Consider the following 576716-nt stretch of genomic DNA (forward strand, 5'->3'; position numbering starts at 1 on the left):
GCTTTATTAATGTTCAATTAAAGGGGAATTCCTTTTTTTTAAATCACCTTTTATTTAATTTTTTTCAGACCTCAAAATTGGTCTTCTGATCTGATTTCATCATTGACATAGACTCAGAACATACATTTTTGTGGGGCTCTAAGAGTTGTTTATTAACCATTATTTTACCAAGTACAGTACCAGTCAGAAGTTTGGACACACCTACTCATTTCAGGGTTTTTCATTATTTTTGCTATTTTCTACATTGTAGAATAATAGTGAAGACACCAACATTATGAAATAACACATGGAATCATGTAGTAAACAAAAAAGTATATTTGGGATTATTCAAAGTAGCCACCCTTTGCCTTGATGACAGCTTTGCACACTCTTGGCATTCTCTCAGGCAGCTTCATGAGGTAGTCGCCTGGAATGCATTTCAATTAGCAGGTGTGCCTTGTTAAAAGTTCATTTGTGGAATTTATTTCCTTCCTAATGCATTTGAGACAATCAGTTGTGTTGTGACAAGGTAGGAGAGGTATACAGATGATAGCCCTATTTGGTAAAAGACCAAGTTCATATTATGGCAAGAACAGCTCAAATAAGCAAAGAAAAACAACAGTCCATCATTACATTAAGACATGAAAGTTTGAACATTTTTTTTCAAATGCAGTCAAAAACGATCAAGCGCTATGATGAAACTGGTTCTCAGGAAAGGAAGACCAGAGCCACCTCTGCTGCAGAGGATAATTTCATTAGAGTTTCCAGCCTCAGATTGCAGCCCAAATAAATGCTTTACAGAGTTTAAGTAAAAGACTAATTTCAACATCTGTTCAGAGGAGACTGCGTGAATCAGGCCTTCGTGGTCGAATAGCTGCAAAGAAACCACTACTAAAGGACACCAATAATAAGAAGAGACTTGCTTGGGCCAAGAATCACAAACAATGGACATTAGACCGGAGGAAATACTGTCCTTTGGTCTGATGAGTCCAAATATGACATTTTTGGTTCCAACTGACATCTTCATGAGATGCAGAGTAAGTGAACGGATGATCTCTGCATGTGTGGTTCCCACGATGAAGCATGGAGGAGGAGATGTGATGGTGTGTGGGTGCTTTGCTGGTGACAATGTCAGTCATTTAGAATTTAAGGCACACTTAAACAGCATGGCTACCACAGCATTCTGCAGCGATACACCATCCCATCATCTGGTTTGCACGTAGTGGGACTGTCATTTGTTTTTTAACAGGACAATGACCCAAAACACACCTCCAGGCTGTGTAAAGGCTATTTGACCCAGAGGGAGAGTGGTCAGGTGCTGTATCAGATGACCTGGCCTCCACAATCACCCGACCTCAACCCAATTGAGATGGTTTGGGATGAGTTAGACCTCAGAGTGAAGGAATGCAGCCAGCAAGTGCTCAGCATATGTGTAAACTCCATCAAGATTGTTGGAAAAGCATTCCTCATGAAGCTGGTTGAGAGAATGCCAAGACTGTGCAAAGCTGTCATCAAAGCAAACGGTGTCTACTTTGAAAAATCTGAAATATAAAATGCATTTAGATTTGTTTAACACATTTTTGGTTACATGATTCCATATGTGTTATTTCCTAGTTTTCATGTCTTCACTATTATTCTACAATGTAGAAAATAGTAAAAATAAAGAAAAAAACTTGAATGAGTAGGTGTGTCCAAACGTTTGACTGGTACTATATATTGACAGAAAACACACCTCTTGTGCACCAAAGACCCGGGGAAGAGTTGCAGGGTAGAGGATAAGAGAAGAATGTGCCTATGTAAAAGCTATGTAAAGAAATGAGTAGCTTGCCATATGTTTGATTTTTTTTTGGAAGTAGCTCTCATGCTAGAAAAGGTAGGAGACGCGTGGTCATACAATCTAGGAGTCTGTTTTGAGCAGACACAGTAGTTATAAGAAATAATCCTCTCGGGGGCAGTGTGAAACAATGTCTGAGCATTCATATAGAATTTATGGGACCATCATCACTCCTCGTATGTTTTTATAGGTACAGTATATTAATATTACATTGTACTAAAGCAGCCTATTGAAGCCTGTTTTAAGTTTGAATCTCTAGTTGATTAGTCATCTACCTGAATAACAAGGGGTTGTGTACTCCCTAAGTTCAATTATAAATCCTACACAGTTACAATTCCTTGGTGTACAACCTTAATCATGACTTGCGGCTGAGGAGGAGGTGGTTGAGGAGAAAATGAATGGCTTTGTGTATGCCAGTGGCATCTGCTTGTCCATAGCCAACTTTATAGGTCACTTTCTAATCTGTTGTCAACGCCATTAGCGTTCCTCTGTGAAATGAATGACCTCTTCCAATGCGCAAGCGTCCATGTTTACGCCTTCTTCTAGATATGCCAACTGAATCACTATTCAATATTTTGGTGGTTCCCCCCCCCTTGAATGTATCAACATTTCGTTAATGAGTATTTGTGATGTCTAGTCTCATGTTCATTCATATTCTGTGTAGACTACCCATCAGAATGAAAGGACACTGGGTTTTTATTCCGTCTCTGACAACAGTGGCTGCATGCGTCGCATAGCAGAGTCATTGCGTTACATTTGATGCCTGCTACTATTAATTAGCTCCATTAATAACGTTTGCATTCATCTGTGTGTGGGCCTGAGTGGCCAGAGGGTGAGACAGGGCCACAGGGGTCACTCAGAGGAAACATCTCTCTCTCAGACCTTACAATGGCTTCTTTGGGAGGGTGGCAGTGCCTTCGTCCTCAAAGCCTCTGTGATGTCTAATATTTATGTATTTTGATGAATGCGAAAGTTGAATCATATGCATTTTCTGAACCGCTACATGAAGAGACTACCATGACGATATTGCTGGTCTGAATGTGTCAGTCTCTGTGGTTTACAACGAGAAAACCCAGTGAGTCAACTAGAGGCAGATTGGGACTGCAAGATAAATAGACGGACGAGTCAGTGAAGATCACACAGGCTATTGTATGCAGGTGGGAGTCATCAGGTTGGTATTGACCCCTGGGTGACCCTGCTGTAATGGGTCTGCTAAGATGTTCTACTGAAACCTGTCCAGATAGCAAACACAACCAGCCAGTTAGGTGTCTGTAATCCCATCATCTGTAGTACTTACTACTTAATCAACACTATACAGTACTAACATAGTCACACAGGAATAAACTAAATATGGAGAAGCTAGGCCTATTATTAGCCTAAGAGCTCAATATTTTACAACACTTACACTGTAGTACAGTGACTGTAATTGCCTATTTCTGTGTGTTGATTGCTACTATCAATGGTTGGCTGTGTGTGTTCCATTCAGACTGACTCTAGTAAATCACAAAAGGCAACTTATTCCCTATATAGTGCACTACTTTTGACGAGAGCCCTGTGGGCCCTGGTCAAGAGGAGTGCACTTTAAAAGGAATAGGGTGCCATTTGGGACAAGTGCCGACTCTTGTCTACTGTTCAAAGCTATGTTTCCTCAAGCTTTGCTCCCCGTCCTGCCCTCCCAACAAGTTTTCCCGTCCAATACCTGGCTGGGAGGTGTTGATGAGCTGATAAAGGAGCTCGCTCTCTATATACCCACACAGCTGAGCAAACTCAGCTGTGAGGAATTACTCCTCAATCAATAACCAATACTAACACAGCAGGACCTCCAAACTTCTGGAACAAATTTTGGAACACTTATTTTCTCAGTAAAAAAAAAAAAATGCATAATGCATTTGGTCGAACATGAATGAGAAGCATGGTACACTATTAAACACATCACACTTTATAAATGTATAGCTGCAACGCAACACGTCTGTGTTTCCTGAACAAAAAGATTGGATGTAGAGCGATATTAGAAAAGGCATTATGTCTAATAGAAGTGGAATATATTGCAAAGGAAATGCTCTTCATGCCTGGAGCATTGTGGTGATATTTACAGGCATGTAATTGCTCTGACATAGAACTTCTTAGGCGCTATGTAGGCCTAATTAGTATATATATAGCATGACTACTAACCTGGACTGAATTAACAGGCCCCAAATGCCATTGCAATTACTAAGAGCTCTACTTTCTTCCCATAGTGAGCTCAGTAGCCTTTAATGTTGTTGCCTTTTATACATTTGACTCATAAAAGCATACATGTTGTTGAGTTGCATATAACATAGTCTAATCCAGAAAGACCTGCATTATAGTATGTGGTTCATATGTAATCTACACATGTTAGTAGGCTATTATACACTTTTGAAGATTCTGTCTTCCTCCTTGGTCTGACAGGTCGGGTCATGGGAATCGCAATAGCACTATTGGATCTGTGCAAACGTGCTGGGAGAGCAAACAAACCAACAAGGGGATCGTATTCATAAACCTTTGAAACCGCACGTTAATCAGTATAGGCAGATACAAAACCTCAAGCATTATTTTCAAAGGCTTGAACTCATCCGATTGCCATTCGATCTGCTAAATGACGTCGTGACTAATTAAAATAACCTGCTAGTTCGCACAATGTACGTTATGCACCACAATATGCATTTAGTCATCAACATTATTGCATCCTGTGCAAAATTACAGACTTCCCGACTATGTGTTGATCAAACAAAATCAACAGTCTTTATCAATCAAAGTTATACTGAGACCTGAAGGGAAATGATGGGGCGGCAGGGTAGCCTAGTGGTTAGACCGTTGGAATAGGAACCGAAATGTTGCGAGATCGAATCCCCGAGCTGACAAGCTAAAAATCTGTTGTACTACCCCTGAACAAGGCAGTTAACCCACTGTTCCTAGGCCGTCATTGAAAATAAGAATGTGTTCTTAACTGACTTGCCTAGTTCAATATAAAATAATGACCTCTAAACTAAGACCAAAATGGGATCATAGTTGGAAAAGTGTGTTTAATAGATTCACATTCGTCAGTATTGAAAAACACATTTATTTAATGTCGTCTGTACCATGGGAGACGGTAAACAATCATTTAGCATGCAGACATGTAGACATTTTATAAACACAGTGTACAAAAATAAACGCATAACATTTTTCTGCACGTAAATTGTAGGCCTATATGACGCAATGACATAAGTGTAAAACCACACAATGTTCAAAAACATAAAACAAAAGAAAATGCAAAATGTGGCATGTCTGAATTTACAATTGGTCGCCATATCAAAATATTATGATAATAACCCCTATAGTGGAGAACCCATATGATTGTAGTGGACATTAGGGTCCTAAAACAACTGAGTGAAAACATGACATTATCACATAAAACCATGCATTGTTACAAATAATGTACCTCAATACTACCTTCTAAAACGTCAATCTGACCTTGCTTGCTAGAGCCATTCTGCACACACTGAATCTCAGTCAGGCATGGATCCTTTAGTGTTTTCCAAATTATTCTCATTTAATTTCTGAATTTCCGGGTAGGTTTTAATGTTTTTATTACTGTAGGCCTACATGCATCTGTAGTTTAAGGAGTGTATAGTTTTTCAAAAATGCACGTTTCCTTGTCCCACGTTTCCTTGTCCCTGTCTCAAGGTTGTGGACTTATATCACTGGTGTGGTTTCTCTCGTCGTCTGAAGAGCAATCCGAGGAGTTGTACAGGAAGTTGCCACCGTCATCATCGTCACTGTCCCTGAAGTCTCTTATTCTGTTACTTTTTGCAGAACCAGTCTTTTGATAATCCGTTTTTTCCTGTCCGTCAGATTTCTCCTGGCCGTTTTTGTTGTTTTTCTTATTCTCTGCCTCCTGCGCGGCTTGCTCTTTGGCCTTCTTGCTCCGTTTCCACTTCATCCGCCTGTTCTGGAACCAAATTTTCACCTGAAAATGAAAATAACAAATATTTATGAGGCAATGTTTTGAAAAAAAAAAATGTTCTTCAATTATTAATTGGCCGTTTTTTAATACGCGTAAGCGCCGTGCGTAATGGACACCTCCAGCACCACCTGACTTGACTATATATAACACACAACTAAATAACAGTGTAAAACTGATTGAATAGCCTAATAGTGGTATGTTTTACAATGTCTCTCAAACAAACATGTATTTGTTGGAAATGTAGCTCTTATATACCTGCGTTTCCGTCAGCATCAAGGATGTAGCCACTTCAAAGCGCTTTGGTCGCGACAGATACTTATTTAGTTTGAATTGATGCTCCAGCTCCAGGAGCTGCTGACTTGTGAATGCAGTCCTTGGTCTTCTGCACTTTCCAAGCAAGTTTGATTGGGCCTGAGCTAGAAAACAAAATATAAGTCAATTTCTAGTAATAAGGTCAAGAAAAAAGCATGACAACGGGCGTGCATGTTTTTACATCAGGAATATTCACGCATTTGGATGCATTATTCGATAGGCAGTATATAGCAGACCTAGACTATATTAATTATCCTTATATGTCTGCAAAACGGAGGAATAATAGGCATATGGGTCCTAATTGAGATAGCAATTTCATTTAAACCTATGATATTGGCTTGCAAGATACAATTTTGTAATAAGCAAATTGAAAAACAAACGGTAATAATTTTAGGTTAAAATGGGGAATTTGTTGCTGAATATTAAATGGCGAAAAGCTTGAACTGAAACCGATTTAAATTGAACATATATAGAGACCACATCGCCTTTGGGATAAAAAAAATGTCTGCATTTATGCACACTGCCTCCTCAAGAAACAGTACGAGTTCCGGTTCAAAATTGCCAAAATATTGTTAGAGCCAACATCTAACATTGCCATAGAATAAGTACTCAATGAGACCTAAGCTATTTGCCACCTCATTTTGAACAAATCTGTTAAAACGAACAGGAACAAAAAGGCAGTATCTGGTGAGCAAACAGTGTGTCCGACTGTGGGTTTCACACTCTTCTGTCACTTTCCCACTGTCCATTATCTGTCCATTTTAGTTCCTCTCTGAAAACCTATCACCTTCTCTCCTCTCACTCAAACAGCCTTTTCGGCAGGGAACATTTCTTCAAGTCACGGGGCCATAATGTAAAGGCATCAATGGATCAATAATGTAAAATGCATGAATTTACTCCCCACGTGTAAAGCAAAAACAATTCTTTATTAGAAGTCCAAAAATAATGTAAAAGCATAGACGACAAACACGATAAAAAATAAACAGGTATACTCACAATACTCACAGTTAAAATCGGGCATTTTGGGTAGCATCATTCCCGCTGTGGACACTCGCAGCCAGTGGTCGAGCTGAAAGGTCCCGGCAGACAGTTTGAGGGAGTCACTGGGATGGTGGTGATGGGACCCATGAGGATATGAATAGGACAGGGCAGGGTGCTGCCCGAGGGAGTAGGTATACATGGGGTGGCCGTAGAGAGCCTGGGGAGGGATCCCTGCGCTACTCTGTGGATGTAATCCAACAATACTGTGGGGACTGTTCAAGAAGCCCGGTTTAGGAATCAAACCACAGGAGGAAATCCTCGGTGGAGACGGAGTCTCAGTCCTTAAAGAGTCGGCATTCAATTCTGAGGCTTGTACACTTCCGGACGATGAAATGGAAGAGGATGATAAAGAAGTCACAAGCGCAAGCGGAGATGTCTGCACCTTCGGCGGGTCAACAGCGAGAAGCGCATCGATGCGGAAATTTGTAGATTTCTCCATTTGAACCAGTGTCCCCGTCGTTTGCAGACGTTGAACAGTTAGTTGCCTATCAAAACGATGTTGAAGTGTCGTTGTTGTTCCACCTCTCGAAGTTTTGATCTCGGTTAAAGTGTGAACGGTGAAACTCCACATGACACTTCATTCCTATTCGGTAGGGGATTGGTTCCACCCATTTGGCATGGAGTTGTCCCATTGGTCAATTTAAGACATGTTCACGGTGCGTTTTTTTCGGCACATTGCCTACCTCTCCAATAAATGAACCGCCCCACTTTGGTTGTTGTTTTTAAATAACTTTTTAAAAAAATAATATTTTCATTATACAAGGAAAATGATCGAAATGTTGCATAAAACGGATACATTTAAGAAAAATGTTTGAGAGCTTGTATTGACATTATTTCGAGTTACAGTATGTAACTTTAATTAAAATTCCACTGTGAATACTTCAACGCCTGGTGATTGCAACCATAGGAAACTTAAAATGATTTTTTTTGTGTGTACATCTTTGTGAAGAGAATCGTTTGCCATTCACCGTAGTGACGGGGCTTGTTATTGTAGACTACAATATATATATATTTATTTATTTCTGCAATGTAAGACAATGGGTGGGCATCGAGGGCAATTCCAATGTTCGACATTGTCGCATGCATTTCATTAGGCCTACATTTTGCCCCACAACCATGTAGGCCTATTCAATATTTTGGATTTTCATTGTTTATCTAGCCTACGTTTTCGTCATTTTGGTAATGACATACATATTCCCCAAAATATTTTGGATGAGGCCTATACAGTAGCATAATAGTAGCATTTTGTTATGTCTGAAAACGTATGCCTTCATCGCGCCATGCAATACGTATTCCTCCCCCCGAAAGTTTAACGTCACAAATGAAAAACTATGTCTATGCATGACCCGGAGATCTTACGAGCCCAGCTGGGAAATCTAGCTAAGAGCCTGCCTTATGCCACTACCCAAACCCGAGAGATCGAAAAGTCCTACATTTTTTTGCTCTGTCCCACAATATAAATGTGAAATGTAGGCCTAACTGTCTTGATATCATGGAGTGCATAACCTCCCGGAACCCTGAAAAAATAAAGGTTATATGATGACTGGAGTTTTTTTGTGTGTGTTCTGGGATGAACTCAATGCAACACATTTTCATTTTTTAGCTCCTTTAATTATATTTGACTTTTCAAAGTGTATTAAATTATAAAATATTTCTAATTAGGGTAAGACCATATATATTTGAAGATTCTGAACTGACCTAGCTGCGCCCTGGATCTATTCCTTTATGGCTCGGCTTGCAGCTGCTAAATACACACCCCGCCTCATGCTGTAGACTTCGTTTTCCAAGAAAACATGCAAAACCACGACACATTTTTGAGATTTTAGGCTCTAATGTATGGCAATTATGGAAACGCAATTATGAAAGTGCACTAATTGTCATCAAGTGAGACAAAAATGTGTGAAAAATCCGTAGTAGCCGGATACAATTGAGCGCACAAAATATGAAGCATAGATTAGTTAGTTATTTGAGCTATATGCTCCGTGTAGGCCTATAGCTCTGGGGTGGTTGCCTTTTGGTCTAATAAGCCACTTAAAGTTAATGGAAGAAGAGGTCAAGATGAGAATTATTGACACCCTGTTGCCCTTAACTTGTCTCCCAATAAAGCTGATTAGTTTTTGTCAATTCATCAGCTAACCACTCTCTTGGGAACGGCGCAGACGTTTATTTGCTCTGGGGAAATCAACAAGTCACTGGGTAGTTCCAAGTAAAGGATCACCATTTAATTGGAAACCTTGATAATATCATGACCGATTACGGAATAATAGCTGAGTCTTAGATTGATGTGTGGCATCATGTAAAGTGAATCCACGTATGCACCACAAAATTAGAAGGCTTAAACCTGAACCTAAAAGTTAATCAAATAATGGCATTGGGTTTATCTTGATATGACTTTTATCTCGCTCAGGCCTCAGATAATTTTCTCCTTTCGGCATTTCGAACATGGAGTAATTTGTATTTTTTTATGATGAGCTTTGAGATCCATTAAGAAAACGTTTTGACAGTCCAATTTCGGTAGTTTTGGAATTTATGAACAGCATCTGTGCCTTCTGAATCACTAAAACATCTCGCTTTCATTATTTTCTTAATATCTTAACAGTGCCACACCGTTAGATATGTGCTTTGTCCCAACCCCCGTTTTAATTTCATTAAGGGGCCACATGAATATTTCTATTAAAGCACCAGTGAAATATGAAGCCATTTACTATTGGCCTGCACCAATCACGGAGATTTATTCCCCTTTTTCATCACATCAACAGGAGGTAAAATTAATATGGCACCCTGAGATGGAAGAGGACCCGAAAACCCCAGTCTTTCCTGAAAGGTGTTCATTTGCGCCGTAATTACTTTCACAATTAACTAAAATACAAATCAAAGTGACAAATCGAGATAGTTTATATATTAATTACCCTCGGTAAATGTGTTCATTGTGAAAATGCAATTTAAAGGGGACCTGCACTGTCTCTTCTATTGCAATAAACACATTCAATTAAATTGGTACAAATGACCACTGGCTTGAAATGTATAGGACTGTTTTTAAGCACATTTGTGGCACATAATCATTTTCTCAATGTCATTTGTTGTGGAAGCAGAGCTGGCCTATTTCTTTCCATATAAGACCTTGGACGATAGACTCCATTACTGAATATCATTAGTGGGAAGATTACATTCTGCAAGACCTGTGCATATGCTTTTTGTAGACTGCTGGACCTGAGTAGAGATCTAATTTCTCTGCAACACACGCAATATGTCTAAACGTCCTTCTTGAAATTCAGTATTGCTGGCTAATTTGTTGGAGACGTGCCATCAATTTTGTTTGGCTGCAGAGAACTATTGATCATTTATCTCAATGTCCTTCAGCATGGTGACATGAACCACTCAGTAGAATGTAACTTGTGCTATAGGCCTATTATAATGCAGATCTTGTTTTATTTTGGAGGAAAATAGCAGTCGTTGTTAAGGATCTCATAAAAAAAGTGACCAATTGCAATGGCCTAATAATTTATTTTGAGTAAACATCCAATGAATGAAAATTATTCAAAACTTTAAAAGTTTTATTCAAAATGGTTGATCATTTTCTTTCTAAGATACATATCCATTATTGTTAATAGTGCAACATTGTTAAAAATAAATTATTATTAATATTATTATCCATATTGGTGTTATTGTTGTTTAGGCCAATCACATCGTCATAAACAACAAGTAGCCTAGGCCAATCATCAACACCACCATCAACCTATAGTCTGCTGGAATTATACCCTTAAAAAGTTATAGATTTAACTTTCTGTAATCCAACGTGTTTACGGTGAAACTATTTTATTTCATGAACCCAATGAACATTTTCAATTACATGGAGTGACGGTCAAATCAGTCTGCTTTCGTGTTGTAAAATTTCAACCAAACGAGATGACGCGAGATAGGCCATTCATTCCGCCATGACACGAGACACAGTGATTGACGATCTGAAATGTTGTCGAGGGAATCTTCGAAAGTTTGTTTCCAATTGACAATGGAATTGATTCATTGTGCACCTGTCAAAGTGTTAAGCAACCATGTTTATTATTTAATATAATTACTTTACAGATCTTCGAACCTGGCTATTTTAAGTTATTAGGCCGACGTTTTCTTTTTTTCTGAAGGAGTGCTATTTGTTTATTTGGTTTTGCAGAAGCAGCAGCTGGTCAACCTGCATGCTAATAAGAAATCTCGCTGTGATTTGTTATTTAATTAATATATTGCCTTCATGGATTTTTAAACACAAGCAAAGAACATCACAACTAATGGATGTGACAAAACAGGGCGCTATTTAAATATAATAAAGAATAAAGTGCACTTGTGTTCAGCACAATGAATGTTCAATGCCTTCTGCTCAAAAGCAATACATTGATGATGACGCAGTTGAGTATGATTAACACTATCACTGTTTAGACTTTTACATCAAGTGTTTTTAAGAAAAAAATATACTAACATTTGCACCCCCTAAAGCTGTCTTTTTATCCATTAGCAAACTGCAATGAATTTCCTTGAGGAGCATCCATCACCCAAAAACCCGTTTCTCCTTATTTTCTGTCAAGCCTTTCTATTTCGTATTCAGGGGAAATGTAGTGACGTGACATCCCACAGACAGTACATTATGATGATTTATTTTATAAAAAGACACTTCAAACCTGTATGCTTAAATTGATTAGATTGGATGTAGCTACAACACCATGCAGTCCTTCCATTTTTCAACACTGAATTCATCTTTGACATGCCAGAGGTTTATGGTATCTTGAAATGTGTACCTCTAGTCCCGATCTTGATGTCTTGACTTGGTCCTGAGACAAAAACAAGTTAACATGTATAAGCACAAAATGTGAGGCCATAATGGGTGCCTTTATCCTTTGTCCATTACTGTGGCAACTCTAAACAGCTAACTTACCAATGGTGATTTGTCCACGTTAAGAAATTGTTCAGCTGTGCAGTGTGAATGCGTTGATAAGTTTTCATGGTAGTGTTTAAGACAGAAATGATTGTGGGGGTGAGCAGGTAAACTGAAAACTTGATGTCTGAAATTTCTGCAGATCACTGTAACAATAAAATAATGAAAATATCTTGACAATGATATACTGTATCATTTCTAATTGCACATAAAATGGCACAAATGATTGACCTTCTTTGACTTAATGGAGGGTGGAAAGTGGCTTAAGTATCTCGGGAGAGTTACTGGATTACCTCTTTATATCTCTTTTCACACAGAAAAAAGGATTACATCAATCAATCCTTCTGAACAGAAATGGGAGATTGAGGGAACAATAGTATTGGTCATCAAAATTGTTAAAAGGTTTTAAAAACAATTATAATAACTGCAACAGTTGGACAATGGATCCGAACTTTTAGAATTGTAAAAATCCTTTTGATATTGACTGAATTATAGCACAGACAAATATTGAATGGAGGTTAGGGATTCAATTTAATGTAAAACGGCACCTTCTTTCTTAGAATACACTCGTATATATTGTGTTTATATTTTGTGTTAAAAGAAAGGCAATTATTTGCACAAATACAATGGGGTATGTGCATTATGAAGACATTAACATAAACAGGTGGAACAGGGCTGTAACCACAAAAAGCATGCTCTATTTAGGACAATGACTGTAGTATATATGAGGCTAGCCCTTGATCATGACTCTCAGTTCCATTACACATAAGAGTCATTGGATGAAAGCACAACCTGTATGGGGGAGTTTTGTTTAGAGCCCCAACCCTCAATCTGAACATTAACCTGCGTTGCTTGAGGTATGGTTTTGGAAGCATAAGGACCGTCGTATCTTTCATATCAGCAAGAAATTATTGTCAAAAAACAAAAGGTTCAATTGACACACACCTTGTTAGGCTTAGTGTTTCCATATATCCATGTTACAGCGATTGTTTACAGAAAACAGAAGGAAGACCAGCGCTAATTAGCTTTCTAGCATGCTCCAAACACATGTGGGTAAGAATACCTTGGGAAGTGTAGCAGAAGTGTAGTCTAGTTGGATGGAGGCACCCATAGCTGTATGGATCTATGCAAAACTACTACAGTAAGTGAATCTTTTTTATTGGAAGGATTCTTTCTCGCTGATGAAAGATAAAGGGCCATAAGCTTCCAAAGACATATCACAGAAGATCAATCAAATGGTATGTTTGCAGATATATTCAATCACTCCCTATCCCAGTCTGCTGTCCCCACATACTTCAAGATGGCCACCATTGTTCCTGTACCCAAGAAGGCAAAGATAACTGAACTAAATTACTACCGCCCCGTAGTACTCACTTCTATCATCATGAAGTGCTTTGAGAGACTAGCCAAGGATCATATCACCTCCACCTTACCGGCCACCCTAGACCCACTTCAGTTTGTATACCGCCCCAACAGGTCCACAGACGATGCAATCACCATCACACTGCACACTGCCCTGTGCAATTGGGTCCTGGACTTTCTGTTGGGCCTGCCCCAGGTGGTGATGGTAGGAAACAACATCTCCACTTCGCTGATCCTCAACACTGGGGCTCCACAAGGGTGCGTGCTCAACCCCCTCCTGTACTCCCTGTTCACCCACGACTGTGTGGCCATTACCAACAACAACAAGACAGCCTACAGGGAGGAGGTGAGGGCAATCGGAGTGTGGTGTCAGGAAAACAACCTCTCACTCAATGTCAACAAAACAAAGGAGAAGATCATGGACTTCAGGAAACAGCAGAAGGAGCACCCCCCCATCCACATCGAAGGGACAGCAGTGGTGAAGGTGGAAAATTAAGTTCCTCTGCGTACACATCACAGACAAACTGAAATGGTCCACCCACACAGACAGTGTGGTGAAGAAGGTTCAACAGTGCCTCTTCAACCTCAGGAGGCGAAAGAAATTTGGCTCGTCACCCAAAACCCTGACAAACTTTTACAGATGCACAATCGAGAGCATCCTATTGTATCACAGGCTCTCCAGAGGGTGTTGTGGTCTGCACAACGCATCACCGGGGGCAAACTACCTGCTCTCCATGACACCTACAGTACCTGATATCACAGGAAGGCCAAAAAGATCATCAAGGACAACAACCACCCAAGCCACTGCATGTTCACACCGCTACCATCCAGAAGGCGAGGTCAGTACAGGTGCATCAAAGCTGGGACCGAGAGACTCAAGGCCATCAGACTACTAAACAGCAATCACTAACTCAGAGAGGCTGCGGAGTTAGTGACTAGCCACTTTAAAATATGGATCACTCGTCACTTTAAATAATGTCACTTTAATAATGTTTACATATCTTACATTACTCATATCACATGTATATACTGTTTTTATACCATCTGTTGCACCTTGCCTATGCCGCTCAGCCATCGCTCATCCATATATTTATATGTACATATTCTCATTCACCCCTTCAGATGTGTGTATTAGGTAGTTGTTGGGAAATTGTTAGATTACTTGTTCGCTATTACTGCACTGTCAGAAACTAGAAGCATAAGCATTTCGCTACACTCGCATTAACATCTGCTAACCATGTGCATGTGACCAATAACATTTGATTTGATGACATGATTATTAACACTGTTAAACTTTAAAAACAGCATTGGGATTGTAGTTCACGTGAGGTAGTAGCGGGCAAAGTTAATGGCTGAAAATGGCAGAATGCCGCCTAGAGTTTGAGAGCTAATATGACTCCTACCTACACCTGCGCTGTCGAGACTGCCTCATTAATTTTGTTGTCAAATGATGTTGCATAATTCAACAAGTGTGTCAATAGCAGGATAATCCAGGTGTCATTTTCGTTAGTTGCTTACATGTCAGTGCATCTCATTTGTAAACATTTCAACTGTATTAAATTGAACTTTTTCAATTCCACAAAAAAATGAAAACTCATTAAAATAAAGTCATTTCTTTCTTATCTTTCTTGTGATGTAAGTGCCCCGACTAAGCATTCTTATAGACGAGTCCATTTCAACCATTACCAGAGTTTTTGGACAGGTCATTAAAACGTTTCCGTGGTCAAAACGTTAACAAAAAAACGACAGGCACAAGCAAGAGGAAGAATGAGTCGCAGGAGTAAAATATAAACAATCAATCCAGCGAGATTTAAGTGCCAAGTAGATTTTGGACCCCCTCCAACACAGGAAATACTATAGATGGGTGAAACATACAGAGAGTCAGGTGGGCGGGGCATGCACGTTGCTAATGAACAGCAGCAGTTTCAAGTCCACTCCTAAATAAGACAGCCAAGGGTCATATGCACAAGTAATTTCGATAAACCTGTATAATAAAACAATATGTTTAAGGTGTGGATATCTTGTCTTCTTTCCATTCATAAATGTACACTATTAATGCATCTAGCATTGTATTCATATTGCATATTGCCCGTCTGGTGTTCAACCTTCCCAAGTTCTCTCACGTCACCCCGCTCCTCCGCTCTCTCCACTGGCTTCCAGTTGAAGCTCGCATCCGCTACAAGACCATGGTGCTTGCCTACGGAGCTGTGAGGGGAACGGCACCTCAGTACCTCCAGGCTCTGATCAGGCCCTACACCCAAACAAGGGCACTGCGTTCATCCACCTCTGGCCTGCTCGCCTCCCTACCACTGAGGAAGTACAGTTCCCGCTCAGCCCAGTCAAAACTGTTCGCTGCTCTGGCTCCCCAATGGTGGAACACACTCCCTCACGGCGCCAGGACAGCGGAGTCAATCACCACCTTCCGGAGACACCTGAAACCCCACCTCTTTAAGGAATACCTAGGATAGGATAAAGTAATCCTTTTCACCCCCCTTAAAAGATTTAGATGCACTATTGTAAAGTGGCTGTTCCACTGGATGTCATAAGGTGAATGCACCAATTTGTAAGTCGCTCTGGATAAGAGCGTCTGCTAAATGACTTAAATGTAAATGCATATCACAGACCTATATATATATTTCTCTCTTCTTTAGAGATAGCTGAAGTTGAACTAGGCCTATTGTATACTCTAATGTCTACTGCAGTATAAATAATATTAGCATACTGTATGTCAGTGGTTCCCAACCTTTTTCAATTACTGTACCAACTGAATTTTGCTCAGCTTGGGGGACCGCCTCTTGTGCATTTTACCTCATGCATCTCATAAATCTTCTCAAGTACCCCCTGTGGATTGTCGAAGTACCCACAGGGGTCCTAGTACCCCTGGTTAAGAACCACTGCTGCATGTTGATTTGAATTCGTACCAAATCCATTGAAAATCCACTCTGCTTCCTGTTGCTCCCGGGACCAAGGCACAATTGCACCAGCTGAAGAGGATCCAATGAGAGGACCAATAATGCCAAACTGAGTTTTGTTGACATTGCATTCAGCTAATAGCATTTGAGCATTGAAACGAGCGTCCAATCGGATTTCATTATTCTGAAGAGGCGGATGTATTCGTTTATGTTGTGTTTCTGGAAAGAAGGGGAGAAGGAGAAAACAATACATGTTTGTTTAATTTAGTATCGCACAAAAGTCTTATGTACTTTTTAATTTGTTGGTCATTTCATAAATCAAAGGTAATCAACATACAGTTTCTGCATTTTTTTTGTCCAAACTATGTAATTGTGTTATAACAAATATGTCTAAAGAGGATAGACATGATTAGCTAGATAGCTAACGTTATTAGCTAGAAAGGCGACCTTCCCCGATAAAGTTAGCCAGCTAACGTTTGCTAACTGGCTAGCTATAATGTCAAAAGAGTCATGTACATGTACGCACAAATAAAGTAACTTGGGTCTGTATGTCTGGTGTGATTGAATTTCTGAAGCAGTGGCAGACAGACCACCAACAGCGATGTAGACACAAGCTGCTGAGTCATTAACGTTAGCTAACCTATCTAGCTAAGTTAGCTATGTTGGGGAATTGTAGCTACAGTAGCTAGGCAGTTCCACAACCAGTGAAAAGTATATATTTTTTCACGTCTCTTCCACTAATATTGTCGATGTGGGAAGTGTAGCTAACAATTGCACGTGTCTAACTACACGTTGATAATTTAGCTAGCTTGTTCTGGATGGCGTCAAATTGTCAGACCGCCAGCCAGCAAATTAATGGCATGTTTTACTTTTTCAGATTGCTGTAATACCCACTTTGTAAAGTCCTGAATTGAACCAAGTCAAGGATCTTTCATTGATGGTTCGAACAATCTAACCATGAGCTTCAGCTTTGAGGGAGATTTCAAAACAAGACCCAAGGTGTCTCTTGGGGGAGCGAGTAAAAAGGTAAGACCACTATGAGATTTACCTTACCTTCTATATAGAAATGGCTACTGTGCAATTTCTATAGCGAGCTAGCTTCTTCACTTAATTTTTCTACTAGTCGTGTCAAGCACAGGAGGTTGGTGGCACCTTAATTGGGGAGAATGGGTTTGTGGTAAAGACTGGAGCGGAATCAGTGGAATCGTATCAAACACATTAGTGTCCAGGTATTTGATGCCATTCCATATGCTCCGTTCCGCCAATTATTAGTAGCCTCCACTGGTGTCAAGCTATGTTAATATAATTTGGCTTTCAGGAGGAAAAAGCATCTCTTCTACACCGGACACAAGAGGAAAGGCGAAAAAGAGAGGTAGTCCTTTGTGTGAAACACACTTGTGATGTAAAATCGTCCTACGTGAACTTCAAATACAAAGTTGGATTGTAAAACCAAACATGATTTAATTTCACTGTGTATTTATTTACTCTGTTTTTCAACTTCAATAAGGATGAAAGACGAAGATTGAAGAACGCTATTGTCATTCAGTCCTATATACGAGGATACCATGACCGAAAACAGCAAGTATGTCTACTAACATGAACTAGCTCATTCTTGGGTGTCTATGCCATACCCTTCCACTCTCACTTATCTTGCCAGCAATCCCATTTCCACAGCCTCGTATTGCTGATGGCAATGTGGATAGATACTTCATTGTGTACACTATCAAGTGATCATCCCTATAACTGTCAATGAACTTTGACTCTGCTTTTTTCCAGTATGCCATCCAGAGGGGCAACTTTGACCGCTGCGTCTGCCAGGCACAGTCAGAAGGTGGACCGCCAATGTCTGACGCTGCCAGTCTCAGTCTCCTAACGAGGCAACTCCTTTTTTTCTACAGACAGAGTGAGGATTCACGGAGATTGGTGAGGAACAACATTTTTTGGAAGTGTTGTTACAACTAATTCAAAACTTGTGTAAAACGTGATGTCTTGCGCGTGGGAACCTGACGCAACATCTCTGTCTGTGTCTCTGTAGATATGGATTTGTCAGAACCTAGTGAAACACAATGGGCAGTTTTTGAAGCTGCTGGCAGGGCCCGAGAGACAGACGTGTGTGTTTCAGATCAAGAGGGTCCTGGGCTCCTGCTGCAGGTAATGGGGCCTACACCTATTCTTCAGGAATGCGTTCTGGGGGGAAGTTTCCCCTAGGTATAGATCTTGGATCAACTTCCCCTCTTCCAATGCTAACCTTAACCATTAGTGGGGAAGAAATGTTAAACTGACCCAATATCCAAGAATGGTATGGCTGTTGAACAAGTTGAGGGGACTAAATGACTTGGTGTTACCTTAGATTGTGAACTGTCATGGTCAAAACACATATATTCAATGGTTGCAAGGATGCTGAGATATCTGTCCGTAATAAAGAGATGTGCCGCTTTTTTGACACCACACTCCACAAAGCAAGTTCTGCAGTCTCTAGATTTATCTTATCTTGATTATTGTCCAGTCATATGGTCAAGCGCTGCAAAGAAAGACCTAGTTAAGCTGCAAGTGACCCAGAATAGAGCGGCACGTCTTGCTCTTCATTGTAATCAGAGGGCTCATATTAATACTATAAATGACAGTCTTTCTTGGCTAAGAGCTGAGGAAAGACTGACTGCGTCACTTCTTGTTTTTATAAGAAACATGAATGTTACAGGAAATACCAAATTGTTTGCATATTCAAATTACAGACAGCACTGACCCACACTCTTACCCCACCAGACATGCCACCTGGGGTCTTTTCGAGTCCCCAGGTCCAGAACAAATTCAAGGAAATGTACAGTATTATACAAAGCCTTGAGTGCATGGAACTCCCTTCCATCTTATAAGGGAAAGGGAACAGCAAACCTGCTTTCAAAAAACAGCAACCCCTCATGGCACAACACCTCTCCCCCATGTGACCTATTTGTTGTGTGTATGTACTGACATGCATGTGTAATTGATAGATGCGCACACACACACACACACACTACATGTATTAGTTTTATGTATGCAAATTGTAAAGTCTTATGTCTTTTTCATTATGTGTCAGACCCCAGTAAAACTAGCTGTTGCCATTGGCGTCGGCTGATGGGGATCCTAATTAATCTAATCAAGATCAGCTTCTATGGGCAACTTCACCCTACCGCCATGAATGCATTGAACAATGAAATATGGCGTTATTACACCCCTATAACAGTGTTTCTCCATCGTTCCTAGACTTCTGCAGACCTGCAAGGATGACAGTTTGAATGTTGCCGTCCCCATGAGGATGCTGGAGATCTTTTCTTCAGAGAGAACTTATCTTCCTGTCCTTGAAGACATGAATTGTGTAGCGTCGTTAATCGAGCAGATTTTGCACTATATGGTACAGAAAGGCAAGTGTCTTGATGGTATCACTGCTGTTACAGTGCAAAATACGTTTTTTGTTTGTTGTTAATGCTCACTTTCAAGCCCCATTGAATTTGACCACTTGCATCTCTCTCTCTCTCTCTCTCTCTCTCTCTCTCTCTCTCTCTCACTCACTCACTCACTCACTCACTCACTCACTCACTCACTCACTCACTCACTCACTCACTCACTCACTCACTCACTCACTCACTCACTCACTCACTCACACAGGATATTACAGGTCACTTTATATTCTAGTGAATCACAAGCTTCCTTCCAGTCTGGAGTACAGCGATGCTCCCTATGGTGCACACGCTATCCCCTTGGCAAGCACACTGCTGGACCACACGCTGAAGCCCCTGCACTTTACCTACTCCTCCTGCACTACAGGCGCAAGGTATGTTGAGGTTTCCCCTAGGTACAGATCTAGGATCAGCTTCCCCTCTTCCAATCAACCCTAACCGTAATCATTAAGGCACGGACAGACCAGTAGGATTGCCGATTGTCTCCCGACCGAGAGTACTTACCTCTGAACAGAGTACCGGCCCTATACACTTTCAAACCAATTCTACATGTAGAAATGGGTGAAATTGACAGCTGTCAGTTGTCCACCAGGCGGGTGGTCCCTGTAGCACACTGCGCCGAAGGCAAGCAGGAAAACGGTGAATGTGCGGCCCCTGAATGTACAGAACGACAATCGGTCTGGTGAGTTTTCTCTTTTATTGGGAAAAATGCTAAACTGACCCAAGATCAGCGTCTATGGGTAACTTTACCCTACTCCAAGTATAACAGCAGGAGTAGCGTCTGTAAAACCACAACAGTCACACCAGAACAGTCAAACACACACACAAACGAACTGAAGCTGAAGTTAACTAGAACACACACACACACAGAGTTTCCTGAAGTCTGACCCTCTCAAAGTTGAACCTTCAACACATGAAATCCCCCTCGCACACAAAGCATCCCTGCATCAGCGACTGCTGAGCACGTGGGAAAGAGCAGAGCGAGGGGCTAGGAGCGGAATGCCTTTGTCTGTGGCGTATGCTGTTAAAATTGTCCAGTAAACCGATAATGTAAACTTGGGGCATTTGTTTGTCCTTCGAGTCGGCGGGGACACTGTAATTGATTCACCAACCTGTTTACAACGAGTAATAAAACTGACCCAGAGTCTGAGTACAGAATATCGACTATTTGCTCTCAATTATAAACATTCTTAATGACAAACGAGGGGGGCATTCTTTTCTTTTTGAAGAATAGCAGGGGACAGGGTGTGAGAAACTTGGGTACACACTCACTCCAACAGCTAATTATCTGACCGGGACCACCAGATGTGAGAGTTACTCGGGTCAAAACAGCTCTGTTTGACAAGACAATATTGGGGCACTCAGAGCTGAAAGGAGACACCCACTCTATCAGTCAAACTCTATTGTCCTTGTTTGGGTAGCCTAATGAGTTTAAAGGATCACCTTTCTTTAGAAACTGACTTTTGGCTCTGAACTGAAAGTGCTCAATCTTCATGTTGACTGCTGACATTTGTATGGGATTGTATAAACATTGTGAACATAATTTTCTGTTGTAAATACATTTTCATATTTTTGATATCTGACCTAGTATTTGAACACTGTGTTGTTGAGGAAGAGCTTGTTGATAAGCATTTCGCTGTTGTGTCCTGTATACGGCTCATTCCATGAAATGAGTCCCTTTTGTGGCCATTTGATATTTTATGTAGAAATGGAAAATTCAATACATTTTTTTTCTTAAATATAAAATAAAGACTTGTTAAAGTGCCCACCTTCTGTGACTTCTAGGATCCTTCCTATCTTTCTGAAGATTGTTATTAATTCCATGTGATTAGTGATTCATTTTAAGGTAAAAAAAAACCCTGTTACTTAAACTGAACCCTCGTTTTAAGATGATGAAACTATTCCTTCAAATTATTATTATTATTATTATTTTTTAAATCTTAAGAAATATTGAACATCTAATAGTCAAGTCATAGTGTTAGCAGTTGAGCTCGTTCTACTTTTAATGGAAATGTTCTGGTACTGAGCGTGTTGAGTGTAACACGTCAACTCTGTTACCCATAGATAGACAGGCTAGAAATGTTTGAACAATTTAAACTTTTTTTGTGAAGCTTGCATTCAATTGCCCTTTCCTGTTGCACACAATAAGCTTCCATTCCCCCCGTCACAAGGGGATTCATGGCTAATTTAAGGTGATATCGTCAACCCTGTTATGGTCAACCCTGTTACTTTTCAACCCTTTCCATGTTCCGTGTGCTCTTTACACCAGAATGTTCAGTCTGCTCTTTATGACAGAACATTCAATCTGCTCTTTACAGCAGAATGTTCCATGTGCTCTTTATGACAGAATGCTCCATGTGCTCTTTACGACAGAATGCTCCATGTGCTCTTAACGACAGAATGCTCCATGTGCTCTTTACGACAGAATGTAAAAATGAGGAGAAAATAAATAATCTAGACAGTTCATATGTTTATTTATTTATTAACATATTTGTAAATATTGATTTGTGATCAATTGGCTTAATCTAATGTCATTATCATGTAGTGAACATTTAAAACCAACTTTCCCATTCTACAATGTGGGGAATGTATACAGCTCTACTCCAGGCATTTGTGTAGTGACATTTCTCTCCCTCTCTCTCTTTGGTTCCACAGGCAGTTTGTGTTTGCGGCCTTCACTGAGGAGTTCACCTCGGCGCCTTTCACAGAGCAGATCTTTCATTTCTTTATTCCGGCGCTGTCCGATCCGCGCCTCCACTTCCCCTTCGAGGCCTTCTTGGGCTCCCTGCAGGCCACCGTAGTCTCCTCCGCAGCGGCGCTGAAACGTGCGCCGTGGCTCTTCTACTTTGTCCTCTCGGTCGGGGAGACCTGCCTGGGTAAGTGTCTGCGTCCAAAACGGTACTTCTATTCCCATTGGCTCTGGTGAAATGTACTGCACTATGTAGATGTACATTTTTTTTATTGAACCTTTATTTAACTAGGTAAGTCAGTTAAGAACAAAATCTTATTTACAATGACGGTCAAACCCGGACGACGCTGGGCCAGTTGTGTGCTGCCCTATGGGACTCCCAATCATGGCCGGATGTGATACAGCCCGGATTCGAACCAGGGACTGTGGTGACGCTTCTTGCACTGAGATGCAGTGGCCTTAGACCGCTGCGCTACTCGGGAGCAACAATAGGGTGCCATTTGGGACACAAGCTTAGTGTCCAGCTTGTGGGGAATTGTACTCTCGTGTGCAGGCACATTGACACGTGGAGTTGGAGGGAATGGCCCTGAAAAAAATACATCTATAGTGATAGGGAGAGGGGTTGTAATGTTGTCTGTGTGCGCAGGTTCATTGTCAGAGGAGGGCCTCCAGCTGTACCTGCGAGCTCTGCAGGCCCTCCTGCCTCTCCTCCCCGTGTCAGAGAGCACCAGCAGGCCGGAGGTCATCAGTGACTCTGAGGACGAGGAGGACACCAACACCCAGGCTCCGTCCACACAGGTTGCTAGCTAACACACACACACACACAAACACAAACACACACACACACAAACACACACGCACGCACGCGCGCGCGCACGCACACACGCACGCACGCACGCACACACACACACACACACACACACACACACACACACACCACTAATGTGTTAATACGGGTAACACCAAAATTAAGGAATGGCACACTGCAGGTCACAGGTAATGCATATCGTTCAGAATGCCCAGTTACTTTACAGGCAACGTTTTCTAATGAAAACGGCTTACATCTGACCACAGGTATTGCACACACTACAAGCAGACCATAGCCTATCGACACTACCCCTAGGCACTTCACGATAATCACCCTGGGCCTTATTCATAAAGCGTGTAAGCGTAGGCGTGCTGATCTGGGATTAGGTCTGCCACTGGCCATACGATCTTATGAATTGATTGATTGAAATGGGAAAACTGATCCCAGATCCCGCTGACGCTTTATGAATTCAGGCCCAGCTATAGCCTACTTACTGCAACAACTCCCTCACCTATTGCGTGTGAACTCGATGGTTGCAGGACGACAGTTATCGGATATCGGTGCAGCTGATCACGGAGGAGTGCGTCCACAAGCTGGACACAAAGCAGCAGACGAACGCGCTGCTCAACCTGGTGTGGAGGGACTCGGCCAGTGAGGAGGTCTTCACCATGATGGCCTCCATCTGCCACACACTCATGGTGCAGCACCGCATGATGGTGCCCAAAGTCAGGTCCGTGTTCTACATCGGATCCAGTTACGTTGCTTTTTTGTCCCAAATGGTACCCTATTCCCTATCTAGTGCAAAATTATTGCACCATAAGGGGAATAGGGTGCCATTTGGGATTCACATACCTAAAGGTGTTCCATGTCTTTACAGGGCTAGAATATCCGCTTATGTTTTGTTTGAATCCTCCCCTGAAGTCGTTTTGAGAACCGTCCTCTCGCTGCGATTGTAGTGAATTTTTATTTTTTGTATATATTTTTCCCCCGTTTTAATTGTAATTTTTGACTTCATCATGAAACTGGTGATGAATCAGCGTTTCCGTGTTGTAAGCAACTAATGTGAATAACGAGGAAGAAGCTCAGACGTTATTGGCGTATACAACCGGCGGAGGAAGCACTCGGGAGGTCAGGGAGGCTCTGAAGCTGTCACTCCTCGATTAGGGTAATTACTCCTGGGATGGCTGATTTTGGGTTGATTGCATTCGGGCAGGATGTGGATGTGAGAGGGGGAGATGGTCGCTGTTGTGGCTGAACGAGGGGGCCACCTTCCTGGGCTTTACGGCACACCCTGCGTGGTCTCTCAACCCTTCTGGTTAATGGTTAGTAGAGCCAATGGAAGACACTACCTGTCTGTACTGTGTGGGGATGAGAGAGTGAATGTGTATCCCAGCGTATTGTCATTACTGACGCGTTGCTTTCACCTTTACAGGGTGTTTAGGGCAAGAGAGTGTTACCTGGGTCGAATCAACTAGAAACCAAACGGAAGCAAACAGGCCAGAACGAGGAGGGTCTACCTGAATTTGTCCAGTGAGAAAACGCAAGTTTTCATTGCAAAACGTTCTAAATTGCAAAAAAGGAATAGGATCCGGTCCGATCTCATGCGAAACCTGATTCAGACATCTTTCAAACTCGCACAAAACACAAAATCCCCCCCAAAACTCGACCAGAGAAGATGCGTTGATTTGCTTCCCAAATCATTTGGTGGAATAGACATAGAATCCTCCTCCCTAAGTATTTTCTATCATTTTTACAGCTTCCTTTGGTCCAAACGCTTTTACCATAAATCCTGCCTCTCGTCCTCCATCATTATCGGATATCTGTGCAAAATAATTAGCTCACTGAGGAAGATTAATTAGTGACCAAGTAGACGGGATAGCTTTACAAGAGGCTTAGGGGAGCAAATCGCATCCCAGGGCTGATTTACTGCGTTTGAAAAAGAGCTAGTCTGCCTAGCCGGCCTTCCTGCCTCCCGCCCGACGGCCAGCCCAGCGCAATGCCTCGAATAAATGTGTATCTTGTCAAAATGCTCTTACCTCCTTTCTTGCTTTCTTCTGTTCATAAGAGCTCGATTCAGGCCTTGTATGTTCTGTAAGATTTGAGATATAATCTTTAAATTTAAGGCTCTTCAATTCAGGCCTGAATGTTCTGTAAGATTGAAAAAAAAAGATGTAACAATTTTTTTTAGATTAGGTTTGTTTTTTGTTGCTATAATCTTTGTCTTTATGGTTGGTAGGCTAAATGGGTGTATTTTCACTTTTCACTGTTTAGTGTTAGGTATTTGGTGTAATTTTACTTTGATTGTTGTTTAGCCCCTGTGGTGGCACTCTGTCACTAACTGATGGTCCCTGACAACTGTAAGTGTTAGCAAGTCTCTGTCCTTCATTTGTTTTTGCGCGCATGCTGTGATTGTGGAGTTTACATGAGATATTGACACTCGGGCAATGAGAACAAAGTCTTTCTGCCACTGGCACTGACTCTCAGGCCCTTATGAATTAGGCCTAAGCTAGTTTTACATAAATAAAGCAGAATTTGAAGCAAATGACTATTTTAGCTCGATTCAATCCGTACTGTAGCGTGATTCGCTTAATTTCAGATTGGGCTGACATATGTAGCGTTTGCCGTGAATGCATTCTCCACCAACGTGGGAACATTGCCTTAAAATGTATATTGCGCTGTAGCGCAGCTCTTCAGCGCAACGGATTGAATCGAGCCCTTCCTCTTTTGTTTTTCCTAGTTTTCTCTTTTTCTGCGAACATACGTACATTCTTGCATTATGTCAAATTAAAATAATCTGTGTTTTGTCCATCAAGGTCATTTTTATGGACACACACACACACACACACACCCACACACACACACACACACACACACACACACACACACTCACTCATGACCCCTTTTGATGCCTGTGACTTTGTGTATTAGTGCCTTCATTCCGTGATTGAAATGGAGCTCTGGTTTCTAGCAGGCCGTATATCAGGCTGTCAGTCAGCATTTTAGTGCTTTGTTTCCCATTTCAATCAAACACCCGGCCGCGCACTGTAAAGGCCCAGAGCACTATGCTATACCCGGCTCCCCTCCTCTCTTGTACTGACAGATGGGAGGGGCACGGCAGAAACTATTTCTCAAACATAGTAAGAGGTGTCACTCACCCCCCACTCCGAAGGCTAATTTTAATTGTCAGATATTCTCCGCTGCGCAATGGTGGCCGAGGTATTGTTTGACCCAAATGGCACCCTATTCCCTTTGTAGTGCACTACTTTTGACCAGAGCCCATAGGGAATAGGGTGACATTTGGGACGTACATTGAGAGATTGGAGGCCGACACCAACGTGTGTTCACGTGAGATTCCATCCACCTCCCGGTCTCCCTCTCTCTGTTCTGTCAATCTTTTACCTCTCATAATGTGAATAGAAGGCAATAGCTTGTTAAGTGGCAGGCATCCTTATAGGTGACAATACCTTTGCCCCTTAGACAGAGGTCCATTATATGCAAGGAGCATTTATTTAGTTTTCAGCTTAATTACGGCATTAATGTTACCTGACATTAACCTTCGGTGTGAAGGACACACAATCTAGCCGGAGTGATTTAAAGGAGGGTACACACACTTTGAACAAAGAGCAGCTTCACACCCAGGTGCCATAGGCCGTTTAGTTAGACCGGCCGGCCGGGGTGTCGGGATGAGGGCCCAGTGCTTGCATCTCAAATGGCACCCTGTTCCCTACATAGTGCACTACTTTTGACCAGGGCCGACACGAGGGAATCGGTTGCCATTGGGACGCAGCCAGTGGCTCCTTCCCTCCTCTGTGTTATCATGTAATTCAGGGAGAGTGTGGAAGCATGCTTGCGCTCTGGGGTCATTGTGAGGGCCATGCCCCCCCCTCTATTGTGTCCCCCCGTGGCCATTAAGTTAAATGGGGCTCCTCCAGGAAGCCAGAGGGCCTGTTTATGACCCTGGGCCGATCTCCTCCTTGCCAGCAACTAGTTTACTAATGGAAGGTGCCTCGCCTAAATAAAGCTTAATGGGTCGTTTAATCTTTTTTTCGTTACGGAAAAGGGAGAGAGGGGACTAAAGAGGGAGAAGAAGGGCCAAGAAAGAAAATTGCTGCGGGATACGCTATGCTGCTGTTCAACAGCTTTTATTTGATATTTTTCCCTCTTTATGTGCGTCCTCTGGTTACTTGGGCAATGTTAACGATATCTGACTTAGAGGGCATCGAGGCAGAGAGCAATGTATATGTTCAGACGTACAAATTGTGTCAACTCTTTTGTCCCATATCTATATCTTTGAGACATGCATCTTTATAGATATTTTGTAAATGTTTGTTTACTTTCTGTCTTTCTATTTTGTCCCCTCCAGGCTTCTGTACAGTTTAGCGTTTAATGCACGTTTCCTGAGACATCTCTGGCACCTGGTACAGTCCATGACCACCAAAATGATCACGGGGTGAGTTGATTTGAATGTCGGTCAGGGGCTGTATGTATCAAGCATCTCAGAGCAGGAGTGCTGATCTTTGATCAGGTCTCCTCCCCCTGTCCATGTAATCTTATTCATTGTGGTCTAAAAGGGCAAACTGATCCTAAATCAGAACTCCTGCTTTGAGACACTTGATATAAATATGCGACCCTGAACAAAGTGACGGTCCTCGAATGGTTCTCGGCGTCTGTAAGTCACTTCAACGTGCTTTATTGACATAAATATAAATATGCGACCCTGAACAAAGTGACGGTCCTCGAATGGTTCTCGGCGTCTGTAAGTCACTTCAACGTGCTTTATTGACATAAATAAACAGGTCAATATAGTGAGTCTCTCTCTTCTTCTCTCCTCCCAGGTCCATGGTTCCGCTGTTGCAGGTCATTTCGCGGGGGTCTCCCATGTCCCTAGAAGACTCCAATCGCATCATTCCCCTCTTCTATCTCTTCAGTTCCCTCTTCAGCCACTCGCTCATCTCCGTGCACGACAGCGAGTTCTTTGGCTACCCTATGGAGGGCCATGGTAGGCCACTCCCTCTGTGTTTCCTGTTTTTTTGGGCCGTGGTGGCAAAGTTAGCGTGGTTGGGGGGGTGAATGTGGGGCCAACAGCACCGTCTCCGACTTAACATTTTAGAGGCTCTCATCTTGGCCACAGAGATGACATTGTTCTGTTTTAAAGAGTTTTCTGTTATTCTACACATTTCGTCATAGGGCAGAGTGAAAAACTTCAGCACATCTACACATTTCGTCATAGGGCAGAGTGAAAAACTTCAGCACATCTACACATTTCGTCATAGGGCAGAGTGAAAAACTTCAGCACATCTACACATTTCGTCATAGGGCAGAGTGAAAAACTTCAGCACATCTACACATTTCGTCATAGGGCAGAGTGAAAAACTTCAGCACATCTACACATTTCGTCATAGGGCAGAGTGAAAAACTTCAGCACATCTACACATTTCGTCATAGGGCAGAGTGAAAAACTTCAGCACATCTACACATTTCGTCATAGGGCAGAGTGAAAAACTTCAGCACATCTACACATTTTGCCATGTTTTTATGCTATCTCAGTGACTCAAACATTATAACAAAATCAATGGGGGCCCTATGCTATGAATTATTTATAACGTATTCTCCTGACTGTCTACTTTTTATTCTGGTGATTGTTTGGCCAGTTCTCAAAGATTATCTTGTTAAAACATAAAAACAGCTCCATTATCTTTGCTACATACTTTATATCTGGTTTTAATCGTTTAGGGTTTACTCTGAAAACATTTTAAAATCCCCCCAAATTATCATATTTTTGGAAGTGGCGGCAACAATTTACCAGTGGCGCCGCGCCGCTGCTAAATTAATATAGAGGAAACACTGCTTCCTCCAAACACTGGTCTCCAAGGTGGCATCCCAAATGGCAACTTATTCCCTATGCACTACTTCTGACCAGGGTATGTAGGGTGCCATTAAGGACGCAAACCAAGTCTCAAAATCACCTGCCTCTTGTTTTGAATCGGTGTGAAGCTGACATTTTGTTTTACTTTGAATTGAAATGCTTCTAGAAACAAACCTATATGTATCCAGATGGATAGTTTCACACATTCTTTACACTACACTGCACAACATCCTTCACCTTGCTTGATATTCAGTGGGGAAGATATGTAGGGCGATATTTTCTCCTCGCAAAGACAGCTATGCTGGCAACCTTCTGAATAACAGGAGCTCTGATACAGTACCTCACGACTGCGTTGCGTGTGGCATGTGTATCACGTTGTTTACTAAATCCCTGGTTTAACTAGAGATCTTCCTCACGGAAATTGTCAAAGAAAAGTGTAAATCGCGCTGCAAAATGATAATTTCGCTTACAGTGCAGGTGTCTTGGCGATAGGAAAATGTTGCCTTGTACTGTGTTCAAGGGCTGAGTAACAGTGAACAACCGTCCATTCCTTCTGTCCACCCCCTTCTCAGGCCACAGCAATACCACCATGATGCCGTTCACATTGTCCGAGCTGGTGAACCTGTCTCAGTTGCTGAGGGACGCGTGTCTGGGCATCATCAAACTGGCCTACCCCGAGACCAAGACGGAGCACCGCGAGGAGTACATGGCCGCCTTCCGCAGCGTGGGGGTCAAAACCAACACAGAGGTGCAGCAGCGCATCCAGGCCGAGCAGAAACGCTGGGTTCAGCTCTTCAAGGTGATTACCCCCCCCCAGCACCTATCGCCCTAGCAGGACAATGGCCTCAAATCTGATTCAAAGCATGTAGAAACTGTGAGTGTGGCTTTAGTGTGTAACACCGGCACAACTCTAGTCTGCATGTTGTCCCCTGCCAAAGTCCGGAGTTCTGCCTCTCCTCCCTTCTCAGTCTCCCCTTTTTATATCCAACTGTCTAAATATATACCAAATAAGGAAAATGGGATTCCATTCTAAAAAAAACTAAATGCTTCCCGAGTCCCAACTGGCGTCTGTCCTCACTCTGAGGCACCTGTAGCAGATTTTGAAAATGGTTGCATGTATCTTTTAAAGGGTCTTCTTTGACTTCTGTTGCTCTCATAGCAAACATAATTGTAAATAACAAAAATGTGTTTATCAGCAACCGTTGAAACTCAAATTGGGTCAGTTAGGAGAAACCGAGTATGCGTGGCTAGACTTGGCTGAGTGAGGACGTTCATTGGCTGTTTACTGAAAGGAAATGAGGCAGATGACAACATTAGGTTAATTATTTCTCTCTCCCTCGCTCACTCACTCTCACTCTCGCCCCCCCCCCTCTATCCTTCTCCTCTCCCACTTACTTTCCCTGCAACAGTAATTAAGCGACTCTGGCTGTGAGTCTTTGAGAGAGGGACTCGAAAATGAGCAACACTTTCTTTCAGCAGAGGTGGTGGCGGTGTACGAATGCGGCAAGAATTTCATAACAGTTCAAGGCGAGCAAACACCTCCCGTCAGCTAAAACGACCCATTAAAGAAGTGGGAGAGCAGTGGAAATGCATTTTCCAAATTGAACGGGGGTCTGGATTTACAGTCGCTTTAATGCCCGCTGACCCCTTAACACGCTAATGTTTGGTTCGAGTCATCAGCCGTCCTTCGCCCATCTTTTATCACCCCCATTGTCGAGCTATCTATTTAATTGAAAGAAGTTAATTGAATGAAAATGATCAACTAAGCTTATATTAATATTGCTAATGGAACTTCTCTTCTTGGCCATGTTTGGAGAGAGATGTCACCGCAGAGTTTGGGAAAGCCCATTAAGTCGTGCACTTAACCCGATGTGCTAATTAAGGAATGCTTATTCATTCCTCCGAGTCGGGGGTAAGTCTCTCTCCTAACCCATCGCCGGCGGCGCGAACAGCGTTTTGCACTCCCCGTTATTACCGAGAATACCGACTCTGGTCGTCGCTGATGACGGCCCGAGATTGATTGCGTCCTGTATGGGAAAACGCTGTGCGTTTTTAAAAATAACCCTTCCATTCAAACGATGTTGCCTGGTTATTGTATTGAAGATTGTTTCAGGGTAATTATGTGTCTGAATACTCCCAGCTAGTGCCGGTAATGACTGTGGAATAAGATTTTGGAAATGATCAATATAGATGTGACAAGTTCAGTCGCTACAGCGGAGTCTTCTCTCCGCTAATCATCTGAAGTTGTGAACTCCACAAATATGACCTACACAGCTGACGAAAGTGATGATCAACTTCTATCTAACATTCCTATCCAAAGGCTGCACAGAGTAAGACATGGGATGGGATGCAAAATGGCATGTTTTTCACTGGACCGGACTGGACGGTACAAAAAAATGATTAGGACAGTACAAGACAGACCATATTTAGTTATTAACAGGACAGGAATGAATATTCACTCTTGTTTCACCCTCTACTGCAGAGTAAGACAATGGCTATCGCAACAAGTCTCAACCCTGACCCTATCTCACAGAACAACGCGGAGTTACACTGGTCGTTGCCACAGTTTATCTTTTGCCCTCCGTCCCGCGGCTGATGTCAGCAGACTGGACAGACTAGCCCATAATTAACCCTGGTGCTGGATGTGGAGGGACGAACCCCCCACCATTTCTCTTTTATACTATCGTTAAATACCACTCTAATGGCTCAGCTCGCAAATTGCTTTTTTAAGAGGAAGCATCTTATTGTCGAGCCTCCACGCAAATACATTTGTTTGTTAACAAATGAAAGGATGTATGCTTTAAAATGACGTCCGTATATCACGAATCTTTAACTTTTTGTACTTTTAAGTCATTTAAGCAGACGCTCTTATCCAGAACGACATAAAGTAGTGAGTGCATACATTTTTCGTACTGCTCCCCCATGGGGAATCGAACCCACAACCCTGGCATTGCAAGTACCATGCTCCACTGACCGAGCCACACAGGACCTGAAAAGGACATGGTTAAAATGACATCTTTATCACTTGTGTGATGTTTGGTGTCATGCAATTTGTTTCACTTTGACTTACGTATTACAGCCGAATCCGTTTAAGCCATTTAAAAAAAAATGTTTTTATATTCTACGAAGAGATTGAGTGGCATGTTCTCTTGAGAGTCCAGTGTGTGACCTTTTATTTTGATTGTTTATTGTTCTGCGTTTCACAGGTGATCACTAACTTGGTGAAGATGGTGAAGGCTCGTGACATCAGACGTCCCTTCTGTCCGGCAGGTCATTGGCTCTCTGAAGAGGTCAACATCAGAGCAGATAAGGTAACCGTGGGTAACCATGCTCTCAGCCCTTAGATTGTTACCCTTAATGAGGTTATCAGGCAAATCATTCATCTGGTTTACTCAATAACGCTTCACTAACACTTCCTTTTATCAATCCACCGTTATGACTGCATACAGTGGTCAGGAACACAACTTCGAGCTCTTGGCATTACATGTAATTATAGTTGATAAACAACTTTGTGACATCTACGGCGGAGATGCACGCTATGTTTTCACCAGCTGTGCCACTGACCTGCCTTTTGAGGAGTATCTGTACATGGATACATTTACGATCACTTTATTGTCCGTGTACATGGGGCATTCATTTTGTGAGGCCAGCATACAAAATACACTACAACAATACACCGTAATACATGCAATGCATACTGTAAATACTGGAAAGTGAGCATTAAACATAGTCCCTGTGGCATACTGTTAGGCCATTGTGTTAGACCAACGTTATTTCCTATGTAAGGATGCTGTTAGCACAGTCACGCTGACTGGAGCCCTGCTCTTCCCTCTCCAGGTGACCCAGCTGTACGTCCCCTCGGCCAGACACGTGTGGAGGACGCGGAGGATGGGACGCATCGGGCCCCTGCAGTCCACACTGGATGGTACGACACAATATAGATCCCACAAGAAAAAGTAGTCCCAGTTAGGTTTGTTCACGATACCAGTATCACGATAACACGATTTTCCATGGCAAAAAAAAAAAGGAAACAGGAAGCAGACTCTATGATACTTGGAACTAGTGTGACAACCCTAGTTCCTGCTATACGTGAACCGACCACTTACTGTCGTCACAGATTTTAGAAGTGCAATGGAACACCCTAGTTGCCGCACCATAATTGGGGTACAGGGAACACTGTGCCATCTCTGGTAAAATGAAGCTCTTAGGTCAGCTCAGGTGTAATCTCAGGTATGTTATTTTCCTTCGAGTCACTCCCGATGCCTTAGCTAAGAGCCAGGGATGGCAATGGGCCGAGAGCGAGACAACCAAGATCATATGTTGTTTAATTTAGAGCTGCATCAAAGGGCCTCCGGCAGCGGGCAGGTGTGAAAACAAACAGATAACAATGCGTGTATGATCTGCCTAATGCCACTCCAGCCAGCCCCGATACAGGATCAATTAAATTAACCCGAGAGTCCTGATGAGCTCAGACACATCTGGCTGTATGTTTGTCTTCCCTTTTTTCATTTCCTTAAATGGACAGGCCCTCGGGTGATGAATGGCTAACGTATTGACCACCCCCGGGCCATATTTCTCCTCACCGATGGAAACCTGATGGCCGAAATGCAGATAGGATTGACTAATTGAGCAGAATAATTGCGCTCGAACGGGGACAATGAAGGGGAAGGAGGGGTGGTGGTTTAACTCTGCTGTTGTGGCAGTTTTGGGTTCTAAACGGTTACGAACGCCGAGTTGAATACAAAACGAACGTCTGCTTAATGGAAACGGCCAGTCAGGTGGACGGGCAGCTCACCGTTGAGTTAATTAAAAGTGTGTGTTAGTGAGAGAGGGGTTGAGGCAGGATTGAGCACTCTGACGGGCTGCCTGTAAACAGTCAGCTGGGTGGGGAGAGGGCCTAGCGGGTTAGCAGTTGGGGAGGGAGTAAGGTAGCAGGCAGGTAGGATGGGGGGGCTAACTGTGCAAAAATGGGTCTGGGTGTTATCTGGGTTTAACCTCTTCCATAAAGAAGTGTCTGGGTTTTCTGGGAGACTGCAGGGAAGGAGTTTGGGTTTAGGTTCTGGTAAAGGAACCCCTGGGCTCCGTGCAGGCTGGTTAAACATTTACCACACGGTGCTGTCTCAGCATCTATCCACACACTATGTCGTCATGGAAACGCTTCATGGCGCTGCATTGGGCATTTATAGATTGATGGATGGATGAATTAGAGCCGGATGGATAGATACCTAGATGGAGGATCAGATCGATGAATGGTAGGATAGTGTGGTTAGATGGGTTAATTGATGGAGGGATGGATAAATGAATAGATAAATAGATTAATGGGTAGAAGACAGACAGATTGACTGTTGAAGAGCAGTTTAAGCATTGTTGTTGTACTGTATTTCTGTTGAAGAAGTTCCCTTACAGGACAAACATGTTCTATTCTATTCTAGTGGGGATGGAGCCTCCACAGCTGTCTGTTTCTGAGGAGAGACACTTGGCCATTCTGACCGAGCTGCCCTTCGTCGTGCCCTTTGAGGAACGAGTCAAGGTACATCTCATCTCTGCATATTGCTCCATATAGATGCGTGCAAATATATTGGCACCCTTGCATGATTCACACTTTCTTCTAAAATAAGTTGAAAAGGAAAAAGCTTTTGGAGTTTTCACATGTATTTGTTTGATTTACATCTGTAAAGGACCAAGAAGAATAACAAATAAATAATGAAATGGATGTGTAAAAAAAAAGAAAAGATGACCTGGACTAATTTATTCAAAATACAAATGAATTTGGTCGGAGGCGAAGATTCTCATTTACTGTGTAATTTCTCACCTGTGGTAAAGTTGCCGGTGCCTACACGGTAAAAATAGCATTCAATAATTTTTTAGAAGAAAAAAACAGAACATTCTGCTCCATTGCACTGCATTATAAAGTGCAAGGGTGCCAACATATTTGAAAGCGTATGTATACTTGTTAGAAAACCAAAACCCTTGTGTAATATGTATGACTGAATATTTATTTTCACCTCAGTTAAATTTGTTTTAAATAAAATTGCCTTTTATTGTTGGACTATTTCTAATGGATGTAGTCATGTAGTCAATAGAGGTCCTTTAAAACCTGGCTGGCTGTAGGTAGTCTGTCATTAAAACTGCTTGCCATATTATCTCTGTCTGTCCCTGTGGCGAAGATCTTCCAGAGATTGATCTACGCGGACAAGCGGGACGTACAGGGAGACGGGCCGTTTCTGGACGGGATCATCGTCACCATCAGACGGAACTACATCTACGAGGACGCCTACGACAAGCTCTCCCCAGAAAACGGTACGTGGTTAGGCTGAGGAGGGATACGGCTCGATGAGGAGGGATACAGTGCCTTCGGAAAGTATTCAGACCCCTTGACTTTTTCCACATTTTGTTCGGTTACAGCCTTATTCTAAAATTGATTATCAATCTACACACAATGCCCCATAATAATAAAGCAAAAACAGGTTTTTAGAAATGTTTGCTAATTTATTAAAAATCCCAAATGTAAATATCACATTTGCATAAGTATTCAGACCCTTTACTCAGTACTTTGTTGAAGCACCTTTGGCAGCAATTACAGCCTTAAGTCTTCTTGGATATGACACTACAAGCTTGGCACACCTGTATTTGGGGAGTTTCTTCCATTCTTCTCTGCAGATCCTCTCAAGCTCTGTCAAGTTGGATGGGGAGCGTTGCTGCACAGCTATTATCAGGTCTCTCCAGAGATGTTAGATCGGGTTCAAGTCCGGAGTCTGACTGAGCCAGTCAATGACATTCAAAGTCCCGAAGCCACTGTTTTCATCAAGGATCTCTCTGCATCTTTGCCTTGATTCTGACTAGTCTCGCAGTCCCTGCCGCTGAAAAACATCTCCACAGCATGATGCTGCCACCACCATGCTTCACCGAAGGGATGGTGCAAGGTTTCCTCCAGATGTGACTCTTGGCATTCAGGCCAAAGAGTTGAATCTTCATTTCATCAGACCATAACATCTTGTTTCTCATGGTCAGAGTCTTTAGGAGCCTTTTGGCAAACTCCCAAGTGAGCTGTCATGTGCCTTTTACAGAGAAGTGGCTTCCGTCTCGCCACTTTAGCATAAAGGCCTGATTGGTAGAGTGCTGCAGAGATGGTTGTCCTTCTTGAGGGTGCTCCCATCTCCACAGAGGAACTCTAGAGCTCTGTCAGAGTGACCATCGGGATCTTGGTCACCTCCCTGACCAAGGCCCTTCTCCCCCGATTACTCAGTTTGGCCGGGCGGACAGCTCTAGGGAGAGTCTTGGTGGTTCATAACCTCTTCCGTTTAAGAATGATGGAGGCCACTGTGTTCTTGAGGACCTTATTTGCTGCAGAAATGTTTTAGTACCCTTCCCCAGATCTGTGCCTCGACACAATCCTGTCTTGGGAACTCTACGGACATTTCCTTTGACCTCATGGCTTGGTTTTTGCTCTGACAGGCACTGTCAACTTGGGGACCTTATATAGGACAAGTGTGTGTCCTTCCAAATCACGACCAATCAATTGAATGTGGACTCCCAAGTTGTAGAAACATCTCAAGGATGATCAATGGAAACAGGATGCACCTGAGCTCAATTTCAAATCTCATAGCAAAGGGTTTGAATACTTTTGTAAATAAGGTATTTCTGTTTTTTTATTTGTATTAAATTTGAAAAATTGCCTTAAAAAACGATTTTTGCTTTGTCATTATGGATTATTGTGTGTAGATTGCAGAGGATTTATATTTATTTAATACATTTTAGAATAAGGCTGTAACGTAACAAAATGTGGAAAAAGCGAAAAGGAGATATTATTGAGACGCAGCCCAAGACTGTATTTGTCTTCTGTTTGCGGTCCATAAAAATCCAGATATTCTAGCCGAGGTTGCAGATCCCATTAGAAATGAAGGTTAGCTTTCCCATCGGTCTCTGAAGTATTGGATTTCACTAAAGCATAATTGTGATCGTGGTTATTCTAATGGCTCGCATAAAAGCGGGGAAATCAATTATTTTAAGTCACCTCTTTTTGTGTTTGAATTTCGAAGAGCACTTTTGTTGGGTCACGTGATTAAAAACTGTAGTAGTAGTAGGTGGCCCTGCCTTCGAGGGGCTGGAAAGGTGATCTATATCATTCATGTGTCTTTATAAGTTATAGCTGCTCTGATTTATCACCGTACATTCATTATTCTGAAACGTGACCTCTTTCATACGGTTTGATTTGATTATTCCTCAGGTCAAAGAAATCATGCCTCTTGACATGTGGAAATGGGGAGAAATATAAACTCTAAAATAGATACACTATATATACAAAAGTATGTGGACACCCCGTCAATAGAGTGGATTTGGCTATTTCAACCACACCCGTTGCTGAAGGTGTATGAAATCGAGCACACAGCCATGCAATCTCCATTGACAAACATTGGCTTTCAGCGTGCAGTCCAACGGACAAATCTGGGTTTGGAGAATGCCAGGAGAACGCTACCCCAATGCATAGTGCCAACGGTAAAGTTTGTTGGAGGTAGAATAATGGTCTGGGTCTGTTTTTCTTGGTTCGGTCTAGGCCCCTTAGTTCCATTGATGGGAAATCTTACCGCTACAGCACACAATGTCATTCTAGACAATTCTGTGCTTGCCCTTTCCTGTTTCTGCATGACAATACCTGTAACGGTTGTCATTGGTGGAAGAAGGAGAGGACCAAGGTGCAGCGTGGTACGTGTTCATGATCTTTTAATTACACTGAACACTAGAACAAACATTTTAAAAACGGAACAAACGAAACAGTCCTGTCTGGTACAGAGACAGAAAACAAAGTATGGTTCTCAATCAGAGACAACGATTGACAGCTGCCTCTGATTGGTAACCATACCAGGCCAAAAAAATAGAAATACAAACATAGAACAAAACGTAGAATGCCCAACCCAACTCACACCTTGACCAACCTAAAATAGAGACATAAAAAAAGGAACTAAGGTCAGGACGTGACGGTACCCCCCCAAAGTTGCGGAATCCGGCCGCAAAACCTAAACCCATAGGGAAGGGTCTGGGTGGGCATCTGTCCGCGGTGGCGGCTCTGGCGCGGGACGTGGACCCCACTCCACCTTAGTCTGGGCCCACTTAGGTGGCATGTTTGGAGCGGCGACCCTCGCTGCCGACCCCAGACTGGGGACCCTTTCAGTGGGCCCCGAATAGACGGGAGACTCTGGCGGCGCCGGAGTGAAGGGCGGCTCTGGCGGCTCCTGACTGGCGGGCGGCTTTGGCGGCTCCTGACTGACGGGTGGCTCTGGCGGCTCCTGACTGACAGGCGGCTCCTGACTGGCGGCAGAACCTGGAGGGAGGAGACTGAGAGACAGCCTGGTCCTCGGAGGAGGCACAGGATAGACCGGGCCGTGGAGGCGCACTGGAGGTCTCGAACTAAGGGCCTGCACAACCCGTCCTGGCTGGATGGTGACTTTGACCCTGCACGTGCGGGGCGCAGGCACAGGACGCACTGGGCTGTGCAGACGCACTGGAGACACAGTGCACAGAGCTGGCGCAGGATAACCCGGGCTGAGGAGACGCACTGGAGCCCAGATGTGCTGAGCCGGCTTCATCCCTCCTGGCTTGATGCTCACTCTAGCCCGGCCGATTCGAGGAGCTGCGAAGTAATGTACCTGGCTGTGAAAGTGCACTGGAGACACCGTGCGCTCCACCGCATAGCCCGGTGCCTGACCAGTACGACGCCCTACCCGGTAAGCACGGGGAATTGGCTCAGGTCTTCTACCTGACTCCGCCAATCTCCCCGTGTGCCGCCCCCCAAGAAACTTTTGGGGCTTCCTCTCAGGCTTCCTTGCCAGCCGTGTTCCCTCAAATCGCTGGCTCCCTTTTCCTGCTGCCTCCACTCTCCTGGCTGCCTCCACCTGTTCCCATGGGAGGCGATCCCTTCCAGCCAGGATCTCCTCCCATGTGTAGGATCCCTTGCCGTCCAGAATGTCCTCCCATGTCCATTCCTCCTTACAGCCCTGCTCCTCCTTACCACGCTGCTTTGTCCTTTGGTGGAGGGTAGTTCTGTAACGGTTATCGTTGGTGGAAGAAGGAGAGGACCAAGGTGCAGCGTGGTATGTGTTCATGATCTTTTAATTACACTGAACACTAGAACAAAATAACCAAACGGAACAAACGAAACAGTCCTGTCTGGTACAGAGACAGAAAACAACTACCCACAACTCAAGGGCGAAACCAGACTGCCTAAGTATGGTTCTCAATCAGAGACAACGATTGACAGCTGCCTCTGATTGGGAATCATAACCAGGCCAAACACATAGAAATACAAACATAGAACAAAACAGAATGCCCACCCCAACCTAAATTTGAGACATAATAAAAGGAACTAAGGTCAGGATGTGACAATACCCCTGTGCACAAAGCGAGGTCCATACAGAAATGGTTTGTCAAGACCTCTTTTCCTACCCAATTGGTAGTTACATTCTTGTCCCATCGCTGCAACTCCCCTAAAGCTCGAGAGCCATGCGTCTTCTGAAACACTACCCTGCCAAGCCGCACTGCTTCTTGACACTGCTCACTTAAACCGTAAGCCAGCCGCACCGTTGTGTTGGGGGAAACACCGTCCAGCTGTCAACCGAAGTCAACTTACAGGTGCTAGAGCGCGATGGGACAAGGGAATCCCGGCCGGGCCAAACCCTCCCCTAACCCAGACGACGGGAGACCCATGTGTGCCACCTCGTGGATTTCCCGCTCACTACCGGTTGTGACACAGCATGGGATTGAACCCAGGTCTGTAGTGACGATGCAGTGCTGTAGTGCCTTAGAAAGCTGCACCACTCAGGAGGCCCTTTGTGCCCTAGGTGTGGAATAACTTTACTGACCTGCATAGAGTCCTGACCTCAACCCCATCCAACACCTTTGGGATGAATTTGAACGCCGCCTGCAAGCCAGGCCTAATCGCCCCAACATCAGTGCCCGACCTCACTAGAGTGGAGAAGAGTGGAGGCTGTTATAGCAGCAAAGTGGTGACCAACTCCATATTAATTGCTATGATTTTGGAATGAGACGTTAGCAGGTGTTCACATACTTTTGGTAATGTCGTGTATTTTCCCTATTCCTACACATAATGTAGAATTTTTAAATTGTAAATTACATTTGAATTATTACATGCATGTACACTGAGTGTACAAAACATTAAGAACACCTTCCTAATATTGAGTTGCACCCCTTTTGATCTCAGAATAGCCTCAATTCGTTGGGGCATTGACTCTAAAAGGTGTTAAGCGTTCCACAGCGATGCTGGTCCATGTTGAATCCAGTGCTTCCCACAGTTGTCAAGTTGTCTGGATGTCCTTTGGGTGGTGGACCATTCTGGATACACACGGGAAACTGTTGAGCGTGAAAAACCCAGCAGCGTTGTAGTTCTTGACATACTCAAACCGGTGCGCATGGCACCTACTACCATACCCCGTTCAAAGGCACTTAAATCTTTTGTCTTGCCCATTCACCCTCTGAATGGCACACATACATAATCCATGTCTCGATTGGCTCAAGGCTTAAAAATCTGTCTCCTCCCCTTCACCTACAATAATTGTAGTGGATTTAATAGAGGACATCAATAAGGGATCATAACTTTCACCTGGATTCACCTGGGCTGTCTTTGTCTTGTTTTATACACTCAGTGTATATTTTCTCTACTAACTTGGTTTCCCTTCGTGTCCCGTGTATCCAGAGCCGGACCTGAAGAAACGTGTCCGGGTGCACCTACTCAACGCCCACGGTCTGGACGAGGCGGGCATCGACGGCGGGGGCATCTTCCGCGAGTTCCTCAACGAGCTGCTCAAGTCGGGCTTCAACCCCAACCAGGGCTTTTTCAAGACCACCAACGAGGGCCTGCTTTATCCTAGCCCCACCGCCCAGATGCTAGTGGGGGACTCCTTCGCCAGACACTACTACTTCCTGGGACGGATACTGGGGAAGGTAAAGTTTTAAATAGAAACATTTTATTGCGCATTTTTATATAATAGAGGAGAGACGACAGAGGAAAGATAGATATATAGTGTGTCACAAAGGCAGTGGGTTGGATTCAAACCCACACCAACACGGGAAAACGTGCTGTAGCCGGGCGCCACTGACCACTGGACCACCCAGGCCCACGGGAGAACTGTCTTAGCTGACAGACAGACCGCTCTGATTCCAGGTCTCTGTTAAAGTCAACAGAAATCAATGTGTGTGATCAGTGTTCTTGTGTAGCCAATACAGTGTAGAGTGGGGACAATGTCAATTAGAGGTCGACCGATTAATTGGAATGGCCGATTTAATTAGGGGTGATTTCAAGTTTTCTTAACAATCGGAAATCAGTATTTTTGCACACCGATTTTTCCGTTTTTTTTTTTACACACCTTTATTTAACTAAGCAAGTCAGTTAAGAACACATTCTTATTTTCAATGACGGCCTAGGAACGGTGGGTTAACTGCCTTGTTCAGGGGCAGAACGACAGATTTTTACCTTGTCAGCTCGGGGGATTCAATCTTGCAACCTTACAGTTAGTCCAACGCTCTAACCACCTGCCTCTCATTGCACTCCAAGAGGAGCCTGCCTGTTACGCGAATGCAGTAGAAGCCAAGGTAAGTGGCTAGCTAGCATTAAACTTATAAAAAACAATCAATCAATCATAATCACTAGTTAACTACACATGGTTGCTGATATTACTAGTTTATCTAGCGTGTCCTGCGTTGCATATAATCGATCCAACGCTTGGGGATGATTTAACAAATGCGCATTTGCGAAAAAAGCCCAATCGTTGCACGACTGTACCTAACCATAAACACCAATGCCTTTCTTAAAATCAATACACAGAAGTATATATTTTTAAACCTGCATATTTAGCTAAAAGAAATCCAGGTTAGCAGGCATTATTAACCAGGTGAAATTGTGTCACTTCTCTTGCGTTCATTGCACGCAGAGTCAGGGTATATGCAACAGTTTGGGCAGCCTGGCTCATTGCGAACTAATTTGCCAGAATTTTACATAATTATCACATAACATTGAAGGTTGTACAACGTAACAGGAATATTTAGACTTAGGGATGCCACCCATTAGATAAAATACAGAACGGTTCCGTATTTCACTGAAATAATAAACGTTTTGTTTTTAAAAATGATAGTTTCCGGATTCGACCATATTAATGACCAAAGGCTCTTATTTCTGTGTGTTATTATGTTATAACTAAGTCTATGATTTGATAAAGCAGTCTGACTGAGCGATGGTAGGCAGCAGCAGGCTCGTAAGCATTCATTCAAACAGCACTTTCGTGTGTTTTGCCAGCAGCTCTTCGCAAGCACAGCTCTGTTTATGACTTTATGACTTCAAGCCTATCAGCCTAATGGCTGGTGTAACCGATGGGAAATGGTTAGCGGGGTGCGCGCTAATAGCGTTTCAAATGTCACTCGCTCTAAGACTTGGAGTAGTTATTCCCCTTGCTATGCATGGGTAATGCTGCTTCGAGTGTGGCTGTTGTAGATGTGTTCCTGGTTCGAGCGCAGGTAGGAGCGAGGAGAGGGACGAAAGCTATACTGTTACACTGGCAATACTAAAATGCCTATAAGAACATCCAATAGTCAAAGGTATATGAAATACAAATGGTTTCGAGCGAAATAGTCCTATAATTACTATATTAACTACAACCTAAAACCTCTTACCTTGGAATATTGAAGTCTCATGTTAAAAGGAACCACCAACTTTCATATGTTCTCATGTTCGGTGCAAGGAACTCAAACGTTAGCTTTTTTACACGGCACATATTGCACTTTTACTTCTCCAACACTTTGTTTTTGCATTATTTAAACCAAATTGAACATGTTTCATTATTTATTTGAGGCTAAATAGATTTTTATTGATGTATTATATTAAGTTAAAATAAGTGTTCATTCAGTATTGTTGTAATTGTCAATATTACAAATAAATAAATAAAAATTTGGCCCGATTAATCGGTATCAGCTTTTTTTTATTCCTCTAATAATCAGTATCGGTATTGGCATTGAAAAATCATCATAGACAATGGAAGAATGGGATGTGTTGCTAAAAACCTTGCAGCAAGAACTGACCAATTGAAAGCTGCAGTATGTAACTTTTTGGGGCGACCCGACCAAATTCACATAGAAATGTGTGTTATGGAAATGTGATTCTCATTGAAAGCATTTACTAAGAAGCGGTAGATCTGTTCTTTGTGCGCTATTTCTAAGCTTCTTGGGTTCCGTTTTTTGCATCTTTCGGTTTTGTACACCAGCTTCAAACAGCTGAAAATACAATATTTTTGGTTATGGTAAAGATATTCCACAGCTGTTTGGATGGTACAATGATTCGCTACACTATACTTGCATGTTTTGTCACATAAACTGAAATCAAGCAAACTATTTGAATTTTAGCATCCAGGAAATGGCGGAGTGATTTCTGCATAGTGCACCTTTTAATAATTAAGAAGCTCCCAAGGGTGTAGTGATTAAGCAATACAAGGTTTTTGTGTGCATATCTGTATGTTGGCTCCAAATGATCACCAGGTGTCTTTAAGCATTAACTGAAACAACAAGCACCTCCTAATGTGGTAATTAGATGGAAAACCAACCAATGTGTGATGAACATCTAATCAGTTAATGAGATGTGAAATGTAGTCAGCAGCACTGTGCTCCGCTACCTCTTGCAGGGGGTTTTGCCATGCCCCCTGGTGTTCCCTCTGAGGGTCACACTGTGCCCCAGACACCAGTAGGTCATCTGGGAGTCAATCCACCCTATGTCATTGAATAATAGAGGTACAGTACAGAGATGAGGCTGATTCATTATAAGATCTAATGGCTGCTAGTATTTTAACTTGACTGCATATCAAACAACTGTGTTCATTGTCCTTGATTTTGTGTTCGATGTCCAAGAAAGTGACAATTTTGAATGAAATAAGACAGAACTTGGACCCGAGTCTTGTACAAAGCATAGTTTGGTTCATTAGTCCTATGCGTAATCTATTGAAGGCATTGTTTTCCCTGCCCCCTCCTCCCCCTTTGACCGCACTATTTATTATAGCCGAATGTTTTTAAATCTTATTTAATGCATGTGCCGGCAGATTGTTTATCGAGATGTTGTGTGTGTGTGTGTGTGTCTGGGAGGGGTCATCTCATTCTCAACGGGAGAAGAATTACCTCATGACAACCAACCGCCTCTCAATTAGGCATTCCATTAGCCTATGATTCCTGCCTCGTTGTTTGTGTAGCGATTGCATTTGGCCGGGCGCTAAATCAGTGCTAGCCCCCCGCCGAAAGGGGCATAAATAAGCGGTCAAAGAATGTGGTAATAGCATTTTGATCTGTTTTACAGTCCGGAGCGTCTAAAGTCTCTCTCTCTCTCTCTCTCTCTCTCTCTCTCTCTCTCTCTCTCTCTCTCTCTCTCTCTCTCTCTCTCTCTCTCTCTCGCTGTGCTCTTGCTCTCTCTCTCTCTCTCTCTCTCTCTCGCTGTGCTCTTGCTCTCTCTCTCTCTTTGCATGATGGTCCAGTCCACTCATCAGGGCACCATAACTCCTCCGGGGCGTTGTCCCAAATGGCACATTATTCCCTATATATCGTGCACTACTTGTTAAAAGTAGTGCACCACAGAGGGAATTAGGGTGCCATTTGGGACGTGACCCCTGGTGTCTCCACGTTTCCCATCCCCACGGTGAGAAATGGCTAGTCAGCTGATAGAAACGCGCTCTGCTCCCCCTTCCCTGATCACTACAGCTAATGGCTCAGGCAATTAAGGCAGGGGAAATTAATTTGAATTTGACTTTCAATTAACCCTACCTTAAGTTCCCTTTTTTCCCTTCTCCATAAATACGACGTGTGAGTGCTCGTTTGAGTGGTGTATTGATATTTGTTTAGTGCCGTTATTACCTGCGCCTGGGTGGGGGGGGGGGCATTATAGATTAGGATTGCATCACTACTGCGTGGAGAGTGCGTGGAGAGATGCGCGCTACACACACTAAGACCTATGGGACACAGGAGATTAATATAGTTCAATAATGACCTCCCGGCCTGCCATTGTCGTAGAGGTAATGTATTAACATCAGGAGTGGGCCAGTCTGGGGTACTCACTGAAATGGGATTAGACATCACAATATGGGACGCCGATCATCCCTCTTCCTCACTTGTCCTCCCAACTGACACGTATAAGATTTGACGCCACAAACGGAAACCACTTAACAACACGTGTGTATGATTTACATTTTTTTACAGACCTCATTGGTATACAGACCTCATTGGTATACAATTCCACTGAGCATAAAAGCATATAGAATTCTCATAGTCTTCAGTATTATTATCTGTGCTCTCTAGCATCTGGAGTCCAAGGTTGCTGATGTCTCTCACTGTTCTTACTAGTTTCTACAAGCCATTGGAGGCGACGGGCAGTGCTTGATTTGGACAGGCGCTCTGCTGAGCCGGGTACTGGCACCTCAAATGTTCTACTGCTTGAGCTCCAGTTCCTCTTGTGGAATATTAGCTCAAAAGTGTTGTGGAGCTCCTGCACCTGAACATAAACAGTACGGACACCTATTTCAGTCCAAGTCAAGCACTGATTAGGGGCAAATGTGTAATGTAATTATTATTATTATTTTTTTATCACCTCAAGTTAACTTCAAACCAAATAATTGTGTTGATTTGATCATGAAATAAAAAAATGCACGGTTGCTAAAGTTAGGCTAGCTGTAGTTTGTAGTGACTGTTTAAAGAAAACAAAATGGATTACAGTTTCTTCTGACCCATTGACTACTTTCAGGGTGAGGAACTGACGAACATCAAGTTGTAAAATACGGAACTTCCCCTTTTAAGCTGTTTTCGGTGCCTCTCTTCTTCGGGACAATTTTGTCGGGGTCGTAAAGAGAGAGGTCTCCTGATGCCAGTCTCACTGCCCCACATCACTGTCACCGTCCAGCCAAGATCCAGTAAACTTCAGTAGGACATGTGGAGCAACCCCCCCCCTCCTCGCTATGCCTCACCCATCTGGAACACCCACAGCATGCCTCTTCATGATAGTACAAAGCCCGGCATTAGCCCTGGCATAGCCTCCAAACTCTTTCAGCGGGTGGCTGAAGTTTTGTGTGTGTTTGTACCATCCACCCTCCCTCCCACTTCCCCAGTGCCTTTCCTCATTAATCTCCCCGGTCGGACTAAAAGTTCCCCTTTAGAGGTGCGTTGGGTTGCACCCCTGATTGATAGCGATGCGTTTGAAAGGCATTATATTTTTATTGATTCTTAATGTTGTAAATTAAGGAATTTATTTGGCAGCTAACAGAAGGCAACCTGCGATGTTGTTGGGCGTTTATTCTCCCTGATGGCGCTGCGATCTGCTTTAATTGCGTTGCCACTGCACTCACTTATATTAAAAGGGGCTGGGCCATAATTAATCTGTTTTATCCCGAGTCATTTTGGCACAATTTCTGGCAATAAACACCCATAAATAAAGTGGCTGTAAAAAAAGAAAGAAAACGCCACAGGTTTTTTTTTTTCTCCCTCCATATACTTAGTGCCACCTCTTCCCGGCACTGTGTTATTGTTATTGATAGGTTTCAAGTGGGTACGCAGCGCATATGGTCAAGGAATTCAGAAGGAGCCACCTGAGAAATGCTAAGTGGATTAATTTGCATTAAAAAAATCGAATGTGTTTAAAGTTGCGCAATTAACCTGTGTTTAGAAAATAGACCCTGATTTATGCCTGCCTGTATGTTTAAGATGCATGCATTATGGAAATGGCCTAGATTTATAATCCATTTAGCTGATGTGGTCAGGGTTTTTAGTGCAATCATTTATAAGGACCTCTATATTTTAATGCCTGGAACGGGCTCTTTTTTTTAGGACTATTCCAGTACATTAGCTCCCGGTTTTATGAGTCACCTGCTCGGCCAAGGTTCTTAATGGCAGCCCAGGTCAAGGTGAGAATTGACATTTATAAAGTTTGAGGCAGGCAGATTTTAAGGCCGGTGTGTTTTAGACAGATTGTGTTCTTGTTTTGTGCTCTTGCACCGATGTGAACTGATTTACTGTCTTATCGCATCTTTATCTGATGTTCCGGTCAGTCTTTTAACCTCAGTTTTTAATTGCAAACAGCAACGATGGCTCTCTCACCGATATCCATTGTTGTTATTGATCTGATTATTCTGTTCACTGTTCTGTTGAGGTTTTTATGCTAGTCTGATTTGTATGACTTTATCATTACCAATTTTTTTTATCATAACACATAATACAGTGGGGCAAAAAAGTATTTAGTCAGCCACCAATTGTGCAAGTTCTCCCACTTAAAAAGATGAGAGGCCTGTAATTTTCATCATTGGTACACTTCAACTATGACAGACAAAATTATAAAAAAAATCCAGAAAATCAGATTGTAGGATTTTTAATGAATTTATTTGCAAATTATAACATTATTATGTTGTGGGGGTGCTTTGCTGCAGGAGGGACTGGTGCACTTCACAAACTAGATGGCATCATCATGAGAAGGAAAATTATGTGGATATATAAAGCATACTTGCAAAGTTGTGGCAAAATGGCTTAAGGACAACAAAGTCAAATTATTGGAGTGGCCATTACAAAGCCCTGACCTCAATCCTATAGAAAATCTGTGGGCAGAACTGAGAAAGCGTGTGCGAGCAAGGAGGCCTACAAACCTGACTCAGTTACACCAGCTCTGTCAGGAGGAATGGGCCACAACAACATTCACCCAACTTATTGTGGGAAGCTTGTGGAAGGCTACCTGAAACATTTGACCCAAATTAACCAATTTAAAGGCAATGCTACCAAATACTAATTGAGTATATGTAAACTTCTGACCCACTGGGAATGTGATGAAATCAGTAAAAGCTGAAATAAATCACTTTCTACTATTACTCTGACATTTCACATTCTTAAAATAAAGTGGTGATCCTAACTGACCTAAGACAGGGATTTTTACTAGGATTAAATGTCAAGAATTGTGAAAAACTGAGTTTAAATGTAGTTGGCTAAGATGGATGTAAACTTCCGACTTCAACTGTATATGTGTGGACACCCCTTCAACAAATTAGTGGATTTGGCTATTTTAGCCACATCCGTGTATAAAATTGAGGACACAGCCATGCATTCTCCGTACACCAACATTGGCAGTAGGATGGCCTTACTGAAGAGCTCAATGACTTTCAACGTGGCACCGAGTGACACCTTTCCAACAAGTCAGTTCGTCAAATGTATGCCCTGTTAGAGCTGGCCCTGTCAATTGTAAGTGCTGTTATTGTGGAATGAAAACATCTAGGGTCAACAACAGCTCAGCTGCGATGTGATATGCCACACAAGCTCACAGAACGGAACCGCCGTGCTGAAGCCCATAGCGCATAAAAAGTGTCTGTCCTTAGGTTGCAACACTCACTTCCGAGTTTCAAATTGCCTTTGGAATCAACATCAGCACAAGAACTGTCCGTCGGGCGCTTCATGAAATGGGTTTCCATAGCCGAGCAGCCTAAGATCACAATGTACAATGCCAAGCGTTGGCTGGAGTGGTGTAAAGCTTGCCGCCGTTGGATTCTGGAGCAGTGGAACTGCATTCTCTGGCGTGATGAATCACGCTTTAACATCTGGGTTTGGCGGATGCCAGGAGAACGCGACCTGCCGAATGCATAGTGCCAGCTGTACAGTTTGGTGGAGGAGGAATAATGGTCTGGGGCTGTTTTTTGTGGTTCAGACTAGGCCCCTTAGTTCCAGTGAAGGGAAATCTTAACCCTACATCATGCAATTACTTCCGAGACTATTCTGTGCTTCCAACTTTGTGGAAACAGTTTGGGGAAGGCCTTTTCCTGTTTCAGCATGACAATGCCCCGTGCCAAAGCTAGGTCCGTAAAGAAATGGTTTGTCGAGATCAGTGTGGAAGAACTTGCCTTGCCTGCACAGAGCCCTAACCTCAACCCCATAGAACACCTGTGGGATGAATTGGAACGCCGACTGCGACCCAGGCCTAAATGCCCAACAGTGCCCAACCTCACTAATGATCTTGTGGCCTGTTTTGTGGCAAGTCTCTGCTACAATGTTCCAACATTTAGTGGAAAGCCTTCCCAGAAGAGTGGAGGCTGTTATAGCAGCAAATGGGGGACCTACTCCATATTAATGCCCATCATTTTGGAATGAGATGTTCGATGAGCAGATGTCCACGTACCTTTGGTCATGCCATTTAGCAGATGCTTTTATCCAAATTAACTTACAATCATGCGTGCATACATTTTCGTATGTGCAACCCCAGCGGGAATCGAACCCACGATCCCAGCACTGAAAGCTCCAAGCTCTATTAACTGAGCCACACAGGATCATGTTATCATGACCTGAGTGCATCTATGATGACCTATGACCTTTTTATTTCTCCCTATAGGCCCTGTATGAGAACATGCTGGTGGAGCTGCCGTTTGCCAGCTTTTTCCTGTCCAAGCTGCTGGGCACCAGTGCTGACGTGGACATCCACCACCTGGCCTCGCTGGACCCCGAGATGTACCGCAACCTGCTCTTCCTCAAGAGCTACGAGGACGACGTGGAGGACCTGGGACTCAACTTCACCATCGTCAACAATGACCTGGGAGAGGCACAGGTGGGTGGGGCTTGTGTGTGTGTGTGTGTGTCGATGGGGGGGACGTAGGAGTTATCACAGCATCGCCCTCTTTGATTGCCTGTGACTCCATCCCTCTTTCCTGCCTGTGTCTCTGGCCTTGTCATTCTGTCCCTCTCTCCATTCCCTTTTCCCTCCCTGCAGTGTTAATAATTAATTTCCCTCACGTTGTCTGTATTCGGCACTGAGAGAGATAAAGCACGTCGTCAGCTCTCGCCCTGAGTGGTGCCGTGCCGCGGGGAATAGGAGGCTCTCTGTTGACCATTCTACCAAGCCAGCCATCAAGCAATTTTCTCAGAACACGCCTGAGAGGCATGACTTTTACTTCTTTGGCACGTCCAACACGTCTGAGCCTGTTTTTTTAGACAGAGAGGGGTCTATTCACTGCCCTCTAGTCACCCTCACCAGTCACCCCGGGCTGGGCTAAGCACTCTACCCGCTCCCCCTGTTTGCTCAGGGCCTTACCTTCTCTTATTAGCTCCTCTTTAAACAGGCTTGAACAGTCGCGCTACAGTGTAGCCCGCGGTCGCAAATAGGGCATCCCAAATACGATTCGGAAAACAATTTGCGGGAGATAAGGCACACACTCGGAGGCAGACTGGCCCGTATATGCCCTCGGAAGATAGCCAAAGCAAGCAAGATAAAGACAATCATTCTCAGACATTAGCACATAATCAGAAACACAAAATGAAACTCAGATAGTGGGCCTGCTGGCTACTAACCCTTATGTGGTTAGCTACTTAATGTACTTTTTAATCGATTTTGTAGGGTGACTGGCTTTTTTCATTAAGGTGGCTACTTCAGATTTTCGGGAACATATTGATCTTAGAGTATTAGAAAAGTTCCTTAGTGATCTGGATTATTTTACTGTGATTATGTCGTATGTGTCCTTACTCCATCATTTAAAAAACTACGCATGTGTGTTTAGTGAGTCCGCCAGATCAGAGGCAGTAGGGATGACCAGGGATGTTGTCTTGAGAAGTGCAGGAATTGGACCATTTTCCTGTCCAGGGAAAATGTTTAGAGTAAAAAGGACATGATTTTCTGAAGGAATGTAGTGAAGTATAAGTTGTCCAAAAAATATAATTAGTTAAGATATCCCCAGAAAACTACACAAGTCGTACTTGAAAGTATTTTACACCACTGCCCCATGGCCCCTTGATCAGTGACTTCTCCCCTTGCTCCACTGGTACCTTCAATCACGCTCTCTGGGTCGACACACCCTAAAAAGCTGATCTTGACGCAATAATATTACATGCTCCACTATGAAATGTATATTTTGCATGGAGTGACACTTTCCGGTGAACACATTTCTTGACTTTTGAAGTTTAGAGCATTGAGAAAGTAATACCCTAAGTAAAGTGTGAGGGTGACATATGGTGGCTTTCGCCTGGTTGCCCTCTACGTGGATTTGAGATAAATGCCTGTATGTCTGACAGGGCCTTTCTTCCAGGTGGTTGAGCTGAAGCCTGGAGGGAAGGACATCCCTGTGTCCACGGCCAACAGGATCGCGTATATCCATTTAGTGGCAGATTACCGACTCAACAAACAGATCAGGCCCCACTGCCTGGCCTTCAGACAGGGCCTGGCCAACGTGGTCAACCTGGAGTGGCTGCGTATGTTTGACCAGCAGGAGATCCAGGTAACGTCAAAGATATTCACTAGGTTTGCAAAATCCAGAGGATTTCTGGAAAACGTCTAATTTTGGGAAAGCTACCAGAATGTTGCAAGTCGATTCACATTACTTTGACAAACATGCACACGTAAATAAACACTTCAACATTTTCTTCATCGATCTTTGCTTTCCCACTACAGGTGTTGATATCTGGAGCTCATGTACCCATTTGTCTTGACGACCTGAAGACGTTTACAAACTACTCAGGTATGATCACATTAATGGATGGTTTGTAAAAGTTTCTTTTAAGAAACAAGCTACTCAGGTATGATCACATTAATGGATGGTTTGTAAAAGTTTCTTTTAAGAAACAAGCTACTCAGGTATGATCACATTAATGGATGGTTTGTAAAAGTTTCTTTTAAGAAACAAGCTACTCAGGTATGATCACATTAATGGATGGTTTGTAAAAGTTTCTTTTAAGAAACAAGCTACTCAGGTATGATCACATTAATGGATGGTTTGTAAAAGTTTCTTTTAAGAAACAAGCTACTCAGGTATGATCACATTAATGGATGGTTTGTAAAAGTTTCTTTTAAGAAACAAGCTACTCAGGTATGATCACATTAATGGATGGTTTGTAAAAGTTTCTTTTAAGAAACAAGCTACTCAGGTATGATCACATTAATGGATGGTTTGTAAAAGTTTCTTTTAAGAAACAAGCTACTCAGGTATGATCACATTAATGGATGGTTTGTAAAAGTTTCTTTTAAGAAACAAGCTACTCAGGTATGATCACATTAATGGATGGTTTGTAAAAGTTTCTTTTAAGAAACAAGCTACTCAGGTATGATCACATTAATGGATGGTTTGTAAAAGTTTCTTTTAAGAAACAAGCTACTCAGGTATGATCACATTAATGGATGGTTTGTAAAAGTTTCTTTTAAGAAACAAGCTACTCAGGTATGATCACATTAATGGATGGTTTGTAAAAGTTTCTTTTAAGAAACAAGCTACTCAGGTATGATCACATTAATGGATGGTTTGTAAAAGTTTCTTTTAAGAAACAAGCTACTCAGGTATGATCACATTATGGATGGTTTGTACAATTATATTTAAAGAAACAAAACTACTCAGGTATGATCACATTATGGATGGTTTGTACAATTATATTTAAAGAAACAAAACTACTCAGGTATGATCACATTATGGATGGTTTGTATTAGTTTATTTTAAGAAACACAACTATTTAGGCTCTGCCATAATGATGAAAATGATATTGAAGTTGTACTCTGTAATACTCTGTGATAGTCCGTTTCTAGTAGTAGTGATTACTTTGACCATTTTAATGTGCTGTAAAGTCAGGAGGATTTCCATAGAGCTAACTGTCAAGCTCTCCTGCCAACTTCATGGGACAGGTGGCCTAGTCACGGCATACGGTTGCACTCTAGAGTAATGTGTTTGTTGAATGGGGGGTAGTCGAGATGGCATGGCTGCATCATGAGTCTTAAACAACACAAACAATGTGACAGCTCCGTCTGTCAGACAGTGGATTCACTCGGTTTACAGGTGTTTTTTTTGTGTGTTTTTAAAAAAAACTAAAAACCCAGGTGTGTCAGATTATCATTTCTCTCTCTCTCTTCACCAGGTGGTTACACTGCCACTCACCCTGTCATTACCATCTTCTGGGAGGTGGTGGAAAGCTTCACCGATGAAGAGAAACGCAAGCTGCTCAAGTTTGTCACCAGTTGCTCGCGGCCTCCCCTCCTGGGCTTCAAGGTGAGGGTTGACCGAAAGTTCATTACGTCTGCTTTTCTTTCATTCCTGCCCCTCTTTTCTACCCTCCGTCTGGTATTATAGACTGTGTTGATTGTAGCCGGCGACATCAGGAGTTCAACCAAAGACTGTGAGAGTCCAAATTACACCCTATATTTTTTACTGAAAGTAGTGCACTATATATTATAGGTAATAGGGTGCCATTTAGGACGCAACCCAAGACTAAATCCAGAGCTAGGGAGGGTTCACTGTTGTAATGGGCATGTAATGAAAATGCCTGGCCTGATAACTCCCTCCGATGATCCTTTTCAAATTAGGCTCGGTGATAAGACTCATAATGCTCCCTAGCTCGTGCTTATCTCCTATACCTGCTCACTGCGGTTCACAACCCTCCTCTGGATTATAAGTCCATTTGAGCCCTTTGCCCGACCGTTTGGGCGTGAGCTCGGGTTGGCAGGTATCACCCGCCGGACAAATATTGACGTTGGTGTCAGACTAAGCCGGCGGCACGGTGAACGTTTGCACTGTTGGCTCCTGTTTGACCTCGATGAGAAATGGGGAGACGTTAGTTTCACACACAAAATAAAGGCATACAGTGCATTCAGAAAGTATTCAGAAACATGGACTTTTCCCACATTTTGTTATGTTGCAGCCTTATTCTAAAATTGATTTTAAAAGAAAAAATGCTTCTCATCTTATCTACACACAATACCCCATAATGACAAAGCAAAAACAGATTTTATACATTTTTGTAAATGTATTAATATTGAAAACCATATACCTAATTTACATAAGTATACAGACCCTTTGCTATGAGACTCCAAATTGAGCTCAGCTCCTGTTTCCATTGATCATCCTTGAGATGTTTCTAAAACTTGATTGGAGTCCACCTGTGATAAATTCAATTGGTTGGACATAATCTGAAAAGACCTGTCTATATAAGGTCAAATCAAATCAAATGTTATTGGTCACATACACATATTTAGCAGATGTTATTGCGGGTGCAGCTAAATGCTTTTGTTTCTAGCTCCGACAGTACAGTAATATCTAACAAGTAATATCTAACAATTTCATAACAGTACACACAAATCTAAGTAAAGGAATGGAATTAAGAATATATGGACGCGCAATGTCAGAGCGGCATAGACTACAGTAGAATAGAATACAGTTTATACATATGAGATGAGTAATGCAAAATATGTAAACATTATTAAAGACTAGTGTTCCATTTATTAAAGTGGCCAGTGATTTCAAGTCTATGTATATAGGCAGCAGCCTCTGTGCTAGTGATGGCTATTTAACAGTCTGATGGCCTTGAGATAGAAGCTGTTTTTCAGTCTCTCGGTCCCAGCTTTGATGCACCTGTACTGATCTCGCCTTCTGGATGATAGCGGGGTGAACAGACAGTGGCTTGGGTGGTTGATGTCCTTGATGATCATTTTGGCCTTCAAGTGACATCGGGTGCTGTAGGTGTCCTGGATGGCATGTCAGAGCATAAACCAAGCCATGAGGTCGATGGAATTGTCCATACAGCTCTGAGGCACAGATCTGGGGAAGGGTACCAAAAAAATTCTGCAACATTGAAGGTCTCCAAGAACACAGTGGCCTCCATCATTCTTAAATGGAAGAAGTTTGGGACCATCAAGACTGAACAATCAGTGGGAAAGGGGCCTTGGTCATGGAGGTGACCATGAACAAGATGGTCACTCTGACAGAGCTCCCGAGTTCCTCTGTGGAGATGGGAGATCCTTCCAGAAGAACAAGCATCTCTGCAGCACTCTACCAATCAGGCCTTTATGGTAGAGTGCTCCTCAGTAAAGATGAGTTTGCCAAAAGGCACCTAAAGGACCCAGACCATGAGAAACAAGATTCTGGTCTGATGAAACCAATATTGAACTCTTTAGCCTGAATGCCAAGTGTCACGTCTGGAGGAAACCTGGCACCATCCTGGTGACAGCATCATGCTGTAGGGATGTTTTTCAGGGGCAGGGAATGGGAGACTAGTCAGTATCGAGGGCGCAAAGTACAGAGAGATTCTTGATGAAAACCTGCTCCAGAGCACTCAGGACTTCAGACTGGGGTGAAGGTTCACCCTCCAACAGGACAACGACCCTAAGCACACAGCCAAACCAACACAGGAGACACTCCAGGGAAAAGTCTCCAGCCAGAGCCCAGACTTGAACCCGATCTAACATCTCTGGAGAGACCTGAAAATAGCTGTGCAGCGACGCTCCCCATCCAACCTGACAGAGCTTCAGAGGATCTGCAGAGAAGAATGGGAGAAACTCCCCAAATACAGGTTTGCCATGCTTGTAGCGTCATACCCAAGAATACTCGAGGCTGTAATCGCAGCCAAATGTGCTTCAGCAAAGTACTGAGTAAAGGGTCTGAATACTTATTTAAATGTTATATTTCTATTTTTTATTCTTAATAAATTTGCAAAATGTCATAAAATCCTGCTTTTGCTTTGTCATTAGGTATTGTGGGTAAATTAAGGAGGGGAAAAAACGATTTAATCGATTTTAGAATAATGCTGTAATGTAATAAAATGTGAATAAAGTCAAGAGGTCTGAATACTTTCCTGAGGCACTGTGTATTTTATGTTGTTAGATGTCTTTATTTGGGCAACGGGTATAACCTCAGAAGCATATACTTGTTTTGAATCACTACCCCCCAAAAACTAGCACCAAAACATTGCTGCAACATCATCGAAAGCTGTTTGTTTCCAAAATGACTTCAGCCAAGTGCTGAAACTTGTGCTGAAATGGTGGAATTGTGTTTATCGGAATTACCATTGCTGTGTCATCAGCTGATGATTCCTCCAATCGAGAGCTGTTTCACTTTCCTAATGACTTGATTTAGAGAGACACTAAAACAGTTGGAAATAGAAAGGAGAAGAGCGCTGCTGAAATCCATTAGGATTTTTATACGCCTTACTTAGGATTACCAGAAGCTGTAATTGTCATATGATTGGTTTTATTACTGTTTATTGCCATCGTTAGTTAAGAATACTTAAGTGCTCCCACAGCGGGGTGAGGAGGGTACATATGGGAACGCTCCTAAAAATCTCCCTCGGTGGCTCAGGCTGGAGAGTCCCCTGCCCCAGTTTAATGAATTTGACTTTGGGGAGTGTGCGGATGTGCCGTCCCCTCTCGGTCCCCTTCCCCCCTCCCTGTCTCCTCCCCAGGCCAGGGGGGTTCATGGTGATTGGTGTGGCGGAGAGCGCCCCCTGACCCTAACCCTGAGCCCGTGCTAGCCCAGCCTTAATTAGCTGCCGTAAATGTCCAAGGATTCATTAGCGGAGAAATGGCTCTGTCAGGAGAAGCCATTTAAAAAAGATGATGGAGAGCCTTTTTTCCAGAATGATCGTTCCCGTAATGACACTTTCTCAATAAGCAACGATAGTTTAATACAGTAATTGTCCGAAAAATTGGGTCGTTACCGCAGAGCCCCCCAGAACCATTTAACCGGGCTGGTACAGGCGCTGAACCCCACACGCCACACTCCTAATCTTTAAATAGCCTGACAAATTAATTGCTGTAGAGCGACGGGACGTTAGAAACAGAGAGGATGTTTCCTGTGGATTCTGATGGAAAACGTCAGTGGTTGTGCTCCAAATGGCACCCTATTCCCTATATAAGTGCACTACTTTTGACCAGGGACCATAGGGAAACACAGGGCCCTGTTCAAAAGTAGTGCACTATATAGGGAATAGCGTTCCATTTGGGACGCAGACAGTGTCTTGGCCTTGATGTGGGTGGAGATGAGGTGACCTGGCCTCATCACCAGAAAGCATAATTTGAAAAGTGCCAGATAGACAACATGAAGTGACCATTCGCTGCTCTTGCTCAGTACCCAATCCAAAAGGCTACCAGTGGGGAAGTGTCTCCTTCAAACATCGACAGCCTATTTTAAATTTATATCCACGCTGAATTAGCTAAACACTTAACGTCACGTCCTATCACATTTATTCCCTGATGTCGCTCGACATTTACGGCTTAATTAGAATTGCCCGGGATATGATGATGATGATGATGATCATCGGTGACATCAGATGATCCATGTCTTTCTGTCTGGTTGGGCCGGGACGATACCAGTAACGCGATACTCGTTAGTAATCGTGGCAAGGAAACGAAACACGAAGCTGATTTGAACTCCTTTAGGAAAACAAACATCGTTACGTTGTCGTCTAGAGTCACGTGTTTATTTTCCCAAGCTATAGCAACACAATAATTGACATGCAGCGTTTGGTCTGCTTCGTGGTTTCATTTTTGCCATGGACAAAATATCACGGGGGAAAGAATATATATCACGATGCTGGTATCGCACTGTTGGTCTTCAATTATCCTTATGTACCTTTGTTCAGCTTGTTGTATTTCAGTCTGTCTTTCTGTAACTGAATGATTCTGTCATTCTTTGGGGTGCCCCGTACACACTTAGGTTCTACAACTAAAACAGTGGTTGTAATACAACAGATATTTTTGATAACAGCAAGTATGTCGGCATAAAAGTGTCCACAACTCTTGTGTAATTATTTTTGTCAAGAAAAACCCTTGTTATACAAGAAGTGTTGTGCCAAATGTGTTGTTCGTCAATTGGATAAACTGAACGTATCGAGAGCCTTCGTGGCACAGATAGAACAATGAGACCGTTGTTTCACCGGATGTATGAATCTAAAACATCCGGTTAGCATTTCCACTCGCCACCAAAAAGGGTGATGAGAGGAGGCCCAGTGGCCGGCGGTGGGAGATGGTGGAGCGAGATGGATTATGGCCGACATTCTGCTAATTCTGTAATGGATGAAACATTTGATCTCAATACAGTTTTCTGTTCCCCAAACTAGAACCTTGTTATGAACAGCCGGTACTACGTTTTGTAGACGTATCCCTTTGCCAAAGTTTCTAAACTGCGTGTTGTTTAGGAGTACAAGGGTGAATTGAGTTATTGCACACGCGCACTTCAACGAGTAGGCGTTCCCTAACGGAAATATGCAAATACATGCTAGAACACTCTAATTGAATATCGCTAGCTTGTGCTTGACTCTGCTCAACTCCTTGTTCTGCCTTCTATAATTAATTTGCTCCCATTGGAAACGATAGGCCGCGGCCTATCTTAGGTTATTCATAAAAACTTTGTCCTCTGACCCTCTGAATCTCTTGTTTGACAAGGTTCTCCCCACTGTGTTTCCAGGAGCTGTACCCAGCCTTCTGCATCCATAACGGGGGGAACGACCTGGAGCGCCTGCCCACGGCCTCCACCTGCATGAACCTGCTCAAGCTGCCCGAGTTCTGCGACCAGCACCTGATGAGGAACAAGTTGCTTTACGCCATCGAGTCCTCCGCAGGCTTCGAGCTCAGTTGAGGGGGGGAGGGGGGGGTCTGTCTCTGACTCCCTGAAAACAACTGACTCAATGGACATGGATGGGCCAGAGAAGACTGTCTGTCGAGAGAGCGTGAAACAAAGACTTAGGGGAAAGATGCATTGGTATCTCTCTGACTGGGTGGAAAACAAACAGGGGTGAAAGGAGTGTCACCCAAATCGGATGAGGAAGAGGGGGACGAGGGAAGAATGGAGGGGAAGGGAAAAGTGCAGTCATTTTTTTTTGTTTTAATATAACTTAAATGTGTATTAAAAATCTACAAAACGCAAAAAAGAGCAACAACAATAGAATCTCGAGGCTTTATTTGAAAGACTTTGTGCAAAAGTAAACGAACAGACGAGATCTACTGTGAGTGTGTCCATGGCGATACATTTGACCCTTAAGCACAGCGAGTTGTGAAATTATCAACAGAAATAAACATCAACAACAACGGAGTGTTCACCAAAGATTGACCCGTGCTGTGCTGTTGGAAAATGGGTAGAAGAGAGGCACAGGAAATAAGAGGACAGAGGTGGGAGATGGGGTGACATACAGGACTGCAACACTCCTAACACCCCTGTGTCAAGGGTTTTAAGAGGGTCTAATAGCGCCTGTTCCAAATGGCACTCTATTCCCTATATCGTTCACTACTTTTGACCTGATCCCTATGGGCCCTGGTCAAAAGTAGTGCACTATTACGGGAATAGGGTGCCATTGGGGACATTTTCAACTATAGGTCATGTTTTGTGATTACTGTAATGGTTATTATCGTTTTCAGAACATAAAAATGCTAGTGGTTTGGGCAGGCTACTGTGTTGGTTTTTCAAGGCAAAGACTAGTATTGTTGATAAGAGATTGGACAAAACTATTGATTATGATGATCATGGAATATTTGTTAATATGTATATGTGTTTACACCACTCTTGTACAATTCCTTCACTCATTATTTGTACAGGCTGCTTTTCTCTGTTTCTTTTTCCTCTTGTGTTTCGAATGAAGGCCTGGTGTTTTCACACACAGATTAAAGTGACCAATCTATTCTACAGTACTTGCCCTGGCTGTAATGCGTATCCACCAGAGCATGTGAGCAGAGTTGAGCGGTTGGAAAATCCCGCACATCGTTCCAGCACTCCATGTCCTTTCCTGCAGCTCCACTAGAACCTATCTGCGCTCAAAGGGGGGAAATCTGCCACTCCAAATTCACTCCATTCGTGTAAATGACCATTTAACCAGCACCCATCTGTTTTTGTGACTGCCTGGACCTACCGTTTTGTTTTGAAGTATTTAAACCAAGCCATATGGATTTGAAAAGGTGAATGTAAGAAGCGAACGTCATTTCAAATAGACTACATGTCATATTAAACAGCATATAAACACTCTAAATAGAATCAGGAGCCAGATGGAGCCTAAGAAGGAACGAAAATGTATGAATTATTTCAAGGCTATAGCCTACAAAAAAATACATTGTGAAGCATTTGCGAGTGAGACACAATAGGCTAGTATGGACATTAAGTGCTTAAAGCATTTAAACAACATATCGTTGTATGAAACCATTATAGGTTATAAAATGAGCATATAGGCTGTGATTTAGAATTAAATTAAAAAAAATACTTATTAGTGCCTTTTGAATTCCTTTGCAGAAACACGAGTTTGGCCAGTCTGTGGCTTCAGGCTCATGCGATGGTGTTTGGGGAGCAGGTCAGCAGCGGAGACTATCCTCTCCACACTTACAGAGCCACTGGGGATGTTAAACACCCTTTTGACAACTCTTACAGGCTGGGCAGAGATGCAGAGTTTTTTCTTTTCTTCTTTCTTTCTATAAATAGGCCTAAATGTTTTTAGCCAAAATACCCCAATCGTAACGGAAAGCTCAATGAACGTGGGAATATGTCCACTGTAGGGCCAAAATCAATTATGGCCTATTGTGTAGATAATATAATGAAAATGAACAAAACGTTTAAGAGATCGAATGTTTAGTTTATAAATGCTTTGCTACAATCTTACCCATCTTTTTCTTTTTAGCATGTGCACGTAGTAAAAGTACTCCATCATGCTTTTGGGATTACGTATCTTTTCAGATTCCACAATGATTCACCTCACTACCTCGCTTGCTCTTGGTCCTCATCTTTGCAAGTCACCACGATTTAGCACCTGTGTGTTTTATCAGTTTCTTTATGAAAATATTTAGCGAACTCCATGGCAGTAGCTAAATCAAGGGGCTGTAGCAGCACACAAGTAGATTACAAATGCATGCCAGGGCGGGCATGCCCTGAGCTCATGAAGTGAGCGCCACTGGAGCGAAGTTGGTGCGGGTGATGAGCCCTAGGCGCCAGCCTTTGGGAATCTCGCTCCACGCTCCAGTCAAATAAGGTACATTCCGCTCACACACTCTGATATCCACCTTATGGAGCAACAACTGTGATTTTGTCTGAAATGTCACCCTATTCCCTATGTAGTGTACTACTTTTGACCAGAGCCCTATAGGCCCTGGTCGAAAGTTGTGCACTACCGAGGGAATAGGGTGCCATTTACTACTGAGAATGTCAAGTTGATAAGGCTCGTGAAACCTGACTATGCACGTATCAAAAGAGTGGCGAAAAGTGTCTGAATATGATTAAATACGATTTTTATTTTTATTGAAGTGTATTTTTTGTTGCCGGGTAATTTAGAGTAAAGGACCCGGGCATAAAACAAGGTGCTTTGTGGGATATCTCCTCTGGAGTTTTATTGCCCTCTGACATATAATGAAAGAAACATCCAGTTAAGAAACACGGAGCAGAAACTATTCTGGCCTTGAGATGCATTATCGTCCAGGGCACAAGTTAAGATTGTGGGGCTTTGTCATAAATCTACCCGAGCCCTATGCAGTTGGGCTGAGGGGATTTTTGTATCCCTCTTTGAACCGTTTCCATCCATCCCTCATCTCCTGGGCATGTATCCTAAATAGCACCATATTCCCTATATAGTGCTCTACTTTTGACCAATAGAGCTCTGATAGTAGTGCCATTTGGGACGTAGCCATGGAATAGCCAAGCAGTCTCCCCTGGTCCCGAACAGAAGTCCCATGCATCCTACAGGCCAGGGGGGAACTCAAAGCGGTAATTGGGTCTTAAAAAGCTGACTTGTCGAGCTGAAATTAGGGATTCATCTCAATTACGTAAAGATTTATTTAGGCCTATTACCTTTGTGATGGATTATAACTGACAAACTTAATGCTAGTGGCCATGAATCATTTAATATTGCAAGATATACTTAAGATTACTCAAACCCCTTTAAAAGAGTCATTTAAGTTTTTGAAGTAGTTCATTTTATGCAAAAATCATTAATTTAGAAGGGATGTTATTCACCAAAAGGCCTTAATTAGAAAATGTAGCCTTAGTTTAGCCAAATGTCTAAACATGATTGTTAGGTTACAGGTTGAAAGTTCGCGGAATTAAAAATGACAACATAATGTGTATCTCTATGATCAGGTTACTCCATAATTGAAATCTATGATGAACAAAAACGTAAACGCAACATGCAACAATTTCAAAGATTTTACTGAGTTAGTTCAAATAAGGCAGTCAGTAAATTGAAATAAATTCAGCAGGCCCTAATCTATGGATGTCACATGGCTGGGAATAAAGATCTGAATTAAAAAGTGTTGGTCACAAACCTTTAAAAAAAATAGGTAACGGTGTGGATCAGAAAACCGGTCAGTATCTGGTGTGACCACCATTTGCCGCATGCAGTGCAACACATCTCCTTTGCCGCGTTGATCAGGCTGTTGATCGTGGCCTGTGGAATGTTGTCCCACTCCTCTTCAATGGCTGTGCGAACTTGCTGGATATTGGCAGGAACTGGAACACGCTGTTGTACACATTGATCCAGAGCATCCCAAACATGCTCAGTGGCTGACATGTCTGGTGAGTATGCGGGCCATGGAAGAACTGGGACATTTTCAGCTTCCAGGAATTGTGTACAGATCCTTGCGTCATGGGGCCGTGCATTATCATGCTGAAACATGAGGTGATGGCGGCGGATGTATGGCACGACAATGGGCCTCAGCATCACGTCACGGTATGTCGCATTCAAATTGCCATCGATAAAATGCAATCGTATTCATTGTCTGTAGCTTATGCCTGCCCATACCATAACCTCAGTGCCCCATGGTGGCGTCGACATCAGCAAACCGCTCGCCCACACAATGCCATACACGTGGTCTGCGGTTGTGAGGCCAGTTGGATGTACTGCCTAATTCTCTAAAATGATATTGAAGGGGGCTCATGGTAGAGAAATTAACATTACATGATCTGGCAACAGCTCTAGTGGACATTCCTCCAGTCAGCATGCCAATTGCACACTCCCTCAAACTTGAAACATCTGTGGCATTGTGTTGTGTGACAAAACTGCAGATTTTAGAGTGGCCTTTTGTTGTCCCCAGCACAAGTTGCACCTGTATAATGATAATTCTGTTTAATCAGCTTCTTGATATGCCACACCTGTCAGGTGGCTGGATTATCTTGGCAAAGCTGAAATGCTCACTAACAGGTATGTAAACAAATGTGTGCAACAAATATTGAGAGAAATAAGTATATGAAATGTTTTTCTAGGATATTTTATTTCAGCTCATGAAACATGGACCAACACTTTACATGTTGGGTTTATATTTTTGTTCAGTGTAATATGGAAAACTTGAAGTACTGACATTTCATTGCTTCATGTATCTTGTTTTTTGCTCATTGATAGCTGATTTCAAGTAGTCAAATGTCAAGATGAAATTACATCCCCAACACTGGTTGTGTAGATCCAGCTATATGCCTCCACCCCAAATGAATGGAAAAGATAAGCACTGAATAAAACCAGGAGATTAAATGGTACTTATCTTTTCAATTTATTTAAGATGGAAGCTTACAACAGTACCAGTCAAAAGTTTGGACACACCTACTCAATCAAGGGGTTTTCTTTATTTTTACTATTTTCTACATTGTAGAATAATAGTGAAGACACCAAAACTATGAAATAACACATGGAATCAAGTAGTAACCAAAAAAGTGTTAAACAAATCCAAATATAATTTATATTTGAGATTCTTCAAAGTATCCACCCTTTGCCCTGATGACAGCTTTGCACACTCTTGGCATTCTCTCAACCAGCTTCATTAGGTAGTTATCCGTAATGCATTTCAATTAACAGGTGTGCCTTGTTCATTTGTGGAATTTCGTTCCTTCTTAATGCTTTTGAGCCAATCAGTTGTGTTGTGACAAGGTAGTGGTGGTATACAGAAGATAGCCCTATTTGGTAAAAGACCAAGTCCATATTATGGCAAGAACAGCTCAAATAAGCAAATAGGAATGACAGTCAATCATTACTTTAAGACATGAAGGTCAGTCAATGCAGAACATTTCAAGAACTTTGAAAGTTTCTTCAAGTGCAGTCGCAAAAACCATCAAGCGCAATGTTAAAACTGGCTCTCATGAGGACTATCACAGGAAAGGAAGAACCAGAAGACCCTTTGCTGCAGAGGATAAGTTAATTAGAGTTAACTGCACTTCAGGTTGCAGCCCAAATAAATGCTTCACAAAGTTCAAGTAACAGACACATCTCAACATCAACTGTTCAGAGGAGACTGTGTGAATCAGGCCTTAATGGCCAAATTGCTGCAAAGAAACCACTACTAAAGGACACCAATAATAAGAAGATAGTTGCAATGGCCAAGAAACACGAGCAATGGACATTAGACCGGTGGAAATCTGTCATTTGGTTTGATGAGTCCAAATTTGAGATTTTTGGTTCCTAACGCTGTGTCTTTGTGAGACGCAGAGTAGGTGAACGGATGAACTCTGCATGTGTGGTTCCCACGATGAAGCATGGAGGAGGTGTGATGGTGTGTGGGTGCTTTGCTGGTGACAGAATTCAAGGCACACTTAACCAGCATGGCTACCACAGCATTCTGAAGCGATAGGCCATCCCATCTGGTTTGTGCTTAGTGGGATTATCATTTGTTTTTCAACAAGACAATGACCCAACACACCTCCAGGCTGTGTAAGGGCTATTTGAGCAAGAAGGAGAGTGATGGAGTGCTGCATCAGATGACCTGGCCTCCACAATCACCCGACCTCAACCCAATTGAGGTGGTTTGGGATAAATTGGACCACAGAGTGAAGGAAAAACAGCCAACAAGTTCTCAGCATATGTGGGAACTCCTTCAAGACTGTTGGAAAAGCATTCCTCATGAAGCTGGTTGAGAGAATGCCAAGAGTGTGCAAAGCTGTCATCAAGGCAAAGGGTGGCTACTTTGAAGAATATAAAATATAAAATGCATATTGATTTGTTTAACACTTGTTTGGTTATTACATGATTCCATATGTGTTATTTCATAGTTTTGATGTCTTCACTATTATTCTACAATGTAGAAAATAGTAAAAAAAAAAAAAAAAAACTTGAATGAGTAGATGTGTCCAAACTTTTGACTGGTACTGTTGCTGGATCTACACAACCACAAAATGTGGGACGTGGTTTAATTTTGACATTATACTACTTTTGTGGTCTGAAAACATAGGACAAACTTTAATTTATGAGTGACATGTCCCTTTGAGTTCAGATCTCTCTAAGGCCAATATTTTTCTCCTCAGCAAAAATGCACATAAATAAAACGCTTCTGGAGGCTTTGTGGTTTATTGAACACGAGCGCCATCGTGTGGCCAATTTATGCACCTGAAGGAAAAGAGATGAGCACACCGATTGATAGGTTGGCCTAGTTTACACTGAATTTGACACTGAAAAGAAAAATGCTTACAAGTAACTGCAATACAATTATCACTATTTCCTTATTTTTAAATGCTTAAAAGTAACTCCAATACCATTCACTATTTATCTCTAATTATAAAAAAATAGTGATGTTTTATCAAATTAAAGTAATATCTTATCAATGACAGAGTCACCATATTTGCATAAAAGTTTACCACAATGCTCTGACGTGATGTTGCGTCATGGTTAAGCTAGCCCAGGCACGACTGGGGGAGTGTCACATACCTTGGCTTTGAATTGTGTACATTTCCATTTAACCCATACAAGTTCTTGAGTCACTTCCACGTTTTTACTGTCAGTGGTTTTAAGCAGCTACGATTAGCAGGCCTATATGGTTATTCATTTGTTTAGGCAAATTGTTCCAGGTTTTGATGCTCAAATGTCTATTTAAGCAATTACACGGTTAATATACCACGGCTAAGTGCTGTTCTTATGCGGTGCCTTATTGCTATTATAAACTGGTTACAAACTTAATAAGAACAGCAAAATAAATGTTTTGTCATGCCCGTGGTATATGGTCTGATATACAAAGGCTGTCAGCCAATCAGCATTCAGGGCTCAACCACCCAGTTTATAATATCGTTGCGTCTTGCATTAGAACCTTAGAACAGTATATTGGCCATATACCACACCCCCTGGGGTCTTATTGCTTAATAGACAATTGAGCATCAAAACCTATAACAATTTGCCGAAACAAATGAGTAACCATATAGGCCTGATAATCATAACTGCTTAAATCCACTGACAGTATAAACGTGGCAGTGACTCAAGAACTTGTATGGGTTAAATGGAAATTAACAGCCCTTAGCCATGGTATATTGGTCAAACACCACCCTCGGGCCTCATTGCTTAAGAATAACATTATTTAACATAATAGGGCGTTTTCGTACACAGATTAATCTTAGTGCTATAAAACGGAATTTCAAAGGAGATTCTCCATTGAGCATGCTTTTTTTCGGCCAAGATTTAAACTGTGTCCTGGAAACCGGTTCATAGACATGCACTAAAGTCCTATAATCTCTCCCTCTCATGAGAAAATATAATATTGTGCCATAAACGTCCATCCTCATTATCTATTGCGCTCCATATTCTGATCCCATTTTCCGTATAGGCCATGTTCACGAAGCTAATTAGATATTGACCGCCACAATGTCCGTAAGTAATAGACTATCTATCACTTTCATTGAGACTGCGTCCCTGGCACCTGCAGACGGCCTTGACCGCTTCAGTGTCGTTGTGGCTAATCGTAATCTCGAGCTGGTACAATTACAGTTGAACAATCGGTGAAATCGAAGCAGGCTTGGCTGCTCCGTTTTGGGGTCAATTTCATAAAAATTCAGGAATAGACTAAATTGAATCATTCTAGATTTACTATTAGGGGTATTGTAATTTCAATTGGGTTATTTGCCTATTCACTGGATCAAAATAAGGTTTAGGCTACGCATGACCTTTAGATCTATCCAAATAGCACAGGTATTTTTCAATTCTTGCCCATGTAGTTTAGAAAATTCCATTACTTATTCTATGCCATTGGATGAGATTAAAATAAGACAATTTGCAGACTACATCAGGCTACGTTTGCTCAGCAGATGGCGTGAATTTGCATGATAGAATTGGACCTTTCCAATACTTTCGCATTCCTTCATACACTTCTAGCTTTGAAACGCAAACCGGTGTTGAGTAATGTCAATGACCCTTCGAGCAAATTGGCAATTTCCAGAACATTAACAAATTCCAGCGTCACCATTCACAACGGTTCCCAACCCCCCTCTATCTAATGCAGGAAGTGACAGTTGTTCACATGTGCGCAGAGCGCATCAATTGCACAGCTCCTATTGGCATACGGGTGTTTTACAGTCACGAGACTATCCATGTATATATGACATCTGAGAAAGCGTTGCTCTGTTCAAACACTGATGAGGTACCACAAGCACGAGCAGAATATCCGGAGACGCACAGTTTCCAACTATAGACGGATCGCTAAAAACAAAACCTAGTTTATTGGCATTCACATAGGTCAGTAAACGAAGGCACGGACAAATCTCTTCAGCTGGGGTGGAAGGTGAGCGCATTTTTTCTCAAATATTTGGACGTTAATGTAGTCGCTGGTGATGGTTAATTTGGGTTCTCGGGGGGGGGGGCGAGGTCAACTCACGACCTCGGTGATCTTCAGGTCGGGAAAGTCGAGCTCTAGAATGATACCAGAGATCGGACTTTGAAATCTGAGTTGGATGACCATTTAAAAAAAACTATTCTCAGTCGGATCTCGTGTTTTTTTTTTCGAGTTCCAATTTTCCGTGAACGCAGTAATTGTGTGTGTTTAAATCCGCTGTAGCGTCTCGTTCCTGTCAGCGTCCCGAGCCCACGTATACCAGTGTTTCCAATTCCGGTCCTCGAGTACCCCAAACAGCACACATTTCTGTTGTTGTCACAGACAAAAACACATGATTCAACAAGTCATTGGCTTGATGACAAGTACATTCAGGTGTCCTTGTCCGGGGCCACACAAAAAATATGTGCTTGGGGTACCCGATGACTGGAGTTGGGAGCCGCTGTCACTTGACTATATTCTGTTGCAGCTGCGTATTTTAAGCCCTTCAGTCAGCTCAAACGAACGTCATCATAGGTATAGAATATTGTTTCAATGGGTGTCATATTAGTTATTGTTTTTGATCTATGTATAGGTAGGTACCTAGCACTTGATAATGAATCTGTGCCATTACATTACACATACGAGTCATTGGACGAAGGCGTCTTCATTAAGCGGGAGTTTTGATAAGAGCCCCGATAACGGCATCACGTAGTTCATCGACTCACAATTGGCCCAGCGTCGTTAGGGTAGGTTTTGGCCGGGGTAGGTGTCATTGTCAAATAATCGTTTTTGTTCTTAACTAACTTGCATAGTTAAAGTTTAAATACATACATATGGGATTGGAAGCATAACGACCTTATCTTCCATATCAGTGAGGAATAAAAGGTTAAATTGATACACACCTTTTGTAGGGTTAGTGTTCCCATATGGCCATATCTCCATGTTACAGTGCGTGTTTAGCATAACAGAAATAAGACAGAGGAACCACCAGTGCTAGTTAGCTATTTAGCATGTCAACAGAAGGCCGCCAGAAACCTGTTGTCACTGAACTCTGAAGCCGGTTAAAACAGTCTACAGTGTATATTTTGCATTTGCGACATTATTTGAATGTGATATGAAAGTAAAGGGCTTCATGTTTCTAAGAACCGTATCGCAATTGAGAAATCAATTCACGTTTAGATGGAGTATTTAGCTCCCAGAGACAGTCTCCCTCTGAAAATAACACACAAGGATCTTGGAGTAATGGTAGGCTCCTTAAGAGTACATCTTGGGCTAATAGGTACCATGCATTTATGCTGAAGGACAGGCCAATGTTTCCCTAACTTAGTTCAATGTTTTCAACCAGACAGTTCCTATGGTATTTGTTTTTGTCAGTGCAGCATTGGCATCAGTAGTATACAATATGCTAATGACACACCTTTGCTATAACATTTCAAGGAGATAGTTTACTTATTATCAAATCTAGAATGACAACACTATCTTCAATATTTACAGTTGAAGTCGGAAGGTTAGACACCTTAGCCAAAAACATTTAAACTCAGTTTTTCACAATTCCTGACATTTAATCATAGTAAAAATGCCCTGTCTTAGGTTGGGATGGCGTTCTTCGGCCTGCAAGCCTCCCCCTTTTTCCTCCAAACATAACGACGGTCATTATGGCCAAACGGTTCTATTTTTGTTTCATCAGACCAGAAGACATTTCTCCAAAAAGTCTGATATTGTCCCCCATGTGCAGTTGCAAACCGTAGTCTGGCTTTTTTATGGCGGTTTTGGAGCAGTGGCTTCTTCCTCACTAAACGGCCTTTCAGGTTATGTCAATATAGGACTTGTTTTACTGTGTATATAAATACGTTTGTACCTGTTTCCTCCAGCATCTTCACACGGTCCTTTGCTGTTGTTCTGGGATTGATTTGCACTTTTCGCACCAAAGCACGTTCATTTCTAGGAGACAGAACACATCTCCTTCCTGAGCAGTAGGATGACTGCATGGTCCCATGGTGTTTATACTTGCGTACTATTGATTGTACAGATGAATATGGTACTTTCAGGCGTTTGGAAATTGCTCCCAAGGATGAACCAGACTTGTGATGGTCTACAACAAAAAAATTCTGAGGTCTTGGCTGATTTATTTTTATTTTCCCATGATGTCCAGCAAAGAGACACTGAGTTTGAAGGTAGGCCTTGAAATACATCCACAGGTACACCTCCAATAGGCGAATTAACATCATTTGAGTCAATCAGAAGCTTCTAAAGCCATGACATAATTTTCTGTAATTTTCCAAGCTGTTTAAAGGCACAGTCAACTTAGTTTATGCAAACTTCTGACCCACTGGAATTGTGATACAATGAAATAATCTGTTCGTAAACAATTGTTGGAAAAATTACTTGTGTCATGCACAAGGTGGATGTCCTAACTGACTTGCCAAAACTATAGTTTGTTAACAAGAAATTTGTGGAGTGGTTGAAAAACAAGTTTTAATGACTCCAACCTAAGTCTACGTAAACTTCAATCACCACCTTCCGGAGACACCTGAAACCCCACCTCTTTAAGGAATACCTAGGATAGGATAAAGTAATCCTTCTCACCCCCCTTAAAAGATTTAGATGCACTATTGTAAAGTGGCTGTTCCACTGGATGTCATAAGGTGAATGCACCAATTTGTAAGTCGCTCTGGATAAGAGCGTCTGCTAAATGACTTAAATGTAAATGTAAACTTCCTACTTCAACTGTATCAATTGCCTTTCTTTGCCACTAAGCATATTACAGAACAATTAAGCACAGAGTATTTTACTGTAAGTAATGAGGCATAAAGAGAGCACAGTAACTATTAATTATGTCATTGAATTACCACCTCAACTGCCAGAAGATAGGGCCAACTCTGTCTAGCAGAGGACAGGAGTCCATTAAGATGCCTGAATTCCAGTGGGCTCACAGTGACTTTACAGCATGGTGCCACTAATCTGGGGATTGAATGCACATTGTGTTGTTCCCTATGTCACAGAAACCACGTTCTCACTAGATGCCAGTTATGAAAACGAGTTACATTTCATGTAGCCTACATACAGAAGTTATGCATGAATTAACTTGAATGTCTGATACTGTTTGTAAGTTCTATGCATCCCCATAACAACTCGACCCGATTCTTACCATCAGACTAATGTGAATCTAAAACAAGTTTGCTAGCCTTTTCCCCGTGCGTTTTACACAAAGGTAGGCAAAGAGTTCTTAGGAAAAGTTAATGATAGCCACTAGAATTAGGGAGAAGTACTGTCTCATTTCCCCCTACTTATCCCTGGCTGTAACTTTTTCACTAGTTGGCAAAGAAGTGAGTCATCATATTTTAGAACCTGCCCTGGGCCATAGGAACCTCTGTTAGTCAGTAGAAGTAGACTACTCTATCTTTCCTTTACACAGGCATTATTGATGAGGTTTGACTTCTTCATACTGGCCCATACACACTCTGGTTTGCGTAACACATCTGAAACAATGGCTATGATACAACTGCTATTCTTGTGACGCAACAGCGTTTGTCTGCACCAAAATATTGTCTCCACAAGAGCTGTGTAAACATTTTTGTTCAGACAAATGCTCTGTTTCGATCACAACAGTTTTGTCAAATGCGTTCTACATCAGTTCTACAATATGGGGGCGTTTAATACTATGGACTCTAGATAGTAGTCTGTAGTTGATCCAGTCAAATAGATTTCTAAGTGTGCAATAGTTATAAACTGCCTGGAAAAGTTGTGAGGCGCATACCATCGTTAGACATGAGATATTATGCTGGCCCCATGGGTATATTTCCAAACTCAAACAAAAATTGTTTTGTCTGATTTTACCACAGTTGGATTTGGCAATTTAATCAAACTTTCTGGGAAGATTTAACATCTTGGCACCCTTGTGTGCTCACTTGGGTTTCTAGTTTTCATGAATCCCCATGAAAGATCTTTTAATTGCTTTCATCAAATATTGTATCCAGAAGCTTCCACCTTGTAACGTATTTTGGCACAGCACTACAGTATAATGCTTAACAAACTGAAAATGTTTGTTTTAGTCTCGGCAACCCAGGATCAAATCTCACAAGATTGGGCCAAATCGGCCCACCCCCAGGTGCACCCAGGCAAAATTGTGATTCGCCAGAAATAATGAGTGACTCAAAAAAAACAGGAAACAGTCTACCAGTAGAAATGTTTCTCATAATCCATATCGCTCAGCCTACCGACAGATGTAACCTAACATTTGAATGTTTTGTCTTTCATGAGACTATAGCCTAACAAACTCAATGTGTTTTGTGTGAACTTTGTCTGCTTGGCTTACACACTGAGAACAAATGTCTTCAGTGTGCGTCTCTCTCCAATTCTAACCGGGTAGGTTCTGGGGCTAGGTACCTTATCTGCGTCTGTTCACACTAATAACCCCCCCTCAACCTAACCTCTGTACCTCAGCTGTCACTCACACAACTCAGTTACCCTAGCAACCAGCTGAAATGAGAACGCAAGAGTACATTTCCTGCACCTGGTTAGCAACATGAAATCTTGTTAAAATCTGTTTATATACTTTTTCAGCTTGTAGTTCGCTATCAAAATTGAACTGTTAAACGATGGGGAATAGTAGGCTGTTCGCCCCTTCTGCAGTTTGCCTGCCAACCTGGTCTTGGAGCATTTTGTATTATTCTGTATGTAAATCATACTCCATTTAGTATGATATGTTACGTTTCGTATGGTATGGACATCAACAAATTAATACATCAGTCATTTCATATATGTTAACAATTATAATTTGTATTTGTTACAAATTTGAAAAATATACAATATGTTATGAATTTGCAAATATACAATATGTTACCAACCACCCTAGGCCTTAAGTAACTATGATGGAAAATTTGTTGTGGAAATTCAACACCAGGGACACCTGAGGTCAATATTAAATGAATCGTCCTTTAATATCAGTGCGCTGGAGAGGTTCCAGCCAACTCAATGCACCATGTACACATGTCGGTCAGGAGCTCCCCCGGGGCAGTCCCGTTAGTTCTCTTATATACTGCTTACACAGACAAGTTATATTTGCATGATTTACATGATTTAATTATTCATCATTAATACATCATTAACTTTAGTTCCTGCATGTGACTGACCAATACCTCCACGAGGCTTCTTCGCTCCAAAGCTGGGACCTTGAAAATGAGATGCCTTTTGGTTCTCAAAACGATATTCTGGGTGAAATTGCTTATAGTGAGGATTCCTCCCAGGCACATTCAATCAGTCACTTGCATGAACACAGACATTGGTTATTAGAAAAGCACAAACATTTTCCATCACATTCCCTCTTATTTACATTTAAGTCATTTAGCAGACGCTCTTATCCAGAGCGACTTACAAATTGGTGCATTCACCTTATGACATCCAGTGGAACAGCCACTTTACAATAGTGCATCTAAATATTTTAAGGGGGGGGGTGAGAAGGATTACTTTATCCTATCCTAGGTATTCCTTAAAGAGGTGGGGTTTCAGGTGTCTCCGGAAGGTGGTGATTGACTCCGCTGTCCTGGCGTCGTGGGGAGTTTGTTCCACCATTGGGGGCCAGAGCAGCGAACAGTTTTGACTGGGCTGAGCGGGAACTGTACTTCCTCAGTGGTAGGGAGGCGAGCAGGCCAGAGGTGGATGAACGCAGTGCCCTTGTTTGGGTGTAGGGCCTGATCAGAGCCTGGAGGTACTGAGGTGCCGTTCCCCTCACAGCTCCGTAGGCAAGCACCATGGTCTTGTAGCGGATGCGAGCTTCAACTGGAAGCCAGTGGAGAGAGCGGAGGAGCGGGGTGACGTGAGAGAACTTGGGAAGGTTGAACACCAGACGGGCTGCGGCGTTCTGGATGAGTTGTAGGGGTTTAATGGCACAGGCAGGGAGCCCAGCCAACAGCGAGTTGCAGTAATCCAGACGGGAGATGACAAGTGCCTGGATTAGGACCTGCGCCGCTTCCTGTGTGAGGCAGGGTCGTACTCTGCGGATGTTGTAGAGCATGAACCTACAGGAACGGGCCACCGCCTTGATGTTAGTTGAGAATGACAGGGTGTTGTCCAGGATCACGCCAAGGTTCTTAGCGCTCTGGGAGGAGGACACAATGGAGTTGTCAACCGTGATGGCGAGATCATGGAATGGGCAGTCCTTCCCCGGGAGGAAGAGCAGCTCCGTCTTGCAGAGGTTCAGCTTGAGGTGGTGATCCGTCATCCACACTGATATGTCTGCCAGACATGCAGAGATGCGATTCGCCACCTGGTCATCAGAAGGGGGAAAGGAGAAGATTAATTGTGTGTCGTCTGCATAGCAATGATAGGAGAGACCATGTGAGGTTATGACAGAGCCAAGTGATTTGGTGTATAGCGAGAATAGGAGAGGGCCTAGAACAGAGCCCTGGGGGACACCAGTGGTGAGAGCGCGTGGTGAGGAGACAGATTCTCGCCACGCCACCTGGTAGGAGCGACCTGTCAGGTAGGACGTAATCCAAGCGTGGGCCGCGCCGGAGATGCCCAACTCGGAGAGGGTGGAGAGGAGGATCTGATGGTTCACAGTATTGAAGGCAGCCGATAGGTCTAGAAGGATGAGATCACCCACTCTGATAATTATCATGACATTTTATTAATTTGGTTATTACTTAAACTATCAAAGTATTAAACAATCCACACGTAAAACAGACACAGACACTTTCAAACCCTTCATTCTGGGTTGTACAATCCAATTAGTAAAACCATGGCTTAAGACCTTTGCTTCAAACAGTTACACATGTTTCATTACACAATTTCATTTATGGATTCAAGCAATGACATTTCAGCCGTAGCTTTTGTCACGAGTGGCATGTTGATGACGGATCGGTATCTCAATGCATTTTTTGTCTAAATTACTATACATTTTGCAGTGTGCAGACCTCCACAATTAACCTGATACCACAAGTGAACTATTTTAAACAAGCCTATATCCATTATGGACACGGTTGACCACACCCTCCCTCCCGGCACTTGTTCTTCTGCCACCTATATTTTCCTCAGATAATGATAGTGTTCTTAGAATTCAATACCGCTCAGGAAGGAGATGTGTTCGGTCTCCTAGAGGTGAACGTACTTTGGTGCGAAAAGTGCAAATCAATCCCAGAACAACAGCAAAGGACCTTGTGAAGATGCTGGAGGAAATGGGTACAAAAGTATCTATATCCACAGTAAAACGAGTCCTATATTGACATAACTGAAAGGCAAGGAGGAAGCCACTGCTCTAAAACTGCCATTAAAAAGCAAGGCTACGGTTAGCAACTGCACATGGGGACAAAGATTGTACTTTTAGGAGAAATGTCCTCTGGTCTGATGAAACAAAATTAGAACTGTTTGGCCCTAATGACCATAACTATGTTTGGAGGAAAAAGGGGGCGGCTTGCAAGTCAAAGAACACCATCCCAACCATGAAGCACTGGGATGGCAGCATCATGCTGTGGGGGTGCTTTGCTGCAGGTGGGACTGCACTTCACAAAATAGATAATTTTCCTACCTCATGAAGCTATGTGGATATATTGAAGCAATATCTGAAGACATCAGTCAGAAAGTTAAAGCTTGATCGCAAATGGGTCTTCCAAATGGACAATTATCCCAAGCATACTTCCAAAGTTGTGGCAAAATGACTTAAGGACAACAAAGTCAAGGTATTGGAGTGGCCATCACAAAGCCCTGAACTCAATCCCATAGAACATTTTTGGGCAGAACTGAAAAAGCATGTGCAAGCAAGGAGGCCTACAAACCTAACCTCCGTAACACCAGCCCTGTCCGGAGGAATGGGCCAAAATTCACCCAACTTGATTGTGGGAAGCTTGTGGAAGGCTACCCAAAACGTTTGACCAAAGTTAAGCAATTTAAAGGCAATACACTCAATTAGTATTTGGTAGCATGTGAGCTTCTGACCCACTGGGAATGTGATATAGCTGTGATAAAGCTGAAATGTATAATTCTCTCTCGTATTATCATGAGATTTCACATTCTTAAAATAAAGTGGTGATCCTAAGAGGGAATTTTTACTAGGATTAAATGTCAGGAATTGTGAAACTGGACTGCACATTGATGTTGCATTATTGATGTTGCATTGTCCCCAATAAATAAATAAATTAATTAACTAAATTTTCTATGTTCATGCAAGTAACAATGTGCCTGGGAGGAATCCTCACTATCAGTATCTGCAATTTGGCAGTACACCCAGAACATTGTTTAGAGAACGGAAGCTGATATCTCAGTTTCAAGGTCTCTGCTCGGAGAGAAGAAGCCTCGTGAGGTATTGGTCATTCACATGCATGAACCAAACGTTAGTGATCTATTAATTGTGAATAATGAATAAGAAAAATCATGCAAATATGACTTGTCTGTGTAAGCAGCATATAGGAGATCTAACTGGACTAACCCGAGGGAGCTCACTTCAGACCGGTACTTTATGCAACTAAGTTTGACTGTGACCTCTCCAGCTTGCTGTTAATAAGGAATGATTCATTTCAATATTAACTTCGAGTGTCCCTGTGTTGAATTTCCACGACAACCATCTGTCTTATGTAACCATACCAAACGTAACATATTTGGGTGTCCCGGATTACTATGTTACGTCGAGTCTGAGACCAGGCTGTGCCTGCCAATGCATTATTGTCCCAATTCACGTTTTGACAACTGAATGGGAACTTGCCTGCCTGCCCGCCCATTTGATCGACGCCAAATGCATTTGACCGACAACTAGGAAAATGGGATACCTGGTCAGTTGCACAACTGAAATCTGTCTTCCGCATTTAACCCAAACTCTCTGAATCAAAACTAAGAGATATGCTAACTGTAACAGTGGTTCAGCATAGCTAACTAGCAAAGAGATTCACATGTCTTGCTTGCTCACCAAATGACACCTGCATACCTTATCTAACTAGTCACACACAAAAAAAAAACGGTATGGCGGGACAGTCGGCCACTCGTCCAATGACAACATCCTCCCAGCAGCTAGCTAGCTAACGTTAGGATCCGTGTATTTAGCTTGCTACATAAATTCAAACTGAAACCGTGCATCCCGAATGGGTGGAGGAACCAAGCAATGTTCCAGGTCAGCTGTGATTTTACATTATAGCAATATTTCTTGGACTACCAAGACATGTGTTGGTGAATTATATTAATCATGCATTGAACTGCATCTATCTATTCTGCCAACAATTCCTTACTCTACATCAGCGGTTCCCAAACTAAGGGTTGCGACCCCATGTGGGGTCACCTGACGTGAAAATGGTGTCGTGGGAGAATTGACAAAATACTGAGAACAATGTACACCTTTTATTTGCATATACATGCATACAGTCAAAAGTTTGGAAACACCTTCTCATTCAAGGGTTTCTTTATTGTTATTATTTTCTACATTGTAGAATAATAGTGAAGACATCAACTATGAAATAACACATGGAATCATGTAGTAACCAAAAAAGTGTTAAACAAATCAAGATACATTTTTATATTAGAGATTCTTCATAGTAGCCACCGTTTGCTTTGATGACAGCTTTGCACACCAATTTCACGAGGTAGTCACCTGGAATGCATTTCAATTAACAGGTGTGCCTTAAGTTCATTTGTGGAATTTGTTTCCTTTAATGCGTTTGAGCCAATCAGTTGTCGTGACATGGTAGGGGAGGTATACAGAAGATATCCCTATTTTGAAAAAGACCAAGTCCATATTATGTCAAGAACAGCTCAAATAAGCAAAGAAATTACAGTCCACTACTTTCAGACATGAAGGTCAGTCAATCTGGAACATTTCAAGAACTTTGAAAGTTTCTTCAAGTGCAGTCACAAAAGACATCAAGCTCTATGATGCAACTGGCTCTCATGAGGACCGCCATAGGAAAGGAAGACCCAGAGTTACCTCCGCTGCAGAGGATCAGTTCGAGTTACCAGCCGCAGAAATTGCAGCCCAAATAAATGCTTCAGAGTTCAAGTAAGACATATCTCAACATCAGCTGTTCAGTGGAGACTGCGTGAATCAGGCTTTCATGGTTGAATTATTGCAGAAAAAAACACTATAGGACACCAATAAGAAGAAGAGACTTGCTTGGGCCAAGAAACACGAGCAATTGACATTAGACTGGTATAAATTCGTCCTTTGGTCTGATGAGTCCAATTTTGAGATTTTTGGTCTTTGTGTGATGCAGAGTAGGTGAACGGATGATCTCCGCATGTGTGGTTCCCACTGGGAAGCATGGAGGAGGAGGTGTGACGCTGTGGGGGTGCTTTGCTGGTGACTGTCAGTGATTTGATTTTAAAATTCAAGGCACATTTAACCAGCATGACTATCCACAGCATTCTGCAGCGATACACCATCCCATCTGGTTTGCGCTTAGTGGGAATATCATTTGTTTTTCAACAGGAAAATTACCCATCAAACCTTCATGCTGTGTACAGGATATTTGAACAAGGAGAGTGATGCAGCACTCCATCAGATGACCTGGCCTCCACAATTACCTGACCTCAACCCAATTGAGATGGTTTGGGATGAGTTGGACCACAGAGTGAAGGAAAAGCAGCCAACAAGTGCTCAGCATATGTGGGAACTCCTTCAAGACGGTTGGGAAAGCATTCCAGGTGAAGCTGGTTGAGAATTCAAAGAGTGTGCAAAGCTGTCATCGGAAAGGGTGGCTACTTTGAATAATCTAAAATATATTTAATTTTTTTGTTTACTACATAATTCCATGTGTTATTTCATAGATTTGTCTTTATTATTCTACAATGTAGAAAATTGTAAAAATAAAGAAACCCTTGAATGAGTAGGTGTCTCAACTTTTAACTGTATCTCATTATTCTTGAATGTCAGTCATTCATGCCTCATGAGCTTTTTTCAACTGTCCTACCCCAACAGCACCCAAAATATAAGCTTTCTTCATCCCCGTTGTTTGTAAACGATGTAATTATAAACAAATACTGTATAGCCTCAACACCACTCTGTATAGCTGGGATAATTGATATTGTGAATAGACGGTACCACAGACTGATGCATTAAACCTAAACTCGGCAACCAAGGACCACTTGGACATCGTCAATTTTTACGATGCTGCGCGATGATCCTCAGCTTGGCAACAAAAATAATAGCAATGGTGGTGGGGCGGCCTGTGGCGCCATTTCCCCCTACTGCTGATTCTGTCTTTATTGTAGGATTGTTGCATTTGACTAAGGTAATGTCTAGGGCATCACTTTATAAACTTGTGACATTATTATAACTCAACTGTTTGGCCATTCGTCTAATAACATGGCACATTTGTTTTGCCATCTAACAACTCCAAACTAATTGGTCATGATGACTTGCATTTCCTGTCCATTAGTCAGCAGTCTAGCTCTATGCCTGGCCACTGTAACAGTTCAATACTGTCGAACGAATGGCATCGATCATTGCATTGAGTAGGGATCTGATGCACTGAGGCATTGGGATTGATTGACCCACATTCAGAGCTCAGACGTGCACTCGCACAGGTAGCTGTCAAACACTGACTGTGTTCTAATCCATTAGCTAGAATGGACATGAGGGAGACTTTCAGTACATGTGCCTTGAGTCAAGACATTGAGATTGTTGACAGAGTCATGAGATGGGTCAGTGGCCAGGGCAATATCAGAGTAGGAGTGCTGATCTAGAATCAGTTCTCCTGTCCATGAGATCTTATTCACAATGGTCTAAATGCCAAGATTAATCCTAGATCAGCAGTTAAATTCTGAAACATTTTATGAATATAGGTCCTGTGCTCATCTGAATGTCTATTGAGCATGACTCCTATTCATGATCTAGTTCTATTGGAAGGGTGCGAGGGGGGACGAGGGGAAGGACCGAGCAAGCGAAGGAAAATGATAAACGAGAGGGAAAGAGTGTAGGATGAAGAGAGGCGTGTATCCCCTGCTCTGGGACAGCAACACTGACCAGGCCTGCTAGAGGTTTACCATCACTGTGCCAACCAGGAGGTGCATGAGGCATCTGCCCCTCCCCCAAAAAACACACACGCTCACATACACTAACAGAGCAGAAAAGGGCACAGAGGTTATTAATAGCAAACAAACAAACAGGATACAACTGGACTCCCAGTGGAACTGGTAACTGATTGCTCTACAAAGTTGATTTCATTGTTTACTAGTTTGTTTGTGGTTAAGAACATATTACTTGACTAATATCCTTCATGTATCAGTTTGTTTTCAACCTGGGCTTGGGGTCACATGTTTATGCCGTATTTCTATCTTTGGTAAGTATTGTTTGATATAGTAGACATGGCTATTAGCTTTGAACATGTCTACGACTTTCGTTGGTCGTGTTTTCTCCGTCTATCTTCGACGAACTTGGGCTGCTCTACGGTTTCAGCTTTAGTTGAGGACCAGGCTGATTTGACCCATAAGTAGTGTGCTGTGGAGTAATGGTGTTTGTTTACCTGGTTTGTGTATCTACTGTAAGCTATGTCAGTTAGTGTAAGACAAGTGAAGTTTTTTTTTTTTAAGGTCATTTGAAGGCCATTGTAAACAGCAGAGATTCTCCCACTGTCAATTAATATGTAAACAGATCTGTCTCTCTGGCTGCGTTTACACACCCAGGCCAATTTTAATGTTTACCACTATTTGGTCTTTTGACAAATCGCATTAGATCTTTTCACATCAGATCTTTTTCAGAGCTGATCTGATCTGAAGTCAAAAGACCAATTAGTGAAAAATAATATAATAAACTGGCTGCCTGTGTACATGCAGCGTGTGTTTCTCGCTCTCTTTCAGCCAGGATTTAACACTTGGCAGGTTCATAGCTTTTGGAATAACAACATTTTATGGTTTAGTATGGATTGTATGACCGTGACTACAGTGTAGTAATTATTTATTTTTGATATGCGACAACAGACTAACTGCTACAGTAAGGTACTCACGGCTATGTCCTAAATGGCATCCTATTCCCTATATAGTGCACTACGTTTGACCAGAGCCCATGGTTAAAAGTAGTGCACTATAATGGGAATAGGATACCATTTAGGACATACACTCAAGAGCATAGCGCTTTACTTCAGTTCTGTCCTCACTGCTCTGGCTGTCTACAATTTGAGATCTGCTGTCTCGGGGACTTCCATTGGGCTACATAGAAATAGAAACCCTTACAAAAGATCCACCTTGAGCTATGCACGTTTTACCTGGTAATCTTGCTCAATAGGGCATGTCCTGTTTTGATGACTGGAGTTTTGGATCTCTCTCTCTCTCTCTCAACTTTCTTTGTTTCACAATGCTCCATTTGTACTCTTTTAAACATCTGATGTGATTTCCAAATAAACCGGGAATACCAGGCCTCGGGCAGAGACCTAGTCGCGTTATGACTGTTACTTAGTCATGGATGTTTCATTAAGTGTTGAACAGTGTGAGGCCACAGTAAGGAAATCATGCAGACTTTCTCCCGGTGTTGTGTGAAGGATCTCCTGTTAGACCAGGGGCCTTATGCATCGAGCATTTCGGAGTAGGAGTGCGGATCTAGAATCAGGCCCCTCCCTGTGTAGGTCATCTTAATCTTTGTGATCTGAAGTCTACGCTGAGACACTCGATAAACACAGCTCTTGCTCTCTATAGGTTTCCCTTCCTATACCCCCTGTAGCACCCACTAGGTGCCCTATATACACCCACTAGGTATACTTTGTATGCTCTATACATTCTAGGAAATATCTAATCTGCTGCTACACTAAAAAGAAACATCTAAATACAACATGTAAAGTGTTGGTCCCATGTTTCATGAGCTGAAATAAAATATCCCAGAAATGTTCCATTCGCACAAAGCTTATTTCTCTCAATGTTGTGCACAGATTTGTATACATCTGTTAGTGAGCATTTCTCCATTGCCAAGATAATCCATCCACCTCACAGGTGTGGCATATCAAGAAGCTGATGTAAGCAGCATGATCATTACACAGGTGCATCTTGGGCTGGGGACAACAAAACGGCACTCTAAAATCTGCCGTTTTGTCACAACACAATGCCACAGATATCAAATTTTGAGGGAGTGTGCAATTGGCATGCTGACTGCAGGAATGTCTACCAGAGCTGTTACCAGATTATTTAATGTTAATTTCTCTACCATAAGCCGCCACCACGTCATTTTGGAGAATTTGGCAGTACGTACATCTGGCCTCAACTGCAGACCACGTGTAACTGTGCCAGCCAAGGACCTCCACATCCAGCTTCTTCGCCTTCATTAGAAACCGTCTCAGGGAAGCTCATCTGTGTGCTCGTTGTCCTCACCAGGGTCATGACCTCACTGCAGTTTAGCGTCGTAACCGAATTCAGTGGGCAAATGCTCACCTTTTGATGACCACTGACGTTGCTGGAGAAGTGTGTTCTTCATGGACGAATCCCAGTGTCGTGCTGCTTGAGGCAAATCGTGGTCACACCAGATACTGACTGATTTTTCTGATCCACATCCCTACTTAAAATTAAAATAAAAAATATATGTTGGTCACAGATTCATATCTGTATTCCCAGGCATGTGAAATCCACAGATTAGAGCCTAATTAATTTATTTTAATTGACTGATTTCATATTTTTTTTCTTTTTTTATGAACTGTAACTCAGTAAAATCTTTGAAATTGTTGCAGTTTGCATGTTAAAAGTTAATTTCTAAATATGAAGGCTACATTGACGCTTTCGGGTGCGTGAGGAATAGCCGCTCGGATTGGAGAGGAAGCAGAGCGCAAGTTAAGCTTTCCTGATTAACTGGGCCTGCCTGGAGCATATGTGACCACATCCTCATTATTATTATTTTTATAGGACGCCTTGGGAGAATAATGATCTGCAACAGACAGCAAGTCTCTGTATCAAGTTTTTTTTTAAATACAGCCAGACTGGCCTGCTAAGGTGTCTTTCTAGACCTTATAAACTGTCGACTAGACCCACAACCGACCCAAATTAAATATTAAAATCACAGGAATTTTGCGCCGCTATTGAAAATGACGTTTTCACTGCAGCTGGGAGTAGAATTTTTGTACTCACTTGAAAACAATAATGCAATTATTCATTGCATTGTGGTGTTGTAGGCTAGTCTAGGTAGGATCATTTGTATTGTCCCTAAACAAGATCAATAGGGGAGCTTTTCGAGCTGCGTGTCTCTTGTCTTCACTATATTATTTCATGCGCAATGAGGGACCTGGCCTCTCTGCTGCCTATCAGCTATTCCTATTTATTGTAGTGGATTTATATTAAAAATGGATGCAGCTTTGAATGCGTTTTATATGTGGTATTATGCTAGTTAGCCTATTGCAGATCTGGACAAACGATCCACCTTTGCTGAATATACTGTTACACTGGTAGATTATACTGACCTGTGGTATAGTAAAAGTTAGCTCACAGAAAAGCATAAGGGAAGTGCCAAAACATATAAGGGGACGTACATGCAAGCACATGAGGAAATCTGGCTAGTATGGAAGAAATTCTATAGTAAAATCTCCAAAAGAGAGAATGTAAACCATGAGGGGAAATGCACTACCCTCCCCTGTGCCTAATTTAAAAAAATAACCGCACAAAAAAAGATGGACTTCCCCTATTTTTGGAACCCCCCCCAGTAAATGTTGATCTGTCCCTAATGTTACAACTGTCACATGTTTGGAAAGTGGTCAGACACACACCCACTTTTGCATGAAATCAACCTGTTTTTAAAGAGGATTTTAGAAATTTTCCCCATGACAATAGTTGATGTCAGTGATAGATACTGTATGTTAATTGAGTTGTAATTGGACCGTTAATATGTGAAATTAATAAAGGGTGTACAGTGTGACTTGGGGTGTCAGTGGTGGTTGAACGTGTGGTACGGGAGTGTTTAACACTGCTGGTGGATCATGCAGATGACTACTGGGGCTGTAAATTGACAGGGGAAGACGACGTCCCATAGAGATCCACTTTGGCGTTTATTCTTTTCAAAGCTGCCCCTCATTGGCCACATTAAGTAGCGAGGAAATGGAAGAGTTGTATGGGATGGAAGTACTGTATATCTGGGCATGTTTCGCCTGGTACTCCAGGCCGCCTATGATATCAGTAAAGAAATGCTTATGGAAAGGGTGTTACTTGGGCGTTTTGGCTGTGGCTTCAGATCTTCATTCGTCCATATGCAATCGTAAATCACACTTTCATTCTTACTTATATTGGCAGGCCAGGGTATCCACTCTACCCCATCAGTATGTAACGTTAGAGCTAATGTTAGCTTAAGTCTTGTCCCCAGCTCGCCCTCCTTTCTTTCTCATCTTTCTCTCGCGCTCTCTCTTTCTCTCTCTTGCGCTCGCTCTCAAGAGGGCTCTATTTTAAGGGCAGTTGATTACATTGTTTAGTTGTGCCACCCTGTGAAACCCTGCCCCCTCCCCCCTTCTATCCTCACCCCACTGAGCCTGGAGGGAGGGAGGGAGGGAGGGAGGGGAGGTTTCTTAGCTGTCACACATGGCTGCCTCTGTCACGGCCCCACTTTGTTGTGCTTTTCCCCTCATTGAGTTCCTCCACATTGTGTTTGTTTTTTTAAAACGGCGCTTTGCTCCCTCTGCAGAGCGACGGCTGTCTAGAAGAAGGAACCAGAGAAAACAGCCATGACAGAATACTACCAGATCTTAGGGGTCCAGAGAAACGCTTCGGCCGAGGACATTAAAAAAGCGTGAGTACCCAGTGTTCGGAATGGTCTCTTTTTTTTACACGCATGTCGAATTTAGTAGTGTGGGACACACTCTTTAGGATGTAGTAGACTAATTATAGAAACGGAGAGAGCGCTAACCGCTAATGCTTTAGAAAGTTTCCACTTTTCTCACTCCGCTTCCTGTAACCTGGCTGAGTACCGCTGTCGCAAACCTTCCTGCATGCTCACACACCGACAGACCCACTGAGCAGCCCCGCTCACGCACCGTGACCAAGGTTTCCTATTGTCTTTTGTGAACGTTTTGCCAGTAATGTGTTGTGAATGACGGACTCGCGCACCCCTCTTTTTAAAACTGCGGTATGATTGTGAGATGATGATCTGCCCTTTTGTGCTGCTAGGCTTGGGAATCTACGGTATGTATTTTTAGGGTTTAAGTTAGTGCCGACTCCACTGTGAAGGGAGTGTTTTTCCTCTTTTCGTTTTTCAGTTTAAGTGTTGAATACAATGGTAACATAACCGTCTGTCACTAAATTAACCGAGAAGTGGTCTTTTAAACACAAGCGAACTGTTTTTTCACTTTCAGTTTCAACGCTGACTAGGTCAATTGTGTAACCCAATCTCTCTGATACACTGGGCTACCCACTTCTAACCCTGCCAATTTGAACTGCTTTACCTCAATCTTGGAACCTCTTCGCACTTAATAGACTAACTGTAAAAATATACACATATTACTCAAATGTAAATTTGTGCGCATACTACATCTCGACCTCTACCTCCGGAGGTAGTTCATGACACTCGCCAGACAGTTGTTCCCCTTGAAGCAGGGCAGTGTAAACAGAGTTGTCTCGTTAAGCTAACACACCTACGGTGTATATGGTAATGGCATAGCATTGTTTTTGAAAAGGCTTCAACTTAATAGACATTTTCCTAATATTTGAATCATGTTTTTATTAAGTTTTAACTTGAAATTGCAGTAACAGCCTGCTACATTTGATTTTTTTTTATTTAACCTTGTATTTAACTAGGCAAGCCCGTTAAGAACAAATTCTTATTTACAATGACTGCCTAGGAACAGTGGGTTAACTGCTTTTGTTCAGGGGCAGAACGACAGATTTTTACCTTGTTAGCTCAGGGATTCGATCTAGTAACCTTTCGTTTACGCTGTAACTGCCGGCTGCACTGAGCCACGTAACTATGGGAGCCCATCCCCCATTCCTTATCTGGTAGCAGGCTAACATAACCAACTCCGAACCTTAGTTGTAAGCTTATAATGTAGTAATAAACCAGCTGTAAAAAAATATTTTTTTTATATTGGCTCTGATGGTGACCAGATTATTATATCAGGTCATATTGTTTAAACATAAAACTCCTGTCCCAGGGAGGATGAATACCCCTTAGACAGAGACAACTGCAGTTGAACAAAAACTAACAGGGTTGAGATCGCCATATGCAGGGTTGCATCATGTAGGCCTTTGCGTCAGTAATTAAAAACGATACTCATACACTGTCATCACTATTGTCATGAATGATTTAATCCCAGTCAATCATTTTGGATTAAAAAGGCCGAGGTAGCCTAGCCACCCAACGTGTGATTATCAACCGCATTCACATTTTCTCCGAACACAAAAAACGTTTGCCTATTTCAGGCTATATATCCATTGCTTAGGCTATAAAAACATGGTGTTACATTTCCCCTGGCCCCTGTGGGATCAGAGCGCATGGGCTTCTCTAGGTTACCTGCAGCTATGGTTGTTATCGGTAGGGTACAGTTGATCAGATTTAAAAAATAATTGGTGGCGGGTATGGGCCTCCATATAAAACAGCTTGTCGTGAGGAATTCACAGATTAAAAAAATAAATAAATAAATAAAATTTAATCCACGTTTTAGTCGCAATTTGCTTTTACCACATGTAATGATTTGCATTACATTGACAAAAAATGAAGCCTGTTTTTTTTTTAAATGTAAGGTACTTTTTACATTTGTGTGAGAGGGTTAATCGTTCATTTTGGATAGGCTAATTTTATGTGATGAAGACATGCTGTAGCAATTGTCTGAACATGATTTTGATTTGTTTAATATGGTTTGGTTGCATTATTCAATCGTTTTAATGTTTTAGAAGAAAAGTCTGTCATTGTTGAATACTTTGTTTACTGGATAGTGGCTACTATGATATTTACAGTCAATTTGAGCTGCGGACCAAGAATGTCGCGTTGCCAGCCGCCAGGCAAGAATGTCATGTGAATTGTAAAGTAAAATTCTTTCTTTCAGACTCTCCTTCATATCTCGCCTTATACCGTTTTACTATACTGACTCCTTTATTGAGTATTTAAAAATATATATTTTTGTATTTGTTGGTTTGGCAATGCCACTGTCAGCCAGAGAAATATGCTGAGAAGGATTATCACCACAGCAAGCAATGTACTTGGAGTCAAACAGACAGGCCTAGATGAGATCTTTAAGGTCAGGGCCCTCCAAGGCTCACAAAATCCCCTTGTACCTGGACTTTTAACTCCTCCCCTCTGGGTGCAGGCATAGGGCACCCCTCGGCATGAAAAAAATAACTAGACAATAATTTGTGCCAGGTGTGATATCCCTCCTAAATAGCTACGGCTAATGGTCCTATCGACCCATTAAGGCCAGCAGGACAAAGTCAGTCAAGTAAAGTAACAAGAAAACCCCTGTTTACACCTCTCTGTGACAGTTAGTTACAGGATGAAGTAGTTTGCAGACAGACATAAGCTCTTCTGAAAAATGCACAGGAAAAGCACTTAAGTATTTGTACCTGTATTCTCTCATGCAGGCCCGGTCCTGGCTGTTCTGCCGCCCACTGATTATCATGCCAATTTAGCCCACGAGTTGAAACCAATGATGTATGCTATATACTCAAAAGTATGTGGACACCCCTTCAAATGAGTGGTTTCGACTATTTCAGCCACACCCGTTGCTGACAGGTGTGTAAAATTGAGCACATAGCCATGCAATCTCCATAGACCAACATTGCCAGTAGAATGGCCTTACTGAAGAGCTCAGTGACTTTCAACATGCCACTATCATAGGATGCCACCTTTCCAACAAGTCAGTAAGTCAAATTTCTGCCCAGCTAGAGCTACCCCGGTCAACTGTTAGTGCTGTTATTGTGAAGTGGAAAGGTCTTGGAGCAAAAACGTCTCGGCTGCAAAGTGGTAGGCCACACAAACTCACAGAACCGGACCTCTGAGTGCTGAAGTGCATACTGCGTAGAAATCACCCGTCCTCGGTTGCAACGCTCACTACCCACTTCCAAACGGCCTCTGGAAGCAACGTCAGGGAGTGTCATGATATGGATTTGCATGTCCCAGCAGCCAAACACCAACCTAAAATCAGTGGAAGCGCATCTCTGTCATGATGAATCACTCTTCACCATCTGGCAGTCCAACGGACAAATCTGGGTTTGGCAGATGCCAGGAGAGCACTAGCTTGCCTGACTGCATAGTGCCCAACTGTACAATTTGGTGGAGGAGGAATAATAGTCAGGGGCTGTTTTTCATGGTTCAGGCTAGGCCCCTTATTTCCAGTGAAGGGAAATCTTAACACTACAGCATGCAATGAAATTCTAGACGATTCTGTGCTTCCAACTTTGGCCACAGTTTTGGGGAAGGCCCGTAACTGTTTCAGCATGACAATGCCCCGTTCAAAATGCGAGGTCCGTACAGAAATGGTTTGTCGAGATCTGTGTGGAAGAACTTGACTGGCCTGCACAGAGCCCTGACCTCAACCCCATTGAACTCCTTTGGGAGGAATTGGAATACCGACTGCGAGCCAGGTCTAATTGCCCAACGTCAGTGCCCGATCTCACTAATGCTCTCGTGGCAAGTCCCCGCAGCAATGTTCCAACATCTAGTGGAAAGCTTTCCCAGAAGAGTGGAGGGTGTTATAGCAGCAAAGGGGGTCCAACTCTATATTAATGCCTGTGATTTTGGAATGAGCACATGTCCACATATTTTTGGTCATGTACTGTATATAGAAAGCATTCACACCCCTTTACTTTTTCCACATTTAGTTGTTTCAGCCTGAATTTAAAATGGATAAAATCTCAATTTTATGTCAAAGTGGAATTATGTTTTTTGCATATTTCACAAATGTATTAAAAGCTGAAAGGTCTTCAGTCAATAAGTATTCAACCACTTTATAACACATACTGTCCACATACTTTTGTTCATGTAGTGTATATAAACCCTGGATGACTGGCAGGGGGCGCTGTATTAAAGCCATCGCTCAGCCATCTTGGTACTCCGCCATTGTAAAAAAGATTTTGGAAGCTTTACAAATGCATTTATTAATGTCTACGTTCGTTTTTGACACTTGTTAATGCATAGGGCTTACTTTTAAATTATTATTTTAGCTAAACATACAAATAAGTATATATAAACATTTTCCTTAGTGTTTTTGTCTTTTGAAACATTTTAATTGAAATACTGTAGCATTCCAATACCCTTTACTGGGGAGTACCAATATGGCTGACCGATGGTTACTAAGACTCAATGGCCAATAGATGGCAATCCAGGCTTTATATACATCATTGGTTGAAATTCCTGGACAGCAGTTGTGAGGAGCCTGATTCTTCCATTCCAGATATTGTCCATTTAACTTTGACCTTTCCTGTTTTTAGCGTTGTGAATATGACATGTTAACAAACATCACAGCACATTTTTATTTGATTGGGACACCATTATAGGTTAGCTATTTGATCGGAGAAACATGCATGATGTACAAAGTATCTGTCTCATGACATCGTCCAAAATATATCTCCAATCTGTAGGCTACAGAAAACTGCACTTTTTTTTGTACCGTAGGCTACAGGCTACGTGATTTATGGTCTTTTTTTTTTACGGAACATTGTGGAGAGACTCAGCAGTGCGTCTCTCTCCAACAACACCGTTGAGTGTTAAATGGATAATAATTTGCTCCCCTGCCCTTTGACAAAGTGGATAGGCCTACTGCTTATCATGGGGCGGCATCAGCGCTCACCGAAGTAACCCATATGCCACTGACTGAGAGAAATTTACATTGTTTTGGGGCAGAATTCTTTAAGGTATGTGTGTTGCAAGTCTTGGTTAGTTTAGCTCGGGAAATGCAGCCCCAGGCCAATCTGCCGCCCCCGGCAGCTGACTAATCGTTCCTATTAGGCTGGCCTGCCCTGCCTTCAGGTGAGACTGCTGCCTTACGACCAAGATGGGGTTTACCTCGGGCCTGAAGCACCCCACCAGTGCTCTTGTTGTTTTCCTTTTTTGATTTTGTCTTTCACCTGTAGGTGAGTTTGGACACCCTTTTTACAGGGGCCGTATGTAATCCAGCATCTGTGTAGAAGTGCTGCTCTATAAAATCAGTTTAGCCTTTTAGATCACCATTTTAATAAGATTACATGGACAGGGAAGACCTCGTCCTAGATCAGCACTCCTCCACAGAGACGCTTGACTCCTATGGCCCGAGGTCTGCATGGAGTCCTAGGTCTTAATGTGCTCCTTCTCAGCAGAATATATTGTCATAAAATGATAAATCCCTACTCTGTGGTCTCTATGCAGCCTTATGGAGGAGTTCTGAGTCAGGCCCATCCTCCATAGTGTCTGTACCTGTGTCTGTAACGGCACCCTAGTTTCTATTTAGTGTGGGTCAAATTTGGTGCACCCGCTCCTCCCGTCACATTCTGTTCAAGGTCCCCAAAGCGCACACATCCCTGGGTCGCTCCTCTTTTCACTTCGCTGCAGCTAGCGACTGGAACGAGCTGCAACAAACACTTAAACTGGACCGTTTTTGTCTCCATCTCTTCAAAGACTCAATCATGGACACTCTTACTGACAGTTGTGGTTGCTTCGTGTGATGCATTGTCGTCTCTACCTTGCCCTTTGTGCTGTTGTCTGTGCCCAATAATGTGTGTGCCATGTTTTTGCGCTGCTACCAATGTTGTGTTGCTGCCATGCTATGTTGTCATAGGTCTCTCTGTATGTAGTGTTGGTGGTGTCTCTCTTGTCGTGATGCGTGTTTTGACCGATTTTATATTTTATGTTACATTCTTCATCCCAGCCCCCATCCCCTCCTGGAGGCCATTTGCCTTTTGGTAGGCCATCATTGTAAATAAAAAAATGTTCTGAACTGACTTGCCTAGTCAAATAAAGGTTTAAATATCACTTTTTTTATATATAGGGATGCATTTGGGACGTAGCCACTGTCTGCCGCAGGCCTGGCGTAGTCCGAGAGAACTGCTGAATCAGTACAAGCCGCTGTCCTGGACTGCAGAGTCATGGACTTTACACTGCCTCCCTTTTAAATATTTATATATATATATATTTATTTTATTTTTTTTGCTGGGTGGGTGAGAATTGAGCTAGCAGCCTTAAACACCTTGCTGCTCTGCCTGCACTTGTGTGGTTGTTTTTTTTTGTCTTCCAATTAAGTGTCACGACACAGATGGTTGTGTAATTTGAATGATGAAATTGGACTACTGAATCTTAAAAAAAAAAATGTATCCTCTGTTTGCAATTCAGCAAACAGTTTGAGCAGTTATCTGTTAAATTGATAATCGCACTCTCCTGGTCAGCCCTCGGTCGTCAACCCACAATTCTATCAGCGAATGATAAAAAAGAACGCCTCTCTCAATTGAATTACTAACTCATGGAACAATGTGGCATATTGACGGTTGTACGTAGTTGGTATTTGTTATGAAATGAATGGTGAGATTACCAATCTCCTTAGATGAGAACTGACGGTATCTTTGGGCTTTACATGTCTGTGCATGCAAGTCTATTTCTATGTGTAGTAAAGTATGTCATCTGCCATACTTTAGGTACAGAAAACTAGCACTAAAGTGGCATCCAGACAAGAACCCAGACAACAAGGAAGACGCAGAGAGGAAGTTCAAAGAGCTCTCAGAAGCCTATGAGGTCCTGTCAGACGGTAAGATTCCCCCCTCCACCTAAGACTCCTCATTATGCAAACGCTAATGCACATGTCACGAATCCCGGATCTCATTACCACATCCGGTTGTAAAATAAATAAAAAAGAATAATAATAATATAAAAGTGTGAAAGTGCAGCGTTGCAGTTCTTGAACCAAACCGTTGCACCTACTACCATACCCTGTTCAAAGGCACTTAAATCTTTTCTCTTGCTTATTTACCCTCTAAATGGCACACAAAAAAACAATCCATGTCTGAGGCTTTAATCCTTCTTTAACCTCTCCTTCATCTACTCTGATTTAAGTGGATTTAACAAGTGACATCAATAATGGATCATAGCTTTCACCTGGTCAGTGTACATTTTCGAAACGTTACAAGAACCCGTTACGCTAAAATGTGTAACATGATACGATTGCAACCTGTAAAGTTGTATGATGTGGTGGACAGATGACTAGCTACATCGCATGCACACATGAGGTCTAGGCCTTCTTGATTAGTGATATCTCTCTGCTATACAGATTACATGACTGCTTAAAATCCCCCAAAAAAGGTACATATCACCCTAGGTGTCTTTATGATGTTTTCACCTCTTTGTTTCCACCCTAACATATGACCAGTCATGTGTTGCTGCCAGATGGTGAACACACCATAACTATTGTCTTTGTCCACATTGAAAATAACCCTTTGTCTGTCTGTTACAGGACTAAAATTATCTATGTACTTGACAGCGCTGAGACGTCACCTGTGTCCTAAACGGCACCCTATTCCCTATGCAGTGCACTACTTTTCACGGGCCCTGGTCAAGAGTAGTGCACTACATGGGGAATAGGGTGCCGTTTGGGACGCAGTTGTAGGCCTGCGAGCACAACTGAGAACGGTACTGTCTCGATTTATTTGTCCCCGTTATGTCCTGCTCTCCCAGCAACAGCAGCTAACAACAGGCCAGTAATTGTTTCCCTTCAAAGCACACGTCAGGACCGTTTGTGCTGTGGAGTATACACACTTGAACATGGACTTTCCTCTTTTGGTTCTCGTATAAGCCTTTTAAGTAGTCGCTCTTTTTGTCGTTTCACTTTTTTTTCCGCCTATCAAGTTATGGGGTGGTCATTTATGACTTTCATGAAAATAAGGCATAAACAGCCACGCTCTCGCCCAGTTGTCCAATGGTTTGTCTGCATCGTACACTCTCAGGTTTCTGACTGGGCCTTTTCCCAGCATTCACCTCCGAGACAGGTTACAATTCTGTCTGTGAAAGAAGAGCACAGGTGGAAGACTATGAGAGGTCTTCGAGGAAGGATGTTAAGACTTAGGAAACCGTATTTTAAGACCAGTTGAAAAGGCATGATTTCAACCAGTTTTGCCATTTGAAATGATGTATTTTTCTCACTGGGTAGAAGAAAGGGTCTTAAGACTGAGATTGCGCTTGATGTTTTATTAACTCTTTGAATGTGAACTCTAAAACATTGAGTGTAATTTGGAAGCAAGCATCAAGTCAATAGATTTGTGTATACATTATAACTAAGCAGGTAGTAATAAGGAGACACTAAGGCCATTTCACTTGTACCTCGTGTATCAAGTTATGAGGCAGGATCTGTTTCATATCCAGGAAGCTATTATTATCCAAAGGTCACAGCGCTCTCATTTAAATGGAGAACAGAAACGACACTTTGTCAAGTTCAAAGTGCCCTAAATGGCACCCTATTCCATAGTGTTCTACTTTTGACCGAGGTCAGACCAGGGCCCATAGAGCTCTGGTCAAAAGTAGTGTGCCCCATAAGGAATAGGTTGCCATTTGGGACACACACAGTGACCATTGCCTGACAGTTTCAGATCTCTTTAATCCCTCCTTTTCTTCGTATCCCTAGCAAACAAGAAGAACCAGTATGACCGGTATGGTAAAGAAGGCTTGGCTGGAAACGGAGGCAGAGGTATACATTACTCTTCATGTTTTGATATGTAGAGCCTCTCTAGGAAATCTAGAGGTTGAACATGTATGTTATATGATACAGTATTATGACACAATGTCTGAAATGACACACAAAGCTAACTAGCATGCCTCTACCAATGTACAGCTCTATGGGGTCAACTTCAGTGTGTTTACCATAAACCTGACTGGGCAATACTTTTTTACTTTTTTTTTTACTGAAGGACCAGGAATATGTTTCCATCGCTCAGTAACTCTGTTCTTATTCTCTCTTTTCTTCCAGGAGGGCATTATCACAACGGTGATCACTTCAGTGGTGGGTTCACATTCCGTAACCCCGAGGATGTCTTCAGGGAATTCTTCGGAGGTCGAGATCCATTTGCCGATTTCTTCGGTAAGTCTTCTCACTGAGGCCAGAGAGTGCCCAGAGAGAGCCTAGCTCCCGGAGACACCAATGGCAATTGCCCTTATTCTATAGAGTGGAAAGAGAGTGATTGAGGATGGAGCCATACTTTGGTACGCTCTGTCTCTCTGACTACTTTTATTATGTACAATTCATCCAAGTTGGCTCAATTTTGGATGTGACGTAACCGCTTATCCCTGTGTAGATAATAGCCAATAGGAATCTATCGCTATACTGTTGATATAACCCATACGGCTTTGATCACCAGAACTGATGCAGGAATTGAGATTACGTTATTCAACGCTGCCTCGAGCGAGATCTGCGCTTTTTAATTCCTTTAACAGTTCCGAACTTTTCACTGTCGATTATACCAACAACTAGATTCACGTTCTTAACCCCCCCTGTGGACATGCTACTAACTGTGTGCCGATCTGGGTCAACCTTGCTGGCTGGATGAGAGCGTCTGGGCTGTTTGCTGGCCTGCCTGACCGTCATGTTTATGGAGCTGTTACAGAGAGTTGTACAGAACTGGCTACACTGCAGACTGATTAGGGGTAAGTGAGGTAGCCAGGGTGGGAAATTAACAGTCTGTTCTTACCAGCCACATTGGTGGGGGTCACACAGAGCATTTGGAAGCAGTTTGTTTGATACAAAGCCCACATGTAATAAAAAATAAAAACATTTATAACTACAACTCTTTGAGTGGGTGTCAGCTCCGGAAGAGAGAATCTCAATGCTACAGTTGTGAAAGTTGGGTGGGGGTACAGCATAGGTTCAAACGATATCGAGAGCGATGGAGACCTTGCCTGCTGGAATAAGTCTGGCTGGCTGGCTGTTCTTTGAAATCAATTTGAAAACTGTTCAATATATGCTATTCTATGCGTTTTCTGTGATTTATCAAAAAATGTGGCTTGTAAACAAATTGAGTATCTGGTCAATTTGGGCAACCACTGTGGCTAGTGGACCAAAAAGTAAAATCCCTCCCTGGAGGCAGCCAGGACTGTGCTCAGGGTCCCGTCTAGCCTAACTGTCGTAGCCTGGGTGTGACTCAGGACTTTAGCAGTCAGTTAACCCCTCGTGTGTTTTCCTAGTCTTCGCAGGACCCCAAGCTGCTGCTGTGTCTCCTGACTGACTGACTGACAGACTGAATGACAAACCATCAGCACCAGCTGACATAATGACAGCCAGCTATACAATCACCATGCCTCTGGCTAGAGGGGCGGGTGGGTACTGCATTACCCATAGAACTGGCTTTTGAAAAGAAGGGGAAAAAAAACAGCCATTGCATCCTTCACTCTTCCAACCACAGACTGGATAGCCTAGATGGTCTGGGTTACAATGTCAAGTTTACGAGCAAACAGGGACGCCTATTAAGCCAGGAACATAGTGTGGTGCTCCATGCCATCAGCCTAGCAGGTACTATCCTCTTACCGGCTGCATTGAGGACATGCTGTCTGATGCTGCTGCTGGACACTGCCAACATGGGAGTAAACAGCAACAGCTGTCCTCTGCACTCTGTGGATGTGTCCCAACTGGCACCTTATTTCCCTATATAGTGAGGGAGTAGGCAGTGTTGGGGAGTAACTGACTACATTTACATTTACATTTAAGTCATTTAGCAGACGCTCTTATCCAGAGCGACTTACAATATGATTACAAAAAAACGAACTAATCAAACCAAACTTTATTTGTGTAGACTTTACCGTAAAATGCTTACTTACAAGCCCTTAACCAACAATACAGTTCAAGAAGTTACATGTAATCTGATTTGAAAAAATAATCATGTAAAACATCCGTTTTTTTACAATGCCAGCAAAAATATTGTAATCGGATTACGCTAAAATGCGTAACATATTATGCGAAAGCAACCTGTAAAATGTATCAACCTCAGAGCTTTCCTGCATACTCCTACACCACACACATTCATCAAGTATCATTGTAACCCCTCCCCTGTTTCACATGTGTTTCCACACACACAGACACATGCGTCTGACGCTATTACAACTGGTCTTATTTTAATACAGAAGCTATTTTTGAAAGCATTCCAGCTGAATGATGCAGGCTCTCATATCCGTCCACTGTCTGAGGCTCGCCTCCATATTTAGAGCTCTGTGGGTGAACCGTGGATGCCTCGCTCTCATTCGCTGAGCAGATGCCGGCTTTTACACCACTGACTGAGCCAATAGGCTCCCTACTACAACACGTCTCCCATTGGTCAAAACAACACCTTCCGTAACCGCAAGGCACTGAACATTGGCTGAGTTTAGTAATAGTTTAGCAATAGCTTTCAAAGGTCATTTTCAAGTCCATTATAAAATAAATAACCCTGCTACATTAAATCCTCACCTAACGACATAACTAAATAAGTCACATCAAGGGACACCGAGATAAACAAGAAGGGTTTTAATTCTAGATCATAAATGATATTATGACCAGCCTCGTTAGAAACATCTTCCATGCTCCTCTGCATTCCAAATGGCACCCTTCTCCTTACTTGGTGCACTCCTTTTGACTAGGGCCCATAGTCATGAGCTCTGGTCAAAAGTAATGCACTGTATGGGGAATAGGGTGCCATTTAGGACTCAGCACCAGTTCCAGTAGCAGTGGAGACCTCCTGTGGTGGGGGGTCACCACATTGTGGTGGGGGTCAGTCCATTTGAGATGCACAATGGAATACAGAGAGGATTAGAGGGCGGCTTTATGGAGAGCTTGCTGCTGGGTTTAATACATACCTTTTTCTAAGGGGAGAGGGAGTGTGACTGAGTCCTCAGGGTCCTCATGCATAAACGATCCAATTAATAAATTAATTCTGACATTGTGTGGTGGATTGGAGAGCGGAAGCAGCAGGGGATTTTTCTTTCTAACGGGTAGGGCAGCTATTTCTCTCAGCACAATCACGTCTGTCCCTATGGGAGGTTCTCCCATGTGACTACTGCAGCCATTTCTGGTTAAGAATAACACAAACCTCTGGATGATGATGATGTGATACTGTAAATGATTGAACTCTTTATTACATTTTTTTTTTATCCGTTTGAAACCAAAACCCCTCAAATATTATTTGACATTTCCTTCCAAAAAGTCTGTAGGTTAATGCACTTTACCCTTTGGGGAATGGGGACACGACATCAGTGAATGAGCCAGCTCAATTTATAGATATGTATTTATTCTCCACATCAAAAATAAACACAACATGTAAAGTGTTGGTCCCATGTTTTATGAACTGAAATAAAGATCCCAGAAATGTTCCATAAGCACAAAAAGCTTTTCTCTCAAATGTTCTCCTTTGCCAAGATAATCCATCCACCTGACAGGTGTGGTATATCAAGAAGCTGATTAAAACGCATGACCATTATACAGTTGCACTTTGTGCTGGGGACAATAAAACAACACTCTAAAATCTGCAGTTTTGTCACACAAAATGAAACAAATGTCTCAAGTTGAGGGAGTGTGCAATATGCATGCAGACTACAGGAAGGTCCGCTAGAGCTGTTAATGATTAATTTAATGTTAATTTTTCTACCTTAAGCTGCCTCCAACATCGTTAGAGAATTTGGCAGTACATCCAGCCGCCCTCACAACCACAGACCAGGTGTAACCCCGCCCATCCCAGGACCTCCACATCCGGCTTCTTCACCTGCGGGATCGTCAGACCAGCCACCCGCGGAGCTGTCACAACTCTGGGTTTGCACAACCGAAGAATTTCTGCACGAACTGTCAGAAACCGTCTCGGGGAAGCTCGTCTGCGTGCTCATCGTCCTCACCATGGTCTTGACCTGACTGCATTTTGGTGTTGTAACCAACTTCAGTAGTAGTAAATTCTCACCTTCGATGGCTACTGGCACGCTGGAGAAGTGTGCTCTTCACGGATGAATCCCGGTTTCAACTGTACCGGGCAGATTGCAGACAGCGTGTATGGCGTTGTGTGGGAGAGCGGTTTCTGATGTCATCGTTGTGAACAGAGGGCCCCAAGTGGCATTGGGGTTATGGTATGGGCGGGCATAAGCTACGGACAATGAACAACACAATTGCATTTTATCTAAGCAATTTGAATGCACAGAGAACTCGACGAGATACTGAGGCCCTTTGTCGTGCCATTCATCTGCTGACATCCTCATGTTTAAGCATGATAATATACAGCCCCATGTTGCAAGGATCTGTAGACCATTCCTGGAAGCTGAAAATGTCCCAGTTCACGCACGAATCAAGAGAATATACCTGGTCATTCCTACGGCCTCTGATCTGGCGGATTAACCGACTCACAAAATACAAATGCTTTGTTTGTAAATGACGTTGGAATGTTCCCCTGGCTAACTGTAAATTTAAAAAGATGTTTTTACTTTTGATACTAAAGTATATTTCAAACCAAATACTTTTAGACTTTTACTCAAGTAGTATTTTACTTGTTGACTTTTACTGGAGTCATTTTCTATTAAGATTTCATTACTTTTACTGAAGTATGACAATTGGGTACTGCTATGTGGGTGAAAGTGAACTTGACTAATGTGTTGTCATGGTCTCTCCCCAGCAGACGATGACTTCTTTGGTGGGGGACACAGGCAGCGGGTGGTGAACCAAAGTAGGACCGGAGGTTCCTTCTTCCACGGATTTGGTGGCTTCCCCCCCTTCGGGGCGGGCTTCCCAGGGTTTGGTTCAGGTGCGCTTCCCCTGCAGCACGGTAATACTTCAAATATGTGTGTACTAAAACTCTGGTTAAACTAAACCTTCTCACGGAAGTTGTTTACAATTGAAATCATATCATAATTCAATCCCATCTATTTGAAATGTTACTATGCCTTTCACGCACGGGTGTGTTTGTAAGACAAATGTCACCCAGAGAGCTGAAACATTATTTGATGTTACTTTTCCTTTAATGAGATCTATCCTGATGTTATCCTATGATAAGTTTCACGCAGTTCTTAGCTACAGTCTCAATTGAGATGAAAATGTCAAAATGAGAAATGGTGAGATTTGGCGTGGGAGGGATTTGGAGTGGGTTTATGAGTGTGACCAGTAAAATGAAATGCTTACTCGTAAGCTCTGTCCCTCCTAGGTTTCACCTCCCTGGGACATATGGGTGGAGGAGGCTTCGCCTCGTTTTCCTCTTCATCTTTTGGAGGTGGAGGAGGAATGTGCTCCCGCTCGGTGTCTACCTCCACCAAGTTCATTAACGGCAGACAAATCACCACAAAACGGTACAGCTCAACACAGCTAGTCAGTCAAGGACGTCTATGCCTCACTGACTTGTCCTCACCCTGTGTTTTAAAGGGATAGTTTCCTCAAAATAAAAACACAGGACTTTCCTAGGATGTTGTTGTCGATTCATCAAGACAGTCGGGAATAGAGAAACAGAGTAACGTATAACAAGGTTATGGTTTAAAATGTCTGTTTCTGTCTCCTGCAGGATTGTGGAGAACGGCCAGGAGAGGGTGGAGGTGGAGGAAGACGGTCAGTTAAAGTCTCTAACCGTCAACGGTAAGGAGCAGCTCCTAAGACTGGATAACAAGTGATGACCTCTGCACAACGTTTGAAATACTCACACCTGACCTGGAAACAAACTAAACTGACTCAGCGTGACGATGCTGCTCAGGGTCGCGACCTTACGGTAGTTGGTTTCTCTCCTCTCCCTCCCCTGTTGACATTCGTAGTTAACATTCCTCATAGCGAGGAAATGTTCTCAACTGAGTTTAGCCGCAGGAGCGAGGGACGTTCAGATACGGTTGTATTTATTCCCGTTTCACCTTTTTTTGTTCTGGGACCTTTCTCTTACTAGGACCACTGTTTATTACTGATTTGTACTATTCATTTATTTTTCTGTATTGCAGTTTTTTCATGAGTAGACTTCTTGTCCTTTTTAGTTCTAGAAGCCAAGGGCACAAGCTGTACTGCTTTGCTTTAGTTCAAAAGAACAATCTCAGCTTTAACCTTTTTTAAAAAAAAAAAAAACATTTTCACACTCCTACGTTTCAGATGAACACGTCTAGAGGATTAGTGCGTTGATACAGTATTCCTGTGCATTTTGTTTTTGCTTTCTGTTGGTTTGTTTGCTTGTTTTGGAATATGAGTGTTTCTTTCATCTCTGCATGATTGCCAATGACAAGGCTGTTCATGTTCCTGACTAACTGTTTCATCAACTCATCATAAACCATAAACCGAGACTATATAGCGTGCCGGTCAGAAGTTTGGACACACCTACTCATTTGGGGGTTTTTCCTTTTTTTTTTCTTCTTTTACTGTTCTACATTGTAGAATAACAGCGAAGACGTCAACTATGAAATGACACGTATAGAATCATGTAGTAACCCCCCCAAAAAAGTGTTAAATAAATCAAAATATATTTTGTATTTGAGATTGTTCAACGTAGCCACCCTTTGCCTTGATGACAGCTTTGCACACTCTTGACATTCTCTCAACCAGCTTCACCTGGAATGCTTTAAGTCTTGAAGGGGTTTCCACATATGCTGAGCACTTGTTTGCTGCTTTTCCTTCACTCTGCGGTCCAACTCATCCCAAATCATCTCAATTGGGTTGAGGTCGGGTGATTATGGTGTGTCCAAACATTTGACTGGTACTGTGTATATCTATCTCGAAATAGGGGATTTTGTGTACTTTGTAAAACAACTAAAAAAGATATATTGGTCAATAAATCTCAGCTTGAACCCTCTTAGGGGCCGTTGCATTCATAATGAGTGTGTGTGTGATTCTGTTTTGCTTGAGTGACACCCACCCACTCCCTCAATGTGTGTGTGCTTACTTGATGACCCCTGCTTCACACAAACACACAGAGAAAAGGAAACCGCCCTCACTGTTTTTCCAATAAAACTCACTCATCACTCTCACGTGTTCATTTGAACCTACTAATGAAATAATTGTACCGCTATGCTAATTGATTACGCCTGCATTTTTATAGTGGTGCATCATATCAAATTAATTCAGTGATAGCAGTCACTTCGTGGACTATCAGTATAGAATGATTAGCTAGCGTCAACATAAGATGCACTGTGGCAGTAATTAGTTGCCTTTGGTCAAGAATGACCGTTTCAACAAAAGGTACGTATTCTTACACTCACACATCCCTCTTGAATCCATTAAGCTGTGTCCCTTGCCCTCCTAGTATCAGTAAATGTGATGATGTGTTTGCTTAGAGACTGGGAGTTATACACATCCTCACCTCAGCGTTTCCCTAAGCGTCACAGCACAGTGTTTGCATCCCAGTTGCACCTTATTCCCTATATAGTGCGCTAAATAGGAAACGGTGCCATTTGGGATGCAGACGGTGTCTGTTTTTGTCCTTCATCTAGCAACATGTCATCTGTTTATCAGATGTGATTACCAGTGTTTTTGTTTATAAACCGTTAGGTTTAAAACAAATCGGCACTGCTTCGATGTTCAATGCAATGTCTTATAATGGAGACTGGGCTGCTTCAACTGGTACCCTGTTACCTACATAGGGCTCTGGTCAAAAGTAGTGCACTATATTGGGAATAGGGTGCCATTTGAGACGTAGCCCGGGTTGTATTGTCCCTCAGCAATGGGCGGTTTTGTTCAGACGCTGTCCAACTGTGCCACTGTCTGACACTGGCTGTGGGTACAGGTGGTGGCAGACTGGCAGCAGTTGGCACAAGGGGTTACAGCTGTTTATTTTGCCCTGGCCTGCGGTAGAAGGAAGTGTGTGTGTGTGTGTAGAACACATCAGTCGTGCACAGCAGTTCTGAGGAATGTGCTAAAAGGGGGTCTGTTTATTTACACAAGTTTCAGTGCATTTTTGTGAGAGGCGTTTACATGAAGGGAGAAGGCTGTCACTGTGGAGCAACGAGAGCAGAGCGAACAGGTCTCTCCACGCAGTTCACCGTCCCGTCTTTTTGTTTGTGTAAGAACCATCATCCTCTCATGGGAAACGTTTAAAATAAAGCTGCAACAGGCACATTGTAATACACCCTTAGCTGACCGTCCCAGTATGCATTAATGCATACTGTCGCAAAACATTTTGCAACGGAAAACGATAAGCGTTTCTTACTGGATAAGCTCAGGTAGTCCCTTCCTGTTTGTCTGTTTTCTTCTGTTTGGTTGTCTAGTCGGCACGATCCTGTATTTCACAATGTTGGCGTACAGCTCTATTTGTCCTTCAAATTCCTTCAGCTGTGGCAGCCATTTTTCCATCACTCTGCTGCTCTGTTGGTTTTAATTCTCACCTGAAGGTTGATGGAAGATGTGGCTGCGTTGCTAGGTGACATTGTGGCCCTGTCCTTGTGGCTGCCTGGCTCAGGTTACCTGTGTGTGTGTGGGGAGATGTGCTGATGAGTGGAGGAGATTATTGTACCCTCCACTGTGGTAGAGTTGACATTGTAAGGAGAGTCAAGGTCCCTGGATAAATACCGGGACTAGCACTGCTGTTAAAAATGTTAACAATTCCTGTTAAGGCCTTGCATTCAATTGAATTACAACACACTTTGCCTTCGGTGGGAGACAAATATATATTTTAAGGGTCAGAAAAGCAGCTTGAATTAGTCTTCCCATTTGCTTTTTAATATCTGTTTGAGCCAGGGGCAAGATTGCGGCTTTGATTATGAAAACGTAATTAAAATGAATGTAAGGGCTTGAATATATTGATTTCCTCAATTGTTATGAAATTACAAAGTATTTTTCCACGGTGCAATAGCTCCTCCTGTTGACTGAAAACCGCCATTGCACTTTGTCAAAAACGCAATAGAACACAGTATTTTGTAATGATTTAAATAATTGAATCTGCATTTATTACAAACGAGTTAGGTGTTGTACACAACAAATTATGAAATGTAGGCCTGAAGACAACCCGGAAGACAGTGTAGTTCTCTCTCTCCCTGTGTTGTAGAGCATGTTCCTGGCACTAGGTTGCACTGTCTCTACATTAACAGGAGAGGATGACATCACCCAATTCTACAAGTAACTGCCAAAATAATAGAAAAACTTGAGTAAATGAGGGACACAAAGTATATTGAAAGCAGGTGCTTCCACACAAGTGTGGTTCCTGAAGTAATTAAGCAATTTAACATCGTATCCTGCTTAGGGGCATGTATAAAAATGCTGGGCAGGCCATTATTTTGGCTACCATAGCTATGCCCCCCCGTCCATAGGGCGCGAGTGGTCACTGAACGTTTTGATAAGCATGAAAACAATGTAAACCATATGCCGTCTCAGTCACCAGATCTCAACCAAATTGAACACTACTGGGAGATTCCTGAGCGGTGCCTGAGACAGCGTTTTCCATCAACACACCAAAGTGATGTTATTTCTTGTGGAAGAATGGTGTCGCCTCCTTCCAACAGAGTTCCAGACACTTGTAGAATCTTTGCCAAGGTGCATTGAAGCTGTTCTGGCTCTACACTTTATGTTGGTGTTTCCTTTATTTTGGCAGTTACCTGTCGCTCTACCTACAGGTTCAGTTTTTTTTTTTATTATATATTTTTCTACATAAATATTATACTGTAGCAAAGTGAATCACAAGTGAATCCTAATTCTCAGGTAGAAATGTTTGTGTTCTAAAAACGGCTTGTATTTGGTTATTGCAAATGTAAAATGCCTTCCAGCTTAGTGAAATACATTTTGAGTTTGTTTTTTGATATCGTGGACCAAAGTCACATTCGCACTGACTTTTTTGCGTATGCTGCAAAACCAAAAAACATTCTGCTACACTGCATACCTGTAACCTAAACGTCTGACATTGCAAATGTGTATATATATATATATATATATATATTATTTCCTCATCTTTTGAAGTGGATGCGTACACATTATTAATGTGGACTCGCACAGTGGAAGGTAGGTACTAGCGTGCCTGCCAAATGACACCCAATTTCCCTTTTTCGCGACTGATGCCTTTTTATATCAGATTCTCCCGGAGAATCATATCGCCCTTCGCGCTGCTGGTGACCATCAATTGCACCGGTATAAACTGTGTACACACTCTGCGGTGTTGGTTCTGGGACTGTCCTTCCCCCTATCTCTGCAAAGTACATCTAGTTTAGATTTACAGATGTGTGTTCTGCTCGCAGGTCCTTACTAACTACTCTGACCACCCCTACAGGTCTGGAAGATGACAACCGGCAGCAGAACAACCTCCTTGGTCTCCCCTCCCACCAACGCTTCCTGAGGAATAGCCCACAGAACCCCCCAGAGGAAGACGAAGAGCGCGGACAACAGAGCCTGGGACTCGCCAGAGGTGTGTCCCCCCAACTTAGTGTTCTGTCCTGAGGTGAAAAGCTCTTAAGGCGTGGAGGTTGTACAGAGAGACCCAAGGAACAGGCCTGCTTTGTCAACACGATCTCATCGTGTCCCTTTTGAAATGCAACGTATTATGGATAAACCTCTATTTCTTTACACATTAAATCCACATGGCTACCGGGTTAATTCCGTGCTGTTGAGGGGTTAAAACAGAAACAACTGTACTGTTAACCATTCGGACTGAAGGCCTAAATTGTTAAGGTTAGGGCTATGGTTTGGGGAAAGCTTAAAACAACATAATAAAAAAAACAATGTGCTGTTTTTGGCGGTGGAGTATTGTGAATTGTGGTGGCGCAGTGGTCTAAACCGCATGCTCTACCTCCAAGCATTGTGAGTTTGCACCCAGTTCTGGGGGAGCTAATTGTATTGGGGGAGCGAAGAGATAGACAGACCACAGTCCAATGTTCTGGGAACATTTTTTAAACATCCGAAATCGAAGTGACCAGGCTGGTTCTAGAGTAAACTGTAAAGCACTTTGACGACTGCCGACGTAAAAAGGGGCTTATAAAATACATTTTCTAAACGGGAGGTGCGTAAGGACTTCTGTCGACTGAAAGGGACACATAATTCCATTGAATTCCAAATTCAATTTGTTGCGTTCCTAAACCTTTACGTTGTAAGTGAGGTTGTTGATTGTACACCGCACTTAATGTGGTGTTTGTTTCAGATGGATCAATCAATGGCCTCCAGGCTAAGCTTTGTTCAAAGACTGGAGCTAACACCTTAATAACGACAGCTAATTGGTTGTTGTTGTAACGGGTGGCTAAACAAAAGGTCCAGTGACAGAGGCAGACATGTTTGACTGGTAGAGGTCAACATTGAGGGGAATGAAAGGACTGAAGTGTTCATTAAAGGGCTCTGTTGATCTGCAGTGTAATGACTCTGGGTCAAACACAAAAGCCATGCAATTATCTTACACGAACTCAAATAGTTCACTCCGGCTGATATACAGTTGAAAAAAACCGGTCGGTTCCGGTCTACTTCATGGGGCGAGTCTCCCATAGACACCAATGCAAAAGCAGCTGGGTCTGGATCGTTGTCCACAAACTCAGAACAAACAGCAAGCTGTCAAGATACTCCTAATTCCTCTTTTTGTATTGGAATCCTTTCTTTGAATATTTGATGAGGGGTGTAAATAATTTGAGGGGTGTTATCAACTGCCTGAAATCTATTTTTTTTTTTTACACCTTTATTTAACTAGGCGAGTCAATTAAGAACAAATTCTTATTTTCAATGACGGCCTAGGAACAGTGGGTTAACTGCCTGTTCAGGGGCAGAACGACAGATTTGTACATTGTCAGCTCGGGATTTGAATTTGCAACCTTCCAGTTACTAGTCCAACGCTCTAACGCTCTATGGTGAACGTATTTCAAATTCATCGTCCTGAATATGCATAGACTGTCTTGGATTTAAACAGGGATAACTCTGATATAAAGTGTGGGGGGCGGTTCTCAAAGTTTCCCGGATGTCACGTGGATCACACTTATATCAGGAAAAAAATCCTCACTTGCTTAATAATTAATGATCTGCTTAAGGGGTACCGTTTTTTTGGTGGAGAAAACCCTCTCGCTGACAGTTTGACTAAAATGTTAACATGCTTTGCAAGAAGCAGTTCCCTAATACTTCCAGTTTACATGGACACATTTGAAATGGGGCTACCTGGTGGCATTCTGATCGTGTCATTTTTGGGAAGCATATTTTACTCTAAATTCGGACAGACTATAGCATTTGTGTGTGTGGGAACTATTTCTAAGATGCCTACATTGATGTTCTGAACTCGCGCTAAAAAAACGGAAGGCTCGCTCGGCTGGTGCGAGCACATGCAGAGATTAAATACACCGATGGAACGCCGATTAAGGTGTTTACATGTCCAAATAATTCAAAAAATGTCCCAGAAAACCAGGCGTCTGCGTACTTCGATTATGACCTTTTAAGATGACATAATCAGTTTAATACCGAATGTATTAGTGTACGTACACTCTAACACACAGGGGTCCTCCTGGTTATAATGAGGCCTCAATTTGCTAACTTGTAATTACTTCGCTACTATGGCCTATTTATTGCCTTCCCTCATGCCGTTTGCACACACTGTATAGACTTTTTCTTTTCTATTGTGTTATTGACTGTACGCTTGTAACTCTGTTGTTGTTTGTCGCACTGCTTTGCTTCATCTTGGCCAGATATATATATATATATCTCTAACCCCAGTCCATCCCCAACATAATAAAAAAAAAAAAAAAAAAAATATATATATATATATATATCTCTAACCCCATCCATCCCCAACATAATAAATAAAATATATATATATATATATATATATATATATATAGATTTTTTTTTTTATGTTTGGGACGGACTGCGGTTAGGTTTTTTTTTTAGCAATTTCACGTTAGTTTTTTAGCAATTTCACGTTTTTTTCAGGAGTTTACACTTTTTTTTACCAGGACATTGTAAGTTTATGCCTGATAAGTTATAATGTCAATAATGAAGTATTGAGGAATATAGAAGTCGTCTAGATCTGGTGCACATTTTGCCAACGTTAGTAGCATGTAATTGTCTGTTTGATGGCCATTTCTCCGTAGGACACATGGACACCAAGAGGAAGAAATATCCTTGGAGGCAGGAGGCGGAGCTCAAAAAGAAGAGAACACCTCGATTGGCTCCTCGAATCGGTGCCTGGTTCTAAAGCACCACCATGGCTCCGCCCTTCCCTGTACGTGTCATCCGGAGGGAAAGAACATCAGTAGATTAACACAACTCAGCCGTAGGGTTGCCAAATTCAGGTTACTCTTCCAAAGATTCCAGATTTTGTAGAAATCCCAGTTGGATGATTCCCGGAATCAAGAGGGAATAAGCAGGATATCCGGATCCTCCAACCACAGGTTTTCTGGAAAACCTAGGAATTTTGGGAAAGTTACAGGAATTTTTCAAACAATGCCAGCCACCACTGTGCCAGGTCTCCCCTTGTCTATCAACTTCTCAGTGCAAACAGCAAATCTCATTAGCCATCTTCTATGCAAGACATTAGACTTTGTCAAGGTCTGTTTTCTATCCTCATGGCTCTGCTGTGTTCTCTACTCAGTTCAACTTTCATTACCAGTAGAACTGCCAGTAGAGGCCATAGTTTATTTATTTTTGAAGATGTCAGTAGAGAGGAGCAATTCTTTTTTTTTTCTGGATTTTGCATTCATCACAAATGGTAGTACCGGAGGACCTTGGCATGAGCATGTGCACATTCGGTCATAATTTGTCTCCTCTGAATGGAATTATACATTTTTCCTCAAACGTACTTTCTGAAATATTTCTAGTTTGTTTTTTAAAGGGGCAATCAGCAGTAGCTACATCCATTTCTGCTCTTATAAATGAATGATATGTCCGCATTGATTCTTGAAGAATATAACTTATAAATAAATACCTCATGAGCTTAGTTCAACTGTTGTACCCCATCGGAAGCGAAAGTATATGGGCTCTATTCAATCTGCATCGAGGAAGTTGAGCGTCACAGCGTGATTTGACATTTTAAAGGCAATGTTCCCGCTTTCGCAGAGACTGCATTCCCGGTAAACGCTGCACATGTCGGCTCAATCGGAAATTACCTTTACATTTCTATCGCGGAATCTGTAACGCTTCAGCTTTACAGTTTGAATAGAGCCCTAAGCTTGTTAAACTCCAATGTTTGTAAACAAAGCAAATGTAAACAAACACTACATAGCCTCAAAACATGGTTAAAAATAGTGTTGATATCAAGGCTGTTCAATCCTTGCGTTCATAGATCAGTCTGTGAATTTGAGTGGTTACATTTCTCCAGCCCCATCCATCAGCTTTTTACCAAAACAGGTGCGAGTAGTGGCTTTGTTATTGTTTCTACTGCTAATTGCCACTTTTTAAATGGATGTGATGTAGCAGAGTAAATGTAATGGATGTGAATGGTCTGGAAGAGCCTGTAACAGGAATCTAAGTGATGATGCCAGAGACTCTGAAGGAAATAAAGGGATAGGGGAGTCTTTTAAACCTTAAAGGGATAGTTCGTCCAAGTGATTTGGGCAAATTTGGGTGAACTATCCCTTTTAAATACCCATTTGAGGTTAGAGAGACAACTGTCCAGAGACCAGAGAACTTGGCTTATCTTAAAGGCAAAAGAGCAAAGAAATAAAGAAGAATTGCTGATAAAAAACACACTTATTGTAAAAATGGGCTTTAAAAAATATTTTTGATTGATGTAGAAATCATACAACAATATACTGTAGGTTTTGTCTGCACTGAGTGAAATATTGTCACTGTCTGCACCAAAGAGAACAGTAACACCAAAGTAGCCCTCTCACGTTCTCCCCCTTCTCACGTTCTCCCCCTTCTCACGTTCTCCCCCTTCTCACGTTCTCCCCCTTCTCTTCTTTACAGAATTACATTTTTTTTTTAAATATTCTTTGATTTGGTTTAGTTTATTGTCAATTTGCTTTTATTCATGCCAGGGGAGATGGAATGCATGCGAGTTTCCTTCTCTATAAACACCCACCAATAAAGCTTCATGTCAACCAGATATGTGATGGTTATGTAGGCACATTGTTGCTAGGTGGTTGCTGAGGGACATGTATCACATTATCCTTCAAAAAAGACCGAACGTATTAGGTTCCCAAGGTAGTGAAATAATGGATGTAATCTATTGAATACCTTTACTCTCATTATGAGCCTTTTGATGGCATCTGAAATGTTGCTTTCAATATGATGCATGGCCTTGTATTCATTGTGACACATGCATGCTTGTAGCTGTGTAATTATGAAGTGTAGGCATTAAATAGTGACACGGTCCAAGTGAAAAACATTTCAGGCGTCACTTGCTTTTCCTGAACATTTGCAATTTTAAACATATTGAATGCATTTCTTCCCAGTCATTGGCACCCCAAAAAATGCATCCAACGTCAATTCTATGTTCAGCAACTTTCAGAACTCAATGAACATGCACCTCTGGACTTAAAATATGACTTATTTTTTGTTGAAAGTTTATTCTTCCAGATTATTTCAAAGTCTGTACTCTAGGTTGCTTGAAAAAAAAAAAAGTAATCGGAATTGGGCAGCATAAACAAAGCAGAATAGACCAGTGTCCCAAATGGCACTCCCTGTATAGTGCACTTCTTTTGACTAGGGCTCTATGGGGAATATGGTGTAGGGGATAGTGTGCTGTTTGGGATGTTACTCTCCTCTTTTAAAACTGCACTCCTTCCTTAATTGAAAAGACCTCTTCAGAACAGCCCTGGATTAGGCTGTCATTGGCAGGGCTGTGAAAGCAGCGACATTCTCTGTGTGAATGTCGACAGTGTGTTGTATTATTCATGGGCGAAAAAACATGCACACGACCTACAGAGTAATTTGGCCCTTGTTCCTAGGAACCAGTCTCTAAGGGTTTAATTAAAGTCTTTGGAGGCAGTGGCCCATCTCCCTCTATTAAATGAAAGGCAAACACTCCATGCATCCCAAATTGCACCCTATTCCCTATACAGTGCACTACTTTTGACTGGCTCTGGTCAAAAGTAGTGTACTACCCTTTCGTTTAAACACAGCCTTCCTCCCTGAGTTGTGTGTCTGTCCTCCTGACTTAGGAAGACAGTGAGAAGTGTAGTGCCCATTCAAAAAAGACAAACATTATTATTTTTTCTGGAAGAGAAAAATGAACATGGCTCTGAATTTGGAAGTCAACAACTGGTACTGTAAATGTATGGCGATTTGTTTTTTTTTCTTTCTATTTTCATGCTAAAACCAAACATTTTGTTATTGTTTAGAGTGATAGACGTAAATTCGGTGTCGTTACATGCATCATGTATATGGTGTCCATATTAGGACAGCCTCTGAAGCTGGTCATGTCAGCCAATCACATGGTTGCCGATTTGGGTTTGGAGAAGTTAATAACTATGATGGTCATCATAAACTCCTGAATCAAACTTTCATGCTGTGCTGCTGTGGTGTTTGTTTCAACATTTTCCAATAACCCCCCCACACACACACACATATAACTTAGTTTGTTGAATAAGACCTTTGGTGTTATATAGTTGACTCAGCAGCACACTGCTCTGTGGCTCAATAGCAGCGGGAGACATGATTTATGAAGGGATTTAATGGAGCAATTAGGCCATACAAGTCTCCAATGGGAGGACATCTACTAATGAGTCGACCTAAAGAGGTAATGAACAGCTACCTGCTTCTGCACTCTTTTAAAAGGGCAATCTGGAATTCAAACAACCGCAAAGCCGACTCCCTGACGCTTTTTTTGTTGAGAAATGCAGCTACTCAAATTCAAAGATGGAGCTATGGCTGCAAGGACTGACCATCCATGTTTAAGACCCATTGGACTAAGCTCATGAGGCATTTCAAAGTTATATTCTTCAAGAATAAACATGTCTAATCTATTTTAAAGTCCACAAATGGATGTACCAATCCCAGATTGCACCTTTTAATGGCTGTTGATGTCTTGGTTGCATGGGGAGTGTGGATATAGGGTTGGTTTGGAGACTGGACTCAGCAGATTCAGTCAACTCAGAGACCACGGCAGGGGCCTCATTTATAAAATGTTAGATTTTATACTACAATCATTTCTTAAATAGGAAAAATTTTGGCGATTTAAAATCTACATCCATGTACAAAGTGGTGTCAGTCACATATAACCATATTTCGTTTGTCAATCACAAAATGTCACACAATCTATTCAATTTGCATATTTTCATGTCAAATCCGAATTTGGCTGTGGATTTGGTTATATATGCACATCTGTGCAACACAATCTCACCCTCAATTCATGCAAACATGTACAAAAAGTATTTGTGCATTTTTTTGTGTGGCAATTCATGTGAAAATACCAATTTTTGTGTGACTTCGTTCATAGGATAATACATTTCGGGTGGGGCAAACTAAAGGAACAACCTTTTGAAAGTTAGAACAATGCGCACCGAATCATTCAAGAGTTTATTTTTACTGTTTTCTACATTGTAGAAAACTATGAAATAACACAGAATCATGTAGTAACCAATAAAGTGTAAAAGAATATAAATATATTTAATATTTTAAATTCTTCAAAGTAGCCACCATTTGCCTTGACAGCTTTGTACGCTCTTGGCATTCTCAACCAGTTTCACCTGGAATGCTTTTTCCAACCGTATTGAAGGAGTTCCCACATATGCTGAGCACTTGTTAGCTGCTTTTCCTTCACTCTGCAGTCCAACTCATCCCAAACCATCTCAATTGGGTTGAGGTCAGGTAATTGTGGAGGTTAATTGAAGTGCATTTCAGATGACTACCTCATGAAGATAACTCCCAAGTGGTGCAGCGGTCTAAGGCACTGCATCTCAGTGTAAGAGGTGTCACTACAGTTCCTGGTTTGATTCCAGGCTGTATCACATCCGGCCATGATTGGGAGTCCAAAAGGGCGGCACCCAGCTTTGGCTGGGGTAGGCCGTCATTCTAAATTGACTTGCCTAGTTAAATAAAGAGAATGGTTGAGAGAATGCCAAGAGTGTGCAAAGCTGTCATCAAGGCAATGGGTGGCTACTTTGAAGAATCTCAAATATAAAAAATATTTTGATTTGTTTAACACTTTTTTGCTGACTACATGATTCCATATGTGTTATTTCATAGTTTCGATGTCTTCACTATTATTCTACAATGTAGAAAATGTGTCCAAACGTTTGACTGGTACTGTGCACATACACTAATTTTGTTTGTAGTCATGTTATAGCCAACTCTTGACCTTCGTATTAATTATTTTTAATAAAATATTTGTATCTAGTTGTCAAGTATTCCTTATATTGAACTGGTTAAATGTTTGTAGTTTACATGTTTCAGTAATGATTAACATGGATAAATAGTCAAATCTGTAACGAGTGCGCTGAGAGTTGGGAAGCAAGTACAGGGAGTGAGGGTTTAAATAAATAAACACGAAACACAACGCACCGACATGAAAAAGAGTCAATAACACCCGATGAAAGAACCAAGGGGATTGACAGATAGGGAAGATAATCAAGGAAGTGATGGAGTCCAGGTGAGTGAAATGAGGCGCAGGTGTGCTTGATGATGGTGACAGGTGTGCGAGATAATCAGCAGCCTGAGGAGAGTCTGGAGAGGGAGTATACGGGACAGTACCTCTGCTTGATTTAGCTTTTGGTATACAGTTGAAGTCAGAAGTTTACATACACCTTAGCCAAAAACATTTAAACTGTTTTTCACAATTCCTGACATTTAATCCTAGTAAGAATTCCCTGTGTTAGGTTAGTTAGGATCACCACTTTATTTTAAGAATGTGAAATGTCAGAATAAATGTAGAGTGATTTATTTCAGCTTTTATTTATTTCATCACATTCCCAGTGGGTCAGAAGTTTACATACACTCAATTAGTATTTGGTAGCATTGCCTTTAAATTGTTGAACTTTTGTCAAACATTTCGGGTGGCCTTCCACAAGCTTCCCATAATAAGTTGGGTGAATTGTGGCCCATTCCTCCTGACAGAGCTGGTGTAACCGAGTCAGGTTTGTTGGCCTCCTTGCTCGAACACGCTTTTTCAGTTCTGCCCACACCTTTTCTATAGGATTAAGGTCAGGGCTTTGTGATGGCCACTCCAAGACCTTGACTTCATTGTCCTTAAGTCATTTTGCCACAACTTCAGAAGTATGCTTGGGGTCATTGTCCATTTGGAAGACCCATTTGCGACCAAGCTTTAACTTCCTGACTGATGTCTTGAGATGTTGCTTCAAAAAATCCACATAATTATCCTACCTTATGATGCCATCTATTTTGAGAAGTGCACCAGTCCCTCCTGCAGCAAAGCAACCCCACAACATGATGATGCCACCCCCGTGCTTCACGGTTGGGATGGTGTTCTTAGGCTTGCAAGCATCCCCCTTTTTCCTCCAAACATAACAATGGTCATTATGGCCAAACAGTTCTATTTTTGTTTCATCAGACCAGAGGATTTTTCTCCAAAAAGTACAATCTTTGTCCCCATGTGCAGTTGCAAACCATAGTCTGGCTTTTTTATGGCGGTTTTGGAGCAGTGGCTTCTTCCTTGCTGAGCGGCCTTTCAGGTTATGTCGATATAGGACTCGTTTTACTGTGGATATAGATACTTTTGTACCGGTTTCCTCTAGCATCTTAATAAGGGCCTTTGCTGTTGTTCTGGGATTGATTTCCACTTTTCGCACCAAAGTACGTTCATCTCTAGGAGACAGAATGCGTATGACGGCTGCATGGTCCTATGGTGTTTATACTTGTGTACTATTGTTTGTACAGATGAACGTGGTACCTTCAGGCATTTGGAAATTGTTCCCAAGGATGAACTAGACTTGTGGAGGTCTACAATTATTTATCTGAGGTCTTGGCTGATTTCTTTTGATTTTCCCATGATGTCAAGCAAATAGGCACTGAGTTTGAAGGTAAGCCTTGAAATACATCCACAGGTACACCTCCAATTGACTCAAATTATGTTAATTAGCCTAGAAGCTTTTAAAGCCATGACATATGTTCAATGCCAGCAGCAATTTCCAGTGAGAAATGCTCAGTCTGAAGCCATTCGGCTGTGTGTTTCACAGCCCTATAATAATGATAATAGTTGTATCACCTTAAAAAGTGTTGATTTACAATGTCTGGGGTATAACATGTTGGGCAAAGTAGTATAGGAGGGTCTGATATACAGTATATAACCCCTAACTTGAGTTCAGTCTTCCTTAATGAGAACCAAGAGTGCCCTAGCTTCGTCCTTCAATGACTGGGAAAGGCCTAAATTCTAGGCCGTAGAAAATCCTACATCCATCTCATTAGATCAGAACAGGATGGATCAACAGTGATTCATATTACTGGTTTGCTTCCTAAAAAAACGGATGGTAGTGTTTTGCTGCATAGCAGCTTACATTATTTCTCTACCCATATGGGGCGGCAGGTTTGCCTTGTGGTTAGAGCGTTGGACTCGTAACCGAAGGGTTGCAAGATTGAATCCCCGAGCTGACAAGGCAAAAAAATCTGTCGCTCTGCCCCCGATCAAGGCAGTAAACCCACTGTTTACAGGCCGTACAGGCAGTAACAAAAGAACACCGTGGTTCTAATAACACTGTCAAAAGGCTGTTTGTAAATGTGTAGAATGTGTTTGTCTAAAAATGATTTGGAGTGTTGCTAAACTTTGGACATTTCAGTCAGTTACTAAGTCATCAGTTGATTCCAAAGGGTGGATTTCTTTTCAAATCCTTCCCCTTCAAAATGTCAACACCCCTGATCAATTTCAACACTCACTAATCATGGAACTACGTGACAACGGTCCAGTCGTCGTGAACCAGGAGCAGAATCCAGGTTTAAACCGCTACGCGTGGCGTCAGTTCCATAATGATTCAAACTGGCTAAATGTCCAGAATTATTGCACAACGCTAGCCTAATGTGATCCACTAATACTAGCGACCCTCAGGAACAACTACACCGACGTGACAGAGGAAAGAAAGGTACACGGAATGGAATGATGCAAAATGTAAGCTACAAATTGAAGAAAATGAACACAAAAGTGACAGTTATGCATGTATGTGGTGGCTCTCGATAGTGGCAAATATTTAACATGATACAAATTGTCAAATAAAATGGAGAAAAGCCCGGGTAAATAATGACAACATTCTAAAGGGCATACATAAACTCGGCAGGTTCAGCCCTACAGAAGTATACCTTGGATCTTCAGGTTTGGAGTGCACACAATTAAAATTCTGAATAACGGCACAGGTATTTATAGCCTACTTCACTGTGGAAAAGGGGCCACAATACGTGAAGTTTATATGATTTTCAGTTTGCTTTCATATGACTGGTTTAATCTAAAACAATTGCTGTGTGTACTCACAATCCCCTTCACCAAACAGATTACTCACATACCTAGCTTTTAACAATAGCTCTAATTAATGTATACATTACAGTGCATGGAGAATGCATTGGGAAAAATAAAGTACATGCTTTTTCCATTTGGAACCGGCAGGTTCGCTTGGCTTTATTCATGGTTTCCTCGTGTGTAAAAGTGGTGGAATTATGAGGGAATTAAATCAAGGTCAGAAAACTGATAATCTGTAGACACACCTCCGCCACACCTTAATTTCCACCCCAAAAACGAATAGTGGATGAATAGCATGCTATTCTCATTCTTAAATTCAAGGTCAGAATACGCATTGAGAGAAAAGTGCGTAGAAAATGAATTACATTCCTTTTACGAGCGCGTACGTTTAACTCGGGGCGGAATCGACCCCTTTGGGAGCTCGGTGTATCTCCACATGTGCTGTGGAATCCCTAACCCTATTCCCTACATTACTTTTGACCAAACTGACTAGACTTTTGACTGGTAAAAAGTAGTGCACCAGGGAATAGGGTGCCATTTGGGATGCTGGCTCAGAGTGAGAATAACAAGTACTAAAAAGAAAACATCAAGGATGATCAACATGATGGGACTCATGAGGTAGGCATTTTCATTCATGTTAAAGTCCATAGGCCTACATTTTGTGATTGGCTGAATATACAGATGTAGGATCTTAATTTGAACCCGTTTGTTACAGCAGGAAAATAATCCTGCAGCAACAGTAAATGTGAATTATTATGTGGATTATAATTAATGGAATTGTTTTGTAGGGCTTGATACATTTTTCGTTAGGGGCAAATCAAGTCTGACATATTAAATTGGAAAATTCTCAACAACAAAAGAGAGAGCAAATTAAGATCCTACATCTGTACTGTATGTTCTTTGTCCTAGGAAATATACATATACTCTAGCGATGAATCTAATGATCCCCCTCTTCTTATGTATATTTTCTATCAGTCAGACAGGAAGTCCCTGACAGAAATAGAATCCCTAGAACGGGCACAGAACCTATGATGGTACACTCTAATTGGCAACCAGTCCACCCAATTACAGTGCATTCGGAAAGTATGGACAGTGGACAACCTCTGTATTTTTGTTAGCGTTCCAGGTGGTGCTAAAGGTTTGGTTAGAAGTGGGAAGGCAGGTAAGGTAGGAGAGGGGACGCTTTCACTTTCTTTGGTTCTGTCCAGTCCCTTTTCCCCACATTACTGTGTTTAGGAATAATACATTCCCTGTAAACTGTATTTTTTTCTGTGCCTCTGTTGTCCTTCCCCGCACCTACAATCACATACATTTTTCACCCCACGGGGAGTTGAGATGTAGAGGGGTGTTATGTTCCCTCCAAGAGGCGTACGTAACAAATGACTTATTTACATAAGTATCCTTTGCTATGAGACTCAAATTGACCTCTGGTGCATCCTGTTTCTATTGTTCATCCTTGAGATGTTTCTAAAACTTGATTGGAGTCCACCTGTGGTAAATTCAATTGATTGGACATGATTTGGAAAGGCACACACCTGTCTATGTAAGGTCCCACAGTTGACAGTGCATGTCAGAGCAAAAACCAAGCCATGAGATCAAATTAATTGTCTGTAGAGTGCCGAGACAGGATTGTGTCTAGGACACAGATCTGGGGAAGGGTACCAAAAAATGTCTGCAGCATTGAAGGTCCCCAAGAACACAGTGGCCTCCATAAATCTTAAATGGAAGGAGTTTGGAACCACCAAGACTCTTCCTAGAGCTGGCTGCCGGGCCAAACTGAGCAATCGGGGGAGAAGGGTCAAGGTCCGGAAGGTGACCAAGAACCCGATGGTCACTCTGACAGAGCTCTAGAGTTCCTCTGAGGAGATGGGAAAACCATCTCTGCAGCACTCCACAAATCAGGCCTTTATGGTAGAGTGGCCAGACGGAAGCCACACCTCAGTAAACGGCACATGACAGCAAACTTGGAGTTTGCCAAAAGGCACCGAAAGACTCTCAGACCATGAAAAACAAGATCCTCTGGTCTGATGAAACCAAGACTGAACTCTTTGGCCTGAATGCCAAACTTCACATCTGGAGGAAACTTGGCATCATCCCTACGGTGAAGCATGGTGGTGGCAACATCATGCTGTGGGGATGTTTTTCAGCGGCAGGGACTCTTGAGATTAATCAGGATCGAGGGAAAGATGAATGGAACAAAGTACAGAGCGATCCTTGATGAAAACCTGCTCAGGACCTCAGACTGGTGCGAAGGTTCACCTTCCAACAGGACAACGACCCTAAGCACACAGCCAAGACAACGCAGGAGTGCTTCGGGACAAGTCTCTGAATGTCCTTGAGTGGCCGAGCCAGAGCCCGGACTTGAACTCGATCGAACATCTCTGGAGAGACCTGAAAATAGCTGTGCAGCAACGCTCCCCATCCAACCTGGCAGAGCTTGAATGGATCTGCACAGAAATGGGAGAAACTCCCCAAATACAGGTATGCCAAGCTTGTAGCGTCATACCCAAGAAGACTCAAAGCTGTAATTGCTGCCAAAGGTGTTTCAACAAAGTACTGAGTAAAGGGTCTGAATACTTATGCAAATGTGATATTTCAGTTTTTCTTTTGTTTTAGTACATTAGCTAAAATTTCTAAACTGTTTTTTTGCTTTGTCATTATGGTGTATTTTGTGTAGATTGACATTTTGTAGAATAAGGCTGCAACGTAACAAAATGTGGAAAAAGTCAAGGGATCTGAATGCTTTCCAAGTGAGCTGCATGTTATCATTGACTTGAATAGGGATTAGCATTCTACTAATTCTATTTCTGTGGTCCCAGACACACCAGTCTATGGCCGTTTCGCCAGCTGTTAGAGGCCGTGGTGGAATAAGTACCCATTTGTCATGCTTGATTAAAAGTAAAGATACCATAATAGAAAACGACTCAAGTGAAAGTCACCCAGTAAAATACTACTTGAGTAGAAGTCTAAAAGTATTTGGTTTTTAATATACTTAAGTATAAAAAGTAAAGGTAACTGCTAAAATATATTTAAGTATCAAAAGTAAAAGTATGAATAATTTCATATTCCTTACATTATGCAAACAAAATGGCACAATTTTTTTATTTACGGATAGCCAAGGGCACACTACACTACTCAGACATTAATTTGCAAACAATGCATTTGTGTTTAGTGAGTCCGCCAGATCAGAGGCAGTAGGGATGACAAAGGATGTTGTCTTGATAAGTGTGTGAGTGGGACCATTTTCCTGTCAAAATGTTACGAGCACTTTTAGGTGTCAGGGAAAATGTATGGAGTAAAAAGTACACTATTTTCTTTAAGAATGTAATAAAGTAAAAGTTGGCAAAAACATAAAAAGTTAAGTACAGATACCCCAGAATGACTTAAGTAGTACTTTCAAGAATTTACACCTCTGGTTAGAGGAAACTCATCTTTTCCCTATGTCCCCCCTCTACCCATTGGCTCAATTTTGATCAGCCATCAAAGATCCTGATAGGCTGCAACGGAGAGTCGTTCTTGTTGCTAGGATTCTGTTGCTAGGATCGTTGCCATCTCGGGCGGCTCAGCAGGAAACATGTCATGAATCATGGATGGTTGATTTCTCTCTGAGAAGCCTAATCTGTAATGCAGATTAGCCCAAAGCCTGCCTTCTTCCCCCTCCCCCTCTCCCTGCATGTGAGGGTTCATTCAAAAAAATCCATGTTGAAATCAGGAGCCTGGCATTTCGCAAAGTCTGTGGTTGCCACAGCTGTGACCGGCAGAATACTGATGTCAAAGTTCATGATCGGTTATTTGCTCAGGGAAGGTATAGGGGACTCACTGTGACCCTGAATGACCTCTGGGATTATTCCTGGTTAAGTGACTTGCGCAGCAGACAAGCCAGAGATATAGCCACACCTCCTAGAAGGATAGAAAGGGATCTAGACCTAGATTCAGTCAGAACGAGCTTTAACCTGCGATAGTCGACACCCGCATAGTTGATGTTCTGTCTGTGTCAGAGGTGAAACTGAGTTGGAGCTGTCAAATCAGTGAGCAGCTGCACGTGTAATCATTGTCACGAAACCACACCCTTCCCACTCGTGTGTTCAGAACGAGAAAGTGTAGACTTGTCACGCCCTGGCCATAGAGAGGCGTTTATCCTCTATTTTGGTTAGACTAGGGTGGACATTCTAGTCTCTTTTATTTCTATGTTTTCTATTTCTTTGTTTTTGGCCAAGTGTGGTTCCCAATCAGAAGCAGCTGTCTATCGTTGTCTCTGACTGGGAATCATACTTAGGCAGCCTTTTTCCCACCTGTGTTTTGTGGGTAGTTGTTTTCTGTATAGTTTATTTGCCTTACAGAACTGTTCGTTTTTCACTTTGTTATTTTGTTTGAGTGTTTATGAGTAATAAAGAATTATGAACACTTACCATGCTGCGTTTTGGTCCATGCCGTCAGACGAGAGCCGTAACAAGACTATGTAAATAATGACTCTCAAAGTGAAAATCATGAAATGAAGTAATGAGGATTTGTATCAGTCTAATCAAATAATTAGGATTTCTATCAGCTTAATCGAGGTGGAAATTACATTTCACGTTCCAGTGTTCAAACTTTTAAAGAAGGCTGCATGGGATACATTTGAATGCTACTCCATGCAGCCAATTGCAATGTCTGCTTTAAGTATAATGCCGGGAGCTGCTTGTGGATTTGGACGCTCTAACCATAACATCAGCTATGCAGATGTCGGCTAAAGCGAATATAATTGAACTGAGGAAAGGTGCCTGAGCTTCAGACTCAGGGCTGGCTTGATGCAGAACCTTCATCCTGTCATACTGTAACACATTCTACTGGTTTGTTGTAGATCTCCAAGTTTCACACTGCACACCAGTGTTTGCTTCGATCTCCCAGAGAAACTTTTGGTACTCATTATTCATACAGTTTACTTCCCGATGCCAGAAAAGCCTTATTCAATATTAATAGTACAACCAACACTGTCAAAGAGAAAGCAGCTGCACAGACAGTGGTAGGTTGATATTCTGATCTGATGTATTTGTGATGAACATTGAGATTGAGTGCAAATACTAAGTACTGTTTATGATATGATTTGACTCTTTTAGCATCATGAAGAACATCTGGGTGCTGTCTTGACAGCAAAAAATGTCTAACCCCAGTTATTGCTCCTTATGATCCTGTTTTGTTACTGTTTTGTGGAGGAAACTCATGAAACTGCCTCATTACAATGCACCAAAGATTGTCCATCTTGGTGAAAACGTGCGCTGTGTGACTTAACAATCGCTGTGGGCATTTTTAATATCACGTTATTGAATTGTGCACAGTAAATACAGGTCTGTACGAGGCAGGGAGGAACACCATGGTTCATGTCCCAAATGGTACGCTATTCCCTTTATAGTGCACTACTTTATTCCTTAAGCACTGCACTTCTCTATTATATCCTTCCAATGAATCACCTTCCAGTTGGAGAATATTTTAGCCCTATGAAAAGTCTGCAGCTGTTCCCTATGGAAAGGTGAACAGGACAACAGTTCATGTGGAACAGGTGTCTCGTACAGTGGAGATTAGCCACAGTGGGTGAGAAGGACTAAAGTGTTAATCGACTGAAACAGACGACAGACGTGGGCCTTTCTACTATAATGCCACATGCAACAGATGAGCCTGAAGAGTCCCAGATCCCACAGCATGTCCCCAAACAAGATGAGCGGCGGAGAGGTGAGGAGGAAGGAGCAGAGAGGAAAGGGAGCAGAGAGCTGTGAAGATGAGAGCAACAGCTCGTCCTACAGCGAGTCTTGGAGTCAGTCTGACAGCACACCAGAGAGCAAGAGTGATGAGGAGAACGGTGACAGTTTTGAGCCCGCCGGTGAAGAGCCATCCCAAGACTCTCCCTTCCCTGATGAGGTCCTGCAGCAGAACGATTCACTCAAATAGAGGCTAATGATGACGACCCACCAAACCTTGCCAGTACTCCGGTTGCCTCCCACTTCCTTGGTGGCTACCCTCCTCTGTCCCCAGACACTTCCAGCTCCATCGATGGTACCCGCCTGTGAAAAAGTGTTAAGAAATGTCCTGGCTCTTCCCCTCAGGAAGAAGGGACCACAAAAAGACAAAGAAAATAGATTTTTTAAAACCCTAAATGAGTATCATGAATTACCAAATTGACTCGATTAAAAATCTGTCAATGTGCACATTTTATTTACCTTTATTTAACTAGGCAAGTCAGTTAAGAACAAATTCTTATTTTCAATGACGGCCTAGGAACAGTGGGCTAACTGCCTGTTCAGGGGCAGAACGACAGATTTGTACACGGCTGGAGGGTTTGAACTTGCAACCTTCCGGTTACTAGTCCAACGCTCTAACCACTAGGCTACCCTGCCGCCCCACATAACGCTCTGGATAATAGCTCCTGCTCGTTCTGTATATCTTGTACTGTTTAGCCCTTTCCTTTCCATCCAATGCCTCTCTGAATGTGTTATATAAAACCTTGTTGCATATCTAACGCTAATATGTTATGACACATTTGTTAGCGGTGTCCTTATCGTTAATAATTATGCAAAGGAGGTGGCAATCTTAGTATGCAACTGGTTAAGGTCCCCCCCCCCCGGAGTGTGCCGATTTAGATGTGTGTTGATAAACTCACTTATGATGAGTGACAGTGAGCAACATTGGGGTCACGCTGGTCAGTCCCGCTGCCACTGCTGATGAAAACACACGGAAGCAAAATGCCAGGAGTGTCCCTGATGCAGGATAGGACAGAAATAAAACACTATAAAACGTGGGTGTTGCGCATTTTTGCCAGTTAATAACCAGGGAGAGGTGTGTGTGTGTGTGTGTGTGTGTGTGTGTGTGTGTGTGTGTGTGTGTGTGTGTGTGTGATGAGCAGAGATATCCATCATGGTTGAAGGCTGCTTATGAAACAAAAACCTCTTAAACTCAGCCGTGTCCAAGCTCAGGTGTTATATTCCAAGGGACAAACACACATCTGACCTTACATTGACTGGTTAAAACCTGAGACTGAGCTCTGTGTTAGACTTGACTCAAAATGTAGTCCAAATGTAAATATAATGCAAGTCTGTCTCACACCCACCAAAGCCAAGGATTTAATACGTGAAATTTAAAGGTAATTTCCGATTGAGCCGACATATGCAGAGTTTACTGTGAGTGCGGTCTCCGCTAACACAGGAACATTGCCTTTGGATCGGGCTACAATGCGAAACTTCAGCGCTATGGATTGAATCCAGCCCTAAAATGCAAGTGGCTCTGTCCCTGTTGAGCCCTTGGTGACAGTGGCTGCGTTTAGACAGGCAGCGCAATTCTGATTTTTTCCCCCCCCACTAATTTGTGTTTTGACCAATCAGATCAGATCTGAAAAACCTCTGATGTGAAAAGATCTGTGATTGGTCAAAAGACCAATTAGTGAAAAAATATCCGAATTGGGCTGCTTGTGTAAACACAGCCAGTGACACACCTGTGTGCCCAGAGCGAGTACATATACTGTAGGCTACATCTCAATTGTTTCCCTGTTGCTGACGTGTCCCTCCCCTGACACCTCTAAAAGCTGGGGCTGAGACAAGGCTTGCTGCTGCTATTCGCCATTCCTAAGACCTCAGCATTAGAGGCGTGCAGATGAGCTGCCACTGTCAGCACCAGCAAACCCTACTCAACCATAACATTATGAATATTCCTCAGTTATAGGATGTAAAGTACACAGACCTAATGCTAAATGCTAAATGCTTATATTCTGAAGGATACACGTTTATTAGAAAATGTATTTATTGTTATTGCTTTCTCCTGCCTGTCAATTACCGAGAGTGTTCCAATGCCAATTGATATCTTGCCATCTCCCATTTAGGAGGATTAATATGTATAAAAAAATCAAAAAAAATAGTTCGATATTACAAAATTAAATAGTCTATAGCTTTTAATGATAACTGTTTTAACTGAAAGTGATTTGTGATTTTAGCGATTCAAGATGATTGTTTAAGCTAGGATGCTACCTCTATTCTAATGTCACTGAGATCAATCTGATTAAACTATCGGGAACTTGTTTTCTATAGATGTGCATTTTTTTGTACTTTCACAATGTGGTTACACTGCCTGTGACAGGTCCTGGTCAAAGAATACATTGGAATGCTGTGGAGAGGAATGGGGGAATAACTGATATCAAATCGAAAAATGCATCTCTCCGAGCAACAACGTTAAAGATGATCCTCAAGTGTATGACTAATTCAGTCCCCAAACAAGCAGCTTAAAATGTTTGATTTTTAAAATGCTATCAGGATAGAGCAGGTCCCCAAGACACAGACCGAGCCTCCCCGGCCCTGAACGATGAATGGATCTTTTCAGTCTCGGACCTTTTCAATTGCACTTAAAACTCTGTTTCAACCCACCCTTTTAATGACCTCACATGCTCCCCTCTCCTCAGGCTCTCAGCCACTACCTCGTTTTAATCACTTCTCGCTCTCAATCCCTTAACACACTTGTAAATTCATGGTCTCATTTGTGGCTGGTCTTAGCTAACGCAATACTTCACCAATCAATAGGTCCTTTATACACTGTCCCACTCCAGATAGTGCGGCGGGCCATCTGCACAGATAACTCACGGGATAGCTAAAAAATAAGTTTGGCTACAATATCATGTCCTAACATTCGAAAATGTTACAAATGTGACATCGTCCACTGAACCCCCTTTAAACGAAAAACCTGTAGCTAATATTGGTGGGTGGGTGGGGGGAGAGTTCATGAGCATGTCTTCTCTACCTAATTATACATCTAGCTAAGGTGTTTGCGGTGGTATAATCAGTACTTAATGTTTGAAATGTGTACGAATATTTGGTAGCTAACGCATTAGTGTCTGCTTGCTGGCTAAACCAGTCTCAAATAAATCCATATGGAACAAAAGGCAGGGATGCTAACAAGGCACGTTCACACATTTGATGCTGAATACTCCCTCTAGCTAGCTAGCTAACTAGTGTAGTGAGGATTTAGCTAATGCACAAATGGGTTTTCATGATATCTGTCCTGCAATGATTAGTGCAGAGAGTTCTACAGCACAGCTGGCTGCTCTCTGTGAGGTTATCATGCTGTCCCTAGGAGGGGTGCGTCACTTGAGTGGGTTGAGTCACTGATCTTCCTGTCTGGGTTGGGTTGTGCCGTGGTGGAGATCTTTGAGGGCTATACTCTGCCTTGTCTGAGGATGGTAAGTTGGTGGTTGAAGATATCCCTCTAGTGGTGTGCGGGTTGTGCTTTGGCAAAGTGGGTGAGGTTATATCCTTCCTGTTTGGTCCTGTCCGGGGGTATCATCGGATGGGGCCACAGTGTCTCCTGACCCCTCCTGTCTCAGCCTCCAGTATTTATGCTGCAGTAGTTTATGTCGGGGGGCTAGTTTGTTATATCTGGAGTACTTCTCCTGTCTTATCCGGTGTCCTGTGTGAATTGAAGTATGCTCTCTCTAATTTTCTCTTTCTCTCTTTCTTTCTCTCTCTCGGAAGACCTGAGCCCTAGGACCATGCCCCAGGACTACCTGGCATGATGACTCCTTGCTGTCCCCAGTCCACCTGGCCAAGCTGCTGCTTCAGTTTCAACTGTTCTGCCTGCGGCTATGGAATCCTGACCTGTTCACCGGACATGCTACCTGTCCCAGACCTATTATTTGACCATGCTGGTCATTTATGAACATTTGAACATCTTGGCCATGTGCTGTTATAATCTCCAACCGGCACAGCCAGAAGAGTACTGGCCACCCCTCATAGCCTCGTTCCCCCCTTGGTTTCTTCCTCGGTTTTGGCCTTTCTAAGGAGTTTTTCCTAGCCAACGTGCTTCAACACCTGAATTGCTTGCTGTTTGGGGTTTTAGGCTGGGTTTCTGTACAGCACTTTGAGATATCAGCTGATGTACGAAGGGCTATATAAATACATTTGATTTGATCATATTGGCCAAACGTTACAAAGTAGTGAGGCACAGTGCCTGCTGTCAGAGTCAAATACATGCTGATTTCTGAGAACAGTCCTATAACTTTGTTGCCTATTGTGACTTGTGACTTTGTGCATTTTGTGAGGGTGGGTGTTGGGACATGGTGAAAACTGATTTGATGGGGTGGGCTGTGGTCTGTTCAGAAACCCCAAAACCTTTAAAGTTTCAATCATGCTTTATTAATAGCCTGAGATGTGAATTTAAAATTATGCCAATCATGATTAATGAATTTATAACCAGAGAATTGGGATGATTACAACAAGACCAAACATGCTTATTTTTTAAATGAGTCCATGTCAAGGAAGGTTACAGGCACATGTTTTCATAAGAGAGACAAGGCTTGAATTTCGGCAGGAGTGAATTTCAAGATGATGGCTTACTTCTAAAAATATATATATCACCAACTTAATTTCTTGTGATGGATTGTATTATATCATGAATATAATAATATATTTATTTCCACTCACGTGTGTGTGTGTGTGTGTGTGCGCGCTCGTGCATGCGTGTTAGCCCAGCTAACACCACAAACTAGTGGCTAGTGGATTTCATCTTGGAGTCAGTTCTTTTTAATGCTTTTTTTTCTAAATCATCTTTCTCAGTGTGTGTGTGTGTGTGTGTGTGTGTGTGTGTGTGTGTGTGTGTGTGTGTGTGTGTGTGTGTGTGTGTGTGTGTGTGTGTGTGTGTGTGTGTGTGTGTGTGTGTGTGTGTGTGTGTGTGTGTGTGTTGTCTGCCTGTGTGTGTATGTATGATTGAAAATAGATGTGTTTTAAATTAAATGGATATGATTGTGATTTATAACCAGCTTTTCTTTTCACTATTAGAAGTTCTGGGGGAAATGAAATTGATCTTTTCATTTATTATTTAGTATAATATTTTTAAATTTTTTTAAATTGTTGGATAAAACATTTCCACCCCAGATACAAACGTATGCAAACAACAATTTACAGACGCACACAAACAACGAGTGCATCTCATCTGCCCAGACCCGCATGCTCACACCCTCATCCCTAGTGCCTGCATTATTGTTTGCCACTTGGCCTTAAATTGTACCAATTCGTTTTTCTCGGTCACACATGCGACTTCAATATTTCAATAATAAACCTCGAGATTTTCCACTTTAACGATGGCGGACTGATTGATTTTTTAGTATACGTTTTCTCAAGATGAGTGATGAGAAGTGAATCGTCCATCCCATTAGGTATCTCACTACACCTAAATATGCAATTTTCTTGAAATATGCAGACAGATGGATTAAAAGTCATGTTACATTGTAGTACGACTCGCCCCGTCCATAACGTTTGGACTTTGTGGCATTCCCAGAAAGCATGGATTATTCAGTCATTGTTAGTTTTACACTTAAGACATGACTCTGCCGTTGTGCTGTAGAATTAGTGCATTTTGTATCTTCTATAACACATGCTATACATTAGTTTATGCTGCATTAAGTGTACATTTTCGTCATGTAAGTCATTTGCTACTTTCAATGCAGCACCAGGAGAGTTACCTTCTGATATTCATTCACTAGTTCATCAAGGGCTAATTTCTGTGCTTTTAACTTGATTTTTATTGTCTTTATAGACCTGTTATCCACAGCTGAGAACCAGGGGCCTTCATAGCATGGGCCAAGTTCAGCTAGCACGGCCAGTGTAGTGCCTAGTAAACGTATGCTGTATATATCTGCTGATTCAAATGGTAGCACATAGAGTGATTGTTTCCACTTTATCCTAGTGAAGCACACTGGCTGATGGAGAATGATAAAGTAGGATTTACAGTCCCAATTCATACATGATTTGGTTTTACCTTCCAACATACAGGGCCTTCGGAAAGTATTTAGACCCCTTGACATTTTCCACATTTTGTTAATGTTACAGCCTTATTTTGAAATTGATTAAATATGTTATTTTCCTCTGCAATCTACACATAATACCCCATACTGACTATGGATTTTTTTGCAAATGTATTAAAAATAAATAACAGAAATACGTTGTTCACATTAATATTCAGACCCTTTGCTATGAGACTCGAAATTGAGCTCATGTGCATCCTGTTTCTACAACTTGATTGGGGTCCGGCTGTGGTAAATTCAATTGATTGGACATGATTTGGAAAGGCACACACCTGTCTATATAAGGTCTCACAGTTGACAATGCATGTCAGAGCAAAAACCAAGCCATGAGGTCAAAGGAATTGTCTGTAGAGCGCCGAGACAGGATTGTGTCAAGGCACAAATTTGGGGAGGGGTACGAAAACATTTCTGCAGCATTGAAGGTCCCCAAGAACACAGTGGCCTCCATGGCTTTCCAGAAGGACAACCATCTCTGCAGCACTCCAACAATCAGGCCATTATGGTAGAGTGGCCAGATGGAAGCCACTCCTCAGTAAAAGGCACATGACAGTCCGCTTGGAGTTTGCCAAAAGGTACCTAAAGACTCAAGACCATGAGAAACAAGAGTCTCTGGTCTGAAGAAAAAAAGAACTATTTGGCCTGAGTGCCATGTGTCACATCTGGAGGAAACCTGGCACCATCCCTTCAATAAAGCATGGTGATGGCAGCACCCAAGATGTCTCGAGGCTGTAATCACTGGCAAAGGTGCTTCAGCAAAGTACTGAGTAAAAACAAAAAATAATACTTATGTAAATGTGATTATTTGTGGTTATTAATTTTATTTCTAAAAACCTGTTTTTGCTTTGTCATTATGGGGTATTTTGTGTAGACTGAGGGATAAAAAAATATATTTTCCAATAAGGCTGTAACGTGACCAGTGTCCAAAACACATCAACGGCTGGTCACCATTGAAAACACAACGAAGGCTGGTCACTAGCCTATGTTGGTCTATGCAGTTTTTTTCAGCAGAGTGATCAATGAATGTGATAACAAAACAAGCTTACAAACATATCATTTGTCCATGGAGCACATCTTGAAATCCCAAGGGTTTGCTGGGAGCTGGCTGGCATGCTTTCCAGGATTTCCAAAGAGAAGGGTCCTGGTGTTGTTGGGAGTGAATGGGGAGCAGATTGCTGAGGCAGTCTCTCATGTCTATCCAAGGCCTTGATACCTTTGATCTCCTTCACAAACAAACAAGCTTTTAAACTAGTTGGCGCTGCTGGGCAATATCTCCCCGCTTGCTTTATTTTTCTGTCTGCCTGGTAAAAAAATGCTGATCCTGAGTAAACTGCTCCAACATGAATAGTTATGCACAAAATGTAGTTTACGAAGGTTCAATCAGGAAGGCTGGTCTGAATGCTCATTTAACTTCTTCCAGCAAGCATAACATAACTCACTTTATTTCCTGTTCTACGGGCATAGTGGGAATGAATAACAACGTTTCATCAGCATAGCATCTTGTTTCTTCTCCTCTTTCCTATGAGCCATGTGCGGAATGTCATTCACCTATTTACCTTATAGCCTGTAAGCGCGGCACAATAATGCATTTTCCTCACGCTTGCTGTTAAGCTCTGGGCTCACTCTTGCAATTATCACCTTCCCTCTCTCTCAACCAATGGGTGTAAATCTTAGGATGTATTTATATGTCAACTTACCCTCGTTCTCCACTTGCTGTTTTCCAGTAAGTTTTTGACAACCTTCCAACTCCCCACCACCACCAGCTATATATAATAACCTTAAGGCCTGTATTTGGAACTTTTTACTCTCAGAGGTGGGGAGGTGGGGGGGGCATTACATCATCTGGCTCCGAAGATCTTCCCTCAGAGACGAGGTCATTCCCTGAGCTATTTAATAAAATGTCATATTTCATTCCGCTCTTTGTTGTTCATTCAGCTAAGCCTGTACTCGATTCGAAGTGTACGGCAAGGAGTTGTGGGTAGGAATATCGACGACCACCATCTTCTGAACGACATTCAGAAGCTGAAAAGCGCTATGAAAACCTAGGAAGTAGAGGGGATCAGTGCCCTCGGTGCAATAGGCTATAGAAACCGGACATGAGATTGAAATGAAGACAATCTGATTGTTATCTCCCGTATAGGCTATGGCTTTTATACCTCAACCATGTACTGTAAGACAGCCTGAGAAGTGCCCAGACCATTCACGCCTGATATTACCCCCAAAGGATTTCAGTGGGTAAAATACTGGGCTGATTCTCTTTCATAGTCTGCCCTCTCTCTCATCTGAAAAATGTGGTAAGAAGACAATCATTTAATCTGTCACGGGGATGGAATTTTCAACCTGCATTTACATAACTATGGTTAACTGTACTGTGAACTTCGACACCTTCTCACAAATCAACTGTTATGATTATGGTGTTCACAATTCCTCATCGTCAGCCCTAGCTATGGAAACACAATTTCCCTAGTATAACACAAGGGTGTATACACTGTTGAAACAACAGTGTCACATGTGAAAAGCAGCATTTAGGGCTCTATTTAATCCATATCTCTGAAGTTTGAATAGTGCCCTTAAGTCCAGGCATGGAATTCAGTCAGTGCACTCACCCTCTGGTAAAAGAAGCCATATTTTATTTAACTGTACATCAACTTGTCACACCCTGATATGGTTAACCTGTCCTTGTGATTGTCTCCACCCCCCCCAGGTGTCGCTTATTATCCCTGGTGTATATATCCCTGTTTCCTGTCTCTGTGCCAGGTCGTCTTGTTTACCAAGTCAACCAGCGTTTTTCCTTGCTCCTATTTTTTCCCCCAGTCTCTGTTTGTTTCGACCCTTGTCTGTCCTGACTCCGTACCTGCCTGCCTGACCACTCTGCCTGTCCTGACTCCGTACCCGCCTGCCTGACCACTCTGCCTGTTCTGACTCCGTACCCGCCTGCCTGACCACTCTGCCTGTTCTGACTCCGTTCCCGCCTGCCTGACCACTCTGCCTGTCCTGACTCCGTACCCGCCTGCCTGACCACTCTGCCTGCTCTGACTACCGGCCTGCCTATCCCCTTGTACTGTTTTGGACTCGGACCTGGTTTCTGACCCCTGCCTGGCATGACCTCGAGACTGCCTATCCTCTGGTACTGTTCGGACTCTGACCTGGTTTATGAACTCTCGCCTGTCCCCGACCTGCCTTTGCCTACTCCCTTGGTTATAATAAATATCGGAGCTCTTACAATCCGCCTCCTGTGTCTGCATTTGGGTCTCGCCTTGTGCCCTTATACAAATACCATAAGTACTCTTTTGAATGTTTTCTAACGAGCTAGTGGAAAAAATGACAGACAAATCTCTGGTCAACCGTTCTATGGTTTATTATCAATCGGATATCATTTTTATTTCCACACAAAATATATGGTTTTCATTGAAGAGTTCAGTAAACATTTTAATAGCACTACAGGGATCCAATCATTTATATTCTATACATCAGGGGTGTCAAACTAATTTTGCCCCAGGGGCTGCATTCGGTTTTCAAAGAGATCCAGAGGGCCGCACTGAAAATTGGTTATATTTCAAACATTTTTATAGTCCATCATTTTTTGGAATTTTCTAATCTTCCTGACTGTCTAGTTTTCATTTAGGTGATTATTAGCTAGCTGGACGCAGTCAAGAAACTGTATGAGTGTAGGTCCATTATAATTTCTACAGTTTCCATTTGGTTTTAGTCATTGTAAAGTGAATTAAGTTAATTTCCCCCCTCCCCAAACGAAAAGTTCCACCCACGGGCCAGATTGGACTCCCTCACTGTATATTTGACACCCCGGCTATGGACTTCACCTGCACACGTCACAATATTCTGTCAATTAAAAGGACAAAACAAATAGAATGAACAATGTCAATATAATTCAGCTTAATCATATCATATTGTTAATAGCTATATTTATCACTCTATTTGTAATCAATATATTTCGGGGACGTTTAAATATTCCCGGTATTACATTCATATACATAACAATGTCAAACCCATGAATACAGTCTGCTGCAAGAATCCCTGCACAAGAGAACAACTAAACCTCACAGTCCAGCCCTGTTAAAATACTTCAGGAATGAAATCCTTCCTTCTAACCTTCAGTAAAATAATCACATATATGAATTGGTTGGATTGGTGGAAGTAAAAGGACGATAACCTTGCTTACACCAATCCAATCATATATAGATCTGTTAACTCAATGACGGAAGGATGCAGTTCGAAAGTACAGTTGAAGTCGGAAGTTTACATACACTTAGATTGGAGTCATTAAAACTCGTTTTGTAACCACTCCACAGATTTCTTGTTAACAAACTATAGTTTTGGCAAGTCAGTTAGGACATCTACTTTGTGCATGACAGAAGTAATTTTTCCAACAGTTGTTTAAAGACAGATTATTTCATTTATAATTCACTGTATTACAATTCCAGTGGGTCAGAAGTTTACATACACTAAGTTGACTGTGCCTTTAAACAGCTTGAAAAATTCCAAAAAATTATGTCATGGTCTTAGAAGCTTCTGATAGGCTAATTTACATAATTTGAGTCAATTAGAGGTGTACATGTGGATGTATTTCAAGGCCTACCTTCAAACTCAGTGCCTCTTTGCTTGACATCATAGGAAAATCAAAAGAAATCAGCCAAGACCTCAGAAACAAAATGTAGACCTCCACAAGTCTGGTTCATCCTTGGGAGCAATTTTCAAACGCCTGAAGGTACCACGTTCATCTGTACAAACAATAGTACACAAGTATAAACACCATGGGACCACACAGCCGTCATACCGCTCAGAAAGGAGACACGGTCTGTCTCCTAGAGATTAATGTATTTTGGTGAAAAGGTGCAAATCAATCCCAGAACAACAGCAAAGGACCTTGTGAAGATGCTGGAGGAAACAGGTACAAAAGTATCTTTGTCCACAGTAAAACGAGTCCTATATCTACATAACCTGAAAGGCTGCTCAGCAAGGAAGAAGCCACTGCTCCAAAACTGCCATTAAAAAGCCAGACTACGGTTTGCAACTGCACAAAGATCGTACTTTTTGGAGAAATGTCCTCTGGTCTGATGAAACAAAAATAGAACTGTTTGGCCATAATGACCATCGTTATGTTTAGAGGAAAAAGGGGGAGGCTTGCAAGCCGAAGTACACCATCCCACCGGGGGTGGCAGCATCATGTTGTGGGGGTGACTGGTGCACTTCGCAAAATAGATGGCATCATGAGGTAGGAAAATTATGTGGATATATTGAAGCAACATCTAAAGACTTCCAAGAGGAAGTTAAAGCTTGGCCGTAAATGGGTCTTCCAAATGGAGAATGACCCCAAGCATACTTCCAAAGTTGTGGCAAAATGGCTTAAGGACAACAAAGTCAAGGTATTGGTGTGGCCATCACAAAGCCCTGACCTCAATCTTATAGAACATTTGTGGGCAGAACTGAAAAAGCTTGTGCGAGCAAGGAGGCCTAAAAACCTGACTCAGTTACACCAGCCATGTCAGGAGGAATGGGCCAAAATTCACCCAACTTATCGTGGGAAGCTTGTGGAAGGCTACCCGAAAAGTTTGACACAAGTTAAACAATTTAAAGGCAATGCTACCAAATACTAATTGAGTGTATGTAAACTTCTGACCCACTGGGAATGTGATGAAAGAAATAAAAGCTGAAATAAGTCATTCTCTCTACTATTATTCTGACATTTCACATTCTTAAAATTGAGTGGTGATCCTAACTGACCTAAGACAGGGAATTGTTACTAGGATTAAATGTCAGGAATTGTGAAAAACTGTTTAAATGTATTTGGCTAAGGTGTATGTAAACTTCCGACTTCAACTGTATTTGAAGGGGGTCGTAGTATATGTCTCAGAACTTAAATAGTAAAGATCACTTCGACATCCTTCTCTTAAGCATCTTCTCTATATACAGGACACAGATGTCTGGGCCTTGAATACAATATTACATACATCACATCAATAACCAAGTATCTGATCCTAAGTTTAACACATTATTCAGATCATAAAGAGAGAGAGAGAGAGCGAGAACACATGTTATCTTGTCTAGCTATCTGTTAGGGGCACTAAAACCTATGATCGATAACAACCGCAAACAGAATATATCACAGTTAAGAAGACCAGGTCGCTCAAGTATCTGGCACAACATTCATAAGTATACCAAGAGAGAGATTGAGAGCGAGAGAATCAGAGGGGAGAGAAAGGAGGAGAAGAAGTATGTGTCCCAAATGGCACCCTATTATAGGACCTGTTATATAAAAAAAAGAAAGTAGTCCGCTATGTAGGGAATAGGGTGCCGTTTGGGACATGGACGAGATGTCAGTCTTGAGTGGGCAGAGGAACGTGTGTTTAGACAGCGAGACATGGCATGGTGCGGTGCGCTGCGGTGTTGTTTCACTGCGGAAGTGCTTTCAGGATGGCATTCACCTCCTCCGCCACGGCTGTCAGCGCAAACTCAAACTGCTCCTGTGGAGAGAGAGAGCGAGAGAGAGAGAGAGTTGGACAGGATTGAGTGTAAAGTTACAGGACTGCCAGTGAATCCTATCTGAGTGACACTTTTTATAACTACCTCTTGTTGAACAATATATTGAAAACAACATATATGCCATTTCTTTCCAAATCAAACATTTTTGATTTTCAATATTCATGTTTATAGTTTTCAATATTCATACTAAAGAAATTACTAAAATACTACTCTAATACTACTAAAATACTATTACAGAGGAAGTGGTAAAGCTTCGTATGACACCAACTTTTGCTTTGTAGCACCTACAGATGAAACATTATGGAGTCTTAAAGAAGGTCTGGGTAAGGCCAAAATGTCACAAATATTCCAACTTCAATTAATTATTTCTTAATTATGCTTCAATATACAAATGTCAAATATATGTCAACAATCTTTGCTCCAAAGGACATAAACATTTTTAAAAAATGGTCTCACTTTGTTCCAGTTGCGTGAGGAATCACCCCAATGCCTACACTTTCTCGTTCTGAACCTCTAAAGTGGGCGGAACGGGTGTGGCTTCATGACAATGACAACAAGAGAAGTCCCTCACTGATCTGACAGCTTTTAACGCACTTACACCTCTGACACCCACTAAACATCAGCTATGCGGGTGTCAGCTAGCACGGGTTAAAGCTTGATCTGAATGAATCTAGGCTTAAGTCAACTCTTCTCTCAAGTGTTGATGCGTGTGTATCTGTGTGACTCACTGTGCTCCCTCAGGAGCACAACAGGACTGATCGTTTTTCACCCTGAAGACACACTGTTTCACATTCCACTCCTCAACTCTCACTCAGGATCCAGGCACTAAAATAAACTCACTGAGGAGAGGTAGGCATTTGCAAGAATCAGACATCAGATGTGTCAACACAAAACCTGCCACATTGTCGCCCGGAGTAAAATACAATCTATACTGAGGAGTTCTTCACAACAAGTAATGTGAATATTTTTTTTGCTTAGGTTGTTCTTATTTGTATAGGTCTTCATAAAATACCTTTAATAGCTGTAGTTAATTACAACATAAAAAATGTAAAAAAGAAATTCCACAAATCTTTAAGCCTTGGAACATATTGATTAAGCTGTCTCGGTTGGCATTATGGTGGCCTCGGAAGAGGGTTTCACATTTCCACCACTGGAGGGAGTGAAACCTCTGTCTTTCCCCCACAAAGTTACAGGAGACTTGCTCTTGACCATAGAGTCAGTATATTGTCTATTGGTATGACAAAAAAGTGTTCTTTCAACAATGTAAAATCTAACACATCTATCTAAGACCAGAACAGCTGACGTTGCATATATTTTACAGCTAAAAGCTGTCCTAAAAAAAAAATGTAAATCAATTTATGCTCTTGATGAACCTGTGCTGCAACATAGTAGCATCAATAATATTGCTAGTTCTCTGCTGTAAATGTAATTTGCCCTTAGATGTTTCAGTGAAAGGCTTTTAACATTTACGTTTTCCACAAAATGCAACTTTCCCTTAACAAGCTCCAATCAGATACCTGAGTAAAACCGGTAAATATGATTCAGCGAAAGCTGCATTAAATCCATTTCATTTACATAAATAATAACTTCAGGATGTCTCCACTAAACAACTTTGATAAACGTGATACAGCCTAATTTTGCCTCGATTGCCTTTCATTTGATATTTCCGGAGCTAAATGCAGCCGTCTTAAACGACACAAGAAGCTTTCGCTGCCCATCGCAATTCATTGGTCATAGATGAAACGAGCACGGTCTGTTTAAATACACACGTTCTCCACGGAACCGACTTGCTTGTAATGAGATGTTTCAAACCTCCCTCACTCCCAGGTAAACAAGTTAGATCATTTTAGTGAAAGGATGAGCAACGTTAACATTCAGTTATTGCCGTGATTGTTCCATTTCCGTACTTTGTCTAACAACACTATCATTAATCGAGCAAAGAAGTTGTGGGTCAGAGTGCAGTATTTATTTAGTTTCATCACAGACAGACGCGCTTCCTAGAAAGTTTCTCACATTGGCTTCAGCTGGGGGGGGGCCTGCCTGGGCAAGTCCAGGGGGTTGCCTAGCAACACTTGCCTCAAATCCGAGGCAATGTTTGCGCATAGCGTGACAAATTCCCATGATTTGTGAATCTGTTCGGATCGAACAGCTAAAAAAAATGGCTTTGAAAAAAAATACGATTTCAGCTAATAGGGAGAAGTATAAAAAAAATAACGATATCATACTGTAGCATTGACTAATCTATAAACTATTTTCATGTAAGACAAATGTGGGTACATTGGTGGACAAAATTCGGACTTGCAGAGTTAAGAGTTAGGAGGCTACTCTAAATTCTAGAGGCAAACAAGAATGACATGTATTTCTTTATTTGACCTTTATTTGAACACGGAGTCCCATTGAGACCAAGGTCTCTTTCACAAGGGAATCCTGCATACACATAATTTACAAAATACAATCTAATACTAATATTATTTATTATTATTATTATTATATTATATTATTAATATATGAAAAATGACAATAGAGGAGACTGGGGTTCGTTGTCTCGTGGGTTGGTTGTCACAGTGCACATTACTCCCAATCCAGATGGTGCTGTGTGATAACTTTCAGATCAAAACATGTGAATTCTTTGAAAGACCTCATCCACCTGGTCACTATCAACTCCATTATAACCATATTGTTTGGTGACATTGCCACACCATATAATAAATCCCAAGCTCTTTTGTGATGTTGCTATAAAGACCTCCCTTTCCAGTAAACACAAATATCTTTTTGACCGACGTTTCAAAATGTGTTTGGAAAATGTAATGTGGAGAGCGTTTGTAAAATGTGACAATTATTTTTAATTCCATGAGAGGTACCGGATCCGGCCAAATACTGTAGGTTCCGGGAACGAAACAGTCGAAAATGGATCCTGTACCGCTTGGCTCAAATGAAGCACTGCTTATAATAATAATAATACAAAAAACGCTTCCTATTTCAACCTGGGTCTTTCTATTAATGTTGAAAAGAATATTGTACGATTTACTGGTGCTGAGAAGTACACGAGAGTAAAAAGTGTGACACAGGTCTCCTCTACATTCAAGAAAAACAATCACATTCATCAGCAAAGAGGTCCCCAATCAACATTTTGAACTGCCCAAGAGGCACCAGAACATCCAGTTGTATGGAACTCTAGATTGTTCCATACATGAGATGCAAAGAAACTAAAAGCGGATTTACCTAACACTGAGGAGATCGTAGCGATTTCCAGTTAGCCATTCCTGAGACCGGGCATGATAACCCGTCAGTCTAAAGGTTATTAATAAAGTAAGGTATGGCAGGAGTTGTTGTAGGAGAACATGAGTCTTGGATATTGCAACAAAAAAAAAATGCTAAGCTTACTTCCACTTGGAGATCTTAAACTCTGAGGGCTGGTTTCCCAGACAGAGATTAAGCCTAGCCCTTCACTAAAAAGCGATTTCAAAAGGGGTTTCTCCATTGAGCATGCTTTTAAGTTCAGAACAAGGCTTAATATGTGTTTGGGAAACCAGCCCTCAGTGTCTGTGGACATAAACTTCCTCATGTGTGATTTTGAACATGAACCGACTGAGAATCTTTAAAACATTTTTTAAAAAAGCTCCTCCAATTAATAAGTGGTCTTGATCATTTCAAGCAACCAATCATGTCATTGTGCGCTTACCCGTGAACTAGACGCACCTCTTTGTGAATGGCATGAACTCCCCCACTTCTCCCCTCTCCCCCACTCCCTCCTTCCCTCCCTCTGAGCGAGGGACCGTACCTTTGTCTGGACCATGCCGGGTCTTTGGTCTCTCAAGTGCTCCAGGGTAGCGGCAATATCAATCTCTTTAGCACCTGCAACAGACCGCACATTGGACTGAGTTCAAAGCAGCAGAGTAATCCAGATCACATCTGTCAATCTCCTTTCTACCCGGCTCCCTTTGGATAGGCATGGCGATTGAAAATTATTACATTCATCCCTCGAAAGACTTGGAAAGGAGCCACTGACTGTTTTCACTAGAATAATATATGCATGGGGATATTTCTGGGGCAGGGAATATTGTACAATCAATGATGCAATCAAAGAAACTGTGCCCTGCTTGAATAAGAACCATGCATTGTAGTAGCAGGCATAAAATTGCACTATGCCCAACTGTGATTCAGAAGCTTGCATTCTGATGTCTGAGATAATCGGAAATGAATGGAAAATCATGCCAATTTGCTATACCTTGTATGATGTGGGAAAATATGAGAGATGTGTTAGATTTGATATTGTTGACCTTCACCATACAATAAATGTTTTTGTGTAATTTTAAAATTCAGCAAGTTATGTGAGCTGAGTATCTGTAATAGACTCAATAATGCCAATGTGCAATAAACTCTCATTTGAAATCTCCTTTCACCTTTAGCTTGAATAACTTCAACAACCAGACTATTGTGGGAGTCTCTAATAAATGGCGAGTTGGAGGGGACCATGAGGGCTCATTTGAGATTCACTCCCAAAAAAAGAAATAGAGGGAGAGAAAGCCCAGAGCCCTTAAAGACGTTTTGAAAGGGGGAGAGAGGGAAGGGGCCAGTTAATTCAGCTGGACTCCCAGCTCAAAGTGATCCAATACAACTTTCATGTTTTAGAAGTGTTGGATTCTCATGTTTAAGAGGGGAGAAAATTCTCCAACAATAAAAGGCTTCGGAGTGAAATTATTCTTGTGTACAATTCACTCTGGAGGAGAGAAGAAGATGAAGAAGAGAAGGAGGAAGAAGAAGAATAAGGCGAAAGAGGGATTTTATGTCTGGGCCCCCCGGGCTTTTCATTCTGTTTGGGAACACAAGGCCTCACACTTCTCAAGACCAGATGAGCCTCACACCAAACAAAGAGGGATAGGCCGCTCATGGTCTGGGTTGCTCATTGCTCAACATAACAAAAACTTGTGGGTCTGGTCCCAGGCCCAGTCACAATCACAACCACTAGCTGAAGCCACAGCCACAGCCCAAACCCAAACCCTAGCCCCACGCCCCATTGCAAACCTCTAGCCTGAACCCCAGAACAGGGATGTGTGTGACAGCCTGAGAAAGACCTCCATCCAGCAGGACCATGCTACCCTGACTATGCCCTTTGATTTCCCCCATTAAGACCAAAGCTATAGAGAAAGGGTCCAAAGACACAGAGAAGCAGGAGGTTAGGGTCAGGGCCAGATGTACGGATGACCTGCTCTGATAGGGGTGGGAGGCCAGGGTCAGATGTACGGATGACCTGCTCTGATAGGGGTGGGAGGCCAGGGGGCATAGGGGGACATCTATTGTATCCACTGCTGGAGTTATTTCTCATTATGCAATACAGAGCCTGGTGTTGTATAGTAAATCAAATCAAATTGTATTTGTCACATGCGCCAACTACAACGGGTGTAGACTTTACCATGAAATGCTTGCCCTTCCCAACGATTCAGAGTAAAAAATAATAATACCATTTTTATATATATATACTGTATGCCTTCATGTAAATATCTACCTCAAATACCTCGTACCCCTGCACATTGATCTGGTACTCCCTGTATATAGCTCCCTTCCTTATATTATACATATATATATATATATGTATGTGTATTTGGGTTGTGTCGGTATGCGTGTGTGTGTGTTATGTGTGTGTGTGTGTGTGTTTACGTATGTAGTGTTTGTGAATGTGTGTGAGAGAGTCAGTGTAGTGTGTGTGAATGTGTGTATGTGTGTATATAGTGTGCATATATAGTCTTGTGAGTGTGCATAGATTGGGTCAGTGCAGATAGTCCGGGTAACCATTTAATTCAATATTTAGCAGTCTTATGGCTATTTAGTAATCTCATGGCTCAGGGGTCAAAGCGGTCTCGTAGCCCGTTGGTTCGAGAGCCGATGCTTCGGTACCGTTTGCTGGATGGTAGTAGCAGAGTGAACAGTCTATGACTAGGGTGGCTGGAAGTTTTGGCCATTTTTTGGGGCCTTCCTCTGACACCGCCTGAAATAGAGGTCCTGGATGGCAGGGAGCTCAGCCCCGGTGACGTACTGGGCTGTCCGCACCACCCTCTGTAGCGCTTCACCACCCTCTGTAGCGCATTTGCCATACCAAGTGGTGATGCAGCCAGTGAAGATGCTCTCGATGGTACAGCTGTAGAACTTGAGAACTTTGAGAATTTGAGGGCCCATGCCAAATCTTTTCAGCCTCTTGAGGGGGAAGGGGCACTATTGTGTTAAATTCTTAGTGATGTGGACACCAAGGAACTTGAAGCTCTCAACCCTCTCCACAACAACCCTGTTGATGTGGACGTGGGCGTGCTCTCCCCTCTTTCTCCTATAGTCCACTAACAGTTTCTTGGTCTTGAGGGAGAGGTTGATGTCTCTCATGTCCTGACACCACACCACAAGTCTCTGACCTTCTCCCTGTAGGCTGTCTCAGCCCCATCTGTGATCAGGCCTACCACCATTGTATCGTTAGCAAACTTGATGATAGTGTTGGAGTCGTGCGTGGTCACACAGTCGTGGGTGAACAGGGACTATAGGATGGGACTAAGCACACACCCCTGAGGACCCCCCATGTTGAGGGAAGTCCAGGATCCAGTTGCAGAGGGAGGTGTTCAGTCATAGGGGCCCTAGCTTGGTGATTTGCTTGGAGGGGACAATGGTATTGAACGCTGATCTATGAACAGCATTGTCACATAGTCACTTACCCTCTTGTCCAGGTGGGAAGGGCAGTGTGAAGTGCAATTGAGATTGCATCATCTTTGGATCTGTTGGGGCGGTATGCAAATTGTGCGTCCAGGGTGTCTGGGATGATGGTGTTGATGTGTGTCATAACCAGCCTTTCAAAGCATTTCATAATTACAGACGTAAGTGCTATAGGGCGATAGTCATTCATGCAGGTTACCTTGAAGTTCCTGGGAACAGGTATAATGGTGGTCAACTTGAAACATGTTCGAGATTACAGACTGGGACAAGGAGAGATTGAACATGTCCGTGAAGAAACTTGCTAGCTGGTCTGCGCATGCTTTGAGAATGCACCCTGGTATTCCGTCTGGCTCAGCGGGCTTGCGAGTGTTAACCTGTTTAAAAGTTTTACTCACATCAGCCATGAAGTGCGAGATCACACAGTCATCCGGAACAACAGGAGTTTTCATGCAAGACTCAGTGTTGTATTCCTTGAATTGAGCATAAAAGGCATTTAGCTCGTTTAGGAGTTCTGCATCTTTGGGCATCCCACGGCTGGGTTTCCCTTTGTAACCCGCAAGCCATGCCACATATGAAGTGCTTCAGAGCCGGTGTAATAGGATTCCACCTTCCTCCCATATTGTCCTTTTGCATGTTTGATGTCTCGTCGGAGGTCGTACCGGTCATACTATATGAGCATAATATTCTGAAAACATACTCAAAGGTGGTTGTGTGATATGCATGTCAATTAATATATCAATATTTGCATCTTGTGAGAAGCCAAATTAAGATGGAATATATACTGAATAATTATGATAAATTAACTTGCCCTTTACAGGGGAATGAATTTGACATTGAAGATGGTTGAAAAAAAACAGTTGAAAAATGACCCTTTTTTAAAAGAAATTTCAAATAAATAAATATGTACAAAAACACAATCATGGTCTTAAGGCCAAGGAGTGTTGTTTTTTTGTGAATGTTTATGATAATTAATTTCAGTTATGAGTAGCCATGCTATTGCTCTCTCCCTCTTATCACTGTCTTTCTCTCTCCCTCACCCTCTCTCTCTCTCTCCCTCTCTTCTCCTTTCTGGAGATCCCTCCCAGAGTTTTCAGCCGAGGCCTCACTCAGTCACCCTCTAATGCGTCCCAAGACCTTCGGGCTGAAAATGGAGGCGTTTCACCGTTGCCATGGCAACGTCTCCACACAAGCAGAAAGAGTGCGAGACGGAGAGGCCCATCGACTCCTACCTTTAGCCATCCTATTGAGGACCATGTCAATCAGAATGTACGTTCCGCTTCTGCCAGCTCCGTCACTGCAAAGTAACCAGAGAGAAGAAGACGCTCATTAGTGAATGTAGAAAAAGGACACAGAGCGGATCCCTCAAATACAACAGTAGTGTTTGCCTCTTACATGAAATGAAATAGCTTATTTAGAATGTCTTGTATTATTGCTGTAAAGTCTGAGGAAATACAAATGATGAGGAGAGCATTTCAAAAGATATATTACATAGCTTACTGTACTGTATATGTACAGGCGGGTACAAATGAGTTGTGTGTGGTAAATAGCAGTTATTTACCATACATTACCCACAGTTATTTACCATACATTACCCACAGTTATTTACCATACATTACCCACAGTTATTTACCATACATTACCCACAGTTATTTACCATACATTACCCACAGTTATTTACCATACATTACCCACAGTTATTTACCATACATTACCCACAGTTATTTACCATACATTACCCACAGTTATTTACCATACATTACCCATTTGATAATGATATTAAATTGAAGAACATAAGATATTAATAAAAGCTGTAATAACCATTGCGTACAAAGTTGTCATCATTATAAAAATATAAACATATTTATTTGCAGCGTTTAGATTTTTTAAGAACAAATAATACAAAACATGCACGTGTGTGTGTCTGTGTGTGTGTGTCTGTGTGTGTGTGTGTGTGTGTGTGTGTGGGCGTGTGCAAGAATGTGTGTCTTTGTGTGTACACATACATGTGTGTGTGTGTGTGTGTGTGTGTGTGTGAGTGTGTGTGTGTGTGTGTGTGTGTGTGTGTGTGTGTGTGTGTGTGTGTGTGTGTGTGTGTGTGTGTGTGTGTGTGTGTGTGGTCCAAATACTTCTATAGAGAGGACTGGTTTGGAACTGGCGTTATGAGGGACAAAAGCTTTCAAAAGCAGCAGCAGCGTGAACGTGTAGCAGACAGGCACCTCAGGAGCAGAGGAGAGGCGGAGAGGCCAGAGGCCATTAGCAGAGCAGCTTTGGGGAGCCTGCTTTGCTATTCCACCAGAGATAGGCACATAAAAAGCCTCTCTTTGTGCCTGCCGGGCATTCAATCTGTCTGCATGTTAATTGCAAACAAGGCGTTCACTATCTCTCTAATAAAGGCAAAGCCAATGAAACGGGAGAGACCGCGAGAGCGGCGTGAGGCGAGGAGCGCCACTGCTTATTTAATCCACTGATTCTCATATAGAGACCAGGCAGAGACCTCTATGGCCAGGCAGACAGACAGACAGACAGACAGACAGACAGACAGACAGACAGACAGACAGGCAGACAGGCAGGCAGACAGACAGACAGACAGACAGACAGACAGACAGACAGACAGACAGGCAGGCAGGCAGACAGACAGACAGGCAGACAGGCAGAGACCTCTATGGCCAGGCAGACAGACAGACAGACAGGCAGACAGACAGACAGACAGACAGACAGACAGGCAGACAGACAGGCAGGCAGGCAGACAGACAGACAGACAGACAGACAGACAGACAGACAGACAGACAGACAGACAGACAGACAGACACTCTTCGTGCAAGACTGAACACGATTAAAGATATGGAGGCAGTTACCTGCTAAGAAATAACGAGTGAAGCTTCACTAACTAAACAAAACCAAAAATATATTGGTGCAATATGGTTTCCAAAAGTACACATTTGTATGGTCAAGTGAATATGATCCAAAAAATAAAAACATCAATATTTTATGTAACTCTGTGTCTAACTGTGTCTTCCTATACCTTCTTATGTATTTCTTTGGACAGCGAAGCTAAAACATTTGATCCATACTAAAACGTGATCCATACTCCAGCACTTTGGATTTGAAATCAATTGCTTCATATGAGGCCACAGTACAGAATGTCACCTTTTATTTCAGGGTATTTTCATGCATATCTGTTTCACAGTTTATACATGAGAGCCCTTTATGTATCTCGTCCCGCTATTTGAAGGGCAGGTTGACGGTTATTGGGATGAATCTTGTCCTGGAGGCAGAGCGATTTCCCGCTAGATGGGCCAGTTGCAAAGTCAAAATTGCCTATATATTGTAACAATTCAGGTTGTTTTTCGTCTTAATTTAAGGTTAGGGTTAGGCATAAGGTTAGCAGTATTGTTAAGGTTAGGGTTAAGGTCAGGGTTAGGTTTAAAATCAAATTGTATAACTTTGTGGCCTTGCCAGCTAGTGACTACGCTGCAGAGCTGTCTCCTGTACATGAGTCATCCCAATCAATGCCAACCTGCATTTGAAGATGTCATAAGTGTTTAGGAAAATTCACTTTTACTGTATGTGTAATAGAATTGTTAAAAGTTCAGTATTTAGTCCCATATACATAGTATGCAATGACTACATCAAGCTTGTGACTCTACAAATGTCATCATAAATTATTTGTGAATAATGATGAGTGAGAAAGTTACAGAGGCACAAAGACCATACCCCACAAGACATGCTAACCTCTCACCATTCCCAATAACAGGGGAGGTTACCATTTTCTTTGGGGGGGGGGGGATATTTATGCCTCTGTAACTTTCACACTCATCATTATTCACAATGCATTCGTGATTATCTGTAATCATGGTAGCATCCACATCAATGTAGGTGTTGAAAAACCTATTCTATTCTTATTTACAATAAAAGTAACACAATACATGATTTATTAGGCACAACATAAGCACAACCAAAACAAACCGCAATCGCACCCAACAATTTCGAAGAGTCACAAGCTTGATGTGGTCATTGCCTGCAAGTAAAATTGGACCAAATACAAAAATTGTCACTACTTTAACTAACATATAGGTGAATTAAATACACATGACACCTTCAAATATGGGGGGGGGGGGCGAGACACATGAAGTGCTTTCATTTCTGAATGGTAAAACAGAAATGTATGACATACCCTCAAATAAAAGGTGACATTCTGTTACTGTAGCTTCATACGAAACATTTGATCTCAAATCCAAAATGCTGAAACATAGAGTCAAATTAAAAGTTTTCACTTCCCTGTCCAAAATAAATACGTAGTGGAACGTATATTCTCAGTCTGCCATGTAATGCAGTTGACACCCAATTCAGCCAGTGCATCGTTACGAGGTTATAATTATTGTAATATACTTGCCTGCAGTGGACAATTATTGGACAAGACCGACCCCGGTAGCACTTGTTAACCTTTCTGTAATAAAACAGAAGAAAGTCTGCTGTTAATGTCACACTTCAAAACATAATTTAGTATATTGTACATCACCAAATCAAATATGTGTGCGACTCACAAAAAAGGGTCACATGCTGCTTACTGTATTTCAACGATCAGGAAAAATTCCGGTTGTACTTTTAGAGGCAATAAAAAAAATGATCAAACTAAAATTCTGTAATTCAGTCATGTTGGAACCTTTCGAGTCCCCTTGCCAATCAAAATAATATGAGGGCAAAAGTATTCCATGTTGAACAATTGGAATGAATGAAGGGTAATTTAAAACACCATACTGTGACATGTATTTACTGCCATGATGGATGCGGTGGTAAGATGGTCGTGATCCGCAACGCATTAACCTTGCACAATTATAAATGTTACACACCACAGACACACAGTGGGAGCCAACTAGCCGTCGACACCCAGCTGTTGCCATGGAAACTACTGGCTACATCGGTCCTGTTTTTTAATATTTTTTATTAGTATTCTTCTTCTTTTTTTTTACACTAAATGCTCAGAGGGGATTTAGACAAGAGGCTGTTTTTTTTTTCAAACTTCAACGACATTTAAAAATGAAAAAAAATGTCTAACCCGATACAGGAATATTAAAATGTTATATACAGTAATTGATGAAATACTAGCATTGTACGTGACATACAGTAGCATATATGTGACCTAGCATGCATATAACATTTATAACAAACCGTATTCCATTTACTAAATATTTTAAAATAAACATTTAAATGAATAACACTTTTTGAATAATGAGAAGGAGCATTTATTTGTCTGTGAAAGAAAAAAACGTCATTAAAGTAAGATGAAAATAAAATGCATTTTACAGGTAAATTTATCAAACAAACCAGGCATTTTGAGTAGTTTGAGAGTGAACAGAGATGGTGGGAGTTATTATGCAAACCAAAAGGGTGGAAAAGTGAAAGTGAGAGGAGCGGAGAGAGAGAGAGAGAGAAAGTGTGTGCACAGGCCTGGCTGAAGAGACACGGTTTCCAATGATCACTTTTGTGACTATGCAACTGGGCTCATATTACTAGCTGCAACATCACAAAAATGACACTGGCAACCGCTAATTTCTTAGTTGGCCAAAACCACTACACGAGTGGTGCATTGTGGGAATATGAGGTTCAAAGGTGGGATCTGAACTCTGGTCTCCTGCGCCGGGAAACCAACCTCTTAATCATTAGACCAAGAGGACATTTCCTCACGGGCTGAAGGTGACACTGATTTTGAAGTCGCAGGTAAGGCTACCTCATCATGGGAGCGCGAATCCTACTCACTTCCTCTACATGAGCCCACTACCGTAGTGAGAGAGCTGGACACCAAATGACCTCTAGTGTGATAGCAATTACCCTTTTAGCATGGCGAGCTCTCGCTAACCTGCCAAGCTTCTCCAATTAGACGGACTTACATACCAGCAAGAGAGCAAGCCCTGCCACAGCTGAGTTCTGTATTTGTTATAAAACATCAGTATGTTCAGTATTTTGAATCAGCCAATTGGGTAGCGTGAACAACCTAAAAAGTTGGGTGCTGGGATTACCCCAAACATGGGTTAATTTAACCATCAATTGGGTATTATTTTACTCTAATGCTGGGTTGACCTAGCAGCCGGGTCTTTTTAAACGTAATCCTAAGGGTTATTTGGAGGCATGTCGTATTAGGGTGTGGCTTTCAGCTAGATCTTATTGGCCACCCATGAGAGTAAATGTCTCAATAACCCAGTACCCAGCATCAATAACCCAGCAGTTTTTAAAGAAAACAACCCAACTAAGTGACCCAATGTCTGCAACCTAGCAGTCGGGTCAACCAAACAAGCCAGCATTTATTTGTGTGTAGGTACAGCATTTATTTGAGTGTAGGTACGGGCTTTCAGCACCAGTAGAGGTCAGAGAGGTTTCAGATGATAGGATAAAGAACTAGTGCCTTTCTTGGACATCATGTTTTTGCACTTCAGTTTTAAATACAGCACAAATATGAGAAGAAAAAAAATCACACAAGTACAAAGCAATTCTTAACTTGTTTTTTTTCTGGTCTAAATTGTGAAGAAGGAGGATAGAATTCCATCCTCCCACACATCTGAAGGCACATATTCTTATTTGGAGTGGGATTTCCCATTCCTTTCAGGGTGTTTCCCTGGGGGCCTATTGCGGCTCTTCTGCCAGCATACATCAGATGAAGAACAAGGGAGGAGAGGTTAGACAGTCATTGGCTTCCCCTTCCATTCGCCCAGGTTTTTAGCTTGACATTTACCATTTAATTGGCTGTTTGAATTAAAAAATGTCAAGCCATGCCATGAAGATGGTTAATTTTCTGCCTTGCAATGAGCAGAGGAGAGAAAATAGCCCTACGATCAAAGAAGTAGTGCAGAAATACAAGTCTTACAGGAACAAGCATATAAACCCAAACCGGAGTTAAAGAGAAAAGATCAGAGGACAGAACAGGTAGACAAGTGAAAGCAGGGCAACAACAAAATGAGCGTTATCATATCACAAGCTAACCCCTAAGGTTACAAAATTCTGCTTACTTTCCCCAAATTCCCCCAAATCCCGGTTGGAAGATTTCCAGAATTAGGAGGGAATAAGCAAGATATCTGGAAATCTCCACGCGGGGGGTTCTGGAAAAACCTGGGAAAGTTATAAGAGACACAAAGGAGTAGCCGTTGGTCAGACGGGGACAGGTGGCCTACCTACGGAAGTCCAGCATGATCCTGGCTGAGTCAGGGATGCTGCGGTCCACCCAGGAAAGGAAGTGGAACTGCGTGACGGTGCGCGTCTCGTTGGTCTGCAGGTTCTTCAGGTAGAAACTCCTGACCAGGAAGTCCTCACACCAGATGTGTTCCGATACCAGGTTCACCTGCATAGACAAGGGAAGGGAGGTGAGAACAATAGAAATAGAATCAACAGAACAGGCTTAAAACCTCTGGCCATGGCAATTTGACAAGTAAACTCATGGGTACACCCATTATGGCACTATTGACTTGAATAGAGATGTCTCTTCTAGTGATTCTATTTCTGTGGTGAGAACGACAGTATTACCAGGTACAGGTAACTGCCAAAATAAAGGAAACACCAACATAAAGTGTTGGGTCACCATGAGCCAGAACAGCTTCAATGCACCGTGGCAAAGATTCTACAAGTGTCTGGAACTCCGTTGGAGTGATGCGACACCATTCTTCCATCATTTGATGGTGGTGGAAAACGCTGTCTCAGGCGCCGCTCCAGAATGTCCCATAAGTGTTCAATTGGGTTGAGATCTGGTGACTGAGACAACCATGACATATGGCTTACATTGTTTTCATACTCATCAAACCATTCAGTGACCACCCATGCACCACCATGTGCATGTTGATTTTGTCTATATCCCCACCAGACGCGATCATGACACCAACTATATTAATTTGGGGAAAGGTCAAAACACACATGAAACATTCATGGACATTCCTCTCGATAGGTGTCGCTAGCAGTTTGTCACGGGAGATGAACATTGAGTTGTTATTTCACCCGATCATGAATATGGTGCCTTTTTTTAGCTCGTTCTTTGTAGAATTCTGCAATAATCGTGTTTCTCTATTCCGACGATTAATCCACAGATGATTCATATCCCCTCATTCGTCTTTCAAGCAACCATGTGGGATTGTATCCAATAAGGAGGGGACTTGCAGCTCGTGGAGTGTCTCAAACAGAACCAAGTTCTATTTTAGCGCTCGGCTACGCAGACGCTCGCTCACGCGTGCAAAACAGTGTGGGGGAAATGATGAAGTAACATATATGTGTACATTTGTTTTGCACGCCCAGTGCACGCAACGTGGCCAATAAGGTTTGCATGTAAGCATGATGGGATGTTAACTGCTTAATAACTCCGGAACCACACCTGTGTGGAAGCACCTGCTTTCAATATACTTTGTATCCCTCATTTACTGGTGTTTCTATTATTTTGGCAGTTACCTGCATATCAATTACTGTACAATAACTCTCACTGAGTGACACCCCTGGACCAAATCAACTTCAAACAGATATGTGGAAGGACAATACCACACCATTTCGGGATCAAAATGAAGATGAATAATATATGAAACAAATGAAGAAGACATCTTGAACAAGGATCATTGTTTTACCTCATAAACATGGTAGACATTGAAGCCCTCGTCCGGCCAGTACTGTTGACACTGTTTGACTCCATTTTCCGACAGGGGCGTCAGCATGACGATGACCACGCAGCCATTCTCCCACACCATCTGAAGGCACAAGGGAACATAGGAGGGCTCAAATCTAGTCCTATTAACAACGGCAGGGCACTCATGAAGGATGAGTCAATGCAGCATGAGTCAATACAGGAGGAGTCAATACAGCTGGCGCTAATACAGTAGGAGTTAATACAGTAAACGTTAAAACAGTAGGTGGTAATACACTATGAGTCAATACAGTATGAGTTAATACAGCAGGAGTCAATACACGATGAGTCAATAGAGTAGGAGTTAATACACTATGAGTCAATACACTATGAGTCAATAGAGTAGGAGTCAATACACTATGAGTCAATACAGTATGAGGTAATACAGCAGGAGGCAATACACTATGAGTCAATAGAGTAGGAGTCAATACACTATGAGGCAATACAGTATGAGTTAATACAGCAGGAGTCAATACACTATGAGTCAATACAGTATGAGTTAATACAGTGGGAGTTAATACACTATGAGTCAATAGAGTAAGAGTTAATACAGTATGAGTCAATATAGTATGAGCTAATACAGTAGACTTTTAATACAGTATGAGTCAAAACAATATGAGTCAATATACTATGAGCTAATACAGTAGGATTTTAATGCAGTATGAGTCAATACGCTATGAGTTAATACAGTAGGAGTTAATACAGTAGGAGTTAATACAGTAGGAATTAATACAGTACCACAGAAAGGTCCCACAGAACATTGACAACACAAGAAGAAATGTATAATGATGCATTGGGATTGCTTGATGTTTCTATATCTCTATTGAAACTAAATCAATGTTAGTCATTCAGCAGGATAGATACGTTATTGTACGACATGCAGGATTGTGTGAGGGAACGTTATTGGTCTGCACCGCCACCGACGTGTGATCAGTTGAGCTGTACTACTGCACTGCAGATCACAGGAAGTCACACAGCGCCTCCATGTGCCCCTCACTCTCTCTGCAAACCGAGCTCGCTCAACTGATTCTCTCAATTTCATCTTATCACAATCTTATGTCTCCTTGGAAGGTAGAAAGGCCCAGTGCGGCCATTAAGAAGAAACAGTGGTTTTATGAGAGCAATAAAAGTACAATGGTCTTGCCTATAAACTCATGACAAAAAAAGGCGTTATCTAGAACCTAAAAGGTTTCTTCGACTGTCCCCATAGGAGAACCCTTTTAAGAACCCCTTTGGTTCGAGGTAAAACCCTTTTGGGTTCAATGTAGAACCCTTTCCACAGACGGTTCTACATGGAACCAAAAAGGATTCGACTTGGAACCAAAAAGGGTCCTCCTATGTTGACAGCTGAAAGAACCCTTTTGGTTCCTTTGTTTCTAAGAGTGTAGAATAAACAAATGAATTCAATTAATACTTTTTTATTTAATTAACTTCTAAAGTAATTTAGTGATTAGACATCCCCGCTCCATTATTGAGCACACAAGCAGAGAATAAAAAGAGAACCAAGTCAAAATCTCTGTTTGGGAGCTCTTTGAACCCTCACTGTGACTGGCTTATTCCCTGAACTCTAAGGAGAGAACAGAAGGGGATAGAGAGAGTAGAGGGGGAGAGAGAGTAGAGGGGGAGAGAGAGAGTAGAGGGGAGAGAATAGAGGGGGAGAGAGGGGAGGGGGAGCGAGAGGCAAGAGGGAGGATAAGAGAGGGAGAAAGAGAGAGAGAGAATAGCAGAGGGAGAGAGAGCAGAGAGGGTGAGGCCATGGTTGAGCAGAGGTAATGGAAAGGAGGGAAGGTGGAGGTCTGGGGGTACGAGGGTACGTAGTGAGGGAAAGGAGGGAGGGAGGAAGGGAGGGGAGGATTAGAGAGAGCCTTTCAGAGTGCTACAGGAGCCCAGTGCGGATTAGACAGACCAAAGCTAAAGACTCCTCGTCTCCTGCAGTTTATTTGGAAATAGTTTTAAAGTACATTCAAGGCCAATGAAACAATATTGAAAGTTGAAAGACTCATTACTTATTGCAATCTTTTAAAGTCCATCTCTCTGGGTATACTGTAGTTTTGATTTTCAATTATTTGCAAGTTACGATAAGCTAGTTTTAGTGTAAACTAAGCCAAATACTCAGCTGTAAATGGTTTGAATTTAATTTTGATAATGGATATGTTGTTTATTCACTTGATGAAATGAAGAACAAACAAACAAACAAACAAGAAAACAATAAGCAACTTTTTCACGAGGTGCTTATTAAAAATGTGACATTATAGAGTAACAACAGCACATTAACAAAAGCCCATTCAAAATGGTGTATTCAATCAAGGTGCACTTTTCAAACAAAGGGAAAGCGTAATGGCTTGATAAAAGCATAATTGCTGTGTTACAAACCAACCATCTAACCTGACACCACTCACACACACAAATGCACGCATTCACACACACACACACACACACACACACACACACACACACACACACACACACACACACACACACACACACACACACACACACACACACACACACACACACACACACACACACACACACACACACACGCACGCGCACGCACACACGCGCACACACACACACACACACACACACACACACAATTTGCTTCAGAAAAACACCATTAACACGCATCTCTTTTAAAATGACACCTGCCTTCTCCATAATGAAAACCTTTCCTTCCGTGTGGCATGACATGAATACAGGCTACATAATGACATGTACGGACCTACTGTCAGCGTACCTTCAGCATGGGGGAGTAAAAAGAGCCAGCTGGTCTAATGGCTGCGTACCCAATGGCACCCTATTACTTACATAGTGCGCTACTTTTGACCAGTGCTCTATAAAGGGAATAGGGTGCCATTTGGTGCGGAACCTGTACGTGTCTCCGGTCCATGCTTACATATTACAGACACAGCAGTGCCACAGATGATGCATTAGCTCGACTGTATGGTAGCAACGACTGTATGGTAGCCTTCATAATGACCGAGGTGCTTTCACATGCATAATAACACCATTTGGCAACCCGGCATAAATCCGAGGCAGCAAAGCATTGCCGGGTTGTCAGAATAGCGAGATTCTTTTTTTTTTTTTTTTTTTTTTACAAATAAAATGATCCTGCTGTAAATGTACATTTCATAGTTTCATCAACCCCTGTAAGTCTAAGTACCTTAGATCGCAATATCTGCCCACCTAACGTATGGAATTGGGTTTAAATGTACCTTTTAGCCATTTGATTTTGAATTTTGGGACCCCCTATAAAATTGAAACGCTGAATGTGCTCTTTACTGCTTATAGCCCATAACACATTCATAAACGGCAAAAACAGACCGTCCAGAAATAAATCATCAGGAACAAGGTTTTGAAGCGTCTGTCCTATATCTGAGCGATATAAGAAAACTCAACAACAAAAAACAAGAGCCTGGTACTGGGTTACCTTCAAACGACTCCCCTGAAGCGTGTGTGTGTGTGTCGAAGAGCAGAACAACTGACACCATTGTGTTCGTGAAGCTCACCCCTTTCGATATTGGTGACACATTAGCTTGTAGCTCCAATGGTTAGGCCTGGAGAGTCAGTTAGGTGAGAAAAGCTCTTCAAAATGAGGACGCCCACGACAGAGTTCAGACGACTGCCATAAAGCTTGTGGATGTCGTAGAGCCAAACGACCAACATCGTCGTTTTCATGAGAGTCTCATGGTGGTGGTGACTTATGGTGGTGGTGACTTATGATCTTGTAGCTCGGGGCGGCAGGGTAGCCTAGTGGTTAGAGCGTTGGACTAGGCTGCAAGTTCAAACCCCCGAGCTGACAAGGTACAAATCTGTCGTTCTGCCCCTGAACAGGCAGTTAACCCACTGTTCCTAGGCCGTCATTGAAAATAAGAATTTGTTCTTAACTGACTTGCCTGATTTTAAAAAAAGGGTAAAAAAAATAATAATACCGTTTGGGATTTACAGACGATTTCGTGACAATTTTCTTGCCAGGATCCTCTCGTGTAGAAAAAAAAAGCCACTTTCACCAGCCCCATGTTATGCAACAGACGCAAACTTCATATCACAGCAAGAAACAGCAAGTCTCGAGCATAAACACACAGGGAGCTATTCAGCATTCAAAATGACGCCACCGATCCTTTTATGGGTTTACCTGCCAGAAGTCCGCCATGGTGGAGGGTAGAGGGCCTTGTGAAGAGATGTACATGGGGTTCCTCGGGTCATGGTCCATCTGGGAAAAGACGGGAAGAAGAACAAAAGTTGTGTGTGAAAACTGAGTGAACGCGACTGTGTAAAGGGACAAGAACATACTGCCTGGTTGCGTAACAAATGGCACCCTTTTCCATATATACAGTAGTGCACTATTTGGGGACTAGGGTTCCATTTGGAACACAGACCGTGTCTCTACAGTTAGAGCTAGCTTATCAAGACAGTGGGACAGCAGTCCATGCACTCTCCCTGAGGATCTAAGGGTTGGACTCCCACCTTTTCTCCTCCATGGCCGCCCGGGTCTCCGTTTTTGTTTTCAAATTTACTTCCTCACTCCGTTCACTTCTTCTCTCTCTCTCTCTCTCTCTCTCTCTCTCTCTCTCTCTCTCTCTCTCTCTCTCTCTCTCTCTCTCGCCCCCCTCTGTTACCTTTCCCCCCTCTCTATCCTCCAGGCATGGCTATTCTTTAATGCCTCTGATTAGAGGAAGACCATGTTCAAAGGAAATTACACTGCCTCTCCAACATATTATTGATGCTAGTCAGAGAATGTCACAGACGCCTATAGAAGAGGCAATCGGGGTGTCTCTCTCTCTCTCTCTGTGTGTGTGTGTGTGTGTGTGTGTGTGTGTGTGTGTGTGTGTGTGTGTGTGTGTGTGTGTGTGTGTGTGTGTGTGTGTGTGTGTGTGTGTGTGTGTGTGTGTGTGTGTGTGTGTGTGTGTGTGTGTGTGTGTGTGTGTGTGTGTGTGTGGAGTGTTGGCATGCAGAACCCAGAGATACAGAGGGTGGAGGAAAAGATAGGAGTTCTGCAATTGCCCCTGAAGCTCTGTTTTATATTAAAGATCCAACATAATGGGCTTGATACCAGCTCTACATCCAGCTCCACCGAACAAGACCCTGGCCTTTACCGTCTGTCTATTCATATTAGTCTGTGAAAGCCAATGAACAAGGGAGAACTACTAACGTTTAGCAGACAAATTGCACATGAGCATTAGTCATGGCTATTGTTAAAAGGAGAAGAAGAATAGAGAAGACATGAGTAAACCTTTTGGAATTGAGGCTATTTTGTAACACACAGACAAAGCCATTGTTTCATTTCAGAAGATAGTTTTTTATATTTTTTTATTCGGCTGATTAGAGGCTGGTTATTTCGGTGAGACCATCAGTCAAACACACTTCAAGCACCATGAATGTGTAATGATCGGGTGCAACAGAATTTGTATTCCCCAAATAAACACTTTGGTTTCCATTTAAGGTGGGCAGCCTGCGCTAACCAGAGCTAACCAGCTGAATCAGTGCACTTCAGTTCATTGGGCATTTGTACTTTATGGGCTCCATTTTGCAATGTGCCAAAAAACAAGGTTGTTCTGTATTTTTTCGAGGTAAACATGGTATTACGGTATATTTTTCCACAGTCCGAGTTCTGTTTTGTATGAAATGAATCCTAGCCCTTGTATGTTCCCATGCTTTCATACTGGAAAGGTTCATACAATACAACAGTTTCATACAATAGTCTTGCATTGAGATAAGTATCTATCTTTAATATAGAGAAGAAGAAAGGGATAAACCTTTGTGTTACACGGAAATCAGTCCTGAATCTCCACTGGATGACACTCCAATGACTGACATCCACACCCATTACTATGGAAATGGATGCAATTGTGCAGCACTTACAGGGAGTCATTTAGGGCTGGAGCAATAACAGAGAGGAGACAGAGGCTTGGGTCCATAAAGGCACCATATTCCCTGTATAGTACACTACTTTTGACCAGGGCCCATATGGCTCTAGTCAAAAGTAGTGCACTATATAAGGATAGGGTGCTATTTGGGATGCTCCCAGATAATAATACCAGGATCTGCTGTAGAGACACAGTAGATTGCCTTTAATGGATGTCTTATCTTCTTTTATGAACTTCTTTCTTTATGAGATTTCATAGTAGTTATATTAGCACCGACTAGGGGAGATGATTATAGAGGTTTAACTAAATTCTAATCACTTTGACTACAGATGTGAAGCATAAGATATGGAAGCGTATACCCACCAACCATAATATGAAGCTAGCTAGCATGGTCCACTAAAATGCACCTGTCTTTACAAATACATTTTGTAAGATCACCTGGAATTCCTGTTGCCTAGCCGTGTTATTTGAAATGGCATTTCTGGAGAAGAACTAAAGAAATGTATGCCCTTTCCATTCTGCGCGCTAACACCTCAGTTAGATAGCGGTGCTTTGTTAGCATCACACTCTCCTGCCTCGTTGAAATTCCACAGATAGCTTCTATTTTTATTTTATTTTATCCTGACAGGAATGAAAGACTTGATGCTAAAACCTAGAGGCTCCAGCTCCCTGTTAGGCAATCTCAAGGACACAGACATACAGTAGCTATGCGCTGCCTGACATCCCTGTATGAATACTAAAAGCAGCACATGAAAAGATGGCCTCCGTATTTCAGCTTCTCTCCTGCTCTTCTCTCTCTGTTGGTGGGGAAGCTAGATAGACCTTGGGAAAACAGCATCTTTACCAAATAAAAGCTGTTTGGTTTGAGGTTTGAGGTAAAAAAAAAAAAAAAAAAAAAATCTAACAGAATATTAAAATCTTATTAAATATTTAAACAATTATTCCCTTGTAGTGCACTACTTTTGACCAGGGCCCATAGGGTTCTGGTTAAAAGTAGCACTGTTTAGGGAATGGAGTGCAATTTAGAACGCAGATGCTACGTGCTGGATTCCTTTCAGCTAAACCTCACACCAATGACATTGTACATTGTGGGTGCCCAATCGTCTGTTGACCTGAGCTGAAGAAGTTTGGAGGAGCAAGGGGGCATAATGGGTGTCTAAGGTAATTTTTTGTGTCACCCCTCCATGACTGTGGGGGTAGAGAGGATGCCCCCCCCTTACCACCCCATTACCACTCGAACCCCGCATTCCAAGAAAAAGATGACAAATGATTTACTTGTGGGCCATTTCCCTTGGGCTAATGAGGAGGAAGAGGGTGTGTTGACAGATGTAATTATGGTAGTTTCGCAGGGCTCAGCCAGGGGTCCTGTTGTGGCGTAATTACCATGCTTTCATCCGTACAGCGCTGGATCACTGATTACTGTGTCTACTCCGCTCTGCTCTGCACCAAGCACAGCATAACCCACTCTGACTACTAATAGCAACACGGAGGAGTGGAGAAACGACTCCAAATGACAACTCCACTCGTCATTTAATTGTTTCCCACTTTGAAAGGAAACGCAAATACAGGGAAGAGATCATTTGGTTTGACGTTCTAATATTGGAGAGATGGAAATGGATCATTGCAGATCTTTAAAGGACAACCTTGTAGAAGTTTGTAGAGAGAGAAATAGGCAGGAGAGCGATGAGATTCAGCCCGACGACAGCAGGGATAAGTAGAAGTCGATTTTATACTATGGCTTCAGAAGCAGTAATACGTATAGATTGTTATAATGAAAGGATGATATCACTATTACTTAACACATTATGAATGCATTAAAATGCATGAAATACAATAAATACATGTGGTCAACAGTGCTTGACTTGATCTGAAATAGGTGCCGGTAATCATTTTTGGGTGCCCGGTAGACAGCAAATTCTCCTGTCTAAAACAAAAACAATTTAAAAAACACTGAGAGTGTCAAATCAACACTGAACGCACCGAGTCTGTGGACGCATATAGACACTGGAACAGTGTTAAATTAACACACTGCTTATTGTAAAGCCTTATTCAAATATTTCCCAGAATGCCACCCATGACAGCTCCGGTGAGCTCCTGCCCAAGTCAAGCACTGGTGTTCAAACTTCCAAGATGTCCTGTTAGGTGGTATACAGTAATAGGCTTTTAGTTCATCTCTCCAAAGAGTTTTCCCTGCTGTATTTGAAATGCATAGTTTCCTATTCTTTTTCCATGGAATCCATCTCGAGCAGCCTCAGGGGAAATCAGAACTGGCATTTACTATGAAATGTTTTTTTTTTGTGTTTTTTTTTTTAATACAGGAATTTAACCCTGAACTTTTCTGATATTTACGCCGTTTTGGATTTGTTCTGGGGACACATTACTGAGTCTAAATAATAATACACCCATTGTTCTAGAAAGAGTACGTTAAAACAGAGCTGTTATCTCAAGAGAGCAGCCATTTCAAAACAGGGAAGGTGACAAACTATTATTTCACAAGACACGGCAAATTCATTGAGGTGCAAAGTGTGTAGGAACAAAGGCAAAGGGATCAATAGGAACATTCATGACAAATCACAAAAACAAATTGAATTTAAAATCCGATCTCAACTGGTCTTTGTGTAGAGCTGCAACAATAAAGCTTAAAAGAAACATAAAGCGAAGGAGTATGGGACGTGGACTGGTACTCACAATTGGGCTAGCATTGATGTAATCGGAGTTGCCATGGTTATTCTCGGCCTTCAAGGTTATTCTGGAATGATCGTCTGTAATAGAAATACATAACTCACCACAAATGTTTTGCTTTTCCACGATTGAAACATTGAACTATTATTGATGAATGATATGGAATAGTTTTTTCCTGGTCAGTTCACATGGTCATGAACAACACAGGAATAACCTAGTGATCGACTACTGAGAGATGTGGTCATACTGCGGTCATCCATGACCACGTGGTCAGAGGGGTGTAAAACTACTCACAGACGACCACGGCGTCGGTGCGGTTCTTCTTGGCGTTGTGTTTGTCCTGGCCCACGTTACAGGCGCCGGGCTCAGCCAGGTAGCCACACATCGCCTCCCACTCCCTCTCCAGACGGTTCTTGTTCTTCAAGTGGTCCTCCATGTACGACTGAGCAGACAAACGGGAGAGATAACGGATGCCATTTAAAAACAACCCCACACAACTAAATAACCAAACAAAAGGTAATGAACTGGAAATGGAAAGGTAATTACATACGGGAACATTTCGAGGGGAGGGATGGAGTAGGGTGCCCCCAGAATATAGACGATTTTGTGATTGTCATTCACTGTCTAGAAGAGATCAAATAAAAGACTAAAACAACTAATGCCTATGTTGTAGACCCACTCTACTTCAGTGGATCTCAAAAGCCTTCCTACCTACACACTGGAGCAGAATACTAAACCCATGTCATCAGACAGACCAACAAACAGGCTCTAGACAGGCTCTAGAGCCATGATCAGGTACAGTATCATGGTAAATCGTCCTAAGCTTCTCCATTGTGTAAATTATGGGGGGGGGGTTGAGGTGTTGGGACGGTAGGGACCGCCGAAAACCACTCCTCGCAATTAAGACCCCTGAAAGGCCTGCCCGCATTGGAAATACTTGGAAATACTGGGCGCTCCAATCACCGTCTTTCAAACCGCTTGCACAGCCCCTGATAAGATTGTCTGCGTTTAAGCCGTCGATCGGTGAAGACAAAATTGAATTAGCTAGGGAGACAAAGGAGAAAAGAAAAGCAGGGGGGGATGAGAATAAGAAGAAGAAAAAACAGAACACGCAGCTCCTCTAACCAACCAGGAAAGGTCTTATGGAGCTCGGAGGCTGCGGAGAAGACTCTCTTTTTCAGAGGAACAGTGTTTCCCCTGACGCTTGTATCAACTGCTCCCTGCTCCCCGCGGGGTTAAACGGTTTAGACCGTCATTGTGTTAGGCCTGCATTGTGTAAGCAATACCCAGATGTGCTGGGCTTTTTATCACACATTAAAGGCGGTGGAGGCGCGTTGGCTTGGGGAGGTGATGCACGGTGGTTATCTACAGCTCAGTTAAGGCTGTCAAACAACTCTCGACATGGACACGGCAGACACGTAGATAAATACAGGGACATACTTTGAGACAGTACAGCATATGATGGGAAATTAGCCCCTCTACAATGCCCTCTTCCTCCATTCACTATAGGGAGAAAATATGAATGTCAAGTGATATCTCCGTCAAAAACTAGCAGACAGTTTTTGACAGCAGTTATTATTCATTTCTGAAGTTCTGGCCTGCGTCCCAAATGGCACCCTATTCCCTATTTTATCTAACCTATACTTTATCAGGGAGTCCTAAAATGAGTCCACGGTCTCTTTTACAGATGAGCCCTGAATGACATAAATGACAGAAGATGCACGCATCAACATCTAAATTCAAAATGCAAACAGAAAGAAAAACACGGTCATGAAAAACAAAGATATTCATCAGTAAAAAGGCCCTCAGAGTTCTGAATTGGCTTAGAGGCGCCAAAACATCACATTTCAGAACATTCTGAAGATTGTCCCACAGACAAGGTTCAAAGACACTAAAAGCTGATTTACCTAACTCAGGAATTTCCAGAGTTAGCCGTCCCTGAGACTGGGTGCGGTAACTCGTATGTCTAAAGTTTAGTATTGGATGTTAGGTATAGTGGGACTTTTTGTAAAAGGGCTTCATATATGAAAACATAGGAATGTATCAACCTACGTGACATCAAAGGGGGGCCAACCGACTTTCTGGTAGAGAATGTGGTGATGAGCACTAAAATTGTCGCCTGCAATAAAGCGCAGTGCGCGATGACAAACTGCATCTAGCGGCTTTAATGCAGTGGCAGCTACGTTCATATAGATGACGTCGCCATAATCTAGGACTGATAGGAACGTCAACTGAATAATCAGCTTTCTACTACTTAGCTATGTCTATAGAAGAAGCCCATTTTCAATTCTCAGCCTCTTAACTAACTCATCGATATGCTTTTTTACGAAACAGCTTTTCATCTATCCAGATGCACTGATATTAATTTTGACCAGGGCACCGGTCAAAAGTAGGGCACTATATAGGGAATACGGTGCCCTTTTGAACTCATTTTGGACCCATGTTTTGACAGTTTACTGACAGGGTGTCATGAACACTTGACAGAGCCAGTCGCATGCAGTTCTCCTGACAGTGGGGAACACATATATTGGCCTTGTCTCAAATGGCACCATATTCCCTATATAGTGCTCTACTTTTCACCAGGGCCCATGGGGCTCTAGTCAAAAGTAGTAGACTATATAGGGAATAACATGCCATGTCGGATGCAGACAGGGTAGCTCCACAGCACGACACCCCTCCCACTCCCCTACACAGACGTACAGTAGTACATACTATACATTCAGAAGGGCTACAGAATTGCCGCCGTTCAACGGCTTACTCTGCGCCTATCCCAAATTGTAATACAAATGTTTTTTTATGCGGAAGCTTTGTATGTAGTGATGTAGCAGCCTGAAAGTGGATCGGATGACGCAGCGAACCACCTCCTCTTCCAGAGGCAGAGAGTGTGTGTCCTATTCTCTAGTCTGCATAGTACACTACTTTTAACCAGAGCCCTATGGGCCCTGTTCAAAAATGGCGCACTATGTAGGGAATAGGGTGCCATTTGGAATGCAAGTCGGAGTAACAAGGTTCAGTAAATAAGGGATTAGTGTCTGGGCTGCCAATCAAAGACGCTGAGAGCACGGGTGTCAAGGAAACACTGAGTAATCCCCCCTAACAACAGCCCTCGCAGGCCAGATAGAGAAGCTACATCAACTCACACTGAGGGAAATAAAGGACACAACAGGTAACACAACGTTGCTACTGTGCTGTCGCTGTCATGAAAGCTGTGCAGGTGTGTTCCCAGAGTCCCGAACAGTAACTGACTATGAAATGCTGTGTGAAGTCACAAGGGGATACAATGAGAAAAGCATGATGTGTCTGAAAAGAGTAGTAGGCACCCTACTCATAATCTGAGACCAGGGACAGCCTGGAGAGGAAGGGCATGCCAATCAGTCCTATCAATCAGGGATGGAATAAAAGGGAATAAAAATCACTTATAACATGATATACTTGCTGTTATAAACTGGGTGGTTCGGGCCCTGAATGCTGATTGGCTGACAGCCGCGGTATATCAGACCGTATACCACGGGTATGACAAAACATTTATTTTGTACTGCTCTAATTACATTGGGTAAACAGTTTATAATAGCAATAAGGCACCCCGGGGGGGTTTGTGGTACATGGCCAATCGGGCCTTGTCGTGCATAAGAACAGCCCTTAGCCGTGGAATATTGGCCATATACCACCCCCCCCCGTGCCTTATTGCTTAATTATCCTCTCCTGCCTTACTCCGAGAAATTATTCGTTTTCAATTAGATTTGACATGGAAGTAAGTCGTAAAAATGATGCAATGTCGCCTTGGGCTTGCTATCGATTTTCTGAGGCAGCAAATAACCATTTACGGAGGGTACATATACAGTAAGAACGGAAATTATATCAACGTCACAACCATATCTACTGGACAGCATAAAAACAGTCCCCCCCCCCAAAATAAAACATGACTCCAAGGGAAATCAAAAATGGAACAACAAGGTAAAAGCAATAGAGCTGAAAGCCAGAAAATCACATAGCTGTTATTACTGTTCATGTCCTATAAAGTCTGTTTGTCTTTGAGTACTGTATGTTTGAAATTGGTTACACAGTATGTACATACTGTGCATTGAAATAATCCATACACATTCTAATGTATGGTGAATAAGCGTGAGTGACCAAAACACACAGACTGCATGTTTTAATATGTCTCAGCACCAGGTCTACAACAATGGGAGAGAATAAAGTCAAGGCAATAATACAAAAACTAACCCCAACATCGCCGACTCTGATTTTGAACCTTGGAAGTCATTATATACATCTCACTCTACAATACTGAATATCCAGGACTAACATAACGGTATGTGGTCCATGGCTTTTCAGCCAGAAATACAGATACATGATTAATAGGGCTGCGTCCTAAATTTACATGAACATTTTTTGTCATTTAGCAGACGTTCTTAACCAAAGGCTAACAGTTAGTGCATTCCCTCTTAAGATACACTACATGACCACTACATGCTCGTCAAACATCTCACTCCAAAATAACGGACGTCGATATGCCGTTGTTCTCCCCCTTTGCTTCTATAACAGCCTCCACTCTCTGGATATTGGAACATTGCTGCAGGGGACTTGCTTTCATTCAGCCCCAAGAGCATTAGTGAGGTAAGGGCACTGATGTCGGGCGATTAGGCCTGGCTCGCAGTCGACGTTCCAGTTCATCCCAAAGGTGTTCGATGGGGTTGAGGTCAGGGCTCTGTGCAGCCCAGTCAATTTCTTCCACATCGATCTCGACAAACCATTTCTGTATGGACCTCGCTTTGTGCACAGGGGCATTGTTATGCTGAAACAGGAAAGGGCCTTCCCATTTACATTACATTTAAGTCATTTAGCAGACGCTCTTATCCAGAGTTGTTGCCACAAAGTTGGAAGCACAGAATCATCTAGAATGTCATTGTATGCTGAAGCATTAACATTTCCCTTCACTGGAACTAAGAGGCATAGCCAGAACCATGAAAAACCGGGCCCAGACCAGTATCCCTCCTCCACCAAAATTTACAGTTGGCACTATACATTGGGGCAGCTAGTGTTCTCCTGGCATTAGTCAAACCCAGATTCGTCCGTTGGACTGCCAGATGGTGAAGCAGGCTTCATCACTTCAGAGAACGCGTTTCCACTGCTCCAGAGTTCAATGGCGGCGAGCTTAACACCAGTCCAGCTGATGCTTAGCATTGCGCATGGTGATCTTAGGCTTGTGTGTGGTTGCTCGGCCATGGAAACCAATTTCATAAAGCTCCCGACGAACAGTTCTTGTGCTGACGTTGCTTCCAGGTAGTGAGTGGTGCAACCGAGGACAGACAATTTTTACGCGCTACGCACTTCAGCACTCGGAGGTCCCGTTCTTTGAGCTAGTGTGGCCTTTAAGGGCGCTGTATTGCAGCACCAGCTGTGCCACCAGAGACTCTGGGTTCGCGCCCAGGCTCTGTCTTAACTGGCCGCGACCGGGAGGTCCGTGGGGCGACGCACAATTGGCCTAGCGTCGTCCGGGTTAGGGAGGGCTTGGTCGGTAGGGATATCCTTGTCTCATCGCGCACCAGCGACTCCTGTGGCGGGCCGGGCACAGTGCACGCTAACCAAGGTTGCCAGGTGCACGGTGTTTCCTCTGACACATTGGTGCGGCTGGCTTCCGGGTTGGATGCGAGCTGTGTTAAGAAGCAGTGCGGCTTGGTTGGGTTGTGTATAGGGGGACGCATGACTTTCAACCTTCGTCTCTCCCGAGCCCGTACGGGAGTTGTAGCGATGAAACAAGATAGCTTGTGTGGCCTACCACTTTGCGGCTGAGCCGTTGTTACTCATAGATGTTTCCGCTTCACACTAACAACACTTACAGTTGACAGGGGCAGCTTTAGCAGGGCAGAAATGTGACGAACTGACTTGTTGGAAAGGTGGCATCCTATGACGGTGCCACGTTGAAAGTCACTGAGCTCTTCAGTAAGGCCATTCTACTGCCAAGGTTTGTCTATGGAGATTGCATGGCCATGTGCTCAATTTTATACACCTGTCAGCAACAGGTTTCGTTGAAATAGCCAAATCCACAAATTTGAAGGGGTGTTCTCATACTTTTGTATATATAGTGTAGCTGGGTGAGACAACCACATATCACAGTCGTAGTAAGTAAATGTTTCCTTGATAAAGAAGTTATCAGCAAAGTCAGTGCTGGTAGGAAAAAACAAGTGCAAGCAAGTGGCTCAAATGGCACCCTATTCCCTATTTAGTGCATAACATTTGACCATGGCTCAGATCAAAAGTAGTGCACTATATAGGGTGCCATTGGGGATGAAGCCCAGGTGAAACTTGGATAAGAGTAGATTGGGACAGAAAGAGCCTCCTAATCCAGTGATTTAGATGTAGGTGTGATCTATAAGAGAGCCCAGCCCAGCATGCAATCTTGGTGGAGCAAGGTACTCATCGCTCCCACCGTCCACGCTACATGAGATCCACAGAGAACAGCACAGGAGAGATGAAAAGAATTGGCTCTGACATCAGTGATACCGAGGCAATCTCACACATGGTTACACGTGAGGTGCGAATGGATTTCAAAAGAGAAACAACCTCCTTGTCAATCACTCAGGAGTCAAAATGGAGTCAAGGTCCGTGAGGCTTATATGTGCATTATACTTAGGTTTTCTGAAGAATCTGCAGTGAATATGTTTGATTCTTACTGTAGTATTATCAAAGCAAATACAAATGATGTATGTATAGTGAAGGACTTTGTTGTAATGTAAAGGCCAAATATGTTCTATTCAAATGTTTTCAAAAGAGGTGTCTCAACCAACCTTGACATTTGCAATAAAGCCCATCCATGACGAATTAAACACGTTACTCAAATTCATTCTCATTCACTATGGTCTCCAATACAAAATCCTGACACGTACTGTGATGAATTATACCCCATTAATGAAAACACAGCCAGACATCTATCCATCTCTTTTATCAAGCTTGTCTGCAATGAATAAAACAAAAGTTGTGCAAAATTAAAACAATCCATTGTGTGTGCAACTAGGGGCCCCACAAGGGACTCAAAGCCTTTTCAAAGGAAAGCAAAACAAAAATCTGAAACGTTCAACTGACAATCAGCTGGGTAATGATATTTCTCTTTTGAACAGCTCTCATCACACAATGCAATATCCGTCTCGCTTTGGCTGAGAGAGAGAGAGAGAGAGAGAGAGAGAGAGAGAGAGAGAGAGAGAGAGAGAGAGAGAGAGAGAGAGAGAGAGAGAGAGCAAAGGAGTGGGATAAAGAGTGACAGAGAGAGAGAGAGAGAGCGAGAGAGAGAGAGAGAGACAGAGAGAGAGAGAGAGAGAGAGAGAGTGGCAAAGGAGTGGGATAAAGAGTGACAGAGAGAGAGAGAGAGAGAGAGAGAGAGAGAGAGAGAGAGAGAGAGAGTGGCAAGGGAGTGGGATAAAGAGTGACAGAGAGAGAGAAAACATGAGCAAGAGAAAGAATGACAGAGACGACTGGCCAAGATAAAGTAAATGAAAAAAAGAGGGAGATAGAGATGGAAAGAAAGACAGAGATGGAAATAAAAATGGCAGCGATCTAGCCAGGATAGAGAGAGAAAGGGATAGAGAGAGACAGAGCCAGACAGACAAACAGAATGAAAGCTGGAGGCTGAGTGCTTGGGGAATAGGAACCACAGACCAGATCCTATCCTACACACACTATACACCACGCTTCCTCCAAACAGGGGTGGCAGGTTGCCCAGCGGTTAAGAGCATTGGGCAAGTAACTGAAAGGTTGCTGGTTCGATTCCCTAAGACGACTCGGTGACAAATCTGTCGATATGCACTTGGCCCTAATTGCGCTGGATAAGAACATCTGCTGAAATGTAATGCTCTCCATGATGAAAGGTTAGACAGAATATAGTTTTTTTTTACCAGTATCATGTGTCCGGTGGAGATGTCCATGTTGGCGGGGACAGGTTCCTCGCACCAGGATGAGGTGGAGCTACGGGCAGATGGGCTGGCCATGGGCCCCCCATCGCTGAACTGAGACGACGCGCTGTTCAGCCGCGAGTGGTGCCGTAGAGGCTCCGGGCGCTCCGGACGCTCTGATGATGTCCGCACAGCCATCCGCTGGCGACACAACTCCTGGAGAGGAGAGAGGACCTGATCAGCCTCTGGTTGATTCTTACTGTATTATCAAATCAAATAAAAAGGACTAAATATTGCAAACACAATACTACTCAAATTCATTCTCATTCATTGAAGACTCCAATACAAAAGCCAGACAGTCATTGTTTTAATTAGCTGAGATAATTTCACATGACACCCTGTTAATCTTTGCAGACTGCATAAGTCTGGGATATCCCTGTGGCCTATGGAGCATGGTTTGTAGCAGACCTATCTATATAAATGTCAGTAAATAGAAAACACAGTCAAAGGTCATGCAGTTCACTTTAAAACGCTTGAATTGCCCAGGTCAAGCCAGTATATTGCCACCATTTTACAAAACAAATAGCAATAAACTGTAACAATACATTGGGTTGCTGGCTTGCAGGGGATGTCTTCATTGTTAAGTATTGATTTCAATTTGTATACATTTGGTAACAATTCCTATGAGCCACTTGTTTTGTAACGCATTAGGCACGTATGTATTCTCTTGTAAGGAGGCACAAGCTACTCTGAAGACAATCGTGAAATAGATGAGAAACAAATGCAACAAAACTACAGCCCAAAATGAAAGATAACTGCTCGTGAGAAACAAACATACTCCCCCATTCAAAATGTAACAACCACACTCAACTTTAGGGAAGAAGAATCTCATTTTCCATTACTCAAAGAAATGTATACTTAACAGGGAATCAATACATTAAACCCAAAGGATTTTCTTTGAACTGAGCAGCCACTCTCTCGTAATTACAAAGCTACAACAAGAGATGAGCAGCCTATGTATTCACATCTACAGTAGGCCTTCACTTTGGCATTTGGATTGATACCGCAGGTGAAATTCTATTGTTATTCTATGGGAATAAGAGAGATTCAGAGGAGATGTCGATATAAAAGACTCTCTCCCACTGCCGCCACCCCACCATGAAGATTACTCCTCTCTACAAAATGACTCAGCTTTTCTCCCACCATGCCTTGTGCTCACCGACGCTCCATTAGGGATTTGGAGACTGGGCGTTATCTAGCCAGCCAGTCATCTTCCCGCAACTCAAAAGAGGAAAGAAAAGATAAGAAAAAAACATCTGATAGTTTGAAGGATGCAATCTTACAGAACCCGAAACCCCCTCTCTCCCCCTTCCTACTTCCCCACTCCCGATAGTGTCAGTCTTATCTGGAGCTGAACATTTCACCATTATATTCACAGTAATCTGCGAAGCCCATCGTGTTTGGTGTGTAGCTTGCACCAGTCAGACCCACAGACTGATCTTCAACCACAATTAACAACCAGGGTTGCATCCCAAAGGGCACCCTATTCCCCATACAAGTGCACTACTTTTGACCAGGGCCCATAGCTGCAAGCCAGGGCCCATAGCCGCAAGCCAGGGCCCATAGCCGCAAGCCAGGACGGCAGAAGGCCGTGTAGGTAAACGTCTTCTGAAAGCAGCACACCGCTACTAGTCTATCTCATGATCTATTATTGTGATATTTCACTCCAGAGACCAGGCCCTATGCCCTGGTCTAGGATCAGCTTTCCCTACGTCAAACCTTAATCATTATAACCATGAGAATCTGCCCTGGGCCACGGCCTCAGGGCACTTTCCATGTCCACCTAATAATTCATCCAGTTTCTCTAGTCTATACCTTTACAGAGTCAAGGGTTGCATCTCAAATGGAACTGTATTCTCGTTATGGGCCCATAAAGGTTGCACAATTCTGTTAACATTGCCAAAATGTCAAGATTTTCCAGGAATCCCAGTTGGAGTAGGTGGAGGAGAGAATGAACAGGAAATCAGGGAATCCTCCAACCGGGATTTCTGGAAAACCTTGTAAATTGTGCAACCTTTTTACTTCCATATACCCCCCAGTAAAGGGGACGCAGAGAGGATATATGTCCCAGAAAAATAGCATTTAGCCTAGACACAACTAGCTTAGGCAACCGATAGTGGCTGCGAGATCTGCACTATCGTCTAAGATTGATGGGCATTCCCGGCAGTACACTCGTGTCCCCCGTGGACCGGCTCGTACATAAACCATCCTCCATTTAGGCTGCAAAGGCATAATTGTCCTCCTTAATGGGATAGTTCACCTAAATTACAATATTGGTTTCCTTGGTTTGTATTGGTTTCCCTGTAAGCAGTCTATGGAGAAGGTATGAAAACAATCCATGCTTTGGTTTTGTTTCCCTGGCACTGTTTCCACATGCTAACATTTGAGCATTTGTGGCATAAATCCCATTCAAGTCATGGGACAGATACTAGCATTATTTTGCGCAAAATGTTCAAAACATCTATAAGTGACTTTGTTGGGCTTCACGATCAATTTGAGATACTTTTGGATGATTTAGACATAATGGGCGAAAAAAGCTAATATCGGTCCCATGACTTGAATGGGATTTGTGTCACAAATGCTAAAACTTTAGCATGTGGAAACAGTGCCAGGGAAACAAAACCAAAGCATGGATTGCTGTCATACATTCTCCATAGACTGCTTACAGGGTAAGGAAACCAATGTGTCATTTTGTAATTTAGGTAAACTATCCCTTTAACCAGCTTTAATGGCGGGGTGCCAGAAAACAAAACAGGGAAATTATGTGAACTGTCTTAATAGAAAAACAATATTCCACCACCTTGGCTGAATGCCAACATCCTAAGTTGTCCAAAAAATGTGACATTATATAACAATGAATCTGCTCTTGTATGTGCATAGGAAATATGAGGCTACAACAACACCTATATATTGTAAACAAAGAATAAAATATTGTAAATATTGTAAAAGTCCATTAACCCCCCGATCGGGAAAGGTGACACTGTGAAAGGCTGACTAAATATTGAGAATGCAAATGTGATGGGTGGATGTGCACTGAGTGTCCACGCTGAGCACAGCTGAGCCCAAGACAAAATCAATAGGAGCCGGCCAACCAGCCGGCCGCTAAAAATGGAGGAATGGAAGGAATAGGTCACACAATAAACCCGTTAGTCATAGGTCATAGCCAATACAACTCTCACTGGAATATCAAGACTTTACCAGAAATGTAGACTTCTAGATACATTCGACTGGCCTTGTTGAACCAGGCTGAGTGCAGCAGTGAGGCTGTTTTTTTTACGAGGCTAACATTTGACTGGCAATTGTTTACTCTAATTCCTTGAAGTCTTAAATTACAACCAAACCACAAAAAATACTTCCCCATAATACAGAATCAAATGAAGGGTAATCTTGCAATCGGGTGACAGAAATGTTACATACTTTTACACAGCCATATATTCTGTTGATAACACCCGACTTACGTCACAACTTATCTCTATCATGAACAAACACACATTCTACAACCAACTGTCACAAGTGTGACAATAAAACAAAACAACAACCAGATATTCCCTTAAAATCAACTCATTCAATAGACAGCGACTAAGTGTCACTGCAGACCAATCAGAATAAAGGACCGGGACCAGGGCGCATGCTCTACCAGTAGAGCACTCAGCCGCTGCACTGTGATTGGCTGAGGCCGAGGAGGCTCCTCTCACCTGATAGGTTGAAGTTGCATCAGCACTGGTGTCAGTCCCCAGGCTGGCTAGTTTCTCCTTCATTTGGAGGTGGGAGCGGTGGCGCAGGCAGAAGAGCCAGCCAGACGCTGCCAGCGCCCCCATGATCAGGACCATGGAGATGACGGTCAAGACCAGGAACTGACCAGACTCCAGACGACTCTCCGTGACCACCGGGATCTGCCTCAAGCTTCCCTTCTGGGAGAGAGAAAAGGGGATGAGAAAACGGCCTATACATCTTGGTTACGGCAATGTTTGTGCGGTGCAGTATTTTCATCACATATTTGGAGAAACAAGGGTGTCATATGCACACACATACCAATGACAAAATGTACAAATACTGAAATTGACATGAATCGGTTGGCAAATGGAAAAGCATAACTTCCATGTTAGAAAATCCCAAAACAAGGGATTTTTGTAATTTGTTCTACAGAAATATGGAGACAAATGAACACAGTAATTTCCCTCCCTGTCTATCCCAGCCACGCCCACTCATCCCCATCCCAATTTACTCCCAGCCCAGCCTACTCATTACCTTACACTAATAGTAGTATTATAATGTGCATTCAAACTCGCTCAAGTCCTATTACTCTCTTCTGTCCAGCCTACACACTATAGACATTTAGGGCCCATTTTGTTCTGGCATAGGGAGACCTGCCTTTGTGCAGCTACAGGAGATTTGGACAGTAAAAGCTTGTCACTAATTAGCCTTCCAGCTTTGAGTTTGGCTGGATTAGGGCCCTGGCCAAGGCCCCTGAAGTAATTGCTAGGATGGCCTGAAAGGGAGATCTCAGATTGGGTCTACCCAGCAGAAGCCCACCAGAATGAACCTTTCAGAGACATTGTTAACCCCCTCCCTGGAGCTAAGCCAAGGAGAATAGCATGGTATTGGCATGGTATTGTCTCACAGGCCCCTGTGAGGCTGCCAGGCTGGGTAGCCTATCCCTGGGTTCCAGTAAGTGCATGGACCACTGTGAAGATTTTTAGCACCATTTAATAAGTGAACCCAGGTAGCCTAGTGGTTAGTGTTGGGCCAGTAACCAATAGGTTGCTGGATCGAATCTCTGAGCTGACAAGGACAAAATCTGTTGTTCTGCCCCTGATCAGAAGGCAGTTAACCCACTGTTAACCCACTGTTAACCCACTGTTAACCCACTGTTAACCCACTGTTCCCCGGGCGCCATGGATGTTGATTATGGCAGCCCCCCCCGCACCTCTCTAATTCAGAGGGGTTGGGTTAAAAGCCGGAAGACACATTTCCCTTGAATGCATTAAGTCGTACAACTGACTAGTTATCCCCCTTTCCCAAAATGGACTAGTGGCCCATCCACCCCATCAACAAGCCCATACACCCTCATCTATTCAATACACTTGAATTTCCTACATCCGTCATTGCAGAAGGGTTTTCAACTTCAATCAAACCAAAAACACACAACAATCATCAACCGCTTCAACATGGTACTTAGTCGTGGGGTTCAAAAGGGTAAGGTACAAACATAGCTGCATTTATTACATCTTTTTTTAATAGTCATAACGCATGGTCACTTTAACCTTCGGGGACTGCATACATGCTGAGGCCTTTGGTAACACGCTCACACCGATTGGCCATGTTGGTCTGGTGAGTGTGTGTGTGACGTGCAGCTTCAATCAACAGCCAAGTGGCTTGACAGCAACTGAGAAGTCCTTTAATAAGGCGCATAGAGCGTAGATGAGAGAAGCAAAGCTTCGGCTACCTTTGAGCTATTGCATCAATGCCTTTGGCAAATTGAGTATGAGAGAACGTATTCAGTATGACAGATAAGGATTTACACTGGATTGAAAAAAAGCTTAGTCTGAAACTGTGGCTAGTGGAAATATGTGTCTCTAAAATGGTCATACATTTGGCAGGAGGTTAGGAAGTGCAGCTCTGTTTCCACAAAATGTTGTGGGTAGTGTGTCTACGGCAGCCTTTCTCAATAGCAAGGCTATGCTCACTGAGTCTGTACATAGTCAAAGCTTTCCTTAAGTTTGGGTCAGTCAAAGTGGTTAGGTATTCTACCACTGTGTAGTCTCTGTTTAGGGCCAAATAGCATTCTAGTTTGTTAATTCTTTCCAATGTGTCAAGTAATTATCTTTTTGTTTTCTCACGATTTGGTTGGGTCTAATTGTGTTGCTGTCCTGGGGCTCTGTGGGGTCTGTTTGTGTTTGTGAACAGAGCCCCAGGACCAGCTTGCTTAGGGGACTTTTCTCTCTGTAGGTGATGGCTTTGTTATGGAAGGTTTGGGAATCGCTTCCTTTTAGGTGGTTGTAGAATTCAACGGCTCTTTTCTGGATTTTGATAACTAGCGGGTATCGGCCTAATTCTGCACTGCATGCATTATTTGGTGTTTTACGTAGTATACGGAGGATATTTTTGCAGAATTCTGCATGCAGAGTCTCAATTTGGTGTTTGGTCCCATTTTGGGAATTCTTGGTTAATGGTTCTCTCTCTCTCTCCCCCCCCCCCTCTTTATTCCTCTCTCAACACCAGTCTAACACTCAAACAGGCCACATGAAAAGGGATTCCATGAAAATAAATGTTTTTAGTTCAAATATGTCAGTGAATCATTATTTATGAAATGTATTTGTTTGAAAAAGAATTAACATCAAATATATTGTGAGACATCTAGTGTTTATTTCATGTTTTGGAGAGAAAAATCACAGATTGTACTTTTATGACACATCATCCATCGCCTGCCATGTTTCTTTTCTTAAATCATGTTCATATAATTTTGTATTCTCAATGATTCTCACGTGTAAGTAAATACTACACAGATCAATAATTTTGGAAAATACATTTGTGGTATTATAAATATTTTATGACATAATTACAACAATATTATACTGTGTTACTGTCAAAATAATTATTCAGGTATATATTAACTTCAAATGATATGAAACAGCTATTACGGCGACATAAAGTACCTCAAATTCATTTTGTAGGAAGCTGTTGACTGATCCTAGCAAAAAATATGATCTAAATACTCTTCACACCCCTAGATAATGTATTTTTCAAATATAGGCTATCTAAGAGGATAAAGAAAACGAACGAAGAGCGTATTCTCTTGAGAGGGAAAGAGAGAGAGGAGTCCTTTTGTTATGCCAGAGAGGAGTTTTTGTTCATTTGTGAGAATTAAATTGGATTTGTAAATGACCATTTCATATGGGGAAACGTAAACAGTCAATGATGACAAACATATGACAAACTTATTTTTTCAAACAACCATTGATGAAATTACTGCAATAACATTATGTTCAAAAACATTGTGACGTTTTATTTTATTTTATAAACAAATAAATCACATTGATTTACTTGCAGATCATCATTTTCATGTATTTCAAAAACATTAAAGTGTATGAACATTACTCCTAAATAAATAAACATTACGGGATTATGGACAGGTATATTTAGATGTATGAATTGATGAGTGTGTGAATAGAAATATCTATAACAAATTTAAGAAAATCACTTAGGATTTTAAGAAAAGCTCTTATAATCTTATATACTGCTCAAAAATCTGTATTTTTTTTACACAGGGTGTGCAGTAAAGTTTTTACACTGATTCTCTCTCTCCCTCTCTCTCTCGGATTAGCAGACCTAGCTGAAGACAAAGGGCAGATGGATTTCGGTAGCTCTGGTTTATTCAAATGATTGAGAGAAAGGTCACAGTGAGAAAGGCCAGAGGGGAATCCGGCTATCCATTCACACTGTGATCACAATACTTTCAGGCAGTTGAAGGTACCCCCCTCACGCACACATGCACACTAACACACCACCACCAAATCCCAAATCCTTGTTGCATGAAATACAAACATATTCAAGCAGCTAAACACATTTTCCCCCTGACAGATTAGAAACAAACCCATTTTAGAATTGTCTCTTTATTTAGATTAAAACCGTAGGCTACATGAAAATGCCTCTAATTGAAATCTGAAATACCAATAATCATCTTTATCTTTAAATATTTGGTGATGAAATAAACATACATTTATAAAGAGATACATGTTATTGCCTTCAATGAAGAAGCAACTTCTTCCATCAAATTCAGCCCTTTTGTTCAGTCTGATAATATCAGATCAAACAAGAATTTCTGAAATAGTAATATACAAGAGATTCTCAATGAAAAGTTTTATATTTTTTTAAATTGCTATTTACAAAAACCCTTGCCTAACTAAATCCATGTGTCTTTTCCTATTTTAATGAGAAATAATTATTTGCCATCCAAGTGTAGCCTACTTTAAAACAAAGTAGCTGAGGCCTATCTCAAATCCATTTCAGTTTAGATAATAAACTGACCAAATGAATGCAAAGAAAAAACAGCAAACTTTTTATGCAAATATTGATTTGTTCTAACTTGAGTAGGATATTGATTTGTTTTAACTCGAGGGTAACCACTAGCCAATAGAAGACACTGATCTTCTCCAAAACTCAATGCGCTCAGTCAATCAATTCATTCCATTGATATCTGCGGAATGCGCTTTTTGTTGTGAAAACGTATTTTCCCTACAGATGTGCCGCGTGGACACTTGCACCAGTGCTGCTATTCATCAAATATATGTTCTATATTTTCAACACCTGTTTTAACTTAAGCTAGGTCTAAAACACGTTACGCTTCTACCGCACGGATCATCCCTGTCTAAATTTGATCTAGTTTTTTTTAATAACCTCCGAGTTTCGTTCTATTTCCCCCCTCACGATACGAGCATCCTTCGGTGACTGGAGCGTCGACAGAGGGCCGAAATCACAGAAAGCACTCAACTCAGGCATGCATTGCACATCAATTGTAATTTAAGCAATTATAGAAAAAAAAGCTAAATATGCATTAAAAAAAATATATATCTAAAGAAATTGCTCATAAAAACGATAGCCTATAAATCGATGCCTTCCACACAAGTTCTCCACACGGCATTAGTTGTAGCGGTACCTTGAAAACACAGCCAAGATAGGTTATAACACATGCTGGAAAATAGTTACCTAAATGCATGTTGATGCGCAAGTCAGAGGGTTTGCAATAAATAGGAGATATGTCTTGTATTCCAGAGAGCAAAACGCAGCTCCACTACTGTGAGTGGCCAGCGTAATGACCAGCCTCCCACTCATTCCTCTCCTCCCCAGAAGTTACCAGCGTCCCATGCGCCTCGCGAGCCAACAAAAGACTGCGGCTACCAATGCTCGAACAGGAAGATTGAGAAGAAAAAGGAAAAGAGAAAATAAAGAGAACGAACGAGGGGACATGCCCGCCTGATTTTCAGAGCCTTGCAAGAATCTGCAGAAGCCTATAGTGAGTCCTTTCAGCGTCTCTATACCCAATGAAACAAGGGGAGACAGGTTTTTAAAAATACTTTTAGATCATATAGTGCACGGCTGAGCCCCTCCTTATATTCAGCTGCTGAGAAGTCCCTGTCTGTTGCACATGTCATATCCACTGGTTGCTATAGAGATGGCTCCACATGTTGTCGACAGTGAATGCTCAAGGAGGGATGGTTGGCTAATAAGCTTGTGGGCTGAGGGGGGATATGAATGGACATCGGGTTAGTCACTCATTTGTTAAGCTACTTGGGGTCTCTGTGTTCTGTGTAAATTGCGGTTTTCTGGGACTCTCCAGTCCACCCGTTTCCCTGCTCTCACTCTCCCAAATACAGTAATAGCCAGAATGAAAGTATGCTTTACAGAAAGAGGGGTGGGGTGTCCATCCGTTGTGACTTCACAATCTTAATGTGAATGAAAATTATGGAGAGGTAGGCTGTATTTTTGTATAGTGATTTTTAGTGCCTCAAAATACTGTAGAAAACAGGATAGACTGAATAACAAATTCAGTGTCGACCTATCTGAGACAAACATATGAGTTGATAGCCTATGTCAGAAAATGCTGATCAATATATTTTTTTTAAATATGAAAAAAGTACAAAAGTTTTACAAACAAAATCCCACTAAAACTCCCAATTAGTTATTAGGCAGAAGAAGAAAAAAATCCAGTGGACAGCAACAGCTGCACCAAGCAGGGAGAGGAGGATTATGGAGAGAAGAGGGAAAGAAAAGGAAGGAGAAAGGGAAAGGGGGCGGTAAAGTGGGGAGGGCTGGGGGTTCCTGTCAGATGCAGATGACAAGTCTTTGGGGGGGGCTCTCCAGTATAAAAAAAAATGTATTCAGAGCCCCCCACCCTCCCTTCTCCATTGTCCCAGTGTGTGACAGCTGGAGTTGTCAGTGGGAACAGGGGGACAAAAAAATTTAAGGCTGAAAGAAGCAATGCCGGGGTTCAAGCTGTGGGCCCACTGTGGCACCATCAGGACAAATTGGACACATCGCCCTAGGATAAGCGGCTTCTGTAATCCTTACCATGCTTGCCAAATATCAGAACTCAACATCAGTCAGATCATGCAATATGCCTTTGATGTATTTCGGGAATATTTGTAAGGATGTTGACTACTTTAAATGCCTTCTTCTCCAGAACCGCTGGACCAATCGGCACCATATTTGGTACACAGCATCTACGTACCCATGGTGTTAAATGCAACATTTTCCAGGACTCTAGCTCAAACAATATGGCCGCCATGAGTCAATGAGCTTGCATGAATGGTGTTTTCTGTCCAACAGTGCCACCATGCAGCCAAACTAAACCATACTTTACAGGTTAACTAGACTCATATCCCTGAGTATGTGTGCCAAATTGCATTACTCTAAATCAAACAGATCATTATATATTATTCATAACTCACTGGCTACATATTTAGTCATCATCCATAATGTGTTTTGTAGAAACGATTAAAAAACACTTTTTAATTATATACCAACTATATACCAACGTTTTGTTATAGAGTTCATCCCTGGCTAGGGTAAAGTGGTGCGTGAAACCCTGGCTTAAGCTGTGGAAAATAAGTCTCCCAGCCAGACCAAGCCTGGTGTATAATCATGTGTATCCTATTCACCACTGAACTGGAAGGACCTCCTGTGTCCACTAACAATCTAAATCCTTTCCTGAGATATACACTATTCCCTCTTATTTAAAATGAATGGTTCAGTAGACATCCACCCCTCACCACTTACCCGACCAGACCTGGGTTTAAATAGTATTTTAAAATCTTTTAAATACTTTCAGCATTTGTTCTAGCCTGCCTGGAGTGCCGGAGTTTGTGGATGTATGAATATTCTTTTGGTCCATTAAGCTAGCCAAGCTCAGGCACAGATAACATATTTTTTTTATGATTTCAAATAGTATTTGAATCCAGGTCTATACCCTACACACACCCAACCCAACCCCACCCTCATTCCAAGCAAGTAGGAGAAAGCAAATTGACATGCCAAGGAGCGTCTAGGAAATGCTTGACAAGCGCCAATCACCAGCAAGCAACACTAATACCTTCTAGGCGAGAGAGTACACTGTAAAAATAAAGGTCTCAAAACACAATGATTGTGTAATGAAACCATGAAAAGTAGTGTACCTAAGCTGAGATCTGATGTTTGGAGGGTGTTTGAATGTAAACCCAATGTAAGTGTTTGAATGCAGATAATGTGTTTTAAAACAGAAATGAAGTGCTCTGAAATACCCAAAGTGGTTCTTCAACTTGAATATTGACGTTTTTAAGAGAGTGTTGTGAAAACACTCTTGGGCGTTTCAGTGCATGTAAAAAGGTAGCATCAAAACACTAAAGCTGTTTTTCATACAATCAATGGTTTATAAATGCAAATGGTTTATAGGCTAAATATTGATTGATGATAAGAGACAATGGAGAATATTTTTTTTGTGTGGAATCCCACCTTAATTATTTCAATGCTTCATTTAGACAGATTGGAAACAGGAAGTGCAGTAAGATGATACATTTCCTTTGAATTTGACCCACTCAACCACACAGCCAGACGGTAAGAAATTATTCTGGGGTGAATTGAAAATGTCTAGCTGTAACGCACTCGGCTTAGTCCCCCCTCTCCCTTCCAAAGACCAGGGTTAAATTCCCTGCTCCAACCCTTCAATCTGTTTATCCCTCCTATCTGTATCCCCTCTGTCATTTCATTACTGTCTCAATAAAGTGTCAAAATCTCTTTAAAAACATTTTATGTAAGTTGTTTCAATGATTTGTTCATTTCATTTGACCCAAATAAGGTAAGAATAAATAATATGTTGCTCAAAATGTAAGTATCTTTCATGAGGATAACCAAAAAGGGGGAAAATGGAGCGATCAAACTCATTTGAAGTCTTTGGTTTTAATCACCTTGCATTTCCTATCTTGCCACATCACTCTGTTTTTAGAGGACTGTGGGTAATATATATTTTTTAACTTCATGATTCTTTCACACAATGTTGTATGCATGTGTGAGAAAGAAAAGTATATTTATATATTAGTAGTGAGCTTGTTGTGCCATGAGGTTTAAATAATAGTTAGACAAATTGACATTCAATGAGGACAGCACCCAGTCCCACATTCATGATTGTCAATGGAAGAGGCAAGGGCAGATTCCTCAATTGTTGCAGTTCAGCCTTGAGTTAGTGTTGGTGGTTTGAACACCGTGTCTGACAATGCCTGCCAAAACGGTATAAAATGGCAAATGATCAAATACATAAAACAATGTTAAACATCAACACTTCAGAAAAAAAACATCTGATTCTGTACTAGACAGGATTCAAAATACAGTGTCATAATGGTGTTTGGAAGCTTTAGAGGGAGGAAACGACGCCAAAAGAGAAGGTATCTAATTCCCCACTAAACAAGGCTCGAAACAAAAATCGTTTTTTCAAATATTTTCTGTTAGTTCTCCCAGTCCCTGGCAAGTTGTTGCTCAACACTTGATTAAATGGTGTTACAACACACCATGTAATGTTTCAAAGGACGATGTGTTTCAATACTCCAGCAAAGTTAGGGTTTTTGTCTCCTTCAAGTTAGTGGCTCAGTTGCCATTCGTTTTGGTGTTTACAAACCACTTCATTTTAACAGTGTAGAAGAGAAGAGTAGAGAAGAGAAGAAAGAGTGACTCTTAACTCCAACAGTTATTTTCTTCCATGCAGAAACACATAAACAATGGCCACATTTCACACATTACAACCATTACACGCTGCACACTAGATTTCACGACTTCAGGACCAATGGTAATAGAACTCAGAGGAGCTTGTCCAGATAGAAAATAAGCCTTGAAGTTACAGGGTGCGTCCAAAATGGCACCCTATTCCCATACGTAGTGCACTTCCTTTGACCAGGGCCCAGGTCAAAAGTAGTGCACTACATAGGGAATAAAGTGCCATTTTGGGACGCAACCCATGGTGGCGAGGCAGAGTACCTCCAAACCCAGTGGAATGTGGACTCTTACATGTGTAGTCGTTGTATGATATGGCGACAACACATCAAACAAAAGCATTTCAATCAATCAAATGGCAGATGACAGTAGACATTTTCCGGAAGACATTCTGCAAGTGCAGCAAGTTCAAAAGCCCTATCTGTACTTTACAGCTTTACAGCTGTCCCAATGTTTGCCTCCATGACACATTTCACATTTCTAATAAAAAGCTGAAACAGTAAAGACAATGTTTGCACAGGGGCAGAAAGTACAATGTACTTCACATTGTCAGGGAGAGAGGAGAAGGAATGTTAAACAAATGTCAGAACCAAGTGTATCAGGGCACAGAAATACCGAGCCCACACAGCCATGACAGTATGTGTGTATGCATTTATGTGTGTGTGTGTGTGTGTCCACAAGCGAGACATTAGAGACTCGGTTGAAACCTCAGGCCTTGTAATATATTTGAGTAAACAGGATATAAAAGGCAAGGGAGCAGCAGAAGGAGGAAGGGCTGATGAAAGGCCTGGTGAAAGTGTGGTCCACATACAAACCCTGGTATAATGAGATCAGATTATCCTAATGCACCACACACTGCCTCCGCACTTGCCTGCTACTCGCTCGCTACCTGGCCATGGACGAGAGACAAACCATACAAATGTATTACACACTCACAGATACATGTGCATACATGTGTACTAACACCAAAGCAGTACTATGGTCTTCGAAATGAGGGATGGGTTTGGGGGCGGGGGGGTTAATTATTTATCCAATATGTGAGCGAGACAGTTGCAGCGGTAGCTCTAGCTACGTTTAGGGGAAGGTGTTGGAGGATTAGGTTTTTCTCTAATGCTGAGAAGATGTTGTGCACAAACACTTAGGGGGTTATTAGTATGAGATACTCCAGATGTTATTGTTGTTGCTGCAGGCATGTAACAAGATGTGAGAAGAAGAAGAAGAAGAAGAAGAAGAAGAAGAAAAAAACACGACATCTCGTCTGGGCCTCTTACAACTGATGGTTTTCTTACGCGTGTTGATGCTTGATTGATTCGAAATGAAGACGAAACAGGCTTTTATTAGGGAACTGACCCCCGCCAAAAATATCAAAGTACGGTCGCAGATTTAGAATGTGTTTGATTGCAATAACATCAGTCCCAGCTTGATGAAATCACAGAACGAGAGACGGAGTAGAACGAGAGACGGAGAGAACACAAGCATGGGAAGGCATCTGGACGACTCATTTATCCTCTCTTTTTTTTCTTCTTTCCTCTCATTTTTCTCAACAAAACAAAACAAAAAAAAAGAGTTGAGGGAGAAGGGGAATGTAAATGTGTGCGCAAGCATCTGTCCTGACGGATAATCAGAAGAAAAACGTTCAAATGTTTCACTTCAAACAGCCGAATTGCTCTGTCTCATATTCTCATCCCTTAACTTGGAGACCCTAACCGAAAATGTGTATCAACCCCAAAACGTGTGTCAACCATGTCATTCTGGTGTTCTTCTTAGCTTCTTAGCTTGTTCAAATAAGCCTCCTCGTTCTGTGTGAATCTCAGCCCAACCATCGCCCATGCCAAGTAGTTCAAAGCTGTGAACACGCTGTTGATCAAGGTAAATGCTATGCCTGTCATCTAGCCTACATTTGAAGATGGGGTAGCAACCCACACTCACACAATCACAACGTCTGCAACAACAACAACAAAAAAAAGAAAAGAGAAAAGCCTGGTGATGGTATTGCTGCTATTATGAAAATGTACCATATCTGGCGAGGAACATGGGCGTTAAGGATAGACAATCCCGGCATTTGAGGATGGGATGCATGCTTATGGTTCAGTTGAATAGATTGTATGCCAGGCATCTCAGATGTGAAGTCTTCGCCATAATCCCTCCCCCCTTATCTCTACATCTTGCTTTGAATGAACCTCCATGGGTAGACATTTGTTATGTTAGAGTCTGTGTGTGTGTGTGTGTGTGTGTGTGTGTGTGTGTGTGTGTGTGTGTGTGTGTGTTAGTGAGGTGTAGGTTTTCCCTCGCCTGCCCTGGACATGTTTTCCTCTGGAGGTTGGGTTGGAGGTGCAGACTACTTAGAATAACTGACACAACAGGTCAAATCAAATCCCGATATATACAGTACAGTCTATAAATCCATATGGTTTTATAGTCCACACTGTAAAGGGGTTGCCATGAATTTGCAGTAGTTTACGGGCAGCTCGGTGGGAAGTCAAAATTCTGTATTTCATATTACGGTACACCTACTGTGATATAAATACGGTATCAAAGCAAGCACTGTATTATATCGTACAGGAGTAAACCGCTACCGTAATGAATGAAACTTGTTGAGGGGAGGGGTTTGAATTTCACAACATTTTACTGTAATAACAAGGGATTGTGTAACCAGGTTGGTTTCTGTAACCAGTGTTTATAAACATTACATTCGCAAATATTTGGTGTTTTATATCCCTTGCGCTTCTAGAAGCTTCAACAAAGGCTTCCAAACAGGTCAAAATGACTAAATGGGCAACCATTTGAGGCCTAACGCTTGCCAATCCAATCTGTCCCCTAAACATTTTAAATTGATGGGGTACTATAACCACTCGTGGGTGCAACAAATATAGCCTCCTAATAGACATGCCTCAAAATATGTTAATGAGCCAGAAACAACTATACCATGCACCCACTAGTGGTCAAAAGGTTTTTGGCACTCCAAAGATATGATATGGTACTGTATTCTGTGGGGTGGAATTACAATTCACTGTAAAGCATTCCCTGTAAAATGAATAGGAATTTGTATATGGAATCATGTAGGAATTTACTGGCAGCAATTGGCCAGTAAGTTATGGTAATCCATTTTACACTACCAAAAATGTTACTGTAATCTAATTTCCGGTATTGTAATTACATACAATGTCATATCTATCTCTGTATAGTGACAATACAATACTGAGAAATTAACAGGAATTTGATGCCAGAGCAATGAAACACAATACAGTGAAAGTGACTATTAAACTGTAAGAAAATACAAGGGATTACAGCAAGCAGGTTGGCTGTAGGCATTTTCATATTACAGTATTTTAATGCATACTAGGTGTTTATATCACTTGCACTTCTAGAGGCCTAAATAAAGTCTTCCAAACTGACTTATGATTACAGGACAAACAAATCAAATGGGCATTTTTTATTTTTATTTTACTAGGTAAGTCGGTTAAGAACAAATTCTTAATGACAGCCTAGGAACAGTGGGCAGAATGACAGATTTGTACCTTGTCAGCTCAGGGGTTTGAACTTGAAACCTTCAAGGGACTAGTCCAATGCTCTAACCACTAGGCTACCCTGCTGCCCCATGGACATAGCAGCGGGAAGTGGGAGAGGTCAAAAAATAATAATACATATATAATTTGTTTTTCAACAGGGCAATGACCCATCACCTCCAGGCTGTGTAAGGGCTTTTTGACCAAGAAGGAGTGATGGCGCTGCATCAGATGACCTGGCCTCCACAATCACCCGACCTCAACCCAATTGAGATGGGATGAGTGGGACCACAGAGTGAAGGAAAAGCAGCCAACAAGTGCTCAGCATATGTGGGAACTTCTTCAAGACTGTTGGAAAAGCATTCCAGGTGAAGCTGGTTGAGAGAATGCCAAGCGTGTGCAAAGCTGTCATCAAGGCATCAAGGCAAAGGGTGGCTACTTTTGAAAAATCTAAAATAAATCTGATATTTTATATATATACTTTTTGGGTTAATACATGATTCCATGTGTTATTTCATAGTTTTGATGTCTTCACTATTATTCTACAATGTAGAAAAGAGTCAAAATAAATAAAACCCTGGAATGAGTACTGTAGGTGTGTCCAAACTTTAGACCGGTACTGTATATACAGTATGCTATATATGGATTTATATAAATATATATAAATCCACCAAATTAATGCACTATGCCATTATGACTCTAGTATGAGTGGAGAAAAAGTTTGAAGACCCCACCCCCTCGGTATTAGTTGGTATGCTGTAATACAAAATGACAAATAAATCAAATAAAGTACTGTATTGTTGTATATTTACTGCAGCATACTGTAAGTTACGGTGCATTGTGGGAAAACTTAGTAAAAGTCCTGTAACTATTAGTAAACGCCCTGTAACAATTAGTAAAAGTCCTGTAACAATTTCAGTGACGTGTGGTAGTAGTTCACTAACAATTTAATATGGAACAGATGAGTGGTAGCAGTCTTAAAGGGTTGAGATTTGCTGCCTCTCTGATCTATCCCCTACATCAATGTAATTATTAGGGAACTTACCACGTATCACTTCAATTGGTACAGCACTCTCAATAACTGGTGCAACAACTACAGCCTCCTACAAGACACGCCTCAAAATATGTCAATGAGTAAGAAACAACAATACCACGCACCCACTAGTGTTCAAATGATTCTTGCCGCTCCTGAAATGCAGGATGGTACTATATTCTGAATTACATTTAATTATTGGCTGCAATTGGCTAGTAAGTTACTGTAGAGTTTCAGGACAAGGTTTGGAGAATTCCTAAAATACAATATATTACTGTATTCTGTGGGTGTACAGCATTCTCACTCATGGGTGCAATAAATACAGACTCTTACAAGGAACGCAATGAAATATGTTATTGAGCCAGAGACTCTTTCCCCGCCCACAAGATTTCCCTACAATGCATAATAATTAGTACTGTAAAACACATTTACGGCATTTTACTGTGCATTCTACAGTGTTTTATTGTTGAAATTACAGAAAGGTCTTAGAGTGTGCCGTAAAACAAATGTACTGTATTTTACTGTGCATTCTACGTAATTTACTGTATACTGTATACAGTGTACAGTACCATGCCGTTAATTAAAACAGTAAGTTATTTACCATTTGAAATACAGCAATTCTTTCCACGCCCACAACATTTTCCCACAATGCACCCCAATTTACAGTATGCTGCAGTAAAACGTTTCAGATGATTTTACTGTTATTAATACAAAATATTACTGTATTTAAAATAAGAAAATTACGCTACAATGCACTGGTAATCCACTGGCATCAACCCTGATTAAACCAATTTTCATTCTTTGATTTAGATGAGGTGGTGGAGGGGCATCTAAATCAAAATTTTATAGACTGCTTCTGACACTGGGAACATTTCCATTCCGTTTTCATGTTATGGTTCAAATCCCAGAAAAACGCTAAAAACAATTACTGTAAGTAGCACTTAGAAATGAACAATTCAAGTTAAGTCAACAACCATCAGTGGAAGTGTTCAGATTGTTACCATGTGTCAAGTCATATTAAGTTTTAATTCCATTCTTCCCAGGGAAAATGGAGAATACTTATTTCGGAAGATGTAAATTCGTTTTTTATGACAGTGTGAGCTCAATTTAAGTATCCCATACACTCATTGTAAACCCAAAAGTACAAAATGTAATTGAACAAAGATCCCTAAGGAAACGGCATTCCAACTATACGTACTTGTGTTAAAATGATTTATTTCTGAGTTTGAGTGATAATTTACTATGAAATAAAAAGATCACTATCGAAAACCAAAAGATCTCTATTGGGGGAGGGGAAGATGTTCCTAGATCTGTACCTGGGGGGAAACTTAATCCGGGAGCGTGTTTGACAGCCGAGGGACAAAGATAACATTTCAGAAGTACAGAGAACGACTAAGTGGGTGCAAGACAATGTCTCGTCTTCTACTCATGAGTTGAAAATAAACTGAACTCGTTCATTTGTTAACTTTGGGTATAAGACTCAAGGGTTAATGATGACCTGTTGGTGTATGATATGGTTTCAATATTAGGCTACATACTCTGAAAGAACTTCAGCATTGTGTATGTTCAGACTTCAATGCAGCCAGTTGTATGTGCTGCTACGCCCTAACTACTCGCAAACCATTTAACCAATTAGTTTCATCTGTGAGAGTGTGTACAGATAGGCTATGTGTGCCACTATTGGGGGTGGTGTTGGGATAGTGCTACACATAAATAAATAATCACAGCAATGGGTGCATAAATTCTCATTAGCGTCTTCATTAAACGCAACTAGCGGGAGTGGACACCTCCCCTTGGCCCTGTCATCTCCATGGCAACGCCTCCCCGATGAAGGTCTGCAGGAGAGGCTGTCGTTTGTGTGTTCATGTATGGTGGTGGGGTTAGTGGGGGGGGGGCTGGACACGTACGGCCCCTTACCGCCCTATGTCTCCCCCTCCCCCTGTTCCCTGTGTTCCCCCCATCTCTCTGTAGTGGAAGGGTGGGGAGTGTGGCGAGCAGCCAGGACTCTTGATCCATCCCCCCATCTCACTTGACAGGTGGGAGGGAGCTGCCGTGTGTCTGGACTCAAAGGCAATCACTCTGAGTTCACTGTTTAATTACTGCTTATCTGAAGAGCCGCCGCCCATGCAAATGAAGCAACACCAATCAGCTGGGGAGAAATGGGGCCGTCACCGCTGCCACCACCGAGCTGACAGACAGACACTCTCCCAGCCTGCCTGCCTGCCCGCCTTCCCACCCACCCACCCACCCGCCTGCCTTCCTTCCCACCCGCCTGCCCGCACTATCTGTGTCTCACGCAGCTTTAAAAGACTAGTCTGCCCTGGAGCCAAAGCAGCACTGCTCATCTAAACCTCAGTGAATTCATAATGAGGTCCATTCTATGATGTGTTTGTGTTTGTGTGCGTGTGCGTAGCTGTAGCGTACCAGCGCGGGTTTGTTTCCCCCACTTCTCGGTGCCCGCCTCTCCAAAAACAATGTACATATAGCTCGCTGATCAAAAATTCTGAAGGCAAAATTAATTATGATTTATTTCAGAATTTCTAAGGCACTGTAACATAATCAAACGTTGAGTAGCTCATTATTGTGAATGCATAAAATCAATCTTGCCTACTTTCTTCTTTCTTTCATAAAGATAATTATACTGTAGGCCCTTTTGAAAGTATGTTGTAATGAATAATATATTTTCTTGCATGTACATGTGTGATGAAATATGATTGCCTGTGTGTGTGTGTGTGTGTGTGTGTGTGTGTGTGTGTGTGTGTGTGTGTGTGTGTGTGTGTGTGTGTGTGTGTGTCTATGCGTTTGGGTATGTCTGTACTTTATGTGTGTATGATTGTAATTGTGTGTGTTTCTGTTTCTAACTGTTGTGTTTGTATGTTCACGTCTGCACACAATAGTATATTATTAAAAACAAAACACTTTTTAAAATTAGAAGTAGGCATTGGTCTGAAGCCAAAAAAGTAATTCAGGGGCACTATAATGCTTACTCCACCCATGCTCTACCAAGGTTACCTAGCACACAGCTTTGACCTACAACAGTAGCTATGTTGGTCTATTGTACTTCAAACAATGTGTATGCAGGTTGCTTGGTGTTCAAACCCTCACAAACAGCTGAATTCATACTCTTCAGTAGAATAATGGACTTTACTGTGTCCTATAAAAAATAATGTATATATACAATTGAAGTCAGAAGTTTACATACACCTTAGCTAAAGACATTTAAACTCAGCTTTTCACAAATCCTAACATTTAATCAGGGCTTTGTGATGGCCACCCCAATACCTTGACTTTCTTGTCCTTAAGCCATTATGCCTCAATTTTGGAAGTATGCTTGAGGTCATTGTACATTTGGAAGACCCATTTGCAACCAAGCTTAACTTCCAGACTGATGTCTTGAGATGTTGCTTCAATATATTCACATAATTTTCCTCCTTCATGATGCTATCTATTTTGTGAAGCGCACCAGTCCCTCCTGCAGCAAAGCACCCCCACAACATGATGCTGCCACCCCCGTGCTTCACGGTTGGGATGGTGTTCTTCGGCTTGCAAGACTCACCCTTTTTCCTCCAAATATAACGATGGTCATGATGGCCAAACAGTTCTATTTTTGTTTCATCAGACCAGAGGACATTTCTCCAAAAAGTACGATATTTGTCCCCATGTGCAGTTGCCAAATGTAATCTGGCTTTTATATGGCAGTTTTGGAGCAGTGGCTTCTTCCTTGTTGAGCAGCCTTTCAGGTTATGTCGATATAGGACTGGTTTTACTGTGGATATAGATACTTTTGTACCAGTTTCCTCCAGCATAATCACAAGGTCCTTTGCTGTTGTTCTGGGATTGATCTGCACGTTTCACACCAAAGTACATTAATCTCTAGGAGACAGAACGCGTCTCCTTCATGAGCGGTATGACGGCTGCGTGGTCCCATGGTGTTCATACTTGCGTACTATTGTTTGTACAGATGAACGTGGTACGCTCAGGCGTTTGGAAATTGCTCCCAAGGATGAACCAGACAGCATAGTGCTTGTCTTTTCAACATTCATTCAGAATCGAAAAATGAACCTGTTTTAAATGTCTGGAAATTACGTATTTTCAACATCCCCAAAAAATACATAATTTTCAAAGTCAAGAAAATAGATATTTTAAACTTCCTGAAAATACGTCTTTTCACCTTTCATTCAGAACCTAAATTGAACATAATCTTCAACGTTTGGAAAATACGTATTTTAAATGTACATTTTCTTACTGGGTTCAGATTTGTGGGAATATTGAATTAATGCACCATAAGGTAAGGGCTAGAATTAGTTCTGGATGCTCAAACAGATGCTCGAACGGAGATATGTCTAACTAGCTAGCTAGTTAGCATGTGTACACTCACTGCAATGCACAGCCAATGCACTACTTGCATGTGCATTGGTCAGGGTTTAGATTCAATATTGCAAGACAATTTGTTTTATCAGCTACAGTGTGTGTGGTGAGAGGCTGGTTTTGGCTGAGGATATGTACTGTAGGCTAGCTTACAATGTTTGTGCTGAAACTGACATCTGGCTGCACACATAGCTATCTAGACAGTTTGACTGTATCATGCCGGAGTAGCTAGCTAGATGAGCAATGCTCATTGCGTGTATTATAAGTTAGCAGTGTGGCAGTTTCTCAAAGATTGGTGTTGACTTTAAACATTACTTTGCTAGCTATGCTTTATGGACTAATGTAACTTCTAATAATCTAACTAGGATATATTATAAACATTGAGTTGTGGTGCACAGCTATGATATCGTATTGTTGGCTTGTAGCTACTGGCTATAATAGACCCCAAGGATGTTGGCTAGCTTATTTGTTCGTGGTCTGATTTAGATTACTTTAGACATATGAAAAATCTTCCATAGCAAAATATACCTTGCTAGCTAGCTTCCTTTGCTGGTAGCTTGCTTCTCATCTGACTGGTGTCAGCTAAATAGCTACAGCTGCTAGTCTGCTACTAGAAAGCTGCTGCTGTTGCGCAGCAACCGAGTCGCTGGTCCTGGTTTAAGATTCAGCTGAAAGGTTTTGGCATTGTCAGAAATGTTACAAAAAAGTAGCACATCATTGGATAGAAATGAGCATGTGAGAGTGACAAATTATAAACGTAATAGAACTGTTGCACTTAAAAATGTTTTAAGTCCAATGGCCACTTTATGGACACTATAGTCTTGTTTTAATCCAATGTCTAGAATTAGAAAAGACTCTGAAACCTCAATTGCTGACAACCCTGTTAAAAAATCAGGTACGACGTTCTCGGTAACGGCTGGATGGCTCATGACGAGAGGCGGGGAGTGTGTTGTGTACCTCCAATTAAGTTTATTTGCACATTTTCATAGAGATTGGTGCCACCTTTGCTTAGATATGATGGTAGGGAGATTTAACATTGAGCTTCAACCAATGCCATACTATTGTGGGGGCTGTCGCCCCACAATAATATATTCATGTTTGTGCACAGTTTGTGTAGGCATAAACTAATGCTCATATTTTATACAATATTGGTAACTACAAAATCATCATCCCCTGAAATACAGTATGTGCAGGTACTCATTTTGGGTGCTGTTAATGTTTAAATGTAGGTGCAGGAGCTCAACAATACCTTTGAGCTAGAATTCTATAAGAGGAACAGAAGCTCAAGCAGTAGAAAATGTGAGGTGCCGGTACTCAGCTCCAGTGAGCTCCTGCCCAAGTCAAGCACTGACTATATGTATAGTAAACTGTATGCTGTATGCAGTGTCAGTGTGACAGTATATTTCCTTGTTCCCAGTGTTTGTGTGTGTCAGTGACTGTGTGCATACTGTATGTGTGTGGTAATGTGTACATCATATTTCCTGCACACTGCTCAGCAGACCAGTATAGGGGTAAAGGGGTACATCCCGTGCACTCGGAAATCATTCAGACCCGTTCCCCCTTTTCCACATTTTGTTACGTTACAGCCTTATTCTAAAATGAATTAAATAAAACAATTTCCTCACCAATCTACACACAATACCCCATAATGACAAAGCGGAAACAGAAATACCTTATTTACATAAGTATTCAGACCCTTTGCTATGAGACTTGAACCATCCAAACCATCCATTGCTCTTTACCTTCACGTAAAATAACGCAAGTCACATCCCCAATAGCTCCAATAAACACAAACACTTCACTGATTCGTTAAAATGTCTCTCTTATCAATCTCTCTCTAATCAGTTTTTTTTTAAACAGGGGGAAATGAAGGTTAAAGGGACATGTTGTCTAAAAGTCGTGACGGGTTAAAAGCTTGACATGGAGAGTTGCTTTTTCCTGGGGTAATTGCGCCTGGCATTTGAATGCAAAATGTCATGTCAAAGATGGAGCAGCGAAAGGCCAATGTGGAATATGTAGGCAGCAAACACACATACCACTATACGTAGGAGGTAGAACACAATGCCTGAATAACTATCAACGGTATGTACTATAGAATGAGTCACAGTTAGTGTCCAATCTACTTTCAAAGACAGAGAATGAACTTGGAACATTACCCTTTTACTGCAGTGGGTTAAATCAGGGTCACACAGAGTGATTGTTGGTAGTCTTAAACAAATCTACTTTGAAACAAAAGTATACACCTCACACAGATGGTTATGGGCTTAAACAAAGAAGACACCTGTACCATGTCAGATATAGAGTTGAAATGTATTACATTTTGCATCCCAATATCACAGAAGACTGAAATATAACAAGACTGTTTGACATAGAAAAACTGGATTTTCAGTTTTCAAAATATATATCTTAATTAATTATAAAATAATGAAAAATATACATTCCACCCATGAGGTCAAAGAAGGCACATTTGGTCATTAATTGTAGGAACGAGTTGATTGATATACACCTGCAGGGTTGACACAATGTACTTTTACAATGCTTCATCACTGAAGGTGTACGTTTTTCGCTAATGATAAACAAAGTCTAAGTCATAACGTAAAGGGACATTAAAACTCGTACAGCAAGGCATGCCCTTCTAATGTGACAGGAACCAGCAACTATTGCGAAATAAAGAAATTACAGTCAATTCAAGTCAATAAAAGGCTAGGACAGATGATTACATTTAATTTACTGTGAGGGAAGTGGTTTCTGTACAATACACTACAGTACACTGTCTGAGCAACAAATCAATTTACTTCCTTATTAGACCTATTTAAAATGAATTCATCTACAAGAAAGAAATAATTATCAAGATGAATATGTATATTCAATTTATATATATATTTTTTGCCATAAGCAACATGAGGAACCCAGCCAGGAAATCAATAGCGAACAAATAGATTAAGACTCTTCGCTCATTACCGTAACGGTCTCCTTTGTACTTCACGATTATATATTATGTATGTATTGATTAACGTAAAATGCACTCACTTTGCGTTTAGTATGTTTTATGTTATTGCAATGTAATTGCGTTTTCCTTTGCCTTTTCGTCTGATTCATCACAAGCACAATAGTTTCCCACCCCTTTAGTCCAGAAACGGACTGGCCATAGGGCAAATGCCAGATTGGCTGGTCGATCTTTTGCCTACTGGTCCTGTCAAATTTGTGTTGCTCTTGTATTGTGCAGAAATACCATTATTTGACTAATAATGGGGGCCTCTATGTAAAAATAGGTCAGTGTCGGGGCCTCAAAAAACAAAATGGGCCAGTGCCTGCACCGATTTGTGGTCCCAGTCCGTTCCTGCTCTAGTCTAGAATTTAAATAAATAGTCTAGTATACCTCCGTTGCTGAAAATGTACAGCAACATTTGTACAGTTAGCTACTGTAATTCTATGTCACATTACAATACTGTAAAGAGAGAGCAATGCATTACAGGGGCTCAATGGCATTCCGCTACACTGCTGTAGAATTTTAGCAATTGCTGTATTAAGGTACTGTATTACCTGCTCTGCTGTATATTTACAGCAGCATACTGTGAATTATGGTGCATTGTGGAAAATGTTGTGGGTTGGGCAAAATAATCGCTGGCTCATGAACATATTGTGAAGTGTACCTTGTAAGAAGCTATATTTGTTGCACCCATTAGTGAGAATGCTGTGCCCCATAGAATACATGATCATGCTGTATTAGATGTTTGTTTTTTTTGGTTAAAATCTACACTAATTTACTGGCTACTGTGCAGCCAATAATTTACTGTAATTTATTACCACCCCCACATAATACAATGCCATACTGTAATTTTAGAATGCCAAAAGCCTTTTGTGGGTGCATGGTACTGTTGTGTCCAATTAACACATTTTGAGGCGTATACTTGTTGCGCCTGTTAGTGAGATTGCTGTACCAATTCAAGTGATATGTGGTAGCAGTTCCCTATTAAACGTACACTCAGCACCCAGTTTATCAAACGGCCTGTTCCATCTCATCCCAAAGACGCTCTATTGAGTTGAGGACTGGGGACTACGCAGGCCTCTCAAGCAAACTGAACCCGCTGTCATGTTCCAGGCAATGTTGTTCCAATTCTAAATGATCCACGGTTGGTGATTGCCCACTGGTGCCACTTCTTCTTGTTTTTAGCTGATAGGAGTGGAACCTGGTATGGTTGTCGTGAAAAGCAAAGCAGGGGGCGGCCGTTTCTGAGATACTGAACTCGGCGCTCCCGGCACCGTCGATCATACCACGCTTAAAGTTGCTGAGGTCACTCGATTTTCCCATTCTAACGTTCAATCGAACAGTAACTGAATGTCTCGATTCCTGTATGGCTGATTTATATAGCAAGCCATGGCCACGTGACTCACTGTCTGTAGGAGCGATCTAGTTTCATGAACGGGGCGGTGTACCTAACAAACTGGCCGGTGATTGTATATAGGGGATAGATTAGAGTGGCAGCAAGTCTTGAACCTTTAACGGTGAGTGTTTAGCCATGTCCTTTTGATCTGTAGTCACTTCCAGTTTATAAGCCTTTGTTAAAGGCCTCTACAAGTGCAAGTGATATAAAACACAAAATATTCATTGATATGCTGTAATATATAATTACATATCCACTGTTAGCAATTGCTGTAATTTTATTAAGATACAATTTAACAATAAAGTACCGTATTGCTGTTTTGCTGTATATTTACTGCAGCCTTCTGTAAATGATGGTGCAGTGTGGACAAATCTTGTGGGAGGGAAAAGAATCATTAACATATTTAGAGGCATGCCTTGTAAGTGGCTAGTTGTTACACCCATTAGTGAGAATGCTGTACCAATTTAACTGATACGTGGAAGTAGTGCCCGAACAATTTAATGCATATACGGAACAGATCAGAGGTCTTAAACCTTTACTGGGTGAATAGTTTGCCATGTGTTTTGCCCTGTCTTCACAGCCAGTCTAGAAGTCTTTGTTTAGGGCTATAGAAGTGCAAGCAATATAGAACGCTAATATTCATAAATATGCTGTACTACACAAATACCTAGTAGCCAACCTACTTGCACTATTCCCATGTGATTACAGTAAAATACCAACATGATTATAGTAGCGTTTACTTTCTTACAGCAGGCACACTGGCTACTGTAAATTACAGGAAATGTTTTACAGTGTACCTCCGTCAGAGTTCAGTGAATATTTCAATATAACGCAACCCCCCCACCCCCCACCCCCCCCACACACAAACATTGAGTACTTTGAGTGCGTAGTGGCATCGATTCACAGAGTATAGCCTGTAACTACGAGCAGGTGTACAGGGCAAGGTTGTTCGTTTTTGAGAAAAACACGACACAATAGGAAAGAGTCATGCTGTTCACAGAGGAGATAGTGCACATAGTTCTGTACCGTCCTGTGGTCCACCCCCAGGAAATGGCCCAGTCCTTGTGTTCACTTCCAACAGCTTTATAGCGAGAGAGTGAACCTTCCGACAGCATCGGATGATGCTCATCGGAGTCGTATTGACAACTTGTCACTTTTGTCAATGCCAACCCCTGGCCACAAGTGCATTTACTATAACACTCTGGTTGTTCGCCGTAGCAATCTCACCAGGATAAAAACCTCCTCCATTCATGCCATTATTGAAAGAGATCGTGATACCTCACATCTCAAAATAGGGCTACTTAATGTTCGATCCCTTACTTCAAAGGCAGTTATAGTCAATGAACTAATCACTGATCATAATCTTGATGTGATTGGCCTGACTGAAACATGGTTTAAGCCTGATGAATTTACTGTGTTAAATGAGGCCTCACGTCCTGGTTACACTAGTGACCATATCCCCCGTGCATCCCGCAAAGGCGGAGATGTTGCTAACATTTACGATAGCAAATTAAAATTTACACCAAAAAAAATTATGTTTTTTTGTCTTTTGAGCTTGTAGTCATGAAATCTATGCAGCCTACTCAGTCACTTTTTATAGATACTGTTTACAGGCCTCCTGGGCCATATACAGCGTTCCTCATTGAGTTCCCTGAATTCCTATCGGACCTTGTAGTCATAGCAAATAATATTCAAATTTTTGGTGACTTTAATATTCACATGGAAAAGTCCACAGACCCACTCCAAAAGAGCCATCATCGACTCAGTGGGTTTTGTCCAACATTTCTCTGGACCTACTCACTGTCACAGTCATACTCTGCACCTAGTTTGGTCCCATGTAATAAATGTTGTGGATCTTAATGTTTTTCCTCATAATTCTGGACTATCGGACCACCATTTTATTACATTTACAATTGCAACAAATAATCTGCTCAGACCCCAACCAAAGAGCATCAAAAGTCGTGATATAAATTCTCAGACAACACAAAGATTCCTTGATGCCCTTCCAGACTCCCTCTGCCTACCCAAGGACGTCAGATGACAAAAATCAGTTAACCACCTAACTGAGGAAAAGATCATGATCGTTAGAAAGCAAATTACGGCCTCCTCTTTAAATCTGTGTATTCCTCCAAAGCTCAGTTGCCCTGAGTGCACAACTCTGCCAGGACCTAGGATCAAGAGAGACACTCAAGTGTTTTAGTACTATATCTCTTGACACAATGATGAAAATTAATCATGGCCTCTCAACCTTCAAGCTGCATACTGGTCCCTATTCCAACTAAACTACTGAAAGAGCTGCTTCCTGTGCTTGGCCCTCCTATGTTGAACATAATAAACGGCTCTCTATCCACCAGATGTGTACCAAACTCACTAAAAGTGACAGCAATAAAGCCTCTCTTGAAAAAGCCAAACCTTGACCCAGAAAATATAAAAAATTATCGGCCTATATCGAATCTTCCATTTCTCTCAAACATTTTAGAAAAAGCTGTTGCGCAAAAACTCACTGCCTTCCTGAAGACAAACAATGTATACAAAATGCTTCAGTCTGGTTTTAGACTCCATAATAGCACTGAGACTGCACTTGTGAAGGTGGTAAATGACCTTTTAATGGCATCAGACTGAGGCTCTGCATCTGTCCTTGTGCTCCTAGACCTTAGTGCTGCTTTTGATACCATCGATCACCACATTCTTTTGGAGAGATTGGAAACCCAAATTGGTCTACACGGACAAGTTCTGGCCTGGTATAGATCTTATCTGTCGGAAAGATATCAATTTGTCTCTGTGAATGGTTTGTCCTCTGACAAATCAACTGTACATTTTGGTGTTCCTCAAGGTTCTGTTTTAGGACCACTATTGTTTTCACTATATATTTTACCTCTTGGGGATGTCATTCGAAAACATAATTTTAACTTTCACTGCTATACGGATGTCACACAGCTGTACATTTCAATGAAACATGGTGAAGACAGAAAATTGCCCTCGCTAGAAGCCTGTGTTCCAGACATAAGGAAGTGGATGGCTGCAAACTTTCTACTTCTAAACTCGGACAAAACAGAGATGCTTGTTCTAGGTCCCAAGAAACAAAGAGATCTTCTGTTGAATCTGACAATTAATCTTGATGGTTGTACAGTCATCTCAAATAAGACTGTGAAGGACCTCGGCGTTACTCTGGACCCTGATCTCTCTTTTGACAAGCATATCAAGAGTGTTTCAAGGACAGCTTTTTTCCATCTATGTAACATTGCAAAAATAAGAAACTTTCTGTCCAAAAATGATGCAGAAAAATTATTCCATGCTTTTGTTACTTCTAGGTTAGACTACTGCAATGCTCTACTTTCCGGCTACCCGGATAAAGCACGAAATAAACTTCAGTTAGTGCTAAATACGGCTGCTAGAATCCTGACTAGAACCAAATAATTCGATCATATTACTCCAGTGCTAGCCTCCTTACACTGGCTTCCTGTTAAGGCAAGGGCTGATTTCAAGGTTTTACTGCTATCTTTCTGATATGGTCCTGCTGTAGATACCTACACGTACGCTACGGTCACAAGACGCAGGCCTCCTAATTGTCCCTAGAATTTCTAAGCCAACAGCTGGAGGCAGGGCTTTCTCCTATCGAGCTCCGTTTTTATGGAATGGTCTGCCTACCCATGTGAGAGACGCAGACTCGGTCTCAACCTTTAAGTCTTTACTGAAGGAGTGGTAGAAATACTCTTAATGGTCGACTATGAAAAGCCAACTGACATTTACTCCTGATGTGCTGACTTGCTGCACCCTCAACAACTACTGTGATGATTATTATTTGAGCATGCTGGTCATTTATGAACATTTGAACATCTTGGCCATGTTCTGTTATAATCTCCACCCGGCACAGCCAGAAGAGGAATGGCCACCCCTCATAGCCTGGTTCCTCTCTAGGTTTCTTCCTTGGGAGTTTTTCCTAGCCACCGTGCTTCTACACCTGCATTGCTTGCTGTTTGGGGTTTTAGGCTGGGTTTCTGTACAGCACTTTGAGATATCAGCTGATGTGCGAAGGGCTATATAAATACATTTGATTTGATTTTTGATTTGGTTCTCTCTCATTCATTAACTCCTATTAATATCAAATCATAGGGAGAGTAAGATTGCATTTGTGCTAAGACATTACAGTAAGAATATTACAACATTAAGGGCTTATATTGTATTATTAAAGGAGTTCAGATAACAGGCGATCTGCTTGTTAGCCTGTGGGATAATGCAGGATACTCCTGCTCTGTCCATGTTAACTTGCCAGATGTACTAACTGGGCAGCTGCGTGATAAATGGCAGAGGATTCCGCTTTCTGGCTCGTGGACCAGGATCTGCATCGGTTTCTAACCTGCTCGAGTCCTGAAGGGGGTTCCCAAAATGGCATCCGCGTGCGCCCCCCTTCAACACTGGCATTTAAACTCCAGCCTTCTCCCCAGTTGTGGCCGCCGCAGGGGCCTGCAGCCTCCTCCCCCGCCGACACCAAGCAATGCATCTCAGATTAGCGTAAACAGACCATGCTCTTTCTTACCACAGAATTAATCACTGCGTCTCCGCTTCAAATGAAGCCGGAAAGGGCCATTCATAGGTGCAGCATTTCCTATAAATCAATGGCTATGGATTGGACTTTTCTTGGATACTTTCTTGAATATTTGGATGGCTATTTCTACGGATTGGGGACGATGATAACGCCAGTAAAAGCTATATTATCCCAGCCAAATGTCTAATGTTTTTCCAAATGGAATCATCAAACAATCATTAAATGTACAAAACACTATCTTACTTTCCTCTCAGTACACCACGGAATGTTCTCAGAATAGGCTATTCAAATCCGATTCTCACTCCAGCTATGCCTCCAGCTAACAACCATAGCGGTTAGAGGAACTATAGCGGTTAGAGGAAGGTGTCGCTGTGAAAACTTAACATTGTAATGCAATGCAATGTAATGCAAGTCAGCCCTTACTTTGGAGACCACCGTCAGAGAGAGAGAGAAAGAGAGATTGAGATAGAGAGAGAGAGAGAGAGACTCTCTCTCCAAAATATCAAACCACATGGCACAGTATCAAAGGCATTTCTTCAGTCCAAAAGGTCAGGCGATGGTTAAAGGTTGGCAGAGTTACGGATCCGACTGCAGCTTCACTTTCATCAGTCTGCAACAGCTGGAGTCTCCAAAGAGAAGAGAGAGATCTGAACAGGACTGCAGGCACAGTGGGGCTGCTCCCACATGACATTTCCCATCCATATCTATCAGCCACGGCCTTGGCATTTAAGCCACTTTTAGAACAGCCTCATTGGCTTGAATGGCTTCCTGGTCAGCACAGATGATCGTTAGAGTTTTTGTGTTTTTTTTAGGTGTGTGGGGTTTATGAAAGTCATTTTTATATTAAAGGAGATCATTGATGGCTTGTTAACGTGGGAATTAAGGGCCGTCACGGATATGTTAGTATCACCCTCATTCGAACAAACACACACACACACACACACACACACACACACACACACACACACACACACACACACACACACACACACACACACACACACACACACACACACACACACACACACACACACACACACACACACACTCTCTCTCTCTCTCTCTCTCTCTCTCTTATTATGCATATTCTCTCTCTTATCTATGCATATTCACTTTACCCCTACCTACAGTACATATACAAATTACCTTCACTAACCTGTACTCCTGCACATTGACTCGGTACTGGTACCCCCTGTATATAGCCTCGTTATTGTTATTTAATTGTGTTACTTTTTATTCAATTTTTTACTTAAGTTTATTTAGTAAATATTTTCTTAACTCTATTTCATGAACTGCATTGTTGGTTAAGGGCTTGTAAGTAAGCATTTCACGGTAAGGTCTACTTACACCTGTTGTATTCGGCGAATGTGACAAGTAACATTCGATTCCATCTCCTCACAACACAAGTGAATAACACCAATCCCTATGGTTGATCACCGCCTCTTTCTTTAGAGTGGCTACTACTTTATATAGAGAACATCAACTGGAGAGACTGTACCACTCGTACATAATTGCCAGCAGAAGACAGTAGGGGCCAACATCTTAAAAAAGGAAATGTGCATGTGTCACACACTAATACACAAACATAAAATAAATTCAAGTTAGATGCTAGATGATAGTTTATTTACATAAAAATGTGACTTTCTTCAAAAATCCTCTTCTGCGGACTGTTAACAGTACTGGCCTCAAAAAAGTAACCAACCAGTATGCAAATATAAAGCAGAGAATCTTCGAAGTGGAGCATATAGCCATGCTGCTTCAATATCAATTTGTTAACTCCGATCGTATTTATTTCCTATGTATGTTTTTGTTTTTCCACTCGGGTAGTAGCTAGGGGTCAAAGTGGGTCTCCTTTGATGTCTCCAGTAAAATAATTTGTGCTCCACGCTCTGAAGAGAATGATTGCCTTCATTGGTTTTCACATTATATATACATGATATATTATTGTTGTACCATAGATGGGTACCCAATAGGGTCATGGGGAAGGGGGTTGGGTTTACTTTGCCTATATACAACTCATTGCACAATAACTTAGAATCAATATACAGTAGCTGGCCTATTATATGCAATACAATGTTTTGAGAAAATGAAATACATTCTCCCCCAGAAATTCTCAACATGATTTGAAATTATTTTTGAAAGACATTTTAATTGTTTTATTTAACCTTTATTTATTCAGGGGAGTCCAATTGAGACCAGGGCTGGAGAGTCCAACCGATATAGCAAGATGGTTGCCGACAGAGAAGGTCGCCTCGCTTCTAGTGCTCAGGAAACTTTGCAGTATTTTGTTTTTTTTATGTATTATTTCTTACATAGTTAGCCCAGAACATCTTAAGGGTTATTTACATACAGCCGGGAAGAACTATACAAGCATTTCGCTACACTCGCAATTCCAATAATGGGCGGGCGCTAAAACTGGAGGAGACCAACCCTGTGAGCGGGTTTGGTAGCTCATTCTTCTATACTTTAGCAACAAGGTTAGGTAAGTTGGAAGCTTGTGTAGTAGAGATTTGTAAACAAAAAAGTATTCATGAAGTTCTCATGTGGAATGCCAATTTATCTTTCAATTTATACCAAATCTGCGTTTCAGTTATAGTTTTCATATGCACATTTTCATGGAACAGTTTGATTTAATTTAGGTTACGGGGAGGGTTTGGCCAGGGGGGGTTTAGTTGGCTCATCACGCTCTAGCGACTCCTAGGGGTGGGGGGGAGCCTGCAGGCTGCATTCAGTTGTCAGTTGAGTGTTGTTTCCTCTGATACATTGGTGCAGCTGGCTAGGTTAAGCAGGTGGGTTTGGCAGATCATGTTTCGGAGGATGCATGACTCTACCTTCGTCTCTCCTGAGCCCGTTGGGGAGTTGAAGCAATGAGACAAGATCGCAATTGGATATCATGAAATTGGGGAGAAAAAGGGGGTAAAATACAAAAGAATACATATACAGTACCCATCAAAGGTTTGGACACACATACTCATTCAACGTTTTTTCTTTATTTTTACTATTGTAGAATAATAGTGAAGACATCAAAACTATGAAATAACACATATGTAATCATGTAGTAACCAAAAAAGTGTTAAACAAATAAAAATATATTTGAGATTTTAGATTCTTCAAAGTAGTCATTGATGACAGCTTTGCACACTCTTGGTATTCTCTCAACCAGCTTCACCTGGAATGCTTTTCCAACAGTCTTGAAGGAGTTCCCACAAATGCTGAGGACTTGTTGGCTACTTTTAATTCACTCTGTGGTCCAACTCATCCCAAACCATCTCAATAGGTTGAGGTCGGGTGATTGTGGAGACTAGGCCATCTGATGCAACACTCCATCACTCTTCTTCTTGGTCAAATAGCCCTTACAACAGCCTGGAGGTGTTTTGGATCATTGTCCTGTTGATAACCAAATTATAGTCCCACTAAGTGTAAACCAGATGGAATGGTGTATTGCTGCAGAATGCTGTGGTAGCCATGCTGGTTAAATGTGCCTTGAATTCTAAATAAATCACAACTGGGTCACCAGCAAAGCACCCCCACTCCATCACACCTCCTCCTCCTCCATGCTTCACGGTGGGAACCACACATGCGGAGATCATCACAAAGACACGGTGGTTGGAACCAAAAATCTCACATTTGGACACATCAGACCAAAGGACAGATTTCCACCGGTCTAATGTCCATTGCTTGTGTTTCTTGGCCCAAGCAAGTCTCTCTCTTCTTATTGGTGTCCTTTAGTAGTGGTTTCTTTGTAGCAATTCAACCATGAAGGCCTGATTCATGCAGTCTCCTCTGAACAGCTGATGTTGATGTATCTGTTACTTGAACTCTGTGAAGCATTTATTTGGGCTGCAATTTCTGAGGCTGGTAACTCTAGTGAACTTATCCTTTGCAGCAGAGGTAACTCTGGGTCTTTCATCATAGCGCTTGATGGTTTTTGTGACTGCACTTGAAGAAACGTTACGCATTGATTGACCTTCATGTCTTAAAGTAATGAGGGACTGTTGTTTCTCTTTGCTTATTTGAGCTGTTCTTGCCATAATATGGACTTGGTCTTTTACCAAATAGGGCTATCTTCTGTATACCACCCCTACCTTGTCACAACACAACTGATTGGCTCAAAGGAAAGAAATTCCACAAATGAACTTTTAACAAGGCACACCTGTTAATAAAAATGCATTTCAGGTGACTACCTCATGAAGCTGGTTGAGAGAATGCCAAGAGTGTGCAAAGCTGTCATCAAGGCAAAGGGTGGCTGTTTTGAAGAATCTCAAATATAAAATATATTTTGATTTGTTTAACACTTTTTTGGATACTACATGATTCCATGTGTGTTATTTCATAGTTTTGATGTCTTCACTATTATTCTACAATGTAGAAAATAATAGAAATATAGAAAAACCCTGGAATGAGTAGGTGTGTCCAAACTTTTGACTGGTACTGTATATTTTTCTATAAATCACATTGGCTACGCATAGCCTGTCTGCAACGAACTTGAAACATTGTATCTACTATTAACCTGGGTCCGGCCGAATGTAGGCTATTTGCGCAAGTGTAACGGATGTGAAATAGCTAGCTAGTTAGCGGTGGTGCGCGCGAAATAGCGTTTCAATCGGTGACTTCACTTGTTCTGAGACCTTGAAGTAGTAGTTCCCCTTGCGCTGCAAGGGCTGCGGCTTTTGTGGAGCGATGGGTAAACGATGCTTCGTGGGTGACTGTTGTTGATGTGTGCAGAGGGTGCCTGTTTCGCGCCCGGGTATGGGCGAGGGGACGGTCTAACGTTATACTGTTACACAAGGGATAAGAAGTAATCAGGTAGGCCTATTTTATGACGTTTACACTGGTTCAGAGCATGACATTTTTCCCTTTCATGCTGAGTGGTTATCGAAAGGGAGAGAAAGGTGGAATAACTATCGTTACACTCAATGGATGTAAAAACTGATTTGGTTTGCTATCAGATACTCATATGCTTTTATATGCTTACATTTGTGCGCAGGCCAGGTAACCTATAGGCCTACTTCTATGCATTATCAGCTGCGCTTCCTTACTCAACATTGACAGGAGCGCTCCAAACAAGAGACAATTACTAAATTGACAAAACTCGTAAATTTCATTAAATAAACACAAACTTTTTTTCTCACTGGTTTGGTAGCATATAGGTTGTGCGCTCTGCAAACAGTGTCCACTCTAACAATGAGAACTGTAAATATTGGAATAATTATTAATTGAAAGCATTAACAGAAATGACCATAACCAAACAAACGTTGTAGATTGTACTACTGGTGATATATGTAATTGGGTATTGATGTAAAAGCAAACAATTCACACAATGAAATTATGTTGGAGCGAGCGGTCGCATTCGCACTTCGCTCTGCAGGTTGTATAACTTTTTCATTACATTTCATTATAGTACAACGGTTGATTTGTCTAATCTTAGCAATTCTTCTTAGCTAGCTACATAGCCGTCCTTGTATCAGAGATAATTGCATAATTATCGTATTTCGTCGCCCTAACGTAGCCTTCACTGCTATTCGCCCAGGAGCTAGCTAACGCTAGCTAACGCACACAGATTAGCATCACTGTAGTGCTATTCACTCAACTGTACGACTTGATTAGTTTACTGTTAGCTAGCTACATAATCTTAGCCATTCTTCTTAGCTAGCTACATAGCCGTCCTTGTATCAGAGATAATTGCATAATTATCGTATTTCGTATTTCGTCGCCCTAACGTAGCCTTCACTGCTATTCGCCCAGGAGCTAGCAACGCTAGCTAACGCACACAGATTAGCATCACTGTAGTGCTATTCACTCAACTGTACGACTTGATTAGTTCAGTGTTAGCTAGCTACATAGCTGTCTTTGTTTCCAAGATAATTGTGTAGTTTAGTGTGTGTAGCCTTGGAGTGATTATCTTAATTCACTGAGGTTCGCTAGCCAGCTATTTGTCGTCCTTAACGTAGGAGACTCTGCTAGCTAGCCAACAGCTAACAGCTAACAGCTAGCCAACGTCACCACACGTCTACTGATTCGAATTCAATCACCGGTCAGGGAGTATCACATTTTCATTTCATTACAGTACAACGGTTTGATTTGTTTGATCGTAGCTAGCTACATAGCTAGCTACATAGCCGTCTTTGTTTCAAAGATAATTGTGTAGTCTAGACCGATTTCCTAGGTTAGCTAGCCAGCTATTGTCGTTCTTTTAACTCAACGTAACGTAAACAACACTGCTAGCTAGCCAGCTAGCCCCCGAATAGCAGCACTGTAGAAATTATTACACTCAATGGAACGACTTGATTAGTGTAGTGCCAACAACGCAGCTACTGCCAGCTAGCCTACTTTAGCAGTACTGTATCATTTTAATCATTTTAGTCAATAAGATTCTTGCTACGTAAGCTTACCTTTCTGAACATTCGAGACGTGTAGTCCACTTGTCATTCAATTTCCTTGCATTAGCGTAGCCTTTTCTGTAGCCTGTCAACTATGTGTCTGTCTATCCCTGTTCTCTCCTCTCTGCACAGACCATACAAACGCTCCACACCGCATGGCCGCGACCACCCTAATCTGGTGGTCCCAGCGCGGCGACCCACGTGGAGTTCCAGGTCTCCGGTAGCCTCTGGAACTGCCGATCTGCGGCCAACAAGGCAGAGTTCATCTCAGCCTATGCCTCCCTCCAGTCCCTTGACTTCTTGGCACTGACGGAAACATGGATCACCACAGATAACACTGCTACTCCTACTGCTCTCTCCTCGTCCGCCCACGTGTTCTCGCGCACCCTGAGAGCTTCTGGTCAGCGGGGTGGTGGCACCGGGATCCTCATCTCTCCCAAGTGGTCTTTCTCTCTTTCTCACCTCCTTTGAATTCCATCACAGTTCTTTCAAGCTTAACATCCTTATCATTTATCGCCCTCCAGGTTCCCTCGAGAGTTCTTTTGATGCCTTGACCCTTTCCCCTCACCTCTCACAGTTCTGGGCGACCTTTGACTCATTCCTCTCTGCCTCCTTCTTTCCACTCCTCTCCTCTTTTGACCTCACCCTCTCACCTTCCCCCCCTACTCACAAGGCAGGCAATACGCTTGACCTCATCTTTACTAGATGCTGTTCTTCCACTAACCTCATTGCAACTCCCCTCCAAGTCTCCGACCACTACCTTGTATCCTTTTCCCTCTCGCTCTCATCCAACACTTCCCACACTGCCCCTACTTGGATGGTATCGCGCCGTCCCAACCTTCGCTCTCTCTCCCCCGCTACTCTCTCCTCTTCCATCCTATCATCTCTTCCCTCTGCTCAAACTTTCTCCAACCTATCTCCTGATTCTGCCTCCTCAACCCTCCTCTCCTCCCTTACTGCATCCTTTGACTCTCTATGTCCCCTATCCTCCAGGCCGGCTCGGTCCTCCCCTCCCGCTCCGTGGCTCGACGACTCATTGCGAGCTCACAGAACAGGGCTCCGGGCAGCCGAGCGGAAATGGAGGAAAACTCGCCTCCCTGCGGACCTGGCATCCTTTCACTCCCTCCTCTCTACATTTTCCTCCTCTGTCTCTGCTGCTAAAGCCACTTTCTACCATTCTAAATTCCAAGCATCTGCCTCTAACCCTAGGAAGCTCTTTGCCACCTTCTCCTCCCTCTCTGCAGATGACTTCGTCAACCATTTTGAAAAGAAGGTCGATGACATCCGATCCTCGTTTGCTAAGTCAAACGACATCGCTGGTTCTGCTCACACTGCCCTACCCTATGCTCTGACCTCTTTCTCCCCTCTCTCTCCAGATGAAATCTCGCGTCTTGTGACGGCCGGCCGCCCAACAACCTGCCCGCTTGACCCTATCCCCTCCTCTCTTCTCCAGACCATTTCCGGAGACCTTCTCCCTTACCTCACCTCGCTCATCAACTCATCCCTGACCGCTGGCTACGTCCCTCCCGTCTTCAAGAGAGCGAGAGTTGCACCCCTTCTGAAAAAACCTACACTCGATCCCTCCGATGTCAACAACTACAGACCAGTATCCCTTCTCTCTTTTCTCTCCAAAACTCTTGAGCGTGCCGTCCTTGGCCAGCTCTACCGCTATCTCTCTCAGAATGACCTTCTTGATCCAAATCAGTCAGGTTTCAAGACTAGTCATTCAACTGAGACTGCTCTTCTCTGTATCACGGAGGCGCTCCGCACTGCTAAAGCTAACTCTCTCTCTCTGCTCTCATCCTTCTAGACCTATCGGCTGCCTTCGATACTGTGAACCATCAGATCCTCCTCTCCACCCTCTCCCGAGTTGGGCATCTCCAGCGCGGCCCACGCTTGGATTGCGTCCTACCTGACAGGTCGCTCCTACCAGGTGGCGTGGCGAGAATCTGTCTCCTCACCACGCGCTCTCACCACTGGTGTCCCCCAGGGCTCTGTTCTAGGCCCTCTCTTATTCTCGCTATACACCAAGTCACTTGGCTCTGTCATAACCTCACATGGTCTCTCCTATCATTGCTATGCAGACGACACACAATTAATCTTCTCCTTTCCCCCTTCTGATGACCAGGTGGCGAATCGCATCTCTGCATGTCTGGCAGACATATCAGTGTGGATGACGGATCACCACCTCAAGCTGAACCTCAGCAAGACGGAGCTCCTCTTCCTCCCGGGGAAGGACTGCCCGTTCCATGATCTCGCCATCACGGTTGACAACTCCATTGTGTCCTCCTCCCAGAGCGCTAAGAACCTTGGCGTGATCCTGGACAACACCCTGACGTTCTCAACTAACATCAAGGCGGTGTCCCGTTCCTGTAGGTTCATGCTCTACAACATCCGCAGAGTACGACCCTGCCTCACACAGGAAGCGGCGCAGGTCCTAATCCAGGCACTTGTCATCTCCCGTCTTGATTACTGCAACTCGCTGTTGGCTGGGCTCCCTGCCTGTGCCATTAAACCCCTACAACTCATCCAGAACGCCGCAGCCCGTCTGGTGTTCAACCTTCCCAAGTTCTCTCACGTCACCCCGCTCCTCCGCTCTCTCCACTGGCTTCCAGTTGAAGCTCGCATCCGCTACAAGACCATGGTGCTCGCCTACGGAGCTGTGAGGGGAACGGCACCTCAGTACCTCCAGGCTCTGATCAGGCCCTACACCCAAACAAGGGCACTGCGTTCATCCACCTCTGGCCTGCTCGCCTCCCTACCACTGAGGAAGTACAGTTCCCGCTCAGCCCAGTCAAAACTGTTCGCTGCTCTGGCCCCCAATGGTGGAACAAACTCCCTCACGACGCCAGGACAGCGGAGTCAATCACCACCTTCCGGAGACACCTGAAACCCCACCTCTTCAAGGAATACCTAGGATAGGGTAAGTAAGGGTAAGTAATCCTTCTCACCCCCCCAACAAGATTTAGATGCAAGTGGCTGTTCCACTGGTTGTCATAAGGTGTATGCACCAATTTGTAAGTCGCTCTGGATAAGAGCGTCTGCTAAATGACTTAAATGTAAATGTAATGAAACAATGAATGTACACAAATTGGCGGGAGAGAGTGCATTCTGGAGAGAGACATGCATTGTGCATTTTAGCCACACTCCCCTTCTTCTTGGACTGTGCGATCCTAGGGCCTCTGCAATGGATAAAAGCCAATTTATACTTGATCCGAAAATGTGGTCGGAGGCTTCGTACTGTATGGAGCGTGTTACGCAATTGCGGAGCTTCCGGAGGCACGCAGAGGCCAAATCAACCTCTGCGGAGGGCTCCATGTAGCTCCACATTGACATGATTGGTTGACGGTAGGTGGGGGCGGTACGATCTGTAAAAACAAAAACTTACTTGCTTTAAAATGGTTCTGCTCTGCTAAGCGCAAGACGTATGAAAGACCTGGTGTCTGCGGAGGCTGCATCGCAGTAAATGCTGTACGCCCACTTCAGACGTCAGATGGACCATGTAGAGCCTTTAAGTCTTGGCCTCAGCAATGGATTAGTTCACTGAGATGGGCGCGAATAAGACAGTTGACTTGTGTGCCAATAAAAAATATATATTTCCTACTGCTCGACCAACAGCCTATCGACCAAACAACTAATTGGGGGACTACAATGAGGTCCGGCCAACTTTCTGATACAGCCTGCAGTGGGGAGTATTAAAACTGTCACCTGTGATAAAACGGAGGGCGCTATAGTAGACGGGATCCAAAGGTTTAAGAGTAGTGGCTGCTGCAATTTGGTAAGAGAGGCAAGATCTATTTCTAAAATATGAGCTCACTTTAAATCGTAGCTCATGCTTGTGTTTAATAATCTCTTAAATGTAATGGCAAAATGTAGATTTCTGCCTAAATAGTCATAGCCAAAAGTAACTGCCATTCGTGTATAATGGCATACTTCTGGCATGCAAAAACGTGGTATATTTGGAAAGAAGACATCTTAATAGAAATAGACATGGGAGATGAGGAAATGATCAGAGGGTAGGAGTTACACACTTTATAATACGCAAGATCAAGCACCCACAACTACTTTTTATATTTTGAAAGTGAATTGATGACTCGAGCTGGAAACACTGATGGCTTCCACAACATGTGAACAATATAGGATTGATAGAAGTTTTAGTAAGTGGTGTCAGGTGTGGTCACGGGACGTTTCCAAGTGTCCCTAAACCTCTCCAAAATGCTAAATATAATTACAGTGCTATTTCATATTTGCAATCCCTAAGTGCTATTTGTATGAAAACACAAGTTCTACCATAGCAACCTCACACAAACATTGTGGTGTTATGGGGTATCCAGGGTACATTCACGTGTCCTTTCAACCACACCAAAGTGTCCAAATGTGGTAATTGCACTGTTTTTGCACAATGGATGTGCCTAAAAGTTATTGTTCACTAAATGTCTACAACACCAACCTCTCTCAAACATTGTATTGGTGTCAGGGGACATGGATACCTACAGTGTGTAAACAGGCAACACCATATGTTTGATGCGCAAAGGTATAGTAAATAACTTTTGTGAAAGAGCACAGTTTGAAAGATATGGTGTAATAACTGAGCTGCGAGTCGGGAAGCAGGTGCAACGTTTAACAAAACTAGAAACGAGACAATTCCATGTGTCTATATGCCGGTACACAAGAATAATACCAACTGGTGAGAAAACATGAGTGACATAAAGGAGAGGAACTGATGAAGGTAATGAAGTCCAGGTGTGAATCCTAATGATTAACAGTTATGTGTAATGATGAATCCCAGGACTGGTGGTTAGCATTAAGGCGATGTCATACGCCGGAGGGGAGAAGCAGGAGAAGATGTGACAGTACCCCCCCTCTGACGTGTGGCTCAAGCCGCAGGACAACGCCGACCAGAGGGACGACCCCGAGGACGAGGAGCGGGTCGGTCCGGACGGCGAAGGTAGAAATCATGGATGATGTTGGGGTTCAGAATGTCCACCGGAACCCAACACCGCTCCTCTGGGCCATACCCCTCCCAGTCCACCAGATACTGGAGCCTGCCCCCACAACATCGGGAATCCAGTAGGGATCAGACAGCGTACACCGGACCCCCTTCAATGTCCAGGGAGGTGCATCGTTGGCGGACAGTATCAGCTAGGGGACCAGGAACCACCGGCCTGAGAAGGGAGACATGAAAAGAGGGTGAGATACGATAGTGACTGGGTAGTTGTAACCTGTACGTCACCTCATTGACCATCAGGAGAACATTGAACGACCCTACCAACTGGGGGGCTCAGTTTCTTGTAGGGCAGGTGAAGTGGGAGGTTCCTGGTAGAGAGACAGATGCATTCCCCAAGATGGAACACAGGGGTCTCATTGCGGTGGTGGTCTGACTGTTCCTTCTGACGATGGACGGCGCGGTGGAGTCCCATGTGCGAGTCGCTCCACACCTCACGCAGGAACCACTCATCTACCGCAGGAGCCGCGGTCTGGCCCGGCGTCAATGGGGCCAGGGCCGGCTGGAAACCCAAAACACACTGGAAGATGGTCAACCCAGTGGAGGAGTGACGTAGGGAGTTCTGGGCGTATTCTGCCCAAGGAAGGAATCGTGCCCACTCATCCTGCAGGTCCTGACAGTGACTCCTCAGGAACCTCCCAGCCCCTGGTTCATCCTCTCCACCTGTCCGTTGGACTGAGGCCGATACCCAGAAGTGAGGCTGACCGTGACCCCGAACTTCTCCAAGAAGGCCCTCGAAACTTGTGATGTGAATTGGGGGCCACGGTCGGAGACGATGTCCCACGGAAGGCCATAATGCCGGGAGACCTGCTGGAAGAGTGCCTCAGTGACCTGGAGAGCAGTGGGAAGACCAGGAAGAGGGATTAAACCATCAAAACTGGGAAGATCGGATACAAAGTCAATGGATAGAGGTGACCAAAGTCACTGAGGGACATGAAGCGGCAGGAACTTTCTTGCTGGAGCATTCCGGGGGGACTTGGTTTGAGCACATACGGAACAGGAGTTGACATACCAAGTGACATCCTGCACCAAGGTGGGCCACCAGTACCTCTCAGCGATGGAGTTGATGGAGCGAGAAATACCTGGATGTTCAGTAACAACAGCTGTGTGTGCCCAGGTCAGCAGCCGATCCCTTATCCCTGTTGGAACTTAGATGTGCTCGGGAGGACAATTCCGTGGTGCAGGCTCCCTCTAGAGCCTGGCGGATGTCCATATCTATGTCCCAAGCCAATGGACCCACGACTTAGGGTGGAACCTCTCCCGAATCGTGGATACAGGACAGAGAATCGGCCTTGATGTTCTTAGAAACTGGGCGATAAGTCAGTGTGAAGTCGAACCTGGTGAAGAAAAGTGCCCATCTAGCTTGGCGCAGATTCAGTCTCCTCGCTGTCCGCATGTACTCTAGGTTCCGATGGTCGGTGAGGATAACGAATGGTTCCTTGGCGCCCTCCAGCCAGTGTCGTCTCTCCTCTAATGCCAACTTCACCGCCAGGAGCTCCCGATCGCAGACGTTGTAATTCCTCTCTGCTGAGGACAGTTTCTTGGAGAGAAAAAAAGCACATGGATAAAATTAACGGGTTACCCTGTCTTTGTGACAAAACTGACCCCACGCCCACCTCAGATGCCTCAACCACAAAAGGTAACATGGGATCAGCGTGTTTTAGCAAGGAGGCGGAGGTGAAACGTCTTTGAGGAGACGAAAGGCCTCGTCGGCTGCTGGAGACCACACCAGCCTACGAGGCCCACCCTTGAGGAGGGGTGTGAGAGGGGTGGCAATGGCACTAATGTTCCTGATGAAGCGGCGGTAGAAGTTGGCAAACCCCAAAAACCGTTGTAACCCCTTGATGGTAGTTGGGACTGGCCATGACCTTACCGCATCTACCTTCTTGTCCTCCATCCTCACTCACTGCCGGCTGATTTGGTAACCCAACAAGGATACAGACCTCTGGTGGGATTGGCCTTGACGAGCAGGTGATTGAACAAGAGGCGTTCCACGTGGGTGATGTGATCTTTCAGGTTGGTCGAGAAGAACAGGATGTCATCGATGTATACAGTCACCTGCTGTCCGAGCATGTCCCTGAACACCTCGTTGACGAATGCCTGGAACACTGATGGAGCATTGGCTAAGCCAAAGGGCATAACCAAATACTCGTAGTGACCAGACATTGTGCTGAAAGCTGTCTTCCACTCATCCCCCTCCCAGATGTGGATGAGATTGTAGGCACTCCGCAGGTCTTGTTTGGTGAAGAACTGGGCCCCGCGGAGCTGCTCGATGGTACCAACGGGAGAGGGTACTGATACTTCTCGGTGATGTCATTGAGTCCTCGGCAATCGATACATGGGCGTAATCCTCTCTCCTTTTTGGCCATGAAGAAGCCAGCTGACGCAGGGGCCGTGGATGTGCGGATGAAACCCTGTTGGAGCGTCCCTTGAACGTAATCCTCCATGGCCTGGGTCTCAGCTACAGACAGACGGTAGATGTACCGACATCTACCGTCTGCGCAGAGTTGTAGCATCAGAAAACAGGTTGATGGCACAGTCCCAGGGGCAATGAGGAGGGAGACAAGTAGCGCGGGTCTTCGAGAATACCTCCTTTAGGTCCTGTTATTCCCCCAAGATGTTGGGCTGAAGGGCAACCATAGGACTCAACCGATGTGGAACCACAGGGGACAGGGAAGCAGTTCTTCCAGCATTCAGGAGACCAGTCTGATTTTCAGCCTCGATCATGAGATGATAGGGTTATGGCGTTGGAGCCAAGGGAGGCTGAGGATGATTTTGTGACCTGGTGCACACCTGAAGAAAGAGATGCTCACCTGGTGATTGGACTCCACGGTGAGGGTGAGTGGTTGAGTGATGTGTGTGATGGTCCCAGATCCTAATGGCTGACAGTCGAGTCCTTGAACCGGAAAAGGAGAGGAGAGAGGATAGATGGTAATGTTGAGGGAGGAGGCAAGGGTCTGATCCATAAAGTTTCCAGCAGTGCCAGAATCCACTAAAGCTGTAGACACAGTACATGAGGGACAGTCAGCCAGAGTGATGGACACCAAAAAGAGTCTAGCAGCATCGGAATCTGGAAAACTCACTCCTGGACCAGGGGATGGAATGTCACATCTCTGTCCCTCTGCTCTAGTGGATCCCGGATTCTGAGGTACTGGACACCGCTGGAGCTTGTGTGCTCTTTGCCCACAGTACAGACATAGCCCCAGCTGTATCTGTCTGCGCCGTTCTGCCGCGGAAAGGCGTGTGACTCCTACCTCCATGGGTTCTGGCTCTGATCCGTCTGGACCTCCTCGAGTAATAGCTGCGCTCATTCCATCCACTGGAAGCTGCTACTGTCCGGAAGGTGAGCACATAGCCGAATTCCCCTGCTGTAGAAGCAGACGCTCACCTCCCCCTCTGTGGGTTGATCAAAAATGCATTTAAACAGAGCAATGAACCCCTGAATCATGTAAAAAGGAGGAAAATAACCGTTATGAAGGTAATGAAGGAGGAAGCCAGGTGTGAATCATAATGATTAATGCAGGTGCGCTGGCTCCCTGGGTAGATGATGAGTGCCAGGTGTGCGTTGCAGATGATGAATCCCAGGACAGACTTTCCTGGTTGTTAGTTTTCTGGCGAACGTCGTATGAAACATTTAAGAAAACCGGAAGGGGTGAATAATAGCAGGAGAAGATGTGACATATGGCAAACAGAAATCAAATCATAATGATTAACGGATGATGATATCAGATATAGATGGGAGAGGTTGAGGAAACAGAAATGGAGGATATCAGATATAGATGGGAGAGGTTGAGGAGTAAAAACAAACAAAATAGAACTATAGTAAAACAGACTGTCCAATTTATTTTATATAGTAACTATAATCTGGAAGAAGAGGCCTAAGCATTGCTGTGAAAAAGTTTAGAAAGTTAGAAAGTAATAAAGGAAAATATATTTAAAAATAATATGTATATGTCGTGGCCAAAAGTTTTGAGAATGACACAAATATTCATTTCCACAAAGTTTGCTGCTTCAGTGTCTTTAGATATTGTTGTTAAATGTTACTATGGAATACTTTAGTATAATTATAAGCATTTCATAAGTGTCAAAGGCTTTTATTGACAATTACATGAAGTTGATGCAAAGAGTCAATATTTGCAGTGTTGACCCTTCTTTTTCAAGACCTCTGCATTCCGCCCTGGCATGCTGGCGTTTAACTTCTGGGCCACATCCTTACTGATGGCAGCTCATTCTTGCATAATCAATGCTTGGAGTTTGTCAGAATTTGTGGGTTTTTGTTTGTCCACCCGCCTCTTGAGGATTGACCACAAGTTCTCAATGGGATTAAAGTCTGGGGAGTTTCCTGGCCATGGACCCAAAATATCGATGTTTTGTTCCCAGAGCCACTTAGTTATCACTTTTGCCTTATGGCAAGGTGCTCCATCATGCTGGAAAAGGCATTGTTCGTCACCAAACTGTTCCTGGATGGTTGGGAGAAGTTAGTCTCGAAGGATGTGTTGGTACCATACTTTATTCATGGCTGTGTTCTTAGGCAAAATTGTGAGTGAGCCCACTCCCTTGGCTGAGAAGCAATCCCACACATGAATGATCTCAGGATGCTTTACTGTTTGCATGACACAGGACTGATGGTAGCGCTCACCTTGTCTTCTCCGGACAAGCTTTTTTCCGGATGCCCCAAACAATCAGAAAGGGGATTTATCAGAGAAAATGACTTTGACAGTCCAATCCCTGTTCCTCAGCAGTCCAAGTCCTGTACATTTTGCAGAATATCAGTCTGTCCCTGATGTTTTTCCTGGAAAGAAGTGGCTTCTTTGTTGCCCTTCTTGACTCAAGGCCATCCTCCAAAAGTATTCGCCTCACTGTGCGTGCAGATGCACTCACACCTGCCTGCTGCCATGCCTCAGCAAGCTCTGTACTGGTGGTGCCCCGATCCCGCAGCTGAATCAACTTTAGGAGACGGTCCTGGCACTTGCTGGACTCTCTTGGGTGCCCTAAAGCCTTCTTCACAACAATTGAACCGCTCTGCTTGAAGTTCTTGATGATCAGATAAATTGTTGATTTAGGTGCAATATTACTGGCAGAATTATCCATATGTATGTATGTATGTATGTATGTATGTATGTATGTATGTATGTATGTATGTATGTATGTATGTATGTATGTATGTACAGTTGAAGTCAGAAGTTTACATACACCTTAGCCAAATACATTTAAACTCAGTTTTTCACAATTCCTGACATTTAATCCTTGTAAGAATTCCTTATCTTAGGTCTGTTCGGATCACCACTTTATTGTAAGAATGTGAAATGTCAGAATAAGAGTAGAGAGAATTATTTCTTTCAGCTTTTATTTCTTTCATCACATTCCCAATGGGTCAGAAGTTTACATACACTCACATTTGGTAGCATTGCCTTTAAATTGTTGAACTTGGGTCAAACGTTTTTGATAGCCTTCCACAAGCTTCCCACAATAAATTGGGTGAATTTTGGCCCATTCCTCCTGACAGAGCTGGTGTAACTGAGTCAGGTTTGTAAACCTCCTTGCTTGCACACTCTTTTTCAGTTCTGCCCACACATTTTCTATGGGATTGAGGTCAGGCAAACTTCTGACCCACTGGAATTGTGATACAGTGAATTATAAGTGAAATAATCTGTCTGTAAACAATTGTTGGAAAAGTTACTTGTGTCATGCACAAAGTAGATGTCCTAACTGTCCAAACTATAGTTTGTTAACAATAAATTGGTGGAGTGGTTGAAAAATGAGTTTTAATGACTCCAACCTAAGCCTAAATTATATGTAAACTTCCGACTTCGACTGTACATTTTCAGGTATTACATGTTTCTAATTTTGACAGAAAGTGGTTTCATTTCAAGTTAGAGTGTACTGTTAGCTAGCTAATGTTACTAGTATGATCTTATTATTCGTATCTCAGAGCCATTTGCTTGGATAAATATAGCCTAATGTTAGCTAGCTAACATTGAACCTGGTTGGTTAGCTACCTGCAGATTCATGCAGAGAAGTAACGTCATGAGTTGGGATTATGATGAATTGTTTAGCTAGCTAGCTTGCTACATGTCTTAACAATGGACTCCACTATGCAAGTATCCATTTCAATAGAATGTCACTGCAACAACTCTTGATAGACGGTAGCTGGTAAATTCGCTCTGTCTATCTATTCCGATTTCAGACCATGAGTAAAATAGTCTAGCTAGCTACATTTTCAGATATCACACATTTCAAATTTTGACATTAAGTTTTTTCATTTCAAGTTAGTGTACTGTTAGCTAGCTAGCTAACATTAGCTGGCTGGCTTGCTAGCTAACGTTACATGTATGATCTTATTATTCGTATCTCAGAGCCATTTGCTTGGCTAGTTATAGCCTAATAATAGCTAGCTAACATTGAACCTGGTTGGTTAGCTACCTGCAGATTCATGCAGAGAAGTAACGTCATGAGTTGGGATTATGGTTCATTGTTTAGCTAGCTAGCTACATGTCTTAACAAAACATTCCACTATGTTATTAACCATTTCAGGTGGGTTCATAAATTATGTATGGACATTTACTCTCTTGAGTGTGCCAGAGTGCAGAAGAACTGAATAACTTACAAACGCTCAACACCTGTTGAATATAGCAGATATCAGTAAATGTCGGCAATTTTTTAAAATTGTTGCCAGCAGCGCAGTTAGTCACTAACGCTCTGGATAACATGAAAACAGCCTAACCAGCACTGCTAGGGTGAGTAAAATGGTCAGAGTGGGGTGTTCTCTCATTTGTGTCTGGAAGTAACTAGCAAGCGAGCCAATGTTAGCCAGTTAGCTTTGGTGCTTTACTGCCGTTGTGAGGTCAGAACGTTCGGATCAACCCTACTCAGAGCATTGGTGACTGCAACTGTGCTGTCAGATTGTCTGTTTGTAAATTCAGAGCATTTCGCTCTCGGGCCATGTAGAGCGCACACTACTACTCGCCTAACCAGCTCTGCTAGTGCGAGTACTGTTCAGTGAGCTGTTCTCTCATTTGTGTCTGGAAGTAGCTAGCAGGTTAACTTGGGAGCTTGGCTGCTGTTGTTAATACAGAACGCTCGGATCAACCCTTAAAGAGATGGGTGGGGCTAAAGCTTAAGAGGGTGTGAACGATGCTGAATAGGTGTAGACAAAGAAGGGCTCTCCAGTAGTCGTAGTACCAAAACGTTGATCAACTTTCAAAGCAGAATTACAGTTCCTCAACTGTAGTGTATGAAATACCATTTTCGAGCTCTGAGTCTCTACTTTTATCTCTACTTTTTGTGTAAAAAACACAATTTCAAATTTTGCTACATAAGACCGATTTGAGCTGGTCATCACATTTGGAGTCTCGGGGCTGGTGATCAATAACGGTAGGTCACAGGCAGACAAATAAAATATCCTAATGATCTGTGGAGTCCCGGCTTTCGGTGCATATCAATGTATTCTGTGTAGGTAGCAGCCATCTTGAAATTAGGTCATCGGCTCGGCCTGCATTATAAATTTGTATGCCCATATATGTTAGTAAGTTATACCAAAGACTTGAAGGCACCGATCAATAGCCAATATACACAGCTTTCCGAAGACACCCTGCTTTTGAAGATAGGGGCTACCGTTCTCATACCAGACTGAATTGAATAAAACAATTCAAATAGGGTCCCCAAATATGGGGACTTTACATTTAAAAGTTAAATATAAAATCTTTGTCAATCCAAATGCCTAAATATTTATAGGCGGGAACCCGATCGATGGGAGAACCATCCAACGAATAAATATGTAGTCCATCTGAAACCTTTTTGTGAGAATCAGAGAACAACATATCTTTAGCCCGCAATAAGTTTTAAACCAACCAGGGCTTTCTGTAAGGCAACAAGGTCAGATTGCAGCTCTAACATAGTCTGGTCAACAGTTGGGGCAAAGGCATACATAACAGTGTCATCTTCATACAGATGAATTTTCTAAGTTTTAATAGATAGACCAATATTATTTATATAAATTCGAAAGAGAACTGGTCCCAATGCTGACATAATTTGGAAATTGAAAGGTAGTTATCTAAGTCAGAAAGATCTCCTCCTTTATGTTAGGGGAGGACATGTGCCGCTTTTCAGATCTTAGGGATAACATCAGAAACAATTGTCAATTAAGAAATATAGGCCAATGTTTCTGCAATAAGTCGGGCAGAGAGCTGCAGTAAGAAGGGATCAAGTGAATCAGCGTCTATGGATTTTGTAACATCAATCTTTAGCAAAGCACTTAATACACCATAGACATCAAATGGATAAAATGAAAATAAAGTATGTGGGTCTGTTTGTGCATCATTCGCTACAATCTGTTTTGAGATGACTAAAGGACTCCCTCTAGTGAAATTAGATGAATTTTCAGAGACAATCCTTTCAAACAGGTGGCCAACTGAAGCAAAATGGTTATTAAAAGCACCACAAATTCCCATTTTGTCTGGTATGGGACCAAAACCTGCAGGGGCAACGAAGGGGTGGAGTTTTGTTTCAAAGATTTGACATCTTTCCAGAAATTGGCTATATTAATTATCACCACTCTCCGATACACAATTCAAGGAATATGTTGATTTATTTTTTCTAACCAGAGAAAGGGGAAAGGGGGATACCTAGTCAGTTGTACAACTGAATGCCGGCAACTGAAATGTGTCTTCCAAATTTAACCCAACCCCTCTGAATCAGAGGTGCGGAGGGCTGATTTAATCGACATCCACATCTTCGATGCCCAGGGAACAGTGGGTTAACTGCCTTGCTCAGGGGAAGAACGACAGATTTTGACCTTGTCAGCTCTTAGATTCGATCCAGCAACCTTTCAGTTAATGCCCCAACGCCCAAGGCTACCTGCCACCCCAATAGATAGACATCTATTTCTTAAATGTCTGAAGGACTGCCAATCAGACGTAGAATCAGTCAGTCTAGCCTTAGCCCAAGCTAAATCTATTTCCTGTCATTTCTTAGACAATTCATACATGAACCAAGGATTAGATCTGTATTTTACCCTTAGCCTTTTGTACGGCGCATGTTTATCTGCAACAGAGTTAAACATGGAAATAAAAGGGCCTGATCAGAGTCAGTGATAGTTTATCACTCCAGTGTTAATCTGCAAAATTGTAATTATTCGCCTACCTCCTCATGCCTTTTGCACACAATGTATATAGACTCCCCTTTTTTTCTACTGTGTTATTGACTTGTTAATTGTTTACTCCATGTGTAACTCTGTGTTGTCTGTTCACACTGCTATGCTTTATCTTGGCCAGGTCGCAGTTGCAAATGAGAACTTGTTCTCAACTAGCCTACCTGGTTAAATAAATGTGAAATAAAAAATAAATAAAAATAAACACAACCCAACAGTCACTCAGACAAAACATTTTGCTGCTCATTCAAATTCCAGAAATGTATGTAAATACGTGAGCGAGATTTATGTATCTTAACATCTGTTATGCAGGCAACAGGACAATGGTCACTGAACTTATTAGCAAATGTCCCATTGGCTGTATATTTAGGAGGGGCTTTTGCTTGAAAAATATTTCGAAGGGTAGATTTTTCAGGGTGTTTAAAGTTGGGGCTAGTTGGTTTAGTTATCTGCTGAGTTAGATGTAGCTCAGTACAAATATCTTTCAGCGTATCAAATACTGGCATCAACCAATCCAGATTAAGATAACCCAACATTAATAATTCTGATTGCGCAGAGTTAGACAGTAGGTCAGACAATTTGCTCAGACATGCTCCGGAGCTTTGGCGACTACTAAGTATTTTTTAAGTACTCCCCCCGCTTTGGGCTGTATGTGTCAATATGTAGTTCATAATGCATAATCTATGAGTAGAATTCCTCTTTTACCTCAATTAGCCACAAGATCCCTAGTTTGAACGTAACTGTTTGACTTGAAGCTGTACTGCGCCATATCCCCCTACATTTCCCCCCACGTGGGCCAGCCCCCTAGCAATTTGAGTTCAACCAATGAGCTTCAGCCCCTTGCCACATGAGTGACAGCTAGCAACACGCACATAATGCACCCACAGCAGGGCAGCGAGAGAGCAATGACGTGGTGCACAGATCTGCACATACAGTATGTGAAGTAGTATGCGATTTTCGGGGACCACTTTTGGCTCATGAGTGCTACTATTAGAACTAATGGGAAAACAGTATACAAAAGTACCGGAGAATGCCTGTAAGAGAAATTTTACATTTGACATTTTCAATCTGATACAAGAGGATTCTGTTAAGGTTGTGTTTAAATTGCAACCTAATCTCCCACATTGTAATCTCATTCATTAGACAGACATTTATTTTGAGGTGTCTCTCTCCTAAAAGTCTACTAAATCGAATTTGCCAGTAATATACTACAGTGTTGTGACCTGGCTGTGGCAAAGAGAGCAGATAAGAGCCATTAGAGATAGTGTTTCTGCTGAGGCTGTTAAGGTGTGAAGGACATGCGCCATTGGTTGTTGAAGCAACAGATAAATGTGTGTGTCCTGCTGCCGACGAAGAGGTTTACACGTGCTGATAAAAGCTTTCAAGGTCAGAGCTCTATAGAGGGTGTTTGTTATGCATCCCAAATGGCACCCTATTCTCTTTATATTGCAGTTTTTTTTTTGACCAGGGCCCAGATTTCTGACCTAGGCTAATAAACTCTGAATCATCCTCCACTGACTTAATTTTATGTTATTAGGGCATAATAAACACCTTATAAATACATTGTAGGTGATTAATAAGTGCTAACATAAAGTGCTGTCATAAAAATACAACACCTTGAAAATACAACACCTTGAAAATACAATACTTTGGGAATAGGGCTTTGTATCCCATTGTAGCAATATTATTTTCACAACTCATTGATATGCAGCAGTGCTACCTGGCACCCCCTGTTCCACCACCCTAAACCTATTTGTTGACACAAGTGCTGTATTTACAGCTGTTTAAAAGTTGCAAATGAGAAGATGAGTGTGAACACAGGGCTAATAGAGACATTTATTTTCTATATTGAGTTGCTAGCAGAGCCTGGCAACATGTCACTTTTACTAGTCCCTCAGAAAGCAACACCTTCAGTCTCACCTCCTCACAGTCCCAACAAATAACTACTTTTATTATTTCCCCAATTACTTTCCCAATCTTTCCCCAAATGTATTTTAATCATATTGTACCTATTTAACTAGGCAAGTCAGTTAAGAACAAATTCTTATTTTCAATGACGGCCTAGGATCGGTGGGTTAACTGCCTTGTTCAGGGGGCAGAACGAACCTTTCGGTTACAAGTCCAACGCTCTAACCACTAGGCTATCCAAAGTTGAATCTGGCATTCCTCAAGGTTCTGTGCTTGGACGCCTTTTCATTTTCTCTATTGTTTTCTCTTTAAAATGTTTTTATTATGCAAATACTGTTGTAAAAAAATAACAGGATCAGTGTTATCTGTTAATATTTGTTTTTTACATTTCAGAACACGTTTACAGACAAACTAGATTGAAAATGAGCTAAATGAAAAGTACTTACAAGGTGCAATATGTAGAAACTGCTTTGGTATGCTCTGCTCCAGAGAGTAGCAAACGGCACCCTATTCCCTATATAGTGCACTACTTTTGACCAGGGCACATAGGACACTGGTCAAGAGTAGAGCACTATGTTGAAAATAGGGTACCATTCAGGACTCAGGCTATTATGTGCCCATTATTATTGATCATACTGCATATACAGTAAGAATATCATTTACATGTTCAAATATTTTCCAATGGCATTGCTCTTAGGCTTGCCCGCACACTCCTTATGGTGCAAGAAATGCCTCCAAATCCAGTTGCCAGAGGTCATCTTTGCCCGTGACCTTTCACTGAGATTAGTTTTGCACATGCTTCCCCAGGACTCTTATTGGGAGAGGCCATGAGTGCTTTCCTACATTCTAAGATGGTGGCATTTACTGGCGACATTTCCTCCTACTTGACATATGATGGGATTATAAACTAACGTTTATTTCTCTGCATCCACTTCTGTTAAGTGGCTGAGAGAAATCGAATAGAAATCCTTAAAGGTTCCAGCAATTCCGCAGCGAAAGCCATCACAAGTAAACAGACACAATGATACACAAACACACCCCCTTACACAAAAACCACATGATTTCACATGGGAAAATCACATTTTCACAGCTGTAGTTTCATGTTATCACATTAACTTTACATACGATCACATATGATCATATGAACACGTGTTTTTGGAACACTTCACGTGTTCACGTGAAATTCATGTGTTTTTTTCTGTAAGGGATGTGAACACAGATGTATACAGATGTATACAAGTCTCGTTAATGTATGTTATGTGCATAGACACATGGACATCCCTAACAGCACGCATCATATGCAAAACATGCACACGTGCGTGCACATACAAATGCACACACTCACGCATGCACACACGCACACATGCACACACGCACACAACCCTGTGCGGAGATCCCTGCCTGCCATATATAATTTACAATTGGTGGTTGAATAATCAGTTGACGTGCAGCTCGGGGAGTTCTGTGGTTAATGAGTGCCTCTCCACATAAGCAGTTTACAGGAGTTATCGAAAACATGAGGCTTCTGTCAAAATGTCAATGAATCTCAATTTACCCACAAACTTAATCACATGGGGAAGGTTTAATGCGGGCCGGCAACTATAAACGCCCAGCTTCCTCTTCCTAAAGCCTGTCGCATGCTCCCCAGTCTAAACCGTTTGTGCACATATTATGAAGACATTTTGTGACATTTTTGTTCGTTTTGGTATTCGGGAGGTTTATTTTCCGGCTGTTCACGCACAATGTTTTTCATGAGGCAAGTCCAGATTTGGTAGCCGAATTCTACGCCCCTTCATCAGTGATTGAGCAACATTAGGGATGGGAACTATGGATGGGATTCTTCAATGAAGTGTTTGCTGTCATTCAAGGAGAGAGAGGAGAGAGCGCAGCAGCTAGGCCCTAATGTCTGCAGTACTCTACTAGTTTTCATGCACATTTTTTCAATTGCAGCAAACATCTTAGCTAGATGTAAAATTGCGCGACTAAGAGCTCCTCGGCAAATAAGTCCAAATGAATTACAGAATATTTTGAGGACGTGTTATGGCTATGCTGTTGCCACAGTGGCTCAAGAGGGACAAACAAGAGTAGTATTGACGCTTTTTTCTTGTTTTTCAAGCAAAGGTCTTTAGGGAGTACGCTTTACCATAGCTGAGTTCTGCTAGGACCAAACCGAACCTATGTATGCGGATGCCTTTACACTGTATTCAGATGTACTGATAAAAAAGACAACTGGTATGCTGATAAACACATATTCTTAAAAAACAGCCATTAATGTAAAAGCAATGATTTTAAAATAACACTGATCAAATGAGAGACCCTCGGTGATCTTGTTGTTTTGAAGAACACGATATATGGTCTTCCACTGTGATGGTGCCACCTTTTAACATCCATTTTGTAATTCATTATTGATCATATTTTTTTTCTTTTCAGGAGGAGATAATGACAGCATCATCCTCTCACCTGGGGATAGGCCGAGGGGTGTGAGGAGGGGTGTATGTGCATTGGGGAGGGGTGTGGGTGGTGACACCAGAGGCGGCAGCTGTCTGTCAGGACTCCCTAGGCAACCCAGCGAGGACGTCTGACTGAGACCCCCAACCCCGCCCTGTCCCCCAGCCACTTACCCACCCGTCCCCCTCCTCAGAACCCCCACTGGTACCAGCCACACTGTGTCTATGTCTGCATACTGCTGGCTAGCGCAAACCATTGCAGCAGGAGTCTGCAACCCTCAGGTCCTGCGCCATCTCTCACTCGCTCACGTTCTCTCTCTCACACTCACACTCCAGATGCTCAGTGACTCCTCGACCCCTCCTGAACACGAACAGGACGGGAGGATGAAAAGTGGAGAGGATGCACAGTCACGGAGCTCTGTGTGCCTTTTAGGAACATCTCTCCACAAAACGGAAGACTGCTGAAACTGTATGGTATGATCTGTACTAGAGGCTGATTCTCCAACTGGCTGCCTGGTGGTGCTGTGAGGTGTATGCACATTTATATTCTCTGTAGGATTTTCATTGACTGTCTATGTCGACATTTCACATCCCTAGTGAAAAACAATATGATGATAGAGTGCTGGAATTGAGATGAACAAAAATATAGTATATATTAGGCTTTCTACCACCCCTCTCCTATTACCCCTCTTGCCCCTCTCGCTTTTTCCGAAGATAGTTTTTCACACATTCACAGGAGTGCTGTTATGGAGACACTAACGTGATCTGGACAGCAAGCAATCGCCTTGATGAAACGTAACGGTAACTTAAATTACTTACAAAATGTCATGCTTATTAAAGTGTAATTACTTAAAGAGTGTGGCAAATTTAGCTAATGAGTTGCAAAACAGGGATATTTGTAAGAAAACGGGTTCTGGAAAATCTATAGGAGGACCAGATATTGTGAAGTCTACCGATTAGCGTCCCATCTCCTCACTTTGACATTGGCTTATCTTCGTCGACATCTTCTGCTATCGACGTCCGTGGTATCAGGACATCTTCCTAAGCTGTTTTGTCATTTGTCCCTTTTTTTAAATAAAGATAGACAGGGCGAGGACAGGACGGAGAGGCTCTGTCTGTGTCCCAAATTGCACCATATTCCCTATGTAGTGCACTACTTTAGACCGGAGCCCAATGAGGAAGCACCCCGTGTCAGCTCCACTCTCAATACTCTTAAGGACACCAGGTTGGTTGGTTCCATGCAAGAGCAGGCACTCTCCGATGTAAGCCTGTGCTATAGTGGAGGACTCCTCCAATTTGATTGGATCTCTTACGACATGATATAAACCCCACAACATCTAACTGGTTGTGCCTTTATTAACTTATTCTCATTTACTTTCTTTGTCAATTTATGCACACATTTCTATTGTGTTTTGAAGGCTAATGCATAGTTACTGACACATACACAGGCGCACACACACACACACACACACACCGTCTGTCTCTGATTTCACACTCCTGAGGTAAAAGATAGATCCCGCCCTCACTCTGGTTTCCGCAGAGAACTTATTATTTAAAAAATAGGCAAGTCAGTTAAGAACAAATTCTTATTTTCAATGACAGCCTAGGAACAGTGGGTTAATAACTGTCTGTTCAGGGGCAGATCAACAGATTTGTACCATGTCAGCTCGGGGGTTTGAACTTGCAACCTTCCGGTTACTAGTCCAACGCTCTAACCACTAGGCTACCCTGCTGCCCCATGAGGAAAAGGAAAGAAAAGAGTTTGGGCAAAAAAAAAGAGGGAGGTAAACGCATAAACAGAAGAAATAGAGATCAAATAAAACAACAAGAGAATGTAGCGAACGTGTGACAGAGTTGGCCATAGGAGGACAGTGAGTGTAGGATTGACCGAGGAAAACGGTCCCGACTATGTTATGCCTGTTGCCATTGACGACGGCAGCAGCACACACACAGGCCACATCCATTTAGTTCCCAGCATGCCTCGTGATAATCTTCATGGCTCACAGTGCCATCGCTGTCTGTCTCATTTCCATAGAAAAACTCATTTAGACGCGGGTCTGTTGGGAGGACTCCAGCGCATCAATGGCTGCTTGATTAGATCCTCACCTCCAATATGCACATTGCTAGCTACATTTGAATATTTACTAGCAGCGTCACCAATGAATGAATGCACATCTCCCCTGCTCTCATGCCCACGCTCATCTTAAGTATACTTCTGCACTGCTTTTAATTTTGGGCAGCCACAGAGTGACAGCTCTCCAGATAATCCGCTTACTGTTCCTTCCCTGAGCCACTATCATCGGCTATTTAAAGTGTCAAAACGCACTGCGCTTTGTCTTGTTGTTCTTTATCCTCCATGGGAACCAACAATCCCAAGGAGGACAGGAAATGAATACAGAGGACGTGCATCAAAGTGACACGTTTAAACAGGAAACTACATTTGGCATTCATTTCGGCTCAAGATCAATGTCTGGTTGCATAATGGCAGCCTCATAAAGGATGCAGGCGGTATGGATGGTAGCAGAAGGTAGCGTGGTGATTAAATGCCAAGTTGCCACATCTGGAGCCATATCCCTGGAGAACAACCCAGTCAAATCAAATCAGAGCACAGTGTAAAGAGATCTGGAACATTCCAGGTTTGGTTAAGTTCCTTTAAAATGATTTTGCATGTTGGGGTGTTGGGAGGACAAGCTCAGTATTCTCTTTAGGGATTTTACTTGGTAAGATTTAATGATACAATCGCACAAAAATTGTATCCAATATACAGTTGAAGTCGGAAGTCTACATACACCTTAGCCAAATACATTTAAACTCAGTTTTTCACAATTCCTGACATTTAATCCGAGTAAAAATTCCCTGTCTTAGGTCAGTTAGGATCACCACATTATTTTAAGAATGTGAAATGTCAGAAATATTGTAGACAGAATGATTTATTTCAGCTTTAATTTCTTTCAACTCATTCCTAGAGGGTCAGAAGTTTACATACACTCATACACTTAGTATTTGGAAGCATTGAGTTTAAATGGTTTAACTTGGGTCAAACGTTTCGGGTAGCCTTCCACAAGCTTCCCACAATAAGTTTGGTGAATTTTAGCCCATTCCTCCTGACAGAGCTGGTGTAACTGAGTCAGGTTTGTTGGCCTCTTTGCTCGCACACACTTTGTCAGTTCTTCCCACAAATGTTCTATAGGATTGAAGTCAGAGCTTTGTGATAGCCACCCCAATACCTTGACTTTGTTGTCCTTAAGCCAATTTGCCTCAGCTTCAGAAGTATGCTTGGGGTTATTGTCCATTTGGAAGACCAATTTGCGACCAAGCTTTAACTTCCTGACTGATGTCTTGAGATGTTGCTTCAATATATTGACGTAATTATCCTTCATCATGATGCCATCTACTTTGTGAAGTGCACCAGTCCCTCCTGCAGCAAAGCACCCCCCCCTCATAACATGATGTTGCCTCCCCCCTGCTTCACGGTTGGGATGGTGTTGTTCGGCTTGCAAGCTTCCCCCTTTTTCATCAGGTTATGTCGATATAGGACTTGTTTACTGTGGATATCGATACTTTTGTACCTGTTTTCTCCAGCATCTTCACAAGGTTCTCTGCTGTTGTTCTGGGATTGATTTGCACTTTTCGCACCAAAGTACGTTCATCTCGGGGAGACAGAATGCATCTCCTTCCTGAGCAGGATGATGGCTGTGTGGTCCGATGGTGTTTATACTTGCGTACTATTGTTAGTACAGATGAACGTGGTACCTTCAGGCATTTGGAAATTGCTCCCAAGGATGAACCAGACTTGTGGAGGTCTACAATTCTTTTTCTGAGGTCTTGGCTGATATCTTTTGATTTTCCCATGATGTCAAGCAAAGAGGCACTGAGTTAAAAGCTAGGCCTTGAAATACATTCACAGGTACACCTCCAATTGACTCAAATTATGTCAATTAGCTTAACAGAAGCTTCTAAAGCCATGACATTATTTTCATGAATTTTTCCAAGCTGTTTAAAGGCAGAATCAACTTAGTATATGTAAACTTCTGACCCACTGGATTTGTGATACAGTGAATTATAAGTGAAATAATCTGTCTGTAAACAATTGTTGGAAAAATTACTTCCGTCATGCACAAAGTAGATGTCCTAACGGACTTAACAAAACTATAGTTTGTTAACAAGAAATTTATGGAGTGGTTGAAAAACGAGTTTTAATGACTCCAACCTAAGTGTATGTAAACTTCTGAATTAAAAATAATCTATACTCTGTTCCACATGGATGTAGTCAGTGCTAGATGTTCCCAGCACAGAAATATAATAATTAGAAAGGGCATCCCCATTTAAGTCAATGATTATAGTTCTGTGGTTCCCATCTTATTAGATAGATGATGAAACAGGACTTACATCGCTGACTCCAGCCTCCAGGATCTTCACACCTGTCTCCTTCTCCAGCTGCTTCTTCTGCTGAACTGCATGGGGAGAAACATAAAAAAGGCAAGAGTTGTGTGTGAGTGTAATTGTTATGTACAGTACCAGTCAAAAGTTTGGACACACCTACTCATTCAAGGGTTTTTCTTTATTTTTACTTTATTCTACATTGTATAATAATAGCAAATACATCAAAACTATGAAATAACACTTATGGAATCATGCAGTAACCAAAAAAGTGTAAAACAAATCAAAATATATTAGATTCTTCAAAGAAGCCACCCTTTGCCTTGATAATAGCTTTGCACGTGTTTGGCATTCTTTCAACCAGCTTCACCTGGAATGCTTTTCCAACAGTCTTGAAGGAGTTCCCACATATGCTGAGCACTTGTTGGCTGCTTTTCCTTCACTCTGCGGTCCAACTCATCCCAAACCATCTCAATTGGGTTGAGGTCGGCTGATTGCGAAGGCAGTACTCCATCACTCTTCTTCTTGGTCAAATAGCCCTTACACAGCCTGGAGGTTTGTTGGATCATTGTCTTGTTTGAAAAACAAATGATAGTCCCACTAAGCGCAAACCAGACGGGTTGGCGTATCGCTGCAGAATGCTGTGGTAGCCATGCTGGTTAATTGTGCCTTGAATTGTAAATAAATCACCAAAAGTGTTACCAGCAAAGCACTCCAACACCATCACACCTCCTCCTCCATGCTTCACGTTGGGAACCACACATGCGGAGATCATCTGTTCACCTACTCTGTGTGTCACAAAGACACAGTGTTTGGAACCAAAAATCTCAAATTTGGACACATCAGACCAAAGGACAGATTTCCACCGGTCTAATGTCCATTGCTCGTGTTTCTTGGCCCAAGCAAGTCGCTTCTTATTATTGGTGTCCTTTAGTAGTGGTTTCTTTGTTGCAATTCGACCATGAAGGCCTGATTCACGCAGCATTTATTTGGGCTGCAACCCTGGGTCTTCCTTTCCTGTGGCAGTCCTCATGAGAGCCAGTTTCATCATAGCACTTGATGTTTTTTGCGACTGCCCTTGAACATTTTCTGGATTGACTGACCTTCATATCTTAAAGTAATAATGGACTGTCGTTTCTCTTTGCTTATTTGAGCTGTTCTTGCCATAATATGGACTTGGTATTTTACCAAAAAGGACTACCTTCTGTATACCTCCACTACCTTGTCACAACACAACAGATTGGCTAAAACGCATTAAGGAAAGAAATTCCACAAATTAACTTTTAACAAGGCACACCTGTTAATTGAAATGCATTCCAGGTGACTACCTCATGAAGCTGGTTGAGAGAATGCCAAGAGTGTGCAAAGCTGTCATCAAGGCAAAGGGTGGCTACTTTGAAGAATCTCAAATATAAAATATATTTTGATTGTTTAACACTTTTTGGGGTTACTACATCATTCATGTGTTAATTCATAATTTTGATGTCTTCACTATTATTCTACAATGTAGAAAATAGAAAAAAAATAAAGAAAAACCCAGAAACCCAGGAATGACTAGGTGTCCTAACTTTTGACTGGTACTGTAAATATATATATATTTTAGCTGTGTTTTAGTGAGAGGAATGAATGATGCAGAAGAACACGTTTGACCTTCCAGTTCTATAATGGAACAGGAGACTGGGAGAAAGAGCGTGTGACAGTGTAAGTGTGTATTATTGTGAGAGATTCATTCTCTCACAATTTATTGTGAAACGTTTCTACCCGAAGCTCTTCGTCAGCATATAACTCCAACTCAAACTCCAAACTCATCAGTGACTGTTCAAAGTCACACTTACTGTTGGCTAAGGTACACCAGATGAGATTTGGAAAGAGTTTGCACAACCACCCTACATGATCACAGAATACCCAACAGTACCGTGTCTAGAGCACATATGTGGAGTGGAGATTTTCTTGTGACTTTGCTCTGAGGACTTTGGGGGGGGTTAAGAGCGTTAGGCTAGCAAGGTTGCTGGTTCAAATCCTTGAGCTGACTAGGTGAAAGATCTGCACTTTAACCCAAGTTGCTTTGGATAAGAGTGTCTGCTAAATTACTCAAACTTAAAGTGGTTTAGGGGCCAGACTTTTGCACACAGTCAGCTGCTGAGGCACCAGTGAATGTTTACATTGTTAAATTATTTTAAATGTAGAAGTGCTAGTTGATGTTCTGCATAATTAATTGTTATTGGTTCTTGCAGTACTTAATAGGATCACACGATGAGTTTGATCCATACATCTATTCATCAATTCAAGTATTCCCACGCTAGTTCCAAATGCAAAGTTTAACAAAGATATTGTCATGAAAATCAAAGTAAGTGACGCAGCGACTGAGCGTCCAACATTTAAGATCTACACTTGGCAGACTTTGTTTTATTCTGGTCATGTCTACCCCTTTGAGTCCCTTGCTTTGATGGATACATTTATTCTGAAAAAACTAAATCAAAGGGGTCTTAATAGATTATGCCAAATAATATGGTGAATAGAGTATAATTTTAATTGAGTTTGTTAGCATGTGAATGTACCAGGAAATAGGGAGAGAAGAGAAAGAGGGAGAGCCAAGGAAAGAGAACGAGAGAGGGTCCTTTAAATCCCATTTACCCAGATGAAGGGTATGCAAATTACCCTGAAGAGCTGAACCTTACTTCACTCCTCAAATTCTGCAAAGACCTGTTTAATTAGTATTTTAATCAATCCAAATGATTCCACGCACTGCTCAATTTATGCAGCATTCCAAATAATGAAGCATGTTACTTTAGTGCCATCATTAGGAGGGCTACTTTACAGCTCTCTCTCTCTCTCTCTCTCTCTCTCTCTCTCTCTCTCTCTCTCTCTCTCTCTCTCTCTCTCTCTCTCTCCCTCTCTCTCTCCTCTCTCCTTCTCCTTCTCCGACATCCCATAAGCGCTGATCACCCTATCGTCTCATCAGCGATCACCATAGCGATGGCGACGTCTAAATGATACTGTCAGGACTTATGGAATTAAGACTGGGGGGAAAGCGAGAGTGAAAGAGTGAAGGGGGGATACATCCACAGCACAGAGATCCACTAGGCCAACATACATCACAAAGAGAGTACAGCAAATCAGTTGTGGGGAAAAGCAGCCATCTTGGTTCAACCTGGTGGTGCTGGTGTTATTTAGGAGGGGTAATGAGGCAGCCATCTTGGTTGAACCTGGCAGTGCTGGTGCTATTTAGGAAGGGCTAATGAGGCAGCCATCTTGGTTCAACCCGGTGGTGCTGGTGTTATTTAAGAGGGGGTAATGAGGCAGCCATCTTGGATCTGTGTTTTATTTCAGAGGGGGTAATGAGGGAGGTAATTAGGGCCAGCTGGGTGGGGGGAGTTGGGCGACGGAAAGGTCACCCTCAGCGTTTAGTCTTAATGAGGACCCCTCAGGGAGCTGAAGATGAGTATAGAGCCAGTCAAAACACCGCGATGAGCCTTACATCAACACACAGTCTACCTTCTATCTATTGGCTTGGATACCGTTCCAGTTTGACTGACAAGCTGAAAAGTTCTAGCGTATGCTAAAAACAAAGGAGACTGAAGGTCACTATCTTTCTACCTCTAGATTAACTTTCAACTCATCGACCGGCAGCCCACTACTTCTTGCTTTAGGAAATTTAAATGAAAATACATGGGGTTCATCATGTGCAATAATTGGCAATTGTAAAGGTCCACAGGGATTCATGCCTGGCCTGAGCATTCTGAGATGTTTCACATTCTCTGTTCCTATAGCTGGAGTCATTTACAGAATAAAGACAAACCCAGATTAAGTTTACTCCTTGCTGTTATACTGCAACCATATTATTCATTTTAACATCCAAAATATTTAAGACAGACTGTGAAAACTGATGTGAAGTCCAATTTTCAAGTCGTTTTTCCACTGATTTTAATTAGCAATTGTCTGTGTCTCCCTCGTTTTACTTCCGATATGCGGATTTCAGCTCCCCAGCTGTTCACATCATCTTTTTGGTCACGCTGTCTTATTGCCCCGAGTCAAATTAAACACAATCTAAAACCAACAGAAAATCTAACAGCTTTAGCCTCTTAGTTTGTGTATTAACAAAAAATAGTTACACTCTACATTAAGGCACCCTTAATGTTAGTATCCTAAGGTAAAGTGTTACCATAAAAAAAAATTGAAAAGTCACGACAGGAAAATATCTTTTGAACTGCTGACTTGAGTTGGAGGGGAAGATGGGAATAATTCAAACGCCATACATATCATAAAATAGTAACAAGTGGCCTCTCCACCCAGCCTCCAGCCCCATCCTGAGAAGTCAAGATGTCTGAAGGAGTTTTGGAAAAGGAGGTCAATTTAATCAGCAATCTGATGCCTCAATGTCCTTGGCCAAATTGCACACTTACACTAGACATTGTTTGTGTCCCAAATGCCTTTTGGGAAGCAACCTTACACCTCTGCACAGATCTATTGATTTTGTCTGTGTAAAACTGAGGACAATATTCAGGCATTGTTCATCACTGATTCTGACACAATGAATATGTTGAAGTTGTCCGTATTATCTAGACAGATGGAATATTACTATGCATTTTATGTCATTTCCCATGAAAACATCACTATGAATATAATACAGACCACAATTTCTCAGGTTTGCATTTTGAGTCGGTGGCCAGCGTTGTTGCTCTGACGAGACACGAGGCGTAGATGACAAAATGCATATTTCACGACCCTCTGACTGATCTTTTAATACTGAATATGCATCCCCATCCTTCCCATCTATCTCCTCCCTCCCTCCACTGCTCCTCAGGTTGTCTATTCAGCACATCCATCTCTCCGGCAAACAAAATGAAAGTGTTTATTGCGAAGGAGGGAGGGATGACACTCACGCCTCTCCACAGCCGTTACCCTTATCAGTGGCAATCACTCCAATATTAAAGCTGCCATTCTGGCCGTCACTTTCCCCTGCTGCACATATGAAGGCTGTCTGTGCATAGCTACTGTATCTCAGAAAGAGAAGGAGCGAGAGAGGGGGAGGGAGAGGGGGATAAAAAAAAAGGCTGGATAGCTATCTCAGAGAGAGAGAGTTAAAGAGAGGGAGATGGGGATCTAGAGAAGGAAGGATGGATGCATCCGATCCCAGAGACAGATGAGATGCCCCACCGTTCATTTCTCAGTCCTAATCAGGGGGATGGAATGATAATTGTGTTTTATATACCTTGATCTGCCTCTGTTAGCACAGAGATGCCATCAAATCAACAACTGTGAAAAATGACATATTTATTCTATATTGTACATTTACCAATCTCGTTGACCAGCTTTTGAAATGCAAAATAGTTCACAGATATTGTTTTCTTTACATAGATGACATCCTATATTATTTGTATTCTGCACTGGTAGATGGCATCCAAGGGTTTAAGAATAGTAGCAGCTGCACTTTGATAAATAATTTCACCATAATCAAGAACAGATTAAATGTTGACTGAATAATCTGCTTCCTATTGCTTGGAGAAAGACATGATCTGTTTCTGTAGAAAAATACCATTTTAAATCTCAACCTCTTAACCAGCTCATCTACGGTATATGTTTCTTAAATGTCAAATCCATATCAATCCAACCGCCTAAATATTTATCTGCGGGAACACGTTCGATTGGAGAACCATCTAATGATTGAACATGTATTTCATCTGAAACATTCCTAAAAGTTTTTTTTACCAATATTAAGCACAAGTTTTAAATCAGCAAGGGATTCCTGTATAGCTATAAAAATCTGCCTGTAGTTTTGGAATAGCCAGATCGACAGTCGGGGCAATAACATACATACTAGTATCATCTACATACAGACGAGGTTTACCATTTTTAACAGATTGACCAATGGTGTTTATATAAACAGTGAAGAGAACAGGTCCCGAAACGCTAAATATATTTCTCAGGTAAAAAAAAGAAGCAAAGTTGAAGAATCCTAGCTAGACAAGAAAGCCTTGAAATGGGGTGATTATCATTAAGGTCTCTACTAAGATCTCCACTAAGATCTCTACTAAGATCTCTACTAAGATCTCTACTAAGATCTCTACTTTATGGAGTGGCGCCACGAGAGCTGATTTCCATACTTTTGGGATATTTCCTGATAACAATGTTGAATTAAAAATGTGGGTTATTGAGCCAACAATAATGGGCGCTGCACCCTTATCAGACCAGGATCCGATTGGTCGGCCCCTGTAGATGTATTGTTGTCTATTGCTAGCAAACCAATTTTCTGTAAATAGTCTAAAAGAAAGGCTTTGACTATAATTTCTCTATTCATTCAGTAAGTTTACTCTATCAGCATCCAGCCCAATATCATTGTGGATAGGCTTAGAAGTTATTTCAAAGAGATAGCCCTCTGAAATAAAACAGTGATTAAATGCATCAATGATGTCATTTTTTGTTCTGTAAACAGGCAAGTGTCTGAATGTATTTGTTTTGGCAGAGAGGAGGAAGTAGAACCCTTCAGGGATTTGACAGTTTTCCAGAATTTAACTGGGTTCCCATGACAATCCAAAAGAGCAGTTACATAAATCTGATTTAGCCTTTCTGATTTTTTAAAACACAATGATTCCTCAGTTGCTTAAAATCTTGCCAGTACGGGCCTGAGCCTGTGATCCTGGCATCCTTTATGAATGACTTCTGATAATTCCAGAGTGTACCACGCATTCGATCACCTTTAACCCTTCATTTTTTAAAGGGAGCATAATTACGCACAATAGCATTGAAGACATCTGCAAAAAGGCACAAAGCTAAATCAGGTTCAGGGATAGCTGAAATACAACCACGGTCACTAAAATAAAACTAATGTAACTAACTAATTCATCTTCTGCACATCTATCACTCCAGTGTTTAATTGGTATATTGTAGTTACATCGCCACCATGGCCTATTTATTGCCTTACCTCCCTTATCTTACCTCATTTGCACACACTGTATATAGACTTTTTCTACTGTATTATTGACTGAATGTTTGTTTATTCCATGTGTAACTCTGTGTTGTTGTATGTGTCGAACTGCTTTACTTTATCTTGGCCAGGTCGCAGTTGTAAACGGTTTCTTTGTAGCAGTTCGACCATGAAGGCTTGATTCAGGCAGTCTCCTCTGAACAGTTGATGTTGAGGTGTGGCTGTTACTTGAACTCTGTGAAGCATTTATTTGGGCTGCAATTTCTGAGGCTGGTAACTCTAATGTACTTATCCTCTGCAGCAGAAGTAACTCTGAGTTTTCCATTCCTGTGGCAGTCCTCATGAGAACCAGTTTCATCATAACGCTGGTTTTTGCGACTGCACTTGAAGAAACTTTCAAAGTTCTTGAAATGTTCCACTTTGACTGACCTTCATGTCTTTAAAAAACCCATGGACTGTCGTCTGTCTTTGCTTATTTGAGCGGTTCTTGCCATAATATGGACTTGGTCTTTTACCAAATAGGGCGATCTTCTGTATACAACCCCTTCATTGTCACAACACAACAGATTGGCTCAAACACATTAAGGAAGGAAATTCCACAAATTAACTATTTTAAAAGCACATCTGTTATTAATTGAAATGCATTCCAGGTGACTCCCTCATGAAGCTGGTTTGAGAGAATGCCAAGAATGTGCCAAGCTGTCATTACAGCCACAAAGGGGTTGCTGCCGTGAAATTCGAGGCATTATCAAGTGCTTGTTAAATTGTGAATGAGCGACTATTGGAGTGTGTACAGCCTGTGCAAAAACAAAGCAGAGCTCATGCCTTTCAAACAACCTTTTTCAAATCATCATTAGAGTCTCATCATGCATCCGTGCTATGTATTAAAAATCTAAACATATTGCCCAATGTTCGTAGAACAACTAAAGTCACATTAATATCTCTAAATTAAGCATACAGGAGTACCTATTTCTTTGTTAACCGCTCAACACAGAATAGCCGCATGTGCGCACCCCTGTCAAATTGTTCTGAGAAAATATTTATTTTTGTTCATTTGCATTCTTCATACTGTAAAATAATATAAAATAACCCCATGGAATTATAAGCAAATCTTGTCTGCTAAATGAACTAGTGTAACCATTTGGCATAACCACATCAGGGTATGCTATTATTCTCTTCTTCAATATACTATATAAGTAACTGCTAGTAACCCAGAAGCACCAATGTGAGAGGGAAACACCGTACAGCTGACGACCGAAGTCAGCGTGCATGTGCCTGGACGCCACAAGGAGTCGCAATGGAACAAGGACATCCCAGCTAGCCAAACACTCCCTTAACCCGGACAACGCTGGGCCAATTACGTGCCGCCTCATTGGTCTCCCGGTCAAGACACAGCCCGGGTTCGAACCCAGATCTGTAGTGATGCCACACATTATTGTTCTTAAAATTCTTCAACTGTCAAGTTGTTTTTTGATCATTGCTAGACAGACATTTTCAAGTCTTGCCATAGATTTTCAAGACAATTTAAGTCAAAACTGAAACTAGGCCATTAAGGAACATTCAATGTCGTCTTGGTGTATATCTGGCTTTCTGTTTTAGGTTATTGTCCTGCTGAAAGGTGATTTTTTTTCTCCCTGTATCTGTTGGAAAGCAGGCTGAACCAGGTTTTCCTCTAGGATTTTGCCGATGCTTAGCTGTATTCCTTTTTTATCCTAGAAAACTGCCTAATCCTTGCCAATGACAAGCATACCCATAGTATGATGCAGACACTACCATGCTTGAAAATATGAAGAGTGGTACTCAGTGATGTGGTATGTTGGATTTGCCTTTGTATTTAGGACATAAAGTTCATTGCTTTGACACATTTTTTACAGTATTACTTTAGTGTCTTATTCCAAACAGGATGCATGTTTTGGAATATTTGTATGATGTACGGGCTTCCTTCTTTTCACTGTCATTTAGGTTAGTATTGTGGAGTAAATACAATGTTGCTAATCCAACCTCAGTTTTCTCCTATCACAGCCATTAAACTCTGTAATGTCACCATTGGCCTAATGGTGAAATCCCTGAGCGGTTTCCTTCCTCTCCGGCAACTGAGTTAAAAAGGACGCCTGTATCTTTGTAGTGACTGGGTTTATTGATACACCATACAAAGTGTAATTAATAGCTTCATTATGCTCAAAAGGATATTCAATGTCTGCTTTTTAAACATTTGTACCCATCTACCAATGCAAGGCATTGGAAAAGGTTCCTGGTATTTTTGGTTGAATCTGTGTTTGCAATTCACTGCTCAACTGTGGGACCTTATGGGGTACATTATTGAAAAAGGTAGTCATTGAAAAATTATGTTAAACACTATTATTGCACACAGTGAGTCCATGCAAATTATTATGTGACTTGTTAAAGCAAATTTGAATCCTGAATTTATTTAGGCTTAAAAAATAAAATAGTTAAACATGTGACTCTTAAGAAAACTAGGCGTATGTCGCACGTCACTACTTCGGCATTTGAACGTAAACATTTATTTTTTTATCAAAATGTGTTTTTTGGCAGAAATGCCTTCTGGAACATGGGAATTTTCATGTGCCTTGATAACAAACTTGTATTCCCACCATGAATACAAATAAAATTGTTAAATTAGGAGCCTAGTTGGTTTAGCCACAAAAAAAAAGTCAGGAACCTTCCCACTAACCATGATTGGCTGAGATAATGGATAGTCTGGACATGCTGGGAGATAAGTTTGGATTCGTCTGCCATGTAGCATGCTTCTGTCTATAACGTGAGCTGTATGTGTTGACACTCCTTTCTACTGCACCGTTTTTGAAAGATATGACATTAGCCATGGAAAACGACAAAAGTTTTGCTACTTTTCTCAACCACATTGATGCCCTGAATTTACCAGGCGCTATCGACAGATCAGTTGGAAAAAGTTATGGGCTACTTTCTGCACACGCCACGGTCAGTGTGAACTGGAGAGGCTTGACAACGCTGGCCAAACAAAATGTAGCTACAAACAAAACTGAGTTAAATGGTTCCAGTTTGCCATGAACCGGTCATCCATTTATACGGGTAAGAGTCTAACTACATTTTTAGATATCAGTTTCTATTTTGTTTCTATTGCTAGTTATAGGCTAATGTTAGCTAGCTGAAATTGAACCTAGTTTGTTAGCTTTAGCTACATGCAGATTCATACAACAGCTATGACAATGTTTGTATTGGTAATTAGAATGATTTGGGATTATGACACTCCACTTTGGCCAGATTATTACATGACCCATTAATTTAGACAAGTGTGTCAGGTTAGTGTCATTTAATAATGATAAAAAACTTAGAAAGATTTTTATCTGGACACTTTCAGTTTTTGATATTGCTAGTATACAGCCGTGGCCAAAAGTTTTGAGAATGACACAAATATTAATTTCCACAAAGTTTGCTGCTTCAGTGTCTTTAGATATTGTTGTCAGATGTTACTATGGAATACTGAAGTATAATTACAAGTATTTCATAAGTGTCAAAGGCTTTTATTAACAATTACATGAAGTTGATCCAAAGAGTCAATATTTGCAGTGTTGACCCTTCTTTTTCAAGGCCTCTGCAATCCACCCTGGCATGCTGTCAATTAATTTCTGGGCCACATCCTTACTGATGGCAGCCCATTCTTGCATAATCAATGCTTGGAGTTTGTCAGAATTTGTGGGTTTTTGTTTGTCCACCCGCCTCTTGAGGATTGACCACAAGTTCTCAATGGGATTCATGTCTGGGGAGTTTCCTGGCCATGGACCCAGAATATTGATGTTTTGTTCCCAGAGCCATTTAGTTATCACTTTTCCCTTATGGCAAGGTGCTCCATCATGCTGGAAAAGGCATTGTTCGTCACCAAACTGTTCTTGGATGGTTGGGAGAAGTTGCTCTCGAAGGATGTGTTGGTATCATACTTTATTCATGGCTGTGTTCTTATTCAAAATTGTGAGTGAGTCCACTCCCTTGGCTGAGAAGCAACCCCACACATGAATGGTCTCAGGATGCTTTACTGTTGGCATGACACAGGACTGATGGTAGCGCTCACCTTGTCTTCTCCAGACACGCTTTTTTCCGGATGCCTCAAACAATCGGAAAGGGGATTCATCAGAGAAAATGACTTTACCCCAGTCCTAAGCAGTCCACTCCCTGTACCTTTGGCAGAATATCAGCCTGTCCCTGATGTTTTTCCTGGAGAGAAGTGGCTTCTTTGCTGCCCTTCTTGACACCAGGCCATCCTCCAAAAGTCTTCGCCTCACTCTGCGTGCAGATGCACTCACACCTACCTGCTGCCATTCCCGAGCAAGCTCTGTAATGTTGGTCCCCCGATCCCGCAGTTGAATCAACTTTAGGAGACGGTCCTGGCGCTTGCTGGACTTTCTTGGGCGCCCTGAAGCCTTCTTCACAACAATTGAACCGCTCTCCTTGAAGTTCTTGATGATCCGATAAATGGTTGATTTAGGTGCAATATTACTGGCAGCAATATCCTTGCCTGTGAAGCCCTTTTTGTGCAAAGCAATGATGACGGCACATGTTTCCTTGCAGGTAACCATGCTTGACTGAGGAAGAACACTGATTCCAAGCACCACCCTCCTTTTGAAGCTTCCAGTCTGTTATTCGAACTCAATCAGCATGACAGAGTGATCCCCAGCCTTGTCCTCGTCAACACTCACACCTGTGTTAACGAGAGAATCACTGACATGATGTCAGCTGGTCCTTTTGTGGCCGGGCTGAAATGCAGTGGAAAAGTTTTTTGGGGATTCAGTTCATTTGCATGGCAAAGAGGGACTTTGCAATTAATTGCAATTCATCTGATCACTCTTCATAACATTCTGGAGTATATGCAAATTGCCATCATACAAACCGAGGCAGCAGAGAGAACTAATATTTGTGTCATTCTCAAAACTTTTGGCCACGACTGTACAAGTAACCACTTCACTGTACCATTACACCTCTGTATCCTGTGCATGTGACAAATAAACATATATTTAATTTATTCTAGTGTGTGTTTACCACATGGCCTTAAATAGATTGGTGGGGCTAAGGGGAGTGGTGGAACTAGAGTTTTATGGGGTGGCCAGGGGGGATCCATAGACGATGACAGAAAATGTGTGTGTAACCCTAACCTGGCACCTAAGGAGCGTGAATTAATCCTATGATTGCTGATTAGAGGTAGAAGTTTTATTCTCACTTAACCCGGAGTTCTTCAATGTGGCAGATAGTGTGGTCCAAAAGGGTTACTTCACTAGAATTCTTTAACATACTATGAATAGTCAGTGTCTCTACCGCGGAACTGCAGTTACATTTCTAACACACACACACACACACACACACACACACACACACACACACACACACACACACACACACACACACACACACACACACACACACACACACACACACACACACACACACACACACACACACTGTACTCACATCCTGATGGTACTTGGGACATTAATATATAATCTGGGTCTATAAGTGTTGAACATCAAAAATATTTTCAGAAAATAAAGCTCAAGCACCAAGGAGATAAGATAACACACAAATGTTACATATATTGAATAGTTTATTTACAAAAAAGTACATTTACAAAAAAATACACTGCATTTTGACAAACCAGGTATCAAGCAGAAATGGACTTGAGATAATTTTGGTGCCCATCAATATTACAAACAGGATCATATTTATGCTCATATATATTATGTTAATTAATAGCAAAGAAAAGTTTTGGAATTGGCCTAACCAAGACCAAATTAAATCTGTGTGACATGATACCCTTTGGATTTATAATTTTAGAATGTCAGTGTACTAGCTAGTACACAGTGCAGGTTTTAATCATGACAAGAGGCACCGCCTAAATGCCAAATAATCCTAGGTAGATTTAAAACAGCATAATTCTGCGGTTCTGGTGAGAACTGGCAAAATGTTTCACAAACTTATCCATGTTGAGGGAGCGTATCCTCTTTGACTCAACACTGAGAATTCCGAGGGGATTTAAGGTGGGTTTTAATCCATTTTAAAGATGAGAAGCTTCTCTCGCAAGAAGCACTGCTGACTGGTGTAACAACAGAAATCTTACAAAGTCAAAATAGCCCATAAGGTTCTAGAAACACAACAAAGTCAAGAAGAGTAGACGGTCTCTCCCTCCCACTTTTCTCTCTCCTATCAAGAAGCCGCTTGGTTTGATGAACCTCATGTTTGAGGTCCTCGAAATCTGACTCAAAGGTCTGAGCGAAGGCAAACAGAGGCTCCTCATTCAAGAATGTTGTACTCTTCGGGTTGAGAGACCGGACCCCTTGCATTATCTCGCAATTCTTCTTTGAAAAACGCCTCGGCAGCTCGGCTGTGAGACTGTCAAGCACCTGATAAAAGACAGCTCTTTGGAAGCTCTCACCATCACTTTGGTCACTATTTTTCTGTCCTACAGTGCTCATCAACAATGAGTCGTGAAGTCTTAAGTCTTAAGCTTGTTTTAGGCTGTCTTTTACACAATGTTTGTACACTTATTTTCCAGTGCTGTGCCATCTCTTCAACCTCTTTCCATAGTTCTCCAAAGTAACCCTCACTTCTGTAGTCCTGTAATGTGTCTTTAAGGGCACCTACTAGATCCACAGCTCTTGCTAGGTCAAGAGAGCTGGATTGGAGCATATCAGAAAGGCATTTGGCATCACCAAGCACTTTACAAACCAAAAGCCCTATGAACCAAACACCCTATGAAATGGAAATCTATCTGAGAAAGAAGGCCCCTTGTCTCCACTGATCTATCACCACTATTTTCAAGTGTGAAATCCTGTAGCACTCTCAGAACTGCTGGAAGCCTGTCCCTCAGATTGCGGCATGCCCTGTAACTGCAAGCCCACATTACATCCGTAAGACTCTGTAGTTCCCTGGGGTGCTGCTGTGGATACAGCTCGTTCAGAACGGCAAGCCACTTGAGATGAACATACGAGCCAGATACAAAGTTAGAAAGCTTCTGCGGGAGAGAAACAAAGTGAACTGCCTCAGGCACTGATTTGACAGCATCGACAAGAACCAAATTCAAACAATGTCCATTACAGTGCACATAAAATGCAAATCTTGCACTGTTTTTAATCCGTGCAGACACACCAGAATGTGCTCCGCTCACGACGGATGCACCGTCGTAGCCTCTTGCCCCACAAGATTATAACTGTAGTCCAAACCATGTTTTTCAAGACAATCAATGATACATTTTTTTTTTAAACGTCACTTTCTATTACTTATCTTGTTATTTGACTTTGTACCATCTCCGCTAAAAACCCTCAAGAACTGTGTTCTGGATTGCCACACACACGTTCATCATTTTCTCTATGAGAGGGTCATACTTTGCTATTTCTTCTAAGATTGTCAAAAAATGACCCTTGCTGCGAGAGTCATCAGTCTCTATATTTTGATTGGCAGTCAAAAGGAGCACATCTGCAATTGTTTCAATTATAAAGTACAGTTTTCCTCCACTTTCTTTTTCCGGTCCTCATTTACGACATCTAATATTAATGGGTTGCTGTCAATAGCCCTTTTACACTGATTCCAAGCATTACTTAGCATTGATATGATGCACTGCCTTCGACTGGAGCTTAAACCCAGAATCTTTAAACAGCGCCTGTTTCCAGTTACAAAGACCTGACTGTGATGTGAAGGAAGATTCAGGTGTATTGGTCAGAGAGAAATGCCTACAGGCGAAACAATAAGTTGAATCTTGATTTACAGAATATTCAAGCCATAAATTGTCCTTATACCAGGAGCTGTTGAAAGCCCTTTAACCTAGTACCATGTTGAGTTCTGGGAAATGTTTTCAAACACGGCTGTACAGGACCCTCTTCTCTGGATCTTGTAACGTCTGAAATACACGTTAAATAATTTCTCATATCTCCATGGAAATGTATAATTAATGTATCCACAAGATTAGATACTAACAGCTGCAAACTAAAATGTGTAGTTTAAAGTATAGTCCTGGCCTATAATTGGGACCTTTTGGAACAGAAGTCTGATATCTAGCCATTTCTTTTGATGTTTGATTGATCCTATGCAAAAATAAGACAGTCTATGGTTACATCTAAGCATCCAATTACCCACATTTTAGTCCAATCTCAATCTTAATTACAAATCGCCATTATCATAACTGTAATTTAAAATCAACTACCAGCCTAAGTTACTAGTTAGATCATGGCTAGCCCTACTCTGCAGAAAGGAACTTAGCTCGCTATAATTTCTTACACCTTTACGATAGCAAAAAGGCTATCTGAAAATGGTGGTAGTCTTTTGAGTAACGTTAACAGATGGAAAATAACAATTGTTCGTTTCGAGTTCAAGAACAAAAATCTAACTGAGTTAATGGATTTCGAATTGCTGAATGTTAACTTGCTGAACACTGACAGCTGTAGCCTACTCGTTATCCCCCTCCCCCATTAGCTAAACATTTGGATATTGTAACTTACGATACTGCACTGTATATGCGTGTATTACTAGCACAGATTTAAACATAATGTTAGTCTAAATTGGGAACCGATCTCTCTTATCTGATTAACTGTCTGTTAATGGAGCCAAAGGTCTAACATTAACTTACACAGCGACTCAACTTTCGTAAAAGTTGTTCAGGAAACCTAAACCCGATGCCAAACCTTAAAACTTACTTCAAATATGATGCTTTTGCCAATCGTGAAAAGAGCTTGTGGAGCTGTGGAAATATTCTCTCTTCTTCTTCTGTATGTTCTTCTTAATCTTATTCTTCTGTATCTCGCAACCAACGTTAATATTCTTTCTTCCTTGTCCTCGATTTAAGAAAATGGTGCTAGCGAACAGGCAAAATAAATGCTTCTTTCAACAAGAGGTGAAATGAGATGTCAATCAGCATCAAACTGCCAGTAGCGAATTAAATTTTGGACACCCCTCTGGCTCCGCCCCTGGCTAAGGGTTAAGATGGTGTGAACGATCCTGAATGGGTGTACACAAAGAAGACCTCTCCAGTAGATGTACCAAAACATTCAAGGGCCATTTTGTCAAAAGTGGGGTTACAAGTTTATCAACTTTCAAAGCAGAATTACTTTCCCATTGTTCCTCAACTGCAGTGTATGATATACAAGTTTCTAGCTCTGAGTCTGTACTATTATGTAAAAAACACTATTTCAAATTTGGCTACGAACCAAGGCTGTCGGTCACAACATAATATACTACCCTGACAAAGAACATGTCAAGAACCACTTCCTTTTTAAGTATATGCTGGTACAGCATGGTCTCTAGCTGGTCATTCTGGTCTGCAAAACCACACCCTTCATCATTATCATATTTCCCAGCATGTTCTATTGCAGTTTGATTTCAATATCTATGTTTTTGCATGTACACTGATTGATTATTAATCTATTGATTTATTGTATGCTACATACAGATAAACAACAAACATTTTTCTAAACTAATCCAATCTGTTAGTTGGAATTATTACGCCCTTTACTAAAATGGTTGTTCCAGTTTAATTGGTGGAGGTGGTCTGGCAGACATTCTAAATTAAAATGGTTGTGACTAAATGTTCCAATTGTTGGATATCCCGACTCAGGCTTGATTCCAGTAGGAATTAGACATCATTTACAAGCCAGCATAATGTGACTTGATGCTGGTTTTGAGCAGTGAGCAGTGTCCAAAAAACAGCAAAAGCTGTTGCAGTTAACATTTAATTGAGAAGGTTTTGGGGAAAGTACTTCTGTCAGCCCACAAGACGGTTATCACATCAACTGGCTACACAGAGTGATGGACAAACACGTGCACCACACAGACAGACAGGGGCAATATTTCTGGAAATCAATTGCCAGATATTGTGTTAGGTTTGGCTTTTTAAGCCAATAGTGGCTAACCAGGGATGGGATAATGTCAATGTTTCATTGATTAGACATTAGCTGGGAGCTTGCGGTGTGTGATACTTGTGAGATTCGTTTATGACAGTTTGCAGTGGAACACTTGAAAATTGCCATGTACTTTCACAATTGTTTGGCGAGCTACTCACACACAACCACACCCACACAACTATGTCTTACTATACTTGTGAGTACTTTCTGGGGGCCAACAATATATTCCCATTCAATATGCTATTTCTTACTAAGTCCTAACCCTAACCCTTACCTTAACCCTAACCTTAAACCCTAACCATAAAGCTAGCCTTAACTCCTAACCATAAACCTTTCCCCCTAAACCTAATTCTAACCCTAACCCTATCCCCTAAGCCTAAAATAGCCTTGTTACAAGTGAAGACTGGCCAAATGTTCTCACTTCTCTGATTTTTAGTTGGTTTACTATTCTTGTGAGGACTTCTGGTACTCACAAGAATAGTAAACCAACTAAGTATAGTAAAACATGTACATACATACACACACTCATGCACACACACACACACACTCATGCACGCACACGCACGCACACACACACACAATCAATCCATCCCCAGCCAATCAAGGAAAAGTCCTCTCCCTTGTCTTTTCTTCTCATGAATATCTGGTTATTCCATTCCTCTGCTTTGATAAATCTAGTCACTCAGGCTCTGAGTAAACCTTCAAATGACAAATGACAAGGAGGAGGGAAGAGAGGAGAGTAGAGCGGGGGGGGGTGAAAATAAGGAGAGGTAAAATAGAGGAGGAGAGTGTAGTGGAAAAACAAAACACTTTTATCTTGCTCTGAGGAAATTGAGAAGGTAATGCATTCGGCGTCTCCATGTGTTTCCATGTGTATGACATCATTAGAAGCTAATGCAGAAGTAGAAACACCAATCATACTGGCCGTGTCCCATCACAACGGTAGTCGTGCTGTTAGTAGCAGGGGGCGGTGCTGATTGAGTTTCTGTTTATTTACCATGATCAATATCTGCCTACGGAATATGAGGAGAGGATAAACTAGCACTACTGGCTGGCAACCAACTACTACTATTATTCAGTCTGAACCAATACTCCATAGTGCTCAAATACATGGGCCGTATTCATTAGGCACCAAATGAAAACGGACTGAAACAAGGATGGACAACCTGCATTTGTCCAACAAGAAATGCTTGTTTTCATTTGCAAAACGTTTTGTTACGGTTTGCTACACCTTACAGTGTGCCATAAAGAATATCTCCTTCTTTTATAATTACCCAAACACCAACAGTGAATATGACCCCTTATACCCAAACACCAACAGTGAATATGACCCCTTATACCCAAACACCAACAGTGAATATGACCCCTTATACCCAAACACCAACAGTGAATATGACCCCTTATACCCAAACACCAACAGTGAATATGACCCCTTATACCCAAACACCAACAGTGAATATGACCCCTTATACCCAAACACCAACAGTGAATATGACCCCTTATACCCAAACACCAACAGTGAATATGACCCCCAAACACCTACATTGTTTCATACAGGGGAAAACTTCTTCTTCATGATGCCATAATGTGTTTCAATGGTGTGTGTTTTCTCTTTACACTATGTACACACAATGTACACAGGCCTAACGCTGTGGTATAACAGACCATGAGAAACGGATTGTGTTTCAACTGATACCATATTCCCTATATAGTGCACTACTTATGACCAGGACCTATACGGCAAATAGTGCACTGGTCAAAACTAAGTGCACTATATAGTATATAACCCTTCTCTACTCTCTCATCTCTCCTCAATATGTTTCTCTCTCATCGGTTGATTAATAGAGTGTGGCTCCTCTGACACTGTGTAGAATAGGCATTTTCCGTTTGATAGGGGCTGACACCAATTCTTCACAGACTGGAGGGGACAGAAGCGGTACCAGACAATGATTTGGACCCCAGGCACCTCCAGATGTGAGACAAACCCCATGGATGTCACTCCACATCCACCCGGGGTTTTGTTTCTGATCGTCTGCGGCTGAATGAAATATTCAACATAAACTACATTTGACAATTGTTCAAAAGAGAGGCTACGTTCATAGATTGCGGTGGCGCCTACCGGTTGATGAGGTTTACTATACAAATCTTAAGACAATCATCTTAGTGTGAGTAGCGTGTTGTCTTCCCTCCTTCTTCTGCCTTCTCTGGTTATATTAGAGCAGATAGAATAGAATAGAATACAATAGAATGGAATAGAGTAAAGTGACTAATGAATGACTTTTCCCTTGCCAGACTATCTGGCTGTCACTCAAACATTCGCATTAGCATTATTAAAATAAACTCTGTTACTCAGACTCCTTAGAACTTTATTGGGTCAAAAAGGAAGTGTCAGGAATCCACGTTGGATCCAATGCCAGTTACACTCACTGATCATTGACAGTGGATTCATCATCATACATACAGTAGATCATTCCATAAACCTACAGCAAGTATTTCTTTACCCGAGACACCTTTCCCTTACACTGAAAAAAATGACGGCTATTTAATGGTTCTTCCTCAGCTCTTAGGGATCCTTGGCGAACTCTTGCCCAATAGATAACCTTTAAGTTAAGTGTGGGGTTCTTGGCGTGGCATGTACGTTTTTTATTTTTTTATTTTATTCATCCATTATTTTACCAGGTAAGTTGAGTGAGAACACATTCTCATTTGCAGCAACGACCTGGGGAATAGTTACAGGGGAGAGGAGGGGGATGAATGAGCCAATTGTAAACTGGGGATTATTAGGTGACCGTGATGGTTTGAGGGCCAGATTGGGAATTTAGCCAGGACACCGGGGTTAACACCCCTGCTCTTACGATAAGTGCCGTGGGATCTTTAACGGCCGCAGAGAGTCAGGACACCCGTTTAACGTCCCATCTGAAAGATGGCACCCTACACAGGGCAGTGTCCCCAATCACTGGCCTGGGGCATTGGGATATTTTTTTTAGACCAGAGGAAAGAGTGCCTCATACTGGCCCTCCAACACCACTTCCAGCAGCATCTGGTCTCCCATCCAGGAACCGATCAGGACCAACCCTGCTTGGCTTCAGAAGCAAGAATTTTTCAGAATTCAAAAAGGTTCTTGAAATGATGGAAGCCAGCAGATGTGTCCCTTTCATAGCACACAGCAAATTGGCAAGTGTTAACTAGTGTTGATTTCTCAAAGTAACATTTCTAGTGTTGATTCAATAGTTAAATGAACACTGTAAAGAGTTAATCTAACACTCAGTGGTGTAAACGAACACCAGTGTTGGTGTTAATAACCAGAGTTAACCCAAAACCACGCCCATCGTTATCCTATTTCCCAGCAAGCTCTAATTGCAGGTTGATTAAAAAAATAATAATAATTCAACATCTATGTTTTTGCATGTACTGTATATTGATTGATTAATTCATCTTATGCTACTCAAATATAAATAACATACCTTTTTCTAAACTATTCCTATCTGCTACTTGGACTTATTGCACCCCTTACTGAAGTGGAAAGTTTTCCCGACTTAGATGTTTAAGGCAGTCTCCTATCTTAGTCTTCCCAACCACTCTGGCTGGATTCCAATATAAATTAAAAATCACTTTCAAGCCAGCATAATGTGACTTGCAGGCCTGATGTGGCCTGTACGCTATGAGTTTGAGGAATAATTGTATAAGACATGAGGAATAATTGTGAAGACATCAAAACTATGAAATAACACATATGGAATCATGTAACCCAAAAAGTTAACAAAAAAAGTAGACACCCTTTGCCTTGATGACAGCTCTGCAAACATTTGGCATTCTCTCAACCAGCTTCATGAGGGAGTCACCTGGAATGCATTTCAATTAACAGGTATGCCTTGTTAAAAGTGAATTTGTAGAATTTCTTTCCTTCTAAATGCTTTTGAGCCAATCTGTTGTGTTGTGACAAGGTAGGGTTGGTATACAGATGATAGCCCTACTTGGTAAAAGTCCATATTATGGCAAGAACAGCTCAAATAAGCAAAGAGAAACAACAGTCCATCATTACTTTAGACATGAAGGTCAGTCAATCCTGAAAATTAAAATAACTTTGAAAGTTACTTCAGTCGTGCAGTCACAAAAACCATCAAGTGCTATGATGAAACTGGCTCTCATGAGAACCGCTACATGAAAGGAAGACCCAGAGTTACGTCTACTGCAGAGGATAAGTTCATTAGAGGTACAAATCTCAGAAATTGCTGCCCAAATAAATGTTTCATAGAGTTCAAGTAACAGACACATCTCAACGTCAACTGTTTAGAAGGACTGAGTGAATCAGGCCTTCATGGTCGGATTGCTGCAAAGAAACCACTACTAAAGGACACCAATAATAAGAAGAGACTTGCTTGGGCAAAGAAACATGAGCAAGGACATTAGACCAGTGGAAATCTGTCATTTGGTCAAATGAGAAGGAGAGGAGATGAACAAATGATCTCCACATGTGTGGTTCCCACTGTGAAGCATGGAGGAGGAGTTGTGTTTTGAGCTTAGTGGGACTATCATTTGTTTTTCAACAGGACAATGACCCAACACACCTTCAGGCTGTGTAAGGGCAAGTTTACCAAGAAGGAGAGGGATGGAGTGCTGCATCAGATGACCTGGCCTACAAAATCACCCAACCTCAAAGCAATTGAAATGGTTTGGGATGAGTTCGACCGCAGAGTGAAGGAAAAGCAGCCAACAAGTGCTCAACATATGTGGGAACTCCTTCAAGACTGTTGGAAAAGCATTCCAGGTGACGCTGGTTGAGAGAATGCCAAGAGTGTGCAAAGCTGTCATCAAGGCAAAGGGTGGCTACTTTGAAAAATCTAAAATATAAGATATATTTTGATTTGTTTAAAAAAATGGTTACTACATGATTCCATATCTTTTATTTCATTGTTCTGATGTGTTAATTATTAGTCTAAAATATAGAAAATAGTAAAAAATAAAGAAAAACCCTTGAATGAGTAGGCATGTCCAAACTTTTGACTGGTACTGTATATATTTTAATGAAGACATATTCACTTAGGACCTCACTTCGTGATGGCCACAGGGCTAAAAATGAATAAATGCAATAACCATGTCCCTGCCACTAGCAAACACACTCATGGGTGGTAATGGTAACTCTAAAATTTACTCGAAAGGTACCCTGGGAAATTTGCAAATTAGGTTTAAAGCCCTACAGCAGGGCTATTCAATTCAGGTCCTGGAGAGCCAAAACACTTCCCGTTTTTGATTTTTTTTGTATCGCATAAATGGTTCTTCCCATTTATGGTTCTTCAGACACCCTAACATGGTTCCTCAATGGCATCGCTCTCAAGAACCTTATTTGGTTCCAACTTGCATCTTCATGAACAAAAATATAAACGCAACAAAGCAAATAAATTCATTAGACCCTAATCTATGAATTTCACATGACTGGAAATACAGATATGCATCGGTTGGCCACAGATACCTTACAAAAAAGGTAGGGGCGTGGATGAGAAAACCAGTCAGTATCTGGGGTGACCTCATGATTTGCCTCATGCAGTGCAACACATCTCCTTCGCATAGAGTTGATCAGGCTGTTGATTGTGGCCTGTGGAACGTTGTCCCACTCCTCTTCAATGGCTGTGAGAAGTTGCTGGATATAAGTTTGCTGAACATGCTCAGTGGGTGACCTGTCCGGTGAGTATGCAAGCCATGGAAGAACCGGGCCATTTTCAGCTTCCAGGAATTGTGTACAGATCCTTGCGACATGGGGCCGCCGTGTATTATCACGCTGAAACATGAGTTGATGGCGGTGGATGAATAGGATTTCATTACGGTTTCTATGTGCATTCAAATTGCCATTGATAAAATGCAATTACGTTCATTGACCATAGCTTATGCCTGCCTATTCCATAACCTCACCACCACCATGGGGCACTCTGTTTACAATGTTGACACCAGCAAACCACTTGCCCAAATGTCGACGTGCACGATGTCTGCCATCTGCCCGGTACAGTTGAAACCGGGATTCATCCATGAAGAGCACATTTCTCCAGCGTGCCAGTGGTCATTGAAGGTGAGCATTTGCCCGAACTGTAGTCAGGTCAAGACCCTGGTGGGGACAACGAGCACGCAGATGCGCTTCCATTAGATGTTTTTTGACAATTTTTTCAGATATCCTCCAGTTGTGCAAACCCACAGTTTCATAAACTGTCTGGGGGGCTGGTCTCAGATGATTCCGCAGGTGAAGCAGCAGGATGTGGAGGTCCTGGCTGGTGTGGTTACACGTCTGCGGTTGTGAGGCCGGTTGGACGTCCTGCCAAATTGTGGAATTGTTATGTGTGAAAAAACGGCCTTTTATTGACCTTTTATTGTCCCCAGCACAAGATGCACCTATGTAATGACCATACTGTTTGATCAGCTTCTTGATATGCCACACCCGTCAGGTGGATGGATTATGTTGGCAAAGGAGAAATGCTCACTAACAGGGATATAAACAAGTTTGTGCACACATTTTGAGGGAAATAAGCTTTTTGTGTGTATGGAACATTTCTGGGACCTTTTATTTCAGCTCATGAAACATTGGACCAACATTTACATGTTGCATTTATATTTTTGTTCAGTTTATATTCAAACGCTTAAGAGTCTTTCTCTCCACACGGAGAAGTTCATTTACTACCCCAGAGTATGTGTGTGTGAGATATTCCTATCACACAGATGAAAACATCTGGCACTTTGCCACAGTCTGAAGGCAGTCTACCCAGAGAAGCACGTGTTTGGGGTTGGAGGAGCTCCCCCCCCCACACACACACACACACACACACACACACACACATACCCTCCCTGCAGAGAGAACACTGACAGAGACAGCCCTACCTGTCACTGTGGCAGCAATTATCCAGCAGGCTCTCTCTACGGACCGTCTTCAGCAGGGCTCCACATTACTAACCACATCACTGAGCTGCTGCTCTCCTCTCACCACACACACACACATGAATTCTAATGACCCAGTGATGTCGAAATCCTGCTCATTGCAATGATGGCAGTCAAACACACTCACATACGCACACACACACACACACACCTTCGCACATACATTCGCACACACATACGCACACACATACGCACACACATACGCTCACAGCTAACATGACTGACATGTAACGATACACCCAATGCCCCTGAAAGTAGTTACATACACAGTGCTGTACATTATCGCACAAACTTGCCATCAGCAAAGATACTGTGTTGTGTGTGAAATAAAACCGTTGTCATCCATCTCAGAGAGCATTTGGAGACAGAACACCATGAATCTATGACCCAGGATGTGAGCTCTGGTGAGCAGGACACATGCACTTGGCCAAATTGACATTTTGTCTTTCCACAGGCCAATGGCCAGTCAGGAGGAGGACCAATAATCTCTCCTTTCTCCTGAAGTACGCACTTGTACACTCCCCTTCATAGATTTGACTGGAAATAACGGGTTTAAGAAACTCGCTCTACCCTATGCCTACTCCAATCCAGTGCTTTTAAATTTGTGGAGAGTAGTAAATGAGTGCACACTTCAGGAAGAAGGAGAGATTATTGGGACGTACCCGAGAACTTGATCTGTCTCACACATGCTACAGTAAGTGGAGCTCAGATCCGGTAGTGCAGAGCCGTGTCAGTATCTCTGTACAGTATGTGTTAGAGATACTGTAGTGGTTAATTGCGTCAAGCTGTGAAGGGTGATCTGAGAAAGAAAAGGCCCAAGGTTACCTCATTATGACAGATCTGTTCCGACTGTCATTAGAAATCACTCACGCTGTCACTCAAATCTGGAGGGAGAGAGAGAGAGAGAGAGAGAGAGAGAGAGAGAGAGAGAGAGAGAGAGAACCCACACACACTTGGCCCAGAGTATTATGGCTTAGCCCAGAGACATACCTACAAAAGTTGTGATTGTAAATACATGAAATCAATTTGTGAAATGCTTTTGCATGCAAACTATTAAATGTAGATCCTTTTTGCATATCTCATAGTGTCGGCACTCATCCAACCCACAACAAAAATTTGATTAAAGTTATTTTTCCAGTTACAAAAAAAAGTATTTAAAACTTTCCGCTTATGTATTAGCCATACTGTTTAATCATGAAGAATTTCAAATTGGATTTAGTACAATTCTAATAACGTGCTATCTCCAGCATGCTGATAAAAATGGAGGGAGGTGAAGAGTTATAACTCTACACATGTTGTCATTAATCGGGTGGATTTTGAAATAACTATTCCCTAACTTTATTTCCCCTTTTTGTTTCAAGGGATAGACGAAAATCTCTGGAGTCTGTATAAAAGATGTGATATACTGAATCCAGAGCAGCAGCCTCCATTTTGAAACCATATTTTATTTTATTTTACAATTTAAAATACATAAAAATGTTACACCAGGCAACAGATACATTTATACCCCAAAAATGCTGATGATACTATAGGCACACAAAAGTTAGAAGACTTGTTTCCATTGTGATACTCTTATTCAGGATTTCATAAAACGCATACTTCCAGTACTGTATTGTGTTTGCTAAGCCCATCACACTACCATAAACATTTCATGATGTTTCTCTTCTCCTCAAACGAAAATGCAACCTTCAAATCATCCACAAATAAAAATAACACAAAATAATTCAACACTGTCTTCTACGTGACTATTTACGAGATGGTCTGTCTTCCTGTTTTTAAAAGAAGCCGAATACTTAAATGTTGCCACTAATGCTGAAAAAGACCAATCTGTGTCCCTGGGCTTCTTGTAAGTCACCACCTTATGTCACTCCCATGTCCACCACAGGTATCAGTGCTGTGGCCAGACAGCCCTCGGGCTAAACACTACACATCAATACACAACACTATCACTACAGGCAGCCAGAGGAACACAGGATCAGTCTACTGCGCCTCAGTGCCTACTGGCTGGTGGGTATACAGCCAGCTACCACCCTCGCTTGCCTAATCACTTCTCCAATCGTAGCATCTTTGTCACAAATACTCAACATGTTTTTGTTCAGGAGCCAGTGGGATAAGAAAAGAGAGGGAAGGTAGAAAGGAGGTAGGCTGCTGGAAAGAAATCCAAACAGAAGGATTTCTACCATCCAGCTGTGTAGCTCAAAAAAAGGTTTGTCGGTTTCCTCACACAGTGATGTTTTTTTGGGGGATAGTTTGTCTCCTAATTTAAACAGTGACGGTTTGTTAGTTCGTTTGTGTCCTAGATCACATACTGGAGTGTATATCAGTGTCGAGTGTATTCAGGGATTCCAAGGGAACTCAGGCTTCCCCAAAACATTGACCAATAAAATACATAAAATAATGTATCTCTCTCATCATTTTCCATCAATTCGCAAGAGGTTTAATGTATCTCAACGGATAAAGCATCTGAGCGAGTGAGACGGCACCCCTCTGTCTCTGTATGCGTAGCCCATTTATCACTGCACTGTTGGAACTAGTAACACAAGCATTTCGCTACATCCGCAATAACATCTGCTAAACACGTGTATGTGACCAATAAAATTTGATTTGATTTGATGCTGTCTGGCCAAAAAGAGTATGATATTGTAGCATTGAATGCAAGGGAAGCCAGCATGCATTTGGCCATCCTTGATACTTTTTTTTACAACATAATAGCCAATCAGCATTGAGCTAAACTGAGTGACCTCAACTGTGAATGGTCCTGGCACACCAAAAAAAAGTGTCAAGGGAAGCCAGTTTGGATTTGGCTTCACACCAATCACATCACATCAAAAGCCAAATGTCATTGACATAAAAAACTTGAACTGTTGCATCTCATTGTGTTGTTGTCCTCCAGTGGCTAGATAGCTAAAACTGTCCCTTACCTAAATTATCAATCGATGCTGATAAGGATTTGGACTTCTGGTTTTACTTAATTCTCTGTACTGGCCAATGATCATAAATTCATATATTGTGCCACTGGCCTGAGAGGATGGAAATTCAATATATAGCTAGATAGATGTTGTAGGCTATTGTTAATGACACTATATACACAAAAGTATGCGGACACCCCTTCAAATTAGTGGATTCGGATATTTTAGCCACACCCGTTGCTGACAGGTGCATAAAATTGAGCATGCTCGAGCCATGCAATCTCATAGACAAACATTGGCAGTAGAATGACCTTACTTAAGAGCTCAGTGTGGCACATCATAGGATGCCACCTTTCCAACAAGTCAGTTTGTAAAAAATCATCTGTCCTCACTACAGTGTTCCAAACTGCTTCTGGAAGCAACATTAGCACAATAACTGTTCATCGGCAGCTTCATGAAATGGGGTTCCATGGCCGAGGAGTCGCACACAAGTTTAAGATCACCATGAGCAAAGCCAAGAGTCGGCTGGAATGGTGTAAAGCTCGTCACCATTGGACTACGGAGCAGTGGAAACGCATTCTCTAGAGTGATGAATCACGCTTCACCATCTGGCAGTTCGACGGAGAAATCTGGGTTTGGCAGATGCCAGGAGAGCACAATCTGCTCGAATGCATAGTGCCAACTGTAAAGTTTGGCGGAGGAGGAATAATGGTCTGGGGCTGTTTTTCATGGTTCGGGCTTGGCCCCTTTGTTCCAGTTAAGGGAAATCTTAACGCAACAGCATACAATAATATTCTAGATGATTCTGTGATTCCAATTTCATGGCAACAGTTTGGAAACACTTTCCTGTTTCAGCATGACAATGCCCCTGTGCACAAAGCAAGGTCCATACAGAAATGGTTTGTCAAGATCGGTGTGGAAGAACTTGACTGGCCTGCACAGAGCCCTGACCTCAATCCATTGAATACCTTTGGGATGAATTGGAACGCAGACTGCGAGCCAGGCCTAATTGCCCAACATCAGTGCTCGACCTCATTAATGCTCTTGTGGCTGAATGGAAGCAAGTCCCCGCAGCAATGTTCCAACATCTAGTGGAAAGCCTTCCCAGAAGAGTGGAGGGTGTTATAGCAGCAAAGGGGGGACCAACTCCATATTAATGCCCATGATATTGGAATGAGATGTTCGTTGAGCAGGTGTCCACATACTTTTGTTCATGTAGCGTACCATATGTGTACCTTTGACCTTTTTGTACCCCAGGGAACAACACTGTACCGTAACTCTACCCTAATGTTGAATGTGTGTGGATATATGTTGTTGGTAATAAAGATGTACCTGGTGTCACTGGTTTAACATTCATGCACTTCTGCCCAAAAGCAGTTATGCACACTTTACATCACGTGTCCCTGAGCACTGCTGTTTTTACATTGGTGTTGTCAGATAATCTGACAATTATCGACTTGATTCTGGGCAACTTTAAGCAAGTGCAGAAATGTATTCTTGCCATTAAATCTGTGGCCAATCCCTGTACTTTACTTTCACTGCAACCAGTAGCCTGTAAGGTACAACAAATGACAGGAACTTATAAACAGTGCAATTCATGGCATAAAAGGAAAAAATGGTGGAGATGGAAAGGACAGGATGGTTCTTCACAACCATCACAGCAGTCAAGAACCCTTACACATATCACCCTCACCCCTGACAAAGAACCTCTCAATAACCTTGTTTTTTTGTGGAGCTGGTCAAGCTGGTCTGCAAAACCACACCCATCCTTATCCTATTTCCCAGCATGCTCTAATCAGCTTGGATTTGTTTGAAGTGTTTGTTTCAATATCTATGTTTTGCAGGGTACATTGATTGGTTAATGAATCAATTCATTTTTTTTTTTTTTTTTTTTTTACATTAGTCCAATCTGTTAGTTGGACATATTGTACCTGTTACTGAAATGGTTGTTCCAGTTTAAATGATTTAGGTCGTCTCTTTCTGAATGCTGAAGTTGTCAGTAAATTAATGTGCCAATTGTTGGACATCACCACTCAGGCTGGACTTGAATAGGAATTAGCATATGCTGGTCACCAGTGTCGAAAACACAGCAAAGTCTGGTAACCAGTGAAAACACAATGAAGTCTGGTCACCTGTGAAAACACAACAACGTCCTATTTATAGACATATGTACGCACATCCCTGTCTGTCTCTTAAATGGCCCTATACATAACACTGAATTTCTATATGGAGTCTGAATAGCTAGCTACACCCTATGTCTGCGTCCCTGTCTGTCTCTTTAAGGGCACCTGTTGGGCTGCATGCCTCATCTCCTCCTCATTTAGCCATCTGTCTGGGCTATTTGGGGCTGATTACCAGGAAGAGCTGATTCCAGTCGTGCTGCTTATCTGTCTAATTAGAGCCTCTGGCTGGCGACTGGGACATACAGATCCAGGAAGTCATATGTCTTACTGCTGCTGCTCAATGCTTAGACACACCAATCTGAATGTGCACGCACAGACACAGGAACTGTAGCCATGCTGTCACACTGACACAGTCAATGTAGAGTTCTTGCCAGCAACTCCTGTACTGTACAGAAAGAACTAGGGTTGAACTTTTCCAAAAGTCACAGGTTTTTCCAGGAATCCCTGTTGGAGGATCTCACATGTCCTGCTAATTCCCTGGTGATTCCTACAGAAGCACAAGAATTTCACTACACTCACATTAACATCTGCTAACCATGTGTATGTGACACATTTGATTTGATTTGATTTGGGCCAGGGATTTCTGGAAAACATATCCATTTCATGACAGTTACCGATCTTGCAATCCTACAAAGAACACATATTCACTTACAAGAGCATTAGATACTGGATTAGCTATAGACAACTTTACCTGTAGTGAAGAGGGCTTAGACTTCAGAGGTGTGTTAAAATAGAACCAGTTATAATTAACTGAATTCCAACTGGTTATTGGGACAGCCATTCTGGACATCCGGGACAAAACCAACTAAAATCCATAGGCAATCAAAGCTATCCAACATATATTCTCTGACGACAACCTCATTGATGCCTGGCAAACCCATAGCCCTAAAGCAAAAGAGTACACTTTTTATTCAAACAGGCACAAAATAGTCTCCCAAATCGATTTCAAACTATCACATACTGATCTATTTTCTTTAATGAAGATACAACATATAGTATGAGCCTATGTGATTACTGCCAGATACAAATGTCAGAATCTCCTAAAAGAGCCACAAGATGGCTTCCTTACTACAAAATCCTACTTTCTGTGAATGATTTGAAACTGAACTGAATGAATTCATAATGAATAACACACATTTTGTCGATTATCCTCAGATTTGACGGGACCCCTTTAAACAAACGACGTAGCAATTTTTTTTTTCAGACCAGGTAGCAAGTTCTCTTTTCAAAGTCAAGATAGAACTAAGACTATTGATAAAACAGAGAGCAGAATTTGCCATCCATCAAGTAAGACTGGTCTATTAGATTCAATGTACCATTCGACCCAGTTGTCTACTGGCTAACAAGTTTCGGCAATAATAATCAATTAACAGATATTACAACTATTGAATCTGAATGAATCAGGTTTATTACTATCAGAACCAAAATGAATTAACCAAAGATTCTCCCATTTCTATAAAGAATTGTACACCTCTCATTGTAAATCCACACAAGGACAGATTGATTAATTAATTTCTAAAATATATAAGACCTCCTCTTCTTTCAACTGAGGAAGCCGGTTTGCTGGGAGCCCACATCTCTCTCCATGAACTCAAAAGGGCACTGGATAGCATCAGTAAAGGCAAATCCCCTGGTTGTGACTGTATTCCTCCTGAGGTCTACTTAACATGTTTTAACCAATTAGGTCCACTGTTACTTAAAACCTGTTAAGCCTACCCCCTACTTTTTCGAACATTCTGTTAAAAATCGTGCAACATTTCAGCGTCCTGCTACTCATGCCAGGAATATAGGATATGCACATGATTAGTATGTGTGGATAGAAAACACTCTGACGTTTCTAAAACTGGTTAAATCACAGCTGTGACTATAACAGAGCCTGTGTTTCCTCGAAAAGCGCAAGAAAAACAGATCACCGAAAACTGGGAAAAATATCCATGCGCCACTTGCATGTATTGTCTATGGGAAACCAAATTACATGGGGCTGAGATTGCAAGTCCTACAGCTTCCACACGATGTTGCCAGTCTTGTCAATTGCCTGGGCTTTGTTTCTTGGTCAAACGAGTAAGAGAGAGCCAATTCCTTCCGGTCTCCGACAGGATGTTTTGGAGGAGAAATTTTCGACCATGAGTTCAAGACGTGGAGCTATTGAATACACATCGCGCCGTGATCAATTTGATAGATTATTAACGTTTACTAATACCTAAAGTTGGATTACAAAAGTATTTAGAAGTGTTTATCGTCAACATTTACATTTACATTTAAGTCATTTAGCAGACGCTCTTATCCAGAGCGACTTACAAATTGGTGCATTCACCTTAACTTTTTTAATTAAAAAAAATGACGTTGCGTTTTAAAACGCTCTTTTTTCCTGGATCACACACTTTTCATAGATCGATATTTAGGGTATATATGGACCGATTTAATCGAAAAAAAGACCCAATAGTGATGTTTATGGGACATCTAGGAGTGCCAACAAATAAGCTCGTCAAAGGTAATGAATGTTTTATATTTTATTTCTGCGTTTTGTGTAGCGCCGGCTATATATATATATGCCATTTAGCTGACGCTTTTATCCAAAGCGACTTACAGTCATGTGTGCATACATTCTACGTATGGGTGGTCCCGGGAATCGAACCCACTACCCTGGCGTTACAAGCGCCATGCTCTACCAACTGAGCCACAGAAGGACCGCTATGCTAATTATTTTGTTTACATCCCCTTCAGGTATTTCGGGGTGTTGCATGCTATCAGATAATAGCTTCTCATTCTTTCGCCGAAAAGCATTTTAAAAATCTGACTTGTTGGCTGGATTTACAACGAGTGTAGCTTTAATTCAGTACCCTGCATGTGTGTTTTGATGAACGTTTGAGTTTTACGAGTGCTATTAGCATTTAGCGTAGCGCATTTGCATTTCCAGATGGCTAGATGGCACGCCTGCGTGTCGGGTGCGCTTAAGAGGTTAAAATGGTTAGCACAGCCGTTCCCAAAGGTTCATTTGGAAGGGATGTAAACACAGCAGTCATTTTTCTTTTATTTAAAAAAGATAAGGACGCCACCCAGTGCTCTCACTATCGCCCCCTATCTTTGATAAACACAGATATTAAACTATTTTAAATTATTCTGTCTTTCTGTCTCAAATCTTATTTACTCAAATTGTTACATCTGGACCAAAGCGGGTTTGTTAAAAAACGATTATCCTCAGATAACCTCCGTCATCTATCACATATCTTACATACTTCATCAGAAACTAAAGCTCCTTGGGAAGTTCTATCTCTCAATGCAGAAAAAGCTTTATATAGAGTAGAATGGTCATATCTTTGGTTGGTTTTAGAACATATGGGACTTGGCTAAAATTGTATTAATATGATTAAAATACTATATAACAATACCTCAGCCATAGTAATAACAGGCAATACGTGCTCTGTTCCGTTTAGAATAACTAGAAGTAGCAAACAAGGTGATCCCATCTCACTTCTGCTATTGTTATTGTCTATGGACAATGGAGTTCGACAATCGAAAGAAATTATACAAATATCTCTCAATTCTACAGATCACGTTATCTCATTATACGCCAACGATATCTTACTTTATCTAGATAATGTATCTCAATCCCTCCCCAAAGCTCAGAAGACCATAGACCAAATCTTCCCTACAGTAATGCCTCTCAAGACCCCATTGGAGGACTAAATATTTGGGAATATATATATTTCCTTCCTTAGATAAAACAATTGGCAGAAACTTTAACTGAACGCTTAAATCAATTCAATTTGACCTCAGTTGATTTATCCGGACGAATATCAATTGTCAAAATAAATATATTGCCACCTCTGAATTTCTGTAGTTCAATGCTGCTCTTGTCTCATCCTTCTGGCTATTGGGATAAAATTCATAGTGCTGTTTCAAAATGTATATGGCAAGTACGGATAAAATCAACAAACTTACTAAGAGGGAAAGATGTAGGAGGACTATCCGTACCAATTTTTTATTGTATTTCCATGTACTAGCATTTCATCCTATCCTAAATTGGTTTAGACACAATTCTTTGCCCGATGGCTGAGGATATAGAGAAAAATATGTCTCCTATTGCCCTGGAAGAGAATTTCTATTACGCACAAAACTGAAAAACAATGTAACTGGGAATCAAAATGGCATGCCCTTACTCCGATATTTCACAATAACGCCTTGAGGTCTGGAGGGCGGCCTTTTGCATCCCCCAAACGGTCCAAATGTGGAATTCGTATTTTTGCCGATATCATGGACAGTAATGGTTGAGAACATTCCAAGATTTGAAAGACATACACATTGCCAGGCAAAGTTCCTTGGGAAACCCAACGACCAAACCATCCAATGATAAGATTTCTAAATAGATTATCTGGGCTCCCAAAAGGACCGATCTCTATAATATTTAAGCAACTTTTGGAAAGCTAATATTCTGAGCTAGCCAATAAAAAAGTATGGTCCACAGATCTAATTGAATCTGAACAACCCTTTATCTGGAACAGAATATGGAAAATTTGCATCTATTACCTATTTGCTTTGCATCTATTATGAGGATAGTTCCTTGAACCTCTCAATCAATCAGAGACGATTAATGCTGGCAGGCAGCACTGCATGTTGGTTGGGTGGGGTTAGGGGAATGGCATAGGAGGTTGGGAGTGAAGGAGGTTGGGAGTTGGTAGTTATACTGAATTTATTATTTATTATTCAAATCTCTATATGTATTTCTTTCTGTTTTTATTTTATTTTCAGTGGCAGCCTATGAATACAGGTTTTATAAATGTATCATTTGAAAGGGATAATGCACCTGGCACCTCCCGAAAGAAAACTAACAAAACAAATAAACATTTGGTCAACAAAAAATGTAAAGAACCAGGGCACTGAGGTAGCATAACAGTCAAACTTAAAGGGATTTCATTGGGTTTTGAAAAGCATACAGTTTTCACAGATTGCAAACTTAATAAAAGTTATGAAAGGTGCTGCAGAGGTGGTGTGACATTTTGACTGACATCAGCCGTGAGTAGGATTGGACATTGTACAATCATAATGGCAATTTACTGAATTTAGACAGGCACCTGTCAGGGTTATAAAAGAGAAAAAGTTCAGTGAGAGAGCATGAAAGAGAGGGAGCAAAAGGGAGGAGAGACAGACAGAAAGAGAGAGTGAGAGCGAGAGAAAGAGAGAGATTCCCCGGAGAGAAAGGGTGTATCCCAAATGGGAACCTATTCCCTATATAATGTACTAATTTTGGGTAGGGGCCATATGGTCAAAACTAGTGCACTTTTTAGGGAATAGTGTGCCATTTGGGACGTAGGCAAAGCGCTTCCCAGGTACTGTAGCTGCGAGTCTAAAAGGTCACTTGTTTTGCTGTTAACACTTCCAGGTGCTAATGTAACACCTCATACACATCCTTTGGAGAGTGGTTCTGTGTGTGTTGACAGGGAGAGAGACAGTTGTGTTGGGAACCAAAAATGTCCAGAAGCCTCCAATCTCAAACATTGGTGATTGGACTTCCTCTAAAACCAAGAGTGTGTGCAGCAGTTAGATAAACATACTAGCACAGTGTTTTGTCAGTAGCTCAAGTGTTATTACTGATATTACAAACTCCTGCTCACAGAATAAAAGGAAAGTTAACTACTCATTATTCTCTATCTTTGTTCATGTCTACATATGCCTTTTATTTTATTTCCTTGCCGACTTTGTGTATAGGTGCCTAACTATCACAGCAATAACTGAACACCTTAATTGAGTTGAGTTGATTTTTTACAGGGACAGTGCACATTAATCAACGTTTCAGTAAAAGTGCCTGTTTTAGCAAGCCGGCTAATTTTCAACTGCAGTCCCTGGGCAGGTTATTAAAAACAATTACAATATAGACACTCATTGAGCAGTGAACACACGCAGAGCAACATAGGACAAGCAAGACATAGCATACAGACAGAGCAACATAGGACAAGCAAGACGTAGCATACAGACAGAGCAACATAGAACAAAAAGCAGCAACACAATTGGGAATAAGATAGACCTACTGTACTCTACAGGAAAAGGAGGACCGAGCACACCCCCATTCTCATCAATGGGGCTGGAGTGGAGCAGGTTGAGAGCATCAAGATCCTTGGTGACCTCATCACCAACAAACTATCATGGTACAAACACACCAAGACAGTCGTGAAGAGGGCACAACAAAGCCTATTCCCCCCTCAGGAAACTGAAAAGATTTGGCATGGGTCCTCAGATCCTCAAAAAGTTCCACAGCTGCACCATCGAGAGCATCACTGCCTGGTATGGCATCTGCTAGGCCTCCGACCGCAAGGCATGAAAGAGGGTAGTGCGTACGGCCCAGTACATCACTGGGGCAAAGCTTCCTGCCATCCAGGACCTCTATACCAGGCGGTGTCAGAGGAAGGCCCTAAAAATTGTCAGACTCCAGTCACCCTAGTCATATATTGTTCTCTCTGCTACAGCACGACAAGTGGTACCGGAGCGGCAAGTTTAGGTCCAAAAGGCAGAAATACCTTGTTTACATAAGTATTCAGACCCTTAACTATGAGACTCAAAATTGCGCTCTGGTGCATCCTGATTCCATTGAACATCCTTGAGATGTTTCTACATCTTGATTGGAGTCCACCTGTGGTAAATTCAATACATTGGACATGATTTGGAAAGGCACCCACCTGACTATATAAGGTCCCACAGTTGACAGTGCATGTCAGAGCATAAACCAAGCCATGAGGTCAAAGGAATTGTCCTTAGAGATCCGACAAAGGATTGTGTCGAGGCACAGATCTGGGAAAGGCTACCAAAACATTCTGCAGCATTGAAGGTCCCCAAAAACACAGCGGCCTCCATCATTCTTAAATGGAAGAAGTTTGGAACAACCAAAAGTTGTTCCAACTTGGAGTTTGCCAAAAGGCACCTAAAGACTCTCAAACCATGAGAAACAAGATTCTCTGGTCTGATAAACCCAAGATTGAACTCTTTGGCCTGAATGCCAAGCATCACGTCTGGAGGACAACTGCCACCATCCCTACAGTGAAGCATGGTGGTGGCAGCATGCTGTGGGGATGTTTTTCAGCGGCAGAGACTGGGAGACTAGTCAGGATCGAGGCAAAGATGAACAGAGCAAAGTACAGAGAGATCCTTGATGAAAACCTGCTCCAGGGCGCTCAGGACCTCAGACTGGGGCGACGGTTCACCTCCGAACAGGACAACAACCCTAAGCACACAGCCAAGAAAACACAGGAGTGGCTTTGTTTGTCTCTGAATGTCATTGAGTGGCCCAGCCAGAGCCCGATCGAACATCTCTGGATAGACTTGAAAATCGCTGTGCAGCAACGCTCCCCATTCAACCTGACTGAGCTTGAGAGGATCTCTAGAGAAGAATGGAACTGAGTAAACGGTTTGAATACTTATGTAAATACGTTTAAAAAAATAATAATATTGCAAAAATTTCTAAAAACCTGTTTTCGCTTCGTCATTATGGGTTATTGATTGATGAGAAGAAATACATAATTGAATCCATTTTAGAATAAGGCTGTAACGTAACAAAATGTGGAAAAGGAGAAGGGGTCTGAATACTGCACAGAATGCACACCTATATATGAATATATATTCCTCTCCATCCTGTCCCCCTCAGTCAATCTAGGGCGGATATTGGAGTTAAATTGAAAGCGAGCATCCTTTAAGAGTGGGTTCAGATAGGACCCAGTTATAATCTGGAAAGACGAGCCCTGGGAGACGTGACGTTCCTCTACATCCACCCAGCCCCATGCGTACGGGCCACTGACCTGTGACAGCCAGCGCCACATCGATTTAAAGAGAGAGCAGGAAGGAAGGAGAGACAGAGAAGAGATACACAGGATAATTCATCATTCTTTTTCTTTCTCTCTTTTTGACGGGTGCACATCAGAAGAACGGAGAACGCTCATTTTGAGAGGGATTAGTGATTACCTGTTTTGGATGCATCCCTGAGGTACACAGTATCCTACACACACAGAGAGAAAATGGACAGGGAACTGGGATGGGACTGATGGAAAATGTGTCCTTCGGGAGACCTGCAGATTTGTTTCATAATACACTTCTACGAAGCTGGATGGTATTACGAAGCTTTACTTATGAGACATCACAGTAATAAACCACAACCAGTGCATGTAAATCACTGAGTGAATGATTATCTCTTGGCCCCGCCCTGACCCTAAAGACAGAACTGGACATTTTATTATCTTAGAGTCCACCTTACTGGGCACAGATGCCAGTTCAACATCTATTTTTGATTTACATTTGGTTGAGTTGTCAACTTATGTGAATTCAACATGGAATCAACAAACAAAAAAGTTACCATGTCATTTGGATTCAGGTTAAAAGTTGGGTAAAAAAAAAAAAAGACAACATTCCCTTACGTTGATGACTTTTTGCAAATCCTATCATTTTCCCACGTTGATTCAACGTCATCGCATAAAACGTTTTTGTAGAAATGACGTGGAATCAACATTGATTCAACCAGATTTTGCCCAGTGGAACCTGTGATCGCACAGAGGTCAGTCATGCCCAAAACCTTGGAAATCAGCAGGTGGAGACCATGATATTGACATTGACCCTGGCCTAGTTGAATGCTAATAATGGAAGGGTGGGTTGGTAAATGCACCCGTACTGTAAGGAAGAAATAAACAAAAACAAACAGACAAACAAATAAATAAAACTGGTCAAAATTGGTTTGTCTTTTGTCATTGAGCCCCAGTGCAATGCAAAGACAGCTGGAGCACAAGCCCATGAATTATAAAGAAAGGCAACATGGGGGACCAGGGTGCTAATGCCTGGTGAATGAGGCTCTCTAACACACACACACACACACACACACACACACACACACACACACACACACACACACACACACACACACACACACACACACACACACACACACACACACACACCAGAGCTCCTCATCAGGAGGTGCTCACTGGGGTGTCTATTAGGATATCAAATCTGTTTCAAATGATGCCACTGGATAACGACAACAGTATGAAGGGAGTGGATGTGAGTAAGATGAAATCCGTGACAGGTAGGCCTCCACCTTAAAGAAGATAAGCAACTGTGGTGAAATCAAATGATGTGAAAAGATGTTATAATAGACTTTAGCTTTACTGTATAGAGTGCCGTATACCTAATGAATCATTCTACACTAATAGAAAAGACCTTGCCTAAATACTTTTTGCCAGAACATATTTGATCAAAATGCTTAAATAATTCATACTTTTTAATTTGATACTTTCACCAACTAAAGCTGAACATGTACTGCATTTTAGTTATCAGCCACAACAACCACACAGATAGACTATACATGGCTTATTTTATCAAAAATGTTTGATTAAATATGTTATGAAATTACCACCAATGTCTGAAGCTGTGTTTTCAGCCAACTCTGATATTTGGAGAAAAAAAAAAATGATACTCAAAGAGGAAGTACAAAAGCAAATAGGGCTTTGAAGTTAGAAAGCCCTAAATGTCATCCGGCTGCTTTGAAGCTGCCAGGCTTCTTTGTTTTTTTCCACTTGTAGCTCACAAAAACACTGGCAAAGCAGACTGACTGCCTGCCTGCCATCGTTTTCAGGGGACACTTTACTCTGGCTGGCTCCGTCATTAAGGCAATAACCCACAAAACTGACAAGGCTGAACCCATATTGACCAACTCCCTTTGATCTGAACAGACCAACTATGTGGTTGATAACACACTATTGATAGTTGAGAACACTATTCAGTTGTTTGCTTGTGAGCATTACCAGATTCCTGGATTTCGGAACCATGATGGTCTTGAATAATAAATCAAACATACACCTGTATTCTCTATAGGGTAACATACATACACATGTTTATGACACAAGCAAAGGCTTCATAATGGTTTTGTTGGGCCAATTCAAAACATGTTGCAATATGGGCGTCAGAGGCTACCTAACGCAAACATGTAGAAAACCTTGCACAAAGCTGATTAATAAAAGCTTTGTCTTCCTTCTATCATAATCGAGGACTTGATCATTTTCAGTCATCGGTTGACATACAGCAGGGGAGGAGGTAGAAGAGGGTGAGAAGGATGAGAAGAAGGGGAAGGGAGGAGAAGACAGGGGAAAAGAGGACACGGCAGAGGAAGGTAAGGGAGAGGTTCTGCCAATCTAAACTCTGACGTGTTCTAGCAGCAGAACATGTTGCGAGATCTGGGAACCAGCTCTACGGGCGTTCACTGTGTGGTTGGGATGGATCGATGCTGTTCTCTGCCTGCCTGATCCTCTACGAGGAGCGCTGTCTGAGATAACCTGGAGAAGTCATACTAAAAATAGACACTTACAAACAAATACAGTGCAATCGGAAAGTATTCCGAAAGGTGTTTCCATTGATCATCCTTGAGATGTTTCTACAACTTGATTGGAGTCCACCTGTGGTAAATTCAAATGATTGTATATGGTTTGGAAAAGCACCCACCTATCTATATAAGGTCCCACAGTTGAAAGTGCATGTCAGAGCAAAAACCAAGCCATGAGGTTGAATGAATTGTCCGTAGAGCTCCGAGACAGGATTGTGTCGAGGCACAGATCTGGGGAAGTGTACCAAAACATTTAGGCAGCATTGAAGTTTCCCACAGTGGCCTCCATTATTCTTAAATGGAAGAAGTTTAGAACTCTAGGAAGTTTGCTCTTCCTAGAGCTGGCCACTCAGCCAAACTGAACAATTGGGGGAGAACCGTGGTCAGGGAGGTGACCAAGAACCCAATGAGAAACAAGATTCTCTGGTCTGATGAAACCAAGATTGAACTCTTTGGCCTGAATGCCAAGTTTCACATCTGGAGGAAACCTGGCACCATTCCAACGGTGAAGCATGGTGGTGGCATCATCATGCCTTTGGAAGGTTTTTCAGCGGCAGGGACTGGGAGACTAGTCTGGATCAAGGGAAAGATGAACGGAGAAAGGAAAAGAGAGATACTTGATGAAAACCTGCTCCAGAGTGCTCAGGACTTCAGACTGGGGAAGGTTAACCTTCTAACAGGAAAACGACCCTAAGCCCACAGCCAAGACAACGCAGGAGTGGCTTCGGGACAAGTCGCTGAATGTCCTTGAGTGGCCCACCCAGAGCAAAGACTTGAACCCGATCGAACATCGGAGAGACTTGAAAATATCTGTGCAGCAACATTCCCCAACTAACCTGACAGAGCTTGAGAGGATCTTAAGAGAAGAATGGGAGAAATTCCCCAAATATAGGTGTGCCAAACTTACCCAAGAAGGCTTGAGGCTGTAATTGCTGCCAAAGGTGCTTCAACAAAGTACTGAGTAAACTGTCTGAATACTTATGTAAACTGTGATTTCAGTTTTTTTATTTACAAAAAAATTCTAAAAACCTGTTTTTGCTTTGTCTTCATTGGGTATTGTGTGTAGATTGCAGAGAATAAAAAAATATATTTTAGAATAAGGCTGAAACGTAACAAAATGTAGAAAAAGTCAATACCTTCCGAATGCACTAAATATCTGTCACGAACCTTGCCGAAGATGGTGCCTCTTCCTTTTCGGGCGGGGCTCGGCGGTCGTCGTCGCCGGCCTATTAGCTGCCATCGATTCCCTTTGCGTTCGTTTCTGGTTATTGGGTACACCTGTTTTGTGTTAGTGTTTGTTTGTAGGCTATTTAAGGGCACTAGGCCCGCTGGGTATTTGTGTGGGCTTGTTTTTTGTTACTCTGTTGGATGGTGTTTTTTTTTGTGTCTTTATTCTCCGGACTATTTTGGTCCTGTTGTTTGTGCTGGTAAATTGGCATGACCGTTTTGTTGCGCCGGTGAATACATTTGACAATCTACTGAACCCTGCTCGCTGTGCCTGATTCCACCCACCACTCCTAGTTTATCGTAACAATATCCTCCAAACACTGGCTTCTCGGGCATTATCACTTAAATGTTTTGTATTGTAAACAACAATTATTATAATAGTCATACAATTTTTTTTTAACCAGTCTGCACACAACCTCCCTCACACTGGTACAAACACTGAGATATGTACTTTATCTCCTCATTCACAGGTGGCATCCCAATTCTAAAATAGATTTTTTTTTATTCTCATCAATCTACACACAATAACCCATGATGACAAAGCAAAAACAGGTTTTTAGAAATGTTTTTAAATTTATAAAATCAAAAAACTGAAATATCACATTTACATAAGTATTCAGGCCGTTTACTTTGTTGAAGCACCTTTGGCAGCAATTACAGCCTCGAGTCTCAAAACAGCCTCGAAACAGGTTTTTAGACATTTTTATTTACTTCCCTAAGTAGTGCACTATGTTCGGAATAGGGTGTCATTTGGGACGCAGGCACTCAGTGAGAGATTAAAACATTTCCCAAGACTCAGTTTCCATTCTAAACCCTTACAGCTAGGTAGATGACTTTGCGGTGTTGTCTAGGGCTGTGGCGTTCATGAAATCTTGTTAGACTGTGACGGTCAAGCAAATAACTGCCGTTCTCACGGTAATTGATCATAATTAACATGAACACATTTAGCATCTCCTGGCTTCCAGGAACCACTGATGCAGACCTTTGGAACATCTATCCATGTAATATAGCCTACACCATTACAATAAATCCATTTTTTCCCAGACAGGTCTAAAGAAACATGATATGAAGAAAATGTTGTTTATTTCAGATGAACAGAATAGCACACTCTGAGTTGTCCTTATGCGCAGACTGTACACACTTCATCAGTCTCTCTCATTCCAAATTTAACAAGCACTTGATAATGCCTCAAATTTCCCAGTTTGTGTGGGCGTAATGCCCCCGAAAAAATCCATGACTTTTGCGGCCAGTGGCAGTTGTGCCCTTAGTCTGAAAATAACTATTAAAATTCCCTTCTCCAGGCTGCATGCCAAAGCACCTCACACGGCTCTCAGTCACGTGATCAGGTCTTTCTCACAGGCTACAAGTGAAGACAGACACATCGGGAACGCAGCTGCACGCATCCAATTCCGTTGGGCATATTGAAGATATTGGAAGAACTGTCCACATTTACTTTTCGTCAGCCAACAAGATGAGCAGGCCTAACGGACAGCAAAAGCACTAGCCTATGTCAATCTACTATCCCCAATAGTACAAAAGTTGACCTATTCTATTCTGTGTGAGAAATAAATATTTCAAACAAAGTCTGGTCAGTTGTGGGAAGCAATAGTTCCCAAATTAATACAACCACTAGCATTTAAAATAACTGTTTTAAGCAATAAGCCTGATGTAACAAATCAGAATGTTTAGCTTAAAATGTTGATAAACCATTAGGCTATTTCTTCACATTAGAAGCCCAGTAATGAGCACACAGCAGTAAGCTATAAGCGCAAATGTTCCATTAGCAGGAAAACACCATTCTCTACATGAGGTGTGCGACTATGATTTGAAAAAGTCGCAAAAAAAAGCATGGCTGCATCATTCACAAGTGACACATGGTGGCTCACACACAAACAAAGTACAAATGACTGCCGTTCTTTGCAAGAGGACCATTCTGTCATGTGTATGTGTGCTTGGTATGGAAAGTCGCATGTGTTCACGCCCGTATGCTCCTTTCCTCTCTCCTGGAGAACGCTCACTGGCGGAGAGGGGGATGAGGGATGAACGGATGGAGAGGGGAAACAGACATGAGAAAGCGCTGCCCAGCATGGGGCTCCATGGCTGGGAGGGGCCAGGCCCACCAGTGTCCAGAAGCTTACTCTTCAGAGAGTCTCCGGAGTGGGTCACCACAGCGAGAGGTCGGGCCTGTGTGCCGTCAGCCCAGGACTGAGCAGAGATGTCAGGGCCTACATTCATAAAGCGTCTCAGAGTAGGGTCAGGTCCCCCCGTCCATTTTACCTCATTCATTATGATCCAAAAGGCAAAACTGATCCTAGATCTCACTCCTACTAAGATGCTTTATTAATACGGGCCCTGATCTCTGGAGGATCTAAAAGAATGGATGAATATGTTGAGTGCATCGGCCTACACTGGTATCAACATGATTCGGAACACAAACAAGATACTGTATGACACTCACTTGGCATTGCAAATGTATCTAGACCTTGTGGCTGTTTGGCTAGATGTGTTCAAAACCTCACCTATTTATCAAACTCAAACAACACATCAATTAAATGGGGATATGCGGCACAGTGGTGGAGTGTGGGGGATACCATTATCTTCGTTCCAAAACGTCCTGCTTTGACACGCCTCACACTTTAAAGCTGTGGAACATTTTTATTCTTGATTCATTTCTCCTTGTTTGGATGTTTTCAATGAAACAATACATCTTAAATGTATGTTTACCAACTGAAGTTCTCCCTTGGTGTGGGAAAAGGTTTGGTCTTTTCCAATTTACTTTTCGTTTTTCACTCCCATTAATCTCCCATGCTCCCTGATTGTTTCCTTTCGTCCACTTCGGAATCACATTAAATTATTCATGGCTCCCCCCCGCATATACCTTGGAGATGGAATTAGCAAACAAACAATGCCAGAGACACTAATCCCTGTCTACAGAGAAATATCCTCTAATACACTAGAGCTCAGGCCGGCTGTTGACAGGCGCCTGTTACTGTCTTTAACTTCCCCGACCGACACAGAGCTGTTTACACAATAAACGTGTTCACAGAACGACCCAACACCACTGTGGAACACATATACCGTCAGAGTAGAATAATACTGGGGGGGCGACATGGTTGAATATGTGTGTGCGCGCGAGTGCATGTGTGCACGTGCGTGTACTTTACTGTACAGGAGCCGGGACACAGATGATATGTACAACTTCTCTCCTCTTCTTGTCTCTTGTCATGCGCAGAGCCAGGTCTGAAGGAGGCTTGTTTGCCTGTTCTGTTCCATAAAGCCCACACACAGACGAAGGGAGGCAGGGGACAGTACAAAGCCTGTGTCTGAACACAGGATGTTCTCACACTGTTCTAATGGAAGTCATAGCATGCGCCCATCCAAATCCCGATGTCTTGCATACCTCACTGGGCACATTGATACAACTTAATGTGTTACCATTGTGATTGATACAACAGCACGACTAAATGACCTGGATTGCAGTCAGTCGAGATGACATTAAGGGTACATGGTGCAAGAGATCCATACCCATTTGAGACTCTTTGCAGGTTATTCTAGCAATTGTGAGGATTTCCACAGACCTGCAACCCGGAACACGCATGTTTTCCATGATTACATACGAAGACATGTATTGTTACAGTAACCCAAACATGTGGCCATGGATATCTTACTCATTTTAAGGTAAAATACTGTTATATTAGTTTATCAAATAGCCTTAACATTAGACTATTTTTTTTTACAAAAGTAATATTGAATTGTGTTCAGTTTACAGCACAGCCAAATGTCAAAATGTATAAAAAGGATCTCTCTACTGCTTGGATAGTTCAATCTGAGTCACTGGAGTAATCCTATTTTTGGTTGAGATAGAGGCGTGAATCCAACATAATTTGTTAAGTTGTCGACAAGTTAATAGGTTATTTACCGTATGACAAGAGTTATAATGAATTGTGTTTTGTCGTCAACACAACCAAATGTCAACTTTTGATGGAAATGTACAGTGCATTCGGAAACTATTCAGACCCCTTGACTTTTTCCCCATTTGTTTAAGATACAGCCTTATTCTAAAAACAAAATCCTCATCAATCGACACACAATACTCCATAATGACATAGCAAAAAACGGTTTTTAGACATTTTTGCAAATTTATGAAAAATAACAAAAATAAATACCTTATTTGCATAAGTATTCAGACCCTTCCCTATGAGACTCAAAATTGAGCTCAGGTGCATCCTGTTTCGATTGATCATCCTTGAGATGTTTCTACAACTTGATTGGAGTCCACCTGTGGTAAATCCAATTGATTGGATATGATTTGGAAAGGCACACACCTGTCTATATAAGGTCCCACAGTTGACAGTGCATGTCAGAGTAAAAACCAAGCCATGAGGTAGAAGGAATTGTCCGTAGAGATCCGAGACATGATTGTGTCGAGGCACAGATCTGGGGAAGGCTACCAAAAGAATTGCAGCATTGAAGGTCCCCAAGAACACAGTGGCCTCCATCATTCTTAAATGGAAGAAGTTTGGAACCACCAAGACTCTTACTAGAGCTGGCCAAACTGAGCAATCGGGGGAGAAGGCCCTTGGTCAGGGAGGTGACCAAGAACCCAATGGTCACTCTGACAGAGCTCCAGAGTTCCTCTGTGGGAGAACATTCCAGAAGGACAACCATCTCTGCAGCACTCCATCCAATCAGGCCTTTATGGTAGAGTGGCTCGACGGAAGCCATTCCTCAGTAAAAGGCACATGACAGCCCGCTTAGAGTTTGTTAAAAGCTACCTAAAGACTCTTAGACCATGAGAAATAATATTCTTTGGTCTGATGAAACCAAGATTGAACTCTTTGGCCTGAATTCCAAATTTCAAGTCTGGTGGAAACCTGGCACCATCACTATGGTAAAGCATGGTGGTGGCAGCATCATGCAGTGGGGATGTTTTTCAGAGGCAGGGACTGGGAGACTAGTCAGGATCGAGGGAAAGAAAAATGGAGCAAAGTACATGAGATCCTTATGTAAATGTGATATTTCAGTTCTTTGCATTAATTTGCAAAAATGTCTAAAAACCTGTTTTTGCTTTGTTATTATGGGGTATTGTGTGTAGACTGATTAAATTGGTTTCCCCCTCATCAATTTCAGAATAAGGCTGTAATGTAACAAAATGTGGAAAAAGTGAAGGGGTCTGAATACTTCCCAAATGCACTGGTGTCTTCTGCTTGGATAGAGTCCGGCTTTAATTCCAGAACCATTATTCTTTCATTTGGTTCCACTGTTCCGACCTGAAAAATAAAGATCTGAACCGGCTCAAACACAAAAAAAGTACTGGTTTAAAATCATTCCTTTCTGTTTCATTTTAAACCTCTGAACATTGTTTTTTTGGTCAACATTAAATGACTTCACCAATCAGTGCGGATGAAGCAAGCAATAGTTTTTTTTTAGCTTAGGCTGTCCATAGTGCATGGGCTCTATTGGCTGCCTAGGCTATAGTTGTCTATGTGCGCGATGGACAACTAAGTGTAGGGTGTGAGATGCGACTGAAAGGTGGGGAGAGAGTGAGAGAGGGTGGAGGAGGAGGCCTGACTTGAAGCGCTGGGCATCTTGTTATGACATGCATAGGCCCACAGAATTAATGCTACTGAGGAGTGGCTTCTATCAAGGAACTTTTAATGTTTTTTAACTTCCAAGAGTTGGACCAGAGTTAGCTCGCTAACAAGCTTGTGTGTGCAGACCGGCACCAGAATAAAATAACATTTTACATTTTTGTAGTTAATAAATCCAATGTGAAACGTGATAACTATAGTATCCGTAACTAGCATAAAGCAAGTGAATCCATTATTCTCCAATTAAAAATCTCTCCTTAATTTCTGAATCATGCTTGCAAAGTCATTAGGCTACAGTAGCCTATGTTTTAGCGGGGGAGGGGGAACATTGTCTACACTCGAACACACACTGGCAAAGATTTTCATCTGGCAGGAAAACACTGGAATAAGTTTCTGAGTGACAAGAGTGAGGGCTTTCGCCTTGGTGCTTTTTTTTTGTGGGATGAAAAAAAATGCCCGGAACATAAAATAATGTTAATCCCGGATCTCATATTTTTTAAATAATGGTTCTGTTTCGGTTTCTGATTCTGTTCCTCTAAATATTTAGTTATTTTCCTGGTTTGGTTCTGTTCCCTGAACCGGTTTCAACCCCCACTTTAAATACAGTCTGATTAGATTTAACCCTATTCTATAACTTTTATTGTTGGTTGAGATGGAGAAGTGAATTCAACGTATTTATTATTAACTCTTAGATTCCATTTGAAATCAACCAAAGGTTAAAACCCTAGGCCTATACAATATCTTCAGAAAATATCAGCTTAATCACCTTCTTGATATGCTACACCTGTCAGGTGGATGGATTACCTTGACAAAGGATAAATGCTCACTAACAGGAATGTAAACAAATTCGTGCACCACACATTTGAGCAAAATAAGCTTTCTGGGCGAATGGAACATTTCTAGGAATATTCTATTTCAGTTCATAAAACATGGGACCAACACTTTACATGTTGCGTTTATATTTTTGTTCAGTATATCATTTCTAAATCATTTTTCTCACGATGCACATTGGTAATTGTCAGTGACAAATATCTAAGCAGGGCTTGGTTAAAACCCTGGATGGGAGATCGAATGGATAGCTAGCTGCAGATATGTCAATTCTCCAGTATGAGGTGCTGCCCAGACTATTGTTTTTTTTCTCCTAGTGAATATTACGTTTTATACAAGATTCGTCTATGTTGAAAATTGGTTACCATGATGACATAACAAGAGTTGATGACTTTTTTTCAAATCAAATGTATTTTCCACATAGATTGCACGTCACAATACGTTGACAAATTACGCTGAAACAACATTGATTTATCCAGTTTATGCCCAGTGGGTAGAGTCTATTATCAAATGGATTCTCAATTCAGTCTGGATAACAGGGAGATGACACCTCACCAAACGTACATGGCTTTAATATCAGCTGAGGGTCTTTACAGTTCTTTAAAATAAAGACCTTTAATATATTCCATGAGTACATTGTAGGTACTGCAAGTCTACAATATGTAGTCATTAAAGTGTACTGGATATGAAGGTTAGCATGGTGGCCTTAAATGGGGTTGGAATTTAAGTATGCTCTCTCTAATTCTCTCTTTCTTTCTCACTCTCTCTGGGAGGACCTGAGCCATAGGACCATGCGCCTCAGGACTACCTGGCACGATGACTCCTTGCTGTCCCCAGTCCACTTGGCCGTGCTGCTGCTCCAGTTTCAACTGTTCTGCCTGTGGCTATGGAACCCTGACCTGTTCACTGGACGTGCTACCTGTCCCAGACCTGCTGTTTTCAACTCTCTAGAGACAGCAGGAGCAGTAGAGATACTCTCAATGATTGGCTATGAAAAGCCAACTGACATTTACTCCTGAGGTTGCACCCTCGACAACTACTGTGATTATTATTATTTGACCATGCTGGTCATTTATGAACATTTGAACATCTTGGCCATGTTCTGTTATAATCTCCACCCGGCACAGCCAGAAGAGGACTGGCCACCCCTCATAGCCTGGTTCCTCTCTAGGTTTCTTCCTAGGTTTTGGCCTTTCTAGGGAGTTTTTCCTAGCCACTGTGCTTCTATACCTGCATTGCTTGCTGTTTGGAGTTTTAGGCTGTACAGCACTTTGATATATCAGCTTATGTAAGAAGGCCTATATAAATGAATTTGATTTGAAATGTGAGAATAGACTTAAACCCATTGCCCGTATTCACAAAGAGTCTCAGAGTAGGAGTGCTGATCGAGGATCCATTAAGCCCATTAGATCAAGATTAATAAGACTTTATGGACAGCGAGGGACCTGATCGTAGATCTGCCCTCCTACTCTAAGACACTTTATGGTTAATGGCGGGATCAATGCTCCCTTTTCTCAATGCGAAGCAAAGGACACATATTTGAAGTTTCTCTTCTGACTCACAAAACCATGCATATGTTAGCCTGCAGCTAATGGATGTGAGCACATACACAATGCTCTAAACTGGTTGTGACAATCCTGAGACAGATATTACGGCAATCACAATGTATGAATGGGAAATGGAGAAGTGAAATGTGTCTTATCGAGTAACTGTCAACTGCTGGTGCTGTGTCTGTGTCTCCTGGAAGAGGTGATGCATGAGGGCCTTTGAGCGATGCCTGGACTGACAGGTGGCGATGAAATGGTAGAGAGGACTACACACACACACACATCCTGCCAGGGGCACTGATGGAGAGGAGAGCGAGGAAGACTTTGATCCCCGCACCAAGGCCACTCAAATGGAGAGTCAATGATGAGGAGAGGAAAAAGATGCAGCGACAGAGAGAGAGAGAGAGAGAGAGAGAGAGAGAGAGAAGTGCTCTCTAACCTCTGTGCTCATTGATACAGATGTTGAAGCATGAACACACAGGGAATCCGTCATCCGACAGTCTGACTGGGACAACCTACTGGACAAACATCTACAAAGGAATTTATTAACATACTGTGACATATACAGATGTAGGATCTCAATTTGATCACTCCTTTGTTGCTGAGAACTTTCCTGCACGGCAGGAAATGCAAACTTGTAGTGTATTTGAGTTTTAAAAAGGGTTCTAAAGTTTGTAATTTTGACTGTTTCAGAGCCAACAAACCAGACTGACATGCAGTCATTGAAAACTTCTTTGCAGAATTCAATATCAATGGGGGGGAAATTGGTACCGTTTCATTACAGATTAAATGGTCTTGATCGCTCTTTTGTTGCTGAGAATTTTGCTGCATCACAGGAAATACAGATGAGCTTTGTGATTTACATAAATTCACTGAAAACCCGCACTAACACAGTTATATTAACAGTATTGTACTTTTCATGTAGTATAATTTTGGTCAGCAAATAGCCTAACCACTGATGAAGCAACATTATGGACTAAATGTTCAAATCCTGTTGCTGCAGGATTATTTTGCTGAGACAATACAGATCTTAATTTGATCACTCTTTTGTTGATAATTTGCAAATGTGTGTATTCAAGGTTTAAAAAGGCTTCTAAAGTTAGTAATTCCCACTTTAAAATGTCAGACTTGATTTGCCCTATCGTAAAATGTACAAACCACTACAGAAAATATCCATTAATTATAATAATTCACATTTTTGGTTGCTGCAGGATTATTTTCCTGCTGTAGCAAACTGGCTCTAATTAAGATCCTACATCTGTACTGGTCAAATTAAGATCCTACATCTGTATGACTGCCACAGCAGCGTAAGGTAACCTTGCTATAAAGAGAAGTTACTACTGTAAAGTCAACACGATAACATGCACCTCACAAAAATATATTTGTTTCCGTTGCTTAAAAACTCCACACATACCTTTTCCAAGCATCTCAAAACACATTCCCTTTGATCTGTATACACACACACACACACACACACACACACATCCATTTCTCCAGCCTTAACTGTTAGTGTCTGGGTGAGGGAGAGGGACTCAGGAAGCTAAACCCCATTACTCTGTGTGAAGAGCCCAGGTAATTATGTCTGGCATTTTGACAAGTGCTTGTCGGACTGAAGGTCAGTTCTGTCTGCATTGGTGATCTATGCTAATCTGCTCAGCTGGAGAGAAGAGGGAGACCAGCATTCTATGGTGTGGCTGTTATATACCTCATGGATATACAAAACAACGAACACGTACACTGAGTGTACAAAACACTAGGAACACCTTCCTAATATTGAGTTGCGCCCCCTTTTGCCCTCAGAACAGCCTCAATTCGTTGGGGCATGGACTCTACAAGGCGTCGAAAGCATTCCACAGGGATGCTGGCCCATGAGGACTCCAATTCTTCCCCCACAATTGTGTCAAGTTGGCTGGATGTAATTTGGTTGGTGGACCATTCTTGATACACATGGAAACTGTTGAGTGTGAAAAATCCAGCAGCATTGCAGATCTTGACACACTCAAACCAGTGCGCCTGGCACCTACTACCATATCCCGTTCAAAGGCACTTAAATGTTTTGTCTAGCCCATTCACCCTCTGAATAGCACATATAAACAATCCATATCTCAATTGTCTCAAGTCCTAGAAATCCTTCTTTAACCTGCCTCCTCCCCTTCATCTACACTGATTTAAGTTAATTTAACAGGTGACCTCAATAAGGGATCATAGCTTTCACCTGGATTCACCTGTTCAGTCTATGTCATGGAAAGAGCAGGTGTTCCTAATGTTGTCTACACTGAGTGCAGACATTATCTCCATCTGTGATCTACACTAATCTGATAAACTGGGGAAATTGGGTCGAATTTGAACCCATACTTGTAGCGGTCAGGACATAAGATTAATACCTGCCACCGGCCAGATGCGGGTAGATTTAGGTATTGGCAGGTAAGAATGTCTACTTCCCCAGTCACTTTGGCGGGTGGTCAATTTGCAGGGTCCCGACAGGGCGAGCGTTTCATTCGCATTTGTGAATAAAAGTAGTCAAAAGTCAAGTATGAGCATATGTGTGAGTTGCAATTTTTTGTAGAAAAATGCTGAATTCGCTGTTTAAAAAAAATATTTTTCCGATGTTTTGTTTCATAGCTGCTAATCACACAAAGAAATATGAATCCTACATCCCACCTTGCGCAGCAACAGCTTTGCGCAATGTGAGTGAAGCGCTGATAAGATTCATTTTTGGAGGCGCTGGCACAGGCATAAAAGTTAGTCTAATTTACTCAAGTTAGCAAAGTGAGACTTTGTCCTCATGTTTCTTGGCTATTTACATCGTTTTTTTTATCACAATCTGGGTTGTTTTTCAATGTTAGTTTGAATCTACTGCTTCAACTGATAGCAAAGAGACACTGTAGGCGGCTACTTCCAGTCACGTCCCAAATCTCTCACACACAAAGACACACATGACACGAATCAAGTGGCCCCATTACCATGGTAACTCCCCACCCTTAAAAGGGCAGCTGAATATTTGGTCTCATTTGATAATTTGGTTCAAATAAAACATCTAATTAAATTGAGAAATAAACCACATTACTTCTTACCAATACATTTCTTCTTTTGGAAACATTACAAAGCATGGTCATTAGTTTTATGAAATTATGGTGACAAATTATTTTTGCTGGTAAAAAAAATCTGAGTGGCTAGTAGATTTTTTTTATCTTCTTGCCACAGTGGCTTGTGAAACACACAGTTAATTTTAGGCCCTAGCAGCGGGTACATAATACATGTGTTTCTAGAGGCAGCGGTATAGACTACTAAACAAACCCAGGCCACAGACATTCTATATCTATGTTCAAAACACAGTTTCCCTGTTTCCATTGCTGCTTCTCTGTAAGTCTATGTGTTTGTGTGCGAGAGGATATATCTCCCTGACTGAGGGGAAGGCAGTGTCTCAGTCTCTCTACATTCAAATGATCTATCTCCTTTTCCCTTGGCTGCATCTCCCCAGCTCTTCCTCTCCTCATCCTCTCTCTCTCGATCTCTCTCTGTCCCAGGGGTGACAGCAGTGTGTCAGGGCTCTGCTCCTGGCTGCTCCAGATGGCCCCGGCTGCTGGCCCCTGTAGGTCCAGAGGCCCCCAGCTCTTTGACCAGGACTGTGGTTCTCACGGCCTGGGGGCCCGGGCACGCTGCTGGGCCTGGCCTCTGGGGCCTCTGGGGTCGACCAGCCGTGACAGCCCAGACAAAAGGGTGTCCCTCATCCCACCGCCCACCAGCCTACACATCTTCCCGAACAGCCACCCATCCTTGACCACAGAGTGTGGACAGTGTGTCCAGATCACTGTCTAAGCTTCATAAAGGGGGCATTTTTATACGTTACTGGTCGGAAGACTCGGCACAAGTACTGTTTACTTCACCAGAAACACATACCTTAAAGAAAATAACAGACCGTCATACTCATACGTGATGTTACTGCCAAGAAGAGGTCTCGTTGCTACGTTTGCCAATAGAATACAGTGAAGCAGTCTGTCCAGCCAAAATGTGCAAAAGACTTTCAAATTGCATGGTGTGTTTCCTCTTAATGATAGCATGACAGATGTTTTGTAAAGATGAAGTAATATCACATTAGCATCATAATTGCATATCTAATGATATACCGAAATAAATCTGTTCAAGAAGATGGAAGATAATACAAATTGCCTCCTAACAGCGCAGGGGGAAAAAAAACCACATTAATTTCAAATGACTTCAAGTGATCACGTGCTCCAATGTGAAGTTAATTTAATAACATGTGACAACATGTAAAGCAACATATGATAACACGAAACTACACATGTGAAAACATGTGACCACATGTAAAGTGTTCCAAAAACACGTTTTCACATGATTTCACATATGACATTTCACGTGAAAATGTCACATGAAAATTCTTCCATGTAAAATCATGTGATTTTTCTATAAAAGGGAGGCATTTTCTTCACAATATAAATCCCCCAAAACCCCCTGAAAAAAACATGAATTTTTGGGATGTTTCAGAAAGGCATGTAAATGTGTATAACACTGTATGAATGATATTGGTCCACATAGAGCAATTGCTCTAAGGAAACACAAAACAACCAATGCATGTTTCCACCTACCCGGTTACTGTACACAGAGGAAAAAACAGAAGGAGAAATTGAGAGAGGGATTACATTTCTCATGGCTAAAGAAACGTTGGTTAGTAGTGAGCGTAACACATTTTGACAGAACCAATTTCCCATGTGAAGGTGATTTACATGTTTGCCGATCAGTCTGAAGCACACAGCTTTTCACCACATTCAGAACCTCATTCTATGAGAGAGAGAGAGAGAGAGAGAGAGAGAGAGAGAGAGAGAGAGAGAGAGAGAGAGAGAGAGAACGAAGGAGCAAAAAGCAAGAGTGTCTTTAATGACAAATTGCAACATTGTTTTTTTTACAGCTTGGTCAGCTCTTCATCAAAACTTGAATAAATCATTTCCCTTGCAAATGAGTCTCACTCACACACAAACACACACTAGCCTAGTTTCTTTTATTATAAAGCAGCCGCCTCCTCTTTTGTTTTCTAGCCGTGCGGGGGTTTAGTGAGCACAGGTCATTGTCCGGCAGTTTTCCAGTTGAGCAAAACACAAGAGCTCCTAGTAGCTCCTACCTTCACTAATACAGTGAGACCTCCCATCATGATTTTCACTTCTTATTCTACCCGTAACAACCCTCAGCCAAAAGATGGCAGTGCTTTCATTGAGATATCAAATCTCCTCTTTATACTGTCCATGTGCATCCCAAATGGAACCATAATCCCGTTATAGTGCACTACTAACATACATATGAGTGAAGATGTTTGGGTGTTTACATTTACATTTACATTTAAGTCATTTAGCAGACGCTCTTATCCAGAGCGACTTACAAATTGGTGCATACACCTTATGACAACCAGTGGAACAGCCACTTGCATCTAAATCTTGTTGGGGGAGAAGGGGGGGGGTGAGAAGGATTACTTACCCTTACTTACCCTATCCTAGGTATTTATTATAAAGCAGCCGCCTCCTCTTTTGTTTTCTAGCCGTGTTTAGTGAGCACAGGTCATTGTCCGGCAGTTTTCCAGTTGAGCAAAACACAAGAGCTCCTAGTAGCTCCTACTAGTAGTGCACTATATAGGGAATAGGGTGCCATTTGGGATGCAGCCCATGCTTTTCAATGGGATCTCTCCCTATAAGAAGGATTTTCAATGGGACCTTTCTCTCCCTATGGCTTTTCTATGACATATGGGTCATTCCACAAAATGGGTGCCTTTTGGAATGCAAACTTAAGAAATGTAAAATATTTCACTTTAAAATATCTCTTCTTTCAACATTCAATAGGATTTTTAGACTACGGAAAAACACATTTTCCCATCTCAGGCATTCAATCCTATGAACTAAGAGCATTTTATCTGCACCTGTACCACACTGTGTGTCAACCCTGCTACGGACACTTATTTAACTGCCTAACTAATATTTATACAGAACAAAATATAAATGCAACATGTAAAGTGTTGGCCCCATGTTTCATGAACTGAAATAAAAGTTCCCAGAAATCTTCTATACGCACAAAAAGCTTATTTCTATCAAGTTCTTTACATCTCTGTTAGTGATAATTTATCCTTTGCCAAGATAATCCATCCACCTGACAGGTGTGGCATATCAAGAAGCTGATTAAAGAGCATGATCGTTAAACAGGTGTAACTTGTGCTGGGGACAATAAAAGGCCACTCTAAAATGTGCAGTTTTGTCACACAACACAATGCCACAGATAATCTCAAGTTTTGAAGGCGAGTGTCCACCATTGAATGTTCATTTCTCTACCATAAGCCGTCCAATGGGCCTCACAACCGCAGACCACGTGTAACCACGCCAGCCCAGGACCTTCACATCCGGTTTCTTCACCTGCTGAATCGTCTGAGACCAGCCACTCGGACAGCTGATGAAACGGAGGAGAATTTCTGTCAGTAATAAAGCACTTTTGTGCGGAAAAACTCATTCGGATTGACTGGGCCTGGCTCAGTGGGTGAGCTAAGCCCTTCCAGGCCCACCCATATCTGCACCCCTGCCCAGTCATGTGCAATCCCTAGATTAGGGCCTAATGAATTTCTTTCAATTGACTGATGTCCTTCTATGAACTGTAACTCAGTAAAATCATTGAACTTGTTGCATATTGGTTTTCTATGTTTTGTTCTGCATAAAAGCATGTTTGAGATAAATCCAAAATGTTCTCAATGATCAAATATCCTTTGTACAAATAAACTCACATATAATATCAAATTAATAAAGTTGACGTTGGCCCTCTAATAGAGTTGAGGTTCCAGGTGATCATCGGCCATTACTCCTCATGTGGTGTAGAGCATGGGGCCACATGGTGTTCATGAAATGAGGAATTATTTCGTTGAACGACCCACATATCGAAACAGATCTAGTAGACGTATCAAAACAACACCCAGATATCTTCACTCACATGTTAAATGTAACACTTTATCATGGCTGCATAGGGAGTGTACGTTGCACTGATAAACCTTACTCAATGTAAATGTCATAACATGTGGACGGAGAAATGTTTTTGAATGAATAGGGCCCCAGTTGCAAGTTTAAGATTTTCACAAAGACATAGGAAAAATGTATTCATTCAAATTGAGCTATCATTGACACAGGCCTATTCTCCAATCCTAATCATTGTGTTCTTGTTCTGACCATTTCCACCAAAATTGCTTAATTGTCAACAGAATGCTTTTTCAAGAAAAATACTCACTATAGAGCTAAACTAAAGAAACACCTTACAATTCCTCCATTTATTTTGCACAAACCTGGAAACCAGTCAATAGTTAACACACAATGAGCCCAAGGGTTTGACGTGTGTGTGTGTGTGTGTGTGTGTGTGTGTGTGCGTGCGTGCGTGCGTGCGACGAGTTCATCAGGCGGCCATGTTGTTCATGCACTGGCAAACAGAGGTCAAATGTAACCCAGGATTACCCAGGAGGCAGAGTGTTATTCAGTTTCTGTTTTACATTCAACCCAGAGAATATTCATTTTGTTTCTGAAGCACCGGCAAGAGACGGCTTTGAAATCATGAAAAATGATCATATCACATTGGTCAATGTACCGCAGTTGTCCTTGATCTTTGAGTGTTTTATAGTTGTAAAACATTCAGGAAAACAATTTATAATAATGCAGGATAATAGTTATGTGTTTGACTTCCGTATACAAACTGAATGTTTCTTATTCTACGTATATGAATCTTTATACACAACTTTATACTACTGTATATTATGGTAAATGTGTAAACATTGTAATAGATTTCTCTGTAAATCTATGGCTTTCCTGTAAATCTACGGCTTTCCTGTAAATCTACGGCTTTCCTGTAAATCTACGGCTTTCCTGTAAATCTACATGTATACATGCCCTATTCATTTCCCAACTGAAACCTTGTAAGGGGGATATCTAAGTATTCCTCCTGACAGGCAAATCTCGGTCAGTCATTGGTATTCTGGTCAGCCTGATTCATAATTCATCAATAGCAGTCAGGCTGCTGATAATGTTGACTTAACATTTGGTCTGGCATTTCGCTGCAGTCATTAGGTCTCCCACCACGGTGCCTAATCAACACTCAAATCACTCCACATAGACAGACGCACGAATGAGCACGCACACAGAAACACACACACAGGCATGTAGGCACAAGCATTCAGGCACGTACACACACACAAAGAAAGTATCTCAACCTAGTACCAATGGACGTACCCATAGGGGTCCACAGCACTAGAACCATGGAATAACTGTTATTCTGGTGCTTGCACAATCCCAGCTTCAAAACCCATGTAACACCAACCATTCCAAACACATTTTCATCATCTTCCAGCCATCTTTATGTCTCAAATAATATCACATCACACCCCAATCCCCAAAATCCCCCTTCTACCTATTTCATACACTAAGAAAAAAAGGGTTCCAAATGGGTTCTTTGTGGAGGGATAGGGTTCTACCAAGGACTATTTTGATCAGAAGGACCCTTTCTGGAAGACAAGGGTTCTTTGTAAAGCAAAGGGTTCTACATAGAACCTTTAATATCATAGGAACTGTTTTTGGAAGAACAGGCTCTTTGATGATTCTTTGTTAGGCAAGAAGGATTCTTTGGGAGGAAAGAAAGGTTCTACATACAACCATATATAATATTTCCCAGCATGCTCTTTTGCAGTGAGATTTTTTGAATTGTGTGTTTTACTGTAATATCTGTGTTTTTTGCAATGATTGGTTGATTAATTTTATGCTACACAAATATAAATAATATACAGTTTTCTAAACTAATCCAATCTGTTAGTAATTGGATTTATTTCACCCGTTGCTGAGATGGTTGTTTCAGTTTAGATGATTGAGGTAGTCTCAGTATTTAACCTTCCATACACTGCCAGTCATGCTTAATGCAGGTTGCAGGTGATTAAAAATTCCACTTGTTCGATAGCCTAACTCCGTATTACAATTCACTTGCAAGCCAGTATAATGTGGCCTGTAAACCAGGAGATTCCTAACACCACTGTGTTAGGGTATAACTAGGCCCATATAAACCCAGCAAAAAAAGAAACGTCCTCTCACTATCAACTGCGTTTATTTTCAGCAAACTTAACATGTGTAACATAACTAGATTCAACAACTGAGACAAACTGAACAAGTTCCAGAGACATGTGACTAAAAGAAATGGAATAATGTGTCCCTGAACGAGGGGGGGTACAAAATCAAAAGTACGTCAGTATCTGGTGTGGCCACCAGCTACATTAAGTACTGCAGTGCATCTCCTCCTCATGGACTGCACCAGATTTGCCAGTTCTTGCTGTGAGATGTAACCCCACTCTTCCACCAAGGCACCTGCAAGTTTCTGGGGGGAAATGGCCCCAGCCCTCACCCTCCGATCCAACAGGTCCCAGACGTGCTCAATGGGATTGAGATCCGAGCTCTTCGCTGGCCATGGCAGAACACTGACATTCCTATCTTGCAGGAAATCACGCACAGAATGAGCAGTATGGCTGGTGGCATCGTCATGCTGGAGGGTCCTGTCAGGATGAGTCTGCAGGAAGGGTACCACACGAGGGAGGAGGATGTCTTGCCTGTAACGCACAGCGTTGAGATTGCCTGCAATAACAAAAGGTTCCATCCGCTGATGTCCGACCATCACCCCTGGTGAGACAAAACCGCGACTCGTCAGTGAAGAGCACTTTGTGGCAGTCCTGTCTGGTCCAGCGACGGTGGGTTTGTGCCTATAGGCGACGTGGTTGCCGGTGATGTCTCGTGAAGAACTGCCTTACAACAGGCCTACAAGCCCTCAGTCCAGCCTCTCTCAGCCTATTGTAGACAGTCTGAGCACTGATGGAGGGATTGTGCGTGCCTAGTGTAACTCGGGCAGTTGTTGTTGCCATCCTGTACCTGTCCCGCAGATGTGATGTTCGGATGTACTGATCCTGTGCAGGTGTTGTGCTACATGGTCTGCCACTGCGAGGACGAACAGCTGTCCGTCCTGTCTCCCTGTAGTGCTGTCTTAGGCGTCTCACAGTACGGAAATTGCAATTTATTGCCCTGGCTACATCTGCAGTCTTCATGCCTCCTTGCAGAATGACTAAGGCATGTTCACACAGATGAGCAGGGGCCCTGGGCATCTTTCTTTTTGTGTTTTTCAGAGTCAGTAGAAAGGCCTCTTTAGTATCCTAAGTTTTCATAACTGTGACCTTAATTGCCTACCGTCTGTAAGCTGTTAGTGTCTTAATGACCGTTCCACGGGTGCATGTTCATTAATTGTTTATGGTTCATTGAACAAGCATGGGAAACAGTGTTTAAACCCTTTACAATGAAGATCTGTGAAGTCATCTGGATTTTTACGAATTATCTTTGAAAGACAGGGTTCTGAAAAGGGATGTTTCTTTTTTTGCTGAGTTTATATGTAATGTATTGTCATAAATAATTACATTTGAAAGGCTAATAAGGCTGGTGGAAGTGTTCATAGGAAGAACCCTCCAAAGAAAAAGAAAAAAGAGTTCTCAGTAGAACCCTTCATAGATGGTTCTAGGTAGATCCCTTCATAGAGGATTTTAGGTATAACCATATACAGGGGGTTATTTTAAGAACCCTAGATAGAACCCTCTGCAAAGGGTTCTACCTAGCACCAAAAAGGGTTTTGCTATGGGGACAAACCGAAGAAGCCTGTATGGTTCTACTTAGCACCTTTTCCCCCCCCTAAGAGTGTAGTGTTGTTGTTGTAGCATCTCTGTAAATGGATAGGACAGAAACAAACCCCCATATACCACCCTATAATACAACAGGAGTAGAGTGGTGCCAAATTCCTTTCAATGGAACAACAGCACATTTCAGCCAATAAAAAAAAGGCTCCATGAGGTTTGTTCTAGTGTTGTTACTGTTGTTGTTCCAACCCCGGTGTTATTGACTGCTGGACTGTTGCTCTCTGCTTCGCAAAGTCAATTCCAATCGAAAGCAAGGGCGACACCCTCCCGTGTTGTCCCAAGCTCAGACAATGCCAGCGTTGTGTTGTGGTGCGGTGCAGGAGCGGTGCATACTGAAATATCAAATCCTATTTCTCTCTCTCTCTCGCCATGACACCTTTCTATCAGACCACATCTGGCTATACGAAGACTAGCTTGTCTGAGAGTCACACTCTCCATCCCAAATGGCACCCTACGCCCTATATAGTGCACTACTTTTGACTAGAGCCCTAATACTAAGCCTATGGGCCCTGGTCAAAAGTAGGGCATTAAATAGGGAATCGGCTGCCATTTGGGATGCAGACTATGTATCTCAGTAGGAACAGCAGTGTGTCCAGCTTGTTATCCTGTGTGAAAATGATCCTCATTGGTCATTACACCATGTTAATAATCTTATAGACATGGGCTTGTCCGGACTAGAAGGACACTGTGATACCTATCCTATAAGCGCGGTGGATATGAGACTCTCATTTACTCAGAGAGAACATGACAAAAATGGTGTGTAGGTGGTGGAAATTAAATCCAGTATAATGGAGGTCATTGGCACGATGTGGTTCTTTCTATTTAAATGCGCTGAGTTAGAAATGTAGCTAATCATTTCTACTTGCTGTGTGGGTTTGTGTGCTGCATGGGTAGAGCACACAAACCCTGTGTGTCTCATTGTGTGTGTGTGTGCTGTGTGACTGTCAGTGTACATGTGCATGAATTGTATGTTTTATTTGACCTTTATTGAACTAGGCAAGTCAGTTAAGGGACAAAAGAATGTGGGCCTACCCCCCCTTTGTTCGGGGACACATTATTCAATAAATGGTGATGATCGGTCATGATAATGGTGGGTGGATCTTGGGGGATATGGGTTGGTGTAACTGTGAGAATGGTCCTACCTGCAACGTGAGCCACATCTGCAGTGCTAACATTGTGATGGTTGGTGCCCACCCTGAAGGTTACAGCTGGACCCAGCACTCTGGAAGACAGAAGAAAAAGAGACAAAATTAGCAACCTCCTTTTGAACACCCCAAACTCAATACCCTTCAATTGAACCGCAGTCCGAGGTAGAAAGAGAGGAATAGAGACGAGTCGAGAAAGACGGAGCGACTCCCAGAGAGCTTCGGCGACCAGCGAGCTTCAAAATCAACTTGCACCTTTCATAGCGGACATGGACACAGACAATGGAAGGGGGGGGGGGGTTGTTTTCTCTCTTTATTTGAATTTGAACAAAACACCAAAAACATGGAACTGTGGCCCCGTATTGCAGCTGAGAACCTTGTTTGCTTTTCATCTCTGGCTACCCGTCTGCCCAGGGCCAGGAACAGACCTTTTAGGGGGTATGTGCTCAAAACACAAACCGCGGTAACAGACTCGTTGAAGAATTACTACTGTGATCGTTTAGTAACATAATATCAATAGATGGCCACATCTTATAGAGTAGAGGAACCGCTGATTTGGCCTCGTTTTTTGGCTTGCTCCTCAAGAAATGCTGGCGGCCATGACAGAAGCCAAACGTGAGTTGGCTTGGGGGTGTGGTTTGATGTGTGTATTTCTTGGGTGTGTCCTTGTCACCACCAAGACACACCCATCTGTCAGAACCTTGCCTGCAGCTGTTTTCCCCCACTCAATCACAACATTCAAACCTCCTGCAGGTCGAGTTCAATAACTACAGGCAGATAGATGTCTGGTGAGATGCCGGAGGAAGCTTTGAATAGGTCAGTAGCCTACAGAGTAATGTGAGAAGAATGCCATTTCTGAATTGATGTAGATATTGTAAACTAAGTGTTTTGATCACGTTTAAAATGTATTAACAGGTCAATGTAGAATAAACAACCCTTTACATAATACCACAGAAGCAGTGTTCTGCTAATATAACAATGTACACCTTTCATCATCATTCCCAGCTGATACAGATACTGCGCCTATCGGCATTGCCTGGTGAGAATGGGGCTACCTTGGAAAACATGTCGGGGCGATCATACCTTCCTTTGTGGTGTCCCGTATTCAACAGGAGTTGATCCTGGTGCGGAATAAACAGGGTTTCTCCCACAATTCATTAAACAGAAGAAGACAACATAAGTAAAAGTTGTGTCAAGTACAATTTTAATGCCGAGTGCAAGATCTCTCTCCATTTAGAGACATCAGTATCAAGCCCGTCTGTCAGTCGGGACTCACATCATCTTGCAAGTCTCCAGGTGCTTGTTCCATAGATGCATCTGTGAACACATACACAGTTGCGGTTGTATTACCAACGGCAGTGAGGATAGGTGATATTTGACAAACAAAAATATACTATGTTGAAGTTTGAAGAGGTCAGACTATACCTACCTAATTCTGGGCAACCCATCGACGACCGTTGGTGAGCAGGCAAGAGGTGGGGCTGGAGGTGAGGTCTTTGCCAGCCAGCGCCCCATTGATAGGCATGGCAGCATAGATCAGTTCCTGACCCCTCATCAAAGACACTGGTCTGTCACACACGAACACGGAGCACTGATTACATGATCAATGGTGGTCCTGATTAGCGTAGTGGAACCAACCTGATCGCTGCATTCACCTTTCAATTTCACTTCAGATATCATATGTGACGTGAAATAGAATGTTAAACGCAGTGATCAGGCTGGTTCCACCAGGCTAGGTTATGAAGGTGAATTGGGACAAAACTCTAAACTGTTTTGACCTTTGAACAGGTCAAATGTCACCAACCTAATTCAAGTGTCCTCCCTGTTCCATGTATAGGAATGCTCACGGCGAAGTCATGTCTGCGTGATGCTGAGGGTCCCCTTGCTGGTCTTCTCTATGTTGCAGGTTCGGCAGCAAACTGGACATCTCTCAAACAACTGCAGCAGGCAATCTGAATAAGCAATGTACTTCCTGGTCGAAACATTGTAAGTAAACAACCAAATGTTCAAGGACTCGAAGATTACAACGTGGCTGTGAGTGATTAGCTACCTCCTTTTGAAGTAGTCCCTGATACACGTGATTTTTTATGCATTTCATTTGACGATTGTACATTGGCAATACCAAGGTAGTTTTTTGTTTTGTTTAAATATGATATGGCTTAATTGTAGACGTTGGGTACATTATGACCTAAAAGCTGTTATATAGTGCGGCCCTTGTTTGCCGATGTGAAACGGAACAATTAGCTTTCAAGATAAAACTGAATAAATATTAATAGATTTATTGTTCGGGCTAGGATTATATCATTAAAAACCTGCCTAGGTTCTCTATAGGAATAGGCCTATACAATCCTAAAATAATTGGTGTTATTACCTTTCACATTAAAATAAATCCAATCTCAATATAAAAAAATGTAAATGATGATTATTCTTCCGATACACACGGGCAAATGGATAGATTAGGTATTGTCAAGAGAGTTGTTGTCTCTAGTGTGTGGCAGGCTGGTTAACACTGGGATAAAGTGATTCAAGTTAACGGTAGAACTAATACAATAATTGGCTCATGGAAGCACTTCTCTAAGCGAGAGAAAGGTATATTATATATTTCTATAGAAGCTATTTATGTTCACCTTTTATATTCTTGATCCTAATGATATAGGCCTAGGTGTTTGGCTTGCGGTCGGCTCTGGCACGGCCGCGGTACGATATAACAGGAATACTGTTATATCATGTGATAATATATATAAATATATAAACAGGATATGATGCGATGCCTAAGACACATTTTACTTGCGGTCATTAGCGGCCGTTAGAATCTATGCTCCATTTTCCTTTCTTTTGTCGTAATAGAACAGGATATAATGAGGACGACATGAAATATGTCTTGCATTCAATGGTCATAAAAAAAAGGACTGGTCTTGCGATATATTTAGGTTGTTTTCTCTTCATTAAAAACAAATAGAATAAAATGAACTGAGCAGGCTGGGTTGACAACCTTACAGGTTTGCTAGGACTTTCTAAATATATGAGCAGGCATTTATAAGATTGTGCTGTTATTATTTCTATTAATATTATCTGATATTGTTACTATTTTCTTATATATATATATATATATATTTACTTTTTTACATGTTATTTGGTTAGTTCTCTTAAGCATCCTCATAGATATTTATGTTATCATGGGACTGCCCATATTTCCTTCTGGACAACACCAATTGGTGGCTAAGGGTTTGCCTTAGGACGCATCAGGGAGATGGTCTGATGGTCTTAGTGGCAACAGACCTAAATATGGTGGGAGTTTTTAGTGGGCAGAATATTAAGACAATTGGAGGTTTACAAAGTTGCAGCTTAACAGTGCATATTATTATGGTACAGCTATATGGACACTTAATCATCATGGTGCTTTTTAATGGTAAGTTTACAAAACATTGGTTGTGGTAAGTATCATTATGGTAAGTGGGGAAATAAATATAGAAAGTTATAATTGGAATGGCTTAGCAGATCAAAAAATACACATTTTTACATGGCTAAAATAGAAAGAATATAATATCTATTGTTTACAGGACACTCATTCTACAAATATAGATGAGCTTGGGTGGGAAAAGGACTGGGAGGGAGAAATATATTTTTTGTCACGGGCAAAGAAATTCAAAAGGGGTGATTTGAATAATTAATACAAATGTTGATCCGATTGTGCAAGCTGTGCAAACAGATCCTCAAGGAAGATGGATTATTTTAAATATGCTATTGGACCAAAACCAGATCTGGCTAATGAATCTATATGGGCCAAATAACGATGATCCACACTTCTTCGAAAATATATATAATAATCTGTTGAGCTCACAAGCAACGAAATAATCTATTATTATGGTGGGAGATTATAATACGGTTTTAAGTACCTCAATGGATCGTACAGGAAATCACTCTACAAACGATCACCCTCAAGCACAAAGATCATGGATACATTAGAACTAGTGGATATATGGAGGGTGAAAAACCCTGGCCTAGTGAGATAAACTTGGAGGCGGCTTAATCAAGCTAGCAGTCTTGATTACCTGGTCTCATTCTTTCTGGCATCAAAAGTAGAAAAAAGTATTAATAGGAGACCGAATGGGATCAGACCATCTAATTGGCCTCCATTTAACTCTTACACAATTTCTAAGACAAAATCATTCATAATTGACTTTTTCTTGTACAGCAGTTCCCCTTATTGCATGGGACATGTTCAAATGTACTTTCAGAGGCCATTCAATACAACAATCATCATTAAAACAAAAACATTTTGGTCAAAAAAAGATTTGACGAATAAAAGGAAATAGAGGAAGGAACAGCGCAGGTGGTAATGGAAACTGTAGTATAGCGGCACAAAATAGGTTAGAGGAAAAACAAAAGGAATTGGAGGTACTTATTCAAGAACAATTAAGTGTAATGTTATAACAGAAATAAAGCACATTGGATGGAAAATGGTGAAACACTTTTCTTGAATCTTCAACATAGAAAATCTACCAAAAATAATTTACAGAAACTCATTACAAATAGAGTTATCCATGATTCACCAAATTATATTTTGAAAGAGGAAACTATTAGGAAAATATTTTAAGTGTATGTTTTATTTTCAGTCTCCTGAATATTCACTGAATGATGTTAACTATAAGGATTTATTTCCTGATAATAATAATAATAATAATAATAATAATAATAATAATAATAATAATAATAATAATGTAAAAATAACACATTTACAGAAAGACCTGTGTGAAGGCCAACTTACAGAAGAGGAACTTTGAGGCAATAAAATCTTTTCAGTCTGGAAAAACACCACGGCTTGACGGTATACCAGTAAAGGTATATCAGACCTTCTTTTTAAGTACTCGGAGATCCCTTATTAACATGTTTTAATTACTCCTATACAAATGGTAGACTTTCAGGTACTCAACAAGAAGGTCCGATTTCATTACTACTAAAACAGAACCCAGGTGGTAAGTATAAAGATCCAGTCCATTTAAAAAACTGGAGGCCTCTATCACTTCAATGTTGTGATGTGAAAATCCAGGTGAAATGCAGGGCACATAGAATAAAAAAAGGTTTTACCAGATATTGTTCACCTTGATCAGACAGGTTTTTTACATGGATAATATATTGGAGATAAAATACGACAATTACTTGCAACAATTGAACATTATGAAATATCAAAGATACCAGGCCTGGTCTTCATAGCAGATTTTGAAAAGGCGTTTGATAATGTACGACCATAATTTATAAATAAATGCGTGGATTACTTTAATTTAGTTGAATCTCTTATACAATGGGTTCAAGTTATGTACAGCAACCCCAGATGTAAAATAGTAAATAATGTTTACCACTCAGAAAGTAGTGAGCTTTAAAGAGGAGTAAAACAAGGCTGTCCGTTGTTTCCATATCTATTTATTATGGCCATTGAAATGCTAGCTATTAAAACAAGAACATCAAGGGTTTAGAAATACAGGGGATAAAAACAAAAGTGTCAATGTATGCTGATGACTCTGGTCCGCAATCTGGATCCCTGAACAGTCTAATTGAAGGTCTTGATCACTTTTCTGGCCTCTCGGGATTAAAACCTAATTATGACACAATATTACATACTGGATCGTAAAAAGAAAAACAGTGTTTACACTACCTTGTAGTTGGGCTTAGGGTGTAGTAGACATACTTGGTATTCACATCTCAAAAAATATAAATGAACTTACCACAATTCATTTCAATAGAAGGTTGCCAAAATTGATAAGATTCTGCAACCATGGAGACTCTTGTCTATTTATGGAAAAATCACATTGAATAACTTTTTGGTCCTATCACAGTTTAATTACTTACTAATGGCACTGCTCACTCCAGATGACTCGTTTTTTAAAATCATATGAGCAAAAAAGATTTCATTTTATTTGGAATGCTAAGCCAGACAAAATTAAACGTACCTATTTATATAATGAATATGAGTTTGGGGGGCTAAAATGCTAAAATATTAAAGCTTTAAACCTCTCACTAAAAGCTTCACTCATACATAAATTATACTTAAATCCAAAACGGATCTCCAGTAGATTATTAAGAAAGGGTCATCCTTTGCTCAAAAATTGCCTTTTTGCCTTCAGTAAAGTATCGCTCTTTCTTAAACAAGCCATACAAACAAAGCTGGTTATAATTTCAGTTTTGACAGCTTAGGATAGATAACACTCTAAAGTTTCCAAAACTGTAAAATATTGTCTGTGAGCATAACAGAACTGATATTGCAGGCGAAAGCCTGAGAAAAATCCAATCAGGAAGTGACTTATTTAGAAACCTCTGCGTTCCTATGCGTCCCTATTGAGCAGTGAAAGGGATTGCAACCAGATTCCTTTTTCTATGGCTTCCCTAATGTGTCTAGTGTCACAAGACATAGTTTCAGGCTTTTATTTAGAAAAATTAGCGTGAGCGACAACATTGCGTAAGTGGTCACCTGGTGGCTCTCAGAGGGATTTGTGCGTAATAGACAAATGCAGCCATTGTTTCTCTCGCTCCTACTAAGAAGCCAACTGACCCGGTTGATATATTATCGAATAGATATTTGAAAAACATTGATTATAAAAAACGTTTGCCATGTTTCTGTCGATATTATGGATCGAATTTGGAATATTTTTTGGCGTTGTCGTGACCGCAATTTCCGGTTGATTTCTCAGCCAAACGTGAAGAACAAACGGAGCTATTTCGGCTACAAAAATAATCTTTATGGAAAAAAGGAACATTTGCTATCTAACTGGGAGTCTTGTGAGTGAAAACATCCGCAGCTCAAAGGTAAACTATTTCATTTGATTGCTTTTCTGATTTGTGACCAAGCTGCCTGCTGCTAGCTAGGCATAATGCTATGCTACGCTATCGATAAACTTACACAAATGCTTGTCTTGCTTTGGCTGTAAAGCATAATTTCAAAATCTGAGATGACAGGGTGATTAACAAAAGGCTAAGCTGTGCTTCAATATATTTCACCTGTGATTTCATGAATATGAATATTTTCTAGTAATATTTTTTGTCCGTTGCGTTATGCTAATTAGTGTCAGTTAATGACAATTCTCCCAGATCCGGGAGCGGTAGTTCCAAGAGTTAAGAGAGCCAGTTTCATCACAGCGCTTGATGTTTTTGCGACTGCACTTGAAGAAACGTTCAAAGTTCTTTAAGACATGAAGGTCAGTAAATACGGAATAATTAACGTAATGAAGGATTGTTGTTTCTCTTTGCATATTTGAGCTGTTCTTGCCATAACATATGGACTTGGTCTTTTACCAAATAGGGCTATCTTCTGTATATCCCCTAACCTTGTCACAACACAGCTGATTGGCTCAAACGCATTAAGAAGGAAATTCCACAAATTCACTTTTAAGAAGTCACACCTGTTATTTGAAATGCATTCCAGGTGACTCCCTCATGAAGCTGGTTGAGAGAATGCCAAGAGTGTGCAAAGCTGTCATCAAGGCAACGGGTAGCTATTTGAAGAGTCTCAAATATAAAATCTATTTTGATTTGTTTAAAACTTTTTTGGTTACTACATAATTCCATATGTGTTATTTCATAGTTGATGTCTGCAGAAGCATTGCCCCATACCGGGCTACATACACAGAGAAAAATCATTCTCTGAGACAAATAGGCAGAAAGCCAACAGCAATTTGTAAAAAAAAATAATAATAATCTAGGGGGCCTCCTGAGTGACGCAGCAGTCTAAGGCGCTGCATCACAGTGCTAAAAGCATAACTACAGACCCGGGTTCGTTCCCGGGCTGTGTCACAACCGGCCGAGATTGGGAGTCCCATAGGGCGGCGCACAATTGGCCCAGCGTCGTCCGGGTTAGGGGAGAGTTTAGCCGAGGCAGCTTTACTTGGCTCATCGCGCTCTAGCGACTCCTTGTGGCGGGCCGGGGGCATGCAGGCATGAACGGTGTTTCCTCCGACATATTGGTGCGGCTGGCTTCCGGGTTAAGTGGGCGGGTGTTAAGAAGCACGGATTGGCGGGTCATGTTTCGGAGGACGCATGACTCGACCTTCGCCCGCTATGACACTTGGGGAGTTGCAGCGATGAGATCGAAAATGGGGAGAAAAAGGGGGCAAAAAGAAATAAATCTAGTTAATCTATAGGGTTTAATGGTGGTGTGATGGAGGCAGATACTTCTACATCTTAGACACAGGCCAGGAGATTTGTTGTATTACTATGTTACTTACAGCGCACTTAATTCAGACCCCTTGACATTTCCACATTTTGTTATGTTACATTCTTATTCTAAAATTGATTAAAAAAAAATTTTCCCTCATCAATCTGCACACAATACCCCTATAATGACAAAGCGAAAACAGGCTAAGAAATGTTTGCAAATTCATACAAATAAAAACAGAAATACCTTATTTACATAAGTATTCAGACCCTTTGCTATGAGACTCAACATTGAGCTCAGGTGCATCCTGTTTCCAATGATCATCCTTGAGATGTTTCTACAACTTGATTGGAGTCCACTTGTGGTAAATTCAATTGATTGGACATGATTTGGAAAGACACACCTGTCTATATAAGGTCCCACAGTTGACAATGCATATCAGAGCAAAAACCAAGCAATGAGGTCGAAGGAATTGTCCGTAGAGCTCTGAGTCAGTATTGTGCCAAGGCAAAGATCTGAGGAAGGGCACCAAAACATGTCTGTAGCATTGAAGGTCCCCAAGAACACAGTGGCCTCTCTCATTCTTAAATGGAAGAAGTTTGGAACCACCAAGACTCTTCCTAGAGCTGGCCACCTGGCCAAACTGAACAATCGGGGGAGAAGGGACCAAGAACCCGATGGTGACTCTGACAAAGCTCCAGAGTTCCTCTGTGGAGATAGGAGAACCTTCCAGAAGTACAACCATCTCTGCAGCACTCCACCAATCATGCCTTTATGGTAGAGTGGCCAGACAGAAGCCACTCCTCAGTAAAAAGGTACATGGCAGCCTGATTGGAGTTTGCCAAAAGTTACCTAAAGACTCTCAGACCATGAGAAACAAGATTTTCAGGTCTGATGAAACCAAGATTGAACTCTTTGGCCTGAATGCCAAGCGTCACATCTGGAGGAAACCTGGCACCATCCCCACGGTGAAGCATGGTGGTGGCATCATCATGCTTTTGAGATGTTTTTGAGTGGCAGGGACTGGGAGACTAGTCTGGATCGAGGGAAAGATGAGACGGAGCAAAGTACAGAGAAATCATTGGAGAAAACTGCTCCAGAGTACTCAGCTTGGGGCGAAGGTTCACCTTCCAACAGGACAACGACTAAGCACACAGCCAAAAATGTCAAGCGGTCTGAATACTTTCCGAATGCACTGTAGGTCTTTTAAATAATGCCAGGAATAAAAAAAAAATATTGATTACAATATAACAATTCACAAGACATTGAGTCAAAACAAGTATTGCAAAAGGAAGTATCTCAATGATCATAATAAAAATAATATATTTCAGCCCTACTGCCAATACAAAAATTGTGGATAAGACACAACCAAACATTGGTTTAGAGCAGTAGTTGTGGGGAAATGCCAGAATTCTAGGATGTTTGAAGTGTGAAGGGGCATTGTCAGGTGAAATTACCCCCTGGGCCCTGTTCAAAAGTAGTGCACTACATAGGGAATAGGGTGCCATTTGGGACGCACATCAAGTCATTTTTCACCCGTTGACTGTGTCCTGGGAAGTCTAGTTAATTCCAGCCTCTTTGTATGAGCTGGGAGATGATCCATCATCACACTGGCACCCTATAGTAACCCAGTCTGAGAGAAGACTGTCCGTCACAGCCGCCATAGGAGGCATGTGTTGCATCTCAAACGGCCCCCCTAATCCCTATATAGTGCACTACTTCACTATATAAAGAATAGGGGACGCACCCATGTACGCAGCTTTGAATGAGCATTGGGTGAGCAACGTTCCTCACTTGTACCTTCTCAAAGAGAAACGTGCTTCTTTTATTGCCTTCAACTGAGTTCTGTTTGCTCTCTCAAAGGTCTATATTTCCACAATCACTCCAACATTCTCCCTGGTGCCAACGGTATGCCAGGAATCTTGATGCACCTCAAATGAAACAGTTGTGTTTTTCTTCCCATTTTTTTTTGTAAATATACTCTGGAAAAACCACTACTCTAGGGTGATTGAGTTGGATAAGTTATCTACCAAACTCAGCTGGTGTTCTGTGTAATCGAATGGGGCTTATAAGCTCAGTGCTCATATTAGCTTAGTTGGGGGAAGTGTGTGTGTGTGTGTGTGTGTGTGTGTGTGCGACTGTGTGTCTTTGTGTACGTGTGTCACCGCCTGTCTGTCTGCCTGTCTGCGCCTGTGCGTGTGTGTTTGTGCTCGTGCATGCGTCGGTGTGTGTCTTTGTGTTGTGTGTGAATGCTTTTGTCCATCAGTTCACCGGGTTCAGTTCCTCTCAGCGTACCTCAGTGTTCGAGGAGGCCACTCCCCCTAGTGTCTATAATCAGTAAAACTCATACGTAATCACCATATTCAAAGAAACATGCTGTTTATACTTTTTTGCATAACAGTACCCAATGTACAACCTGAAATCCATCCAAAACATGCACCCCAACGCTAAACCACCTCATTTGTATCATGATAATCCTTTCATGTGGCCCGTATCCTGTCCTATGGAATATCTCTTTTCACCTCATTCAATCTCATCCTGCACACCTACAGAGAGAGAAGCACGAGGCTGCTTCCCTTTTGCATTCCTTTGATATTTTAAGTAGAAATTGTGCACCAATATTTAATTTTAAAAGCCTGTTATAATAAATGAAGTGCCCTTTAATAATAGACCACATGGAGAATTTAAAAAAATTTAAAGACTTGCTAGAGCCAAAATTCATTATTTTTTACATTTTGTCCCTCTGTGACTTCTAGAAAGGTTTTAACCTATTTAACCCGAACGTTGCTCCATGTTCGCCATCATTGTAAATCCCTAGTCATTTTGCTGCTTGGACAAAGTCATTTCTGAAGAATGATTTATTTAATGTGATTATTATTTATTTCATTGTAAAGGTCAACCCTGTTACGTGAACTGAACTCTTGTTTAAATGTGGTGGAACTATTCCTTTAAACATTAAACCTTTAAATCGTCAAATCCATAGGCAGTGCATCCATAAGTCTAGGGGAAGCATTGCAAGTTGAATTAAATTGCCAAAATTATATAGCCTAATTAGCCTACACTTGTCTATACATAAATAAATACAATCATTCAAAATAGTCTACTAAAGCATGATTTGGCCAGAGGAATATTAGCTTCTTTATTTAAAAAAAAAAGTTCTGGATCGTTTTAAAATCGCTTTGCCGACAGTTGCAGAACTCAACTTTCGCTACCGCTCCGCAAACAGGATTCTCACTGCTCACCTTCCCACAATCCCCTGCACATTTCTCTGCGTGCCCTCGTTGAAAACGAATTGGGGAGGAACTTCTCCTGGCTCATTCGTTGTTGGTGAAAACCTTCTGTCGGAAGTAAAGACAGCGCACGCAATTTGGGCAGTGCACTAGACAAATACCAAATACATTGTATATGATTGTTGAGTTGTGACTGTCAGTGAAAAGTAGTGATGCCCCACGTAGGCATATCGTAATATTTCAAAATACAGTCGTGGGAAAACATAGTTTGGAAAGGAAATACTCAAATCTGTATTTTAATTTATCAAAATTCTCAACTTAATTGAGCTACCAACAATACAGCCTATCTTATTGGCACCCCCGGTGAGTGCACTGCACATACTTACTATTTAGAATTGTTGGGTAAATGGTACATTTGTTTTTGGACAATAATTTCATGCTGCAGTTTAGATGGGCATCGTATTCTATTACCGTCTCCCCTTCTCGTAGGCCTATTATAATGGATCAGACAACGCCTGTTTGTCAGTGTCAGCAGAGTAGGCTAACCTGCAATTTGTCGTATTTACAAAAGATTCTGAAAATGTCTCCAGTCATATAAAGTGTAGTATAATTGCATGACATGTGTTTAGAAAAGGATAAATGTTTCCTGTGCAAAGAAATAAGTACGTATCTGATACATCCTAGGCCTTCTCCTAGGACAGCCTAGGCCAGCCATGCATTGAACTGTCTTTTTTTTAATGAACAGTGATCGAGTTATATTATAAATTATGATTATCGAATCTACTCATCACATTACCAATAGTAGGCTATCTTACATACAGTAAGTCTGCAAATGCGATGAAGCATCGAATGCTTTATTATAAAAGGTGCATTTTTATGGTGTACATTAGCTTCCCCAAACGTGAAACTCACGTGCCTCCTATTGTCAAATCATAGTGTAAAAGCAGGTGAGCTGGTTCTACCTTTTTATGGTGTTTTGTGGTGGAAAACTGAGCGGGACCAGCATAACACGTCAACTGTTGTAGAATTTGTTTTAAGTACCCCCCAGAGGAAGTTGACGCCGCACCTTCAACCTAATTTCCTGTCCGAGAAAGGAAATGCACGTTTAGGTTCCACCTCTGAAGAATGACAAAGCTACTTATTGGGTGTGGGAATTTCCATGTGGAGTTCATAGACATGAACAAATAGAGAGAGGACTGACAGCTCTGTGTAACTAGCTAGCTAACCTTATACAGCTAATGTTTTTAGTGGCCCTATGGCCAGGTGGCCCTGTGGTTGGTTCTGGATTTGTCATAAGCATTGATTTAAGGAAAAAATGTGGCTACGAATCTAGTTAGAAAGACTTAGACGAAGTTCCCGTTATATGGATAACTATTGAAAGATTGCTGATATGTGTTTTTCAACATTGTAATGGACACGTTGCAAACTTTGATAGGTAAAGCTGCTGGCAGGCTTTGGCACAGCAAAGTCAAGTCAGCCTGTGCTCATGGTTCTCACAGGGGAAGTGAAATGATAGGCTACAAATGACTTTGCTCATGATCACGCACGCCGCAAAATGACATGTAACTATAACATGCTGACCACACCGTTCGCGTCACGTGCACAAGCGTTGCAGAATAAATGTGCACATGCATGTTACTCAATCATTGCACCCACACTGCATGCACGCGTAAACAAGCGTCTGCGTAGCCACGTGCTAAAATAGAACTTGGTTATATTTGTGACGCTTGATGCGCTGCAAGTCCCGCCTCTCCCATCTCCTTTTTGGTTTTTAGGAGCAAATACACACGTGGGTGATTGAAAGATTAACTGAGGTCCACACTCCAGTCCAATTGGTGGAAATGCACCTTAAAGTTGGTCAGTCCAAAGAAGAAGAATAAACGTGAAGGAGGAGAGATTACTAGAAACAAACTCTTGTTTCTCTTTTTTATCTGTGGATTAATTGTCGGAGTAGAGGACCTTGTGCATTTCAGGTAAAATAACAACCCAATGTTTATATCCCAGGACAAATTAGCTAGCAACAGCAAGCTAGCTATCTAAATTGCCATAAATGTTTTAATGCTTTACGACCTGTCCCCAATTAACATAGTTGGTTGAGAGTTCCGTTTTGATACTCTAACCTGTGTGTCCTGATCGTGTCTGGTGTGGGTGGACAAAATCAACATGCGGACGTGTGGTCTGGTCAGTTCCTTGAATTTCTGGCTAGACACTTGAGGTTTCTAGCTGTCGCTACACCAATCAAAACAGTGGAGTGTGGAGTGAAGCAAGACTTTAGTGGTCAAAAACATTTATCTTGGGGCGACAGGGGCAGGCCAAATGCTATCATGTTATGCAATTATACCATTTATAAACTGGTTAGATATGTATTTTGTATAGAGACTAGCTAGAGAAAAAAAGTGAAAATGTAAAAATTATTAAAAGGCTATTTGGCCCTTCAAAGAGGAATAACTTTTTTGCTGTTTCTGATTAAGAAACAATGCAATGGGGTGGTAACATTAAAATAAATGTTACCAGCCCTGAATCAAAGCGTAGGCTGAAAATAATTTGTCATATCATAGGAAAAGACAACGCATTCACGTGGATTTGCACAAAATGACAGTTCGGATTTGTCACTTCAAGGCCAACTAGATCATACTTTGATTAAAACTAGGACTTATTGACTTAAGTCGTTGTGCAACATCATGGGTAACCTCTGGCCATTGACTTTCAGCTAGAAAAAGTATATTTCTTCTGGTGTGGGCATTTAACAAATGTGAAGCTTGTATTCAATTGCCCCTCCCTGTTGCACACAACAAGCTTCCATTCCCCCTGTCACAAGGGCATTTATGTCTGATTTCAAATGAAATCATAATCTCTATTACAATCAACACTTTAATTTTATTTGGCACTTAATTGGCACTTACTGTAGTGTTTATTTTTTAATGTAACCTCTTGAGATGGGAAAATGTGTTTTTTATGAAGTCGAACATGTTCTCTTTATGACAGAATGTCCAAATTAGATGAACGTGTTTTTGGACAAAGTTACACTTATCAAAAAGGCACAGAATTGGTGGAACGACCCAGTGCACTGCTTTTGACTGGAGCCCTATGCACTATGTAGGGAACATGGTGCCATTTGGGATACAGTCAGGGTGTCAGTGTGTTCTGACCCATACTAGCAGACAGTTTGTTCACATCGAGATGGGTGCTTTCATAGTCTCACCTGCTGAGCATACTGGAGAGAAACACAATGAGCTCCGGCTCGTGTCATCCGCGAACAGACGGCCATCATTACTCCATAAATACGCTTCTAGCACAGCACATTTAGTCCAAAAGCAGGGAAAAACAGGGCAGACAAAAGATACATTAGCAGGCATCTGTATCTCTGTATATTGGTCTCCTGGAACAGACTACGTAGGCGCTAAGCTATCAGCTCGGTGCGGCATAATAGAGCCGGTCTGGACAGAGATGCATGACTCATAGCGCTCATCCCTCATGAGCAATTGACAAGTTAGTTGAGCAATTTCGAATGACTTGTGGTTGAAACTGTTTTGTTGGTTAAAATCTCATTTGGTGGGTTTGCCTAGTTTGTCCTATCACTAAAATCAAGTATGTTACACAAAAATAAAATACTGTATACCATTAAGCAGCCTCTTTTATCCAAAGCAACTTACAGTCATGCGAGCATACATTTTTCATATGGGTGGCCGCAGCGTGAATTTTTCAAATGGGTGGCCCGAGCAGGAATCAAACCCATGATTATTGGCAATGGAAGCACCATGCTCTACCAACTGAGCCACATAGGACCACAATGATCATTTGTCATATTTACCTCCAAAATAATGTAACTAAGCACCTAAATAGCAGTAGGCATCCATAGAAACAAAGCCTACTGTTTGCACCTCTGGCATCTAAGCATATAATAGTGTTGTATGAGAAGCACCCAGACATCCCCTCCCCTGGTGTAGGGGCTTGAAAGGATTGTCAGACTTGATTTTTACAGGCCTCGTCTGCCTCCTACATGGTCTGCTTCCAGCAGCATATCCATAGAACTACCATGAGAATCTAGCTGGGTTCAAGGATAGTCCACCATGTCATTAATACATGAACACTGCTATCTCTCTGCAGTGGGATTCTGTGTGTGTGTGTGCGCGCAAGCTTATGTACTTGCGTGTGTGTTTCTCAAGTCTTTTCACAACAAAGAGCATATTGTTAGGAAACATGACTGTTTTTTAAATGTGTTTAGAGTCATCGACAACAACAATGCAGCGGTGTGAATCCAATAGAGACATCAGAATATGTTATGTCCCAAATGGCACTCTATTCCCTCTATAGTGCACTACTTTTGACCAGAACCCTACGGATCCTATATAGTGAATAGGGTGCCATTTAGGACGCATTCTATATGTGGAGGTAATTAGAGCTGATTTCTCTCCCCAGAGGAAGTCAAACACACAAAGGTCAGAATAACAACAAACGCCTACACACTCTGCTACTGCACTGCAGGGGCAGCTCCACACACACAGTACTTAGTGTTTCTGGAGTGCTGGACAACCTTTAATCTGTTCCCTAGGCTCACATTGGAGTTTTTTTTAACATCACAAAAAACGTCTTCCTCTTCTGAATTATAAATGGTCTTTTAGTTTAGACCAGGGGTTTCAAACTTAATTCGTGGAGGGCTGTGTGTCTGCTGGTCTTTGGGACTTCCTTTCAAAATGCAGCAATCTACAGTTGCTACGTCCATTTTTGGGCATTGAAGTAATGATATATAGCCATTGCTTCTAGAAGAATATAACTTATGAATGCCTCATGAGTAGAGGTCGACCAAATATGATTTTTCAAAGCCGATACCGATTATTGGAGGACCCAAAAAAAGCCAATACCAATTAATCGGCCGATTAAATTTTTATTTTTATTTGTAATAATGACAATTACAATACTTAATGAACACTTATTTTTAACTTGATATAATACATCAATAAAATCAATTTAGCCTCAAATAAATAATGAAACATGTTCAATTTGGTTTAAATCATGCAAAAACAAAGTGTTGGGGAAGAAAGTAAAAGTGCAATATGTGCTATGTAAGAAAGCTAAAGTTTCAGTTCCTTCCTCAGAACATGAGAACATATGAAACTGGTGGTTCCTTTTAACATGAGTCTTCAATATTCCCAGGTAAGAAGTTTTTAGGTTGTAGTTATTATAGGAATTATAGGACTATTTCTCTCTATACAATTTGTATTTCATATACCTTTGACTATTGGATGTTCTTATAGGCACTTTAGTATTGCCAGTGTAACAGTATAGCTTCCGCCCCTCTCCTCGCTCCTACCTGGGCTCGAACCAGGAACACATCGACAACAGCCACCCTCGATGCAGCGTTACCCATCGCTCCACAAAAGCTGCGGCCATTGCAGAGCAAGGGGAACAACTACTCCAAGTCTCAGAGCGAGTGACGTTTGAAAAGCTATTATCGCACACCCCGCTAACTAGCTAGCCATTTCACATCGGTTAAACTGCCTAATCTCGGGAGTTGATAGGCTTGAAGCATTGCGAAGAGCTGCTGGCACAACGCACGAAAGTGCTGTTTGAATGAATGCTTACGAGCCTGCTGGTGCCTACCATCGCTCAGTCAGACTGCTCTATCAAATATTAAATCATAGACTTAATTATAACACAATAACACACAGAAATAAGAGCCGCAGGTCATTAATATTTTAGAATCTGGAAACTATAATCTCAAAAACAAAACGTTTATTCTTTCAGTGAAATACGGAACCGTTCGGTATTTTATCTAACGGGTGGCATCCCTAAGTCTAAATATTACTGTTACATTGCACAACCTTCAATGTTATGTCATAATTACGTAAAATTCTGGCAAATTAGTTCGCAACGAGCCAGGCGGCCCAAACTGTTGCATACATATATATGCAATGAACGCAAGAGAACACAAGAGAAGTGACACAATTTCACCTGGTTAATATTGCCTGCTAACCTGGATTTCTTTTAGCTAAATATGCAGGTTTAAAAATATATACTTCTGTGTATTGATTTTAAGATTTTAAGAAAGGCATTGATGTTTATGGTTAGGTACAGTCATGCAACGATTGTGCTTTTTTCTCAAATGCGCTTTTGTTAAATCATCCCCCGTTTTGCAAAGTTGGCTGTCTTTGTTAGGAAGAAATAGTCTTCACACAGTTCGCAACGAGCCAGGCGGCCCAAACTGCTGCATATACCCTGACTCTGTTACAAGAGAAGTGACACATTTTCCCTAGTTAAATGAAATTCATGTTAGCAGGCAATATTAATTAAATATGCAGGTTTAAAAATATATACTTGTGTATTGATTTTAAGAAAGGCATGGATGTTTATGGTTAGGTACACGTTGGAGCAACGACAGTCCTTTTTCGCGACTGCGCACCGCATTGATTATGTGCAAAGCGGAACACGCTAGATAAAATAGTAATATCGTCAACCATGTGTAGTTAACTAGTGATTATGATTGATTTATTTATTGTTTTTTATAAGATAAGTTTAATGTTTGCTAGCAACTTACCTTGGTTTCTTACTGCATTCGCGTAACAGGCAGGCTCCTCGTGGAGTGCAATGTAAAGCAGGTGGTTAGAGCATTGGACGAGTTAACCGTAAGGTTGCAGGATTGAATACCCGAGCTGACAAGGTAAAAATCTGTCGTTCTGCCACTGAACAAGGCAGTTAACTCATCGTTACTAGGCCGTCAAGGAAAATAAGAATGTGTTCTTAACTGACTTGCCTAGTTAAATAAAGGTGTAAAAAAACACACAAAGAACCCCAAAAAAAGTCAAAATCGGTGTCCAAAAATACCGATTTCCGATTGTTATGAAAACTTGAAATTAGCCCTAATTAATCGGCCATTCCGATTAATCGGTCGACCTCTACTCATGAGCTCAGTGAATCCGTCTTACACCATCAGAAACCAAAATATAAGCTTGTCTCACTCCAATGGATGTAAACAATGTCACTGTAAACAAACACAGCTTCAAAACATGGTTAAAACTATCATTTAGATCTCATGGCTGGTCAGTCCTTTGACCCATAACTCCCTCTATGAATTTGAGAGTGGTTACATTTCTCCAGGCCCATCACTGAGCTGTCCATCAAAGTGGTGGAGTGGCCGCTTTGTTATTGTTTAAACTGCAGATTGCTAGTTTAAAGACCTAGACAACCAGATGAGGGGAGTTCCTATCCAATCAATGGCCTTTATTGATCAATCAAGTACAAGGGAGGAGTTTGACATCCCTGGTTTAGACTGTTATGTCGACAATACCTTCCAGTCCCACTCATCAACAACAACAAAAACACAAGCTGTGTGTGTGCATAGGGCTGTGATGGTAATTGAAGAACCTGTACAACTGACAGGTATGGGTTTCATAACTTTAGTTAAATTTAGATAAACCTAATAGCGGGAAATGATTATAAAAATAAATTATAATTATAACAGTCTAAAATCTATTATCTATGCATCTTTCTACATCAGCTCCTATTTACAACTTTCCTTTGATGCTCAAGCAGCTAATATGCGAGATGCACGGGAGTGTAGAGCGCTATAGGCTATGGGACTTCAGTAAAAAAACATTTGATGAGGGGGCTTTCTTTTATACAATACACGTTTCATTGCTTGCTAGGAGATAAATAAATCTGTTTCCTTAAAAATAAAGGTTGGATGTGTCTGACTATTCATTATTATTCAACAGCAGTCGACAAGGTTGTTCTGGCTCTGAGGCCTCTAATATTGTGTAAAATGGACAACGTGCCAATCCTCTCCAACCTGGCTATGTGGGTTTCCGAGTACATTGGCCTGGCCAATTACCGTAACCTCAAATTCCAAGAACATCACAGCCTTATGTGTGCTTTAGTGCATGTGCGCGTGTGTGTGTCCTGTAATACATACGAGAGGTGGAGAAGGTCGGTCAAGTGGAGGTTGACCCTCCGACCCAGACGTTCCATCAGGTCCAAGCCCTGGTCAGAGGTGAGGGAGCTGGGAGGACAGAAAGAGACAGCATGTTATCAAAGATAATACTCCTTCATTTTAGTATACAACCAACCAGCCACAGAACCAGCAACAACCAGCCCTGTAAATTAGCATGACTGGGTTTCCGCATCTCATTGACATGTACATAAAATAACAATTATTAGACACAGACACACGAGCTTGCACACACACACTGTATAGATGTGCATGCATGGACACATGCAAGGACACACACACACACACACACACACACACACACACACACACACACACACACACACACACACACACACACACACACACACACACACTGCCTTGCACCAGGGGAATAGGGATCAGGTGCCTCTTCAGGCTTGGCAAATCACCTGCATTTTCCAGCAATGAGACAAACAATAAGGTGCAAATGGAACCGGCGTGAGGTGTAATGGCTGTATCATATGGACGTGCGTCTCTCACACACACACACACATAGATGCATAATAATGTGAAAATGGAATGGATGTGTGAAAGTGTAATGGCTCTTTGATAAAGCCATACTCCATCTGAGCTCAGTCCAGTGGCTGCTCTCTCACTCAGAGAGGAAATCGCCCAAGGAAACAGCGTCTACGTCCCACATGGCACCCTATTCCCTACATACTACACTACTCTTGACCAGGGCCCATGGATTCTCCCTAAGGGCCCTGGTCAAAATAAGTATACTGTACAGGAAATAGAATGCCATTTGGGACGTAGACAGAGGATGCTCTGTACCCAGGAAATGACAGGGCTAGATGAAGATCGTTGGGGTGAAAGATGACATACTGTATGAAGGTATGTAGGTACTGTATGTAGGCTGCAAAATATATAATGTACTGTACGTACCCTGTTTTGTCATATGTTTTTCCTTTAAAGGAATATTGGAAGACTAAGCCAATATTGGGGTAAAAGAGACCAACCAACAGTGGTGTAAAATACTTTAAAGTACTACTTAAGTAGTTTGTGGTATCTGTGCTTTACTCTTCTATTTATATTTTGCCAACTTTTACTTTACTACATTCCCAAAGGAAATAAATGTACTTTTTACTCCATACCTTTTCCCTGACACCCAAAAGTACTCGTTACATTTTGACAGGAAAATGGTCCAATTCATGCACTTATTAAGAGAACATCCTTGGTCATCCCGACTGCCTCTGATCTGGTGGACTCACTAAACACAACTGCTTTGTTTGTAAGTTATGTCTGAGTGTTGAAGTGTGCTCCTGGCTATCCATCTATAACAAATCAAATAAAACATTGTTCCGTCTGGTTTGCTTGAAATAAGGAATTTGAAATGATTTATACTTTTACTTTTAATACTTGAGTATATTTTAGCAATTCCATTTACTTTTGATATGTAAGTATATTTAAAACAAAATACTTTTAGACTTTTACTCAAGTAGAATTTTACTGGGTGACTTTTACTTGAGTAAAAGTAAAGATACCTTAATAGAAAATGACTCAAGTATGAACATTTTGTACTTTTCCCAAAACTGCCAACCAATAACAATAGACAAAATTGTACATGTAAACTGGTGTGCATCCTCAGGTACTCTCCCCATAGGAGAACCCTTTTTGGTTCCAGGTAAAACTATTTTGGGATCCATGTAGAACCCGCTGTGGAAATGGTTCTACATAGAACTCAAAAGAGTTCTAACTGGAACAAAAATGGTTCTACCTGGAACCAATAAGGGTTCTTCAAAGGATTCTCCTATAGAGAGACAAAGAACCCTTTTAAGTTCAAGACAGCATCTTTCTAAGAGTGTAGTATGCTGGCCTGTTTGCACATAATTATAACATCCTCTAATATCGTATTACATCTACAGTGCATTCAGAATTTATTCAGACCCCTTGACTTTTTCCACATTTTGTTACGTTGCAGCATTATTCAAAAAAGTATTAAATCATTTTGTTCCCCCTCATAAATCTACACACAAGTATTAAGACCCTTTACTCAGTACTTTGTTGAAGCACATTTAACAGTGATTACAGCCTTGAGACTTCTTGGGTATGACGCTACAAGCTTGGCACACCTGTATTTGGGGAGTTTCTCTAATTATTTTCTGCAGATGCTCTCAAGCTCTGTCAGGTTGGATGGAGAGCGTCACTGCACATCTATTTTCAAGTCTCTCCAGAGATTTTCGATCGGGATCAAGTGCGGGCTCTGGCAGGACCACTCAAGGACTTTCAAAAACTTGTCCCGAAGCTACTCCAGCATTGTCTTGACTGTGTGCTTCGAGTCGTAGTCCTGTTGGAAGATGAACCTTCGCCCCAGTCGGAGGTCCTGAGTGCTCTGGAGCAGGTTTTCATCAAGGAACTCCCTGTACTTTGCTCCATTCATCTTTCCCTCATTCCTGACTAGTCTCCCAGTCCCTGCCGCTGAAAAACATCCCCACAGCATGATGCTGCCACCACCATGCTTCCCCGTAGGGATGGTGCCAGGTTTCCTCCAAACCTGACACTTGGCATTCAGGTCAACGAGTTTCATCAGACCAGAGAACCTTGTTTCTCATGGTCGGATTATCTTTAGGGGCCTTTTGGCAAACTCCAAGCGGGCTTTCATGTGCCTTTTACTGATGAGTGGCTTCCATATGGCCACTCTACCATAAAGGCCTGATTGGTGGAGTGCTGCGGAGATGGAAGGTTCTCCCATCTTCACAGAAGAACTCTGGAGCTCTGTCAGAGTGACCATCGGGTTCTTGGTTACCTCCCTGACCAAGGCCTTTCTCCCCCGATTGCTCAGTTTGGCCCGGCGGCCAGCTCTAGGAAGAGTCTGGGTGGTTCCAAACTTCTTGCATTTAAGAATGATGGAGGCCACTGTGTTCTCGAGGATTTTCAATGCTGCAGAAATGTTTTGGTACCCTTCCCCATATCTGTGACTCGACACAATCCTGTCTCAAACCTCTAATTCCTTCAACCTCATGGCTTGGTTTGTGGGACCTCATTTAGATAGGTGTGTGCCTTTTCAAATCATGTCCAATCAATTGAATTTACCACCGGTGGACTCCAAGTTGTCGAAACATCTCAAGGATGATCAATGAAAACAGGATGCACCGGAGCTCAATTTCTAGTCTCATAGCAAAGGGTCTGAATACTTACGTGAATAAGGTTGTCATTATGGGGTATTGCGTGTAGATTGACGAGGGGGAAAAAATACTCTAAATCAATTTTAAAACAAGGCTGTAATGTAACATAAATGTGGAAAAAGTCAAGGGGTCTGAATACTTTCCGAATGCACTGTATATGAGACGCTTGGCTACTCTACCTTTAAGAAAGTGAGGTTCTCTTTTTATTCCTCTTTCGAGAGCTTTTTTGAATGTTAAAGATTCAACCAAGTGATTCAAGACACGTTCGGTCACCTCCGTGGTAATTATAACAACTGGAGAGCTCAAGGAGCAACTTGTTTGTAGATGCTAGCACTTTTCCCTTGGGTCTCTCTCTCGCTCTCTCTCCCAATGTCAGGAGCTGTCAGATAAGCAGGTTAGCCTGGCCCCACTGCGGGTGGGGAAGGAGGTAGGGATAACAACTGTGCAATCATCATGTCTGCAGCAAACTCTGGAAACCACGGCAGGCAGGCACCTGCTAGCTACAGCAACACCGGGCTGGGGATGCAGGACGAGGGGGAGGAGGAAGAGAAGGAGGAGTAAGAAGAGATAGGAAAAGTCTGGGTGGAAGGTGACCTGTTCCTTTCGTCTCCCCTGGTGCGGTGTGTGTGTGTGTGTGTGTGGTGGGGTGTCGAAAATGTGGCCCATCAAGCCCGGATGGCCGGTGGCGAGCGCCCCCCCAAGACAGTGAGCGGCGGTGCTGTTGAACAGGTGAAGGACAGTGCTCTGACACTCTGCCTGATAACGGCCATTAAAGGGATTTGAGAAAGAGCCACAGGCGATAACACAGTCGATAGAAACGTATCTTGCGGTGTGAGGCTGAGCCGAAAGCAGAGTGAGTTTGACTGACTCCTGTGACCTTGCTGACACCATATCATCATTAACGCTGTAATACAGCGTGGTAATACCCACACCTAGGGACTTATCATCACAACTATTGTGCTCAAGTGCACCACCAAGGATTTCCAGCTATAGTTGCCTAGAAAAAGAGAACATCTGTATATATCAGGGTTGTTTTGAAAGATGTATGGTCTGTACTGTCCACAGTATTCCCACAATCAAAACTAATATAAGGTGAATAGAGAAAAACAGGAAAGACAGTGTTTGGAGATAACTGGTCAATGTGAAGTGAGAGTATAAATACATACAGTATATTTGGTAAATAGCAGCAAGTATAATCTTCACCATACTCACTCTGTGTCTGTAATGATGTAGCCAATGTCGCTGTGGTGGTCTTTCCCTTGCGGTGACTTTGAGTAAGCTTTGACTCCCATATGTACCACCTCCTCCTGGAGTCGCATGTCCTTCTTCTGTGGTTCTGCTAGGAGATTTCTCCCCTGTGGTTCTTCTGCCAGGAGGTCCGTCTCAGCCGCCGGAGGAGAAGGAGCTTCGGTACCGTACATCCACCTCTCCACCTCAGAGTCTACCAGGGAGTCAGAACCCTGGACATCCACCGGTTGGTCTGAGGTTCCATCATCTGGCTGGTCTGGAGCTCCATCCTCTCCTCCCATGGTCATGCTCCTCTCCTCCCAGGGGTGTGGTACAGGCACTTGGCCCTGTGTGGTCCTGCTCCTTACGTTCTCCAGACCCACTGTTCTCTGGCCCTCAATGGAGGGGTTGCCTGCAGCACCACCAGCATCACCAACCTCCAGCTCGGCATCAGGGGCATCACTGAAGGGGTCCATGTTGAGGTACTCCAAGAGCTTACTAACTAAGATTGGGTCCTGTGGTAGGATAATGCAGATCCACCAATTACAGACCCATTGACTTGAATGGGAATTCCTGTTCTAGTGATTCTATTTCTACGATAGCAACACAGGAATTGTTATCTATTTTACTGCAAAGGTTTTGCTTTATAAGAAGAGAGAACTTTCTTTTACATCATTAAGTATTACAAAAAGGATGTGTTTCCATTAAGTCTTAGTGTTTTTAGAAGTAATCCAATGAAAGTTAAACTTTTTTATTTTTGTATAATTTTTTTTTTTTTTACATCAGAGCAACTTGATGTTTCTGCAAATTCTCCACAAATTGCCAATTATTGATGAAAGGACTATATAAAACTAGACCTCTAATGAAAGACATTTGAAGGTAAATTACCGCTCTCAACTCAAGGAATATCAATCTATTCACTATGGGTTTCAAAGAGATTCTTGTGAAAATATCCTTTCGCAAATGTTCAAAAGGCTTTTCTAAGAGCTTTGTGAGTGTAAAACCAGTTTTCGTTCTTGTCCGTTTCATATTGAATATCTGCTTGCATAAAAAATAAAAATAACCCCTGTTTAAACTTTTCCGCAAAAGTAGTATACTTCATTGTGGTAAGTGTTTGCTTGGACATGAAGTCGCTATTTTGAATCCAGTGTATCCGTTTAAGAGTACACAGTAAATTAGGCCTACCTTGTCATTAGGCTCAGAGTCTGCATCCACCATTTGTTTCCCTGTAAACAATCAGAATGAGAGAAAAGTACTATTAAAGGCTATAGGCTTTACATCTAATAACCAAACAACCAAAAACATTTCCACAAAGGGTTTTGCTTTACTTTCACCCTGGTGATAAATGCAGGTCTACCTTTGTGTCCGTCTGACTATAATCTCTTGCGTACAGACTACTTAACATATACGAGCAACAATTGTTCTGGTGTGCGTTGGATTTTCACCACTGGTCATTTGGACAAATGGCGATTTAAACAGGTGTGCGCGTCTTTGAATTGCGGAAGGGAAGGGGACATCCGGCCCATAGACTTGACTGAAGCTTGCAGAGAAGAGGGGAGTGGGGAGCTTACCAACCTGCTTCTGCTCCTCGTTCTAGTCTCTTTTCTCACACGGTGCCTTCAGAAAGTATTCATACGCCTTGACTTGTTCCAGATGTTGTTGTGTTACAGCCCGAATTCAAAATGGATGACATAGATTTTTTTTGTTCATCCTTCTACACACAATACCCCATAATGACAAAGTGAGAAACAAAATGGATACAGAAATATAAGTATTCATACCCCCTGAGTCAATACATGTTAGAATCAACTTTGGCAGTGAATACAGCTGTGAGTATTTCTGGGTAAGTCTCGAAGTGCTTTGCACACCTGGATTGTACAATATTTACACATTATATATATTTTTTTTTATTCTTCATGCTCTGTCGAGTTGGTTGTTGATCATTGCTAGACAGCCATTTCCAAGTCTTGCCATACATTTTCAAGCCGATTTAAGTCAAAACTGTAACTAGGCCACGCAGGAACATTCAATGTGGTCTTGGTAAGCAACTCTAGTGTAGATTTGGCTTTGTGTTTTAGGTTATTGTCCCGCTGAAAGGTGAATCTGTCTCCCTGTGTCTGTTGGAAAGAAGACTGAACTAGGTTTTCCTCTAGGATTTTGCCTGTGCTAAGTTCTATTCTGTTTCTTTTTATCCCCCCAATAACTCCCTAGACCTTGCTGATGACAAGCCCGTACCGTGATGCTTGAACATATGAGAAGTGACGCTCAGTGGTACTGTGTTGTGTTGGATTTGTATTCAGGACATAAAGTACATTTCTTTGCCACATTTTTTGCAGTTTTACTTTAGTGCCTTATTGCAAAGAGGATGCATGTTTTGGAATACTTTTATTCTGTACAGGCTTCCTTCTTTTCACGCTTGTCATTTAGGTTAGTATTGTGGAGTAACTGTCACAGGCAGTGTTGTATGACTTGTGATGTATTTATTATACAGTATGTACCCCGGGAATGTTTGCCAAACAAATTTCCCTATGGGACAGGAAAAGTATTCATCAATTAATTATTTCATTCATACCTTGAAGCATAGCATCTTGCTCCAACAAGTCCACTTGGTCCTCCTCACCCTGGTCCATGGAATGCAGCGGCTCTCTCTTCATCTGCCTGTCCCGTATGTGTCCCACGAGCCTGGGCTTGGCTCTGGCCTCAGGCCCCTCCTCATCCACCACCTGCAGGGCACCAGAGATTATGTCTGCCAGCTGGTTCAGGTCTTTACCCATCAGACTGTCCATGTTCACTCTCTGCCTCCCCAGCTGGTTGACCACGTTCAGGATGAACCGCTCTGTGGGAGAGGGTGGAAAGGAAGAACATAAATATTTTTCATCCTATTTTCAATATATGGTATATTGGGTGGTTTATGATGTACAATGTTATACTTGATTAGACATATTTTATTTGACAATGTTTCAATGTTGATAGTAAAATGGCATGTTTGAATCAATGTCATGCCATCAACCTAAACAGAGAGCTATATTGAAATTAAATCTTCAGACAGTGCAATGATTCCTGCCTGAACAGGGACTCCTAATGGTATATGAGGGGTAATGCACTTCAGTGATTAGAAGTCTACCACCCAGACGCTTACCTCGATATATCTAGCTTAGCTTTGGAAGAAAGCAGTGTACATTTCAGCAGAGATATCATGTCAACATGCTAAGCCATTGATCAGCTTCCATACTCATTTGTGTAGACGAACTACAGCAAATAACATTGAATAGCTGAAAGTAGCTCCTCTAAACCTTTCTTACACAAGCTGTATGTGAAAGTACATCCGGAGTGAGGTTTGGTTTCGGTAGGCTACTGTACATTTATATCGGATTTTGAAGTTCACAGAAGCACGGTTGCCTCTAAATGAATAAAATAGCACGAGAAGAACTTTGAAAATGTTGCCGTGGATCCTCTACAAATGAATCTGAAGTTCACAGAAGCACACAGAAACAGAGCAAACACAAATCATTGTGGTAAAAAGAGGACCTTTACCATCCACCGTACTGAGCTGCTCCTTGGGCACCTGATGGTTGGACGCAGCCTTGAAAAGAAGCCTGTCTATGTTGGGTCTTGGAGGTTTGGAGCCACTGCCACCAAGTTGTGTCTGAGGTTCTACCTGACCACCAGGGCGTGCATAGCTGACATAGTAGAGCTTCCCCTTGGGTCCCACCACTGATCCCACCTCTGCTCCTGGTACTGGGCGGCTCTGGGTGTGTGCTGCTCCAGCCATGTAGCGCTCAAGCTGGGCAGCCAGCCCTGTGGCACTCCCCCCGGCCCTCCCTGGCTCCTGGCTGGAGTAGGCAGTCTCCACTGGGGATCTCCAGCTCCCTATGGCCCCCTGGGTGAAGACATTACCCCTCTGGGGTGGAACTGCAGACTGCAGATTGTAGAACGTAGACTTCCCCTTCTTTGGTTGTAAGTCTTCATTCTGTAACACAACCATGTTTTTTACTGTCTACAATTTTTGTTGTATTTCAAATCACTAGTGACAGTGAATTCACATTGCATTTAAAGCACGACTGAACCAAAAAAGCAAGTCTATGTGGCATTGATACAAGTCGGACACTTTTATTCTATTGTCAAAATTGACTACAAAGTGTAAATAAAATAATTTTGGTCATAAACTCACCCAAAACGTAGATTTGCGAGATAATTAGGGAAAAAAATATACGATAAAAGGGTACCTTAACAGTTTTCCTTGGATTGGATTTATTTAAATCCTGCCCACAGCTAGCAGCACCCAAGTAATCATTAGCACAGATGCACGCTACCCAATCGTAATGGTCAATTTGGTTTCACATTGGATATCCCTATGGGGCTAGTTAGGCACTATCAGTAAATTACACAACGTACATGGGACAATATTTTAAAATGTCAATAGTTCAAAATTTCAATGACTTAAAAATATCAAACCAACTATAAATTGTAGAAATTCATATACAAATATTGAAATAATTGAATTTGAAAACTAACCAGTGCGTAACATGAAAATATTGTCCCATTTACATTGTGTAATTTATTCATGGCCCCTAACTAGCCGCACAGATAGGCTATCCAAAGTCCAACTACGGTAGCACACTGGCCGGCTGAAGCTAATTGGCGAAAGAAGTTGGCTAGCTTGCTAGCTTGTCCAGGCTACTTTTAGACACAAGACCTGGTTTGACTGTTTAAGGTTATCTAGAAGGGTGAGTGACTGTACCTGTGTACTGTTTTGGCAGAGTGAAAGCACAAACACTTCCCACGTTCTATTACAAACACACAAGAGACACCCACATCAAAGCACGCCTCCAAGACCCAAATCTCGTTATCAGTCTCATTGCCTAATGAGGAAAATTGAAACCGAGGTTTAATCCATAAATTCAGCACCCCTTTCACAACCTGGCCGTTCCACCTCAAAAATCAAAAAGATGTCGACACCCATCATCTCAGATTGTTCTGAAATTGTTTCTGTAGTTGGTAACAGATGCGATTAGCATTCCTGAAACAATGTTTTGTTGAAATATAATTTGATCTGAGAAATATAATCTAATTGATTCTGGATTCTTGACATAGCTTTACTCACAGCTTATTATATCCGCAGCTGTGCATATCATTCTAAGTTGACATTGTGTAAATTCTCCCAGTTGTTAATCCCCCCCCAATAATATAAACGTTAATTGTTTTACTGCATTGTTAGGAGCTAGTAACATAAGTATTTCGCTGCACCCGCCATACCACCTGCTAAACCAGCAGTCCCCAAACTAGGGGTTGCGACCCCATGTGGAGTCACCTGATATGAAAATGGGGTGGCGGGAGAAGTTCCAAAATCCTGACGAAAAATTCTAATAAATATCCAAAAAATATACAGTACCAGTACTGTACTGTCATTTCTCATTGCTTATTTGAGCAGTTCTTGCCATTATATGGACTTGGTCGTTTACCAACTAGTGCTATCTTCTGTACACCACCCCTACCTTGTCACAACAAAACTGATTGGCTCAAACGCATTAAGAAGGAAAGAAATTCCACACATTAGGCACACCTGTTATTTGAAATGCATTCCAGGTGACTACCTCATGAAGCGGATTGAGAATGCCAAGAGTGTGCAAAGCTGTCATCAAGGCAACGGGTGGCTACTTTGAAGAATCTCAAAAATAAAATATATTTAGATTTGTTTCACACTTTTTTGGTTAGTACATGATTCCATGTGTGTTATTTCATACTTCTGATGTCTTCACTATTATCCTACAATGTAGAAAAATAGTAAAAATAAAGAAGAACCCTGGAATGAGTAGGTGTGTCCAAACCTTTGACTGGTACTGTATATTATAATATTGTCTTTGTATCTCAAAATCATAGTAATGTCGTTAACCTTAAAAAATCGAAATGAAAATGATTAAAAATTCAAAGATAAAATTCAACCAGAGAGCACCCTTAAATCATAAGAAAAGGCCGCACTTGAGCGTTGAACTCAACTCACAGTAAATGGCTAGGCCAGCTATGCTATGAAACTACACACTCTTGCAGACTTTGATATTACCGGCTGCAACTGATATGGTGAAAACAATGTGTGGGGAGGCAGAGGCACAGGAATTCACATCAATACCTTTGTCAGATAACACTGTTAAATTAATAATGTATGCTATTGCTAAAATTCTGATTGAATGACTCAAAAACTGTGAGGGGCGGAGATGCGCATGCATTTACTTTTGTTCGCTATACATGTTGGGGGATGCTATTTACAAGGACATATTGTTCTGTCTCACGATTTCCGTGCATGAAACGGCACAAGGGCTGTACAGTGTGCTGTGAGGCTATACTGACAAAACAAAATGATTTTATGGGATCAAATGGTGGAATTTTACACAGATGGGGCTCCATCTATGGCGGGATGGTGGGCAGGCCTCTGCACTTTATTTATGAATGTGTCTCCCTCTGCCATATGGATGCATTGTATGATACAACGAGAGCAATTGGTGGCAAAAGAGCAGAGCACAGAGATACACTGAGTGTCCAAAACATTAAGAACTCTTTCCATGACTTGACCAGGTGAATCCAGGTGAAAGCTATGACTCCTTATTGATGTCACTTCTTAACTCAGTGCGGATGAAGGTGAGGAGACAGGTTTTAAAGGAGGGGTTTTAAGCCTTGAGACAATTGAGACATGGATTATGTATGTGTGCCATTCTATGGTTCAAAAGCATATTTAGAAAATCTGAGATGACAGTGTTGTTAACAAAAGGCTAAGCTTGAGAGCTAGCATATTGATTTCATTTCATTTGCGATTTTCATGAATAGTTAACATTGCGTTATGGTAATGGGCTTGAGGCTGTAGTCACGATCCCGGATCCGGGATGGCTCGACGCAAGAAGTTAATTACATCATTTTTTCACATGGTTGGGGTTGCAAGAAGTTTCAGATATCAAAATGGGGTCGTAGGCCAAATAAGTTTGGGAACCCATGTGCTTAACTGTGTACACATCCAATATACTTTGATTTGATTTTGAATAAACATAAGTCTTTCCATCTTTATGAAAAATTATGTACACTGCACATGGAGGTTGTTTAAAATAATTAAGAATTACCTCTGAACTATACTGGCATATTCCACAACTTCAGACCCCTTCAATGCTGATAGTGCTCTTGTTCTTTTTCTAAAAAATTGCTACAGATCCAGGATTTTAATAGTTTTGTATAGCCTAAACACAGGACAAAATGCAATCAAAACAAGCTGTCTTTTCAAATGCAACTTATTATGTGACTTGTTAAGCACGTTTTTACTCCTGAAATTATTTAGGCTTGAAATAACAAATGTGTTGCAAGCTGTCTTTTCAAATGCAACTTATTATGTGACTTGTTAAGCACACATATTTAGACTTGAAATAAAAAATGGGTTGAATACTTATTGACTGAAGACATTTCAGCATTTCACTTTTTATTACATATAATTTCTAAAAAACAAACATAATTCCACTTTGACATTATGATGTATTGTGTGTAGGTCAGTGACACAAAATGTAAATTTAGTCCATTTTAAATTCAGGCTGTAACATAACAAAATGTGGAAAAAGTCAAGGGGTGTCACGCCCGGACCTTAGAGAGCCTTTTTAATTATCCATTTGGTGTGACTTGGGTGGGCAAATCTATGTGTTCTATTTCTTTGTTGGCCAGGTATGGTTCCCAATCAGAGGCAGATGTGTATCGTTGTCTCTGATTGGGGATCATACTTAGGCAGCCTGTTTTCCACCTGAGTTTGTGGGATCTTGTTTTTTGTACAGTTACTGTGTAGCCTGCAGAACGTTACATTCGTTTATATATATGGTGTTCATCTAATTAAAGAAAGATATATGCTTACCACGCTGTACTTTGGTCTACTCTTCCTACCACCAACGAGAGCCATAACAGAAGATCCCATCACAAACGGACCAAGCAGCGTGGTCAGGAGAGGACACAATGGAAACCCGAGAGGCCGCCCCAATTTAATTTTGAGGGGGGGGGGGGCAGATGACGTGGGCGTCGGTGCTGAGGGGTGAGTCCGAGACAGAGGACGAATTCTTGGACCGTTTGAGCGAGGAGTGGTTGGCAGTGGAGAGGGACAAAAGAGTTTGGAGGGGTTGGAGTCTGGAGCAAGACAGTCGCTTTGAGGCAGCATGCTTTGCGGTTACACGTACTGTGCCTCCAGTAGGCATCCACAGCCAGGTGCGCTCTGTGCCAGCTCCCCACATTTGCCATGCTAGAGTGGGCATTCAGCCAGGACGGATTGTGCCGGCTCAGCTCTCCTGGTCTCCGGTACGTCTCTTCGGCCCAGGATATCCTGCGCCGGCTCTGCGCACTGTGTCTCCGGTGCGCCTTCACAGCCCAGAGCGCCCCGCAGTTGCCGGGCAAGGGTGAGCATCCAGGCAGGACGGGTTGTGCCAGCGTCTCCACGGCCCAGTATATCCTGTGCCAGCTCTACGCACCCGGCCTCCAGTGATGATCCATGGCCCGGAGCCTCCAGTGAGGATTCATGGCCCGACGCCTCCAGTGATGATCCATGGTCCGACGCTTCCAGTGTTGATCCATGGCACGAATCCTGCAGTGATGATCCATGGCACGGAGCCTCCAGTGATGATCTGTGGTCCGGAGCCTCCAGTGACGATCCCCGGTCCGGAGCCTCCAGTGACGGTCCCAGGTCCGGAGCCTCCAGCGACGGTCCCCGGTCCGGAGCCTCCAGCAAGAGTTCCCAGGAAGGAGCCTCCAGCGACGATCAGTGGTTTGGTTCCTCTAGCAGTGATCTACGGTCCGGAGTCCCCGGCGAGGATCTCCGCACCAGAGGCGCCACCGAAGTGGGGGGAGCCTCAAGTGGAGCGGGGTCTGCATCCCGCACCGGAGCTTCCACCGAGATGAGATGCCCACCCGGACCCTCCCCTATAGGTTCAGGTTTGCGGCCTGCAGTGATGATCCATGGCACGAAGCCTCGAGTGACGACCTGCGATCCGGAGCCTCCAGTGACGGTCCCCGGTCCGGAGCCTCCAGCGACGGTCCCTGGTCCGGAGCCCCCAGCGATGGTCCGGAGGCCCCAGCGACGTTCCGGAGGCTCCAGCGATGGCTCCCAGTCAGGAGCCTCCAGCAAGGGTTCCCAGGCCGGAGCCTCCGGCGACCATCGGTGGTTCGGTTCATCCAGCAGTGATCTACAGTCTGGAGTCCGCGACGACGATCTACAGTCTGGAGTGTGTGACAACGATCTAGTTTGCGGCCTGCAGTGATGATCCATGGCACGAAGCCTCTAGTGACGACCCGCGATCCGGAGCCTCCAGTGACGGTCCCCGGTCCGGAGCCTCCAGCGACGGTCCCTGGTCCGGAGCCCCCAGTGATGGTCCGGAGTCCCCGGCGACGATCCCGCAACAGAGGCGCCACCGAAGTGGGGGGAGCCTCAAGCGGAGCAGGGTCTGCGCCCCGCACCGGAGCCTCCACCGAGATGGGAGCCTTTTTTATTCTCTATTTGGTTAGGTCAGGATGTGACTTGGGTGGGCAAATCTATGTGTTCTATTTCTTTGTTGGCCGGGTATGGTTCCCAATCAGAGGCAGCTGTCTATCGTTGTCTCTGATTGGGGATCATACTTAGGAGTTTGTGGGATCCTGTTTTTGTACAGTTACTGTGTAGCCTGCTGAACGTTACGTTCGTTTATCTTTTTTTTTTGGTGTTCATCTAAATAAAGAAAGATGTACGCTTACCACGCTGCGCCTTGGTCTCATTCCAACAAAGGACGTAACAGGTGTGAATACATCCCTGCACCAGGGTATCAAAGAACTATCAATTAATAATCATATCAATGGATGGAATCAGTGAATGAATGGTTTTTGTTGTTCTACTTAGTCGTTCAAATGGGATACTAAGTTGTTCGAATGAGTTACTATGTAATTCAAACATCATTCAAATAAGATACTAAGTGTTTTTTTTTTGCCTTGTGCTTATAGTTTTGGGCTTATAGTTTTTTTACACTACTTTATGGTAAATAATGCTTCACTTCAATTAATAATTTCTCTGAACAGTGGAAAAAACATCAGCATATTCACAGGGAATACATTACATAGTATTGAGAAGCAATACTTCAAGCCTCAGTTTCATACTACTACTACTAGCTTAATTTCTTCAAGATAAAATCTAATTTCAACTAAGCAATGCCAATCCTACACACTTAGAAAAACATGTGCTAAGTAGAACCATACAGGATTTTTCGGTTTGTCCCCATAGGAGAACAAGGGATGCTGGGTAGAACCCGCTATGTAGGCTTCTTCAAAGAAGCCCCTGTATATGGTTCTACATAGAAAACTTTATGAACTGTTCTGCCTAGAACCCTCTATAAAGGATTGTACCAATAATAATTGTATAATCTAAAGGTTCTTCCTAGAACCGTCTATGAATGGTTCTACCGAGAACCCTTTCATCTTGGTTGTACAGTCGTCTCAAATAAAACTGTGAAGGACCTCAGCGTTACTCTGGACCCTGATCTCTCTTTGACGAACATACAGTATAAAGACTATTTCAAGGACAGCTTTTTTTCCCATCTTCGTAACATTGTAAAAATCAGAAACATTCTGTCCAAAATATGCCAGGAAAGTTAAAGAAAAGTTAATCCATGCTTTTGTCACTTCTAAACTAGACTACAACAATGCTCTACTTTCCAGCTTCCAGGATAAAGCACTAAATCAACTTCAGTTAATGCTAAACACGGCTGCTAGAATCTTGACTAGAACCCAAAAATGTGATCATATTGCTCCAGTGCTAGCCTCTCTACACTGGCTTCCTGTTAAGGCCAGGGCTGATTTCAAGGTTTTACTGCTAACCTACAAAGCATTACATGGGCTTGCTCCTACCTATCTCTCCAATTTGGTCCTGCCGTACATACCTACACGTATGCTACGGTCACAAGACGCAGGCCTCCATATTGTCCCTAGCATTTCTAAGCAAACAGCTGGAGGCAGGGCTTTCTCCTATAGAGCTCCATTTTCATGGAATGGTCTGCCTATCCAAGTGAGAGACGCAGATTCGGTCTCGACCTTTAAGTCTTTATTGAAGACTCATCTCTTCAGTAGGTCCTAGGATTGAGTGTAGTCTGGCCCAGGGGTGTGAAGAGGAACGGAAAGGCACTGGAGCGACGAACCGCCTTGCTGTCTGTGCCTGGCCGGTTCCCCTCTCTCAACCGTGATTCTCTGCCTCTAACCCTATAATGGGGGCTGAGTCACTGGCTTACTGGTGCTCTTCCATCCTGTCCCTAGGAGGTGTGCGTCACTTGTGTGGGTTGAGTCAATGACGTGATCTTCATGTCCGTGTTTGGCGCCCCCACCGGGTTCGTGCCGTAGGGGAGATCTTCGTGGGCTATACTCAGCCTTGTCTCAGGGAAGTGAGTTGGTGGTTTGAAGATATCCTTCTAGTGGTGTGGGGGCTGTGATTTGGCAAAGTGGGTGGGATTATATCCTGCCTGTTTGGCCCTGTCCGGGGGTATCATCGGATGGGGCCACAGTGTCTCTCGACCACTCCTCTCTCAGCCTCCAGTATTTATGCTGCAGTAGTTTATGTGTCGGGGGGCTAGGGTCAGTTTGTTATATCTGGAGTATTTCTCCTGTCTTATCCTGTGTCCTGTGTGAATTTAAGTATGCTCCCTCTAATTCTCTCTCTCTCCCTCTCCCTCTCCCTCCCCTCCCAGAGGACCTGAGCCCTGGGAACATGCCTATTACCTGGCCTGATAACTCCTTGCTGTCCCCAGTCCACCTGGTCGTGCTGCTGCTCCAGTTGCAACTGTTCTGCCTGGAGCTAAGGAACCCTGACCTGCTCACCGGACGTGCTACCTCTACCGTACCTGCTGTCTCTAACTCTGAATGCTCGTCTATGAAAAGCCAACTGACATTTACCCCTGAGGTGCAACCTCTACAACCACTGTGATTATTATTATTATTTGACCCTGCTGGTCATCTATGAAGGTTTCAACATCTTGGCCATGTGGTGTTATAATCTCAACCCGGCACAGCCAGAAGAGGACTGGCCACCCCTCAAAGCCTGGTTCTCTCTAGGTTTCTTCCTAGGTTCTGGCCTTTCTAGGGAGTTTTTCCTAGCCACTGAGCTTCTACATCTGCATTGCTTGTTGTTTGGGGTTTTAGGCTGGGTTTCTGTACAGCACGTTGTGACATCGGCTGATGTAAAAAGGGCTTCATAAATACATTTTGATCAATCTAGTGATGTTGGGTTTGATACCGGAGCTCCGAGACATGCGACGGAATCACTAAGCTGCTAACTTCGAGAACAGTGCTCTGATGACTCTGTCAGCAGTACGTCATCATTGACGTCCGAAGCTTCGTTTCACCACGTGCTTTGTCAAAGCGTGTGTTGCACAGCGGTTCCGGTGCTTTCCTCGATTCTAAATGCCGACCTCTACGGCACACCGTATTTACAAGTAGAGTCAGGATTTTGTACAAAAACGTTCACCTGACTGGTCGCTTAGCCGGCAGAGGAGGGAACCATGGAACATTCAGGGACATGAGCGTATGAGGTTGAATCCTGTGAAGACACGTTATTTTGAAAATGATTTTATGCGAAACCACACTTTCTGCACTGTTCTTTCTGCATTTGTTTTATTTAGTGTAGTATGAGGTTCTGTCTGAAGCATATTACAAAATGTTTTTGAAAAATGGTCAACTTGAAGGCAAAAAAGGGAAGCATGATGTACAGTAAGACGCAAACCTGGTATTCCAACTGATTATAGGCTAACAAAGCCAATGACTTACCACAGTGAAGAAAAATTATGTCTATTTGATAAACACACGCTGGTATTTTTTGCTGACCAGCTAATGTGCACTGTGAACCGATAATGAAGCTCCGAGTGATGAACCGTTTTCTGGCACAATTTGGTGAAAGCGCCGAAGCCTTCAGAAAGCCTCGGTTTCCCATCACTACTATTGTTTTTTGAGGATTCTTCCTAGAACCCTCTATGAGCGGGTAGAACCACCAGGCTTACATTACATATATCATAAGGCTTTTCTCCTGGTCTATTGGCCTCATCAGGCCTGCAAGTTGCATTATTCCGGCTTGCAAAGTGATGTGTAATTCCTATTGGAATCCAACCAGAGTTAGGATATCCAACAAGTGGAATTGTTACTCACCCACAACCTGCATTCAGAATGACTGCCAGGGTAGGGAAGATTAAACTCGGAGACTAGCTCAATCATCTAAACTAGAACAACCATCTCAGTTAGTTTAGAAAACTGTATGTTATTTATCTTTGTGTAGTATAAAATGTATATGCAAAAACCCAGATATTACAGTAAAACAAATCATTCAGAACCCTTTGACTTACAAAGAACCCTTGTCTTCAAAAAAGGGATCTTCTGATCAAAAAGGTTCTTGATAGAACCCTATCAGTCCACAAACACCCCTGTTGGAACCCTGTTTTTAAGGAGTGTAACTACAGAAACAACTTCAGAACAATCTGGCTTTCTGAAATGATGTGGATCAACTCAACCGACCTAATGTCTATGTGTAATGTTATACAGCGATCGGGGGAAGGGAAGGCGAGATCATCAGTGTTATGACAGGTTTCTGATATAAAAAAGAAGCAGCATAGGCTTGGGCACGCAGGACAGGATATGAATAGATTTATTTCTAAGACAACTGCCCTTGAAAATTGCATGTAGAAATTCTGAAGGAGATAGTGTCACTCAACAACCATTTTATACATATTCACAGACTTGGTAAAAAACGCTTATCCCCCCCATCAAACTGAGCACCACTAGCTTCTCATAATCCAACCCAGAAACTACTAAATTAAAGCAGTAGATTCAAAAACAGTGGAGGCTGCTGAGGGGAGGACGGCTCATAATAACGTCTGGAACGGAGTCAATGGAATTGTATCAAACATATTGTTTCCATTCCAGCCATTACTATGAGCCGTCCTCCCCTCAGCAGCCTCCACTGATTGAAAAGTAAGACATTTGACAATGACAAGCATTAACAATATTATGGGTAGATACATTGACACAATAAACACAAGGGTAAGGCCTTAGACTACTAGGTCGTGATAATAAGTGTGTATGCTATCTTCCTTCTTTGTTTTGTTCTGTCCCCACCATGGCATTAGAGAGAGATAATGCGATTCTCCCCAGCTCGGGACTATTGGGAGACCCTAATGGCATTAACCCAGCGGGATGGGCCTCAGTCATTCATGCTAACCATGTTTGTCATCCACTATCCCACAATGCAACAAAGAACACCGCCTCGTTACTAAAGAGGGTCCTGAACTCCTCAACTCTGGATGCCATCATCGCTATGGTAAAACAGCAATAGGAAGTAGCGGGGCAGCTCTGGGGTTGGCTGGGATGTGGGGCGTTATTCATGGAACCTCACGGGGCCCTGCCTGAAATACGGTGATGCGATATAAATAGTAAAGGAGTGATAGAACCCCCTTTCTAAATGAGGATCATCCATGCTCAGCGGGATAGATGACGGGAGAAAAAAGGAAACAAAAGCAGTGCAGAGACAACGTAGCTGCCCCCCTGCCTATATGGTTTCTTCCTCATGCATTAGGAGAGAAAGAAAAAAAAATAACATGGAGGCCCTGGTTAACCAAGGATGAGGCCTCTCTCTCAATGGTCCCCTAAAGCTACCAAATGCAGGTGGCTTGGAACTCTTCCCCTCCCACCCATGGAATGACTTCTCTATCAGGCCCTTACCTGAGTGAGGGGCCCCTCTCGCTGGAGCTCCTGGCGAGCAGCGCCGACAGACTGGGGAAGGAGACCCAGCTCTTGAAGGTACTTCTGGACGCTCCTGCTAAGTTTCGCCTCCCCCGTCTTCAGCTTCCTGTCTCCACCATAGCGTGTCAGGGAGGCAGACGGGGGATCTGGCCTTCGGATGGGAACCTTGCGTAGCTTGGACAGCTCTCTGGAGATCACATGCTGGGTGGTGGCATCCTGCCATGTCAACCCTAGAGATGGAGTCGAGTAAAGCAATGTTAAACCATGGTCATATTCATTAGTGTACACAGTAGAGGTCGACCGATTAATCGGAATGGCCGATTAATTAGGGCCGATTTCAAGGTGTTTTTTGGCGCCGATTTGCCGATTTAAAACAAATATATATATTTTTATATACCTTTATTTAACTAGGCAAGTCAGTTAAGAACACATTCTTATTTTCAATGACGGCCTAGGAACGGTGGGTTAACTGCCTCGTTCAGGGGCAGAACGACAGATTTTCACCTTGTCAGCTCGGGGGATCTTGCAACCTTACAGTTAACAAGTCCAACGCAATAACGACCTGCCTCTCTCTTGTTGCACTCCTCAAGGAGACTGCCTGTTACGCGAATGCAGTAAGCAAAGGTAAGTTGCGAGCTAGCATTAAACTTTTCTTATAAAAAACAATCAATCATAATCACTAGTTAACTACACATGGTTGATGATATTACTAGATATTATCTAGCGTGTCCTGCGTTGCATATAAACTGACTGAGCATACAAGCATACAAGTATCTAAGTATCTGACTGAGCGGTGGTAGGCAGAAGCAGGCGCGTAACCATTCATTCAAACAGCACTTTTGTGAATTTTGCCAGCAGCTCTTCGTTGTGCGTCAAGCATTGCGCTGTTTATGACATCAAGCCTATCAACTCCCGAGATGAAGCTAGTGTAACCGAAGTGAAATGGCTAGCTAGTTAGCGCGTGCTAATAGCGTTTCAAATGTCACTCGCTCTGAGCCTTGGGGTGGTTGTTTCCCTTGCTCTGCATGGGTAACGCTGCTTCGATGGTGGCTGTTGTCGTTGTGTTCCTGGTTCGAGCCCAGGGAGGAACGAGGAGAGGGACGAAAGCTATACTGTTACACTGGCAATACTAAAGTGCCTATAAGAACATCCAATAGTCAAAGGTTAATGAAATACAAATGGTATAGAGGGAAATAGTCCTATAATAACTACAACCTAAAACTTCTTACCTGGGAATATTGAAGGCTCGTGTTAAAAGGAACCACCAGCTTTCATATGTTCTCATGTTCTGAGCAAGGAACTGAAACGTTAGCTTTCTTACATGGCACATATTGCACTTTTACGTTCTTCGCCAACACTTTGTTTTTGCATTATTTAAACCAAATTGAACATGTTTCATTATTTATTTGAGGCTAAATTGATTTATTGATGTATTATATCAAGTTAAAATTAGTGTTCATTCAGTATTTTTGTAATTGTCATTATTACAAATAAATAAATAAAAATCATCTGATTAATCGGTATCGCCCTTTTTTGTCCTCCAATAATCGGTATCGGTATCGGCGTTGAAAAATCCGGGTTGCGGATTTAATCGGTCGACCTCTAGTACACAGTAGCAAAACATTTTGCAATTGTAAATTAAAACAAGCGTTTTCTATTGGACAAGTGCAGGCAGTCCCTCCCCGTTTCTGTCCGTTTTCTTCCGTTTGGTGTCTAGTGTATACGACCCAGAATACCAACACATATCTTCCCCCTGTGTTATAAATATAAAAATAAACACTGTTCAAATAAAACACAATGCTATGGGAAAACATTGAGACAGCAACAAAACGGAGGGTCATGCAGTCAGTGTACACAGTGGTGTGTAATTATCTGGCCGTGGTCTGTCTTGAAATCTGATGACAGTGAACCTGAGGAAAAGCAAAGCAATGCATGGCGCCCTCCCAGCGAGTCAACAAGCCCTGCGAGAATGTCACGCCGCAGCCAAAGCCACACCAACATTTCCACTAATTGCCAACACATACTCAGAATGCAAGGCTCCCGGGCACGGGCACAACATTGCGTTGCCAAGGCCAGATGGAGCTACCCAGGCAAGAAGAGACCCAAAACAACATGGATGTCTGGCCTCATTCCCAAAGAGCCAACAGGAACGTCTGCATTCCACTGCAGAAAAGCACACAGAAATACCACCGATAATGTAATAATGCAGTATGGGCCAAGATGGTCAGATATGGAATGCAGTTTTACTGTTATTCTAATAGCATTGACAAATTATTTTAATGAGAATACTTGTTATTGGAAAGTATGGGTGTTATCCATAGAATCCATGATATTTCACAATTATTTCAGACATTCTCTCTCCCTTCTACATCTACATTGCTTGCTGTTTGTGGTTTTAGGCTGGGTTTCTTTGTGGCTCTTTGTGACATCTGCTGATGTAAAAAAGGGCTTTATAAATACATTTGATTGATTGATACAAATGTAGCCCTCGAAGAGGTCCTCTTTTTGAGAGACAACACTTTTTTGATGATGTTCACTGAGTGTACAAAACAGTAGGAACGCCTTCCTAATATTGAGTTGCATCCCCCTTTGGCCCTCAGAACAGCCTCAATTTGTCAGGGCAAGGACTCTCTACAAGGTGTCGAAAGCGTTCCACAGGGATACTGGCCCATGTTGACTCAAATGCTTCCCACAGTCGTGTAAAGCTGCCTGGATGTCCTTTGGTTGGTTACCATACCCCCTTCAAAGGTGCTTAAATATTTTGTCTTGCCCATTCACGCTCTGAATGGCATACACACAACCCATATCTTAATTGTCTCAAGGCAAAAAAAAATACTTCTTTAACCTGTTTCCTTCCCTTCATCTACACTGATTGACGTGGATTTAACAAGTGACCTCAATAAGAGAGCATAGCTTTCACCTGGATTCACCTGCTCAGTCTATTTCATGGAAGGATCCGGTGTTCCTAATGTTTGGTACACTCAATGCAGAGGAGAACAACAGGCTAGCAGCCAGCCAGGCCAGGAATAGTTCACCAACTGTGGCTACATATGACTTCATTAGCTTGGCCACTGATGTATCCCATGATACCTCTGAATAGACCACGGAGTGTATAGGGTAGGTGTTATCGAACGTAACCCAACCGTCAGCCCCATCACAACACATCCTCCCATCTACTATTTGTAGTGCAGTATATAGGGGGTACGAAGCCATTTGGGAAGCAAGCCTAAGTGTTCCATACATTAGTGCAGTAGTAGTTATCGTGGGGCCATCAGGACAGATGGGGGGGGGGGCAGGTCCAGTTGAATCCATAAAGGACCCATAAAATATCTAGTGCTTAATTATTCCTGGTTAATGGGTTCAGTGGTGAGAGAAAGTCTGATTGTTGGGGAACAGAAGGCGGATGGCACAGGTTTGATTGACTGTGACAGCTTTATCCACAGGTAGAGAGAGAAGTCACTGCTCGCGCCTAAAAAGAGGTGGGAGTTTAACGGACAATCTGGGATTGGTACATCAATTTGTTTTATTCATTCATTGTTGTTCTGTTGTTGTTTGAATCCCAGATTGCCCCGTTCAATGATTCCGACTCAGGAAGGGATGGAGGCAGGCCTCAACATTTACTGTACATGGTTGGCTGCCTTTTAGTAAAGTAGCTACCAGCTGATTATACTCAGCGCTGTGGAGCTAAATATAACGCCAACACGCCTCTGTCTGGGTCCAGAGAAAGGTCAGGCTTAATCTCCTAGTGCCTCAGAGTTTTAGCTTGTTAAAACCAGAACACTGTCTGCGGCTAAATGCAGCTGTTAATTAGCACCTAGCCATTAGTGCGGCGGGAGAGGAGGCTTTGAGCAGTCGAGATATTTCTGCTGGCTTTATGTTTTTATGGGGTGCGAGAGAGAGAGAGAGAGAGGCTGCGGCCTCCTAAATATTCAGAAGCCATTAGTTCCTGTCTCCAAGTCTTGTTGTTTCATCTGCCTTCTTGATTTTAAATTAATAATACAACTTCCAGGCTAATTAATTGAGATAAGACAGTTGTCAATCCATTTTTTAAATCTTTGAATAATAAAATAATTATTAATTACAATTATTTTATTATTCAAAGATTTAAAAAAAATGGATTGACAACTGTCTTATCATCTCAATTAATTAGCCTGAAACTTGTATTATTAATTTAAAATCAAGAAAGCAGATGAAACAACAAGACTTGGAGACAGGAACTAATAACAATGTATCTACTTCAATCATCTTTTACGCCATCTTATTCAATGTAATGTCCCAAAACAAGATTCCTTGGCAGTCCTCCACAGTTACGTTTCATATTGCTTTTGTAGTTTTGTTACAATGTGTATACTGTTGAGGAAATTGTCTATTGTCTGTTTGTAATTGTCCCCAAAAAAATATCTTACCTTGTCTTGCCACAGATAAATGTGGGAATAACTGTGAGGAAATAATAGGGTCATTCTCACGAAACTGACATTTTTTATCAAAATTTCCTCTTGGATCACTGAGATTAGAATCTGTATTTATCTATTTCATATTTACTATTATGTTTTTTGATCAGATATTATGCATTTTACCACCATTTCTAAAACTACCAACTCAAAAATGATTATTATGGCAAAAACTTTTTAACATTTCTCCCCTCATGAACAGGCCTGAATTAAACATAACAATGAAAATACAAATATCTAAAATTAAATTATTAAAATGTCCGACGGACAAATATGCCCCAATTCATAGTTCCAACTGTAAAGTTTGGTGGAGGAGGAATAATGGTCTGGGGCTGTTTGTCACGGTTTGGGCTAAGTCCCTTAGTTCCAGTGAAGGGGAATCTTAACACTACAGCATACAATTACATTCTAGATGATTCTGTGCTTCCAAATTTATGGCAGCAGTTTGGAGAAGGACCTTTCCTGTTTCAGCCTGACAATGCCCCCATGCACAAAGTGAGGTCCATGCAGAAATGGTTTGTCGAGATCGGTGTTGAAGAACTTGACTGGGCTGCACAGAGCCCTGACCTCAACCCCATCGAACACCTTTGGGATGAATTGGAACGCCGACTGCGAGCCAGGCCAAATCGCCCAACATCAGTGCCCGAACTCACTAATGATCTTGTGGCTGAATGGAAGCAAGTCCCCGCAGCAATGTTCCATCATCTAGTGGAAAGCCTTCCCAGAAGAGTGGAGGCTGTTATAGCAGCAAAGGAGGGACACAACTCCATATTAATGTCCATGATTATGGAACGAGATGTTTGACGAGTAGGAGTCTGCATACTTTTGGTCATATAGTATATTCCATTACCGTAACACATAACCTCTTTTTATCATTACCGTAACACTATCAGATGAAGCCAAAATTGCTAAAGTATACATTTGATTCTTCCTAATATTTCCTATATATTGGTGCATACAGTAATGATGAGCAGGTTTTTTGAGATGAGACCGCATGTTTCGGGATGAGTGTTGCATAGTTTGCCATTCAAAAACTGTACTGATCTCTATCATAGATTAAGTAATCCCAAATGACATTGCAAGATACTAAAATCACGGATCTTAATGCAGTAAAATACCTCCAATTTCAGCAGAACTATACGTACCGTAATTACATGCATTTTCAAAAGTCAGAAGTGGACTTTTTGGGGGGGAATAAATCATTGACAGGTAATATCGGTGTATTATGACATGGCTATGTTTGGTTTGTGTGTATTTATGGATTCAATGGGATCCTTTGGGCAAATGGCACAACACAATATGCCTATAAAGTATCTGAAAAGAAAACTCACATATGGGCCAACAACTGTCTTGGGATATCAAACAACAGTATGGTGGTCATGCGAAATGTGGGTTTCGGGAAAGGTGCACATGTCAACATGAAGATATCCTCCTTTAAGTGGTGGGGTTGCTCTGAAACACAAACTGCCGATTTTGTTAAATGGGGTTTAAGCAACCCATATTTATTGACAACCCTACTTAATCAAATAACTGTATTACCAAAGATCTATACAATAGGTTTAAGGAGCAGTCCTAGTAAATAAATAAAAAGCACAGCATACCCAGTGACTATACACTAGAATGAGCTTATTATCATTACCGAAATGAAGGTTCTGATTACCCAAAAATGACGTGGTAATGACAAATGTGGGTTTCGGTACTGAGAGGCCCTTAGCTCGATCTGTAAATGATAGGAGACAGACATTACGAGACGTGCAAGCATTTGAAAACATCACTAAAGTCAATTTATGCCTCCATGTTGTTAAGGTAATGGTTCTCTGACCTTTTCCCAATTTGAGCTTTTTAGCCGTTTCGGTAATGAGAAGGCCAAGTGGGGTAAATTGGGGTGTTTGAGAATAAGAACCTCATTCTGAAGGCATATAAGCGAATAAATGAACTTAGAATTATCTTAACTTGTGCTCACCTAAGCACTACTCCTGTAGATGATATATTATGGGGAAATAAAAAGGTATTTATAAAAAAAAACTGTCGTTTTTACAGGACCTTGAAAAATAATTACGGTAATTAGACACGTCCAAAGACACTGTGTTTTTACGTAATACATATTATAGTTTAATGTAAACTTGAACTACTATACAATTTGGATTATTTATGGACAAACTACAGTAACATATTTTGTGTTGTATTCAAATAACTTAGGTTTTTCTCAAGCAAGATTGTATAAAATGACCTGATGATTTAAATCTGGCGAAAATGCAAAACTGATAGAAAATAAGACACGTTGCCAAAAACTTTAAATCTTACGTCTTGAGAATGACGATTGCACGTTTTGTAACAAAATCAGCTACAGACGTGTTTAGAACTGGTTTGATGAGAATCACCCAATAGCACTCATCAGAGCACTGTTGCAGCAGTTGGCATTCCCATTTATAGAAACCCACATGGTGTGCTCAAATCAACTGTGGTCTGAGAACAGTCCAACCAGTACATGTTCTGACTCAAGAGGTGCTCTCATTTTATACCCAATATTCCCATACCCGTACCAGATCTAAAATCTTTAACACAAAATACAGCTGGCACTATTAGCTTAGCTGTAAAATAGCTTATGTAGCCGACATTTGTGAGTCTGTGTATATGTATACATCTTTGACAGTAAACTGTATGTAATGTATGTGTAACAGAGTGTGGGTGAGAAATGACATATTGTATGCAAACCTGGGTTCAAATGATATTTGAAGTCATTTCAAATGCTTTCGCTGGGTTTAATTGAGCTTGCCTGGCGCAATGGAACCTATAGTATAGGCACAAAACTGCGAAACCCACCCCTCCGGAACTACAGGCGGGCTAAATTCTAATTATAAAAGCATTTGAAAGAGTTCAAATGGGATTTGAACCCAGGTCTGGTTGTATGTTTTGCTGTTGTGGAAGATAAACCTCAACACAAAGACACACATATACCCTAAATACATGGAACCTCCGGAGAGGAGGAAGATCAGTGGTGCTGAAATTAAATACGGTCTGTTTGTACTCATTGCATCTCCCTGACTAGATGATCCGATGCAAATGTCACAATGCATGATCTTAATTTGCTTGCCTTGAGAGGAAGTGAAAATTCACTCTGCTTTGCACACGGATCAAGGTGATGCTGAAGGGTCAACCAACTGTAGAGCAGGGACCCTAGTCGTTATTACAGATAGCCAGAGCCTGTGGTTAAGTGGTAACGCTCCCTGGCTCTAAAGGGATATATGCTTCTCCTCCTCTCACACACTTCAAATTTGACTTTAAGTGGTTGTAGTCAATTTTGTCGTCACTATGGATTTCACCTATCACTTAGCCTTGCTTAGCAAAGCTTCTAGTCACAGATCAGGTTGTCTGTAGATCAGGTTGTCTGTAGATCAGGTTGACACACACACACACACACACACACACACACACACACACACACACACACACACACACACACACACACACACACACACACACACACACACACACACACACACACACACACACACACACACACACACGGAGAGACGTTGAACCAAACGCCTTGAATGCTTTGCAGTTTTGCTATATGAAGTACGGACACACTGTGTTTGCACTTTGTGAATCCCAAAGTCGCCTCGGCACACAGCGCCATCGGTGCAGTCTAATATAAAAGTCATTTGCAGTGGATGACAGTGTCTTGCACTCCAAGGCGGCATGTGGAAAATGTAATAGCCGACAATGCTCCTTCCAAGTAGGGATACAGCCAAACAAAGCAAGGAACACGAAGACAAAATAAACCCTTTTTGTGCCGGGGTCAATTTCTATTGATCTAATGACATTGGATGTTGTGTGCAGAGATTAGATTGCATGATTTCGTCTACAAGCGACTCCGATGCAAAATAAAGTTTATTGCAAATCGATGCAATTGAATTCCCCCCCCCCCATCTTTTCTTCTACTCCATTTAGGTTACAGTACAATAGTCTCAATCACTCTGTCTGCTCTTCAACAGGGGAGCTGAACTAAACATCTCAAAGATGACAGACACTTCAATAAGGAGCCATGCTAAGCCGATAAGACCCAGGACACAACAAAGCGTAGACTGACTCGTCTGAAGAGAACGCCACTCAGTCTTTAGATACGTTTCCAAGAGACAGAGCGCAAGCAAAACTGAGCCGGGTTGAACTGGAACCCGAGACTGTGCAGCGCCATCGAAGGTGTGTGATGGAGGGGTGACGTCAGGTCTCCTGTCTTTCCGTCTGCATTTGAACACAACGTCAGTCAGACACAGACAAACGTCTCCCGGCAACAGACATTCCAGAGATATTAACACCTGGATATAAGAGCTTGAGCAAACGGACTCTCGTCCTCCCTCTCATCTGCCCTCTCATCCTCCTCAGTCTCATCCGTTTATTTCAGAGAAGTCATTACAATAAATGCTGTGGTCTCACACGGTTCCTAATATTCATTACTGCGTTTGTCATTTCCTATGGATGCACGCTTTTTCAAATGCTTTTTCAAAATGGTTTTCTACAGTTGTTTACGCCTGTTATAAAAAGGCTATGCTTAGAGTGGCCTGTAAAGCCAATTAGCTGGGAGAGGTTAGTGCTGAAGGTATTTGCTGCCCTCTGCTGTGACAGCCTGTAGTTGCAGATGCTTTTGATGAAATCTGGCTACAGGACTAACAGAGGATAATGATATTGGATGTTATAAATGTTGCATAAATGTGAATGAGACATGAAATTACATATCTAGTTTTTAATTTGATTAATTTAAAACATTCATGAATTGAAGCATGTATTTATTTTGGTAAAACATAAATGCTAAACCTAAACAATCAACTGTCTAACACTTTCCTTTATTTAGTTCCATTGGATAGACTTCCGCTAGAGAGCGTGAACTGACTGGCCTAGTGAATCCATTTGTGCTATTACACTGTGTCAATTAAAAGGCTTCTCTGGTCCTGGCTGGAGGCACCAAACTATTGGTCACTTCCATGTGCCACCCATGACAGACAGCGGAAGAACATTAGAGAGAGAGAGAGAAGGAAAGTGTGTGTGTGTGTGTGTGTGTGTGAGTGTGTGTGTGTGTGTGTGTGTGAGAGAGAGAGAGAGAGAGAGAGAGAGAGAGAGAGAGAGAGAGAGAGAGAGAGAGAGAGAGAGAGAGAGAGAGAGAGAGAGAGAGAGAGAGAGAGAGAGAGAGAGAGAGAGAGAGAGAGAGAGAGAGAGAGAGAGAGAGAGAGAGAGAGAGAGAGAGAGAGAGAGAGAGAGAGAGAGAGAGAGAGAGAGAGAGAGAGAGAGAGAGAGAGAGAGAGAGAGATCAGCCAATACAACTGTACAACCCACACATGGAGTAGCGTCATCTGGAAAACAGGTTGACAGAGGCATATGAAAGAGAGAGACATACTGTACACCGGAGTAATATCTCGAGAACGAAGTAATGCCAAGATCCTGCCGATCCAAATCGGCAAAAATGGAGATCCATTTGGAGATGTTTCAACTGTGTTCTCTCTCCTGTTGTTTGAGGACATCCCTGGGCCTGTTTTGTGTCCTGTTCTCCCGTATCTACCCTGTTCAACAAGCACATTAGCTGCCGTGCTCCCATTAATGGAGCAGGAGAGGCCGTCTAATGCAATTACACCGCATGCAGCACCGTCACTCATCCACGTAATTAGCACCAAATGTCCTTCAATCATACAAGCCAATTAGATTCCTGGTGCCGTTATATGATCAGGGCACAACAATGGCCTGTATGTGGTATATTACCTGTACTTTACCTCTTTGCCACATTTGCAGCTTGAACGTTGGGCTTGCTTTCACATAATTATAACGTCTGGAAGGACGAACAGACCAAACAGACACAGACACACACACACAGACACACACAGACACACACACACACACAGACACACACAGACACACACACACACACACACACACACACACACACACACACACACACACACACACACACACACACACACACACACACACACACACACACACACACACACACACACACAACGACAGACAGAGAGACAAGCAGGCGGACAAACAGAACGCACCTTTGTGGGCCAATATCTGTAGGAGAGTCCTGAGGCGCTGTAGAGCAGAGGCGGAGGCATCGTAGGTGTACAGGTCCGCACCGGGTAACTCCAGGCACCTTCCAAACACTCTGTCTAGAAGGGAACACACGTACAGCATACACACACTGTCATCAAACAGAGCATGTACTGCAGTGACAGACACATGAGGAGAATGGAGTTCTGGGAAAGGGTTAACTAACTTGCCAAAGCAATGACAACAGTACAGGGCTTTAGGATTGTTACTCTGAGGGTGAAACATCATCTTTTACAACTTTCGTAGGAAAGCCGAAGTCGTGTGCTCCCTGCAGTTTCTTGTAAGCTCGGGTTCCTGTTTTGGAGCTAGTCGCTGACACTTTTTTGACGGCAGTGCGATAAGCACCAGGCCATCATTTGCGCTGAGACGTTATCAGGGACACTGTTATCTCCCTATCAGCAGGTCGCTTGCTTCGCCAAACGCGGGTTCCTAGGCAACCCACGGCGGAGCTCCTACCTGGACATTAATTCAATGGTTATCTGGACTGGAGGAGCATGCTGGGACGGCTGCGAGACTCGGGGTCAGGATACCGTGTGAGGAATATAAATGACCCAGCCACACGGCGTCTTTTCACAGTCAGGGAGAGAAAGAATATCCATGTGTCTCGTCTTCTTCAAAATCAACAAAATACATCAAACTCTAGTCAAATGCCGAACTCAAAGTTGAAAGCATTATGACTCATCATCTATGTGTGTGTGTGTGTGTGTGTGTGTGTGTGTGTGTGTGTGTGTGTGTGTGTGTGTGTGTGTGTGTGTGTGTGTGTGTGTGTGTGCGTGAGTGAGAGACTAATGATGTGAACTTCGTGCTGCACCACAGGACAACCTTATCTACAGTCAGTGCTCATTTACTGTGCTTTGCCAGCAGTGGCAATTAATGACACCATGACTTGACTGGCACCCTACACTGCCATGCCTGTTCAAATCCGTTTATTTTTACACATGCATTTATTTATTTAACATTTGCTTATTTACACATGCCATTTATCCGTTTATTTTCTAGGTTTCAGAAGCAGGTGCGCTGTCATCACTCAACCTATCACGAGAGCTTAACCAGCCTTAGTTCTGCTTCTTTGCAATAATAAATGAACTGACTAGGTTAATCCTACACACCAATAGTCACTCTCTTTCAGCCGCAGCTCACGTGATAACTTTGTAATTACAGGCCTGTGCTCAACGTTGAGTGGCTGATAATTACAATGATAATAATGCCGTCGACCTCAGCTACTAATTCCAATCGTCTTTGAAATGAAAAGGCAGTGTTTCCCTGCGTTGCTCCTGAAGCCGTTGACCCCTGGCTCTCTGCGGCGGCAAGCCTTTCGAAGGGAAAATGAACATAAACAACACAACGAAGACAGTGCATTTTATTTTTTGCACCCCGCATATACAAGCTGACAGAATAACTTCACTCCTCCGTGTAGTTATGCAGAGCACGACAGACAGGTAACCTGCTGTACGTGTGAACGACAACAGGAAAGGAGGATAAAAAAAATATGGAAGTGAGACGAGGAAAGGGGGAAACGAAGAATGCTCAAGAAAAGACACATTTGATGTTGAGAATCATGACTATGGTTACCATGATTATGTGAAGCCATTATTTCAGTGTAAACAAGACAGTTTTACAAAATGAGTTTATAACAATGTAATAGAGATGACATAATTGATGAACAGACGACAGTGACATAACAAGCGACAGGCGACTGACTGTCTTATATTTGCTATTTTTGTGCTCCTTCACCAGTTTCCATGACAACTGCCACAGTTAATGTGTTGTTTCCTCCACAGTTGACAGGACATTCCCAGCAGACATCAGACATAATCCTGCACGCACACGCACACACACACACACACACACACACACACACACACACACACACACACAAAAACCCCAAGGCATTTTTAACTCAAATACTTATATTAAGTTGAACTGAAAATCAAGTAAAAGTAATTTTTACTTAAAATGTTTAGGTGGTACTGACTTTTTAAAGTTATGATAACAATTTACTTTTTTCCCAGCATGCTCTACTGCAGGTTGATTAAGAAAAATATGTTTCTGCATGTACATTGAGTGATTGATTGATTAAACCTTGTGCTTTTTAAACTAATCCATTCATTTAGTTTGATGTTTTTGCACCCGTTACTGAAATGGTTGTTCCAGTTTAAATGTATCAATCTCATTCCACGGAGGACCGAGCGCCTGTGGATATTCGCTCCTCCCTTGAACCTGATTGATAAATGAAGGTCTTAATTGAAAGGAAATAACAAAAACTGTTAGGTATCCTGACTCTAGCTGGATGCAATTAGGAATTAAACATCACTTTGCAAGCCAGCATAATGTGATTGCAGGTTGGGTTGCCAGGTTTTCCAGAAATCCCGGTAGGAATATTGGAAGATTCCTGGAAAATCCTTCAAACGGGAAAAGTCTGTGCTATGTGCAGCAATTATCCTTGTCTTGTAAACAGCTAATAGAGAATTATGGTGGGGTGGGGACAGCATCTAATCCAGAGATGCTAAATAAAGTCTCCCCAGGCCGATACAGCATTACAAAATGCAGAGATGATTTGTTGTTTAGCCACTTTACAGTGAATGCGATGGACCACATCAAACATTGCCAGGAGGACTACACATGCTTTGATGGATTGGCTCTTCCTTAATGTGTATATTTTGTACTTAAATGTGTGTATTTTTTTCGTTGTGTGTGTATTGGTCTGTGCTCACTTGTGATCGAGAACTAGGTCTCAATGAGATTTCCCTAAAGACAGAAAAAAAAAGAAGGGGGAAAAAGGCATTATGGAGACTAAGTTATGGATAGATCTAAGTTGATAACATGCTGACTTTCCCATGTATTTCAATTTTACTCATGAACGAGCTGGAACATCTTTTTTTTTGTTGGCCACATGGAGAGTTGAACAAAACAAAAGACAACACGCAGAACTGCAGAGTCTATAAAGGTGCATTTTATGGGCTCCTGACCAATACTTCATTTAAAAAAAAAAATAACATTTGCACTGGTCTTAATGTTTTTTTGTAGATAATGTTTCCAGCATTGTTTCCCCATGACCAAAAAGAGCTTCTGGACATCAGAACAGCGATCACTAATATTTTGTATTTATTTTTATTCCCGTTTCTTCAGGAAGGGCTGCAGCACCCTCAGCACCCCTACTTCCTGCGGCTATGCATACTGCTCACCCCGGGCCAGGCTCTAATCGTCGAGGCTCAGAAAAGAAAAAGGCAAGAGAGTGTAAGAGAGGCCGACCTGTGGGAACCCTGGCGGAAAAACTAAGTCGGCGAGTACATAAAGCGCCTTTTACCCTCCATTTTATTGCCGAACATACAAACACTGGAGAACAAACTGGACAGGCTCTATTCGAGACTATCCTATCAACGGGACCTGAAGAACTGTAATGTGCTATGTTTCATGGAGTCTGTTGAACAAGGACATGGATAATATACTAGCTGATTTTTCTATGCATCGGCAAGACAGAACGGCAGCATCGGGTAAAGTCAAGGGAGGAGGTGTGTGTCTCTTTGTTAACAACAGCCGGTGCACAATCTCTAATATAAAGAAAGTCTCGAGGTTCTACTCGCCTGAGTTAGAATACCTCATGATAAGCTGTAGACCACACTATTTACCAAGAGAGTTTTCAACTATATTTTTCGTATCTGTCTATTTACCGCCACAAACAGATGTTGGCACTAAGACCGCAGTCAACGAGCTGTATAGGGCCATGAGCAAACAGGAAAACACTCATCCAGAGGAGCCGCTCCTAGTGGCCAGAGATGTTTATGCAGGAAAATTAAAAACCGTCTTAGTTAAGTTCTACCAGCATGTCACGTGGCAATTAGAGACGGAAAAAAAATCTATATCACCTTTACTCCACACACAGAAACACATACAAAGCTCTCCCTTCCCCTGCATTTGGCAAATCTGACCATAACTCTATCTTCCTGATTCCTGCTTACAAAGCTAAACCTGAAACAGGAAGTACCAGTGAAGCGCTCAATACGGAAGTGGTCCGATAAAGCGGATGCTAAGCTACAGGACTGTTTCACTTGAGCGGACATGAATATGTTCCGGGGATTCATCCAATGGCATTGAGGAGTTTACCACATCAGTCACCGGCTTCCTTAATAAGTGCATCGGCGACATCGTCCCCACAGGGACCATACATAATATCCGAACCAGAAGCCATGGATTACAGGCAACATCCTCACTGAGCTAAGCTAGAGCTGCTGCTTTAAAGGAGCGGGACACTACTCCGGACGCTTATAAAATATCCTGATATGCCACCAGCTCAACCTCTCCCTGACACAGTCTGTAATACCTACATGTTTCAAGCAGATCACCATAGTCCCTGTGCCCAAGAACACAGAGGTAACCTATCTAAATGACTATAGCCCTGTAGCACTTGAATCTGTAGCCGTCAAATGCTTTGAAAGGCTAGTCATGGCTCATATCAACACCATCACCCCAGACACCCCAGTCTTTAAGGTCTTCGAAAGCCAAGTTAACAAACAGATTACCGACCATTTCGAATCCCACCGTACCTTCTCCGCTATGCAATGTGGTTTCAAGGCTGGTCATGGTTGCACCTTAGCCACGCTCAAGGTGCTAAACGACATCCTAACCCCCATCGATAAGAGACATTACTGTGCAGCCGTATTCATCGACCTGGCCAAGGCTTTCAACTCTGTCAATCACCACATTCTTATCGGCAGACTCGACATCCTTGATTTCTCAAATGATTGCCTCAACTGGTTTACCAACTACTTCTCTGATAGAGTTCAGTGTGTCAAATCGGAGGGCCTGTTGTCCGGACCTCTGGCAGTCTCTATGGGGGTGCCACAGGGTTCAATTCTCAGGCCCTCTTCTCTGTATACATCAATGATGTTGCTCTTGCTGCTGGTGATTCTCTGATCCACCTCTACGCAGACAACACCATTCTGTATACTTCTGTTCCCTCTTTGGACACTGTGTTAATTAACCTCCAGACAAGCTTCAATGCCATACAACTCTCCTTCTGTGGCCTCCAACTGCTCTGAAACGCAAGTAAAACTAAATGCATGCTATTCAATCGATCACTGCCCGCACCTGCTCGCCCGTCCAGCATCACTACTCTGGACGGCTCTGACTTAGGATACGTGGACAACTACAAATACCTGGGTGTCTGGCTAGACTGTAAACTCTCCTTCCAGACTCACATTAAGCATCTCCATTCCAAAATTAAATCTAGAATCAGCTTCCTATATCGCATCAAAGCATCCTTCACTCATGCTGCCAAACATACCCTCGTAAAACTGACCATCCTACCGATCCTCGACTTCGGTGACGTCATCTATAAAATGGCCTCCAACTCTCTACACAACAAACTGGATGCAGTCTATCACAGTGCCATCCGTTTTGTCACCAAAGCCCCATACACTACACACCATTGCGACCTGTACGCTCTCGTTGGTTGGCCCTCGCTTCATACTCGTCGCCAAACCCACTGGCTACAGGTTATCTACAAGTCTCTGCTAGGTAAAGTCCCGCATTATCTCAACTCACTGGTCACCATAGCAGCACCCACTCGTAGCACGCGCTCCAGCAGGTATATCTCACTGGTCACCCCCAAAGCCAATTCCTCCTTTGGTCGTCTTTCCTTACAGTTCTCTGCTGCCAATGACTGGAACAAACTGCAAAAATCTCTGAAGCTGGAGACTCATATCTCCCTCACTAGCTTTAAGCACCAGCTGTCAGAGCAGCTTACAGATCACTGTACCTGTACATAGCCCATCTGTAAACAGCCCATCTATCTACCTACCTCATCCCCATACTGTATTTATTTATTTATCTTGCTCCTTTGCACCCAAGTATCTCTACTTGCACATTCATCTTCTGCACATCTACCATTCCAGTGTTTAATTGCTATATTGTAATTACTTCGCGACCATGGCCTTTTTATTGCCTTAACTTACCTCATTTGCATCACTGTATATAGACTTTTTGTTTTCTTTTGTTCTACTGTATTATTGACTGTATGTTTTGTTAATTCCATGTGTAACTCTGTGTTGTTGTATGAGTCAAATTGCTATGCTTTTTCTTGTCCAGGTTGCAGTTGCAAATGAGAACTTGTTCTCAACAAGCCTACCTGGTTAAATAAAGGTGAAATATATATATTTTTTAAATGGAAAAAAAACACAAAAAAACACCCTGGACCCACTCCAATTCGCAAACTGCCTCAACAGATCCACAGATTACGCAATATCTATTGCACTCCACACTGCCCTTTCCCACATGGACAAGAGGGACACCTATGTGAGAATGCTGTTCATTGACTACAGCTCAGTGTTCAACACCATACTGCCCTCCAAGCTCATCACTAAGTTAAAGACGCTGGGACTGAACAACTCCCTCTGTAACTGGACTCTGGACTTCCTGACAGGGCGCCCCCAGTTGATGAGGGTAGGTAAAAATGCATCCGCCATGCTGACCCTCAACACTTAGTCCCCTCCTTTACTCCCGGTTCACTCAAGACTGCATGGCCACACATAACTTCAACCCCATCATAAAGTTTGCTGATGTGATGACGGTTGTAGGCTTGATCTCCGATGACGATGAGACAGCCTATAGGTTTGTAAGAGGTCAGCCTATTGAGCTCAGAAACCTGGCAGTGTGGTACCAGAACAACAACATCTCCCTCAACGTCAGCAAGACAAAGGAGCTGATCGTGGACTATAGGAAATTGAGGGCCGAGCACGCCCCCCTTCACATTGATGGGACTCTAGTGGAGCGGGTCGAAAGCTTCAAGCCTCAGGAGAGAGCATATTAACTGTCTGCATCACCGCTTGGTGTGGCAACTTCTTGGCATCTGACCGCAAGGCAAGACAGAGGGTAGTGTGTACAGCCTGGTACATTACTGGGGCTGAGTTCCCTGCCATCCAGGACCTCTATACCAGGCGGTGTCAGAAGAAGGTCCTAAAAAGACTCCAGCCACCCAAGTCATAGACTGCTCTGCAACCGCACGGCAAGCGGTACCGATGCACCAAGTCTGGAACCAACAGGACCCTGAAGAGCTTCTACCCCCAGGCCTTAAGACTATCTGCACTGACCCTTTTTCATACTCACATTTTTTGTCTCATCTCATCACATACGCTGCTGCTACTGTTTTATTATCTGTCACATTATTCCTAGTTTTATGTACTGTATAACTGTACCTCAATTACCTCGTAATTCTGCACATCAACTCGGTACTGGTACCCCGTGTATATAGCCACGTTTTAAATGACGTGGAATAAAGATAAGACACCAGGTAAAAATCCCAGCTGTTATTTGGTCTTGGTCGGCTACTGACCAAGACCAGATGGGGAGCACATATGACACAGGTTTTAAGGCCTCGGCACTGGCTGCCTGTGAGTTTTAGAATACATTTTAAGATGGGTGTTTTAAACGAATTGGTTTTTAAATGAATCCACGATGGTGTACCCCAATACATGTCAGGTCCCTCGGGTCCTCCGGCACTGGCCTTTTTAACTATCCCAAAGCGTAAGACCAAGAGGCATGGAGAGGCAGCCTTTAGTTACCATGCCCCCAGCCTCTGGAATATCTTTTTAGCTTCGCATTCCTTCAGGTGCTTTTGAGTCGTTCAATTTTTATTGTTATTCTTTTGTTTTTGATCCTCTTATGTTAGTTGTGTAGTAAATTTTTCGGTTTTATTTTAATTGTTTTCATTAGTTTTTTTTCCCCCTGTAACGCACATTGTGTTCCATGTCTGAAACGTGCTGTATAAATAAAGCTGGATTTGATTTGATCATTGCCCATTGTGTATTTATTATTCGCTTTATTATTACGCGTTTTACTTTTCTAGTATCTCTCTCATTTCTTTCTCTCTGCATTATTGGGAAGGACCCATATGTAAGCCTTTCACTGTTAGTCTACACATGTTGTTTACGAAGCATGTGACAAACAATAGTTGATTTGAGACATTTATAACAAAAAATGTTCAGGACAAAGAGGTAACATGACAGGGGCAAGGGCCCAAACAACATGAGGTGTTTGAACAAACCATCATCGGGTTCTGAGCTCAAACACTGACCAAGGCTACAGGAGTTTTCAGCTGGCAACAAATCAATATATGTGTCCACACATTACATGCCAAAAGCATTGTCCAAGCCCAACAGTGGGCTAACCGTAATCAGTAGAAATTCATCTCAATCAAGCAAAATGAAAATTGAATTATGTTAAACATACAACAATAACTCATCCATTTAATTCAACTGGAAAAGAAAAGGCTAAATATAGATAGAAACTCTATAGCGCTGTATTGTAAAGCCATCCTTTGCGTCTCAAATGGCACCCTATTCCCTACATAGTGCACTACTTTTGACCAAAATGAATGCACTATATAAAGAATCATGTGCATTTGAGCCAAAGGTTTGAATCACCGCAGTTTTCACTTTCCCAGCCGGAACCAACTCCGTGTGTCTTCGTTCTTTTCTGTGTGAAAGAGTATATCTGAGATGCATTATGAACTCTGCAGCTGGGGTCAAAAACAAGAATATGGAGCACATGCATAGAGTTGTTTCGAATGTGTGTGAGGCCTTTGAAAATAAGGTGGAATGTTGATTGACAGATATAGGTCGTTATCACTAAAACGTCACAATACGGTGCAGAGCATTCAATTTGGCTGCTGGGGTGCAAGGAGACGCCGCAGCTCTGCTAAAACCATTGACAATAACGTGCCGTTTTGATGGGATGGTTTAGTAAATGTTACAACTATTTCGTATTAATATCATCACCTCTTCAAGAGCATAGTCAGAACTATACATTTACGATTATTACACATTTAGCTCTAATCAAATCAAAGTTTATTTGTCATGTGCGCCAAATTCAACAGGTGTAAACCTTACAGTTAAATGCTTACGTACAGGCTCTAACCAATGGTGCCAAAAAAATATATGTGTGTGTGTGTGTGTGTGTGTGTGTGTGTGTGTGTGTGTGTGTGTGTGTGTGTGTGTGTGTGTGTGTGTGTGTGTGTGTGTGTGTGTGTGTGTGTGTGTGTGTAGGTAAGTAAAGAAATAAAACAACAGTAGAAAGACATTTGAAAAAAGAGTAGCAAGCTATATACATATATGTAGGTATCGTTAAAGTGACTGTGCATATATGATGAAGAGAGCAAAAGCGTAAAAAGAGGGGTTGGCAGGTGGTAGGACACAATGCAGATAGCCCGGTTAGCTAATGTGCGGGAGCACTGGTTGGTCGGGCCAATTTATGTAGTATGTACATGAATGTATAGTTAAAGTGACTAAGCATATAAGATAAACAGAGAGTAGCAGCAGCGTAAAAGAGGGGTTGCGAGGGGGGCACACAATGCAAATATTCCGGGTAACCATATTCCGGGTAACCTGGTCAGGACTCTTATGGCTTGGGGGTAAAAACTGTTGAGAAGCCTTTTTGTCCTAGACTTTCACTCCGGTACCACTTGCCATGCGGTAGTAGAGAGAACAGTCTATGACTGGGGTGGCTGGGGTCTTTGACAATTTTTAGGGCCATCCTCTGACACCGCCTGGTGTAGAGGTCCTGGATGGCAGGCAGCTTTGCCCCAGTGATGTACTGGGCCGTACGCACTACCCTCTGAAGTGCCTTGCGGCCGGAGGCCGAGCAATTGCCATACCAGGCAGTGATGCAACCGGTCAGGATGCTCTCGATGTTGCAGCTGTAGAACCTTTTGAGGATCTCAGGACCCGTGCCAAATCTTTTTAGTTTCCTGAGGGGGAATCGGCTTTGTCGTGCCCTCTTCACGACTGTCTTGGTGTGTTTGGATCAATCTAGTTTGTTGTTGATGTGGACACCAAGGAATTTGAATCTCTCAACCTGCTCCACTACAGCCCCGTCGATGAGAATGGGGACGTGCTCGGTGCTCCTTTCCTGTTGTCCACAATCATCTCCTTAGTCTTGGTTACATTGAGGGATAGGTTGTTATTCTGGCACCACCCGGCCAGGTCTCTGACCTCCTCCCTATAGGCTGTCTCATCATTGTCGGTTATCAGGCCTACCACTGTTGTGTCGTCAGCAAACTTAATGATGGTGTTGTGTCTGGCCATGCAGTTGTGGGTGAACAGTCGTGGGTGAACAGGGAACACAGTAGAGGACTGAGCACGCAACCCTGGGGAGCTCCAGTGTTGAGGATCAGCATGGCAGATGTGTTGCTACCTACCCTCACCACCTGGGGGCAGCCTGTCAGGAAGTCCAGGATCCAGTTGTGTTTAGTCCAGGTGGGAAGCTTTGAGGGTACTATGGTGTTGAATGCTGAGCTGCAATAACAGAGAGGTTGCATCATCATCTGTGGATCTGTTTGGGCGGTATGCAAATTGGAGTGGGTCTAGGGTTTCTGGGATAATGGTGTTGATATAAGCCATTACCAGCCTTTCAAAGCACTTTATGGCTACGGTCGTGAGTGCTATGGGTCTGTAGTCATTTAGGCAGGTTGCCTTTGTGTTCTTGGGCACAGGGACTATGGTGGTCTGCTTGAAGCATGTTGGTATTACAGACTCAATCAGGGACATGTTGAAAATGTCAGTGAAGACACCTGCCAGTTGGTCAGCACATGCCCGGAGCACACGTCCTGGTAATCCGTCTGGCCCCGCAGCCTTGTGTATGTTGACCTGTTTAAAGGTCTTACTCACGTCGGCTACGGAGAGCGTGATCACACAGTCGTCCGGAACAGCTGATGCTCTCATGCATGCCTCAGGGTTGCTTGCCTCGAAGCGAGCATAGAAGTGATTTATCTCGTCTGGTAGGCCCGTGTCACTGGGAAGCTCGCGGCTGTGCTTCCCTTTGTAGTCTGTAATAGTTTGCAAGCCCTGCCACATCCGACGAGAGTCGGAGCCGGTGTAGTATGATTCAATCTTAGTCCTGTATTGACACTTTGCCTGTTTGATGGTTCGTCGCAGGGCATAGTGGGATTTCTTGAAAGCTTCCGGGTTAGAGTCCCGCACCTTGAAAGCGGAAGCTCTACCCTTTAGCTCAGTGTGAATGTTGCCTGTAATCCATGGCTTCTGGTTGGGGTATGTACGTACAGTCACTGTGGGGACGACGTCCTCAATGCACTTTTTGATAAAGCCAGTGACTGATGTGGTGTATTCCTCAATGTCATCGGAAGAATCCCGGAACATGTTCCAGTCTGTGATAGCAAAGCTCCTACTCTATCAAGTAACTGCATGCTTTTCATGATCAGTAAACATCAATTGATCATGTAGTTTCAGATACGTGAGGGTAGCCGATCCATTTGGCATGTAGCTAGCTAGCTAACGTGTCATTTAGCTTGCTTCATCAGAGGTTAGGCTTTTGGAAAGAGCTTGACATTGGAAAGTCCTTGTCCTGGTAAAGTTGTCAGTCAGACTAGTGTCATCACCACTACGGATGGCAAGAAAATATAGCCATCTACTTTATCTAGGTTAGCTTGTTAACTAGCCATATGTGATCTGTTATTAGCCATTTGACATGGTCCATCAATCAATGTAGGCTATCATGTCTGTCAGCAGCAATCGGGATTAAACACTCACAAAGTTGAAAAGGGGAAAGTGTTTGCTAACTTCACTAGGTAGGTACAGTACATTGGTTGGAATACATTAGGTCTACTTACCACATTATGTTTAGCCAACTGTACAAACTTTCTACCGGTAGCTTGCAAAATAAATCGGCAAATGCCCCCTTCTGCTGCTTGACAGGCAGATCCCACAAAGGATGGGAAATGAACTAAAACCACTCATACTTGTCAGGTATGGTTCACTTTCATTTTATATCACTCAAATATCCAATTAATGGGGGCCAATACTGAGAGCTATCGTGAGACTACCCTTTGAATTTACATGACCAATTATTGATGTTTGCTGATCATGAAAGCATGCAGTTACTTGCTGTATTACGCCGATGAGAGACCTAGAGGTAAATGTGCACAATCGTTTTGCATGGAATAATCGAAAATCTGTAGTTCTGACTATGCTCTTCAAAACGTGATGGCATTACAAAAAAATAGTTCATATTTATTTAAGAATGATTTAAAAACGCCACGCAGTTGTCAATGATTTTAGTGGAGCTTGGGGTCTCCATCCACCTCTACAGGCAAATCATACACTCTGCACCTTATTGTGATGTTTTATTGACAATGACCTATAACAGGCTTATCTGCTAAAAGTAAAGAATTCTCAATCCAGACATTCCATCCTTTCCCCATTGTGACAGACAGAATCCTACAACCGGTAAAGCAGTTTAACTGTAGGCACTGATGCTTTAGGACAGTGGTCACCAATCGACTGGTCGATCACCACAGGATTCCTAGTTGATCGCGAAACATTTATTTTTCATTAATTAATTAATTTTGTACTTTTTACCCCGTTTTCTCCCCCAATTGGTAGTTACAGTCTTGTCCCATCGCTGCAACTCCCATACGGACTCAGCGTGCATGAGCACGGCCCGCCACAAGAGTTGCTAGAGCGCGATGGGACAAGAACAACCCCTCCCCTAACCCAGATGACACTGAGCCAATTGTGCGCCGCCTCATGGGTCTCCCGGTCGTGACAGAGCCCGGGATCGAACTAGGATCTTTAGCACCTATAGACACCTGTATCTTGTCAGATTGAGAGTTGAAATGTATTCAGTTTTGAGTTTGCACTTTACATACATCACAGAAGACTGAAATATAACAAAACGGTTTGACATAGAAACACTGAAATGTCCACGTTCTAAAACAATTATGTTAATTATGAAATTATGAAAAATATTAATAACATTCCACCCTTGAGACCACAAGGTCATTTGATTGCAAGAAAGGGCTACTAGAAACAGGTTGACCTGGGGGGGCGCATCAAGCACATAACCACTGCACCTTAGTATCTGGCGCAAAGGCGAATTTCCCTTTTTCTGTGTTATTAAGTGCTCACCAGAAACAGACACCTGGATTACAAAACATCTTGCACTCAAAAACTATGGAATCTCTTTTCCTGTGAGCTTTCATTTGCCATTCACAATGAGGAAAAGGCACCGATGATTCCTCCTATCTTTCGATGTCTCTAGTTAATGGAGACACTAAGAGTTTCAAAGAAAATTCTCAGCCATGGAAAAGGGGCCACATCCTGGTGAGGGGTGTGAAATGAGTTCTTTATAGAAATCTCCCTCCTGTGTCACTGACCGCCATGCCAGCAGCTAAGCTGAATGAGAAACAGAGTAAGGTTGAACCAGCCTAAAAGAATCCAGGTTAGTTCTTCAGGGACCGAGAGCAGAGAACAAGTGGCAGAGGTAGTTAATACAACCACACACCCTTCTCGCAGTGTTACTCATTAGGAGTGAATGAGTCTATACACAGAGCAACAGAGCATAATGTTAGATACGGATAAGAGTGCCCACGTGAATCATTTTCTTAAGATTTTAGATTGGGAGTTAGATTGATTGAGATCCAATGGAAGTGCAAGCTTCACCTCATTTGAAGATTGATCTCATCATGAGGTCATTTGGGCTAAATGAAGCGAGCTGCGTTCATTCAAACTAAATAACATTAAAGCCCAGACGTTGAGTCATTACGTTTACTGGTGTAAAGAAAGATCCGAAACGCAAACGCACACAAGATGTGGAGTCTAGGCCAGGGATCTGTTAGAAGTATATGACAGAGAACATGTATAAAGGGTCTCAGAGTAGAAGTGCTGATTTAAGATCAGGTTTGCCATTTTAGATCACGATGAAGCTGGACAAGGGGAAGTTGATCCTGGATCAGTACTCCTACTCTGAGATGCTTGACACATACCCGCCCCTCAACGACTATCAGGACCATTTCCTATGCGGAATACATTAGGCTTAACCTTAACATTAACCTTAACATTAACCTTAACATTAACCTTAACATTAACCTTAACATTAACCTTGACGACGCTGCCTTCTGTTCATCCACACGTTTGTGTTGTGTATGCAATTGTACACGATTCTTCCCAAAGGCCAAATGAATAAAGCCTCAACGTTTCCTCAATGTCATGAACATTCATAGCTAGATTCAAAGTAAATGTAGGAGCATAGAGAGGCAATTCATTCTATACTCTACTGTATGTATAACCATGAGCACTTGATTGAGAGACATAGGTTCTCTTGAGGTTGCTGTGTGATAAAAAAAAAAAAACTAGAAATATTTGTAATTTCTTTCCATTTTATTTACGTTTTGTCCTAAGAACTTTGTGCTTCTCTCACACCTGACTCATCAGCTATGTTTGAGCTGAATATACAGTGCCTTCGGAAAATATTCAGACCCCTTGACTTTTTCCACATTTTGTTACGTTACAGCCTTATTCTAAAATTGATTTTATTTCAAAAAAAGAAATCAATCTACACACAATACCCCATAATGACAAAGCGAAAACAGGTTTTTACATTTTTTTGCAAATTTATGAAAATGTAAAAACAGAAATACCTTATTTATAGAAGTATTCAGACCCTTTGCTATGAGACTCAAAATTGAGCTCAGGTGCATCCTGTTTCCATTCATCATCCTTGTTTCTACATGTTTCTACAACTTGATTGGAGTCCACCAGGTAAGGTCATTTCAATTGATTGGACATGATTTGGAAAGGCACAGAGCTGTCTATATAAGGTCCCACAGAGCAAAAACCAAGCCATGTGTTTGAATGTATTGTCCATAGAGCGCCGAGACAGGATTGTGTCGAGGCACAGATCTGGGGAAGGGTACCAAAACAATTCTGCAGCATTGAAGATATCGAACATCTCTGGTGACCGTAAAATAGCTGTGCAGCAACGCTCCCCATTCAACCTGACAGAGCTTGAAAGGATCTGCAGAGAGGAATGGGAGAAACTCCCAAAATACAGGTGTGCCAAGCTTGTAGCGTCATACCCAAGAAGACTTGAGGCTGTAATCACTGCCAAAGGTGCTTCAACATAGTACTGAGTAAAGGGTCTGAATACTTATGCAAATGTGATATGTCAGCTTTTATTTTTAATACATTTGCTCAGGCCCTATGGGCCCTGGTCAAAAGTACTTCACTATAAAGGGAATAGGGTGCTATTTGGGGTGCAAGCTTAGTTTCCCCCGGTAGTGATGAAAAGCAATGGGTGCTTTAGAATAGTGTGTGTGAGTTGATACCATCACGGAAGGGCTGCTGTATAATGAGGGTGGTGGGTGGTTGGTTGATTGTCACTTCTCAGAATAGAACCCTTTGAAGCTGGCTGGCTTACCATTAGCGCAGAACTCGTAAGGTGTACAGAGCTCATCCTCGAACAGGCAACCTGAAACAGAGAGAAATGCAAACTTAGAACACAATTTACAACACATCACAATCATTCTCAAAGGACATTACACTTCAAATCAAAGGTTGCCAGGCGTTTTCAGACCTCAAGCAGTCTGATGCATGACGAAACCACATCCCACGATATTGGTTGTTTAGATTGAGCTATATGCCTCCACCCCGAATGAATGGAAAAGACAAGCACTTAATGAAGTAAAAACAGGAAATTAGACAGTGCACATTTTTCCATTCATTTGGGATTAGCTGGATCTGCACAATAGTCTACTTTTTAAGGCTGAATGTATCTGAAAAATATTAATTTGTGAGTGAAACATCTCCTTAGCAAAGCACAAGTTTTAATTGACTAAAGTATTAAACAAGTTCCCTGACATGTTGTCCAAAAGGTTAATGCACCATTAAAGAATTTATCTCCCCAATAAAGTCTTGGTGTCTGATCACATTCATCAAAGTCTCCTTACTACAGAGAAAGGGGCAAATCAAAAAGCCAGCCAGTCAGGCAGTAAATCAATTATTTAATACACACACAGAAAATAAAAATAGAAATAGAACATTAGCAACAACAACTGATGGCATAGGCTACATCATGTCCCTTTTGGGAGTAGGCTACATCATGTCCCTTTTGGGAGTAGGCTACATCATTTCCCTTTTGGGAGTAGGCTACATCAAGTCCCTTTTGGGAGTAGGCTACATCATGTCCCTTTTGGGAGTAGGCCACATCAAGTCCCTTTTGGGAGTAGGCTACATCAAGTCCCTTTTGGGAGTAGGCTACATCAAGTCCCTTTTGGGAGTAGGCTACATCATGTCCCTTTTGGGAGTAGGCTACATCAAGTCCCTTTTGGGAGTAGGCTACATCAAGTCCCTTTTGGGAGTAGGCTACATCATGTCCCTTTTGGGAGTAGGCTACATCATGTCCCTTTTGGGAGTAGGCTACATCATGTCCCTTTTGGGAGTAGGCTACATCAAGTCCCTTTTGGGAGTAGGCTACATCAAGTCCCTTTTGGGAGTAGGCTACATCAAGTCCCTTTTGGGAGTAGGCTACATCAAGTCCCTTTTGGGAGTAGGCTACATCAAGTCCCTTTTGGGAGTAGGCTACATCATGTCCCTTTTGGGAGTAGGCTACATCAAGTCCCTTTTGGGAGTAGGCTACATCAAGTCCCTTTTGGGAGTAGGCTACATCAAGTCCATTTTAGGAGTAGGCTACAGAGGCACACAGCACCATGATACACCACTGCCCTGTGCCTTTAGTTTTAAGACTGACCTCTACGCCAGTGTGTTTCATAAGCGCCAGCTGCCAGCCAAATATTACACTCATAGAAAAAAGGATACCAAAAGGGTTCTTCGGCTGTCCCCACAGGAGAACCCTTTTGGGTTCCATGTAGAACCCTCTGTGGAAAGGGTTTTACATGGACACTAAAAGAGTTTTCCTGGAACCAAAAGGGGTTCTTCAAAGGGTTCCCCTATGGGGACAGCCAAAGAACCCTGTTATGTTCTAGATAGCACATATTTTTCTAAGAGTGACCTTAATTGACTTTAACAATTTTGGGTGCATCAGTGCCACCAAATTAGATTTTGTGCACCACCCTATCTGACAACCTTTTTCATTACACTGGCTACTTCAGATTATCAGGAACACACTGTATTGCCCAATGGTACCGCTATCTATCACCAATTAGCCAGATTCCTTCCTCTGTCCTGTCTGGGTCTAACATCCCCGGTCCATGGGCAATGTTCTTCCCCTATATAATTATTAATGAACATTAATGCAGACTGAGCGAGGCTGGGTGTTCTTGTTCCAGACGGATAAATTAACAGATGGCTGGAGCTTCTGGGTTACAGGTCCTGGTGGCCATATTTCACACTGAAGACACAGGGATCAGACTGTGCTTTTAAATCTTTTTAATGAATTTTTATCTTATTAAAACTTCTTAGGGCTGCAATCCCGTTAACGGGATCGATGTGACAACAGCCAGTGAAAGTGCAGGGCGACCTTTGGACCTTTGATGATCTTCATCAGGTGACACTCATAGGATTTCATTTTACACAATACATGTATGTTTTGTTTGATAAAGTTCATATGTATATAAAAGAATCTCAGTATACATTGGCGTGTTACGTTCACTAGTTCCAAAAACATCCGGTGATATTGCAGAGAGCCACATCATTTTACAGAAATACTCATTTTAAATGTCGATGAAAATACAATTGATAGACATGGAAATATAGATACAGTGGGGCAAAAAAGTATTTAGTCAGCCAACAATTGTGCAAGTTCTCGCACTTAAAAAGATGAGAGAGACCTGTAATTTTCATCATAGGTACATTTCAACTATGACAGACAAAATGAGATTTTATTTCTCCAGAAAATCACATTGTAGGATTTTTAATGAATGTATTTGCAAATTATGGTGGAAAATAAGTATTTGGTCAATAACAAAAGTTTATCTCAATACTTTGTTATATATCCTTTGTTGGCAATGACAGAGGTCAAACATTTTCTGTAAGTCTTCACAACGTTTTCACACACTGTTGCTGGTATTTTGGCCCATTCCTCCATGCAGATCTCCTCTAGAGCAGGCTGTTGCTGGGCAACACGGACTTTCAACTCCCTCCAAAGATTTTCTATGGGTTTGAGATCTGGAGACTGGCTAGGCCACTCCAGGACCATGAAATGCTTCTTACGAAGCCACTCCTTCGTTGCCCGGGCAGTGTGTTTGGGATCATTGTCATGCTGAAAGACCCAGCCACATGTCATCTTCAATGCCCTTGATGATGGAAGGAGATTTTCACTCAAAATCTCACGATACATGGCCCCATTCATTCTTTCCTTTACACGGATCAGTCATCCTGGTCCCTTTGCAGAAAAACAGCCCCAAAGCATGATGTTTCCACCCCCATGCTCCACAGTAGGTATGGTGTTCTTTGGATGCAACTCAGCATTCTTTGTCCTCCAAACACGACAAGTTGAGTTTTTACCAAAAAGTAATATTTTGTTTTCATCTAACCATATGACATTCTCCCAATCTTCTTCTGGATCATCCAAATGCTCTCTAGCAAACTTCAGATGGGCCTGGACATGTACTGGCTTAAGCAGGGGGACACGTCTGGCACTGCAGGATTTGAGTCCCTGGCGGCGTAGTGTGTTACTGATGGTAGGCTTTGTTACTTTGGTCCCAGCTCTCTGCAGGTCATTCTCTAGGTCCCCCCGTGTAGTTCTGGGATATTTGCTCACCGTTCTTGTGATAATTTTGACCCCACGGGGTGAAATCTTGCATGGAGCCCCAGATCGAGGGAGATTATCAGTGGTCTTGTATGTCTTCCAATATCCTAATAATTGCTCCCACAGTTGATTTCTTCAAACCAAGCTGCTTACCTATTGCAGATTCAGTCTTCCCAGCCTGGTGCAGGTCTACAATTTTGTTTATGGTGTCCTTTGACAGCTCTTTGGTCTTGGCCATAGTGGAGTTTGGAGTGTGACTGTTTGAGGTTGTGGACAGGTGTCTTTTATACTGATAACATTTTAAAACAGGTGCCATTAATACAGGTAACGAGTGGAGGACAGAGGAGTCTCTTAAAGAAGAAGTTACAGGTCTGTGAGAGCGAGAAATCTTGCTTGTTTGTAGGTGACCAAATACTTATTTTCCACCATAATTTGCAAATAAATTCATTAAAAATCCTACAATGTGATTTTCTGGATTTTTTTCCTAATTTTGTCTGTCATAGTTGAAGTGTACCTATGATAAAAATTACAGGCCTCTCATCTTTTTAAGTAGGAGAACTTGCACAATTGGTGGCTGACTAAATACTTTTTTGCCCCACTGTATACCTCTTCTTAATGCAACCGCTGTGTCAGATTTTTTAAAAACTTTACGGAAAAAGCAAACCATGCAATAATCTGAGAACGGCGCTCAGAAAAGAAAAAAAATGATCCGCCATGTTGGAGTCAACAGAAATCAGAGATAACATTATAAATATTCAAAAGAGCAGAAAAGTAAATAAATAAAAACCAGTTTGATGATCATCAGAATGATCATCAGAATGCACTCCCAGGAATCCTAGTTCCACAATAAATGTTTGATTTGTTCGATAATGTCCATTATTTATGTCCAAGTAGTTATTTTTGTTAGGGCGTTTAGTACATAAATCAAAACGATCGTGCAGGTCCAGCCGAACGTCGGATGAAAACTTCAAAAAGTTATATTACAGGCGTAGAAACATTTCAAACTAAGTATAGAATCAATCTTTAGGATGTCATAAATCTTCATTAACGTTCCAACCGGAGAATTCCATTGTCTGTAGAAAAGCCATGGAACGCAGGTCGCTATCATGTGAAATGCGCTTGACCAGGACCTGGCTCTCTGCCAGACCACTGACTCAAAGAGCTCTCATCTGGCCCCACATCACAGTAGAATCCTCATTCAAGTTTCTAAAGACGTTTGACATCTAGTGGAAGCCTTAGGAAGTGCAACATAACCAATATCCCACTGTGTATTCAATAGGGGCTGGGTTGAAAATCGACCAACCTCAGATTTCCCACTTACTGTTTGGATTTCTTCTCAGGTTTTTGCCTGCCATATGAGTTCTGTTATACTCACATACATCATTCAAACAGTTTTAGAAACTTCATAGTGTTTTCTATCCAATACTAATAATAATATGCATATATTAGCAACTGGCTCTGAGGAGCAGGCCGTTGGGCACCTTTCATCCAAGCTACTCAATACTGCCCCTGCAGCCATAAGTTAACACTTGGTTCTAGATAGCTATTTGTGTAGGTAGCTATCAAGTAGACACAATGATATCAAAGTGCAGAGATAATAATAATAATAATATATGCCATTTAGCAGACGCTTTTATCCAAAGCGACTTACAGTCATGTGTGCATACATTCTACGTATGGGTGGTCCCGGGAATCGAACCCACTACCCTGGCGTTACAAGCGCCATGCTCTACCAACTGAGCTACAGAAGGACCACAGATTACCACTGTTATCAACTCTCATCTACTCCGGTGAACATCCACCATTTATATGTCTGAGACTGAGAGGTGGGGGTTGCAAAATTCCGTTCCAGCCATTACGATGAGCCTTTTCTCCGATTTAAAGTGCCACCAGCCACCGCTGGTGTGTAACTGTGGTCTGCTCAGGGTTTCTGCTTACGTGCCGTGGAACAATTTCATGGTAGACATCATCAGAATGGTCGAAACACTATGACACCGTCTAGATAGATAGAATGACTTTCTCTCGGTGTTCAGGACCCCAGGTGCAGCTGTTGGCGAGCGTAAGCTAACCAGACACAGCGCCTGTCCTCTGGCTGGCAGATTTATGCTGGGATGCTAAAGTAGTCTTGTGTCCACGTGAGGAGAGGAGAACATTGCTGCTGTAAAATATGTCCCGCTCACAATGGAAAAGAGGAGGTTATTTGACGAAGCTTAACTTGTCGAATCCCCGGGTGGCCCTATGGGCCCTGGTCAAAAACTAGCGCACTATGAAGGGAAGAGAGTGCCATTTGGGATGCAACTACGTACAGCGAGTCATTGATTATGGGTTTCTATTGTGATTAAAGGGTGGTTTGGGATTTGAGCAAAGCACAATTTTGAGCAGAACATTCATTTCCCACAATCCAATGTGGACTTATGAACACAACCTTTATTGCCAGTGAAATATTTTCGACAATCCATTCTGAGAATACTTTTCAAGAGGACCTATTCATAGGCAGTGTGCCACATCACGACAACGACATCAATCGCCCCTATGGGTTATCATGAATAGGCTCTAGCACACAGAGGCAGTGTGACGTCAACAGATGAATCCAGTATATTCCTCAGTGATGGCCCATCACACTGAGTCACACAACTCTGTCCTTTCACCACTTTATCTTTCTTTTCTCTTTCCTTCCCTCACTCTATTTATCACCAGCAATGGCGAAGGCAAGCGGTTCGTGGCGGTGCACCGCCTAATGGACTGAGTTGGAGGACAAGCCTTGGACAGACAGTACTTTCATGACTGCTTACAGATGCGAACAGTCTATTAATCACTCTACTGAGAGGAGAGAGCGAGCGAGGCAGGGAGATGACAAAGCATTACATGATGGCCACTGTAATTGTGACCAAGTGAATGAAATATATTAAAAAGCTTTCCCTCGGCCTCCAGAGTGGTCTATGGCACTGCATCCCCGTGTATGTTTGATCCCAGACTGCCATTAACGGCCCGTGACCAGGAGTCCCATAGGGTGGTGAACCATCGGCCCAGAATTGTCCGGGTTAGGGGAGGGTTGGGTCGGTGGAGCTTTACATGGCTCATCGCGCTCAAGCGACTCCTTGTGGTGGTCCGGGCGCCTGTACGCTGACTTCGGTCCTCAGTATAATGGTGTTTCCTCCTGCTGTACACATTGTTGCAGCTGGCTTCCGGGGTAAGCGAGCGGGTGTTAAAAAGCGCAGTTTGGCGGGTCAGGTTTCGGAGGACGCATGACCCGACTTTCATCTCTCCCGTGCCCGTTGGGGAGTTGCCGTGATGAGACAAGATCGTCATCATGAAACTGGGGTTGAAACCACCTATTAGAGACAAGTTATTAGGCAGACATTACTTTCTTGGGTTTATTTCTGATACACATCATTAAAAACATTTCCTTAATGTTCTCTAGGCCAATTTGATTAGTCACACAATGCACACTTTCCCGGGGATGTGAGGGCTATGTTGGCCTCCAAATTACATCTGCTTGGGGTAATGAATTCTTCTTTGTGTCAGCAGAATGGCTATTTAATAGTCATGGGAGTGCCATTTCACAAAGGGACATGATCACAAAACTATTATGTAGCTCTGCTTTCAGGGACAAACACACTCACAGACACACACGCACGCACCCACACACAGTTTTTCTCTCTCACACCAAATGTCTCCAGCTGTCCATATATTTAAAAGCCTGAGGAATATGACTGTCACTCAACTGTTAAGTGCCTGGGAAATGGCACCCGAGGCTTCCCTTAGCCCCTCCATACTCCACCTCCCACATCTCCACCTCCCACAATGTTGCAAACCCGACAGACTGAACCAACTTCTTGAAGCGTCTCAAGAGTAGGAGTGCTGATCTAGGATCAGGTCCCCCCTGTATATGTAATCATACGCGGTGTGATCAAGTTTTGTAAATACTGACCCATATCCCTTTGAAATGTTGCTTCAGTGCTTCAGGACCCGCAACCAACCATGCGAGGGCCTCTTCATTGTGCTCCTCACCCCTCGGCAATTACTGTCAGTCCATTCAACTTTACCACCTCAACACTCCTCCAACTACTTCATTCATTACGTCGTCTGTGAGGGCTTGTCAGCTCTCAATATTAATTAATGCCTTCAATTTAATGAAGTGTGTGCGTGTGTTGGTGGTTGGTCAGATAGTACTGAGTGAGAGTAAGGCGGGCAGGACGTCCAATTGATAACGCCATGTTTCCACTCCTGGACGCGGTGGTGGTAGAGATGATTAAAACGGTCTTTTAATTAAAATGCAATCAGTGAGGATGATGTTGAGGACCTCAGGACAAAAAAGAATGTAAATGGGTCCTGTTGTCGTCATCAGGTATCTGAGGAGAGAAGCTCTTCAGAGAGAAACTCCTATCTAAATTAAATAACCACATTAGAATGCATGGCTATTTGATTAAGATGAATGCACTAACGGTAAGACACTCTGGATAAGAGCATCTGCTAAATGACTAAAATGTCAAATGTAAATGCTTTACATACAAATATCATATTACTGTATTGAATTCTAAAAATAAAATGTATCATTTGTACATTTTTTTTTTTTTTTCAAAAGTATTTATTTGTTCAATTTGACTGTGTAAAACCTAGCAGGACTACTTATTTCTCTGAGAGTTTGATGGATATATGCGTTTTGCAAAAAAAACTTGATTATTTGTCTCTCTGAAATGAAACCATCAAGTGATAGATTTTAAACAAATACATGTCGGTCAATGAACAACCTTCTCCAAATGCTGGCCAATGTTGACTTCCCACAATTGTGTCTTGTTTGCTGTTGGGTGGGGGACCATTCTTGATACACAAGGGAAACTGTTGAGCGTGAAAGACCCAGCAGCATTGCAGTTCTTGACACAAACCGGTGCGAATGGCACTGACCACCATACCCCGTTGAAAGGGACTTAAATATTTTGTCACCCTCTGAATGGCACATATATACAATCCATGTCTCAATTGTCTCAAAGCTTAAAAATCCTTCTTTAACCTGTCTCCACCCCTTTATCTAAACTGATTGATCTGTCCCCTATACAAATTGATGTGCCACTATAACCACATAGGAGATAAATTGGTACAGCATTGTCACTCACGGGTGCAATAAATATAGCTTCTTAAAAGGCACGCCGCAAAATATGTTAATAAGCCAGAAACAACAATACCCTACACACAGTAGTGGTCAAAGGGTTTTTGGCACTCCAAAGACACAATACGCTACTGTATTCTGTGGGATGGAATTACAGTACCATTTTAAACACAGCAATTATTTGCCCCGCCCCCACAGCATTTTCCCTCAATGCACCATGATTTACAGTATGCCGCAGTAAAATATTTCAGAGTATTTTACGGTTGGTAATACCAAACATTACTTAATAATTTAGTTTTCCATTACAGTGTAATGCCTCGCACTCGAGAAGTAGTCTCCGCATTTAGGAGTAGTCTCCGCATGTGTATGAATCCTCACCAGGGGTCTCAGGGCTCTCACCACGTGGTAAAATGTTATCTGCATTCTCCCAGTCTTGACTGCTACCGCACCCGACGACATCAAGGACTGATCCATCAGGTTACCATGGCGAGGCCAGCCCCAGAATATAATAAGCATCCACTTTGGAACTCCTCCACCGCACACCAAATGATAGAGGTTCAAACCACATTGACTGGGTTGTGTTGCTTTCATTTTTTTATTATGAATGAGCAAACACTGAGAGAGTGACTGACTCATTTGACTGACTTCATTCTTTTTACTAACTCTTACCAGGCTCCGACATAGCTTGTGATAATCCAACACAAGACAGTTCAGCGTTACGTTATTAAAGCCTAAAGCAAAATTCATTTGCTGAATAGAATGGGCTTAACTACAGGTAGGATAAATGTAGCAGCTGATGCTAAATATAGCTAGAGCCGGGTGACCTGATTTGCATTGATATGTGGAGGATGAAGAAGATCTGAACCAGACTACGGTGTCCACATTAGGACAGTGGCAGCCTCAGCAGGACTTCTTTCAATCTTTTTTCTAAAGTGTATGAGCTGTATAATTCAATGCACATCAATTGTCACCTGTTTAGGCAGCACAATAACATATTGTCATACACAGCAAATTCTCCAATGTAAGAAAACATAATAAAACTATTGTTAGTTAAATCAACACTGAAAGTGTTTATTAGACACCGGAACAGTGCTAAATTAACACTGATTAGTGTAAAGCCTTATTCAAATATTTCCCCAGAGTGCCTTGCGAGTAAATTGTAGAGATACCACCCATAACTGTATGTGTTAGTGACAGAGACATGCTTGTTGCATTCATACAGTTTTGGCACTATGGACTTCACCAAGTGAGATCCTAAGCGAATGTCATCATTAAATTGCTTTATATTTAAACTGGAAGAAAACATTTCAGTAACAAGTGCAAAAAAAACCTAACTAACTGATTGGATTAGTTTAGAAACATTGATGTTATTTATCTTTGTGTAGCATAAGATGAATTAATCAATGCACAGACATAGATATTGAGAGAAACAATTCTAAAAATCAACCTGCAATAGAGCATGCTGGAGAAAATGATAATGATTGGCATGGTTTTGGTTCAAAGTGATGTTTGTGAGTTTCAGGTCCATGTAAAACTAGGCCCTCAAAATAAGGCCTTATGAAATACGTATGGTATTGTGTTAAATATATCTATATTTCTTTATGATAACATATTTGCTTAGGATTTCACTTGAAGTCCATAGGAACTAAAATGGATGAATGCAACAACCAATACTCTGTCACACTAAAACATAGTCCACAATCATCTCCTTTGTCTTGATCACGTTGAGGGAGAGGTTGTTGTCCTGGCACCACATGGCCAGGTCTCTGACCTCCTCCCTTTAGGCTGTCTCGTTGTTGTCGGTGATCAGGCCTACCACTGTGGTGTCATCGGCAAATTTAATGATGGTGTTGGAGTTGTGCCTGGCCGTGCAGTCATGAGTGAACAGGGAGTACAGGAGGGGGCTGAGAACGCACCCGTGAGGGGCCCCTGTGTTGAGGATCAGCGTGTTGGATGTGTTGTTAGCTACCCTTACCACCTGGGGGCTGCCCGTCTGGAAGTTCAGGATCCAGTTGCAGAGGGTGGTGTTTAGTCCCAGGGTCCTTAGCTTATTGGTGAGCTTGGAGGTCACTATGGTGTTGAACGCTGAGCTGTAGTCAATGAATAGCATTCTCATAGGTGTTCCTTTGGTCAGGTGAGAAAGGGCCATGTGGAGTACAATAGAGACCGCATCATCTGTGGCGGTATGCACATTTGAGTGGGTCTAGGGTTTCTGGGATGATGGTGTTGATATGAGTCCACAGCTACAGGCGAAAACAAATTTTCCACTTTGTTAAATGTTTTCAGTCAGCACGGAAGAAGCATGCTACACTGGAGGAAAGGTCAACTAATCCAACTGGCATTTGAGGGGGGATCTTGGAATGATAAATTACTCATGAAGTTCCACAGAGCACCAAGGAGGTTGCAACTCTTCTGAAAAGCTAAGAAACAATTTAGCTGGTTGGTTTTTATCAAAATCTTGGTGGTATAGCTAGCAACATCCTTTCAGCAAAGATCTAGGGTATGGAATGGCAAAATAACTTCCGTAGCCAGCCGCAGCTGAGATCTCGCGCCAACCTGTCACTTCTTGGTCAAAAGCAGTGGTGTTTTGTACTTCACTTTACTATTTATATTTTTGACAACTTTTACTCCACTACATTCCTAAATAAAATACATGTACTTTTTACTCCATACATTTTCCCTGACAGCCAAAAGTACTTGTTACATTTTGAATGCTTTGCAGGACAGGAAAATGGTCCAATTTACGCACTTATCAAGAGAACATCCCTGGTCATCCCTACTGACACTGATCTGGCAGAACCACTAAACACAAATGCTTCGTTTGTATATTATGTCGGAGTATGCCCCTGACTATCCGTAAATAAATAAATAAAAAATAATCATGCTGTCTGGTTTGCCTGATATAAGGAATTTGAAAATATTTACTTTTACTTTTGATAATTAAGTGTATTTGAGCAATTATATTTACTTTGGTTACTTACGTATATTTACTGAAGTAGCATTTTACTGGGTAACTTTCCCTTTAATTTGAGTCATTTTCTATTAAGGAATCTTTACATTACTGAAGTATGACAATTGGCTACTTTTTCCACTACTGATACAAAATAACTTATGTTTATTGTGGTATAACGTGAATTAAATATAATTAAATATCATTCAAATGCAATGAAGCAGGCCTATAGGCATATTTGTTTGGCAAGACAGCTGTGCATGGCTGCATCTCACTGTAGTAGGCTTTAGGCCCTGTTTTGGTTATCTGGCTCTCCATTCGCCTTTTGTTTCCTGCGTTTGTTTACTGTTAGTGTAACTATCCTACACATAGATTGTGTCATGCCTTTATCCATCTGATATTTTGTTTATCAGGCCTACCTCTGTTTGCATTCATTTGTTGGCATTTGCATTTGTGTTGGTATTCTCAAAACTCCTATTCAGTATTTTAGTTTGCATGCATGAATAACTCGGCTACTACTTTCAAAATTTAGTTTGCATTCACATACGGTAATTCACCTTTTACAAACAGCCTGTCTATACTGAACAAAAATATAAACATGTAAAGTTTTGGTCCCATATTTCATGAGCTGAAATAAAAGATTGCAGAAATGTTCCATAACACAAAAAGATTGCTCTCATATTTTGTGCACAAATTTGTTTACATCCCTGTACGTGTGCATTTCTCCTTTGACAAGATAGTCCATCCACTTGACAGGTTTGGCATATCAAGAAGCTGATTAAACAACATGATCAGTACACAGGTGCACCTTGTGCTGGGGACAATAAAAGGCCACTCTCAAATGTGCAGTTTTGGCACACAACACAATGCCACAGATGTTTCAAGTTTTGAGGGAGCGTGCAATTGGCATGCTGACTGCTGGAATGTCCACCAGAGCTGTTGTCAACCAATGTGTTTATTAATTTCTCTACCGTAAACCATTTTTGAGAATTTGGCAGATGGCAGCGTGTGGGCGAGCGGTTTGCTGATCTCAACGTTGTGAACAGAGTGCCCACTGGTGGCGGGGGGTTATGGTATGGGCAGGCATAAGCTACAGACAATGAACACTATTGTATTTTATCGATGGCAATTTGAATACATATAGACACCGTGACGAGATATTGAGGCCCGTTGTCGTGCCATTCATCCGCCGTCATCAGCTCATGGTACAGCATGATAATGCATGGCTCCATGTCGCAAGGATCTGTACACAATTCTGAAGCTTTAAATGGCCCAGTTCTTCCATGGAATACATACTCACCAGACATGTCACCCATTGAGCAGGGTTAGGAGGCTCTGGATCGTCGTGTAGGACAGAGTGTTCCAGTTCCCACCAATATCCAGCAACTTCGCACAGCCATTGAAGAGGAGTGGGACAACATTCCACAGAACACAATCAATAGCCTGATAATCTCTATGCGAAGTCAAGGTATTGGAGTGACCATCACAAAGCCCTGACCTCAATCCTATAGAACATTTGTGGGCAGAACTGAAAAGGTGTGTGCGAGCAAGGAGGCCTACAAACCTCACTCCATTACACCAGCTCTGTCAGGAGGAATGGGCCAAAATACACCCAACTTGTTGTGGAAAGTTTGTGGAAGGCTACCTGAAACGTTTAACCCAAATTTAAAAGCAATGCTACCAAGTTTGAAGGTAGGTCTTGAAATACATCCACAGGTACACCTCCGATGGACTCAAATAATGTCAATTAGCCTATCAGAAGCTTCTAAAGCCATGACATCATTTTCTGGAATTTTCCAAGCTGTTTAAAGGCACAGTCAACTTAGTGTATGTAAACTTCTGACCCACTGGAATTGTGATACAGTGAATTATAAGTGTAGGGCGCTGTCCATTGTGCTGATACAGCGCAGTGCCAGCCTGTCACTTCAAAAGCACTCAATCAATGGTTTCAGAGTCTCTGCATTTTAACGTTATGTTTATTGTGATATAGTGTGATATAAGCCAAATTAGAGGCCTAAACAAAGGCTACTAAACTGGCTGGGATTACAGGGCAAAACAGATCAAATGGACATGGGTAAATATTCAACCATTAACAGGTTTAATACCACTCTGATCTGTTCTCTCTATATATTTAATTGTTAATGAACCGCTACCACATACCAATTAAATTGGTGCATCACGTTCAAATATAGCTTCTCGTGCATTAACATATTTTACAAGGGAAGCCTTGTAGGCTTCCCTTGTAAAATATGTTAATGCACGAGAAACATCAATACATTTACATTTACATGTAATACCATGTACCCACTAGCTCCAAAAATGTGGTATGGTTCTGTATTCTTAATTACAGTAAATGTACGGTAGCAATTGGCCAGTAAATTACTGTAAATTACTGAGTTTCAGGACAAGGTTTGTAGAATTCCTAAAAGACAGTATATTACCGTATTATGTGTGGGTACAGCATTCTCACTCACAGATGCAACAAATAGCATCTTACAAGGTATGCCTTAAAATATGTTAATGAGCCAGAGACTCTTCCCCACCCACACATTTTTTTCCCACAATGCCCCATAATTAATACTATAAAACACATTTATGGTATTCTACTGTAGTTACATGGCCAACAGTACACAAAAAAAATACAATTATGGCTGGTAATTTACTAGAAAGGCAAGGCTCTCAGGGAAATATTGGAATAAGGCTTTACACTAAGCAAGGGCTCTCAACCATGTTCTTTGGAGAACTACCATCTTGTAGGTTTTGACTCTGGCCCTAATTTAGCACACCGGATTCTAATAATTACATTGTTGATCAACTGAATTAGGATAGTTGCAACTGGGATTTGAGCAAAACCCTACAGGAGGGTAGCTCTCCAGGAACAACGTTGGAGAGCTCTGCACTAAGCAGTGCGTTAATTTAACACTGTTCTGGTGTCTATGTGGGTCCACAGACTCAACATTTTCAGTGTTGATTTAACACTCAGTGTTAATTTGTTCTGTTTTTTTTAACACTGGAGAATTTGCTGTGTAAAATATGCCAACTATGATTCCTCTGCTAAATAAATGCCTTACAGCACTAACATATAAACCGGACAGATTTCAATGAATGGAAATAGCTCAGATGGAAATGTGTCTACTGAAACCTTACAGGTACCACCTCAGGTGTTTCTCTGGAAAACAGGCTATTAGCACACAGATGGTGTTTCTAAATCCATTAAATGCACAGTATGTAAAAACCAGTGCTCTAGATAAGTCCTCACGCCTTGAGCACCACAATCTCCGCAGCTGTTTGGCAAAGAGAGGCGCTCCCCCCCGCGCTTCATTACTGACAGCGTGTTCTGTGTAAGGTACACACAATCACCTTCAGATCACATCTGCCCTGCATGTTTGGAACATAACACACTCTCAGAAGAAAAGGTATGGTTAAGGTACGGGTAGTTATGTACCTTCAGGAGGTACACACATAATCTCGTACTGTTCAGTACCTTGTGTGCAGCGGATAATCTACTTTATGGTAAAATATTTGACCAAATATTTTGAATATAAAAAGGTACAATCCTCACACCATTAAAAAAACGCAACCTTCATTATGATATTGCAGGTTGATTTTCAGAATTGTTTGTTTCAATGTGTGTTTTTGCATGCACATGTGATTGATTGATTTTATGCTACACAAGGATAAATAGCATACATTTTTCTAAACTAATCCAATCTGTACTGAGATAGTTGTTCCCACTTGACGGTTTAGGTATTGTCATTCCAATGCAGGTTGCAGGTGATTAAAAGTAAAGAAAAATGGGGATATCCTAACACTGACTGAATTCCAAAAGGAATTACATATCACTTTGCATGCCAGCACACAATGTGACTTGCTTGATGTGGCCTGCAAACCAGGAGTTTCAGACTGCTATGTTGGGGTAAAAATAGATTGTCAAAGTATGGCCTTATGTAATGTATTGTCATAAACAGTTTTATTTAAATTAATATTCACTTAGGCCTGGAAGGCTACAGGACTGAAGGTCCATGATTGCAACAACCAAGTCTCTGTCAAGAACAAACACAGTCATGCGCGGTACTGGTACTGGGAACGCGGCACCTGGGAAATATGCAAATAGGACTTTACAGCCTACAGTGTTAAAACAACACCCCAAAAACTTTTTAGAGGTACATTTTTGCCACTTCAAAGGAACAAACAGCTTTTTTCACTATTGTGGTAGCCTAAAGAGGCAAATGTGCACCTTCTGCAAAGGTAAGCTTTTGTACCTGTACCTCTACACTATTGGCCCTTTTAAGGTGTGAACTGCAAGGGTACAATTATAGTGCCTTCAGAAAGTATTCATACCCCTTGACTTATTCCACAGTTTGCTGTTACCGCCTGAATTCAAAATGGATTAAGTATTTTTTACTCATTGATCTATACACCATCTATACCCCATAATGACAAAGTGAAAACATGTTTTTTGAAATGTTAGCATATTTATTGAAAATTAAAATATCTAATTTACATAAGTATTCACACCTGAGTCAATACTTTGTAGAAGCACCTTTGTAATCTACGAGATTTCCACACCTGGATTGTGCCACATTTGCCCATTATAATTCTTCACGCGCTTTCAAATTGAATGCTGATCATTGCTAGACAACCATTTTCAGGTCTTGTCATAGGATTTCAAGTAGGTTTACGTCAAATTGTAACTCGGTCACTCAGGAAGAAGATTCACCGTCTTCTTTGTATGCAACTCCAGTGTATATTTGTCCTTGTGTTTTAGGTTATTGTCCTACTGAAAGGTGAATTCAGCTCCCAGTGTCTGGTGAAAAGCGGGCTGAACTAGGTGTTCCTCTAGTATTTTGTCTGTGCTTAGCTACATTCTGGGTTTTTTTTTATCCTGAAAAAAACTCACCACTCCTTAATGATTTACAAGCATACTCATGACATGATGCAGCCACCACTATGCTTGAAAATATGGAGAGTGGTACTCAGTAATGTGTTGTATTGGATTTGCCTCAAACATAACACTTTATATTCAGGAAATATAGTTACTTTCTTTACCCAACCATGGGACAGACTATGTTTGTTCCCACACTCGGGACTCTGACTCTCTATTGGTTACACAGTCTTTTTGGCCATGTTATTCTAACCACCTCTCGCCGGACTTGTATGCATGTCACCTGATGAAATTGCTGTACAATATGATCTTATTGACATCTGATGCACATTCAGATGTCATACTTCAGCACTGCAGAGCTCTCCCTGTACTATGCCGTGCCTCGATTGTATTACTGTTGGTGACATCTGGAAATGTGCATGTACACCCTGGCCCATCTACAGTTGCTAGCCCCAAATCTGACGTGTGCTCTGATATCTGCTTCACTGATTTCTGCTCTCGTAAAAACCTGGGTTTTCTGCACTTTATCACTATTACCTAAACTGGAGCAATTGAAAGTGTGGGTTCACAGCTCCAATCCAGATGTGTTGGTTATTACTGAGACGTGGATAAGAAAGAGTGTTTGAATACTGATGTTAACCTTTCTGGTTATAACCTTTTTCGGGAAGACAGATCTTCCAAAGATGGGGGAGTGGCCATCTTTACGGTTTGACCTTCTTTTTGGATCATTTCAGTGGTATTGTTAACAAACACTCCCCCATAAAGAAAATGAGAATTAAAAACAGGTTCGGCCCCTGGTTCGACCGTGATCTCGCACAGTTACTCCCCCTCAAGAAATGCATTTGGCGAAAGGCTCAAGCTGACAGGCTATCATTCAGGCAAATGAGAAACAAGTGCACGAAGGCTATCCGGAAGGCCAAAGTTAGTTACTTTAAGGTGCAGTTCTCTCTCTGTGGGTCTAACTCCAAGAAGGTCTGGAAAACGGTTAAAGACCTGGAGAATAAACCCTCCTCCTCACAGCTGCCCATGTCCCTTAATATTGATGATGTGGTTGTTACTGACAAGAAGCACATGGCTGAGCTCTTTAGTCACCACTTCCTTAAGTCAGGATTCCTATTTGATTCAGCCATGCCTCCTTGCCCGTCCAACATTTCCTCATCTCCCACCCCTTCTAATGCGACTAGCCCCAACGCTCCTCCCTCTTTTTCCCCTGCCCCGCTACAAAGTATCTCCCTGCAGGCGGTCACTGAGTCCGAGGTGCTAAAGGAGCTCCTTAAACTTGACCCTCAAAAAAACATCTGGGTCAGATAGTTTAGACCCTTTCTTCTTTAAGGTTGCTGCTCCTATCATCGCCAAGCCTGTCTCTCCTTTCTGGGGAGGTTCCCATTGCTTGGAAGGCAGCCACAGTTTGTCCTTTATTTGAAGGGGGAATTTCAAGCTGATCCTAAATGTTAAATCGGCCTATTTATATTTTGTCCTGTTTATCAAAATTGTTGGAAAAACTTGTCAATAATCAACTGACTGGCTTTTTTCATGTCTGTAGTATTCTCTCTGGTACTGTATGCAATCTGGTTTCCGAGGGGTCTTTGGGCTGGTTTGCTAACTACCTCTCTCAAAGGGTGTAGTGTATAAAGTCAGAAAATCTGCTGTCTCAGTAGGAAGCTCTCTCATGCATTTACTGTATATGCAGATGATACAGTCTTATACTCAGCTGGCCCCTCCCCGGATTTTATGTTAAATGCTCTACAACAAAGCTTTCTTAGTGTCCAACAAGCTTTCTCTACCCTCAACCTTGTTCTGAACACCTCCAAAACAAAGGTCATGTGGTTTGATAAGAAGAATGCCCCTCTCCCCACTAGTGTGATTACTACCTATATATATATATATGCCATTTAGCAGACGCTTTTATCCAAAGCGACTTACAGTCATGTGTGCATACATTCTACGTATGGGTGGTCCCAGGAATCGAACCCACTACCCTGGCGTTACAAGCGCCATGCTCTACCAACTGAGCTACAGAAGGACTTGAAGAGCTTGAGGTAGTCACCTCATACAAATACTTGGGAGAATGGCTAGAAGGTGCACTGTCCTTCTCTAAGGTTAAATCTAGACTTGGTTTCCTCTATCGTAATCGCTCCTCTTTCACACCAGCCGCCAAACTAACCCTGATTCAGATCTCTATCCTACCCATGCTAGATTACGGAGACATAATTTATCAATCGGCAAGTAAGGGTGCTCTCCAGCGGCTAGATGTTCTTTACCATTCGGCCATCAGATTTGCCACCAATGCTCCTTGTAGGACACATCACTGCACTCTATACTCCTCTGTAAACTGGTCTCTGTATACCCGTCGCAAGACCCACTGGTTGTTGCTTATTTATAAAAACCCCTTAGGCCTGCAGCCCTCTTCCTCTACATACAACACCCGCTCTGACAGTCACATTCTGTTAAAGGTCCCCAAAGCACACTGGGTCGCTCCTCTTTTCAGTTCGCTGCAGCTAGCGACCTAAACGAGCTCCAACAAACACTCAACTAGACAGTTTTATCTCAATCTCTTCATTCAAAGGCTCCATCATGGACACTCTTACTGACAGTTGTGGCTGCTTTGTGTGATGTATTGTTGTCTCTACCTTCTTGCCCTTTGTGCTGTTGTCTGTGCCCAATAATGTTTGTACCATGTTTTGTGCTGCTACCATGTTGTGTTGCTACCATGTTGTGTTGCTACAATGCTGTGTTGTCATGTGTTACTGCCTTGCTATGTTGTTGTCTTATGTCTCTCTTTATGTAGTGCTGTGTCTCTTTTTGTGATGTGTTTTTATATTGTATTTATTTATTTATTTTAATCCCAGGCCTCCGTCCCCGCAGGAGGCCTTTTGGTAGGCCATCATTGTAAATAAGAATTTGTTCTTAAATGACTTGCCTAGTTAAATAAAGGTTAAATAAATAAAAAGGTTAGTATTGTGGAGTAACTACAATGTTGTTGATAGGTTCATCCTATCACAGCCATTAAAAACGGTTTTCAATGGCCTCAAGGTGAAATCCCTGAGTGGTTTCCTTCCCCTCAGTCAAATTATTTACAGTAGGAAGGAGGCCTGTATTGATACACCATCCGAAGTGCAATTAACTTCACCATGATCAAAGGGAAATTGTAGATGGCTGTCTGTCTTCAGGGGTACGACAGGGGGAAGAGAGAGAGAGAGAGAGAGGAGGAGACAGAAAGTCATTTGGGGACAGAATAAAAGCTTGTTGATGAATGCAACTCGTAATTTCACAGAGATGAAAGATACTGCAGTCTGCAGTTCTAACCTATCAGATTATGTGCACCTGAATATTCATTAACAGCCATACAGTATTTCATCCCATTGATCTATCCTTCTGTATGCCCCCACACAGGTGGGTGCCGTGCCTAATTTCAACACGGACAAAGCGGATGCTGTGAGGCTGGAAGTGAGTACAGCCACCTCCCACTGAGTGCTCTTCGCAGCATATCTCATTCTGCCTACGTCCCAAATGGCAACCTATTCCAACCTACTCCTTTATATAGTGCACTACTTTTGTCCAGGGTCGATAGGGCTAAGGTCACAAGTAGTGCATTCTATAGCAAATAGGGTGCCATTTGGGACATAGTCCGTCTCCATTGTAGCCATGACCATGCCTTTTATTATGATTATTGGCTTCTTCCTAGGACACTCTCCTCTACAAGTCCTTTCTGTGCAGTATCATACTCACTCATTCATCTTATACAACAATTAGATGTAAACCTAATATCTGAAGCTATTATATAAACAGCGTTATGGTAATGTGGCCACACCGTCTCCCATGAGCTTCCCCAAGCTGTAACAAACGGAACTGTTCGTAGCTGGATTCATCACCGATATTTTATACTTTCTCCAGAACATGAAATTTGTTCGGACCTCAAGTTTTGTGAGGTGGAAGAAATTCCTTTGTTCTCTATGAAAATTCACTCTGTCTCTTATACTGTGTGGCCATGAGGCAGGTCTTCTCCGCAGGAATTTACGACCTCTCTCTGACCACAGCAGCCTAGTTGAAGGAGGCAGGGAGAGGGGGATGGGGCTTGCTGTACCCAAAGAGGGCAACATCATGACAGGGGTCTTATTATAATTTGTTTATGAATATCACTAGTTGCAACAAAATATCATTGTTGATACCATTTGTATGTCCCTGTGCCCAGTATGAAGTTGGTTAGTCAAGTCAATGCTAACTAGTGTCAACGCAATGACTGGAAGTCTACAGGAACAATTAGCATGCAAGCTGTTCCTGTACATCCAACTCTGGGGAAGTAGTTAAATGGCTTCATTGCCAAAATCTCAAACTCTTCCTTTAAAAAGGAGCTAATTACAGTTTTTTTTCTGCATAGAAAATTCTAAGGCAGGCCGTCTACGTGGTAATTTTCAGGATAGAAAAACAGTTTGTATCAACTTAAATGAACGAAACCTGTTATAAATCCTGCAGAAAAGATTTTGAACAATACAGTGCATTCGGAAAGTATTCAAATTTTCCACATTCTGTTCCATTAGACTTATTTTCAAATTGATTAAATATTTTTTTTCTCTCATCAATCTACGATCAATCTCAAATTACATAAGTATTCAGGCCCTTTACTCAGTACTTTTTTGAAGCACATTTGGCAGCGATTACAGCCTTGAGTCTTCTTGGATATGACACTACAAGCTTGGCACACCTGTATTTGGGAAGTTTCTCCCATTCTTCTCTGCAGATCCTCTCATGTTCCATCAGGTTGGATGGGGGGCGTCGCTGCACAGCTTTTTTCCGGTCTCTCCAGAGATGTTAGATTGGGTTCAAGTCCAGGCTCTAGCTGGGACACTCAATGACATTCAGAGACTTGTCCCGAAGCCACTCATGCGTTGTCTTGGCTGTGTGATCAGGGTCGTTGTCCTGTTGGAAGATTAAGGTTTTCATCAAGGATCTCTCTGTACTTTGCTCTGTTCGTCTTTCCATCAACCCTGAATAGTCTCCCAGTCCCTGCCGCTGAAAAACATCCCTACCGCATGATGCTGCCACCACCATGCGTCACCACGGGGATGGTGCAAGCTTTTCTCTAGACATGACACTTGTCATTCAGGCCAAAGCGTTCAAGCTTGGTTTCATCGGACCAGAGAATTTTGTTTCTCATGGTCTGAGAGTCTTTAAATGCATTTTGGCAAACTCCAAGCGGGCTGTCATGTGCCTTTTACTGAGGAGTGGCTTCTGTATTGGTGCAGTGCTGCCGAGATAGTTGTCCTTCTGGAAGGTTCTCAAATCACCACAGAATGACCATCAGGTTCTTGGTCACCTCCCTGACCAAGGCCCTTCTCCCCCAATTGCTTAGTTTGGTCCGGCATCTAGCTCTAGGAAGTCTTGGCGGTTACAAACTTCTTCCATTTAAGAATAGTGGAGGCCAGAGTGTTCTTGGGGACCTTCAATGCTGCAGAATTATTTTGGTACACTTCCCCAGATCTGTGCCTTGACAATCCTGTCTCGACACTCTACGGACAATTCCTTCGACGTCATGGCTTGTTTTTTTGCTCTGATGTGCACTGTCAACTGTGGGACCTTATATAGACAGAAATGTGACTTTCTAAATCATGTCCAATCAATTGAATTTACCACATGTGGACTCCAATCAAGCTGTAGGAGCATCTCAAGAATGATGAATCTAATGATGAATCGAGTCCAATTTCAAGTCTCATAGTAAAGGATCTGAATACTTATTAAAATAAGGTATTTCTGTTTTCGAACATTTCTAAAAACATAACAAAATGTGGAAAAAGTCAAGGGGTGTGAATGCTTTCCGAATGCACTGTACAGTATATATAGATTTATTTTAGAACGAACGATCAAATAAAAGCTAGACAGTCAGGGAGAATTGAAAATTCCAAAAACCGTGCATTCAGGGCACATGCCCATTGATTTTGTTATAATGTTTGAGCAGAAAAACACAGCCTTAGCCATGGCAAAATGCACATCATTTCTGGAAATTTGCTTAACATGCCAAAATTCTCTCAGCTCAACAGAAGCATGTGTAGAATTGCAGAAAAGTGGCTTTAAAACAGCAGCAACAACAACATATGCCACCAAGATATCTTTGCTTTTTCGAAATAATAGACTATGTTAGAATGACATTTTACACTTCCTCTTCCAATGAACTGTGGGGAGATCAAAATCATTTGACTGTCTACCAAATCTACTCATTTGAAATGTTGATTACTTCTACTTGTCATTATCATTCACCTGATGATAAGACAAGATATGATTTTTTTTTTTTGCTAACATATCATACGGGTCCCTGGGTCGCCGGTGTTCCTGGACGAGGGTCCTGGGGACAAGAACAGTTTGAAAACCCCTCTTATAAGGAACATCTCCTGTCAAGCATATCCAAAATGCAAAATCATCACATCATTACTCAATAATTCATGCTCTCTTTTTGGTTTCCATATGTATTTCACACCTTGCGTAAGAAGGCTTATAGTCAACAAGGTTGCTTCTCTTTAATAAATCATGATTGATCAATTGTGTAACCTCAACATTCTTTCTCAGAGGGCACATTGTTAAGCAGGCAATCATTTCTCCAGCTAATCACCTTCACAACTCACTCTAATCACATGACCCCACTGACATGCGTGACGTTGAGTTCAGAACACTGCTGATTGAACAGGAGACAGGAGGACCCTTGCACCCTTACACCACTGGCCATATGGAACGATGTGGTCCAACAGTAGGCTCCCTCTGTGTTTCTCGTGCTTCCCGTGTTTCCGGAGTGTTTCACCGAAATTCTGGGGAGGTCAGGCGACAAGACCGTCACTATGAATTAAAGAAGGCCCTGTGGCAACCAAGCGAAGCAACCGAGGCCGCTGAAATGGGCCGGATGACATTTTGCCTGACCCATTGAATGATCATGGGTTAATTGAACAGGTTTAATAGACATGTATTTCTAAGATGGAAGGTTACATAGAGCAGCGTTTCCCAAAACATTAACGCCATCATCCCGGAAACCCTAGACCCACTCCAATTCGCATACCGCCACAACAGATACACAGACGACGCAATCTCAATCGCACTCGACACTGCCCTTTCCCACCTCGACAAAAGGAACACCTATGTGCAAATGCTGTTCATTGACTACAGCTCAGCGTTCAACACCATAGCGCCGCCCACAAAACTCATCACTAAGCTAAAGAGCCTGGGACTAAACACCTCCCTCTGCAACTAGATCCTGGACTTCCTGGCGGGCCGCCCCCAGGTGGTAAGGGTAGGCAACAACACATCTGGCCACCCAGGGGTGCGTGCTTAATCCCCTCCGGTACTCCCAGGTTCACCCACGACTGCGTGGCCACGCACGACTCCAACACCGTCTTTAGGTTTGCTGACGACACAAAGGTGGTGTGCCTGATCACCAACAATGATGAGACAGCCTGTTGGGAGGTCAGATGTGTTGTTGGCAGTGTGTTGCCAGGACAACAACCTCTCCCTCAACGTCAGCAGGTCGAGACTTTCAAGTTACTTCATATCCATATCACCAATAAACTATCATGGTCCAAACACACCAAGGAAGTCCTGACGGGGGCACGACAATGCCTTTCCCCCCTCAGGAGACTGAAAAGATTTGGCATGGGTCCCCAGATCCTCAAAAAGTTACACAGCTGCACCAGAGAGCATCCTGATCGGTTGCATCACCGCCTGGTATGGCAACTGCTCGGCATCCGACCGTAAGGCGCTACAGAGGGTAGTGCGAATGGCCCAGTACATCACTGGGGCCACGCTTCCTGACATCAAATCAAATGACACAGATTTAGCAGATGTTATTGCGTCACTTTACCCCTATCCACTTACACATGACCTCGACTAACCTGTACCCCCGCACATTGACTCGGTACCAGTACCCCCTGTACTTAGCCTCATTATTGCTACTTCGTGTTACATTTTATTTTTTACTTCACCTAGTAAATCTTTTCTTAACCAACCATGCAGTTTTAAGAAAATAGAGTTAAGGGCTTGCAAGTCAGCATTTCACGGGGCATATGACAAATAACATTTGATTTGATCTCAGTGAACTAATCCATTGCGGAGTCAGCAGGGATGACACAGTCCAAGAAGAAGGGGAGTGTGTGGCTAAGATCTCTTCAGAATGTGCTTTCTCCCGCCAATTTGTACACATTCATTGTTTCATAATGTCATTGTGTGAATTGTTTCATTGTTAGTGTCTATCAATTCCCCCGTTACATATAGGCCTATCACCAGCAGTCAACTCCTATCATTTCTAATATACAATGTTTGTTTGGTTCCAGAAATGTCTGTTAATACATTCAATATACTATTATTCCAGTCTTTTACCGTTCTCATTGTCAGAGTGGGCACGTTGTTTGCAGAGCGCACAAACTATTCTATACCTTTGGATTATTTTAATTCCATATATGAGTTTTGTCAATTTAGTCATTCTGGTTTTTTGGAGCGCTCCTGTCAATGTTGAGTAACGACGTACACCTGTTTACGCATAGAAGTAGGCCTATAGGCTACCTGGCCTGTGCAAAAATGTAGGCATATAAATGTGCCCATTTGGGGATCTGATAGAATTTCTGATTGGCTTAACGCACCACCACCAATGAGCTGTGGAGCTTCTCAAAGTAATCATTTCTTCACATCAAACAGCAACAAAACAAAGTATTTTAGTTTTTTTTTTACATCCATTGAGAATGACAATAGTTCCTCAATGTACTTGAAAAATCTTTCCAGCTCTCTCCCTTTCGATTACCACTCTGCGTGAAAGGGAAAAATGTCATGCTCTGATCCAGTGGAAATGACAGAAAATACCTTATGACCTCTTATCCCTTGCACAAATAGCCTACAGCTGTCCCAAGGTCACTGGTGCAGGAAACTCTGAGGGCCCAGAATATTTTCTACAATGTTGCAAGTTTGCTAGCAAGAGCTTCAGGCTGGACAAAAGTTGATACAATGTTTCAAGTTCCTTGCTGACAGGCCATGCTTTGCCAATGTGATTTATAGGATATTTCTTTTTATCGGGATATTTTCTACCTGCAGGCTGCAATGTTTTTATTTGTTGGCTTTATGTAGGCTATTTTTACATAGTTGGCAATGGCAATAGAAGTTACTTTTTAGGTTTGTATAATTTTGATTTAGGTTTGGATCGAATTTTGATTAACCACACAACAATCATTTTGAGATAAGAGGTTTTAATAAATTAAATTAAACTGTTCCATGAAAATGTGCATTTGAAAACCATAATTGGAACACAGATCGGTAGAAATGGTAAGATTAATTGACACTTTTTTTTGGTATCTGTCCTTTACTATTTATATTTTTGACAATTTTTACCTCACTACAATCCTAAAGAAAATAATGTACTTTTTACTCCAAAACACTCAAAAGTACTCATTAGATTTTGAATACTTAGCAGGACTAGAAAATGGTCCCATTGACGCACTTACCAAGAGAACATCCCTGGTCATCCCTACATCCTCTGATCTGCCAGACTCACTAAACACAAATGCTTCATTTGTAAATGATGTCTGAGTATTTGAGTGTGCTCCTGGCTATCCGTAAATTTAAAAAATATATACATTAATGCCATCTGGTTTGCTTAATATAAGGAATTTTAAATTATTTATACTTTTGATACTTAAGTATATTTGAGCAATTACATATACTTTGATACTTTTTTTGTCAGGGACAGCCCTGGTCCCAACCGTTTGGGCTAAAAACAAATGTTGAAAACTGAGATTCTCACAAACATGGTGGTGCTCTCCGTTTTGCTCTACGACCCCCACAAGTGCCACAGGACTAGTCTGAAGCTAACCGGTACCGCAAACAAAAAAAATGAATGGAAGTATGGAGGTAGTTTTGTGCCTTTATTGATATGTGTAAGAAAATGAACATTTCCTGAACTTTATTATATCTCCTTAGATATAGGAGACACTTTTATGCCATTCATAAACGTGTTGTTCAATGCGTTTCTATGGGTTATAGTAGTAAAGGCCAAATTCATTCATATATATTTTGTGATACCTAAAGGGGTCCTAAAATTCTAAATCAAATAGCTAAATGATCCATGGTATGACCTTCTTAAAACAATTCCATATGTCAGACAAAGGCTGTACACTGCCAGCACTGAAAATGCAATGATACTTGCACACAGTAAGTGCATGTGATATTTAAGCTGCACTATGCAGAAATCGCTCTGCCATTTTCTGTTTGCTAGGATTCTAGTAGCTCACCTAAACTGAAATGTCAGAAAACAAGCACGTAAAGTGTAGAGAATCATTGTACAAGCTAAACTGCTGTGAAATAGATTTTCCATAACCAAAAATATTGTATTTTCAGCAGTTTGAAGCTGGCGTACAAAACTGAAAGTTAAAGATGCAAAAATGAAACTTATGAATGGGAAGCATAGAAATAGCTCACATAGAACCGATCTATTGCTTCGTAGACTTGCTTTCAATTAGAACAACAGATCTATAACTCACATTTTATGTTGCAGCTTTAATAGGCGTCCTGTTGGCAGCATCATGTTGTGGTGGTGCTTTGCTGCAGGAGGGACTAGTGCACTTCACAAAATTGTTGGCATCATGAGGAATGAAAACTATGTGGATATATTGAAGCAACATCTCAAGACATCAGTCAGGAAGTTAATGTTTTTTGTGGGCAGAATTGAAAGTTTGTGCGAACAAGGAGGCCTTACAAACCTGATTCAGTTACACCAGCTCTGTCAGGAGGAATGGGCCAACATTCACCCAACTTATTGTGGTAAGGTTGTGGAAGGCTAACCGAAACATTTGACCCAAGTTAAGCAATTTAGAGGCAATGCTACCAAATACTAATTGAGTGTATGTAAACTTCTGACCCACTGGGAATGCGATGAAAGAAATAAAAGCTGAAATAAATCATTAAAATGTTTAAAAGTTTAAATGTATTTGGCTAAGGTGTATGTAAACTTCCGACTTCAACTCTATGTGTCTTATATCGGCTGAAAACTTAAATTCTTGTTAATATAACTGCACTGTCCAATTTACAGTAGCTATTACTGCGAAAAAATGCCATGCTATTGTTTGAGAAGAGCTCCTACCAACAAAACACTTTTCACTGCGATAGGTTTGATAAATTCACCTCTGAAGGTGAATGTGTACTTACATTCTGAAATCTTGCTCTGATTTATCATCCAAAGGGTCCCAGAGATAACATGAAGTGTCGTTTTGTTAGATAAAATACTTTTTAATACCCTAAAAAAGGTCCATATAGCATGCACAATCGATGTTGTATTTCCACTCGTTCAATTTGCAAAGAAAGGAATCTGTGAATCTAACGCTAAACGTTGTTGTTTCAACCAGTCAAATCACATTTGTATTTATTCCTCATAGAACGTAACCAGACTGGGTGTAGTATATCCTATAGGACACCAAATTTGGTCAGAGAGCGACGCCTTCATGGCACGCCGATGACACGGGCCGGGTTTCACTTGATCGACTGTAATTTTATCAAACAAGCACCAACCCCGGGTCAAACAAAGCTAGCTAGATAGGCAATGAGCTGGGCTTTACGGGAGTGTCTGTCGCAAAATGTAGCTGCTAACCATGTAAAGATTGTGTTTGGAAGCATTATTTCACGTTAATGAACCAACTTTTTTTCTTGATTACTTGGAATTGATTTAATTGCTTGTAACCCAATTGAATAATTTTGGATAGGTCATTTGAAAGAGAAAATTATACATGAAAGAAGATGAATGTTATTTACTAGGTTTAACCAAAAAGGAAAAGTTGAAAGAAATAGGTTGCAACTTGAAATATTGCTTTGTTAATAATCAAATATAACAGTTAGCATTGAATCATATTTGGTTTCAATTGAAAAAAAAAATGTATTTACTTGTAACCAGTTTAAGTATTTTTTTTAGGTTGATCCAAAGTCATCTTTTACAGTGTACCTGGAACCAAAATGGTTTCTACCTGGAACCAAAAAGGGTTCTCCTGTGGGGACAGCCCAATAACCCTTTGGAACCCTTTTTCTCAGAGTGTGGCCAGTATGTGTGGCCTGGCACTTGCAACACCCGGATAGGATAGTAGATTTGATTCCAGCTGGGGCCAGCTATGTGAAAATGTATGCATGCACTAGTGTAAGTCGCTTTGCATGGCATATGACTGGTGCTTATGAACTAACCACACAAGTCTTATTAAAAGCTGAATACTGGGTGTTAGAATCCTGTCTGGCACTCCAGCTTTATGTGGCAGGAAGTTATTTTGTTTCTCCAGAGTGTACTGAAATAGCCCAGAGTGTTAATCAATAGTGCTAGCAAGCCCATTATTGTATTTAATCAGGCCTGGGATTGCTGAGATGAATTCCTCCGTCCGGCCACCACACCGGGATGACAGTGTCCTGAATACTCATTATTGCGTTAGTGTACTCATTATACACCTTGACACTGCCGTACTGGACTGACCTTGTAAAGGACCTCCTCTATCAGCTCTCTCTAATTTACACTTAATTCCAGTACACAGTCCCCCAGAGGCAAGATAGGAGGAATGATACTGACATACCTGAACAATTGCTCTGTGTGCATCCCAAATGGCAACCTCTTTCCTATTTAATGCACTACTTTTGACAAGGCTCTAGTCAAACGTAGTGAACTACATAAGGAATAGTGTGCCATTTGGGACACACCCCATCACAATTCTGTGTGTTAATCTAGATAGTACATCCCAAATATTCCCAAAGGTAGGCTACCATAAAGAAGGCAGATATTTCTTAACACAGTATTAAGTGATACTTTCCCATTCGAGGCATAGATGTGTTCCTGGATGTATTTGATTTGGTTCTATCATTGTCTATGTTCTAAGAGCTCCTGACAACTTTCCTGAAAGTATGTAGATTACTTCGAGAACACATCTGTTTTGAGCCTGGTGTGCTTTAGAGGGCCAGACTGCCATCTGGGTTGTACTGATTTGTCGCAAAACGGAAGAAACCGGACTGAAACAGGGATGAACAAATCAAATCAAATTTGTTACATGCGCCAAATACAACCGGTGTAGGTAGATCTTACCGTGAAATGCTTAGTTACAATCCCTTAACCAACAATGCAGTTGTGAAAAATAAGAGTTAAATAAATATTTTACAAAATTAAAAATGTAAAGTAACAATACAATAATAACGAGGCTATATACAGGGGGTTCCGGTACCGAGTCAATGTGCAGGGGTACAGGTTAGTCAAGGTAATTGAGGTAATATACATGTAGGTAGGAGTAAAGTGACTATGTATAGCTAAATAACAGTGAGTATCAGCAGCGTTAAAAAAGTGGGGCAGAGTCAATGCAAATAGTCTGGGTAGCCATTTGATTAGCTGTTCAGCAGTCTTATGGCTTGGGGTAGAAGCTGTTTAGAAGCCTCTTGGACCTAGACTTGGCACTCCGGTACCATTTGCCATGCGGTAGCAGAGAGAACAGTCTATGACTTGGGTGGCTGGAGTCTTTGACTATTTTTAGGGCCTTCCTCTGACACCACCTGGTATAGAGGTCCTGGATGGCAGGAAGCTTGGCCCCCGTGATGTACTGGGCTGTACGCACTACCCTCTGTAGCGCCTTGCGGTCGGAGGCCGAGCAGTTGCCGTACCAGGCAGTGATGCAACCGGTCAAGATACTCTCAATGGTGCAGCTCTAGGACTTTTTGAGGATCTGAGGGCCCATGCCAAATCTTTTCAATCTCCTGAGGAGGGAATAGGCGTTGTTGTGCCCTCTTCACCACTGTCTCGGTGTGTTTGGACCATGATAGTTTGTTGGCGATGTGGACACTAAGGAACTTGAAGCTACCTGAACTTGTCCAATAACAAACTCGTTTTGGGTTTCCGTTACAAAGCATTTTGCTATTGTTTGCCCTAATAAATACAACCCAGTTCGTCTCCACCTTTAGTGTCTCCGTCTACTCCTAAAAGGGAAGAACTTAGGGAAGGGAAGAACTTAGCCTTGACCTAGTGTGTTCTGGATGCTCACTGGGAACACTCAGAACAGAGCGTAAGCAGCCAGCCGAATATCTCCAAAAGACAGATCTCCCCTCCTGGAAACAGGCGCACAAACCTGCCTGGAAACACGTACAGCGCAGCACAGCCACTTTGCTCTCTCTACCCATCTCAATAACCACTCAATGTCAATATAGTCTTCAGAGCATCTGGTTTGTTTCATGGCAGTGGCTCCACTTCATCTGCCATCACACCATCCGTGGCAGTGTACAAAAGCTCTGAATACAGCCTGCTTTAAGGATGTTTTACTGCAATGCAATACTAATGTATTACACCTCAAAAGGCTGAACTTTGGGTTTAGTGCAAACTCAGAATCCCATTTTCCCATTTATGACTCACGGCAATAGAAAAGTACATTAAGCAGGGCTTCCATTGCGTCCATTTCCAAATAAACATTGGATTATACTGCGTCATAATGCATGTGAGGTATTGAAAAAATTGAATGCTACAACAGCTGTATCTTGGTTTGGTACAGCTGAGAGAAGTTTATCATAATATTCCTTGTTAGTTGGAATCAATAGCCATTTATTTCACTGGGGAACAGATGTGAGCTGAAAATGTGAACATGATGTTAGATCAATTACACTCCAATTAAACGCGGCAGCTGTCGGGATTATGAATCTATGAAAACAGACTTTGCAAATCGCAGACCAACTGCTCAGTGATCATAATTTCACCATAGAGCACAAGAGAGTTTGCTTGCGTTTCATTGGCTCTTAACCTCCCGTGCTATATTGTTTGTTTTTTCGCATTGTTTGTAACTTATTTTGTACATAATGTTGCTGCTACCGTCTCTTATGGCCGAAAAGAGCTTCTGGACATCAGAACAGTGATTACTCACCTCGAAATGGACAAATATTATTATCATTTCTTTTTATGAGTCGGACAGGAAGGATATACTCCAAACACCCGAACAGGCCCTCCTCCTCGTCATTCGTATGAGAAAGAAACAGATTTTGCGGAAGGAGATCGGGGTGCCTTGTGAGGATCAGGAGACGAGTGGCTAATCTTCCTTTGCCATCTGTACTGTTAGCTAACGTTCATCGCTGGAAAATAAATGGGACGAACTAAAAGCACGTATATCCTACCAACGGGACATTCAAAACTGTAATATCTTATGTTTCACCGAGTTGTGGCTGGACAATGACAGGGGTCCTTCTGTAGCTCAGTTGGTAGAGCATGGCGCTTGTAACGCCAGGGTAGTGGGTTCGATTCCCGGGACCACCCATACGTAGAATGTATGCACACATGACTGTAAGTCGCTTTGGATAAAAGCGTCTGCTAAATGGCATATATTATTATTATATTATTATTAATAACATACAGCTGGCAGGTTATATACTCGATCGGCAAGATAGAACAGCAGCCTGTGGTAAGACACGGGGTGGCCTATGTTTATTTGTAAACAACAGCTGGTGCACAATATCTAAGGAAGTCTCAAGGTTTTGCTCACCTGATGTAGTGTATCTCATGATAAGCTGTAGACCCCACTATCTAACTCGAGAGTTCATCTGTATTTATCGTAGCGGTCTACATACCACCACAGACAGATGCTGGCACTAAAACCGCACTCAATGAACTGTATACAGCCAAAAGCAAACCCGAAAACGCTCATCCAGAGGCAGAGCTCATAGTGGCTGGGGACTTAGATGCAGGGATACTTAAATCAGTTTTACCTCATTTCTATCAGCATGTTAAATGTGCACACACGGGGCGGGGAATAAAATTGTAATAAAAAAACTCGAGACCACCTTTACACCAAGCAAAAATTATAGCAGGAAGCACCAGTGACTGTCTATAAAAAAGTGGTCAGATGAAGCAGATGCTAAACCACAGGACTGTTTTGCTAGCACAGACTGGAATATGTTCTGGGATTCTTCCGATAGCATTGAGGAGTGCATCACATCAGTCACTGGCTTCATCAATAAGTGCATTGGTGACGTCATCCCCACAGTGACTGTATGTACATAACCCAAACAGAAGCCATGGACCCAAACCCCTCTTTTACGCTGCTGCTACTCTCTGTTTATCATATATGCATAGTCACTTTAACTATACATTCATGTACATACTACCTCAACAAACTACCATGGACCACAGCTTTTACCCCCAAGCCATAAGACTCCTGAACATTACATTTACATTTACATTTAAGTCATTTAGCAGACGCTCTTATCCAGAGCGACTTACAAATTCTACATCTAATCAAATGGCTACCCAGACTATTTGCATTGCCCTCCCCCTCTATTCTACACTGCTACTCAGTTATCTATGCATAGTCACTTTAATAACTCTACCTACATGTACATATTACCTCAATTACCTCGGCACAATGACTCTGTACCGGTACCCCCTGAATATAACCTTGCTATTGTTATTTTACTGCTGCTCTTAATTATTTGTTACTTTTATCTCTTACCTTTTTAAGGTATTTTCTTAAAACTGCAATGTTGGTTATGGGCTTGTAAGTAAGAATTTTACCTACACCTGTTGTATTTTGGCGCATGTGACAAATAATATTTGATTTGATTTATACAGGCCACCTGAAAATAAACACTCTATCCACTGGGATGATTTATACGCACTACCATTGAACATCGCAACTCACTGAATAGATCTGTGGGATGCCAGATGCCCATTGCTAGTGGGGAGAGCGCGAAACCAATGAATCAAAGCAACAGTTTACAGGATCTATTAGGAGATAAGGTTGACAAGAGCAGAGCACATTGAGTAGAGAAACCGCAGGCTTTGAAGACACGCGTAGCTACCCACTGGGCTCAGACATCAGTTCATCGTCTGGTTTTGATTTACATTTGGCAAAGTAGTCAACTAATGTGAATTCAATGTGAAATAAACAAACAAACAAAAATGGCACCACATCATTGGATTTAGGTTCAAAGTTGGGGAAGAGTCGTTCAAAATTCTGACGCAGTTGTCGAATAAACACATCCGTCATTGCTGCTGTGAACTGCATCACAAGAGACATGCCAAACGGGAGATGTATAAAAAAACATTACATACAGTTGAAGTCGGAAGTTTAAATACACCTTAGCCAAATACATTTAAACTCAGTTTTTCACAATTCCTGACATTTAATCATAGTAAAAATCCCCTGTCTTCAGTCAGTTAGGATCACTACTTTATTTTAAGAATGTGAAATGTCAGAATAATAGTAGAGAATGATTTAATTTCAGCTTTTACTTCATCACATTTCCAGTGGGTCAGAAGTTTACATACACTCAATTAGCATTTGGTAGAATTGCCTTTAAATTGCTTAACTTGGGTTAAACGTTTCAGGTACCCTTCCACAATCTTCCCACAACAAGTTGGGTGAATTTTGGCCCCATTCACCCTGACAGAGCTGGTGTAACTGAGTCATGTTTGTAGGCCTCCTTGCTAGCACACACTTTTTCAGTTCTGCCCACAAATCTTCCATAGGATTGAGCTCAGGGTTTTGTGATGGCCACTCCAATACCTTGACTTTGTTGTCCTTACGCCATTTTGCCACAACTTTGGAAGTATGCTTTGGGTCATTGTCCATTTGGAAGACCCATTTGTGACCAAGCTTTAACTTCCTGACTGATATCTTGAGATGTTGCTTCAATATATCCACATAATTTTTGTTCCTCATGATGCCATCTATTTTGTGAAGTGCACCAGTCCCTCCTGCACTAAAGCACCCCCATAACATGATGCTGCCACCTCCGTGCTTCACGGTTGGGATGGTGTTCTTCGGCTTGCAAGCCTCCCCATTTTTCCTTCAAAGATAACGATGGTCAATATGGCCAAACAGTTCTATTTTTGTTTCATCAGACCAGAGGACATTTCTCAATAAAGTACAATCTTTATCCCCATCGGTAGTTGCAAACCGTAGTCTGGCTTTTTTTAATGCCGTTTAGGAGCATTGGCTTCTTCCCTGCTGAGCGGCCTTTCAGGTTGTCGATATTGGAATCGTTTTACTGTGGATATACAGTGGGGCAAAAAAGTATTTAGTCAGCCACCAATTGTGCAAGTTCTCCCACTTAAAATAAGTATTTGGTCACCTAAAAACAAGCAAGATTTCTGGCTCTCACAGACCTGTAACTGCTTCGTTCAGAGGCTCCTCTGTCCTCCACTCGTTACCTGTATTAATGGCACCTGTTTGAACTTGTTATCAGTATAAAACACACCTGTCCACAACCTCAAACAGTCACACTCCAAACTCCACTATGGCCAAGACCAAAGAGCTGTCAAAGGACACCAGAAACAAAATTGTAGACCTGCACCAGGCTGGGAAGACGGAATCTGCAATAGGTAAGCAGCTTGGTTTGAATAAATCAACTGTGGGACCAATTATTAGGAAATGGAAGAAAAAAACACTGCCTTGATGTAATTACCTTCTAGTCATGCTTGTGTGAGATGCAAAGTGCCTGTTTCCCTAAACTAAACCATTCCCTCTTTCCAGGTAGTCTGATGAGATACATACTTAATGGTTTCTCTATGTCCCAAATGGCACCCTATTCCCTATGTTGTACACTACCTTGACCAGGGCCCAGTGCGGGCATAGGGCAGCAGGCTGGATTCAAACCTTTGACACGACCTCTCTCCACTGTAATCCTCTTTAATAAAGTAAAAAAATACCGTAAACTATTTATTCAATAAAAAAGAAAAAAGGAAAAGGGAGTGCACTATGCAGGGAATAGGGTGCCATTTGGGACACACTCTAAATATCCCCATTGCCAGAAATCAAATGACAACACCCTCAGCTCTGTCATCAAACAGCCTCTATACTCTGATCCTGAATCTGTGGTTATTAATTCCACTTCAAGCCTTTGTTTAGCTCTTCAAGTAACTGATATTTATAGCTGCTCAGATATCACCTCTCTACCACCATCTTTTTTTCCAGAGCTCCCATGTGCTATTTGGTGTCATTACACACATACAGATGACACAGTACACCCACTCAGATCCGCAGTAAGCTACACAACACAAGTCCAACTGGGAATGGTATACGCTCTACGAAACCAATCAGTGCGCTTCCCGGCAACAGTGCAAGGCACACTGGGACTCATTAAAAACAATAACTGTATCAAACACTCAGGCAGTCCACAGACACTGATGATGGAGGCCAACCCCAGAAATATGTACAAAATCAAATTAAAAATAAAAAACATTTTTTTTTAAATCACACAAAAACAAGCATGAATTTGAACAATGAGAGGGATTATCCAATGATTGTGTCAGAATTCTCTGTGGGAACACGGCTGACTCATTCAGGATTAACAGAGACAGAGTTCCAAATGGCACCCTTTTCCCGTAATGCACTACTTTGTACCGGGGCCAATAGGGCTCTGATCAAAAGTAGTGCACACTAGGGCATAAGGTGCCATGTGGGATGCAGACGGTCAACAGTGGCTCCAAAGCTAAAAAAACAAAAATAAAAATGTTGATCAGTTCTCTTGATTGCTGTACCATTCTTCTCCCTATTCATTTCACAAAATTATTTTTCCAGTTAGAGTTTCACCGAGAGCATTGTGGGAACTTGTTGTTAGACTGGCACAGATCGAGACAAGGTGAAAGACCAACAGTCCGAGGGAATTAGACAGGACAGACATATAGGCCTGAAGTTCTATTGAGAGGCCTACTAAGAAACAGAGTGAAGTAAAATAATAATAATACATTGTCACATTCCAAACGTACATACGGCAACCGACTCCATGATCAGATCCTGGTTCAGAGAGAGAATGAAACTGCAGGTCACCACTCCCACACAGACACTACACACACTGATTCAGGATCAGTGAGATGACAGCATCCTTTTGCTTATCATTCTGACAGGGGCACCAGAAACATTCACCTCTAAGCCACCTGGTAATAACCATACCTTCTCTGCACTGCAAGGCAACCTCAACAAAAGGGACCATTTATCCACAAAGGCTTCTGAATGTTACACACAGTGTTAAACCAAATCAAAATACCTGTATAATGGCAGACTTCCCTGCCAAGACCAAAATCAACCAAAGAAGGTGTATGTGCTATCCTTTAGAGATTACTACCATGCCAAGAAGGAAATTTCTATCTGGAGAAATGACATTTTAAAAAATGCTTACAATTTACATAGTAGATATCAGGTAGTAAGTGTGTTTTAAGAATAGGACACCAATCAACTCATGGGCCACACATAGTTCTCATTCTAAAAAGGGGCAATCTGGGATTGGTGCATCTATTTAAGGATTTCTAAATTAATTATATACGTGTCTACAAATACTGTATAGCTTAATAAAAACATGGTTAAAACGAATATTAGAATATTATACCGTAGTTGATTGTTTTAATCATTAACGTCAACCTGGGACACTCACTAAGTTTCTGTCCTGAAGTTGAACCCTGTCAATTAGCCTGCCCTGTTTTGATCTCCCATTTCCCCTGGTTAGTATTACTGAGAATACCTAAACGCTAGCTTTTTTTGGTCTATTTTACTTTTGTGTTTTTCCATAAACTATACATTCCGTGGACCATATGCCCGCCCAAAAGTCCATCTTTCGCATCGCAACACCTGGACAGGTAAGTATATATATGTTTTTATACTTTAATACAAAATGGTCACATATTGACCACGACTCCCGACTTACCATATTTGCTGTCAGCGAAGGTAGTTGAAAGAGACTGGCAAAGACACAACACAGCGAAGATGGAACACGGCGAATCCATTAGGCTACTCTTTACGAATCCATTGCACACCTTTGCTAAAACATCATACTGTCAGTTCTCGATAAAAAGATGGTCGAAAATCGCTGGATGAGATAACAGCGAATTAAAGTAGGCGATTTGCGGAGCAATGTCTCGGGTCCGCCACTTCACTCCTGCAGTCGCGACAGGATTCAGCACCGCGAACAGCAACCTTCAGAAGGCGCCCCTCCTAAATTCTGACGTCAAACAGGCATGGCAAGGGGCCGGTGCATGGTCTCTGAGCATGCACCTCATGCATGAATCAATGATTTGCCAGTCTAACCACGAACATGGTACAGACACGAAATAAAAAGACAAAAGTGAAATTGAACAGAAGTTGATGCAATAAAAACAACTCTAGCGTAGGCAATACAAGGAGGTAAAACTAATATATGCAATACCAGTAAATCCAAGTGGGCTATAGAGGGAAGTCTTTTTTAGGTCTATCAGAGTCAGTCACTCAGCACACGATCTATATTTATACAGGGGACTCGGACCAGGGTTCAATCACCAGCTGCAAGGGGAATGCAAATGCACATCAAGAATCAGAACGGGCTGACTTCTTCACCATGGAAGCGCCCACATCGTTTTCGTGAGACAGCCAACATCCATGGTAAAAACATGCATGACTTACTTGACTTTTTGCGCTCTAGGGAGCATGTTAGGTCACTCACAAACTTCCTCCAGTGGGTTCGGTGTTGGGCGGTAACCTGTGGGTTTCAGGTTAATTAAAGGCTGTCTGGAATGTCGCAAACTGTTTGTGTTGGGTGGAGCAAAACTAAATGAAGACAAACAAAAATGTCCATCAATTAATTGTTCAAACATAGTACATATGATAAAATAACAATTTTAAAATGGATGGTATAGATCAGGTGATTGATTTCCTTAGAGGCATTTTACAGAGAATCCACAACGACAAAGCTGAAACAAAAATTTCTATTTATTTTTAAACAGTGAACAATGTTACACAGTTCAGTTCATGCAGCATATCTATATCTACTAAGGCAATACATAAATCCAAAGCACAAGTTACAAATCATTCTGCATAACCCATGATTACATAGAAAAGCTTTAAAAAATATATAGAACAGAACACAAAAATAGCTGACACTGGAAACACAAATACAATTAGAAAATGTTAAATATATGTTAAAAATGTTAAAACTCTTGACGTTCTCTCGCTCTTGTCCCCTCAATGGCTTGGCATCAGAAGCTCATTTAATGTCTTGATAGCAGATTCGTAGATTACCCTGGTGAAAAGAGAAAACTTTTTTTAAATGTCACTTTTAGGTTGTTATTTTGCTATAAAAATGTAAGTCGCCCTCTCAAAATTCCCAGTTTACGAGCACTACATAAAGAGAGACCTATGACATCATAGCATGGCAGCAGCACAAAACATGGTACAAAACATTATTGGGCAGAGCCCTATGGGCCCTTGTCAAAAGTAGTGAACAACAGGGTGCTCTTTGGGACGCAACCATTGCCACGTTCGTTAGTCTAGTCACCTCTGGATGTGTCCTTCGTTCTCAGCCGTGACGGCGCAGTGTTTCTGAAGCTGCCTCTGGATGGACACGGCTGTACTCCTCAGATCTGCCTTAAACTTCCCGGCTGGCAGAAAAACGGGCACAATCATTACAGGGCAGCCACACAGGACACGCAACTTCTTCCATTTGATTCGTTTAAATGAAACCTGGGCATAAACAACCGGCTCGGGCCCGAGAATAGTTGATGCAGCAAAAAAAAACCTGTAGCTCCTCTGTCAGAAACTAATCATAAATGTGAAAACAAAACATTGTTTAGGACCTAGATAAAAGGATCTTATTTTAAAAGGTCTTTATTTGCAACAGTTTTACTCACTCTGTCTGACAACTGACAGAATGTGAAGAACTGCAGCCAATCCGGTCAGACCGTCAATGACCTCGGAGTCAACAGTTATGTTGATCTCTGCCAGGTAGGCCCTGAAAAAGAGAAGAGACCTCGGTTCAGAAACTACGAAAGAAAAAGTACATTATTCCATTGTCTTTCTTTTTTTGGGTTTGATTTAACACGGTCTTTATATGACATTGTGTGGTGTTGACCGTGTTTGTTTTGTCTGTTCTGTTTCTTAGTACTTAGTACTTGTGTGAAAAATCTATAAAAATCACAACAAAAAAGCCAGCGTAGTCAGAAAGCAGCAACTCTTGGGGAGAAGTTACCTGGTGACAGGGGGCGATTTGAGGAGAATGTCCAACAAGATGCATGAGAGAGGAGGCAAATCCTGGACTGTCTCTGGTATTGTGACCTCTTGGGGAAGTGTAATCTAAGACAGAAACGTTTTAAGATCAGCGCAAACAAAATATGGTACGTGTTCTTAATACGCAACCTGTAAACATTGTGAATCATATTTTCTATGTAGGAAAATAGTGTTTGTAGTGAATCAGCCATCTTAGTTTGCTCTTACCCTTTGAAGGGAGTGTTGGCTTGCCGCCAGGGTTGCAGCACAGATGGTTGAAAACACCCCGTTTAGGGGGTTGGAGTCGAAGCCCGACCAAGCCTGAACCACCTGGAGGAAGTCTCCTAGAACGGGAACAGCCGAGTGCCACAGCTACAACAGCCAGGGGAGAGAGAGAGAAACAAACTTAAAATCATCTATTCACATTTGCGAGCTGAACAGTGGCCATGATGTATCATGTGTCTAAGAGTAGGAGTGCAGTTCGGTCATTTATATCCTTCTGTAGCTCAGTTGGTAGAGCATGGCGCTTGTAACGCCAGGGTAGTGGGTTCGATCCCCAGGACCACCCATACGTAGAATGTATGCACACATGACTGTAAGTCGCTTTGGATAAAAGCGCCTGCTAAATGGCATATATATTATATATATATATTTAGATCACAATGGATACGATCACATGGATAGGGGGGAGCTAATCCTCAACCCCACTGAGAAGCTTGATACATATGACTCCAGTACTGCTTCTGTTGTTCGGCCAAATAGGTATTATTTAGACACAGCCATTAACAATCTGATTGAAGAGACGACCTAAGAGTGCGTTTTTGATTGACACTCAAATCAGCACACACCAAACCAAACAGTCAATAAAAAGCCCTTTGTTGATACGGCGACTGATGACTTCAGATGCGTCCAAAATGGAACCCTATTCCCTATAAATAGTGAAGGGTGCCATTTGCGAAGCAGCCATCCTCCACACCTCCTGGCCCTCCTCGGGGTCCTTCCTCAGGCAGCGAGCCATGACCTCCAGGATCTTCTGGAAGATGTTGGTAACCACGCTGAGGATGATGGAGGACTGGTCGTCCTGGGCCTGGTTCTCGGGGACGTAGTTCTCCGCCACCTCCGTCAGCACAGAGAGCAGCAGTGGAACACACAGGTAGCCCTTCTCTGAGAACACAACACACACACACAGTGAAATTAGACTAGGTGCACAAGCGACAATCTACGTTTCCAAATGTGCCTTATGGCAAAGTTGATTTACAGATCCAAAATGGCTCTAAAGTGGCATACTCCTTCATATTGACTCTGCATGTCTCTAAAATTGTATCTGTGTAGTGTAGATAGCTATACTTACCAGAGAGGAGCACGACGGAGCACAGGTGAAGGATCTGCCCTTTGAACTCCTCGTCCCCAAGGCCCACCCGGATCACATCGCTGCACACTGTGAGGAAATTCTGCCAAACATCACAATAATGTTAGAGTAAAGAGGGACAGAAAACTTTAACATACAGAAACTCTTGCATTAATGTGTGTTTTTTAAAATAGTAAATCAGAGTTTGTATTGACAACTGTTTTTAAGAACCTGTAATCATGCTGAAAGACCAAACAACTAAACTACAATACCAGTCAAACGTTTGGACACTTACTCATGAAACGGTTTTTCTTTATTTTTACTATTTTCGACATTGTAAAATAATAGTGAAGACATCAAAACTATTAAATAACACAAATGGAATCATGTAGTAACCCACTTTTGTTGTTTTGTTTACAAAATCTAAATAGATTTGATATGAGATTCTTCAAAGTAGCCACTCTTTACCTTGATGACAGTTTTGCACACTCTTGGCATTCTCTCAACCAGCTTCACCTTGAATGCTTTTCCAACAGTCTTGGAGTTCCCACATATGCTGAGCACTTGTTGGCTGCTTTTCCTTCACTCTGCGGTCCAACTCATTCCAAACCATCTCAATTGGGTTGAGGTCGGGTGATTGTGGAGGCCAGGTCATCTGATGCAGCACTCCATCACTCTCCTTCTTGGTCAAATAGCCCTTACACAGCCTGGAGGTGTGTTGGGTCATTGTCCTATTGAAAGACGAATGATAGTCCCACTAAGGGCAAACCATGCTGGTTAAGTGTGCCTTGAATTCTAAATAAATCAGACAGTGTCACCAGCAAAGCACCCGTCACACCTCCTCCTCCATGCTTCACGGTGGGAAGCACATACGCGGAGATCATCCGTTCACCTACATGGCGGTTGGAACCAAAAATGTCATACCAAAGGACAGATTTCCAACAGTTTAATGTCCATTGCTTGTGTTTCTTGGCACAAGCCAAGTCTTTTCTTCTTATTGGTGTCTTTTAGTCATGATTTCTTTGCACCAATTTTAACATGAAGGCCTGATTCACACAGTCTCCTCTGAACAGTTGATTTTGAGATGAGTCTGTTACTTGAACTCTGTGAAGCATTTATTTGGGCTGCAATTTCTGAGGCTGGTCATTAATGAACTTATCCTCTGCAGCAGAGGTAACTCTGGGTCTTCCTTTCCTGTGGTGGTCCTCATGCGAGCCAGTTTCGTCATAGCGCTTCATGGTTTTTGCAACTGCACTTTCAAAGTTATTGAAATTGTACAGATCGACTTACCTTCATGTCTTAAAATAATGATGGACTGTCGTTTCTCTTTGCTTATTTGAGCCGTTCTTGCCATAATATGGGACTTGGTCTTTTACCAAATGGGGTATACAGAAGATTGCCATCCCTCCCTTGTCACAACACAACCGATTAGCCAAAACGCATAAAGAAGGAAAGAAATTCCACAAATTAACAAGGCACACCTGTTAATTGAAATGCACCCCCAGGTGACTACCTAATGAAGCTGGTTGTGCAAAGCGGTCATCAAAGCAAAGGGTGGCTACTATGAAGAATCTCAAATATATTTGGATTTGATTAACACTTTTCGGGTTACTTCATAGTTTTGATGCCTTCACTATTATCCTACAATGTATACAAATAAATGTAAAACCCTGGAATGAGTAGGTGTGTCTAAACTCGACTGGTACTGTATATCGCAGGACAATAATAACGTTCAATCACTAAACATTTCATTTTTTGTGCACATTTGTCCTGAGAACAATGCACTGCATAAGCCACCATACTATCTCAAGTGTTGGTGCCCTAGAGTTGGTGGAAGCAGCAGAAGTGAGTACCGAGATAAATAGGAGGGTTTATTTTCAATATCCGCTCACAGCAGCAGCCTTTGGGCGACAGACTCGAGAGAGTAATGGCAGAAATAACTAGAGAAGCCCATTTAAAAAAAAACAAATGAGTCCATCTAGCTCTCTGGGAGTGGGCGGCAAACAGCAGAGAGCTGATAGGCAAGAGTGTGGAATAACAATCTATAACCAACTAAGGCTTGCGCCCCAAACGGAACCCTATTCCCTAAAAGTGCACTACTTTTGACCAAAAGTAATGCACTACATAGGGATTAGTGTGCCATTTGGAGCGCAGCCTTAGCTAGAAATGAAAGCCTAAGAAAAGGAGAAGAATTGATCTGCTGACCATAAAACTATAAAGATGCTCATACATTACCATGACTTAATTCATTGGAAAAAAGCTGTAACGGATTCTCATACACAGAACTATTTACCACAGCGGTTCTTTTATGTCTGAAAGGTTTTCAGAATAACACCGACAACTGCTGATGTAAAAAAAAAAAAAAAAAAAAAAGGCATCGTGAAATACATTTGATTGACTCTCAATTGAGGTCATTGATTAGTTAGGAATTCCCCTCACCTGGTTTCTCTAGGACTTAGTTGGACACAAATGGAAAAGAAATGACACAACCAGCCCTCCAGGAATGGCGTTTGACACCCCCCTGAGCTACCTCGGAACGCTGAACACAGTAATAACACATAAGTGTACTGTACATAAACGCAGCGTAAACCCCATCCCGTGCTTGATACCTGCTACCCTATCCAGCAGGTTGTGCTTACCTCTACCACCTGCCTGGCGAGGCCCCGCTGCTGCTCAGTGACCCCTCCCTCACTGGGACTGACCAGGAAGGGCAGCGCCCTCTCTGCCACCCATGCTGCGGTGTTCTCCACAGAAACCAGGAAATCCCTGCACTCAGAGAACTGGGGAAAAAAAGACGGTTATAGAACAGAAAGCCCTGGTGGTTATAACAGGTGGTAAAAGGTGGTTATAGCCCAAACACGGCACAGACCAGTAAATAATATAATAAATAATATGCCGTTTAGCAGACACTTTTATTCTAAGTCGACTTAGTTATGCGTGCATCATTTTTAAAAAAATTTTTTTTTTACGTATGGGTGGTTCCAGGAATTGAACACACTACCCTGGCGTCGCAATTGCCATGCTCGACCAACTGAGCTACACAATACCAGTTATATGCCAAATACTGTTCATTAGACCTGGGACGATAAACCAAATTACACACACCGACAAAAGCCAACACTTCGAGGACATTTTGCTGATCGTTAATTATGATAAAGTGGCCGATACTAGACTGGAGATACGTGACGTTTGAAGTAAAGTCTTCCAATGTGGATGATTGCTAAAATGGGACAACCCGTACCCGCTGAACTCTGAAAACGTTCAGGAATTTGGGGAATTAGCGTAACTTGTAAAATATATAAAACACCGTAAGATACTTTCCAAATTAAAACATACGTCAAAGATGTAAAACATCCAATTAATTAAAGCTATTTAATATGAAGAGCACGAAATAATGCTAAATAAATATGCTAAATACTCCATTCCACTCAGTAGTGCCTACTGTATTATTCATTATTACTTCATACAGTTTTCGCCCAAATTGGTTTAACACATTCTAAGGAACAAACCTCATGCTCTCATAAAACAAAAATCAGCAAAAAAAAAAATATATATACATTTTCTACACATTAATATTAAAATAAAACCCACTATGTAACATTTACAGTTGCAAACTGTAGTTCGAAAGAAGATTAATGATAGAAACGAGAGGATCCTCCAGAGCCACGGTCCTGTGGGCAACAAGCAAACGTGTGCTTTCCGGCTGGAGACCAGGGTTCAATTGCAGTCTCCACCTTTCATGCTATGCATCCGACTAATAAAAGGAAAAACACTATTTAAAGAAAGGTAGAGTGAGGGGTTTATTCATTCAGGAGTTAAATTAAACACTCAGTGTTGTAAAATAACCCATTGATGTTCATAACCAGAGTGTGATTGTGTCCTTTTTCTCTGGTGTAAAACACTGACACTCAAATCCACGCCCATCATTATCATATTTCCGAGCATGCTTTATTGTAAGTTATTTAAACATAATTCTAAAAAAAAGATCTGTTTTTGTATGCACATTGATTTATTGATTTCTAGTTACATCCGGTGTAAAAAAAAACTAATCTGTTGAGGTATAGCCTTTTGATATGTCATAAAGGGTTACATTTGAAGGAAAACATATTCACTTACGCACTCACTCGTGAAGTCTACAGTTTTGATAAGAATTGAATGCAACAACCATGTCTCTGTCACGAGCAAACACAGTCATGTGTGGTAATTCCAACGTTCACTAACAGGCACTTTGGGATATAAGCCAATATTTGCTTACAGTGCATTCGGAAAGTATTCAGACCCCTTGACTTTTTCCACATTTTGTTACATTACAGCTTTATTCTAAAATTGATTAAATTAATTGTTAACCTTAATCTACACACAATACCCATAATGACAAAGGTAACTTTTTAGAAAAGTTAGCACGTTTAAAAAAAAAGATATATTATTTAAAAACAAACACCCGATTGACTTAAGTATTCAGACCTTTTGCTATGAGCGCCGAAATTGAGCTCAGACGCATCCTGTTTCCATTGACCATCCTCAAGATGTTTCTACAACTTTATTGGAGTCCACCTGTGGTACATTCAACTTGTTGTGACATGATTTGCAAAGGCACACACCTGTCTATATGAGGTCCCACAGTTGACAGTGCAGGTCAGAGCAAAAAACCAGCCATGAGGTAGAAGGAATTGTCCATAGAGTTCAGAGACAGGATTGTGTCGAGGCACAGATCTGGGGAAGGGTACCAAAAATGTCTGCAACATTGTAGGTGCCAAAGAACACAATGGCCTCCATCATTCTTAAATGGAAGAAGTTTGGAACCACCAAGGATCTTTCTAGAGCTGGCTGCCCGGCCAAACTGAGCAATCGGGGGAGAAGGGCCTTGGTCAGGGAGGTGACCAATAACCCGATGGTTGCTCTGACAGAGCTCCATAGTTCCTCTGTGGAGATTGGAAAACCTTCCAGAAGGACAACCATCTCTGTAGCTCTCCACTAAATCAGGCCTTTATGGTAGACAGAAGCCACTCCTTAGTAAAAGGCACATGACAGCCTGCTTGGAGTTTGCCAAAAGGCACATAGACTCTCAGACCATGAGAAACTAAATTCTCTGGTCTGATGAAACCAAAATTGAAATTTGGCCTGAATGCCAAGCATTCAGGAACCCTACGGTGAAGCATGGTGGTGGCAGCATCATGCTGTGGGGATGTTTTTCAGCGGCAAGGTCTGGGAGACTAGTCAGGATCTAGGGAAAGATGAACAGAGCAATGTACAGAGAGATCCTTGATGAAAACCTACTTCTGAGCCCTCAGGACCTCAGATGGGGGCGAAGGTTCACCTTCCAATAGGACAACGACCCTAAGCACACAGCCAAGACAACGCAGGAGGGGCTTCGGCACAAGTCTCTGAATGTCCTTGAGTGGCCCAGCCAGAGCCCGGACTTGAGCCCAATCGAACATCTATGGAGAGACCTGAAAATAACAGTGACGCTCCACATCCAACATGACAAGAGCTTGAGAGGATCTACAGAGAAGAATTGGAGAAACCTCTCAAATACAGGTGTGCCAAGCTTGTAGCGTCATACCCAAGAAAACACGAGGCAGTAATCGCTGCCAAAGGTGATTCCACAAAGTAGAGTAAAGGGTCTGAATACTTATGTAAAATGTGATATCAGTTTAATACATTTGCAAAAATCTACAATCCTGTTTTTGCTTTGTTATTATGGGTTATTGTGTGTAGATTGATAAGAAAAATATACATGTAATCCATTTTAGAATAAGGTTTTAACGTAACAAAATGTGGAAAAAGTCAAAAGGGCCTAAATACTTTCCGAATGCACTGTATATCCTAGTGTGCCTTTAGAGTGCACGTTGGAAATACCCCCCCATGACTGTTTGTTATTGACTTACTAAATGCATTTGCATGTCCAGCCTCTATCAAAGGCTACATAACATTTACATTTAAGTCATTTAGCAGACGCTCTTATCCAGAGCGACTAACATATGCAAATCTAAGTGTACTCAAATACCAGAAGCTACATATTTGATTGCCTGTTTACTTCCTAGCCCCGCAAAATTATATATTTGACTTGCACAGGCCATTTGACCAAATAGCGATAACCTTCAGGGTGGTGTTTATTTCCCGTTGAAATCCAACCAAAATGGTGGATTTGCAACATTTAGAATAGTTCATCCGGCACATTTTGCATTCAGACTGATTGCAAGGTAGAGAGTATAAAGTTGACAAGACAACATAAACCATATTTAGTGGCTCCACAGTCTCAATAACGGGTGCAATAAATCCAACCACTAACAGATTAGAGTATATAATAAATAAAAACAATGATTTAGCTTTGTGCTGCATAATATAAATAACAATCAACGTACAAACAAAGACAAACAATTCATTTGAAAAAAATGTACCAGCAGAACAGCTTGCTGGGAAATATGTTAAATCAGCCCCTGACACCATTTAAAATGTATCTTTCCAACATTTTGTAGTCCTCTGTAGGTCAGTTGGTGGAGCATGGTTTTTGCAATGACAGGATAGTAGTGGGTTAGATTCCCCGGACCAACCTTCCGTAAAAAATGTATGCATGAATGACTAAGTAGCTTTGGATAAAAGTGACTGCTTAATGGCATAAGTTGTAGAATTTTAAAGCAATACATATTAATTGCGTAAACAATACTTAGTATAAAATACATCCTGAAGGGATAGTTCATTGACTGCTTAAGGGCAAGAAAACCAATGTCATTTGGGTGAACTATCACTTTAATTGGACCAAAATAACTGAACAGGAAATATATTGCACATCAACTCCTTATTAGAAAACATGTATATAATTATTTGATTTAAAATAAAGTTTGCATTCAATTTCAATGCATTAACTCCCGTACACAATTTGAATACAATTCAAGTTTCATAATTCAAAATCCCATTCCACAGGATGTTTTTTTCACCCCAATTTAAATTCAATTCCAATTCTATTCCAAGGATGGTTCATGTTCAGTTCCAATTAAATTCAGACAGTCTAAATTCTAATTCAATTCCAATTAAATGTTTTGAAGATTGCTGCAATTCCAAGTAAATTCTCCAAGTCCTGCTTGAATTGTATTTGGAATTTGAAATGAAATTGGAATTGACCAACCCTGATGACAATTCTGTCAATTTATCGTGTGCAAAGCACTACCGTACACAGATTTGAGGAGTCTGAATTGGTCTGTTTTGCAGCAGAGGTAGAAAGAAGTATGTAGGTGATAGAACTCACTTTGTGGTGTAGATGGGCACTGAGTCGTGCGTGAAAGGCAAACGCCCTCATTGCCGTTTCTACACTGGGAACATCGGCCTGGGCCTCAGAAGAGCTCAGATGGGAGTACAGCACCAACTGTGGAGGCAAACAGGACACAGGATCACACCTATGCCTATCACAGCACATATAAGCAACATCAAGCAAAATATATCTACTGTACCTTCCAGGCCCCGAGGGCTTTGTGCAGCTGTTTGAGCTGGCCGTGCCTGATGCAGTCCCGCGTGGAGGTGCGGCTGACTAGGTACTCCAGGTAATCTAACCCCAGGTCTGGCTTGGCCTCCACTGTCTCCTGGATGCGCACTTTCCGACTGGTGTTACCGTTGCCCTGTGAAGGACAAGTGGGAGCAGGAAGGGGGGGGTTATGGCCATCCAATTTCCTGCAATTCTACACATTTCTCCATGGAGCCGAGAGAAAATATGGCCGTTTTAAAGCTAATTTCCTGCAATTCTTTGCCTTTTGCCATGGCTAATGCAGTGTTCTTTTGCTCAAACATAAAATAGCAAGTAGCATAATGAATCCCATTATCTTGCCGTGAATGGATTTCGCCTTTTGAGCTGTCTCGCTGAAATGTTCTTCCTCTTTCAAATGACTGCTCGACTTGAACTTGTTTAGCTGTTGGAAGTGGGCGCTTAGTATTTTTCTGCTTATGTTCAGTGTAGCGCTGCATTTTCCGCGATGTCATTACGTCATCTACTCTCGTTATATACGTATGCATGTCAGCTTTGACATCGGTTTTGCACATCGGCGTTAAACTCGACATCGGGCGATACCGATGTCGGCATTTTTAGCTAATATCGGCCGATTCCGATAAGCTCACCGATATATCATGCATCTCTAACATACAACAACTTCGCACAGCCATCGAGGAGTGGGACAATAAACAGCTTGATCAACTCTATGCGAAGGAGGCAAATATCTGTGACCAACAGATGCATATCTGTATTCCCAGTAATGTAAAATCCATAGATTAGGGCCAAATTCATTTAAATTGACTGATTTCCTTTATATGAACTGGAAAATCTAAAAAAAATGTTGCATGTTGTGTTAGGTTTTGTTCAGTGTAAGAAACAAAAAGAAAATTGTCCAACCCATTGGGTATCTCACTGCACCCTCATGGTCTTGAAATGTGCAGCTAGACAGATTTAAAAAAAAGTAAACTTACATTATAAAACTTCTGACAGCCAGCTTTCTAACTCTGCCCATAACTTCTGGGCTTTACAGCACTCCCAGAAGGCAAGAATTATTGTTTAGTTTTACACTTAAAATATGACTGCAGTTGTGCTGTAGAATCTGAATTTTGTGTCTCTTGTATAATAAGGATTTCAATGGCAGAATCCCTAGACAACATCTCATTTGGATATTTATACTTTAGGCCTAAAATATAAATATCCCAAGAAGCCACTGAGGGTCCACTGAGGCATAACAATGCATCTGTGTCTGTGTCCCAAATAGCACCCAATTCCCTTTATAGCGCACAACCTTTGACCAGAGAACATATGAATTTGTGCAACATATAGAGAATTGGGTGCCATTTGGGACACAACCTCGGTGTGTTACTTACCGTGGCGGTGGGTAAGGCCTCGGTGAGCCAGTCGGTGATAAGCTCCAGGACGTGTGCGGCCTGGCCCCAGCTACACAGACACTCGATGATCTGACTGTACTGGGACACCTTGGCCCCCGCCTCTAGCCTCTTCAGCCTGGACAGCACCCCACAGCTGGAACACAGGGACCAGGAGGGGACAGTGTTAACACGTGTGCGCGAGTAAGCGATTGAGTGAGAGACAAGAGTCTGAAGTGGAGACAAAAACAAAACAAACACAAAAAGACAAGTTAGCAGGACCTCCACTGACCTGAAAGTGGGGACTGAAGCTGGGGGCAGGAGGGAGGCCAGTTGGATGAGGGGAACTGTGCAACGCTCCTCCTGAAAGAGATTAAAAAAAAGTGAGGACACCTTAAAAGATGTGGAGGATATCTAGGGTGCATCTCTCTCACTACTCCCCACACATTTAAAAACATTGGATTGGTGTAGGCATGGGCTAGAGGGAGTTTCAATATACCGCTCATTTCCTTTCAAATCCATGAATGGGAGTGAAGCAGTGCGCAGTTTGGGAGAAAGGAGAGACTATTGGGACGCGACCTCCAGTCCACCTCATACCTGGAAGACGTTGAAATATTTGGGCACGACGGAGCCAAACTTGGCAGTGGTGTACTTGAGGGCGTCCTTGTTGAGCTGCAGGGCTTTCCGTATGCTCCTCCACAGGATCACCACCACCTCCAGCAGACTGGCCATGGACGCCGTGTCCTTGACCGAAAGGACGTCCTCAAGAACCTGAGATTTGAAAATAAACTCAAATCTGTCACTCTGAAACTTGTGGTGGTAAACGGCCAAGTGGTGGGTCTGGAGGAATGTAGAGTTCAGTAGGTACCCGCACTCAAACCATAAAAAGCCTTAACCCTTAGCGCACTCTCATACTGGCTTTCTGCATTAGAGTCATGTAAGCACTCTTAAATTCAAAAGACTGACCCTCCATAAGATCAAAATGATCGTTTTAACATTGTTTTGAAGCTAGACAGTGCTTTACAATGGAGTAGAACAAGATTGTATTTGGGGTTTTGATGGGGTACGACAGTTTAACTCATGAGGCATCTAGAAGTTCATTTATTTTCTTCAAGAAGGGGTGGGAGGTACAATTCCCAGACTGCAATTTGAACGATAAACATGTATCATTATAGTACATGAATTCCACTGACAAACAAGAATCTCCTTGGTCTTGTAAGTGATCCAAAAATCAGTCTTACACTAGCGTTCTCTTTGTTGGTCGGGTTGGTCTTGTTCGGGTCTTCAGTCTGGATGCAGGCATTCAAACACCTGCGGATAGTCAGCATCAGCTTGACTGGGACACAAGAGGTACAGTAAACAGTCTGGGGATTTTTAACAACTTCAAATGACTCACAACAGCTACGAGCTAGATATGCATTTCTTTAAAAAATGTATTATCTACAGGGGAATAAAGACCTATGACTTCAACAAAAGTAAACTTCCAAGGATCAATGAAGGCTTTAAATCCCACATACGCCGACAGGCGCTACTTAGCTGCAGGCCAAACTCACCTGCTGTATGTTGGTGGGGGACGTGTATACGTGGGACAAACTCACCTATGTTAGTGGGGGCAGTGTAGATGTGCGAGTACTGGTAGAACTTCCTGGCTGCCTTGGGGTTCATCTGAATCAGAGTGACACAGCGTTCACACCACACATCCTCTGATTGGTTGACGGGGAAGAAGGAATTGAAGAGGAGGTTGACGATGCGCTTGGAGACGGGCTGCGAGTCGACAGCCAGACGGGCTAGCAGGTGTTCCATGGAGGACACTTTCCAGAACTGGCCAGATGAAAGGGGGGGGGGGGTGTACGTCAGAGGGTGTACGTCAGAGCACCACAAGTAAATGTCTGGCAGTATTACCCGAGGTAGTGGCGGTATCAAAAAGGTTTACGGCCTTCACATACAAAATGACAACGAAGATATCAACGGCCATCAAAATTGTTAAAAGGCTTCAAACAAGTCTAATAAACGCGAAAGTTGGACATGAAACAGTTTACAGGCACAGACAAATACTGAATGGCTTTGAGGAATTTATCGTGGCAATTCAGGTATTCAATTTATTGTCAAATGTCACCTTTTCTTTCTTTCTTAGAATACACTCATATAGTACACTGAGTGAAGAAAACATTAGGAACACCTGCTCTTTCCATGACAGGTGAAAGCTATTATCCCTTATTGATGTCAATTCAATCAGTGTTGATGAAGGGGAGGTTAAAGAAGGATTGTTAAACCTTGAGACAACTGAGATATGGGTTATGTATGTGTGCCATTGGAGGTTGAACGGGCAAGAGAAAATATGCCTTTTAACACGGTATGGTAGGTAGTAGATGCCAGGCGCACCGGTCTGTGTCAAGAACTGCAACGCTGCTGGGTTTTTCCACCCTGAACAGTTTCCCATGTGTATTAAGAATGGTCCACCACCCAAAGGGCATCCAGCCAAGTTGACAACTGTGAGAAGCATTGGAGTCAAACATGGGCCAGCATCCCTGTGGAACACTTTCAACCCCTTGTAGAACTCGTGCCCCCAACGAATTGAATCTGTTCGGAGGGCAAAAGTGGGCACAAGTCAATATTAGGAAGGTGTTCCTAATGTTTTATACATTCAGTGTACATTCTTATTGTAGCAGTTTTTATTTTATTTTTATATTTAGTGTTAAAATAAAATATGTTGCGCAATTTGCATAAACACACAGTGTATATTTGCAGACATGAAACAATTCACATAAAAGGGGAGGAACCGGGCTTACAACCAACAAAATTGTCTATCCTACCTGCACTCATCTGCGTGGTCTATGCCTCATTAATGACTGTTCTCACGTTTTCTTGCATAATTCAACAAGCGTGTCAATTGCAGGATACGCTCAGAATACAGATCAACACACTTGGTTCTAGATTACACCTAGCACACTTTACATCGTTTGCAAGATCAGACACAACATCCCCATAATCCAGGTGGCTCATTTTGGTTTCTTTCATTTCAACGCATCTAAATTGGTAAACATTTCAACTGTATTAAAAATGACTTTCTTTCAGTTCCACAAAACATGCACACCCATCATTAAAAAAAAAGAAAGAAGTGATCTTCCTCCTCTTTCTTGGGACGCAAGTGTCAGGACAGTGCGTTAAGTCCCAGATTAAGCTTCAGCATTCTTATAGATTCAATTGAAAGACATTGTGCCCATTTCAGCCATTTACCGGGGTGTTTGACCGGTCATTACGAACATTTACACAGTCATAACATTTAATGGGGAGAAGGGGGGAAAAAAGACAAGATAGAGTCTCAGAAGTAAAATGAAAGCAATCCACCCAGAAAGATTTAAGAGACGAGTGGATTCTGCACCCCTCAAACACAGGAAAAAGAGGTCTGAAAAAGACAGATCCTCAGATGGGCGGGGCATGTGCGTTGCTAAAGACGTTCATACGGAATATGTACCTATGCACGGCCTGTACAATGCGAACAACCACAAGCTGTGTCTTACCTTGGCGGCCCGCACCGCTTTAATCTTTAGCAGCATGTCGAGGAAGGCCACGCGTACTTTCTCCGAGGTGTCATGGAGGCTGTTCTTCAGAGCTGGCAGAAGCTGCTCAAGCAATGGGTGGCTGTAGCCATTGTCCAGTACGATGGTCAAACACTGGAGAGAAGATTTAACAATGATGGGGGGGTCAGAGTTCACCGTTGCAGTGCATTCAGAAAGTATTCAGACCACTTCACTTTTTCCACATCACAGCCTTATTCTAAAATAGATACAATTGTTTTACTCCCCTCAATATACACACATTCCCCATAATGTGAAATCAACAACTGGTTTAGACATTTCAGACCCTACACTCAGTACTTTGTTGGTAGAGATTACAGCCTCAAGTCTTCTTGGGTATGACACCACAAGCTTGGCACACCTGTATTTGAAGAGTTTATCCCATTCTTGCATTTCTGCACAGCTATTTTCAGGTCTCTCCAGAGATGTTTGGGTTCAAGTCCGGGCTCTGGCTGGGCCTGGACTTCAGAGACATTCAGAGACTTGTCTCGAAGCCACTCATGCGTTTTCTTGGCTGTGTGCTTAGGATTGTTGTCCTGTTGGAAGGTGAACCGTAGCCCCAGTTTGAGGTCCTGAGCAGGTTTTCATCAAGGATCTCTGTACTTTGTGCCGTTCATCTTTCCCTCGATTCTGACTAGTCTCCCAGTCCCTGCCGCTGAAAAACATCCTCACAGCATGATGCTGCCACTACCATGCTTCACCGTAGGGATGGTATTGGCTAGGTGATGAGCAGTGCCTGGTTTCCTCCAGACATGACGCTTGGCATTCAGGCCAAAGAGTTCAATCTTGATTTCATCAGACCATAGAATCTTGTTGGTCTGAGAGTCCTTTAGGTGCTTTTTGGCAAATTCCAAGCGGGCTGTCATGTGCCTTATCTTTTATTTAATCCATTTTAGAATAAGGCTCCAACGTATCAAAATGTGGAAAAGTGAAGGGGTCGGAATACTCTTCCCGTATGCACTGTAGGGCCTGCATCCCAAATGGCACCCTATTCCCTATATAGTGCACTGCTTTTGACTAGAGCCTTATGGGCCAGTCATGTTCTACTATATAGTGTTCTATAGTATTCAATACTGGGGTCACCCACCTTGAAGACGGAGCAGCGGACATCAGGGGAGCTGGTATCATTGGCCAGCTCTACCACCAGCTTCTTGAGGAAGTCGGTGATGACGGTGGGGGGGATGACCTCCCAGCACTTGGCCAGGATCTTACAGACCCCCAGGGTGGCTGTGGAGCGCACCAGGGGCTGAGGGTCCTCCAGCAGGCTCTGACATATTACGGACAGACACACAGGAACAGACAGGAGAGAGCTTCAGAAGATTGATGAGACGCAAGGAATAAACAGGAATACACTGTACACAATTCTGATTTTAAAAAAGGCTCACTACACTTGAACTATTTGACCCTTTAATCTACACATGGAAACATTCTATACTGATTTGGGAATGTTTCGTAATACCAAACTGTCGTACTCGCTCAACTTGTGGCATTTTTGTTTTTGGAGTTTCAAATACATTAAAACGACCACTTGGAAATTCAATGTCATAATACATTGACTTACGACGAGCGTGTCCAGTTGTTTCTGAATGGTCTCGTCCATCTTCTCACTGCTCTGGCTGGGGTCGTGGATAGGGAAGGCCTCGGTGAATAGCAGAGTGGCATTGGCCCGGACCTCAGAGTTGGCAGCCTACAATGATAGCGAGACGATTTCTTCATTAGTTCATCTAAGGGGGGGGGGGCACTATCCAGAAATAAAGAGAGTGTGTGTGAAGGGGACTTTTGACAGTACACTTAGCGCTCTCCAGAGAATGGGCTTGTAGAGTCTGTAGAGCATCTCATCCAACCTGTGGCGGCCCTTCAGTTTGTGAAAGTAGCTCAGTATCTAGAGAGAAGGGAGAGTTCAGTCAGTCACACACATAAAACACAAGTCAACAATTGCTAAGAATATGTCAACTTTGTGGCAAAGTAAGCCAGCCAGAGGTTTGCTGATATGATCTGGTCCTTTGTAGCTCAGTTGGTAGAGCATTGGTATTGCGACACCAGGACAGGGTGGTTCAATTCCCCAGACCTCCGATTCGTCAAAATAAAAAATGTATGCACGCATGACTAAGTTGCTTTGGATAAAAGCGTCTGCTAAATGGCATATAATTATTATATTATGCTAAAGTCTTAGCAGTCTTGATATGAAAGAAGAGAATATATATACATTTTTTTTATTTATTTTTTTTACAAGTAAAGTGTGCTATTGAAGTATTACTCTGTTCACGTCCCAAGTGGTACCCTATTCCCTATATGGTGCACTAGTATGGGCCCTGGTCAAAAGTAGTGCCCTATAGAGGGAATAGGGTGCCATTTGGGAAATGCACAGGGTCAAACATGCACGCCCACCTGTCTGACTTTGGCATGGACGGGCGAAGACCTGTGCAGGAGCACAGCGTACTGCATGAAGTCCTGGATGCAGGTGCTCTCTATCTGCTCCAGACAGAACCCAGAGGCCTTCTTCCAGGCCCGGCAGTAGATCTCAGCTATGTGGTCAGTGAGGGAACTGGGAAAAGAGTTCAACCAAGGAGTAAAAGAAAAATAACGGGTATATCATCATGAATTAAATAATAGAAAACCACTGCCTCCCGACAGCCACCGTAGAATAAGAAAGCCTTGACCGAGCCACAACAGACCATGTCCCATTTACGCAGCGGGAGGTGCAACTACACCCCCTGGACAGGACGCTAGTATGCGACAGGGCCCCACTCCAAATCAGGGGTCCCCAATTACATTCAGCCGCGGGCCGAACAAAGCTATATATTATTTGTACTCTAAAGTGACCGCGAGAAGCCCAAACAGATACACTATTTGACAAAAACAGAATAATTTCAAACCTCGATTACATTGGGATACATTCATATATGCCTCTATATTTGTGTGTGGGAATACTTGGGAACAGATTTACTACATTTTAATCACTTTTAGCTGATACCCTGGTAATTTTACAGTCCTTAATGTCCAACTCAAAAAATAATTATAATGTTTTTGCTCAGAAAGCTTGGAAGGCCAAATAAAATCACTCGCTGGCCACCTTTTGGGGGAACCCTGCATGCGGAGTGCCAAGCAGAAGCACCGGGTCCCATTTTGTAAGAGTCTTTGGTATGACTCGACCGGGGATGGAACCTTCAACCTCCCAATCTGGCAGACATTCTAACAAGGCCAAACTAGAAACGCAAACACTTACTTTGCAAAGTAGGGCAGCTGGTTTTTGATGGTTCCATGGATCATCCGGATGAAGTTGACATTCCAGCTAAAGAGAAACACCATCAGACGCTTTCCCTGCCCAAGAAAGTCATGTTGTCAGAACAATGCGAGCATGATACTGTAGAACACACACACACAAGACCTGGGTTTCAAATACTTAAAAATCGATTGAAAAACAGAGCGTTTGCTTGAGCCTGTCTGGAGTACCAGATGTGCAGGGGTTGCAAGTCTTTTCTATTGTTATATTAAGCCAGGCAAGCTCAAACAGGCACAGATAAAGTATTGAATACATTTGTTTATATATACACGAAACCCCATTCTGACACACAAGCTTACATCTTCATTTCTGATGTGATTGACACTGAGGAAGCACTGCAGCAGCAGATCGATCAGCTCCTTGTTGTCCTCCGATTGAAAATCCACAGTCAGCAGCACCTCATGGAAACCCCACAGCCTTTGGATCTCAGTCATCTGAGAACACGCAGCGGCAACATTCAGCAACCCCAAATACAAAACTGGTCGACGCCACACAAGACAAAATGTGACAAGATTAGACCAACGGTTAATACAGAGATAATTATTTCCCCCCAGATACTCAGAGAGAGACACTTCGGAGAACAGCCCAAAATGCGGATGGTTCGTTCCACCAATTCGGTGCCTTTTTGAGAAGTGGCAATTAAATGCTTCACAACAAAGTTAAGATGTTCAAACAGTTCTAGCCTGTCTATTTATTTATGGGTAACAGGGTTGGCGTGTTATGCTCGACCAGCTCACCCTTTTTTACACTATGATTTGACTATTAGATGCTCAATGTTTCTTTAGATTTTTTTTTAATGAATAGTTTTACCATATTCAAATGAGAGTTCAGTTCGCGTAACAGGGTTGACCTTAAAATGAAGGACAGACGTGAAATGAATCACTAATCACATTAAATAAATAATCATCTCCAGAAATGACTTGTCAAAGCAACAAAACAAAACTAGGGCTTTACAATGGTGAGATTTTGGGGTTGAGAGTTAAACTTCCTAGAAATTAGACAAAATATCAAATGGGGCACAAAATTCACTATTTTCATGAACCCCCCTCCAGACCATCATCGTATATCACTCCACTGAAAATATCCACCTCTCTCAGATACACTAGAGTTGAAGACTTCAGTTCTGAGATAGAAATCAGATAAAGTACATACTCTCAAATTAAATTCTTCAGATGAGCACTGAATGAGAGTGCCAGGTGATTAGTGCCAGGTGATTAGAAAGCGCTCGTCTGTTGTCGAGACCACGGAGTGGACATAAAACAGATTTAATTCAAGTCATTCACTTTTTGACTCCTGATGAAGATGATTAGGGATTTATGGGGCTTGACAAAAAAACAGAGGAGGAAAGACAATTAGATATGGGGGTGAACAAAAGCCCCCCAAAAATGAAGTAAACATGAAACATGTAGCCTATCATTCTGTATTTTCCACCAAAATAACTGTGATATATATTTAAGCAATCCTACGAAGCCTGCTAGAGAGAAAGCAAGACCGACAGAGAGCAAAATAGAAAAGCAACGACAGGCTATGTTGGTGCTAAAGGGCACGTACTGGTTTCTTCAGTATGAGAGTCTTCTCCAGGCATACGAGGAAGGATGTGCGGCCCAGCTCTTCTTTCCCCAGGAGGCCTTTCTTCCACCAGGCCTCACACAGACCGTGGACAGCCTGCCGCAGAGGCATCTCAGAGGCAGGAAGGTAGGGCAAGACACCTGGAGTTGTTTGACAGAGAGACAGGGGAGTAGAGTTTTTATTTTATTTTAACTGGCTATGAAAAGCACTACAGAAGTTAAATAAAAATCAAGGATACAGGGTTAATATTCAATAAAACTAAGGCACTCACCATTTAATATGTTGGCGCACTCTAAGAGAGAGTTGTAAGTGTCACCATCCTCAATGACTTCAACCGAAGCAGTGACCACGAGAGTCACTCCCTCAAGAACAGATATGGTGTGCGTCTGAACAAGAACGGTAAAGATTAACACCTCTCAATCAAGGAATAGTACACAACACTTACATTAGATGTAGGAGATGAAGTCAGAGCAAGAATAAAACCATCTCTCTTGTCATGTCCAGTTAGGAACAATATAGAAGAGTGGCCAGGATGAAGAGTTGTCACTATGCCAGTATCACAATACTATAATACCCAATTTTCCATGGCAAAAAAAAGAAACCCAGATGCAGACAAAGCTCTTTGGTTGAACCTGCTTTAAGTAAAATATTGTGTGATATAGCATGTAAAATAAACAAATGTTACTCTGAGTGACAACATAATGTGGTTCGTTTCCAACAATTAGGACTGTAATCACTCAAATTAAACCCGCTTCATGCTTTGTTTCCTTGAACACGATACTAGTATTGTAGAAACTTTAAGTGACATAACTAACAAGTACTCACCAGGTCTGGGGACACCTCCATCTCCATGTCCATGTCATTGTCGTCCTCTATGCCAGCATCCCAGTGCTCTGGTGGAAAGGCCGCCAGTTGGTCACAAAGCAGGGTGACTAGTCTGGCCCACAGTGCCTCCCTCTGGGCCTTTGGCAACTCCTGCAGGACCTCTTCCAAGTCAAAGGGCTCAGTCGTGTCCTTCTGCGGTAACATTTCAAGCAACAATATGGGGTCAGAGGCAAGGCTCTCAGATATATACACGAACAACACATCAGTGTTGTAGAAAATACTCATTTTAAGATTCATGAGTATTGGTCCTATAAGATTTATTTTTGAAGGTTGACAAACATGACAATTGGTTTTAGCTATACCATCTAAATGTAGATATATAGCTAGCTCATGTCACTCATCAGAAATGTAAATAAACAGTTAGTTAGCTCACTTGGTGGAGCATAATTTACTTGCTAAAAGCGAACAATGTGTGCATTCATTACATCTTTAAAGGAATCAGTTTACAATTTCAGAACCAAAGAGAAGCAAACCGTGTAAATGGAACGAAAGGGACCTAACTGAATTTGTCCAAAAGAAACTCTCATTTAATGAATACACCCCAGCAATACAAACTGACAGAAGAAACTAGCTAACGTTAGCGAAGTGTAAAGTTACTTACATGGAGTTTAGTGAAATTCAGAAATTCCCCCACATTGTCTTTGCAGACCGAGTTTAAAAATGCCTCTCGCTTAGACATTTCGTTTAGCCAGTGCCGTGAAATAAACAGTCAAATCTCTGAAGGATTGGGATAGAAGCAACAATAACATAGCCAAGTTAGCTAGCTAGCTAGATTCGTGTTTAAGATTTATAGACTGAAATATGACATAAAGTTCATCAGACCATTATATACCACTAAGCGAATGTAATGTTAAATACATATCAATGTTATGTGTCGTTATTCTTATAAATCATAAACGATTACTTATTATGATTTAGCTCGCCACACACTTACCCACCCAACTGCTTCCCCGCGCAAATTTAGATTTAAGATCCAGAGCCACGTCTGTACAACGTCATTACGTTAATTCTTTCACGCACGCAATCTACTGTAATTTGTTTTTGCAGCATTTTGTAGAGCAAGCCACTTATTGTATTTTCAGTAAATTGTAAATACATGTTTTCCCTTCAAATGTTGGCTATTAATTGTAGTTTCTTAAAAATGTGGTTTTAACTTAAAGTAATATGTAAACACACACAGCGTGTAGGGTCTCTCAAATTTGTATCAGTTCATTTTAAACGCTATTAATGTAAAGTAACTGGAAAGTAAATAATCCTGAATTAAAATATCAACTAAAGTTGTGCCTGAACCACTAGATGGCTCTTACGTACATCAAAACAAGGACTAGCAGCTACAGTGCACTCAGGAAAGTATTCAGACCCCTCCCTTTTTCCACATTTTGTTACATTACAGCCTTGTTATAATATGTATTAAATAGTTTTTTTCCCCTCACCAATCTACACCCAATACCCCATAATGTTTGTACATTTATAAACATAAAAACATGTAAATATAACATTTACATAAGTATTCAGACCCTTTACTAAGTACTTTGTTGAAGCACCTTTGGCAGCGATTACGGCATGAAGTCAAATCAAATTGTATTTGTCACATACACCAAATACAACAGCTGTAGACCTTACAGTGAAATGCTTACTTAAAAGCCCTTAACCAACAAATAATTAAAGAGCAGCAGTAAAATAACAATAGCGAGGCAATTAACAGCAGGTAGAGTCAATGTGTGGGGACACCGGTTGGGTATGACGCTATAAGTTTGGCACGCCTGTATTTGGGGAGTTTCTCTCATTCTTCTCAGCAGATCCTCTCAACCTCTGTCAGGTTGGATGGGGAGGGTCGCTGCACATTATTTTCAGATCTCTCCAGAGACGATCAGGTTCGAGTCCGGGCTCTGGCTGGGCCACTCAAAGACATTCAGAGTCTTGTCTCGAAGTCACTGCTGCGTTGTCTTGGCTGTGTGCTTAGTGTCGTTGTCCTGATGGAAGGTGAACTTTCACCCCAGTCTGAGGTCCTTAGCGCTCTGGAGCAGGTTTTCATCAAGGATCTCTCTACACTTTGCTCTGTTCAACTTTCCCTCGATCCTGACCAGTCTCCCAGTAATTGCCGCTGAAAAACATTCCCACAGCATGATGCTGCTACCACCATGCTTCACCGTAGGGATGGTGACAGATTTCCTCCAGACGTGACACTTGGCATTCAGGCCAAAAACTTGAACCTTTGCTTCAGCAGACCAGAGAATCTTGTTTTTCATGGTCTGAGGGTCCTTTAGGTGCCTTTTGGCAAACTCAAAGCGGGCTGTCATGTTCCTTTCACTGAGGAGTGGCTTCTGTCTGGCCACTTTACCATAAAGGCCTGATTGGTGGAGTGCTGCAGAGATGGTTGCCCTTCTGGAAGGTTTTCCCATCTCCACAGAGGAGACCATCGGGTTATTGGTCACCTCCCTGACCAAGGCCCTTCTCCCTGATTGCTCAGTTTGGCCGGGTAGCCAGCTCTAGGAAGAGTCTTGGTGGTTTCTTACTTCTTCCATTTAAGAATGATGGAGTCCACATCTTGGGGACCTTCAATGCTGCAGACATTTTTTGGTACCCTTCCCCAGATCTGTGCCTCGACACAATCCTGTCTCGGCGCTCTACAGACAATTCCTTTGACCTCATGGCTTGGTTTTTGCTCTGACATGCTCTGTCAGCTGTGGGACCTTATATAGACAGGTGTGTGCCTTTCCAAATCATGTCCAATCAATTGAATTTACCACAGGTGGATTCCAATCAAGGAGTATAAACATCTCAAGGATGATCAATGGAAACAGGATGCACCTGAGCTTAATTTCGAGTCTAATAGCAAAGGGTCTGATTCCTTATGTAAATAAGGTATTTCAAAAAAAATATTAAACCTGTTTTCGTTTTGTCATTATGGGGTATTGTGTGTAGATTGATAAGGAAAAACTTTAATTTAATACATTTTAGAATAAGGCTGTAACGTAACAAAATGTGGAAAAAGTCAAGGGGTCTGAATACTTTCCGAATGCACTGTAAATTCAGTAGGCTAACAGCCTCACAAAGGCTAACAATGAATATAGGGCCAGGCAACTTTTCACAGGGGAGTCAAGTCATTGCAGTCAACAACAACAACACCTCAAAACAAGATACTTTTTTAATTAAAGAGAAACAACTGTTTATTATTCAAAACAAACCATGAATATACTTATTCCAAACCTGAAAACTATTGATGCTAAAAGGTTTCATGTACATTTGTGAATGTGAAGGTGTTTAATGTTAATAAGGCACAGGAAAGATAACTGACAGAGGATTTAAGATGTTTGTAATGCACAACATGGAAGTGTTTCAAGATAAAACAGTATTCACTGTATGGCTTTACGTACAGGAGTAGCCTACGGCACATTCTGTCATCATTCGACAGATAAAAACAAAAACTTCACACAATGTTGATCAAAACTGACCATAACGTCTGGTGAAACCATTCCTATATTATCCTCTATTAATTTACAAATGATGTATTACAATAATCAAACTCTTATCTCTATTTAGATATAATGTACAGCAGAGCAGAACATATCCCCGCCCCGACATATACCCCTCCATCTCAACATAACTCTATATTGCACTGAATCCCTCAAAATATACAGTGTAGAATATACTGAACCACAATTTCATCCTTTTTAGATGTGCTTTCAGTGGTAGGATTTTGAATCACTGTACTAGTAATTGATGTTTATTAGCATGAAGAAAACACATGGAAGTAAACAAAGACCAAATAACACTGCATGACAAAAATACATAAAACTAATGAACTGATCACCCATGTTCATGGCTTGTAACTACCATAGTAGCCATATCTGTCCCTTTGACGAGAATTCGTTCATCAATAGATATGGAGTCCATTCAATGACAAATCAAAAATAAAATAGGATTTCAACATAATTTCCTTCAATAGTAACAAATAAAAATGAAATCCCTGCAAATCTTAATTAGTCCATTTTAGCCCAGTTATACACGTATAAACATTGACAACTTAGAAAAAAGGCAGTAAAAATGTGCTTTTTTTTTTTTTATTGTTGACACATGAACCTACATTTTCTGATAAACGTTTTGCTTTTAACAGGACAATTTTGCGAAACTTTTGACGTTGTTGAATAGTGCAGGAACAGCATATTTACAGTCAACCTGAAGTTGTGTCTCTACTCAGGTCGACATGATAAAAGCACACACATTTAAATGGCAAAACAAATCGAAAAAGAAGAGGAAAATGATGTGCCCTTTGATAAGCGATAACACTAAGTGAAAGCAGAGTGTGTTTCTACGAATGTCAATTGGTGTTTGTGATGATGGAGGTGCGGTCTTCCGGTGTCATTCTCTACCTCTCTATGCCTGGACTGTTTTGCGGTTGCCATCCTCAGTCAGATCATACCTACATGACAAGACAAGGAGTGAAAACACCAGTGGAGTGGACAAATGGCAATGGCAGAAACTAAAACATGACTAACAAATACAATCCAAATCGAATCAAACTTTATTTGTCACATGCGCCGAATACAACAAGTGTAGACCTCACCGTGAAATGCTTACTTTCAAACCCTGAAAGTAAGCATTTCACGGCAAAGTCTACACATGTTGTATTCGGAGGCATGTTACAAATAAAGTTTGATTAGATTTGGATTGTATTTGTATCATAATAGATACATAAGATTTTTCTTCGAGCAATTGTCTCACACCCAAAGATGTAATCATGGAATAAACAACAAACAACCTAGTTCATTTCACCAAATCAAATTTGTATCAAATGATAACACAAATACAACACGGAGCTGACAATACAAATTGGGTAAAGGAGCATCTTACCATTGTGTCCAGCCCTTGGATATATCCTCAACACTCAAATCCACCATCACCTGTTATAAGTACAGTCGCATTGCAGGAGTCAACAACAATCAGATAATTCATCATGAAAATAAAAGTCCTTCATTTTTAAAGTACAACAATGTTGTGTCCCAAATGGCACCCTTTTCCCAACACAGTGCGCTCATAGGGCTCTGAAGTATTGCACTATATAGTGATGGATTCTGACTTCTAACCTTGAACATATGAAACATCCTTATTCATGTCACTGAGGGAGAGAGGGGAATGTGGAACATTTGCATTGTGTCAGAATATGATATTGTTAGACATCAGGGATCCTATGGGAAGGAGAAGGGCCACAGTCTGGTACAAGATAACAGGACAGCCGTTGGGGAGGAGTGTGGAACTTGGGGCCAGGGTCAGGTCAGATGAAGTGAGGAAGAACTGATCACTAATGTTCTGTCTAGCAACTGAGGTGTATTGGCTGTTCAGATGTGTAAGGAGGAAAATTCACCTAAATGTATACCTGTGCTGGTGGAACCATGTCTTTGTCTTGCGCAGCTGTGTGACCCAGTGGGTGAGTAAACTTGGTTTGAGCTTTACTAATCGTAAACTCTTGATTTAGAATAGGGTGCCATTTGGAACAGACTATCTTTTGTGAGGAGACACTACCTTCCCGAGGAGTCCTCTGTGTTTGGACAGTATACTCCCCCCGTTCTTCACAGCGATGTCCAGAGTTCTCCTGTGCAGCTCCACCATGGTCACACTGAACTCAAACCTGCAGATGAACAAAACACACACTTTAGGATTCTCCTTTGTTTATTTCTGAGTGATGATTTCCTACTGCAGTGATACTGGGTGATGAATGAATATAATACATGATGTGATTAATTTTTGCGATGGTTAAATAGTTGCATAATGGGTGGAGGTGGCCATAGAGATTGATAAGGAAAAACTTTAATTTAATACATTTTAGAATAAGGCTGTAACATAACAAAATGTGGAAAAAGTCAAGGGGTCTGAATACTTTCCGAATGCACTGTAAATTCAGTAGGCGAACAGCCTCACGAAGGCTAACAATGAATATAGGGCCAGGCAACAACAGCAACAACACCTCAAAACAAGATACTTTTTTAATTAAAGAGAAATTACTTAAAAGATCTATATGTAATTCTATGGAGGTGGCCTACAGTGAACGTCCGAGTCAGAACTCACGTTTGATCATACACAGGGTTCAGGGTTTTCTTTATGGTGCTGGTTTTCCTCCGGCCTGTCCGGCTCTTGTCAGGGAGCAAGTAAACCCGAACGAAAGGATCTGATCCATCCTTAGTGAACGCAATGAGGTTTCTGAGGGCAAAATGTACAGGGGTCATTCAGGCACATTGAAATCTGAACAGAGTATGTCCTGACATTGTGGTAATTGAAATTAACACAGAGGGGCCGTTTCCTGGACACACATTATAAGCTTAGTCTTTGACTAAGGCACTTTCAATGGAGAATCTCCCCCCTTTTCCCCCCAATTTCGATATTGTCTCATTGCTGCAACTCCCCAACGCGCTCGGGAGAGGCGAAGGTCGAGTCATGCTTCCTCCGAAACATGACCCGCCAAACCACGCTCCATAACACCCGCCCGCTTAACCCAGAAGCTAGCTGCACCAATGTGTCAGAGGAAACATCATCCAACTGACGACCGAAATCAGTCTGCAGGTGCCCGGACCGACACAAAGGAGTCGCCAGAGCCAAGTAAAGCCCCCCCGGCCAAACCCTCCCCTAACCCAGAAGACTCTGTGCCAATTGTGCACCGCCCTATGGGACTCCCCGTCACGGCCGGTTGTGACACAGCCTGGGGTCGAACCCGGGTCTGTAGTGACACTTCAAGCACTGCGATGCAGTGCCTTAGACCGCTGCTCCACTCGGGAGGTCTAGGACAAGGCTTAATCTGTGTCCAGGAACCTGGCCTATATAGTATATTTGGCTCGTCTAGTGTGATACATGAGGCCACTGACCGACAGGCGTGCACCACCACGATGAGCTTGTTCCTCTGGGAGCTGTGGCGGACAGTCAGCTGGATCTCCCCCAGGGGGTAAGGACTAGGGGCAGACCCACTGAAAATGCAACACAGCACAGATTATGGATTTGACTTTACTTCATGATAGTGATTGTGTGTGTGTGTGTGTCTGTGCATATGTGTGCACGTGAGTGTGTGTGTGGGATTTACTTCTGCAGCTGCCTGAGCCTCTGCTGCAGCTCTTGGGTGGCAAAGGGTAGGGAGATGTCCGAGGCCAGGCTGGCCATGGAGTCCTTATGGGGCAGGTGTTTCTGGGAGTTGGATATGGTGGTGCTCAGGTTGGAAGTGCTCCTGATAGAGGTGCTCCTGATGGGGCTGCCTCCGTACGGCTCCTCCTTTCGCTCCTCCCTGCGATGGAGGGAGTGGGTGGAGGCCTCCATGGGTGGTGTTGGGGTGGTGTAGGCTGGGGGGAGCGGCGATTCCGATGCGGAGAGTCTCTGGGAGGGGACGGTGGGGTTGACCTCGCTGGCTTTCCTCACCTGGACAGAGGAGAGCTGGTCCGATGCACTTGTCTGCTTCTCCAGGCACAGAACCTACGACACAGACGAGCAGAGCACAGTACCTTAAGAATACTGTACACTGTAATGGAAAACTGTAAATAATATGGTCATTTGGGGGTCTACAGTAAAATACTCTGAAACGTTTTGCTGCAGCATACTGTCAATTCTAAAGCATTGTGGGAAAATGTTGTGGGCGGGGCAAAGTATTGCTGTATTTTGAGAGGTCCTGTAATACCACCATCTTTGGAGCGCCAAAAACACCTTTGACCACTAGTAGGTGCCTGGTATTGTTGTTTCTGGCTCATTAACATATTTTGAAGATTGATAGATTTGTTGCACCCGTGATTGAGAATGCTATACCGATTGAATTCCTATGTGGTTATAGTGCCCCATCAATTTGTATAGGGAACCGTTTGGACTGGCAGCAAGTCTTCCAGAAAATTGCAATGGAAATGGAGCTCCACCTGGAGCTTCCATCTAGCTTGGAAAGACTATCGTGCAACATCAAAAAGCCTTCATCAAAAAGCCTTCACCGCTGCTCGATCAGCTGACTTTTCCAACTTGATTGAGGAGAATAAAAACAGTCCAGCTGCTTACTGGACCCTATTCTAACTAACTACTAAAATAGCTACTTCCTGTGCCCTCCTATGTTGAACACAACAAATGGCTCCCTATCCTCCGGATGTGTACCTAACTCACTAAAAGTGGCAAAAATAAAGACTTGAAAAAGCCAAACCTTGACCCGGAAAATTTTAAAACTGAAAAAGCTGCTCAGCAACTTGCTGCCTTCATGAAGACAAATAATATATATAAAACTCTCCAGTCTGGTTTTAGACCCCATCATAGTACTGAGATCGCACTCGTGAAGTTGGTTAATTACCTTTTCATGGCATCAGACCAAGGCTCTGCTCCTGTCCTCGTGCTCCTGTCGCTTTAGACACCATCGATAAACCACATTCTTTTGGAGAGATTGGAAACCCTAATTGGTCTACACAGACAAGTTCTTGCCAGGTTTAGATCTTATCTGTCGGAAAGATATCAGTTTGTTTCTGTGGATGGTTTGTCCTTTAAGTTTCGGTGTTCCGCAAGCTTCCGTTTTAGGACCATTATTGTTTGCACAATATTCTACCTCTTGGGGAAGTCATTCGGAAACACAATGTCAACTTTCACTGCTATGCAGATGACACACAGCTGTACATTTCGAAGAAACATGGTTAAGCCCCAAAATTGCCTACCCTGGAAGCCTGTGTTTCAGACGTAAGGTCATTTTTTAACTGAGATAAAACAGAGATGTTAGTTCTAGGTTCCAAGCAACGAAGAGATCTGCAGTTTGATCTTGATGGTTGTACATTCATCTCAAATAAAACTGATGGACCTGCTCTGGACCCTGATCTCTCTTTTGACGAATATATCAAAAATATTTAAAGGGCAGCTTTTTTCCATCTTCGTAACATTGCAAAAATCTGAAACATTTTGTAAAAAAAATAATTAATTAGCTAATACATGCTTTTGTTTCTTCAAGATTAGACTACTACCTAACTCCTACCTAACTGCTGCACATACCTACACATACACTTTGGTCACAAGACGCAGACCTCCATATTGTTCCTAGAAGCAAACAGCTGGAAGCAGGGCTTTCTCCAATAGAGTTCTATTTCTATGGAATGGTCTGCCAATCCAGAGAGAGACGCAGACTTGGTCTCAACCTTTAAGTATTTACTGAAGACTCTTCAGTAGGTTCTATGAATGAGTGTTGTCTGGCCCAGGGCTGCGAAGGTGAATGGCAAGGCACTGGAGTGACGAACGCCTCTTGCTGTCTCTGCCTGGCCGGCTTCCCTCTCTCCACTGGGATTCTTTGCCACTGACCCTATTACGGGGCTGAGGCATTGGCTTGCTAGTGCTCTCGCATGCCGTCCCTAGGAGGGGTGTATCATATAGTGCCAGGCTTTTTCCCGCTATACTGAACTTGAGTGGGTTGAGTCACTGACGTGATTTTCCTGTCCCCTGACCCCCCCGTCTCAATCTCCAGTATCTATGCAGCAATAGTCTACGTGACAGGGGACTAGGGTGTGTCCTATCTGGTGTAATTCTCCTGCCTTATCTAGTGTCCTTTGTAATCTTAAGTAATTCTCCCATCTCTCTCTCTCTCAATGCTTGGCTATGAAAAGCAAGAAAATTGACATTTACTGCTGATCTGCTGCACCCTCTATAACCACTTTGATTATTATTTGACCCTGTTGGTCATCTATGGAAGTTTGAACATCTTGAAGAACGATCTGGCCTTAATGGTCATATACTCTTATAATCTCCACCGGGCACAGCCAGAAGAGGACTCTCTAGGTTTCTTCCTAGGTTCCTACCGTTCTAGGGAGTTTTTCCTAGCCACCATGCTTCTACATCTGCATTGCTTTCTCTTTGGGGTTGTAGGCTGGGTTTCTGTATAACCATTTTGTAACATCTGCTGATGTAAAAAGGGCTTAATAAATACATTTGATTGATTGAACCATTTAGGATTTCCAGCAAATTGTGTTGAAAATAAAGGTTTATTACCCAAGGCTTTGTTCAACACAGTGTACATTAGTGGCACCTGCTGGTCAAAATCATTTAGAGCAGACAAATTATTATAGATGAGGTCCCACATGCCATAGCGCATGCGCAGCGTAGCCTATTTGTCTTCTACCGAAACGAATACCAAACCAATCAGGGGGTTGATCAACGAAACAAAGCTTCGGACGTAATTGATCATATGCTGATACAGGCATCGGCACACTGATTTATAATAATAATAATAATATATGCCATTTAGCAGACGCTTTTATCCAAAGCGACTTACAGTCATGTGTGCATACATTCTACGTATGGGTGGTCCCGGGGATCGAACCCACTACCCTGGCGTTACAAGCGCCATGCTCTACCAACTGAGCTACAGAAGGACCTGCTTAGCGATTTTAACGCATGCCTTGGGGCTCCGATATCAAACCTAACATCACTACTGTAATGTGTAAAGCCTTTACCTAGGAGCCAACCTGCTTGCACCAATCCCTTGTAAATACAGTAAAATACTGTGAAATACAAACCTCTCCCCTCAATGAATTAATGAATTGATCCATCCATTCATTCACAACCTTTACGGTATTGTACTCTGTGTCATTACACAGTACTTGCTTTGATACCGCATTTATGTTACAGTAGATGTACTGCAATATGAAATACAGAATTTTACTTGCCACCAAGCAAAAAAGTAAGCTGTCAAATTCACAGTAACCCCTTCAGTGTACATTGTGATGGGAAGTTCTATTGACACATTTCAAATCGGTAACTTTTGAAAATAGACAGCAGGTCTATCATGGTTGCATCTCAAATGACTCCCTATTCCCTAAAACGTTGAGCTCTACGGGCCCTGGAATAAAAGTACAGTAGTTATTTACAGTTGAAGTCAGAGGTTTGCATAGACCTTAGCCAAATACATTTAAACTCAGTTTTTCACAATTCCTGACCTTTAATCCTAGTAAAATTTCCCTGTCTTAGGTCAGTTAGGATCACCACTGTATTTTAAGAATGTGAAATGTCAGAATAATAGGAGAGAATTATTTATTTAATCACATTCTTAGTGAATCACATTCCAGTGGGTCAGAAGTTTACATACACTCAATTAGTATTGGGTAGCATTGCCTTTAAATTTTTTAACTTGGGTCAAACGTTTCTGGTAGCCTTCCACAAGTTTCCCACAATAAGTTGGGTGAATTTTGGCCCATTCCTCCAGACAGAGCTGGTGTAACTGAGTCAGGTTTGTAGGCCTCCTTGCTCGCACATGCTTTTTCAGTTCTGCTCACACATTTTCTAGGGGATTGATCTCAGGGCTTTGTGATGGCACTCCAATACCTTGACTTTGTTGTCCTTAAACCATTTTGCCACAACGTTGAAGTATGCTTGGGGTCATTGTCCATTTGGAAGACCAATTTGAGACCAAGCTTTAACTTCCTGACTAATGTCTTGAAATGTTGCTTCAATATATCCACATCATTTTTAATCCTCCTGATGATGCCATCTATTTTGTGACGTGTACCAGTCCCTCCTGCAGCAAAGCACCCCCATAACATGATGCTGCCACCCCCGCGCTTCACTGTTGGGATGGTGTTCTTTGGCTTGCAAGCCTCCCCTTTTTCCTCCAAACATAACAATGGGCATTATGGCCAAACAGGTCTATACTTTGTTTCATCAGACCAGAGGACATTTCTACAAAAAGTATGATCTTTGTCCCCATGTGCATTTGCAAACCGTAGTCTGGCCATTTTATGGCGGTTTTAGAGCAGTGGCTTCTTCCTTGCTGAGCGGGCTTTCAGGTTATGTTGATATTGGACTCGTTTTACTGTGGATATAGATACATCTGTACCTGTTTCCTCCAGCGTCTTCACAAGGTCCTTTGCTGTTGTTCTGGGATTGATTTGCACTTTTCGCACCAAAGTACATTCATCTCTAGGATAAAGAACGTGTCTCCTTCCTGAGCGGTATGCCGGCTGCGTGGTCCTATGGTGTTCGTACTTGCGTACTGTTGTTTGTACAGATGAACGTCATACATTCAGGTATTTGGAAATTGCTCCCAAGGATGAACCAGACTTGTGGATGTCTACAAAAAACATTTCTGAGGTCTTGGATGATTTCTTTTGATTTTCCAATGATGTCAAGCAAAGAGGTACTGAGTTTGAAGGTAGGCCTTGAAATACATCCACAGGTACACCTGCAATAGGCTAATTGACATAATTTGAGTCAATCAGAAGCTTCTAAAGCCATGACATAATTTTCTGGAATTTTCCAAGCTGTTTAAAGGCACAGTCAACATAGTGTATGTAAACTTCTGACCCACTGGAATTGTGATACAGTGAATTATAAGTGAAATATTCTGTCTGCAAACAATTGTTGGTAAAATTACTTGTGTCATGCACAAAGTAGATGTCCTAACCGACTTGCCAAAACTATAGTTTGTTAACAAGACATTTGTGGAGTGGTTGAAAAACGAGTTTTAATGACTAAAACCTAAGTGTATGTAATCTTCCGACTTCAACTGTACATAGGGAATAGCGTGCCATTTGGGAGGCAGCTATAAATATTCTTACCCTGAGAGCCAACTTGAGTTTGAGTGTGGAGCTGGGTCCAGAGTTCCTCAGGGAAAACTGCTGAGTAAACGTCATGTCTTCCTCCTCCAACAGACCACTCAAGGGGACTGTAAGATTACCCAGGGTGCACTTGTGCTTGTCATCCTTCACCTGGGCATAGACAGTCCAACAAAGGGTTAACATATTAGATATCCTATAATTCACATACACTTACTGTAAACTCAATGTTTGACCCATCCAAAAAACATCAGATATGTCTAAAGTACATAGTGTATAGAAATACAGTGCATTCAGACCCGTAGGACATTTTCCACATTTTGCCACATATTCTCCATGTCTTCTACAAAGGATAGGAAAGGTTGCCAGATATTATAAAATGTAATTGCAGATCCCCTAACGGAGTAGTGTACTTTCTCTGGCTTGAGATGTTGCGTAACTTCCTTTATCCAATGATTAAAAGGAGGAGGAACCCGATCCTTACACTTAAATAGTATAAGATATCTAGCTAGAAAAGTAGTAAATGCCAGCATGTTGCCGGTATAACTGTTTAGAGGGCCTCCTGCGGTGCCACTCCGAATAATGCAATAAAGGCAGAAGGTTCTATGGGTGTCTCCAGTATCTAAGAAAACGTCTCAAAAAGTGATGTCCAGAAATCTGTCCAAAAATGGTGTAATAAAGTAGCAGGAGCCTGCTAACATCGGTCACAAGTGGGATCTATTTCTAGTCTATTGGACAATTTTGGCCTTGTGCAATTTTTTGATTTGACCTTTATTTAACAAGGCACGTCAGTTAAGAACAAATTCTTATTTTCAATGACAGCCTAGGAACAGTGAGGTTAACTGCCTGTTCAGGGGCAGAAAGACAGATATTGTAACTTGTCAGCTCGGGGATTTGAACTTGCAACCTTTCAGTTACTAGTCCAACGCTCTAACCACTAGGCTACCCTGCCGCAATGCAGCCGACAAACTATTTTAAATTGAGTTACAGCATGTCTTCAACATATAGATGAAGAATGTATTCTCTGAAGCATACTCTGCCAAATTTAGTCTCAAAGTTGTTCACCTAAATCCTCTTCCCATTGGTTCTTAAGAGAGTGCAGGGAATCCAGATTGTGCGAGTGTAATAATGTATAGATCAAGCTTATACCTCCTTTGATATAAGGGTTCACTTTAAAAATAGAATCTAGAAGGGAAGTAGCTGGGCGTGATGGGAAGTATGAGAGTATGAAGATACAAAACTACGCAAATGCAGTATCTAAAGAAATGGGATCGAGCAATATTGAACTTTTGTACTCACTGTTCAAAAGATACAAAATCCAAATCAATGTACAAGTCGTTCAGTGTGGAGATCCCTTTTCCGGACCAGATAGGAAACGCCCGGTCAAATAATGATGGAGAGAATGCAATGGTTCTTTAGTAAATGGGGCAGAAGTTGAAAATTCACTGAGACCAAACGATCGCCTGAACTGTTTCCAGATTTCTTTTAGAATGTTTCTTAATAGGGATTTTTTGTGTATTTGGAAACGGGCTCAGCTAATTCAAGTTTTGAGCAGAGTAAGGCAGCTAAAGAGGTGGGGCCACAGGATGAGATCTCCAAGGTAAAAAAAAAGCTTCATAGAGATCTTTCAAATTGTGTGTGACCCAAATATTTCAATTTCTGCGTAGTCACTCTGAAGGGCACACGAATACCAGACGTTTGCATGGCAGAGTTTGAGGAGAATGATTCCTCAAATACGGAAAGCAAGAAAGGAGAGAGATCATCTGAGAATTAAAAACGACAAGAATTTGCTCTGAAAATCGGGTCCAGGGGATTTACCACACTGCATAGATTTAATTGCTAACACACTCTCTTTTACAGAGAGCTGTTCTTCTCATTCAGCAGCTCTCTCAGGCTCAACTGTAGGAAGTTCTCAAAGAAGGTGTCGAGTAAGTTAGCATTACCAGCCGATTCCGAAGTGTATAATTGTGAGTAAAAGTTATGAAAGCATGAATTGACCTCTGAACTATCAATTACATTTGTTACCCAGCTCGTCAGTTATCTCAGGTATGGTTTGATTTGCGGTTCTGGTGTGCTAGAATTTTCCCTGATTTCTCTTCATGTTCGTCATTTTTCGTATCAAGATTTACTCATTCGATTTTCAGCCTGTCGAGTTGAAAGAAGAAAAAACTCTGTCTGAAGTGTTAAACGTTGTTTCAGGAAATCTGCAAATGAAGAGGTTGAATATGTCATTTTAAAATCCAAGATTTTAAGTTCTCCCTAGGCACTGAATGTTGCACTTCCTTAATGTTGCGCTGTACGAAATAATTTGGCCCCATAGATAAGCCTTCATTGATTCCTATACAGTTGTAGGAGACATTCCAGGGGTTTGAATAAACTCGAGAAATAGTTACATTTGAGATGATATAAAAGAAACAAAGGTTTCTTCTGATAGCAGTAGTAGTGAGAACAAAATAACAAAACGAACCGTGAAGCTGATATGAGAAGTGCAGACAGGCAACTAAACATAGAATAATAACCCACAAACTATCCAAGGAATATGGCTACCTAAATTTGGTCCCCGACCAGAGACACCGATAAACAGCTGCCTCTGATTGAGAACCAATCTAGGCAACCATAGACATAAAAACACCTAGACTGGAAAAAAAACATAAACATAAACCACATGACTGTCATAAAAGCACCATATATTATTATTATTATTATTATTAAAAACCCATAAACATAAACCCTAACCAAAAATAATAAAGAAAACAAAGATAACTAAGGTCAGGGCGTGACACATTGCGAACGGTATGTTTTTACTCATTAAAAATGGCCGCCCTTCTGGTTTTAGAATAAAAATTGGAATGATATGATTGACCGATCCACCCTCCTTTTAAACGAGAGTGGTCGGACGTGCGGAGATGTGAAACATTGTGGTGGCAGTATCACGCTGTGGGGATGTTTTTCAGCGGCAGGGACTGGGAGACTAGTCAGGATCTAGGGAAAGATGAACGGAGCAAAGTACAGCGATTCTTGATGAAAACCTGCTTCAGAGTACTCAGGGCCTCAGACTGGGGCGAAGGTTCACCTTCCAACAGGACAACGACCCTAAGCACACAGCCAAGACAACGCTGGAGTGGCATCGGGACAAGTCTCTGAATGTCCTTGAGTGTCCCAGCCAGAGCCCGGACTTGAACCCTATCGAACATCTCTGGAGAGACCTGAAAATAGCTGTGCAGCGATGCTCCCCATCCAACCTGACAGAGCGTGAGAGGTTCTGCAGAGAAGAATGGGAGAAACTCCCAAAATACAGGCGTGCCAAGCTTGTAGTGTCAGGCTATAATTGAGGCTGTAATTGCTGCCAAAGCTGCTTGCTGCCAAAGCTGCTAGTGTGTAAAGGGTCTGGGGGGGGTTCCAATAAATTAGCAAAAATGTCTAAAACCCTGTTTTTGCTTTGTCATTATGGGGTATTGTGTGTAGATTAATGAGAAGATATATTAAAAAAAAAAAAAATTTGAATAAGGATGAAACGTAACAGAATGTGGAAAAAGCCAAGTGGCCTGAATACTTTCCAAATGCACTGTAGATCACCTACCAGTTGTGGTATGGTGAAAAATAAATGTAAATGTACAGTACATAGTTGTTAACTAAGGTGTGGGACAGTACCTCCACTTCCAGCTCCTGCCTCCTGGGGTTATGGACAAGGAAGGAGAAGGCTTCCTCCCACATTGGCTCATTGGTCTTAAAGCGGATCTGAAGGCAACACATATAGAATAGAATACAATGAAATAGAATTGAATAACTGTATTTATTTAAAACATCCTCAAAGTGTAAGAGAAATATGTGGTTTTCAATGACCATTTCCAATTATCTACAGAAACCATACCCACAGTAGTTTCTTACCTTACTCTCAAATGATTTGTTCCCAACTGTGAAATAGACATAAGGACTTGGTTCACTGCTCGTTTTCTTGCCGGACTGTGAGAGATGACCAGGAAAAGAGTGGCTCTGAACGAGTGTTACTAAGACATAAACACACGCTGAAAACATTGTTATTCTTCAGCTAATTGTAGTAACAAAGTTATTATACAGTAGAAACACACTGAAAATCACTGATAAAATGGGTAGAAGTGTCTATCCTGAGATGAAAGAGAATATCATTTAGGCTGCATCCCAAATGGTTCCCTATTCCTTATTTATAATTTTTTGGGGGGGGAAATGGACAGTAGCTAGGAAATGGTCAACCTTGGTCTTAATTCTTCATTCTGATTTCAAGCTCCTTCTCAGCTTTGAAATCCAATAACTTTCACTGTTGGCAACCGGTTTATACCTTGTGCATATAACAATGTGTGTTTCCCAAATGCCACCATATTCCCTGTGTAGTGCACTACTTTTGAGGAAGGCCCATACCGTAGGCTCTGGTTAAACGTAATGCACTATATAGGTAATAGGGTGCCATTTTGTACACATCCAGTGTATGAGTCTTAATTTACCAAACTTAAGTGCATCCCTACCTCCTGGAAATGGCTTTAGTCTGATAAAAAAAAGATTGATTTATAAAACAGCCTGAGAGAGACACAACCCCAAACTATCACATGCCAGAATATGTTTTTAGTCAGAAGTCAAAAGGAATGGTTAAATGCAGATTTACATTCAGGACAAATTATTATATTAGTCCAAGCTCTATATTAAAATGTGCACACTCTAAAAAATGCTAGGTAAAAAACAACTCAGCGCTGGATAAATTGTGGACAGAACACATTTTGGGATATTTCAACTTTCTTTGAAGACTGGAGGTGTGGCTTAGTAGGGGCTTGTAGGGGAATGGCTTTATTATAGTTATTTTTGGTCACACGTGATAGTAAATGTCATTCAGGTTCATCTGTTCTATTGTATTGCCATCACGTTAAGATTGAGCAATGATACTTTTGTAGCTTTAATGAGGTTTATAGAGTTTTTCAACTGGCCATGTCTTCAACTGGCATGTCTTCTTTAAATATAAATGTAAGAACATTATTACTTAAACATTATAACAATGTGGTAACTCTCCCAACATTGGGATATGCTTAGGCACTTGAGGAACTCATACTCTTGTGTAAACCCCATAAAAGCTACAAAAATGTGCGCAACCTTAACATATGATGACAATACAACAGAACATGAACCATAATTACGTATACCTGCACTTGTGGCCAAAAATAACTATCTGAAAGCCACAACCTACAACCTGAATGACATTTACTATCACGTGTGACCAAAAATAACTATAATAAAGCCATGCCCCTACAAGCCCCTACTAAGCCACTCATCCAGTCTTCTGATCTGGCAGGGTCATAGCTCAATAACCCAGCATCAATAACCCCAAAATCAAATTAGTTGGGTCAACTGGTTGGGTCAAAATAACCCAACGTGTGTTCTGTCCCAGCATATTTTTGCGTGTAGAGGGTGAGTGAGGTTTTGATTTCTCGTCCCCCTCTAATTCTCTCTCTCTTTCTTCATCTACCAAATGAACATGTTTTGAACTTTGATGAACATTATAGTGCATGTCATTAAAAATCGGTGGCCATTTTGTATCAAGCGTCCCAGAGTAGGAGCTCTGATTTTGCATTTAAGATCACAATGAATAAGATTACATGACAGATGGACCTGGATCAGCAGTCTAACACTCTTGAGATGCTCGATGCATATACGGCCCCTGGTTTGTAAAGGTCCAGGTATGTGAAAAATCCAGTTCTCATAGTGTGCAGTAAAGGAAATGCTATAATGTGATGCTTGAAGCGATTAAAAGAGTACAGACAGACATAGACAGAGTGATCACCCATCTCCAAGCGTGAATGAACAATTACTCACAATGAATAAACTATGCGTTTACCATAAATGAGCAAAAATAATCAAAGTCAATTTGGATGGCACAAAGTAAGGACGGGCACAGACTGAGACCATTATAAGCTGTCTATGTGTGCTGGCATGCATCATCCCACTTCCTTACTTTACCTTCAGGGATTTATAGACAGAGGCTTGTTTCAACACGTCATGGTTGAGATTAAACCGGTCGCTCTTTAATCCAAAGGGGGGGGTGGGGGGGGAGAAAAATCACATCCGGAGTTAGTAGGACGAGGGGACTGAGTACGATTAGGTTCAGCTTTGGTCCAGGATGTCGCCAGTGAGAGCGTAGCCGAACGACGGGCTGGACCAGAGCTAGATTAGGTTGTCTTAAAGTGGTATGAAAACAACAACAATCCGGAGAGAATGGAAAAGGAAAGGAGACAGCCAAGAAACAAAGCAAGAGGATTGTCCAAGATATAAATAAATAAATAAATAAAAAGGTCCAATCTATGAACAATAGAGAACAAAGCAGACATTACAACGAATGGAGAAGGCGGTATAAAAGAAAAGCTGTACGGTGAATGAAAAGATTCTTCTAGTCGGGAGAAGCTATAGAATTAATTGCCGGGAGGACCTTGTGATGGGGGATGTTGTTTAGCTCAAAGCTAATAAGAGATCTGACAGTATTTCAATATTCTCTGACTTAGACTTAACTGTCCACTAGACAGACACAAAAAACAACAGCCGTCAACACATCCTTAAAGTAATGCGCCACAAATAGCCCCCTCAATCAAATACCCTGAGACCTTCAAATCAATAGTTCTTGGAAACCATATTGTCCCTGCCTGCACCTTGTTGTTGGATGAAAGATGAAGCACTATCCTCTATCCTGAGTTATTGGAATTATTATTTAGTCTATAAGATAAAAAAATATTCATGATCTACCCGCTATCGAAAATTGTATAATAATATTATTGGATTTAGAACCATGCAGCAGAGTCAATCGACATGCTTTATGGTACAAGACTCACTGCAGTAGGTCTGTTACTTAGCTCTGGTCCAGGGCGTCATTCGGCTACGCTTCCACTACCTTAGTGATAGTAAGAGCGCAGCCGAACGACACCCTGCACCAGAGATAGTCTGTTACGGTTCAACCCCACCACACACTACTAATGCTAACTCTAGGATGCAGAGTACCGGAGGACTCACAAATAAGGTTCTATACATTGAGGTATTGTTCTCACAAAATACTAGGCCAGATGCTCTCCTCTCTTTTAAGTTTCCACACCCAAAGCTCCCTGTAAAGACGCTCTTTATAGGGAAAGAACAGGGAGAGAAGAAGTTAAATAAAATATGGCTAAGATGCTAAAGAGGCTAAGACTCTGACAGGCTCATTTAGGAGTTGACTGTCTTGGGCTGATATTGACCCATATCTGTGGGCTAAGGTCAAAGGTAAACGACAGTGTTGAAGAAGGAGACAAAAAAAGGGAGTTTCAACAGACAGATACACAGATGAATCCATTGAGGTGCTCATGTGACGTTAAAGGCGTGGAAGACCAGATTAGACAGGGTCGAGATGAAAACAGTCAACTATGGCATGTGGACTGAACTTCAGTGCGATGTTTGCAGAACTACACGTGAAAATGTGTAACTGAAAAGGCTTTCTGAGCTGCGTTAAAAATATTTCAGGAAACTTTATTTTCAAGTTCAATTTGGCGTGATTCACAATAGCTCCCTTGGGCGGAGTAGAATATGTCCAGAAATATATTACATTGTTCTCTGTGTCCTTATTCACATCATGTCATAGGCCAACATTTGTTAACATTAACAGAAATATGTATGGCATGGGAACAACTCACATCATTCTACAGTAAATGTAATCATGTACAGTATGCCAAATCAACCGTCCTGTAATTAGCTTTAACTTGCAGCAATTCAATCATTTTGTGCCTCACTCCACCACCAGAACACTCCTTCAACCCTAAACCACTTTAACTGAACAGTCCTGTCATCCAGCTCCACTCACCGGCAGGTTCTTTGCCGAGTCCAAGTACACCACCAGGAGAGCAGACGAGAGTCCATCATTGGCCAGGCTTCTGTCAGCTCGCACGCTCCTCAACACCTGATTGGATAGGAGAGACAGGCGGAGGTCACTACTGAGACAAACTGGACTAGGAGAAGTGGGCAGCCTTCTAATTCACGTCTAACTGTAATACACGTGACAATAGCAAGACCGAGAGAGACAGGCTAAGTCAAGGTGTTCAAGCTAGCCTGCTGGTACGATGCCATTATACACACCTGGGCCTGTCTTGAATTATCATACGATTGGGAAGGAGGGGTAAGAACCCAAATTGAAAAGATAAGGGGTTGCCTGTGTGTGCTAAATGGGGCCGATTCCGACCCGTTTTATGCACTTTTCTCTCTATTCGTATTCTGACCTTTAACTTAAGCATGAGAATAGCATGCTATTCACCCGCTATTCGTTTTGGGGTGGAGATCTAAGAAATTAAGGTGAATAAGGTCGAGCAAACCATGTGGGGAAATGATCTACTTTCTCTTTTCCCAATAGAAATAACAGCATTCTCCATGCAGTGGTATTTCTAATTGATAATAGCATTTGATAAGAGCTAGGTCAATGAGTAATCCATTTGTAGAAGAGGATTGTAAATACACATTGCAATCGTTTTAGATTATTTTTCCTACTGTGGCCCCTTTTCCAAAAGCGAAGTGGGCTATAAATAGCTGTGCTGATATTCCGAATTTGAATTGTGTGCCCTCAATTTGAGTGGCATGAAATTTGGAGACCCAAGCTATAGGCTTCTGTAGGGATGAACCTGCTGAGTTGATGTACGCGCTTTAAAATGTTTTCATTATTGTTAGGATCTAAATAAACAGAGTACAAAAACTAACGGACACTTAATCAAGCTCACACCAAGTTTATTCACCCACGGGGTCATACAGCTGCATAAGACAAAGAACATATTCACATATGCAGTGATATTTAACCCTTTCTCCAATGCTGAGCCCCTCCTTACACATCTGAACAGCCAATACACCTCTGTTGCTGTCCAGAACATTAGTGATATATGTTCTTCCTCACTTCATCTAACCTGACCTCTGCCCCAAATCCTCACTCATCCCCAACTCATGGCTGTCATGGTGACTTGTACCAGACTGTGTCTCTTCTCCTCCCATAGGATTCCCTGATGGCTAACAATAACATATCCTGACATAATGTAAACATACATTACCCCGCTCTCCCTCAGTGACATGAATGAGTATATTTCATGATTTCAAATGTTAAGAAATCAGAAGCCAGGCTTTTCATCATTTTATTGTACAATTTGTATCATGTTAAATATTAGCCACTATCAGGGGCCACCGTCAATAATACCCACGTACATTTATAACGGCCACTTTAGTGTTAGTTTTCTTCAATTTGTAGCTTACATTTTGCATCATTCCATTCCGTCTACCTTTCTTTTCTCTGTCACATCTGTGTAGTTGTCCCTGAGGGTCGCTAGCATTAGTGGATCACATTAGGCTAGCGTTGGGCTAGCGTTGGGCTAGCGTTGTGCAATAATTTGGGACATGTAGTGAGCTGAACATTATTATGGGTGACAGTTTTCATCACTACATTCTACACCAGAAAGTTGGTCGGCCGTCTTTGATGTCACGTAGGTCGATACATTCCTATGTTTTCATATATGAAGCACTTTTACAAAAAGTCCCACTGTACATAACATCATTACTAAACTTTAGACATACGAGTTACCGCATCCAGTCTCGGGGACGGCTAACTCTGGAAATTCCTTTGGTCTCTACAGTTATGTAAATCAGCTTTTAGTGTTTTTGAACCTTATCTGTGGAACCATCTTCAGAATGTTCTGAAATGTGATGTTTTGGCGCCTCTAAGCCAATTCAGAACTCTGAGGGCCTTTTTACTGATGAATATCTTTGTTTTTCATGACCGTGTTTTTCTTTCTGTTTGCATTTTGAATTTAGATGTTGATGTATGTATTTTCTGTCATATACAGTGTATATCATTCAGGGCTCATCTGTAAAAGAGACCTTGGTCTCAGTATGACTCCCTGATCAAATAAAGGTTACATTTTTTTTTTTAAAGTGTGTGTATTTGTAGCGTATATAGATTTGTGTGTATTTTGAATGCTGCACAAAATAAATGTCCAATGTAAATAAAATAATGTCATATCAAATACTGCACCTGGTCCATCTTTTCAGGGGTGGAGAGCAGAGAGAGCCACTCCAGTTTCAAGTGTAGCTTCCCCGTGGAGACTTCTTCCAGATCAAACCACTAGAACGACAGGATGTTCAAGGGTGCATTTCAAATGGCACCCTGTTGTCTTTATGGTGCACTACTTTTCACCAGGGCTCTGGTAAAGAAGTAGTGCACAATATAGGGAATATGATGACATTTGGGACCTACATACCCTAAATCTCAACAGAGTAAAGTAGTGAGTGAATCACACCAACAGGGATGGCCATCTCCCCAGACGTAGTGTAGGAGTGATGGATAACAACAAAGTATCTTCAAATTGACAAAGGCAGGATATTATAGTAAGGCAAAATCGCTATCCAAGTGCAGAACTGAAGACAAGCCTCTTGTTCTATTTTCATTATTTTTTTCTTATTTTAACCACATGAAAAAAATGATGAAAAAATATATCGGATCAGTGGGTAGATTTACCTCATCGACCTTCTGCTCTTTGTGGAGCTCCGTCATATCGATCATCAGGCTGCAATCGAAGTCACAAAAGATTGGATAAGAAATCAGTAGGTAGGATTAATCACAACAGAAGCCAAATTGATTCACCGATACAGCATGTTGGCACTCCGACCCAGTCAGGGTCCAATAGGGCTCCACTCAAAAGTAGTGCAATGCATTGGGAATAGGGTGCCATTTGGGACGCAGACCAGCACACCTTGAAAGAGAGAAGAGACACATTAAAGTATCTGTGATGTACTAAGTATCTGTCATCGGTGTACAATAGTCACATTAGGAGTTGGGACAGAAGCTCTGCTTCTTGGGCCTCATCCCAAGGGGATAGCATAGCTTTGGTCCAACTCCTCATGTGACTATTGTACACCGACCACAGATACTTTAGTACATCACAGATACTTCAATGCGTCTCGTCTCTCTTTCAAGGGGCCACCCTTCACTGTGACATATAAGGAGGGAAGTTTTTTGGTGAGAAGATAGATGCTAAGTCTCCGATCGTTCTGCTCCAGGGCGTCACGTGCGGTTTGCTAGCGCTGAAGGCTCGGCATCAGCAAGCCGCACGTAACACTCTGGGCCAGAGCTAAGTTTTTGATATATTTTCGGCTAGATAAGATCATTTGCTTGATATTGGATACAATAACTCACAATGCAGAGGACTAATAAGCCGTGTGAGCATGGGGTGATAAGAAAAAGACACACTGTAATTCATTTCCTGTTGTTTTTAACGGTAACTTACAGGCAACTGGCTACCTGTAAGTTACCGTACAGTATAGTATATCACTTGCACTTCTAGAGGCCTTAACAAAGGTAGTGATGGGACGACTGATCCCGTAGCCTCGATGCAGTTTTCAAAGCACTACTGATTCGACACAACGTACCGATGCTTGTAACTAAGTGACAATACCACGTGATGATGATGACGACGGTTGAAGCTTTGTACGTCACACTACCATCAGCCTGTAGAGCAGTGGTGAGTGAGTCTCTTGTCTTGAATCCCCATGAAGACGTGTTTATTTGTGTAAGTAGTTTTCTTGGAAACACTGGCTACGCTGTACTACTAACTTTTAAATTATGAGTTTCGATAGGCATAGGCAGTTTTTCTTTTATTTAACATCCTAAATCATGCAATGGAGCCAACTTCTTTTTGTAAATGTTTTTTGGTATATAAAAAAAATAAAAAATAGGTTGCTAGTTTCAAAGCATAGATGGAAAGGTTCAAAGAAACATTACCACTACTTTTTTTTTTTAACCGTGTGTTGCAAAATGCGAGATCCCACTGATTTAGGTACTGTAAACTGAGCTACCATTTAGGCACTACACACCGAAGACAATCTAAGTCAATTGGTAAATAAAGGTGTCCAGTAGAGGTCGGTGTTTGAAAGCAACTTTGCGTCGAAGAACGCATCAGCACCGCGGCGAAAATCAGTGTGATTTCGCATTTTGCAATGCATAAAAAAGCATGTGATCTGATCAAAAGAAGCTTCGGATGTCATTGATTACATGCTTTTTTGAGCCGTGTGTCCCTGAGCAGCAGATGCCATTAATGTGCACTGTGCTAAAAGTAGTAATGAACCTATTTTTGACCAAATTGGCTGGCAAACCGTCAGGAAGCTTAGTTTCTTCATAACTAGCTTAAAAGCTCAGATTAATGAACAGCTTTTCAGAACAATTTGGTGTAAACCCTAAAGCCTTCAGAAAGTCTCGGTTTCCCATCACTAAACAAAGGCATCCAACCTGGCAGTGACTATAGGGCAAAACAGACCAAAGGAGATGGCAAATACTCAACCATTAAAGGTTTAAGACTTAAATTGGTACAGCACTCTCACTAATGGGTGGCACAAACGTCGCCTCTTACAAGGCAAGCCTCAAAATATGTTAATGAGCCAGAAACAACAATAACATGCACCCACTAGTGGTCAAAAGGGTTTGCCACACCAGAAATACAGTACACTACTGTATTCTGTGGGTTGGAATTACAAGTAATTTGAAATACAGCAAAAACATGTTCTCTCTTACTTTAGAGGATTTGCTTTGATTTGGTTGACCTTATGCTTCTTGTGTGTGTGGCATTCTATTTTGAACATTCACAAAAACGGTAAGTGAACTTCTACTGTATTTTACATAGCATATTTTACAGTAGTCCAAAGTCCAAAATATATCAAATTTTTTGAATATTTGTTGAATATTTTCCCACAATGTAATGTAATTTATGCTAATCCATTGTATTAAGCTTGTACAGTAAGATACAGTTCACAAACAGTCATTTACCTTGAAAATAACAGGATGGTTTTACAGTGCAGGATATGAGCTTACCTCCCCAGGAAATCATCTTTGTCTGGGTCCTCATCAAACAACTCAATCTCCAGATGTTGGCCTGAGTGCTCGTATACCAGGGCCTGACAAGGATAAGGACAAAACTAAATACAATCTCAGATACAGTAGTTTACATCGAATACAACCAAAGGTAAAACATGACATGATGGGTAAAACAGCACGAAAGCCAAAAATAAGAGGAAATATTGGACTGTTGGAAATATGCACATGTAAGTTGTATCTGGTTCTACATACCCTATATTGCTGTCCCTGGGGTAGTTACTGTATAATATAACCATATTTTGTGGTTTTGGTGCCATTGGAAGAGTTAATTTTGTTCACCTCGTAAACTTCGTTCCATTTGGGGTGCAGACTCTCTTTGACCGTCTTGCTCTGGAATAGCTGGTTGCCAATCTGGAGGACGCCGTAGGGGTCAGACTTTCCTTTGATCAGCCCGCCTAGGAATTTATCTTTCCCCTCCAGGTCCTGAGCCTCCAAGAAGTGAATTCTCAGGACTCCCTAGTGACACACACAGCACAGGGACAATTCAGGAAACGGACACTTTAAAATAGAATACAGCGACACTGTAGCTCTTTCCAGTAGTCAATTACCGAAAGCGCCATCTTTGGCCTCATGGGTGGAAGGTTATTAATATTTTTCAGAATTTCATAATTAATCAATTATTTTTGAACAAAGAAAATCCAGTGTTTCTATGTCAAACAGTTTCGCTATATTTCAGTCTTCTGTGATGTATATCAAGTGTAATATTGGGATTTAAACTCAAAATTGAATACATTTCAACTCTATATCTGATGGTACTGGTGTCTACTTTTTTTAAGCCCATAAGGTGTATACTTTTGTTTCAAAGTAGATTTGTTTAAGAATGAGTGACCCTGATTTAGCCCACCGCGGTAAAAAGTTTTAAAGGGACAGTGCACTTTCATATAAAAGTTTGTCCAATGACTTCTGACCTCTAAAGAAGTCTTTAGTCAAGATGAAACCATGTACCACAACATCGGTTGTGTAGATCCATCTATAGGCCTCCACCACGAATTAATGGAAAAGATAAGCACTGAATAAAACCAGGAAAACCAGGGAATTAGATGATACTTAACTTTCCCATTAATTTGGTGTGAAGGCATATAGCTGGATCTACATACTGTAGAAACCAATTTCGTGGAAGGTAGTTTCATCTTGACATAAGTTACTTTTGAGGTCTATTAAATGTCCCTTTTTTGACCAGCAGGTGCCACTAGTGTACACTGTGTTGATCAAATCCTCGAGTAATTAAGCTTTTTTTTGTTGACACAATTGGCCCGAAAACCTCAAAAGCTTCAGGAAGCTTTGTTGCTCCATCACTACCTATCAGGATCATCATACATGTAGAATATTTGCTATTTATTAGGATCCCCATTAGCCGCTGCAAAAGCATCAGCTACTCTTACTGGGGTCCACAAAAAAAATCCAACTTCAAATGATGGATTTGGTGGCAGACGGATAGGCTCTGCTAATACAAACACTGTTAATTAAAAGGTTAATTTACTCAAAAACATATTTTAGTATTTTGTTTAATAGTCCATTGTTGATATGGTCCCAAAAATTGTGCGTGCCAAAATAAACAAAATCCCCCCCAAAAATGTGTTCTTCTAATTAATGTCTGAAATATGATAATGATGTATGATTAGATATAGGATAGATGAAAGGCTGCAGTACCTTTGGCATAGGGAAGCGTAGCTGAGCCAGTTCTATATCTCCCACCAGTGGGATAGTGATGCGGTTGGGCAACACCAGGTAGCTGTAGATGATGTCCTGAATCAGACTGTCTGAGAAGCCACTGGGAAAAACAAAACACAACCGAGCCCAACAATCAGTGAGTACGATTTTTGGATTAGATTATTCTCACCTAATCTCAGTTTAGCACAAAGGAACATGTCTTTTTCTGTTTTATAAGATGGTGGGAACATTGGAAGGGGTTCAAGCATGTTGTTGGGAGTAAATCCTTTGAAATGACCCGGATTTCTGCATTGATTACTCATAAAATGTGGTCTGATCTTCATCTAAGTCACAATAATAGGCAACACAATCTGACTAAACTAGTAATACACAAACAGTGGTACTTGTCACATTTTTATTGAAGACATTGAGTAATCATTCACAGTGCAGGCCTGAAAAAGTAAGTGAACCCTTGAATGTAGTAACTTGTAGATCCTCCTTTCGCAGCAAACGTCTCCCAAACGATTCCTGTAGCTGCTTATACGACTTGCACAATGTTGAGGAGGAATTCCGAACCATTCCTTCCTACAAATCTGTTTCAGTTCATCAATATTTCTGGTTTGTCTTGATTGCACAGCCCTCTTCAGGTCATGCCACAGCATCTCCATTGGGTTAAGGTCAGGACATTCCAAATTATGAATATTCTTCCTTTTCAGCCATTCTTTAGTTGATTTACTTGTGTGCTTTTGGGTCATTGTCTTGTTGCATCACCCAACAACCTCTCTTAAGCTTGAGGTCAAGGACTGCTGCCCTGACATTCTCCTGTAAAATATCTTGATACACTTTTGAATTCATTGTTCCATCAATGATTGCAAGGCGTCCAGGCCCTGAGGCAGCAAAGCAGCCCCAAACCATGATGCTCCCTCCAACATGCTTCACAGTTGGGATGAGGTTTTGGTGTTGGTGGCAGACTTTTTGTTTTAGACAGCATTGATTTCCTTGGTGGTGTCCTTCCATGAACATCAATGCTATTCCGTGTTTTTCTGATAGTGGACACATGAACACAGACTTTTGTTGTTTGTAGAGTTTTCTGGAGGTCTGTTGCTGTTACCCTTGGGTTCCTTTCTCACCTCTTTCCGGATTGCCCTTTGTGCTCTTGGAGTGATCTTCGCAGGACGCCCACTCCTAGGGAGAATAGCAACAGTCCTGAATCTTCTCCATCCTGTAGACAATTTGTCTCACCGTGGACTGAAGAACACCGAAGGTCTTCAGCTATGTTTTTGTAACCTTTTTCAGCTTCGTGCATCTCTATAATGCGTCTTCTAAGGTCCTGTGAACGTTTTTTGGATCGAGGCACGGTTCACACGAACCAATCTTTCTGGGGAAGAACAGATTTGTCAGTATCCAGGCTTTGTGTGCCTTTATTTAAAGGGCAGGGCACCTGTGCAACCCACACCTCCAATCTCATATCTTTATTCGAGACGCACTACTCCAAATAGCTTTTGTCGTTAACGCAGAGGTTTTTCCAGCCTGCACTGTGAATGATGACTCAGTGTCTTCAATAACAATTTGAAGAGTACAACTGTTTGTGTGTTATCAGTTTAGTCAGATCGTGTTAGTCTATTATTGTGACTCAGATGAAGATCAGACCACATTTTATGATTAATCAGTGCAGAAATCCAGGTCATTCCAAATGGTTCACAAACTTTTTCTTGCAACTGTAGCAGTGAGGGTGTCACTGAGCAGGAGGTCTTACAACCTAAGAAATTGTCAATGCCTTGTAAGGGAAGTCGATAGCTAAGACTGGTCTCGTAACTGCTGAGAGATTTTCTGTTAACCTTCAAGCTATCCACTCGGGTCCGATTCTGTAAACATAAATAAATGTATGAGAGGATTTAAGCAATGTAAAAATGTAAAAATGAAACCTAGATTTTTATGTACCCAATTCCTTCACTTTTTCTCTCTCTCATTTCTCTAAGGGTTCCCAAGAAACATATTTATCATTTTATCCTATAAATTTCTCTTGCAGCTGAGCAGAAAGCTAGAGCACTTCTCTAGGAGCAGATTAAGCAGAATTACAGGGAACATGATTCTCCTTTAGTATGTGATCATTCACATGTAACACGTACTCACACGCACACACACACACACACACACACACACACACACACACACACACACACACACACACACACACACACACACACACACACACACACACACACACACACACACACACACACACACACACACACACACACACGTAGAGAGCTTCATGCAGTATCAGCTGTTATTGTTCCCCTGACCTTGCAGTGGTACACAAAGCTAGGCCGTACTCCAAAAGTAAAAATAATAACACTACAATTGTCAGACAACCTGTGTTGAATAACATCAAGGGGATATGAGAGTGAGAGGGTGAGAGAGGTGGAAAGGGAAAAAGAGAGAGTGAGTGAGAGGAGGAGGAGGGGGGGGGTCTTTGGAAGGGGTGGAGGGTTTTATCTACTCTGTGACACAGTGGACTCCACCCCTCCAACATGCAGCTGGCACTGTCTATTGCTTGTGGTTGGAAGCTAGTCTCTGAGACTGTCTTTTTTTCTGCTGCCCGGGCCTGTCCTGTCCTGTCACTAACCCAGAGGCAGGCGCAGCTCCCCCCCAATCCCCTAGCCCATGAACCTAGCACATGCCACTGAGCCTCCACAAACAGGCTCACAGTGTACTGACTGCACAGATCTATTACACCCCTACAGAGAAATAGCGGTGGGGGGGATGGGCGGTTGTGCTCTGTAGAATCAGGGAGATGATTTCCATCACTGAGCTGCGGATGTGTCAACACCCGTGTCTAAATCAATAGACTGTGAGGAGGAGAGTGACCGTACCACGAAATCTTTATTAGGGACATTTTCCACCGCCACAGTAGCGCTATAAGGTTTAAACACCAGAAGGCACTGTCAACTCACAACAATATAGAAACTAAGAATTGATTGTTGATAATACAAATTATGCCCGGATCTGCAGAGATGGCAAAGGATATCTGCTCTTTGAATGCCATGAGAACATTATATTGGTCCCTTTACCAGAAGAGGGAAATCTGTTCTATTGAATCCATTGGCTTATGGAAGTCATGAATTGTGCTTGTTTCACCAGCCATCAGTGCTCTATTTATGTGTCTATGTGACTCGGATGTGTATGTTGTTGCTGTTGGTGCATTGCTCGTGAGTGGTGACAAATCCAATTTCCCCCTTTGGGATTAATTTCAATTCAATGCAAGTAGTAGCACTGCCATACCCCAGAATATGTTAAAGATAAAACAATACAAGTGCAAACTTATTAGCCAATGCGTCTTTACAGTCTACTCTATTCTACACTAAAGCTTAACAATTACTCTTAATATGCAGATCATCCAATGCACTCTTTCATGTAAATTAGCCCTAAGAAATCCCCAAGTCCCCTCCCCATTACCCCAAAATGTTAGATTTGAGAGATGTACGGATGGATGTAGAGTCTTTTAGCTACCCCAGAGAGCTGGTGGAGTGGCCCAATTTAAATATATATAAGTCAGAGATGAGTTTATAATGAAAATGACATCTTGCTCAAGCGTAAAAACCTTCTTGCTTTCTGAGCTGTGTGAGATTTTCTTTATCCCTGTCAGGCAGGCATGTGTTGCGATGAGCATTTAAATGGACTGAAAGCCTGAAAGCCTAAAAGCCGTAGGGCGATGGTCACTCTAGCTGTCGTCTAGCTGTCGTCCTCCTGCTACCTTACAAAAATGCTCCAATCACATACAACAACCCCAAGAGGAGAATACCTGCAATAAAAACCTGTAGGGGAACTAATCACATTAGTTAGGTGATTAGGTGAAAGCTTGGCCTGACAAAAGAAGGTGTCGGGTGAAGTTGCCCCTGGACGGTGATCTGGGGTCAGTTTTCGATTTTCCCCATGCAGCAAATTCTCCAGTGTTAACATCTTTTTAATTGACACTGAAAGTGTAGAGTATGTGGAGCCATATAGACACCAGAACAGTGTTAAATTAACACACTGCTTTGTGTAAAGCCTTATTCAAATATTTCGCAGAGTGCCTTGATTTTCGAGTACATTTCAGAGTTGCCACTCATGACTGTATTTGTTAGTGACAGAGACATGGTTGTTGCATTCATCCATTTTCTGTCCTGTGGATTTTACTAAGTAAGATCCTAAATGAATATGTCATCATAAGATGTTTAATAAGTAACACAATACCATACGTATTCAATAAGGCCTTATTTTTACGGCCTAGTTTTACCCTAATACATGGACCTGAAACTCACAAACATCACTTTCAACCAAAACCATGGCAATCATTATCATATTTCCCAGCATGCTGCATTGGAGGTAGATTTTTTTGTTTGTTTGTTTCAATATTTATGCTTATGCTTGTACATTGATTTATTGATTAATATTATGCTACTCAAATATAAATTACAAAAATGTTCTAAACGATATGTTATTTGGACTTATTGCACCCCTTACTGAAATGGTTGTTCCATTTTAGATGCGTTAGGTATTCTCATAACTGTCTTCTTAACTCTGGCAGTATTCTGAATACAAGTTGCAGGTGATAAAATATTCCAGAAGTTGGATATCCCCAATAGGAATTACACATCACATTGCAAGCCAGCATAATATGATTTGCAGGCCTGATGTGGCCTGTAAACCATGAGTTTCAGGCCGTTTTATATAGGCCTATATATATATATATATACAGTTGAAGTTGGAAGTTTACATACACTTACGTTGGAGTCATTAAAACTAGTTTTTCCACAAATTTATTGTTAACAAACTATAGTTTTGGCAAGTTGGTTAGGACATCTCCTTTGTGCACGACACAAGTAATTTTTCCAACAATTGTTTACACTAAGTTGACTGTGCCTTTAAACAGATTGGAAAATTCAAGAAAATGATGTCATGGCTTTAGATGCCTCTGATAGGCTAATTGACATCATTTGAGTCAATTAGAGGTGTACCTGTGGATGGATTTCACGGCCTACCTTTAAACACAATGCCTCTTTGCTTGACATCATTGGAAAATCAAAAGAAATCAGCCAAGTCTGAAAGTACCACGTTCATCTGTACAAACAATAGTACGCAAGCATAAACACCATGGGACCAAGCAGCCATCATACAGCTCAGGAAGGAGACGTGTTCTGTCTCCAAGAGATGAACGTACTTTGGTGCGAAAAGTGCAAATCAATCCCAGAACAACAGCAAAGGACCTTGTGAAGATGCTGAAGGAAACCGGTAGAAAAGTATCTATATCCACAGGAAAAACAAGTCCTATATCGACACAACCTGAAAGGCTGCTCAGCAAGGAAGGAGCCACTGCTCCAAAACATGCCATAAAAAAGCCAGACTACGGTTTGCAACTGCACATGGGGACAAAGATCCTACTTTTTGGAGAAATTTCCTCTGGTCTGATGAAACAAAAATAGATCTGTTTTGCCATAATGACCATTGTTATGTTTGTGTGTTCATTGAACACTATTCCTGTTTCTACAGTCGTGGCCGAAAGTTTTGAGAATGACACAAATATACATTTTCACAAAGTCTGCTGTCTCAGTTTGTATGATGGTAATTTGTATATACTCCAGAATGTTATGAAGAGTGATCAGATGAATTGCAATTCATTTCAAAGTCCCTCTTTTCCATGCAAATGAACTGAATCCCCCAAAAAAACATTTCCACTGCATCAGCCCTGCCACAAAAGGACCAGCTGACATCATGTCAGTGATTCTCTCGTTAACACAGAACAAGGCTGGAGATCACTCCGTCATGCTAATTGAGTTTGAATAACAGACTGGAAGCTTCAAAAGGAGGGTGGTGCTTGGAATCATTGTTATTCCTCTGTAAAACATGGTTACCTGCTAGGAAACATATGCCGTCATCATTGCTTTGCTCAAAAAGGGCTTCACAGGCAAGGATATTGCTGCCAGTAAGATTGCACCTAAATCAACCATTTATCGGATCATCAAGAACTTCAAGGAGAGCGGTTAAATTGTGGTGAAGAAGGCTTCAGGTCGCCCAAGAAAGTCCAGCAAGCACCAGGACCATCTCCTGGTGTTGATTCAACTGCAGGATTGGGGCACCACCAGTACAGAGCTTGCTCAGGCATGGCAGCAGGCAGGTGTGAGTGCATCTGCATGCACAGTGAGGCAAAGACTTTTGGAGGATGTCCTGGTGTCAAGAAGGGCAGCAAAGAAGCCACTTCTCTCCAGGAAAAACATCAGGGACAGACTGATATTCTGCAACAGGTACAGGGATTGAACTGCTGACGACTGGGGTAAAGTAATTTTCTCTGATGAATCCTCTTTCCGATTGTTTGGGGCATCCGGAAAAAAGCTTGTCTGGAGAAGACAAGGTGAGCGCTACCATCAGTCCTGTGTCATGCCAATAGTAAAGCATCCTGAGACCATTCATTTGTGTGGTTGCTTCTCAGTCAAGGGAGTGGGCTCCCTCACAATTTTGCCTAAGAACACAGCCATGAATAAAGAATGGTACCAACACATCCTCTGAGAGCAACTTCTCCCAACCATCCAGGAACAGTTTGGTGACGAACAATGCCTTTTCCAGCATGATGGAGCACCTTGCCATAAGGCAAAAGTGATAACTAAGTGGCTCAGGGAACAAAACATCGATATTTTGGGTCCATGGCCAGGAAACTCCCCAGACCTTAATCCCATTGAGAACTTGTGGTCAATCCTCAAGAGGCGGGTGGACAAACAAAAACCCACACATTCTGATAAACTCCAAGCATTGATTACGCAAGAATGGGCTGCCATCAGTCAGGATGTGGCCCAGAAATTAACTGACAGCATGCGAGGGCGGATTGCAGAGGTCTTGAAAAAGAAGGGTAATTGTCATGTAATTGTCAATAAAAGCCTTTGACACTTATGAAATACTTGTAATTATACTTCAGTATTCTCAAAACTTTTGGCCACGACTGTATATGGGTCCACAGACTCAACACTTCCATTATTTTTTACAATTTTACCCCCTTTTTCTCCCCAATTTTGTGGTATCCAATTAGTAGCTACAATCTTGTCTCATCGCTACAACTCCCATACGGGCTCGGGAGAGACGAAGGTTGAAAGTCATGCGTCCTCCGATACACAACCCAACCAAGCCGCACTGCTTCTTAACACAGCGCGCATCCAACTCGGAAGCCAGCCGCACCAATGTGTCGGAGGAAACACTGTGCACCTGGCAACCTTGGTTAGCGTGCACTGCGCCCGGTCCGCCACAGGAGTCGCTGGTGCGCGATGAGACAAGGATATCCCTACCGGCCAAGCCTAACCCGGACGACGCTATGCCAATTGTGCGTCGCCCCACGGACCTCCCGGTAGCGGCAGGGTTACGACAGAGCCTGGGCGCGAACCCAGAGTCTCTGGTGGCACAGCTGGCGCTGCAGTACAGCGCCCTTAACCACTAAGATAGCACAGAGTGTCCTTCACTCCCACCTGCTGAACACCTGCCCTCGCCATCGTTAACAGAACCGTGGGAAAACAGTGCCCAACAGGCGGGGACGAAGAAAACTGCCTACAGGTGTACGGCTAGCTAGCTACCGTTGTCGCCCCCGCCCTCTCTTCTGTGGGGTTTATCGGCCGCTGGCATCCAACATGATTGTGCATTAACGCCATCTACTGTACTGGAGCGCCCCCGCCACCCTCCTGACCTAGCTTAAAAATGTAGCAATGCAGATGCAGGAACGCCCCAAATTGCAGGCCGCAATTGCACCCTTCTCCTCTCTCTTCCTCTTCCTCCCTGACCACACCAAACAATGGATTGAACAGCAGCCATCATCTGAGGATCAGCAGTATGCGTCATTGAACAAAAGTGAGTGAGTTTGTCTTACTATGTACTTTGATTTGTTCTATAGTTTCTGGGTTATCAGACAATGTTCTTGAACTTTACTTTTGATGCTCTACTGCCCCATTGTTTGCCTACGGCTACTTAGCGTCAGCAATTGACATATTATTCATTTAAGTTTAAGCCATTTCAGTATTGCTACTTATTAGCACCCTTTTGAGTAGCATTATATGGGAAATGTGTATTGATGAATTGTGCCAGGGTAATCACAGCTTGTTGTGGATTTAGGTTTAACTGACACTTCTTTACTTTGTTCCTAGAACCATACTACATACTATTACTTCAACGTTCTCTGATGACTGACCTTTGTCAAAATAAAACTAATAAAAGTGATCAAGCCCATTGGAGGCCATCCCATTCTCACTCAAATCAGAAATACAGTCCATTTCTTACACTCAGTGGGGTTTTTTTTTACTCTGGAGAATTTGCTGTGCACTAACGGTGGTTAGAATTGGGGGAGGGGAAGCTGATCCTAGGTCTGTCGCTTGGGGAAACTTCACGCTGGAGCACAAAAGAGACGCAGTTTACTTACTTCAGCCCAGGAATGTCTAGTATATTGGTGAGGCCTGTCCAGTTGATTTCCAGAAGCTAGATAAAAACAAAAGAACGGATTTAGCTGTCTGGAAACCGGAAGAACATGCTGTACTTAGAAAGATTCATTTGCCACACCAGTGCTTTTCTTTTCACTTACTTAAGTGATCTAAAAACAAAGCCCATCATAATAAAAAAGGAAAAATGCAGAGCGGGACACCAGCCAGAAGGAGTGGGGAGATCAAATAAATGATCTTAATTGATTCAAGCACTTAACTTCATTGTTATGTGACTCAGTCATCCGAGTGAGTGACAGTGTGTTGGTGCAAATCTCTTGATGATTAAAAACAACAGATAGCGTTCTGACAATGGAGAGTGCAGCAAAGTGAAACAGAAGCCAAGAAAGCTAATTGCCTTGCCTCTTCCTAAATAAACCAATTTCATAGGAAACCTGACATTCTTTTACACACTAAAATAAGACAAGCTGGCGTGTCAACACAAGCATGTTTTTAGCTGCAATTGTGACCTAGTTTTCCCCCGAAAGTTAGCGGTAAGGCTATTTCCACCAGGCTAAGTTCACCATTGTGTGTTGAACACCGGAATCAGGTTGGTTCTACCAGGCTACCCTATAGTTTAATACTGTACTTAATTGTTTCACTTGTTTCAGCTGTCTCTTATCTCGCCTACTGTTGAAATGGGGACACACAGCCTTGTACAGTATGTATATGAGTAATACCCAGGTCACTGACACCAGAGATACCGGCCACAGATTGGACAAACACTTGACCTGCTGAAAGATTTATTACAAAAACAATCCTCTGGAACCACTTCTGTATACAGGAGCTGTTGCCCCAAACTGCATCCTATTCCCTAAGTAGATTCCCTTTGGGACCTGGTCAACAGTAGCGCACAACATAGGGAATATGGTGCCATTTGGGATGCACACGGGGTCTATTGAGTTCAGGGACTGTATAATTCCGTGGAAAGTCTCTTACCTAAAGGTTCTGTGGATATAAAGTGTTAACATTGTTAACATTGTTGGGTAGAGCAAAGGTGAACAATGCACGTTTTAAATCACACCGCGTATTTGGTAAAGGAGAGACAGCACAGCTAAGCCAGAAAAATATTTAATCTAGGAGTCAGACAGGTGGTAACTTCGAAGCCGAAAGGTATTTTTTATTCATGAGTAGCACTGACGTGTCTCTTGGCTCAAGGAATCAATTTCAATGCGTTTCTATAGTCCCCCTCCTCCCTCTCTCTCTCTCTCTCTCTCTCTGTTGCCTACATTGCAGCAGATATAGTTTTGAGCAAGGACTGATTGGAACACCGCAAGGCAATCAAAGTAGCCATTTGGTGCATCTCCACTGTATGGATTGGTACCAGTGCTTGGCCAAAATGTGTTGCATTTTGTGTTTAACGCTGGTGCTGAGACTCAAAAAAGCCGGAGTCTCACCAGTGCTGCAGTAGAGAAGCCGTATACAGCAAGTACTGTAGCTGTAAATTGGCAGAGCACACTCAACATCAGCAAAAAAAAGGTGCTGGGTTAAAAACAATCCAATTTGGATAAATGTTGGACAGAACACACATTGGGTTATTTTGACCAAGCCAGTTTGGTCACTTAGTTGGGTTATTGATGTTGGGTATTGCGCTATGAAGGCATGACTTAGTAGGGGCGTGGCTTAGTAGGGACGTGGCTTTCAAACATACAGAACAAAAATATAAACGCTGCAGGTAAAGTGTTGTTCCCATGTTTAATGAGCTGAAATAAAAGATCCCAGAAATGCTCCATACGCACAAAAAACATATTTCTCTCAAATTTTGTGCACAAATTTGTTTTACAGCCCTGTTAGTGAGCATTTCTCCTTTGCCAAGATAATCCATCCCCCTGACAGGTGTGGCATATCAAGAAGCTGATTAAACAGCATGATCATTACACAGGTGCACCTTGTGCTGAGGACAATAAAAGGCCACTCTAAAATGTGCAGTTGTGTAACACAACACAATGCCACAGGTGTCTCAAGTTGAGGGACTGTGCAATTGGCATGCTGAGTGCAGGAATGTTCACCAGGGCTGTTGCCAGATAATTTAATGTTTATTTATCCACCATAAGTAAAACTTTGTTTTAGAGAATTTACAGTACGTTCAACCGGCCTCACAACCACAGACCAAGTGTAACCACCCCACCCCAGGGGGGTGAGAAGTATTTATGTCTGTAATAAAGCCCTTTTGTGGGGAAAAACTTTCTGATTGGCTGAACCTGGCTCCCAACTGGCTAGGCCTATGCTATGCTCTCCCAGGCCCACCTATGGCTGCACCCCTGCTCAGTCATGTGAAATCCATATATTAGGGCCAAATGAACATATCTCATATGGACTGATTTCCTTAAATGAACTGTAACTCTTTGAGGCAAGCAACATTAAACCATGCATGAGAGCACCAGCTGTTCTGGACAACTGTGTGATCTCGCTCTCCGTCGCCGATCTGAGTAAGACCTTTAAACAGGTTAACATTCACAAGGTTGCAGGGCCAGACAGATCACCAAGACGCATACTCAAGAGCATGCGCTGACCAGCTGGCAAGTGTCTTCACTGATATTTTCAAACTCTCCCTGACCCAGACTGTAATACCTACATGTTTCAAGCAGACCACCATAGTTCCTGTGCCCAAAAATGCCAAGGTAACCTGTCTAAATAACTATTGCCCCGTAGCACTCACATTTGTAGCCATGAAATGCTTTGAAAGGCTGTCATGGCTCACCATCAACACCATCCTCCCAGACAACCCGGACCCACTCCAATTCGCATACCGCCCCAAAATATCCACAGATGATCCAATCTCTATTGCACTCCATACTGCCCTCTCCCACCTGGATAACACCTACGTGAGAATGCTGTTGATTGACTACAGCTCATCACTTTTATTTTTATTTATTTTTTATTTCACCAGGTAGGCCAACTTCGACCTGGCCGAGGTAAAGCAAAGCAGTGGGACAAAAACAACACAGAGTTACACATAAACAAATGTACAGTCAATAACACAAAATAAAACAAAATAGAAAAATCTATGTACAGTGTGTACAAATGTAGAAGAGTAGGGAGGTAGGCAATACACAGGCCATAGAGACGAAATAATTACAATTTAGCATTAATACTGGAGTGATAGATGTACAGATGATTGTGTGCAAGTAGAGATACTGGGGTGCAAAATAGCAAGAGGGTAGGTAATAATATGGGGATGAGGTAGTCGGGTGTGCTATTTACAATTTGGCTGTGTACAGGTACAGTGATTGGTAAGCTGCTCGGTCAGCTGATGCTTAAAGTTAGAGAGGGAGATATAAGACGCCAACTTCAGAGATTTTTTTCAATTCCTTCCAGTAATTTGCAGCAGAGAACTGGAAGGAAAGGCGGCCAAAGGAAGTGTTGGTTTTGGGGATGACCAGTGCAATATACCTGCTGGAGTGCGTGCTACGGGTGGGTGTTGTAATGGTGACCCGTGAGCTGAGATAAGGCGGGGCTTTACCTAGCAAAGACTTATAGTTGACCAGTTGGTTTGGTGACGGATATGAAGTGAGGGCCAGCCAACGAGAGCATACTGGTCGCAGTGGTTGGTAGTATATGGGGCTTTGGTAACAAAACGGATGGCACTGTGATAGACTACATCCAGTTTGCTGAGTAGAGTGTTCGGGGCTATTTTGTAAATGACATCGCTGAAGTCAAGGATCGGTAGGATAGTCAGTTTTGCGAGGGTATGTTTGGCAGCACGACTGAAGGAGGCTTTGTTGCGAAATAGGAAGATGATTCTAGATTTAATTTTGGAGTGGAGATGCTTAATGTCAGTCTGGAAGGAGAGTTTACAGTCTAACCAGACACCTAGGTATTTCTAGTTGTCCACATATTCTAGGTCAGAACCGTCCAGAGTAGTGATGCTAGTCGCGCGGGAGGGTGCGAGCAGCAATCGGTTGAAGAGCATGCACTTAGTTTTACTAGCATTTAAAAGCAGTTGGAGGCTACAGAATGAGTGTTGTATGGCATTGAAGCTTGTTTGAAGGTTTGTTAGCACAGTGTCCAAATACGGGTATGGGGAGGTTAGGGTTGGGATTTGGTAGGGGTCAAGAGCTTCAAGTTCCTCTGTGTCCACATCACTAAGGAATTAACATGGTCCACCCACACCAACACAGTCGTGTAGAAGACACAACAACACCTCTTCCCACTCAGGAGGCTGAAAAGATTTGGCATTGGCCCTCAAATCCTCGAAAAGTTTGTGCGGCCCAGTACATCACTGGGGCCAAACTCCCTGCCATCCAAGACCTCTATACCAGGCGGTGTCAGTGAAAGCCCCTAAAAATGGTCAAAGACTCCAGCCATCCAAGTCACAGACTGTTTTCTCTGCTACCGCACAGCAAGCGGTGCTGATGCACCAAGTCTGGAACCAAAAGGACCATGAACAGCTTCTACCCCCAAGCCATAAGACTGCTAAATAGTTAGTTAAATAGTTAATCAAACAGCTACCTGGACTATCTGCATTGACCCTTTTTGCACAAACTGTTTTGACTCACATACACTGCTGCTATTGTACCCCTGCAAATCAACTCAGTACTGGTACCCCGTGAATATAGCCAAGTTATCGTTACTCATTGTGTATGAATTCCTCGTGTTACTATTTTTCTATTATATATTTTTTTCTATTTCTGCATTGTTGGGAAGGGCCCGTAAGCAAGCATTTCACCTCTAGTCTACACCTGTTGTTTACGAAGCACGTGACAAATACAACCTTCTATTTTATTTCATAGGTTCTTAGGTTCTTTTCAGGAGGCATGGCTTTCAGATATTTCATTTTGGACACCAGTGAGAGTAAATGGCATTCCTGTTCATCATGTTAAGTTCTACATTTCAATTTGTAAAATATTTTTTGACATTACATATTTGAACACAAACCTAATAAAATATGTTTTTTTTAGATTATAACAAAGTAGGGAACTCATAGTCTTGTGAAAGCCTCATTAAAACTATGAACGTGTCAGTGCTCAACCTTAACATACATGTGACGACAATACAACAAATCAAACGGAATGACCTTTACTCTCACAAACGGCCAAAAACTACCTTCTGAAAGCCACACCCCTATTATCCACACCTCCAGTCTTCAAAGAAAATGACCCAACTAAATGACCCAACTGGCTGAAACAAAATAAAGTGTGTTCTGTCCACTATTTACCAAGCACTGGGTTATTTTATAACCCAGCATTTTTTTTAGTACATTGTGGGGCAACTAGAGCTTCTTCTCCAAGCAAAACATGTATCAACTAATGGAGGATCATTGAGACCACATACACAGGGACTTTGCAGCTGTGCATTGCAGCTGTGCATCAGTGATCTTGAGTAGCCTTTCTAAGGGCGTTTTCCCTCCAGTTCTCTCTGGCAACAAAGCAAGGGCTTCGCCTAATATGGTCTCCTAGTTGTGTCAGAATGTTTTATTTTATTTGGCAGTCAAGATCGAACCATTTCAGGAGGAGAATGAAAGGCCAGGCCAACTAACCGAGCCTGTATATAGCCTCTACTGTTATAGCCTCGCTACTGTTATTTTTCAATATCTTTTTTACTGTTGTTTTTATATCTTTACTTATCCATTGTTCACCTAATACTTTTTTGTTTTACTTAAAAATTGCACTGTTGGTTAGAGCCTGTAAGTAAAGCATTTCACTGTAAGGTCTACAACAGTTGTATTAGGCGTGACCGGGAGACCCATGGGGCGGCACACAATTGGCCCAGCGTCGTCCGGGTTAGGGGAGGGTTTGGCCAGCAGGGAAGTCCTTGTTCCATCGCACACTAGCGACTCCTGTGGCGGGCCGAGCACAACGCATGCTGACATGATCGCCGGGTGTACGGTGTTTCCTCCTGGGTTAAGCGGGCATTGTGTCAAGAAGCTCTCGACCTTCGCCTCTCCCGTGTCCGTACGGGAGTTGCAGCGATGGGACAAGACTGTAAACTACCAATTGGATACCACTAAAAAATGACATAAAAATAAATAAATAAATAAAAAGAATGAAGGGTTGTCCCCTTCACTGTGATGCATTCTGGAGAATATGGTATATAGTCTGTCTCCCGACATCAATGAAAAGAGGATCACTTATGATCTTTGCAATACTTTTTATCCTTTACCTCAACATTTCCTCTATAAAATGTGCATAGCTGTTTTCCCATTTTTAGGATGACAGATAACAGAGATATATATAGCATGCCCAACAGTTGCTGTTCCAGAGTTTGTGGTCTGCTCTCACGGCACCACGTAACAACACTGTGATATACAGTCTAACCACTACACACTCTCCTCCTGCTTCCCCTCTCTGCTGTCTGCTCTGAGGTTGGTGTAGGCAGTGATAAGAAATCCACCAAAGTAGGACTAGCCTGATCTGTGTCTATTTAAGGCTCCAGTGTCTCCAATGGGGACTGGTATTTGACTTAAATCGGCCAAATGTTTAGGCAGAACAGGGGCCTGGAGGCTCAGCACTAGAGGAAGGAAGACAGTGATAAAATACCTATTGTCAAACAACTGTCCCGTTAGCAGCTGACGATGCAAGTGGCCTGAAATCCAAATGGTAGAAAGAGAAAGTGTGTACAAGGTACTAGAACTTACAGGTTTTTTCAGGAAGAACAGGGACAGAGCTCCGACAAGAGGCATGTCGCCTAGCAATGGCTCCATGACTACTCTCAACACTCCATGGAGCTGTGAAACACAAAAGAGGCATTAAGATAAACACACTCGCTCGCAGAGATAAAACAGAAACACACACACAAGACACAATGTTAAGGTAGCTTTCAGTATCATGGAACTAACACTCTGCAGCTCCTTGACCCACCTAATAAGCTCTATGGGAACATTCCAGAGCGGAGGCTTGGACATTACAAAGATAGCCCCCCTCACTGTCATTATTATCAGGCCAACATAGAGCAGTTATGTTATGTCATCCTCAACTTGCTAAACAAATATTGAGCTAATAATATCTCTCAAAGACTAGAAGGTTGTTTAAATGCTGATTTATTATTATGTTGACAAATAAAAAATTCACACAAATAGAAGTGGTAGTTTTAATCATAAGCATGGTGTTTCCAAACACCTCTATGATGTGCTGTGAGTATGAGAAATCGGAGCTGGTTCAGTATCGTCAGCCTGGTCTCATACACTAGATGTAACATAGTAAACGTAAATCCGGGCCATCAAATGAGTATAATATGTTACGTTTGGTATGGTTACATGAGACAGAAGTTTACTTAAGGCAAAAACTAAAGTGGGGTGGTTGGTCAGGGTGGATGAGTGGGCGTACAACGCGAATGTCGATCAACCCAAAGGTTGGGTGTAGGAATTTCATCACGGACAATTTTGCATTTTAACTAATTAGTAACTTTTCAATTACTTACTACCTTTTTAGCTACTTTGTAACTACTTAGCATGTTAGCTAACCCTTCTCCAAATCCAAACCTTAAAGGTCCTGAACAGTAATTGTGAAAAGTATTACCAGGAAGTTTGAAAAGACAGGGTGAGTGGTCAGGGAGCTTATACTCATGAGCTCACCTTGACTGACAGTGTTTGTAATGCCTATGTCAAGCAACTTGGATGCAGCGAGCAGTGTTGCAGTAAAAATAATCTCAAGCTAATTTGGTGATACACAAAGCAACTTAAACGACAATGAAATTGCATCACTGATATGCATTTTTTTTGTATATACACATCTCCCATTTGGCATGTCTCTTGTGAGGTGGTTCACAGCAGCACTGATGGATGTGTTGACTTGACAACTGCGTCAGAGTTTTGAATGACCCTTCCCCCCCTTTTGTTCCATGCTGGCTGAAGAACAAGCCAGTAACTAGCTAACACCAGACACAGATGAAGACCTAGCTAGCCAGTAACTAGCTAACACCAGACACAGATGAAGACCTAGCTAGCCAGTAACTAGCTAACACCAGACACAGATGAAGACCTAGCTAGCCAGTAACTAGCTAACACCAGACACAGATGAAGAACTAGCTAGCCAGTAACTAGCTAACACCAGACACAGATGGAAGGGGAAACATATAAATATCTTTGCCATAGATGAATAGGGTAAACTTTTAATTAGATTTTTGCTGACACCCTACAGTCAAAGTAGCAATCTAGCTATATAAACCCTGCCCCTCTACACCAACCAATGTTGGTTACGAGGCCATACTTATTTAAATTAAATAAGAGAATATCATGTTATAATTGGTGTATTAAAAAAGAGAGGTAAGGTGATGTCACCTTAACAATGAATCCGACTTTTGATTTGATTTTAACTGTTTGACATGGTAGATGGGACCAGTGGGTCAAAGATCAAACGTTATCAATGTAGAACTAAAATAAATGTTTCATACTTTGGTCGTCATACAAGTTTCCTTCAAATATAATCACATTTCATGAAAAAAATGATTTTGATGGTTCATGACCTAACTCCTAACCCTAATCTTACCCCCAAGCCTTAGCTAACCATAATCACCTAGCTAAAATTAGCCAAAACAAATGAGAATTCGTAAAATATCATACATTTTGCAAATTAGTAACACATTGTATGAATTGCAATTCGCAACATATTGTTTGAATTGCAATGCGTAACATATCATACAAATGAATACATACCATACGAAATGGAACATATAATGCATTTTACATTTAAGTCATTTAGCAAATGCTCTTAAGTAGTAAGTGTATACATTTTTATATTTTTCCATACTGGTCCCTCATGGGATTTGAACCCAAACCCCCGGCATTGCAAGCACCATACTAATTGGAATGTCCCGGATTTACATGTACTATGTTACGTCTACCCCCGAGTCCAGGTTGGTATTATAGGACTTTCCTTACTAACAATCCTAACAGATCTTAGTCTCCAAGGAGACAGATTGCTTTTCCTGCCAGATATGTTTCACTGCTGCCATGCAATGGCCAATGGCATATAAACACTTGTTTTGTTCTACCCTCTATTCTCTCCCACACACACACACACACACACACACACACACACACACACACACACGCGCGCGCGCGCGCGCGCGCACGCACACACGCACGCACGCACACACACACACAGTCACTGATCACATGGTATTTTGCTTGCAAGTCATTGCAATGAAAAACAAGTTGAGCAAGCGGGCATAATAAAGTAACTGTATGATGATATGATTTCACAACATTGGTTTGGATTTAACCATCTTCTACTCTTCTGAACAGGTCTTTAGTGGCAGAAACGACAATCAGACCAACCATTACAGTGTTTTATAGTCCATTTCCGGCTGCAAGTGAAGTGTATTTGTTAAAAAAACTAAACAAAAACAGTCCCCCCTCCTGGGGTTTTACATTCCTATGAAATAGAATGTCTACATTACCTGTATGCTTTTAATACCAGCTTTGCAGTAGTACCTTTTGACGTCCACATCAATTTCAGTATTTCCAACAAAACTGAAGGGGAAAAAAAAACACAATTATCAGCATCAACAAAAATCACATGAAAGTGTTCATGTACAGTTGGTGTAATTGAATAACAAATAATTAAACCACATGACTTACTACACACAGTACATTCTATGACAAGCCAAAGGCTAAAAATCTGTCCAAAATAGAGATAGTCTGGTCACCTGATCTGTAGGTCCATGATGATCTGACGCTTGTCCACATTCTCTGTGTAAACCTTGACCCCGTTAATCCTCAAAGGCTAAACACAAATACAAGACAAATGACATCACCACCGGGCCTCACGCTTGCGTTTTACCCAGTATGAACTTCGCCACTACTCTGTGACCCTTCCTGGAAGCTATTAAGCAAACACTCCATCCACCACAGTCACGTGAACAGAAAGGGCTTCTAGGGCTTCTATGATCGTGCCCTTTTGCCCTCCAATGGCAAAAGTGCAGCAGTTAGTTGAACAGTTGAAAAACATCCCATAAACAGTAAGCATAATGCAAGGTTCGGTAGAGACTCCTGCTGATAAGTCTTGATGCTCACCTTGTCCCCCATGTCAATCTTGCTGAAACAGAAGGTGCTGAGGTGGGAGTTGGCTCCCTTCACAGCCGGCTCGATAGTCTCGCGGAGCAGCTTCTCTACGAACTGGCAAATATACGGCCACATCTGTCTCACAGTCTGCAGGGCCACAGGGAGGAGAACGGATCAGTGAGTTGACACTGGGCCCACATTCTGACCATCATCCAATGAGTCATAAAAGAACATTTAGGAAGCAGAGTGAATTCACAGAATTCATTCTCCAATATCAGGGCACATATTCAAAAAGTGTCTCAGAGTAGGAGCGTTGATCTAGGATCAGTCTTGCCTTTCCATCATAATGAAATAAGATGGGTGGGACCTTTTTCCTAGATTTAGCGCTCCTTCTCTGAGACTCTATGTGAAAACTGGCCCAGCAATATTCTAAAAGTGATGCGAAGGCATTTCAATTGTCTCATCAGTTCTATAATACTGGTGAAATTCACTATGAAATTTCAATCATCACGTGTTTTATTTCGGTCATGATGTGTAGTAACACAATAAATATTTGATACATAGTTTTTGATACATAGTTTTCATTACCTTATGGAACGGCTTAAAGCGGCAATCTGCAGTTGCTACATCTAATATTGGACTTTTAAATGAAATATATATTATATAACCATTGATTCCATGAAGAATATAACCTGAGCTTAGTTCAACTGTAGTTCCCCATCAGAACCCAAAATCTAAGTTTTATTCCATTGTTTGTAAACAATGAGTGTAAACAAACACTGTATAGCCTCAAAGCATGGTTAAAACTATGATTTGTATCCCATGGATGGTAAGTCCTTCTATCGATAGATCCGTCTAGGAATTTGAGAGCATTTACACTTCTCCAGCCCTATCCCTTCGCTGTTTACCAAAAACAGTGGCACGGTGACCAGATTGCCCTTTTAAGAGACTCTTACATCTGATTGATTTCCTGATTTATGCATAGAGTACGCTGCAAAAATAGAGCAGCTGTGTGGTTCAACCCACGGCAGGGTACAGTACATCCCAGTATATCTATATTTACAGCGCTGCAGTGAGGGAGGGAGGGGCTACAGTACAGATACTGTTCCAGTGGTATCTACACCGCAAAACCCAGCAGGGAAAAAGTAGGTCTTCATCAAAATGGAAGTGGAACATCTGACACACTATGTTCTTTTTGTTGTTGTTGTTCTGTTACCTTATTCAGCCACTCTACTCTTTCTACATCCGGGAAGTTGACCTAAAAGGAAGAAAATGAGACATCAATGGGTCTTGGTATTGTTACTGTTTACATGCTCAAACACTGTTTTATTTTCCCATTTTCAAGTACCAGTACTCATACTGATTCCATCGTAACAACCACATTGTTGCATTGTTATTTTAACTTAAATAGCTGGTGAATATTCTGCCTAGGTTCAGCAGCAGTCTGTCTGCAGCCTGGGTTGTGTCCCAAATAGCAACCTATTCCTATAGTACACTACTTTTGACCAGGGCCCATAGGGCATAGGGTGCCATTTGGGATGCAGTCTGCTTGAACCCTCCTGGCTATTACAAAGACATAACAGTACTGTAGCTATCCACTGAATACTGCACACAGTATGCGCTGTGCATCAGTGGGAGAGCCCTGAGCATACATACTGCCCACACAGCCCACATACTGTACCCACACATGCACACACACACACACACACACACACACACACACACACACACACACACACAACTTTTCATAGGCCTACAATCATTATAGTCTAAAAACAAAACGTTTCTATAGAGGCTGCCACTCGGCCAAGCCTTTTCAGAACAACACAGAGGAAGTGTGCTGTCATGTGTTATCCTCTTGGGAGAGGTGGCACTAGAGGTGTAGCCGTGGCAACAACATTGAATGCGACAGCTACAGGGGGCTGCAATGCTAATTCAGGTTAGAAAAGCGCTGATTCAGCATTAGTGTGACAGCATTGAGGAGCGTAGGCTCAGAAAGTGAGAGGAATGGGAAGTAGGGAGATAAACTGCTGATGGGTTTGACAGATTCAGGCCTAGCGTTTTTACCAGCCACAAGTGTGGCTGTTATGCAATCAGGAGCACTCAAGTTGACAGGCTTTCCATTAACCTGACATATACTGTAAAGCAACCAATTCACAAAATAGCGGGCAGGGGATAGAGCCTTGCGGATACATAATTTACTCAAAGAATAAATTAGGAGTGATATCAAATTACTGGGTAAGTGTCAAGAGGATGGATGTGCATCATGCCTCACAACAGGAATGGATATGTAATTTAAAATCCAGTACTGTCCATTTAAGTGAATTGAATAGAGATGCTGTTATATAACTATAGAAATGCTTTGGAAGCATGATGGAAGCAACTTGCATGTACTGAATAACATTACACACCTAAAACTCCATTAGTGGACATCAATGTATACTATCCCTTTAAGTGACTCAGGGAAAGGATTTACTTGTTTTCCCGAACAGTAGCTAACTTGAGATGGTTGGTGCTTGTGTCTCATAGGAGACAGAATAAGCAGCAGCATCTTACTTTAGTGTAGGCAGTATTAAGCACTGGCCTGACTCACAGCAGATTTATTTCCCAAACAAACAGGAGCAGTCGGGGCATTCACTATTTATGTATGAGAGCACAGCATATTTCTTCCTGTTCTGCTACTTGTCTCTAGGACAAACCTATAGAGCAATGTTTATAGATGATGTGTTACACTGCTGTGTGTACATGATCTACACTTTCCTTTCCACTCACTCAAAGGTACAGTATGTGCACTGAAACTAAGGGCGCAAATGTGGAGATTGCGGACTGTGGATTTCGATTCCAATCAAGAGAGCAGGATTAGAACACATTATACTTGTACTATCTTGACAAGGAGGTGGGCAACTATTACTGTACCTTCGTGTCTATTAGATCATCCTATTGACATAGGGAATAGGTGTATTTCAGTGTGGTGGAAGAGCAACTCTGTCTGAGTGAGTGTATCTCCCAGAGGACAGGACGCTTTTGTATAGCTCCTTGTTTCAGATACCTCCTTCTCCTGCTCCTTCTCTTCAGAAACACAACCCAAGTGTCACATTACAATTTTTTTTAATTAACCTTTATTTTGACAGGGAAGTCACGCTGAGACCAAGGTCTATTTTACAGATGAGCCCTGTAGATACAAAAATATAAATTTCTATACAATAAAAGGAAGTAACACACACGTTAATCGCAAAAATCCACACAATCACACACACGTTTCAGCGTCTCAGTCTGAGTGATCAGCTGGGAGTGTCCAGACTGAGGCAGCTGAGCACCAGCGGTCAGTCTCTCCTTCAGTACCTGAGGCGTGCCTATGGCAGCCTGCCAAGAACAGGGCACAACACAGTGCAGCCAGTCCAGCTCAGTACTGCTAGGCACAGTTTAGCACTGCACAGCACAGTAGTGACTAGTGAATTCTGATGAGAAAGCGGTAATATACCGACTTGCTGAATCGATGCTGCTGGCAGCTCCCTGTGTGGAGCAGCTCTGAGGCAGACATTTAATTTCCCTCTAAATTAAATCCTCTTTCGAGAGACCTTCCGATCTAGTTCATCACACTACCTTCAGCAGGCTTCTATACACATTAAAAGGTGCCCATAAGGACTATTTTTACAGAGCCCTTTGGAAAATTGTGTCTTGGAAACGAAGCCAGCCACAAGGCATGACACAGTGTGACAATGCCAAACATTTAGGATAAAAATAGGGTGAAAATTGGTCATGTAACCCCATGTTTTCCCCTTAACCAAATTAGTAGTCACCTTGTCAGCTGAAAGGGCAGAAGAGACAGACAAAAACTAAAGACTGTCCTAGTTAGACACTTGCTGAGCAACAGATCTCCAGAAGCACAGACATTATAAATAATATTATCTTGTCATCAAGTATATGCCTAGTAGTATATGCCTAGTAGTATATGCCTAGTAGTATATGCCTAGTAGTATATGCCTAGTAGTATATGCCTAGTCTTCAACTTGGTTCAGATGGCATTATTGTATGGTCTATCGTAGGGCCCTAAATTTAGCTAGACTGTTTATGCTTATGCCATCCAGTCTGTTTATGCCATCAGAGTGGTCCTTGTCACTCACTGTCATGCCAATGACAGCACAAACAGATCTGGGACCAGGCTAACAATAAGTGAGGTTAGACTGGGTGCATCTTTCAGGCATAATAATGCATGCAAAGTGTTGTTAGTTACCAGAACAGTGGCACGGGCAATGTGTCTTAAAATAACAGGGTTCCTCTGGGACACGTGTCCCTCCCATCCCGGTGTCCAGTTTACCATTGTGCCATGCTGTATTTGGGGGGCTTAGTCTAATGTCACTGCTGGGGACAGCTGCGTGATCAGAGCTTTACATGTCAACACTGATCAGGTGATGGTTTTCTAAGAAACTAAAAAGTGATTAGTCACGTGCTGTAGCCTACACAATAGGCTTATTTTGGTATTAGAAAAAACACATTCAAACTTTCTGGATAATTATATGACTTCTACATTTGAATATACCAAATGTAGTCGTCATATAATAATCCAGAGTGACTAATTTAATAGTGGGATAGTGAGAATATTGTATGCACAATGACAGTATCCAAGGCACCTTTATAAAGTAATCTTGATCTTACCCATGATGGCAAATCAGAAGATGTCAGACTTTGTTGGACATTTCTCTCCTCTTGTTCAAAGAATGCCAAGGCTCTGTACATTCGGGTGTTCTTGCCTCCTGTGTTTCTCCTCCACCAGAAAAATATCACAAGCCCTATTAGAAGCCAACTAAAACTAAATTCAAAATATCCCAAAACATATATGGGGAAAATGAGCACGAATGTCTTCGTAAACTGAATCCATGTCTTGGTTAGGTCACCCGCAGACGACCCAGACGTGTCATTGCCGATGTCTCCTGGTGGAACGACGTTGGTATTGGGTTCGGCGTGAACATGGCTCGGTACGTTTTGCCCATTCTCCTTTGATCCAGCAGAGCTCCCATTATGTGCATGGGTACCTCGAACAGCCGTCATACTGTCTCTTGACATTCCTTGCTTTGCGCCCACAGTTTTGATGGATTTTAGAGTAAAGACCTAAACCGAGGCTTCTGCTATTCTTTATTAAACTATCACCAATGTTCAACCTCCTGCGCAGAGCGCAAAGACCCTCTATCAACCCCAGATTACGCTCACGTTAGTTCACCCGCATCCAAACCCATTTTGTCCTGCTTGCTTCCCTAATACCGAGTTGAGTTCGTGTAGTCCATTTGCCATAACTACTGCAGTCTCACTCTTCGAACACACGTGCTCATCTCTCAGCGCACGTTCGCGTTCTGTACTCCTTCTCAGGTTAACGTTTTTCGTCATGAATATTATTCTGGAGGCAGTTTTGCACAGTGGTCAATAGCTGGCACAGCCACAAAGTCAGAACATCTGATGTTAAACCAGTAGAGGTTGCTGAGGGGAGGACGGCGCATAATACTAGTTAGGAGAAGTAAATGGAATGACATCAAACACGTGGAAACCATGTGTTTGATGTCTTTTCAGTCCAGCCATTACCATGAGCCCATCCTTCCCAATTAAGGTGTCACCAACCTCCTGTGTGTTAAACCTAACCCTAACCTTAACCACACTGCTAACCCTAATACCTAACAATTAACAATTAATTAATTAATTGACAATGAAGACATTTTAGACATTTTAGTTTTCATACATTTTTACAATATAGCCAATTCTGACTTTGCAGCGGGCCTAAGTGGAAATCACTCAGTTCTGCCTCCAGGTCAAGACTCCTGACAATAAACGTCAACTTCTACTCCATCAGGGAACTGTTGGTCAAGGCAGCTCCATGCGATAGAGGCACAAAATCGCCAGCCTGTGCCGAGCAACTGTAGAGACATGCTCATGTATGGACCACTAAGTGATAATAATAATAATAATTATTATTATTATTATTATTGACAACAGTTATCCTCTTCGTCCATCATCATCTTCGTCACTTTTACTTTAGCCCATCGGTAAGTGGCTTTTCAAAACATAATGCACGAATGACCATCACACCCTCATTCAAAGGTTGACTGAAATAGGTCTGGATCAGGCTTCTAGCAAGTGGTTTGAGAATTATCTGTCAGATAGGACTCCCTGCATAATTTCTGATGGTGTCAAGTTTCCTGGATATTACAAAAGGTGTACCGCAGGCGTCGGTAGTCTCTTTACTATTTACATACATAATACTGGTCTATCTGTTAAAACGTGTAATGTTCATCTGTATGCTGACAACGTTGTTATTTATGTACGTCATAGCCCCAACTGTTGACCAGACTATGTTAGAGCTGCAATGTGACTTTGTCACCTTACAGAAAGCCCTGGTTTGTTTCAAACGTGTACTTGATTGATGTGGGCAAGAATACAAACACGTTGTTATCTAATTCTTGAAAAAATGTTTCAGATGAATTCATATTTATTCATTGGATGCTTCTCCCATCGATTCGCGCCTATAAATATCTGGTCATTTGGATTGACAAAGACTTCATGTTTAAAAAACACATGGATGAACTAGTTAAAAAGCTCAGATTTAAAGTGGGCTTCTTTTTAATAAATATATTTAGCCTCTCCCTAAGAAGCAGATTGTACAGTCAACTTTCCTTTCTTGACTATGGTGATGGCACCTTTTACCAGATTTCAGCAGGCACTACACTTAAATCTTTGGATGCCCTCTACCATAGCGACCTTCACTTTATCACAGGTGACAGTTTTACTCACAACTGCATCCTGTATCAAAAGGTTGGCTGGTCCTCATAAAGTCCCATCATTATTCCCATTTTGTTTACAAAGCTCTACTACACAAGTTTCTAATTTACCTGACTTCGTTGCTAACGAATAAAGAATGAGCTACCAAACACGCTCGCAGGGTTGATTAGCTCTGGCGGTCTCTCTGGTCTCAACCAATTTAGATAAATCCTCCTTTAGTTTTAGTGTCCCCCATTGTAGGAATAAACTACAAAATTCCTTGCATCTTGATTTCCTGGTGCTACTAGGGCTGTTTAGGACTCTGGTATTGAATTAATTTATTGGGGATTGCAATTGTTTCGAGTGATTGTAGTGGTTTATGTGTTGAAATTATGGTGTTGATGTTGTGCTTTGTGGTTATTTTTATTATTCTGGTTTTAATGTTAATGTGTTTACCTGTTCGTGAGAAAATGTTTGTAGGCTACTAATGGCACCATTGGGAATGAGACCCTGGTCTCAATTAGGCTACACTGAATAAATACAAGTTAGTTTTTGTGTGTATATATATATCTATATATGCTATATATATATATATATACACTTTTTTATATATCAGATTTTTTGTGCCTTGTTTGCCAACATTTTTTGTGCCCTGATATTTTGTGCCCTGTTTGCCAACAGTTTGGCATGACAGTTCATAGCCCACAGGCCGAAAGATGTCAATAGTAAGTAACTTCCATTTTACCGTCCAACCGCATTGTATGCAGCACGCAAGACACTGGTGTTCCCCTTGGACCGGTTCGTAGCTAAACACATTATCCAGTCAGGCTACAAATGCATCGCTTTCCTCCTTATTAACTAGATTTAATGGAGAAAATTCTGAAGAAAACGGGGTAAATATGCGTACTTGCTTTATGAAACATCACCATGCTAGAGTGGTTAATGCCACTGAAAGCTAGTCAAGGACGCTTATCGCGTTCAGCCAATTAGGTTGCAGCAGTCTGTTGTTTACCCCTGACAGGACTCAACATCAGGAAGTAGCATTAGCCACAAGCAAGGTACGGTGTATTGATGTGTAATATTGTAATTATTGTTGAAAAATATGTAATATATATATATAATAATACAAAGAAAACAACAAAATAATAAAGAATGTGATTAATCCCCAAAAATAAAATATAAAAATACATATTTTTTATAGTTTTTTTATTTTGCCTTCTCGCCATTAAATCTAGTTAAGCAGGAAATCGACGATTTTGCATCCTGAATGGAGAATATTTTAGGTACGAACCGGTCCACGGGGAATATGAGTGTATTGCCGGCTGCATACAATGCGTTTGGACGGTAAAATGAAACCATAAATACCAGATTAATAACGCCATGTGCTGGTCTTTGCTTTGTTCGGGCCATACAATTTCATAAGAGCAGAAACTGACTAGCACCCGGGCTACACTAAATAAAGCACATTCATGCAGTTTTTAATTTGTTTTAATCTGAATGATGATTATATGGCTTTATACAGACTTGTCAATATAATGGAATTTAGTCATTGTCGAACAGGGTCTGGACTTGCCATGATAAATAGATGCATCTGCTATTGATATATTTGGACTGTGTATCCATGGCGATAAGTTCTTTGCGTCCAGAGAGCTCTTCGATCGGTTGACAATCCTGTTGTCAAGAGAACATGACGCACTCGCCTTAGTTTCAGTCAAGTGCGCTTGCGCAATCGAAATCTGGTGTCAAGGCGCTGAATAATGTCAACACACATTCGTAATCTTTATTTGTGATATAAATTGAATATTTCATGAGGAAGAGACAGACGATATCATGCCTACAGATAAGGTAAAATGGTGACTAAATACATAACAATTTTACACATATATGCGTGCAAATGTAGAGATGGGTAACGTTAGGCTAGCTAATTTAGCTAACTAGCTACATCTCACCCGTACAGTAGTAGTAGCTTGCTAGCTAGCTAACGCCAACGTCCAGTCCAGCCAGGAATAACCTGCTTTAGCTAGCTATCTAACTAACTTAGTAACGTTAGCTATCTATATTGCTAGAGGACAATATACAAGCAAGACTAGTTAACGTTAGTTGATTGGTTATCAAACCAATTGATAACTAACATAGCTAGCTAGCTACATTTATAGCTATGCATCAATATTCTTTGCAGCAAAGTCAGTCTTGGTTATTGCTGTGCTTATTGTCAGTGAGAATAATGATGTATTCCTTGTCTATTATTTAGAAAATAACAAAGGAAGATACATGGAAATCAGATGACCTTAGGAGGCACATAAGGGTAAATTCAGTCACCTGACAAGTGTAGCAAAATGTTTTATGATAAGCTTGCTTCGATTGTATCATGTGCAATGAATAATGTGTCTTGTTGTCAGGGTGGAGGACACGATGAAGAATCTAGCAGCAGCAGGAGGAGAGATGATGAGAGAAGACATAGGACGGGGGAGTCAGTCGAGCGACGCCACAGAGACCCAGAGAGGGAGGCCAGAAGGGAGAGAGAGAAGAACAGAGAGAGAGATGGGACCCGAGAGAGAACAAAACCCAGAGATACAGACAAGGACAGGCATCAAGACAGAAGGATATACGGCTCGAGAGACAGGATGGGCGAAAAGGAGGAGAGAGACAAAGAAAGGAGCAGAGCGCAAGATAGGGTTATTAAAGGCACAGAGAATGTTAAGTACAGGAATGGGGACAGAGACAGTCGGGACAAAATGCATGATAGAGAAGAAAAAGAAAACAGGGATAGGGAAAGGGTAAAGGCCAGAGAAAGGGATACGGAGAGGACAAGGGAGAGGGAAAGAGATGCGCTGAAGAAGAGCGACAGGGATAAAGAGAAGGAGAAAAACAAGGAGAGTGAAACAGGGGAGAGGGACAGGGAGCGAAGGTCTGACAGAGATAGAAAGAGAAATGAGGAGAGGGCGGAGGGAGGGAGAGACAGGGATAGAGAGCATGATCGTGAGAAGAGAGATAGACATAAGGAGAGGGAGTATCTGAAAGAGAGTGAACACTACAAGGACAGATCGCAGAAAGACAAGGAAAGAAAAGAAAGACACACGGACAAAGAGCATTCAGGACAAAAGGAAGAAAGAGGTAAAGTTATCCAGGTGAAAAATATACCTTACTACCTCACTAGTCATCGTATGTCAATACATTGTTATTTTTATTCCAGAATACAGGGAGCAACATAGAAAAGAAAAGGAGGAGAGAGAAAGGAGACACAAAGAGAGAGCACAACACGTAAGCGTATTCAATATTGTCGTTAACATGTTCTTTATTCCCCAAATTAAAAAATAAGGTATCAACAACCCAATGGTCTGACTGGTTCCGCTGGCGTACAGATCTAGGATCAGCATCACCTCCCCCAATCCTAACCTTCTTAACCGTTAGTGGTTAAAATGTAAAACTGATTCAAGATGTAAATGTACGAGCAGAATCCAGGGACAACTTCAACCTACACCCTGGCTCACATCCTGGGGTATATTTTTGTTACAGGATACAGGTGAAAGACGGAGACATGACGGTGATTCCAGAGAAGTGGAGAGTGAGCGAGTGCACAGGGAACGAAAGGGATCGGACAGAGAGATGGAGGGAAAGAGGGATAAACATAGAGAGAGGAGGCACAGAGAAGAAGCAATTCCTGAGAGGGATTCCACTGAACGGACCAGCGCCAAGAAATCATCATCATCATCCTCAGACCTCAGAGTTCACAAGGATAAGAAAGAGACTGTTAAAACTAAGGTTAGTGTCACAAAGTCAATAGTTTATTCAAAGTGCATTTTACTACACAGTTTACATCATAAAAAAGTATAAAAAATAATATAGGAAAAGGGAATATGGAGAAAACAACAAGTGATAAACAGTCCCTCTCCCTTTTCAATAGATGTTCCTCATATATAGTATTTGTGTTTTCATGACTCTTTTTTCCTGTGTATTTCCCCTGTGTGAGCCAGGAAGTAGTGATGCGATCTGAGTCAGCGTGGAGGTCTAGTCAGAAACAATTAAGTGACACAGAGGAGCCCGTAAGACTTCTTTTCATGATGGGGTTTTTCTCATGGCCATATCTATCTACCGTCAATACCTCTGCTAGCATGAGAATAGAGCATGGCTATTTGTTTTGGACCATAGCTGCTTAACACACACCCAATTCAGACCAAGAGCGTTGCATTTTGAATTGGGGTCTGTCAAAATTGACTGAAGCATTTTGTATGTTTCAGTGCATCTAAAATCAGACAAGTTCACAAGCCTTGTCTATAGATATACAGGGTCATTACTTGCAAGCATTTAAAGTTCAATGGGTTCTCACACACAGAATGCGTATAAGCCAATGAAAAGTGTTGATTTACTTGCTTATGACCCAATGCTAAATTGTAGCTCGTCCTATCAGATAGCATGTTAAAAGTTAGCCCTATGCTAACTTCAGCAGGTGGCACTGATTATGATTATACAGTGGGGCAAAAAAGTATTTAGTCAGCCACCAATTGTGCAAGTTCTCCCACTTAAAAAGATTAGAGGCCTGTAATTTTCATCATAGGTACACTTCAACTATGACAGACAAAATGAGAAAAAAAATCCAGAAAATCACATTGTAGGATTTTTTATGAATTTATTTGCAAATTATGGAAAATAAGTATTTGGTCAATAACAAAAGTTTATCTCAACACTTTGTTATATACCCTTTGTTGGCAATGACAGAGGTCAAACGTTTTCTGTAAGTCTTCACAAGGTTTTCACACACTGTTGCTGGTATTTTGGCCCATTCCTCCATGCAGATCTCCTCTAGAGCAGTGATGTTTTGGGGCTTTCAACTCCCTCCAAAGATTTTCTATGGGGTTGAGATCTGGAGACTGGCTAGGCCACTCCAGGACCTTGAAATGCTTCTTACGAAGCCACTCCTTCGTTGCCTGGGTGGTGTGTTTGGGATCATTGTCATGCTGAAAGACCCAGCCACGTTTCATCTTCAATGCCCTTGCTGATGGAAGGGGCCATGTATCTCACGATACATGTCCCCATTCATTCTTTCCTTTACACGGATCAGTCGTCCTGGTCCCTTTGCAGAAAAACAGCCCCAAAACATTATGTTTCCACCCCCATGCTTCACAGTAGGTATGGTGTTCTTTGGATGCAACTCAGCATTCTTTGTCCTCCAAACACGATGAGTTGAGTTTTTACCAAAAAGTGCTATTTTGGTTTGATCTGACCATATGACATTCTCTCAATCTTCTTCTGGATCATCCAAATGCTCTCTAGCAAACTTCAGACGGGCCTGGACATGTACTGGCTTAAGCATGGGGACACGTCTGGCACTGCAGGATTTGAGTCCCTGGCGGCGTAGTGTGTTACTGATGGTAAGCTTTGTTACTTTGGTCCCAGCTCTCTGCAGGTCATTCACTAGGTCCCCCGGTGTGGTTCTGGGATTTTTGCTCACCGTTCTTGTGATCATTTTGACCCCACGGGGTGAGATCTTGCATGGAGCCCCAGATCGAGGGAGATTATCAGTGGTCTTGTATGTCTTCCATTTCCTAATAATTGCTCCCACAGTTGATTTCTTCAAACCAAGCTGCTTACCTATTGCAGATTCAGTCTTCCCAGCCTGGTGCTGGTCTACAATTTTGTTTCTGGTGTCCTTTGACAGCTCTTTGGTCTTGGCCATAGTGGAGTTTGGAGTGTGACTGTTTGAGGTTGTGGACAGGTGTCTTTTATACCGATAACAAGTTCAAACAGGTGCCATTAATACAAGTAACGAGTGGAGGACAGAGGACCCTCTTAAACAATAAGTTACAGGTCTTTGAGAGCCAGAAATCTTGCTTGTTTGTAGGTGACCAAATACTTATTTTCCACCATAATTTGCAAATAAATTCTTAAAAAATCCTACAATGTAATTTTCTGGATTAGTTTCTTCTCATTTTGTCTGTCATAGTTGAAGTGTACCTATGATGAAAATTACAGGCCTCTCTCATCTTTTTAAGTGGGAGAACTTGCACAATTGGTGGCTGTCTCAATACTTTTTTGCCCCACTGTAAGTGCATCAGCCACTTAGAATCGTTGAAGTAGTTGGACGTGTTCCAACACTTCTTCATGGATGGAAGTGTTGTTAACGTACGTAAGTCCAACAGCATGTTCTGATCATCAAAGCAACTCTCACATGTATTTGACTAACTGGTCAAATTACTGTTTGTGTAAAGTGCCTACCACTTAATAATAATAATAATATATGCCATTTAGCAGACGCTTTTATCCAAAGCGACTTACAGTCATGTGTGCATACATTCTACGTATGGGTGGTCCTGGGAATCGAACCCACTACCCTGGCGTTACAAGCGCCATGCTCTACCAACTGAGCTACAGAAGGACTTAATTGTCACAGATTGTGGCAAAGGTTGGCGAGCATCAAGGACCGGCAGTGGACAGTTTTTTTTCCTCAACAAAAATGCTTGCTGCGAGGAGGGGCTATTCAAACCCACAGTTAAATGCACTATAGATTGCGAGTCAACCGCTTTAGCAGTATGTGCCACCGTGAAAATGTTGTTAAACATTAGTAGTAGCCTCGTCAAGGCTGCATCAGTGCAATATTGGCACACAACATTTTGTTACAGAACAAAAGATCAAGTAAACCTTGAATTTGTAGGTTTAAAATATCCCTCCAGTGGCCAGGGTTGACCTATTTTAAGAAATGCCATTGGTTGGTGGATATAAAGATATATTAAGATCTTTCATAGGCTAAAGAAGTTGTGCCAGGTTATAATCAGTACCACCTGTTGAGGTTAGCATAGGGCTAACGTGTTATCTGATTGGACCAGCTACGATTTAGCGTCGCATGCATGTATATCGCCGCTTTTCATTGGCTGATATGCATTTGGTGTGTGAGAACCCATTTAACTTTTAAATGCTTGTTTATGTTAACATGGCCCCACAGTACTATCCAACCTGTTCTAATATTTCTCTTTCATTATTGGCAAATGTTTGCAGTGGCACCTTTTGTTGATGGCTTCATTGCTTTGCTTGCCTTCACATGCAGTGCATTTGGAAAGTATTCAGATCCCTTGACTTACAAGCTACAGCCTTATTCTAAAATGGATGAAATATATATATTTTCTCAAGTCTACACACAATATCCCATAAAGCAAACACAGTTTTTTATAAATTTTTGCAAATGTATAAAAAATATAAACCTGGAATATGACATTTACATAAGTATTCCAACCCTTTACTCAGTACTTTGTTGAAGCACCTTTGGCAGCGATTACAGCCTTGAGTCTTCTTGGATATGACGCTACAAGCTTGGTACATCTGTAATTGGGGAGTTTTTCCCATTCTTCTCTGCAGATCCTCTCAAGCTCTGTCTGCTAGGATGGGGAGCGTTGCTGCACAGCTATTTTCTGGTCTTTCCATAGATGTTCGATCGGGTTCAAGTCCGGGCTCTGGCTGGGCCACCCAAGGACATTCAGAGACTTGTCCTAAAACCATTCCTGCGTTGTCTTGGCTGTGTGCTTAGGGTCGATGTCTTGTTGGAAGGTGAACCTTCGCCCCAGTCTGAGGTCCTGAGTGCTCTGAAGCAGGTTTTCATCAAGGATCTCTCTGTACTTTTCTCGGTTCATCTTTCCCTAGATCCTGACTAGACTCTCTGCCGCTGAAAAACATCCCCACAGCATGATGCTGTCACCACCATGCTTCACCGTAGGGATGTTGCCAGGTTTCCTCCAGACGTGACACTTGGCATTCAGGCCAAAGCGTTCAATCTTTGTTTCATCAGACCAGAGAATCTTGTTTCTCATGGTCAGAGTCCTTTAGGTGCCTTATGGCAAACTCCAAGCGGGCTGTCATTTTCCTTTTACTGAGGAGTGGCTTCCGTCTGGCCGGTCTCCCATAAAGACCTGATTGGTGGAGTGCTGCAGAGATGGGTTGTCCTTCTGGAAGGTTCTCCCATCTCCACAGAGGAACTCTGGAGCTCTGTCAGAGTGACCATCGGGTTCTTGGCCACTTCCCTGACCAAGGCCTTTCTCCCCTGATTACTCAGTTTGGCCGAGTGGCCAGCTCTAGGAAGAGTCTAGGTGGTTCCAAATTTCTCCCGTTTAAGAATCCAAGTGGGCTCCCGAGTGGCGCAGCGGTCTAAGGCACTGCATCTTAGTGCAAGAGGTGTCACTACAGGCCCTCGTTTGATTCCAGGTTGTTTCACATCCGGCCGTGATTGGGAGTCCCATAGGGCGGCGCATAATTGGCCCAGCGTCGTCCGGGTTTGGCCGGGGTAGGCTGTCATTGTAAATGAGAATTTGTTCTTAACTGACTTGCCTAGTTAAACAAAGGTTCAATTTAAAAAATGATGGAGGTCACAATGTTCTTGGGGACCTTCAATGCTGCAGAAATGTTTTGGTACCCTTTCCCAGGTCTGTGCCTCGACACAATCCTGTCTCGGAGCACTACGGACAATTCCTTCGACTTCATGGCTTGGTTTTTGCTTTGACATGCAGTGTCAACTGTGGGACCTTATATAGACCGGTTTGTGCCTTTCCAAATCATGTCCAATCAACTGGATTTACCACAGGTGGACTCCAAGTTGTTGAAACATCTCAAGGATGATTAATGGAAACAGGATGCACCTGAGCTCAATTTAGAGTCTCATAATAAGGTATTTCAGATTTTTATTTTTAATACATTTGCAAAAAAAATATATATTATGGGGTATTGTGTGTAGATTGTTGGGGGTAAAAAAATGTTATTATCAGTTTTATAATAAGGCTGTAACGTAACGACATGTGGAAACAGTCAAGGGGTCTGAATACTTTCCGAATGCACCCATGCTCCAGCTTGTTGCATGGCAACATTCACATGGATATACTATTTCTGTAAATGCTCTGTATATTTGTCTATGTATTTAACTAATAGGGGTGCGTTCAGTTAAAGAACGTCGCAATTATGGTGGCTCAGAGGGTGATTATGTATGGTGTGCTGCACAAGTTTTGTGATTTCAAAAGTTCACACCCGTATTGACTAGGCCACACCCACCAAAAGAGCAAACGTACCTCAAAGGACGAACGGTCAACACCGTTTTGGGAAACGTGTCATGAAGTACAAACCGCAACTTAGCAAATGTTGAACCAAACTGAATGCACCGCAGGTCTCGCATGAAGTTACAAGCTATTGACTGAAATGAATTGCATCTGAAAATAATTGCATCTGAAATGAACTGCATCTGTAGGTGGAAATCGCGGAGGCCCCAGCTGAGGACCGTGGCTATGATGAAGCTCAGGACTATGAAGAGGACTTTGAGGTGAGACGAGTCAAAGCCTATAGAGGGTGAATTTTCTTAGTAACTACATTTGTATTTCAGTTTTTTTCTTTTGTTTCATTATATATCACGCATGCTCTAAATGGATTGCTTTTCCAGAAAATGGTGAGTGATTAAATGTTTTCAAGCACTGACAATCAACAATGGTAGATGGTAGTTACACGTGTTACTAGTTGTTACAACACCATTATAAGAGCAACTTAAAACTTTATTTTTTATTTTTTTATCTCTCCAAAGGATTATGAGGAGGATTTTGAGGATGTGGATGACAGCGAGGGAGAGGATGAAAAGCAGACACGCAGCCATGAAGAGAGAGAAGCGAGGGAGGAAATTAGTTCACAGAGGAGGGAGGAGATCGAGGCCATTCAGAGAGCCATGGATGAGGAGAACGAGAGAGTCCAGCCCAGGCTAAGCACAGAGGAGGACGACAGACCCAAAAGGTCAAGAGGTATGGTAAATGCTCAACAATACTCGGTCGTAGTCAAGAGTGCGTACCATAGCAAAACGTTTTCGAATGGAAAACCAAAAAATATTGTTTCTTATTGGATCATTCTGGTAGGTCGCTCCCCGTTTCAGCCCGTTTGGTTGATACGACCCTGGTATGAAAAATAAAGACTTGTTTATTATTTAGGACTGTCTTTTAGGACAAATTGTACGAAGCCTGTTTGAATAACGAAAACATTTCTTGGCCATAGATTCTGAAACGCCTCAAAGTAAAGTTTCACAGCCCGGGAGGTTCATGGACTTTGTCGCTGCGAAGCATCGTGAGGTCAGCAAAAAGGTTGCCAGCAAACAGAAGTAAGTCTAATGGAACTAACTGTGAGTGTGATTAATTTGAGAGGGAAATGCGGTTAAAATTGATAGATTCAGAGCCCTACTGTAAACCCTGTGAGTCAACTGATGTGAAGAGTACATTCAGCAACGCTTGGAGGACAGTGGAAGTTTACAATAAGGCTTTTTTATTGTTATTAGGGGTTCACAGTGAAGCTTTGAAACCTATTGTTATTCTCTGAATTGATAGATTTATTCCCACTTTACATGGTCAAATATCTCAATTATTTGCCACACAGAAACTAGAGGCCATGAGTAACTTCATCAAAAATAATGGCACCGATTGGCCTACAGGTGGCACTGTTATAAGCAGTCTCACTTAAACCCTTATGTCCGTCACCCCAGTTTGACTTAGAAACTTGAAAGCCAAGGTTCACAACCAATGTTCCTTCTAAACTGTACACTGGCACGCAGCTCCCATTAGTTAACACTATCAACATTTCCCTTTACTGTGGGAATTGTGATCGAGTCAACGCAATATTAGCCACTTTCAATGCAACATCCCGAAACAAAACTAACTATGCAAGACTTAGTATGCAAAACGAACTATGCAAGAGAGCGCATTGGAATAGGATTCTATTGCATTGACAGGCACGACTCAGGCCCATACTCAACACATACCGGTGCGCCATAACCAATCAGAGCTGCAGTAGGCCTATATGCAAATAGACCGTTGCCATATATGGATTTGTGCCATTCACTATGAGCTGGATTATTAGCGCTTGTTTTGAGATCAAAGCTTGAGCTGCGGATAGCCACGTGTGCACATTTGTTTATATTCTTTGCTAGTTAGTGAGTTATTAGTCCAGTTATAGCTCATTTGTAGTCAGAAATGTGTGAGTGATTCCTTCCTACAAGAGCACAAAACGTGTACATGCATCTAGCCATCTTTTGAAAAGGGAATCGGGTAAAGCGCTTTCTTTTATGTCTTAAAGGGGCAGTTGTGTATTTTGACACCGGCTTGAATAAGCTAAGTACCTAATAGGCAGAGGGTAGAATAATTTTTCTGATTTTCTGTAATAATTGTATGGGAATAATAAATGCATTTTATTTTGTAAAGTGGTTTCTTGCATCAAACAACACAACAAAACAAAACATTCAGTCACCTCTTTGTCTGAAAGACAAGTGGATAAACAGGTTAATGTCAAACCCTGCGTGTTTTTTTTTTCAAAAGTCTCATGGAATGGAGATCTACATTGAACACCACACATTGGCTGCTACTGTAGGCAGATCGAACTGCTATTTCCACGTTAAAATGTTATGTGATGCATTTTCACTATTGTTTTTCATGGTAGGCCTACATTATGATCAAATAGCCACAGTAGAGCCTGATTGGCCACTGTTAAAACAATAAATTAAAGCCTTACAGCCTCAGTGTTCACAGTAAACGCGTCTCGGAAGTTGCACAGAGATTTCACAAGGTTCAGGTTTGCGATCAGCAGAAAAATATCAGAGGGAACATTGGACACGACCCCATGTGGGGTTGTCTGATTTGAAAATTAAGTTGAGAGATAATCTGAAATAAAAAAAACAGTTGTGGTTTCTGTTTTATTCCTACAAATGTGTCTCTTGAACAGTTTAAGCTACAACATATTATGACCTCGTCACTGAAAGATAAGACTCTCGGTTATGTGTCTTCTGTCTCCCTAAAGCCTAGCAGGCTTTAGAACAGAGTAATTGGAACAGAGGGCACTAAAATTAGACTGGGGGGAAAAAGAACATCATCAATAATGATATTTTCTACACAGAATATCATACAAAATTATTGCCTGATGATCTGAAATTCCTATTACCTTTCTGATGCATTTTAGTCACATCAAACCATAATTTCTTCTAATTGAAATACTGTCAAAAGTACTGTCAAGACTTATTTAAAAAAATATATATATATATATAAAAATTAAAAAGTGAACATTGACCTTTGATTACATAACTTTTTTTACATGGTAGGGTTGCAATTTTTAAAAATATATATTAAGCTAAGGGATTGGTGAAAAGATGGCGGAGTTATATCATAAATCCTAGGTGTCCATTTAAACCACTGTAAATCAAACTCCACAATGGCCTATCAATTTGGACGTCCATAAGATGAACCGCAAGAACAAGGAAACTATATATAATAAAATACATCTTTGCATATTTAACACTAATGCTCAAAATCATCTGTGTTCATCTTCTCATGAACCATGAGTCAGATTGATGCCAGATTTGGTATATAGACTCAATGAATTAGCCTCTAATGAATTTGAGGAGGATTAGTTTCCGCATTCTATGTCGGCCACAGTACACCGCTAGATGGCACTATGTCACACCAGGGCTATAAGAACTGAACAGATGGACGAGGGGCCGTGAAGTATGGTACGCACAGCTTATGTATATGTCCTTTAGAAACTGTGTGAATATAAAGCCACTGCAACCTTAGATGGCTGCACCAGACCAGTTAGTGGCACTATAGATGTCATTGGCACCGGTGGCAACACAGGATACTAGAGCAATAAATATTGATCAAGTGGACTTTGTTTCATGCAAATGAATGTTAGATTTAAATGATCTGGACAAACAATGTGAAATATTGTGATTAGTATTTCTGTATAATCGCATATTGTTGGTCTGAACGTAGTGAAAAGTGGATATTTTATTCAGCGTATTACAGCTGTGAGAGTGTATTGCGGTATTTTGTTATGCTAGTGTCGAGTGTAGCAACTGAGATTTAAACCATTTTACACAAACAGATTTGACCCGGGAATTGGTAAATAAACTCAATTACATGAAGTAATGACTTTTAATAATGACTACCTGCTGCATTGAAAGGTGACCAACCTACAGCACTAGACTAAACGTCACTTGCGTCATCAATGTGATATTGAGAGATAAACATAGTAATGCTTTCACTGATTGCACATAAAGGAAGATTGCTCCTACAGGATGGGAGTGCTTGCTTTGTTACCCAACTGATCTTGTGTCCTTTCTGTCATCCTGTGAACCCCGTTCGTTGCTGATCGCAGCTATATTGGTTCTTTATTGTTAAAGAAGCACTTTTATCAACTTCCACTATCCGCCAAGAGTTGCTGAATTTCCCCTTAATTTCAATTTTTGCTCCTCAATTCATTGCGCCTTGGTTGGAGAGTGAGATAGCTGTTGTGTTTCCTTGTTTCCTAAACCCGCTATATAATATCTCCTACTCTCTGTATGTGATATGGGCCCACCCCAGGAAACGCAGTACAGAGCTGCTTCGCCTGATCGACCTGGACTACTCCATCACCTTCTCCCTCCTGGATCTGCCCCCTGTCAATGAATATGACATGTACATCAAAAACTTTGGAACAACAAACACAAAACAGGTTTGCCTATGCTTAACAGACCTGGGTACAAATACTATTCGAAATCATTTCAAATACTTTATTTGGGCTTCATTGAGCTTGCCTGGCGCAAAGGAACCAATAGAATAGTTTCAAATAGTGCAAACGCCACCCGTCTGGTACTCCAGACAGGCTACCGTAAAACTCTAAAAGTATTTGAAAGATTTCAAATAGTATCTGAACCCTGGTCTGCTCGTCAATGACATCGTTGTGGCAGTAAGCTTGCTTGTCTTTTTATTCATATCAATGTGATAAACCCAATGCATCCTCACTTTCCAGGCTTACGTCCAGTGCAACGAGGACAATACTGATCGCGACATTCAAACGGAGGAGATCGAGATGAGCGAGAAGTGGACACAGCATCCTGCGGAGAGGAACGTAGGCTGTGGAGGTGAGGAAACGTGCACTGTGATCTGTATTCTATCAAATCTATGACTACATCCAAAATAGTACCCTACTCCCTTTATAGGGCACTACGGTTGACCAGAGCAAGTAGTGCACTATGTAGGGAATGTGCTGCCATTTGGAATGTGTTTTATTCCCACGCTGCAACAGGTCCTAAACTTTCCCACGAGGCGTCTGATGAATCTGTGACCAAACTGAGCATCGATTCACAGCGCCTAGCAACATTTCTGCGCTCAGCTTCACAGGTATAGCCTATGATGCTACATTTTTCTTCGAATCAAAGTAACCTTTTTGTCGTCACTATATTGCAAAATTTTCCCTCTTCTTGCCGTTACTAGTGCTTTGTGCTCTCTGATTTGCTGTTATTATTAGGTGGTTGCGGTACTGTTGGAAGAGGATAGGGCTGAGAAGCAATCACTGAAGAAGCTGAGGACTCAAGCAGACACTCTCTCTTTCAGCGACGGGTGTTTACAGCTCAATACCAAGCTTCCATTTCTATATGGCAAGTTACCTGACACCCAGTTATAATGTTCGTACTTTGTGTTCAGCCATTCACATAGCTGTCATTGCAGTGTAGAACAGTCCCTAATTAGCTCATGCCATGCACTTTCAGCAACTTGGGTCTTGCCACTGTCCTGAACTGAAGGTCTGGCCCATGTTCCCAAAGGCAGCACCCATAACAACCAATGCTATTTTTGCCATGTTTGTATATAAGCTAGTTTGTCTCGGTCCTATTGTTTTCCCTGCTCGCAGGTCGTCAGATCAGCCTGGTTCAATTCTCCCAGGTGCAGAGGCAGACCATGCTGTCCGTGCACAACCCCTCAGCCAAGCCCAGCGCCGTGCGGCTCGATAGCAAGACCATCATCTGTATCTGGAACATCTGGGAGCCCTCCCGCCCACAGAAGATTCTTGTCTACGAGTCCGAGGTGCCACTAAACCACTGCAACTCAGAGAGTTGTTTTAGATGGGGTTTCCCAAAATTCCCAGGTTTTCCAGAAATCCCTTTTTGGAAGATTCCCGGAATAAGCAGGGAACCGCAACCAGGATTTCTGGGAAATCTGAGAATTTGAGGGCATTTACTGGAATTATGCGACCCTATTTGAAGCTTTGGTTTAGGATTTGATGGGCGTTATCAACGAGTATGTGTTTGAAGGTTGGCATCAGCATTAGTGGAAACAAGACTACAACTCTCTGATTTTACCCTTCAGGTGCAATGCTGCTGCTTCAGCCCTGGTAAAGCCACGCTGGTGTTTGCGGGCACGTCCGTGGGTTCTGTAGTCTTGTGGGACTTGAGGGAGCACGCCAGTGCCCATTACACTTTAAGAATAGGGGAGAACGACTGGACTCTCCGCCACCCAACCTTCTCCACAGGTCAGCAATCAAAAGATTTTTCCTCTGGCTCCGTTATTTTTCCAAGTTTCATGCTTTTATGAAAAGTTTGAGTTTTTTTTTGCGCCGGGACTACTCATCTCTTTCTGTTTATTATTGTATTGCATGTACAATATACATCAAGGCAGGCATTTTGATTTGGATGACACCCATATGAAAATACTTAATCTACTCTTTAATATGTACTCTTAAGAATATCTTCTTGAACCGAGAGAGATGCGTATCAACTCCTAGTTTCCAGGAGCGTCATCTCCTGCTTTTGAGTAGGTTAATGTCACCTCCTCTGTCACCCTGTCATCAGATGCCGTGCTGGCAGCGTCGGGCCACATGTCCTCAGTGAGCTCTGTGGAGGCCGTCCCTGCCACCGTGGCTGAGGGCCTGAGGCCAGAGCTTCCCCTTTTGGCTTCTGACGAAGGTACTCCAACTGGACTTGGTGTGCCTCCCAATTATATCTTCTTTTTCCTGAAGTGTGCATTCGTTTACTACTTTCCCCAAGTCTAAAAGCTTTGGATTGGTGCAGGCAGGGGCTAGTTGGAGTTTTCACCATATTTCTTATACCAGCCATTTTCTTTTAAATCTGTGAAGGGAAGTAAACAAGTGCACACTTTGGGAGTAAGGAAAGAGAATTGGGACATTGGTCTATGAGAAACACACAATTATAGTAGCATTTGTTTTATTTATGGTGAGCTAAAGTCTTCCTTTAATTTCAAACTTAGAGTCATCAGGATTGTCATTCCAGTTGGCTTCTCTTGATGGAAATGGGGTTCTGAATCTATGGGTAAGTGTCTTTAGTATGCTACAACGCCGCCCCATGCTTTTGCATCACTACTATAACTGCTTATACACTAACTGTATAACTAGTCATCTTGAATTATTGGATTGGTCTGTTTACTAACCGCACAGACGGGTCATTATTGAAGTGTCCTTCTGCAATGCTGTTGTCACCATCTCTGTCCCACAGGTGGTACTGGAGCTCCCTAAAGCCAACGACGCCGGCTCGCACACAGACCTGGGTGAGTCAGTCACGTTTAACATGTTTCCTCCATTACTTTCAATGTTTATTTTTTTTTCTCTCCCACTCAATTGACCCTGGCTGTTTCTCTTGCAGGGCTCCGGCCTGGGGGCAAAGTGAAACTGCTCCACAGCTCCACAGTCCTCACCACCAGCGAGAGGTGAGACGTACAGATATTCAATTCATCACTGCCAGTCAGTGGGCCAAAAATAACCACAACGTGGGCCCCGCGGTACACAACAAGCTTGTTTTTACATGTCGCACGGACAGTTGTTGTTGTTGTCAGCTGACCAGACTGATATGATTCAGTGGTCAAATATGTATCTGTTAACGTGCAGCTGGTGTCGTGTCTTTTTGCCTGGAATCTCGTGACCTAGTGATACGACTGGGTATTTATTTCAGTCTGTCTCTTTCTCTCTCTCTCTCTCCAGGTCTTTGACGCGAGACGCTAAGAAAACAACACCGTTACAGACACTGCTGTTAAAATTTCTGCCTTCTGATTCCAACCATTTTTTCATTGGCACAAATATGGTGAGCAGTATCAAATCAATGAACCATCTTCTCTCTCTGTTTCACTGTTTGCCATTTTAGACATCCTGGATATGACTAACGTTGTGGATGCGTCTCAAAATCGTGTTTTTAAAAAAGTAGTGCACTGTATAGGGAATAGTGTGCCGTTTGAGACGCATCCCATCCAGTATGTCCAGGATCATGTGGACAGAATAAACAGAAGTCACACTGTGTCGTATGGTATGTATTGGGCAATGTGTGTTGTTCATAGGGTCTTGTGAACCATGGGACCAGTCACGGGTTAAAGGCTCCTCCAAAGTTCTACAGGCCTCAGGTGGTTGGATTCAGACCCGTTGATGTCGCCTCCATCGACTTTTCTCCCTTCGGAGAACCCATATTCCTGGTGAGATCAGTGCTGTTGAGATTGATGTATCTGAGATTCATGTTGTGTGCGTTTGTGCATGCTCGTGTGTATGTGAATGTTTTACGTATGATCTGTGTGTGTGCTTCTCTGTGTTCCAGGTGGGCTGTGGGGATGGCAGTGTCAGACTACACACAGTGCTGAGTGAGCAGCCTCTGATGGAGTGGACCAGCAGTACAGCAGGGCAGCCGGTGGTGTCAGTACAGTGGGCCCAGACCAGGCCAACAGTCTTCTGTGTTCTGGATGCTGCCTCCTACCTTCACATATGGGACCTGCTGGAGAAAGACTTTGAGCCTGTGATCACTGAAAAGATTGATGCTGACAGGTAATTAATAATGACTTATTTTTTTCTTCTTCTTTTTTGCACACACAAAAAACTCTCAATTACAAAATTATTGAATTATGTATTTCAATGTTTGTCAGACGATGGCCCAAGACACAAAATGAAAGCATGCGGAGGGTTCTGTGTAAATAACAACGGATTAGTATGGAAACAACAGATTAGTATGGAAACAACAAAGTGCAGATGTCATTTGTATAAATACTTCATAACTAATGAAAAGCAGAATGCAGATAAATGGATTTTAGCTGGATGAAATATGAGTGATGTATCCCCCAGTTAGTGATTGGGGGAAGGTTTTAAAAAAAAAAAATATTCGCACATCAATAATACATTTTTATAGTGCCTGGTTCATCTTCCTGTTTCTTTCTCCTCAGGGTAACAGCCATGGCTGTTTTTGGTGACCCTGCAAAGCAGAACACCTATTCAGGAATATCACTGGCAACACAGTCGGGGAAGATAGAAATGCAGTATTTCAGCAAGAGATTGACAGTGCCTGAATCTGCTGACCTGGAGAAACTACAGATCATGATGCAGGAGGCCTTTTGAAGTTATATGTCAGGAGTGTATTCATTTGTGCAAACTGTTTAAAACGTTTTTTTTTGTGTTTTTTTTTTACTGAAAGTTTTTGCAATGAGTCATAGGGAGTCATAACATATCACTAGTGTTTCTTATTGGACAAATTCAGTTAGTCCCTCCCCGTTTGCTTCCGTTTGGTTCCTAGTGGATACAACCCAGGGGGCTCACTGTGTTGGATCAAATTTGTTCATCCCAGTCATCTCTAGATCAGTAAAGAGATCAACTTCAGAATGTAAGCAGATATAAATGGACTATATATTTCTATTACATTCCACATTCAGTTATTTTGTGTATTTGTTATTCTAAATACAGTAGATGCCATAGTGGCATGATATTGAAATACAATATTGGAATAAAAATAGCTTTGTTTGTGCTTATTTACAAATGAACAACTTTTGCATTTGCATACCGACAATGTCTGTTCTGTGTGTTTTATAGAAAATAAAAAAATGGATTTGGTGTTTTCTTCCCATCCAAATTACTCAAAGTGTGACACCAAACATTCAGGGCTAAGCAACATGGTGAATGAATAGATGCTACTTTTCATTTTATTGATGTGATGTTAATACAATAACAAACAGTATTTTCTCTATGAAAGAACTATCATTTTTCAAGATTTTTGTTACTTCATTAAATAAAGTATCTCATGTATTTCTCTTGTCTTTTTTTATGATTCTCTATGCCCTGGTTTGCAAAAGGTTTTTCTGTGTGTAAACTCAGCGCCCCGAATAATACGGCTTTGGGGTAGGCCTAAAATAAATCGAATTCTTTAAATCATTTCAACATCAGAGACATGAGTCCAAACAGAACATTTTCACCCAATCAAGTGACCAGTATCCTAGCAACGGATGGTATGCGCTCGGCAATGAAGATTCTCTACAACGTGGGAAGAGTTTTAGCTACAATGTGGTTGTAACTTAACTCGCTGACAACAGTCTTTAGTGTGAGAAAGAACTACTGTTTAGAACTACGGATGCTACCATGGTCACGGTCAGTGGTGTTTTTCTTCTGTTTCATAAATATTGACATCGTTGACGGATTAGATAATGTTTTTGATCAAAATGTCTCATGTCGGTGCCGGTTTGTATAGGCTACATTAGAATGCAGTAACAGAGAAAAGGTACATAAACACGAACATCTACTTAGATGATGGAAAACGTAGTAGTTATCTATCATCAAAATGCTACAATTTCAAAGGTGTTGTCTTGATAGAGTGCCTTGAAAGCAACTGTCTCCTCTGGCAAATAGAAAACAGGTTGGAGATTGAAATACTTTTTTCCCGTCTTCACCAGAAAATATTTCAACTGAACTAAAGGGTCTGACACTTAGACTGAGCTTTAGGGTGAAAGACATATGCGAGTGCCAAAGAACCCCAACACCACCCCATCGGAGTTAGAGAGGAAGTGCATGCAAAATATCCATGCTCAACTCAGCAGACAACACAGACGAGGAGTGCGGCTTGGTGCAGTCCATGGGCATGGCCTCCCCTCCCCTCGCCGACGAAACCGACCTGGACAGGAAGAGCACGCTGCGGGTTACCCCCCGCCCCACAACAGCGGACCAGGAGGGAGCAGTCAGGGCGGTTAGACGCTCATGGGGGTCAGAGTTACGGAGAGGGAGGGGGAGGGGGAATTCTGTGGAGGAGAGCGCCAAGGGGAAAGCTCGCAGGATGTGGAAGTTTCTCAGCACTGGAATGAAGCAGAATGTGGACAAGGTAAAAAAAGATGGCACTGGGCGTCCCAAATGGCATCCGATTCCCTATAGACCATGTATAATTTACTATATAGGCAATAGGGTGCCATTATGGACGCATCCTCTCTCTTCAGTTGGAGGCATTGTTAAATGGGTAGGCGACATGTCTATTTATCCTAACTCTCTATCCCGCGTTCCTAGATAAGAAACGTCGATGTCAAGAGCGCTGTTCTCACCCATGGTCTGCAGCACGTACGTCATTTCCCTTGCAACGACCCTGTGCGCCACATGACCTACGGCAAGGGGGCGGCAGGGTTCATCAGCCTTCACAGGGAAGGCAGGGTTGTTATGTACCACCCAGACGGGCGTCTCCGTGACCTCCCACCCGCCTCTGTCTCTGTCCCCTACATGGGCCTAACCTCCACTCAGCTCCCTGGGCGTCTGGTGGGCTGGGGGCCCGGGGCAAGCCTCACGCTGCTTGACAGTGAGCTGCGCCCCCTAGCCAATGCTCTAGACCCTCTGGATGTGCGTGTTTGCCAAGTCACAGAGCAGTCCCTGGAGCTGGTGACAGCGGGGGCGGGGAACGTGTGTGTGTGGTGTCTGACTCACATGGTGTGCCGGGTGAGAGTGACGGAGGGTCTTGGGCGCCACAGCGTTTTTACCCAGCTGGCGTTGGCCCCCCCGGGCCCCGAGAGGCATCATAGGGCCTTTGTCGTTTACGGGAGAGCTGTGGTTGTCGTTGACCTCACTGCTGGGCGTGTTCTGGAGCACAAAAGGAACCTCCACCTACGGTAGATGTGTGTGTGTGTGTGTGTGTGTGTGTGTGTGTGTGTGTGTGTGTGTGTGTGTGTGTGTGTGTGTGTGTGTGTGTGTGTGTGTGTGTGTGTGTGTGTGTGTGTGTGTGTTCATGATTGTTGGACAATGGGCAGTTTTGGGCAAAATGTCACCTCAACTGATCTGCAGACAGAGTGAACATGCCTCTTTTCTTCAGGGATATCACTGCACTGGTGTACAGCTTTCATCTGGACTTTGTGGTCACTGCGTCCAAAGATGTTTCCATCAGAGTGTGGGGTCCTGACTGGGGACTTTGTATGGCGTTCGTAGGACACACTGGTGAGATAACCACTTGATTGGGGGAAAAAACCTTCCCTATGATTCCAGCTAGTCAAGTCAAGTGCATTCAACAAAGGTCACAACACTCTTTACGTGTGTGTATGTGTGTGTGTGTGTGTGTGTGCGCAGGTGTGGTGACCTCTCTGGCTTGCTGTCCGGAGTCTGGCCTGCTGCTCTCTGCCTCCCTGGATGGGACCCTGCGTTGCTGGAGCATGGAGGGGGGGGACCAGGTCCAGTGTTTCCCCATCGAAGGAGGGGAGCCCCCTCTGAGCCTGGGGGGTCCGATGATAGGGGGCACCTTCTTTACTTTCTCCCAGCAAGGAGTGGACTTCTGGACCATCAGCAGCCTGTATAATCTTCACTGCAGGCTGGGGGGGGACCTGGGTGGCCCCGTGAGACAGATAGTTGTTCCCTCTTGCCCCCTGCCCTACCCCTACCCCACCCGGGTGCTTTGCGTCAGCGGGGATAGTAACATCATGCTAGTGGCTGCTGAGACGGGCGCGGTCCTAACCTCCTTCGGTACTGGGCAGAGGGTAAGGTGCGCCGATTACTGCTTACACAAAGAGATTCTATTGGTCCTGACGGAGGGCGGAACATTGATCCGGGCCAGCACGCTGACCAACCCGGCGACGTGTGTGGATGAGTGGAAGGCACGAGGACAGGGTCCATGGCAGAGGGAGGAGCAGACGGATGGGGAGGGGGATCAGTGGATCGCAAAGCCAGGCCCAGCCTCCTGCATGGTGCTCTACAGCAACATAGCTGACGGACAGAGAGCGCTAGACGAGTGGAAGAGCCTGCAGGAGCAGAGATGCCAGAGACCCACGAACAAGAAACCTCTTCATGATGCCAAGAACCGGTAAGACCCCTCCTGTGTCCCTAATTTAGACTTGTGTTGATATTATTGACAGTCCCTTTATATTTAGATCATAAATCCCTCGGTAATTACCCAAACAAACACTCTATGTTTGAATCTGTTGACTCTGTTTTAATCTGTTACTAAATTAAGACAGGCTGTTGGATGAAGTTTCCCCTAGACGGTGTTCAGATTAGCATTTTTTGAGGTTAGTATTGGGAAAGGGGTAATCTTGCAAGATTTGAGTTCTGGATTAACCGAGATTAGGGGAGGGGAAACTGATCCTAGATCTTTATCTAGGGGAAACTTAACCCCGGAGCTCAAAATAGTGTGCCAACCATCCAAAGTTATGACTCCCTTATGACTACCCCTGGGACAGGTTCCTGGTAATGCTGGGGCACAATGGTGGCTGTGTGAGTGTGCTTATGCTGGATACAGGAAAGGTGCAGTACAGGACCCCCGCACACAACGGCCAGAAAATCACCTCCCTGCAGGCAGACCCTGAGAACAGCTACCTACTCACAGCCGGTATGCAGCACTCTATTGGCTCTATGGGATGATGATAATGATGATGATGATGATGGTGGTGGTAGTGGTGGTGATGACGGTGGTGGTGTTGATGATGCTGGTAATGATGATGATTGATGGTGGTGGTTGGTGGTGATGATGAGGGTGGTGATGGGGATGATGGTGATGGTGGTGATGATGGTGATCATCATCCCATTCTCTCCCTTTCATCAGGCGAGGACAAGGCAGTGCTGGTCTGGAGGGTGTTTCCCTATGCCCAGGAGTGTCTCAGCCTGCACTTGAACCTTTTCTGTGGGCATCCTCCGCTCTACTTGACCCTGTTGGGGCCTCTGCTGGCCCTAGCCTTCCAGGATCCCGATAGCGCCACCTACAGCCTGGTGCACTTCAGCCTGCTCAACCAGAGTCGCACTGACCATCCGCCCAGTGAGGACCATCTGGACTGCATTACGGGTGAGACAGTAACAGAATATACCGTTTAACAATATGCTGTGTTTTAGATACTATAGATCTGAGGCCGTATGAAACGTCTCAGAGTAGGAGTGCTGATCTAGGATCAGGTCAACATTGTCCATGTAATCTTATTCATTGTGTTAACAGTTGATGTTACTCTTCAATTACACAGACCCCAAAGCAAATCAGGGGGAGAAAAATTGGTTTATTCAAAGAGGAAAAATCATAGAGGTTGTGCTGAAATGTAGATGTTCATTCTCCCCTGTCCTCAGTGATTCTCTCCACAGAACAAAGAGACAGGATGTAGTTTTATACCCCGAACCCTAACCTGTGGTTCACCAATTAGAATTCCTGGCATTAAAATTGGGCCAATGGCCAGATAACGTGTATCCCATTTCAGGCCCGATATATAGACAATTTGGACCAATGAGAACTTGCCATGTAGCTATGAGTCCCGGACTGAAATTCCTCCCATGCTCTGACCCATTAATAAATAATAATTCCCTATTACAGAAAAAACACTATTTCCATTGATCATTAATTCCCTCTTGACCTTTAGTCCTCTGCGTTGTGTATTTATTTTCAAAATATTCTTGCAATTGTAATCTAAAACGCAAAACTGATCCTAAATCAGCACTCCTACTCTGACACACTTAATACATATGGCCCCTGAAACACTCAACAAGTTAATGTACCTCAAACTATACTGAATATAAATGCAACATGCAACAATTTCAAGGATTTTACTGAGTTACAGTTCATATAAGGAAATCTGTCAATTGAAATAAATTCATTAGGCCCTAATCTATGGATTTCACATGAATTGGCAGTGGCGCAGCCATGGTGGGCGTGTCCACCGGGGAGCCAGGCCCAGCCAGTCAGAATGAGTTTTCCCCAGAAAAGGAATTGTTACAGACAGAAATACTCCTCAATTTCATCAGGTGTCCTAGTGGCTGTCAGACGATCCTGCAGGTGAAGAAGCCAGATGTGGAGGTCCTGGGCTGGCGTGGTTACACGTGGTCTGCGGTTGTGAGGCCTGTTGGACATACTGCCAAATTCTCTAAAACTACATTGTGGCAGAGAACTTAACATTAAATACTCTGGCAACAGCTCTGGTGGACATTCCTACAGTCAACATGCCAATTGCACGCTCCTTCAAAACTTGAGATATCTGTGGCATTGTGTTGTGTGACAAAACTGCACATTTTAGAGTGGCCTTTTATTGTCCCCAGCACAAGGTGCATCTCTGTAATGATCATGCTGTTTAATCATCTTCTTGATATGCCACACCTGTCAGATGGATGGATTATTTTGGCAAGGCAGAAATGCTCATGTGTGTGAAATGTGTGTGTGTGTGTGTGTGTGTGTGTGTGTGTGTGTGTGTGTGTGTGTGTGTGTGTGTGTGTGTGTGTGTGTGTGTGTGTGTGTGTGTGTGTGTGTGTGTGTGTGTGTGTGTGTGTGTGTGTGTGTGTGTGTGTGTGTGTGTGAGAGTGCAGGGCTCTGTGTGTGCCATCAGCTCCGAGTGTTTGCCTCCAGCAGTCAGGATGGAACTGTTCGCATCTGGGATGAAGATAACCGCCTCCTCAGGTCAGTCAATGTGTTTGCGTGTGTCCCTAATGGGGGAAAACACGTGAAGTGTTCATCTTATGTGAAGTTAATGTGATAACATGAAAATACACATGTGAAAACGTGATCATATGGGAAGAGTTCCAAAAACACCTTTTCACATGATTTCACATGTGATTTTCCAGATGTGAAATCATGTGGTTTTTCTGTAAGTGGTGTGTGTGTGTTAGTCATTTCTGCAGTCCTTGTCCCTCTAAGAACCCTCCAGCTGAGTGCGGAGCCTGAGTGTCTGGCCTACAGTGGGCAGAGGGGAGATCTGCTCCTAGGCATCAGAGGGGACCTGTATAGGATCCGCTGTGCCCACCTGCTGCCACATGACTTCCAGCTACGGGTATACTGACTGGGGGGAGGGGGTGGTGAAGTACTGGGGAGAGGTGGTGAGGACAGACTGATGGTCCTAGTGTGGCTCAGGTGGTAGAGCACGGTGCTTGCAATGCCAGGGTCATGGGTTCGATTTTCGCAGGGGCCACCCATATGAAAATCGATGCACTCACTACTTACTATAAGTCGCGTTGGGTAAAAGTGTCTGCTAAATGGCTTATATATTAGAATGGGTCTTGGAGGGTGAATACGTGTTTAGGCATTTTCAGTGAGATGATGTAGTTAGGTTTAGCTCAATGCTTTCGAATAAGTGTGCTTACTGGGTAATGATACCTTTGCTGTGCCTGTGCTCTGTATACATCCATAGCTCCTGTCTACTGAGATGTCAGATCCTATCCCTGACTTGCCCATATCTCACACCTCAACAAGGACAAGCAAAACCACGTAAGCTACACTCCGTCTCAACCTATAATGTGACATAATGAACATCATAGACAAGTTATAACTAACTATAAGTTTGTTACAGTAAATGTGTATCAACAGTAAATCTATGGATTCCGTTTGCGCTGGTAAATCTACATATTTACTGGGATTTTGAGCCAAAATGTGTGATCTATAGATGAACCGTTTTTATTTACATCTATATAATAGTTATGTTACATTAACCGTAACCTAGACATTATTGAGTGTGTGTCGTGTTTTTTGCCCTACCATCAGGACTGTGGTCTCCCCCATACCAGGGAAACAACCCAACGGAAAGCAGGACATGACCAAAGATCCAGTGAGTTTACCCAGAATATGAAAGGGAGAGAGAGGAGAACGAGAGAAAGCTTTGAATGGAATTGAGTGTGAAGGAGTGTGGGGTAAAGTGAGCCATGTGTTACATTCAGCATCACTACATCAAAGGAAATATAGTATTCTTTCTAACAAAGATACACTACATGGCCAAAAGTATGCGGAGACCTGCTCGTCGAACATCTCATTCCAAAATCACGGGCATTTTCAATATTGTATTTATTTAACCTTTATTTAACTAGGCAAATCAGTTAAGAACAAATTCTTATTTACAATGACAGCCTACCAAAAGGCAAAAGGCCTCCTGCGGGGACTGGGGCCTGGGATTAAAATAAATAAATACAATATAAATATAGGACAAAACACACATCACAACAAGTGACACAACACAACACTACATAAAGAGAGACCTAAGACAACAACATAGCAAGGCAGCAACGCATGACGACACACCATGGTAGCAACACAACATAACAACAACATGGCAGCAACACAGCATGGCAGTAGGACAAAACATGGTGCAAACAGTATTGGGCCGAGACAACAGCACAAAGGGCAAGAAGGTAGAGGCAACAACACATCACACAAAGCTGTCAGTAAGAGTGTCCATGATTGAGTCTTTGAATGAAGAGATTGAGATAAAAATGTCCAGTTTGAGTGTTTGTTGCAGCTCGTTCCAGTCGCTAGCTGAAGCAAACTGAAAAGAGGAGTGACCCAGGGATGTGTGTGCTTTGGGGACTTTTAACAGCATGTGACTGGCAGAACAGGTTTTGTATGTGGAGGATGAGGGCTGCAGTAGATATCTCAGATAGGAGGGAGTGAGGCATAAGAGGGTTTTTATAAATAAGCATCAACCAGTGGGTCTTGCGACAGGTATACAGAGATGACCAGTTTACAGAGGAGTATAGAGTGTAGTGATGTGTCCTATAAGGAGCATTGGTGTCAAATCTGATGGCCGAATGGTTAAGCCGCTCGAGGGCACCCTTACCTGCCGATCTATAAATGATGTCTCCGTAATCTAGCATGGGTAAGATGGTCATCTGAATCAGGGTTAGTTTGGCAGCTGGGGTGAAAGAGGAGCGATTACAAATGAGGAAACCAAGTCTAGATTTAACTTTAGCCTGCAGCTTTGATATGTGCCTGTGGGAGGTGGGGCATTCTTCTTACCAAACCACATGACCTTTGTTTTGGAGGTATTCAGAACGAGGTTAAGGGTAGAGAAAGCTTGTTGGACACTAAAGAAAGCTTTGTTGAAGGGCATTTAACACAAACCCCGGGGAGGGGCCAGCTGAGTATAAGACTGTATCATCTGCATATAAATGGGTGATAGAGCTTCCTTCTGCCTGAGCTATGTTGTTGATGTAAATTGAGAAGAGCGTGGGGCCTTCGATCAAGCCTTGGGATACCTCCTTGATGACAGGCAGTGGCTGAGACAGCAGATTTTCTGACTTTATACACTGCACTCTTTGAGAGAGGTAGTTAGTAAACCAGCCCAAAGACTCCTCAGAGACACCAATACTCCTTGGTGTCTCGGCCCTCCTTGGTGCTCGGCCCACATGAATGGAATGGTCTACCGTATCAAAAGCTTTGGCCAAGTCAATAAAAATAGCAGCACAATATTACTTAGAATCAAGGGCAATGGTGACATCATTGAGGACCTTTAAAGTTGCAGTGACACATCCATACACTGAGCGGAAACTAGATTGCATACCAGAGAGAATACTATAGACATCAAAAAAGCCAGTCAGTTGATTATTGACAAGTTTTTCCAACACTTTTGATAAACAGGGCAAAATAGAAATAGGCCTATAACAGTTAGGATCAGCTTGATCTCCCCACGCTCTTCTCAAAGACCCACAGAGAGAGAACTGCTCCTTAAAGTAACTACCTTTGGCCTTCCGGATGTTTTATTTTTATTAATTTCATCTTTATTTAACCAGGTAGGCCAGTTGAGAACAAGTTCTCATTTGCAACTGCGACTTGGTCAATATAAAGCAAAGCAGTGCGACAAAAAACAACAGCACAGTTACACCTGGGATAAACAAAAGTACAGTCAATAACACAATAGAAAATCTATATAGAAAATCTACTCTGGATAGCCTGAGTGCACTTATTTCTCATTTGCCTGAACGATAGCCAGTCAGCCTGAGTATGTGTGTGCCGAGCCTTTCGCCAAATGCAATTCTTGAGGTGGAGTCATTCTGCAAGATCACGGTCGAACCAGGGGCGGAACCTGTTTTTAATTCTCATTTTCCTTATGGGGGCGTGTTTGTTAACAATACCACAAAAATACATCAAAAAAGAAGGTCCAAGCATCTTCGACAGAGGGGATCAAGCTGATACTATACCAGTTTACAGAGACCAGTTCATAAAGGAAGGCTTGCTCATTAAAGTTTTTTAGCAAGAGTCTATGACAAATCAGGACAGGTTGTTTCACTGAGCAGCCATTATAACACAGGCTGTAAAACAGTGATCGCTAAGGTCATTACAGAAAACACCAGACTGATACCTATCAGGATTATTTGTGAGGATAACATCGAGGAGAGGGCATTAATATAGATTTGGTCCCCCCTTTGCTGCTGTATTTGCTGCTGTAACAGCCTCCACTCTTCTACGAAGGCTTTCCACTAGATGTTGGAACATTGCTGCGGGGACTTGCTTCCATTCAGCCACAAGAGCATTAGTGAGGTCAGGCACTGACCTTGGGGCGATTAGGCCTGGCTGGCAGTCGGCGTTCCAATTCATCCCAAATGTGTTCAATGGGGTTGAGGTCAGGGCTCTGTTCAGGCCAGTCGAGTTCTTCCACACTGATCTCGACAAACCATTTCTTAATGGACCTCGCTTTGTGCACGAGAGCATTGTCATGCTGAAACAGGAAAGGGCCTTCCCCAAACTGATATCACAAAGTTGGAAGCACAGAATCGTCTAGAATGTCATCGAATGCTGTAGCGTTAATATTTCCCTTCACTGGAACTAAGGGGCCTAGCCCGAAACCATGAAAAACAGACCCAGACCATTATTCCTCCTCCACCAAACTTTACAGTTGGTACTATGCATTGGGGCAGGTAGCGTTCTCCTGGCATCCGCCAAACCCAGATTCGTCCATCAGACTGCCAGATGGTGAAACATAATTCGTTACTCCAGAGAAAGTGTTTCCACTGCTCCAGAGTCCAATGGCAGCGAGCTTTACACCACTCCAGCCAGCATTAGGCATTGCTCATGGTGATCTTAGGCTTAATCCACTAATTTCAAGGGTGTCCACATACTGCATATAAACTCTGGAAAAAAATAAACGCCCCTTTTGCAGGACCCTGTCTTTCAAAGATAATTTAAAAATCCAAATAACTTCACAGATCTTCATTGTAAAGGGTTCAAACACTGTTTCTCATGCTTATTCGTTGAACCGTAAACAATCAATGAACATGCACCTGTGGAACGGTTGTTAAGATACTAACAGCTTACAGATGGTATGCAATTAAGTTCATAGTTATGAAAATTTAGGACACTAAAGAGGCCTTTCTACTGACTCTGAAAAATACCAAAAGAAAGATGCCCAGGGTCCCTGCTCATCTGCGTGAATGTGCCTTAGGCATGCTGCAAGGAGGCATGAGGACTGCAGATAAGGCCAGGGCAATACATTTCAATATCCGTACTGTGAGACGCCTAAGACAGAGCTACAGGGAGACAGGACGGACAGCTGATCATCCTCGCAGTGCCAGTCCATGTGTAACAACACCTGCACAGGGTCGGTACATCTGAACATCACACCTGCGGGACAGGTACAGGATGGCAACAACAACTGCCTGAGTTACACCAGGAACGCACAATCCCTCCATCAGTGCTCAGACTGTCCGCAATAGGCTGAGAGAGGCTGGACTGAGGCCTTGCAGGCCTGTTGTAAGGCAGGTCCTCATCAGACATCACTGGCAACAACGTCGCTTATGGACACAAACAAACCATCGCTGGACCAGACAGGACTGCCAAAAAGTGCTCTTCACTGACGAGTCACAGTTTTGTCTCATCAGGGGTGATGGTTGGATTCGCGTTTATTGTCAAAGAAATGAGCGTTACACCGAGGCCTGTACTCTGGAGCGGGATTGATTTGGAAGTGGAGGGTCCGTCATGGTCTGGGGAGGTGTGTCACAAAATTATCGGACTGAGGTTGTTGTCATTGCAGGCAATCTCAACACTGTGCGTTACAGGGAAGACATCCTCCTCCCTCATGTGGTACCCTTCCTGCAGGCTCATCCTGACATAACCCATGCATAATCAAGCATGACAATACCACCAGCCATACTGCTCTTTCTGTCTGTGAGACAGGAATATCAGTGTTCTGCCACGGCCAGCGAAGAGCCCGGATCTCAATCCCATTGAGCACGTCTGGGACCTGTTGGATCAGAAGGTGAGGGCCCGGGCCATTCCCCTCAGAAATGTCCGGGAACTTGCAGGTGACTTGGTGGAAGAGTGGGGTAACATCTCACAGCAAGAACTAGCAAATCTGGCGCTGTCCATGAAGAGGAGATGCACTGCAGTACTTAATGCAACTGGTGGCCACAGCAGATACTGACTGTTACTTTTGACCCCCCTTTGTTCAGGGACACATTATTCCATTTCTGTTAGTCACATGCCTGTGGAACTTGTTCAGTTTGTTTCAGTTGTTCGATCTTGTTGTGTTCATACAAATATTTAAGTTTGCTGAAAATTAACGCAGTTGACAGTGAGAGGACATTTTTTTTTTGCTGAGTTTATATCAGGATGTTCTGTATCCCAGACAATTATCTGAATTAGTGTCAACATAACCGTTGTGAAGAAATTGCTTGTACAAAAATACTGGTCTCTTGGCACAACTTAACCCGGTTATTGGGTAAGTTGAGCATAGGGACAGGGTAAGTTGAGCATAGGGACAGTGATAGTGGTCAGCGAAATTCTTTATGTTTAGCAAGCTCAGACTCCGTGTCGTCACATAAGACCTTGTGTGCCTCTGCTACTCTATTACAGCTTCTCTTTCTCACATGTACATGTTTATTTTATTTTTTGTTTTGAGGTGTACTTTTTACCCCTTTTTTGTGATATCCAATTGGTAGTTACAGTCTTGTCCCATCACTGCAACTCCCATATGAACTCGGGAGTGGCGAAGGTCGAGAGCCATGCGTCCTCCTAAACACGACCCCGCCAAGCCACTCTGCTTCTTCACACACTGTCCACTTAACCCGGAAGCCAGCCGCCACACATGTGTTGGAAGAAACAGCAGGTGACCGAAGTCAGCGTGCATGCTCCTGGCCACCACAAGAAGTCACTAGAGCGCTATGTGACACACAGCCGGCTAAACCCTCACCTAACCTGGACGACGCTGGGCCAATTGTGTGCCGCCTCATGGGTCTCCCGGTCGTGGACGGCTGCGACACAGCCCGGGATCGAACCCGGATCTGTAGTGATGCCTCTAGCACTGCGATGCCATTGCCTTAGACCGATGTGCAACTCGGGAGGCCACAGGTACATGTCTTTTTTGTACCTCTTCAGAGTCATTCAGTCTTTTTTATTTTTTCATCCCTTGCTGCTGCTCGAATGGACCTATATTCTCCTCATACTTCCTTGGCTGTGCTCTCAAGAACCTCAAGGGGGGCTAGACCCCTGCTTCTTTTACATTTGTATAGAAAGGGCATGGTATCTGCTCTGTGACAATACAAATTCACTATCTTGAGTTTGTATACATGACACATTGCAAAAATACTATGCATATAGGGCCTGATTCAGACTTAGGAAATGTATGCCTTTCCTACGCACGCCTTTCCTAGCCACTTCTTAATAGTTGGTATTCAGACTTACCTTATGCAGGTGTGCAATGGGCTTGGCAGGGGTCATTCTCTTAAGCGCTGAATGTATTTAATTCAACCGCGGAAAACCCCTCCTACTTTCTGGCCAACAGATGTTCTTGTGGTGTTTTCATTCAATAGTGTTTTCAGTACATTTATCTAAAGCCATCCCTTTAAATTTGGTGTCTCAACAGACTCACTAGAAATATATGGAGAGAACTGTTCAGGATATTAGGGATGAATGAAAGAAAGCCATGTAAATACACGCATATTCATCTCTGTTTCAGCACCAATTGGTAGATGTAAAAAATGAACAGTAGTCCTATAAGTCGACCCTAATAATCTTCACTAATCATGGAACTGTGATGACAATGGTTCAGTCGTCATGAACCGTGCTGCAACTCCAGGTTTAAACTGCTTCCTACATGTGGTCTGACTTCCATAATGATTGAAATGGGCTACATGTCCCAAATTATTGCACAACTTGTAATATGTTAGGCTAATATGATCCACTGTTGCTAACGATCCTCAGGAACAACCACACAAACGTGAGGAAAGAAAGGTAACAAACAATGGAATGGAATGATGCAAAATGAGGAAACTGACAGGTAGTGACAGTTATAAATGTATCTGAGTATAACTGACGGTGGCTACTGGTAGTGTCTAATATTTAACATAATACAAATAGTGTTTTTTTTTTTTAAATACAGTGAAAAGTCTGAATATAATTAAAACATTCTAGAAATCATAAATCAACTCTGTAGGTTTGGTGCTATACTGTCATTTGTTCATGACTACAGAAGCCTATAATAATAATAATAATAATATATGCCATTTAGCAGACTATAACTTGGGTCACCAAATTTCCTCCCAAGTTAAAAGGCCAGCATTTCATAAACGTCATTGTGGAAAAGGTGACATGTCGACATGATTCAGTTTGCTGCCATATGACTGGTTTCACATTTGTCTCCAGCGTATACAAGGTAAAATAGATCTAAAACAATTGTCATTTATATTTACAATCCCCTTATCCAAACGGCTTACCTCGCTCTTATCAATAGTTGTTATCAATTTGTAAATTACAGTGCATGGAGAATGGTGTTATTTCTATCAGGAAAAAATAAGTAGATGTTGTCCCACTTGGAACCGACAGGTTATTCATTATTTCATTGCGCATTAAAGGTGGTGGAACTATGAGGGAATTAAGTCAAGGTTAGAATGCGGCGAATGTGTAGACACACCTCCACCACACATTCATTTCTTTGATCTCCACCCCCAACGAATAGCTGTTGAATAGCATGCTATTCTCATGCTTAAGCTAAAGGTCAGAATAAGCGTAGAGAGAAAAGTGTATAATCGGCCTATTATGCATAACACATTTGGACTACAGTGCATTCGGAAAGTATTCAGACCCCTTGACTTTTTCTACATTTTGTTACGTTACAACCTTATTCTTACCGCCTTGTACCTTCAATGCTGCAGAAATGTTTTTGGTACCCGTCCCCAGGTTTGTGCCTCGAGACAATCCTGTCTCGGAGCTCTACAGACAATTCCTACGACCTCGTGGCTTGGTTTTTGCTCTGACATGCACTGTCAACTGTGGGACCTTTATATAGACGGTGTGCCTTTCCAAATCATGTCCAATCAATAGAATTTACCACAGGTGGACTTTCAATCAGGTTTTCACTTTGTCATTATGGGTATTATTGTGTGTAGATTGATGAGTAACATTTTTGATTTAATTAATTTTTAGACTAAGACTGTAACGTAACATAATGCAGGAAAAAGGGAAAGGGCTCTGAATACTTTCCAAATGCACTGTACAAATACAACTACATTTACATTTACATTTAAGTAATTTAGCAGACGCTCTTATCCAGAGCGACTTACAAATTGGTGCAACTACAAAGATACACTTTAATACTAGGTTTAGGACCTCATTTTGTAGCTTATAAAGACCCCAACTGATGTATAAAATATTCTTAAAACAATCTACTTTGGTTTAGATACAAGCATCATGAAATCTATTTGGGACTTATCTTGCTTACCACTTTTCTTCCATGTGGTTTCCTTCTTCACAGACTCCTTTCATTTTTTATTGAACCTTTATTTAACTTAGGCAAGTCAGTTAAGAACCAATTCTTACTTACAACGACGGCCTCGGAACAGTGGGTTAGCTGCCTTTTTCAGGGGCAGAACGACAGATTTTTACCTAGTCAGCCTGGGGGATTTGATCTAGCAACCTTGTGCTTACTGGCCCAATGCTCTAACTACTAGGCTAGCTGCCGCTAAATATTTGGTCACATTCATTTTGTGTATGGTTTCCTAGAAACAAGGGGTAGCTCAACTAAACCTTTGGCTCAATGTACCCCACTCTCCACTACTGCTATTTTCATTTTAGGTTTGATCAGTTAAGGCCAATGTGTGTGTTCCCATACCTAATGTGCCAGTGGTGTAATGACAGTTTTTCCACCCACTCCCTGTCCCTCAGGAGTATGAGGTGCTGCTGGCTCGAAACAGAGACCTGGCCTCACTCCAGGAAGGCACCACAGAGAGAAGGAAGAGGAAACCTCCCACCACGCTGAAAACCAGGAAGGAGGCCTTCGACCGCTATATGAAGATCGTCTACAGCCAGCCCCTCAACATTAAGGTTCCTTATACTGAGAACAATTAGCTACAAGATGATTGGGGTAGGAATGTACTCTGCCAAGTGGAGTCAGAGAGATGATGAAAGCAATATGTGCCCTTTTGTTGGATGTAGAGAGAAGAACCAATAACCTCACCTATAATAGAATGTTTTATGTGAAAGGACAAATGTCATTACTTGAGAGTGGGAATGCATTGTAGATATGCAGACTAATGAACGTCTGTTCTGATTATATCTCAGATTGGGGATGAGGACATGTTTGACCTTCATGCAGCTCTGTTTCCTCCAAAACTACCTGACCGTCGACCATTCACCCCACCCACCTTAAGGAATGGCTTCTTCCCAAACCCTAACTTGGCCAAGCCCCTGCCACCCATAACCAAGCCAGGGCAGGTGAGGGCCGCTGGTTCAGTTTAGCATATCTGTCTGCTGTCCCTCTACTTCCTGAAGCTAAGTAATAGATAGATTGAGACGAAGAAACCACACCTACCTTAGTCCTCTGTCTGTCCCTTTGCAGGACGAGGAGCTAGAGCCAGCCCCAGCACAGAGCAATCCGGTGGGCTTCATCCCTAACTCTGTGCTAGTGGGCCAGCTGTGGCCAGACGTTGTGGTGGAAAACACAATCCCCAAGCAAACATTCAAACTGAGGGATGAGCAGGACTATGAGGAGGAAGTGAGAGGATATTTACAGAGACCAGATTCGGGATCAGTTTTGCCTTCTAGATCACAGTGTATAAGATTACATGGACATGGGGAGCTGATCCTAGATCAGCACTCCTACTCTGATATGCTTGTTACATATGTCCTCAGAAGAGGAGAATCGGTGTATGTTGTGTGACAAGATTGAGAGAATTTCAAATAGGTTGTTGGTTTGGTTTTCCTCACAGGGTGATACTGAAGAAGTTCAGTTTCTGTTGTATGAGAGCGATGAGGAACTGGACATAGGTTCCCCCATACAGCTGGTGAAGAAAGAGAAGAGCCCCCCACCTCCCACTCCAAAGAAGCCAGCCTACGTAATGAGGGTGAGTGGTGTATTAGCAACGCACATGCCCCGCCCACCTTTGGATCTCTTATTTTCAGCCATCCATTTCCTGTGTTTGAAGGGTGCAAAATCCACTTATCAGTGAAATATGACTGGATTGATGGCTTTGATTTTACTCTTGCGACACTTTCCCACTCTTGCCTGTGCCATTCCCGTTAACGTAGCGACGGCGGAAACGTTTGTAATGACCTGTCAAACTCACTCCGGTAATGATTGAAATGGGATCAGTGGAATACATTGGCCTTCCGTTGCATCTACAGGAACTCTAACGCTTCGTCAGGGATTTAGCGCACTGTCTCGACACTTACATCACAAGAAAGAGAAGAAAGATCACTTTATTTTGGTGAGTGTTCTTTTTTGAATGATTTAGTACAGTTGAAATGTTTAATTCGATGTGCTGAAATTAAAGCAACTTCCAAAAATGAGCACTCGGATTATGGTGATACTATGTCTGATCTCGCAAACAGAGTAAAGTATGTTTAGATAGGTGTGAACTAGAGCCGAGCGTTATGATTTTAAATTGCGTGGGTATCCTTCTCTTGACACACTGGTTGAATTATGCAAGAGAACATGACAACTGTATTAATGAGGAAGTCTAGAAAGTGCAGGTGAGTGCAGGTAGGCCTAGAGATAGCAAGTTTTTGGTGGGGGCAACCCTGTTCCTCCCCTTTATTTTAATTTATTCGTGTATGCAAATACGCATAGCGTATATATGCAAATCAGGCAAATACAATTTTCTTTAATTGATCACAAAGTAATACAATAATACCTGATGTACTGTTAGGTTCTAAATAAACAGAGTGAAAACTCTAGTAAAGCTTTAACCAAGTTTATTCACCCACTGGGTCACACAGCTGCATAAGACAAAGACATGATACTTTCTATTAAATCGATTCCATTCCAGCCATTACTAATCAAAATCAAATGTATTTATATAGCCCTTCTTACATCAGCTGATATATCAAAGTCCAGTACAGAAACCCAGCCTAAAACCCCAAACAGCAAGCAATGCAGGTGTAGAATGCAGGTGTGGACTATGAGCCTGTCCTCCCTTCACCAGCCTTCTTTGGTATCGGGGCTGCATGAAGGGCAGCTGTCATGTGCTCATGGCCCATATCCACAAAGAGTCTCAGAGTAGGAGTGCTGATCTAGGATCTTTGCATATAATGTTATTTATTATGATTTAATATACAAAACTGATCCTAGATCAGCACTCATACTCTGAGAGGTTTTGTGGATACAGCCCCAGGTCTGATGAATGTTTGTGTTCCCCTCCTAGGCTCCAAAGGCTGTCCCTCCCACTAAGATACCCAAACTGCCGACCCCACCTCCCCCTAGAACCCCAACACCACCCCGCACACCCACCCCCGAGATCCCAGGATTCCTTAAACAGTTTGTGGATGAGGACTGGTTCAAGGATATCTACCAAGACCAAAGGGTGAGTCTTTTTTAGCTGAAGCAAGCACACCATTTTCATCCCAAAAAACGAATTATTCTACTGGGGAATTTTCTTTTCCTTAGAAACCCTGTAAATCAGTTGTATTCAAAGTATGGGTCGCGTGGGAACTGCAGTGGGGTCACCCCCCCCCCAAAAAAATAAGAGTACAGGTTATTGTATAGGACAATATACAAATGTTTTTGAGAAAGATAAGGAAAAACACAACTTTACTGAGTAAATGTATAAATTAATTTATTTTTATTTGATAAGAGATGGAAATGTAATGAATTGAAGGTTATTTGTTGATGTAAAAAGATCAAGATTGTGTCATTATTTTGAGGGTGGGGTGGGGTCATGAGAAATTCGGGCAAAAGAAAGTCCCAGTTGAAAAAGTTTGAATACCACTGCTGTAATTTATCAGCTGCTCCTGTAGGTTATTGTTGTCTGTCTTTTCTCTGTCAACAGGAAGTTTGCGTCCCAGATGCACCCTATTCCTTATTTAGTGCACTACTTTTGACAAGAGCCCCCATTGAGCTCTGATGAAAACTATTGCACTACATAGAGAATAGGGTGCCATTTGGGACTAGGACAATGAGACTAATGTTTTGGTGGTGTTCCTGCGTGTGTGAAGTGTATCAGGCAGTCCCTGTGTCCTGAGGAGTTCTCCATGCAGATTCTGGACTACATGCAGAGTTGTGGTGCCCAACTAAAGATGAGGATGCTGAGCGCGCTGATCACTTTACACAGACAGGGGGAGCTAGGTAACACAGGCAAGATCAGCAAGGGGCTTATGGGTTCTCTACGCAACAACACCTCATCAAATATGGTATGTCCTCTCTTGTTGAATTTGGTATGCTGTTTAATGTTTGAATCTGTTTTTTTTCCGCCATTGTGAATTTGGATTTTAAACCATGTCTGGGTTTGTGTGTATGTTGTGTGCTTCAGTCTGATGAGGAGCAGCGAGTGGTGAGTGAAATACTCAACGTGTTGGTGTGTCTGGGTCCTGAAAGCCATGAGATCATCGTGGAGCTCCTCACTCTACTGGCCCACAAAGAACTGGGACTACAGTGAGTCTATGCCGCACCAGTCTTTGTCTATACTCACTTTCATTGACGTCACCATAGTAAATCCTCAACTCTGCTTCCCTGTATTGGTGAATGCTGAGCTCTGATTCATCTAGCTGTGATAGTGAGTGCCCTTGTCAAATGTAGTGCAATATATAGGCAATAGGGTGCCATTTGGGTTGCAACCAGTGAATGGTGACCTCTAACTCTGTGTGTCTGGTCCTCCTGTTGGCAGGAAAACAGTGATGTGCCTGCTGCAGGTGATGGGCGTGGAGGATGCTGACCCGTGGCTCGCCATGGAGATGGATCCCTGGGACTCCATGGTCCAGGACCTTCCTGATTCCTGGAAGAGCCTGGGAGAGATGGCTGCAGAGTGGCTGCACTCCTGGACCTCAAAATACAAGGTCATCATTTATTAGATTTATATATTGCTTCTCCAGATGCTCAAAGCTCTTACATAGTAATGGGAAACTCACCTCACCGCCAATAAAAAAATAAGTCGAAGGAGAAGAGCAGGTGCAGGAGGAATTAATCAGCAATGCACTGCTCTGGGCTGCCAATGTCCTTTTCATTGACCCTAACACCTCTAAATATGAGCAGATGAGGTCTCATATGAGCATATGAGATTACTGGCAAGCGCAGTGTGGCGCAACTGGTTCCCAAACTGGTTCTTGCCTGTTTAACATGGTAGTTCTGCCAAGCAATATCTGGGATAGGAGGCTGGTGAGGAGAGGATGGCTCATAAAAATGACTGGAAAGGAGTTAATGGAATGGTATCAGACATATGGAAACCATGTTTGACACCATTCCATAATTCCGTTACAGCCATTACTATGAGCCCGTCTGACTTCTAATGCCACCAGCAACCACTGATATCTGGTCTCCCCTCTCTTTGATCTGCAGGGCCAGAACAGGTCTCTGTTCCTGAAGAATGCAGGGAAGAACCTCTTCACCCCAGTGGATGTGCTCAACTACTTCTGCTCTGTCAAAAGGGATATGTTTTTGAAGGCGCAGACTGTCCCACCAGAGGGGCGCAAAGACACAGTATTGCGTCTCCCTGAATCCTCCAGGTACCAGACAGATGTACCCCCCATCACGTAAACAAATGTCACATACCTCACCTTTTTAGCTCGTAGCGCAATTTTCTGACGCATTGCTTCGTTGTGTGCGTGCATTCTTATCTAGATCTAAGCCAATCCATCGTCTTGGAGAGACCTACAGCATGTCCAGGATACGCAAGCCTCCAGGTAAGGTTTAGCCCTCCGTGGTATGGTGAACAGAATATCCATTCAATCAATAGCTCTTAACAACCATCTCAGCATAGAGCTTGTATATAGTGCATTCGAAAAGTATTCAGACCCCTTGACTTTTTCCACATTATGTTACAGCCTTATTCTAAAATGTAAATCATTTTCTTTCTTCATCAATCTACACACAATAGTCCATAATGACAAAGTAAAAATAGTTTTTCAGACATTTGTGCAAATTTCTAGAATATATATATTTTTAATATTATATTTACATAAGTATTCAGACCCTTTACTCAGTACTTTGTTGAAGCGCCTTTGGCAGCGATTACAGCCTCGAGTTGTCTTGGGTATGATGCTACATGCTTGGCACACCTGTATTTGGGGAGTTTCTCCCATTTTTCTCTGCAGATCCTCTCAAGCTCTGTCAGGTTGGATGGGGTGAGTTGCTGCACAGCTATTTTCAGGTCTCTCCAGAGATGTTCGATCGGGTTCAGGTCCGGGCTCTGGCTCGGCCACTCAAGGACATTCAGAGACTTGTCCCGAAGCCACTCTTGCGTTGTCTTGGCTGTGTGCTTAGGGTCGTTGTCCTGTTGGAAGGTTAACCTTGGTCCCAGCCTGAGGTTCTGAGCACTCTGGATCAGGTTTTCATCAAGGATCTCTCTGTACTTCGCTCCGTTCATATTTCCCTCGCTCCTGACTTGTCTCCCAGTCACTGCCACTAAAAAACATCCCCACAGCATGATACTGCTACCACCATGCTTCACCGTAGGGATCGTGCCAGGTTTCCTCCAGACGTGACTCCAGACAAGAGGTCACTGTCCTTCTTAGTTGTCCGGTCTGCATTGGGTGTTCATTCCTCAGAACAGCTACTTAGCTGTACCAGTGATTGTCTGAGAGGGGACTTATCCTCTCTCCACCTCAGGGAGATAGTCAAAGTTCCAAACCACTTTACATGCGCCTCTGCAGACTGGCGATGTCCTGGTCTGGTACAGTAGGTGAGTTCATTTTTTTCACCTCGTGTTGAGGTTCAAAGTTCCAACCATGTCAGATGTGTAGCGACCGCTCTACTCTTTTCTAGTCTTAAGTTAATTTCATTACCAAGGCTTTTTATGACCTCACTCGGGGCGTGGCTACTTAACTTCTATTTATATCCTTTGCACATGATCTCTTATGACTCCTAAAATCACATTCCTAGCTTAACAACAATACATTCCTCATATGCACAACATATTGGTTGGAAACTTGACAGATAAAGGGGTATCCTTTCCAAGTTACAGTATTTCGTCCATACAGTTTTTAATGACATCACAAAATGAAAAACAATATAATATTAGTTTTCTTCATCTCCCCACTGATCATTCCCCACATTCTTTATGTTAGAATTATTGTTCCATTATTCACTTTTTGGACATTAGAGTTTCAGGTGGGTAAAAGTCTCTGGAGACAAAGGGATATTCCTTTAGCCAATACTGGAGGGTAGAGAGCAAGTCCTCTTCTGCTTAATTTACAACCAGGTGTGGAGGGTCAAACCCCCCCCCCCCCACACTAGTTCCCTCCTCCCGTCTGCGGGTGAGAGAAGGTCTGGTTATTGTCAGCAATTGCCAAGCTGATCTGACCCATTGTGATCTTCACAAGACAGTCATGACTGTGGCAAGTTTCCTCCAGATGTGACGCTTGGCATTCAGGCCAAAGAGTTCAATCTTGGTTTCATCAGACCAGAGAATCTTGTTTCTCATGGTCTGAGAGTCTTTAGGTGCCTTTTGACAAACTCCAAGTGGGCTGTCATGTGCCTTTTACTGAGGAGTGGCTTCTGACTGGTCACTCTACCATAAAGGCGTGATTGGTGGAGTGCTGCATAGATGGTTGTCCTTCTGGGAGGTTCTCCACAGATGAACTCCGGAGCTCTGTCAGAGTGGCTATCGGGTTCTTGGTGACCTCCCTGACCAAGAAGGCCCTTCTCCCCCAATTGCTCAGTTTGGCCGGGCGACCAGCTCTAGGAAGAGTCTTGGTAGTTCCAAACTTTTACCATTTAAGAATGATGGAGGCCACTGTGTTCTTGGGGACCTTCAATGCTGCAGAAATTGTTTGGTACCCTGTCTCGACACAATTCTGTCACAATTCCTTCAACCTCATGGCTTGGTTTTTGCTCTGACATGCACTGTCAACTGTGGGACCTTATATAGACAGGTGTATGTCTTTCTAAATCATGTCCAATCAATTAAATGTACCGCAGGTGGACTCCAATCAAGTTGTAGAAACATTTCAAGGATGATCAATGGAAACAGGATGCACCTGAGCTCAATTTCGAGTCTCATAGCAAAGGGTCTGAGTACTTACAGTTGAAGTCGGAAGTTTACATACACTTAGGTTGGAGTCATTAAAACTCGTTTTTCAACCACTCCACAAATTTCTTGTAAACAAACTATTGTTTTGGCAAGTCGGTTAGGACATCTACTTTGTGCATGACACAAGGAATTTTTCCAACAATTGTTTACAGACAGATTATTTCACTATAATTCACTGTATCACAATTCCTGTGAGTCAGAAGTTTACATACACTAAGTTGAGTGTGCCTTTAAACAGCATGGAACATTCCAGAAAATGATGTCATGGCTTTAGAAGTTTCTGATAGGCTCAGTTACATAATTTGATTCAATTGGAGGTGTACCTGTGGATGTATTTCAATGCCTACCTTCAAACTCGGTGCCTCTTTGCTTGACATGATGGGAAAATCTAAAGAAATCAGCCAAGACCTCAGAAAAAAATTGGAGACCTCCACATGTCTTGTTCATCCTTAGGAGCAATTTCCAAATGCCCGAAGGTACCACATTCATCTGTACAAACAATAGTAAGCAAGTATAAACACCATGGGACCACACAGCCGCCATACCGCTCAGGAAGGAGACGCGTTCTGTCTCCTAGAGATTAAGTACTTTGTTGCGAAAAGTGCAAATCAATCCCAGAACAACAGCAAAGGACATTGTGAAGATGCTGGAGGAAACAGGTTCAAAAGTATCTATATCCACAGTAAAATGAGTCCTATATCAACATAACCTGAAAGGCTGCTCCTCAAGGAAGAAGCCACTGCTCCAAAACCTCCATCCAAAACTGCACATGGGGACAAAGGCCATGCTTTTTGGAGAAATGTCCTCTGGTCTGATGAAACAAAAATAGAGCTGTTTGGCCATAATGACCATCGTTATGTTTGGAGGAAAAAGCGGGAAGCTTTCAAGCCGAAGAACACCATCCCAACCGTGAAGCACGGGGGTGGCAGCATTATGTTGTGGGGGTGCTTTGCTGCAGGAGGGACTGGTGCACTTCACAAAATGGATCACATCATGAGGACAAAAAGTTATGTGGATATATTGAGGCAACATCTCAAGACATCAGTCAGGAAGTTAAAGCTTGGTCGCAAATGGGTCTTCCAAATGGACAATGACCCCAAGTATACTTCCAAAGTTGTGGCAAAATGGCTTAACAAAGTCAAGGTATTGAAGTGGCCATCACAAAGCCCTGACCTCAGTCCTATAGAACATTTGTGGGCAGAACTGAAAAAGCGTGTGCGAGCAAGGAGGCCTACAAATCGGACTCAGTTACACCAGCTTTGTCAGGAGGAATGGGCCAACATTCATCCAACTTATTGTGGGAAGCTTGTGGAAGGCTACCCAAAATGTTTGACCCAAGTTAAACTATTTAAAGGCAATACTACCAGATACTAATTGAGTGTATGCTAATTTCTGACCCACTGGGAATGTGATGAAATGAATAAAAGCTGAAATAAATCATTATCTCTACTATTATTCTGACATTTCACATTCTTAAAATAAAGTGGTGATCGTAACTGACCTAAAACAGGGAATTCTTACTTGGATTAAATGTCAGGAATTGTGAAAAACTGAGTTTAAATGTATTTGACCAAGGTGTATGTAAACTTCCGACTTCAACAGTATGTAAATAAGGTCTTTCTGTTTTTTTAATCTTTAATACAATTGCAATATTTTCTTAACCTGTTTTCGCGTTGTCATTATTGGGTTTTGTGTGTCGATTGATGAGGAACAGTTAAAAATATATACATCTTTTTTTTTAGAATAATGCTGTAAAGTCAAGGGGTCTGATCTTAGTCTATTTTATTTCAAAACAGGTGTGATCTTGCCCCCTCTCCCAAACCGCCCTGTCCTCATGGGCTTCAACCCGTTCCTCACCCTGCCCCTGCCGAGGGTCAGCCTGTCCCCCTTTCCTTTCCCTGTGGACCAGCACTGTTTGAAGGCCTCCCCGCGACGTTACTTCATCCTGGAGCGCTCCTATGTACACTACTATAGATGACACAGCCTCCCAGGCAGCAAGATATTATTCCCCGCACCCAAGACTTTTCCCTTTCCCCCGACAAAGACCAGCCAAACAGATATACTCTTGTTTGAATTAAACATCTCTTGTATAGATCTTTTTTTATTGTATATCACTTGATTCACTCATTACAAATAAAGTTTGAATGACTGTAAACGTCTGTAAAAATTAAACTGTTGTGTGTTGTTCCATGGACAACATGGACGCGATATGAACTGATATGCCAGAGATATTTTGTTTATTGTTTGCTTTAATATAAATATAAGCTTATATTGCAGTTTGGAAAATATACAGTACTGTGCAAAAGTATTAGGCAGGTGTGAAAAAAATCTGTAAAGTAAGAATGCTTTCAAAAATAGACATGTTAATAGATTATATTTATCAATTAACAAAATGCAAAGTAAGTGAACAGAAGACAAATCTAACAAGGCCCAAACATCTTGGAGAACTAACCACAGTTCTTCTGTGGATTTAGGCAGCCTCAGGTGCTTCTCTCTGTTCATGTAATCCCAGGCAGACTATGATGTTGAGATCAGGGCTCTTTGGGGGCCATACCATCCACCTTGTTCTTCTTTACGCTGAAGATATTTCTTAATGACTTTCGCTGTATGTTAGGGGTTGTTTTCATGCTGCAGAGTAAATTTGGGTCCAATCAGATGTCTCCCTGATGGTATTGCATGATGGATACGTATCTGCCTGTACTTCTCAGCATTGAGGAGACCATTAATTCTAACCAAATCCCCAACTCCATTTGCAGAAATGCAGCCCCAAACTTGCAAGAACCATCATGGTTCACTTTTGCCTGCAGACACTCATTCATGAACCGCTCTCCAGCCCCTCGGAGAAACAAACTGGGCTCATTGACCTACTGGGCTCATTGGTCAGGGTGTGACATTTACCGCAACTCACAAAGAAAACAGGAGCTGCCTCCACTATTCCAGCACCATTTCAACTTCAACATTTCAACATCATCAAATCACCTATGCTTAGTCTAATACAGTGACAACTAAAATATACCGAAAACAATTTAGTCCAATCAACGTAAGCTAAGTATGATGTGGCTGTCCATGGTTCAGATTTGTGTGTGTGTGTGTTCGTGCAAGTAGAAAAAACATGTTGACTCACGCTACTTGTAGAAAAACACCAATGCCATCCTCCTCGCTTTCATGTTGATGAAACAGTCCATGACTCTGTCTTACAGTACACACTTTTTTGTTGTCCTAGACTACCTGGATAAAATGCTTGCTCGCTAGCCTAACTTCCTTTCACGGGCAACGTTAGCGAGTTAACATTAGCTTTCTACATCTAGCTACTTGTTGAACTTCCATCCTCTCAGGCCAGGGGCACAATGTATGAATTTATGGTTGGATCAGAATCGCTGTTATAATCATTGGCCAGTATGGAGAATTAAGTAAAACCAGAAGTCCAAATCCCTATCTCCATCCATGGCTAATTTAGTAAAGGGACAATTTTAGCAAGCTAACTAGTCACTGGAGGACAACAACACAACGAGATGCAACAATTCAAGTTGTTTCTGTCGATGACATATTTCTCTGTGATCAAAGCAAATCTAAATTGGCTTCCCTTTACACTTTTTTTGGACCATTCACAGTTGAGCGTTACAAGGTCTCAGGTGTGAATGGGGAGCAGGTGTGTTAAATTTGGTGTCATCGCTCTCACACTCCCTCATACTGACTGGTCACTAGACGCTCAACATGGCACCTCATGGCAAAGAACTCTCTGAGGATCTGAAAAAAATAATTGTTGCTCTACATAAATATGGCCTGGACTATACAAAGATTGCCAAGACCCTGAAACTGAGCTGCAGCACGGTGGCCAAGACCATACAGCGGTTTAACTGGATAGGTTCCACTCAGAACAGGTCTCGCCATTGTCGACCAAAGAAGTTGAGTGCACGTGCTCAGCGTCATATCCAAAGGTTGTCTTTGGGAAATAGACGTATGAGTGCTGCCAGCATTGCTGCAGAGGTTGAAGGGTGGGGGGTCAGCCTGTCAGTGTTCAGACCATACGCCGTACACTGCATCAAATTGGTCTGCATGGCTGTCGTCCCAGAAGGAAGCCTCTTCTAAATATGATGCACAAGAAAGCCCGCAAACAGTTTGCTGAAGACAAGCAGACTAAGGACATGGATTACTGGAACCATGTCCTGTGGTCTGATGAGACCAAGATAAACTTATTTGGTTCAGATGGTGTCAAGCGTGTGTGGCGGCAACCAGGTGAGGAGTACAAAGTGTTTCTTGCCTACAGTCAAGCATGGTGGTGGGAGTGTCATGGTATGGGGTTGCATGAGTGCTGCCGGCACTGGGGAGCTACAGTTCATTGAGGGAACCATGAATGCCAACATCTACTGTGCCATACTGAAGCAGAGCATGATCCCCTCCCTTCGGAGACTGGGCCGCAGGGCAGTTTTCCAATATGATAGCGACCCCACACACACCTCCATGGCGACCACTGCCTTGCTAAAGAACCTGAGGGTAAAGGTGGTGGACTGGTCAAGCATGTCCCAGACCTAAACCCTATTGAGCATCTATGTGAGGCATCCTCAAACGGAAGGTGGAGGAATGTAAGGTCTCTAACATCCACCAGCTCTGTGATGTCGTCATGGAGGAGTGGAAGAGGACTCCAGTGGCAACCTGTGAAGCTCTGGAGAACTCCATGCCCAAGAGGGTTAAGGCAGTGCTGGAAAATGATGGTGGCCACACAAAATATTGACACGTTGGGCCCAATTTGGACATTTTCACTTAGGGGTGTACTCACTTTTGTTGCCAGCGGTTTAGACATTAATGGCTGTGTGTTGAGTTATTTTGAGGGGACAGCAAATTTACACTGTTATACAAGCTGTACACTCACTACTTTACATTGTAGCAAAGTGTCATTTCTTCAGTGTTGTCACATGAAAAGATATACTCATATATTTACAAAAATGTGAGGGGTGTATTCACTTTTGTGATATACTGTATATACAGCACCAATCAAAAGTTTGGACACATCTACTCATTCAAGTGTTTTTCTTTATTTTTACTATTTTCTACATTGTAGAATAATAGTGAAGACATCAAAACTATGAAATAACACATATGGAATAATGTAGTAACCACAAAAGGGCTAAACAAATCAAAATATATTTTAAACTTTAGATTCTTCAAAACAGTCACCCTATCCCTTGATAACAGCTTTGCACACTCTTAGTCTTCTCTCAACCAGCTTCACCTGGAATGCTTTTCCAACAGTCTTGAAGGGGTTCCAACATATGCTGAGCACTTGTTGGCTCCTTTTCCTTTACTCTGCGATCCATCTCATCCCAAACCATCTCAATTGGGTTGAGGTCGGTTGATTGTGGAGGCCAGGTCATCTGATGCAGCACTCCATCACTCTCCTTCTTGGTCAAATAGCCCTTACACAGTCTGGAGGTGTGTTGGGTCATTGTCCTGTTGAAAAACAAATGATAGTCCCACTAAGCGCAAATCAGATGGGGATGGCGTATTGCTGCAGAATGCTGTGGTAGCCATGCTGGTTAAGTGTGACTTGAATTTGAAATAAATCACAGTGTCACCAGCAAAGCACCATCACACCTCCTCCTCCATGCTTCACGGTGGGAACCACACATGCGGAGATCATCCGTTCACCTACTCTGCATCTCACAAAGACACGGCGGTTGGAACCAAAAATCTCAAATTTGGACCCATCAGACCAAAGGACAGATTTCCACCTGTCTAATGTCAATTGCTCGTGTTTCTTGGCCCAAGCAAGTCTCTTCTTGTTATTGGTGTCCTTCAGTAGTGTTTTTTTTTCAGCAATTCAACCATGAAGGCCTTATTCACGCAGTCTCCTCTGAACAGTTGATGTTGAGATGTGTCTGTTATTTGAACTCTGTGAAGCGTTTCTTTGGGCTGTGATCTGAGGTGCAGTTAACTCTAATGAACTTATCCTCTGCAGCAGAGGTAACTCTGGGTCTTCCTTTCCTGTGGCGGTCCTCATGAGAGCCAGTTTCATCATAGCTCTTGATGTTTTTTGCGACTGCACTTTTTAAAACTTTGCACTTTTTTTGACTGACCTTCATGTCTTAATGTAATGATGGACTGTCATTTCTCTTAGCTTATTTGAGCTGTTCTTGCCATAGTATGGACTTGGTATTTGACCAAATAGGGCTATCTTCTGTGTACCACCCCTACCTTGTCACAACACAACTGATTGGCTCAAACGCATTAAGGAAATAAATTCCACAAATGTACTTTTAATTCTACAAAGGTACACCTGTTAATTTAAATGCATTCCAGGTGAATACCTCATGAGTGTGCAAAGCTGTCATCAAGGCAAAGGGTGGCTACTTTGAAGAATCTAAAATATATTTTGATTTGTTTAACACTTTTTTGGTTACTACATTATTCAATGTGCTGTTTCATAGTTTTGATGTCTTCACTATTATTCTACAGCATAGAAAATAAAGAAAAACCCTTGAATGAGTAGGTGTGTCCAAACTTTTGACTGGTACTGTATATAAATATTATTTATATTAAAATATTAATTTAATACTCTCTAAAAAGAAAAGGTTCATGGAGTATCCTTTAGGGGTTCTTCAAAATGAAATTGGGGGAACCTGTAACGATGTACACTGAAAGTCGGAAAGCAAGTTCAGGTAGTGAATACATTTAATAAATAAAAGAACAAAACAAGAAACCGCGCACCGACCTAGAACAGGAACAATGACGACTGGGGAAGAAACCAAAGGGAGTGACATATAATGGGCAGGTAATCAAGGAGGTGATGGAGTCCAGGTGAATGTCATTATGTGCCTAACGCTGGTGACAGGTGTGCGCCCTAACGAGCAGCCTGGTGGCCTAGAGGCCGGAGAGGAAGCACACGTGACAGAACCCCTGTAACTTCTCCAAAGAATCGCTTTTAATGGATCCTCTAAGAACCTTTTGAAGAACATTCTGTGGTAATATTTTTAGCTACCCCCCCCCCCTCCCCTATTATTATTAATAATAATAATATGCATAACAATAATAATATTTTAGTTGTCAGTGTTTATTATGATTTTTCTGACAAAGCAGAATCAAAAAATCTAAATATGAGGTAAACTCCCAGCAGAGCCCCAATTATAATGGGTATGTCCTCTGGTGTGCTGATGTTCTTTGTATCCATAGCCAGAATGATTTTGCAGTGCATGGTGATCAAACAGGTTTCCTATTATATCCATCAGAGGTGTAGGGAGTGTAAAGTCTGTCAATCCCCCCAAAAATTAATTATACAGATGATGACCAAAACATGCACATGATGGTATTCATACCTTGTTTCTTGAGGTAAATGTGAATGAAAAAAAAGTGTTTGTTTTTCATACACATACCTTGTCCATAATGTAGAGGCCTATGGGAGGTAAGGATGCAGGATGGTAGATGTGATCTGCATAAAGATACCAATACCAATTGTATGCCTCCTTGTCTGTTGACCAGCAGACGCAGACACAAAAGTGAGCAGTTCAGTCATTTGCACCCAATACAGCTACCCTATTCTTATAGCCTACATATTCTTACCTCTTTGTTGATTGAAATCCATTGAATTGTGTCCATTTTCTGGGACAAACCTTACCTTAAATTGAGGAGATATTTAAATTGCCTGCACCCGCTGTCCTTTCAAATTAAAATCCAAAAGTTTCAGCTGGGCAGTTAGGTTCCTGCAAGAACCCTCACCAACTAAGGAGGCTCCTCGATGAACCCCACCTCCTATAGAGTTCTTGGAAGAACCTTTCGGGGGCAATTTTCAGTGCCAAGAACACTGAGGTTCTTCAAAGAACTTTGAGGATCTTAGAAGAACCCTTGTTGAACTCCTAATGTTTTGTGTACAGTGGACACCTAAGCCTATTGGCCTATGCATGCAATGCCCTGATACATTTAGTGCTCAAATCTCATGACAGCTGAACTGTGAAGGTGGACAATTATTATTTTAGGAAAGTGGCCTAAAATATGTTATAGCTGTTTTTAAGGACATGTAAATGTGGCCCATTTGGCCAACATCCCTAGTGTATTGATGGCGCTCGCTGTGCCAGGCCGGATCTGAATTTATATGGACGTCTGTTAAATTTCTCATGTTGTCTGGCGCCAAATTTTCCTAAAGAAAACTCGGAAATAGCATATTGCTTTTATGAAGATTTTAGAATATAAGCATGAAAATTTGTCACCAAAAGGATGGAAACAAGCCTGTAAGAACTCCCTGCTCATACTCATCTGGAGGTTGAGATTTTTTTTTTATCCCTATCTATGTAATTATATATGTATTTACAGTTTGTCAGAAGTTTACATACACCTTAGCCAAATACATTTAAACTCAGTTTTTCACAATTCCTGACATTTAATCCAAGTAAAAATTCTGTTTTAGGTCAGTTACGATCATTAAGAATGTGAAATGTCAGAATGATAGTACAGAGAATGATTTCATTCAGCTTTTGTTTCTTTCATCACATTCCCAGTGGGTCAGAAGTTTACATACACGACCAAATACCAATTGAGTGTAACAGTATAGTTTCCGTCCCTCTCCTTGCCTTGAACCAGGGACCCTCTGCACACAGACAACAGCCACCCTTGAAGCATCGTTCCAGAAAAGCCACAGCCCTTGCAGAGCAAGGGAAACAATTACTTCAAGGTCTCAGAGGGAGTGACGTCACCGATTGAAACACTATTAGCGCGCACCCCGCTAACTAGCTAGCCATTTCACATTGGTTACAGTAGCATTGCCTTTAAATTGTTTAACTTGAGTCAAATGTCCAATACCTTGACTTTGTTGTCCTTAAGCCATTTTGCCACAACTTTCAAAGTATGCTTGTGGTCATTGTCCATTTGGAAGACCCATTTGCGACCAAGCTTTAACTTCCTGATTGATGTCTTGATGTTGCTTCAATATATCCACATAATTTTGCTTCTCATGATGCCATCTAGTTTGTGAAGCACCCCCACAACATGATGCTGCCACCCCAGTGCTTCACGGTTGGGATGGTGATCTTTGGTTTGCAAGCCTCCCCCTTTTTCCTCCAAACATAATGGTCATGATGGCAAAACAGTTCTATTTTTGTTTTATCAGACCAGAGGACATTTCTCCAAAAAGTATGATCTTTGTCCCCATGTGCAGTTGCAAACCGTAGTCTTGCTTTTTATTGGCGGTTTTGGAGCAGTGACTTCTTCCTTGCTGAGCGGCCTTTCAGGTTATGTTGATATAAGACTTGTTTTACCGTGAACATAGATAATGTTGTACCTGTTTCCTCCAGCATCTTCACAAGGTCCTTTGCTGCTGTTCTGGGACTGATTTGCACTTTTTTTTATCATAGTACATTCATCTCTAGGAGACAGAACGCGTCTCCTTCCTGAGCGGTTGGATGGCTGCGTGGTCCCATGGTGTTTGTACTTGCGTACTATTGTTTGTACAGATGAACGTGGTACCTTCATGCATTTGAAAATTTCTCCCAAGGATGAACTAAACTTGTGGAAGTCTCCAATTTATTTTCTGAGGTCTTGGCTGATTTATTGTGATTTTCCCATGATGTCAAGCAAAGAGGCACTGGGTTTGTAGGTAGGCCTTGAAATACATGCACAGGTACACCTCCAATTGACTCAAATGATGTCAATTAGCCTATCAGAAACTTCCAAAGCCATGACATAATTTTCTGGAATTTTCCAAGCTGATAAAAGGCACAGTCAACTTAGTGTATGTAAACTTCTGACCCACTGGAATTGTGATACAATGAATTATAAGTGAAATAATCTGTCTGTAAAATGACTTGTCATGCACAATGTAGATGTCCTAACCGACTTGCCAAAACTATAGTTATTTAACAAGAAATGTGTGGAGTGGTTGAAAAACGAGTTTTAATGACTCCAACCTAAGTGTATATAAACTTCCGACTTCAACTGTCTGTTAAAAATAGGCACCGCAATGGAAATAAAAATTATGTATATATGTATTTCTTTTACTGACAAAAATCAATCAATCCAAACTGTGCAGCAGCCAATTGACGAATGGAAAGAGACATCTGTTACAAAACACCAAAAAGTTTAATGACATTCAGAGATTGTCAAGCCAAGCCTTTGATACTGGTTAAGCCTACAAGGTAGAGAGGGATGTATTTCTGTTTGTCAAAATTGACAGGCTATTTATTGTGGTGAAAACACAAACCATGCTATTGAAGTGCATGAAGTCAGTATGCTTTGTTTATTGGTTGTGTGGTGCATTGGCACAGACACCTGTTGGTGGAAAATTCAATGCATGTATTTTATATATTTATAAATACAGCATCAAAATGTTGAACATCTGATTACCCTTAGCTAAGCATTGACCGCAGTTGGCTCTGATCATAGTGTAATGAAACAGGCAGGGAGAGTGAGCTCGCCTGTGGTGGTCGGCGAACCCATTAGCCTTCTGGCCCGTGGCCCTGCTACAAAAGCATGCTGAAGTGACAAAGTCGATATCCACGTTCATAAACACAGGGTCGCTACAGTTATAGTTATTTTTGGTCATAAACATCATTTTGAGTCAATTCTATGAGGGAGGAGGCTATTACATTTACTTTACAGTGCAAGGGGAGGGTCTTGTGAAAATATTTTTTATGTTGGGGAGGGGGGTGCATTTTTTTTTATGACACCTTGAGTTGGACCAGCCCCCCCCCCCAGTAAATTTCCATCTATCCCTAAAGAAACTTCTTCAGCAGAGGAGATAATACCATAGACAATACATATCATTTTCATGAAAAATATCCACCTCGTCGCAATTCATATAAAGCTTTAAACGCACTTATAAAGCCGACACCTTCCACACACAGACAAGTCTAACGCACTCATAATCAGATTGCTGTAATTCCAATAAGCTGTTAACATATCACACAATTAAATGTTTTCCAAAAACAAACTAGATAGGGATTATCGGGGTCTGTGTAACCACCCTTCAGACTGCCCTTTCTGGACAACAGACTTGCACGGGCACTGGTGGCAGACAGGAAGGCACATGACGGTAGGGTAAAAGCTGTAACCTTAGCTCAGTGGGATTGGGACTGGGCTGATGATCTCTCTCTATCCGAACTGTTACCACTTCTTATACTTTTGAGAATATTCAATAACCTACCCTCTGTCATTTGGCACAAACGGACATACAGTGTATCCAACAACTGTATAAGTAAATAAGTACACAGTATTTGAGTTGGCTTGTTAGTAAGCACCCGTTGAAGTATGTTTTTCTGTAAGATCCTAATGCTCCTCTGAAGCGGTTGAATAATCAGTTCGTAACACAAATCTAGATGACTGAATAGTGTAATCAGAATTATTCTGCCTGTAGTGGCTGGTGGGACTTTAAATCGGAGACCGGGCTCATAGGAATTAATGGAACAGAATCAATGGAACGGTTTCAAACACATGCTGTTCCATCCCAGCCATTACTGTGAGCTGTCCTCCCCTCACCAGCTTCTGTTCTATATTTAAAAAGCATTTCCAACAATACTGAGGTATAAAAACATTGACAATTTAGGACAAATTATTATGAATGATTGACAGTAGGCAGGCACGTGTACACTCGTGTGGTTTTAAAATGGGAGGGGGTCATTCTTCCAATGACCTCACTGCTCCACCAAGTCTTTATTGTAGTTGAGAAGGTCGCAGGTCAGTAACAGGTCCGAGCGGCCACTCTCCATCACCACCCTGTCCAGTTGGAGACTGGTGGCCTCGTGGACCTCCACCAGCTCATCCAAGGGCCAGTCCAGCAGCTGGGCACTGGAGGGCATGGGGGGCAGCCCAGGCTGGTAGTCCTCCAGGGGATTGGGGTACAGAAGCTGTCGGAGGGAGGGCATCCTGACCGCCGTCCTCACCAGGTCCAGGAGCCCGGCCATGGAGAGCGGGTTCAAGGCGAGGCCCAGGCTCTTCAGGCCCCGGCAGCAGCTGAGCGACGGGAGCATTGCCGCCAATAGGCCGTCGGTGAGACCACAGCCGCTCAGGGAAAGTTGCATGAGGCAGCTGGACGCCTGGGAGAGGAGGCGACGCACCGAGGGCAAGGCCAACTCATCCAGCCTGTTCTCACTCAGGTCCAATTGCTGCAATGAGGAGGCGTGCGGGCTGCAGGATAGATAGGAGAGGTCGGCGGGGGTTAGGCTCAGGTAGGGAAGCTCCAGCACCTCCAGCGGCTGAGGGAAAGAGCTAGGGAACAGGGAACAAGTAGGAGGATGGGGAACAAGTGGGAGAGGGAACAAATACATGACAGTTCATGAGAATATGCACACACAACCTCCATCTTTACAGACCACATGCTAGAGACAATGGAGAGCTTGTCCTACCTGAGCAGCATGCGGAGGTGTCCAGGCAGCCGGAGGGCAGTGAGGCTGAGGCGGCGCAGCTGACTGAGCTTCCCCAGCCCCTGGGACATGTCCTTCATTGCCCCCTCCTGGCCAGCCATGTCTCTGCGGATGTCCAGGTTGCAATAGTGCAGCCGCAAGGAGCTCAGCATGGGGAACATGGAGAGCTGAGGGAGGAGGAGAGCCAGGCCGGCCACCCCCAGGCAGCTGTAGCGGATGTCCACTCCCAGGAGGACATGACGGGGTAGGAGGTCTAGCAGAGATCCGATGCTGGAGACAGAGAGCTCCTCCACACGGACATACCTGCACTGTAACTTGAGGGGGCCTGTCGTACCCAGGGCTGCGCGCACACGCTCCCAGGAGCGGGCATTCACAAAGAGGTCAGCCCTCACACACACCACCACCTCGCTGTCTACCTCAGAGTCTGCCTCCCCCTTGCCACCTGCCACTGCTGCACTCTCCTTTCTCCTCTCCATCTCCATCCTCCTCCTCACCCCCTTCACCTGCTGGTCCTCCCGCAGACACCCAGATGTCTCCTCTTTCTCTTTTCTCACAGACTCCACCAGCAGCCCGCCTTCCTCTAACCCTCCTCCTCTTTCTCGTTTGACCACGTCTCTCTCCCTTTCCATGGCCAGCACTCTCTTCCTTTCCCGTTCCCCCTCTCTCCCGAGGGCCTTCTGAGCTGCAGCCCTGGCCTGTACAACCATGGTGCTGAGGGCCACGGTCAGTGACCAACCACCCATTGGGTCTCCCACTCCTCCCTCCTCACACTGCAGCCCACATAGGTCCAGCACCTGGAGAGCACACCTAGGAATAGAATAGTGATAACATGGACAAAGATTGTCTGGTGCCCATGGATGTCTGCCATCTTTGATGTGAGCTACCTCTATGACATTGGGAGATTGTAGGCTGTGAAGTTGTCGATTGATCTTACTATTAAAAAGTATTTTGTTTCCATTATTCAAAACCTCATTAACATCGCTGGATAATGTTGTTTCAGAGAAGCAAACTAACAAAGATTGATTGTGTGTTACCTTTTGTCCGACAACCCTCTGACCACTGCGAGCAAAAGAGCCTGGACACAGAGTCGATTTGGAGGACTCTGCCCCTGCCTCCGGCCGCCAGCCCGCAGAGTCCGCTCGGGCCATCGCTGCACCAATTCCCCGACAGCCAGCGGGCGGCAGTTGGTGAAGGCAGCCTCCAGAAGCGGTCTGTACAGTTCCCTGGGTACACAACCAAGCCAACCCGGAGAGGAACTGTGATCACTCACAACCTCTTTGGCACAAAGATTCACCAAGGGAAGCACCATCACTCTTGTTTTGAGCTGTTGATAGATTATCCCCAATTGTTTAAAGTAAATAAGCAAAGAATAACGACCGTTAGTAACTTTCCGGAGATAATTAAACGCGATATGTATATTTTGCAACTTTGCTGACTATCTATTGAGCGGTCTAGTTAACTATCTTATATGCCGGTGAACATTTTCTGGTAGCACTAACGTCAGCTACAGTACTGTAGATATTAAGCAAAGGTCGCGAAGTAGATGGTTTGATAGCTTACACCAACTAAAAATATACTTTATATGTAAAGCCGATATCTAGATAATAAACATCCAGAAAGTATTCAACGATTGGTGGAAATGTCTCGGGTCAAAAAGATAGTGTTGCACATCATGTTAGCATGACATGTCACAGATAGGACCGATGGATTGCCTACTCCGAATCGTTTATTATGGCGTTTACGGTTACTTATTGATGACGTTCTATTTGATGACGCTTTCCATACGCGCCCCATTTTGATTTTCTTTTATTTAGTAGTCATTGTCACCAAAGATGGTAAATGGCTCGCTTTAAAAAATAACATTTTAATTCAATAGTGTCAGAAATGTATAGCCTAATTATTATAGTATATTTATATTTGTGCATATACTGTTGATAACAGGACATAGCAAATGCACGAATGTTGGACGGCTATGCCCTATTCAAAACAGCAAACTGGGAACTCGGAAATCCTCGACTTCCGACTTCAGTGCATTCAGGACATACAGAAACTCTCAAATATATATATATAAAACGAGCCCCGACTGAGAAAAATATTTTGAACGGTCATCCAACTCGGGAATTCCAATTCGGAAATTTCGTCCATCTTTCTGGAGCTTCGACGTGAAGATCACTGGCGTTGTGATTTGATCTAGTTTGTTTCCCCGAAAATCACTGACGTTATGATTTGATCTAGTTTGTTTCCAGAGTTCCCAGTTGTCTACAGCAGTGGTGTAAAGTACTTAACTACAAATACTTTAAAGTACTACTTAAGTTGTTTTTTGGCGTATCTGTATTTTTACTTTACTATTTATATTTTTTCAAACTTTTACTTCACTACATTCCTAAAGGAAATAATGTACTTTTTACTCCATACATTTTCACTGACACAAAAAAGTACTTGTCACATTGACAGGAAAATGGTCCTCAACTGGCAGCTTCATTAAGTAGTACCCCGCAAAACACCAGTCTCAACGTAAAACAGTGAAGAGGCGACTTCGAGATGCGGGCCTTCTAGGCAGAGTTGCAAAGAAAAAGCCATATCTCTGTCCAGTGTCTTGTGTTCTTTTGCCCATCTTAATCTTTTCTTTTTATTGGCCAGTCTGAGATGCTGCATCCAAAATAACACTGTTTTTACTGCAGTAGTTTTGCAATGTAACTGCAGTTTCAGTGCAGTATAACTGAACTGCAGTACACTGCAGTTTTTCTGCAATTACTGCGTCCAAAATACCACAGTCGACTGCCGTTACCGTACTTTTACTGCAGTTTCAAAACTGCAATATTTTTGTTTAAGGGTTGTATGTGTATTAATGTAGTAATAGGTTAAGTATTTGGTCCTATATGCATTGCACACAATGAATACACACAACAAACATCAAGTTTATGACTCTACAAATTGGTTGGATGCATTTGCTTTTTGTTTTGGTTGTGTTTCCGATTATTTTGTGTCCAATATAAATTAATGGTAAATAATGTGTTGTGTCATTTTGGAGTCACTTTTAAGAAGATTATATGTTTCTAAACACTTCTACATTAAAGTGGATGCTACCATAATTACAGATAATCCTGAATGAATCGTGAATAATGTTGAGTGAGAAAGTTAGACACACAAATATACCCCCAAGACATGCTAACATCTCACCATGACAACAGGGGAGGGCTGCATTTTTGGAGGGGTATGATATTTGTGTGTCTCTAACTTTCTCACTCATCATTATTAAAGATTCACGATTATCTGTAATCAGAGCCTGTTTTTTTTCCTAAATTCCCAATTGTTTTGAATGCACTGATGTGGGGGGTGGGGTTAGAGATTTCTGAGTTCTCACTTGTGCAGACCAGCTGGCTGGAGTGTTTACAGACATATTCAATTTCTCCCTATCCCAGTCTGCTGTCCCCAACTGCTTCAAGATGTCCTCCAATGTTCCTGTACCCAAGAAAGCAAAGGAAACTGAACTAAATGACTAATCGCCCCGTAGCCCTCACTTCTCTCATCATGAAGTACTTTGAGAGACAAGTTAAAGATCATATTACTTCTACCTTACCTTACCTGACACCTTAGACCCACTTCAATTTGCTTTCCACCTCAATAGATCCACAGACGATGCAATCGCCATGACACTGCACACTGCCCTTTCCCACCTGGACAAAAGGAATAGCTACGTCTGAATGCTGTTCATTGACTGTAGCTCAGCGTTCAACACCATTGTACCCTCCAAGCTCATCATTAAGCTAAGGACCGTGGGACTAAACACCATTGCTAAGCAGTAGCTGACTAACAGAGACTTCACGCTCTAGACCAGACACTGGGGGCCTAGGCAGAAGAAGCAAGGAGGTAGGCAGAAGCCATGCGCCTTCTAGCATGTATTTGCATATTTCCGTTAGGGAATGCCTACGCTGTGAAGTGAGTGTGTGCAATAACAATAACTCACCCTTTTATTCCAAATAAACACTTATATTCCAAATAAAGTCTACTAAAGTCCACAATGTTTGTAACATATTGTATCATGCTGTATCATGACACTAGGCAAGACCAAAATGCAGACACAGGAGGCGTGGAGTTTAAGATGTTTAATAAATCCAAAGGGAATAGGCAAGAGAATGGTCGTGGACAGGTAAAAGGTCATAACCAGATCAGAGTCCAGGAGGTACAGAGTGGCAGGCAGACTCAGGGTCAGGGCAGGCAGAATGGTTAGGCAGGGGGGTACAGAGTCCAGAACAGGCAACGGTCAAATCCGGGAGGACTAGAAAAAGGAGAAAAGGCAAAACAAGAAAATGGGAAAAACCACTGGTAGGCTTGGACATACAAGACAAACTGGTACAGAGAGACAGAAAACACAGGGATAAATACACTGGGAAAAACAAACGACACGTGGAGGGGGTGGAAACAACAACAAGGACAGGTGAAACTGATCAGGGTGTAACAAGCTGTCAAACTATTGTGAATAAAGCAAAAGCTACACACTTTATCCATGCACAAAATCACTTGCTAGCTAGCTAAAGTATCATACCTATTTGTCAATTAAGCTAGAAAGTACTAGCTAGCAGGCACATTGAGCAGCCAGGCTACATTCAGCATATCAAGTCATTGGCGAGTGGCGATGTGTGTGCTGTGCTTTGGCGCCGGTCTTGTATTTTTACAAGTTTCTCACTATATCTATTACCAGAGTGTGTGTCTGTCTGATAGTGTTTCATAGCGAATCGTGTTACAAAACTGGTCCAGAGGGACACAAGATGCTCACAAATGGATTTTGGAATATTGACAAGTTGCATTTGGGATACACGTGCGCTCGGAATGTCTAAATTCACATTTTTTTCCACAGAAAGTGGCAGATTCAAGTGATCCCTATCAAACACATCAGCAAGTGGCCACTCTATAAATAAGGGCTTAGGGCTAACTGTTATTTCAACATAACATTGGCGAGCGTTGTCTTATGTAAACAAGTCTGAGGCGCTGCGTATTGGGTATGTCTGTATCACTATCTGGAGGTTCTGGCTGCTGTGATTGGATAGAGCACGTGCAGCTGATAGAGCGCAATCAGCACAGCTGCTTTTCTCGTGTTAGTGGGCACGATCATAACCCAAATCCAACCCTCATTAAATCGTGATGAACTCACTTACACAACTCTGTTTGGGACAAGACTGACTTCATGACCAAAATGATCCTATTTATACTTTGCAGTCAATTTTGACACTAGAATGTATGTTTCTGACTCATATCGATGCCACATAGACCGTTTAAAACCAGAGCAGTTGGTTCTATGGGGCAGTTGACATTTAAAAATAAAAGTTTAGATCACATAACATTTCAAAGTATGTATTAAGGTGTCTGTAATGGAATAAACGTTGGGAAAACAAGTGTAGACATTAATAAATGCATGTTTATAGCTTTGGAACCAACAGCAGCTCACTTTAAAGTTTTCTTTACTGACCATAATTTTCACTTGTCTGACCGCTTGCATTATGACGAGTTTCTCACACGACTGGCCTATCTGGGTGATGTTTCTTGTCTGAATGATCTGAATCAAGGATTACAGGGACTCTCCGCAACTATATTCAAAATGCGGGACAAAATTGAGGCTATGATTAAGAAGTTTGAGCTCTTCTCTGTCTGCCTTAACAAGGACAACATACGGACAATATCAATTGTGACATAGCGAAGCACCTGAGTGAGTTGGGCGCCCAATTACACAGGTACTTTCCCGAAACGGATGACACAAACGACTCTATTCGTTATCCCTTTCATGCCCTGCCTCCAGTCCATTTACCAATATCTGAACAAGAGAGCCTCGTCGAAATTGCAACTAGCGGTTCTGTGAAAATATAATTTAATCAGAAGCCACTGCCACATTTCTGGATTGGGCTACGCCCAGAATATCCTGCTTTGGCAAATCGCACTGTTAAAACACAGATGCCATTTGCAACCTATGTGAGAGTGGATTCTCGGCATTCACTAGCATGAAAACTAAATACAGGCACAGACTGTGTGGAAGATTATTTTTAGACTGAGACTCTCCAATACAACCCAACATTGCAGAGTTATGTGCATCCTTTCAAGCACACCCTTCTCATGAACCAGTGGTGAGTTATTCACAATTTTCGATGAACAAATACGGTTATATATTTAAGATGGCTAAATAAAGAGCTAAATTATTAATCATTATTATATTATTATTTGTGCCCCGGTCATATAAGAGCTCTTTGTCACTTCCCACGAGCCGGGTTGTGACAAACTTACACCCATTCTTATGTTTAATAAATGTATCGTATAGCGTATGTGTGTGGCAGGCTTACAATGATGGCTAAAAACAACAACATTTGAGCGTGCGCTGACCCTGGTGCTAGAGTGGGTACGCAGCTGGAGGTTGAACGTTTGAAGGGGTACGGAACTTTAACAAGTTTGGGAACCACTGATTTAGTGTTCTGGGCTCCCGAATGGCGCAGAATGGCCGAAGGTTAAATATATATTTTTAAATTAATTATTTATACTACCACAAGATGGCAGTATAAATAGGCCAATGTGGCTTTCTTATTTTGCAAAAGAGCAGATAGAAGATATACCAAACAACCGGGATGTCCTTTTGTGCAAGCACAGGGATAGCAAGCCCAGTGCAGACTTTGTTGATAAAAATCAAATCAAAAGTTATTTGACACATACGGCGAATACAACAGGTAGACCTTACAGTGAAATGCTTAATTACAAGCCCTTAACCAACAATGTAAGTTTAAGGAAAAAATATTTGAAATATAACAAATAATTAACGAGCAACAGTAAAATAACAGAAGTCATAACAAAATAAGTGTAACTTATTTTTTTTTTAAACGTGAAAAAAAAACGAACGAAATAGCACAGTTGGTAAGGACCACATAATACAGCAGCCCCCCGGCGACATTATATCTAATAGGCTATGAATGACAGCAATGGATCTGAAAAGAAGACAAACAAATCTGGGACCAGGCAAGGCAACTATGCCCTTTAAAAGGCCCCTTTAAGTGTGGAACGTCTATCTGTGTAGTATAATATATAATATGAAAAGTATGCCATGACATGGTAATGACACATTTTACTTATTGCTAAATTAGTCTTGGGAAATAACAAATAGTAATGACTAATTACAATAATAATAATAATAACAATAATAATACATATTATTATTAGAAAACTACTTCACACATAATATGACTATAATATTTAATAACGACTTCACACATAATATTAATATAATATTTAATATTTTACATGAATATAATGACAGACATTTTATAACACTATAATATTAGTAAATTAATAACACTTCCATTAAAACCACAAGAGACATTTATTCATTTCCCACCCTAATAGATCAAAAGTTCTCCGTCTGCCATTGTACCTTGTGAGTCAAATCCTTTCAATTGTCTACTTCTGGGAGGCTGAAAAACTAAAAGGACAGGTTTGCAAGATTTTTTTCAGTGTAAGTGCATTTTCATTTGTCCTATCCCACTACCCTACAATAGTCGGCATAGACCTGTAAAGCTAGTCAGGCAGACGTGACACGAGCTGGTGTCAGCCAGACTACTTTAGAGCTACTAAAAGGGCCTAATAGTTTTTAAAGGCATTTGTATGTGGGTGTTGTAGTGTAATATAATTTGACTATAATTGTTATAGTCAACTGCAGATTAGAGGACACGGAGGGACAATATGAAATGGCTGCCATTGGGAGGTTATGTAAGTGACCTGTGTGTAGCTGGTGTGAAAGAGTCAGGCGCAGGACAGCGGATATGAGTAAGGAACGTACTTTACTCAAGAATTCAAATATATACAACACAATAAACTAGCCCACAATAACGGACCATATACATAAAAACAATCACTCACAAAACACCATGGAGGAACAGAGGGTTAAATAATGAACAAGTACTTGGGAGATTGAAACCAGGTGTGTAAAACAAATGGAAAATTAAAAGTGGATCGGCGATGGCTAGAAGGCTGGTGACATCGACCTCTGAATGTCGCCCGAACAAGGAGAGGGACCGACTTCGGCGGAAGTCGTGACAGGTTACCACTGTTGTTTGCCATGTTCTTTAAACCTTTGCGTTATGCCCTATATTTCAACTGTATAATAGGATTACATTAGAACTAAATAGAATAGATACACATTCATTGTGATGACTTTGCACCAAACAAGCAACAAACTACCAACGTCTGTTTATAGCCTACACTTGCTCATGTGGATTTGTGTAACCTTTCTTCAGAATACCACGTATTAGTTTGCAATATGTCGGAGTTGGAAATCATTTTGTTTGGTGAACAGTCGACTGGCAAAATCTCAGCTGGCAACATCATCCTGGGGAAACAAATATTTAATGCCACAACAAACACAGAGAGCCACAAGCAGAGGAAGGGGGTTGTCATTTGCAGACTTGTCACAGTGGTGGACACTCCCCGCTGGGACCCCCTCTCTACTGAAGATGCTACTCTTACTACTAGTAATAGTATCCTGAATGTAGCATGTCGCAGTGTTGGCTGGAACAGCCCTAAGGCTGGTTCCCTTGCCCTCCTGCTGGTTGTATAAGTGTGTCTGGACCCAGAATGGAACCAGTGTGCCTCTGGGCCATTAGAGAGGCTGTTTGGTGAGAGGATCTGGAGACAGACCATTCTGCTGTTCACCCGTGCTGACCTGTTGAGTTGTCAGAGGAGGATCGAGGACTACCTTCAGGGGGCAGGAGAGGCATTCCAGGGGCTCCTGGAGAAGTGTGAGAACAGATACCATGACTTCAACAACAAGTTGGTGGAAGAGGACAGCACACAGGTTGCTGAGCTCCTGCAGAAGATTGAAAATATGATGGCCCAGAATCATGGAGACATCTTCAACGTGAGAGTGGCATGGGACATTAGGGTACTGTCGTGGAAATACTTACACAGGGACACTCAGTCAATCTTAAATTAATCATTGTTAATTATCAGCGTGCTGGAGAGGTTCCAACAAACTTGATGCACCATAGTGAACGTCTGTCAGGAGCTCTAACGGGGCAGTCCTGTTTAGTTCCCTTATATACTGGTTACAGACTGCCCACCCCCCCAACCCTTATATCTATATCCAATGGGAAAAATAAATTGTGAAAAAATGACTGTAACCATTTCCGTGTTTGACCACAAAGTCAGCTGATGTACGCTAGAACTTTTTTAACAGGTTTCAACTGTAGCTAATAACATTAAGTTGTAAACTGTTAAGAGCGTTTTACATTTTTTAAATGTTTATTTAACTAGGCAAGTCAGTTAAGAACAAATTCTTATTTACAATGACGGCCTACCCCGGCTAAACCCGGACGATGCTGGGCCAATTGTGTACCGTCCTATGGGACTCCCAATCACGGCCGGATGTGATGCAGCCTATATTTGGTATTCGCTAAAAGTTAGACTTCTGGAATACTAAGATACACTATATATACAAAAGTATGTGGATACTGTCAGGATTTGGCCAGGGTTGTTCCGGTTTTTGGTCACTAGATGCCCCCATTGTGCTTTTGTTTTCCCTTGATCCCCATTATTATTTGCACCTGTGCCTCGTTTCCCCTGATTGTATTTAAACCCTTAGTTTTCCTCAGTTCTTTGCTCTGTGTTTGTATGTTAGCACCCAGCCCTAGTATTCTGTGAACTCTTGTTGATCCCGGTGGACTCTCTTGTGGAATTCTGTTTTTTTGTTCTTGTTTATTTATTTTTGAGTATCTTTTGAGGCTTTTTATGCTATACCTACCACCTTGTGGATTTACCTTTTTGTCTTGGAGGATTACCTTTGTTCTTGTGGAATTCCTTTTGAGGTTGTGGAGTTACATGTTTTCCTGAAGGACTTCACTTTTTACTTCATTAAATACACCGTCTCAAGTACTGCTGTGTCTGCCTCATCTTCTGGGTTCTGCCGACTATTCGTGGCTCAGTTGGTTAAGTGACTGTTTCTCACTCCGGAGACCCGGGTTCGTAACCGGGTCCTGACAGATACCCCTTCAAATTTGTGGATTCAGCTTTTTTAGCCACACCCGTTGCGGACAGGTGTATAAAATCGAGCACACAGCCATGCATTCTCCATAGACAAACATTGGCAGTAGAATGGCCTTACTGAAGAGCTCAGTGACTTTCAATGTGGCACCGTCATAGGATGCCACCTTTACAACATGACCGTTCATAACATTTCTGCCCTACTAGAGCTGCCCTGGTCAACAGTAAGTGCTGTTATTGTGAAGTGGAAACATCTAGGAGCAACAACAGCTCAGCCGTGAAGTGGTAGGCCACACAAGCTCACAGAACGGGACCACCGATTGCTGAAGCGCCTGTCCTCAGTTGCAACACTCACTACCGAGTTCCAAACTGCCTCTGAGAGCAATGTCAGCACAAGAACTGTTCATCGGGAGCTTCATGAAATGGGTTTCCTTGTCCGAGCAGCTGCACTCAAGCCTAAGATCACCATGCACAATGCCAAGCGTCGGCTGGGGTGGTGTAAAGTTCTGGGGCAGTGGAAACGCGTTCTCTGGAGTGATGAATCACGTTTCACCATCTGGCAGTCCAATGGACGAATCTGAATTTGCCGGCTGCCAGGACAACACTACCTGCCCCAATATATAGTGCCAACTGTAAAGTTTGGTGGAGGAAGAATAATGGTCTGGAGCTGTTTTTCATGGTTTGGGCTAGACTCCTTAGTTCCAGTAAAGGGAAATTTTACAATTCTGTGCTTCCAACTTTGTGACCACAGTTTGGGGAAGGCCCTTCCCAGTTTCAGCATGACAATGCCCCCATGCACAAAGAGACTGGCCTGCACAGAGCCCTGACCTCAAACCCATCGAACAGCTTTGGGATGAATTGGAAAGCTGATTGCAAGCCAGACCTAATCGCCCAACATCAATGCCCGACCTCACTAATGCTCTTGTGGCTGAATGGAAGCAAGTCCCGGCAGCAATGTTCCAACATCTAGTGGAAAGACTTCCCAGAAGAGTGGAAGCTGTTTAAGCATCAAAGGGGGGCCAATTCCATATTAATGCTCGTGATTTTTGAATGAGATGTTCCACATACGTTTGGTCATGTAGGTTATTTGTTGTATGCATAATTCTGACAGTGCTTAGATATGTGCGTTTAGTGATAATGTTTACATCCCTCACTCGGCAGCACATGGTAATAAAGTTGGGCACAGACCCTACAGACAGTCCCACAGTGTGCCTGGAGTCAGATTCAGGGAATATTCTAGTGAGAACACATGGAACCATCACCGTAGCTGTTCACAAGATGGCGTCATGAGGTCACCTAACGAAGATAGACGAGGCTATCGAAACACAGCATTGTACAGCCTCAAATTTTGTGAGAAGAAGTCTTTAGCGGACTATCCAACTATTGTGACTCATTTACAGAGTCACAATAAAACAGTGGTGAGATATGGAGGTATGTGACCACTTTACATAATATGATGACGTGTAGGCCTAAATCTATTTTACCTTGTTTATTTAAAGAGACAATCTGGGATTGGTACTACCAATTTGTGGACTGTAAAATCGTTGATATATACTGTAGACATAGATTTTTGAACAATGTAACTTTATAAATGCTTCATTAAATTAAGCAGTTATAAATGACATTCAGTCAGGGCCAGATCTTTGAGTCTTTCAACATGGCGGCTCTGTGGAAGTTGCCATGTATCTTCATCTGTGAGAACAACAAGTTCGACATGGGGACGTCTGTAGAGAAGAGACTATATTCCTGGCCTCAATTTAGGACACACACAGTCATTGAGTGTACAGGATAAAAAGAGAAATTACAGAGTTAACAGCAATAAAGTTCATTGAACGACCATTCAAAGTTGAAAGCATTACCAAAGTCTAACGCTGACAAAAATAAACTTCAGCTATCCAAACTGCCAATGTTTATCTAAAGTTAAATCTAGACTTGGTTTCCTCTATCGTAATCACTCCTCTTTCACCCCAGCTGCCAAACTAACCCTGATTCAGTTGACTATCCTACCCATGCTAGATTACGGAGAAGTAATTTATAGATCGGCAGGTAAGGGTGCTCTCGAGCGGCTAGATGTTCTTTACCATTCGGCCATCAGATTTGCCATCAATGCTCCTTATAGGACACATCACTGCACTCTATACTCCTCTGTAAACTTGTCATCTCTGTATGCCTGTCGCAAGACCCACTGGTTGATGCTTATTTATAAAACCCTCTTAGGCCTCACTCCCCCCTATCTGAGATATCTACTGCAGCCCTCATCCTCCACATACAAATCCTGTTCTGCCAGTCACATTCTGTTAAATGTCCCCAAAGCACAAACATCCCTGGGTCGCTCTTCTTTTCTTTCAGTTTGCTGCAGCTAGAGACTGGAACGAGCTGCAACAAACACTCAAACTTGACAGTTTTATCTCAATCTATTCATTCAAAGACTCAATCATGGACACTTACTGACAGCTGTGGCTGCTTTGTGTGATGTATTGTTGTCTCTACCTTCTTGCTCTTTGTGCTGTTGTCTCTGCCCAACAACGTTTGTACCCTGTTTTGTTCTGCTGCCATGTTGTGCTGCTGCCATGTTGTTGTCATGTTGTGTTGCTACCATGCTGTGTTGTCATGTGTTGCTGCCATGCTATGTTGTCGTCTTAGGTCTCTCTTTATGTAGTGCTGTCTCTCTTGTCGTGATGTGTGTTTTGTCCTATATTTTCATTCATTTATACTTTTTTTATCCCAGCCAGCAATCCCCGCAGGAGGGCTTTTGCCTTTTGCTCGGCCTTCATTGTAAATAAGAATTTGTTCTTAACTGATTTGCCTAGCTAAATGAAATTTAAAAAATAATATATAAACACCAGTTATAAGCACTAGTTATGAGTTATGACTAGTTCATTCTGAGATTCGTGGTGACGGAGGGAGCGGGAAAATGCACTCACCAAGTCTCCGCCAACTTTACTGCTTCGGTCAAATCACGTCAAACTGTACGACAACCTTTCAGTCGTTCAGATCATACAGACGCTTCAGTTTTCACAGTGCTTCAATCAGTATTGTCTTCTCACGGAGCGAGGGAGTCGGACAATGAGGAACAGAAGGAGAGGAAGAGAGCAGGACAGACAAATAGACTACCATTACTTGCAGTCTGGTGTCTGTTAAGTTTATCAAGTCAAAGTGCAACAATAGCATGTCGGTCAGAAAAACTTAATAAACACAAACAGTCATAAAGTGGGTTGCACCACTGCCTGGTATGGCAACTGCCCGTCCTCTGACCGCAAGGCGCTACAGAGGGTAGTGCGTACGGCCCAGTATATCACTGGGGCCATGCTCCCTGCCATCCAGGACCTCTATACCAGGTGGTGTCAGAGGAAGCCCCTAAAAATTGTAAAAGACTCCAGCCACCCTAGTCATAGACTGTTCTCTCTGCTACCGCACGGCAAGCAGTACCAGAGCGCCAAGTCTAGGTCCAAGAGACTTCTAAACAGCTTCCACCCCCAAGCCACAAGACTCCTGAACATCTAATCAAATGGATACCCAGACTATCTGCATTGCCTATGTATATGTATAGTCATTTTAATAACTCTACCTACATGTATATATTACCTCGACACCGGTGCCTCGCACATTGACTTTACCGGTACCCCCTACATATAGCCCCGCCATTGTTTTTTACGGTTGCTATTTGTTATTCTTATCTCCTACTTTCTAAAGGTATTTTCTTAAAACTGCAATGTCAGTTAAGGGCTTGTAGGTAAGCATTTCCCTGTAAGGTTGAATACCTGTTGTATTCAGCGCATGTTACAAATAATATTTGATTCTACAGTACCGAGTAGTACTTGGTCTAACCTAGAGCCCCCACACACTCCCCAAGCCAGGGGTGGACAACCCTGGTCCTGGAGAGATATAGGGTGTGCAAGCTTTGTAAATTACATACAGTGTATCAACATGAACACACCTGATACAGCTAAGTAAAGTATTGATGAGGATGAGAGGTTGATATGTTGAATCAGGTGTGTTAGTGTTGGGCCGGAACAAAACCCTGCCCAATGCAATTCACTTCCCATTCACAGACAGATCCCTCAGTATCAGGAGAATACCAACTCTGACATAAAACAACACATTATATGCAATACAGTACATATTGTGAATAAATACCAGTGACATCACAGGCTCAGAAGTGATGAACTGGTTTACAATGCTGCTACAGACTGAACTCTGACCTACAGGGTCACAATCTCATATCCTATTGTGTGTTTAGGGAACTAATGAGCGAAAAGAGAAGAGAGGAGTAGACTTTCACCCAGGGGTTGGTGTCTCAGAGGGGATGTGTAGCTGATGGACTATAGTTTGGTCCAGGTGTGTGCATGTGTGTGTGTCTAGCTGACAGACTTAAGTTTGACACAAGGGTGGTCTCGCCGACCTCCATGGGCGGTTTGTTGGCAAATATGTGGTTGCAGAGCTCATCCAATGGCGGTTCAGGTTCAGGGATCGCAAACTGGGCCACATCCTCGATCACCTTCCTGATCTATACATCTATCTCCTGTAGGAAGGAAGGAAAGAAGATAAAAGACCAAATAAAAAATGTATTGGAGTACTTGAACCACCTGTGTGTGTTGGTGAAGGTGTGTGTACTTTGATCTCCTCCACAGAAGCCATGTTGTTGGACAGCATGTGTTCCTTCAGCAAAGTGATGGGTCACTCTTACTGCGCACTTCCTGGATCGCCTAAAGAGGACAGTAGCTACAGAAAGTTACATCACCCACAGGAAGACGAGTTAGACCTGATTAGCAGGGTTCAGCTCTAGCCCTGGTCGATGAGAGGGAGAGAGACACAGAGCCCTTGAAAGGAATCGGTGCTAGAGTATATGGGTTGCATCCAAAACCAACACTACACTACTTTGAGGGGTGTCTAGACATGCTAAAATAAGGAGTGAGGGACTGGAATGGAATCCAGGAATGGAATCCAGGTGTTGACTGGGACTGGAATCCAGGTGATCACAGCCTTGGTAACATTAGGTCGCCAGCTCCATGACAGAAGAACCCTGCCAGAGAGGTTTCCAAACCAGAAGACTCAACAAGGTAGCTAATGCCACCATGACACTACTGAATAGGCTGATTTATATATATTTTTTATCTTACCCAATTTCATGATATCCAATTGCAATCCAGTCTTATCACTGCAACTCCCCAACAGACCTGGGACAGGCGAAGGTTGAGTCATGCGTCCTCCTAAACAACACGCGCCCGCCCGCTTAACCCGGAAACCAGCCACACCAATATGTAGGTGGAAACACCATTCAATTGACGAACGAAGTCAGCCTGCAGGCACCGGCACGCCACATGGAGTCGCTAGAGCGTATGAGCCAAGTAAAGCCCCCCCCAGGCCAAACCCTCCCCTATCCCGGACGACGCTGGGCCAATTGTGCACCGCCCTATGGGACTCCCGGTCATGGCCAGCTTCGACACAGCCTGGGATCGAACCTGAGTCTGTAGTGCCTTAGACCGCTGTCCCAATTGAGAAGCCTGATCAGATATTTCTATTGGAGCAGCAGTTTCTCAGCATTTTCCTAAATCTATGCTCTCTGGCCCTGCAGCACAATGTAATGTTCAGTAAACTGTATTACTGGTAACTCTGTAATTGGCTCTAATATGTTTGTTGTAGGCTATGAAATAAGATTTTGAAGTGTTGGACTAGAGTAAAAGTTTAAAGTGGCAAGTTTATTAGTGCTGTTTCATAGTGTTACAAAATGTTAAATGCTCATTATGCTAAATTAGGTTTGCACCTCGTGCCATCCAAACACAGTCAAAAAATTTGAATTTCTATCATATCTAAAGCACTTCTTTAAAACAAGTGCTTTAGAGATTGGAAATCAGGAAGTCTCCTTAATATAAACAGTGTGGGACAGTGCAGGAACTGACCAATGGCAGGCATCAATGGGACGACCAATGGAACGTTCCTGATATCAATGGATGTTTCCTGATATCAAGGAATACCCTTATCAAGAAACGCCCCGGATTGCGGTCTGCAATTGAACCATATTGGTTCATTTTGTTCCCTGATTTGCATACTGCTTTTTGAGCTCAAAACAATGTTTTTCCTATGGGCCTCCCGGGTGGTGCAGTGGTTAAGGGTGCTATACTGCAGAGCCAGCTGTGCCACCAGAGACTCTGGGTTCACGCCCAGGCTCTGTCGTAACTGGCTGCGACCGGGAGGTCCGTGGGGCGACGTACAATTGGCCTAGCGTCATTAGGGAGGGGTTGGCCGGTAGGGATATCCGTATCTCATCGCGCACCAGCGACTCCTGTGGCAGGCCAGGCACAGTGTGCGCCAAACCAAGGTTGCCAGGTGCACAGTGTTTCCTCCGACACATTGGTGCGGCTGGCTTCCGGGTTGGATGCACGCTGTGTTAAGAAGCAGGGCGTCTTGGTTGGGTTGTGTATCGGAGGACGCATGAATTTCAACTGTCTCTCTCCCGAGCCCGTACAGGAGTTGTAGCGATGAGACAAGATAGTAGCTACTAAACAATTGGATACCACAAAACAATTTTCCTTCACATAAGTTACAAAATAATACAAAAATAAACTATAAATAGTGGGGCGAGCGCATCAATCTGGTTGTTTTTACAGAGGTCCCACATTTCACGATCTGATATAATGGTAGCCTAATCTTGATGGCAAATTGCTTAGCGTTAAACCACATCTTCACCCGAAGTTGTCATATTTGTTATAGGTGCTTGACGTGTGGGGTGTGCCCAGAAATATGGAAAAAGTCAAAGGTCATTCCACTACCTATGGAAGAAAAATAATCTGCCTTCACTGGTCCTAATAGTTTACAATAAAGTAACTTATTGGAAAAAAGTGCATCTGTGCAAATCCAGGATTATTTCTCATGCAATGGTCTGATAAGAAGTTTCCAGCATGCATAGAGAGAATGGTATTCTACCAGTATGGCCTTAAGGCAAATGACAGATGATTGGCGTGTATGGATGACAGGAAGTTAGTGGGTGCAGTGTTGTTAGACTTTAGTGCTGCTTTTTATGTAATTGATCATGAACTGTTGCCAAGTAAACTAAAATGTTATGATTTTATGTCTGTTGCTCTATCCTGCATGGAAAGCTACTGCATCTATCTAGGAGAAGGCGCTAAAAATATTTAAAAATACCTTTTCAGACAGTAAAGGTTTACATTGGGGCGTCCCTCAAGGCAGCCTCCAAGGCCGACTCCTCTACTCCATCTTTACTAATGATTTACTCTCAGTAATGAATAAAGCAAGAGTGGTTATGTATGCTGATGACTCAACAATGTATAGCACTTCATCAGTATATAGTGACTTAACAGAAATAACTAAGAACAGTGTCTGAGTGGATTAACATGAACAAATAGATGTTGAATATTTATAAAACAAAATGTATTTGATTTGGTCCAAGATATATGCTTGCTGGTGATCCTCAAATAAACTTGTCGATGAAGTCATGTTAGACACACCTCTATCCTGGTTTGAACATAATAAATTGCATTTATAAACTATTCAAACCCTTTCCCTTTTTCCACATTTTGTTGAGTTACAGCCTTATTCTAAAATGGATGAAATCAATAAAAACCCTCATCAATCTACACAATATACCCTATTATGACAAAGCGAAAACAGGGTTTTGAAAATGCTTGGACTCAGACCTCTTGCTTTGAGACTAGAAATTGAGCTCAGGTGCATCCTGTTTTCATTGATCATCCTTGAGATGTTTCTTCAACTTGATAGAAGATTGGAGTACACCTGTGGTAAATTAAATGGATCGGACATGATTTGGAAAGGTACACACCTGTCTAGATAAGGTCCCACAGTTGAAAGTGCATGTCAGAGCAAAAACCAAGCCGTGAGGTCGAAGGAATTGTCCGTAGAGTGCCGAGACAGGATTGTGTTGAGGCACAGATCTGGGAAAGGTACCAAAACATTTCTGCAGCATTGAAGGTCCCCAAGAACACAATGGCCTCCATCAGTCTTAAATGGAAGAAGTTTGGAACCACCAAGATTCTTTTTAGAGCTGGCCGCCTGGCCAAATTGAAGAATTAGCGAAAAGATCTTTGGTCAGAGAGGTGACCAAGAAACCAATGGTTACTTTGACAGAGCTCTCCACCAATGAGGCCTTTATGGTGGAGTGCCCAGACGTGCGCCTTTTACTGAGGAGTGGCTTCCGACAGCCCGCTTGGAATTCGTCAAAAGGCTCCTAAATGACTCTCAGACCATGAGAAACAAGATTATTTGGTCTGATGAAACCAAGATTGAACTCTTTTGCCTGAAAGCTTAGTGTCAAATCTGGAGGAAACCTGGCAAGCATCCCTACGGTGAAGCACGGTGGTGGCAGCATTTATTTCTCCTTTATTTAACTAGGCAAGTCATTTAATAACAAATTCTTATTTACAATGATGGCCTAGGAACAGTGGGTTAACTGCCTTGTTCAGGGGCAGAACGACAGATTTTTACTAGCTCGGGGATTCAATCTAGCAACCTTTCGGTTACTGGCCCAACGCTCTAACCACTAGGCTACCTGCTGAATCATGCTATGGGGATGTTTTTCAGCGGCAGGGACTGGGATACTAGTCAAGATTGAGGGAAAGATGATCAGAGCAAAGTACAGAGATCCTTGATGAAAACCTGCTCAGGACCTCAGACTGGGGTTCACCTTCCAACAGGACAATGACCCTAAGCACACAGCCAAGACAATGCAGGACTGGCTTCGGGACAAGTCTCAATGTCCTTGAGTGGCTCAGCCAGAGCCTGGACTTGAACCCGATCAAACATCTCTGGAGTGACCTGAAAAGATCTGTGCAGCAACACCCCCCATCCAACTTGACAGAACTTGAGAGGATCTGCAGAGAATAATGGAAGAAACTCCCCAAATACAGGTGTGCCAAGCTTGTAGCGTCATACCCAAGAAGACTCAAGGCTGTAATCGCTGCCAAAGGTGCATCAACAAAAGCACTGAAGGGTCTGAATACTTATGTAAATATGATATTTCTGTTTATTTTGAATACAAACATTTCTAAAAACCTGTTTTTGCTTTTTCATTATGGGGTATCGTGTGTAGATTAATGAGCGGATAAAAACGATTGAATCCATTTTAGGATAAGGCTGTAACAACAAAATGTGGAAAAAGTCAAGGGGTCTGAATACTTTCTGAATGCACTGTAGATAACATTGTAATTAAAATGGGTAAGGGCATTGCCATTCTGGAGGCGGAAGAAACACACTCCTGTTTAGGCAAGTTACTGCCTAAAGGAGTAAACTTGAAACAGATCAGGAGAGCTCAGATGCAATAATTTAATAAGCGGTCTGACACCCTGATGAAGACAGCTTGGCGTGTTGGTTATTCAATTATTCCATCTGAGCTCCTAGGGTGTGCAGCTTTCCTTTTTAATGTTTTTTTTTTTTTAAGGGCATTGCCATGACAAGAAAAACAATTATGAGTATGTGACATGCACCACTCTGAATCGGGTGATTCAAGCTTTGGTTCTATCACACCTAGAGTACTGTCCAGTCATATGGAGCAAAATATCTGCAGCAGAAAAATACATGGGGAAAAAAAGATATAACTCATGCAAAACTGGGCTGCCAGATTAGATCTTCATTGCTCTATCCATATAAATGTCAACTGAATGTATTTTAATCTCTCTTGGCTTCCAGTTAAAGGCAAATTAGGATCCAGTCTTTCAGGTGGAATGTAGTAGGGCTGATCCTAATTAGTCGACTGGTCAATTTTTTGGTCATTAGGCTGCTGTGCTGCATCAGATGACCTGGCCTCCACAATCACCCGACTTCAACCCAATTGAGATGGTTTGGGATGAGTTAGATCGCAGAGTGAAGATAAAGCAGCCAACAAGTGCACAGCATATGTGGGAACTCCTTCAAGATGGTAGGAAAAGCATTCCAGGTGAAGCTGGTTGAGAGAATGCCAAGATTGTGCAAAGCTGTCATCAAGGCAAAGGGTGGCTACTTTGGTCATTGTCATGTTCTCTTATGGCAACTCCTATGTCATTGTTATGCCAACTCTAATAGCAACTCAGGGTCATGATTCCATCTCCATCCAATAGGACAAGACCTTCCACTGACACTTGTAGCATAATATTCAAACAGTGAGTGTTTATAAAGCAAGCTGTGATGTTTGTTCCAAAGTCCCCCCAATAAACAACATCACACATTTGGTCTCTTTTAGGATCAGACATGAAGCTCTCTTAGACCACAAGTGAGGATGATATGGCTACTGTGTGACTGAAGAGAGACACTGGAGAGGTGACCTTAAAGTCTTGACTGTATCACCAACTCAATCAGTAGCCTACCTTCTCTCAGCCAATCTAGCCATGAGCAAATGTGGGATTTGTCGGGTAGGACATTCTGCTCTAAGTTATTTGCTATGATATATAATATGCTTTGGAAATCTTACTCACTCTCGTCTCAGGAGTGTGGACTACTGATTTTATTGTAGCTTACAATATGCCAGTTGTCTACTACTAGGCGGCATGTGATCTCAGTATCGCTCACTTTAGCCTTTATTGTGTGTACCGGCCTTTTTAGATAATGTTAGTAACACCGTCTACACGTTTGTTTGTTCTATAGTAGCCTAGGTTGTACTGCCTGTGGACCCAGTAGCGCCGACCACTGCTTTCGTTGTGTGTAGCTTAGCTGTCTACTAGCCAATACTGTGGTCTCCGTAGAGTCGACTGCATTGTATGTGTATGTTTTGTATTGTTTATAAAAAATATACAATAAAATCGGTAACACTTCATTTAAATGGGTCCTTTATTTAATTGGAATTGTCCATGGTGTCAATTGTACTGCAGGAATGGAATGTAAATCATAGAGGATAGATGTTGTGGTGGCAGCTGCAGAGAAGTACTTGGGTGTATAAGATTTTACTGCAGAATAGTTGCAAGATGTTTCGAACTATTAGTGTCCCCTCCTCCCAGGCTGCTGGCCTGGAGTAGGATCAGACGGGGCCACAGTAGTGGAATAGTGGTGAGGTTAGTTGGTAGGGCAATGTCTCACAAAGTGTAATGAATTCATACTACTGAATAGTAGGCTGACACACAGCCAATACAATATTTGTTTGCGGACCGCCATAATACCAAACAAGAAGATATCATGTAACAGTGCGCAAAGAGCGGTGTTGAGAAGGCGGCCAATGTGCAAAATCCAGACATGAAAATAGCAGAGAAAGAAACAAAGTGTAGTAGGTCAAAAACATCAACAAGGGAGAGAGAAGGTATGTTTTTCATGCAATCTTTTGGCTTTTTTGGATACATAAATTCTGCTGGACAATTAAGCATAGGTAGTTATCGAACCTTTGCTAATGAGAAAGAAGAAGCAACTTGGAGCCTTTTTTCCCACTGTGTTGATGTGTATTGAGCTATTTGTGCCCAGAGGTGAGAGTATCTAGCACCTCTGAACAGAGTGCTGGCTGTAATTTGCAAAGGAAGCTCAAACCAATTCTACAGCGAAAATGTCAGCAATCAGACATCCACCAGTGGGTGATCCCTAAACCACACAGCACTGAACAACTAACAGGAGATCCACATTCAGTGTGTGGTCCCTTAGAGCAGTGTTTCCCCTAACCCTGTCCTTGCCCCCCCTCAGACATTTCACATTTGAGTTAATGCTAAACTGGCACACCTGATTAATTTATCAATTAGTCAAAGACTCGATGATTAGTTGACTAATTGAGTTAGGTGTGCCAGTTTAGGGTTAAAACTCAAAATGTGAAATGTTTGGGGGGGTACCCTGCCTTAGAGGCTGCATTGGCTTCACCCAGGTCACACAGGGGGGAATGAGCAGCAATTTGGAGACTTCTTTCACTGTGTTGATGTATAGTGAGCTACTTGCACCTTTAGAGCTTGCATTGGCTTCACTAAGTTCACACAAGGAGGAAGGAGCAGAACTTGAGCCTTCCATCCGTGTGATAATGTGTAGTGAGCTACTTGTGCCCTTAGCGCAGGGGTGTCAAACGCATTACATGGGGGGGGGGTCTAGTCAACAGTCCTGGGCAACTCTAGTTCTTGGGGCCTGATTGGTGTCACTTTTGCCCTAGCTAACACACCTGACTCCAATAATCAACTAATCATGATCTTCAGTATAGAATGCAATTAGTCTAAATCAGCTGTGTTTGCTAGGGATGGGGGGAAAAGTGTAACACCAATCAGGCCCACGAGGACTGGAATTGCCTACATTTGCAGGGAGGAAAGAGGTATTAGCCCGCTACCGTGCATGTTTCTGTTTGCTGCTTCATCCCCTGTATGAGGGATCCTGAGCCCCTCTATTTATCATCCAGCTGTCTGAAGTCAACTTCTACTTGCCTGGTTTGGTGTCCCCCCAGTCCTGTTTCTGGACTTTCTGGCCCTGGTCCTTTTCTCCCCTGATCCTACCTGCCTTTTCTCCAGTCTTCAAGATCCAAGGTTAAAGTGACATTTACCAATTTAAGAACATGTAAAAGGTAAATCAGTGGTGTTAAGTATTTCTTGTGCCATTCCAATAATTTTATGAAAGTTTACCATTGTTATGAGGACTTTTGTTCTCTCTCTGCCTCTTTCCTGATTTGAAATAAAATGGCTTGAGCATTGCTGGGCCTACCCCAAGAGACAGTGTGGAGGTGTATTATCATGTGATTTTTGCCATAAAGAGCTCACTAAACCCATAGAGAATGATAGAGGACTCTGGTGCCCAAAAGCCTGTTTTCGCATGGGCACTGCCATTGAGGACTTTCACCATCTTTTAAGTAGTCAATTGGGTGGGACTTTCCATGGGTTAAGGAAGGATTACATAATTCCATTCAGCTCATCAGGAATCAGCTGGCAGTAAATCTCAAACCTTGGCTTTAAACCTGTTCAAATACTCCATATGGCAATATATAACTTTTCAGCTTGTTTACCAACTCAGCAACATAGAAAGAAATGGACTACTTCAAAATGGAGAAGGCCTCAATAGCACTGCTCGTGTGCGGACGCTATAATTGGGGGGATAAGAGTGCTCTTTCTCGGAGTAAACCAGACCTAAATACTGAATCACCTGGAACATCAGACTGATGAACACAGTCTACAAAGATCGTGTCTCCACCTGCTATACTGTTTTAAGACTGAAGTCAGCTATTTATGACTTATTGGTTATAATGTAACCAATGTCTTGTAGGTCAATGCGCTGTCGTAATATTATTTTTTACCTTTATTTTACTAGGCAAGTCAGTTAAGAACAAATTATTATTTTCAATGACGGCCTAGGAACAGTGGGTTAACTGCCTGTTCATATGTGCAAGTGTTTGATGCCACACCTTGTCTCTTTAATGCAAAGGTCAGGCTCCACTCAATGTCCATAGGAACAATTTTAGTTATGAAAAGGTACATGTAAAGATATTCTCTTATCTTGTACTGCTATACAAGTCATTACTGTTCAAACTATTTTAATTAGTAATTATGTTACCTGTATCCACTCCTCTCTGACAAGACATTTTGGTTCAAACAACTTTATTCACAGTTTAATCAAAACAGGTCATAGATAAAAGGGTATTTTAACCTAAAAATACTGTAGAACATGAACAATTACTGGAAATATCAGACTTTGCTGCCCGCATTCAGTAGCTCTTCAAACCAAAGCCTTTCAAGTTTAAAAGAGCATGAAATAAATGGATGCGTTCGATTGTAGCAGTGGAATATGGGTACAGGTTTTACGACATGATTGAGGTAATCTAAGGGAACATTATGCAGAGTGAATATGGTTATTGATAGACGTGAGTCTTATGAAAGTGATATGTTGTATTGCTCTTTGGCAGTGCCATCTCAATTTCACATCCACAGAAGGTCGTGTGCAGTAGATATTCAATCATTTTTTTTTTTTACAAAGAAAATTGGATTAGATTATTTTTGCAGTGGATTCAACATAACATATTACGAGGTTCCATTACAAATGCTGCATGTTTCAAAACACAGTGCTATGAAAGTTCAGTTCTCACAGTCACGTCACTGTCGAACATAAAAGCCACACCTCGGAGGAAGCAGTCACAAATGGAAATCAGCTGGATAGACAATCGGATTGGCTCTCGTTGTACCAGTGTGGCAGCGTGAGATTGGACCTACACAGTGATGTAATTAGCCCCCCCCCCCCGGCATTGAACTGTGGACTTAATCATCTCCACTTAGTGATTACTGGGATCTTCAATAAAAGAAAATGTGCTTGTCAGGGTTAGCTGTCCATGGTCTCTCTTGACCATAAACCAGGCATAGGTTCAAGTCAGGGACCATGATGGATGATAAAAAAAAATCACAGTAAAAGGGAGACAAGAAACCATGGGCATTTCAAAAATGTCCTTCACGGTATGGTTTGGATCCAGCTGATGTGAAACATGCACTTGTCGGGGATATCCTTCCTCCAAATGCGCAAATGGCTCTCTGGGTTAGGCTCTACAAAACATGGAGACAGAGGGGAAGATGAAAACAAAACGGGGAGGATGTATCGGCCTACATGGGCTTGTCTTCCATCGGGAGAGCGTTAGACACAGAGAGTTTTGGGGAACCTGAAGACAAGGAGAGAACAAGGTAGTGTCAATCATGTCTCTATCTAGACAAAACACATGCAAACCCCATGCACTGATGAAACTATATATGTAAGACAGAGGCCCATTTGTGCACTAGAGTATAAGCCGGCAGTAACATTACTATAGTAAAACGATCCCACCTGTCCTCGGTGAATCCCTCTATCTCCTCCTCATCATCATTCAGCTCCATGTCCAACCCTTTGTCAAGACAACCGCGGCCGTACCCACTCAGGACACTTTGGAAATAAAGCAGAAATATCATGACTCCTTATTCAATCATAGCGGTACATCGGTTTTCTCTGGTTGACAAATTGCTTTTGGAGTTGATCTGTTCAGTCCCCTTCCCTAGCCTTTCGTCCTCCTGGTAATGGATTACACTCCCATACCACATGAGACCAGACAGGCTTTAGCTGCCTCGGCACATCAAGCCCAATCAACTCCTGCTGCTGTATAGTGAACCCCCCCAGAAACAGTAGAATATGCTAGTTTGGTGTGAGCAATTCATACCGGCAACGCGAGACAGATTTTCTGATTTTAAAACAAAGATGAGGGACCATAGAAATTCATCCACAGGCCACCAACTATTTCATACTGGCTGTAAGAACTAACAAACTCTTGTTTTGTCAAAGATTGCATGGAGACAGAGTGAGGTCTGCTGTGGCTGCTCACCTGACGGAGCGACAGGTGAAGAATACAATCCTCTTCAGCCTCTTGTTGTAGAAGAAGTAGTTGAAGGACCAGAGGCTGCCTTCCTCCCCAAAGGGGTCTGAGTCCAGGTCAGGGTTGTAGCTGAGGACAAAGAGGGGACATATAAATATACTTCATATACAGGCAGCAAACAAGAATCAGAAAACATACTGTACATGTACCTTCACACACACACAACACACACCTGTATATGTCACATTCCTGCAGGCTAATTTCCTGGTCGATGAAGTTCCACAGCTCTGGCCCCAGGGAGTTGAACTCCACTCCAACTGATGAGTACAGGCTGCCGTTGACCGCATTCGTCACCTGAATGGAGGCACGGTACACAACCGTTACAACTTCTCATTCTCCTTACAGATGAATAGACCTCTTTGCTGTATGTCGGATTCAGACTTCTGCGATTATCACGTCACTGTGCGACGTTACCAAATTAAAATCTTGATATCAACCTGGCCAGATTGTACGACTTTCTTCAGGTCTGCAATTGGCTTGCGAGGCTACGTCAGCAGACACAGGCTGTCAACTGCAGCGGTGTATTTCCCCCTGGGCATGTGCCAACACCAGCAGCGAAAGCCTCAGTCTATGCTTATGCGCGAGTGAAGTATTCTTTGTTTTTCCAAACTCACATCTTAGAAAAAGTTCACATGCAAAACTTTATTTGTCCGAACTCGGAATCAAAATAACATGGTCGCTGTGGTAGAACGTTTTATTTTGACTGGAGATTTTGTGCATTCCTCAAAACCCCATCAGGTAGCCTAAACAAGATGATTATTAGGGAATTCATTATTCTTGCACAGCATGTAAAAGTTTCAACCAAACTATTATACAAATTTGACTATTCACAATAATCGTATTATTGTGTGCATACTCTGTGCCGGCCATGTTCCTATTGGTCAGTCACCGGGATCGGCTCGTAACACTAGCCACACGACAAAGGCAAAACAAATCTGACACCGAGAACTTTGCCAGAGCCTACGGCTAAAATCGTACGGTCTACAAAGGCCTTCACAGCAGCGATGTCAAACTCAATTCCCGAAGGGCCTCCGTTGTACTTGTTTGATCAATTAAGACGATTTATTAGTTAGGTTATAATTAAAAGGTTATTGATAAGTCACTTGGTTGTCGAGGTCTTAATTAGACAACCTGAAAGGTGATAAAAAGGAACCAGCAGACACACGGCCCTCCAGGAATTGAGCTTGACACTATCTTGACTCTATCTTACAGCCTGTGATATTCCATAAGGCCCTTGTAGAAAATTCACCATCTCCCCCTTATGTGTATGGCTTTGTAACAATGTGCTCCCGGGACTTGCATGGGATGATTCAGAGCATCTGTATGTGAGCAATTCTGAAATTAGGCTTGAACGGCTGTTTTAATTGAGCTGGTTTAAAGTCATCCCAATGTGGTCTAATCATGAGAGGAACGGAGGTAGCGCTACTGACCCAGTTGAGGCTGGGCTCCCGGCTGAACTCGTGGCCCCGAGCTGCACTGAAGTCGTAGTCGGGCCTGAATGACTCGTTGAGCGTGGTGATGAGGTAGAACAATGTCTTCCTGCAACACTTGTCACTCAGAGGGTTCTCACCATCCTCACTGCTCTTCCCTAGTCTGCGCAAAACAATGGAGATGAGTAGAGAGGAGTTATTTGGTTGGGAAGTTAAAAAAGAAAGATTCTCCATTCACGTGCCACAACTGACAGTGCGATACAACACCAGTATCTACAGAGTAGTATTCATTAGTGCACACTGTAGGAAAACATTTCACAATGGAAAAAAAAAAAACAGGTAGTCCCTTCCCCATTGGTATCGGTTTCATTCCTAGTGATCAGACCTGTGTTATGAAAACATTGTGTGGCTGTGGTCCTTACTGGGGTGGGCTCATGGCGCTGGACTGGGGGGGCGAGAGGGCCTCTAGGACATGTGGTTCCCCTTCCTGGCAGAACTGCTTAAACATGTGCTTGTCATCACCAGCCATCTTGCAGGAGTAGCTCTCGATCCTAAAGAGAGACAAAACCCAGAGTTAAACTGTTGGCATTGTATTAAAAGTGGAATTCCATTAATCTACTGACTGCAGAGGACATGGGTATTGTCTCAAACTAATCATGTCCCTAATTCAATAATGCAAACCGTACAGTATCTCATCTACTGGCCCTCCCACATTGTATATTTATTTGTGTTTATTGCTTTGAACAAGTTTCGGTTGTCTGTTTAATTGAGTTCCATTTGAGGGATGTGGATGGAATGGCACTAGGTTGAGGGAGTCGTGCAGGGTCTGGTCATGTTTATTCCCCCCCCCCCCAACCTTAGCTATGCAAGAGAAGAGGTTGTGCAACTCAAACTCTGGCTCAGACACACTGTGGCCCAGTCTAATTATAGGAAGGGGCAAAGGTCAGGTGGGTGTCACATGACTGGCTAGTTTCCATTAACAGACAAATGGGACTCACCACCTGGATTGAGTAGGTCTTATGTAGCAAAATGTGAAAGTGTTTATTTTTATTTTTACATTGGATCAAAAGTAGAGACTGAGCTACAAAATGGTATGTCATATACTGCATTTGAGGAAAGTAATTCTGCCTTGAAAGTTGATCAACTTGTAAACTCACTTTTGAGAAAATGGCCTTTGAATTAATGTTTTGGTATCTAGTGAAGAGCTCTTTGTCTACACCCATTCTGCATCGATCTCACCCTCTAAAGCTTTAGCCCCACCCGTCTCGTTTCGCTCTAGGAGCGCACATTTGACGCTGTGGCCAATGATTTGTTCACCTCTGGATAACATAAAAACAGTCTAACCAGCTCTACTAGCAACAATTTCATTACACTTTCTTTCAGACATTTACTGACGCGGCCATATTCAATGGGTGTTGTACACACGTAACGTTAGCTAGTTAAACAACGAACAAAGTGCCAACAATGCCTAACATTAGGCTCTAGCTAGAAAAGCAAACCGCTCTAGGAAACTAATAATAACCTCCGCTAAGGAGCCAGCCAGCTAGCGTTAGCTAGCTAACAGTACACTTTAGCTTAACCCTTGTAAGGGTAAAAAAAAATGACCCGCCACTATATTTAATAGCAGAGAAAATCCCAGAAATAATATTTTTTTCAACTTGAAATTATGACTTTTCCTAGCATGACCCCAACATTAGAAAAAGTGAAACATTGTTCATATTTCCATGAAAGCTGTACACCACTGGGGTACAAAGATTGTCTTAGGGTCATTTTGACCCGCCAGTTATAAAATAATTTACACACACAGAAATAGGGATTGTGTGCTACTGATTTAACTCAGACAAAATAAACACTTTATTGTGCATGTGCAGCATCTCCCCTCCACGAAAAAACACGACTCAAGTTCAGACAAAATAAAAACAAAATTAACATTTATTGAAAGCATTGTTTACTAATGGAAATGCAGTCAGAGGCTATAAAAGGGTTATCTTTGCTGTAGTCATAAGTGCACGTTTCAGTGCCCAACAGGTCGCAGATCAGATTTTTTTTCAGATACCCAGGAGGAACAAGAGAACAATGATTTAGAAGAGGAGGAGGTATCTGAAGAATATGGGAAAGAATTTACAACCCAGAATACAATGCATAATCTTCAGATGAGGACGAAATCCCCCAAGCTGAAAGGGACATTTTTGCTGTTCTTTGACAAAAATATAACTTGATCCGTGTCACCATGACAACTAGGATTGGATGGCAGCACAAAATGTTGTACGGATGACCCCAGGGCCCACAAGACATGCAGTTGCCCATGCCCAGGACATCGGCTCAACATTCTAGAAGTTCATCACACCAGCCATCAAAATAATCTTCCTGGAGAATACAAATTTGAAAAGTTTCCGTAAATATGGAGACAACTGGTAAAGGATGGATGAGATTGACCTGCGTGCCTACATAGGGCTGCTAATCTTAGCAGTTGTGTATAGCTCCCGTGGCGAAGGGCTACATGTAGTCTCTGAGATGCTGCGAGTGGAAGGACGATTTTCCGAATGCTACGATTTGATAGTGAGTCAAGACGTGCAAGATGTGAGAGAAACTGGCAGCCATAAGAGAGGTCTGGGAGAAGTGGGTGGAGCATCTGCCATACCTCTACAACCCTGGGCCTGAAGTAACAGTGGATGAGCAACTGGTTCCATTCAGAGGTACATTTTTATTTTCATATCTGAAATGTGATTTTCACTGTTCATTTTATTATGTATTGCTGTAAAATCATTGATTGGCGATTGCTTTCTGTGACATTGATACTAATTGCTGATAGTAATCTCTTTTGTCCAAAGGTTGCTGTCCTTTACAGAAGTATATGCCCAGCAAGCCAGCAAAGTATGGCATCAAGATATGGGTGGCCTGTGATCCACAATCCAGTTACGATTGGAAGATGCAAGTCTACACAGGGAAGCCGACCAGTGGAGGCCCGGAGAAGAACCAGGGGATGCGGGTTGTGCTTGATGTGACAGATGGACTGAGGGGGCACAATGTCACGTGTGACAATTTCTTCACTTCTTATGAAGTCAGCCAGCAGCTCCTGAAGAGGAAGATCACCATGGTTGGCACAGTTAGAAAGAACAAGTCTGAGCTCCACCCTGCACTCCTCAACAAGGGGGAGAGAGACCTTCCCAAAGTTTGCCTTCACCCCCATCACCACTCTAGTTTTTTACCTCCCAAAGAGGAACAAGAATGTGGTCCTCCTGAGCACACTGAACAAAACGGCTGAGATAAGTGATCGTGAGGACAGGAAGCCAGCCATCATTCTGGACTACAACAACAACCACAACAAAGGAGGGAGGCCTGGACAAGGTGATTGGAACTTACAGCTGCAGGAGGATGACTGCCTGCTGGCCCCTGGTCATCTTCCATAACATCATTGTGTCCTCATAATATGCCTTTGTGATATGGAACAAGATCAACCCTACCTGGATGCCTGATAAGCTTAAAAAGAGGGTGTTCCTGGAGCAGCTTGGAAAGGCACTTGTAACCCCACACATTCAAAGAAGGGAGCGCCTCCCCCGCACAGCAGCCTCTGCAGAGCTTGTGAAAGCTGTTTAGGGGGCTGAATCTTGTCCTGATCCACCTGAGGCTGCAGCAGGCAAGAGGAGGAGATGCCAATTCTGCCCCACAAAGGACTGTAAAACAAATACTATGTGCTGCACATGTGAGAAATACATCTGCAAAGTCCATGCACACACACTTGCATACTGTCCTACATGTGCTAATTACACTTGATTTATTTTCTTCACATTTTTTTTTGTATCCATCTAATTTGTTTATACACCTTGTGGGTGGGGGCAATGGTTAAAACAAATGGGAGAAGACTAGAATTTTGTAGTTTAATTCCTCATTGCTCAGTATAAGAATATCACTATGTTGCCAAAAAAGTTCAAGACTAATGGTTTCCCTTCAATAAAATGCATTCAAAACTACTTTCTGCATATTTCTGCTACACAAGTGCTATCTCGCAAAAATATCTGTTTACACCTATGCAGTACCTTTCACAATATTAATACACCTCTACTTCAAATCAAATCTTATTTGTCACATACACATGGTTAGCAGATGTTAATGCAAGTGTAGCGAAATGCTTGTGCTTCTAGTTCCGACAATGCAGTAATAACCAGAGTAATCTAACCTAACAATTCCGAAACTACTACCTTATACACACAAGTGTAAAGGGATAAAGAATATGTACATATAGATATATGAATGAGTGATGGTACAGAGCGGCATAGGCAAGATGCAGTAGATAGTATCAAGTACAGTACATACATATGAGATGAGTAATGTAGGGTATGTAAACATTATATTAAGTAGTGTTTTTTAAAGTGGCTAGTGATATATTTTTACATCAATTTCCATCCATTTCCATTATTAAAGTGGCTGGAGTTGAGTCAGTATGTTGGCAGCAGCCAATCAATGTTAGTGGTGGCTGTTTAACAGTCTGATGGCCTTGAGATAAACTGCTTCTATCAGTCTCTCGGTCCCTGCTTCGATGGACCTGTACTGACCTCGCCTTCTGGATGATAGCGGGGTGAACAGGCAGTGGCTCGGGTGGTTGTTGTCCTTGATGAGCTTTATGGCCTTCCTGTAACATCGGGTGGTGTAGGTGTCCTGGAGGGCAATGATGCGTTGTGCAGACCTCACAACCCTCCGGAGAACCTTACGGTTGTGGGTGGAGCAGTTGCCATACCAGGCGGCGATACAGCCCGACAGGATGCTCTCGATTGTGCATCTGTAGAAGTTTGTGAGTGATTTTGGTAACAAGCCAAATTTCTTCAGCCTCCTGAGGTTGAAGAGGTGCTGCTTTGCCCACCAGGCACTTCAAATCACTTCAATTTTTAAAATACCTTTTCTCTCTCCAATTTCATGGTATCCAATTGATAGTTATAGTCTTGTCCATACGGGAGAAGCAGCGATGGGACTCGGGAGAGGCGGAGGTCAAGAACCGTGCGTCCTCCGAAACACGACCCAGCCAAGACGCACTGCTTCTTGACACAATGCCCGCTTAACCCAGAAGCTAGCCGCACCGTGTCAGAAGAAACACCGTACACCTGGCAACCGTGTCAGTGTGCTAGCGCCTGGCCCGCCACAGGAGTCGCTAGAGCGCAATGGGACAAGAAAATCACGGCCTGCCAAACCCTCTCCTAACCCGGACGATGCTGGGCCAATTGTGCGCCGCCTCATGGGTCTCCCAGTCACTGCCAGCTGTGACACAGCCTGGGATCGAACCCGGGTCTGTAGTGATGCCTCAAGCACTTCCTTAGACAGCTGTACCACTTGATTTTAACAAACAATTTGTCCCCCCCTCCCAAAAAAATGCAGATTTCAAAATCCCGATGTGGCCCTCGAGCCGAAAAGTTTGCCCACCCATGCTATATAGGATAGTTGCTGTTGTGTGTAGGCCTATTTGTAACAGACAGACTAGTCATTCTATGGAAAACTATGATAGAATGTGAACCTCAAACATGTGACTGCATGCTCTGTTTTGTATCATTATGGGTCCAGTTGAATATTTGAGTAATTGCAGACTTTGGCTTTTAATTGGGGTGGAAAGAAGTCAGCCTCAAATTGTGCCAGCTTGGCCTCTGCTGCCATCATGGGCCATACTAATCCAGTAAGCAGCAGGCTAAACACCATCAGTGCCCAGCTGTGAGTGTGTGTATGCTCCATTACAGTATAAAAATAGCCACAAAGGCCTGTTAGAGGACACCCTGTCCTGGATCACACTGCCCCCATGGGTCAGAACCATGAAAGGAGTCACCACCACCTGCACAGTTCCGACTGGTTCCACAACCTACAGTCCTTTGTAAAATCCCTGCTCCTACTGTTACCTCAATGCCTGCTGCAGTTGAGTTCATCTACCCCCATTGCGTAACACAACACTCATCCACCATCCTAAGGGATCAATACTTTTTGTGAGAGATTACACCTCCTTAGCAAAATAGTCCGTATTACCGGTAATCACTACAGGGCTTGATGGGGATTAGGGCTCAATTCCTAAACCCCAATATTGCCTCATCTGGTCCTGCTCAGGTACCTTTTAGGTAGCCTACACCACATCTTTAGCACAGAGACACACCTCTGTGGGAGTTCAGTTGACCATATTATTCTGACAGTTTGTTGCTTACCTCTATGTTTACATATGCAGTGTCCTTAGCTTTGACTTTACCCTTCATAGGCTGTATGGTGTTGTTGACGCTCCCAGAGAGCCTCAAAGTGTTAATCTTGCCTTTTTAAAATACAGCCTATTAAACCAACAAGAAATACACCCCCGAAGAGAGGCACAGAATGCATGCACCATCCACAGAGGAGGTAGGGTGAGAGGTGTGTTATGGTCCAAGAACAGCTGATCCTGTAGTAGTAGCAGCCTACAGTTCCATCTGTTACCATGCACTTGCGGTTCACACACAGGCCTACTAAAGGACAGCACATTTAGTAACTGTTTGGACACATACTCATTGAAGAGTTTTTATTTGAACTATTTTCTACATTGTAGAATATATTAGTAAAGACAAACTATGAAATAACACATGGAATTATGTAGTAACCAAGTGTTAAAATATATATATATATTTTACATCCGTCAAAGTAGCTACCGTTCGCCTTGATGACAGCTTTGCACATTCTTGGCATTATCTCAACCCGCTTCAATCCAATGTATTTATAAAGCCCTTTTTACATCAGCCGATGTCACAAAGTGCTACACAGAAACAACAGTGTTGCCTAAAGCCAAAACAGCAAGCAATGCAGAAGCACGGTGGCTAGGAAAAACTCCTTAGATAAGGCAGGAACCCAGGAAGAAACCTAAAAAGGAACCAGTCTCAGAAGTGTCCAGTCCTCTTCTGGCTGTGCCAGGTGGAGATTATAACACTACATGGCCAATATAATCAAACCTTCATAGATGACCCACAGGGTCAAATAATAATAATCACAGTGGTTGTAGAGGGTGCAACAGGTCGCTTTCATAGCATCACCTGGAATACTTTTCCAACAGTATTGAAGGAGTTCCCAAATACGTTGAGTATTTGTTGGCTGCTTTTCCATCACTCTGCGGTACAACTCATCCCGAACCATCTCAATTGGGTTGAGATCGGGTGATTGTGGAGGCCAAGTCATCTGAAGCAGCACTCCATCACTCTCCTTATTGGTCAAATAGCCCTTACACAGCCTGGAGGTTTATTGGGCCATTGTCCTGTTAAAAAACAAATGAGTGGGACAAAGGGCAAACCAGATGGGATTGCGTATTGCTGCAGAATGCTGTGGTAGCCATTCTGGTTAAGTGTGCCTTGAATTCTAAATAAATCACAGACCGTGTTATCAGACCAAAGGACATATTTTCACCGGTCTAATGTCCATTGCCCGTGTTTCTTGGCCCATCAAGTCTCTTTTTCTTATTGGTGTCCTTTAGTAGTGGTTTCTTTGCAGCAATTTGACCACGAAGGCCTGATTCACACAGTTGATGTTGAGATGTGTCTGTTATTTGAACTCTGAAGCATTTATTTGGGCTGCCATTTCTGAGGCTGGTAACTAATGAACTTATCCTTCGAAGCAGTGGTGACTCTGGGTCTTCCTTTCCTGTGGCGGTCATGAGAACCAGTTTCATCACAGCGCTTGATGGTTTTTATGACTGCACTTGAAGGAATTTTAAAAGTAATTTACATTCTCCATATTTATTGACCTGCATGTCTTAAAGTAATGATGGACTGTCATTTCTCTTTGCTTATTTGAGCTGTTCTTGCCATAATATGGACTTGGTAATTTACCAAATAGGGCTATCTTCTGTATACCAACCTCTTATCTTGCCACAACTGATTGTCTCAAACGCATTTAGGAAAGAAATTCCACAAATTAACATAAGGCACACCTGTTAATTGAAATGCATTCCCGGTGACTACCTTATGAAGCTGGTTGAGAGAATGGCAAGTGTGCAAAGCTGTCAAGGCAAGGGTGGCCACTTTGAAGAATCTCAAATATAACATATATTTTGATTTGTTTAACACTTTTTTGGTTACTACATGATTCCATGAGTGTTATTTCATAGTTTCGATGTCTTCACTATTATTCTACAATGTAGAAAATAGTAAAAAAGAAACAAAAACCCTTGAATGAGTAGGTGCGTCCAAACTTTTGAATGGTACTGTATGTGTTCGTCATGCAACAGTAAAGCAGGCGTTACAAAACACTTTGTGATAAGTGATTAGATATGAGGTAATTTTATTGACTGATGATGCTGGTCTTGTGCTGTTATGGTAATTACCTTCCAAGGATGCGAGACTCTCCCGTTTCAACACAGAGTTGAGAGCTCAGAGCTTCAAAACTGCTGTTTTCTAACAGTTTCATTGCTGCCTGTGAGAGGAAAGGGAAATGTTAAAATAGACAGTCCATCAGCCATTTAAGAATACTTTTTCACGGCTTCCTTAGTGGGAAAACAAGGTGTATGAAATAAATGTTATCCCTATGGTGTAGTTATTAATCTACTTGACAGGGGCAGGTTGAGCAAATTAGCCCAGTGAAGTAGGTTTTCAGCAATATGTGAATGCAACTTGGTCTCAGAGCATTTTGTATTATTCTGTAAGTAAATCCAAGATACTCCATTTAGTAAAATTGTACTTTTCATAAGGTATGTATTAGTTTGCAGTGGTGTAAAGTACTTAAGTAAAAATACTTTAAAGTACTACTGAAGTAGTTTTTTTGGATATCTTTACTATTCATATTTTTTTTATGTTTTAATTTACTTCACTACATATACTTTTTACTCCATACATTTTCCCTGACACCCAAAAGTACTTATAATATTTTGAATTCTTAGCAGGACAGGAAAATAGTCTAATTCACACACTTAAGAGAAAATCCCTGGTCTTCCCTACTGCATCTGATCTGGCAGACTTATTAAACACAAATGCTTTGTTTGTAAATTAAGTGAGTGTTGGAATGTGCCCCTGGCTATCCATACTTTTAAAAAATGGTTTTGAAATGATTTGTACTCTTACTTTTGATACAAAAGTATATTTAAAACCCAAACTTAATTTTACTTTTACTCAAGTTGGATTTTACTGGGTGACTTTCACTTTAGTCATTTTCTATTAAGGTATCTTTACTTTTACTCAAGTATGACAATTGGGTACATTTTCCACAACTGTCAGTTTGTGGAACCCATCACCCATTTCATATGATATGAATTACAATTCGTATTATGTTACGAATTTGCAAAATATGTTACGCATTTGCAAAACATATATGTTACGAATTCTAGCTAGGTGGTTAAATGTTAGCTAAAATTGCTAAGTAATTATAAAGTAGCTAAAAAGGTAGAATGTTGCTAAAGTTGTCTGTGATAACATTGGAATTTACAACCTTTGTGTTGGTAGACGTTAGCATTATGTCAACCCATCCACCCTGACCAAACACCCTACTTAAGTATCCTCCATCTCGCATGTAACTATACCAAACTTTACATACATACATACATACATACATACATACATACATACATACATCTAGCTGATCCATCCCCCACTAAACCTCTGCTTGTTAGGTAGTTGGCTACAGTAGCTAGCTAATGTACACATTTCACATAAACGTTCGTCTTACCAAAGATAACGTCGACGCTCTTTGTGAAACTGAAATGTCTTTACCAATTTCACTTGTTTCTCTTAGCGGGCGAGGACGAGCAACAGATTTGTTGTTGTTATGCAAGTTAGCAAGCAAGCACTGACTGTGTCAGAGCAGTTAGTTCCTAAACTTCAGCAATTTAAAAAGATATTCGTACGAGATTGATTTATCGTTAAAGCCTTTATCGAAAAACTTATTATGCCGATTAAATGAGACGACATCAAATCCAAAGAACCCCTGAATCCGTCTGACTTGGATTGCAGCGGCATCCCTTTTGACAGATTTACGTTGACCGAGATACGCTAACGTTAGCTTGCTAGCTACAGTTTCTGTCAGATCAAGTCGCCTTTTCGAATCGACTTGATCCCTTGCACTGCTTCTGTTTACTTCGCAAAGTCCCTGTGTAATTTTTGATGAGCAATACTGATCATTTGAAGGCAAACCACACAACAGTGTCGATGAAAACGTAATAAATCCACTGTATTTAACCCCCGCCCACTGTAAACCATGAAATACATTTTCATTGTCAAAGACCACACCTACTTATTTTGAGTGTCGCTTTGTAGTGCTCTGAATGGCTGACTGACATGTCCTTATAAACCACTGATGGTTATGATTGGTCAATTCTTCCGACAAAAAAGTTGAGTGGCGACCCTTAACTGCATGATAATAATGCCTAAAACGAGTTGATTCATAATCGATTTCTGTGCAGTATCTGTCTGTTCTAACAAGGCAGGAATGACAACAGGGGAAAAATATTTTTTACAGATTACCTGCAATCATGAAACACCAAGTAAATAACACTCAATAACTGTCAGAAAAGCGAAGAAACTGCAAGACCTGAACCCACACAGCTTGTAGTATAGGGTCAGCTCCGATCATTTCATCACTGGTAAGGGACAGATCGCAATTTATTCGGGGGAGATGTGGTCCAAAGTAGAGGAGTGTTATCAAACTTTTTTTTTTCTTTGGAGGGTTGTGTGTGTTTTTTTTTTATTGGGCACAGGGGAGGGAGTGCATTTCCCCCACAACAAACGGGATCACAACACACAGGTTAAAAATATTTAAATAACTGATCCAATTACATTAATTTAGGGACAGGTCGAAAAGCATTCAACATTTATGTCAATTTAGCTATCTAAGTAATTTGTCATATTTAGCTAGCTTGCTGTTGTTAGCTAATTTGTCCTGGGATATAAACATTGAGTTGTTATTTTACCTGAAATGCACAAGGTCCTCTACTCCGACAATTAATCCACTCATAAAATTGTCAACCGAATCGTTTCTGGTCATCTCTCCTCCTTCTAGGCTTTTTCTTCTCTTGACTTTATATTGCGATTGGCAACTTTCATAAATTAGGTGCATTACTGCCACTGACCTCGTTCGACTTTCAGTCACCCCCGTGGGTATAACCAATGAGGAGATGGCACGTGGATACCTGCTTCTATAAACCAATGAGAAGATGGGAGAGGCAGGACTTGCAGTGCGATCTGAATCACAAATAGAACTGACTTCTAACAGTGTGGGTGCAACAATTGAATAATATAGATTTCTAAATTTATTTTGCAGCGCTGGCGCACACGATGCGAGCAGTGTAGTCAGGGTATTATGAGGTATCCTTTTCTGTGTGCTAACTTTTCATCTATCCAGCCCTCTATCTAACATTCATAGTGGAAGGTGGATTGTTTGTTTAGATCTGCAATAAGCTAACTAGCAATCATGCCACACATAAACTACCACCCATAAAAATCATACCACACAATCATACCACACATTATTAAGCTTTAGCTACTGCAAGCCTATGATATGAATGCAATGTGCACCGGCGTTCCAACTGACTCTGACAGTTGAACTTGAGGTAAGGAATAATGTTTCAGGCTTACCATAGTTACTCCTATAATCCAACAATAAAATGATTATCTTTATACAAAATATTCAGATACATATATATCCATGTAGCAGACGTAGTAGCCATCTGACAAAGAAATGCATGTCCGTGTCACAGCATGCCGCCAACATATCTCTATCTCTCTGGGGCTAGGCCTAAACATCTCTTCCTTTATATAGGCCATTTTTTTATATATTGTGGCAAAGGAAGGTGGAGCCGACCCACAGATAAAGGGTCAAGAAAAACCAAGAAGAGGGAGAGAGAGTGCTGGAAGGATCTATGAACAATACAGAAAGAGACAATAGAGATTGGCTGGATTTACCGTGTATGAGCTGGATTGTTTTGGACTTACCTGTTGGCGTTTGGACCTGGACCTACCGAGAACCCGATTCGTGTACCGAACCCTGCTATCCTTGACCTCGCCTGCGGCCTGGGTGGACCAGGACGGAGAAACAAACACACAGGTACGGTCCTGTTCGAAAGAACTCTCATTCTTGGGTGATTTGGTGACAGTTTACCACTTAATTTGTGACAAACGCTCCTAACCTTGAAGAGGTTTGCCACAATATTTAATTTATTTTATTTTCATACAATGGACACCTACAGTAAGCCTATAGGCCTATGCATGCAATACCCTGATGCATTTAGTTCTCCAATCTCCGACAGTTGAACCATGAGGTGGACAATTATTGTTTTAGGAAAATAACCTAAAAACCAATAAATAAAATAGAAAACACAAGGAATAGTGTTTTTTGTAATTTGTTATGGGATGTATTTAAATAAACGTAAAAGTGGCTAATTTGGCAAATATCTCTCGTTTATTGATGGTGCTGTCTGCGCCAAGTCGGACCTGAATGCATGTGTATTAGCGGTCCAGGAGTCTTATGGCTTGGGGGTGTAAGCTGTTTAGAAGCCTCTTGGACGTAGACTTGGCGCTCCGGTACTGCTTGCCTTACGGTAGCAGAGAGAACAGTTTATGGCGGCTGGAGTCTTTTACAATTTTTAGGGCCTTCCTCTGACACCGCCTAGTATAGAGGTCCTGGATGGCAGGAAGCTTGGCCCTGGTGATGTACTGGGCTGTACGCACTACACGCACCATACTAGGTAGTGATGCAACCAGTCAGGATGCTCTTGATGGTGCAGCTGTAAAACCTTTTGAGGATCTGAGGACCCATCTTTTCACTCTCCTGACGGGGAATAGGTTTTGTCGTGCCCTCTTCACGACTGTCTTGGTGTGCTTTGACCATGTTAGTTTGTTGGTGATGTGGACCCCAATGAACTTGATGCTCTCAACCTGCTCCACTACAGCCCCGTCGATGAGAATGGGGACATGCTCGGTCCTCCTTTTCCTGTAGTCCACAATCATCTCCTTTGTCTTGATCATGTTGAGGGAGAATCTGTTGTCCTTGCACCACATGGTCAGGTCTCTGACCTCCTCCCTATAGGCTGTCTCATCGTTGTCGGTGATCAGGCCTACCACTGTTGTCATCAGCAAACTTAATGATGGTGTTGAGGATCAGCGTGGCGGATGTGTTGTTACCTACCCTTACCACATCAGGAAGTCCAGGATCCAGTTGCAGAGGGAAGTGTTTAGTCCCAGGATCCTTACCTTGGTGAAGAGCTTTAAGGGCACTATGGTGTTGAACGCTGAGCTGTAGTCAATGAATAGCATTCTCACATATGTGTTCCTTTTGTCAAGGTAGGAAAGGGCAGTGTGGTATGCAAATTGGAGTGGGTCTAGGGTCTCTGGGATAATGGTGTTGATGTGAACCATGACCAGCCTTTCAAAGCATTTCATGGCTACAGATGTGAGTGCTACGGGTCGGTAGTTATTTAGGCAGGTTACCTTAGTGTTATTGAGCACAGGGACTCTGGTGGTCTGCTTGAAACATGTTGGTATTACCGACTCAGACAGGGAGAGGTTGAAAATGTCAGTGAAGACACTCGGAGTACTGGTCCTGGTAATCCGTCTGGCCCAGCGACCTTGTGAATGTTGAACTGTTTAAAGGTCTTACTCACATCGGCTGCGGAGAGTGTGATCACACAGTCGTCCGTAACAGCTGATGCTCTCATGCATGTTTCAGTGTTCAGGGTCTCTTTGATTATGCCTGCACATCATGGTTCATCACCAGCCCTGAACATCTAAAGAATAAGCTACAGACTAGGTTTGAATATTTTCCCGGTATTGTTACAAATGTTCCATCCCTAGAATAATCACTTTTATCCCGGGTAATCTGGTATTTCACCCCCAAACCGGAAGTGTCTTTTTAAAGCATATTAAGCATATTAATATGTCTGGATTTGATAAGAGCTTTGATCTGCATGAACATTTATATATGATGCTATCTGGGCCTGATTTTCCACCATAATTTGCAAATAAATTCATTAAAAATCCTACAATGTGATTTTCTGGATTTTTTCCCCTCATTTTGTCTGTCATAGTTGAAGTGTACCTATGATGATAATTGCAGGCCTCATCTTTTTAAGTGGGAGAACTTGCACAATTGGTGGCTGACTAAATACTTTTTTTTGCCCCACTGTAGCTGTCCCCATGGGAGGACCCTTTTTGGGTCGAGGTAGAACCCTTTTTGGTTCCATGTAGAATTATTTTGGGTTCCATGTACAACCTTCTGTGTAAAGGGTTCTACCTGGAACCAAAAGGGTTCTACCTGGAACCAAAAAGGGTTGTTCAAATGGTTCTCCTATGGGGACTGCCAAAGAACCCTTTTAGGTTCTTGATAGCACCTGTTTTTTCTAAGTGTGGGGTCGTTACTATACAGTGGAGCATGGGAACAGGGTCATTAGGCCTACCAAGATGGAGGGGGTAGTGTAACACCCCTTGTCTAGGTAGACTAGTGAGGCACATATAACACCTCATACAACAATGTAGCACAGTATAGGCAACTCATAGTAAATACAGTACAATTGAATGCACTAGGGATAGTGTAGGTTCAGGAATGGTGAGGGTGTTGTTCACTTTAAGACATTGGTTGCTGCATAGGCTATATCTAATGTAACTTGTAACTAATGATGCAAATATCAAAATGTAAACTGTATGTTTTGTTATTTTCTAAATATGTTCTGTCTTTGCCTTCCTTAAAAAAGACAGTCACCATTTTCCTGTAAACAGCTCGCACACCCTCTAGTGGTAATATAATGGAGCAAGGTTTGGAAAAAAATTAACAGCATCTTATGGTATACGATATATGTGATTGTTTTTGACATTCAAAGGACCTGTATATGAGATCAAAACTACTACTCGTCATACTCAATATCAATCTCTGGACTTTCAACTTAGTTCAAGCATCTTCATAATGCATATTTTCTCTCCAGCAATCCCACATAACATCATTGCAGAGCACTTCATTCGAGGGCTTGGCCAGCCCACACACGTCAATGAATCCCTGCCGTGAATATAATAGGGGCTGCTGCCTACATACAGACTTGAAATCATTGGCCATTATAATAAATTGATCACTAGTCACTTTAATAATGCCTCTTTAATAATGTTTACATACAGTGCCTCGCAAAATTATTCACCCCCCTTGGCATTTTTCCTATTTTGTTGCCTTATAACCTGGAAATAAAATCATTTGATTTAAACAACATTTCTACCACTTTGAAGATGCAAAATATTGTGAAACAAACAAGAAATAAAACAAAAAAACAGAACTTGAGTGTGCATAACTATTCACCCCCCCCCCCCAAAGTCAATACTTTGTAGAGCCACCTTTTGCAGCAATTGCACCTGCTAGTCTCTTGGGATATGTCTCTATAAGCTTGGCTCATCTAGCCACTGGGATTTTTGCCCATTCTTCAAGACAAAACTGCTCCAGCTCTTTCAAGTTGGATGGGTTCCAGATGGTGTACAGTAATCTTTAAATCATACCACAGATTATCAATTGGATTGAGGTCTGGGCTTTGACTAGGCCATTCCAAGACATTTAAATGTTTCCACTTAAACCACTCGAGTGTTGCTTTAGCAGTATGCTTAGGGTTATTGTCCTGCTGGAAGGTGAACCTCCGTCCCAGTCTCAAGTCTCTGGAAGACTGGGACAGATTTCCCTCAAGAATTTCCCTGGATTCAGCACGATCCATCATTCCTTCAATTCTGACCAGTTTCCCTGTCCCTGTTGATGGAAAAACATTGGGACTGTGTTCTCGGGCTGATGAGAGGTGTTGGGTTTGTGCCAGACATAGCATTTTCCAAAAAAATACATTTTAGTCTCATCTGAGCAGAGAACACATATGTTCCATATGTTTGGGGAGTCTCCCACATGCCTTTTGGCAAACACCAAATGTGTTTGCTTATTTTTTTCTTTAAGCAATGTATTTTCTTCTGGCCACTCTTCCGTAAAGCCAAGCTCTGTGGAGTGTACGGCTTAAAGTGGTCCTATGGACAGACACTCCAATCTCAGCTGTGGAGCTTTGCAGCTCCTTCAGGGTTATCTTTGGTCTCTTTGTTGCCTCTGATTAATGCGCTCCTGGCTTGGTCCGTATGTTTTCGTGGGTGGCCCTCTCTTGGCAAGTTTGTTGTGGTGCCATATTCTTTCAATTTTTTAAGAATAGATGGTGCTCCGTGGTATGTTTAAAGTTTCAGATCTTTTTTTATAACCCAACCCTGATCTGTACTTCTCCACAACTTTGTCCCTGACCTGTTTGGAGAGCTCCTTGGTCTTCATGGTGCCGCTTGCTTAGTGGTGTTGCAGACACTGGGGCCTTTCAAAACAGGTGTATATATACTGAGATCATGTGACAGATCATGTGACACTTAGATTGCACACAGGGGGACTTTATTTAATTAATTATGCAACTTCTGAAGGTAATTGGTTGCACCAGATCTCATTTAGGGGCTTCATAGTAAATGGTGTGAATACATATGCACACACCACTTTTGAATTTTTTATTTTTTTTAATTTTTGAAACAAGTTATTTTTTTCATTTCACTTCACCAATTTGGACTATTTTGTGTATGTCCATTACATGAAATCCAAATAAAAAACATTTAAATTACAGGTTGTAATGCAACAAAATAGGAAAACGCCAAGGGGTGAATACTTTTGCAAGGCACTGTATCTTGCATCACTCATCTCATCTCATATGAATATACTATATTTTATATCTATTGCATCTTGCCAATGCCACTCTTTCATTGCTCATCTATATATTTATATGTATATATTCTTATTCCATTTCTCTACTTAGATTAGTGTGTATTAGGTAGTTGTTGTGGAATTGTTAGATTACATGTTAGATATTGCTGCACTGTCGGAACTAGAAGCACAAGCATTTCGCTACATTCTGCACTAACATCTGCATGTGACCAATACAATTTGATCATGTGATGGGTATGCTTCTCCTCAAATAATGGGAAGCTTTTCAGTATAAATAAGAAACTGAATGGAATTAGAGAGGATTCAGTCTGCTTTCCACCAGACACTGGGAGAATAATTGAACTTTCAGCAGGACAATAACCAAAAACACAAGGTCAAATCTACACTGGAGTTGTTTACCAATAACACAGTGAATGTTCCTGAGTGGTTGAGTTACAGTTTTGACATAAATCTGCTTTAAAATCTATGCCAAGACTTGATAATGGTTGTCTAGCAAAGCTCTTAGAGAATTAACCAGGAACATTCACAGCTGTAATCGCTACCTAAGGTGATTCTAACATGTATTGACCCTGGGGTGTAAATACATATGTAAATGAAATATTTCTGTATTTATTTTCAATAAATTAGCAAAAATGCCTTAAACATGTTTTCAAATAGTCATTATGTGCCATTGTGTGTAGATGGGTTAGAAAAACAATCAATTTAATACATTTTGATTTCAGGCTGTAACACAACAAAATGTGTAATAAGTCAAGGGGTATGAATACTTTCCTGAAGGCACTGTAGCACTGAAAGATAATCTATAATGGCTTACTTAAACAACCTTAATTGTATTTTCTTGGAGGAGAGAAAAATCAATGATAACCAATTGCAATTTTAGCATATACATTGCCTTGCGAAAGTATTCGGCCCCCTTGAACTTTGCGACCTTTTGCCACATTTCAGGCTTCAAACATAAAGATATAAAACTGTATGTTTTTGTGAAGAATCATCAACATGTGGGACACAATCATGATGTGGAACGACATTTATTGGATATTTCAAACTTTTTTAACAAATCAAAAACTGAAAAATTGGGCATGCAAAATTATTCAGCCCCTTTACTTTCAGTGCAGCAAACTCTCTCCAGAAGTTCAGTGAGGATCTCTGAATGATCCAATGTTGACCTAAATGACTAATGATGATAAATACAATCCACCTGTGTGTAATCAAGTCTCCGTATAAATGCACCTGCACTGTGATAGTCTCAGAGGTCCGTTAAAAGCGCAGAGAGCATCATGAAGAACAAGGAACACACCAGGCAGGTCCGAGATACTGTTGTGAAGAAGTTTAAAGCCGGATTTGGATACAAAACGATTTCCCAAACTTTAAACATCCCAAGGAGCACTGTGCAAGCGAGACTCTGCAAGGGAGACTCTGTCCATAGGACAACAATCAGTCGTATATTGCACAAATCTGGCCTTTATGGAAGAGTGGCAAGAAGAAAGCCATTTGTTAAAGATATCCATAAAAAGTGTTGTTTAAAGTTTGCCACAAGCCACCTGGGAGACACACCAAACATGTGGAAGAAGGTGCTCTGGTCAGATGAAACCAAAATTGAACTTTTTGGCAACAATGCAAAACGTTATGTTTGGCGTAAAAGCAACACAGCTCATCACCCTAAACACACCATCCCCACTGTCAAACATGGTGGTGGCAGCATCATGGTTTGGGCCTGCTTTTCTTCAGCAGGGACAGGGAAGATGGTTAAAATTGATGGGAAGATGGATGGAGCCAAATACAGGACCATTCTGGAAGAAAACCTGATGGAGTCTGCAAAAGACTTGAGACTGGGAAGGAGATTTGTCTTCCAACAAGACAATGATCCAAAACATAAAGCAAAATCTACAATGGAATGGTTCAAAAATAAACATATCCAGGTGTTAGAATGGCCAAGTCAAAGTCCAGACCTGAATCCAATCGAGAATCTGTGGAAAGAACTGAAAACTGCTGTTCACAAGTGCTCTCCATCCAACCTCACTGAGCTCGAGCTGTTTTGCAAGGAGGAATGGGAAAAATGTTCAGTCTCTCGATGTGCAAAACTGATAGAGACATACCCCAAGCGACTTACAGCTGTAATCGCAGCAAAAGGTGGCGCTACAAAGTATTAACGTAAGGGGGCTGAATAATTTTGCACGCCCAATTTTTCAGTTTTTCATTTGTTAAACAAGTTTGAAATATCCAATAAAATGTCGTTCCATTTCATGATTGTGTCCCACTTGTTGTTGATTCTTCACAAAAAATACAGTTTTATATCTTTATGTTTGAAGCCTGAAATGTGGCAAAAGGTCGCAAAGTTCAAGGGGGCCGAATACTTTCGCAAGGCACTGTAAATCTTGGTGGGGGGGAAAACAAAAATAGTGGGATGCATGCCAGCAAAGCCACTACACAACACAACACTAAACAATATATTAATTGCACTATAACGGTGACAATCCGTGCCCACAAACTGTTAGGGCCTATATAAAGCAGTCCCAACAGCAGTTCCAACATTGCACCACTGCCACACCTGGCTATCAGCGGAGCCTTGTCTGGCAGCGAAACAGTTAATTCAGCCTAATTTATTGCCTTTTAATTTAAAAAACATAGCTGATATGGCTGACTTGCTTAAACAAATGTGCTTTCTATTGACAATTCAGATGTACAAACTATGGCATAAGGGGAGGACAAATGGATAAGAGGCAATCTGTAATTTCGATTAAGACATTAATGAGCGAGCTAGGACGGACATAGTCAATATAACTATTTGTTTAGCACTTTTGAAATGTACAGCGACAGAATTCAGAATATGAGGGTGCCTATAGTTTTCTCCCTGTACACCAAGTCAGAATTATAGGACAAATAAAGGGGGCATATAAGCAGACAATGAAAGCTCTTACGACCACTGTGCCACCTTCCTTTTCCTGTTCAAGTGAGCACAGCACAACAAGGCGAGTCCATAAATGTATTGTATGTTGCTGCATAAGTGATGTAATATTACAGGGAGTAATGTATACTGTAGCTGAGAAAGTAATACTAAGTGTATGTTGTGTAGTAAGCTGTTAGTAGCCCATGTGCATCACCATAATAATTTGGTCTATTTGCCCCTCTTAATTTTGCCTATTGTTCTGACTTGGTGGTGCACATGTAGCCTATAACCTGTTTTAGAGAAATGTAATCATTGAATTTTGTAAAAAGCTTTCATTGTATACTTATATGCCCCCTTTATTTATCCTACGGTTCTGTCTTGGTGTACAGGGAGAAGCCTATAAGAACGGCCCATGTTATGAATTCTATTGCTGTACATTTCAAACGTGTTAAAAAAATAGATATATGGAATACGTTAATCCTAGCTTGCTCATTAATGTCTTAATCAAAATTACGGATTGCCTCTTATCCACTTGTCATCCCTTTATGCCATAGTTTGTAAACTTATATATGACACGTATTAATGCCAAAATAACATGCAAAACAGGTTAAAAAAAAGTGTTTGTTTTGTTTGCTAAAAATGTGGGGCTCAAAACAGGTGGGGCTCTGTCGGGTCGCCACTGATGCTGACAATATTGACATGCTTTGTTCAAGATCTCCATCATGATTTCTAACAATCTACCATCTTTCTAACAATCTTTCAGAAGAGTAACACTTTACATTATTTAAATGTATCTTACAAAGGACTTGTAAAGGGTTTATAAGTACTTTATAAATGTCTAATCATTAGTTTATAGTTCGTGCAAAGTTTAGAAATCAGACAAACAGTTCAAACACAATGATAATTTTGAGACTAAAGCTGAAATCATGAAAAAAAAGAGGTTAGTCGAACACAGCTACAGTGCTAGTCTCCTCAACATGGCTCATAAGCGAGCACGAGAGACTGATAAAGCTGTACCCCTCATCAAAAAAGACAGGAGAAATCTGCTTTGGTTGTTTTTTTTCACTGAATACAACCCGTCTGCAGGGCAGATCAAACGCATGATCCTCAAACACTGGCACATTCTTCAGAGTGACACCATCGCTCAAAGACTTTGCGTCTAATCCTCCCCTGATAGGCTTTAGGAGGGTTCGCAATATCAGAAACTGCGTAGTGCACAGTGTGCTCCCGATTGCTACACCTGCCCCTATACCTGGCTCACTGGTCCACCTAATGTGTTCTATCACTGCGTTCATTGTACACATTGTCCTTCTGTAGCTCAGTTGGTAGAGCATGGCGCTTGTAACGCCAAGGTAGTGGGTTCGATTCCCGGGACCACCCAAATGTAGAATGTATGCACACATGACTGTAAGTCGCTTTGGATAAAAGCGTCTGCTAAATGGCATATATTATTATATATTACATTGTTCCAACTCAAATGACACAAAAGTATTCTATTACCCATGTTCGGGTAAAGAATACAATATACAATACACATGTTGTTTATATGCTCAAATGCCCATGTGAGCTTGGTTTTCATTGGTCAGATGAAAACGCGTGCTCAAATTAAGAGCAGCTGAACACAAAACAGCTATCTGCACGTGTAACGGATGTGAAATGGCTAGCTAGTTAGCGGTGGTGCGCGCTAATAGCGTTTCACATCAGTTACACTCACCCCCCTTTTGACCTCCTCCTTTTCCGCAGCAACCAGTGATGTCTGGTTCGAGCCCGGGTATGGGCGAGGGGACGGACGTAAAGTTATACTGTTACACACCAAAACTATGGATCGCGCGGCATCACGTGAATGTCAATCATGGTTCTACCTTGAAATTCTGGGTAATTGAGAATGTTTCTTTTTTCTCCAGAAGTGGCGATATAGTGAGGAAATGGTTACAGAGAGAGGCACTTTGGATCAATTGCTTACATTGAGGCAAGCCAAAAGGTCTGAAACAACAACAAACGTAAATACGTTTTTCTTTGTTTATTTCTCTGTCTTTTGTTATTCAAGTGGAATGTATGTGTAGGAATCTAGAATTCATACTCTTGTTTGAATAACCTGTTTAGTTGCTACTCCTGACAGTATTGACGTTGTTAGCATGTAAGGCTCTGATGAAGGCGATTCATGTCGAAATGTAAGTGTAACCGGTGCGCGCAAATAGCATTTCAATCGGTGACATCACGATGCTTTGTGGGTGTCAGTTGTTGATGTGTGCAGAGGGTCCCTGGTTCGATCCTGGGGAAGGGGCGAGAGAACGGATGAAAGTTACACGGTTACATAAGCATATTATTGTTTGTTTGTCAATAAATCTATCAGATTTATGCAGCAACAGAGTTCTCCTTTTTCTTCATTCTCCCGGATAGTCACCAGTTGAAGTATCCTGGGGTAAGGAATGTTCTTGGGATTTTCAAGTCCCTCAGTCGAGCACCTGATCCCCCTTTTTTGTTTAATATAATAATATATATAATATAATAATAATATATGCCATTTAGCAGACGCTTTTATCCAAAGCGACTTACAGTCATGTGTGCATACATTCTACGTATGGGTGGTCCCGGGAATCGAACCCACTACCCTGGCGTTACAAGCGCCATGCTCTACCAACTGAGCTACAGAAGGACCAAGCTGGGCTACCTTTTTCCCCCCAATTAAAATACATTGTTTGAAATTGTGTGCTTGTCATTTGTTTGTTTCCTGAATACTGAATACTGGCAATATCAACAGTTATAATCAGTAACAGTGCAGTCTAAGCTCACTATTTGGCAAACACCAAAATAATAATCACAAAATGCCAACATATGTTATAAATGTTTATTAAAAATGCACTAACTGAAACATAACAGTAATACCCCATAATGACAAAGCGAAAACAGGTTTTTACATTTTTTAAACCTGAATTTAAAAATAAATAAAAACAGAAATACCTTACTTGCATAAGTACTCAGACCCTTTGCTATGAGACTCGAAATTGAGCTCAGGTGCATCCTGTTTCCATTGACAATCCTTGAGATGTTTCTACAACTTGAAGGGAGTCCACCTGTGGTAAATTCAATTGATTGGACATGATTTGGAAAGGCACACACCTGTCTATATAAGGTCTCACAGTTGACAGTGCATGTCAGAGCAAAAACTAAGCCACGAGGTAAAAGGAATTGTCCGTAGAGCTCAGAGAAGGGATTGTGTCAAGGCAAAGATCTGGGGAAGGGCCACACAACATTTCTGCAGCTTTAAAGGTCCTCAACAACACAGTGGACTCCATAATTCCACAAAGACACTTCCTAGAGCTGGCTGCCCACCAAACTGAGCAATCAAGGGAGAAGGGCCTTGGTCAGGGAGGTGACCAAGAAGTCAATGGTCACTATGACAGAGCTCCAGAGTTGCTCTGTGGAGATAGGATAACTTTCCAGAAGGACAACCATTTCTGCAGCACTCCACCAATCAGGCCTTTATGGTAAAGTGGCCAGAAAGAAGCAACTCCTGCTATAAAGGCACCGAAAGCACTGTCATACCATGAGAAACAAGATTCTCTGGTCTTATGAAACCAAGTTTGAACTCTTTGGTCTGAATGCCAAGCGCCACGTCTGGAGGAAAACTGGCACCATCCCTACGGTGAATCATGGTGATGGCAGCATCATGCTGAGGAGATGTTTTCCAGCGGCAGGGACTGGGAGAATAGTCAGTGTTGAGGGAAAGATGAATCTCAAAATAGGGCTACTTAATGTTAGATCCCTTACTTCAAAGGCAATTATAGTCAATGAACTAATCACTGATCATAATCTTGATGTGATTGGCCTGACTGAAACATGGCTTAAGCATGATGAATTTACTGTTTTAAATGAGGCCTCACCTCCTGGCTACACCAGTGACCATATCCCCCGTGCATCCCGCAAAGGCGGAGGTGTTGCTAACATTTACGATAGCAAATTTCAATTTACAAAAAAAAAAATGCCGTTTTCGTCTTTTGAGGTTCTAGTCATGAAATCTATGCAGCCGACTCAATCACTTTTTATAGCTACTGTTTACAGGCCTCCTGGGCCATATACAGCGTTTCTCACTGAGTTCCCTGAATTCCTATCGGACCTTGTAGTCATAGCAGATAATATTCTAATCTTTGGTGACTTTAATATTCACATGGAAAAGTCCACAGACCCACTCCAAAAGGCTTTCGGAGCCATCATCGACTCAGTGGGTTTTGTCCAACATGTCTCTGGACCCACTCACGGTCACAGTCATACGCTGGACCTAGTTTTGTCCCATGGAATAAATGTTGTGGATCTTAATGTTTTTCCTCATAGTCCAGGATTATCGGACCACCATTTTATTACGTTTGCAATTGCAACAAATAATCTGCTCAGACCCCAACCAAGGACCATCAAAAGTCGTGCTATAAATTCACAGACAACACAAAGATTCCTTGATGCCCTTCCAGACTCCCTCTGCCTACCCAAGGACGCCAGAGGACAAAAATCAGTTAACCACCTAACTGAGGATCTCGATTTAACCTTGCGCAATACCCTAGATGCAGTTGCACCCCTAATAACTAAAAACATTTCTCATAAGAAACTAGCTCCCTGGTACACAGAAAATACCCGAGCTCTGAAGCAAGCTTCCAGAAAATTGGAACGGAAATGGCGCCACACCAAACTGGAAGTCTTCCGACTAGCTTGGAAAGACGGTACCGTGCAGTACCGAAGAGCCCTTACTGCTGCTCGATCATCCTATTTTTCTAACTTAATTGAGGAAAATAAGAACAATCCGAAATTCCTATTTGATACTGTCGCAAAGCTAACTAAAAAGCAGCATTCCCCAAGAGAGGATGACTTTCACTTTAGCAGTGATAAATTCATGAACTTCTTTGAGGAAAAGATTATGATTATTAGAACACAAATTACGGACTCCTCTTTAAACCTGCGTATTCCTCCAAACCTCAGTTGTCCCGAGTCTGCACAACTCTGCCAGGACCTAGGATCAAGAGAGACGCTAAAGTGTTTTAGTACTATATCTCTTGACACAATGATGAAAATAATCATGGCCTCTAAACCTTCAAGCTGCATACTGGACCCTATTCCAACTAAACTACTGAAAGAGCTGCTTCCTGTGCTTTGCCCTCCTATGTTGAACATAATAAACGGCTCTCTATCCACTGGATGTGTACCAAACTCACTAAAAGTGGCAGTAATAAAGCCTCTCTTGAAAAAGCCAAACCTTGACCCAGAAAATATAAAAAACTATCGGCCTATATCGAATCTTCCATTCCTCTCAAAAATTTTAGAAAAGGCTGTTGCGCAGCAACTCACTGCCTTCCTGAAGACAAACAATGTATACGAAATGCTTCAGTCTGGTTTTAGACCCCATCATAGCACTGAGACAGCACTTGTGAAGGTGGTAAATGAAATTTGAATGGCATCGGACCGAGGCTCTGCATCTGTCCTCGTGCTCCTAGACCTTAGTGCTGCTTTTGATACCATCGATCACCACATTCTTTTGGAGAGAGTGGAAACCCAAATTGGTCTACAAGGACATGTTCTGGCCTGGTTTAGATCTTATCTGTCGGAAAGATATCAGTTTGTCTCTGTGAATGGTTTGTCCTCTGACAAATCAACTGTAAATTTCGGTGTTCCTCAAGGTTCTGTTTTAGGACCACTATTGTTTTCACTATACATTTTACCTCTTGGGGATGTTATTCAAAAACATAATGTTAACTTTCACTGCTAAGCGGATGACACACAGCTGTACATTTCAATGAAACATGGTGAAGCCCCAAAATTGCCCTCGCTAGAAGCATGTGTTTCAGACATAAGGAAGTGGATGACTGCTAACTTTCTACTATTAAACTCGGACAAAACAGAGATGCTTGTTCTAGGTCCCAAGAAACAAAGAGATCTTCTGTTGAATCTGACAATTAATCTTAATGGTTGTACAGTCGTCTCAAATAAAACTGTGAAGGACCTCAGCGTTACTCTGGACCCTGATCTCTCTTTTGAAGAACATATCAAGACCATTTCGAGGACAGGTTTTTTCCATCTACGTAATATTGCAAAAATCAGAAACTTTCTGTCCAAAAATGATGCAGAAAAATTAATCCATGCTTTTGTCACTTCTAGGTTAGACTACTGCAATGCTCTACTTTCTGGCTACCCGGATAAAGCACTAAATAAACTTCAGTTAGTGCTAAATACGGCTTCTAGAATCCTGACTAGAACCAAAAAATGTGATCATATTACTCCAGTGCTAGCCTCTCTACACTGGCTTCCTGTCAAAGCAAGGGCTGCTTTCAAGGTTTTACTGCTAACCTACAAAGCATTACATGGGCTTGCTCCTACCTATCTCTCTGATTTGGTCCTGCCGTACATACCTACACGTACGCTACGGTCACAAGACGCAGGCCTCCTAATTGTCCCTAGAATTTCTAAGCAAACAGCTGGAGGCAGGGCTTTCTCCTATAGAGCTCCATTTTTATGGAACAGTCTGCCTACCCATGTCAGAGACGCAAACTCGGTCTCAACCTTTAAGTCTTTACTGAAGACTCATCTCTTCAGTGGGTCATATAATATATGATTGAGTGTAGTCTGGCCCAGGAGTGGGAAGGTGAACGGAAAGGCTCTGGAGCAACGAACCGCCCTTGCTGTCTCTGCCTGGCCAGTTCCCCTCTTTCCACTGGGATTCTCTGCCTCTAACCCTATTACAGGGGCTGAGTCACTGGCTTACTGGGGCTCTCTCATGCCGTCCCTGCAGGGGGTGCGTCACCTGAGTGGGTTGATTCACTGTTGTGGTCATCCTGTCTGGGTTGCCCCCCCCCCCTTGGGTTGTGCAGTGGCGGAGATCTTTGTGGGCTATACTCAGCCTTGTCTCAGGATGGTAAGTTGGTGGTTGAAGATATCCCTCTAGTGGTGTAGGGGCTGTGCTTTGGCAAAGTGGGTGGGGTTATATCCCTCCTATTTGGCCCTGTCCGGGGGTGTCCTCGGATGGGGCCACAGTGTCTCCTGACCCCTCCTGTCTCAGCCTACAGTATTTATGCTGCAGTAGTTTGTGTCGGGGGGCTAGGGTCAGTTTGTTATATCTGGAGTACTTCTCCTGTCCTATTCGGTGTCCTGTGTGAATCTAAGTGTGCGTTCTCTAATTCCCTCCTTCTTTCTTTCTCTCTCTCGGAGGACCTGAGCCCTAGGACCATGCCCCAGGACTACCTGACATGATGACTCCTTGCTGTCCCCAGTCCACCTGGCCATGCTGCTGCTCCAGTTTCAACTGACCTGAGCCCTAGGACCATGCCCCAGGACTACCTGACATGATGACTCCTTGCTGTCCCCAGTCCACCTGAACATGCTGCTGCTCCAGTTTCAACTGACCTGAGCCCAAGGACCGTGCCCCAGGACGACCTGACATGATGACTCCTTGCTGTCCCCAGTCCACCTGACTGTGCTGCTGCTCCAGTTTCAACTGTTCTGCCTTGTTATTATTCGACCATGCTGGTCATTTATGAACATTTGAACATCCTGGCCATGTTCTGTTATAATCTCCACCCGGCACAGCCAGAAGAGGACTGGCCACCCCACATAGCCTGGTTCCTCTCTAGGTTTCTTCCTAGGTTTTGGCCTTTCTAGGGAGTTTTTCCTAGCCACCGTGCTTCTACACCTGCATTGCTTGCTGTTTGGGGTTTTAGGCTGGGTTTCTGTACAGCACTTTGAGATATCAGGTGATGTACGAAGGGCTACATAAATAAAATTTGATTTGAATGGAGCCAAGTACAGAGAGGTCCTTGATGAAATCCTGCTCCAGAGCCCTTTGGACCTCAGACTGGTTCGAAGGTTCACCTTCCAAAAGGACAACGACCCTAAGCACACAGCCAAGACAACGCAGGTGTGGTTTTGGGACAAGTCTCTGAATGTCCTTGAGTGCCCCAGCCAGAGCCCGGACTTGAACCCGATCAAACATCTCTGGAGAGACCTGAAAATAACTGTGCAGAGATGCAGGTGAATAAACATTATGTTGGATATTCTAATTTGGGTTGGATTCAGATAATAATTACACATTGCTTTCATAAACCAGCTAAATTATACTTGCAGGTAGGGTTGAGAAATTCTGGTGAATTTCCAGGTGGTTGAACGTTGCCTGGCAACAGAAGCAGGAAATCTGAAATCCTTAGACCAGGATTTTGGGAAAATCTGGGAATTTGCAACCATACTTGCATGCTTAATGTGGCCTGAGGTATGAACTGAGGTGCAATTATGTACTTATTGATGAAGGTACAAAGGATGGCCTTACAGGGTAAGGCTACCATTTCAAGTGTTTGTACCCCTTTAGGAACAAATCTAAACCTTTTTTTCCTATGTGTAATACAATGTCCAGAAACTCAAGGTTTATAGGCCACATTAGGCCTGCAAGTCATATTATGCTGGCTTGCAAGGTGATGTGTAGTTCCTATTGGAATCCAGACAGCGTGGGGAAATCTAACTTTTAATCACCCACAACCTATATTCAGAATGACTGGCAGTGTCAGAAGAGTGAGCTATGAGACTACCTAAAACATCTAAACTTCTTAAACAATTTCACTAATGGTTGCAATATCTCCAAGTAACATATTGGATTAATTTTGAAAATGTTTGTAATTTATATTTAGGTAGCATAAGATTAATTAATGAATGAATCAATGTCCATGCAGAAATATAGATATTGAAACAAACAAATTAAAATCAACGTGCAATAGAGCATGCTGGGAAACAAAAATTATGGGCATGGTTTTGGTTCAAAGTGATGTGAGTTTTAGGCCCCCATAGTACTGTAGAGTAAAATAGGCTTTCAAAGTAAGGCGTTATGAAATACATAGTAGTGTGTTAAATTTTTTGGGGTAAAAATAATGACATATATAACTGTATAGACTTAACGTCCGTCCCCTCGCCCCAACCTGGACGCAAACCAGGGACGCTCAGCACACGTCAACAGTCACCCTCAAAGCATCGTTACCCATCACTCCACAAAAGCCGCAGCTCTTGCAGAGCAAGGGGAACCACTACTTCAAGGTCTCAGAGCAAGTGACGTCACCGATTGAAACGCCACTAGCGCGCACCACCGCTAACTAGCTAGAAATTTCACATCGGCTACACATTCTCACTTGGTGAAGTCCACAAGACCATAAATGTGACAACCATGTCTCTGTCACTAACAAATACAGTTATGGATGGTAAACTCTACAATTTACTCGAAAGGCAAGGCACTCCGGGAAATATTTTAATAAGGCTTTACACCCAGCAGTGGGTTAATTTAACACTGTTCCGGTGTCTATATGGTTCCACAGACTCAACACTTTCAGTGTTGTTTCAACACTCTCAGTGTGAAATTGTTAGTTTTTTTTAACACTGGAGAATTTGCTGTGTAGCAACAGATGTTATACTATTTCCATAGACATAATTGCTTTTGCTTCTACAATACATATCTCTCCCTTGACCACTCCATTCTCTTTTGAGCTACAGAACAGAGTAAACAATTGACCCCTGCCTTCAACATGTCTTTCTGCTCAGGTCAAGTCCGGGACCATGTTCCGTGGGTGCCATAATGGCCCCATCCCTAGCTTCAATGTTTAAGCAATGCCCCGTGGCCCATACAGTGATGGTACACGATTAATACAATAATTATACATTTCTATTTTATTTTCTGCACCCGTTGTTACCCGAGTCCCTGGTCGTCTTTGATAAAATACATCGACACACCTCTTAGGCCCACAGGTCTGTTGTGTGCCAACTCTGCTCGGCCGAGGCGGTCAGCAGAAATCCTTGTTTCCATTTTGACTTCACACTCAGACCCTATTACCGTGAGAAATGGCAGTGTCGCTTCTGAGGGAAATAATGGGACTTTTGAACTTTTGTGTTCTTTCTGTATTCAGGACTTTTAAATATGTAGCGACCGGTTCTTTGCTCCAACATGGCAAGCCATGCAGCTGCCAACCCGATGGAGCGATTTCCCTCAGGCACAGTCTCTGTGAAAGCAAAAGCGTATTTCAGGTCACCTGCATCTCTGTCCAAAACAAAGTTGGTACAGTGAGGATTCTCTTTGATTATCCTGGAGAGACTGACTGCACAACATTGTCTCCACTTAAGGCATTCTGCCCCAGGTCCTTGCCAAATAAATCAAATCAAACCATGGCAAGGTGACTGGGAATATGGTCGAATACAAACAGTGTAGTTATTCCATCCGTAAGGCAATCAAACACCAGTATAGAGGCAAAGTGGACTCGCAATTCAACGGCTCATACACGAGATGCATGTGGCAGGGTATACAGACAATCACGGATTACAAAGGGAAAACCAGCCAAGTCGCGTACACTGACGTCTTGCTCCCGGACAAGCTAAAACACCTTCTTCGCCCACTTTGAGGATAACAGAGTGCCACTGATGTGGCCCGCTCCCAAGGACTGTGGGCTCTCGAGAATGAGGTCTGATACCAACCGGCTCATAGACGGTTTCTATCTACAAGCCATCAGACTGCTGAACACTTGAACAGGACTGACCACCTGCTCTGATACTCTGCACCTTAACACACATGCACACACCCACACAGACATACACACACACATATACTGTGCAATCATGCTACACACACAACTGCTGTTACCAGGTTGTTATTATACTGCTCAGTTTATACACTGCCCCTCATCCCCCTCTTCCCTAATACAAGTGTAAATATTGGACTGTAAATTGTGCCTTCCTGTACTACAAATGTTATGTTTATTATCATAAATGTTTATTCTATTCTTGTCATACCCTGATCTGTTTCACCTGTCTTTGTGCTTTTCTCCACACCCCTCCATGTGTTGCCTGTCTTCCCCATTATCCCCAGTGTATTTATACTTGTGTTCTCTGTTTGTCTGTTGCCAGTTCGTTTTGTTTCGTCAAGCCTACCAGCATTTTTTGCCGTGCTCCTGTCTTTCTCTAGTTCCTGTTTTCTAGTTTTTCCAGTTTTGACCATTCTGCCTGCCCTGACCCTTAGCCTGCCTGCCGTTCTGTACTTTCTCACACCACCCTGGATTACTGACCTCTGCCTGCGCTTGACCTGCCATTTGACTGACCCCTGTTTTTGTAATAAACATTTGTTACTTCAAAACTGTCTGCATCTGGGTCTTCTCATGAGTTTTGACAATTCTACTGAGCCATTTACTTTGTTCTTATCTTTCATTATTTTTTATTGTTGTTGCAGTTGAGAAGGAACCTGCAAGGAAACATTTCATTGGATGATGTATACCATGTGTTTCTCTTACATATGACGAATACAACTTGAAACTCATTAGTTGCATATAATTTCAGTAAAACAGAAAATGAACAATGTAATAGAAGTTGAAAGGCATTGATGACAATGTACTGTATACCAGCTTTAAGATACACAGCAACCTCATCTCTTAAATTGGCCCACGTCTCATGTCTCAATTATGATAGCTCATGTGTGGTGAGCGCTCTAGAGCAAAATGGCAGCCTTGCATATGAGTTACCCATGAAAAGTGCCTTGAGACTTAGAGGGATAGTTCACTCGTTTGATGGTTTTTGCATATTTTTCAACTTAGTGTTGTCTTGAGTTGTACAACTTGTTTGTTACCTAAATATTAAGGCCCAGTGCAATCAAAATGTTTTTTTTATCAGATTGTATAACAGCTGATGAAACTAATACTGTAAAAGTGTGAAAAAAAATGTATCAGTGTTTTTTTCCTGATAGTTCCTTGTTGAAAATACAATTTGCACAGGACCTTCTAAATCAGCAGGGTTTGAATGAGTGGAGTTGCTGTTGCTTAGAGACATCACCATGTGGTAAATTAGTTAATGAACCAATAATAGAATTCCAAACCTCGCTGCCAATAACTGCAAGTTTTCATTTTTTCACTCCCAACTTAGACCACTCCCAGACAGTCGTAGCACGTTTATTGCTTGAGAATACATGTTTTGCTAAAGAGCTATATTTGTTTATTTACCATTTTAATCGAAAACGATTACCTAATTGTTATACCGAAATGATTTGATAATGTCACGTTCGTCATAATGAGGAGACCAAGGAGCAGCGTGAGATGAATACATTCTTATTTATTTAGATGAAGAACACTAAACAAACTAACAAAACAAATGTGAAGCTATAAACACGAGTGCTGACATGCAACGACACAGACAATAACCCACAAAACCAAAATGGAAAAATGGCAACCTAAATAGGATCCCCAATCAGAGACAACGATAAACAGCTGCCTCTGATTGGGAACCAATTCGGGCCACCATAGACCTACATTTACCTAGACAAACCAAAACCCCATAGATGTACAAAAACCCTAGACAAGAAAAAACACACATACCACCCTCGTCACACCTAACAAAATAATAAAGAAAACAAAGATAACTAAGGTCAGGGCGTGACAGTACCCCCCCTCCCCCAATGGTGCGGACTCCCGGCCGCAAACCTAAACCTATATGGGAGGGTCTAACCTCTGTGAAGGCTCTGGTTCTGGACGCCGAGTCCGCTCTTATAGCACTGACCCACGGATCATCGTCGGAGGCCCCGGGCTGGGGACCCTCGTTGCGTGGATTATCGCCGGATGTTTTGGACTGGGAACCGTCACTGGAGACCCCGGACTGGGGACCGTCGCTGGAGACCCCGGACTGGAGACCGTCGCTGGAGACCCCGGACTGGAGACCGTCGCTGGAGACCCCGGACTGGGAACCGTCGCTGGAGACCCTGGGCTGGGGACCGTCGCTGGAGACCCTGGGCTGGGGACCGTCGCTGGAGACCCCGGGCTGGGGACCGTCGCTGGAGACCCCGGGCTGGGGACCGTCGTTGGAGGTTCCGGACTGTGGCCCATCATTGGAGGTTCCGGACTGTGGCCGGTCGTTGTAGGTTCCGGACTGTGACCCGTTGCAGGACGCTCCGGACTGGGTACTGTCGCCGGACGCTCCGGACTGGGTACTGTCGCCGGACGCTCTGGACCGCCGAGGCGCACTGTAGGCCTGGTGCGTGGTGCCGGCACTGGTGGTACCGGGCTGGGGACACGCACCTCAGGGCGAGTGTGAGGAGCAGGAACAGGGCATCATTACATGCATTGTTCGTCTTCTCTGGGGGTCATGTATGAATTACAGTTTGTAATGTTCACCATTTGGTCATAAACTCAGCAAAAAAAGAAAAGTCCCCTTTTCAGGACCCTTTCAATGATATATTGTAAAAATCAAAATTACTTCACAGCTCTTCATTGTAAAGGGTTTAAACACTGTTTCTCATGCTTGTTCAATGAACCATAAACAATTAGTGAACATGCACCTGTGGAACGGTCGTTAAGACACTAACAGCTTACAGACGGTAGGTAATTATGGTCACAGTTATGAAAACTTAGCATACTAAAAAGGCCTTTCTACTGACTCTGAAAAACACCAAAAGAAAGATGCCCAAGGTTCCTGCTCATCTACGTGAATGTGCCTTAGGCATGCTGCAAGGAGGCGTGAGGACTACAGATGTGGCCAGGGCTATAAATTGCATCGTCTGTACTGTAAGACACCGAAGACAGAGCTACAGGGAGACAGGACGGACAGCTGATCGTCCTCGCACTGGCAGATCACATGTAACAACACTTGCACAGGATCAGTACATCCGAACATCACACCTGCAGAACAGGTACAGGATGGCAACAACTAACCGAGTTACACCAGGAACGCACAATCCCTACATCAGTGCTCAGACTGTCCGCAATAGGCTGAGAGAGGCTGGACTGAGGGCTTGTAGGCCTGTTGTAGTAAGGCAGGTCCTTACCAGACATCACGGGCAACAACGTCGCCTATGGGTACAAACCCACCGTTGCTGGACCAGACAGGACTGTCAAAAAGTGCTCTTCACTGACGAGTCGTGGGTTTGTCTCACCAGGGGTGATGGTCAGATTCACGTTTATCATTGAAGGAATGAGCATTACACCGAGGTCTGTACTCTGGAGCAGGATCGATTTGGAGGTGGAGGGTCCGTCATGGTCTTGGGCAGTGTGTCACAGCATCATCGAACTGAGCTTGTTGTCATTGCTGACAATCTCAAAGCTGTGCGTTACAGGAAAGACATCCTCCTCCCTCATGTGGTACCCTTCCTGCAGGCTCATCCTGACATGACCCTCCAGCATGACAATGTCACCAGCCATACTGCTCTTTCTGTGCGTGATTTCCTGCAAGACAGGAATGTCAGTGTTCTGCCATGGCCAGCGAAGAGCCCGGATCTCAATCCCATTTAGCACCAAGCAGAGGTATCACATGACTCAGCATTATAAATATTAACTTACCTTTGATGATCTTCATCGGAATGCACTCCCAGGAATCCCAGTTCCACAATAAATATTTGTTTTGTTCAATAAAGTCCATAATTTATGTCCAAATACCTCATTTTTGTTTGCGCGTTTTAGTTCACAAATCCAAATTCACAAGGCGCAGGCACTTAGTCCAGACAAAAAGTCAAAACAGTTCCATTACAGTTCGTAGAAACATGTCAAACGATGTATATAATCAATCTTTAGAATGTTTTTATCATAAATCTTCAATAATATTCCAACCGGACAATTCCTTTGTCTTTAGAAATGAAAGGGAATGCAGCTCGCACCTACGGCCGCACGCGTGACTTAGCTCATGACATTCTGCCAGACACCTGGTTCAAACAGCTCTTATTCGCTCCCCCTTCATAGTAGAAGCCGGAAACAAGGTTCTAAAGACTGTTGACATCTAGTGGAGGCCTTAGGAAGTGCAATCTGACCCCAATGACACTGTATATTGGATAGGCAAAGCCTTGAAAACCTACAAACCACTTCCTAGTTGGATTTTCTTCTCCGATTTTTGCCTGCCATATGAGTTCTGTTATACTCACAGACATCATTCAAACAGTTTTAGAAACTTCAGAGTGTTTTCTATCCAAATCTACTAATTATATGCATATTCTAGCTTCTAGGCCTGAGTAGCAGGCCGTTTATTCTGGGCACCTTATTCATCCAAGCTTATTCCACCAATACTGCCCCCCAGTCCCAAAGAAGCTAGACCCCAACCCGAGCACTCCATTCTGCTCTTCACTGTCCTGGCACCCCAATGGTGGAAGCAGCTTGCCCCTGAAATTAGGCAGAGTCTGTGCCCATCTTCCGAAAAATATCTGAAACCCGACCTCTTCAAACAGTATCTTAAATAATCGTTCTCCTCTTCACCTAAACCCTTCCCCCCCAAAAAAGTTTTGAACAAAATAAAAATAACGCTTAACCAGCACTTGCACTTGACCCCCCTTATAGCTCTACTGTTAGCTACGTTATTGAGGACAAATGTCCTTTCTATGCCTCTGATATGTGGTTGTCCCACCTGTCTATCTTAAGATGAATGCACTGCCTGTAAGCCGCTCTGGATCAGAGCGTCTGCTAAATGACTAAAATGTAAATGTGACAATCAGTCCATCAATTAGTTATTTTTTTAGGAGTGGGTGTAGATAGGTTTGGAGTCTAATAGGGCACAATAAACATACAAGTTAAATTGGTAAAGCATTCTCACTCACGGGTCCAACAATATGGCCTCTTATAAGGCAGGTCTCAAAATATTTTAATGACCCCAACAAAACAATACCATGCACCCAACAGTGGTCAAAAGGTTTGTGGCTCTCCTAAAATCCGGTACGGTACTTGATGGACTGTATTCTGTTGATTTGAAATTGCAGTACCATTCAAAATACAGCAATGCACTCACTATACAGTCTCTTGCAGTAAAATGTTTCAGAGTTTTTAAAATGTTAATAATGCCTCAAATTACCATAATAATTATAGTTTTCCGTGACAGTGCATCTAATCTGTAACCTGCCTCCACACTTCACATCAAATATGCACTTGCACACTTCCCGTCGTGGATTTAGGGCGTTTGCACTATTGTTAAATTCATTATAGGGATTTTGCAAGTGCACACTTCGGGAGAAGGGAGTGCTCTTTGATGAGTGCCTGCCCTTGGATGTTAAACAGCAAATCCAACACTTCCAATTAGGATGATCAAGAGCAGGAAACCAAATCACACAACGAGCAATTTCACCATCAGATAATTAACCGCATGTAATTCCCAGTGTTAGAAGACACACCTAAAAATATGCTCACATCAATTATGCTCAGAGGGTAATTATTGACAAGAGTTGCCACTAGGTTTTAGTTTCAGCCACAAAACGGAAATATGCAGATTACATATAAACAAGGCTGGGACGATAGCAGAGTGACTGCTTAAGAAGTAGGATCGGGGAGAATCACATTATTTTTATCTTCAAAAGACTACCCTTTCCCTTAAGTCTTGAAAAGGCTTTCATGCTCGAGATATTTGTGTCTCTCTGAATGTGGTGTGCTCCTGTTACATCTGCTGTGAAGTTCTAGTGTGTTAAAAAGGTTTTGATAATAGGGCATAAAAACACAAAGCAGACAGAGCACGTCACACAAAATATCCATTAGCCTATATTTATCTGATTTGAGATGGAGGTTCCATGATAATTGTGAGTCTCTTTTAAAATCATGGTGCAAACATTTAGCTTAATATAAGGAATTTGAAATTATTTGTTTTTACTTTTACTTTTGACACGTATATTTTTGCAATTACATTTACTTTTGATTCTTAAGTATATTTAAAACCAAATACTTTTTGACTTTTACTCAAGGAGGATTTTACTGGGTGACACACTTTTACTTGAGGGCGTTTTCTATTAAGGCATCTTTACGTTTACTCAAGTATGAAAATTGGGTACTTTTTCCACGACTGATGACAGCACATTTGGAGTTTGCCAAAAGGTGCCAAAAGGACTCTCAGACCAAGATTTTCTGGTCTGATGACACCAAGATTAAATTCTTTGGCCTGAATGCCAAGCACCAGGTTTGGAAGAAACCTGGCACCATCCCTAACCTGAAGCATGGTGGTGGCAGCATCATGCTGTGGGGATGTTTTCAGTGGCCGGGATTCGGAGACTAGTCAGGATCGAGGGAAAGGTGAATGGAGCAAAGTACAGTGTGATCCTTGATGAAAACCTGCTCCAGAGTTCTCAGGACCTCAGACTGGTGTGAAGGTTAACCTTCCAACAGGACAACAACCCTAAGCAATCAGCCAAGACAATGCAAGAATGGATTCAGGACAAGTCTCTGAATGTCCTTGAGTGGCCCAGCCAGAGCCTAGACTCGAAACGCACTGTGTACGTCTCATTCACATATCACTACAACCA

The 576716-nt window shown here is 42.2% G+C and overlaps 10 protein-coding genes and 1 long non-coding RNA gene across 28 annotated transcripts; 4 read left to right on the forward strand and 7 right to left on the reverse strand.

Annotated features, from left to right (window-relative positions):
• Positions 1-4881: 4881 nt before the first annotated feature.
• mnx1 (motor neuron and pancreas homeobox 1) lies at positions 4882-7728 on the reverse strand. Its single transcript, XM_035769997.1, has 3 exons — positions 7089-7728; positions 6036-6196; positions 4882-5783 (listed from the first exon to the last, which is right to left on the reverse strand). The coding sequence occupies exons 1-3, from the start codon at positions 7702-7704 to the stop codon at positions 5496-5498; spliced, it is 1065 nt and encodes a 354-aa protein (XP_035625890.1). The 5' UTR covers positions 7705-7728; the 3' UTR covers positions 4882-5495.
• Positions 7729-16139: 8411 nt separating this feature from the next.
• ube3c (ubiquitin protein ligase E3C) lies at positions 16140-59605 on the forward strand. The gene is made up of 24 exons (XM_035760497.2): positions 16140-16652; positions 17206-17354; positions 17647-17700; positions 17836-17910; positions 18105-18251; positions 18364-18479; positions 19569-19726; positions 19971-20136; positions 22418-22638; positions 23098-23249; positions 23799-23989; positions 27623-27709; positions 28095-28258; positions 29698-29924; positions 32332-32436; positions 32963-33050; positions 34558-34655; positions 35293-35425; positions 40833-41080; positions 49509-49721; positions 51193-51381; positions 51555-51621; positions 53003-53133; positions 58321-59605. Exons 2-24 carry the CDS (start codon positions 17286-17288, stop codon positions 58489-58491), a joined length of 3270 nt encoding a protein of 1089 aa, XP_035616390.1. The 5' UTR covers positions 16140-16652; positions 17206-17285; the 3' UTR covers positions 58492-59605.
• A 7562-nt stretch (positions 59606-67167) lies between these two features.
• Positions 67168-109465, forward strand: dnajb6b (DnaJ heat shock protein family (Hsp40) member B6b). Of its 8 annotated transcripts, none has more exons than XM_035760540.2 (10): positions 67168-67340; positions 83926-84030; positions 90831-90940; positions 92807-92869; positions 93149-93259; positions 97797-97943; positions 98319-98460; positions 98670-98740; positions 103329-103463; positions 106111-109465. In XM_035760540.2, the coding sequence occupies exons 2-10, from the start codon at positions 83966-83968 to the stop codon at positions 106212-106214; spliced, it is 948 nt and encodes a 315-aa protein (XP_035616433.1). In that variant the 5' UTR covers positions 67168-67340; positions 83926-83965; the 3' UTR covers positions 106215-109465. The 8 variants fall into 8 exon arrangements, with proteins under 8 accessions (XP_035616433.1, XP_035616447.1, XP_035616416.1 ...); XM_035760554.2 differs by having other exon boundaries at positions 97797-97922; XM_035760523.2 differs by having other exon boundaries at positions 67169-67340; positions 97794-97943.
• A 20035-nt stretch (positions 109466-129500) lies between these two features.
• Positions 129501-385939, reverse strand: ptprn2 (protein tyrosine phosphatase receptor type N2). Its single transcript, XM_052506465.1, has 22 exons — positions 385655-385939; positions 348782-348832; positions 333520-333633; positions 322998-323248; positions 311808-312243; positions 310846-311109; positions 309459-309499; positions 308259-308788; positions 303865-303951; positions 284577-284656; positions 224352-224416; positions 168197-168412; positions 164445-164657; positions 156850-156997; positions 156562-156635; positions 152142-152219; positions 147951-148070; positions 146523-146689; positions 143753-143806; positions 140589-140653; positions 136448-136521; positions 129501-132647 (listed from the first exon to the last, which is right to left on the reverse strand). The coding sequence occupies exons 1-22, from the start codon at positions 385731-385733 to the stop codon at positions 132576-132578; spliced, it is 3279 nt and encodes a 1092-aa protein (XP_052362425.1). The 5' UTR covers positions 385734-385939; the 3' UTR covers positions 129501-132575.
• On the reverse strand, positions 285761-297015 carry LOC118374296 (uncharacterized). Its single transcript, XR_004823581.1, has 4 exons — positions 296918-297015; positions 286384-286551; positions 286009-286147; positions 285761-285896 (listed from the first exon to the last, which is right to left on the reverse strand). It is a non-coding gene; the product is annotated as an uncharacterized LOC118374296 (long non-coding RNA).
• Positions 385940-386673: 734 nt separating the features above from the next.
• On the reverse strand, positions 386674-408522 carry ncapg2 (non-SMC condensin II complex, subunit G2). 2 transcript variants are annotated; one of them, XM_052506443.1, is made up of 27 exons: positions 408408-408522; positions 408075-408190; positions 407414-407605; positions 406860-406974; positions 406571-406728; positions 405319-405453; positions 404963-405057; positions 404125-404281; positions 403526-403618; positions 403298-403423; positions 402824-403003; positions 401680-401832; positions 399757-399979; positions 399400-399494; positions 398756-398929; positions 398451-398521; positions 398162-398315; positions 396760-396924; positions 396558-396674; positions 391951-392091; positions 389315-389414; positions 388940-389127; positions 388192-388335; positions 387947-388050; positions 387609-387709; positions 387257-387359; positions 386674-387001 (listed from the first exon to the last, which is right to left on the reverse strand). In XM_052506443.1, the coding sequence occupies exons 2-27, from the start codon at positions 408150-408152 to the stop codon at positions 386944-386946; spliced, it is 3420 nt and encodes a 1139-aa protein (XP_052362403.1). In that variant the 5' UTR covers positions 408153-408190; positions 408408-408522; the 3' UTR covers positions 386674-386943. The 2 variants fall into 2 exon arrangements, with proteins under 2 accessions (XP_052362403.1, XP_052362409.1); XM_052506449.1 differs by lacking the exon at positions 408408-408522 and adding an exon at positions 408378-408407.
• Positions 408523-410607: 2085 nt separating this feature from the next.
• esyt2b (extended synaptotagmin-like protein 2b) lies at positions 410608-458538 on the reverse strand. 3 transcript variants are annotated; one of them, XM_035760652.2, is made up of 23 exons: positions 457667-458538; positions 454227-454268; positions 453023-453157; positions 452656-452732; positions 452407-452479; positions 449645-449734; positions 443013-443068; positions 434582-434702; positions 433211-433387; positions 432869-432951; positions 430523-430571; positions 430040-430129; positions 427841-427936; positions 425983-426045; positions 423892-423966; positions 423655-423741; positions 420007-420156; positions 414543-414925; positions 414331-414429; positions 413540-413671; positions 412997-413102; positions 412328-412377; positions 410608-411896 (listed from the first exon to the last, which is right to left on the reverse strand). In XM_035760652.2, the coding sequence occupies exons 1-23, from the start codon at positions 458072-458074 to the stop codon at positions 411851-411853; spliced, it is 2688 nt and encodes an 895-aa protein (XP_035616545.1). In that variant the 5' UTR covers positions 458075-458538; the 3' UTR covers positions 410608-411850. The 3 variants fall into 3 exon arrangements, with proteins under 3 accessions (XP_035616545.1, XP_035616537.1, XP_035616555.1); XM_035760644.2 differs by lacking the exon at positions 425983-426045 and adding an exon at positions 427024-427125; XM_035760662.2 differs by lacking the exon at positions 425983-426045.
• Positions 458539-458971: 433 nt separating this feature from the next.
• Positions 458972-478558, forward strand: dync2i1 (dynein 2 intermediate chain 1). Of its 7 annotated transcripts, none has more exons than XM_052506517.1 (23): positions 458972-459042; positions 462006-462059; positions 462154-462868; positions 462948-463015; positions 463271-463516; positions 463729-463797; positions 468972-469043; positions 469299-469509; positions 469757-469859; positions 473104-473233; positions 473531-473642; positions 473807-473901; positions 474029-474158; positions 474410-474582; positions 474865-475027; positions 475347-475460; positions 475762-475823; positions 476007-476058; positions 476154-476217; positions 476489-476588; positions 476839-476970; positions 477090-477313; positions 477706-478558. In XM_052506517.1, the coding sequence occupies exons 3-23, from the start codon at positions 462379-462381 to the stop codon at positions 477875-477877; spliced, it is 2982 nt and encodes a 993-aa protein (XP_052362477.1). In that variant the 5' UTR covers positions 458972-459042; positions 462006-462059; positions 462154-462378; the 3' UTR covers positions 477878-478558. The 7 variants fall into 7 exon arrangements, with proteins under 7 accessions (XP_052362477.1, XP_052362451.1, XP_052362467.1 ...); XM_052506491.1 differs by lacking the exon at positions 458972-459042 and adding an exon at positions 460456-460479; XM_052506507.1 differs by lacking the exon at positions 458972-459042 and adding an exon at positions 460640-460812.
• Positions 478559-478734: 176 nt separating this feature from the next.
• On the forward strand, positions 478735-502979 carry wdr97 (WD repeat domain 97). The gene is made up of 22 exons (XM_035760684.2): positions 478735-478897; positions 479200-479621; positions 479801-480390; positions 480591-480712; positions 480842-481568; positions 481945-482093; positions 482307-482543; positions 484040-484130; positions 484368-484500; positions 484858-484934; positions 485208-485271; positions 493590-493748; positions 493986-494138; positions 494263-494418; positions 494633-494767; positions 496067-496225; positions 496857-497051; positions 497171-497292; positions 497525-497693; positions 498193-498359; positions 498475-498536; positions 502681-502979. The coding sequence occupies exons 2-22, from the start codon at positions 479328-479330 to the stop codon at positions 502860-502862; spliced, it is 4143 nt and encodes a 1380-aa protein (XP_035616577.1). The 5' UTR covers positions 478735-478897; positions 479200-479327; the 3' UTR covers positions 502863-502979.
• A 7893-nt stretch (positions 502980-510872) lies between these two features.
• si:ch73-174h16.4 (leucine-rich repeat-containing protein 14) lies at positions 510873-514977 on the reverse strand. The gene is made up of 3 exons (XM_035760693.2): positions 514260-514977; positions 513208-514032; positions 510873-513070 (listed from the first exon to the last, which is right to left on the reverse strand). The coding sequence occupies exons 1-3, from the start codon at positions 514532-514534 to the stop codon at positions 512497-512499; spliced, it is 1674 nt and encodes a 557-aa protein (XP_035616586.1). The 5' UTR covers positions 514535-514977; the 3' UTR covers positions 510873-512496.
• Positions 514978-536700: 21723 nt separating this feature from the next.
• Positions 536701-550094, reverse strand: maf1b (MAF1 homolog, negative regulator of RNA polymerase III b). Of its 2 annotated transcripts, none has more exons than XM_035760711.2 (8): positions 549571-550094; positions 548237-548325; positions 540357-540485; positions 539935-540097; positions 538677-538798; positions 538454-538573; positions 537925-538020; positions 536701-537650 (listed from the first exon to the last, which is right to left on the reverse strand). In XM_035760711.2, exons 2-8 carry the CDS (start codon positions 548317-548319, stop codon positions 537644-537646), a joined length of 720 nt encoding a protein of 239 aa, XP_035616604.1. In that variant the 5' UTR covers positions 548320-548325; positions 549571-550094; the 3' UTR covers positions 536701-537643. The 2 variants fall into 2 exon arrangements, with proteins under 2 accessions (XP_035616604.1, XP_035616597.1); XM_035760704.2 differs by having other exon boundaries at positions 536701-537763.
• Between the last annotated feature and the right edge of the window lie 26622 nt (positions 550095-576716).

Source organism: Oncorhynchus keta, chromosome 4 (genome assembly GCF_023373465.1).
Source record: "Oncorhynchus keta strain PuntledgeMale-10-30-2019 chromosome 4, Oket_V2, whole genome shotgun sequence".
NCBI lineage: Eukaryota > Metazoa > Chordata > Actinopteri > Salmoniformes > Salmonidae > Oncorhynchus > Oncorhynchus keta.

Coding starts and splice junctions, on each gene's coding strand:
- mnx1 (XM_035769997.1), bottom strand. CDS start 7,704: ATGTGGAGTTTCACCGTTCACACTTTAACCGAGATCAAAACTTCGAGA. Junction 6,197..7,088: donor CGATTTTAACTGTGAGTATT/GTGAGTATACCT, acceptor TTTGTTTTCTAG/CTCAGGCCCAATCAAACTTG. Junction 5,784..6,035: donor TGATGCTGACGGAAACGCAG/GTATATAAGAGC, acceptor TTTCATTTTCAG/GTGAAAATTTGGTTCCAGAA.
- maf1b (XM_035760704.2), bottom strand. CDS start 548,319: ATGAAACTGTTAGAAAACAGCAGTTTTGAAGCTCTGAGCTCTCAACTC. Junction 538,799..539,934: donor GGGAGCCCAGCCTCAACTGG/GTCAGTAGCGCT, acceptor GCCTCCATTCAG/GTGACGAATGCGGTCAACGG. Junction 537,764..537,924: donor GAGGGATTCACCGAGGACAG/GTGGGATCGTTT, acceptor CCTTGTCTTCAG/GTTCCCCAAAACTCTCTGTG.
- dync2i1 (XM_035760592.2), top strand. Junction 462,060..462,153: donor ACCTTAGGAGGCACATAAGG/GTAAATTCAGTC, acceptor TCTTGTTGTCAG/GGTGGAGGACACGATGAAGA. Junction 473,234..473,530: donor GAACAACAAACACAAAACAG/GTTTGCCTATGC, acceptor CTCACTTTCCAG/GCTTACGTCCAGTGCAACGA.
- ptprn2 (XM_052506465.1), bottom strand. CDS start 385,733: ATGGATTCGCCGTGTTCCATCTTCGCTGTGTTGTGTCTTTGCCAGTCT. Junction 333,634..348,781: donor TTACGAGTTCTGCGCTAATG/GTAAGCCAGCCA, acceptor GTTCCCTTCTAG/ACAGAGTGTTTGGAAGGTGC. Junction 311,110..311,807: donor GCAGCTCAGTACGGTGGATG/GTAAAGGTCCTC, acceptor CCTCTCCCACAG/AGCGGTTCATCCTGAACGTG.
- wdr97 (XM_035760684.2), top strand. CDS start 479,328: ATGCTCAACTCAGCAGACAACACAGACGAGGAGTGCGGCTTGGTGCAG. Junction 480,391..480,590: donor AAAAGGAACCTCCACCTACG/GTAGATGTGTGT, acceptor TCTTTTCTTCAG/GGATATCACTGCACTGGTGT. Junction 482,094..482,306: donor CAGCTACCTACTCACAGCCG/GTATGCAGCACT, acceptor CCCTTTCATCAG/GCGAGGACAAGGCAGTGCTG.
- si:ch73-174h16.4 (XM_035760693.2), bottom strand. CDS start 514,534: ATGGTGCTTCCCTTGGTGAATCTTTGTGCCAAAGAGGTTGTGAGTGAT. Junction 514,033..514,259: donor AGAGGGTTGTCGGACAAAAG/GTAACACACAAT, acceptor TTCTATTCCTAG/GTGTGCTCTCCAGGTGCTGG. Junction 513,071..513,207: donor CACCTCCGCATGCTGCTCAG/GTAGGACAAGCT, acceptor CCTGTTCCCTAG/CTCTTTCCCTCAGCCGCTGG.
- ube3c (XM_035760497.2), top strand. CDS start 17,286: ATGAGCTTCAGCTTTGAGGGAGATTTCAAAACAAGACCCAAGGTGTCT. Junction 41,081..49,508: donor TGGGACGGATACTGGGGAAG/GTAAAGTTTTAA, acceptor TTCTCCCTATAG/GCCCTGTATGAGAACATGCT. Junction 51,622..53,002: donor GACGTTTACAAACTACTCAG/GTATGATCACAT, acceptor TCTCTTCACCAG/GTGGTTACACTGCCACTCAC.
- esyt2b (XM_035760644.2), bottom strand. CDS start 458,074: ATGTCAAGAGACAGTATGACGGCTGTTCGAGGTACCCATGCACATAAT. Junction 453,158..454,226: donor GAGTAGAGTGGCTGAATAAG/GTAACAGAACAA, acceptor GTGGCCCTGCAG/ACTGTGAGACAGATGTGGCC. Junction 452,480..452,655: donor ATCATGGACCTACAGATCAG/GTGACCAGACTA, acceptor TTTCCCCTTCAG/TTTTGTTGGAAATACTGAAA.
- dnajb6b (XM_035760523.2), top strand. CDS start 83,966: ATGACAGAATACTACCAGATCTTAGGGGTCCAGAGAAACGCTTCGGCC. Junction 92,870..93,148: donor GGCTGGAAACGGAGGCAGAG/GTATACATTACT, acceptor CTTTTCTTCCAG/GAGGGCATTATCACAACGGT. Junction 98,741..103,328: donor AAAGTCTCTAACCGTCAACG/GTAAGGAGCAGC, acceptor CCACCCCTACAG/GTCTGGAAGATGACAACCGG.
- ncapg2 (XM_052506443.1), bottom strand. CDS start 408,152: ATGTCTAAGCGAGAGGCATTTTTAAACTCGGTCTGCAAAGACAATGTG. Junction 407,606..408,074: donor TGAATTTCACTAAACTCCAT/GTAAGTAACTTT, acceptor ATGTTACCGCAG/AAGGACACGACTGAGCCCTT. Junction 401,833..402,823: donor TCCGCTGCTCCGTCTTCAAG/GTGGGTGACCCC, acceptor TCTTCTCTCCAG/TGTTTGACCATCGTACTGGA.